Source organism: Barbus barbus, assembly GCF_936440315.1.
Source record: "Barbus barbus genome assembly, chromosome: 6".
Lineage (NCBI taxonomy): Eukaryota > Metazoa > Chordata > Actinopteri > Cypriniformes > Cyprinidae > Barbus > Barbus barbus.
The window spans coordinates 11,315,543-11,892,258 of NC_136734.1; the positions used below are offsets into that span (position 1 = coordinate 11,315,543).

The 576,716-nt window shown below is 39.3% G+C and overlaps 2 protein-coding genes across 3 annotated transcripts; one reads left to right on the forward strand and one right to left on the reverse strand.

Moving 5' to 3' along the window:
* Positions 1-36,722: 36,722 nt before the first annotated feature.
* Positions 36,723-322,675, forward strand: LOC306870862 (serine/threonine-protein kinase PAK 3; the record flags this gene model as incomplete). Its single annotated transcript, XM_079418334.1, has 15 exons — positions 36,723-36,931; positions 92,740-92,930; positions 93,439-93,539; positions 121,601-121,754; positions 136,880-136,914; positions 199,654-199,803; positions 199,909-200,083; positions 219,093-219,156; positions 228,420-228,468; positions 228,568-228,680; positions 236,438-236,555; positions 277,526-277,625; positions 277,767-277,963; positions 303,815-303,952; positions 322,586-322,675. The coding sequence occupies exons 2-15, from the start codon at positions 92,762-92,764 to the stop codon at positions 322,673-322,675; spliced, it is 1,653 nt and encodes a 550-aa protein (XP_079274460.1). The 5' UTR covers positions 36,723-36,931; positions 92,740-92,761.
* Positions 322,676-400,924: 78,249 nt separating this feature from the next.
* On the reverse strand, positions 400,925-468,060 carry LOC306870865 (zinc finger protein-like 1). Of its 2 annotated transcripts, none has more exons than XM_079418337.1 (8): positions 467,890-468,060; positions 467,461-467,569; positions 466,933-467,044; positions 448,437-448,630; positions 447,448-447,523; positions 426,671-426,826; positions 409,017-409,140; positions 400,925-403,450 (listed from the first exon to the last, which is right to left on the reverse strand). In XM_079418337.1, exons 2-8 carry the CDS (start codon positions 467,560-467,562, stop codon positions 403,264-403,266), a joined length of 951 nt encoding a protein of 316 aa, XP_079274463.1. In that variant the 5' UTR covers positions 467,563-467,569; positions 467,890-468,060; the 3' UTR covers positions 400,925-403,263. The 2 variants fall into 2 exon arrangements, with proteins under 2 accessions (XP_079274463.1, XP_079274464.1); XM_079418338.1 differs by lacking the exon at positions 400,925-403,450 and adding an exon at positions 408,455-408,510.
* Positions 468,061-576,716: the final 108,656 nt, after the last annotated feature.

Sequence of the window (576,716 nt, forward strand, 5' to 3'; positions counted from 1 at the left end):
CACTTACTCACAATTTACACCATTCATATCACAGACATTCAGTGTGTACAGGTTTGCTTTAATAATAACCACTGTTTGGTCAGGCGTGTAAAAGTACTATAGTTTGTACATGAAATAATTTCGTTTGGAAGAGTATTCCAAAGGCTCACTGCTTTATAAGAGAACGCTTGTTGGCCATATGTGGTTCTACGTCTGGGAACACTGCACTCTCCTCTGACTGTCGACCGTGTGGCTCTAGAAATGTTCTCCGAATTTAGTGTGACAAATTTTCTCAAAGGGGGAGCAGCGATGTTATGGATAATTTTAAATAGAGCAGAAATTTGATTATATTTAATGAGGTTTTCAAAACTCAATATGTTGTATTTACTTTGTATTTTACAATGATGGTACTGGCGAGGCTTTTTATCATGAATTTTTATGGCCCTTTTATATAATGATTCAAGTAATTTTAACGATGTTTTACACGCCTGAGACCAACTAGACATGCAATACAGAAGATGTGGGACAATCATAGTATTAAGATATATATTTGAGGCTTCCATAGTTAATGAATTTCTGATATGTTTATAGTTCATCAAATTAAATTTCAATTTATTACCAAGTTTTTTTATGTGACTTTTAAAACTAAGGTTCGAATCAAGTATCAGACCTAAATATTTTGTTTCATTTACATTTTTAATTTTTTGTCCATTAACTTGAATTTCTTGAGTTAGTTGTAATTTACGTTTATTTGAAAAAAACATTGAAACCGTTTTATCTACGTTTAAAGTCAGACAGGACGTCTGCAACCATTCTGCAACTTTTTGCATCTCTTTTGATAATTTGTCAGCAACCTCCAGCTCGTTTTCCCCAGAAGTGAAGATCACCGTGTCATCAGCGTACATAATTACGTCAACGTCCGAACACACTCTAGGGAGGTCATTTATATAGATGCTAAAAAGCAAGGGTCCCAAAATGGACCCTTGTGGTACTCCCATCGAGGTGGCTCTAAACGCAGATTGGATGTTATTAATTTGTACACACTGATGTCGGTCACTCAAATAAGATCTTATCCAGTTTTGGGTGTGCTCTGAGAGACTATATTGTTTTAATTTACTGTAAAGTATCTGGTGACTGACAGTATCAAAAGCTTTACGCAGATCAAGGAAGACTGCTCCCACCACCCTTCCCTGATCCACATATGCCCTGATAGTTTCCAGGAAGTAGCAACAGGCAGAGTCTGTTGAGTATTTCCGTCTGAAACCAAATTGCATTGGATTTAAGAGAGCTTGTGAGTCAAAGTGGGTGGTAAGTTGCTCCGCCACCATCTTCTCGAGCACTTTTGACGCAGCTGGGAGGATGCTTATTGGACGATAATTGTTCATGTCATGTTTGTTTCCAGACTTAAATATAGGGGTGACAATCGCCGGTTTTAGGACTGCTGGAAAAATACCCTCACTAATCGATTGATTGATCATTATTGTCAACGGATCAGAGAAGATGTCCTTATATTGTTTCAAAAAAGAAGTATCGGGTCCATAAATATCTTTTGCTTTGCTGCTGTTTAGTACAGTAATTATTTGTTCAACTTTAATTTTAGTTATTGAGCCAAGATTAAAATCAGATTTGTCACTGATTATAAGAGGGGAATGAACAATTTGAAAATTTTGAGCCAGTTTTTGGACAATGTTTAAAAAATATTCATTAAAATTTGTTGCTATTGCAAAAGAGTCATCAATAACTTTTCCATTTATATTGAGTTGAATATTCTCACATTTTGACTTTTCTTTTCCAATCAATTTATCAATAGTTTTCCATATCATTCTACTATTACCTTGTGCATTTCTAATGATTTCAAGAAAAAAACTGGCTTTGGCCTTTCTAAGCTCAGCTGTAACTTTATTTCTTTGACTTGTAAAGGCAAATCGATCCGTTGTTAGTCCTGATTTTATAAATGTTTTTAGCGCCACATCTCGCTTTTTCATCATATCCCAAATAATTTTGTTGAACCATGGCAGATTTCGTTTTGCATGTCGCTTTCTTTGCTTATTTTTTGTATATTTGCTTATGATGTTATTTACAGCAAACATAAGATCACGACAGCCCTGTTCACAAGATTTTTTCTCCAGGATGTCTGCCCACTTTGTTTGTTTTAAATCTTTTTCAACCAGTTGTAAATCTTTCTTTGGAATGAATGCAATACACATTTTACTATTCATTGGATTTTCGTTCTTACACCTTGTTTTTATCAATTTTCTAGCTACTAGGATTAAATTGTGATCAGACATGCCTGTGATTAGATTATAAATTTAAATTATTCTCGGGTTTATTTGTCAATATTAAATCTATTAAGGTTTGAGAAAATCTTGTTATACGAGTTGGTTTACTTAATAGTTGTGTCATTTGAAAAGGTTGTGTTATTTCTTTAAGTTTGTTTCTACATGATTTCTCAAACCAATTTAAATTAAAGTCACCTAAAAGAATGACTTCTTTTCCATCACATTGTTTAAGTAAGTTACCAAGAGACATAAAGAAATCATTAGTAGCTTTAGGAGGTCGATAAATTGCTAATACACAGAAAGTCATTTGAGGAGATAAAGTAATAGTAGTCCCCACACACTCCAAGTTACAATCACTGATGTCCAGTTGTTTACTTTGGATGTGATCTTTTACATAAATCAGCACGCCGCCGCCTTTACCCTTGTTTCTGTCGCGTCTATACAAAGTGTATCCCGACACTTTCACAATAGAAGAGGGAATAGTAGGAGTTAACCAAGTTTCCGTTAAGCAAGGTGAGATCCTCTGTGATGTGCACCCCCAGGAATTTAGTGCTGCTGACTCTCTCCACAGTCGAGCTGTCGATGGTCAGTGGGGGGTGGTCAACGGAGTTTCTTCTGAAGTCCATCACAACCTCCTTTGTCTTCTCCACATTGAAGGACAGATTGTTAGTGCCACACCATTCAGCCAGCTGTGCCACTTCCTCTCTGTAGTGCGTTTCATCGTTGTTGCTGATGAGACCTACCACTGTTGTGTCATCAGCAAACTTGATGATGTGGTTGGAGCTGAACTTGGCAGTGCAGTCATGGGTCAGCAGTGTGAAGAGCAGCGGGCTGAGCACACAGCCTTTTGGGGCCCCTGTGCTCAGTGTGGTAGAGCTCGAGGTGCTGTGGCCGACACAGACTGATTGAGGTCTTCCGGTTAGAAAGTCCAGGATCCAATTACACAGGGAATTGTTAAGGCCCAGCAGGTTTAGTTTATTTATGAGCTGTTGTGGGATTATTGTGTTGAATGCCGAGCTGAAGTCAATGAACAGCATTCTAACATAGGAGTCTTTATTTTCTAGGTGGGTAAGAGCCAGGTGGAGGGTGGAGGAAATTGCATCGTCCGTAGAGCGGTTTGGACGGTATGCAAACTGGAGCGGGTCGAGTGTGTTGGGGAGGCTGATTTTGATGTTGTGCATGACTAACCTCTCAAAGCACTTCATCATGAATGGAGTCAGTGCTATGGGACGGTAGTCATTTAGACAGGACACAGGTGATTTCTTTGGTACCGGTATGATTGTTGTGGATTTGAAACATGTGGGGACGAGTGCCTGGCTCAGCGAGGTGTTAAAGATATCTGTTAGGACATCTGTCAGCTCTGCAGCACAGTCTCTCAGAACACGGCCAGGTATGTTGTCAGGTCCCACAGCCTTGCGTTGGGTAATCCTAGATAGGGTCTTCCTTACGTTGGCTGGAGACAGACAGAGCGCCCGGTCGTTGGGAGGTGTGGGCAGTTTTTGTGCAGGTGTGTCATTCTGCATTTCAAACCGTGAATAAAAGTGGTTGAGTGCATCGGGGAGGGATGTGTCCTCATCACAGGCCTGTGGTGGGGGCTTGTAGTCAGTGATGGTCTGAATGGCTTGCCACAGGCTCCGTGTGTCTCTGCTGTCTGTGAAGTGATTGTTGATTTTTTGAGCGTATGACCGTTTTGCATTTTTGATGCCACAGGACAGACTGGCTCTTGCTGTTTTGAGGGCTGCTTTATCTCCTGATCTGAATGCTTTGTCTCTGGTCTTTAGCAGCCCACGAACCTCTGCTGTCATCCATGGCTTCTGGTTTGCACGTGTGGTGATGGTCTTGGTCACTGTCACATCATCAGTGCACTTTTTGATGTAAGCAGTCACATTTTCAGTGTACTCATGCAGGTCTGTGTGGTTGTTTTAGGTGGCTGCCTCTTTAAACATGTCCCAGTCTCTGTCCTGGAAGCAGTCCTGCAGGGCTGAGGTGGCATTGTCTGGCCATACTGTGATCTGCTTTTGAACCGGTTTGGCGAGTTTGAGAAGTGGTCTATATGCTGGGATTAGCATAACAGTGATGTGGTCTGAGTACCCGAGGTGGGGGCGGGGTACAGCCTTGTAAGAGTTCTTTACTGTTGTGTAAACAAAGTCCAGTGTGTTGTTTTCCCTTGTTGCAAAGTTCACATGTTGGTAGAACTTTGGCAAAACTGTCTTTAAGTTTGCGTGGTTGAAGTCACCGGCTATGATGAAAAAGCCGTCGGGGTTATTTGTTTGTTGTTCACTGATGGCGCTATACAGTTCACGAAGCGCGTCCTTAGCGTTTGCACACGGGGGGATGTAAACTGCAACAATAACAATGACCGTGAACTCCTGCGGCAGATAGAACGGTCAACACTTCACAAACATAAACTCCACCAGCGATGAACAGTGTTTTGATATTACCGCAGCATTGTTACACCAGTCTTTGTTGATATACACACACAAGCCACCTCAGCGGGTCTTACCAGACATCGATGAATCTCTATCCTCTCGGAAGGTGGTTAGCCCATGCTGCTGAATGGCGGAGTCCGGGATGTTGTCGTTTAGCCATGTTTCGGTGAAAACAAACACACAACAATCCCTTGCCTCATGCTGTGTAGACCGACTGAGTTGAATTAAGTCCAGTTTGTTTTCCAGAGAGCGAACGTTTGAGAGCATGAGTGTTGGAAGAGCTGGTCTTGTGGGGTTAGCTCTTAGCCTAGCTCGTATACCTCCGCACTTACCATACTTCCGTCCTCTCTCACACCGCTTGCGACCCTGCCTTGTGCGGGTAGCATCAGTAGGCAAGGCCGTGGTCTCAAGGTCCGGCTCCAGTACTAAACAAAGGCCTCGTAGCTTCTCAGTGGCCGCCGGCGAGAGTTGTTGTTTGTATGCGTTGCCGATATCCAAAAGACTTTGGCGATCATAGATGAGTTTTGGGGTGATTTCCTTATGAGTTAGCGGTAAACTGACACTATTTGGAGACGAACAGACGATATTAAAAAACATAAAAGCACCGTCTTTGGGACCCGGAGTAGCTGCTGCATCTGATCGCGCCGCCATCTTGGACTTATCCAAGCGTATAAGTCCAAAATACCAAAAGTCCATACACATGTGTTTTCTCTCTTAACTCGTCACGTTTACTTAAGAAAAACCTGGATTATCGCTGGATTATCGCCAGGACGGCCATTTTTGTGTGATTTGTGTGTTTTGGCCACATAAGCTCAACAACAAACTGAAAAATATCTCAATATGATACGCGCTATAGGGGGCTTTGGATGTGACTGTGAATGCTCAGCCTTGAAACAGCCTCTGGAGTGCGAGTACCGAATGGCTTAAAAAGACGTGCAAATTTTACATTTTTGTGACGATGCAACAATAACCCAATTAAGCAAGTGACAATTTTGTCAACTGTCCCGAAATGCAAGCGAAAGTCTTGGTTCGGTGTGCAGCAGCTCGTTGCAGATGAGATGTGCTGATGTGAAGCCGCTTTGAGAGAGTGAAAGAGAGAACGCAGTCCAGCTGAATCACTCACGCTGTTTTCAAATGATTTAATCTGCTAGTTTGTGTGGATTTATTTACCCATATAACCTACTTGCTATCTTGAATAAATGTTTGCAGGAATTTCCCTTATTATAAACTTGAAAGCTGTGGGGATGAGTAAAACTATGTAATATGCCACACAATCACCTACAAAATTCTGGACATGATTAATTATAACTATTACAGAGATTTGTGAAATAAAATTCCATAATTTTTTTGTATTTTTTTTCCCAGGCCTGGAAATGGCTGTTTTCAAAATTTAATAAAAACAACTGATGCACGCTGTTAGTCACGTAAGGTGGCCCACCAATGTGATCAGCTGAATGCTCCGTTACTTCTCCCTCCTCTAATCACATGCCAGATCCATCACCCAGCTTTGTTCCAGGACCTCGAAATTTTCAAATTAAGCACTGGTTTGTAGTCGTCTATTACAATGTCTCTGGGACAAAAGCAGCAGCATGAATGTGAAAATTTGAAACAAAAATGAATCCATCAACAAAAAGGCTGACCGCATATACCCCTCCATGTTTACAAATACAAGTGCAGCCATTTGGAGGTTAATGATGTCACAGAATTTACAAGTATTTTGGAATGGATGTGTGAATGGTGCTTTTCCGGAAAAAAGACGGAATGTCGTTGCCTGTGTGAACAGCGCATTTTTGAATTTACCGGTAAAGTCATTCTGGTAATTTTACGGCAATTTACTGTTATTACTGTGTGAAAGGGGCTAGTGTCTGCACTTGCTTGGCCATTTGTTGTGAAAAAATAAGGAAAGTGTGTCCAGCTCAATCCAATTAGTATTTTTTTAAGAGGGGTATAAAAAAAAAGCTTAGTTTACGGGCCAGCCATTGCGTGAAGGCCTCCTCCAGGAAAGACAGAAGAGTGTAAATACCATCTACTTTACCATGCGACTCCACCGGGCAGGGACACCGGCAAAGGATATAAGTATCACTTTTTATTTCTCCTCTTTTATACTACTTTTTTCACTTCTGTTTCAGTTTTTGTAACCATTTCTTACTAAGTGTAAGCAAGTTGTTTTTTAGCATGTGTGTTTGGCAGTGTTATTTCTTAGGATTACTGATAAACTACTGTCGTCATTTGTATTTGTTATCTATTTTAATTTTAGTTAAATTATGTCTGAATTCATGTCTGTATAGGTCTTTTATTAAGTTTTAGTTTTATTTATTTTAATACTTCAACAAACTACATGTAAATGAAATAATATATATATATTGAATTTATAAATGTGTATGTATATATGTATGTGGTTGTACATAAGTAGTTGTTTTTTTGTGTTTGGCTTAGTGTTGTGATAGAATCATTATTATACTCATACCTTTTGTTCTTTAATATTTTGAATTGTTTGTAGCTTTATTTATTTTATTTTTTTTTTTTCATTTAAATGTTAAGTTTTGAAATTTTGTTGCATACATTTGTCATTTTTATTTAATTTCTTTATTTTTAAAATGTGTATATGTAGTATTTATAAAGTTTTAGCTTTTAGATTTGGATCTGTTTTTAGTTGTTTTAATACTACAATTGATTGCTTCTGTTGTCCTCATTTGTAAGTCGCTTTGGATAAAAGCGTTTGCTAAATGACTAAATGTAAATGTAAATATAAAGTCCAGATCAAACTTGCCAGATCCAAAAAATAAATCAACAACAAAAATGCAAGTTCAAGGTGAATACGTTTAAACACATGTATTGTTTAAATAGCCTAATAAAAGAAAATAAACTAGTCGCTATTTAAAGAAATCAATTTTAGTATTAAATGCAGTTCTTACCTACTAGCATTGTAACGTTTCGTGGTTGTGGGAAAAAGGCTCACAACGAGAGGTGAAAACAAAAGAGGAATCTTTAATCAAAATAGCTTCAACGCACAAACACTTTGTTAACTTAAGATCGGACAACCGTAAAGGCAGAACTGAGGATTTATAAAGTGAGAGGAACAAAAAGGAAACAAGGTAATTAATCGAACACAGGTGATGCATATAACTAATTAACAGAACTAGGTCAGAAACTAAAACAGGAAGAACCAAATAAGGAAGAAACAGAACAAAACCAAAACTGACATATTACAGTATCCCCCCCCCGGAAGGTGCGTCCCGCACCGTAACAGTAACATCGGGGAGGGGGGGCGGGCGTCCTGGAGGCTGGAGCAGGACCAGGATAGGATAGGGAAGCCTCCAGGACGGATCAGGAGCCTTGGGAGGCCATGGCAGGACTGGAGACTCGGGAGGCCATGGCGGATCTGGAGCCTTGGGAGGCCATGGCGGATCTGGAGATTCGGGAGGCCATGGCGGATCAGGAGACACGGGAGGCCATGGCGGATCAGGAGACACGGGAGGCCATGGCGGATCAGGAGGTTCGGGGAGCCATGGCGGATCAGGAGACTCAGGGAGCCATGGCGGATCAGGAGACTTGGGATGCCATGGCGGGACAGGAGGCTTGGGCAGCCATGGCGGATCTGGGAGCTTGGGCCGCCATGATGGATCAGGGAGCTTTGGCAGCCATGGCCATATTTTTTGGGAAGCCTAAAAGGAATCATGAGGCCATGAGGATTGAGCCATAGTGGCCCTGCCAAATGTCCCTAGCAAGGCCACTATGGCTACCAGGATTACAGGTATATAGCCCCCCCCCCAAAATTTCTTTGGGAATGTTCCCCATAAGGGGCCAAACTGGAGGAGCAAGTTCATGGGAACGCTCAGGAGGAGAGGGCTCTTGGGGGCGCTCTGGAGGAGCGGGCACTTGAGGGCGCTCTGGAGGAGCGGGCACTTGAGGGCGCTCTTGCAGCGCGGACTCTTGAGGGTCGGGAACGGCACTCCTGGCCGTGGTTAGAGAACTGAGTTCTCTGGGATCTGGATCGGCTTTCCTGGCCTGGACTTGAGAACTGGATTCTCGGGATTCGGGAACGGCATTCCTGGCCGTGGCTTGAGAACTGGATTCTCGGGATTCGGGATCGGCGCTCCTGGCCATGGCTTGAGAACTGGTTTCTCGGTGATCGGGATCGGCGCTCCTGGCCGCGACTTGAGAACTGGATTCTCGGGGATCGAGAATCCTTCTCGTCGCGGACGGCGCAACGTTCATCGCCCCTTGCGGCGGAATCCTCCTCGCCGCGGGCGGAACATTCATCGCCATGTACGGCGGAATCCTTTTCGTCGCGGACGGCGCAACGTTCATCGCCTCTTGCGGCGGAATCCTCCTCGCCGCGGGCGGAAACTTCATCGCCTTGAACGCCGGTAGGCTGGAGCGAGCTGCGATCAGCATGATGTTTCCGGATCGGGGCTGAACACTCTCCAGACACCGGAGGATCTCTTCCCTCCAGCTGAGACCGGTGGTGTCTGGGAGGTCTACGGAGCGATGGAAATTTGCCCCGATCCAGAACAAGGAGTTCAGCGTTGCGTCATCCAGCCCTGTCATGACAGCGATCTGGCTGACCCCTCTGCATACTCTGGCAGTGGCAGATCCTGGCATGCCAGAGCATTAATCCGATCCGCCCACTCCATTCTTCAGTAATAGGTCCGATCTTCTGTAAATTGGTCCGATCTTCTGTAACGGTTCGTGGTTGTGGGAAAAAGGCTCACGACGAGAGGTGAAAACAAAAGAGGACTCTTTAATCAAAATAGCTTCAACGCACATAAACATTTTGTTAACTTAAGATCGGACAACCGTAAAGGCAGAACTGAGGATTTATAAACTGAGAGGAACAAAAAGGAAACAAGGTAATTAATCGAACACAGGTGATGCATATAACTAATTAACAGAACTAGGTCAGAAACTAAAACAGGAAGAACCAAATAAGGAAGAAACAGAACAAAACCAAAACTGACATATTACAAGCATGTTACTTAGTTCATTATATTTAGCAGATTGAATAGGTCCCATGGAGTAAATTAGGTAACGCTTTAGATTACAGCCCGCAATGTACCGCGTAATTAAATAGAATTTACAGCGTACCTATTTTGTAACTAAAGAGTACTTCCACAGTACCTACTCGTAGGTATAAGGGAACAATATGCAACTTTTGGGGAATAAGTGTGTAATAACCTGTGGAATTATGAAGCATTCATACTGTAAGTATTTTATAACTAAAGGGTACCTATTCTGAAATGCAGTATATTTTACACTACATACTGGGTATTTATTGTATTATTACAACATATATCGTACATGACAAATAGTAAACTGTAGTAGGCCTATACTATTGTAGAATTTAGTCATTATAATAAAGTTAAAAACCACCATAGTCGAGATTACTAAAGTATGGGGAACTTTTGTAATGAGTTTCTGCTACGATTTGGTTTAAAAATTGATATGAAAATTTACCTGATAAAAGAGCATTGCATATGGTCATCTCAGCAGGGAATCATGTCCGTTGAGATGCAGTACAGTGGAAAACTAGATTACCTGTTTCCAGGTGTTCCCAGGATATAACAGATAAATATAACATCATAATACACATGTACATTTACCGAATTTACGTTTTTTTGATAGCTGTAGTGCTGTTGGTGCACTTGAGCTTCCATATGTGGTTTGAGGCAAGTAGAATAAAATGTACTACAAAATTTTTCTTAAGTACTATGCAAACATACACCCTTGTTACGTGTAGATACTGTGTAAATGCAACAGCCGCGGGCTGTAATCTAAAGCGATGTCTTCTTACCCCCTTGTTACGTGTCAGCAATGTTTCAAGGAAAATCTTGAGTTGCCAACTCTGTGATACAGTAAAGCAATAAATAAAATCACAAAGGGCAACAAAACTTACACAGGTAACTGGAAAATAACAAAGTTCAGGAGTTCAATGACAATGAACTCCACTCTGATGGGCTCCACCTCACCTTTACCCTGTACCTTAAGCAAATATTTTAACTATGTTTATGCCATAGTTAAAAAAAAGAAACATTGAAAAAATAGTCTCTATGTACAGAAAACCCAGTCCCACTTTATATTAACTGGCCTTAACTACTATGTACTTGCATCAAAAAAAGTACAATGTACTTATCATGTTTATATTGTATTAAAAATCACTTTTTCTGGTATTGAGGTGGGATACAGGTAAGGTTAAGGACGGGTTTGGTGGTAGGTTTAAGGGTGGGTTAAGGAGTAAGGGGTGGTTCAACAGTGTAATTATAAATATAATTACAGATGTAATTACATGCAGGTATTTTTAAAATATAAGTACAATGTAAAAAAAAATAATAATATGTACACGTGCATAGTACCAAATGATTAATTTAAATGTTAAGGCCACTCAATATAAAGAGGGACCGAAAACCCTCTCAATTTTAAACCATGGTGTTGTTTTAATGTATTTGTTCATAATTTTATGACAAACAGATGAAAAAAATTCCTGACAAGTTACTCACCCGTATGTCATCCAAGATGTTCATGTCTTTCTTTCTTCAGTCAAAAATAAATTAAACTTTTATGGTGGCCAGTGGATTGAAGATTAAAAACGCAGTTTCAATGAAGCTTCAAAGGGCTCTACACAATCCCAGCCGAGGAAGAAGGGTCTTATCTAGCGAAACGATCGGTTATTTTCTAAAAAAGTTACAATTGATATACTTTTTAACCTCAAACGCTCCTCTCGTCTAGCTCTGGGTTAACTTCAAACTTCAACTTCAAAATCGTCCTAAATAGTCCTACATCGCGATTTTACCATTTTTATAAAGGGCGTTTGACCTTCTTTGTATATTCACTTTGCAAAGGTGTGCTCATGTGTGTGTGCTCGTGTGTGTGCTCCCATGTGTGAGAGAGGGAGAAACGGTCACACAATCGCAGCTTGTGTGCAAATACATATGAGTTTCATCACTGTGTCTGTCACGCAACTCTGTTCCCCTCTCGGGCTTGAACTGATGGTAAAACTAAGGACATTATTTACTGTCTTTCTTTACTATAATTTTGACAGCTGAAGCTCGCCATTATGGAAAGGGGCGTTACATTTCCAACGCAGCTTGTGGTGTTCGGCCAATCACAATGCACTGTGCCAGTTGGCCAATCAGAGCAGACTGCACTTGTCGGAAGGAGGGACTTTGTAGGAAACAAAGTGTTTGAGAGAGGTGGGGCATAGAGGACCTACAATAATGTACAGTATTTGAAAAATAATGGTTTTTGAACAATAAAACGTCAACATATTCTATTACACCAAATACACAAAATAATGATCTTTAAAAAAGCATCATATGACCCCTTTAAACTAGTAGCGTCACTACTTGTAGCAACACTAGTGCCCATCACTGTTAATGACAACATTAATTTGACATCCAATACCGACGTCAGCTGACGTTGATATTTTGTTGTTTTTAGGTTGTGTTGCAAAGTAACCAAAATCCAACTTTGAGCCAATTTACAACTATGATATTATCCCAGCCAACATTGATATGTGGGCCCCATATAGGTTATACCCGGGCAGCATGGGTTCCATGTGGGCATGGGCTGAAAATGGGCAATTTATGTGGGTCCCATATGTTTTTCACAATGTGGGACCCATATAGGTTTAGACATGTGGGACCTTCATGGGATCTATGTGGGCTTAGGCTGAAAATGGGGAAACTTATGTGGGTCCCATATAGATTTGAACATATGGGACCATCGTGGGATCTATGTGGGCAAAATTATTTCACACTTAAAAACATCTTTACACCTCTAAACGTTTGGTTAATGGTCACTTTGTAAACAAGAAATATAACTGTTTAATATTTTATGGATCTGATCAAAATAGCTAATTTTTTCAAATGAAAATGTGTGAATTATCAATATTACAATGTACCCTGTGCATTTATCAAAATGCACTTTTCTTTTACTGCGCACATTTTAGCAGGGACAATTACAAACACGAAGTCTAGAATTTTTTTTATTATTTGTTTTTACAAATTCCAAACTCTGGACTTATATCGGTCTCAAACAGGACCTACACTCTCAAATGATCTTCTGACAAAACCTTCCGCTTGACAAAGTAGTCCTGTTACATTCAGTTTTTAGTTTGGATTTTTTTTTTTTTCACATAGTATCATATCATAATATATGTCATTGATCTTGGCTGCAAATAAGCGTACATTTAAATTTATAACTGTAAAGATTTTAAATATTAGAAAAAAAGTCCCGCTCTGGCGCAAGGATACAGTCTCTTCTACGCACAGTGGAGCGACAGCACGTCACGACTAGAGTCACTTTTATCAGTTCACAGAGGACCAATCGGAGCGAAAATAAGCAGGTAAAATGCATATTTTCAAGAAATGATTTTATTATCCACGTTTGCAAGTATTGGAAACATTGTTTTGACAGTATAAATTACCTTTAAAGTAATGTAGCCTTTAAAATAATGATATTGTATTTTTGTTTTTCTGGCCGCGTACTCGCTAAAATGTCTGCATAAGCTTAAAACATGTCTTTTTCGTTGACGGTAAGGTGTAGTTTTGTTTTTTGCCTGATGTTAATGAAGTAGGAATCTCAATTGTTGTTTATTTTATGCTTTACTGATGCATTTTGTGGCCGTCTAGCCGCCATTTTTTCATCTGAGGGAAAACGGAATTTCCCCACAATTTATTATAATAACCGTGTTTGAATGGCAAAATACTGAGTTTTTAAAGTATCTGACATAACTTGCTCCTAAAAGCGGACAAATGCTGCTTTCGAACGCCAGGTAGGGTGGATTTCAAACAGTTTTCTGTGCGCGCGCCTCGCGCATGCGTGAACACCTCAATGAGCCCACAGCTATTTTTCAGCATATTGGCGCTAAATGACTAGCCTAATTAACATCAACACTTCACTTTCTCATTCATGCATGTTTCTTTGAGTAGTACTGTGCTACGCATGTATATGAAAATACAGCAAAATAAACTATATCAAAAGATGACAATCTCTAATAGACGCTTTAAACTGTAATACACACACATACAAATCTTTTTAAGTATTTTAAAAGTAACATATACGTTTTCGTGTATGTACTGCAGTTAGAAGTTTGATAGTGCTCTTAAGCAATTTATAAAGGATTATAAATGAATTTATACATTGATGTCAGCCACATTTATACATGATTTTATACATCGATTGCTACAGGACCTGCCGCTCAGAGAGTCACCGCTACAGGACCTGCCGCTCAGAGAGTCACCGCTACAGCACTTGCCGCTCAGAGAGTCACCGCTACAGCAACTGCCGCTCAGAGAGTCACCGCTACAGCACCTGCCGCTCAGAGAGTCACCGCTGCAGCACCTGCCGCTCAGAGAGTCACCGCTACAGGACCTGCCGCTCAGAGAGTCACCGCTACAGCACCTGCCGCTCAGAGAGTCACCGCTACAGGACCTGCCGCTCAGAGAGTCACCGCTACAGCACCTGCCGCTCAGAGAGTCACCGCTACAGCACCTGCCGCTCAGAGAGTCACCGCTACAGCACCTGCCGCTCAGAGAGTCACCGCTACAGGACCTGCCGCTACAGGACCTGCCGCTCAGAGAGTCACCGCTACAGGACCTGCCGCTCAGAGAGTCACTGCTACAGGACCTGCCGCTACAGGACCTGCCGCTCAGAGAGTCACCGCTACAGGACCTGCCGCTCAGAGAGTCACTGCTACAGGACCTGCCGCTACAGGACCTGCCGCTCAGAGAGTCACCGCTACAGGACCTGCCGCTACAGGACCTGCCGCTCAGAGAGTCACTGCTACAGGACCTGCCGCTACAGGACCTGCCGCTCAGAGAGTCACCGCTGCAGGACCTGCCGCTCAGAGAGTCACCGCTACAGGACCTGCCGCTCAGAGAGTCACTGCTACAGGACCTGCCGCTACAGGACCTGCCGCTCAGAGAGTCACCGCTACAGGACCTGCCGCTCAGAGAGTCACCGCTACAGGACCTGCCGCTCAGAGAGTCACCGCTACAGGACCTGCCGCTACAGGACCTGCCGCTCAGAGAGTCACCGCTACAGGACCTTCCGCTCAGAGAGTCACCGCTACAGGACCTGCCGCTACAGGACCTGCCGCTCAGAGAGTCACCGCTACAGGACCTGCCGCTACAGGACCTGCCGCTCAGAGAGTCACCGCTACAGGACCTGCCGCTCAGAGAGTCACCGCTGCAGGACCTGCCGCTACAGGACCTGCCGCTCAGAGAGTCACCGCTGCAGGACCTGCCGCTCAGAGAGTCACCGCTACAGGACGCGATTTCAGCAACTCTCAACACAGTAAACAAAATAAGCGTTTCCTAGCAACGGCTAAACACTGAGACAATTAAATACACTTACGAGCTGATTTGAACTTCCGCTGATAGACTGCATCTCTTAAAGACTATTTCATTACACTGCCTTCTGCTAGCGCTTGAACCCACTTTCCTATTAATCACAAAAAATGGCCAAGCAAGTGCAGACACTGATAAGATACACGATACAGTATGAGACCAAACGCAATTTGTTTTTTTTTTTATGAAATTAAGACATTTCTGTCTCTCCATTGAAAGTCTATTCATGACTTTTCAGACCACTTGAATTAAAAAATGAAATAATTTCTTATGGGTTTGGAGTAACACTAGTTTTCTTTTCTTGACTGATTTTTTATTAATATTTTTTTAATTGTTGAATAAGTTTGGTTATGTGAAATCAACTGTTGGGATAGTATCACCCTGTTTTAAATGAAACTGGTAACGTTGGTGTTTAACACTTTACAAAAACTTCAAGTTTTATTGAAAATGCCTGAATTATAATAAAGTATTTGATATACTGTATTTTTACATTTTAATTTCTGATTTATTTATTTTTTTAAATTACACCTTTCATGTGTTGAGATTTTGTAGATTAATAACAGTGGAATATTCAAGCAAAAAAAATGACATTTACCTAACTAAAATACAGATTTTGCTTTTATCAATTATTCAGTTATTTTTTTATTTTTCTTATATCACAGGTAAATTAGAATTGATAATTATAAATACTGTTCAGGCTTGATGCATCAAAAAACCTCATAAGAACAGGCACATATACTGGGTGTATGCCATATGGGTTTCAAAACTTATGTATGTTGCCCAGTTGGGCCCCATTCAGGTTCTATATGAGATTTATGTGGGCTAATTCATAAAGGGGCCGAGTGGAACCTGCGGACAAACCCATCTAGGCCCCATATTGGCCCCACCTTGGATTGTTAGCTGGGTCATAAGTGGGACCAATATGGGTCTTATATGTGTTGCCCAGTTGGGCCCAACATTAGTCCCAGTCAGGCCCCATATGAGATTCATATGGGCTACTTCAGATGGGGCCCACATGGAACCCATGTAGGGCCCATATTTACAGCCCATATGGGGCCCACACGGGACCCGTGATAGAATGTTGGCTGGGATGTAAATACTGTAATATTACATTAGTTGGAAAGCCTGTTTGCCATTACTTTCTTTATATGATAACATGTTTTAAATTGCCAGTAAGCTTTATTAATTGTGACTGGCTCTGTAACTGGCACTCAGTTTTCACCAGGTTCAATTGATACAATGTAATTTACGGTAACGCTTTAGATTACAGCCCGCAATGTACCATGTAATTAAACAGAATTTACAACCTACCTATTTTGTAACTATAGAGTACCTCCACAGTACCTACTCGTAGGTATAAGGGAACAATAGGCAACGTTTGGGGAATAAGTGGGTAATAACCTGCAAAATTATTAAGCATTTACCTATTCTGAAATTACGTGTAGGTAGAGTCCGCGATTTTCCATGTCAGCATAACTTAAAGCTGAAGGTACATGTAGAAAAACGGAAACAATTGGGGAATAAGGGGGTAATGACTTGGAAAATTAAAAGTATTTACACTGTTAGTATTTCATAATTAAGGTGTAACTATTTTAAGATTACGTGGTATTTATATCCTACTGTGTTAGGCAACAATATTATGATTTAGAACAAGTTGCCTTATTGTAATAACATAAAATATATGATGCAACATATTTTTACACTATGTACTGGGTAGCCTACTTATTGTATTATTACAACATATATATTACATGGCATTGATACAAATAGTAAACTGTAGTATACTATTGTATAATTTAGTAATTATAGTGGTTCAAAACCTCCATGGTCTTTATAAAAGTTTACCACAGTTTACTAAAGAATATAAGCTATATTATTTACTAGTGTTATTTATGTGTGGTCATGGAGATTACTGAACAAATCAGCTGAAAGTATGGGGCAATTATGCGATGAGCTTCTGATATGATTTTGTTTAGAAATTCCCATATGAAAATTTACCCAATGAAAGAGTGTTGCTTATGGTCATCTCAGCAGCGAGTCAGGTCACCAGCATTGTACTGTCGAGGTGCAATACAGTGGAAAAGTAGATTACCTGTTTCCAGCTCCTCCCAGGATAAATAACAGCATAATACACAACACGTATAATTACTGTATATTGATGTTTTTTGATAGCTGTAGTCCTGTTGGTGCTCTTTGGGCTTCCGCATGTGGGTTGAGGCAAGTAGAATAAAATGTACAACAACCTTTTTATTAACTACTCTGCAAATATACACCCTTGTTATATGTAGTTATTGTGTACACTTACACAGTAACTACACGTAACTTTATGTAATGTAAAGAAGTGTTGCACAAAGCTTATATTTAACCAAATATATAAAATAAGGACTTCTGTGAGGACTCTGTGTCACAGCAATGTTTCAATGAAAATCTGTAAGAGTTGCCAACACTGTGATACAGTAAAGCAATAAATAATAAAATCACAAAGGACTACAAAAGTACACAGGTAACTGGAAAACTTCATAGTACAACAAAATAGAGAATATGCAACAGTAAGTAGGTCAACTCCACTCTGATGGGCTCCAATTCACCTTAAAGGAGTAGTTCACTTCTGGAACAAACATTTACAGATAATGTACTCACCCCCTTGTCATCGAAGATGTTCATGTCTTTCTTTCTTCTGTCGTAAAGAAATTGTTTTTTGAGGAAAACATTTCAGGATTTCTCTCCATAAAATAGACTTCTATGGTGCCCCCGAGTTTGAACTTCGAAAATGCAGTTTAAATGCAGCTTCAAAGGACTCAAAACAATCCTAGCCGTAGAAGAAGGGTTTTATCTAGTGAAAAGATTAATAACACGCTCCTCTTGTCTAGCTCTGCGTGAACTGTGTTTTTTTCCCACGGTTCATGACAGTTAGGGTAGGTCTAAAAACTCCCATCTCATTTTCTCCTCCAACTTCAAAATCGTCCTACATCGCTGCAGAAGTACTGACCCAGTGTAAAACTGTATGCTACAGCACCATGTTGTTTTTTTTACCACCAAGACGCTGTTTTTGAGCGTAATTTATTTCATAACGGACGCGAACAATAACTCACTGAAGAAATGAAATGTAAACAAAGGAATATTCATCCTTATTACAACGTCATTGTTTCGGTGGACTAAAAGTGCTCGCTGGGATGTTGTTCTGTGGACCCTTATCTCTCTAACTAAACTGGGATTTCAGCAGTGGACGCGTTTGTGACTCGTTATTACAATGAATCTGGTACGTACTGCTTTTTTAATCTGCTTGTTTTGATGTCTACTGCTTGCACAAATGTAGCAAATACATTCCTTATAAGCTTTCCATCGGAAAACAGCGATCTGTCGTCGATGCTTGAGGCTTAGACTTTCAGAAGGATATATAGTTTGCCAAGATTAACTTTGTCCCGTTTCATTTATTCTATTAGAAAACAATGACACATGCAAACAAAGAGCGTTCAGTGCGACGTCGCTCTGGTGAACGTTAACAGGTTAATACTGTCACATAAAATTTATGTTAGTGGTGTTGAAATTCTGCAGCAAAGCGACGATACATCAGATCATTATCTAGTCTTGTGTAAACTCCATATAGCTAAAACTGTCAATTCTACTCCTTGTTACAAGTATGGTAGAACCATCACTTCTACCACAAAAGACTGCTTTGTAAGTAATCTTCCTGATTTATCTCAATTCCCCAGCATATCCAACAGCGCAGAGAAACTTGATGATGTAACAGAAACTTTGAACTCTCTCTTTTCTAGCACTTTAGATACAGTTGCTCCTTTACGCTTAAGGAAGATCAAAGAAAACAGTCTGACTCTGTGGTATAATGAGCACACTAAAGAGAGCAGCCTGGAAAATGGAGCACAGCTGGAGGAAAACAAAACTAGAGGTATTTTGTGTAGCTTGGCGGGAAAGTACCCTATCCTACAGAAAAGCATTAAAAACTGCTAGATCTGATTACATTTCGTCTCTTCTAGAAGAAAACAAACATAACCCCTGGTATTTATTCAATACAGTCACTAAATTAACGAAAAATAAAGCATCAACTGGTGTTGGCATTTCCCAAGAGCACAGCAGTAATGACTTTATGAACTACTTTACTTCCAAGATTGATACTGTAGTGAGTGGGGAGGGGCCGAGAGCCGTGGGAACGGAGTTGATGATAATGAGCGACACCTGCACCACTCACCGAGTCCCACGGAGGAGCTCCGGAAGGATAAAAGGAGGAGTGACGACAGTGGAAGACGAGAGAGGACCAGGCCTGGACTTTATTTTGTGTTTTGTGTGCGACAGTCGTCCGTGAGGGCCTGCCGCTTTACTTTTGTGTTTGTTTATTTTATTAAATTGTTTTTAAATGTTTGCCGGTTCCCGCCTCCTTCTTCCCATTCTACGAACTGTGTTACAGATACTACCAGAGATAAAATTTTAACCATGCAGCCGTCAGCTGCAGTATCGCATCAGATGCACTATAGATCCCCTGAGGAACAATTCCACTCCTTCTTTACTATAGGAGAGGAAGAATTGTATAAAATTGTTAAATCATCTAAACCAACATGTATGTTAGACCCTATTCCATCTAAACTACTAAAAGAGCTGCTTCCAGAAGTCATAGATCCTTTTTTAGCTATTATTAATTCATCATTGTCATTAGTATATGTCCCCAAAACCTTCAAGTTGGCTGTTATTAAGCCTCTCATTAAAAAAACACAACATGACCCCAAAGATCTAGTTAATTACAGACCGATCTCAAATCTCCCTTTTCTGTCAAAGATACTAGAAAAGGTAGTATCCTCACAACTGTATTCCTTCTTAGAGAAAACTGGTATCTGTGACAGCTCTCATTAGAGTTACAAATGACCTGCTTCTATCATCTGATCGTGGTTGTATCTCTTTATGGATCTTAGCGCTGCGATCGACCACAACATTCTTTTGAATAGACTAGAACACTTTGTTGGCATTAGTGGAAGTGCCTTAGCATGGTTCAAATCGTACTTATCTGACCGCCATCAATTCGTGGCAGTAAATGAAGAGGTATCATACCAATCACAAGTGCAGTATGTTACCTTTGGGAGACATTATCAGGAGACATGGTGTAAGCTTTCACTGTTATGCTGATGATACTCAGCTCTATATTTCTTCGTGGCCCAGTGAAACACACCAAATTGAGAAACTAACAGAATGCGTAGTCGATATAAAAAATTGGATGACGAGTAATTTCTTATTGCTAAATTCTGAAAAAACAGAGGTGTTAATTATCGGACCTAAAAACCCCACGTAATGTAATGTCAATTCTTCTTCATCAGTTAGGAACCTAGGTGTGCTGTTTGATAGCAATCTTTCATTTGAAAGCCACGTTTCTAGCATCTGCAAAACTGTGTTTTTCCATCTCAAAAACATATCTAAATTGCGACCTATGCTTTCAGCGTCAAATGCAGAAATGCTAATTCATGCATTTATGACCTGAAGGTTAGACTATTGTAATGCTTTATTGGGTGGTTGTTCTGCACACTCGATCAGCAAATTACAGTTGGTCTAAAATGCAGCAGCTAGAGTCCTTACTAGAACCAGGAAGTATGACCATATTAGCCCGGTTCTGTCAATACTGCACTGGCTCCCTATCAAACATCGGATAGATTTTAAAATCTTGTTAATTACTTCTAAAGCCCCGAATGGCTTAGCTCCTCAGTACTTGAGCGAGCTCTTATCACATTATAGTCCTCCACGTCCTCTGCGTTCTCAAAACTCTGGCCATAATACCTAGAATATCAAAATCGACTGCGGGCAGCAGATCCTTTTCCTATTTAGCACCCAAACTCTGGAACAATTTGCCTAACACTGTTCGGGTGGCAGACACACTCTGTCAGTTTAAATCTAGATTAAAGACACATTTCTTTAACCTGTCTTACACATAACACACTGATACGCTTCTATTATTCAAATCCGTTAAAGGATTGTTGGGCTGCATTAATTAGATCAACACTTCCCACAACACACGATGTACTCGTTACATCGTAAGAAGAATGGCCCCAAACAATAAAACTAAAAATATAACAAAATAACTAAAAATATAATAAAATACCTAACTACATAATACTATTATTGTTAGAAATTGCAACAATATAAAAATTGAAATATAATACCTTTATACATTTAAAATTTTTATTAAAACATAATAATATACAAATATGAAAATGAATAAATACATTTTAAAATAATAAATAGTATAATATAAAAAATATTAATATATACATTCATATAACAGAAATATAATAAATTAATTAAACTATAAATTAAAATTATAATAAACAAACAAATATATATTATAAAAATAGACAGAGAAACAATAAATGCATTAAACTATACATTACAATTATAGCAAATGAATAAATCATATAAATGAAAAACTTCAAATAATGAATAAAACACAAATATAACAAATACATTAAATTATAAATTAAAATGCACCATCGGGACAAGACCATGGGAATCAGAAAAGACTTTTACATAATCTGACATGGCTGTGGTTGGAATTGAACTGCGGGTTTCATCTGGCCAGAATTGTTAAGTTGCTGTTGTTAAGGAGCCAAGTCAAGTCATGGCTGTTGTTAAGGAGCCAAGTCAAGTCACGGCTGCTGTTAATGAGCCAAGTCAAGTCACGGCTGCTGTTAAAGAGCCAAGTCAAGTCACGGCTGTTGTTAAGGAGCCAAGTCAAGTCACGGCTGCTGTTAATGAGCCATGTCAAGTCACGGCTGATGTTAAAGAGCCAAGCCAAGCCACAGTTGATCTTCAAGATCAAGATGGCGGCGCGAACACATCGCGAGGCTCAGCGTCTTACCAGATTTAGGAAAATAGTGTTAATTTACCTGGTTATTTCACTCGTGTTCGCGCGATTCAGTTATGCGAACTACAGCTATACTAAACAGTCACTTTTGGACATCAACAAACAGTGTTCCAACATAGTTTTAGATCATCCTTTCGACTTCAGCGAACTCCCGCCGGAGCTACTGAGATCACCGCGGACAGGCGGATCATTCATACCGGCCGGAAGTGCTCGGCATCGGCGTCGAGACCGTAAACAAAGACGGGGAAAGCGTGGAGGGCTGCGTGCTAAGCTAAGGCTAAACCCACATCGACCAGCTCTGCCCAGCATCTTCCTTGCCAATGTACGGTCTCTGATGAACAAGATGGACGAACTAAAGATCTGGACCCTCACACAGAAATGGCTTATGGACTGTAATGTTATGTTCTTCACTGAAACATGGCTCTGCAACGATGTCCCAAACAGCGTGGTGCATATGGATGGACGCTCTCTCTTCAGGGCTGACAGAGTAGCAGCAACCTCTAGTAAAAACAAGGGTGGTGGAGTATGCATTTATGTAAATAAATCATGGTGCAAAGACTCTGTCATTGTTGATACCTACTGCTCTGCTGAGCTGGAGTTCCTGATTATCAAGTGCAGGCCATTCTATCTACCACGTGAGTTTATTGCATTGTTGCTGCTGCAGTTTATGTACCTCCGGACGCTAATGCTAACGTGGCTATGAAAGAACTTTGTGCTGCTATTAGCAAATTACAAACCCTGCACCCGGATGGAGCCTTTATCGGGGACTTCAATCACTGCACTTTTAGATCTGTTCTCCCTAAATTTCATCAAAATGTCTCCTGCGCTACAAGGGGACATAAAACATTGGACCACGTTTATACTAATGTGAGTGATGCCTACAAAGTCACACCCCTCCCCCACCTGGGTCAGTCTGATCACCTCTCTTTGTTCCTGCTCCCCAAGTATACCCCAGTCATCAAACGTGTGAAACCTACGATAAGGACTGTTAAAATCTGGCTGGAAGGTGCTGACTCCACTCTTCAACATCAATTCCAGCACACAGACTGGAGTGAGTTTGCTGCCCAGGCCACCACAAACTCTCAGATTAACATTGACATTTATACCAACTCTGTCCTGGAGCACATCAACAGTTGTGTGAGCAGAGTGACTACACACACAAAAATTAAAATTTTCCCCAATCAGAAGCCCTGGATGAACAGGGAGGTTCGCCTCCTGCTCAAAGCAAGAGATGCAGCCTTCAGGTCTGGAGACCAGGAGGCTTACAGCTCAGCCAGAGCCAACCTGAGGAAGGGTATCTGCCAGGCCAAACTCACACACAAACAGAAGATTGAAGATCACTGGCATACAAGGCATACAATCTATGGCAAGGCATACAATCTATCACAGATTACAAACCACCTAACTCTGTGCCCCCCTCCAGCTCTGCCTCCCTCCCAGACGAGCTCAACCACTTTTATGCTCGTTTTGATCAAAATAATAAGGAGATCTCACTCAAAGCTGAGCATCAACCCAGTGAACTGCCTCTCACACTCTCCACATCAGATGTTTACTCCACTCTGCGTAAGGTGAATGCAAGGAAGGCAGCTGGCCCTGACGGAATACCTGGTCGTGTGCTTAAAGCCTGTGCGGAGCAGCTAGCTGAGGTCTTCACGGACATTTTCAATCTGTCCCTGGCCCAAACAACTGTCCCCACTATCTTCAAAACCTCCACCATCGTACCAGCACCGAAACACTCCACTGCCTCGGTCCCTAACGACTTCCGTCCTGTTGCACTCACCCCCATCATTGCCAAGTGTTTTGAGAAACTGGTTGCATCCCACTTAAAATCCTGTCTCCCTGCTACACTAGACCCATTCCAATTTGCCTATCGCCACAATAGGTCAACAGAGGACGCCATCTCAACAGCACTTCACTCTGCCCTCACCCACCTGGACAGTCAAAACACACATGTGAGAATGCTGTTCATAGATTTCCGTTCTGCATTTAATACTGTAATCCCCTCCAAGCTGATCTCCAAGCTCAGCCAGCTTGGAATCAGCACACCCATCTGCAGTTGGATTATAGATTTTCTGACTAACAGACCTCAGTCCGTTAAGTTAGATAACCTCTCCTCCTCCATCATCACCCTGAACACCGGCGTGCCACAGGGCTGCGTACTGAGCCCTCTCCTGTACTCCCTCTTCACCCATGACTGTGTTCCTGTTTATGGCTCCAACACCATAATCAAATTTGCAGATGACACCACGGTGGTAGGTCTGATCAAGGATGACGATGAATCAGCCTACAGGGATGAGGTGCAGCACCTGGCTGTGTGGTGTGCCACCAACAATCTAGAACTAAACACCCTGAAGACAAAGGAGATCATTGTGGACTTCAGGCGGACTAGGAGTCATGCACACACACCCATCTACATCAACGGAGCTGTAGTGGAGCGTGTGTCGAGTTTCAAGTTCCTTGGCATCCACATCTCTGATGACCTCACCTGGTCCCATAACACCTCCACTCTGGTCAAAAAGGCACAGCAGCGCCTTTACTTCTTAAGGAGCCTTAAGAAAGTTCACCTGAATCCCAGGATCCTTGTGGAATTCTACCACTGTACCATTGAGAGCATACTCACGAACTGCATCTCAGTATGGTACAGCAATTGCTCCGCATCTGACCGCAAAGCACTCCAGCGGGTGGTGAAAACTGCTCAACGGATCACCGGCACCCAGTTAACTTCCATTGAGAACATTTATCATAAGCGCTGTCTGGGCAGGGCAAGAAACATCATCAAGGATGCCTCTCACCCTAACCATGGACTTTTCACCCTCCTTCCATCCGGCAGGCGTTACAGGTGCCTACGCTCTCGCACTAGTAGGCTCAGGAAGAGCTTCTTCCCCGAAGCTGTGACACTTCTGAACGCCACACCACCAATCTAACCTGCACCTGCTTATTACTGCACTGGTCACAGTACTTTACACACATGCATTTGCACTACTCATATTTTGCACAGACTGCACATTGTTAAAGTTATTACAATATAAACTGTCTAAAGTTGTTACTGTACAAAGCACAGTAAACTATTTCTATAAAATATTGCACTACTGTTATTTTGCACAGAATACATTGTTCTATCAATACTTGCACACACTCATCCAGCTGTATTTATTTATTTATTACCACTGTTCTCACGTCTCTGCTGTTCATAATGTGTATATATAATCTACATTGCTCTGTTCATAATGTACATACAATCCCTACATTGCATTCCTATTTATATTCTGTATATACTCTGCCCAATACTGTATATAGCAATGATTCTGTATATATATGATTCTGTAAATCATATCCTCATTTACTCTGCACTTATATATATATAAAACACTATATTCTTGCACTTCTGATTAGATGCTAACTGCATTTCATTAGCTCTGTACTTGTACTCTGCATAATGACAATAAAGTTGAATCTAATCTAATCTAATCTTCGTGAGTCAAGCCAAATCACCGTTGATCATCACAAGCCAAGTCATGTCTCTGCCGGTCATCCAGAGTCACCCCACGTCTCAGCCGGTCATCCAGAGTCACCTCACGTCTCAGCCGGTCATCCAGAGTCACCCCACGTCTCAGCCGGTCATCCAGAGTCACCTCACGTCTCAGCCGATCTGCCAGAGTCACCCCACGTCTCAGCCGGTCATCCAGAGTCACCTCACGTCTCAGCCGATCTGCCAGAGTCTCCCCACGTCTCCGCCGATCTGCCAGAGTCTCCCCACGTCTCCGCCGATCTGCCAGTCTCCCCACATCTCCGCCAATCTGCCAGAGTCTCACCACGTCTCCGTCGATCTGCCAGAGTCTCTTCACGTCACGGCTATGGAGGCCGTTTATGAATCCTCGTCCTGCCCTGTCACGGCTATGGAGGCCGTCAGTGAATCCTCGTCCTGCCCTGTCACGGCTATGGAGACCGTCAGTGAATCCTCGTCCTGCCCTGTCACGGCTATGGAAGCCGTCAGTGAATCCTCGTCCTGCCCTGTCACGGCTATGAACCCTTAAACCCGCCTGTTATGAGACCAGAGACTATGAATGCACCCCATGACTGTCATGTCAACTCTGTCACTGCCCAGAGGTGGGTAGTAACGAGTTACATTTACTTCGTTACATTTACTTGAGTACATTTTTTGGGTAACTAATACTTTTAGAGTATATTTTAAAATGGGTACTTTTACTCTTACTCAAGTATATTTTTAGAGAAAAAACGGTACTTTTACTTTGTTACTGTGGGCGACTCTCCTCTCGTTACTGTATCTTAATGCAATACAAGTTAGAAATGCTTCAGTTTATTCCAAACGCGCCGTCTACTTTTCACTGGGCAATGAATGATGCCCATTCGCGAATGATTCATTCTTTTGAGTCGATTCTGTTTAAAGGCTTTATCAAACCAGTTGGCAAACCAGTGAATCGGTTTGCGAATCAGTTTGAATGATTCGTTCAGTTCCCTGCCGCACGCGCTGAGTCTCTGAAGCGGTTCTCACTCAGATAACAGAGAGTTTAAGAACATCAAGAGCGCTGAAGACGTGGCTGTGGATCTACAGTCAGTTGAAAGCAAATCTGCAAAGGCTTGTTTGCTAGAGCTATATGAAGATCTTTTATTAGATGAACACCGCGTGTGCTGTCTACTGTTCCACAGGTATAGGCCACTATGACATTACCAGTTTGTTGTATACATGTACCTTACATTAAATACAATGTATAATTTATTCATTAAATAAGCTGTCACAGAGTATGAAATGAACACCCGCGGAACCCGCGTTAGCTCTGCGCAGCGGCGCGCGCCTGTTCTAGACACAATTCATATTCATATTTTTACAATATTTACGCTTGCAAAAATATAGGCTACATTTGTTTACAATTTGCAGAACAGAAGATCCGTCAATATGCATTTGTTTCGTTATGTTCAGAGCAGTCATGTGAGACGTTTTCAGAGGTTTCAGTGTCAGAGGTTATAGGATAATACATAATTAATTTACTTTAAAATATAATTTAATTCAGTGATGCAAATCAGAATTTTCATCAGCTGTTACTCCAGTTTTCGGAGTCATATGATCCTTCAGAAATCATTATAATATATCGATGTATTACCAGTGTTGGAAACAGTTTTGCTGCTTAATATTTTTTGGAACCTGTGACATTTTGTTCAGTATTCTTTGATGAATAGAAAGCTCAACAGAGCAGCACTGATAATAAATCAACATGATTTCTGAAGGATTATGTGACTCTGAAGACTGGGGTAAAGGCTGATGAAAATTCTCATTTGCATCACTGAAATAAATTACATTAATATATATATATATATATATATATATATATATATATATATATTGAACGGCAGTGTGTGTGTGTATACACATACACATTACATAAATGTAATCTATAGATCTAAATAAAAATAGACTATATTCAGTACCTATATGATCCAAAGTAACTAGTAACTAACTACTTGAGTAGTTTTTTTATCCAATACTTTTTTACTCTTACTCAAGTAACTATTCAGACTATTACTTTTACTTTTACTTGAGTAAATATTTCTAGAAGTACTTTTACTTGAGTACAGTTTTTGGGTACTCTACCCACCTCTGTCACTGCCATAGAGACTAGTTATGATCTATCATTCTGTCCAGTTTCAGTCAGCGAGCCCACTGATGAGTTTGTGTTCCCTGCCATGGTCCTTGAGACCGTGAATGCTCTGCCTGTGTTGTCTGTCTCTTGTGTCTCAGTTTTCCCTAGGTTCCAATCTCTGCCGTGGTGCTCTCTTGCCCGGTCTGCTCCGCACTGGTGGGCTCCTGCTCTGTCTGCTCCGCCGTGGCGGTCTGCTGCCCAGGTCTGGTGGTCATCTGCTCAGCCCTGGTGGTCTTCTGCTTAGGTCTGGTGGTCTTCCGCTCTGCCGTGGAGGTCTCCCGCCCTGTCTCCTCTGCACTGGTGGGCTCCAGTCCCGTCTGCTCCGCCCTGGTAGGCTCCAGTTCCGTCCGCTCCGCCCTGGTGGGCTCCTGTGCCTTCTGCTCCGCCCTGGTGGGCTCCTTTGCCGTCTGCTCCGTCCTGGTGGGTTCCTGGGCCATCTACTCCGCCCTGGTGGGCTCCTGTGCCATCTGCCCCGCCCTGGTGGGCCTCTGCTCTGTCGGCCCTGTCCTGGCCTCTGGCTCTGCCCTGGTTTCCTGCCCTGCCGGCTCTGCCTCTATCCCGGGCCACTCCATTTCCGCGGGGACCTGGCCCTCCATCTCTCCCCCTGTTCCGCCTCCACTCCGGCTATGTCACAAATCCCGGCCATGAACCTCCATTTGTTCACCACCAGAGGTCACTCGCTCACTACATGGACTTTCACACTACACAGCACATTGGACTCCATTTCCCATCATCCATTGCACTGACGACACACACACTCACAGCTGAGAACTATCACCCAATCACACACGCTTTATAAGCCTTGGACTTCCTCTCTGTCACTGCCGAGTATTGTTTAGCATTTGTCACAGTCTCTGTCGATAGCTACTCTACCAAGCCATTCTAAGTCTTGCCTAGCCTGTTTTCCTGTGTTTTTATTCCTGCCCACGTCTCCTGGATTAACCCCTTTGCCTTGCCATTTGGACTCTGTTTGCCCCTCGTTTGGATCTTTGCTTGTACCTGGATTATCTCTCTGCCTCGCCCTATTGGATATTGTTCACCGATCGTCGACCCACGCTTGCCCTAGGATTACTCTGTGTCTTGCCCATGCCATACCTGTCTGCCATCGTTTGATCCTGCCTGTGAATTGACTGTTTATAAATAAAAGTTTGCATAAGGATCCGCACGTCCGCACTTATGCATTAATAGTAACACAATTATTAACCTCAAATATTAAACTTATGTTTTAACAAATTAATTAAAAGAGCTTACCTTTTGGCGCAAGGCAAAAGAAAATGGCGACGAGACAACTTTTGCTCTGGTCTTTGGGGTTGGCTTGAGGGGCAAGGCAAGGCAAGTTTATTTATATAGCACATTTCATACACAGTGGTAATTCAAAGTGCTTTACATAAAAGAAAGTGAAATAGACATTAAAAATCAATAAAAACATGGAAAAAAAATAATAAAAAGAAGGAATTTTAAAATTATATAGAAATTGATTTAAAATAAATTTAAAGAAAATTATTATACATAAAATTCATTGCAGTCAGTTCGGACATATAGCACAGTGCTCATTCAACAAATGCACAGTTAAACAGATGAGTTTTGAGTCTTGATTTAAATGTGGCTAATGTTTTAGCACATCTGATCTCTTCTGGAAGCTGGTTCCAACTGCGGGCTGCATAATAGCTAAAAGCAGACTCCCCTTGTTTTGTGTGAACCCTTGGTATTTCTAACTGACTCGATCCTAATGATCTGAGTGGTCTGTTCTGTATATATTCAGTGAGCATATCAGCAATATATTTAGGTCCTAGGCCATTGAGTGACTTATAAACAAGTAAAAGTACTTTAAAATCAATCCTAAATGTAACTGGAAGCAAGTGTAAGGACCTGAGGACTGGTGTGATATGCTCAGATTTTCTGGTTCTAGTCAGAATCCTGGCAGCAGCATTCTGGATGAGCTGCAGTTGTCTAATGGTCTTCTTGGGAAGGCCGGTGAGGAGACCATTACAGTAATCCACCCTGCTGGTGATAAAGGCATGAACAAGTTTCTCCAAGTCTTGACTGGAAACAAAACATCTAATTCTTGCCATGTTTTTGAGATGATAGTATGCTTATTTAGTTACTGCTTTGACATGACTACTGGGGCGGAGCTTAACAGAGTAAAGTTAACAATGCAGAATTCAACTCTGATCATTTCCACCAACACTAGAGGGCATGTTTCACTATTTGTTGTTAAATTAACTCCTTAAGAGTAAACGGAGAGTAACACTGCTTAATTAACACTGACGATTTTACTGTGTCTCATACCAATCACAAGTGCAGTATGGAGTACCTCAAGGCTCAGTACTAGGCCCCTTACTTTTCACACTTTACATGCTACCCTTGGGAGATATCATTAGGAAACATGGTGTTAGCTTTCACTGTTATGCTGATGATACTCAGCTCTATATTTCTTCGCGACCCGATGAAACATACCAATTTGCTAAACTAACGGAATGTATAGTGGATATCAAAAACTGGATGACTAGCAATTTCTTACTGCTAAATTCTGAAAAAACATAGGTGTTAATTATTGGACCAAAAACCTTTGCATGTAATAACCTAGATCACTGTCTAATACTTGATGGCTGCTCTGTAAATTCTTTGTCATCAGTTAAGAACCTAGGCGTACTGTTTGAAAGCAATCTTTCCTTCGAAAAACATGTTTCTAGCATTTGTAAAACCGCATTTTTCCATCTTAAAAATATATCTAAATTACGATCTATGCCCTCAGTGTCAAATACAGAAACATTAATTCATGCATTCATGGCCTCGAGGCTAGATTATTGTAATGCTTTATTGGGTGGTTGCTTTGTACATTTAATAAACTCCAGCTGGTTCAAAATGCAGCAGCTAGAGTTCTTACTAAAACCAGGAAATAAGATCCACAATAGCCCGGTTCTGTCAACACTGCACTGGCTCCCTATTAAACATTGTATACATTTTAAGATCTTGCTAATTACCTATAAGGCCCTGAATGGTTTGGCACCTTAGTATTTGAGTGAGCTCTTATCACACTATAGTCCTTCACATCTGCTGTGATCTCAAAACTCTGGCCATTTGATAATACTTAGAAAATCAAAATCAACTGCGGGATTGTTTTCCTATTTAGCACCCAAACTCTGGAATAATCTACCTAACACTGTTTGGGAAGCAGACATACTCTGTCAGTTTAAATCTACATTAAAGACCCATCTCTTTAACCTGCCTTACATATAATGCACATATAATCGCATTTCTATAATTTAAATCCGTTAAAGGATTTTTAGGCTGCATTAATTAGGTCAACCGGAACCAGGAACACTTCCAAAAACACCCAATGTACTTGTTACATTGTTAGAAGAATGGCATCTACGCTAATATTAGTTAGTTAGTATTAATATTAGTTTCTTTCTTATTCCGAGGTCACCGTAGCCATCCAGACTGTATCCAGATCAGATGGTGGATCAGCACCTAGAGATGGCCTCTACAGCCCTGAACACCAGCGGAGACCAGGACAACTAGATGAGCCCCAGAGACTGATCCCCAGTGAAGACCCTGTCTCCTAGACGCCGATCGGGACAAGACCACAGGAACCAGATGAGTCCCTTGCACAATCTGACTCTGCTGCAGCCTAGATTTAAACTGCTGATTTTGTCTGGCCAGAGGAGAATGACACTATTTCGACACACTATTTCCCCATCTAAATACTGTAAAGCTGATGTAAAGCCACCCAGCTTTATATCAAGCTTATGTAAAGCTGCTTTGACACAATTTGCATTGTTGAAAGCGCTATACAAATAATAGTGACTTGACTTGACTTGATTGGTGATACATGTGACAGTGGGATACGACTGACTATATACAGCACAAAATCTCAGCAATTCTGATGAATGGCTATGCTATTTTTAATTTTGTCATTTTATCATCTGAATATCAACATTTGTGAGATTTAGTAAGTCAAAACAGTTTTGAGGTTAATTGATTTTGTGTGTGTGTGTGTGTGTGTGTGTGTGTGTGTGTGTGTGTGTGTTTGTTAATGATGGGTTTGTAAACAAATCCATGTTTTTAGATTTGTGGAGCAAAGAAATGATGATGATGATGATTGTTATTATTATTATTATTATTTGGAAGTAAAAAGAAACAATAGACCTTTGTTTCTATTTATTTCACTGAATAGGGCATTGGTTCATGCATTAATCATAATGCACTGCTGACCCTATATCTAAATATGTTACAATTACAGTTTCCCTTCACAGATCAGCATCACATATGTATATATCAGGGCCAAGTTTCCTGATAACGATTGATCTTAACACTAAAGGGAGTTTTCTACGAGTCATTTTATGAACGTTCGTTATTGTTTCACGTGCGTTTCCCAAAAATGCACTTAACACAATCGCACGTAGCCGTGCTTTAAGTGCTACTCAGGAGTCGCTATCTGTTGGTCAAGTGCTGAAATGTCAATTTATAGAATGGCTCGTATTTGTAGTACACACTCGTTTATTGAAATGTTAACCTAATGCTGCATTCCAGACAGCTCGGATTTAGGCCTTATAATATTAAATATAAGTATAATATTAATATACTATGTATAATAATAATAATAATAATAAATATTATTGTATGTAATATCTGTAGAGCAGTGCTTCACAAACCTGTCCTGGAGGACCCCCTGGCCTGCACATTTTGTATGTCTCCCTAATCAGATACACCCAGTTCTGATTAGGGAGACATACAAAGGCTGCATCCGAAGCCGCATACTCAACGAGAAGGTACTTTTTTTCAAGAAGTATTTACTTAACGAGCGCTAAAAGAGTACGTACTTTACAGCCAAATCTCGTTGAGTATGAATGAGATCCGCCATGTTGACGTTATCATGTGATCTATGACGTTATAACAAGTGCAAAAAAAAAGATATGAGCGACAGGTTTAATTCATCTATCTGTAAATATTTTGATGCTGATGAAATGTGCTCATTTTTGGTCTTGTTGAAGAAACAGCTGCCCTTATGATTGTAGTATAACCAACAAATTTAGGGTTGATTTAAGTTTTTATATTTTTAACTCAACTAATATAACCATACAGTTTAATCCTTAAAGATATTATTTTTTATTATGAAAAACCAAAATCGTTCATCCACATGCAAAACTGGCTTAAATCTCCTTTGTTTTCCTCTTTTTCTTGTTGAATGTCCCTCTGGTTTCATCCCTGAGGCTTATAAATAACAAAAACAAATGCAATTTTAATGCATTATGATTATATTAATTTTATGATTATTCAGATATTTATTCTTTTTGTCCCTGTCTCATACTATGATGTACGCAAACCAATTCTAGTTGTTTTCTTTCTCTTTTCTTTTGTGTCATTATGATTGTTCATTGTTAAAGCTACTACCATCTTTTCCCGAGCTTGTATGTTCTGCAGTAATAATAAATAACACAAATAAAATAAGAGCGACAGGCGCACAAACATCTCAAAGCATCAATAAATCCACAACCCTACCTAGTATGTTTTCCTCCATGTTTGTAATTTCTGTGTCAATCAGCTACTCAAAGATCTTACCTTTGGAGAGGATTGTTGATTTTACTCCAAAAATGTAAGTATTACTACTTAGAAATTAAGATTCCTTCAGAATGCATTGGTTGCCCAACACTTATGAACAATAATAATGATAAATGCTGACCAATAATTAATTATATTTTTTTGTAAAACAAGCTAAATGTAATTTTCTTTTTCATATGCCAGAGCTATGCATGACTGTACACTAGACAAATGCAGCCAAGGTGAATACATCTCAATTTTCAGTCAAGTAATGAATTAATGCATATGTTAATGAAACAATGTTTTATTTACTGACAACAGGAAACATGACAAATGAGTAAAATGTAAATAAAAGTAACCATGACAATAAATAAACTAGTCAACAACACATGAAAAAGCTTTATTCAAACATAATTGTTCTAAAAATCATGTATTTACAGGCAGTGACCCCACATCCCACTGCATCTCAACACAGCTGAGCCAGTTCTGCAGCTTTATTCTGATGAAGACCACCGTGTCCAGCTTCACCTGTCTCTGCTGTCCATCATGTCCCTCACTGCTGCAGTCAGACTGAATCTGATCATGGATGAGAAAGGGACATCGAGGCTATCGTTGCCTGAGTGCACAGAGAGGATGAGGAAGACCATGATGACACCCCTGTACCACACACAATCTTGAAGCAAGAGCAGGAGAACGCATGTGGGAAAATCTAGCTGCCAAATGCATAATTGTAAATTTACAAAACATTAAATGTAAAAAAAAAAAAATAATTAAATGTAAATGCTTTTTTTGTGCCTTGGGCACAAACGCTCAACAAAGCTGCTTGTTTCTTAAAGTTTATTTCTTCAAAGTACTTCTATAATATACATGCTTACATATATTTCATACAATTTCTATTTGGGGCTTTAAAGGGTTAGTTCACCCAAACATATACATTCAGTCGTTATTTACACACATCCACACTGTTCAATCCTTGTGTGTGTGTGTGTGTGTGTGTGTGTGTTTGTCCTGCTGGTTTCTGTTCATACAATATCAGTCAATGGAGCCTAACTTTCAGATTCTTCATGAAATTATTTGACGATGCTTTTGAAGCTTCTGAAACTCGTGCTCCATTGACTGATGTTGTATGAACAGAAACCAGCAGGAAAAAACTTGAATAAAATCACATCTTCAATTTCTTTTGGTCTTTATCTAGATGCTGTCGCTGGCTCTGGGGTCACTGAAGATGAAGAGACCACAGCAGCATCCGGTCCAGATGAGGCAGTAAGGTCAGGTGGAGTGATTGAGCGTCTCATTCATGGCACTGGATCATTTCCAGGATGTTGCTGTGGACTTCTCCATCCTCACTGCACACATTTCAAATCATACAAAGATGCACAAACATAATACACAAGCGGTCATTTTAACAGCACAATGTCATTTGATTTCTGTATTAGAAGTAACAAAATGAGTTCTTACTTTATATTTTTGTTTTCCTTTTTTTCCCACAAATCCCGCTGTCACCTGCTCCAGCACAAAACCTCTGCATCAAATGCACAGAAATCAAGAATCAGAAAAGCGCTGTAACAGCTTCGTTTGAAATTACAATCATTAAAATAAACGAAACCTTAAGATTTAAAATCATTTTTATTCATTTCAGTAACTGAAAGGTTTTCAGCTCATTGAGAGCCTTTGAATATTCTTTTAGAATATGTTCCTGTCTCTTATTAAATAGACATTTAATGGTCTTTAAGATGTAACATTATAAGGTTTATGTAAATGCACTATGGAGTGTTTACTGGAGCTGTTCACTATACAAATATACTGTAACGTTACTGTCTAGCATCTACACCTTCAGCAAATCAACAGTTTACTATACAGTAGCTCAAGAAATGTGATTTTAACACATGTAACCGTGTTTTTGATCGATAATACTCACATTTGTAAACACCCGCATCGCTGATCTCCGTCACGTTGGATGATGACGTATCCTCTCACGCGGGCTTCTGGGATAGAAAAGTGTGCATCGGATGAACACTCAAGAATCTGGGCTGAAGCAGTAGGACATCCGGGAACTTCTCGACTACTCGTCTATGAATACTGAGGTTTCGGACATACTTATTCGTTCACCTACTGCTTTTCCCCTACTATATAGTAGAGAAGTAGGCGGTTTCGGATGCACTTTAAGTAGACGCACGTCCGAATCTTGTGAGAATTAGTATGTCACCCAGGTAATTCCTGCCTACTCGTCTATGAATACTGAGGTTTCGGACATACTTATTCGCTCGCCTACTGCATTTCCCCTACTATATAGTAGAGAAGTAGGCGGTTTCGGATGCAGCCAAAATGTGCAGTCTCTACTAATGAGTTGATGAGTGGAATCAGGTGTGTTAGATAAGGGAGACATACAAAAGATGCAGGACAGGGGGACGTCCAGGACAGGTTTGAGAAGCACTGCTGTAGAGACATTATTTCCGGGTCCAATACATGGCTGGTTTTCGTGCTTTCAGAAAGCCATTGACAGATTTTTATTAGTTTATCCCTATTTTTCCCAGTCTTTGAAGCATATTACCTACTTCTTTTATTCTTTTTTTGTTCAGTCATTTAATTTAGATGGGAGGGGGGGTTATGTTTTTTTTGGTTTTCTGCCCTTTTTAATTACTTAATTTCATTTTATATAAATAAAAAAAAAAATTAGTAATAAAGTGTACAAAAAAGTACAATCAAAAGCTTTAATTATAATCACATAGCACTTGAATAAAATGAAAGGTGTAATCTGCCGATTGTCCTGCAGGTGACCTCATACTTCTGTCTTCTTACGATGCACGTAGGGCTTTACGATTACTCCAGAGCACTCGTAGATCTACGATGATTTTCAAGTGCTACTTAAGTTACGATCCTTTTGGGAAACGGACCGTAATATTAAGATCAGTCGTACGATCATTTTTACAAACTTTTACAATGCTTTTGGGAAACGCAGCCCAGGCCTGTTGACCCCTAGGACCATAAGGTTGTCAGGACAACCAGTGTGATTCTGATTCCAAGCAGCTAAGACACCACCTTAAGACAGCAGCTGCTACAGCCATCAGCCAATCAAAGGTGAGCAAGAGGAAAAAGAATGAATTAAAATAATCATACACAAATTAGGGAAAGTTGCAGTAGGACTTTGTTTTGTATAACTGCCCGCAGATTAATTGTGGGTAGGCTGGGCTAAAGGTATAACTAGTCATGGTATAAATGGATGTTTACACACACAGGTTACAATTTTATTACATTTTATGTTTTTGATATTACATACCATGACATGTACATGGTACTCCATCATGGTGGGGCTAAATAAATAAGTGACAAGCAAATGTCTACCTAAAACTCACAAAAAAAAAAATATATATATATATATATATTTATAAAAAAAAAAAAAAAAAACATGGTATTATCACACTGTTTTTTTTACTCCAAATGAAACTGGGTGGAATAAAAATAATAATACATAAATAATAATAAAAAAAAACCTACCTGGCTTCTACCGGTCTATGAAACAACAGATCCAGTTTTTCTGGCTGCCTCCCTCCCCCTCTCCTTGGCAGCTGCCTTTATTAACATGCAGCCCCTTGGCCAATAAAGCTGCGAGGGCTTTGTGACATCATGGACTAGGGAACAGTAGGCAGGCAGCGAAGCACGCAGGCTGCCGACTAGCCAGTGAGTCCAGGCCTGGGGGGTCTGGAACCGGTCTGAGCACAGAATGGAGAGTCTGTGCATGTACTAGGTTTTAGGAATATATGCTTTGGAGGATGTACAAGGAAAACACAAGGAGGCTTCAACGGATATAGCCAGGGAATGTCAAGACATGTTTCAGGTGAGTTGTTTCTCAAGGGTTCTTTTTCTGTCTGCGATGATTCGAATACGGATGAGAGAGAGAGAGAGAGAGAGAAGGGAGAGGGAGGGTGGAGAGGGGTAGTGTTCTTGCTCGGCTCTCAGCATTCAGGCGTTTTGAGGAGGAGAGGAAAAGATGATGGAGGAAAAAGAGAAACTGTGTTAATGCATTGTGTCGAGGAGATACAGTTGCATTCTGTGTTTTCTTGCAGCTGTCCCATCCCATTCAAACGACAAAGTGCATCTCTGATGTCACAAAATAGCGTTGTGGGTGTGTAATTAGAATAGCAGCAAATATGGAAACAAAAAAAGCACTGCATTTTTATGTGCCTGTGAGATTCAAAGCTGCATTTATTTCTATGTGGATGTGACCATTCTTATCGTCCTTGTTCCATTAATAATACAGCCAGATAGAGACAGAAAAGGATGGATGGTTCAGCAGACAGACTGATGTCATTGGTGGTGGGCTATGGCCTTTTGTTAGGCTCCACGTCTGCATTTGGGTCTTTTATATAGAACGCTTCATAATGATTGATTTTTACCTCTGCCAAGCCTGCGCAGATACACAAGAGGTCACACACACATAAACTCACTTTAGGAATCTGAGCCAATGTTCCTCTTTTAAGTATTTTTATATAGAGAGTTTCAGAAGTAAAGGGCAAGGACCTTACTTCTAATGTGTAATGTGTGAGGGCGTGTGAGTGATGATGTGTGGGGGCTTGCACAAAAAGACCTGGCTATGTAGTAATTAGGGATACGCTAACTGATATGATGGCAGATAACCTATATATTTTTTAAAGATGCAACCTATAACTCTTCCCAGAAACGTTATCTAATACAGACAATGTACGGTTGGATGTGTGTGGGGGGTTTCCCTCTGTCTACACCAGGGGTGTCAAACTTGGAGGGCTGGAGCCCTGCAGAGTTCAGATGTAACCCTGAGACTTTGTTCACACTGCAGGTCTTAATGCTCCGATCATATTTTTAGCTGAAATCCGAATTTTTTTTTTTTTTTTTGCGCTGTTGTTCACATTGTCATTTAAATGCAACTGCCATCAGTCTCATGTGTGAACTGTATATGGCCCTGAAGTGAACCGCATGAGCAGAAGAAGACGTGACGTCAGACGCAGTGCACTGTGTTTGCAGAAATAAAAATGGATGCTGCTCGTGTTAGTGTGTGTTTAGCAATTTTTAAGTTAATGTACAATCGGAGCCTAAATAACGAAGTGATATTATTGTCTATATATTGTCTGTCATTGTGATTTAAATCTTCCCGCCTCCTCCAGCGCAGAATTGTGACGTATGTCGCATTTCAATGACGTAAAAATCACATGAAATGCGACATGGCCGTTCAGACTGAAGTCGCATTGCAAAACATCGGATATGTATCCGATTTAGGACCACATATGAAAGTGAAAAATCTGATTTGTGCTGTTCAGACTGTCATAAGAAAATCAGATATGGGTTACATTTGGGCAAAAAAGTCGGATTTGGGCCACTTTAGTCTGCAATGTGAACTAAGTCTAAGATGCAAACACACACCTGATCCAGCTTATCAAGTCCTTCAGGCTTATTTGAAAACTACATGGTTTGTGTATTGAAGCAGTGTTGGAACCAAACTATGCAGGGCTGCGGCCCTCCAGGAACTGAGTTTGACACCCCTGGTCTACACTGAATTTGTTTCTTGGGTCAATTGCCTTTCCTATTTTATGTGTTTTTATGTTTAACTACAATTTCAGCCTACATTTTTCTGGTCTGTTAATTCTACTTGAGTATAAGTCAAGTCACCTTTATTTATATAGCGCTTTTAACAATACAGATTGTGTCAAAGCACTTAACAGTATCAAATTGGAGGATAGAGTGTCAGTAATGTATAAAAATAAGATTAAACACTCAATTTTCAGTTAAGGCATTTCATTATTGAATTCAGTGATGTCATTGTCTAGCTCAGTTTAGTTTAAATAGTATCTGCGAGATCAAATTGACGATAATCGCTAGAAATTAAGTGTCCTCAGCTGAGCAAGCCAGAGGCGACAGCGGCAAGGAACCAAAACTTCCTCTGTGACAGAAAGAAAAAAAAAAAAAACCTTGGGAGAAACCAGGCTCAGTTGGGGGCTAGTTCTCCTCTGGTAAGAGTATATGAGTAAAAGAAGCCTGGTCAGCATAACACGCTCAATCCCTTTGTCTGGGTTTCACAATTGAGTAAAAAGGGCAAACAATCTTAATTATATATTTAATTGTACATCTTAGTCTCAATTGTTTAATTGAATTTTAAATCGTTTTTCAATTCACATATAGTGAATCCTCATATAGTGAGTGAGCTGTATAGCTTTTGCTTTATCGTGCGTAGTGTTGTTTCTTTGTAATACAGAATTTGTTTTTTTAACCCCTTCTCTTTTTCATGTGATTTAGGAAAACCCTTGTGTGTGTGTGTGTGTGTGTGTGTGTGTGTGTTAACCCTTTACTGGAGCTCTTTAGATATCCAAGTAACACCTAGGGCTGTCGCAGTAACTACTTTTTGTTGTGCGATATAGTGTACCAAAATTAATTGCGATAAATTATATTATTGTCATTTAAAAAATGTTATGCCACTGATTATATAATGGCAGTATGACAATATAATAGCATAATAATGCAAGTACACTCTTTTAAAGAGCAAAGAACATTTTATTCTTAAGAATATTGAGACATTGGAATCATAATGTGAAAAAATGTATGCTAAATCAATAATAAAAAAAAATTATAAATACACCTTTGTTAACAAAAATGTGCAAGGTAACGAGAACTAGAACAAAACAAAGTAATATGTTTAACAAAGTCAGTTTAGACTTTTATAATAGTGTCTCACACAGAGGCACAGATGCCTCAACAGGCCATATCAGCTACCAGATCCATTTTTAATTGTTAGGCAGATTCCGAGAAAAGGAACACCAACATGTTTACCTTGTGGGGCTTAAGGCAGGATCTCTCTGGGGTAAAAATTTTACCAGCTGTGCTAAACATTCTTTCCTGAGCTAGTGCTAACTTGGCTAATAGGCGAAATCTTCTATGGTTATCACGCCACCACATCAAGGGATCAGATGATGCATGAAGTGCTTCTTCCTGGAGGAACTTGGCCTGCACTCTTTTTGGAACCAATGCCTGAGTCCGGTGACTTGTAAGTTGGGTTCTTCTGTTCTGGAGAAGGTCACACAGCCTCTTCTTGGTTGCTGGAGGTTCAGATTCAGATCCTTCATTTTCCCCTGCAGTTTCAACGCAGCTCTCACCATTGTCACTTTCTCCTTTTCCTTCTTCCCTGTTCACTACTATAGTAGTTCTTGCAAGAGCTTTTCGTTGACATCATCCAAGATCTCCGCATCCTTCATGGTACTACGATACCTTGGATCTAAGATGGTTGCCTTTGTCAGAAGGTTTTGGATTTCAGATGGGCTGTATTTCTCTGTCAATACCCTGCACATGTTTGCCTTTATGTTTGCTGTCAGTGCAGTGTCACTAGGGTCTGGTGATAAAAGTATACCTTTAAGAAGTTCCAACACAGGCTTTACTGAGGACACAGTGACATATTTTTCCCCTGAGAGGACATCCATGAAATCAGCCACTGGCTTCATTGCTGCATTATCAGCAACGCAGAAACATCCTGCCAAGTTGGGTTGAGGTGGCCATGTTTTCGATCTTCAACCAGGACACGTCTTATGTTGCTTCAGCTTCAGTTGCTTCAGCACCCTCTCTATCGTTTTTTGCTTGGTGCCCCATCGTGTGGCGACATCCTATGGAAAAGATAACATTGATTTTTTTATTTTTTTAGTTTGTCTATTCTACTATTATTCAACAAATACTACTTTTAAATTTCCTTTACTTAATCACAAATAATTTTACATGGTTATTATAATGTAACCAATTATTTAAAACAGGCCCCAAAGTAAGTCTCAAAAAAAAAAAATTAAGTCACTGAGATTCACTGTGCAGCGTAGAGAACTTCATTAATGACAAGTCATGTCACTTTATCACTTTGTATGGGGAAACATCAAATTCTCCAAAACTGTTCACTAAGCTTACGATTAAATTTCATATTTAAAATCACCAATGAAATTGGACAAAAACTGTCATAAATGTTGTTTCTTTTGTTCAAATAGCATTATAAAAAGCTTATTTCTGTGCGCATGCACAGTCTTGAGCGTGTGTCTCAGAGCGCTGACTGTTTCTGTAGCAACCGGAACTTCTAATGGCAGCTGCAGTGACATGCTGACTTTACCGATTAGCGATTGGCTCTTTAATTCAGAAGTTTGGGTGTAAGAAAATATCGATACACGTTAGTATTGTAACAGAACTGTTTGTTTAGTTTCCTTTTTGTCCTTATTTGGTTCTTCCTGTTTTAGTTTCTGACCAAGTTTTGTTAATTAGTTATATTCATCACCTGTGTTTGATTCAATTACCTTGTTTCCTCGTTTGTTCCAGCCCCTTTATAAGTCCTCAGTTTTGCCTTTGTGTTTGTCTGATCTTAAGTTAACTAATGTCTTACGTGTGTTGATGCCATTGATTAAAGAATATTCCTTTTTGTTTACTCCTTCGTATTGCGCCTCTATTGCTACAACCACCGACGCATAACAGAAGATCAGACCGACACAGATGATGGGCGAGCTCGCGCAATTTTTTGAGCTGGCTCACGCCATCCAGGACCCCATCAGCTATGTGATGGCATTTGCGCCTCTCGCCCTCGTCAGCTCACTCGAAGATGGGACCCTCAAGATGCTGCTCCGGCTCGGGCTCACGCACCACCAGCAGCGAGAGCTCCCAGACACCTCCGACCTCACTTGGAGAGAAGCCATCATCCGGTGTTTGGAGAGTCTCCGACCCCGAGCCGGAGCCTTATCCACGGCGAAGGATGTTCTGCCCGCGGCGATGTGGAAACCGCCGCAACAGGCGATGAACGTTGCGCCGTTTACGGCGATGATGGTCCCATCCAGCCCACCTGATTTCCCGCTGGTCCCGTCCAGCCCCGCACCTCCCGTGCGCCCTCTAATGTCCGCGCTGCAAGAGCGCCCTCTAATGTCCGCGCGGCAAGCGCGCCCTCTAATGTCCGCGCGGCAAGCGCGCCCTCTAATATCCGCGCTGCAAGAGCGCCCCCAAGTGTCCGTGCTGCCAGAGCACCCTCCTGCGTCTCCGCTGGTCCCAGCCAGCCCTCCTTCGTCTCCGCTGGTTCTATCCAGCTTCGCGCCTCCCGTGCACCCTCAAGTGTCCGCGCTGCAAGAGCGCCCTCCTGCATCTCCGCTGGTCCCGTCCAGCTCTCCTTCATCTCCGCTGGTACTATCCAGCTTCGTGCCTCCCGTGCACCCTCAAGTGTCCGCGCTGCAAGAGCGCCCTCAAATGTCTGCGCTGCAAGAGCGCCCTCCTGCGTCTCCGCTGGTCCCATCCAGCCCTCCTTCGTCTCCGCTGGTTCTATCCAGCTTCGCGCCTCCCGTGCGCCCTCAAGTGTCCGCGCTGCAAGAGCGCCCTCAAGAGTCCGCTCCTCCAGAGCGCCCTCAAGCGCCCGCTCCTCCAGAGCGCCCTCAAGTGCCCGCTCCTCCAGAGCGCCCTCAAGTGCCCGCTCCTTCAGAGCGCCCCCAAGAGTCCGCTCCTCCAGAGCGCCCCCAAGAACCCTCTCCTCCAAGGTGGGCCCCAGAGGGGAACTTTCCCAAAGAAATTTGGGGGGGGGGCCATATAGCCGCAGTTTGTGTGGCCAGGCCAAAGGCCAAGGCCACAAAGGACCCAGATCCATCATGGCCTCCCGAGGACCCCGATCCACCATGGCCGTCCGAGGATCCCGATCCGCCAAGGCCGCCCGAGGACCCCGATCCGCCAAGGCCGCCCGAGGACCCCGATCCTCCATGGTCGCCCGAGGACCCCGATCCGCCATGGTCGTCCGAGGATCTCGATCCGCCAAGGCCGCCCGAGGACCCCGACCCGCCAAGGCCGCCCGAGGACCCCGACCCGCCAAGGCCGCCCGAGGATCCAGATCCGCCATGGTCGCCCGAGGACCCTGATCCGCCATGGTCGTCCGAGGACCCAGATCCGCCATGGCCGCCCGAGGATCCAGATCCGCCATGGTCGCCCGAGGACCCAGACCCATCATGGCCTTCCAAGGCCCCAGATCCGCCATGGTCTCCCGAGGACCCAGACCCATCATGGCCTTCCAAGGCCCCAGATCCGCCATGGTCTCCCGAATCTCCAGTCCTGCCATGGCCTCCCAAGGCTCCGGATCCACCATGGATTCCCAAGTCTCCAGTTCCGCCATGGCCTCCCGAATTTCCAGTCCTGACATGGTCTCCAAAGGCTCCTGATCCGTCCTGGAGGCTTCACTATCCTAGCCTGGTTCTGCTCCAGCCTCCAGGACGCCCGCCCCCCGATATCTGTAACAGAACTGTTTGTTTAGTTTCCTTTTTGTCCTTATTTGGTTCTTCCTGTTTTAGTTTCTGACCAAGTTTTGTTAATTAGTTATATTCATCACCTGTGTTTGATTCAATTACCTTGTTTCCTCGTTTGTTCCAGCCCCTTTATAAGTCCTCAGTTTTGCCTTTGTGTTTGTCTGATCTTAAGTTAACTAATGTCTTACGTGTGTTGATGCCATTGATTAAAGAATATTCCTTTTTGTTTACTCCTTCGTATTGCGCCTCTATTGCTACAACCACCGACGCATAACAAGTATCGCGATATTTTGTTTGGCGATACTTTATCGATTCTCCAAAATGGAATATCAATATTTAAAAAAAAAAAAAAGGAAAAAAAAAATCATACAAGATTCATAGCAGTTGTTTCGTTTTGAGTTCATATCCTGACCGCTAGATATCAGTCTTCATCTCTGAACTTAAACAGTGACAGGAAATACTAGCATCGGGGCACTCCACTAATGTTAGCGTTAATATAGTTCGCTGCCAGTAATGGAGGATTAAAGAAGTGTTCCAGTTCTCGTTTCAGTGTACAAAGCTGAAGTGTGGCGCCATTTGGGCTTTTGTGGTAATGTCCGCCCTAGGACCGCGGCGCGAGTGCAAGGTCAGAGTATATTCTGGCAAACTGTTTACCAATCACGTTTCGCAATCGGCAAAGCAAACTGTGGCACACGCCACCTACCAACACGAGATGGAAAACTGGCAAAGTACAATGTTCATTCGTGTTTTTCTAGCACGAGACCATAGAAAGGAATGTAATATAAGAGTTTGAGAATTAAGAGGCGGGGCAACAGTTAAAACATTTCAAAGTTAAAGTTCATGCAAAAAAAAAAAAAATAATAATAATAGACAAGTTTCAGTCAAATATTTATGGTTTATAGCCAAATCCAGTGTTAAAGTAGAGTGCAAACAATCATATTTGGAACATTAGAATATATTAATACGCATGATCACTTCCACGTATTCATTCCAGGGCTAAACTGTGCCATGTATGGAGGACCAAACCTGCAATTAAATATGAATAAATGAATGAATAAATGAATAAATAAATTAATGAATAAATAGATAAATAAATGTGGAAAATAAAGGAAAATAAATAAATGTATAAACGACTTGATAAAATAAATGATTAATTTGTAATAAAATTACATTTCCCCCCCTTCATTTATTTTTATTTTCATTTATTTTCATTCATTTTTATTTCTTTTTAATTTCTTTTTATATTATTTATACATTTATTTATATATTTATGCATTCATTTTTTTAGAATGATTTATTCCCAAGTGTATTTATTTTTAGATTTATTTATTCATTTATTTGTACTTTTCCATGTGTAACATGGAAATGAGGGAGGTGGTTCTTGTGTAGCTTCAGTGCATCATTGGTTGAGAGCTCACGCGTCGCATCGTCAGACCAGCTAAGCGATAGAGATGAGAGTTTTCAAAGAAAGTAGTAATTCGTTGTCCAGTTTGCTACGGGATGTGGCAGATCAGCTGGAGAGTTGCAAGTTATTTTCACAGAACGTTATTCGCATTAGTGCCAGAAATAAAAAAAGGAAGTCTATTTATTCATTAATATATTTATTTATTCATATTTAATTTATGCAGGTTTGGTCCTCCATAGTCGTGAGCTATTAATCTTTAACTGGAGATGTAAATAATAATTTTCAGCTTTAAATAGTTTTCCTCCCATTTAGGGATGGGTACCGAAACTCGGTATTAAATCGGTCTCGGGGCTAAATTATGAAAGACCGGAGTATCGATAAGCTCGGACGTTATCGGTACTTCTGTCGGTATTGGAGAAATTAAGAAAACACACATACATTTATTGTTGCTTCTCTCTCTCTCTATATATATATATATAATGTCGCCAGCTGTTTTTATGTGCAATAATATTCAAACATTTGTCTATGATGCATTTTTGCTATGCGCAATTCAGAAGCCAGATCGCGCTCACGCGGAGGAGCTTCAGCACACGCAACATGAAAGTCCTGTTTAATTATGATAGAGGAGAGAACCAACTATTCAAACATCTGCTCACACTTTAGGCCTGTGGCTGTTATATTAAGCTAAGTATTTTTTTTTCTTTCGATTTTGGCTTCCAAGGATTATAGCCGCATTTCTTCTAGCACAACTCCCTTCCCTTCATAGCGGCGCGGATTCGTTCCTCCGAAACAAAACTTAACATCTGAATCAGCTCAATCAGTGATTGTTATAAAATGCCGTCTTTACTGTTGCTACATTGCAGGACATATTTGATAGTAAAACGTTGAAAGTACAATCTGCTGTTCCCCAGGCTGAAATGTGTGCGCGCGTGTGCCTGCGCGGCAGCATGCTCCAAAACGGACAAGCAAAGTACACTTTGAGCTTCGGGCCGGTCAAAATGGCCGGTTATGAGAGTCTTCACTTTTGTTTTAAGTGGACGAGAACGGTTGGGAGAAAATCCGATGCGTGTCAGTATATTGTCTTAAAGTGTCAGACTGGAGCTTGAGCCATCAATGTTAATCAAAGAACAAAATGCAAAGAGAAAATCACCCACAGCTCTTAATCTGAACAACGTTATAGCTTTAATAAACATAAATCTATCAGTACATACAGTGAAAACTATACATTTGCATTTGATTACTTTTGTAACTATTACTTACCTGAACATTAATATTAGTAGACCTGAAAATGAAAATGAAAGCACTGTTTATTTAATTTCGTTTGTGTGTTTGTTTTATTGTATTTGTCAGTTTGTTTTACTTTGTTTCTTTGTTCATGTTGTTACTGTATCTTATCTTATGTATATAAAACACTACAAATACCTGCACACTGGTGCATTTACAAATTGATGAAGTGCAGGCATTTTTAGTGTTTTATATACATAAGATAAGATACTGTAAGAATATGAACAAAGAAACAAAGTAAAACAAAAAGTACCGATAAGAATACCGTTAAAGTACCGGATCGACAAGCAGTATCGATAAGAGTAGTAATACCGTTAAAACCTTAACGATACCCATCCCTACTCCCATTGTTATGTAACAAACGTGTATTTTCTCCGTTTCTAGTAAGGATCAGATGACACGATCATGTTTCAGAATTATAATGAAGTCAAGAGAGTGGATATAGCAAGAAAAATAGGATTAGATCAGGAAACATACATTCCTACAGTCCCGTGAAGCTCCAAATTCACCCAAAAATAATTTGATTTGTTTGTGCTTCATTTTTGCTGGTTTGTGCTGTAAAAAATTTAGTTTGTGCTGCTTCATTTTTTTTTTTTTTTATAAAAAAATAGTGATCATTCTGAGGTCATGTTTCAAATTTACCCCAAATAGCCTTCTTTGTTTTTGCTGGTTTGTGCACTTTGTTTGTGTTGCTTTGGTTTTTTTAGAAAATAAATAGTGATCATTCTGAGGCCACTCAGCCCCCTATACTCCAAATTTACCCCACATAGTCTCGTTTGTTTGTGCTGGTAATATTTTTGTTTTTGCTACTGACTTTTAAAGATTTTTTTCCTAGTCTATCAATAGGAGAACATCAGATCACCTGGCAGTTTATACAGTTGAGTTAATAGCCATTGTAACAGCTCTGCACTGGGTAGATTAACAAATTCAACTAAAAGTTATTCTGTGCTCAGATTCAAGTTCAGCATTAATATCCTTACAGTAATTTTCATCTCGGAGTAGGCAAGACATAGTTAATGAAATATATGAAACTCTTTTCAGACTTCACAATTTGAATATAGTGGTTACATTTATGGGTGCCAGCTCACAGGAGAGTTAAAGGCAATGAAATAGCAGATTAATTAACAAAGGAAGCAATTAGGCAAGAAAATACAATCAACATTTTATTTAGCAAAACAGAAATAAAGAAAATAATTAAAAGTAAAATCATCAGCAAATGGCAAGATAAATGGAACAAGGGAAACACAGGCAGGCACCTTTATACAATCCAGAAGGAAGTGGGAAGGATGAGGAAGACAGGGCAAAGTACATAAGGAGGAAAACATATCAAGATTAAGACTTGGTCACACAAGTCTAAATAAGACATTACATCTCATTGGAAAACATCCAATAGGTCTGTATGAGCGTTGTCAGGAGGAAGAATCAGTAAAACATGTACTATGTCACTGCCAAAAATATATTACAAAAAGATAAATATTCAGAATGAATACTGGGTCAAACAGGAAATTGTAAATCTTTAATTGTATTCTTGAGTGAAACTGGGTTAATAAATAGAATATAAAGTATAAAGAGAGAAATTATTTATTATGTTACGTTTTTTTATGTAGCCTATTTAAAAACAACCTTGGTAGAACACAAGGTGTCCTTCACCAAGTTTGTTTGTTATAAAATTGCATCTTGCAAATTTGTGTTCATTTATTTTTCAACATTAGATCAACACATCAGGACCAAATCAAGGATTTTCAAGATGTTCATAAAGTCATTCTAATCCAACAAATCCAAACAAAAATAATATTATCATCATTGCACAATATTTATCTATTCACATTTTGTTGCAGAAACCAATTACAGATTTGACAATAATGCAAAAATTACATTACCTACATTACACATTTTTACTCATTTCCCTTTCTTTCATGTAGCCTATGATGCGCGGTTATAGCCTATCCGTGGGCGCTGTGGGTAACCTGTAGGTCGGGTAGCCAAATAATAATAAAAAAATAACGTTACAATTTTATTAATTGTGGGTGGGCGGAGGAGAAATCATTCATTAACTTTTGTTTTATAAATAAAAGTTCATTTAAAGTTCAAGTTCACGTCACCGAATCTGCTGCTGAAAAATTATTAACGTTAAATATTACTTTGGATTCTTTATACTTAATTGGAGTAATATATTAATTTTAATGTTCCAAATATGATTGTTTGCACTAGGGATGCAACAATACAGTTAGCCTACGGTTCAATACATACCTCGGTTCCCTTCCAGGAACTTCGAGCTACGTCCGAAGACGCTATGGGAACGCCATCAGCGTAACCGGTGCTCTGAATATTTTATACAACAGTTTAATGGATGGGCGAGGCGTCACGGGCGGGGTGACGTCACGACCAGGAAGTATATAAGCACGTGTGGCGGAGCCGGCATCAGCTTTCTGTCATTCAGCAAGCGCTCTGTGTATTGTCAGTCTGATTTGTGTCTTGTGAGTCTTATTTGGTGTTGTCTGTCTTAGAAACCCAAGAGATTATGCCTAAAGCCAAGGCAAAGACTAGGGGCGATCCCAGATCGCGTTTCAGGTTGTGTGTTAGTCCCTGCCCTCGTTACATCACGAGTGGGGACACACACAACCTGTGCGTGGTCTGTTTGAGTGCGGAGCATGCGGCGTTGGCTCTCGAGGGAGCCGATTGCCCGCACTGTGAGCGGCTCCCGCTGCGCACACTCCGCACCCGGAAGGCTCTCTTTGAGAAGGGAGCCTTCGCGAGCCTCCCACGCGGTGCTGGCCCCGCTGCTGCCGAGGCAGAGCGGCTGCTACACTCGTGGGGCTCGCAGGCTGATCTGGCTGGCGGGAGTGAGACGGGCATGTCTCTATCTCCTCCCGTGTCCGCCAGATCTGGTGTCCCGTCTCTCGGGGAAGCGGTTACTTCCCCCAGAGATGAGGACTCAGCGCTTCGTCTATCTTCCTCCGAGGAGGTTGATGTGACGAGCGTTGAAGGGGTTGCGCCGCCTCTCTCGCCCCAATACGAGGAGCTTTTAGAGGTGGTAACTCGGGCAGCGGCCAAGCTTGACATCAGTTGGCCCCCCGAGAAAACAGCTGTGCCGCAGTCCAGCCTCCTGGACGAGCGTTTCCTGCGCTCGCGGCCGCCACCTCTACGCAGGAGCCTTCCTTTTTTCCCCGATCTCCACACCGAGGTGTCGAGATCCTGGGCGAAACCGTATACATCCCGCCCTTTCGTTCCCGCGTCAGATTACTACGGTAATGTGCGGGAATTGGACGGGCGTGGATACAGGGCGATGCCCCGGATTGAGCAGACGCTTGCGGGCTATCTGTCTCCTTCCACGGCGTCGTCCTTGAAGGCTCCTACCCTGCCCACTAGGCCTCTGCGCACCACATCATTCCTAGTGGGCAAGGGGTATGCGGCAGCAGGACAGGCTGGTGCGTGTCTGCACACGATGGCTGTGTTGCAGGCGTACCAGGCCGAACTGCTGAAGGAGTTAGACGAGTTCGGGGATATCAGAGCCGACGATATCGCAGAGCTCAGGAGAACCGCCGATTTGTCTCTCCGCGCCACCAAGGAGTCGGCCCGTGCGATCGGCCGCTCCATGGCAGCCATGGTGGCAGCGGAGAGGCATTTGTGGCTGACCCTGTCCGACATCAAGGAGAAGGACAGGGTCTGCCTCCTGGACGCCCCGCTTCAGCCTTCTGGCCTGTTTGGCGACGCTGTGAGCACCGTCGTCGACAGGTTTCAGGAGGCCCGCAGGCAAGCGGAGGCGTTTCGGCGGTTCCTTCCCCGCCGCTCTCTAACTCTGGAGGCTGCTGGGCGGGAGCAGCCTCCTCCGCATACCAGCTCCTCGCACAGGGCTGCGCAGAAAGAGAGCTCCGCTCCGCGCCGGGGACTTCAAAGCCCAAGACAGACCTGAGGGATGTCTTGGCGGCCAAGAGGTCCGCGGCAAGGAAGTCCTGATGGGCGAGCCCCAGGACTTCGGAGGACGACCCCTACTGGGGTGGAGCGGCTCACACCGCGGCTCACGGTGACCGTCTCCCCTCGGTGCCCTCCGGGGATTTGTCTGCCAACCCTGCAGTTCCAGGGCACAGCAGGTCCCAGCGAGCGTTATTCTCAGGTTCTACCGCCTGTGACTTCAGCGGGCCTGAGAGACTCGCCTCAGCCGCCAGATTACGTGTCTCCTGTCGGTGCGCCGCAGCAAGACAGCGGTCTGGCGCTTCTCTAACACCAGAGGTCAGTCTCGAGAGACTGATTCCCTTAGTAGATCGTTTGGCAGCCTGGCAACGGCTGCCGAACGTGTCTCTCTGGGTCCTGCGGACGGTAGAGGCTGGCTATTCCATCCAGTTCGATGGGCCACCCCCACGGTTCAACGGGGTCTGTGTGACTACGGTCCGCCCCGAGCAGGCTCTGGTCCTGGAACAGGAAGTCAACACTTTGCTGAAAAAGGAAGCCATAGAGTTGGTTCCACCTCACGAAGTGTACACCGGCTTCTACAGCCGATACTTCATTGTTCCGAAGAGGGACGGAGGGCTGAGGCCCATACTGGACTTGCGTCTCTTGAACCTCTCAGTCAGATCGCTGAAGTTCAAGATGCTGACGGTCAAGCAGATTGTATCTCAAATCAGGTCCGAGGACTGGTTTGTCACGATAGACCTCAAAGACGCCTATTTCCATGTGTCCATCCTTCCCTCTCACAGGAAGTTCCTGAGGTTCGCTTTCGGGGGCAAAGCGTACCAATATCGGGTTCTTCCCTTCGGCCTAGCACTCTCACCCCGCACTTTCACCAAGTGTGTAGATGCGGTCCTGGTCCCGTTGCGACTGCAAGGCATCCGCATACTAAATTATATCGACGATTGGTTGATCCTTGCTCAATCAGAGCAGTTGGCAGCTCGGCATCGAGATGTCGTTCTTGCCCACATTAAAGATTTGGGGTTAAGACTAAACGCCAAAAAGAGTGTGCTTTCTCCAGCTCAGAGAACCACTTATCTAGGCGTGGTGTGGGATTCGACCACGATGCAGGCTCGTTTGACCCCTGCTCGGATCGAGTCGATCCTCACGGCAGTCAGGAGAGTGCGAGAAGGCCAGCCATTCACTGTCAAGCAGTTTCAGAGGCTGCTTGGGCTCATGGCAGCTGCGTCCAGCGTGATTCCTTCTGGCCTGCTGTACATGAGGCCCTTACAGTGGTGGCTCAAGACCAGGGGGTCTCCCTGAGGGGAAACTCGCTCCGCGCTGTCAAGGTGTCACGGCGCTGCATCCGTGCCTTAGACATGTGGACGAAACCCTGGTTCTTGTCCCAGGGCCCGGTGCTGGGAGCTCCTTGTCGCCGTGTCTCGCTAGCGACGGACGCTTCCCTCACCGGTTGGGGTGCGGTCATGAGTGGCCACCCTGCCCGCGGTCTGTGGAGTGGTCGCCACCTGACGTGGCATATCAACTGGCTAGAGATCCTAGCTGTGTTCCGTGCTCTCAAGCACTTCCTCCCAGACCTGAGAGATCGCCACGTGCTGGTCCGCACCAACAGCACGGCAGTGGTCTCTTACATCAACCACCAAGGAGGTCTGCGATCGCGCCCCTTGTACAAGCTGGCACACCAGATCCTTGTGTGGTCCCAGGGCAAGCTCCTATCATTGAGAGCTGTGCACATTCCTGGGTATCTCAACATCGGAGCAGACGTCCTGTCGAGACAGGGGCCGAGGCCCGGGGAATGGATGCTTCACCCCCAGGTGGTGAAGCAGATCTGGAAGGTTTTTGGCCAAGCACAGGTGGACCTCTTTGCGACTCGAGAGTCGGCGCAATGTACCCTTTGGTTCTCTCTAGCTCCTCCAGCGCCTCTGGGACTGGATGCTATGGTACAGACCTGGCCGAGGCTTCGTCTGTACGCCTTCCCCACGATCGCTCTGCTCCCGGGAGTTTTGGCGAGAGTGCGCCGGGACGCGGTAAGCCTACTGTTAGTAGCGCCGTTCTGGCCGGGCCGAGTATGGTTCTCGGATCTGATTTCCCTCCTCGACGGCACCCCGTGGCCGGTACCGATCAGGAGCGATCTCCTCTCACAGGCCGGGGGCACCCTTGTGCACCCCCGCCCGGAGTGCTGGAGGCTGTGGGTGTGGCCCCTGAGGGGGCACAACTCATAGCTTCTGGTCTGTCAACCGAGGTTGTCGAGACCATCCTCCAATCCAGAGCTCCCTCTACGAGGAAACTGTACGCCTTGAAGTGGAAACTCTTCACTTCATGGTGCGGGGACCGCCAGCTCGACCCAGTCAACTGCCCGATCCGCGCAGTTCTGGAGTTCCTGCAGGCCCGCTTCTCCGCAGGGTTAACCCACTCCACTACTAAGGTCTACGTGGCAGCTATCTCGTCGTACCACGCCCTTATCGGTGGCCAGTCAGTGGGCAGACACCCCCTGGTTACACGTTTCCTCCGCGGTGCGCTGAGGTTGAGGCCGCCTGTACGACCCCGTGTCCCCACGTGGGACCTGGCCGTGGTACTAGAGGCTCTGGGCAGAGCACCCTTCGAGCCTCTCGGGGAGATAACTGATAGACTCCTCACGATCAAGACCGTCTTTCTGCTGGCTATCACCTCTCTGAGGAGGGTGAGTGACCTCCAGGCCCTATCTGTGGCCCCTTCGCATATCGACTTTGCGCCCGGTTCGGCGAAAGTCTTCCTCTACCCCCGTACGGGGTACATACCGAAGGTTCTGACGGTCGTACCACAGCCGATCGTACTACAGGCCTTTTGTCCTCCTCCCTTCAGGGAGCCCGACCAGGAAAGGCACAATTGTGTGTGTCCAGTGCGAGCACTGGACGCATACATCCACAGAGCTGCCCTGTGGAGAAAGACGGACCAATTGCTCGTGTGAAGTCTTCCAGCTTCGAAGCCCACTCTTAGCAGGTGGATAGTGGATGCCATCAATCTGGCGTACGAGACCTCTGACCTTCCCCCGTCGTTGGGAGTCAGAGCACACTCGACCCGAGGTGTGGCGGCCTCCAAGGCCTTCTGGGCAGGTGTCTCCATGCAAGACATCTGCAACGCTGCTGGGTGGTCCACGCCCCTGACATTCGCCAGGTTTTACAACCTCGACATCAGAGCCACTCCAGGCTCCTCCGTCCTTTCAGCCTGACACCAGGCAGGGACTTGTCAGTCTGGCGGCGTTGGTATTGCGTTCCCATAGCGTCTTCGAACGTAGCTCGAAGTTCCTGGAAGGGAACGTACCAGGTTACGAATGTAACCCAGGTTCCCTGAAGGGAACGAGAGCTACGTCCCGAGCCACACTTCCGAGCCAGCGCTTGCTTCATGACTTGAAGCTGATGCCGGCTCTGCCGCACGTGCTTATATACTTCCTGGTCATGACGTCACCCCGCCCGTGACGCCTCGCCCATCCATTAGACTGTTGTATAAAATATTCAGAGCGCCGGTTACGCTGATGGCGTTCCCATAGCGTCTTCGGACATAGCTCTCGTTCCCTTCAGGGAATCTGGGTTACATACGTAACCTGGTACGTTTTTTAACATTGTTTTCGGTTCGGTTCTGATGGCTTGACACAAGTGTTTTTTTTGTTATTCTATGCTTAGGCAATAGGAACAGTAAGAGGTTAAGGAGAAAAAAAATAAAAACAATTTATTGCAATACTCCTTTATTTTACTTAAAAGCCAAGAAAAGTACACAGTTCCTAGTGTATTGTAGCCTATAATAAAAAAAAAATTAACACTGAAATCTTAGAGCTGCTGGTAGCATATGTACAAACTGGGGAACACATAAATTCCTACATTTTGAAAATAAACATACATGTGAAGTTAATAAACATAAATTGACCATTTCAAATAAACATATTTGTACTTCAGTAAACACAAATAAACCATCTTAATTAAACTTAACAGTACTCCAGTACAGTATCCTTCAAAGCAAATCTTTAGCAATGAACACCCCCACTGCCTTTGTTATTTTTATGTGTCTCTCGGAACCAGTTGGGTATGTTTGCTGGAAGGATTCAGCGAGGGATTGTTGTTTTTTGGAGGACTTTATTACCTTCTCTGCTATCCTGCCTTCAGACAGTGATATTGCTGGGTGATGGCGCCGCAGATGTGCAGTCATGTTGGAAGTATTTCCGTTTGAGTAGGCTATACGTGTAAAACAATGCTTGCACACAGTCATTTTTTTTGTTCACCATTTTTTCTTCCTCGGCATTATACTCAACGGCAAAACCGAAATGTCTCCACACCACGGATTTGAAAGACGCCGGCGCTTCCTCGTACTGTTGCCTCAATTCACCGCCACTCGCCATGTTAAAGTGTGGAATGATGGTTAAGCACCCCCTAACTTTAGAGCATAGTGATTGAATATTTACTCGCGGGAAGGAGTTTCCTCATCTCAGCTCGTAGACTTACAGGCACACACAAACAGTAAATTCGGAGAGAAATAAAACGCACATAAATTATTTAAACGTAAAACCGAATCGAAAGGTTGCGGGTTCGAGTCCCCAGCCGGCAGGGATTGTAGGTGGGGGGAGTGAATGTACAGCGCTCTCTCCACCCTCAATACCACGACTGAGGTGCCCTTGAGCAAGGCACCGAACCCCCAATTGCTCCCCGGGCGCCGCAGCATGGCTGCCCACTGCTCCGGGTGTGTGTTCACGGTGTGTGTGTGTGTGTGTGTGTGTGCATTTGTTCACTACTCACTGCTGTGTGCAAGGCCGCACTTACCATTGGGCTTGAGTGGGCTCGAGCCCATGGGCCCCGCCCAATAGGGGGCCCCGCCCGCTTCCGTTAATTTGATTTGTTTATTTTTCAATTAAGGTTCGTTTATTGGTCTGGCATTGGTGATAACGATGCGTTGGCTTTACGCTGATTGGTTATTGGTGATAACGAAGCGTTGGCTTTACACTGTTGTACCTATAGCGGCCGGCCGCATTAATCAGTATAATGGCGGACAAGCGGTATCGGAGCGGCGCGCTTAAAAGAAAACTAAAAAATTAAAGACAGCGACGTGAAAAGGAACCACTCAGTAAACTGAAAACGATTACTGGATTTTTCACACCTGTGACACCACAGCCTGATGTACCTGTGGTAGCTGAGAGATGTGGGTGAGTCTGCAACACCTGAGGCTCACTTGTCATCGTTTTCATCTGGTGTGTTTTTATGGAGCGATTTTTGTGCCAATATTCATCAAACAAATCCAGTGTTTTGCAAATAAACAATCTGCTTTGCAAAGAAAAACTCGACTTTCAAACAAACGCAAAGTGATTTTCAAATACAAAACTCTTTGAGAGAAAATGCAGAGGTATGGACAAATATATGTATTGTGTGTTACAACTGTGAGACTCATTTGCCTTTTTATGAGGAAACTTGGCTTGATTTTCTCACAAATGCATGCAGGCTGATTTTCTCACATGTGCAATTGAGCAACTTTCTTTTCCAAAAACAGCAGATGGCGCTGTTGGTCAATTTACGCTAGTCTCCCAAGACCTGAAACACCTCTTTACCTTTTCAGACCAATATGAGTGGGAACAGGTGAGTTTCTGTCTTACTAGATCTATAATTAACCATTTAGATGTTTTCACAAAGCGACCCTACTACAGTGTCAGTGAAATTCACAACAAGTCTGTAAAGTTGTTAACATGATTGATTAGTTCAAAAATCAGAGGTGACCTGGATAAACATTTAACTAGGCTGTCTTTCCCTATAAAAACTGATCCATTCTCCATACCTCTTATCCTCTGTTGGATCGCGGGATATAGAATATACAGATATATTGATACAATTGTTCAACATTTAAAACAATGCAGGGGTATAACAATATATCGTGTCACAATATATTGTAATACTAAAATGCAAATGTATAGTGGATAGAGACAATATTGTGTACCAAAAATGAAAGCATTTTGAATTTTATTTTTACGTTAGGTCAAGTAAGATTTATTGTCTTTCTTCTACAGTATATATGTTGAAACACAGCCTACAGTGGAGAAAAATGTTGTAGGCTACCTCTGCAGTAAAAGTTTAAACCAGTATAAAACTACACATAGACAACCTACTGAAAGGAGTAGGCTAATCTAATTATACAAATAGGCTACTATAATCAAACTAGTTTAAGTTCAGGTGAGCTTTATTGTGATTCAGCTATGTAAATGTACCAAAATATAATCTAAACATTAATATCCCTTATGAAAATTAGCCATGGTTTTACTAAATAAATACCATGGTATTTGTAGTTAAGCTGCCTATATTGAAATGGTAACCTGCAAAAAAAACATGGTTACCACACTTTTACAATAGTAAAAACAACTTTAATTTTCATAAGGGATATCATAGTATATCATATTTATGTTTATATATAGTATAGTAATATACATGCCTTGTACAACATTTAAAACTAAAAGCGGCCTGTAAGGAGATATTTCGTATTTCAACCAATATACCAGCAGATTTTAGTCTGACAATAGCCTGTTTGGAAAAATGGCCGAGCAACATTTTAACTCATGAATTTAAGAATAAAAGGCTACCGTCAGGAATTATATAAGTGGCTCTTTAAAATGCAAACGTTGGTCATCTGAGTCACTCCTAGAAGAGTCCTCGCTGTCCAGAGTGTCTTTTCACCCGTGTAGCACGCTGTTTATTAAACCACTGTTTATTAAAATGATGAATTTAGTATTATATCAGCGTGATCCTATCACTTGATCCTTCTCCGCAATTGACAGGACAAGAGTGACACCAGAAGATAAATATTTATAATTTTGCTAAGCTAAAAAATACGTAATTATTTTAGACAAATGAGTTGCATCATTTAAAAAAAACTGTTTTAGATATTGCACTAAAAGTGATTTTGTTTTCATCTTTTTATTAATAATTAATGACCTCTTGGGTGATATTACTAAATCTGATACTAAATTAAATTGTCTAAGCTTTCATTTTTGGTACACCATATTGTTGTGTAATGCCTGATCAGGATACACACACATCTAGGTTCAACACATTCCTGATGCAAGGATGGATCAAAGCTCGCATTCCAGCTCAGGAAATTCACGTTTTGTCATTTCGAAAGAAAACAGAACTCCCCTTCCCGGAGCCTAAACTTCACTGGCGCCATATTCATAAATCTCTATCCATTAAGTCGCAGTAAAGGATGACGTGTTTACGGTCGACTCGAAATAGACAATTTCCAGACTTTCCAAACCAAAGACTTTTACGACCCTGCACATCACGCACATTCCAAGGAAACGCGCCGTTTCTGTGGTGCTATCTAACAAAGGGGAACCACACCTTTGAATTAGAAATGAGTCTTAAAAAGGGGAACAAAAGTTATATTCGTTTCTGCTACGGAAACAAATTATACTCAAACAAAAACACTATAGACAGATTATCTATACATGTATTAAGAAGTGTGTGTTTGTGACATTTATAAGCTGTTGCATTATTTTAAATCTATGGTAAATCTGTTTCCAGAATTTATAATCTTCCTGAGTACTAGTTGTTCATTTTCACTTGATTAATATGTGTATTTAGAATTTAAGATCGTTTAATCAATGCCTTAACTACGAAATCGAATATAAAGGATATTTGTATTTTGGTGCCTGTTAAACGGCTAGTGTTTGGTCTCGGATGAAAGCTGATTTAATGAATAATAATATTGTGGTATGAATTAAATCTTATCTGTTTTTCATTAACGCCTATTTACAAGATGAATGGAAGTCTGCTGTTATAAGTTTTTATGTGATAAAATACTTGCGCAGATAATGTATGCAACACGCAGCTACGCAGGGCGGGGCTCTGCCGACAAAGACTCTTTCGATTGGACTACGCGCCAAAAAGGGCGGACCTAAATCAGCTCGCTTAAAACGGATGCACGCCCATGAAGCTCGCGGAGTTGGAGTTTTGAAAACAACAGGAGGACACGCACGCCAGCGAGTCTCTCGTTCTGCTCACGCTGCAAAGCGCTTCTCGCCTCTTAACATCACGGCTGAGTACTGCAAACGACCGAAGAACTTTAACAGTAAACTTCTAAAAAAGGTTCACCACGTCAGAAAGAGACAACCAACCACTGAAGAGTGCGCTAGTCACACGACCGACCGAACAGCCAATCCGAACGCGGCCCGCAAAGAACTGAATTCACCAAAGGAAAGAGTCTCTTTGAACCAAAGGAAAGACTGAGTTCGATCAAAACAACTGAAAGACCAAGTAAGGCAAATCTCTTTATTGACTGAAACCGGGATATCTCTCCGCTGAGGGTAAAGATAAAATACTTCTTTGTCTATGAGTTTCCTCAGGTCAAAAGCTAGCATTCAAACCTAAGTCTCTCTCTCTCTTCAGATATAAACAACTCGCTCCCATTTGTGTGTATGTTAAATTGTCTGTTAATGTTGTGTTAGAATAGTGAATAAAACTTTGACTTTATTAAGAAATCTTTTGTCTGTGTTATGTGATTTAACATGTCGTAACTATTTGCCAAAAAGGTCGCGTTTACCTATACGCTCTTGAGCTAACTAAGCTAACTCAATTTAACTATTTGATTTATTTTGATCGTTGGCCACGAATGAAATAAACAACGTGTTAAAAGATAACTTGCTGTTATTAATGCTTGCTGGACAAGTCGTTAACAAGGCATAAGTTGTACATTATGATTGATAACAATTAATCATATGAAGATCAACTCTTAAGAGTGATTCCCTAAAAGCTAAATAATAAAATAAATATATATATGTAGGATTCATTTTCTACAGTTGCTATCTATTATACATTTGCATCGTTTTGAATGTTGTACAATTGTATCAATATATATATCAATATATATGTGTATATTCTATATCCCACAATCCAACAAAGGATAAGAGGTATGGAGAATGGATCAGTTTTTATAGGGAAAGACAGCCTAGTTAAATGTTTATCCAGGTCACCTCTGATTTTTGAACTAATCAATCATGTTAACAACTTTACAGACTTGTTGTGAATTTCACTGACACTGTAGTAGGGTCGCTTTGTGAAAACATCTAAATGGTTAATTATAGATCTAGTAAGACAGAAACTCACCTGTTCCCCACTCATATTGGTCTGAAAAGGTAAAGAGGTGTTTCAGGTCTTGGGAGACTAGCGTAAATTGACCAACAGCGCCATCTGCTGTTTTTGGAAAAGAAAGTTGCTCAATTGCACATGTGAGAAAATCAGCCTGCATGCATTTGTGAGAAAATCAAGCCAAGTTTCCTCATAAAAAGGCAAATGAGTCTCACAGTTGTAACACACAATACATATATTTGTCCATACCTCTGCATTTTCTCTCAAATACTTTGAAAATCACTTTGCGTTTGTTTGAAAGTCGAGTTTTTCTTTGCAAAGCAGATTGTGTTTATTTGCAAAACACTGGATTTGTTTGAATATTGGCACAAAAATCGCTCCATAAGTAGGGGCCCGAAAATGATTCAAGCCCAGGGGCCCCCACGATGCTAAGTCCTGCCCTGGCTGTGTGTGTGCACTTGGATGGGTTAAACGCAGAGCACCAATTTCGAGTATGGGTCACCATACTTGACAATACGTCACGACTTTACTTAAAGTAGAGTCTATAAATATATATTTTTTATCTTTTTATAAAATACATTTTATACATACATTTAACATACATTTAAGGGCAGTCGTGGCCTAACGGATAGAGAGTTGGACTTGTAACCCAAAGGATCGTGGGTTTGAGTCTCAGGTCTGGCGGGAATTGTAGGTGGGGGGAGTGAATAACCAACACTCTCTTCACTCTCAATACCAAGACTGAGGTGAGACCCTTGAGCAAGGCACCGAACCCCCAACTGCTCCCCGGGCGCCGCAGCATTGGCTGCCCACTGCTCCAGGTGTATGTTCACTACTGTGTGTACACTTGGATGGGTTAAATGCAGAGCACAAATTCCGAGTATGGGTCACCATACTTGGCCACACACCACTTCCCTTTCCCTTCCCCTTTAACTAAAGAAACATGCAAGCAATTGAATATTTCCCCCTTTACTCGTACTGCACAAATAGTGTTTCAGTAATGTTGAATGTTATAGGGTTATTGACTGACTATTGCAAATGCAGATCCCAGTGTGTTCTGCAGTATGTTGGTTAAACTATTTGTATTTTTTTTGCTAAGGTTTGCATATGGTGGTGTGTTCTTAATGACAGCTTTCCTAAAAAATATATATCCTATTCCCAAAATAAGAAATATCCCAATATATCGCCTTGCTTGCTGTATCGCAATATATCATATCGCAACCCCTGTATCGTGATACGTATCGTATCGCCAGATTCTTGCCAATACACAGCCCTATTCAGAAGGCGGGGCTTCCAGCGATTGAGCGGCCATATTAAGCGTTGCATTTTCCCCCATTCAAAACTATACGAGTGACATGTCTTGGGTATTCTATAGATGGTTTCGTCGGGCACGCGCATGGCCTGAAGTTAACTTCCGGTCTGTGTTTGTTTATCAGTCTGGTTAGTGGCGCCGGATACAAACGCAGTTAAAGTGATGAGTAATGAAGTTGGGCTCAAGTTGTTGTACTGTGGGATGTGTTTCCCATACATTTATTTATTTGTGATGACCCACCATAATATCAAAACTGACCAATTTTCCAAAAGGTTTCGTTGAATAAATATGTAGTAAACTTTAAAACCATTGTTCTAATTTTAGATTTTAGGGAATCACTCTTAAGATTCGATATTTATGATTAATTGAGATTAATCAGAATGTCCAACTTATATCTTGTTAATAATACCTTATTAACGACTTGTCCAGCAAGCATTAAAATCAGCTAAAATCAATTATTTCTTAACAATTTTGTTTCTTATTCGCGGCCAACAATAAAACAAACCAAATAGTTATAAAATTCATGAGCGTAGGTAAACGCGATCTTTGGCAATTAATTAAGATTTGCAAATCACATGGCAACAGACAAGAGATTTCTTAATAGAATCAAAGTTTATTTCACTACTCTAACACAATACTAAGCTAAATGAGACCAACAGAAGACGTAACAACACACACATTCGTTGCAATGAATTGTTTTGATCTGAAGAGAGTTTTAGGTTCTAATGCTCGTTTTCAACCTGAGGGAAATCCCACACACATGGAACTCTTCTGTCTTTACTCTTAAAAGATAAATACAACCAGTTCCAGCAGATTTAGGAGATATGGTCTTACTTTCCTGGCTATCAGTTGAGTTCAATTCTTTCCCGGTCCAGAAAAGATTGTGCGCGGATTGGCGGCTTGTAGCACCTCTACGTATTTATATTTAATTTATGTCAGCGTGTTATCCAAGAATGGAAATTGGATTAAGGTTATCAAGTTGTATCTTGATTTCTAATACTCTGATGTTCTTGACTCCATTTCCTATAATGCTGTGCTGGACTCTTGTATTAATTCCCGTTTTTGTTTCTTCCTGTTTAATGTTTTCTTTATGGATGATGATTGCCTATGTATATAAGGGGGTAGGAACCAATGTGTGGGGTGTTGTTTTCCTGGGAACTTTTCCAATTGACGGACCTCTAGTTTACCAGGTGGATATCCTTGTTTGCAGCATGCCTCGCTGGCAGGATTTACTTGTGATGTTTTGGAGTGTTTCGTGACATTGGGCTTTTTGATGCAATGCAGCACAAAGGACTTGGGTACATTTGTCTGGGACTAACGAAGGTTGCGGTAAGAAGTACGCAACTCATCTTTTAGTGCAAAGACTAAGGGATCTACGATAAGTCACGACAAGGTGGACTTTGCTCATGTGTGTGATTTAGTGATATGTTTAATCTGGGTGTTTATATAATATACGTCTCTTTTGCATCGTGAAATGACTGAACTGTTTGTATTTTATTTGATGTGACATCGCTAATATTGAGATTGTTACAGGCTTGGTAGGTCATAGTCACGAGAATACTCTTCAGTGGTTGGTTGGCTTCGTTCTGAATTGATGACGCTCCCAGGAAGTTGGTTTCAGTTTCTGAGGCTTTAGATGTTAAAGTTCTTTGGAAGTTTCAGTCTTGATCTCAGTTCACTGCTCAATCATGATGTTAAATGGCTGAGCTGAGCTGAGCTGAGCTGAAGCAAGCTTAAGCTTATCTTTTCAACAACCAACCCTGAGACACAGTTGGGTATCTGTTTTTAACGGGCCGGTTTGGGATCCACCCACGGGCGACTGACCCAATCGGATTCTTCCTGTGGGGCGGAGCCCCGCCCTGCACAGCTTCTTTCCGTGCATACATTATCTGCTGCCTTATTTCATAAAATAACACACATATCCTAGCAGATTCCTATAAGTGTCCTAATTTGTACATTATGATGGGAAAAGACAATTTTCATCCATACCAGATTATTGCTAATAAAATCAGCTTTCATCTGAAATCAAACACCACGTAATTTTACATAACCAAAGTACATATATCAATTGTATCCATTACGCAATTAATACATCGATTAAATGATTCTAAATAAACACATCCACGCATGTGAAACTGAACAAAATATTAATCAGGAAAATCATATATCGCAAGATTACAACAATACCCATAAATTCCAATAACACAGCAAGCTTATAAATGTCATGAAAACAACCTTAATATATGTTGCAAATATATTGTGTATGTATTGTTTTTCGAGTATATTGCTTCAATAGCAGAAACTAGTATAATTTGTCCCTTTTAAAATACTTGAGTAAATCATTGCGTCTCTTTGTCTGTCAGAGAGCAAAAAAAAGGCGCATTCCTCTTTTGGAGAGAAACGCGAGGTCACGAGTGTCACTTTCGTGGAGATCTGGGAATCTTCTTAGCTGGACATGTGTGGTAAACACATCATTGAATTACTGCGCTAATGGAAAGAAAAATCAGGGAAGGTTTGTTTCAGAGTTTTCCCAGATGACAAGGTCTTTGCCCTGTTCTACTTTATTTATGATAAATCCGGTCGAGCACTGAAGGTTCTTTTCTTTAACGACATCCAGATGTTCTTCTCAAATATATTCTGGGTTTTAGAGGTCTCCTGAGACCAGAAGATTTAGGACCGGAGATCTCTGGGAGGTAAGGTTTGATCCCCGCTCAAGAATGTTGTGTGTGTGCGTGTGTTCTGGTTTTGACCAGATCCTACAAATATGAGCACATAATGCACGTTTAAAAATCAAAACGAGGCACGGGTGTTTTTATATCACTGTATTTCAGAAGGAACACTGTCTTTAGAAAGTGTTCGTCATTTTCATTTCATCTTACATGTTATATACCTGATAAAGCAGCTTGTGTAACGTTACAGCCCAACAGCCATACCGGGGAAACCTCTAGTTCTCCCACTTTAAAGCGCCTCCTGCTGGCAGAGAATGAATTTTCATTTTTAATAAATCCGTCTGATTTATGCAGCAAACATATTTTGCTTATCAAAAAAAATCTAGTCTAGAGGGACTTAGCATCACTATGTTTGTGAATCTTGCCAAGCCATATTTCGCAATAATATAGGCCTACTTTATAGGGAGATTGCGTGCTCTCGGAAAGGCACGTCTTATGTACGTGCTTTGCGAATGTCAGTCAGCAGTGTGATCCTTTCGTTTTCATCAGCATGGGTTTAAAAATCACATTTCACTGTTTTGGACTCATGTCACCAAGCACAGCACAAATTAGCGTAGTCGCAAATAAAGAATAAAGAAATAAAGAAGCCACAGTATGTTGAAAAGAACCGGAGGCCAAAAAATGGTTTGCTAGAAGTTTTGATAGACCTGGTATTGCGTGACTCCTAGTTGAGGGTTCCAAGTTTTATTTTCTGAAGCAAATTAAAAATAACATGGCTTGGCAAACAATATCTTCGGATAATGTGTTCTTCTGGCATTCAAAATAATACATGTGGAAAAAATCCTCTCCCTTCTACCACGTGCTCTCTGTGCCTCCTCCTAGCAACAATAATTGCAGCCATTTCAAGCGCAAAATAGTTTAAGACACGTTTTTTTTTTTACGTTAAATAATGACACAAATGCCAGTAATTTGACCAGCGTAAATGTTAGTAAAACGTGCTGCGCAATTCATTTGAATACTCTCCTCCCATAACTTTTGCGTCTGAAAGGGAAACGACTACAAATGCATATTCAACTAGAATGTACATTTCCTGAAGAAAATGTGAGTGGGTGCTTGCAGTGGCAAAACTCGCCACTGGGGTGTAAGTAGTATTTCTATGTGCTAGAATGGAAGATATCCCTCTTTGGATTTTGGTTGCTAGGGTACTCTGTTTGGTTGCTAGGGAGTGGCTTGGCAGCTGCCAATCATGAAACTCCAAAGGCTGCTTGTCAGTATGAATGATATTAACCAACTCCCATGCCTCTGTGACATTCAGAATGGAAGATATCCCTCTTTGGATATTGGTTGCTAGGGTACTCTGTTTGGTTGCTATGGAGTTGCTTGGCAGCTGCCAATGATGAAATTCCAAAGGCTTCTTGTCACTATGAATGATATAAACCAACTCCCATGCCTCTGTGATATTCAGAATGGAAGATATCGCTCTTTTGATTTTGGTTGCTAAGGTGCTGGACAATGGTTGCTAGGGAGAGGCTAGGAAGTGTTGAGGTGATTCATGATTGGCTGTTTGCTGCCCCCAGTCAAATGAGACCACCCTCATGTTTCTATGACAATTCAGTCTGGAGATATCCCTTTAATCTCTTTCAATGGATGTCTATGGAACTTGTTGCTAAGGTGCTCTAAATGGTTGCTAGCGCGTGGCTTGATTAGCTTCACAATGATCCTGAGAGATTGATTGGTCATCTGAGTAAAATGAGCCTGCCCCCTTGTCTTTATGACACTGTGATCCAGAGCTATGTTCAATACAAAATCCCTATGCAATTTACCATAGGAGGTGAAACGCATGCATTTCATGGGCCGTCCTGCTCCATAGTAAGTCAATGGGATATTTTGGGCAGCTCCTGCCCCCCAGGAGTGCAACTTTTACCCCATTGTGAGGTATGTTCTTACAGAGCCTGCCAGCCTCTTCAAATGTGACAAATCACAAGTTTCTGTGAAATCCTCGCTCTGAGCTATGACTCGTCAAAGTTTGTCACAATGTTAAGTCTATGGGATTTTTTGGCCGCTTTTCCGAACACCGTACCCCCGATCGCTTATAAAAGTCATAGCACAGCATTCCTGAATAATCCACACGATTTGACGCCTCATTCGTGGGTCTGTGACAAGCTGCAGGAGGAGTTACGCGCCAAACTTTGCCTTTGGCAAGCACCCACTAATAAGGGCAGGTGCAAAAATAACTGTCCACAGCTTTTCAGCGCTAATTCATCACTGTGCATCTTTTGTAAAACCTGACAGTACAATTTTAAGGCTGTAAAACCGGCCCTTACTGTGAAATTAGTTTTCTCTCCGGTACATCACCAGTGTAAGCTTTATGGTGAATAATTTTAGATCACTCTTGTAAACGTAGGCCATAGTTACAATAAAAAAATTATCTTGAATTTATCTAGTGGCTATTTTGCCGAAATGCCGATGACAAACAAACACGCATGCGCAACTCTGTTGCTGCCCCCAAAAAACAAACTGCATCCAGTGTTCCCTTAACGCTGGGTTCTTTGGGAAGCTAATGAAGGTTATCTTTCCCTCACAACCAAAAACATACTTCTTTGGAGACATCCTTCTCAAGCAAGTTCTGTGCAGCATTGCAAAAAGACTTCTGTAACTGAATGAAGCATGTTGATGGGCATGCTCTTGCTCAGGGGTGTGTTACCCAAAAGCAATTATGGACGCAAGTTCTGTCCTTGCCAATAGAGTTTAAAAGAACTTTACAAAATGCCATAGTTGCTTTTGGGAAACGCACCCCTGAAGGAGAGCAAGAGCATACCCATTAACGTGCTTCATCAGTGTGCTTAGTTAGCTAATGATGCTTTTGGGAATCGCACCCCTGGTTGATGTGTGTGCACACACTCTTCCTGGAGAAGTGTCAATACAAGAAATTCTGCCCTTTAGGACGTCATGAAGGGCTATACTCAACAACAACAACAACAACAACAAAAAGACTTATACAAACTTATGAAAACTTATATCTGAAACTTATATGAACCCTGAAGGAGTGTATTTGGCAAAGAAATACTTTGTGATATGTCCAAATTTTTTTCCAAAACTTTGGCCATGTTTAGCATGCGAATCCAACTCATTGACAGTGTAATTAACACAGAATTCATGAAAATATTAGACCTCTCCTTTAGAGTTTGCAAAACAGATTGTGTTTATGGACAGATGAGTCAAAGTTGAACCTTTATCTAAGTGATGGGAAAGCAAAAATGTGGAGAAATAAAGGGAACTGCAATGATCCCAAGCATACAGCCTCATCTGTAAAGCATGGTGGAGGTGTTGTCGTGGCATGGGCGTGCATGGCTGCCTCTGGAACAGGCCCTCTCATCTTTACTGATGACTTAATGTATGATGACAGTAGCAGAATGAATTTAGAAGGGTACAAAACCGTCTTGCCTACCAATATTCAAGAAAATTCCACCAGATTCATTGGGAAGTGCTTCATATTGCATCATATTGATCCAAAAAACCCTGCTAGTTCAGTCAAGGAATTTATAAGGGCAAAGAAATGGAAAGTCTTAGATTGCCCAAGTCAATCTCCAGTTTTAAATCCAATTGAACATGAATTTCACCAGCTGGAGAGGAGAGTAAAGGCAGAAACTCACCAAAACAAGCAACAATTGGAATTGGCTGCATTGAAGGCTGGGAAAAGCATTTCAAAGGATGAGACCAAGGTGATGTCTATGGGTCACATACTCACTGCTGTGATTGTGCACAATGAATTAATTTTCCCAAGGGGCCACGTGATAAACTTGGGCGGTTGCAGAGGGCCGGACCAATACACTTAACTCAGTTCTGCCCAATATATTTTTTTATTATTATATCTCTTTATAAAAAAAAAAAAACAGTATATGAAACATTACAATCATACAATGAAAATGGTGAGCACACAATTACATCACTATTTAATGAACATTCACACAAACAGTTTTGATAATGTGCATTTTTTTGCAGTGTTTCAAAAACTACCATCATATGTGATATTCGCAGTCAAAACCTGAAGCATAAATTCTCATAGAATGTATTCTTTACCAATATATTGAACCATCTCTTTATATTTTTCTAAACACCTGAAAGTAGAGTCCAGACATCAGTAAAGTATCAGTCTATAGGGTAAATGTACCTATTAAGCTCGCATACCCATTAAGCACACTTCCATATTTGAGATCAGATTATAAAAAGATAAAAATAATTTATTATCCTGCTTGATGTCTTAACCAAATTGATGTGTTTACTATATACTTCCTATAATTTCAAGTCAATCGTATCATTACACACTGAGATATGAGTCTCCATGTGTTCACACTGTCTGGTGGCCATTTTGAAAGCTGTCTGAAAACTTTCACCAAAAGAGGAGGCCCTTGCATTTTTTAGATGTCATACGCCCTTATTTGGGGTAGGTTTCACTACTTGCTGTAAAATTAAGAGATTGATGTTCAGACTTTTGCATATTATAACCTGGAACATGGATGTGGGAAATAATTACATTAGATCCAAAAGATAGTTTTAGAAACATAGCACAGATGCTACAGAACACAGTTGGCTGACTAGCTGTATTAGATTGTATGCTACACTAACATATTACTTCACAGGCGTTACTGGCTTGTACTTTTACATCCATAATATTATAAATTGACAGTTTATTGCTGGTCTGTTGTTTTACAGTGCTGTAATTTTGAAAGGTTTCATATTATTTTAAGGTGAGCTTAAAGGGTGCACTACTATGAAAATCACACAGCTTCAGTGTGATATCAATAAGAAAAAGTATAATTTCATAGATATTGTTAATAGTAGTTAATTTTAAAATATGTATGAACTTAATACATGACCTACACTATTTAGCGAAAATTCTGTAATTTTAATAAATATTACATGAAATTTATTAAAAATTGTTGCTGCTCCCATTAAGCTCAGTGTGCTTTCTTTAAGCTCTTCCACATTGAATGTCTATGTAAATACTTCATAAACAGACTTCACATATTAACTGATTGTTGTCACTTTAAGTTAATCGATTTGCTATGGATTCTGTCAACTTAAATCCGCAGACTGGCTCTGATCTTTGGCAACTAGCATCAACTTCTCCAGACTGAAAATCTGTGGAAAATCAGAGCAAACATCGTGTAGTTTATTCCAGCCTTAAGAGACCATAGATAAATTGACATCCAATGAGGTTTCATAATGAGGCTAGTTTCTGTGTTCATCGCCATGAATTAAATGTTTTATTGGTTTGTTTTATTTGATTTTTGAATATGTTTTACTTGGCTGAATGTGGACTAGTCTAGATGTGCTTAGATGACACTTCAATATGAATATATAACTGATCGACTTGAATGCCTTTTTACTTGATTTTAGTGTTCTGGTTTTTTTTTTGTGATTGACTTAAAAATATATATATTTTTACAATTATTCTTTAAAGGTTTTCGTTAAAATAAGCAAGAATTTTTAATAAAACATGATGTGAGCTTAATGGGAACAGGGGTGTGCTTAAAGGGTACAACAATGTACCCATTAAGCACAGCTAGACTTTTTTAATTTAATGATGTATATCTTAATTGAAATGCTTTTGTCATTTAAAATAAAATAAAATATTTTTGTGTGAGATTAATATTTAATTTGAACAACTTTTTGTACTGAAACCAATATCTTGTGCACTAAAAATGTCTCAATGTAGATTTTGGTGAGCTTAATAAGTACGTTTACCCTAAACATATTTTATTAAATGAGGAAAATACACATGCGTTACGGACGTGACCAATAAAGACCCGAGTTTTTGGGAGACCATGTATTTTGTAGACTTTGTGTGATTTACAATGCACAGCCCAGGGGCAACAATAATTGGCAAATGGAAAGGGTTGACTAGTCACAAAACGTAAAATATACATTTTTTATTTAAATATTCGTTTTTGTATTTCAGAGGAAAAATCAATGTTACAGATGGACATCTCTCCATTACGTACATGACAGTTCTGAAAGCGGAATTAATCCGACTATGGAAACGCGTAGCTATAAAATGCTTTAAACTTTAACAGAAACGTCTAGTGGGCATTTAATAGGGCTGCCCCTAAAGCTAATAGGCCTAATCCAATGAGCTTCAATATATTCCACACGCATAAAGTTTGCCACCAAGCACAGGCAAAAGTCGCCTAATGATTATGAATGTGTTAGGAAACAGGAGATATTTTAATTATTTATTAATAAACTAGTGCTTATGAGTCCTTGTCGGCTGCAAAGTAGGGTTGTGCCGATAGATGATAGTATCGTGTATCGACGATAGTCAGATATATTGACGATAGCAAATGTCTTTGTCGATAGTCAAGACGATTAGGCTCATTCTCCTATTAATGTATAAAATTATTATTGTTATCATTATTATCATTAGGCGGCCTATTATTATTACTGGGCTATCAAATTGCCCCGCTTCACACTTTCACTTCACACACACGCGCAAATGAGGATTAGGATCATGAAAAATGACCATATCGCCCAACACTACTGCAGAGATGAAATGCACAATAATGACTCTCATCTCCATACTGGACGCGCCTTTTAGAGAGAAATGCAACCAACATGCATATTGCAATAATCAGGGAATATTTGTTTTTGAATTGTTTCGTTTAAAAGTAAACATTTTAAGTGTTCTATAGATATATTTCACATGTCTGTGAGGGAGCCATACGCTGAGTTTTGGGGATTTTGTTTTGTAACGCGCTCCAGATTCAGAGATGGCAGAAAGGGCGTCCTGTTTTTTTTTTTTTTCATTATTTTACAATGTTTTGTTGTTGTTATGAGTTTACAGAAATAAAATCAGTTTTGATTAAGTTGTTTCATCGTCAGGAGAAATGCAACTCATTGTGCAGGCGCCTCCCTGCATGCAGGTGCATTTCCATACTCTGCACAAACAGGTTTATTAAAATAACTCTTCACTAGTCTACATCCAAGACATGCAGTTATAACCTATAAATTGAAGGCTATTTGACGTTTTAAAATGATCTAACAGACCTGCTCCAATTCGTTGATCATTATTGTTGATCAAAATTAAACGGATGTCACTCTTATAAAAAACTTGTTTTAATAACTAATTCATGGATTAAATAATTAAGATACAAAACGGGTTAAGTAAAATATGCTGAATATATAATATCTTACAAATATTTATAAAAATGCTAGCTTAGACTCCAGTTTCATTTTTTGCATCTGCATAGAAAAGTAAATAAGGCTATTGTCAACATGCAATAATACGAAATAAGACCAAACAAGATAAAATATTTAGACAGAAATAAGAAATAATTTTTTTTACGTTAGCTAACCTATTTAAGGGCTAACGGTAAACTCGCGTTTCTTGAAAGCTGTCCTACATGGACGCGAACACATTTGAGATACGGTCACATGAACGGACGTAGGCTATGTAAATTAAATAATAACAATAACAACAATAATAATAGTGCCTAATAATAATAATAATAATAATAGCTGTTGCCTTGAAAATAAAAGCTGTGCGGTTGTATTACGTGCACTTAATTACAACTATTTGTGATTGACGTTTAATTCATAAATTACCTCATGTGGGCTGGTCAAGGATATCCAGAGGGCTGGATGTGGCCAGGGGGCTGAACAATGCCCAGGTCTGATATACATCAACATCAAGAAAAGAAAGAACATATTATTTTGGTCGCTCTTCATTTTAAGGTTCAATTCTAACTAGTAACAAACCATTAACAATGACTTTTGCCTCAAACTCCTAATTTCTTGCTTTTTGTTATTAAAGTAGTTTTTAAATTTAGGCATTGGGTAGGATTAGGGATGTAGCCATGCCAAGTATGTCCTTTTTTATAAGTACTAATAAACAGTCTATATGTTAATAATAGGCATGCTAAGAGGCATGCTCTGTGTATTAGGCATGGTTCAAAAAGACATGATTGATTCAGTCAGAGTGGAAGAACTTGACTGGTCTGCAGAAAGCCAAGTCCTAATCCCAGCTGAACACCTCTTTTGTGACTTTAAATGAAGACCTTGAGCCACAAACTTATGTTGTATATAGGTATAAAAAAGGTTATTATACCACGGCAGCGGTCGCAGCAGCCCTCGTGTGAAGCCCTCTTAGTGTGAAGACCAAAGAGTGTAAAGACCATCGACTCTACCGTGCGACTCCACCGGGCTAGGACACCGGCAAAGGATATAAGTATCGCTTATTTTATTTTATTAATTTTTTTCCGTTATATGTTTACTATTGAAATGTTGTTGTATGCATTTGTCAATTTTTATTTAATTTCTGTATTTTCTTAAATGGGTGTGTATGGAGTATTTACAGAGTGTTAACTTTTAGTTTTAGTTACTTTTTCCTATTTGTAAGTCGCTTTGGATAAAAGCGTCTGGTAAATGACTAAAAGTAAAGGTAAAGTAAATTCGAAAAATAGGCCGAATGTAATTTTTTTGTCAAAATTAGGTTTTCGTTAAATTATTATTCTATAACATCTTGTCTATCATCTCTGAAAATATCTTGGCAAAATTCACTTGTTTAGAGCAGAAAAATAGCAATTTATTGCAGCAAGCAGAAAAGACTGTGTCTTTCTCTTATAAACGTGCTGCAGAGGTGCTTTCTCTTAAAACCACACAAACAGTTAACCTACCCTATCAAAATAAACCACGTAACATGTATAATAAAGGTGTATCAATGCACATTTCCTGCCAGTCCTGTGTAAACTACGGCATGCAAAGTTTATGCGTTAATTTTAATATTGTGATATGGCGGAGCGCAAGAAAACAACGCAGTCTGAAGTAGCTGCTCAATTATCTTGCTCGTCTCAGTCTTGGCATTGTCAGTGCCCTAAAACAATGTTATAATTGACTATTTCACATCCAGAGATGAACGAATGGATGAGGAAGTTACTGAAGAGGAGTCCGATAACAGTTTGTTATATGCACAGGTGCGAGAACCGTTGCGCTGCGCTCGCATTTCTAAACAAACAAGGGGTGATCAAAAGTTCAGAGACATTGCCCATGATAAACAACAGAAAACTGTCCTCTTCAGGGTAACGTTAGTCTGTTTGTGTAATGATACAGCTCTCGTTAAACTGGTAAAGTGAAACCCGTCTCACTTTAAACCACTTTTTCTCAAAATTCCATTCCTGAAAATCATAGCTATCAGCCAACTTCAGATAGCTATAACGTTCGTTCAAGCTATGGACAAAATAAAAACAGTTATGGAAAGGGCTTGAACCCAGCTTTCATATGATATCAAAACCTAAAAAAGGTAAAATTTCCCAGATCTCATCATATATAAACAGTTTATAATATAAAATAATGTCCTTATTTTAAGTTCATTTTAGCATATTTTGTGTGTGAATGGAATGGAGAAAAGTTGTTTTTGTATATCTTCCATTCCCTTTCAGTCGGTCACTCCGAGTCATGTTGGTGACCGACGAATTGGGATCTCGCTTAGAGAGACCAATCCACTTCGAGTGTAACTAAACGAGCCAATGCACATTGGCATACAGTGATTGCATCAAGGTGCTGCTGATCACAGCGTGAGTATAAGTAGCGCATATTCAGCTTTATGCTTCGGAGCCGTTTTTAGTTCTGTTCCTGACCTGACTGCTACGAGTAATTCTAGGATCAAGTCATGCACGCTCTTCTCTCTCGTGCTGGTGGTACCACGCTTCAGTGGCGGTGGTTCCCATGTCAAGTGGGTTGCACACATCAGGCTGCACTACCCCCTGTTTGTGTTTCAGGCGGCCATCTCCCCTGTGAGCTTCACCACACTAAAAGAGTCAATTCTAAAAGAGCATTCACGGGTGCGTTTCTGGATGCGGTCGTTACCTGTTGCCGGGTTGTAAAGCCTTGTAGAGCAGGACACACACACACAAAATAATTTCAAGACAGCACATTCCTTAGCAGGAGTCAAGACTTCCACTCCCAGCATCTGCATTTGACTAGCTGGCCGATTTCCTGCCTTAAATCTCCTTATCTCAGGAGACCTCTAAAAACCAGAATAAATTTGAGGGTGCATCTGGACGTATTCCAGAACAGGACTTTACTGTGGCTTTCTTATCACGTAAACATAATTCAACCAGAAACAGGACAAAGACATCTGGATCTGGACACGATCTCCTGACTGCTTAACATGTAATTCAATGATTGTATCAACCAGGAGAGACGTTTTTATGATGAGACTGGGCGTTGAAGTCTCACAGATACATGCCCAATGGGACACTCATGACCCCCCGACAGCTCCCCCTTTCGTCCTCCCTGTATTCCAAAGGAATGCGGGGTTTTTTTTTTCTTGTGCAAGGAACTACCAAACTTTTATTGACTCTCTGCCAACAGATATTCCTTTATTCCTATTTCTATTAAAACAATGTACTCAATAGACAATACATACTAACATTGTATCTTATGTCTTTCATATACTTAGTGTTATTTAGAAGGTAGCATGTTTATCGATTCATTAACCCATGTAGTGTATAGAATTAAGGTATGTACTTTGTGTATGCTAAATACCTGTTGTTTGATTTTGAATGAAAGCTAGTTGCGTCAGCAATAATTTGGTGTGGTTGAAAGTTGAATTTTCTCATCATAATGTATGATTAAAACACTTATAGGGATCTGCTAGGACATATTCTTCATTTATGCATGGAAAACTGAGCCGTGCTCCGCCCTACAGAAACACTTGTGATTGGATCAAACAGCAAAAGGGGCGGACTGAAATCAGCCCGTTAAAGACAGATGCGCAGCTTTGCTCCGTGGCTTGCTGCTTGCTCGCGCGCTGTTTGAAACTTCGGCTCCTCATCTGATCGCGCTGTTAAGCGCTCTCAGCCATACACCATCTGGCGAGGATCCACACATGCCTTCAAAGTTCTGACCAAAGAAACTTTAACACCTGAGGCCGAAAGAACTCTAAACAGACTTCCAAAGAGCGTCATCACGTCACAGAGAAACTAACCAATTGCAAGAGGGCATCCTCAGTGATATCACGCAATGACGAATTCAGCAGCCAATCCGCACCCGGAGTTCCCTCAACCAGGAAAGGAACGAAACAACTCAGAGCAAGTAATCAAATAATTCTCCATAATTCTGCTGGAAACTGGTTGCATTCATCTTTAAGAGTAAAGATGGTAAAGTTCCTTGCTTGTGACTCCTTCAGGTTGAAGTTACAGCATTATTGAAAACGAACGTTAGAACCTTAAACTCTCTTCAAATCAAAACAATTCATTGCCTGCAGCGTGTATGTGTGTTTGTGTGTACGTATTCTGTTTTGTGTTATTTTAGCTTAGTGTTGTAGAGTAGCAAATAAACTTTGATTTATTAAGAAATCTTGTGTCTGGTGCTATGTGATTTTCAAGTCTTAAACTATTTGCCAAAGATTGCATTACCTATGCTAAAATTACCTATGATAAAAATGGTCTAATCAATTCGGTATTACTGTGGCCACGGGAATAATCTGAATTGTTAAAACATACTGGTTTTAATGCTTGCTGGACAAGTCGTTAATGAGGTATTGTTAATAAGGTATAAGTTGGACGTTTTGATTAATATCCATTAATCATACGAATATGAAATCGATACGACTCGATTTCCAGAAACTAAAATTACTACAGGGTGATTGTCACGATCGCTGCTTCTAGTGTCTGGGCGTTAAACATGCTGAGGCAGCCTTCGTGTACGAGTCATGCTCCCATTGCGGGAAAACGACCGTTGTGGAGTTGCGGACCAGGCTCCGTTTCCTGCAAAGGGGTGGGGTTACCCGTGCCTCTGCCTAGATCTAGGGCTCCCCCTGGCGGCAGCTGGACTGGTCTTCGCAGCCAGTGGAGCTGCTAAGGGAACAAACTGGCCCCTTTGTGGGATACAACTTGTATCCTTCAGTGCCCCCCCCACCCCAACGATCGGATGTCGATCGCTGCATCGGAGGGTGAGCCAGACCTTTCTGGAGATGGTCATCCGGCATTGTTGCTGCCTTCTGGGTGGCCAGCAATACCGGATATGGATCCGGAAATGGTGGCTATGCTTGCCCGAGCCACTGAGAGGGTTGGGCTCAAGTGGAAACCTCCACCACATCCCGAACCCTCGAAGTTTGATGATTGGTTTCTCGGGGTGGCTCGCGCTGGATCTCAGGGCCCCACCCCCGCCGCCTTTCTTCCCGGAGGTGCATGATGAGCTCACTGGGTCATGAACGGCACCTTTCACTGCCCGAAACCGCCCCAGTGGCTTGTCCTCCCTCACCACCCTTGACGGTGGGGCAGCGCGGGGGTATACGGAGATCCTGCCGGTGGAGCGGTTGGTTGTGATGCAATTGTGTCCAAATACTGCTGCCACCTAGTGGGGCAAGCCGTCGCTCCCCTACCCAGCCTGTAGGTACTCGTCGGCCCTGACCGTCAGTGCTTATGCGACCTGTGGGGAAGCTGCCTCCGCCCTACACGCTATGGCGTTGTTGCAGGTTCATCAGGCCAAGGCACTGAAGGAGCTACACGAGGGTGGGCACGACCCAGAAGTTCTCAAAGAGCTTCGTACCGCTACTGACCTTGCGCTACGAGCGACGAAGGTCACTGCGTGGTCTCTGGGCCATGCGATGTCCACTATGGTGGTCCACGAACACCATCTCTGGCTGTGTCTGGCAGACATGAGGGAGACTGACAAGATGCAGTTCTTGAATGCCTCTGTGTCCCAGACCAGCTTCTTCGGCAACGCAGTGGAGAACATCGCTTAGCATTTCTCCGCTTCACAGAAGCAGACTGAAGCCATCAAACACATCCTTCCCTGGTGTGTAGCTGTTGCCCCAGTCTTCTTGTCACCGAGGGTGGCCCCTGTCACCCTCAGATCTCCCAGAGCACCAGCCGGCGGCCTTCGGGTCAACTGGGAAAAGAGCAAACTCTCCCTGTTGCAAAGGATCACTTTTCTCGGTACGGAGTTGGATTCGGTTGAACAGACAGCACGCCTCATGCAGGAACGTGGTCAGTCGGTGTTGAACTGCTTGAATACGTTCAAGGGCAGGATGGCGGTTCCACTGAAACAGTTTCAGAGGCTCCTGAGGCATATGGCAGTGGCAGTCAAGACACTGGGGCTGCTTCATGTGAGGCTGCTTCAACACAGGCTCCATGGCTGAGTCCCGAGATGGGCATGGCAATCACACCGGTCTGCCGTCAAACCTTCAGCCCGTGGTCAGACCTTTCATTTCTCCGGAACAGGACTCGCGGGAAGCAAACAGGTCTACCTGAGCTTCCCCGAATCGACTCCAGATCAGTCGGTCGTCTCAGGATGGAGTCGCCATTCTCCGGGGAACGTGAGCTGTTGTGAGAGAGCGTCTGCTGCATGATTTACAGGTCTCCAGGTATGCCGTGGTTTACATGGATGCCTCCACCACTGGCTGGGGGGCCACGTTCGACGGGCTTGCAATGTCGGGGGTTTGGACGGGCCCCTAACTGCACTGGCACATCAGTTGCCTAGAGTTGCTGGCAGTATGCTTGGCCTTGAACCATCTCAAGAGCCGCTCGCGAGGCAAGCACATTCTGGTCCACACGGACAACACTGTGACCGCTGCGTACATCAAACGACAAGGTGGTCTACCCTCCTGTTGAATCTCGCAACTCGCTCGCCACCTCCTCCTCTGGAGTCTCCTCCATCTGAGGTCGCTTCCTGCCATTCACATCCCAAAAAAAAAACTCCCTTTTTCTCAGAGGACTGAAGACTTTCAATTATGCAGTGTGACTGCACAGCCATTGGTTCGTGCAGTAATAAAAAACGAACCAATGGCTCGTCAGTGGTACTGCACGAGCCTATGGCGGCAAAGCCCGCCAGAGCCCGCCAGAAGGGGCGGGGTCATCTGGCTATATAAGCGGGCGCTTCGCCATAGGAAAACAGATCAATTCTCCTTCAGCGACGACCTCTTCGCTGATCCAGGACTACAGACGCTCGCCGTTGAAACGCATCGCTGCGGATTGGAAGGCTGCCTTTTTTCCCCGCTCTCCGCTGATCCAGCCCGCTTTGCCGAGCCGCTTCAGCGATCAGAGCGGACGTCAGCTCGTCCCCTGCTGCCATCCGGCGAGCCTTCAAGAAGAGCAAATTTCTTCTAAAAGAGCAAATTGCGGCGTTGTTGCAAAAGCCGCGCCGTCAGTGCATCTCGTGCAAGCTTTCGCTGCACGATGCCGACGGCCACTCAGAGTGTGTTTCCTGCTTGGGTAAATCCCACGCAGAGGCCGCTCTGAGCGAGATGGAATGTTCATACTGCATGAACATGAGTCTCGAGACTCTGCGCGCTCTGATCGCTTTCTTTTCAGAGAGCGACTCCGCCCCTCGCGCTCTCCCGTTTTCTTCCTCCCAGGGACCTGGTGGGATAAAACGGCGGGGTAAAGGGCTTAAGCGCTCAGCGGCGAGCGAGCTCACGCCGGCTCAGACCTCGCGTGCCTCGCACCCGCTATGCAGAGTGGATTCTCCCGTCCTCTTTGAGCACGCGGATCAGCGTCCCTCGGTTGGCGCGAGTGACGTGATCTCGTTCGGTGCTTTTGAGGAGGAGCTATTAGATGACAGCATGTCTCTAATAGCGTCAGACGCAGAGGATATCTCGGGCTCTACCATCGACCCCGCCCCCTCCTCGTCTGCCGAGCCCAGCGAAGCTAAGCCAGGGATGGATGCCGAGCTCTTCTGCATCATCGCTAAGGCCGTTGATGAGCTGGGTTTGGAGTGGTCTACGCCGGAGGAGCCCACTCGTAGTCGTCTGGACGAATGGTTCCTGCCGGGGCGCCGCATGGCCCCTCGTCAGCGAGCTTCTCCGTTTTTTCCGGAGGTCCATGACGAACTCACGAAGTCGTGGCGTGCTCCGTATTCGGCCCGACTCCGCTCTAACTCTTCTTCTGCTCTCTCCTCAGTGGATGGCGCCGAAGAGAAGGGCTACGAGAGGTTGCCCCCTCTTGACGAAGCTGTGGCTGTGCACCTTTGCCCGCCCTCCGCCATCGGATGGAAAGCAAAGGCTGCTCACCCCTCCAAGCCGTGCAGGACGACTTCCGCCCTCGCTGGACGAGCATACTCCTCCGCCGGGCAGGCCGCCTCAGCGCTTCACTCCATGGCTGTGCTCCAGGTCTTTCAAGCCAAACTCCTCCGGTCCATGGACGAGTTCGGGCCTGATCCCGCAGTTTTTAAAGAACTGCGCAGTGCCACCGACCTGGCTCTAAGAGCTACAAAGGCTACAGCACAGTCCATTGGGAGGTCAATGGCCAACTTAGTGGTGTTGGAACGCCACTTATGGCGAGAAAAATAAAAAACAAACATTTTCAAAAAGAGAGCAAATTTCCTCTTCCAAATACCAGGTGCGTCGAGTTCCCGCAAGGCGACTCACCACCCGAGCTAATCCAACCCCTTTCCACACGGGCCAAGGCCTGGCGGGCCATCCCCGGTAGGGATGGGTACCGAAACTCGGTATTAAATCGGTCTCGGGGCTAAATAATGAAAGACCGGAGTATCGATAAGCTCTGACGTTATCGGTATTGGTCGGTATTGGAGAAATTAAGAAATATATATATATATATATATATATATATATATATATATATATATATATATATATATATATATATATATATATATATATATATATAGCCAGCTGTTTTTATGTGCAATAATATTCAAACATTTGTCTATGATGCATTTCTTCTATGCGCAATTCAGAAGCCAGATCGAGGAGCTTCAGCACACGCAACATGAAAGTCCTTTTTAATTATGATAGAAGAGAGAACCAACTATTCAAACATCTGCTCACGCTTTAGGCCTGTGGCTGTTATATTAAGCTAAGTATTTATTTATTTTTTTTTCGATTTTTGGCTTCCAAGGATTATAGCCGCATTTCTTCTAGCACAACTCCCTTCCCTTCATAGCGGCTCGGATTCGTTCCTCCGAACCAAAACTTAACATCTGAATCAGCTCAATCAGTGATTGTTATAAAATGCCGTCTTTACTGTTGCTACATTGCAGGACATAGTTGATAGTAAAACGTTTGACGTGAAACGTAAAACGTGATGCTGTTCCCCAGGCTGAAATGTATGTGCGCGCGTGTGCCTGCGCGGCGGCGTGCTCCAAAACAGACAAGCAAACTTTGAGCTTCGGGCGCGTCGAAATAACACACAAAAATATGCCAAAAAATACACACACAATGTGTCAAAATGGCCGGTTATGAGAGTCTTCACTTTTATGTTTTAAGTGGACGAGAACAGTTGGGAGAAAATCCGATGCGTGTCAGTATATTGTCTTAAAGTGTCAGACTGGAGCTTGAGCCATCAATGTTAACCAAAGAACAAAATGCAAAGAGAAAATCACCCACAGCTCTTAATCTGAACAACGTTATAGCTTTAATAAACATAAATCTATCAGTACATACAGTGAAAACTATGCAGTGCTCATTTACATTTGATTACTTTTGTAACTATTACTTACCTGAACATTAATATTAGTAGACCTTCATGGAAAAATGAAAGCACTGTTTATTTCATTTCGTTTGTGTGTTTGTTTTATTGTATTTGTCAGTTTGTTTTACTTTGTTTCTTTGTTCATGTTGTTACTGTATCTTATCTTATGTATATAAAACACTAAAAATACCTGCACACTGGTGCATTTACAAATTGATGAAGTGCAGGCATTTTTATTGTTTTATATACATAAGATAAGATACTGTAAGAATATGAACAAAGAAACAAAGTAAAACAAAAAGTACCGATAAGAATACCGTTAAAGTACCGGCTCGATAAGCAGTATCGGTAAGAGTAGTAATACTGTTAAAACCTTAACGATACCCATCCCTAATCCCCGGAGTGTCACAGTGGGTTCTGGAGATTATAGAAAGAGGTTATACACTTCAATTCGCTCGAAGACCCCTGCGGTACAGCGGCAGGGTCCCCACCTTAGTGCGGAGCAGCAACGCTCACGTTCTGCGAGCCGAGGTGCAGAAAATGCTGGCAAAAGGAGCTATAGAAATAGTTCCCCCAGCTCAGAGCAAGTCAGGCTTCTACAGCCGTTATTTCCTCGTCCCCAAGAAGGATGGCGGCCTCCGGCCCATCCTCGATCTCAGACGTCTGAACCGCGCCCTCATGAGACGGCCATTCAGAATGACTACAGTGAAGCAGATCCTCTCGCAAATTCGCCCAGAGGACTGGTTCTTTTCGCTGGATCTGAAAGACGCTTATTTTCACATCCAGATAGCCCCCCATCACAGACGATTCTTGAGATTCGCCTTCGAGGGTGTGGCTTATCAATACATGGTCCTGCCCTTCGGGCTGGCTCTAGCTCCCCGCGCTTTTACGAAGTGCATAGACACGGCTCTCTCCCCTCTGAGACAGATGGGAATCCGTGTCCTGAATTACCTCGACGACTGGCTCATTCTGGCACAGTCAGAGGCAGAGCTGGTAGCACACAGGTCCCTCCTCCTCGGGCACTTGGAGAACTTGGGACTCAGGATCAATTTAGCCAAGAGCTCCCTGTCCCCCAGCCAACGAACGTCGTTCCTGGGGACAGTTTTCGACTCCGCCTGCATGACGGCGAAAGTTGCGCCAGATCGCGTTCTGGCCATACGGCAGCTCACGGCTTCCTTCAAGGTTGGAGCCTCCTACCCACTCAAATCGTTTCAAAGAATGCTGGGCCTCATGGCCTCCGCATCGCCAGTTCTTCGGTTGGGCCTTCTCAAGATGAGACCCCTTCGGTACTGGCTGAAACCTCTAATTCCGCCTCATGCGTGGCGTCAAGGACGCATTCGTGTCAGAGTGAACCGGGCCTGCGTGGCAGCCCTGGTCCCCTGGAGGAACCTACAATGGTCCGAACAAGGCGTGACAATGGGTTTGGTTTACAGAAGGAAGGTTGTTACAACAGATGCTTCCAACACAGGTTGGGGAGCTCTGTGCAACGACAAACCGACCTTCGGCTCCTGGACGAACGCAGAAGGACAAATGCACATCAACTGCCTCGAAATGGAAGCAGTATGTCGCGCTCTTCAGTTCTTCCTGCCAGTCCTGAAAGGTCACCACGTGCTAGTCCGCTCGGACAGCATGACGGTGGTGTCGTACATAAATCGCCAGGGTGGGCTCACCTCGAAACGCCTTTTCGAGATGGCAGAGCGCCTCTTATGGGCACATCTCAACCTACGTTCACTGAGAGCAGCTCATGTGCCCGGCATTCTGAACCAAGGAGCAGACATGCTCTCTCGGAACAATGTCCCCTCAGAGGAGTGGATGCTCCACCCACAGACGGTTCAAGAAATCTGGCGAATCTTTGGCAGGGCAGAGGTCGACCTCTTCGCCTCCAAAGACAACTCTCACTGCCAGATTTATTTTTCGAAGAGCAAGGACGCGTTGGCCCACGAATGGCCCAACCTCCTTTACGCTTTTCCCCCGATCGCTCTGATTCCTCAGGTAATCAGGCGGATCAGGGAATGCAAGCACAAAGTGCTTCTAGTGGCCCCACTCTGGAAGAACCAGCTTTGGATCCCGGAGTTATCGCAGCTGCTAATAGCGGCTCCGTGGCCTATTCCCCTGAGGCGAGACCTCCTCTCCCAGGCGAACAGAACGATCTGGCACCCCCAGCCCAAGCTGTGGGACCTGCATCTATGGGCACTCGATGGGAATCAGTAGATCTCCCCGAGAACGTCCTGAACACCATTGAACAGGCTAGAGCCCCGTCCACGAGACGCCTCTATGCCTCTAAATGGTCGGTTTTCTCCGCCTGGTGTCAAACCCGCGGTAAAGACCCGACAACATGTGACATATCAGTGATATTGTCATATCTACAGGAGCTGCTGGATAAGGGCCGCGCCCCTTCCACGCTCAAAGTCTACGTGGCAGCTATAGCAGCTTCTCACGCTCCTATAGCCGGACAGTCGGTGGGCCGGAACAACCTGGTTGTCCGTTTTCTGAAGGGATCTCGGAGGCTCAATCCGCCCCGACCCCTCACAGTCCCTGCATGGGACCTGCCCACGGTCCTGAGAGCCCTTAAGGGCCCTCCTTTTGAGCCACTACAATCTGCAAGCTTAAAAACACTGTCGCTTAAAACCGCTCTGCTACTAGCGCTAGCATCGGTAAAGCGAGTAGGTGACTTGCAGGCTCTTTCTGTAAACCCTGCCTGTCTTAAGTTTGGGCCTAACGACTCTAAGGTCATCCTAAAACCAAAACACGGCTATGTCCCTAAGGCGCTCTACACTCCGTTTAGAGCCCAGGTTATTACGCTCTCTGCGCTCCCCTCTTCTGAGGAGGACCAAGAGCTCAACCTTCTCTGCCCAGTTAGGGCATTGAGAATGTACATCGAGCGTTCCACGCCATTTAGGCAAACGGAACAACTCTTTGTCTGCTTTGGCGGCCGCACCAAGGGGTCTCCGGTCACAAAGCACAGAATATCTCGATGGTTAGTTGACGCTATCGCACTAGCATACTCCTCCCTGGGCCTCCAGAGCCCCATTGGAGTGAGAGCTCATTCCACAAGAGCCGTGGCCTCTTCTTGGGCGTGGTCTAGTGGTGTGTCTATGGCAGACATTTGTGCGGCGGCCGGCTGGGCCTCGCCGTCCACATTTGCCAGGTTTTATAGCTTGGATGTCCCGGCCTTACAGGCTAGGGTTCTCTCTGCTTAGATGGCACACACCTGTCTTTAAAGCGGTCCCCTCAGGCATTGCCTGATTCTCCAAGAACGCTCTTGGCCCCATTCCTGGTGCTGAGGCTGTACTTATGACCGTTGAAACGATTTCTAGGCTGGACTGACCTCTGAAGAGTTCGGTCCTCATGTCTCCTGCAGGATGCTTCCTGCTCATAATTGGTCCCTCTGAGCCTTACTCCTCAAGGCCAGTTTTATGGTTGTCGTTTCTCTTCATGGCATGGCGGGATTGTATTTGTTCCCCATAGCGTCTAGCGATGCAGTACGAGTGTAGTATCGACAGGGAACGTACTCTGTTACTAACGTAACCTCGGTTCCCTTAGATACGGGAACGAGTACTGCGTACTATGCCATGCCATGCAGCTGCACGACTCAGGTCGTCGCTTCAGTCGAATTGGCCTGTTTTCCTATGGCGAAGCGCCCGCTTATATAGCCAGATGACCCCGCCCCTTCTGGCGGGCTCTGGCGGGCTTTGCCGCCATAGGCTCGTGCAGTACCACTGACGAGCCATTGGTTCGTTTTTTTATTACTGCACGAACCAATGGCCGTGCAGTCACACTGTGTGATTAAAAAAGTCTTCAGTCCTCGGAGAAAAAGGAGTTTTTCCCCATAGTGTCTAGCGACGCAGTACTCGTTCCCGTATCTAAGGGTACCGAGGTTACGTTAGTAACCGAGTACGATTGATGTGCGCCAAATGAGTCGCTGTAGAAACCAAATATTCCAATGGTGGCGGTGCGCTCAACATGAGAACCAACACAAATGCAATGACATGTGAAATAAACGTTATCATGTATTAAAACTGTCACCGTACCGTATACGGGACACCTAACTTTACTTCAATATATTACCATTATATCCTAATCTAATCATTACAAACTATATATCATTGGAAAGGTCCAAGACTCCTAAATGGATATTTTACCACTGTTTGTTGTTAAAAATTATGTAGGAGCAGTAATAGATTAATTTATGACGAGCGCACCTCAAAACATATACACCATAATAGGAGCTATGACCTTTGACACAAAAATTCTATTCGTTTCCTTTATTCCTATCACATATTTTAGTAATCATCATATATTCTATATCATTTGAAAGCTTAAAATCTCAAAATCCTGTGAAAACCGCTTTGAAATCGGGTATTGCGTCACCATAGAAATGGTACTTAAAAATCTTTTAGCGGGCTCCTCCCCCTTAGTGGGAGGTGTCATACTCCAAATATATTATGGTCTTATAGAATCAAAACTTTTTATAATCTTGACAAAATACATATCATCGGAAAGGTCTGAGTCTCAAGATTCCATATTTGGTGGTTATTTTGTGATAGTAAGAGTGAGAGAGAAATTGATACATTTTTGACAGAAAAGTGCATAAAAATTCAATGGGGTTTGAAATACCCTAAACAAAATGGCATAGTAACCTCATTTTTTTTTTTTTTATATCAACTTCAAATTTGGAACACAACTTATTTACACACATGGCTTTCATTTTATGCCAAATTTGGATTAAAACATATTTTGTAAAATATTTATTTTATGTAATATATAGTAATAATAGCACCGTACATGTTATTTTCAGTAAATTTAAACGTATAACTTTTTTTTACTTTCATATTTTGAAATTATTTCATTTCTGCATTAATCTGCTGATTGTCTTCTTTTAAAGGAGACCAACCTTAGGTCTGTATTCAAAAGCATTCATGAATTATAAAAATGTAACTTTAAATAGTGCACTTTCAAGTCTGTTTTCAAAAAGGGGGTTAAGGTGTTAAAGAAGAGTGGCTTGATTAAGTACTGGAAATAGCGGATAATGGGCACAGAATGGGCTTCAGTTTGTTTTCTATTCTATCAGTTTAAATAGTTTTTGATATTATATTATGTTAAGCCTATATTATATACCTAATAATTAACTGACCTTGTTTTTAAATGGAGTCTCTTGCTCATCAATGCTGTATTTATTTAAAAAATACAGAAAAACAGTGATATTGTGAAATATTATTGCAATTTATAATATCGGTTTCATATTTTAATACCTATACTTTAAAATATTATTCATTCCTGTGAAGCAAAGCTTAATTTTCAGCATCATTACTCAAGTCTTCAGTGTCCCTTGATCTTTCAGAAATCATTCTGATATGCTGAATTATTACTGTGTTGCTGAACTAATATGCTGTTTTACAACAGTGAAACTGTTGTGGTGCTTTTTTATATTTTTTTTTGGAACCTGTTACTTTTGTCTTTGATTCTTTGATTAATACAAAGTTAAAAAGAACCGCATTTATGCAAAATAGAAATCTTTTCTAACAATATAAGTCTTTACTATCAATTTTATCCATTTAACAGATCCTTGCTGAATAAAGTTTATTTAACTTTCTTTAAACTTTAAAAAGAAAGTACAAAAATTATGACCCCCAAACTTTGGAATAGTGTATATTGTAACACAAAATCGCTATTTTGAATTAACACTGTTTTTTTTTTTACAAAATATCACCGGTCCTAAAAAAAAATATTAAGCACTACAACTGTTTCCAACATTGATTAAAAATCATCATCATATAATGATTTCTGAATGATCATGTGACACTGAAGACTGGAGTAATGATACTGAAAATTCAGCTTTGCTTCACAGGAATTAATTATATTATAAAATTTATTACAATAAAAAAAATTTATTTTAAATTGCAATATTTCACAATATTAATTTGTGAAATAATATTCAGTATTTTTTTTTTTATCAAATTGATAAGCTACAGCCTTGATAAACATAAGACACTTATTTAAAAAACTTTGCTGATCCCAAACTTTTGAACAGCAGTAAATTCTACTGTAAAAAAATATTTTCTCAGGTAACCTAAAATGTACATTTGGTCAGAGGCGGACAGAGTACACAGCTTCATTACTTGAGTAAAAGTACAGATACCCCTTGCTAAATTTTACTCAAGTACAAGTAAAAGTACTACAGTCAGATGTCTACTTAAGTAAAAGTACTGAAGTACTTGTTTTTAAAAGTACTTGAGTATCAAGAGTACAAGAGTACATTTTCTAAATATTGCATTACTACTGCCACAGTGCTTACATTTATGTACAGAAACGTCCTAAATGGAGTTATGAAAAATATTAATACCTTGGAGAATGTAAAAGGCATTGAAAGTAAAATCAAGTCATTCATCTTTTTACCATGTTGCTTTATTTAACATTTCTCACTTGCCCACAAGGCAATATAGCACAATGGCAACACTGACAAACCTCTGCTAGAGTTTTAATGGACCCACATTTGAACCTGACTGTGTTAAACACACCGCATACTCAAGAACATCAAAGCAAATGCTCAGCTTACATTAATGTGTAATATCAGGAAAGAGAATTCAGCTAACAATTGTGTGTACATGTGAGTTTCTCTGTTTTTTCATCAATCAAATCAATAAACCTAAACCAGAAAAGAAGGCAATATAGCAATGTTCTGACACACCTCTGAACCTGACCGTGTTATACACGCAGCATAGAGCAAAGAAGAGAAAATAATAATGATTAAAGGGTCAGCGTACAAAGAAGGAAAAATAAAATTCAGCTCATTTGAGTGACAATATTAAGCCCCTTCCTCTCACATTGACATACAGGCAAAGGCAGGAGAAAATACTTTCAGCTGAATAACACCATTCTCACACACACAATCTATGTGTGACAACTCTGTGTGTGTGTGTGTGTGTGTGTGTACTGTACTTCAATTCAATCAAATGTCATGAAGTCCTTGTTCAACTTGAGGAGAGGTTGGTTCTCAAAATTCTGTGAATGAATTGATCCCCTTCTTGGGGTGAAAAGCAAACCTGCTATGCTAAAAAGTCTTTCACACGCTGCTGAAGCCGGCAGGGCTGTGTTGAGCTTTAATGAGAGTGCAAGGGCAGCTGAACGGCGTTCAAAACTGCAAGGATCGAGCCAGTGGGCTGTTACACCTATAAAGCTCCTTCTCCTGGCCGTCCAACAATCAGTAGTGGTGGCAATGTATGGTACCTTTTTCATTTCGTTCTTGAGACGTTCTTTCATTTTAGATGTAGCTGAATCAGTTGTGCGGGACATGACAGCACTACTCGGTTGTAATTCTACAATAAGGTCTTGGAAGGATGGTTTCTCAACCAGGGAGAAGGACTGGAGACCTTGAACGATGAAGCGGAGGATAGCCCGATCAACCGTCTTCTGAGACACCTGCTTGGTCTCCAGCAGCTTCAGTTGCTTCGCCTTGAAGCCTGTTCCACCTTCTGATGGCCTCTTGCAGGCTGTTGAAGTCAGTTGACAGTATTCCTCCAGATGTGTCTCATGCCTTCTCTGTAAAACACAGTATAATATTTAAGTTTACACTATAATAAACTAATAAATATTAGAAAAGATGCCCATCATGTAGTCTACATAGCAATATTATTAATTATGAAGTGCTGGTTGTTCATAATTTTCCAATGGCTCCAGACTAACTTTTTTAAATTGGTTTTACTGGTGCAACTAACTTTATTTTACGTGGACCAGCAAAGTATTTAGGTGCTTCTGACATTCTAACAAGTGCTGCAATATTAGGTCAGGCAAATACAAGACTTTGGGTAGCATACCTCTCATGTATTTAAATACAATTGTAGGCTACAACTATTTTTTATGGTATAACAAGACAGGTATAAGTACACTCAAGAGCCTTCACCCACTTGAATAGGCATTTAAGACTTACAGTTCAACAAACACTATTGTAATCCTGTCTAGGCCAGCTGAACTGTTATTTAAAAAAAAAGCCAAATAGTGGGTGAAATAAGTGAGCTGAAATGCCCTGCTTGCAACTAGCATAGCCTACGACTGAACTAATTAGGCTTTTGCATTTTTTGTACGGTAAAAAATACGTTTCGTACTCGAGCTCAGACTATAAAAGATACATTGTATGCTCTCTCTATTTGTCAGGGGCATGTCGAAACATGAATCTGAAAGGACTTCAGTTGATATCTATGTTACACGATTAGCAAATTGGCGGGTGCATGTGGCTTCGACTACTCAAACGTAACCGAGAATGTAAAAAGCTGCATTATCGCAGCTAGCCAATCATTTAGTGCACTTTTCTGTAGCTAGAATCTAGCTTAGAAATGTAAAGAAGTTTATTTAAATGTACGTACCTTGACATGCTTCCGCAAGTTGGAGGATGAATTTTTGTAGGCGGTGATGAAGTTCTGTTTTGGTAAACACAGCAAACACTTGAAGCGAAAACTATCATTAACTTGTTCAGAAAATTTAAATAGTCTGGCGAGGTGGGGCCACGGGTTGGCACATTCCTGGGATGGACCTGCTGCGTCTTCATCCAATGTTTCGTCCATGGTTTCGTCTCTTATCTAAATCATTATCTGACCATGGAGTTGACTTTGGCGGAAAGCTGAAGGTGATTGCTGATAGGCTGTCCCAATCAGTGGCGCCTGCACAATCCAATCACGTTTGAGAGGGAAACAACAAATTGAGGGTTTCCGAGATTTATCTTTTTTCCTTTTTTTTTATTTTTAGAAGTAACGGGTACTCACGGTTATAGATAGAAATGTAGCGGAGTAAAGAGTACAATATTTGCCTCTCAAATGTACTTGAGTAAAGTCATGAGTACTCCCCAAAAATGATACTCGAGTAAAGTACAGATCCCTCAAAATTGTACTTAAGTACTGTACTCAAGTAAATGTACTCCGTTACTGTCCGGCTCTGCATTTGGTTACATCAAGAGTCAAATCAAATATAAATAGCACATTAAAGTTAAAAGTTAGACTTTTTTTGTGTGCAGTCTGTAATGCGGGAGACTCGAGAGGATCCATGTGCAGAGGTATATTTATTGAGTCAAGCAGACAAGGGTCATACACAGAAGGCTCAGACAGCTAACAACAAAACGATAAGCAAGACTTTGCGGAAGTGCGCTGGCCAACTGGGCCTATAAATACACTAGTGGATGACGTAGGAAGAGCAGGAGAGGGCAGAACTGGACATTAGAATTCAGGAGACAGCTCCCTCATGCGTTTGGAGGGAGTGGCAGGTGTGTGAGCAGATATAAAATGCGCTGTATAGGTCTGCTATAAAGAATGTTTTTGCTCAGGTGCTTGAAATGCCCGCCCAATAGAGAAAAGTTTTGCTCAGCAAGAAAAAAATTAGAGGGAACATTGCCGGGCAGCCGACTAGCTGTCATGAGCTGCATTCCCCAGAGAATGGACACTCCATCCCCAACAGATTTGGAGACGTTTTGGAGTTGCTCAGGCAGACCTGTTTGCATCTCTCACTGCGATTACCTCTGTGAGAGTCTCTCTTTGAGAGTCTATCGTAGAGGCGGGGGCTGGGGCCGTGGCCTCAGAGGCTAATCCGGCATGGCTCCCCAAGCACCCAGCTCCGCCATGGCGCCCCCGAGTGCCCTGATTCACCATGGCTCCTTGAGCTCCCTGATCCGCCATGGCTCCTCGAGTTCCCGGATATGGGGCCACCTTAGAGGCATTCCGTCCCATCCAAGCCGGTCCTGAGGGATCTCCAAGACACCCACCCTCCCACCCCTTTGATGTTATGTGGTGCTGGGACGCGCCTTCCGGAGGGGGGGTGTCATATCATGCCATGGACTATTCTGTGTGTTTTGATCTAATTTTCCCTTGTGTTTTCCCATGCCCATATATGGTCTTCCTGTTCCTCTTTCTTGATTGTGTTCTATTTGATTCCAGGTGTGTCTCGTCTTCCCCTTATTGAGTTGTGTATTTAAGGAGTGTTCTGTTCTGAGTTCTTTGTCCACTGTTAAACATCATTATATGTCATCCCTGAGTTTCCGTGTCTGTATCCCTGCGTTTTTGTTTATTAAAGTCTATGTTCAGCATCCCCAGTGACTCCTCGTCTCCTCGTTGCTCCCAGAGTGAATCGTGACAATTGGCAGATTGGATTTACGCTCTGGATCTGGTTAAAAAATGCTTTATGAACTACGTATGGATTAATATTGTGGTCCCATGTCCGCTGAGATTTGTTTTGTGCTTGGCACCTGCTTGAGTGGATAATCGCCATATCCTGTTTCACTGTTGAGTTGCAAATAGGATGAAAGTTCCTGCATCTCCTCTATAAAACATCTTTTATGGACTACGCATGGACCTATGGCTGTCTAAAAATCTGAAAGCAGGCCTTCTACATATCTGTCTAGAGTTATAAACTCTTCTACTGCTGTACAATTTACAAAGGTTTTTGCAGAACTCTCAGCAGGTGTCACGACAAAGTTTTCTGATGTGGATGGTTTGGTCTAGTTTTAATACATAAAAGTATACTGGCATTTTAAATAAAATTTCCCCCCTCAAGGTCAGGAAGTTAAAATCTAGAAAACAGCCTTGGATTAATTTAGAAAAGTTTGTGTTCTAAGGAAGGAGTGTAGAAGGGCAGAAAGACAATGGAGAAAGGACAAATTACAATTACAAGTCTCTTATCTGTTATTACAAAATTCTTGGTCAAATTTCAAGAGGCAGTTGCCTTGCAAAAGTCTAAATATTTTTCTAATCTGATTTCTCAAAATTCTCACTGTCCAAAGATTTTGTTTTCTACCATAAATTCTGTATTAAATCCTCCCTCTGGGATCGGTGTTGGTCATAGCCCAGAGCTGTGTGAGAAGTTTTGCAGCCTCTTTATAAACAACATTGCTTGTATTAAATCTTAGATTGTTATGAATCCATCTCAGAAGGTTTGGTATTTACCTTCGAGTCCTGTTAAATTTTCACATTTCCATCCTATCTCGCACTCGGAGTTGTCGAACATAGTGTCAGTTTAAGATCAACCACTTGCTCTCTTGACATTATATCAACTTCGCTACTAAAGGAAGTGTTGGATGCAGTTGCACCAAATATTATTTCCGTTATCAACAATTCCTTACAGACAAGTTTAGTTCCATCTTATTTTAAACATGCAGTGGTTCATCTGCTGCTTAAGAAAGCAAATCTGGATCCAGCTGATTTTAACAATTATAGACCTATTTCAAAATTGCCATTCTTATCAAAATTATTGGAGAAAGCGGTTTTAAATCAGTTATCATCTTACTTAATTGAGAATAATATACTGGATCCTTTTCAGTACAGTTTTAGATCTAAGCATAGCACTGAATCGGCCTCATTAAGAGTGGTAAGCAATTTGTTATTATTTATGGATTCTGGAAATTGTGCAGTTTTGGTACTGTTGGATCTAAGTGTGGCATTCGATACAGTAGATTACCGCATTCTTTTAAAAAGGTTAAAAACTGAGATTGGTATCTGTGATTCAGCCTTAGATTGGTTTGAATCCTATTTTACTGTGAGGAGTTTCTCTGTGGAGATGGGTCAATCTCATTCATCTTGGGCCCAATTTTGTTTGCTTTATATATGCTCCCTCTTCGTTTTATTTTTGAGTTTTACAAGGTCCCATATCACATTTATGTGGATGATACCCAGTTGTACATGTCAGTCAAACCTGAGGCAAAGTCCTTCTCTAATTGGTTGCTTGTGTAAATGACATTAAAAGCTGGATGGATGATAATTTTATTTAGTTAAACGAGAACAAGACTGAAGTCATTCTATTTGGCTCTCCCCATTTGGTTAACGGCCTGTCCTCTAGTTTAGGACCCTTGCAAGCAAATATCCGTACTCATGTAAAGAACCGGTGTTTTTGATTCAGAGTTAAAATTCCACGAGCTAGATGATTTTTTTTTTTTTCAGCCTAGGGGTTTACGTAAACTGAAATCTCTTCTATCTTTTAGTGATTTAGAGACAGTTATTCATGCCTTCATTTCTACAAGGCTTGATTATTGCAGTGCTTTATATGGTGCTGTCAACCAGTTTTCCCTTTCACGTTTGCAACTGGTTCAAAATGCTGCAGCCCGCTTCTTAATCGGGAAGAAGAGGGAGCATATCACCCCTATTCTAGCACATTTGCATTAGCTACCAGTTAAATTTAGAATTGAGTACAAGGTTTTAACTTTCGTATGTAAAGCCTTGCATGGTCTGGCTCCAGTCTACATCTCAGACCTTATTTGTCCATACTCGCCTCTGAGATCTCTTAGATCATCCTCTGATAATCTATTAACTGTCCCATTGTCTCGTTTAAAATCCAATGGTGAATAGAGCCTTTTCTGTTTTAGCCCCTAAGCTGTGGAATGTGTTACCTCAAACGGTTAGGTTATCATTTTCTTTATCTGTATTTAAATCATCATTGAAAACGTATCTCTTTTCTCAGGCCTATTCATAGTTGTTGGATATGATGGTCTTAGTGAGTTAATTTTCCCTTCCCTGATTTTTAATTGGATTTATGGGTTAATTTTGTTGATTTTAAATTTTTAAATGTAGCATTTTTTGTCATTGTATTGTGTTACTGTGAAGCACCTTGGTCAGCATTAATGTTGTTTAAAGGTGCTATATAAATAAAAATGACCTTGACCTTTATAATTTCATCTTGATCGATAAAAATATATAAAAGATGCTGGATCGTTTGGAGTAGCTTATGGTAAATGACATAGTAAGAAAAATGACACGAGTCGTGAGATATAAATGAGAAAACCACAGAAAACATTCAACCTTCTGTCTGTTTTTGGTCCATCATATGAATCTGGTTTTGAGTGAAATAATGAACAAATGTTTATTAAGCATTTATAATGTGATTTTAAAAAATGTCTCACTTTTTGGCAGGTATAGTGCTAAAATCACTCTTTTTCATGCAGTTATAACTGCTAATCAATGATTTATAATGCATTTGTAAACTAGTTATTAGTCATCTATGAACACCTTTATAAAAACAATTTACAAAGGGAACCTTAATGTAAAGTATTCCCACTGTAACAGAATAGTAACCAAGTGACAAGTTACTCTTATCTTTTTAGGTTATATTTGACAATATAATAATTAAAAAAATAAGTATTAATTATATAAATCAAGAATAATACGTTGTAAAAAGAAAATATTGTTCTTTGTTAGTTCATGGTACCTAATGTATTGACTAATGTACAGAACCTTATTGTGAAATTTTTACCAAAAATTCATGTCGTTTTTCATAGATCATACATCTGAAAGACAGACCTTACAAAAGCTCTCTTTTTTCTTTTGCAGGCAATAGTGAGTGCAAATAAAGATGTCCGATTGTGTTGATATTGAAGAAAAGCCACCTGCCCCACCTTTAAGAATGAACAGTAGTTCCCGTGACCCTTCCTCAGTGCACATTTCAAAACCGCTTCCAATGGCTCCAGAGGAGAAGAACAAGAAAGCCCGTCTCAGGTCCATTTTTCCAGGGGGAGACAAAAGTATGTGCACTCAGTTGCTCTACGCATAATCTGTACATTTTCACATTTTCTGTGCTCCCTGTAGGGGAAATATGTGGAATGTGTTTAAATATGGTAAAATGTGTTAAACAGATCTAAATGTACTGGCTATCGTATGATCTCAGAAGACTTGGAATATACAGTATAGTATAGCTTTTAATATTTGTTATTTGTGGAATTTAACAACCTTAGTCCCAAAAGTATTATTATTTCACATCAATTAGATATTTTGTGAAATATTTTTGTTTATGAATGGATTAAAGAAAAACATATGGATTTGAAGGGTGAGTGAATTAACAAAAAGAACAAAACAAATAAACAAACATACAAAAAAAACATTTGGCTGAACTGGTCCTTTAACTAGCTTCACCAACAAGATTACCAGCAAATCAGCAGAGATGCCAAGGGCGGTATTGTACCATTCAAATGGTATACATTTTGATAGTCTGAACTAAAAGTGTTAAAGTGTGTTTGTTCCTCTATTCAACAGCCAATAAAAAGAAAGAGAAAGAGCGTCCAGAGATATCCCTGCCCTCTGATTTTGAGCACACCATCCATGTAGGCTTTGACGCAGTAACGGGGGAATTTACTGTGAGTTTAACCAGTCTCAGGTGTTTTATGTTTTTTGTATGTGTGTTTAAGAGTCATTGTTATCTGTAATATATGGTTCATGTGGTTATCATTTTATAACAGTTGCCATGTGTGTGTGTGTTGTTAGATATTGGCATTAGTAATGAAAATCATCAACCATAAGGAAGATGTTTAGAACAGTGCCATAACGGTAACTAGGGCTGGGCAATATGGCCAAAAATATTATCACAGTATTTATTATTAGGGGTTCAAGCATGCAGTGCTGAAACCCTATTGTATCAGTTAGGATTTTTTAGGGGTTCAAGCACTGCAGCGATCAAAAGTACAAAATCGCTCGTAACTCCTAAACCGTCCGTCGCAGGCTCAAGTAGCTTATGTCATTGGAATCCTTCGATCATGAGCCTAGCGAAATATTCAAGTATTTCGCATTTTTTACATAACCTACTTTTGCAAACTAGTCCTAGGTTTTTCGCCCAATCGGAACCAAACCAGTGGAGAAATATTCTCGGGACAGTGAAGATCAATAATTATCAAAAAAAAGTTGAACTTTCAACTCACGGTCGTAAAGGGGTGCGAAAATGTTCAAAAGAGGCGGGGCCAATTTGACTAAAATGGCAATAACTCTCTTCACCAAACTTAGTACACATGTGTATAAGCCCAATATTTGGTCAAATAAAAAATATTGCGCAGCTCTACCACTTGGTGGTGCTATAAGACAGAAAAAACATAAAAATGGCTACAATTAGGCAACCGTTGATCCGATCGGCTTGAAAATTGGTATGCAACGTCTTTGTGGCACCTTCTCTCAGACAAGGCGCTCTCCTGGGCCTCCGCGGTGTGGCAATCCCAAGATGGTTTTTGTGAGTCCTACATGGCCTTTGAAGAAGAGTTCAAGTGAGTGTTTGATCATCCAGTCAGTGGTCGGGAAGCTTCCAAGTGCCTGCTTGCGCATCGAGTTTCGGATCATCGCGGCAGAAAGCGGATGGAACAATGAGGCGTTGATGGTCTTCTTTCAGGGTTTTCAAGATGAGTTAGCCACCCGAGAACCAGCTGTTCAGTCCCAAGTTCATGTGTGCCTGTCTGTTTCTCCAGTTCGTATACCTGCATCCAGGGCATACCCGGTCCCTGAACAGCTTCATGATTCCCCAGAGGACATGCAGTTGGGTCGTTCCAGGCTCTCTCTCAATGAGAGGGAACGGCGCATGAGGGAGCGGTGTTGCCTCTACTGCGGTGCTTCCGGCCACTTTCGCTCTACTTGTTCCGAGCTCTCGGGAAACGGTTATCCCCGCCCAGCTACAGGAGGGCTGTGATGGGGAAAATTAGAGCTCCTCCTACTAACGCCGTTCTAGCTGTTCCAGCCACTCTCACTCAACCACCAATGGTTTTAGGTCAAATAATTAACCATTCTTTTTTCTGAATTTAGCTGTAAGGAATTACTCGTCATCCAGTTTTTTTTATATCAAGCATGCACTCTGTTAGTTTCTCAATTTGGTGTGTTTCACCAGGCCGCAAAGAAATATAGAGCTGAGTATCATCAGCATAACAGTGAAAGCTAACACCATTTCTCCTGATAATATCTCCCAAGGGTAATATGTAAATCATGAAAAGTAACAGCACTAGTACTGAGCCCTCAGGTATTCCATACTGCACTAGTGATTGATATGATACCTTTTCATTCACTTCTACGAATTGATGGCGGTCTGATAAGTACGATTTGAACCATGCTAATGCACTTCCACTAATGCCAACAAAGTTTTCTAGTCTATTCAAAAGAATGTTGTGGTCGATAGTGCAGCGCCAAGATCCAGTAGCACTAATTGAGAGATGCAACCACGATCAGATGATAAGAGCAGGTAATTTGTAACTCTGAGAGCAGTCTCAGTACTATGAAATGGTCTAAATCCTGACTGGAATTCCTCACAGATACCATTTTTCTCTAAGAAGGAATATCATTGTGAGGATACTACCTTTTCTAGTATCTTTTACAGAAAAGGGATATTCGAGATCAATCTGTAATTACCTAGATCTTTTCGGTCAAGTTGTGTGTTTTTTTATGAGAGGCTTAATAACAGCCAATTTGAAGGTTTTGGGGGACATATCCTAATGACAATGATGAATTAATAATAGCCAAAAGAGGATCTATGACTTCTGGAAGCACCTCTTTTAGTAGTTTGGATAGAATAGGTTCTAACATACATGTTGTTGGCTTAGATGATTTAACAAGATTATACAATTCTTCCTCTCCTATAGAAGAGAATGAGTGGAATTGTTCCTCAGGGGATCTATAGAGCACTATCTGATGCGATACTGTAGCTGACAGCTGCATGGTTACAATTTTATCTCTAATAGTATCGATCTTGGAAGTAAAATGGTTCATAAAGTCATTACTGCTTTGCTGTTGGTGAAATGTCAACACCTGTTGATGCTTTTTTTTTTTTTTTGGTAATTTAGCCACTGTATTGAATGAATACCTGTGGTTATGTTTGTTTTCTTCTAAAAGAGACAAGAAGTAATCAGTTTTTAATGCTTTTCTGTAGGATAGGGTACTTTCCCTATCCAAAACACCTCTAGTTTGTTTTTCCTCCAGCTGCGCTCCATTTTCCGGGCTGCTCTCTGTAGGGCGTGAGTGTGCTCATTATACCACGGTGTTGGACTCTTTTCCTTAATCTTCATTAAGTGTAAAGGAGCAACCATATCTAAAGTGCTAGAAAAGAGAGAGTCTATAGTTTCTGTCACATCATCGGGTTGTTCTGCACTGTTGGATATGCTGAGGAATTTCGATAAATCAGGAAGATTACTTGTAAAGCAGTGATCTCCGACTGGCGAAATCAAACATCATTAGTGCCGCCGTGAATATCAATCTCACTGAATTTTAAGTTTAGCATTAGCCAGCACTTTTAAATTTGCCAGGATGTCAGATGCTCTGGCTCCCAGTAAACACTGGACTATGGTGGCTGGTGTCTCTATTTTCACGTTACGTACAATAGAATCGCCAATAACTAGAGCACTTTCATCAGGTTTCTCAGTGGGTCCATCACTGAGTGGGGAGAACCTGTTTGATGTTTTGATCGGAATGGAAGAGCGGTGATTTGACCTGCGACTATGCTGCCTCACAGTCACCCAGTTGCCCTACTACATGGGCTCTGTTACCGGAACCGAACAATGTACAGGACTCCCTGAGCTAGTCACATCCAATGCCGTATCTACAGCCCTCACATTCTTACTATCCTCAGTTAAAGTTTGGTTGCATGTCTCTAGTTCTAAAGTCTTCTCTGACAGCCTAACTATTTTTCTGTATTTACCACATGTGAAACCCCGGGAGTTCCCCAGGAGTTTGCCGCTGTTTTGGTTACAGCTGTTTACATCCCACCTGACGTTAACGCAAACACAGCTCAAAGCTACTTTCTGCACGCTATAAACTGCAATTAGACTATTCATCTTGAAACTGTTCACATCGTAGCAGGGGATTTTAATCATGAAGACTTAAAGAGTTCTTCCCAAATTCTATCAGTACATCAAATGTGCAACAAGGGGGGGAAACATCTTGGACAAGGGGCACTCAAATATCAAGAAAGGTTACAGGTCAATTCCACTGCCTCATTTAGGGAAGTCAGACCACCTTTCTGTGTTTTTAATTCCAGCATATACCCCTTTAAGTAGGAAAGCGCCCACCACTACAAAGATTGTGAAAAAATGGCCAGAAGGAGCCTCTTCTCTGCTCCAAGACTGCTTCAAAAGAACCAATTGGGATGTCTTTGATAATTAGGATTTGGAGGAGTACACATCAAGAGTACTCTGCTATATAAGAACTGTGTCGACAATGTCACTGTTGACAATCTCATCCGGATTTATTCTAACCAGAATCCATGGATGATCAGAGAGATCAGGACCCTTTTAAAAGAATGTAATGCTGCCTTCAGGTCCAGAGATAAAGCCCTCTACAGCGCAGTCAGAACCAACCTTAAGAAAGCCATCAAGGGTGCAAAAGCAGAGTACAAAAGGGTCCTAACGAAACCGAGCGGGATTTACAAGCCTGTTTCAGCCTGACTGATTGGACTGTTTTTGAAGCTGCTGCAAATTATCTGGACGAGCTGACAGAGACTGTAACATCTTATATCAGTTTCTGTGAGGACATGTGCATTCCTACCAGGACTCATCTAATCTACAACAATGACAAACCATGGTTCACTGCCAAACTCAGACAGCTCCGTCAGGCCAAAGAAGATGCTCACAGAAAGGGGGATAAAGTCTTGTACAAACAGGCCAAATACACACTGGAAGAGGAGATCAGAGTGGCAAAGAGGAATTATTCTGACAAGCTCAGGAACAAATTCTCTTCCAATGATCCTGCTTCCGTGTGGACAGGAATGAAGGACATCACCAGCTACAAAACACCATCCCCCAGCACTCTGGAGAATCAACACTTGGCAGACGACTTAAACGAGTTCTTTTGTCGTTTTGAACGATCACCCCACACCCGCCCAGAACACCCCTCCACACAACCATTCACACCTCCAGCAACCCCTCTCTCCCCCACACCTACAATTCAAATCATTGAAGAAGATGTGTGCCAGGTCTTCAGGAAGAACAAAAGAAGGAAAGTACCTGGTCCAGATGGTGTCACCAGCCTGCCTAAAAATCTGTGCTGATCAGCTGGCCCCCATCTTCACACAGATCTTCAATAGATCACTGGAGCTGTGTGACCTAAGCCGTTGTTAGTGGAATAAATTCAACAAACTCATGTCACTCGTGTTAAAGGAAGCATTAACAAAAACCTGTAGGCTGCTTACTCATCACTCTCTCGCGGTTGAAAAAAAAAAGCATTCTTTTTTTTTTATTCTTTTGTTCTCTTGGGGTAAACGGCCTTCACCAGCAACACATGATATCAGAGAAAATGACACGCTGCATTCCAGCTTAAGAATCTTGTCCCATCTGTGAAACATGGTGGTGGTACGATCATGCCTTGGGCTTGTTTTGCTGTATCTTGGACAGGACAACCTGCCATCATTGATGGAACAGTGAATTCTGAATTATACCAGCAAATTTTAAAGAAAACGTCAAGACATCTGTTTAACAACAGAGTCTCAAGAGAACGTGGGTAATGCAGCAAGACAACAACCCCGAGTCATTCTACCAAAGAATGGTTAAGGAAGAACAAAGTTAATGTTTTGGAATGGCTTAGTCAAAGTCCAGACCTTAATCCAATTAAAATGTTGTGGAAGGACCTAAGCAAGCAGTTCATAGGAGGAAACCCACCAACATCACAGAGTTTAAGTGGTCCTGCACTAAGGAATGGGCTAAAACTCCTACATGTTATTGTGCAGGACTGATAAGCATTTACAAGAAACGTTACCTTCAGTTACTGCAGCAAAAGGGGGTCACACCAGATACTGAAAGCAAAGATTCACATACTTTTGCAATGCAGAGATATGTAACACTGGATCCTTTTTCTCAATAAATAAATGACAAAGAAAATATTTTTCTCTCACTTGTTTGATTCAGTTCTCTTTGTCTACTTTCAGGACTTGTATGAAAATCTGATTATGTTTTGGGTCATATTTATGCAGAAATATAGAAAATTCTAAAGAGTTCACAAACTTTCATGCAGCACTGTATGTGAACATACAAATTTTAAAATCAACTCGGAACCTGACTGGGATCCAATGCAAAGACTTTCATTTGTGTAATATGCTCATATTTCCTGGCACCAATCAGGATCCTAGCAGCTGAATTTTGCACACATTGCAATTTCTTAAGTGTGGTTTTAAGAACCCCGACAAGAAGTGCATTGCAGTAGTCAATGCATGAAAAAACACAGGTATTAATAAGCATTTCAGTCACAGAGAGGGATAGCATAGAATTGAGTCTTGCAATATTTCTGAGATGAAAAAATGAGTTCTTAACAGTGTACTGCACATGATAGTCAAAAGACAGACTCGGATCAAATATAACTCATCATTTTTTTTTTTTAGTTTGTGACTCCAAAACAGAGCCATCAATGTTTAAAATTAATGAGCCAGCTTTACAGAGCTGATGGGAGGAGCCAGTGAGCAAGACCTCAGTCTTATAATTTTTATCTCAGAAATGCAATGTGTTAGAAGAGGAACATCCAAATTTTGACTAGGCCTAGAATGAATATAAATCTGAGTGTCGTCTGCATAAAAATAATTAAGCCCAAGTGATCTTAAAGCAGCCCGAGTGGAAATATGTAAATTCTAAAAAGTAAGGAGCCTAAAACTGAACCTTGAGGAACACCTGTACGGACAGAGCCCGTCTCAGACCATGAACCACTCATACAAACAAACTGTTGACGATCAGTGAGGTAAGATCTAAACCAGGTTAAAAGAGTCTCAGAAACACCAAAGACAGTTTCCAGACAATTGTGTAAAATGTTGTGATTAACAGTATCAAAAATGGCAATAAAATCAAGAAGAAGGCTATTAGCACAGAGCTGTCTCAGTACTCTGAAATTTTCGGAAGCCAGACTAAAGGGGTTCATTTTGGACTGTGGATTGTGGACCACAATAATTCAACCCACCTCTACCAGTAAGGTGTGGAAGATCAAACAGTCCATACCCCCTCAGGAGTAATCTGGTTGAAGAGGAGTCCATCATTTTGTTGATGCCATGTTTCGGCTATAAACAACAGGTCCAGTTTTCGATCTCCAATAATGTCCGACAGAAGCAGAGCTTTGTTGTTTACTGAGCATGCATTGAACAACATGACATTTACAGGGATCTGGCACACCACAGAAGGCAACTCCGATCGAAAGAGTGAAGATAGGTCGAGGAGGACCGCACCAGTATAGGACGCTCTTTTAGTCTGTTGCCGACTCGTAGGCACACAGATGTTGTAAGAAGAGGAAAGGCAATAACTACATCCTACACTCCGATGCAAGTACCATCTTTGTCTCAACAGGCCAGCGTTACGACAGAGTTCATAAGAATCTTTTTGTAAATAGTAGTTCTGTTTTAAGTTGAGCAACTGTGTACCTTAAAGCCATGCTCCGTGAGTCCAGGACTACAACAGTCCCAAAGCGGCAAGTATTCACAGTAAGGCCACAGAGTAAACTCCTCCGATTAGGCTCCAGACCTTTATCTGCCTAAGTCCTCCAGAGGACGCAGGCAGATAAAAACAATAATCCAAAGAATATGGAATAGTCCCACAACACTGCAAAAACCGGCAGATTTAAGAACCGCGTTAACGTGAAAACGCAAAACAAACAAATGGTGGAATGAGCGGCAGCCAAGACACGCCAGTGTTTCCTTGTGTAACCGGATGTACTTGTTACATCTTTAGAAGAATGGCATCTATGCTAATATTAGTCTGATTATTTCTTATTCTGAGATCACCATAGTCACCAGATCCAGTCTGTATCCAGATCAGATGGTCACTGCAGTCATCCGGATCCAGTCCGTATCAGCTCAGATGGTGGATCAGGACCTAGAGATGACCTCTACAGCCCTGAATCGCAGCGGAAATCAGGACAACTAGATAAGCCCCAGAGACCGATAGTGAAGACCTTATCACCTAGACGGCCATCGGGACAAGACCACAGGAACCAGATGAGTCCTCTGCACAATCGGACTTTGCTGAAGCATGGAACCAACTGCTGATTCGTCTGGCCAGAGGAGAACTGGCCCCTTGACTGAGCCTGGTTTCTCCCAAGGTTTTTTTCTCAATTTCTGTTACCGATGACGTTTTGGTTCCTTGCCACTTACCTAACCCTAACTTAATTTTCAGCGATATCGTCGAAAGATACTATTTGAACTGAACTGAGCTGTATGATGACATCACTGAATTCAATGATGAACTGCCTTTAACTGAAAATTGAGTGATTACTATTGTCATTTTGCATTATTGACACCCTATTTTCCTATTTAATAGCTGCTCATCAGCAACAATGATGAAACGCACTACAGAGAGGAAGTGGCACAGCTGGCTGAATGGTGTGGCACAAACAATCTGTCCCTCAATGTGGAGAAGACAAAGGAGGTTGTGATGGACTTCAGAAGAAACTCCGTTGACCACCCCCCACTGACCATCGACAGCTCGACTGTGGAGAGAGTCAGCAGCACTAAATTCCTGGGGGTGCACATCACAGAGGATCTCACCTGGACCACCAACACCATGTCACTCTCCAAAAAGGCACAACAGCGCCTACACTTTCTCCGCCGGCTGAAAAGAGCAAGTGTCCCTCCACCCATCCTCACCACATTCTACAGAGGCACCATTGAGAGTGTGCTGACCAGCTGCATCACTGTCTGGTACGGGAACTGCAGGGCTGCTGACCGCAAGACCCTCCAGCGGACAGTGAACACAGCTGCAAAGATCATCGGTGCCCCTCTCCCCTCCATCCTGGACATCTTCCTTACACGATGCTCCAGCAAAACCAACAGCATCGTGAAGGACTCCACCCATCCCTCCCACAGTCTCTTCCAGCTCCTACCATCAGGAAGACGGTACCGGAGCATCAGAGCCCGCTCCGCCAGACTGCTCAACAGCTTTTACCCCCAGGCTGTGAGAGCCCTGAACTCAAACCACCCCGCCCCCCTCTGAAACCCCATGCAAACCCCTACCTCCTGAAACATGGACCACCCCAAACCTTACCACACCAAAGAAAAACTGTATGGAACTTTTTTTTTTTTTTTTTTTTTCTTTTTTTTTTTTTTTGTGCAATTCAAAGTGTGCTACACACAGGTGAATGGGCCTGTACAAACCACCTGTAGTAACACACTCTCCTCTATGTGCACTATGGACACTTTACACTATGGACACTTTACACTATGTGCACTATGGACACTTTACACTATGGACACTTACACTTTACACTATGTGCACTATGGACACTTACACACACTGCTGCGTGTGCACAATCTCACAAAAGACTCAGCAATATATGTATGTTTACTTGCTCATGCACTACAAATTATCCTGCACTGTTCCCCAACCAGCTGCTGACTCAAATGTCTCTCTTTGCACATGTACAGTATTTGTGAAGCATTCGTATAGTCTGTATTTTTTATCTTCTATTTTTTAGTTTGTATAGGGTAATATATATGTGACGCATTCGTATAGTTGTTTTTTTTTATCCTTTATTCTTTTAGTTTGTATAGGGTAAATACTTATATATAAATAATATATATATATATAGATAGATAGATAGATAGATAGATAGATAGATATATATAGATAGTATACTTATAGTTAAATCTGTCAATAGACTTGACAATAGTGGTCAAAGACTGAAATTCAACTGATGGATCATGGAGAAAATTCACCATGGGTCGAGTTTGATGGTTGGGACATGTATTCCTTACTTGCCCTTCACCACCACAGTACTGACACACCCCCTGGGTCAGCCGCCTCTGCCGTTCAGCCAAGGGTAAACGAGTGTTACCTAGTTGCATGGGTTCAATGTCTGGTTCTGGAGCAGAAGCACACTCTGGCTGGTGAAAGTAATAGGAAGAATGCTGGCTCTGCATCTCATCCTTTTATTGCTGTACACAATTAGTCACCTGGATGAATTTTTCTAGTCCAATGTTGTCACTGTAAGTGGCAAGATGTAACTGCAATCCAGGATACAATGCTTGTCAATAGGTTGTGAGAAGCGAACGCTCGTTCCAGCCACTGGCAGCTGCAAGGGTTCGAAACTCCAGAGCATAATTAGTGATTATATTTCCTTGATTAAGATGATACAACTGTTTACTCACCGAAGAATCGCCAGCTAGATGGCCAAAAACCTCTCAGAAATGACTCACAAATCCAAATGAATCCAGACTGATTGAGAGGCTCTGCTTGATCCCAGATAGTTTGAATGCACTGGAGAGCTCGCCCGGTTAGCAAGGAAATTATGAAAGCTGGATGCATCTCGATCACTAGAGAACACTGGAGTAGGAAGCCATTGGAATTCTCCACCGAACCAGAGCAGGGGGTTGGATTGGCCATGAGACTGGAGAGAGCGGGAGGAGAAGGAGAGATGGAGGAGTGTGATGTGGAAGTGGAGAAACTCTGGTGACTTGCTGGTCTGATCTTCTGTAACAGACTCCGATGGATGATGGTAAGTATCACAGTTTATTAAAACAAGGTAGAATTTAACAGAATATCGGGCATGAAGAGTAAACGGTCTCCCTGTTCTAGCAGGCAATGGAGAGAATGATGGAGTGAGTGGAGAGCGCACACATCGGAGAGACCGGTGAGTATCCAGTGAAGTAAAGAATCCACAGGTGGAGAGATACAATGAGGAACACGGAACACACAGATAACATTTACATTTACATTTATTCATTTAGCTGACGCTTTTATCCAAAGCGACTTACAATTGCTATATATGTCAGAGGTCGCACGCCTCTGGAGCAACTAGGGGGTTAAGTGTCTTGCTCAGGGACACATTGGTGTCTCACAGTGGATTCGAACCCGGGTCTCTCACACCAAAGGCATGTGTCTTATCCACTGCGCCATCACCACCCCGATAACACCACCCAGATAACAAGAAGGGAACACAGGAGACAAAAAAAAAACACAATGTGAGACCAGATGACTGAATGTGAGGTGTGTGCTTGTGTGGTACGTGATTGCAGATGTGGTGAGAGAGCCTGGGGTAACACTTTATTTTGATGATCCCTTTTGAGCATTCTGTTGAGAATAAGTAACTTTGCACCTACATGTCAACTAATTCTCATTAGAGTATTAGTAGACTGTCTGCTTAATATCTGCTAACACTTTATTGTGATGGTTTCCCAACAGACATTCTACTGACTAAGTAACATTGCAAGTACATGTCAACATATTCTAACCCTAACCCTACCAATCTACTAATACTCTACTAACACTCTAATGAGAGTTATTAGATATGTACCTGCAATGTTACTTACAGTCAACAGAATGTGTTAAAGCGACCGTCAAAATAAAGTGAAACCAAGCCTGGCACTTCTGTTACAATGCTTATTTGAATATCATAAAATAACATTAGGATGTGAGTATTTAACCTTGTTTAAATTCAACATTTAAAAAATCTAAACTTCAAAAATCGAGTGTTTGATAATGTCTAAATATATATTAAATGGTGTTACTTGGTCTGTCCTTTTATCTTACACCTTTAACCCTATGATTATTCAGGTAGGGTAAGGATAGTCAAATCTAGCCTAAACCATAAAGAGTGCACCCGACCGCAGGTTGAAGTCCTTTAGGAATGACATAGAAGACTCCCTTGTGGTGGTTCTTGTTTGAGGCTCAGTTTTATAGTTAAAGGGAAAGTCTTAATCCCGCAATAATAGTAACAATAAAAATTCTTATTTTATTGGTTACAATATAAAGCAGTTAATGCAAAAATAAAACAAAATATAGCTGCAAGCAGCGATGACGGGCCCAAGCCGTCAGCATACGCCACCCCGGTGGCATCAATAAAACGGTGCCTGGCGAGCAAACGCATTACAGTAACCCTCTGGCAGTTTGGTTTTAAGGGATACGGCAATTAAAGGGTTAATCCAAACCATCAACTCTGTGAAACGCACACACACAGAACAACATATAAAACTTTGTAACACTTTACAATAAGGTTTCAGTTTTTAACATTAACTATATTAATTAACATGAACAATAAGTATCTAGTATTTATGGTACCACTTTCTATGAAGGCCGTATTTATAACACGTAATAAAGGTATTCTTAAGGTATTATAATGAATGCATAATGCATTATAAATAACATAAGTAACTCTGCAATTACATATCAACTAGCAGTCATGAGAGTATTAGTAGTGCGTCTGATGAATATACTGTATGCTAACACTTTATTTTGATGGTTCCTCAACAGACAAACTGAGTATAGGATACTTTGCAAGTATGTGAATATTCTACCTACCCTACCTAAGTCTACTAATACAAATAGTTTTATATAAACATCCATGCACTCAAATGTCGTAAGGTATTTATAGGCAGCTACAAATGATTTGTTCTCGAGCATATATATAATGTTTAATAATTGTATTTTTCATACTTTATTAATGATCAATTTAACATTTCTAACATTTAAAAAATTCTTTATTAACATATATTCCTGTTGTAATTCATGATTAAGTCAGGTAGTTATAAAACATTTAGCATTTGCCAGCCATCTATTTGTGTGAGCTCATCTAAAGTGAGGACTATTTATACCTTATAAAGCATTTACAAAGCAGAATTAAAGGCTCATTTATCTTCCAAACAGAAAAGTTAAACACAACACAGAGGGATACTGTAACGGGGCGAACAAGACGTGAGACATGCGGATCCATGTGCTAACTTTTATTTATAAACATAGTCAAGACACAGCCAAATAGATATGGCATGGGCAAGACACAAGAGAGATCCGGGCAAGCGTGGGTCGACAAACGGCGAACAATATCCAATAGGGCAAGGCAGAGAGATAATCCAGGTACACAAGCAATAATCCAAACGAGATGCAAACAGGGTCCAAACGGTAAGGCAAAGGGTGAATCCAGGAAACACGGGCAGATATCAAAACACTAGGCAAGGCTATAATCACTGAGAGGGCTCTGTAGAGTAGCTATTGCTAGGATATACGAGAACAATACTCGGCATCTAGCAAAAGGAAGTCCATGGTTTATAAAGCCTGAGTGATTAGTGTGAACAGTGAAGTAGTGAAGTGCAAGAGTCCATGCAGTGAGTGGGTGACCTCTGGTAGTGATTAACCGAAAATGCATGGACCAGATTCATGACAGATATAGAACACAGAAATATTTTTTCACGATGCAAAAAATGAAAACTTTACTCTTGATAAAAAAAAGAAAACTAAACCTCTGCAATTTCATTGAAAAAAGTAAATAAATAAAAATTAAAGTGTACAGTTGTACAGTTTCATTTTTTGCATCTTGAAAAAATATTTCTGTTCTGTATCCCTCTGTGTTGTGTTTGTTTATTTTTTCTGTTAGGAAGCTGAGCTGAGCCTTTAAATCTCCTTTGTCATAGATACGCCTAATAAATAAAGAACAAGCCATTTATAGCTGTATTTAAAAACTGCTTACTAATGACTATTAATGTTGCCACGATGCTTTATAAAGGATGAACTAACTATTTACTAATGTTTACCTAATGATTCATAGCATGCAGTTATTATAAAGTGTTACCCTATAATGTATTATAATTGTTGTTATGATTATTCATGAGATTTTATAACATATTATAAGGTTTTTTATAATCCATTATACATTCACTATAATGCCTTAAGAATACCCTTATAATGTATTATAAATACGGGCTTCATAGAAAGTGTTACCGTATTTATTAGTGTTAGTTAATATTCAAAACTGAAACATTATTAAGATTTAAAGTTTTATCTGTTAACATTAGTTAATGCACTGTGAATTAACATAAACATTTTGATTAACTAACATCAACAAACATTAATAAATTCTGTGAAAATATATTTTTCATTGGTAGTTCACGTTAGTTAATGCATTTACTAATGTTAAGAAATGAGACCTTATTATAAAGTGTTATCAAAATCTTTAATGATTTATAAGCATTTTTTAACGATTTATTTTTCCATGAACTAACATTAATAATTTTTACTAATACAAATAAATGAAGTAAAAATGTATTGTTCATCCTTAATGTTATTTGTGAATTAACCAATGTTAAAAAACTATATTATTTAACTGTTGTTAGTTAACATCAACAATAATGATATACCATTTATTAATGTTAATTAATATTACGTCCAAAATGTATTAATACATTATTAAAATGTAAAGTTGTATCTTTTGAACATGACTATTTTTCTAACATTAAAAAGATTAATAAATGCTTAAAAAAAAAATTGTTCTTTGTTAGTTCATGCTATCATTGAAGAATTAACATGCTGTAAAAATATATTTTTCATTGTTAGTTCACGTTAGGTAATGCATTTCCTAATGCTAAGAAATGAGACCTTATTATAAAGTGTTATCAAAATCTTTAAAGATTTATAAGCATTTTTTAAAGATTTAAAAAAACAGACACTCTCTCTCTCTTTCTCTCTCTCACCCAGCCCCTCAACTCACACAGTCACTCACACCCCACCCCACCCCCACCCCTCACTCAGATGCAGGCTGGCAGGGAGCTCTCACTCAGAAGCAGTGTAACAGCTCTCTGATAGTTTTTTAATTTTCTGCTCCGCATAGTGTATTGTAAATTCATGAAATTAATCACATATCCTCAGACTGTATTGTTCTGTGTATGTAATTTTTTATGAAGTGTTTGGAAGCTGCTCTTAAAAGATAAAAAAAAATTGTCTTCTCTTTTTTACTGTAACGTTAATAAATGGCCATTAAAACACCGTTCAAGATATCCTAAATCCGTCTGCAATTTAGCATCTTCAGTATATTGGCATCATGAGAAAAAATGTTTGGTGTGAATTTTTGGTTTCTGCTTGGAGGAGTATGAATTTGTTTACAGCTCGTTTTTAAAAAAAACCCACATTAAAAAAAATATAGCCGACTTCCTGTTGGTCGTAGCTAATGACTGTTAATTAGAAAGTTGTCCGGCTTAATATGACCAATTTATGTACCGAGTTTGGTGTCTGTAGCTAAAACTAACCCCCCCATTTTTGACAAAAGGTGGCGCTATAGAGTGCCTCTTCCACTCCCGTTTATGAGCTTTTTCCAGTGTCTATCTATTATTACTACTGATATGTGTGTTGAGTTTCATGACATTCTAAACATGTTATCTGCCTCAAAATCACCAGAAACGAATTTTCAACTTTGACACGTTGCCATGGCAACATCATTTTAGATATCAATATTCCCTTCACAGTTTTACATCGGCTGTGTTTTGACATTATTCTGATGAAGCTGGAAGCAAATCGAGTAAAAATAAGATGCTGAATTCAAAGCATTTTGAAAACGACACACTTCCTTCAGCCAGTTGGTGGCGCTATAACTTTCAGTCATAATAGTCAAATCTATCCGATCGGCATCCTACAACGAACAAACCACTGAAGTTTGATCAAAATCAGACAATAAATGTAGACGTTATTAGGCATTTCCTGGGACTCATTTTTCGCCATAACTTCATCGCCTCGCCACGGGCAAACCGTTCAACATATCTAAAATATCTTTGCAATTTAGCGTCCCCAATGTCTTGAGATCATGTTCACCGAGTTTGGTGGCAATCGTATGGAAATCCTCAGAGGAGTATATCAAATTCCAGAGCATGCGCTTTTTAAACAGCCCTGAATAGCCGACTTCCTGTTGGGCGGAGCCTATGACATGCTGCGCGGAAGTTTTTCGGCTCAATGAGTTCTATATGTGTACCGAGTTTCATATGAATACGTGCAAGTATGTGTGAGCTATACATCAAGTTTTCTGACAATTTTCCAGGGGGCGCCGTAGAGCCCCTGTGCCACGCCCGGGTCCCAGCCTCTGTGGCGTCCTAATGGCCGCAGGTTCCAATGTGCGTGCCAATTTTCAAGAGTTTTCGAGCACGTTAAGGCTTCCAAAAGTGCCCGGATAGTCGAAATAAAAAATAAAAATAATAATAATAATAATAAAAATATAGCTGCGAGCAGCGATGACGGGCCCAAGCCGTCAGCATACGCCACCCCGGTGGCATCGATAAAACGGTGCCCAGCGAGCACACGCATTACAGTAACCCTCTGGCAGTTTGGTTTTAAGGGATACGGCAATTAAAGGGTTAATCCAAACCATCAACTCTGTGAAACACACACAGAACAACATATAAAACTTTAAATTCTGTGAAAATATATTTTTCATTGGTAGTTCATGTTAGTTAATGCATTTACTAATGCTAAAAAATGAGAAATTATTATAGTTACCAAAGGTTTTAATGATTTATAAGCATTTTTTAATGATTTATTTTTCCATTAACTAACATGAATAATTTTTTCTAACACAAATGAATAAAGTAAAAAATATATTGTTAATATTTAATGTTATTTGTGAATTAACCAATGTTAAAAAACAACATTATTTAACTGTTGATAATTTACATCATTAATAAATATATACCATTTAATGTTGATCAAAATCAATTCCAAAATGTGTTAATATATTATTAAATTTTAAAGTTTTATCTTTTGAACATGACTATTTTTCTAATATTAAAAATATTTTGTTCATTGTTAGTTCGTTGTAAGTTCATACTATCAATGAAGAATTAACATGCTGTAAAATATATATTTTTCATTGTTAGTTCATGTTAATTAATGCATTCCCTACTGTTAACAAATGAGACTTAATTATAAAGTGTTATCAAATCCTTTAATGCTTTATAAGCATTTTTTAAGGATTTTATTGAGAAGTTTAAACAGACCCTCTCTCTCTCTCTCTCTCCCCCTCCACACTCACTGAACTCACACAGTCAGTCACCCACCCAGTCACCTACCGCACACATTAGAAGCACAGTGACAGGAGAACTCTGATAGTTTTTTAATTTTCTCCTCTGCATAGTGTATTGTAAATTCATGAATTTAAATCACATATTCTCAGACTGTATTGTTCTGTGTATGTAATTTTTTTATGAAGTGTTTGGAAGCTGCTCTTAAAAGATAAAAAAAAAAGTTCTCTTTTTTCTGTAACTTTAATAAATTGCCATTAAATCATCGTTCAAGATATCCTAAATCCGTCCGCAATTTAGCATCTTCAGTATTTTGGCATCATGAGAAAAAATGTTTGGTGTGATTTCTGTGTTTCTGCTTGGAGTATGAATTTGTTTACAGCCCGTTTAAAAACAAAACCCACATTAAAATAAATATAGCCGACTTCCTGTTGGTCGTAGCCAATGACTGTAAATTAGAAAGTTGTCCGGATTAATAAGAACAATTTATGTACCGAGTTTGGTGTCTGTAGCTATCATTATATATATATAATCATTAATAATTATATACCATTTAATGTTGATCAATATTAATTCCAAAATGTGTTAATATATTATTAAATTTTAAAGTTTATCTTTTGAACATGACTATTTTTCTAACATTAAAAATATTAATAAATGCTTTAAAAAAATTATTCTTTGTTAGTTCATACTATCATGTAAGAATTAACATGCTGTAAAAATATATTTTTCATTGTTAGTTCACGTTAATTAATGCATTTCCTAATGTTAAGAAATGAGACCTTATTATAAAGTGTTATCAAAATCTTTAATGATTTATAAGCATTTTTTAAAGATTTTTAAAAAACAGACCCTCTCTCTCTCTTTCTCTCTCTCACCCACTGCCTCAATCCACACAGTCACTCAGAGCCCACCCCACCCCACCCCCACCCCTCACTCAGAAGCAGTGACAGGGAGCTCTCTCTCAGATGCAGGCTGACAGGGAGCTCTCACTCAGAGGCAGTCTAACAGCTCTCTGATAGTTTTTAAATTTTCTTCTCACCATAGTGTATTGTAAATTCATGAAATTAATCACATATCCTCAGACTGTATTGTTCTGTGTATGTAATTTTTTATGAAGTGTTTGGAAGCTGCTCTTAAAAGAAAAAAAGAAAAAAAGTTTTCTCTTTTTTACTGTAACTTTAATAAATTGCCATTAAATCATCGTTCAAGATATCCTAAATCCGTCCGCAATTTAGCATCTTCAGTATTTTGGCGTCATGAGAAAAAATGTTTGGTGTGATTTCAGTGTTTCTGATTGGAGGAGTATTAATTTGTTTACAGCCCGTTTTTAAAAAAAAACCCACATTAAAATAAATATAGCCGACGTCCTGTTGGTCTTAGCTAATGACTGTAAATTAGAAAGTTGTCCGGATTAATAAGAACAATTTATGTACCGAGTTTGGTGTCTGTAGTTAAAACTAACCCCCCCATTTTTGACAAAAGGTGGCGCTATAGAGTGCCTCTTCCACGCCCGTTTATGAGCTTTTTCCAGTGTCTAACTATCATTAATACTGATATGTGTGTTGAGTTTCATGACATTCTAAACATGTTATCTGCCTCAAAATCACCAGAAACGAATTTTCAACTTTGACACGTTGTCATGGCAACATACTTTTAGATATCAATCTTCCCTTCACAGTTTTACATCGGCCGTGTTTTGACATTATTCTGGTGAAGTTTGAAGCAAATCGAGTAAAAATAAGATGCTGAATTCAAAGCATTTTGAAAACGACACACTTCCTGCAGCCAGTTGGTGGCGCTATAACTTTCAGTCATTATAGTCACATCTATCCGATCGGCATCATACAACGAACAAACCACTGGAGTTTGATCTACATCATACAATGTATGTGGACGTTATTAGGCATTTCCTGGGTCTCATTTTTCGCCATAACTTCATCGCCTCGCCACGGGCAAACCGTTCGACATATCAAAAATATCTTCGCAATTTAGCGTCCCCAATGTCTTGAGATCGTGTTCACCGAGTTTGGTGGCAATCGTATGGAAATCCTCAGAGAAGTATATCAAATTCCAGAGCATGCGCTTTTTAAACAGCCCTGAATAGCCGACTTCCTGTTGGGCGGAGCCTAAGACATGCAGCGTGAAAGTTGTTCAGCTCAATGAGTTCTATATGTGTACCGAGTTTCATATGAATACGTGCAAGTATGTGTGAGCTATACATCAAGCTTTCTGACAATTTTCCAGGGGGCGCCGTAGAGCCCCTGTGCCACGCCCGGGTCCCAGCCTCAGTGGCGTCCTAATGGCCGCAGGTTCCAATGTGCGTGCCAATTTTCAAGAGTTTTCGGGCACGTTAAGGTGGAAATAAAAAATAAAAAATTTAAAAAATAATAATCCTTAGGGGAACAATAGGGCCCTGCGCCTTACTGGCTTGGGCCCTAAATAATAATCCTTAGGGGAACAATAGGGCCCTGCGCCTTACTGGCTTGGGCCCTAAATATAGCTACAAGCAGCGATTACCGGGGTTCAAGCACTTGAAAGCCTTCATGGCTTCTATGCTGTCAGGGGTCTCAGCCAACGTGAAAGTATGGCTAACACTAGAACACACCCATGATGGAGAAAATGATGACTCACACACAGAGTAATGACAAGGTTGAATTATATTACTTAATACACACTCTATTACCTGATACAGACTAAGAATGCTCACACACAGACAGACGCACATTATGTTGTAGATATAGATATTTGACATAACTTACATATTACAAAATGCTTTCTTGAAGTGTCCTTTTAAAAATATTTTTCAGGTTTAAATTTAATCATAATGTGGCATAATTGTCAAAACTGATATGTCTGTGGAAATGAAGTGGTAAACTTTGACTAAAAATATGATTTTAAATGTAATAATAATGAATTTAAAATATCTGAATGTCAGTGGCGGCTGCTGGTCTTTCAAAGAGGGGAAGCTCATTTTCGGCCTACATCATAAAAATTGTCCATTTATTTATACGTAAATTCTGCCCTACATTCCTTTTCATGAAAATGCTCTGTGACCCTGTCGTACCAACTAGGCGTCCAGTGACTTGACCAGTGTTAGCAGCACTTATGTACTTCATTTTGTTTTCGAGAAAGCAACGTTTATGTGTGGTTAGTGAAAAACTAAATTTTTGAAGTCACTAAAATAAGGCCATAAAACACATACAGAACATTTGTTCACAAGACTTCTGAGAACTGGATCTTGTAGCCTAGAATTTTTGCTTCAAAATAACGTGAAAATCATCTTGTTTATTTGCTCACAGAAAACAATATATTGATTTAAATGTCCTAAGACACTTTTTGAGTAAAAAGGGTCTATGCGAGAAGGCGTCAACCTTCACATTCACACCTGAGAAGACAGGCCTGCACAATGAGCTTCATAATGAGCCATTTAGTCAAGTATGTGACTTAGAGGAAGAGTTACAAGAAGGAATATGAGGACAAAATAATATTTTATTTTTGTAGTTTATTAAGAATATATTTAGCTATCACACAAAATAACTTGAGATTAACTTGTGAGTGCAGTTAAACATTTTATTAGGAACAATCAAAACTGTCTTTCAAAGCTGACTTTTTAGCATCATTACTCCAGTCACATGATGCTTCAGAAATCATTCTATTCTGATTTGCTGCTAAAAAAAATATTCTTATTCTTATTATTATTATTGTTGTTGAAAAGAGCTAAGAAGTTTTTTTTATTTTTTTTTATGAATAGAAAGGTCAGAAGAACAGCATCAAAACTCGTGGAGTATTTTAGTTAGTTTCGCGTCACAGCCCGCAAATAAAAAACCACACAGCCTGCACCGGTGGGTTAAGGAACACCAAGTAATCACACAGCTTTCTCCTGCAAATAGGTTGCAGCAGTTTGTCTTTCGACTACACTTGCAAAAATCTGCTATGGGACTGAGCTCGAATAGCTTCAATGACTTCTTATAGGACAAAATCGCTGTCAATCAAAAGGAGATGCAGTCTTTCGACAGACCCTCCAATCATCACGCAGAAGCCCGGAGTCCAGCCCCACCCACTCCTCCATTCACCCCCAGAGACGCTGAGCGTCCGGGGGCGGGACATAATCGCAGCATTTATCCAATGACCGTCTAGTTTCGAAGCACTGAAAAAAACTGTTCAAAGCAGCTCCATAGAAGTCAATGGACGCTGGGCTTCAACAGGGAAACACACTGTGATGCTACGGGAATATATGAGAAGGAAATCGAGTCAGCTGCTATATGCAGCTGATTCTGAACGAACTCGCCTTCGAGATGAACGTGCTCTAACGCATTTTTAATCAATAAAATGTTAACACAATAGTACATATTTGACCAAGTACATCTAGCCGAGCTTCCCTTGCAGTCTTAAAGAAATCCTCACTGCTGAATGTTAGTGCCAAGTTAAACCTGAGAAAAGAACTATATGGCCCGGTTTCACAAATGGGTCCCTGACCTGGGCTGCACTACACGTCTCACTTTTTTAATGCATCACAAACTAGCTGAGACATATACACATCTACACATTAAAAACATAATTAAATAAATAAATTGATATATTAGTGTGGCATGTAGGTAGTGGCCGGGGATGAGGAGGGGGCTTTGGGCCCTGTTGCCCAGCAGCATCCTTCCCTGGCACCCCCGTTGTCATTGTCACATTCTTTACTTGCATGTCTGTGAAACGGGGGTATAAGTGATAGAACGAGCCAATGATTGATCCTTTGCTGCCATCTAGTGGTTGTATTTGCATTTCCAGGGAATACAGCACAGACGTACTGTTTTTAACTTTCATAACTATTACAATCAGTTTCTGTCCAATCTCCAAAAAATTGTCCATGATTGTTTAGAATCATATAATGCATAAGTTTGCATAGTTTTGTGATGTTTTAAGTTTTCTTTTATGATTCATAAGCTTTTGGGTACACTATATCAGGACTACATTTTTAAATGACCCTGTTATAACTGTCCAAATTCAATTTTTTTAAAGTTTTGATCATTATTGACCTAGAGAGTCCAGAGAATTGTACTGCATTGATTTGATCGATTTTTGTGTTCAAAACTTGGTCGCAGTTCTGTTGTTTAAATAATTTACTTGCTACTAGGAAGGAATAGTTCGTTTCCTACCTATTTCTACTCTGCATTTTCGTTGTTTTTTGTTGTTGATTGCACTTACTGGTAATTAGAATAATTTGCGCCTCAGCTGAGAACGAGGCTGTGTGATTTGTGCAAAGTGTTAGTTTCGTCTTGAGCTATTAGCAGTCCTACCTTATTGGCTGGGCTGATCAGAAGCCGGTAACAGCGACTGTGAAAGTATTTAAACTGCTCGGTCGCTGCTCGGTCGCTGCTCTAAGGTTGGGAAAGCCGATTAGTCACCAGAAGAGACGGACGCATCAGCGGAAGCGCTCAGCCTCCTCGTGTGATGACCAACGAGTGTAAAGACAGACAACTTTCTCCTGCGCGACTTTGACCGAGCAACGACACAGAGCGCACCCTTAAGTATCCTTTTTATTTTCCGTCACGCTTTCCTATCCTCTATCATGTGTTTCCAAACCATTCCGGTTCTCTCTCTACTTCGCTCTAAAAATACACGCAGAAGGTTACGTAACCCTGCTAACCTGCGCACTATCTCTACATCTTCCACTGCACCTCTTTCTTTCTCTGTAGGTCTTTGGAATTGCCAGTCAGCTGTCAACAAAGCCGACTTCATTTCTGCATTTTCCTTACATTCCACACTCAGCATCCTGGGCTTGACTGAGACCTGGATTCGTCCAGAAGACACGGCAACCCCAGCTGTTCTCTCTCACAATTTCTCTTTCTCTCACACCCCTAGGCAAGTTGGCCGGGGTGGGGGCACTGGCTTGCTCATTTCTAACAATTGGAAATACTCTACCCACTCTCCCTAGGCAATCTCAACTCATTTGAATCGCATGCCGTTACTGTGACAGCTCCTATAAGACTCCAGATTGTGGTAATCTATCGTCCACCGGGCCAAATACCACCAACCTTCCTAGATGAGCTGGACGGACTGCTGTCCTCTTTCATGGAGGATGGCACTCCACTCTTGGTCTTTGGCGACTTCAACATTCACCTAGACAGGCCTTATGCTACAGAATTCCAGTCACTCCTAGCTTAATTTGATCTCAAACGCCTCACCACTACTAGCACGCACAAATCAGGTAACCAACTCGACTTAATTTACACACGCAACTGTTCTACAGATAACATTCTGGTACAACCACTACATATCTCTGACCATTTCTTCATTACATTTACTTTACATTTTGCTACCCAGGTGCCACCATCTCCCTTACCGGTTACTTTCAGACGCAACCTACGCTCCCTTTCCCCCACCCTTGTTTCCTCTGCAGTATCCTCCTCTCTTCCCTCGCCTACCCATTTCTCTTCTCTGGATGTAAATGCAGCCACTGACACTTTATGCTCTACCTTAACCTCTTGTCTAGACTACATCTGTCCTCTCTCCTCTAGGCCAGCACGGGCTGCTCCTTCTAACCCCTGGTTATCCGATGTTCTTCGTGAGAATCGGACCAAACTCAGAGCGGCAGAGAGAAAATGGCACAAATCAAACGATCCGTCAGACCTGAGTAGGTATCAGTCTTTGCTTTCATCTTTCTCTACTGAAGTCCACACTGCCAAATCCTCACATTTCCACAACAAGATCACCAGCGCTCCAGACATGCGTAATCTCTTCAGAACATTTAATTCTCTCCTCTGTCCCCCTCCTCCACCTCCCACCACTTTGATAACCGCTGATGACTTTGCCTCTTTTTTCACAGACAAAACTAGAACAATCAGTAACCAGTTCTCAACTCCACAGGACCTCCAATCAACCACATCCACTGCTCGAACTCCCATCTTCTCCTTCTGTCCTCTCACCGAGGCAGAAGTATCCAAACTTCTTCTCTCCAGCCATCCTACAACATGTCCTCTCGACCCGATCCCCTCACACCTTCTCCAAACAATCTCTCCCACACTCTTACCGGCACTCACACACATTATCAACACATCTCTCCTCACAGGCATCTTCCCCACAGCATTCAAGCAGGCTCAGGTAACCCCACTGATCAAAAAACCTACATTAAACGCTTCTCTTTTAGATAACTACAGACCTGTCTCTCTCCTTCCATTCATAAGGAAAACACTCGAACGAGTTGTCTTCAACCAGCTCTCGCGGTTTCTTTAACAGTACAACAAACTGGATGCTAAACAGTCAGGTTTCAGGAGTGGCCATTCAACAGAGACTGCGATACTCTGTCACTGAAGCCCTGCGAACTGCAAAGGCTGATTCCAAATCGTCAGTCCTCATTCTGCTGGATCTTTCTGCTGCTTTTGACACTGTCAATCATCAGATTCTCCTGTCTACCCTCTCATCACTGGGCATCACTGGGATTCCACTTCGCTGGTTTGAATCCTATCTCACCGGTAGATCCTTCAGGGTGGCCTGGGGAGGGGAGGTATCCAAACCACATCAACTGGTCACTGGAGTTCCTCAGGGATCGGTTCTTGGACCCCTCCTCTTCTCCACATACACTACATCGCTGGGTCCCATCATACATGCACATGGCTTCTCCTATCACTGCTATGCCGATGACACGCAGCTCTATCTCTCTTTTCAACCAGATGACCCAACGGTAGCTGCACGGATCTCAGGCTGCCTGGCGGACATCTCGGCGTGGATGAAAGAACATCACCTACAGCTCAACCTGGCAAAGACGGAACTTCTGGTCTTCCCTGCCACTCCGACTCTACGGCATGACTTCACGATTCAGTTAGGCTCATCAATGATTACCCCATCAACTTCGGTCAGAAATCTTGGTGTAATCTTTGATGACCAGCTGACCTTCAAAGAGCACATTGCAAAGAGCACACTGCTCGATCCTGCAGGTTTGCACTACACAACATCAGAAAGATCAGGCCCTTTCTGACAGAGCATGCTGCGCAACTTCTTGTCCAGGCCCTTGTTGTTTCTAGACTGGACTACTGCAATGCTCTTCTGGCTGGTCTGCCATCAAACACAATCAAACCTCTACAAATGATTCAGAATGCAGCGGCACGACTGATCTTCAACGAGCCCAAAAGAGCGCATGTTACACCTCTTCATCTCCTTGCACTGGCTACCAGTGGCAGCTCGCATCCAGTTCAAGACACTGATGCTTGCGTACAGAAATACCACAGGCTCAGCACCCTCCTACTTCCACTCACTATTACGAACCTACATCCCCTCCAGAAGTTTGAGATCTGCTAGTGAACGACGCCTTGTGGTACCATCACAGAGAGGCTCAAAATCACTCTCCAGAACATTCTCGTTCACCATTCCTGGCTGGTGGAATAATCTTCCCACCCCTATCCGGAACGCTGGATCCCTGGCAATCTTCAAGCAACAACTGAAAACTCATCTCTTTCGGCAGTACTTGACTTCATCCTGACTTGACTTAAAAAAAAAACAAAAAAAAAACCTTTCCCTCCATCTTTCTCTCCGCTTACTAGCTTGTACTTATTTCAACAATGACTGAGCACTTCCTCTGTCTGGTTGCCTCTTCAAGATTAATCGCTTTTTGTATTCCCCAATTGTAAGTCGCTTTGGATAAAAGCGTCTGCCAAATGACTAAATGTAAATGTCAAAACCTACGAATGGTTCTCAAAAGTAGATTTTTCAAATAATCTTAAATATTTAAAGAACAATTTGATTGACGGCAGTGGTCCTTGAGGCAAAGTTGTTCAGAATGAGGAAATCTATCATAAGATATGAAGATCTAGTGTTTCTGTAAATATATGAACAGTTTTTTGCAATTTTGAGGTCATTTATTATAGAAATATTGTGTTTTGAGGCCTTTTTAACTGCTATAGCGCCACCTATTTTCCAATCACTAAACAACTTTGCATGCTTGTTAAGAGTCATCTGTCAAATGTTTTCAAGTTTCGTAAAGTTTTGAGTTTTCATTTAGGTTTTATAGGCTTTTGGGTATATTTGGCCACGCCCCTTTACTAAATGACATCGTTGTAGCAAACCAAAGGACAAAAGTCAAAACATTTTTTGATAATTATTGATCTAGAGACTCCAGAGAATTGTTCTACAGTGGTTTGATCGAGATTGAGTGAAAATCCAGTAACCAGGACTAGTTAGCAAAAGTAGGTTTTTAACATATTTGTGGATATTTAATGAACGATTTGATTGACAGCAATGGTTCTTGAGACAAAGTTGTGCATTATGAGGAGATCTATCAAATGATGTGCATATTCTATGGATGTGTGAAACACCACATGATTACAGAGCCATAAAACTCGTTACCAACTAGTGGCCGATTTCTTTCAAAATTCTTACAGACCTTTAGGGCCATGAGTCAAACATGCCCACCGAGTTTTGTTTTGATTGACCCCCGTTAACCTTGTCAAATAGGTGATTAAACTTGTTTGGCTGATGGCAGCCATGTTTTTTGAGACACGCCAATGTCCTCATAGATCCTTATGGTACATTGGACAAATACACTGCATACTAAATTTCAAGTTGATCGGACCGATCGTTATCTAGTTATAGTTTTTATAATATTATAGCGCCACCAAGTGGCAGAGCTGCATTTTTTTATTATTATTTGACCAAAGATTAAGCTCATACACATGTGTACCGAGTTTGGTGAAGATATCTCATTTCTTTCACGAGTTATAGACTTTTTCATAAAATTGGCCCACGCCTTTCGAACGTTTTGGCACGCCATTGCAACAGTGAGTCGAAATTTCAACTTTTTTTGATAATTATTGATATTCACTGTCCAGAGAATTTTTCTGAAGTGGTTTGGTTCCGATCGAGCAAAAAGCCTAGGACTAGTTCGCAAAAGTAGGTTTTGGACATAACTCAATTTTACGGAAAAACCGGACCTCGCAGCGCAAATCTGATCATTTTGCTTTTAATTGTGCTGACCCAAGTGTTCCAAAAATGTACGTTTTTTTGAGTCTATGACAAGCGGTTTAGGAGTTATGAGCACTTTCGCGTTTTTGATCACTGTAGCGCCCCCTATTGGCCGATTGGGCTCAGACTTTGATAGGTTCTCCCCAAATTGAGCTCTATCATTTGGCCAAGTTTGAAGTTTCTAGGCCTTACGGTTTGGTCTGCACGATCAGTCCCACTTTATATTGTGTCCCTAATACCTGTGTACGTGCATAGTAACTAGATGTGTATGTAGTATGTAACCACAGTGTAAGTACACATTGGTACAAAGTATCTACAGCTCTAATGTTTGTGTAACTACACATATGTAACAACCCACTGAATGGTATGTACAAATGTGTAACAGGACATTGGTAAAACACTTACTGTGTAACAGGACTAACAGCACTTTTTGGTAAAAAAAGTGTTACACTTTATATTAAGCAGACAATTCCTATGGATTTACCATGTAATTACTTTGATGTTGCACAGCAGCGGCCAGTAAGTTAGGCTTTACATATGAATTGTGGTTGGTGTCCAGCATGTTACACTTTACAGAAAGTGGACAGTTCCTGAGGTGTTACCATGTAAGTACACTGGTATTACAGTGGTGCACCAACTCCACTAACTTGAGATCCAACTCCTCCTACTTTACATACCCCTAAACTTACCAGTTTCCACCCCCTGGATCAAATTGTTCCAATTACTCTTGTACATACTGTTCCTGTTACAAGAGTACTTAGTGAAGTGAAAAAAGTGTTGTTACCAATGTCCTGTTACACATTTGTACTTATACCATTTTGAGGGTTGTTACATGTGTGTAGTTACAGAAATATTACAGCTGTAGATACTATGTACCGATGTGTACTTACACTGTGGTCACATACTATGTACACATTTATGGCACTTTTCCACTGCGTGGTACGACTCGGCTCGGCACGGCTCAGAACGGCACGACACGGCTCAGTTCGGCTCGTTTTGTGTTTCCACTGCAGTTTAGTACCGCTTTAGAGTGGGCGGGATTATTCACCTGTCATTATAGTTGCGCCGACTCTGCTGCCGTGACTCCTGAAAAACGTTTTAATTCTTCGTCACTCCATCATGCTCTCGCTGGATCCGCTCCTCGGCTATCAACGAGAGGAACATCTGTCCTTCCTCAACAGACAACGAAACAGCCATTTTTTGTTTACATAATACATGTGTGTGTACTGTGTATATTTATTATATATAAATACACACACATGCATGTATATTTAAGAGAAATGTTACATTTATATATTAAACATTTATATATGATATTTATATAAATATAAATGATATCATATATAAATAATATATGAATAATAAATGAAACAAAATATATGCTGTATATGTGTGTCTGTAAATATACATAATAAATATACACAGTACATACACACATATTATGTAAACAAAAACATTTATTTTGGATGCGATTAATTGCGATTAATCGTTTGACAGCACTAATTCAAATGCATTTCACTTGCTTGCAAGAATGCATTTTGTGTGAATGTCCCATAAGCATGTAGATAACTTAATCCCTGTCTCTGGTTGTGTCATGGTTTTTAAATTTCTTTTGCAAACATTTTTGTCACACTTTGTCATTGATATCACAGTCTGGAGTATGCAAATGTTTTAGATATTGTTGACAGTTTCACAAAGCCTGCTTAGAATGTTAAAGACATGTATGATTTACTTAATAGTCCATTTTGTCTGTTTCCAATGTACACATGTACACATATACAGGGTATTCCAGAGCAATGGGCTCGGTTATTGCAAACCTCTAATATTACTAAGCTGGAACAGAAGAAAAACCCTCAGGCTGTAATAGATGTTCTCAAGTTCTACGACTCCAAAGAAACAGTCAACAACCAGAAATACATGAGCTTCACATCAGGAGGTGAGGCACACACCCAAACAAATACACATAAATATGTAGGCAGGGGTGTAGGTACATGGTGGGCACCCTGGATTGAAGCTGCTCTGGCCACCCCTGTCATTTGCCATCTACCCATGAATTGTAATAGATCATTAAGAAAAATGTTTATTTTAGAGAGAATGTACACTACTTTTTATGCTGTGTACTAATATGCACTGAACAAAATTATAAACGCAACACTTTTGTTTTTGCACCCATTTTTCATGAGCTGAACTCAAAGATCTAAGATTTTTTTTCTGTGTACACAAAAGGCCTATTTCTCTCAAATATTGTTCATAAATCTGTCTAAGTCTGTGTTAGTGAGCACTTCTCCTTTGCCAAGATAATCCATCCACCTCACAGGTGTGGCATATCAAGATGCTGATTAAACAGCATTATTATTGCACAGGTGTGCCTTAGGCTGAACACAATAAAAGGCCACTCTAAAATGTGCAGTTTTACTGTATTGGGGGGGTCCGTGGGGGTCCGAAAACCGGTCAGTATCTGGTGTGACCACCATTTTCCTCACGCAGTGCAACACATCTCCTTCGCATAGAGTTGATCAGGTTGTCCACTCCACTTCAATGGCTGTGCAAAGTTGCTGGATATTGGCAGAAACTGGAACACGCTGACGAATACGCCAAACCAGAGCATCCCAAACATGCTCAATGGGTGACATGTCCGGTGAGTATGCTGGCCATTCAAGAACTGGGATGTTTTCAGCTTCCAGGAATTGTGTACAGATCCTTGCAACATGGGGCCGTGCATTATCATGCTGCAACATGAGGTGATGGTCGTGGATGAATGGCACAACAATGGGCCTTATGATCTCATCACGGTATCTCTGTGCATTCAAAATGCCATCAATAAAATGTACCTGTGTTCGTTGTCCATAACATATGCCTGCCCATACCATAACCCCAACACCAAACAGCAAACCGCTCACCCACACGACACCATACATGCTGTCTGCCATTTGCCCTGTACAGTGAAAACCGGGATTCATCCATGAAGAGAACACCTCTCCAAAGTGCCAGACGGCATTGAATGTGAGCATTTGTCCACTCAAGTCGGTTACGATGACGAACTGCAGTCAGTTCAAGACCCCGATGAGGATGACGAGCATGCAGATGAGCTTCCCTGAGATGGTTTCTGACAGTTTGTGCAGAAATTCTTTGGTTATGCAAAACGATTGTTGCAGCAGCTGTCCGGGTGGCTGGTCTCAGACGAACTTGGATGTGAAGATGCTGGATGTGGAGGTCCTGGGCTGGTGTGGTTACACGTGGTCTGCGGTTGTGAGGCCGGTTGGATGTACTGCCAAATTCTCTGCAATGCCTTTGGAGACGGCTTATGGTAGAGAAATGAACATTCAATTCACGGGCAACAGCTCTGGTGGACATTCCTGCAGTCAGCATGTCAACTGCATGCTCCCTCAAAACTTGCGACATCTGTGGCATTGTGCTGTATGATAAAACTGCACATTTTAGAGTGGCCTTTTATTTTGGCCAGCCTAAGGCACACCTGTGCAATAATCATGCTGTCTCATCAGCATCTTGATATGCCACACCTGTGAGATGGATGGATTATCTCGGCAAAGGAGAAGCGCTCACTAACACAGATTTAGACAGATTTGTGAGCAATATTTGAGAGAAATAGGCCTTTTGTGTACATAGAAAAAGTCTTAGATCTTTGAGTTCAGCTCATTAAAAATGGGGGCAAAAACAAAAAGTGTTGCATTTATAATTTTGTTCAGTGTATATGAGAGTCAAAGACCAGACTTCCCATTTTGGTGTCTGTATCAAATTGCATGTAAAAAAGTGATTTATATACAGTCGTGGTCAGAATTATTGGCACCCTTGTTAAATATGATCAAAGAAGGCTCTGAAAATAAACCTGCATTATTAATCCTTTTGATCTTTTATTTTGTTTTAAATCACAAAACTCTAACCTTTCTTTGAAATAAAACGATTGAAAATGGGGGAAAAACTCATTATGAAATAAATGTTTTTCTCAAATACACAATTATTGGTACCCCTAGAAATTCTAATGAGTAAAATATCTCTGAAGTATATTCCCATTCATATTCACAATTTTGAGCACTCCAGGGTGATTATGAAAATGAAATTATCCAGCCATGGCTTCCGGTTTCACAGAAATATAAATAGGAGGGAAAACAAAGCCCAAATTCCCTTAATCATCCATCACAATGAGAAAAACCAAATAATATATTTCTGATGTGCAGCAAAAGATAATTGAGCTTCACAAATTAGTGAAGTGGCTTTAAGAAAAGAGCTAGAGCAGTGAAAATTTCCATTTCCACCATCAGGGCAATAATTAATCATTTCCAATCAACATAAAATGTTACGAAACTGCCTGGAGGAGGACGTGTGTCTATATCGTCCTAATGCATGGTGAGAAGGAGAGGTTGAGTGGCTAAAGACTCTCCAAGGACCACAGCTGGAATTGCAGAAAATAGTTGAGTCTCGGGATCAGAAAACCATCAAAAAAAGTCTAACAACACCTACATCACCACATGTTGTTTGGGAGGGTTTCAAAGAAAATTCTCCTAGCTCATCCAAAAACAAACTGCAGCATATTCAGTTATCACACACGACTGGAACCTCAAATGGGACAGGCTTCTCTGGTCAGATGAAACTAAAAACTGAGCTTTTTAGCAGCAAACACTCAAGATGGGTTTGGTGAACACAGGGATAACAGTACCCCATGTGTACAATAAAATATACTGCTGTATTTTTGATGTTGTGGGCCTATATTTCTGCTGGAGGTCCTGGTCCCGCCTTTGATCATATTAACCAAGGGTGCCAATAATTGTGACCACGACTCTATGTAAAAAGCATATTAAATGCTAGAAAAGTGTCTACTTTAATGTTTCAAAAAACTTAAATGTGAAAATATGGGTGAAATAATGTTCCATTGTCATTCAGCATGACAGATATATTAATGTTAAAATGCAACAACATACTTATTCTGACTTATGCTTATTACTGACCTGTTATATATATATATATATATATATATATATATATATATATATATAGGTGATCATACTAAATTTGACTATACTTTAAATTATGAAACATGCCTTGCTGCCAAATAGGTAAAGCCTAGCGATTTGAAGGATAGTGGCAAAGATTGGTAAAGATTTAAAATTACATTTAATTATTACAATTTATTTGGGGGCTGTACTGTGGACTGTACTGGCTGGCATTTTAGTGGGTGTCTTCTGTAAATCTTGGTAAAAATGTGATGTTAAATTTTTTTTATAAATAAGATAAAATAAAAAGATAAAAAATAAATATAAACACATTCTAATGCACAAAAATGAAAGCTGTATTGAATTTTTCAAATTGCTTTGATGCTTGAAAGTGTCTTGGCTACTATTATAACATCATTGTGTTGAATTACTGACACTTGGGGTCACACTTGAGAGCACCTCTAATACTTCAGAAAAGGCCAATGAGAACTGGTGAACGGAATTTGTATGTACCACTCACTCATACACATGAGTATTAGAAGGAAATGGGCATCCATCCACTCATTCAGGTTCATGCGGAGGAGCGCAAAGCATGTCCCAGACATTCAGCGTGTCTTGTTCCCTCCAACATAGGACAGAGGTTACAGTTGTAACAAAGATGTTCTCTAAATGTCAGTCACTTTGCTGTTGTGAGAGGATTCTTGGGAAATTAACAAGTCTACCTGCGCTTTGCTGAATCAGATCAGCTGGACTATCTGAGGGTGGAGTATCCACTCTCCTTGGAGTGTTGCTCCATTGTGATGGCAATTTCGCTTCCTGATTGAGATTGCCTGGAATGTGAGTGGACCATAGTGACTTCAGTTGAGATGAGAAGAGATGGTTGGCGAGTTGTGATATGCAACATGAGCATAAGCCATCCTGGTTGTTTATACAGTGCCTTGTGAAAATATTCATACCCCTTAAGTTTTTTTTTTTCACGTTTTATGTTGCTGCCTTATGTAAAACTGCTTTAATTTACTTTTTTCCACATCAATCTACACTCCATACACTGTAATGGTAAAGCAAAATGTGTAGAATCCACATAACAAAGTTTTTAACATCTTTGCAAATTTATTAAAAATAAAAAACTTAAATGATTCCATTGCATAAGTATCCATACCCTTATCTGGGACAGTTGGAATTTAGCTTAGGAGCATTCATATTGCTTGTAGGTGTAACTAGACTTTGAGTGAAGGTAACCTGTGGCAAATTCAATTAAATGGGTATGATTTGGAAAGGCACACACGTCTTAATAAACGGTTCAACAGCTGATAATGCACATCAGAGCAAAAACCAAGCCCTGGAGTCAAAAGAACAGCCTGTAGAGTTCAGAAACAGGTTTGCGCCAAGCCACACATCTGGGGAAGAGTTCAGAAAAAAATCAGCTTTTTTGAAGGGTCACAGAAGCATGTAATCTTTGTTACCCTTAATGGAAGAAGTTTGAAACAACCAGGATTCTTCTCAGAGCTGGCCTCCTGGCCAAACTGAGCAATTGATGGAGAAGGGCTTTGGTTAGAGTGGTGACGAAGAACCTGATGGTCACTCTAGTTGAGCTCCATGATCGTATATGCAGATAGGAGCAATCTACAGAAGGACAAACACCACTGCAACACTCCATCGATCAGGGCTTTATGGCAGTGTGGCAAGACTCAATCCTCTCTTCAGTGTAGACACATGAAAACACACTTAGAATTTGCAAAAAAGCACCTAAAGGACCCTCAGACTGTGAGAAATAATATTATCTGGTCTGATGAACCTCAATTCCAAGTATCATGTTTGTAGGAAAGCAGGCGCTGATCATCACATGCAGAGTACCATCCCAAAAGTAAAGTGTGCTGGTAGCAGCCTCATGCTGTGGGGCTGTTTTTCAGCTGCAGGGACTGAGGGACTCGTCAGAGTAGAAGAAAAGCTCAATGCACCAAAATATAGAGAGCCTTAATAGGGATGAAATGTATGAAAATTTCTTATCACGATTATAGTGACCAAAATTATCACGTTATCAGTATTATCACGGTATTGTTAAAATGTGCTGGAGATGTTCAAAAAGTACTGACACATAAATCAATTCACCAAGTTTTATATTTAAAAATCAGCAAACAAAAACAAAAAAATAAAATAAAATGACTTTTTGTTTGCATAATCACTAAAACAATAACATTACCAATGATGTTCGGATTTTAAATGACAACTTGACTGAGAAGAGTTTAAGAGGATCTTCAAATATCTAATGTAAATGTTCAAATAAAGCTTTGAAAAAGTTTCATAAAAAGGTAAACCTCACAGCTTTTAAATTAAGTCAAAATGATAATTGATTAATAAATGATTATATGTATTTTATCTCCTCCATAAATAATTTTAGATACCTTATTTGAATTGTTTAAATGTGTAGAATCCACATAAGCTCGTTTTTCATCAACCGGTCCAAATTTACAGCAGGGCATGCAAATTCGGTCCGTTTTTGGCCAGACAGAAACTGCACACAGGCTGAATGTAAATATAAGTCTCTGCAAATCCACTCACTGACAGCAGGTGGCGCTTTATATGGAAAAACCTGAATTACAGCTGTTTCCCGTAAACTCCGTATTGCGATTAAAACACTACTTTGTTAGGTATTACATGGAGCTAAGATGAAAACAAAATGCCATTGAATCATTTGTGAAGAAAGTCAGAACCTTCAGAGGTACATTCATATATTTAATTAATTCATATATTCATTTGTATAGCACTCTTAGCACTCTTTTAAGCCCTCAAAGCTGTTGTCGTTCAATCCTGACGTGTGTGTGTGTGTGTGTGTGTGTGTGTGTGTGTGTGTGTGAGTGTGTGAAAGGGAGAGAGCGAGAGAGAGAGAGTTTGTTTGCCTCTCTTTCCGAATAAATCATTATTGTCATTCCAGCTCCATGGAACTTTGACCAATGAGAGGATAGTTTACTCGCACGTGACTTGTATTAATTTTGGTCCGTTTAGAAACTTTGCCGTGTGAAAGCGAACCGCACCAACAATAAAAAGCAACATTGTAATAATTTGAATCCCTGTTTCAGAACAAAGCAATCGATCTACAGGTGTGAAAACACCCTAAGAACACTTCCTTTAGGTATAACCTGGAGCAAAGATGAAAACAAAATGCCATCGATTCGTTTCTGAAGACAGTCAGAACCTTCAGAGGTACATTCATATAATTAATTAATTCATATATTCATTTGTATAATTCCCTTGGGACTTATACAAATGAATATATAAAACCTCCCAGCTTTTCCACCCTATTTTTACTTAAAACGAAACTACTCTGCTGCTGTGCACACGAGAGACTGTTACTGAAAACTCTGCTTTATGCTGGACAATATTTATTTATCGTGAGTTGTTCAAATCGCGGTAGTCGCATACGGTTTTAATGATAATTAAAATATGAAATGGTAATACTAACCGTGGGGAATTTTATCATGATTTATCGTCAAACCGGTAATCGCTACATCCCTAAGCCTTAATGAAAATCCAGTCCAGAACATTCAGAACCTCAGACAGGCAGAAGGTTTACCTTCCAACAGGACAATGGACCTAAACACACAGCAAGAGTGGCTTATAGACAACTCTGTGAATGTCCTTGAGTGGTCCAGCCAGAGCCTGAGCTTGAACCCAATGAAATATTTCTGGAGAAACCTGAATGCCCCATCCAACCTGACAGCGCTTGAGAGGTGAAGAGGTGAGGAGAAGAATAGCAGATAATTGCCAAATGCTGATGAGCAAAGCTTGTCGCATCAAACAAAAAATACTTGATGCTGTAAAGGTGCTTCAGCTAAATATTTAGTTAAGGGTATGAATACTAATGCAATGTACTTATTTCAGTTTTTATTTGTAATTAATTTCCAAAGTTGTGACAATTCTGTTTTTGCTTTGTCAATATGGTGTATGGAGTGTAGACTGATGTAGAAAAAAAATAATAATAATAATTTAAAGCAGTTAACATAAGGCAGTAACATAACAAAACGTGAAAAAAATGAAGGGGTATGAATACATTCGCAAGGCACTGTATGTGCAACTGTCACCATGTTGTCCATCCAGACCAAAATGTGCTTGCTCTGGATCAACGGAACCTCTGCAGAGCCAGGATTACTGCTAGGCAATTGATATGCCAACGCACTTGAGATACTGTTCAGGAGCATGACCATGTAACAGGCTTGGATGCAACTTTTATGACAACAACATGACTGGTCACTTTTTTCTAGGGAAACCCCTGCCCATAGAAATGCAAGGTCTGTCCAAGGACTGAATGTAGACAGATCGATGTGATAGCTACTCGATGCGTGCCACAGTGCCATGCTAGTACGAAGTCACTGCTGAAGTGGTCTCATATGCATCAACCTGAGCAGTTACTGATGGGTTGGGGAGGCAAGGTGTTTGGGGTTTGTGAGACCCCCAAACACCTCGCCTGTGAAAACTGTTCTTTTTTTGAACATTTGGGTACTGCTACCCCTTGGGATAGCAGCAAAATAAAAACAAAAGGGAACACAGAGATTTCCCAGGTGGGCATTTGTACAATACAGATTGTGTCAAACAGCTTTAAAGTATTAAACAGAAAAATAGTGTGTCGATAATGCAAAAGGACAACAATCAATTTTCCATATAAAGTCAGTTCTTCATTGATTCAGTGATGTCATCGTCCAGGTCAAATTGTATCTGTGCAATCAAGTTGACAATATTGCTAGAAATTAAGCATCCCCAACTAAGTTAGTCAAAGGTGACAGTGGCAAGGAACCGGAACTCGGTGACAGAAATGGAGAAAAAACCTTGGGAGAAACCAGGCTCAGTCAGAGGGCCAGTTCTTCTCTGGCCACACGAAACCAACATAGCATGGAGATGGCATTCGTGGATCACAAACATGGACATTGCTTGGTTAAGAGGCCGCGCTGTGACTTTCGTCACGCTGAAAGCGAAGTCAGTCATCGAGCACAGTTCCTGCATCAATGCCAGCTTAGAACTGCCCTTGTACAGTTCTTTAAGTGCCTTGGCCTGATGGATTTGCAGCCTTTGTAAAACAGTGAATGTACAGGCTCTGGACAGGAGCCTGGGACTATTCTGTTAGGTGGCAGTGTTTTGCAAGCACAGGTCTCATACTCCACCTGGGAACCTTCCAACAGGACAACTTTCATGTACCCCCTGGCCACCCCACAGTTGAAAGAAGCAAGTGCAGAGGATCCTGTGAAGCAGGACTGGGCAGTGAAAGGTGCCATCCATGACGTTGTGAGGTCCTCATGCACTTCTGGGAAGAAAGGCACTGGGGTGAGGTGTGGCTGTGATTCGAGCTTCAAACCCAGATACCAATCATCCCGCCAGATATCATTCACCCCCACAGCACTGGGAATCATGGCTGCAAACTCTGCATTATACTCAGACTGTGTAATGGGCTCATCTCTGCATTGCTGTTTTCATCCTGACCTGCAGGGGTCATTCTTCTTGAGCCCTTTATGTCATGTTCCCTCCCGAAGTACAGATGGCGCTTGTATTATGAACTCTAGTCTTTCCGCTCCTTCAGATGGAGCGATCACCTCGTACCATGTTCAATATCCTGCTCATTAACTTTGATTCCCCACACCTGTGTTTGACTCTTTATAAGTCTGTTTGTTCCCTGCTATTGTGTTCAGTCTTGAGCCTTTTTCTCCTGTGTATCCAGTTGCCAGTCCTTAAGTTAAGTTTGATTGTTTTTGTATTTTTTGGACCCTTGTGTCTTTTTTTGTTTGATGAAGCTTAGTTTTCTATGTTTATTTTGTACTTTGTTTCTCTAGTAAATATTATTTTTCTTTTTGAAGATTCAAGTCCCTTGGCTATTTTTGCTCTTCTGCTTTTGGGTTTAACTGTCTGGGAGTAGCTCACTGAGTAACTTCACACCCTAAGAGCGCCAGAGCCCCGGGTTCAATCCCAGCTTAAAGCACCCCCGTTACAGCAAGACTGAACCATGGAAGCAAGCCCAGCGGAAGAGCCTTTATCACCCTCCAATGTTGAACAAGTTCTAGCTGTACTCTCTGAGCAAGCCACTACCTTTCAGCGACATGATCAAACTTTGTCTCAGATTGTTCAACTTTTGAGTTTTCAATCCCAGGCCTCTTCACCCCAAGAACCCCAACAGTCTCCTGATCCTCAACCTAGACCCACGGTGACACTCCCTTCTGAGCCCAGATTACCAGTCCCAGAGCGGTTTGATGGAAGCCCTGAGGGATGCAGAGGACTTATTGCCCAGTGTACTCTGGCATTTCAACTTCAACCCAGCAGTTTTCCCACTGAGAGCAGTAAGGTGGCTTATATCATTACCATTCTCATTAGCAAGGCACTCGACTGGGCTTCATCTTTGTGGGACCAGAAGTCTCCACTTACCACAAACAGTCAACAGTTCATCATGGAGATGAAGAGAGTGTTCCAACATCCATCTAGTGGGGGAGATGTGGATCATCGCCTGCTGAATCTCTCTCAAGGTATCCGGAGCACAGCTGAGTTCGCCATAGAGTTCCGTACCCTGGCTACTGAGAGTGGATGAGATCAAAGAGCCCTAAGAGCGACCTTCCATCATGCTTTGTCGCCAGAGCTCAAAGATGAGTTAGCATTTCGAGACCCTGCCCCTGATCTCGAGTCTCTCATTGATGTAGCTATCCGGGTTGACCATCGCCTCAGAGAACTCCAGCTAGAGCGGCAGCGGGAGACCAGCTTATTTGCGGCTGCCAGTCCAGTTAAATTACCTGCTCCTCCTCTTGTGGACACAGAGGAACCCATGCAGTTGGGGGGAACTCGAATATCCCAGGCCGAACGCAATAGAGGATGAGAGAGAGATGCTGCCTTTACTGTGGCAAGCCAGGTCACTTTCGGGTCAACTGTCCTGAGCTTTCGGAAAAAGCCAAGTCTCGTCCTGGAGTAGGGGAGCCTGGGCGAGAATAGGAACCATCCCCTGCTCTACAACCTCAGGCTTGACGATCCAGGCCACAATCACCCTGGGTCAGCAACATCATCAAGTATGGGCCTTTGTAGACTCGGGGGCCGCTGGGAGTTTCATGGACTTTAAGATGGCCCAAAGTCTTGCAATTCAACCTGTGACTCACCAAGAACCTCTTAATATTACTGCAGTTGACGGCAATCGGGTAGGGTCAGTCTGTGCACTCCACCTCTTCAGCTACAGGTGGGGAACCACCAGGAATTGATACAGTTTTTCTTAATTCATACCCCTAAACTTCCTATAATCCTCGGCTTCCCATGGTTGACTGTTCATAACCCGAATATTGACTGGTCCAGAGGAGTCGTCTCAGAGTGGGGAACCTATTGCCAACTCTCTAATACTGCTTTCTGCTGTTCCCCTGAGCTGAACTCTTTCCAAGAATCATTGTCAGACAATCCAAAGAGCAACTCCGTCTTTAGCCTTAAAGCCCCATCCATGGAAGTCATGGCTGTTCCCAGGATGGAAACAGTCACTAGTAAGTCCCCACCTCAACCTCCCGTGTCATCCCGTGTTCCCCCGGAATACATGGACCTCCTCGAAGTCTTCAGTAAAGTCCGAGCTGCCTCATTGCCCCCACACAGATCATATGATTGTGCTATTGAGCTTATGTCAGGAGCTTGCCCACCCCATGGAAGGCGTTATTCCCTCTCTGGCCCTGAGAGATTAGCTATGGACAAGTATCTGAGGGAAGCTCTGGATAGTGGATTCATCCGACCCTCCACATCACCGGCAGGAGCCGGTTTCTTCTTTGTTGAAAAGAAGGATGGTAGTCTCAGACCTTGTATTGATTATCGAGGCTTAAATAACATCACAATCAAGAATCGTTACCCCCTCCCACTTATGACTACAGCTTTTGAGATCCTGCAGGGGGCCACTATCTTTACCAAACTAGACCTTCGGAATGCATACCATCTTGTCAGGATCCGGGAGGGGGACGAATGGAAGACTGCTTTTAATACCATGACAGGCCACTATGAGTACCAGGTAATGCCATTCGGCCTGGTTAATGCTCCTGCTGTCTTTAAGGTCTTTATTAACGAGGTTCTCAGAGAGATGCTTAATATATTTGTGTTTGTTTACTTGTATGATATTCTGATATTCTCCCGCAACCTCCAAGAACACATTCAGCATGTCAGACAGGTCTTGGCCCGGCTGCTGAAGCACAATCTCTTTGTTAAACTGGAGAAGAGTGAATTCCATGTCCCAGCTGTCTCATTTCTCGGCTTCCATGTGTCCAAGGGCAGCCTCCAGATGGATCCTGCAAGATCCGAGCAGTCTTGGACTGGCCCCAACCCACTTCAGTCAAGCAGGTACAGCGCTTTCTGGGGTTCTCTAATTTCTATAGGAGGTTTATAAGAAATTTCAGTTCTGTTGCAGAGCCTCTCTCCTCACTCACAAAGAAGTCTAACAGGCCATTCACGTGGACCAGCGGAGCTGACCATTCCTTCAATACACTAAAACAACGCTTCACATCTGCCCCCATTTTAACTCTTCCAGACCCAGAGCTACCCTTCGTCCTGGAGGTGGATGCCTCAGATTTGGGTGTAGGAGCAGTCTTGTCACAGAGGTGTAAGAGGGATGATAAGTTTCACCCATTTCTCTCGCCGTCTTACCCCTACACAGAGAAATTATGATATTGGGAACCGGGAATTGTTGGCCATTAAGATGGCATTGGAGGAGTGGAGGCACTGGCTTGAGGGGGCCAAACACCCATTCCTCATCTGGACAGACCATCGAAATCTCACCTATATTTGGGATGCCAAGAGGTTAAACTCACGACAAGCCTGTTGGGCCCTCTTTTTTTAACCGGTTTGATTTCATTCTCTCTTATCGCCCAGGTTCCAAAGATCTCAAGCCAGATGCACTCTCGAGGCAGTTTGAGCCACCTGAGAGGGAGTCCTGTCCAGAACCCATCCTCCCTACATCCAGGGTGATAGCCCCCATCCAGTGGGATATTGAGACAGCCGTCACGAGAGCCCAACAGCGACAGCCTGGTCCAGGTAATGGCCCTGTAGGGCGTCTCTTTGTCCCTAACTGTATGCGCTCTGAGGTCTTGGTGGATAGTGGATAGATTTTCTAAGATTTGTCACCTCTTACCCCTACCCAAGCTCCCCACAGCTAACCAAACTGCAGAACTTCTGATGAAACGTGTTCAGAATCCACGGTTTTCCCCAGGATATGGTTTCTGACCGGGGGACACAGTTTTCGTCTCGGTTTTGGAAGGCGTTTGGTCGGCTCATTGGGCCCTCCATTAGCATGTCCTCTGGCTTCCACCCCCAGTCTAATGGCCAAACTGAGAGGGTAAATCAGGACATTGAGAGGACACTGAGATGCCTGGTTACGGACAACCAATCCACTTGGAGCTCTCGATTAATCTGGGCTGAGTTCGCTCATAACACTCTGTACCACTCTTCTTTAGGCATGTCCCCCTTTGAGTGTCTGTATGGATTCCCCCCCCCCCCTCTGTTTCCTGGACAGGAGCCAGAGGTTGACGTTCCAGCTGCCACACAGCTCGTCCGTCGTTGTCGACTTTCCTGAAAGAGGACCCGTGCTGCCCTAGGGAGTGCGGCCCGACTCCAGCGGAGGCAGGCTAACCGAAGGAGGAGGGTAGGACCCTCATTTCGTCCAGGACAAAGAGTGTGGCTCTCTACCCGAGATCTTCCCCTGCGGGTGGAATCCCGTAAGCTGGCTCCAAAATACATTGGTCCCTTCAAGATCCTCAGAAAGATTAACCTGGTTTCCTTTCGTCTTCTCCTGCCCAGGTCTATGAAAATTCATCCTACTTTCCATGTTTCTCGATTAAGACCAGTTGTTTGTTCTACTTTGTCTCCAGCCAGTAAGTCTGCCCCAGCTCCCCGCATGATTGATGGTCAGCCAGCCTATACCGTCCGCAGGCTACTGGATTACCGCCGGGTACGTGGAAGGGTTCAGTACCTGATAGACTGGGAGGGTTATGGCCCAGAGGAGCGGACCTGGGTTCCAGCTCGGGATATCTTGTATAAGGCTCTCATCTCAGAGTTTTACCAATCCCAAGGAGACTATCGGAGGAACGTCAGGAGCCGTTCCTAGGGGAGAGGATCCTGTAATGGGCTCATCTCTGCATTGCTGTTTTCATCCTGACCTGCAGGGGTCATTCTTCTTGAGCCCTTTATGTCATGTTCCCTCCAGAAATACAGATGGCACTTGTATTATGAACTCGAGTCTCTCCGCTCCTTCAGACGGAGCTATCACCTCGTACCATGTTCAATATCCTGCTCATTAACTTTGATTCCCCACACCTGTGTTTGACTCTTTATAAGTCTGTTTGTTCCCTGCTATTGTGTTCAGTCTTGAGCCTTTTTCTCCTGTGTATCCAGTTGCCAGTCCTTAAGTTAAGTTTGATTGTTTTTGTATTTTTTTGGACTCTTGTGTCTTTTTTTGTTTGATGAAGCTTAGTTTTCTATGTTTATTTTGTACTTTGTTTCTCTAGTAAAGATTATTTTTCTTTTTGAAGATTCAAGTCCCTTGGCTATTTTTGCTCTTCTGCTTTTGGGTTTAACTGTCTGGGAGTAGCTCACTGAGTAACTTCACACCCTAAGAGCGCCAGAGACCCGGGTTCAATCCCAGCTTAAAGCACCCCCGTTACACTGTGCCACCATACGTGAAGGTGGGAGGGGAGCCTAACTGAGTCTTCTGCATCAGAAGTCTCAAGTCCACCCTCAGTGTTGCTATTGATAAATCATCCTCATCCAGAGCCCCGAATGAGAGATCAGGTACGTCATGTGACACAACATCAAACTCATTCAGGAACTCCGCCAGGTCCAACGTGCATAATGAAGAACAGAAGGTCAGTGGGGAATTACCTGGCAATAAATACTTTGTAAGCGCTCCCGTTGTTGCCCTCATCTTGCCCTGAGCGATAGCCATTATGGCCTTGTGCTTTGCAGAAAGACCAGCATGGGGTTTGGATGAGGTGACTCCTCTGAATTGAAAAGAGAGCCAAGACTGCAATGTTGCAATGTTTCTCACAGTGAAGACATAAAGTATCCATGAAAGCTTTCTCAGCACGTCTATGTCCCTGACACACAAGGTAGAGATTATGTCCATCCAAGGTTGACAGATACCAACCGCACTCTGAAACACAGAGATGGAAAGGCATCTTTACAAATACATTAACCGTCTGTGTTTACCCTTTTGTTGGAAGCTTCTCTTTTTCTGAAGAGCCCAGGGAAGCACTTAGCACTTATCTGTGCATTTCAGTGAGAGGAATCTCTGAAATGCACCTTTGTACCAGATACAAACTTTTCCACAAGGTGAATTGGATGAGCTTGTATTTGTAGTACTTCCTTGGCTCAGGAGACCAAATCTGAATGAGTGTATGCATGCCCACTCCTTCCATACCCATGTGTATGGGGTACTGGCACATGCAAATTTCACTTGTCAGTTCTCAGTGGCCTTTTCTCAAGTATCAGAGGTGTTTTGGGCTCCCAAGTAAGACACCTAGTGTCACTAATTCGACACAACTTCAAATAGGGAACCTCTTTTAGTCTTTGACCCATATAAGTATTTCAGATCAGACAGATCAATAAAAAAAAATAAAAAAAATTTAACACAAAGAACAAGAATATTAACTGTAAATGATGTGCAATATTTTGCCAGAAATTTGTTATAAGGCTGTTATTAGTTAAATAAATATATGCATAAATAATAAATAATAAATTTGTAATAATAAATTGGGCTAACCAAGACTTGTCATAGCACTTGCATTTTATTGCTCTTTTGTTGGTTTTGATTGCTTCTATTGTCCTCAGTCGCTTTGGATAAAACTGTCTGCTAAATGACTAAATGTAAATAAATAAATACTTTTTTTAAAAGTAACATTCCACACTGTCATATTTTAACTTCTTAAAGATAACAAAACATCTGAGCAAAGAATCGTGCATTAAAAAGTCAATAGTTGTTTTTGTTTTTTTAAAAGAAGTCCTGAAATTTTCCAGCATAAATGACACAGTTTTCTTTAAGAATGACACATCTGACCCTTCTACATTTATATCTAATGAATAAGAATCATGTAAGTTATGTTTACAAAAATTCTGACTAATGGAATGTTTATGCTTCCAGATAAATCCGCTCATGGTTACATTGCAGCCAATACTTTGGTGAGTTGTTTGTTTGTTTGTTTCCCCCCTTTTTTTTGTTTCCTAACTTGATATTTGATTTCAAATTACTGATTCATCTCCATGAAATAAAGAATTCATGATTCAAGCACCCAGTAATGCCATGCTACCCCTCACAAACAAAACTGTTATTTAAACTGACTAACTGAATTACATTAAAACCTATTGCAACCTATAGTATGGTATGTTGTCTATAAACAGAAGAACCATTCTATAGGTTTGAGTCGTTTTGGTCCACGCACATTTTGATAGTTTGTTTTACAAATAATGACATAAGCAGAAATGAGAAAACAGTACATTTATTTGTTTGTTAATTTATAAAAATAAAAAAAAAACAACAATAACAAAAAAAAATAGATTTCGGTTTGCGTTGTTTTAGTTGACAGGTAGAAAACTGATAAACAACTTCAAAATAGATTTTCGAAATGAGGGCGGTCATGCGATGCCCCTTTCTGCCAGTTGGTTAAGCAAAGCTGAACCAGTGACGTCATCAGTTGTTCCTCAGTTCTGTTCATCAAATTAATAATCCTTTACTGCTATAGTAGTATCGATTCTTAAACTGTAAAGGGCAGGTCCTAGATAGGGCTTTCTTCTGTCCAGCCTAACACATTTCTCAGAAATATTTATTTTAGAAATATTAATCTGCACCCAGCCTGTTTTATTCAGCTGTGCAGAGTTAAATTTGTATGGTGAATCTACAATACCCATTAGACAGCGCAGAATATTTGTGAAGTGCAGATCAATGTTCATTCAAGTGTAAATATACAGCAGTCATAACTTTTCTTTTAGACCATATGCTCAGTTTAGGATATCAATATTCATTCATTTAAAACCATTAAAAAAACTATTTATTTAAACGTGTCATGACTGGCCAATCAGCAAGCATTCCAGAGTAATAAGGTCTGGCAACATGTGGAATAAAACTGGTATTGTCTAGGAAATAGCTGACTAGCAGATAACTGATGAAGTGAACATGCATTCCAGCGATCCTACTGGGTGAGCCCAGGAAAAAAAGTAAAGGTGAGGTTAAAAAATAAATAAATAAACTGTCATGTTTTGGCCATTGGCATGCATAGCCTATTAAGTATATTTAGTGTTTTTTTTTTTTTTTTTGCATAGTGAAACTTTGGTTTCAAGCTCATTCTAAAGGACTCTTTATATACCATCTCCAATTTTTGGGGTTCTATGCTGCTGTTTTTTCCTGGAACCTAAAAGTTCTATACCCTGAGGACAGTGGTATCAAGACCTTGCTTCATCATTTTGGTGTTTGGATCATTCACGGGACATTTCTTCAACTAATCTGCATTGCTTCAACTGGTAATACTGACTCTAAGCTAAAAATGAATTGGAATTACTCTACAGAGGACAATGTTTGGTTAATTTTTAAATAAAATAAATAACTTTTTTAACTTCATTACCAAACAGTGTCAGTAATATATTTGTGCTTTTGGGGTTTATGTTTAAGTTATGTACTTTTACCTTTAAGTAAAAGTTTGGCCAGTGAGTCCCTCCCTCAAATTTATTTGTGTGTTGCCTCACTAGGTGGTTCTTAGTGGGATGGTTACAATGCTGTATTATATATTTACACTGGGTCTCCAACTAGGGACAGTTTGTAATCTACAATAAATTAACACATCCTTCTTGACTCTCCAACTGACTGTCATGGTATTTGTTAAGAAGTTTTATTAAGATATTATGTGACAATAAATCTGTAGCTAACATGTAGCCTATATTGCCAACATTAAGAATGTGCATGTGCCGATGAGGAGTTTTTCCCACCCATTAAATAACTTGTGACAACACCAGTGTTAACCAATACACTCACACATTTAACAAGAAAATATATTTGTCAATGACGTTCAGCATCTGTAGCACTTTTTTTGATCTGTAATGTTTAACCTTTACATCTTCCCCCATTCTTTGTACAAAATTTATTGATATTATTTGTTATTAACAAAATTAAATTTGTTCATTGTAAAACAAATGAAATGCCTATAGATTTTCCCCTTTAAAATTAATGCTCAGTTTGTGGTTTATTATTGCTTCAATCAAAACACAACAACAATAAAACAAATACAAACTTACAGAGCCCTTTAAGGGACATGGTGATGGGATAAATTTGGGGTGAGTGTAAAAAATTCAGGGTAGGAGGAAAAAAATATTTTTCAAATGTTATGCGTTCTCTTGCAAAGATATGTGTTCTCTTGCAAAACCAGTTGAATTTGGCCAAACTCTTCCTGTTTACTTTACAGCTTGCAGTGGTTCATACAGCTCCATATGGTCACAACGGAGCGGTTCATAGAGTTATTTTGAACTTGAACGCAAATAAAGAAATACGTCACTGCTTAGTTCAAGGCACAGTTTTGGGACATTCTAAAACGCTTAAGGTGGCTTAATGTTTTAAAACAGTGACATTGGAGGACCAAATTTGATTATAATAAAAGCTGATAAAATTATTAGGCTAATATTAATAACCTTATTAATACTATTACTAAACAGAATAGCCCAGAATATGAAAGCAACGCCCTGCACGTAAGCTTTTTCTCCCCCATAAAACACTTAAGGTAGGCTAATGAATGAAATCAGTGATTTTAAAAATACCAAATCCATTGCATTCATATTCTGGGCTATTCTGCTTAGTAATAGTATTAATAAGGTTATTAATGTTAGCCTAATAATTTTTATCAGGGTTTATAATTATCGAATTTAGTCCTCCAATGTCACTGTTTTAAAACATTAAGCCACATTAAGCGTTTTAGAATGTCCCAAAACCGTGCCTTGAACTAAGCACTGATTGTATTACTTTGAGTTCAAGTTCAAAATAAAACTCTGTGAACCGCTCCATTGTGAAAATACGTGCTGTAACCACTGCAAGCTGTAAAGTAAACAGGAAGAGTTTGTCCGAACTCAACTGGTTTTGCAAGAGAATGCAAAGATGCGAGAGAACGCAAATGTCTTTGCAAGAGAGCGCAAAAGTTTTGCGAGGGAACGCAAACGTTTTGTGAGAGAATGCAAAACATTTGAAAAATATTGTTTCCACTCACCCCAAATTTTATGTCCCTTAAACGGCTCCGTACAAACTCACTTATATTAAACAAAGAAATATTTTTTTATTAAAAGGGATAGTTCTCCCAAAAATGAAAATTCTGTAATTAATTGCTCACCCTTATGTCGTTCCAAACCTGTAAGACCTTCGTTCATCTTTGGAACACAAATTAAGATATTTTTGCTGAAATGCGAGAGCTTTTTGACCCTGCATAGACAGAAACGCCACTGAATTGCTTTATGGCCCAAAAAGGTAGTAAGGTCATGGTTAAAATAGTCTATGTGGTTAAACAGTAATGTTATTAAGCTATGACAATACACTGTAAAAAAATAAAAAAAATAATAAAAAACAATTATTGAAAATTTACTGTAAAAAACATTTTAGGTTTTACGGATTTAACTTAAATTTTCATTAGCTGATATAATGTTAATATACCAACCTATTGAAGTACTGAAATCTGTTTTGTACCTTTGTAATACACTGATAACCACCAAAAGCAGGTGGTGATGAGAGTCACATGCTGAACCAAAGATCATCACAAACAAATACTAAACACCATCATGGTAACACATGACACAAGTAATGCAAATAAACATTAATTTAGCAACAGTAGATGTAACATACAACCTTAATGAACATAACTGATAATAAAAAATAAATAAAAAGAAACATAGTTATTTAAAAAAACATCAAATGTGAAATGTAACGCAGGGAATTCTGGGAATGTCAGTTTATGCTTTTTCCACTGTAAATTATACATTCTTTTTTACTTCAAAAAACTGTATATTACTGTAAAATTACATGTAATGTCCAATAAGTTTTCACTGTATATAGTAGGGGAACTTACCTTTAACCAATTAATAGGTTTTTACTGTAGCATTTTTACAATCTTTTATCTTTAAAATCATGATAATTTTTACAGTGTACTTTTTGTGCAAAAACCAAGCAAAAATGAATTTATTCAACAATTTCTTCTCTTCCGGGTCAGTCTCCACCACAATTCACAATAGTACCACGACGCAAGAGTACATGTGCATTCCTCTGCTTGTAAACAACGTGCAGCGCATGCATGTTCTATGTCAGAATGTACGCATGATTTGTGGTACTCTCGGGAATGGAAAATCTAAAAAATAAATACTAATAATAAAGGTGCCGTTATCTTGTTTTTGCTTAGGTCATAACAAAACAAATTATCAAAATGCACACAGACCCATTCCTTTAGTAACAGATTAAAATTTGTGTTGCCTCAAATATTCTGTAAAAAAATAATTAATGGTTAATTTGGTTTATCCCCATCACCTGCATGTTTCCAACATTAATGTTATTGACGGTCATTTCCAGATTATTGTCAAGTCAAGTCACCTTTATTTATATAACGCTTTTAACAATACAGATTGTGTCAAAGCACTTAACTATATCAGATTGGAGGATAGAGTGTCAATAATGTATAATAATAAGATTAAACACTCCATTTTCAGTTAAAGGCATTTCATTATTGAATTCAGTGATGTCATTGTCTAGCTCAGTTTAGAATAGTATCTGTGAAATCAAATTGACGATAATCGCTAGAAATCAAGTGTACCCAACTGAGCAAGCCAAAGGCGACAGTGGCAAGGAACTAAACCTCCCTCTGTGACAGAATGGAGAAAAAAAAACATTGGGAGAAACCAGGCTCAGTCGGGGGGCCAGTTCTCCTCTGGCCAGGATATTATTGTTTACTTATTGTTTAATTATTAAATTAAAATTTTAAATGTATAAATGTATTATTTGTATTTTTATATTGTTGCAATTTCTAACAATAATAGTATTATGTAGTTAAGTATTTTATTATATTTTTAGTTCTTTTGTTTTATTTTTAGTTTTATTGTATTTTTAGTCGAGGTCTTCACTGGGGATATGTCCCCGGGGCTAATCCAGGTGTTTGGCCTCCGCCGACGATCAAGGCCACAAACATCATTTCCCAGCGCCGATCCACCATCTGATCCGGACACGGACTGAGAAACAGAATAAGAAAGAAACAGACAAATATTAGCGTAGATGCCATTCTTCTTAAGATGTAACGAGTACATCGTGTGTTATGAGGAGTGTTCCCGATTGCGGTTGATCTAATTAATGCAGCCTAACAATCCTTTAATGGATTTGAATAATAGAAGTGTAGTAGTGCGTTATGTGTAAACCAGGTTAAAGAATGTGTCTTTAATCTAGATTTAAACTGACAAGAGTGTGTCTGCCTCCCGAACAGTGTTAGGTAGATTGTTCCAGAGTTTGGGTGCTAAATAGGAAAAGGATCTGCAAAAGGATAGCAGTCGATTTTGATATTCTAGGTATTATCAAACGGCCAGAGTTTTGAGAACGCAGCAGACGTGGAGGACTATAATGTGATAAGAGCTCGCTCAAGTACTGAGGAGCTAAGCCATTCAGGGCTTTATAAGTAATTAACAAGATTTTTAAATCTATACGATGTTTGATAGGAAGCCAGTGCAGTGTTGACAGAACTGGGCTAATATGGTCATACTTCCTGATTCTAGTAAGGACTCTAGCTGCTGCATTTCAGACCAACTGTAGTTTTGTTGATCAAGCGTGCAGAACAGCCACCCAGTAAAGCATTACAATAGTCTAACCTTGAGGTCATAAATGCATGAATTAGCATTTCTGCATTTGACGTTGAGAGCATAGGTTGCAATTTTTATGTTTTTGAGATGGAAAAATGCAGTTTTACAGATGCTAGAAATGTGGCTTTCAAATGAAAGATTGCTATCAAACAGCACACCTAGGTTCCTAACTGATGAAGAAGAATTGACAGAGCAGCCATCAAGTGTTAGATAGTGTTTTAGGTTTTAGGTCCGATAATTAACACCTCTGTTTTTTCAGAATTTAGCAGTAAGAAGTTACTCGTCATACAGTTTTTTTATATCGACTATGCATTCCATTAGTTTCTCAATTTGGTGTGTTTCACCAGGCCGTGAAGAAATATAGAGCTGAGTATCATCAGCATAACAGTGAAAGCGAACACCATGTCTCCTGATAAAATCTCCCAAGGGTAACATGTAAAGCGTGAAAAGTAATGGCCCTAGTACTGAGCATTGAGGTACTCCATACTGCACTTGTGATCGCTGTGATACCTCTTCATTCACTGCTACGAACTGATGGCGGTCAGATAAATACGATTTGAATCATGCTAAGGCACTTGCACTAATGCCAACAAAGTGTTCTAGTCTATTTAAAAGAAAGTTGTGGTCGATAGTGTCGAACGCAGTGCTAAGATCCAGTAGAACTAATAAAGAGATACAACCACAATCAGATGATAGAAGCAGGTCATTTGTAACTCTACTGAGAGCAGTATCAGTACTATGATACGTTCTAAATCCTGACTGGAATTCCTCACAGATACCATTTTTCTCCAAGTTCAAGTTTATTTGTATAGCGCTTTTTACGATACAAATCGTAAAAGCAAAGCAGCTCAAAGCATCTCTACAGGAAATTAAGTTTCCACAATATATTTATATATTGCAGAACCTTAATATATTTAACTTATGGCAAAATTTGGTAATTCTGTATGTTGTCTGAACATTGGCATCCTCTGAGGTCCTCTGAGGTGTTGGCATTATCTTTTCTCAGGTGTTCGGTCATCTCAGATCATTTAAGGGTTGGATCCAGACTGAAACTTCTGTAATTCCTAGTTACCACAGGATGTTAATCCCGTGACAGAAACAGAGAAACAAATAGAGACATAATTAGCGTAGCTGCTGTTCCATCTAAGCAAAAATGATTTGTTCAACCCAAGCTAAAGAATTATAATAATGTACATTTGATCAGATATAACTGCAGTACAAGATTATAAAATGCATTATGTGAATGCTTGGCTAAAGAGATTATTCTTTAATCTAGATTTAAACAGAGAGAGTGTGTCTGAACCCCGAACGTTATCAGGAAGGTTATTCCAGAGTTTGGGAGCCAAATGTGAAAAAGCTCTACCTCCTTTAGTGGACTTTGCTATCTTAGGTACTACCAAAAGTCCAGAGTTTTGCGACCTTAGGGAGCAGGTTGGATTGTAGCATGGTAGAAGACGAGTTAGGTATGCAGGAGCTAAACCATTTAGGGCCTTATAGGCAAGTAGTAATATTTTGTAAATGATACGGAACTAGTAATAGATAATAGGTAGCCAGTGCAGAGACTGTAAAATTGGGGTAATATGATCATATCTTGACCTGGTAGCCGCTGCATTTTGGGCTATCTGTAGCTTGTTTATTGAAGATGCAGGACAACCACTTAGCAGTGCATTACAATAGTCCAGTCTAGAGGTCATGAATGCATGAACTAGCTTTTCTGCATCAGAAACAGGTAGCATGTTTCGAAGCTTGGCAATGTTTCTAAGATGGAAGAATGCTGTTTTTGTAACATGGGAAATATGATTTTCAAAGGACAAGTTGCTGTCTAATATAACACCCAGATTTTTTACTTTAGCGGACATAACAGTACATCCGTCTAGTTGCAAATTGTAATCCAAGAGATTCTGTGTACTGTTTTTTGGTCCAATAAGTAACATCGCCGTCTTATCTGAATTTAATAGGAGGATATTATTGGTCATCCAATCTTTTACATTTTTTACACAATCTATTATCTTAGATAGTTGAGAAGTTTCATCAGGTCTTGTTGAGATATATAGTTGAGTATCATCAGCATAACAATGAAAACTAATCCCGTATTTTCTAATAATATTACCAAGGGGCAACATGTATATTGAAAATAGCAGAGGACCTAGGACAGATCCTTGTGGTACTCCATACTTTACTGGTGATAATTGTGATGACTACCCATTTAAATGAACAAAGTGGTAGCGATCGGACAGGTAGGATCTAAACCATCTTAAAGCCTGCCCTTGAATACCAGTATAGTTTTGTAATCGATCAATGTGTGGCATGGTCTTTAGTGTCGAACGCAGCACTAAGATCAAGTAATACTAGCAATGAGATATGCAGCCTTGGTCTGAAACAAGAAGCAAGTCATTTGTAATTTTAACAAGTGCAGTTTCTGTGCTATGGTGAGGCCTGAAACCTGACTGAAATTCTTCATAGAGATAATTTTTTTGCAAGTAGGAACACAATTGAGCAGACACAACTATTTTTTTTAATTTTAGACATAAACGGAAGATTTGAAATGGGTCTCTAATTTGCCAGTTCATTAGAATCTAGTTGTGGTTTCTTAATAAGAGGCTTAATAACCGCCAGCTTGAATGGTTTTGGGACGTGACCTAAAGATAACGATGAGTTAATAATATTGAGAAGTGGTTCTTCTGCTACAGGTAACAACTCTCTCAGTAGTTTAGTGGGTACAGGATCTAATAAACACGTTGTTGGTTTAGATGCACTGATAAGTTTAATTAACTCTTCCTGTCCTATAGTTGTAAAGCACTGCAGTTTTTCTTTGGGTGCGATGAATGAAGCTGAAATACTAGACGCAGTAGAATCTACATTTGATATTGTATTTCTGATGTTATCTATTTTATCAGTAAAGAAATTCATAAAGTCATTACTATTAAACTGTGAGGGAATATTTAGATCGGGTGGCGTGTGTTTATTTGTTAATCTAGCCACTGTGCTAAATAAGAACCTTGGATTGTTTTGGTTATTATCTATGAGTTTGCGGATATGCTCTGCCCTGGCAGCTTTTAGAGCACGTCTATAGCTGGACATACAGTTTTTCCATGCAATTCTAAAAACTTCTAAGTTAGTTTTTCTCCATTTGCACTCAAGATTACGAGTTTCTTTCTTGAGAGAATGGGAATAACTGTTGTACCATGGCGCAGTACGTCTTTCACTAACCTTTTTCAATTTGAGGGGGGCAACAGCTTCTAATGTATTAGAGAAGATAGTGCCCATGTTGCTAGTCATTTCATGTGTATTTATGGGTACACAGAGCAGTTGAGATAAATCAGGCAGGTTATTTGTGAATCTGTCTTTGTTGGCTGGAACAATAGTTCTGCCCGGACGATAACGCGGAGCCATATAATTAATATCAGTAATACGCAGCATGCACGATACAAGGAAATGATCAGTAACATCATCATTTTGAGGTACGATATCTATATCCGTAAGATCAATTCCATGCAATATAATTAAATCTAGCGTATGATTAAACCGATGAGTGGGCCCGGTGACGTTTTGCTTGACTCCAAAAGAGTTTATTAGGTCAGTACACGCAAGTCCTAACGCATCATTTGTATTATCAACGTGAATGTTAAAATCTCCGACAATTAGCAGTTTATCAACATTAACCAATAGATCTGAGAGGAAATCTGCTAATTCTTTTAGGAAATCTGTATATGGTCCTGGCGGTCTATACACAGTAGCCAGAGCAAGAGATAGGAGAGATTTCTTTTGCATATCTAACAGTGTAACATTAAGCAGAAGTATTTCAAATGAGTTAAACCTCCTGTATCCTGTTTTCTGAGTAACATTGAGAATATCACTATATATTGTTGCCACACTGCCGCCACGACCAGTCTGACGGGGCTCATGTTTATAACAGTAGCTTGGTGGAGTAGACTCATTTATACCAATATATTAATTTGGTTTAACCTGTTAACGTTCACCTGAAGCGTTTTTTTCCCCACTAGTTTAATGTTTATGAATGAATTTAACGTGAAAGAATATCATTAATCTTGGCAAACTATATATCATTCTGAAGGTCTAAGCCTCAAGCATCGACGACACATCGCTGTTTTTCGATGGAAAGCTTATAAGGAATGTATTTGCTACATTTGTGTAAGCAGTACACATCAAAACAGGCAGAATAAAAAAGCCGTACGTACCTTTATCATTGTAATAACGAGTCACAAACGTGTCCACTGCTGAAATCCCAGTTTAGTTAGAGAGTTAAGGGTCCACAGAACAACATCCCATCGAGCACTTTTAGTCCAGCGAAACAATAACGTTGTAATAAGGATGAATATTCCTTTGTTTACATTTCATTTCTTCCGGAGTTATTGTTCGCGTCCGTAAATTACGCTCAAAAACAGCGTCTTGGTGGTAAAAAACAACACGGTGCTGTAGCATACAGTTTTACAAACAGAATGAGATCGTCCACGGAAAAAAGTGTCTCAGAAAAGCAGAATATAGTTTATTTGAATTTGGTGCTCTCTCCAGGCAGCGATGACGCATGCTGTGACGTAACTTAGCGATCTGCTTTTCCATAATTTTTTTTTTCTTCAACATTTTTTATATGTGTGTGTATTGTGTGATGAATGTGGCCGTATCTGCATGATTATCATGCAGATGATAATCAGAAATAAAAAAACATTCAGTGTGGGAAAATTTTTCAATGCACATCAGTGTCTATAACTTTTTATCTTTTTGAGCATTATCAACTCTGGATGATAGATAGTAAAGCCAAGAGTATCTTCTTTCCAAAGATACCTAATTTGTTTGTGTAGCTCACTTTGTCAGGAAATGTTACCATTTTAATTTAGGTATGTTATTTTTACCTGTGAGGCCCCAAATGGGGGGTGATGGCTAACAGGTTAACAAGTTTATACAATTCTTCCTCTCCTATAGTAGATAATGACTGGAATTGTTCCTCAGGGGATCTATAGTGCATCTGATGCAATACTGTAGCTGACAGCTGCATGGTTACAATTTTATCTCTGCTAGTATCGATCTTGGAAGTAAAGTAGTTCATAAAATTATTACTGCTGTGCTCTTAGGAAATGCCAACACCTGTTGATACTTTATTTTTCATTAATTTGGTGACTGTATTGAATATATGTATGTTTGTTTTCTTCTAGAAGAGACGAAAAGTAATCAGATCTAGCAGTTTTTAATGCTTTTCTGTAGGATAGGTTACTTTCCCGCCAAGCTACACGAAACACTTCTAGTTTTGTTTTCCTCCATCTGCGCTCCATTTTCCGGGCTGCTCTCTTTAGGGTGCGAGTGTGCTCATTATACCATGAAGTCAGACTGTTTTCTTTGATCTTCCGAAGCGTAAAGGAGCAACTGTATCTAAAGTGCTAGAAAAGAGAGAGTCCATAGTTTCTGTTACATCATCACGTTTTTCTGTGCTGTTGGATATGCTGAGGAATTTACATAAATCAGGAAGATTACTTACAAAGCAGTCTTTTGTGGTAGAAGTGATGGTTCTACCATACTTGTAACAAGGAGTAGAATTTACAGTTTTAGCTACATTGAGTTTACAAAAGACTAGATAATGATCTGAGATATCATAATTTTGGTGCAGAATTTCAACACCCCTAACATCAATTCCATGTGAAAGTATTAAATCTATGATTATGAGTATGATTTCGACAATGAGTAGGTCCTGGAACGTGTTGTCGAACCCCAGTAGAGTTGAGAATGTCTATGAATGCTGATCCTAATGCATCTTTTTTATTATCGACATGGATATTAAAATCACCAACAATTAAGACTTTATCTGCAGGCAGTACTAACTCAGATAGAAAATCAGCAAATTCTTTAATAAAGTCTGTATGGTACCCTGGTGGCCTGTATACAGTAGCCAGTACAAACATCATAGGGGATTTATCACTAACACGTGTTTCTCTAGATCATGTTATACACAGCACCATAACTTCAAACGAGTTATACTTAAAGCCTGTTAAAGTCAGGTCTGCCCCAAAAACTCGTCCAATTGTCTATAAAGTCTATGTTATTCTGCGGGCACCACTTCCAATTCCAAACAACACCACATCCAGCCATTGAGTGACAGCAGTCTCCTATGAATCTCGTCAGCCCGGTAAGCAGGGAGCGGGCCAGAGCATATTACAGTGTCTGACATCGTACTTGCAAGTTCACACACCTCTTTAACATTATTTTTAGTGATCTCCGACTGGCGAAGTCGATCATCATTAGCGCCAACATGGATAGGTGCTCTGGCTCCTGGTAAACATTGGACTATGGTGGCTGGTGTCTCTATTTTCACATTCCGTACAATAGAATCGCCAATTACTAGAGCACTTTCATCAGGTTTCTCAGTGGGTGCGTCACTGAGTGGGGAGAACCTGTTTGATGTTTTGATCGGAACGGAAGAGCGGTGTTTTGACCCACGACTAGGCCGCCTGACTGCCCTGCTGCATGGGCTCTAATGCCGGAACCAAACAATGTACAGGACTCCCTGAGCTAGTCGCATCCAAGGCCGTATCTATAGCCCTCACATTCTTACTATCCTCAACTAAAGTTTGGATGCATGTCTCTAATTCTAAAATCTAGAAAATAAAATGTCAGCCTAACTATTTCCCTGCATTTATCACATGTGAATCCCTCGTCGCCGACAGAGATAGATAAACTGTACATGTGGCAAGCAGTGCAAACAACAATAGCAGGAGAAGAAGCCATTACTCACCGTGATTGATGAATGATACCAACTTAACTTACCACTTACCACTGTTGTTTGATGAGCTCGAACGGAGCGAGAGAGAAATGAAAACGGAGCGAGAAAAAAGAAAACAATAATAGGCACGAATAGAAACGCGATTGTGACAAAACTGTTGTGTTGACTTAGATTCAGAGGTGATTTTTAACCACAGAAACCATAGAAATCAGCAAACATTTTCAAAATGCTTATTCCTCTTCAGGAAATACATAAACAACTTTTTTATTTTAAAGGGGTCATATGATGCTATTTTTAAATAGATTCAGAATGGCACGGCACTGCTCAGTTCGGCTCAGTTTGCGTTTCCACTACTACCAAAAGTCCAGAGTTTTGTGACTTTAGGGAGTGTGATGGAAGTAGTAATAGTAAATCAGTAGTAAATCAGTTTTGTAACTGATACAGAACTTAATAGGTAGCCAGTGTAGAGCCTGTAAAATTGGGGTAATATGATTGTATTTTCTTGACCCAGTAAGGACTCTAGCATCTGAATTTTGGACTACCTGTTTATTGAAGATGCAGAACAGCCATCTAGCAATGCATTACAATAGTCCAGTCTTGAGGTCATGAAAGCATGATCTAGCTTTTCTGCATCAGAAACAGTTAACATGGCAATGTTTCTAAGATGGAAGAATGCTGTTTTTGTAACATGTGAAATATTATTTTAAGTTGCTGTCTAATATAATACCCACTTTTTTGACTGTAGAGGAAATAACAGTATATCTGTCTAGATGCAAATTGTAATCTAAGAGATTTGGTGTACTGTTTTTTGACCAATAAGTAATATCTCTGTCTTATCTGAAGTTAATAAGAGAAAATCATCCAATCTTTTAAATTTTTAACTCATTCTGTTATTTTAGATAATTTAGACATTTAATCTGGTCTTGTTGAAATATATAGTTGAGTATCAGCATAAGAATGGAAACTAGTCCCCTTTTTTTCTAATTGTATTACCAAGGGGCAACATGTATATTAAAAATAGCAGAGGACCTAAGACAGATCCTTGTGGCATATTTTTTCTGGAATTAACCCTCTGGGGTAGACGGTGCGTTTTGGTGCATTTTTTTGAAAGCCCCTAAAAGGAACTTAAATTACTCTGTGAGTTTTAATTGTACAGATAAGAGTAATACATCAATCGAATCGGTAAAGCATCTACTTTTATTTGTATACACTCATAATAACAACACAAAATTATTTGTAATTTTATCAAATAAAGAAATCAAACAGGGTGTGCTCTCTGTCTTCTCCGTCTCCACAAACTGCATTTAGAAACGTGTCACTAAAATGAACTGTAACTCCGCAAATACTCAACACAGGGACATGAGTTATATCTATAAAAAGCTTGTGTCTCCTTTTAAATGAAGTAAGTCATATCGAAAACAAATATTCTGTGATGAAGTAATCCGTATGAAACCAACACGATGTTCAGTCTTTCCCGTCTAACTCATTAGCTCTAATGCGATCCCGCCCCCTCGCGGCACACGCCATTCACATGTAAATAACCACGTGAGCCATGCGCACATGGAGACGCCCGATATGAAGAGTCAGGAGGCCTGTCATTTAAACACATTGTGTGTCACTAAAGCAAATCATGCTGTCTGTTGGCTTTAAATGAAACTTTAGTTTTATTTTTTAATTTCTTTAAAATAGCCTGATGCTAATGCACCCATGTGCTTTTTTTCACATGCGTAGAAAACTATTTGGATGTGTTTGTGACAAACACAATTTTTTACTTCAGAAAAGTTTTTGAAATGTATGACTGAACTTTTCTCATTTGACAGACCTACGTTTCAAATGAGTTATTATTTACCCGTGGTGTTTAACAGCCAGAGGGAATGCATGTTGTTTTCTAATGTTCGTGAAACCTTTATTGGTGTATATTTCTCACCTAGAACACAAAACATGCACACTTTGACTATTTGACTCTTTTGTAGGGGTCATATCATTTGAAATGTTTTACTAAAAGATTAAAGCGCCAGCATCTGTGTTTTCAACATGAGATGTACAAGGATGTTTCAACTATTATCATAATTTCTTTTTGGCCCTAATAAACTGGTAATGAATTTTCTATGGCAAGTGATACAATGTACAGTTCTCATACTATGTGTGTAAATAGCTGTGCTAAAACATTTATGAGTATTTTTGCATGCCAACAGATTTTGTTATGGATGTGTCGCATCTAAGAATCACAATCTTTGGTAAATTACATTTTTCTTACACCATGTTACACCAGTTTTAGTCATATGATCAAGATTTCATATGGCCGTTCACAATTTGTTTGTTGGACTGTGTATGTTTTTAGGCAAAGACAATTTCTTTTAGGCAAGAAATTAAGTAACAATCTTTTCTCTTTGAGATATTTATTTTAGTGCAACTTTGTGTCTGTCCACGATGTGCGAACACATGAAGCATCAACATGAAAATTAAGTCTTGCCGTTTTACCCTTAAAACTATTGCGCTGAAAGCTGCACATTCATTTAAGTTTGAGCATGTTAAAATTTCCACACTCTTGTAAAGAGTATTGATAAATTTCATCCATAACCTTTCGTACATTCAAGAGACAAAATCACTAAGAAAGAGAGTATAGCAAGACAAGAAAATGTTTATAATTCATATAGAATTCAGAAAATCTGTTTCAAAAACAATTGTGAAAGTTTATTAAACGTGGATTTGTAAACTATATTTTTTATTACTCCACTGGATTTAGTCGTCTTGTTCAGATAGCAGATTACACAATTCACATTTCTTTTGTTTGACCGTATTTGTTTTAAGACTCCTCTGCAAGTTCATGCTAATCCTTGCGCGGGAAAGAGAGCATGACGAGCACATATTTATTCATTTAAGAAAATTATTGAACACTTGACTGAACTTTTTATTATTTTGACAAACCTCCATTTCAAATTATTTCCCTTGAGGTGATTGTCCACAGAATCTTTTTCAACACAACGACATTAAACATTAAAGAATGTCATCAGTCACTATCGCCATCTTCTTTGACTCAAATAAAGCAACATCTCTGGTGTACATAAGCATCTACAATGTGTGCATGTGCTAAACATCTTGTTTCTCCACTTGTCATATTTATTTGATGTAATGCAAACATATTTTGAGAATGATGTCCCACGATTTTGTAAAGGTTATAGAAAGAATTCAAAATAATTTTTACATAGGAACTATCCTTGCACAAAACGAATTGACTAAAAATCATTGAATTACGAAATGCAAAAGTGTATACATCGTTTAAGAAAAATTGCTATAATGCATACAGGATACAGAAATCATCCTCTTAATCTATTGTGACTAGGGATGGGTATCGTTAAGGTTTTAACGGTATTACTACTCTTATCGATACTGCTTATCGATCCGGTACTTTAACGGTATTCTTATCGGTACTTTTTGTTTTACTTTGTTTCTTTGTTCATATTCTTACAGTATCTTATCTTATGTATATAAAACACTAAAAATGCCTGCACTTCATCAATTTGTAAATGCACCAGTGTGCAGGTATTTGTAGTGTTTTATATACATAAGCTAAGATACAGTAACAACATGAACAAAGAAACAAAGTAAAACAAACTGACAAATACAATAAAACAAACACACAAACGAAATGAAATAAACAGTGCTTTCATTTTTCCATGAAGGTCTACTAATATTAATGTTCAGGTAAGTAATAGTTACAAAAGTAATCAAATGTAAATGAGCACTGCATAGTTTTCACTGTATGTACTGATAGATTTATGTTTATTAAAGCTATAACGTTGTTCAGATTAAGAGCTGTGGGTGATTTTTCTCTTTGCATTTTGTTCTTTGATTAACATTGATGGCTCAAGCTCCAGTCTGACTTTAAGACAATATACTGACACGCATTGGATTTTCTCCCAACTGTTCTCGTCCACTTAAAACAAAAGTGAAGACTCTCATAACCGGCCATTTTGACCGGCTCAAAGTGTACTTTGCTTGTCCGTTTTGGAGCACGCCGCTGCGCAGGCACACGCGCGCACACATTTCAGCCTGGGGAACAGCAGATTGTACTTTCAACGTTTTACTATCAAATATGTCCTGCAATGTAGCAACAGTAAAGACGGCATTTTATAACAATCACTGATTGAGTTTATTCAGATGTTAAGTTTTGTTTCGGAGGAACGAATCCGCGCCGCTATGAAGGGAAGGGAGTTGGGCTAGAAGAAATGCGGCTATAATCCTTGGAAGCCAAAATCGAAAGAAAAAAAATACTTAGCTTAATATAACAGCCACAGGTCTAAAGTGTAAGCAGATGTTTGAATAGTTGGTTCTCTCCTCTATCATAATTAAACAGGACTTTCATGTTGTGTGTGCTGAAGCTCCTCCGCGTGAGCGCGATCTGGCTTCTGAATTGCGCATAGCAAAAATGCATCATAGACAAATGGCTAACAGCTGAAATGTGGATTGATGCTAAATGTAATTTTCAGTCCTTCAGGTTTGGTGAAATATAGGTTATAAAATTCAACAACAGACATGACAACTTTGTAAACACTTAACAACTAATATTTAAGCTAAATACATGTTTAGATATTTAGAAGGGAAAAAAAAGATATACTACAATATTTCTAGGGGGTTGAATACAGTAACTTCATGCCGCATTGTTTTAATAAAAGTGGATCAGTTCTGAAGACAATCATGACAACACACAGATGCTGTTGTGCGTGCTTCCCCAAGATCAAACCTTTCGGTCAGATGACATGAAAACATGTGTCTGTGTGCTGGTGCAGACCGTCTGAAATGGTCAAAAACATGCACCTTTCAATGAATTAACATGACATCTGTGATTTATTTATTAAAGTCATGTTTAGAGACGCGAAAAAAGAAAATAGTGTTTCCACACCATCTTCAAGTTGTAATGTGCAACTTTGTGTTCTAAATTAAATAGATGTGCATGTAACAGAGAAACAGTACTTTGTAGAAACTTTGTAGACAGACCAGAAACAGCTCTACAGTACATCACAATTTCAGTTTAAATAATCTCTTGTAGAAGGACTTTCCTTTTATTATCTTATAATGATTTCCTGCAAACACTTGCGACGTGATTGACCAGATTCTGAGAATAGCCTTCATCTAAAAAAAAAAACAATGAAAAAGTATAGAGTGGTATCAGCTAGTGCGGTAGGCCATCAAAATCAACATTAAAACTTTAAGAGAGGATTTCAGTATTAGGTATTTGTCATACTGATATATATTTCTGTTGTGCAAACATATTTCCTGTATAAACGACTGTCTATAACCTTTTCAAAGGGAATGAAGTATAATGTTATGGTTCTTAATTGTGGTCACATTACCTACACTTTAATCTCAAGTGGAAATGTTGAAGGAAACGAGTACGCAGTGTTGGGGAGTAGTTAACTACAAGTAGCGACGCTACTAACTTAACTACATTTTTCAGTAGCTTGGCAGTAGCTCAGTTGCTTTTTAAACAGTGTAGCTTTTCCAGTAGCTAACTACTTTTTGCAGCAAGTAGCGGTGTAGCGCGAGCAAAAGCTACATTGCGTTTTGTCGAGCCTGCGCGAATCAGCGCGATGCACGGCTATTCTTCTTGTTAGATTACAAACTCATTTTTTACCATTACCGCCACCTGTTGTTTAATCACGCATCTTGCGGCTAACGGTTCACTGACGTACAGAAGTGGGTTGACACACCCATATTATCCATGATGGAGCAAGACGTGGCGGCAGATTTGGAGGATGGAGAAACAACTAACGTTAATTACCCATGGCCTTATTTGTCCAAGTTCATGTCTCTCAAAGAAACGACAAGTAAAGGTTACACTTTTTGTAACAGTCTGAGATATTTGAGTGTTGTGTGTAATAAAACCATAATTAAACAGAATTGTATTGCATTGTTTTAAACACTAAATATTTTACTTAAAACATTCCTCAGACACTTATTCAGTTTATAATATGTTGTTCAAAAAAAAAAAGTAGTTTCAATGTAGCTAGCTACTTTTTGATAGTAACTTGTAGTGTAGCTAACTACTTTTCCAAAAGGGTAGCTTGACTGTAGTTTAACTACTTTAACTTACGAGTAGCTTGTAGCTTGTCAAACTACAGTTTCAGAGTAGCTTCCCCAACACTGCGAGTACGTCAAATAAAATGTGCACATCGTCATCAGCGATCTGAACAAGAGCTCTAGATGTAGTGGCGTAAGAAAAAAGTAATTTAAAACAACATTTACAAAAATATACCCAGGAGATCGTGAGTGGGTTTCCTGTATTCATATGATAATTTTCATAGTGACTTGAACTCTTGAGTTACATAGTGAGCACAAAAAAATTCCTTGATATTTTGTGTCTGTAGTCTTTTCAAGATTGTGTACAACCTCAAACTTTACTGAATGTGTAGCTTTGAGCACATTGGTTACATATGTTTCAGCTGTAAGTGTAAAACAGCACGCCTTAATTTTCGTGTCGATACTTAATGGGGGTCTCACATCAAACAGATGGATAATTGACCTAAAAAAAAGAAATAACAACTTTGTCAAACACTCTCAATAAATTGTTCTTAATTTTCATTTATTCTTATTAGGATGACAGCTCACAAAGAGGTGTCTTCACTTAAAACATACACAGTCCGACAAACAAAATGTGAGCCGCGTCATCCATAATCCTGATGGTCTGACTTAGTAAAATGTCAGTCACAATAGATCAAGAGGATGATTTCTGTATCCTGTATGCATTATAGCAATTTTTCTTAAACGATGTATACACTTTTGCATTTCGTAATTCAATGATTTTTAGTCAATTCGTTTTGTGCAAAGATAGTTCCTATGTAAAAATTATGTTTGAATTCTTTCTATAACCTTTACAAAAGCGTGGGACATCATAGTTCTCAAAATACGTTTGCATTACATCAAATAAATATGACAAGTGGAGAAACAAGATGTTTAGCACATGCACACATTGTAGATGCTTATGTACACCAGAGATGTTGCTTTATTTGAGTCAAAGAAGATGGCGATAGTGACTGATGACATTCTTTAATGTTTAATGTCGTTGTGTTGAAAAAGATTCTGTGGACAATCACCTCAAGGGAAATCATTTGAAATGGAGGTTTGTCAAAATAATAAAAAGTTCAGTCAAGTGTTCAATAATTTTCTTAAATGAATAAGTATGTGCTCGTCATGCTCTTTCCCGCGCAAGGATTAGCATGAACTTGCAGAGGAGTCTTAAAACAAATACGGCCAAACAAAAGAAATGTGAATTGTGTAATCTGCTATCTGAACAAGACGACTAAATCCAGTGGAGTAATAAAAAATATAGTTTACAAATCCACGTTTAATAAACTTTCACAATTGTTTTTGAAACAGATTTTCTGAATTCTATATGAATTATAAACATTTTCTTGTCTTGCTATACTCTCTTTCTTAGTGATTTTGTCTCTTGAATGTACGAAAGGTTATGGATGAAATTTATCAATACTCTTTACAAGAGTGTGGAAATTAACATGCTCAAACTTAAATGAATGTGCAGCTTTCAGCGCAATAGTTTTAAGGGTAAAACGGCAAGACTTAATTTTCATGTTGATGCTTCATGTGTTCGCACATCGTGGACAGACACAAAGTTGCACTAAAATAAATATCTCAAAGAGAAAAGATTGTTACTTAATTTCTTGCCTAAAAGAAATTGTCTTTGCCTAAAAACATACACAGTCCAACAAACAAATTGTGAACGGCCATATGAAATCTTGATCATATGACTAAAACTGGGGTAATATGGTGTAAGAAAAATGTAATTTACCAAAGATTGTGACTCTTAGATGCGACACATCCATAACAAAATCTGTTGGCATGCAAAAATACTCATAAATGTTTTAGCACAGCTATTTACACACATAGTATGAGAACTGTACATTGTATCACTTGCCATAGAAAATTCATTACCAGTTTATTAGGGCCAAAAAGAAATGATGATAATAGTTGAAACATCCTTGTACATCTCATGTTGAAATGTTGAAATCATCAAAATGACACAAAGTATAGGTTACAACTACTAACACAAGTATTTCAAGACATCGGGAACCAGATGAGTCCTCTGCACAATCTGACTTTGTTGCAACCTAAAATGAAACTGCTGGTTTTGTCTGGCCAGAAGAGAACGGCACACTATTTTGACACTATTTCCCTGTTTAATACTGTAAAGCTGCTTTGACACAATCAGCATTGTAAAAAGCGCTATATAAATCACGGTGACTTGACTTGTATCATTTAAGTCAGTAAAACAAAATCCATCATAGAAGTTATTTGAAAAATGGCTTACTAATCAAATGGAGCATAACATCTTAGAGATGTTGTCAAACATGAGTTCCGCTCTGACTCTGCTGGGATGCAGGCAATCAGCACGAAAAAGCTTAGGACATTCCCAGAAAAGATTCCAATTATTAACAAAGAGCAGTTTCTGTTCTTTACACCTATACACAAAGGTAGATTGTTTTTGTTGTAGAATACGATAAGGGATATGTTCACACATTATAGAAATGGAAATTATGGTGCATAAAATTGATTTTAAGATTGAAAATTGATGATAAATAATTGACTTGAAGGAGCTCCAAAATTAAAACATGTGGGAGCAACAAACGTACTCGGTTACTAACGCAACCTTGTTTCCCTAAGATATGGAAACCAATACTGCATCTGCTAAGACGCTATGGGAAAACTCCTTGCTTCTACATAGCACGGCCAGCAACGCAGTACTCATTCCCGTATCTCAGGGAACTGAGGTTCCCTATCTGTCGGTCACTACGAGTTATGTCGTGACGACATTAGGGGATTCACTTGGGAGCCCCGACTGCCTCTGATAAGAGAAAACGCCAATGAAATTTGGCTAGTGGATTTTGCATACCTGAGCCACTCCCCGTGCATACGGGTATAAAAGGGCGACAGGTGCATCCACTCATCAGATTTTTCCTTCGGAGCCGAGTGGATGAGAAGTCTTACAGATCAGATCTCCACAAAGCCGTCTGCCTCGAGTTTGTTCCTGGGTGACGTTACGGTGCAGACAGCGGTGTGCCTGCAGCAGCGATTCCCCTGGGCACTTCACCTGAAAGAGCAAATTTCTAAAACACTGGGCGGTTCACGTCTTTTTAAAGATGCCGTTCCGTCCGTGTTCTCTTGGTTGCGGTCGCTTCCTGTCCTCGGACGACGGTCACGAGCATTGTCTTCAGTGTCTGGGCATCCAGCACGCTGAAGATGCGTTTGTGGATGAGTCATGCGCCTGTTGTGGGCGTATGAACATGGCAACGCTGCGATCTCGCCTTTCCTTTCTGAAAGGATTGGCACCCTCTGCCACAACCCGTCCGGTTCCCGAGTGATTTCGCTGGTTCGCCCCACGGGGCCGCCAGCATTTCATTCGGTGCGGCGCCCGAGGATCAGATGTCGATCGCGGCATCGGGGGATGGGCTTTCGTCCTCTGAGGATGAATGAACGGCGGGGCTGCCCCCCTCGGGTGTTGTCGCCACTGCCGATCCGGACCCAGAGCTGACAGCCATGCTTGCCCGGGCAGCAGTGAGTATCGGGCTGGAGGTCAACAGACCGCCCAGTCCTGAGCCTTCGCGGCTGGATGATTGGTTCAGCGGCGCAAAACGCGACCAGCGGCCGCACTTTTGCCCGGTGCCTTTCTTCCCGGAGGTGCATGAGGAGCTGACGAAGTTGTGGACGGCCCCTTTCTCGGCCAGAAGCCGCTCGTCTCCCTCCTCCGTCCTCACTACCCTCGATGGCGGGGCGGCCAGGGGGTACGTGGATATTCCCCAGGTGGAGAGAGCGGTTGCGGTGCACCTGTGCCCGCAAAACGCCGCTACCTGGAGGAATCGTCCACATCTCCCGTCCAAAGCCTGTAAGCTGACGGCCGCACTTGCCGCCAAGGCTTACAGCGCTGCGGGCCAGGCCGCCTCTGCCCTGCATGCCATGGCCATCCTGCAAGTTCACCAGGCCAAGGCACTGAAACAAATGCACGAGGGTAGTCCCGACCCGGGGATGATGCAGGAGCTGCGCACGGCGACTGACTTCGCTCTCCGGGCGACGAAAGTCACGGCGCGGTCACTCGGGAAGGCGATGTCCACGTTAGTGGTCCAAGAGCGCCATCTCTGGCTCAATCTGGCCGAGATGAAGGACTTCGCCAAAGTACGCTTTCTCGACGCCTCCATCTCCCAGACGGGGCTATTTGGCGACACTGTCGAGGGTTTTGCCCAGCAATTCTCGGCAGTACAAAAGCAGACGGAGGCAATTCAGCACATCCTCCCTAAACGGCGGGATGCTCCAGCTGCCACCGCTGGCCCAAGGGCCAGGCCCCAGTCTGCTGGTCGCCGTGGGCGCCCTCCTGCGTCCTCCAGTGCTGCTCCGCCCCGTGCTGAGTCATCGCCTAGGCCGGTGCGTCGAGCCTCTCGCAGGAGTGCGGCGCCCCCTGCGTCTCAGCCGGCCGCCAAGTCCTCCAGGAAGACGACAAAGCGGCCCTGACGCGCACAACCCAGAGATGGAGGAATTTGCTCTTTCCCAGGAGATGACGAGGCTAGCGTCGCTCCTTCCCCCGGAGGAGGGCCGGGTGGAGCATCTTGTGTTTTCTTTTGTTTCTGTTCCGCCACTGGCTCAAGGGCCAGTGGTACCCACATTGTCAAAGAAAGAGCAATTTCCCTTTCCTCCGGGTTCCCAGGTCTGCGGGCTGACAGTGTGCGACGCACTGCCTCCTCACTCTCACCCGAGACCCATATTGCCAGTGGCCAAGAGAGTGCGGTCTGGGGACGCGATGCCTCCCCGCGCACCTCTAGCCAGTCCCCCCAGGGACTTAGGGAGTTTTGTGGGGATGAGTCAGAACGCACTGCCTTCTGTTCCATCCAACCTTACTCCCCCTCGCTGCACCACTGCGGGCACGTCGATTGTGCCTTTGGTGCCACTTGCACGGTATCTGGGGGCGTGGCTTGCGCTACCCAGCCCGTCTCGCTGGCTCATTCGCACAGTTCGACTCGGCTATGCGATTCAGTTCACCAGGCGGCCGCCCAGGTTCAGTGGCATCCTCGAGACTTCGGTGGCAGTCCGAGATGCACCTGTCCTGCGCGAGGAGATTGCTGTCCTTCTAGCAAAGGGTGCAATCGAGCCGGTCCCTCCAGCCGAGATGAGGCAGGGGTTTTACAGCTCCTACTTCATCGTGCCCAAGAAAGGCGGTGGCCTCCGGCCAATCCTGGACCTGCGAGTCTTGAATCGGGCCCTACACAAGCTCCCGTTCAAGATGTTGACGCAGAAGCGCATCGTCAAATGCGTTCTGTCCGCGGATTGGTTTGCAGCGATCGACCTGAAGGACGCTTACTTTCATGTCTCGTTTCTCCCTCGACACAGGCCGTTCCTACGGTTTGCGTTCGAGGGGCGGGCATGGCAGTACAGGGTCCTCCCCTTCGGGCTCTCCCTGTCTCCCCGTGCCTTCACGAAGGTGGCGGAGGGCGCCCTTGCCCCGTTACGGGAAGTGGGCGTCAGGATCCTCAACTATCTCGACGATTGGCTCATCTTGGCCCGGTCGCGAGAACAGTTGTGTGGTCACAGGGACCTGGTGCTCCGGCACCTCAACCAGTTGGGGCTTCGGGTCAACTGGGAAAAGAGCAAGCTCTCCCCTGTACAGAGAATCTCTTTTCTCGGTGTGGAGTTAGACTCCGTGAGTATGACGGCACGTCTCTCGGACGAGCGTGCCCAATCAGTGCTGAATAGTGAGTTCCTTCAGAGGCAGGACAGTGGTTCCGCTGAAACAGTTTCAGCAGCTCCTGGGGCATATGGCATCCGTAGCCGCAGTCACGCCGCTCAGGTTGCTTCATATGAGACCACTTCAGCACTGGTTACACTCCCGAGATGGGCATGGCGCCGCGGGACATGTCGTGTGACCATCACGCAATCGTGTCGCCGCTCTTTCAGCCCCTGGTCGGACCTTGCCTTCCTTAGGACAAGTGTCCCGGCATGTTGTTGTCACAACAGATGCCTCCAGCATGGGCTGGGGCGCTACATGCAACGGGCAGGCAGCCTCGGGGCTCTGGATGGGGCCTCGACTGCTTTGGCACATCAACTGCCTAGAGCTGTTGGCAGTGCATCTGGCCTTAAAGCACTTCCGGCCACTGCTCCTAGGCCAGCATGTGTTGGTCCGCACGGACAACACTGCGGCTGTTTCGTACCTCAACCGGCAGGGAGGTCTACGATCACGCCGCATGTCACAGCTCGCCCGACATCTCCTCCTCTGGAGTCAGTCACAGCTCAAATCGCTGCGCGCCGTCCACATTCCGGGGGAGCTCAATCGTGCAGCCGACGCGCTCTCACGACAGCTCACGTTCCCCGGAGAATGGCGACTCCATCCCGAGACGATCCGGCTGATTTGGAGTCGATTCAGGGAAGCTCAGGTAGACTTGTTTGCTTCCCGCGAGTCCTCCCACAGCTGTATTTCTCCCTGGCCGAGGCCCCCCTCGGCACGGACGCACTGGCACACAGCTGGCCTCGGGCTCTGCGCAAGTATGCATTTCCCCCAGTGAGCCTGCTCGCACAGACACTGTGCAAGGTCAGGGAGGACGAGGAGCAGGTCCTGCTGGTTGCGCCTTATTGGCCCACCCGGACCTGGTTTCCCGAACTCATTCTCCTCGTGACAGCCCCTCCCTGGCGTATCCCTCTGAGGAAGGAACTCCTCTCTCAGGGGCTCGGCACCATATGGCACCCGTGTCCAGAGCTGTGGAACCTCCATGTGTGGCTCCTGGACGGGACAGGGCAGACCTAAGTGGTCTACCACAGGCGTGGTAGACACCATCACTCAGGCTAGAGCTTTTTCAACAAGGCAAGCCTATGCACTGAAGTGGAGTCTGTTCGCGAACTGGTGTTCTTCTCGCCGGGAAGACCCCCGAAGATGCACGATTGGAGTGTTTAGTGCTTTCTTTCCTGCAGGAAAGGTGGGAGCGTAGGCTGTCACCCTCCACCTTGGAAGTGTATGTGGCTGCTATCGCAGCCCACCACGATGCAGTGGACGGCCGGTCCCTAGGAAAGCATGATCTCATCGTGAGGTTCCTGAGGGGTGCCAGGAGGTTGAATCCCCCTAGGTCACCCCTGATGCCCTCCTGGGACCTCTCTATCGTCCTGGCTGGACTTCAGAGGGGTCCCTTTGAGCCGCTGGACTCAGTCGAGCCGAAAATCCTGTCGAAGACAGCGCTCCTGACCGCGCTCACTTCCATCAAGAGGGTCGGGGACCTCCAAGCATTTTCGGTAAGCGAAGAGTGCCTTGTGTTCGGGCCGGCCTACTCTCACGCTGTCCTGAGACCCCGGCCTGGATACGTGCCTAAGGTTCCCACCACGCCCTTCCGCGATCAGGTGGTGAACCTGCAAGCACTGCCCTCGGAGGAGGCAGACCCAGCCTTGGCGTTGCTGTGTCCCGTAAGAGCGCTGCGCATATACGTGGACCGCACCCGGAGCTTCAGAAGCTCTGAGCAGCTCTTTGTCTACCACGGAGGTCAGCAGAAAGGGAAGGCTGTCTCCAAGCAGAGGTTGGCCCACTGGATAGTGGATGCCATCGCCTTAGCGTACCAATCCCAAGGCGAGCCGTGTCCCCTCGGGGTGAGGGCTCACTCCACACGGAGTGTTGCCTCCTCCTATGCGTTGGCGCACGGTGCCTCTTTGGTGGACATCTGTAGAGCTGCGGGCTGGGCGACACCGAACACCTTCGCGAGATTTTACAGTCTCCGCGTTGAGCCATTCTCTTCCCGTGTGTTGAGTAACAGGTAAGTGGCGGGAAGAGTTGGCCGGTGTCACGCTTGCTGCGCCATTCCCCCTTACCCGGGGATATGAGCGCCTATTCTCTCCTCCAGTTAGTTCCCCGGACAGCAAACCCTGGCGGAGTTCCTCCAGCACCCCCGGCAGTCAGAATGGGCGGAGCAGTCTGATGCCAGGCCCAGTACCGGTGTTAGCTTGCCCGGGTCTCCGGTCAGCCCCTGTACTCGGCTAGGTGCCCGTGTGGCCTGATTCCCTTCGGGTGATCCCACACGTGTATTCATCCACGGTACGGTTTCCCTCACGGTAAACCCGTGTCTTCCCTTTGACAGAGCTCTGTCAGACCCTGCTGGCAGCCCTCCTCCCTTCTCCTAGCTAGGATCTGCCCCAGGGTCCAGGCGTATGTAGCACTGCCCCAGGCTTGGGCCAGTCCATACCAGTGTCTCCACATGTTACCTCCCTTCGGGCAGGGTGTGGCCTCCGTAGCGCCCTTCTCCGGAAGGCTCGCTTCCCTGTCGTTACTGCCGGGCTGTAACAAAAAACAGGAAAGACTTGAAGCAGTCTTTCATAGAAGGTCGAAATCCCTTCCGATTTCTTGGGAAAGGAACAGCGGCTTGGCTATCTCCAGCAGCAATGTACTCAGTGGTCCCTGCGGGCGCCAAGGTTAGCGAATTTGTGATGGGGCGACGGGAAGGTTGTGACATTCGCATCGCATTTGTCTGTCACGCGCTAGCTTGTCAACATCTGCATGCCATAAGGTCGTGACGGGGTTCAGGTTGTGGCGCTTTCCATAGACCCCTAATGTCGTCACGACATAACTCGTAGTGACCGACAGATAGGGAACGTCTCGGTTACGTACGTAACCCTCGTTCCCTGATGGAGGGAACGGAGACGTTATGTCCCCATGCCACAATCTTGAACCATCGCTGGTTGCCAGGGACACGTTCTCGGCTCCTCAGCGGAAAACCTGATGAGTGGATGCACCTGTCGCCCTTTTATACCCATATGCACGGGGAGTGGCTCAGGTATGCAAAATCCACTAGCCAAATTTCATTGGCGTTTTCTCTTATCAGAGGCAGTCAGGGCTCCCAAGTGAATCCCCTAATGTCGTCACAACATAACGTCTCCGTTCCCTCCATCAGGGAACGAGGGTTACGTACGTAACCGAGACGTTACCTTAGTAACTGAATACATTCCCTATCGATACTTCACTCGTACTGTGTCTGCTAAGATGCTATGGGGAACCAGTACAATCCCGCTGTGCTATGCTAGAGGAATGACTAATACTCAAACTTGCCTTAAGCACCAAGAGGGGCCCAGAGGGACCAAGTATTTTGCAGGGAACACGGCAGGCGGCAACAAGGCCAAACTCACAGAGGTCAGCCACAGCATTGAGTGATCGTTCTAGAATAAATCTTTGACTTTGGGGAAGTCGTGGCCTAATGGTTAGAGAGTCGGACTCGTAATCCAAAGGTTGTGAGTTCGAGTCTCATGTCCAGCAGGAATTGTAGGTGGGGGGAGTGAATGTCTAGTGCTCTCTCCACCCTCAATACCATGACTGAGGTGCCCTTGAGCAAGGCACCGAAAACCAACTGCTCCCCGGGCGCCACAGCATAAATGGCTGCCCGGGTGTGTGTTCACGGTGTGTGTGTGGGACTTCCAGATTATAAAACCTGCTGCAAGTGGATGGCGAGGCCCAGACGACTGCTGCACAAATCTCTGCAATGGACACACATGAAGCCCATGAAGAGGCAGCGCCTCTAGTCGAGTGGGCTCTTATTGCCATGGGACATTTTTAGGCCCATAGAAACATATGCTAACTCAACAACATCAATAATCCATTTGGAAAGTCTCTGCTTCGTGACCGGAAACCCCTTGGTGTGGCTGCCGAAGCATACAAAGAGCTGTTCTGACTGCCTGAACAGGGCGGAACGCTCAATATAAATTCTCAGCTCCCTGATGGGGCAGAGTAAATTCAACTCCTGGTTCCCTGAAGGGGGAAGCGCCGATAGAGTAATTACCTGTGCTCTGAACGGAGTAGAGAGCACTTCAGGTATATAACCGTGTATCGGCTTCAGGACAACCTTAGAGTCGCTGGGCCTGAATTTTAGGCCGGTGGGGCTCACAGAGAGTGCCTGCAGATCTTCCATTCACTTTACCGAAGCTAACACCAGTAGCACAGTGGTTTCTAGTGACAGGGGTTGAAGGTCAGTTGACTGTAGTGGTTCAAAGGGAGGGCTCTTCCAATCCCTCAGCACTGTGGGCAAGTCCCATGTAGGGACGTGATGGGGCGAGGCGAGTTCAGCCTCCTAGACCCCTTCAAAAACAAACAACTAGTTTGTGTGTCTGCCCACTGATTGGCCAGCTATAGGAGCATGAGAGGCTGCTATGACTACTACATAGATCTTGAGCATGGAGGGGTAATGGCCCTTATACAGCAGCTCTTGCAGGAAGAACAATATCAGTGATATGTCACAGGAAATTGGGTCCGTGCCGCGGGTTGCATACCAGGCGGTGAAGACTAAACAGAAGTGGGGACCTCGCCACTGAATCCTTGGGGTCTTCGAGCGAATTGAAGTGAATAGACTCATTTTATTATCCCCAAGACCCAGTCTGACACTCCAGGGATGGCCTGCCAGGCCTCGGCCCATGTGGCAAGGGGTTGGATTGGTTCGAGTGGTGGGCCGCTTTGTGGGGACCCGACACTTGTAAGTGGAAGAGTACATTTGCTCTCTTTTTGAGAATGTTTGTGTTTTATTTTTCCCACTATAACAGCGGTTTATTATGTTAGGCGCGGTTCGAACTGGCCCAGTATACGCAACATTATTCATATAAAACACACCGTCCTCGGCAACTGAACGGGGTGCTTGGAGGCACAACAGAGGCTGTTTTGGGGGAGGTCCGGCTGCAGTGTTTCCCTTGCCATTATTTTAGGAGGGCGGCCCGCCCTCCCAACGGCACCCCCCGCCCCCCTTGAAGATCAAGTTCATTTTATTTAATTTTATTTTCTCTATAGCGCCAGATCACAACAAAAGTCATTTAAAGTTATCTTTCCAATAGAACAGGTCTATACCTTGTTCTTTTATTAAACAAAATAAATAGCCTTACGTTATTTGTCTTATTTACACGATGGCATGTTATTTCTGTCTCTAACGTTACATTACATTCGCACGCTCTGTATGCGCACAGCAGAGTTCCACCCAGTTGCGCACACACACACAGACACACACACACACAAACGTACGCGCACACAGAAGTGAGCCCACTCCCACTAGTATTTGTAAATATTAAGCCGCAAAAAGACTATTTAAATATGACTTCTGCCTGTCTCTGTGTTAATGTATGGCGCAGATGTGCAGTTTTGTTTGCTACTCATACAGAAGCACGCTTGATGCTTGCGATGATATTAACGTCTGCCGCCTAACTAAATGAGGAAGTAAATACAGAACAACATATCCAGAACTGCTCTGAGAGTCACTTCATGAGCATTTGACCGTTTCATTTGAGTAAAACGATCCTCATATCATATACACACATAAATGTAAAGGTATTCACGGCAACCCATCAAAATAAAAGTTTGAGTTTCAATTGTAGACATTGTGGCAGAATTATATTCCTATTGTTCTGTAGAATGTGCGTAATAACCTACTAAAGTGATTAAAACCTTATTTTTAAGTAATAATCATAAACATGTTTTCAATGTTTTAATTGTAATATTAAATCCCCTTTATTTTCCCCAAAAAAATAAGATTTGTTTAATTTTCATAAAAAAATAAATCAAATGAATGTTTTTATGCTGGAAAAAAGGAACTGGAAGCAGCTGCAGAACTGGAGCGCTTTTGCAGGAAGTGTCGCATTGCTTGGGACGACTTCTGCATAGCGGAGAAGCGTTCAGCGAAACCCTCAACCGCAGGTCCCAACAGGCCAGTGGGGGAGACCGGGGAGTCCAGGAAGTGTACCTTGTCCACATCCTTCATCTCCATAAGGGTGAGCCATAAGTGGCACTCGAGCACCACTAGATTGGCCATGAATCTGCCAATCGCCTGAGCCATTGTCTTTGTGGTGAGTAAAGCCAGGTAGGTCACACTGTGCAGTTCCTTCAGAGCTGCGTGGTCTGGGCCGGACTCGTCCATACAGCGGAGGAGTTTTGCCTGGAAAACTTAGAGGACTGCCATGGAATGAAGCGCCGAGGCCGTCTGTCCAGCCGGCTAATAGGCTCGACCAGCGAGGGCTGAAGCCATACACGGCTTAGAAGGGGGGGGGCGGCCTTTGCCTTCCAGCCGATGGGTGTGGGTGGGCAGACTCATGTGCGGCCACTGACTCATCCAGGGGAGGCAGTCTGTCATACCCCTTTTCTTCGGCACCGTCGACAGATGTGAGGGCGGGCTAAGAAGAGGCACATAGGCGGGCTGAGTAGAGGGCGTGCCTTCATGGACCTCGGGAAAGAATTGTGAAGATCGTTGTTCTGGGGCCTGACGGCGCCCCGGCAAGAACCACTCATTTAGGTGGCTGCGGGTGGGCTCCTCCGGTGGAGACCACTCTAAACCCAGCTCCTCCCAGGCTCCTGGGAGGAAGAAAGCGAGAGGGCGTGAGGGGTGGAGACGCTTTCCATGAAGAAAGCTAGGAAAATAAATGTTTATACAAATAAATATTTTTTTTTAAATCACGTGTAGTGGAAAACCTCATGAAATTACACAATTGAATTCAGTTAAATTCATGGAAAATCGGGTGAGCCGCTCACATACAAAAAAAAAATTACAAGACACCTAAATTTAATATAATAATTGATTGATAATAATTGTTTAAATTAATATTATAATTCATACTTTTGACTCTTTCCTTTTTTTCAAAATTGTTTAAAGACAACGTTATGTTTGAAATGTTAAGTTTAGGTCTTAAAAAGGTCTTTAAAGGTCTTAAATTTGATTTAAAAAATCCTGCAGATACCAGGTTATACTATGTTTTTTTTTTTTTTTTTTTTTTTTTTTTTTTTTTTAATAAGCCCTTTTTAACGATCCTCTTAGGTTGTTTTAGAATGTTCTGTAGGCCACTAATAAAAAGTAAGACCACTGTACATTTGTTTGTTGCAAATTTACAGACAATGCAAGTAAGATGCGATTAACATTGGCTTATTGGGGTAATATTGCTGTCAACTGACAACAACGTTTCCCTTCTGAATTAGCATAACTGCACAAGGTTTATAGTTAATAACATCTTTAAAAACAAATTACATTAAGGTAACACTTTAGAATAGGGAACACTTATTCACTATTAACTATGACTTTTCCCTCAATAAATTCCTAATTTGCTGCTTATTAATAGTTAATTAATAGTAAGGTAGTTGTAAAGTTTAGGTATTGGGTAGGATTAGGGATGTAGAATAATGTCATGTAGAATAAGGCATCAATGTGTGTTTAATTTGTACTAATAAAAGGCTAATATGCATGCTAATAAGCAACTAGTTAAGAAACCCTGAAATAAAGTGTTACCTACAATAATTATACTTTGATTTCCTTCAATAAAAAGGAAATTGAGTAAGACGATGTAAAAGGTGTGTAGACGTGGATTAGTAATCTGGCCCCTTGGTATAAATGAGAAAATATTCTGGCCCTCGTCACTATCAAAGTTGCCCATCCCTGGTTTAGCCTATAGATTCTCATATAGCTCTATATAAAAGGCCTATAAATTCTCTAATTGTTTTATTAAAAATAAGTTGTGGGTGTGCATATATATTTAGACCTTTTCAAAGACAACCTTTTGTAAAGGTTTAGTTTTTTTTTTTTTTTTTTTGGTTTGGTTTGGTTTGAAATGTTGATTTATCCCTCTGGTGCTCTTTGGTCACTTTTGACCGAAAATGTTCTGTTTTGAATTTTTAAAAATCACAGCTTCATCGGAATGGTACAAAACTTGGTAATTTTTATGGCATTTGGAATGTGAACACACAAAAATTGAGGGCTTGATTCAAGCAGGCTGTGGTCATTAAAAAAAAAAAAAAAAAAATCACACTTGTGGTCTTCTGTCCAAAAATTGACCGACCATAGGAAATGAATGGGAAATTGACAAAAACACAAAAAATGTTGCGCGTGCGTGTACACACTTATATATATATATATATATATATATATATATATATATATATATATATATATATACACACACACACACACCTATGAACTCGTGTGAATGTAACACAGCAAATACGTAAATTAAAAGCAATAATTCAACTACAATGCAGTAAAAAAGTGGACCGCAATGACAGAGTGAAACTAAAACATCAAGAGTGCAAAACATACACACACACTCAAACACACACTCACAGACACAAACACACACACAATTATACACACTCAAATGAATTGGTATGGCTATAACCCTCTAGCCATAACAAGTCAGAAAACTGAAATAAGAGGTTGAAATCACATCAGAACCAGCAGGATTCAGCTCTGATAAAACATTCCTGTTCATTTTTGTTACATTTTTATAGAATTTTAATGTTTTGTCTAACAAAATGCTTTCTGTGTTCAGGTTTGACTGTAGTAATAATAATTCAGAAACTGATGCTATAAAACGTTATAAACCATAATCCCTATCTTATGTTAACTGTTGTACATGTATACACAAGAGTGTGTTCTTCCAGTGGATGGTATCTTGCACAAAAGCCTGTTTTGGATGAATGATCTGAGCGTTATAAATATGACTTTATAATTCATATCCCCCATACAATCAAGCTGTCAAAGCAAATGGATGTCCATGTTTAGACTGCAATAATGAAAATGCTCACTCCTAATCTTAGTCGTATTTACCCTTTTGCCCATTCTTTCATAAGAATCTCACCACCAGGCCACCTTTCTTTTCTGTCTACATCCTTCCTGTCACACTTTCCCTCCTATACTCTGTTCCTCACAGTCCATTTGTAGTGTTTGAATACTTTGTGGGTTTTTTGTGTCAAGTAAAATATCCCGTTCTGAACCTTTTCATCATTCAGAATCACCTCCTGTCTTCCGGGCCACCTGTCAGCCTTAGAACCTGCAGCGCATTATTTGACAAGGTAAAACTTCACCTTCATAATGTACCAAACTAAATAAGCAGCATAATTTGACAAAGCAAATGCCTCTACTGTGCAGTTATGAGTCTTGTGCTTAGAACTTCACAAAAGACACATTGTTTGGCATATAATACCTCTACACCCAACAACCCATATTTGTTAATTCATATGTTCTGCATTTCTGAATCTCACAAGACTTTGAATCTCACAAGACTTTATTTATAGGCAAGAGGGTTACTATCTACTGGGACTGCTACTTGCTTTAAGGGATATTCTTGATTTAAAGAAACTATTGGATTCTATTCATTTTATTGAATAATAATAATAGGTTGGCCCTTGTTAGGATTTATTTATTTATTTTGGAGGGTGGAGGGGGGGGGGGGTGTTAACCTCTCACCACCTCATTTGTTTCTCCAGTTAGCTATGTATGCACAATTCCATCCAGATAATTTGTAATTTAGGGTGTGCTCAATGAATGAATCGTTTTATCCCCAGGTACTTCAAGAGCTGATTGTTGATATTAGCAAAGGTTTTGTTCACTGATAAAATGCTGAATGTTTCTGATGTCGGAGATGAAGGGCAGTTGTGGCCTAATTGTTAGAGAGTCAGACTTGTAACCTGCTGAACGACCAGTGCTCTCTTCCACCTTCAATAGCACAACTGAAGTGCCTTTGAGCAAGACACTGAACCCAAACTGCTCCAGTTGGTGCTGGAGCAAATGGCTGCCCAGTGCTCTGGGTGTGTGTTCACAGTTTGTGTGCGAGTTGTGTTCACTACTCACTCCTGTATGTGTGCACTTGGATGGGTTAATTGCAGAGCACACATTCTGAGTATGGGTTACCATACTTGGCAACATGACACGACAATGGAAGAACACTCGTAACTTCATTACGCGTGTTCGTTCCTAGGTCCGCGAACTAGAAATCGAACTCTGGACACCTGAAGCACAACGGCGCTACATGTCAGTGTGCTGCCCACAAAGCTATCGGCACCAATGTAATTTAACATTTTAAGTCCAACAACACTGTTTTGAACCTGATTCACAGCTTAGTAATGGTTTGTATAATTATTAATTATGTACTGTTATTATCATTAAGACTATATAGGTTGTTTGCAAACACATGATTCTGATGAAGCGCAAAATGCAGCTGGCGGGCAGGAAGTAATTTTTCCTCCATAGAAATCAGTAGCAGAAACTCATGATGCCTGAGTTTTGCGTTGTTTATGAATGCTCAAATTGGTCAAATGGAGAAAACAAGGAGATTTTATCGTGTACGATAAATCGAGCGTTAGCGTTAATTCTGGCAGGTCACGTGAGTCAAGCTTGCATCAGCTGATTCTCAGTCGATCACTTCTACCTATAAGAATACGACACCTATTGCGGCATTCCTATATAAGCTCTATTCAGTTTGAATCGGCAGCTTTTCCCGCTTGCTCAGGAGCAAATTAGACAGCAAATTCCATCTCTATGGGAAAGCTTCAATCAGGAATTTTCATGGGTTCATTTCTCACAGAGTTCTCACCAGATTCAAGTTTGTGAACTTGAACGCGAATTCGCCGTGATTGATATAAGCTGATAGACTCGGAAGTGACCTGAGCAAGCACTGCTTCTCACAACGATATATCATTGATATAGACTCTTGCCTGCAATGCCCGCAATTCGCTGAAGTTGTGCTAATGTGACTGCATCAACAACACTTTTACAAGAGATCTGCTTTCCCTGCTGGAAGAAGCAAAGATATCACGGAGGGTTAAAGCATACGTAACCCTTTATTCATCTCACTCTGAATATCTTCACGAAGCTAAGCGAAGTTCTTTTTCATTCTCATTGCCTTATGCTATGTTGGCAATTATGCTATCAAATATTGCTCGTTGTTTAAGGCAGTTGTTCAGTAACATGTTTGTTTGCTAGGCATGCTGTTGCTTTAGGCTCATTGGTGTATCTTGACACACTGGTAACATTACCCAGTTAAACTTACCACAGCCAGGCTTATTTTTAATCTGTTTAAGGCTATCTGATATGACACAGGCTTGCTGCTTAAGGCTCATCTAGTATTGGGAATTATGTTTCATTAAACTTATCCTACCATTATTTTCAAAACGCTGTATTTTAAGTTAGTGATATGCTGTTGCTTTAATTAGTGTACCTGTAACATGCTTGATACTAATGGGCAGTATGTAGATTTTGCTACCAAAGGTTATTAATGCTAACGGTTATCTGGATAAGGGCTACATGGTGTTGCCTAAACTTTGGCTATTGACCATATGCTGTACTGCAATAAAGGGGCATGCTGCTCTTCTCAGCTGCTTATTAAAGAAGAGCACCCCTTCGCTGCTTCTCTTCTTCTTAAAGGGCTTGCTGCCCAGTCTATGCTATTTCAGAAGGTATTTGCTTTAAAGCTGTTAGGGTATAGGGATTTCGCTTGCTTTTAGGGCTTATCTAGTGCTCAGTATCATGTTTGTTGCTAGACCTGCTTGTTGCTTTAAACTATTGGTGTTACTGCAAGTGCTGGTACTTCGTTAAATTTGCAACAGCAAGAAGCTAATGTTTTGCTGTTGTTTAGACCATCTGATTGTTCTCGAAATATGCTTGTTGCTTATGGCTCATCTAGTATTGGGACTGCTATTTCCTTAAGTTTCTTGACTACTGCAACATGCTGTGATTTAAGCAAGCAACATGCTTGCTGCAAGCTATCGAGTGTATTGGTAAGGTTTTTTGTCTTCGCTCATGTGGGTTGTCAAGATTGAGGACACGTAACACAACGAGCACATGTCAGTGGGAGACGACACACTTGTAAACTGATGAGTTGATTTGAGTTGTTATATGCTGTTTTATAGAGTTTTTAAATGGATGCTGAATCTTTTAGGCCATGTAGAACCGGCGATCTCTTGAACCATTCATGTTTGCTCATATGGCTGCAGTACGCTGTGTTTGCTGCAGATTAGGCTGCCAATTCTAGTGCGTTTTCTGCATCTTTTTCAGGTATTGCATTAAAGGGGCTTGCTGCTCTTCTTAGCTGCTTATAAAGAAGAGCACCCCTTTGCTGCTACTCTCCTCCGGTAAGGGGCTGCTGCTCTTATTAACTGCTTATAAAGAAGAGCACCCCTTCACTGCCTTCTTCCTGCTGCCCCAGTCTCTGCTATTTTAAGAAGGCTATGCTTCTTTCAGAATGCCATCAGTTGTGGTTTGGGCGGTTCTGGCCTATCGTGTGTTGGGGGGTTCTGGCCTTTCGTTTGTGTTGGGGGGTTATTATTATTATTATTATTGCTGCTCTCCCTGCTCATTCATGACAGGCTGCATGGATGGACAGGGAGTTTTGCCCAGAACAGAACCACACCGCCAAACCAAACTTTATGCTGAGTATCTATCATTTTGACGATAGTGGTCCTGACAGAAATCAAGAAATTGACTGAAAAACGCAGGAAAAACGGGCTTGTAAAGCTGCGTCTGCGGTCGGGAGGAGCCGAACGGATAATGCTGGTGTGTGCAAATTGTTAATATAAGTTATAATAATATATTAATAAAGACATATATAAATAGATACAAGGTGACCCAGTCCGAATTCACTCAGTGCTAAACGCCACACGTAGACACGATGTAAATAAGATTATTTGCAGTTCAGAGAGCTTCACTGATAAGGAACCGAAACGGCATTAGTGATTACATGGAAGCGCTATTTGCTCGTTTTCTAGGCTATAATCAAATCAGAATTTAAATAAAAGCTGTTTTACATCCTGCTAACAGGACCCACGGCCAAAAATCGCTCCTCTTTATAACATAAGGATCACGTAACATTGTGTTTTTCTGTTTATACTTTTCTATTGTTATAGCACCTAAACCAGTACAGCACGGACTTCTACGGAGAGCTCATCTGTTCTCTTTTTTCAGTCACTCCTGACACTTTGCAATTTCTTGACTTTTCCCCCCTTATGAACAACACATTTATGTACACTATAAAATCTCCTTGTGTTTTCTCCATTTGAGCATTCATAAACAACGCAAAACACAGGCATCTTGAGTTTCTGCTACCGATTCCTATGGAGAAAAAATTACTTCCTGCCCTCCAGCTGCATTTTGCGCCACAGCAATGACGTCATGTGCAAACAACCTATTAAGAATTTCGACTTTGTTGAGCACACCCTAAACTTAGTCCAATCTCAGCTAAATTTGGTTTGTGTCCTTTTGTCATTAAGGGGAATTGACTGGTAGGGTGAGAGCAGAAGATTCTAAAAAAGTCTAAAATAAGGGCCACCATAATAAATTAATAAATAAATATATACACATGCACCTTAAGATGAGTTCATTTAAAAAAAAAGTGTGTAAAGAAGTTATTGGGTCTTCTTTCTTTCTTTTTCTTATTTCTACTAAAGTGTTTGATGTAAATTTGCTTGCTAGGAATCAAATTTGCTTCTTATCTTATTAAATACTCCCTGAAGTTGACCATGAAAACATATGCAGCCACAGCACTAAATGTATGGAAGTGTGTGTGTATATGCGTTTTATTTATTTTTTTATTATTAGCCAAATGCCAGTTTCCCATGGCCATTGATAAATAAAAAAATGCATGTGATGATTAATCATGTCAGTGTGACATTTACACAAATAAGGCTGCTAATTTCAACCTTGTTTTATTTCAGGTTCACCTTGTACAGCATATGGGTTTGTTTAATGCTTACATTTTAGGAAGTAGTATGCTTTGATTTCGAATATCTTGATGTTTTAATTACCATGCATATTGAAAAAAAACAAGCTGTCTGATCGTACCAGGTTACGTATGTAACCATGGTTCCCTGAGAGGGAACGAGACACTGTGTCCTCTAGAGGTCGATATGGGGACCTCCATCTACGTGACCCGTGTCTGAAGCATATACAGGTCCTTCTCAAAAAATTTGCATATTGTGATAAAGTTCATTATTTTCTGTAATGTACTGATAAACATTAGACTTTCATATATTTTAGATTCATTACAACACAACTGAAGTAGTTCAAGCCTTTTATTGTTTTAATATTGATGATTTTGGCATACAGCTCATGAAAACCCAAAATTCCTATCTCAAAAAATTAGCATATCATGAAAAGGTTCTCTAAACGAGCTATTAACCTAATCATCTGAATCAACTAATTAACTCTAAACACCTGCAAAAGATTCCTGAGGCTTTTAAAAACTCCCAGCCTGGTTCATTACTCAAAACCGCAATCATGGGTAAGACTGCCGACCTGACTGCTGTCCAGAAGGCCATCATTGACACCCTCAAGCAAGAGGGTAAGACACAGAAAGAAATTTCTGAACGAATAGGCTGTTCCCAGAGTGCTGTATCAAGGCACCTCAGTGGGAAGTCTGTGGGAAGGAAAAAGTGTGGCAGAAAACGCAGCACAACGAGAAGAGGTGACCGGACCCTGAGGAAGATTGTGGAGAAGGACCGATTCCAGACCTTGGGGGACCTGCGGAAGCAGTGGACTGAGTCTGGAGTAGAAACCGTGTACAGGCGTGTGCAGGAAATGGGCTACAGGTGCCGCATTCCCCAGGTCAAGCCACTTTTGAACCAGAAACAGCGGCAGAAGCGCCTGACCTGGGCTACAGAGAAGCAGCACTGGACTGTTGCTCAGTGGTCCAAAGTACTTTTTTCGGATGAAAGCAAATTTTGCATGTCATTCGGAAATCAAGGTGCCAGAGTCTGGAGGAAGACTGGGGAGAGGGAAATGCCAAAATGCCTGAAGTCCAGTGTCAAGTACCCACAGTCAGTGATGCTGGTGTTGGTCCACTGTGTTTTATCAAGGGCAGGGTCAATGCAGCTAGCTATCAGGAGATTTTGGAGCACTTCATGCTTCCATCTGCTGAAAAGCTTTATGGAGATGAAGATTTCATTTTTCAGCACGACCTGGCACCTGCTCACAGTGCCAAAACCACTGGTAAATGGTTTACTGACCATGGTATTACTGTGCTCAATTGGCCTGCCAACTCTCCTGACCTGAACCCCATAGAGAATCTGTGGGATATTGTGAAGAGAAAGTTGAAAGACGAAGACCCAACACTCTGGATGAGCTTAAGGCCGCTATCGAAGCATCCTGGGCCTCCATAACACCTCAGCAGTGCCACAGGCTGATTGCCTCCATGCCACGCCGCATTGAAGCAGTCATTTCTGCAAAAGGATTCCCGACCAAGTATTGAGTGCATAACTGAACATAATTATTTGAAGGTTGACTTTTTTTGTATTAAAAACACTTTTCTTTTATTGGTCGGATGAAATATGCTAATTTTTTGAGATAGGAATTTTGGGTTTTCATGAGCTGTATGCCAAAATCATCAATATTAAAACAATAAAAGGCTTGAACTACTTCAGTTGTGTTGTAATGAATCTAAAATATATGAAAGTCTAATGTTTATCAGTACATTACAGAAAATAATGAACTTTATCACAATATGCTAAGTTTTTGAGAAGGACCTGTATACAAAAACACCAAATATTGGCCAGCGACAGCCTATGACGTCACTCCCGGTGCGACCACAGTATAAAAGGGCGCCGAGAGAAAGCGTCATCCACTTCTTCGTCTGAAGATGCATCCGAATCATGAGGTCTAGAGGACGCAGTGTCTCGTTCCCTCTCAGGGAACCATGGTTACATACGTAACCTGGTACGTTCCCTATCAAGGGAACTTTGAACTACGTCCTCTAGAGGTCGCTATGGGCAACGATATACCCACGCCGCCATGCTTAGGGAAGTGCATGCTATTCCAAAAGTGAGCACTAAGCATCAACTCTTATCAAAAGATAAAGGAGTTGTCCCTGGGATGAATTGAGAGCTGTCAGTGATATTATCCCCTTCGGCCAAAGGCCTGAGTTTCATACTCCGGAACTTACCTGATAGAGGCCGGACCTCCTGGACCTAGGGTAAACTCAAGGCTTGGAATCAGAAAGAAGGATTCATTTAAGGGGATACGACCAAGCGCTTAGGATAGTAACTAAGCCTGGCCTGTCACCCAGGGGCTACTGCTTGCTCAAGAGCTCGCTGAAGGAACTGTATCAACAGATCCTTAGTAGTAGCCCCCGTTCAAATAGTATCACTGGGGATACATAGGTAGAATGGGGCCCAAGGAGACCGGGGCCTAACCGACTCAAAGAATGGGACGAAGCCTCAGCGCGTAACCCATACCATACAGGATTTTTAGAAAAGACCACAAAACACTCTGTGTGCGATCTTACCACAGTGTGGCTTTCAGAAAGTGCACAAAGACTAGCATGCGCACTTACCATAACATGGATTATAAACATCGTTCTTTTCAAATGCTCTGGAGGGAGCAGCATGCTCATAGATAACCCTCTATAGTGAGGGGAGCAGTGCCGGCTCGACCAAAAAAGAGAGCTCGTGAGGGAGCAGCATGCTCAAAAGTAACCCTCTATAGCGAGGGGAGCAATGCCAGCTCTACCAAGACAGAGCTCTGGAGAGCGGAGAACTTAACTCTCAACATGAGAGGGCACTCATACGCCCAGAAGGGAGCGGCATGCTCAAGGTGACCCTCTATAGCGAGGGGAGCAATACCAGCTCGACCAACCAGGAGAGCTCGTGAGGGAGCAGCATGCTCATAGGTGACCCTCTAAAATGAGGGGAGCAATGCCAGCTCTACCAAGACAAAGCTCTTGAGAGCAGAGAACTTAACCCTCAGCATGAGAGGGGCTCAGACGCTCAGAAGGGAGCGGCATGCTCATATGTAACCCTCTATAAAGAGGAGAGCAATGCTAGCTCTACCAAAAACAGAGCTCTAGAGAGCGGAGAACTTAACTCTCAGTTCATGAGAGGATACTAGCACATACGAGAATAGAGTGGGGCCCAAGGTGAAAACCGGGGCCTAACCGACTCAAAGAATGGGACGAAGCCTCAGCGCGTAACCCATACCATACAGGATTTTTAGAAAAAGACAGCAAAACACTTGGTGTGCGATCTTACCACAGCGTGGCTTTCAGAAAGTGCCCAGAGACTAGCGTGCGCACTTACCATAATCATGGATTTGAAATTTCTATTCTCCAAATGCTCTAGCTTTAAATAACGTTACTCTCTACTCCTGAGGGAGCAGCATGCTCATAGACGACCCTCTAAAATGAGGGGAGCAATGCTAGCTCTACCAAGACAGAGAGGATACTCAGCACATATATAAGTAGAGTGGGGCCCAAGGAGAAAACGGGCCTAACCAACTCAAAGAATGGGACGAAGCCTCAGCGCGTAACCCATACCATACAGGATTTTAGAAAAAACCGCAAAACACTTGGTGTGCGATCTTACCACAGCGTGGTTTTTAGAAAAGTGCACAGAGACTAGCGTGCGCACTTACCAAATATGGATTTTAGAAACCGTATTGTCAGATGCTCTCTGGAGGGAGCAGCATGTTCATAGATGACCCTCTAAATGAGGGGAACAATGCTAACTCTACCAAGAAAGAGCTCTGGAGAGCGGAGAACTCAACTCTCAACATGAGAGGGAACTCAGACACTCAGAAGGGAGCGACACACTCATAAGTGACCCTCTAAATAAGGGGAGCGATGCCAGCTCACCCAACAAAGAGAGCTCAGAAAGGGAGCAACATGCTCATAAATAACCCTCTAAAGTGAGGAGAGCAATGCTAGCTCGACCAACTATGAGAGCAACCTGACAAGGAGGCCTAGAGAAAGGCCTGACGTGCTGAGGTTTCTGAATAACGGAGCTCTGAGAGCGGAGACTCGACTCTCAGCATGAGAGGAAACTCGGACGCTCAGCAGGGAGCGGCATGCTCATAGGCAACCCTATAAGTGAGGGGAGCAGTGCCAGCTCGACCAACAGGGTAGAGCTCGGAGGGGTACAGCAGCAACAAGGATCAGGTTGTTAAGTAACAAAGCTCTGGGAGCGGAAACTTTACTTACAGCAAAAGAGTTTCAAACACTCAGGAGGGAGCGGCATGCTCATAAATAACCCTCCACATTCTAGGCGAGGGGAGCAAAGCTAGCTCGACCTACAAACAGAGGGATACCTAACAACCCGAACAAGCTGCTGGAAATAGTATCAGGGTAATAGGTAGCTGAACAGAAGGCAACAAGGGGTCAGGGAAACTGCTACTTAAAACCCTAATAAGGGTGAGCAGTTCTAACCTAAACCTCTATGCACCTATCATGGCCTCGTTTGAAGAACAAAAGGGCCAGACTAGAAAATGCTGCTCCTCAGAGCCAAAGCATTGTAATAAAGTAGCTCAGCACTACACCTGATACCAGCCTGTAGTACTGGTTTAAGAAAGGTTAGTTCGTACTCACCCATCCATGGATCCCGCGCAGAAGAACGGTCCAGTGTAGGGGCTGAATAAGAGCGCAGGAGGTGCTCACCTAACCTCGGTCAGGTGGTAGAAAAAAACTGAGGTTGCAGGGGAATTAGAGAGGGGTAGATGAGGGCTTTAGATGTACAGGCCCCCTGAGGGAAGGAGAGATGTTCAACTCTACCCTGGCCTGGACGAGAGCATCGCAACGCCTCGTCCAGACCACCTCCCTCAGGTCTTGCTACCTCTCTTTGACCCGCACCACCCTGAAGCCCTACCCGCAGACGGGGAAGGGCGCAAGTCGCGACACTAGCCTTCTGTGCCCATTTCTGATCCTCAGATCGGGATGGGCCAGGACCCCTGCGCTGTTTGAGCTTAGACCTGGACCTTCTCGTTTAAATGAAGGTTTAAAAAGCCGCTGAACGCGCCTTCGCCTCCCTAAACCTTTCAACCACCGACTCGACGGAGGTACCAAAAAGTACGGAAGGCGAAACTGGAGCACTGAGAAGAAAGCCCCTCTCTCTCTCTCTTCTCAATATCTGCCAGGTTCACCCACTTTTTCTAAATCAGTGGTGCGGCACAGCTCAGCAACCTCGTCAAGTAAAAAATAATTTTATTTTTTACAAACCCTGACTTTTATCCAGGTCTTTCAACAGATCAGCCTGATATGCCTGAAACACTGCCATAGTGTGTAATGAGGCGACAGCCTGACCTGCTGCTGCGTATGTATCACATTCCAGCGTTTTTCTTTTTCTCAGATGACGTCAGCGAAATCGCATCATTGTCATCCAACAGCTCGCCCTCGCTCGCGGCAGACGAGCGCGAGAAGGAAAATCCCTTCTATAACTCGTTGGCGAGAACCACCTGCAAACCCCATGAGCTCATTTTCCTCCGTGCTTCAGCAGTGGAGGGTCCTGAACCGCGGGAAGCAGACGGCTGCCCCTCTTTCCTCGAAAAGAGAGACAGACGAGAGCGGAGCTTTTAGAAAAACGCTCGCAGTACATGCAGCGCGCAAACCAAAGACGCAAAGATCATGTGAGTCATCAAGCATCAGATAACGTGGACACATCTCTCAAACGCCTTGCAAGTGCTCGCCATTACAAAAGTAAAGCATACTTACCTCGTAAGATGCACGCTTCAAACAAAACAGTCATTGAAGACGAAGAAGAGGATGACGCTTTCTCCCGGCGCCCTTTTATACTGTGGTCGCACCGGGAGTGACGTCATAGGCTGTCGCTGGCCAATATTTGGTGTTTTTGTATATATGCTTCAGACACGGGTCACGTAGATGGAGTTCCCCATAGCGACATCTAGAGGACGCAGTTCGAAGTTCCCTTGATAGGGAACTGAAGGTTCAGAATGTAGTACGTTTCTGAAGCCAAAGCTTCTTTTAAAACCTTTCATAATTCAGTCATAACATTGAGCTGGTTAGGACATTAGTCACAAACCTCACTTTTGTTATTAATATATGTGTTTGTACTGAATGGTTTAGATTTTATGTTTAATAGTAAATTATACTAAATTCTGAAATTACTTTTGGGAATCTCCTGATTGTCCCCTTGATGAAAACAGATAAATAAAGGTGTTTAGGGTTAAGGTAAGGCAGGTGTAATTATCTTAAACAACTGAAGTCAATGGGACGTCCCTCTGATAATATAAGAACAAACTGGATGTTTTCTTTTGATTTCATTCACAAGACATTGCATGAGAGCTGATGCTATGGATAAACCCTTTCCTCGAAAATACTACTAAGGCCTCATTGAGTAACAGCATTCAAGTGAACAAAATAGGAGTAACGGTAAACATCCTCTTACAAACTTTTTCTTCAAGACAACCTTCTGCAAGAAGCTTATCATCGATCAAGTTACACACTGTCATTTACATGCTGCAGCGGACAACACTCTTCTCATCCCTACTGTGTTCCATTGAGTCTTTAATTAAGACCTGGATGACCTTTCATGATTTCCTCTCCTGCACAGAGCCAATTAAATCATATGATGGCCATGAGACATGTGTCCTCTGTCAGGGCTAAGCAGACTTTGTGCTTGGGGGGCATCATTCAAGGTGCCTAATAGGCCTTACCGCGCTCTTCCCCTGCTGCCTCCTTCGAGCCGAGGAGGAAGATGCACAAGACCATAATGTGGACCTGTCAGGGTCAGACCAGTCTCACGTAGCCAGACCTCAGACTGACGGCTGAAGGTCTGGAATGTATGGTAGCTTTCGTTGGCCAAGGCCCGCCCATGAGGCCATTTGACCGACATGTCAAGCAGCCAATCACAGTTCGTTTCGTTCAGCGTCATGTTTCGGGGCGTGGAAATGTCGTCACAATAACAAACCGGTGTGTGAAACTCTCGGATGTATTTTAAGGTTTCTATGGCGCGAACTTTAAATATTTCACATACTTTTGAAAGTCCAGCGTTTAGTTGACCTGATAAGCGTTTTCCGTCACATTTGTAAACACGACTGCTTTCTTCTTTCATGAGGGGGTTTGGCGCCACGTCATCTTTATTTCCCGGCGGACCGAAAATAAACGCGACACTTGCGTCTCTCAGAAATCCGGTTTAATTTAACCAGTCAGATGACGACTTCAAAATTCCTGAAGTGTTTCCAGAAAAGTGTGCCATATGCATCAGACGTTTATCCAGCAGTCCGTGGGCGTGATGTCTGAGGCTGAGACTAGGGTCAGACTAGACTTGAAAAGAAACACTTGAAAGGCTTGCCCCGGCATCTCGCTCTCCCCGCTGCAGGCTCCTGTAGCGTAAATGTAATATGTAATTTAAAGGGAAATAGTTTAATTAAGCTCAAAGGGAATAATTTATGATTTTATAGGGAATTTGAACAGAATCACCGTTTTACGGCTGATCACTGAGGCGGCAGCGATTCACTGAAGGAGCCGTATAACACCAACTCTGTACTGGATATTACAATCCAAAAAAATAGTGAAAACACCATCAAATAGCATAGTAACAAAATCGGCAGATTAAGACATTAACTTGTAAGCACAAAACACAAGATACTTCTCTTTTCAATATAAATAAGGCTTTATTTGATAAATCTGAGACATGTAAACTAATCTAATACATGAACACAAGCACGGAGGTGGTCTGGTTGAAGTTTGAAGCGGGTGTAGTCGGAGCTGAACTTTGCAGCAAACTTACATTAGAACATGAAACTCCACGGAAAGAAAAGAAACTAAGATAAAAGGATGTAAAGAGACTAGGTGGTTTTCTTCTCATCATGGTGTTAAGTAGCAGCTGTATGAAGGTAGATCAGTAGCAAAACTCGAGAGCTTGTTGATCTGAATGTGAGAACTTGTCATATTAACATTCGTATTTGTAAGTTGAAATTTACACTCACAGCTCTGATCTGAAAAGCGGAATCTTTCGATTTGCACACACAGACAATAATCAAAACACCCGTGTTTTGAAGTTGAAGTTGCAGATTAATAGTTACACATGTGTATAATGACATTCACATAAACAAAATGACACACACAAATGTGTACTTTTGCGCTTTACTTCAGTTTCGCTGTAAAACCTCAAGTCAGCACTTGCAACCTCTCAGATCTGGCAGTACAACTTCAAATCTTAGCGCTTTGACTTTTGCTACTCCTTCTGCGGTATTCCTGTAGCAAAACTCACTTGTGCACTTGTAAATGCAGATGTGAGAGCTCAGAGCCGGGGGCGGGGCTGGGCTGCGAATGAAGACATTTTATTGGTCGATGCCTGACCAATGAACAACGCCAGCCATCGCGACTTGCCCTGCAGAAAGAAACATGTTTTTTATGTATCAGTTATTTGTAAAACACTGGAAACTATTTTCATTGAATATCCTTAGCTTTTATATGATTTTAAGCCACAGCATTCATCTTGTCATACAGGTATTATCTGGTAGACAAATAATGCAACATCTTTCATATGTATATTCTACTGCACATTGCAGAATAATATCACTGTACCAGAGTTGCGACATAACTCTGTTATTTTTATTATTTTAGTTTTTTTTTTAATAATTTAAACTTCTTTATTGGGTTAAATTCCTTATTTGCTTGTCAGTAATGAACCTTTTTTAATGCAACATAAAAAAATCTAACTTATAAAAATCGAGTGTTTGATAATGTCTAAATGTACATTAAAAAGCAAAGCCTAAAAAAATAAGCAGTTATGAACGGCAATACTGTTTTGAGCAACTAGAGTCGAACTAAATAGCCTACATGTATTTATTAAACAGCCATAAGGGCATCTAGTGGTTAAACAATGCCTCTAATTTGCCTCTTTGCACTGGAAAACATTTTCTCTATTTTAATTCTAAATACTACACTAATTGTAATATAAATATAAGCATATTAGAAAATTTTATAGGCCTTTTTTAAACGGTCATTCATGGATCATAATTATTGCGCCTATTATTTAGTAAAATCTCCTCAAATTAACTAAACAGAACTGAGCTAAAATGTAGTACAGTTATTTTATTGGTTAAAAGTTACACTTAAGGTGTTTGGTCACATTTGACTGCCAAGGAGCATGAGAACAATGCTGTCTCATTCCCCAGAAAAAATTATATTGTAAAGTGTAGTCAGCGTAGTTATCAATGCACAATCAATTGTTTCTCAATGGCTCTGGTAAAGCGATATTACTCTGCAATGTGCAGTAGAATATACATATGAAAGATGTTGCATTATTTGTCTACCAGATAATACCTGTATGACAAGATGAATGCTGTGTCTTAAAATCCTGTAAAAGCTAAGGATATTCAAATAACCGATACATATGCATAAAAAACATGTTTCTGCAGGCCAAGTCGCGATGGCTGGCGTTGTTCATTGGTCAGGCATCGACCAATAAAATGTCTTCATTCGCAGCCCAGCCCCGCCCCCGGCTCTGAGCTCCCACGTCTGCATTTACAAGTGAGTTTTGCTACAGGAATACCGCAGAAGGAGTAGCAAAATTCAAAGCACCAAGATTTGAAGTTGTACTGCCAGATCTGAGAGGTTGTAAGTGCTGACTTGAGGTTTTACAGCGAAACTGAAGTAAAGCGCAAAAGCACACGTTTGTGTATGTCATTTTGATTATGTGAATGTCATTCTACACATGTGTAACTATTAATCTGCAACTTCGACTTCAAAACACGGGTGTTTTGATTATTGTCTGTGTGTGCAAATCGAAAGATTGAGCTTTTCAGATCAGAGCTGTGAGTGTAAATTTCAACTTACAAATACGAATGTTAATATGACAAGTTCTCACATTCAGATCAACAAGCTCTCGAGTTTTGCTACTGATCTACCTTCATACAGCTGGCATGTAGGCCAGAGCACGTTCAAAGAGCGCTAAAAACACCGTCAAAACGTGGTGGAAAAAGTTGAAGCAAAAAGAGAAGAGAGAGCGAAGAGAGCGTTTTGATGGTGTTCTGGGCTTTTAAACTCGGCTTTCAGACCCGTCCCAAAGGATGTCTTGACTAATTAGAAGTGATCTTAGCTAGAGGTGTTGCTCTGTTTCTCCACCCAATCAATAAATCAACTTGTTATCTGGTCAGTCAAATATCCGAACTTTACAGGCTCTTGCAAAGTATAATTTTGGACATGATTTCTATAACAAGACTATGATACATTTGACAAATAACTGATTGGAAGAAACATTTAAAGCATGATTTTTCAAACTCATACATACCGAACATGAATATGACCCTTTAAAGTCATTCCATAGTTATTAAAAGACATACAAAAGATGTGAAGATGATAGACAAAAGATTAAAACATGATAGTTAATTGTGTGGGTTACATACATGATATGGTGTTATGCACAAAAATGATAAGTCTTTTAAGATGATTTTAGGTGCATATGGAAACGAGAGTCTCTTTGTAGTTCTATGGAGAATAAGAGGCATGTTCTGTGAACAAAGGAATTTCAGTCGAAGTCTTTGTCTTGTATGATGGGAGATCCGCCCTAGAAAGTCTGTAGCTTGTGATTTCTATCACAGATTTACATGTGACAGCCATCTCCTTGACCATCAATCTTGATTACTTGCCCCAAATTTGACAGGCTCCTTCCTGAATTGAAATTATTAATACGTGTTATTTTGTCTCAATGTTGCAAGCTGTTTTGTGAAAGAGGCTTGCTGCTTAGGCTTTCTTCAGACGGGCTGGGCTAGGAATTTGATATACGACGTCCTGATGGGCCTCTCTGGAATTTTGGCTCCTCATGTTTCGATGTTCTGATCGAATCTTAACTTTGTCTGATTCGTTCTCTGATATTCTACACTCCTTTATGACTACTGATCTTCGCCCCTCCCCTGATGGACAGGATGTGATGTCCTTCAGGGCTAAGAAGGACACCGAGGATGGTGATGATGCCCAAGAAGCAAAGAATGACTACTTGTCCAACAGCCCACTGGATTATAGATGCAAGGGACATCCATCATGTTGATGACATTGAGCTTTTACACATCCTGACCAAGGGAGTTGATGAGTTTGGTTAGGAGTGGGCACCTCCTGCTGAGCCCGCCAGGAGCTGTCTAGATGAGTGGTTCCTCCAGTCAGACCATGGCCAGAAGGGTGCTCGGCAGAGGCCTGCTCCCTTTTTTCTGAGTTGCACCACCTCACAGATCCTCCTCGTAGACACTCTTGACAGAGTGTCCCCAACTAAGCAAACCAAAAGGCAACAGTAGCTAGGAACCCAAACTCCATCTGTGACAGAAATGGAGCAAAAAAAAAAAAAACCTTGGGAGAAACCAGGCTCAGTCGGGGGGCCAGTACTTCTCTGTCCACTATGCAGTGCAATAATGAAAAAAAAAATCCCAGCGGTGAGTTGGCTCTTACAGCATGCAGTCCACCTCAACCTCTGTCACAATTTATGTACCAAAGCGTGGCAGGCACAGTCAGAAGTATCATAGTGGGTTATAAAATCTCTCTCAGAAGAGTGTTTGCAGAAACTAATCAGCTCTCTTGCAGTCTTAGTGCAGTCTCTTCCGCTTAAATATTTTCAGAGGATGCTCTGACTGATGGCTGCCGCATCAGTAGTGTGTAAATTAGGACTCCTGCATATGCCATGTCAAGCCAAGTCACCTTTTTATAGCATACCTGTGTGTGTGTTTGTGTGTATGTATGTATATGTGTGTATGTATATGTGTGTGTATATACACATAGTGTATATATAGTCCCATAGTGGAGAGGTTGGAGTCTGATTGATTGAGTGTGTGAACAGGTGTCTTTTATACAGGTAACGAGTTCAAACAGGTGCAGTTAATACATGTAATGAGTGGAGGATAGGAGGGCTTTTTAAAGACAAACTAACAGGTCTGTGAGAGCCAGAATTCTTGCTGGTTGGTAGGTGATCAAACACTTATTTCATGCAATAAAATGGAAATTAATTATTTAAAAATAATACAATGTGATTTTCTGGATTTTTTTAAATATTCCGTCTCTCACAGTTGAGGTGTACCTACGATGAAAATTACAGATCTCTCCATTCTTTGTAAGTCAAGTCAAGTCACCTTTATTTATATAGCGCTTTTTACAATGTAAATTGTCAAAGCAACTGCGCAATATCAAAAAAGGAAAATAGTGTGTCAATAATGTAAATTAAAAGATTAAAAAAAAAAAAATTCAGTTAACGGCATTTCATTATTGAATTCAGTGATGTCATCATCCAGCTCAGTTCAGTTTAAAATAGTGTCTTTGCAATCAGGTCGATGATATCACTGGAAATGAAGTGTCCCCACCTAAGCAAGCCAGAGGCGACAGCGGCAAGGAACCAAAACTCCATCGGTGACAGAATGGAGAAAAAACCTTGGGAGAAACCAGGCTCAGTCGGGGGGCCAGTTCTCCTTTGGCCAAACGAACCAGCAGTTAAATTCCAAACTGCAGCAAAGTCAGATTGTAAGGGCTCAACTGGTTCCAGTGGCCTTTCCCGATGGCTGTCTAAGTGGCGGGGTCCTCACTGGGGATCTGTCTCTTGCGCTCATCCAGGTGTCCGGCCTCCGCCGACAATCAGGGTCACATACATCATCTCCCGGTGCCGATCCACCATCTGATCCGGACTCGGACTGAGAAACAGAATAGAAACATACAAATATTAGCATAGATGCCATTCTTCTTATGATGTAACGAGTACATCATGTGTTATGGGGAGTGTTCCCGGTTCCGGTTGATCCAATTAATGCAGCCTAACAATCCTTTAACGGATTTGAATAATAGAAGTGTATTAGTGTGTTATGTGTAAACCAGGTTAAAGAATTGTGTCTTTAATCTAGATTTAAACTGTCAGAGTGTGTCTGCCTCCCGAACAGTAATAAGTAGATTGTTCCAGAGTTTAGGTGCTAAATAGGAAAAGGATCTGCCACCCGCAGTCGATTTTGATATTCTAGGTATTATCAAATGGCCAGAGTTTTGAGAACGCAGCAGACGTGGAGGACTATAATGTGATAAGAGCTCGCTCAAGTACTGAGGAGCTAAGCCATTCAGGGCTTTATAAGTAATTAAAAGAATGTTGTGGTCGATAGTGTCGAATGCAGCGCTAAGATCCAGTAGAACTAATAAAGAGATACAACCACGATCAGATGATAGAAGCAGGTCATTTGTAACTCTAATGAGAGCAGTCTCAGTACTATGATACGGTTTAAATCCTGACTGGAATTCCTCACAAATACTATTTTTCTCTAAGAAGGAATATAATTGCGAGGATACTACCTTTTCTAGTATCTTTGACAGAAAAGGGAGATTTGAGATCGGTCTGTATTTAACTAAATCTTTGGGGTCAAGTTGTGTTTTTTTAATGAGGCTTAATAACAGCCAATTTGAAGGTTTTGGGGACATATCCTAATGACAGTGATAAATTAATAATAGCCAAAAGAGGATCTATGACTTCTGGAAGCAGCTCTTTTAGTAGTTTAGATGGAATAGGGTCTAACATACATGTTGTTGGTTTAAATTATTTAACAAATTTATACAATTCCTCGTCTCCTATAGTAGAGTATGAGTGAAATTGTTCCTCAGGGGATCTATAGTGCACTATCTGATGCGATATTGTAGCTGACGGCTGCATGGTTACAATTTTATCTCTGATAGAATCGATCTTGGAAGTAAAGTAGTTCATAAAGTCATTACTGCTGTGCTTTTGGGAAATGCCAACACCTGTTGATGCTTTATTTTTCTTTAATTTAGTGACTGTATTGAATAAATACCGGGGGTTATGTTTGTTTTCTAGAAGAGACGAAAAGTAATCAGATCTAGCAGTTTTTAATGCTTTTCTGTAGGATAGGGTATTTTTCTGCCAGGCTATACGAAATACCTCTAGTTTTGTTTTCCTTCATCTGCGCTCCATTTTCCGGGCTGCTGTCTTTAAGGTGCGAGTGTGCTCATTATACCACGGAGTCTGACTTTTTTCTTTGATCTTCCTTAAGCGTAAAGGAGCAACTGTATCTAAAGTGCTAGAAAAGAGAGAGTCCATAGTTTCTGTTACATCAAGTTTTTCTGCGCTGTTGGATATGCTGAGGAATTGAGATAGATCAGGAAGATTACTTACAAAGCAGTCTTTTGTGGTAGAGGTGATGGTTCTACCATACTTGTAACAAGGTGTAGAATTTACAGTTTTAGCTATGTGGAGTTTACACAAGACTAGATAATGATCTGAGATATAATCGCTTTGCTGCAGAATTTCAACACCACTAACATCAATTCCATGTTACAGTATTAAATCTAGAGTATGATTTCGACAATGAGCAGGTCCGGAAACGTGTTTTCTAACCCCAATAGAGTTCAGAATGTCTATGAATGCTGATCCTAATGCATCTTTTTCATTATCGACATGGATATTAAAATCGCCAACAATTAAGATTTTATCTGCAGCCAGTACTAACTCAGATTGAAAATCAGCAAATTCTTTAATAAAGTCTGTGTGGTGCCCTGGTGGCCTGTATACAGTAGCCAGTACAAACATCACAGGGGATTTATTACTAACACGTGTTTCTCTAGATAATGTTATACGCAGCACCATAACTTCAAACGAGTTATACTTAAAGCCTGCCCTCTGAGAAATACTGAGAATATTTCTATAAATTGTAGCAACACCTCCCCCTTGACCTTTCGGACGTGGCTCATTTTTATAGCAGTAATCTTGGGGGGTGGAGTCATTTAACCTGTTAACCTTTGCCAGAGCACTGAACGCTCTTTGTTTGCATGTGTCATTGTTTTCTAATCGAATAAATGAAACGAGACAAAGTTAATCTTGACAAACTATATATCATTCTGAAGGTCTAAGCCTCAAGCATCGACGACAGATCGCTGTTTTTCGATGGAAAGCTTATAAGGAATGTATTTGCTACATTTGTGTAAGCAGTACACATCAAAACATGCAGAATAAAAAAGCAGTACGTACCATTATCATTGTAATAACGAGTCACAAACACGTCCACTGCTGAAATCCCAGTTTAGTTAGAGAGGTAAGGGTCCACAGAACAACATCCCAGCGAGCACTTTTAGTCCAGCAAAACAATAACGTTGTAATAAGGATGACTATTCCTTTGTTTACATTTAATCTCTTCGGGAGAGTTATTGTTCATGTCTGTTATGGAATAAATTACGCTCAAAAACAGCGTCTTGGTGGTAAAAAAAACAACACGGTGTTGTAGCATACAGTTTTACAAACAGAATGAGACCGTCCACGAAAAAAAAAGTCTCAAAAGCGGAATATAGTTTATTTGAATTTGGCACTCTCTCCTGAGTGACGCACACTGTGACGCAGCTGTCATCTGAGCGGGGGGCGTAACTTAGCAATCTGCTTTATCCATAAAAAAAACTTTCTTTTTTTTTTTCTTCAACATTTTTTATATGTGTGTGTGTGTGTATTGTGTGGGGAATGTGGCCGTATCTGCATGATTATCATATGTATGGACGCACATCAGCATGTTTATTACCGACTCTATGATGGCTATCATTGGGATTCAATGATCAGCTATTATTGATTGTATGGCCCATCTGTATGATTATCATCTGTATGGACGCACATCAGCGTGTGATTACTGACTATATGACCATGTCTGCCAATATCAGTTTATGTCTGCCAATCAGAATATATACATACATACTATATACAAAGCATTTTTTTCTATTTTTTTTTTTTTTTTTATTATTACTCAAATAATTATTTTTGTATTTTTTAGTGCTCAAATAAATCACTTATATGATGTCTAAAATTCTGTCTATTATTTTATAATTGAAAAACTATGCAATTCTATGGAATATGTATAATGACTAAAATAGTTTGTATAATTCTGCAATACATTTGGTGGTTATTTTTCCTCAAACAGGGGGGCTGGGGGGACCCGGAGTGGTCTTCTGCTGATGTAGCCCATCTGCTTCAGGGTTCGACGTTTTTTGTGTTCAGAGATGGTATTCTGCATACCTTGGTTGAAACAAGTGGTTATTTGAGTTACTGTTGCCTTTCTATCATCTCTAACCAGTCTGCCCATTCTCCTCTGACCTCTGACATCAACAAGGCATTTTCATCCACACAACTGCCGCTCACTGGATATTTTCTCTTTTTTCGGACCATTCTCTGTAAACCCTAGAGATGGTTGTGCATAAAAATCCCAGTAGATCAGCAGTTTTTGAAATACTCAGATTAGCCCATCTGGCAACAACAACCATTCCACGCTCAAAGTCACTTAAATCCCCTTTCTTCCTATTTCTGATGCTCGGGTTTTAACTTCAGCAAGTCGTCTTCACCACATCTATATGTATAAATTCATTGCTGCCTTGTGATTGGCTGATTAGCCATTTGTGTTACCAAGCAATTGAACAGGTGTACCTAATAAAGTGGCCGGTGAGTGTCTGTGTGTGTGTATGTATGTATATATATATATATATATATATATATATACATATATATACACATATATATATATATATATATATATATATATATATATATATATACATATATATATATATATATATATATATATATATATATATATATATATATACATATACAGACACTCACCGGCCACTTTATTTGGCAAAGTGATATATATATCAGTGGGGAACCATCAGGGCCCTCTAAACTATTGAAAAAAACAATATTTATAATTTTTAAATAAATTCTTTAAAATGAGAAACTTTAAAATATTATTTTAATAAAAAGTCATTATTTTGTCATTTTATTCTAAATGATAATTTGACAATCATCTAAATAAAATAAATATGATTTCTGTGTAAATAAACTCTTCAAATCTGCCTATTCAGTGAATGGGCTAATGAACGCTGCCCATTTTGTCAATATTTGAATGTTTCCGCCTAGTGTTTGTGGCTCTGTGATTGGTGGTCCCACTATGAAATTACAGAGGGCCAATCAATAGTAAATCTATGGGAGCGTAATTTCAAGTGACAGAAAAACTGACCAATCATATCTTCGCTCTTAATGGGCAGGCCTTTTTAGCACTAACTTTATGACAAGTTCCGCCCGCTGTGAGATCTCTATCGGAAAAAAGTATATATGCTGATAAACCTAAGGTGTGTTCACGCCATATTGGAATTCCTGTAATTACGAGATACCAACTTGTAAAAAGTGTTCACGTCCTTGTAGAACTCGTAATTACAACTTGTGAACTGGGAGTTTTCTGAGAGCTACGACTTGTACCTTGTGACCGCTGTACCATCTGACCACCGCAGGCTCTGTTTAGGCGTTAATAGTGTTGCCATAGAATAGCATAATTCTGAATCTGAGGACGTATGATATGGTGTGAAGGCAGCATAACTAATTAAAGTTAGCTATTATTCATGGAAGCCGCAAATGACTGGGCCGCTGTGCCAATAATATTAATTATAAACCATGCGTGTTTGCACTAAAGTGTTGTTTTGCTGTGAGCACTGTCATGATGTGTTGGCTTACATTAAACATTACATTTGTTGGTTTTGTGCACAGACCGATTGTGTGATGATGCATTTGTAATGAAGATTTTAATTTGTTTTCTAGTTGAAATTCTGTAATGCGGTCTCACACCGGACGAGAAGCTGCCCCGCACTGTGTCTTGAGCATTTCGCGGCGCGGCGCGTTCAGTTCAAGATGGCATTCCAAAACCTTTCATCTATCCTTAAAACAGTTTAAAGTTCGCTTAAAGACTGAGCAAATGGTGTCAAACAGTTTGAAATTTGATGACTGAAATAACAAAGAAGTGCGAAGCATGGGCATTATTAGTGCTACAGAAAGACAAACGTTTCATTGAAAAATGCACAATACACAATCTCCCAGCCAAGGATTAAGTCATTATAAACATTAAAAATAATTTGGGACAAATATAATGTAATTTAATGGAAAACTATGTGAGTGGCGCTCTGTGGCGCGACTGGATTTTGAACAGCACCCAGAGTCGCAGCTGGGATCCGCAGACAGTTGCCGGTGGTGCTTCCGGTATTCGGACGTGGTGCAACGCAGCACTGCGCTTCTCGTCTGCTTATCAAAGATGACTTTTAGAAGATTATACCGTATGACCGTAAACTAGGCTGGTAATTAGTTTTTTTCCCCGGAGTGGGCCTACTGATATACAGATAGATAGATGGATAGATAGATAGATAGATAGATAGCACTCTATACAATACAAATTGTGTCAAAGCAGCTTCACAGGGTTAAACATGAAAAAGTTGTGCTGATAAAGCAAGTGGACAATAGAAAGCAGTCAGTTTTTCAGTTAAAGTCAGTCCATTGTTGATTCAGTGATGTCATTGTCCAGCTCAGTTCAGTTCTCTTCCAATAGTATCTGTGCAATCAGGTCAACAATATTTCCAGAAATTGTGTCCCCAACTAAGCAAGCCAAAGGCGACCGAGGCAAGGAACCGAAACTCCATTGATGACAGAAATGCAGAAAATAATCTTGGGAGAGGCCAGGCTCAATCGGGGGCCAGTTCTGTTCTGTTCTGTCCAGGTGAAACCAGCATTGTGTGGTTTAATTCCAGGCTGCAACGCAAGTCAGAAAAGACTTGTCTGGTTCTTGTGGTCTTGTGCCGGCGAGGTCTTCACTGGGGATCTATCACTAGGACTCGTCTAGTTGACATGGTGTCCGCTGACATTCAGGGCTGTAGAGGTTGTTTCTAGGTGCTGATCCACCATCTGGACTGGATACGGACTGGATCCCGATGACTGTATCTGATGTATTGACTGGATGATGATCTGGGTATTGACTGGATCAGGGTGCCTACAGTGACCTCAAAGTAAAGCCTAAAGTATACTTTACTTTTTACGCATATACAAGGGACAGCGTACAGTGTGCGTGATGCGAATTTCGTCATCAGAATAGTACACGCATACTGTACGCGTACAGCCGGATACTTTGTACACGCAGGTCGCACATGCGCATTTAATTATTTCGCAGTAATTAGTTTTTCTGCAAGGTGGCAACCCTGAAGTGGGCGCATCGATTCACAAGTTAGCTGAAGAAAAACCGCATAAACAAACTGGAATGCAGGTTAGCTACAGCGACAATGGAGGCCTACATAGACGAGAGATTGTGTGAAGAGGTTAGAAAATATCCTCATTTGTACAACTCTAGCATGAAAGAATACAAAGTTATTTATATGGGTTTTAACTCGTGGCGAGAGATTGCACAAACACTGGGCAAAGACGAGAAATACTGTCGACAAAGGTGGAAATATCTTCTCAACAGATATGTAAGAGCTACAAAAACATTAAAGGGACGACGAGACCTGGCTCCATTAGGCCAGGAGAGGTATTGCAATTTGGAGCGAAGCGCATGCATATGAGTCAAATGAAGTGTACTTTGCAAGGCTGTGCAAAAGACTGTGCGTATACGCTAGCGTATACATAAAAAAAAAAGTGTACTTTGGCCTTAAGAATAAAACAGACAAAAATTTGTGTAGATGGCATTCTTCTTACAATGTAACAAGTACATTGGGTGTTATGGGAAGTGTTCCAGGTTCCGGTTGAACTAATTAATGCAGCATGACAATCCTTTAATGAATATGAATTATATGTGAACACTTCAGCTCTGGCTAAAGAGTTGCATGCCACTGAGCATGTGGCGTACACTTTAACATATGGCTGCTTGGATGCTTAGGCCCACTGGCACAATATGAAGCTGTATCGCTGTATATCCAAGTGGTCAAGTGAAAGAATGTTACAACAAATGCGTCAGGCAGGGCCTGGATTGTGCTATGGACAAGCTATCAAGGGGTGAGGTGAACCACAGGGATTGAGGAATATACACTTTAACTGTCAATATGATTTGGAGTGTATTTGACAGGGCAGAAGTCGGCTATACAGCTGAGAAGAGACATCCTCTCAAGCACAGGGAGTGATATGGCATATCCCCAGAGTTATGGAATCTTTGTGTCTAGCTTCTCAACAGAGCTCGCCAGCACAAGATGTGCTTTCTCAGTATGTTAAACACTATCTCCAAGGCCAGGGCTCCTTCCACTAAGGCATCTTTACACACAATAGAGAGTTTTCACAAATTAGTCCAAATCACAGGGCAAAGACACATCTAACTGTCCAATAGCAATCATTCTTTCCTTCCTGTAAGAGTGTCTTTTTAACTATAGATCCTCCACACTGAAAGTGTATGTGGCTGCTATAAAAGTATTCCACACTCACAAATGCGAGAATATGTAAGAAACATTTATGCAAACCTATAAAGGAGGGAGGGTTAGGTTAGGCCTACCGCAGTTCAAATATTACTATTGGGCAGCTAACCTAAGTATTTTTGCATGGTGGAAAAAGCAACCCCATAATGCAGATAGAGATCCATCCTGGCTTAGAATGGAACAAGCATTCTGCAATAAGATGCGTCTTGCTGCTCTCCTTAATAGTCCCAGAACTTCTTTTTGCCATTAATTAGAATAATCCAGTGAGATTTTTGTTTGCACAAGGAGTCTGACAACAGCCAGTGCTTCACACAGAGATCTGATCACATCATCATCCAGCCTGTCTGGAATGGCATGAAGAAACGGAACAAACGGAGACAGACTAAATCCAGAAGAACTGTGGCAACTTTGAAAAAGCAAATTCATTCTCTGCCAGCAGGTTTCACTTTTGTAACTGCAAAATATAGCAGTTTCCCCGGTAACAGCAGTACACAAAGCCACAGCGCTTTGAAACTGCAGCGCTCACATTTATTCAGTGAAATCACAACCTTTTGAAGTAGACATATTAATCAACATAGCAATAATTGTCTTTTCGTCCCCAAATTTAAGACCTCTTAAAATTAAGACTTTTCGTACCATTTAAGAGTTTTCATGGCCTTAAATTTAAGCAATTAAACCCGTGGAAACACTAAGAACAGGAACCCCCTAAGAACCCACAGTTCTGCGCAAACACTACTGTCATACATTTTGCAAAAAGGTTTTGTTAACTATGCATTTTACCTTTGAAATTTGATGCAAGTGCAACTCTGGTGTCCCCATTGTTTGAGAGCAGTGGAGTGATGGCGATTTAAATACACATTTCCAAACATATGGGTATGCCCTTGAACTTGGTAAAAAAGATAATCTGTTGACGATCTTGACTGGAAAATACTTTTTTCATGGCCAATTTTTCATGTTTTATTTGCTAATGTTAGTAAATGTTTTCGTTAGAGTGCACATCTTACTGTGCTGTTATTAATAGGTGAACGGTTGAAAATAGTGACCTCTCCTGTTTGGAGACAGTATTAACATCATAAACTGAATGTAATCTTTACTTGACTTACTTTTCAAATGTTTTAAAATTGATAATCCGAGTCTAATATAATCCAGCGGGCCATACTAAAAAACACTGCGGGCCGCCAGTTGCCCATCCCTGATATACATGAAAGGCAAGCCATATTATTTGGTATGATAAATGCCAAAATGGTGATTTTAAGAATGTGGAAAACTGATTTTGTGCCTAATTTCAAAAAGTGGGGTATAGACCTTGTAATTTTGCTTGTATTGGAGAGGTTGAGATGCATCAATAATGACGAATCTGAGGTATCTGACAAAACCTGGGAACATCTCAAGGTAGTTGATGCAATGCATTCATAGCCAATGTCACTTATTAATGCCAAAGTTATTAATAATGAAGTGTAATCCGTATTAATTGATAATGTAATTAATATTGTACCAAAAGTACTATTTTACAGCCAACAATAGTCAAGATAATGCACTATTTTTGTATTGTGCACAGTTAGTATTACAGTTGTCATTTTCATGAGTCATTTTGTTTTATTGGAGCCCGACAGATTCGCTCTACGACGTATGGTTTTTCCGCAAAATTGAGTTATGTCCAAAAATTACTTTTACGAAGTAGTCCTAGGTTTTTCGCCCGATTGGAACCAAACTAGTGCAGAAATATTCTGTGGAGGCCGAATATCAAAATTAATTTAAAAATGTTTAAATTTTCGATTTTCGTGTGTAACAGTACGCAAAAATGTTCTATGTTAACTTTAGCCAATTGCTAAATTTAGCTGCAACTCTTGAACGGAATGAGATATCTTCACCAAGCTTAGTACACGTGTATTCGCTCAATCTTTGGTCAAATAAAAAAAAGAAATGTGCAGCTCTACCACTTGGTGGTGCTATAAGATGGGAAAAAACATAAAAATGGCTATAACTACGCAACCATTGGTCCGATCGACTTGAAAATTGTTATGCAGTGTCTTTGTCCAAAGTGGCATAAGTGTCTATGAGGACATTCGCGCATCTCAAAAACATGGCCAAACAATTTTAAGCACCTATTAGACAAGGTTAACGGAGGTCGCTCGGAATGAAAATCGGTGGGCATGTTCGACCTCGAGTTTTATTCCTCTGTAGTCACGTGGTGTTTCACACATCCACACAATATGCATATCGTTTGATAGAGCTCCTCAAAATGCACAACTTTGCCTCTAGAACCATTGCTGTCAATCAAAGCATTCATTAAATATTCACAATTATGTTGAAAACCTACTTTTGCTATCTAGTCCTAGGTTTTTCGCTCAATCTCAATCAAACCACTGCAGAACAATTCTCTGGACTCTCTAGATGAATAATTATCAAAAAATTGTTGAATTTTGTTTTTTTGGTTAGCTATAACAGGGTCATTTATTAAGAGTGTGGCCAAATACACCCAAAAGCCTATAAAACCTAAATTAAAAATTTTACAAAACTTGGGGAAAACATGTGACAGATGACTCAAAACAAGCATGCAAAGTTTCATCGAGATTGGATCATAGGCACTATAACAGTTAAAAAGACCTCAAAAACACAATATTTCTACAGTAAATGATCTCAAATCGCAAAAAATAAAAATAAAAAACATATTCACTCAAACACTAGATCTTCATATCATATGATAGACCTCCTCATTCTGAACAACTTTGCCTCTGGGACCAATGCTGTCAATCAAACTGTTCATTACATATTTGAGATTATTCTAAAAAATACTTTTGTGAACTAGTTGTAGGTTTTAAACTCAAAATCAATAAAACCACTGCAGTACAGTTGTCTGGACTCTCTAGGTCAATAATTATCAAAGAAATTGAACATTTGCATTTGGACAGTTATAACAGGGCCATTTATTAATGCGTTCTTGATCTAGTGTACGCAAAAGTCTATAACACTTAAAAGAAAACTCAAAACATCACAAAACTAAACTCACGCATTATGATTCTAAACAATCATGCTAAATTTTATGGAGATCGGACAGAAACTTACACTGTAATAGTTATGAAGATTAAAAACACTACATGTCTATGCTGTATTCCCTGAAAGTGCAAATACAACCACTAGATGGCAGCAAAGGATCACTCATTGGCTCATTCTATCACTTAAATAGTTATTTTCTCAGGTTTTATTAGGTACTGACATTCAGATTTTAAAATCATCATTACATTTAAAATCACATTTAGTCAAAGTTTACCATTTCATTTATACAGACATATCAGTTTTGACAACTATGCCACATTATAATTAAATTTAAACCTGAAAAATATTATAAACAGGACACTTCCAGTAAGCATTTTATTACCTGTAAGTTATTTTAAACATCTGTATCTACAACATAATCTGTGTCTCTGTGTGTGAGCATGCTTAGTATCTATTAAGTAATAGAGTGTGTGTTAAATAGTAAAATAGTTCAACCTTTTCATTACACACTGTGTGTGTGGCATCATGTTCTCCATCATGGAACTGTTCTGGTGTCAGCCATACATTTCACGTTGGCTGAGACCCCTGACAGCATAGAAGCCATGAAGGCCTTTAAGTTTAAGTTAATTATCAATTTTTTTCCTCATTCTTCTTGTTCTTCTGTTTGTTCTGTGAAAAAAGCAAAAACATTCAAATAAAATGTCAAAAAATAATAATAAAATAATAATATTCCACACTCACTTTGATAATCACCCAGACAGCTGAGCCCTTCCACCCAACCAACTTGGGACTTGGCACTTGTGTTAGATGCTCTCGTGGGGACCCCCATTCGAGCCATTCCATATCATGGTGGACTCATGAAAGGCCTGCCAGTGTCTGAGCAAAGAGTGTTTCACTGGATTGTCGGTACATGATATGTGTTTGTGTAATTTGACATACTTGAGCCACAACCCATCGCTGTAACACACGGAATTATTTTACACTTCAAGATTCTAGGAGAATGACGTTCAGTCCCGCCTTATTTGGTGGGGAAGCCCACCGATATTTTGTACTCTTCAACGCCATTGGCCAGTCTTCACTAGCATGATTCAATAAGTCTTTAGTAGTATTTTTGAGAAAAATGTTTCCACATAATATCAGCTCTGGTGCAATGTCTCGTTCCCTCATCTAAGGTAACTAACTTTTTCACTGATCCTGCTAGTATGCATTTCATTATGCTTATGCCTATAATGTCAGTGATCTCAGTCCATTTGACTTTGTAAAGGGTCTGTGTTGGCAATGCATACCAGCATAAGGAATAGCATACTAGCATACTTTCTTTTGCTGCAACGTAGTATGTATACTGGGCATAATGTATACATGGGTGTACATCTGAGTGCATGGAAAGCACAGATGGCCTGCTACATTCAGCAAAATGTGCAGTTTCTCCTTGATGAATGAACCAGAAGTAATCACAGCCATACTGTTTGAAACTGTTACTGCGGAGTATAATCATTGCTGTTTCACTTAAGAAATAGTCTTGTTTAAAATTGCTATATATAAAGGCTACAAATGAACAGTACAAAGATGCATTTATGATATGTATGATTGTGGACCAAGCGCTCAACACTCTGTGCATGTGTGTGTGTGTCTGTTTGGGAGCACAGCAAGGGGCTAAGACAACTTCTGACTCTCCTATTGCACCACCGGTGTCTGAAGAAGAAGATGAGGAAGAGGAGGACGAAGAGGAAGAAGATGAAGACGATGATGATGAGGTTCCACCCATCATTGCCCCACGCCCTGAGCACACCAAATCTGTTAGTACCGCATTTAAAATGTTTTTTAGATTTTAGATACATTATACGTTAGGAACAACAACAATCATACTGCTAAAGATACATACTCACTGTATCTTTCTGTAGATTTTCACTCGCTCTGTTGTTGAGTCAGCTGCACCTCCCGCTTCTGTCAAAGAGGTCACGACCCTTCCAGAGTCTCAAGTACAGCCAGAGAATACATCCAGTATGCTGTACCGTCACACTGACCGACAGAGGAAGAAGTCCAAGATGACAGATGAGGAAATACTGGAAAAACTCAGTATGTAGGCAAGAGTGTTGGTTTTAGCTTTATGTATGATGATAGAATATTATTATTTAACTCTTATGAGATACTATAGCAATATTTGGTTCAAGGGCTGCAGTAACCCTAGCCTTCAAAAGGTTATACATCTGCTCATAAATGCAAAAAAATAAATAAAGTAATTATAATATTTCAATTAATTTATCAAATTGATTCTTCATTGTTAGTTCATTGCTGTGGTATTCATGACTGACAGAATTATATTGCAGTATTTTAAGTCACAATACATATAAATTGTCAAATTTGCGTTTTAAGTTTTCCATTTTTAAAAGATTCCTCTCAAACAGCAGATACGAAATGTTGAAATTACCCCTAAGTGAAAAATCCTAAAGGAATGTGGTAAAATAGCTGGAATATGCTGCAAGCCGCTTTAGATAAAAGTGTTTGCCAAATGTGTAAATGTAATCTAAATGTCCCAAAAGGCCTATTATGATTCCCAGTAAAGTAGAATGTTCCTGTATGGCATCAAAAAGAATTTCAAGGATTTGTATAATCCAATAAAAGCAAAAAAAATATCCTGTAGGAATGTCTGTAACTGATTTTTAGATTATTCTTATTTGATCGTATTAGTATCCTTTGGGGTTGGTTCCAAAATCTGATGAAATTCCAATAAGAATCTGAAACACATTCCTTTATGATTTTTGACTAAGAATGCAGTTCTGGTCTGCGATTCAGATTATCAACATCACTAAGCACTAAAACAGACATAGTTCTTATAACAGACAGAGATCACTGTTCTTCATGTACCTTTCCAAAAAACATTTCAAAAAGCTCTGTGTGTATGTATTTGCTTCTGTGTCTGTGTGCTTGTATATGCTCCCAACCTGTCCTCCAACCAATACGCCCGTATAGGTCGTTTGTCCAAATCCCTGAAATACGACCCATCAGAGTGTATACTTCACCAAGTACCATACATAATATTATGAAAAGGAATCCAGAGAAATCACAGTACATGTAGGGCAAGGCAGGAAAACTGCATTCAAGAAATTAAACTTGAGTATCTGTTACTCTAGGAGAAAGATATACATCAATTCTATGCAGCATTGCTGCCGATGCTGAGAGCTCATCTCAGATAGTCAAAAAGACAGTAAAAATGTGTGCTGTACCCAGATGAGTCCACATTTCAACTTAATTCCGGGAAAAATGGATTTTGAGTTCTGAGTCCTAAAGACCAAAGTTACCATCCAGACTTTCTTTAGCAACTGACGCAAAAGCAAACGTCTGTCATGGAATGGGGGTGCAGCAGAGCAAACGGCATGGGTGACTGACATATGTGCGAAGGTACTATTGACATGGAAGCATATACTGGGATTGTTCAGAGACATATACTGCCATCAAGATGATGTCTTTCATGGGAAGTCCATGGTTATTATATAAAGACAACGCCAGGTCTCATTCTTCATGTGCTACAACAGCGCGTTTTTGTAGACAAAGTGAATGTGCTAGACTGGCCAGCAGATCTGTCTCCTATTGGAAAAAGTATGGCTCATCATGAAAAGGAGAATTAGACAACAACAATCACAGACTGCTGCGCATCTGAAGTCTTGTATCAAGCCAGATTGGACAAAAATTTTACTTGCGGAACTTTAATAATTAGTATCCTCAAATCCTAAACAATTAAACATTGTAATTAAAAGGACTGTTGATGTGACACAGTGTTAAATATGCCTCTGTCCCAACTTTTTTGGAGTGTGTGTGCCACATTTGGCGTATATATATTTTGTATACATTTTGTATATATATACACACACACACACACACACACACACACACACACATACACATACAGTGCATCCGGAAAGTATTCACAGCACTTTTTCTATGTTTTGTTATGTTGCAGCCTTATTCCAAAATGGATTAAATTCATTACTTTTCTCAACATCCTACAAACAAAACCCCATAATGACAACGTGAAAGAAGTTTGTTTGAAATCTTTGCAAATTTATAAAAAAAATCACATGTCCATAAGTATTCACAGCCTTTGCCATGACACGCAAAATTGAGCTCAGGTGCATCCTGTGATGCAGATCAGTGAAAAGATGCAGATTTTTCCCTGATCATGCTTCTGATTTTTCTACAACTTGATTGGAGTACACCTGTGGTAAATTCAGTTGATTGGACATAATTTGGAAAGGCACACACCTGTCTATATATTGTCCCATTGCTAACAGTACATATCAGATCACAAACCAAGCCATGAAGTCCAAGGAATTGTCTGTAGACCTCCGAGACAGGATTGTATCGAGACACAGATCTGGGGAAGGGTACATTTATTTATTTATTTTATTTTTTTTGCAGCATCGAAGGTTCACAGAAGCATGTATTCTCTATTACCCCTAATGGAAAAAAAACAACCAGGACACTTCCAAGAGCTGGCCACCTGGACAAACTGAGCAATTGATGAAGGGCCTTGTCTAGACTGGTGACCGAGAACATGATGGTCACTCTACTTGAGCTCCATGACCATATATGCAGATGGGAGAAACCTACAGAAGGATACACTGCAACACTCCACAGATTTGGGCTCTATGGCGGTGTGGCCAAGCTCAATCCTCGCCTCAGTGAAGACACATGAAAACACACTTGGAATTTGCAAAAAAAAAAAAAATAAATAGCACCTAAAGGACCCTCAGACTCTGAGAAACCAGATTCTCTGGTCTGATGAACCTCAATTATAAGCATCATGTTTGAAGGTAACCAGCTCTGCTCATCCCCTGCGGAGTACCATCCCAAAAGTAAAGTGTGCTGGTAGTATCCTCATGCTGTGGGTCTGTTTTCCACCATCAGGGACTGAGGTGCTCAATGGACCCAAATATTAAGCCTTATTGAAAACCTAGTCCAGAGCATTCAGAACCTCAGACTGGGTAGAAGGTTCACCTTCCAACAGGACAGTGACCCTAAGCACACAGCAAGAGTGGCATATAGACAATATAGTGAATGTCCTTGAGTGGCCCAGCCACAGCCTGGTCTTGAACCCAATCAGATATTTTTGGAGAAACCTGAAAATGTATGTCTGCCCCCATCCAACCTGACTTGAGAGATGAGCTTGAGAGGTGAAGAGGCGAGGAAAAGAATGGCAGAGAATTGCCAAATGATGGCGATGAAAGCTTGTCGCATCATACCCCAAAAAATTTGAGGCTGTAATTGAAAAGTACTTCAACAAAGGTGCTTCAACAAAGTATTGAGAAAAGGCTGTGAATACTTATCTACATGTGATTTTTATTTATTTAATTATTTTTTAATTTGCAAAGATTTAAAACAGACTTCTTTCACGTTGTCATTATGGGGTGTTGTTTGTAGAATGAGGAAAATAATGAATTTAATCCATTTTGGAATAGGGCTATAACATAAGAAAAAAGGAAGTGCTGTAAATACTTTCCGGATGCACTATTTACACTAGTGGTCGACCGATATTGATTTTTTATAACCGATACCGATACCAATTATTTGCATGACTATGTGCCCGATAACCGATATGCAGAACCGATATTTATTTACTGTTATAAAGTAAATAAATGACTGCGTGAAGTAAGTCCATACTTCACTTTGGTTTTTCCTCCTTTCAGTCATTTTAACAAAAAATGTTTTGAGAATTAGCAGTCTTTCATGCAGGGCTCTAGACTCATTCTTCCCACTGATCTCACTTTTGCGCACGAGCACATAATTTGGTTGCAATTTGTTTTTTGTTTTTGCTACAACATTTGATTAATCAATGCATGCTGATGAACTTTTATCATAGTTTATAGTTATATGGTAACGAAAGTTTTCAACATTCAACTCGTTATTTTTCATCTGTATTATTTGTGATTTAAATTTTGTGAACAGGAATTCCTTTTTTCGTGCGCTTTTTACTTTCAAATTTGCGATCTTGGTGTCACATTTTACAAGAAAAGATCATTGTCTGTTTTGCTTATATCTATACACCTTTAACTTTTTAAGACTAAAACAAAAGATGGATTCATTGTTATTCTTAATTAAAAAGCGCAACAACAATAAAACAGTACGTTGACAATGACAAACTCTTACATAACATTTATCAACAAAAACGAATAAGACGAGGCATGGCATAGGACACACCACATGCTGTACTATATACCTAGTATATTACAGAATGTTTAGCAAACTCTGAGGAAGCAAATAAATATTAATATATATTTTTTTTTAATTAAGGAAAGCCTCCATAGCATAACCTGAGGTAAACGGCAAAGATAACAAGCTTCTCAAAACGAAAACAAAAAGAAAAGTAAAACTAAACTGGCTGTAGCTGACAGGAGTTTTTTCTACAAGAATACCACCACGTTCACCTTCTCTGGTTTAAGAAGCGGTCTTTTACTTTAGTTTGAAAACAAATCCATCCGTTGCGCTCCATCCGCGACGCGCACCTTCACGCTCGTGCTGACGCGGCGAGTATAAACCAGGCTCTACCCACTAAGCGCTCGGCTGAAAGCACCTCTCTTCACGTGATCAGTGAAATCTGACTCCTGCTATAATGTGCTGCGGCTGGCAGCGCGCGCTGTATGAAGCAGACGCTTTGGAGCAGCGCAGACCTGGCACTCGTACAAATGCGACCACGTAAAATTTTAACTCGCAAACAATTACCATTTTGGTCGCAGTCTAGAGCCCTGTCATGTTCAATTTAATCTTCGTATTACAACAATAAAAAACATTTTATTTATAAAAAGCTTTAGCAGCAACACTAATATTAGCAGTAAGCAAAATTAACATAGAAAGTCTAATGTTTTCAAATGGAGAAAATAAAGGAAAGGAGTCATATCAACTTCATTTTTAACTACAGTTTTAGTAGGTTTATAAGCTGTTTAATAGGATAAAGAGTGAAGAATAATTCACTGGATAATGTTCATTCACGGAATAATATTCTCTGGAATATTGGAATATAACAAGCATTGTATTTTATTGCATTTCTCAACTGGCATGCTCTAAATTATGCTGCTGACAGCGCGGTTTATCTATGCCTTTACACAGAACTATAGGCTACTCAAACTGCGATCGATCGCGGAGATAATAAATAATTAATTTCCATAGAGTTGTATTAATTTAGATGTTTATAAACGAAATAATGGTTATATAGTAAGTGTTAATACGATTTAGGGTGCTTCAAAAAAGTGAATCTTGTTAAAAGTTACATGCGGTGGCCGTGCTGAGCATTTCTTGAGCATCAACCCGCTGAGTGAACTGCAATATGAAAGCGGCTTCACGAGACTAATGATGAGCATATAGACAACAGAGAGAGAATTACATTCAATGCTTTTCTTTCCAACATGCAATCATTCATGGCTGTATTATTTAATTCATGCAAAGTTACGTCTTTATTGGGAGAGGACTTGACGGATTATCTATGTGACTCCGACTTCACGAGACTAATAGACCACAGAGAGAATTAAATTCAGCGCTTTTATTTCCACCATGTGCTAATTCATGGCTGTGTTATTTCAGGCAAAGTTATAGCCTATCTTTATAGGGACAGGGCTTGACAGAGTATCTTATTTATCATATTTCTTAGAGCCAAGTTGCATTTAAACTATATATCAGGCATTTATGTAATACATCTAATTTGTGCATTAATGCCTGTAATATTAAATAGTTTACTAACTACAGCAAATCAAGTACCTGCACGCCGTTGCTGTCTCGTCTCCCCTCAGATGCGCTGCAATTGCGATCCTGCGCGCAATTCTGAAAACGTCCACAAGATGGCGGTGTTTATCGGGGAATCCGATATTACAAAACCGATATTCGATTATGGAAAAATGCTTAAATATCGGGAAAAATATCGGTAAATCGATAAATCGGTCGATCTCTAATTTACACTGACCAAAATTATAAACGCAACACTTTTGTTTTTGCCTCCATTTTTCATGAGCTGAATTCAAAGATCACAAAAGGCCTATTTCTACTCTGCCTACTTCGCACAGCCATTGAAGAGGAGTGGACCAACATTCCACAGGCCACAATCAACAACCTGATCAACTCTATGCGAAGGAGATGTGTTGCACATTGTGAGGCAAATGGTGGTCACACCAGATACTGATTTGTTTTTGGACCCCCCAAAACAGTAAAACTGCTTTTTTTTTTTTATTGTGGCCAGCCTAAAGCACACCTGTGCAATAATCATGCTGTCTAATCAGCATCTTGATATGCCACACCTGTGAGGTGGATGGATTATCTCAGCAAAGGAGAAGTGCTCACTAACACAGATTTAGACAGATTTGTGAACAATATTTGAGAGAAATTTTGTGTACCTTTTGTGGGACTTTTGTGTACATTGTTAAATTTGTATACTGAAATGAGGGGTTAAAACCTGCTATGTATATCCATGTTTCCCAAAAACAGTTAATAATAGGCAGAACTATAATTACCTTTCGGGTGAATAGATGTCAGGTGAAGTTTCAAGTCAGGTGAAGTCTTAGTCACATTTTAGTCATTTGAGTCTTTCATAGTTTTAGTCTAGTTTTAGTCGACAAAAAGTCATTGCATTTTTGTCACTTTTAGTCATTTACTTTTAGTCAAGCTGCAGTTACCAACATTTATTTTGGTAGCTATTTTAAATGTAGTATTCAAACAAAAATAGTCATCAGTTCTTCTCTCTTTAGACCAAATCAATTAAGCTTATGAGACTGGAATAAATTTAAATTTTTTGGTAGAGATACAAATTAAACAAATTTTTCAGATACAGTAGGTTTACTTAACACGTATACATTTATTTAAAATCTTCTGTTGGTTAACATTTATGACACATTAGGGAATGCTGTCCCTTTAAGACGGAAGGTGTGCATGTAATACTGACACACATTCAGTTTCACCTACTTGTTTTCGCTCACTTAATCCATATAACCGATTTTATTTACGTGAGATACTCTGACACTACACGATAGATATTTGGACTGCTGTGTGAGTATTTGGATGCTGAGAACTGATCGCGTGCTGTATGAAAACTGAAGAAGTTGAGCGTGCGTGAGAGAGCACTTCTCTGTCAGCGCGATTCTGCCTATCGCACCTTCACTAACTTTAAGTTAATCGACAACGAAAACGGGACGTCTGGTCACCCAGTCCCTAACCCTTCGGGTGCTGAGGCCATTAGTCATTCAGAATGCTAGTTTGCGTTTTGGTAGCCTATCCGTCAACTGCGGCTGCCATACTGAGACTAGATAAGAAAACGCCCCTGACAGAGACACATTTTGAAAGTCAAGACAGTTAACTTAGCCTATAGGATGAATGAATGAATGAATTATGCATTTATATAGCGCTTTATTGTGTATTGCTGTACAGCCAAAGCGCTTTACAATCATGTGGGGGTTCGATGTATTTTGAATGTCCGGTAGTCCTCAAATAACATTTTAGTCCCGTCTCGTCTTGTTAACAAAGACGCTGCATAAATTTTGTCTTATTAATTCGTATCAGTTTCGTATTAGTTTTAGCTCTTCAACGTCTCGTCTTAGTCACAGAAAAAAGGTTTGTTGACAAATATTTTTCGTCCTCGTCTTCGTCAACGAAATTAACACTGATTCAAACACTTGGGAGAGTTTCACAAGGAGTGGACTGAAGCTGGAGTGCATCAAGAGTCACCATGCTCAGACGTCTTCAGCAAAAGGGCTACCAAGCCACTTCTGAACCAGAGACAATGTCAGAAGCGTCTTACCTGGGCTGTGGAGAAAAGGAACTGGACTGTTGCTCAGTGGTCCAAAGTCCTCTTTTCAGATGAAAGTAAATTTTGCATTTCATTTGGAAATCAAGGTCCCAGAGTCTGGAGGAAGAGTGGAGAGGCACAGAATCCATGTTGCTTGAAGTCCAGTGTGAAGTTTCCACAGTCAGTGATGAGTTGGGCTGACATGTCATCTGCTGGTGTTGGTCCACTGTGTTTTCTGAAGTTCACAGTCAACGCAGCCATCTACCAGCAAATTTTAGAGCACTTCATGCTTTCTTCTGCTGACAAGCTTTATGGAGATGCTGATTTCATTTTCCAGCAGGACTTGGCACCTGCCCACACTGCCAAAGGTATCAAAAGCTGGTTCAATGGCCATGGTGTTACTGTGCTTGATTGGCCAGCAAACTCGTATTGTCAAGAGGAAGATGAGAGCAACCTGGGCTTCCATTACACCTGAGCAGTGCCACAGGCTGATTACCTCCATTCCACGCCGCATTGATGCAGTAATTCATGCAAAAGGAGGCCCAACCAAGTATTGAGTGCATAGAAATGAACATACTTTTCAGAAGCCTGAAATCTCTGTTTAAAATATACTTTTTTTTATTGATCTTATGTAATATTTAAATTTTCTGAGACACTGAATTTTGGGTTTTCATTATCTGTAAACCATAATCATGAAAATTTCAGGAAATAAAGGTTTAAAATATTTCACTCTGTGTAATGAATCTATATAATATATGGGTTTCACTTTTTGAAATAAGTGACAAAAAATATTGACCTTTTTCATGATATTACATTTTTTTTTTTTTGATGTACTTGTATGTATTTATGTATACACGTGTGTGTGTGTGTGTGTGTGTATATATATATATATATATATATATATATATATATATATATATATATATATATATATATATATACTTGAGGCTGTAAAGGTGCTTCAGCTAAGTACTGAGTTAAAGGGGTCATTGGATGCAAAATTCACTTCTCAAGTTGTTTGAACATAAATTGGTGTTGGAAGTGTGTGTACACATCCATCCTATAATGATAAAAATCCACCCAGTGTTTTTTTTTTTTAAATCCATATTTTAAAATTCCCTTTCTCAAATCAGGCTGTTGTAAGATTGCTGTCAGAATTATGTAGTTCTGTACAGGCCATTCCGACGATAGTTGATTAACAAGGCCGTCTTACATTTGACCTGCCCTGAGTGAGCTGAGAGCTGCCCGCCTTTGAGTTGCCTCCGGTGCAGGGAAGACAAGAATGTCTCCAATTGATTGATTTACTTTCGCAAGGCACCGCATATATATGTGTGATCAGGAAAAAAGCAACATGGATTAAAAACGGCTTGATGAAAACAGAGCTGATTTTGACAGGGTAAATAATTTTTACACTACCATTGAGAAATTTGAACCAAAGTATGTTATAGACTTTTCAATAAGACCCTAAAGAATCATATCAACTTGTGAAAAATGGGCATCCGATGACCCCTTTCAATGCAATGTACTTATTTCATGTTTTTTTTTTCATTAAAAAAAATTAATTAATTAATTATGACAATGCTGTGCCTTACTTTCGAAAGGCACCGCATATATATATGTGTGAACAGAGGAAGTGTGCGGATCCATCTGCAAAGCTTTATTCCTAAACATGGTCGGACAATGGCAAACAGGTATTTAGAGAGCAAGACCGATGGCGATCAATCGAACATAATCCAAGACCGATCGATGGTGAACATGATCCAAAGGATGAAGCAAGCGAGTAATCCACAGACAAATAATCCAGATGAGGTACGAACAGAGTCCAAGTGACAAGATGAGAGAGAAATCCAAGACAGGCAGGTGATCAGGAAACAGACAATCAGGCAAAACTAGATGTGACTAAACTGGACAAGAGCAAGGAACTAGGAACTAGACAAAACTCAGACAGGAAACTTGCTCCATAAAGTGCTATCACTAGAAGAGCGATAAACGCGGACAATAATCTGTGATTTTGAGAAGGATCTGAGTGTGGGTGTTACATAGTGTGTGTCATTGGTTGCAGGTGAGAGAGTTTAATCAGTGAAGTGGAGCGTGGGAAATGTAGTCCGTGGTGACATGTGAAAGTCTGTGTAGTTTGAGAGTCAATATAACGGAAAAGCGACCTCTGGTGGCAGTTGGACGGAAGTCCACGGACCGGATTTGTGACAGAGACCCACCATGGCAGAGCAGATGGAGCAGAGGGCCACCAGAGCAGGACAGAAGACCACCACGGCAGAGCAGAAGACCACCACGGCAGAACCAACAACCACGACCAGGTAGAAGATGCCAGAGGAGCTGAAACACAGGGAACAGACAGAGCATTCACAGCCCCAAGGACCGAGGCAGGCAACATAAAGGGCTCATAAGTAGATTCATTGGTAATGATTGACAGACCTGAAAGTTCAGTTTTGGTCTTCTTGAGGATAACTGGGCGGACAGACAGTTCAAAATCTGATACGTTAGAGAGAATCGGAAGGGCAGACAGTTCGTAATTAGACTCATGGACTGAAACTGGCAAAGACAGATAGATCAGATTCAACTGCAGTATTGAGACAGACAGTTCTAAGCAGGAGGTATTGACTAAAACTGAACTGGCAGACATATAACCAAAATCCATAACTGAAACTGGACAGGCAGACAATTCACACTCAGACCCATTAATTGCAACTAGACAAAGAGGTTCAAACTCAGACTCATTGACTGTAATTGGACAGACAGAAAGATCATCAGACATATTACTCAAAATAGGGCAGATAGATCAAAGTCAATAGCATTGATAGGAACTAGACGGGCTGACACTTCACACTCAGAGTCATTAATTGAAACTTGACAAACAGGTAGTTCACTTGTGGTCTCTCTGGCAATGACAGGGTTAACGGAACAAACAAAGTTCATTTACGGCTTTCGTAGCCACAACAGGCTGGGTCGAGACAAGACACAATTTCATTGATGACCTCTGTGGTCGGTTCAGGACAGGACGAGAGTTCAGGGGCAGCCTTTCTGGCTGTGACAGGGCAGTCTAGAAGTTTATTGATAGTCTCCTTGACTGTGAGAGGACAAACTAAGGGTTCAGAAAAGACCTTATCGGTCATAGCAAGGCAAACAGAGAGCACAGAAAAGGCCTCCTTGGCAGGTTCAGAGCAGGACAAAAGTTCACAAGCGGCCTCCACAGCCATGACAGGAGAAACAGGGAGCTCACAGACTGCCTCCATAGCCATGACAGTATCAACAGATTGTTCACAGACGGCCTTCGTAGCTGTGACAGGACAAGCAGAGAGTTGATAAATGTCCACATGAAAAGCTGCTGGATCCTTGTGGGGCCGAGTATTCTGTCACGGAGTGAATAGAGGAAGCATGTTGATCCATCTGCAAAGCTTTATTCTTAAACATGGTCAAAACAGGCAAGGGTCAGACAATGCCAAACATGTACTTAGAGGGCAAGACAGAAGAGTACTCCGATAAACAGGCATAGGTTGATCGATGGCGAACATAATCTAAAGGATAAGGCAAAAGAGTAATCCACAGACAGATAATAATCCAAGCGAGGTACGAACAGAGTCCAAATGACAAGACAAGAGAGAAATCCAAGACAGGCAGCTGATCAGGAAACAGACAATCAGGCAAAACTAGATGTGACTAAACTGGACTAGAGCAAGGAACTAGACAAAACTCAGACAGGAAACTGGCACCGTAAAGTGCTATCACTAGAAGAGCAATAAACGCAGACAATACTCTGTGATTTGAGAAGGATCTGAGTGGGTGTTATATAGTGTGTGTCATTGGACAAGTAGAGAGTTGATAAATGGATACCACTGACACATCTGGAGGTTCTGCAGCAGCTGCTGCCTCCTCTGGAGGTTCTACAGCAGTAAAATCAGGAAACAGGGAGAGTTCATTAACATTCTCCTTAACAGGACAGGTAATGGTTCTTTCGCTCGCGACATGACAAGCTGAGGGTGCATTGCTGGACGTCACCACCATGCAAGAAGCTGAAGCAAGCGCCGCTGCCTCGGTAGGTTCTGCAGCATATGCCGCCACCTCCGGAGAAGCTGCAGTGGGCGCCATCGCCTTGGGGAACACAGCAGCAAGCGCCACTACCTCAGGAGGTTCTGCAGTGTCAGCCACTACCTCGGAAGAAATCATAGTGGGCGCTGCCGTTTCTAGAGTTTCAGTGGTGGTGTATGCAGCCCAAATACACCATAAGGCAACCCTCATTGTGGGAAGCGCTACAGACAGGGGAATCAGTTCAGGAACAGGAAGGTTTGAGAGCGCTGGTTTAGGGATACCAGCTGCACGTGCTGACACCAACGGTGGATCATCCTTGCTGGATGCCAGTCTGGGAAACTGAAGAACTGACCTCGAAGATCTGGGTGCAATAGACAGGAAATGACAGGACTCTGTACGAACAGATGTGACGTGACGAAGCTCTGGACGATCAGCTGTAACGTGACGAGACTTTGGATGATCGGCTGTGACGTAACGAGAGACTGGACGAATGGATGTGATGTGACGAGACTCTGGATGATCAGCTGTGACGTGATAATAATAATAATAATTCATTACATTTATATAGCACTTTTCTGCTTTTTCTAAGCACTCAAAGCGCTCTACATTGTGAGGGGTGGTGTCTCCTCGTCCACCACCAGTGTGCAGCATCCACCTGGATGATGCGACGGCAGCCATAGTGCGCCAGAACGCCCACCACACACCAGCTTACTGGTGGAGAGGAGACAGAGTGATGAAGCCAATCAGTGTAAGGGGATGATTAGGAGGCCCTGATGGTCAGAGACCAATGGGGAAATTTGGCCAGGATGCTCTAGTCTTTTCGAAAGACATCCTGGGATTTTTAATGACCACAGAGAGTCAGGACCTCGGTTTAACGTCTCATCCGAAAGACGGTGCTTTTTGACAGTATAGTGTCCCCGTCACTTTACTGGGGCGTTAGGACCCACACAGACTGCAGGGTGAGCACCCCCTGCTGGCCTCACTAACACCTCGCTCTGGGTGTGATGAGGCTCTGGGAGATCAGCGGAATCGTGACGAGACTCTGGACAATCAGCTGTGAAGTGACAACATTCTGGACGATCAGATGTGTCTTGACGAGACCTTGGACGGCCAGCTGAGATGTGACATGACTCAGGAAAATCAGCTGTGCCTTGGCTTGACTCAGGAAGATCAGCTGAAACTTGACTTGACTGAGGAAGACCAGCTGTGACTTGACTCAGGAAAATCAGCTGTGATTTGACTGGACTTTGGCAGATCAGACGAGACATACACAGGCTCTGATGCGGCAGCCGCGATGTTAATGGGCTCTGATGTGGCAGCCGTGGCGTGACTGGAGTCCGAAATATAAAAACCGCAACATGTTTAGGATCAGGAACGACAGAAGTATCACTACAGTACTTTGTTGTTGCCGCCATTTCGTAAGCACGCTCCGTGGCTGCCATTCGAACGCGGTGTCGCGTTCCTCTGTGACGCCCACAGTGAACGCTGAAACAACAGTCAACAAAGCATAGTCCATAAACTGAGTGACGAACGCGGACCCTCGTGAATGAGCTTAGATTTCAATGGTTGATTAACGCCGTCGCAAAAAAAGTCTATCAGTCTGGTAAATGAAAGTAATAAGCAATGGCTAGATACTCTTTAACCTGTTAGCCTGCACCAGAGCGACCTCGCACTGAACGCTCTTTGTTTGCATGTGTCATTGTTTTCTAATAGAATAAATGAAACGGGACAAAGTTAATCTTGTCAAACTCTATATCATTCTGAGGGTCTAAGCCTCAAGCATCGACGACAGATCGCTGTTTTTCGATGGAAAGCTTATAAGGAATGAGTGGCACAAATTTGCTACATTTGTGTAAGCAGTACACATCCAAACACGCAGAGTAAAAAAGCCGTACGTACCTTTATCATTGTAATAACGAGCCACAAACGCGTCCACTGCTGAAATCCCAGTTTAGTTAGAGAGGTAAGGGTCCACAGAAAAACATCCCAGCGAGCACTTTTAGTCCAGCGAAACAATAACGTTGTAATAAGGATGAATATTCCTTTGTTTACGTTTCATTTCTTCAGAGAGTTATTGTTCGCGTCCGTTATGGAATAAATTACGCTCAAAAACAGCGTCTTGGTGGTAAAAAAACAAAACGATTTTGTAGAATACGGTCTTACAAACATAATGAGACCGTCTACGGAAAAAAAAGTCTCAGAAAAGCGGAATATAGATTATTTGAATTTGGCGCTCCCTCCTGCCGGCAGTGACGCTTCTGTGACGCACGCTGTCATCTGAGCGGGGCATAACTTAGCGATCTGCTTTATCCATAAAAAACTGTTTTTTTTTTCTTCTACATTTTTTATATGTGTGTGTGTGTATTGTGTGGGGAATGTGGCCGTGTCTGCATGATTATAATCTGTATGGACGCACATCAGCGTGTTTATTAGCGACTCTATGACGGCTATCATTGTGATTCATTGATCAGCTATTATTGATTATATGGCCCATCTGTTTGATTATAATCTGAATGGAAGCACATCAGCGTGTGTTTACTGACTCTATGACCATGTCTGGCAATATCACTTCACGTCTGGCAGTGATATTTATCATTGTAATAACGAATAACGAAGAATACTTCAGTATACATACTATATACAAAGCATTTTTTTCTATTTTTTTTCCTTTTTTATTACTCAAATAATTATTTTTGTATTTTTTAGTGCTCAAATAAATCTGTCTATTATTTTATAATTGAAAAACTATGCAGGAACATGTATAATGACTAAAATAGCTTGTATAATTCTGCAATCCATTTGGTGGTTATTTTTCCTCAAACAGGGGGGTGGGGGGACTATAAATAGTTTCAGAAAAAATATTGCAGGAATCTCATTTTTCATGGTATCTTCTTCAAATTTGAAATATGAACTGATGAGACACATGGCTTTCGATCCATTACTTTTCTGGATTGCTCCAGGACTTATTTCATGTATTTGTATATGAAATAAAAAAACATTCAGTGTGGAAAAATATTTTTCAAGGCACGTCAGTGTCTATAACTTTTTATCTTTTTGAGCATTATCAACTCTGGATGATAGATAGTAAAGCCCAGAGTCTCTTCTTTCCAAAGATACCTAATTTGTTTGTGTAAGCACACTTTGTCACAAACTGTTACCATTTTAATTCAGGTAGGTTATTTTCACCTGCGAGGCCCTAAATGGGGTTGAAGGTTAAAGTGTTAATATAGTCCTCGAGTGATCGCGTGCCCTGCTCGAGGGTTAATAACAGTTTTACGGTGTCAATACCTAGCCAATGTCCACATGAAAAGCTGCTGGATCCTTGTGGGGTCGAGTATTCGGTTACGGAGTGAATAGAGGAAGCATATTGATCCATCTGCAAAGCTTTATTCTTAAACATGGTCAAAACAGGCAAGGGTCGGACAATGCCAAACATGTATTTAGAGGGCAAGACAGAAGAGTACTCCAATAAACAGGCGTAGGTCGATCGATGGCGAACATAATCCAAAGGATAAGGCAAGTGAGTAATCCACAGACAGATACTAATCCAGGCGAGGTACGAACAGAGTCCAAATGACAAGACGAGAGAGAAATCCAAGACAGGCAGCTGATCAGGAAACAGACAATCAGGCAAAACTAGATGTGACTAAACTGGACTAGAGCAAGGAACTAGGAACTAGACAAAACTCAGACAGGAAACTGGCACCGTAAAGTGCTATCACTAGAAGAGCGATAAACGCAGACAATACTCTGTGATTTGAGAAAGATCTGAGTGGGTGTTATATAGTGTGTCATTAGTTGCAGGTGAGAGAGTGTAATCAGTGAAGTGGAGCATGGGAAATGTAGTCTGTGGTGACTTGAAAATCTATGTACAGTGCCCTCCAAATTTATTGGAACAGTAAATACAAAATTGCTCTGTTGGCTGTGGAGTCAAGACATATACAAATATGAATAAAAGATGAATATGAGACAAAACTACAGAATGTCACATTTTATTATTGGGTGATTCAACACAGATGTTTTACCAGCTAAGAAGTTCAGCACTTTGAGTTTCATCCCCCTATCTGATGTGAGCATAAGTATTGGAAAAGTTGCCTCACAGGTCTTTCATAAAAGGACAAATCATAAAAGCTGTGAAAATGAAACCTAAAAGACGTGTCTGTAAAATCACCAACAGCTTCCAGAAAGCTGGGGTGATGCTCTGACAATTTACTATCCTCAGGAGACTTTGACACAGAATTACAGATGCTACACAGCAAGATGCAAACCTCTGACCAGAACCAAAAATAGAAAGGCAAGATTAGAGTTTGCAAAAAAGCACAAAAGTGAGCCAGAAGAGTTTTGGAACTGTTTATGGACCGATGAGACAAAGATGAACCTTTATCTAACTGATGGGAAAGCAAAAATGTGGAGGAAAAAAAGGGAACTGCAATGATCCCAAGCATACAGCCACATCTGTAAAGCATGGTTAAAATTATCGGATGCTAACATTGTCTTCTATGATGTGCAACACAAACACTTCTGCTAAAATCTCAGAAAAAGTAGTATGGGGTTTCATGACCTTTTAATGAAATTATACTCTAAATAATAAGCTAAACTGCCATTAGGTGGTGGTAAATGTCTTAATGATTAAGTCATTGAGTCATTAATTAATTCATTTGGGTCGTTCAAATTGCTGATTCATTCAGGAGTGAAGTAAATGGTTCTTTATGAATGCTCCATTGAATCATTAGGCTTGTTCGACTTGAAGCGGATCATCATCATCAGACCAATCGGTGTATAACATCAAAGTATCACAAGAGCAATAGAGAGCAGACGGTTCCTTATGCTTTTGAATCGCTCTTGCTGTCCTTTGATGTCATTCACTGATCAGTCTGTGCAGAGCCACTTCAAATACAACACGCCTATGGCCAGTGGTTCAACGCACAAAATGGTTCACCCAAATCATTCAAAACGTACATTAAGAAATTAAATGTCTCTGTGTGTTGCTCAGAGACAAACAGTTCTGCTTTGTCTTGATATTTTCATTGGCAAAATTGAGCAAAACAGACAACATTGTGTCTAAAATAACACAATGTTAACTTCTTACTTACCGAACTGCTGTATAAGATTAGTATCACATTTACACTTGTGATATCGCACTTAGCCTACAGGTGCTGGTCATAAAATTATAATATCATGAAAAAGTTGATTTATTTCAGTAATACCATTCAAAAAGTGAAACTTGTATATTAGATTCATTCATTACACACAGACTGATATATTTCAAATGTTTATTTCCTTTAATTTTGATGATTATAACTGACAACTAATGAAAGTCCCAAATTCAGTATTTCAGAAAATTAGAATATTGTGAAAATTTTCAATATTGAAGACACCTGCTGCCGCACTCTAATCAGCTAATTAACTCAAAACACCTGCAAAAGCCTTTAAATGGTCTCTCAGTCTAGTTCTGTAGGCTACACAATCATGGGGAAGACTGCTGACTTGACAGTTGTCCAAAAGACGACCATTGACACCTTGCACAAGGAGGGCAAGACACAAAAGGTCATTGCTAAAGAGGCTGGCTGTTCACAGAGCTCTGTGTCCAAGCACATTAATAGAGAGGCGAAGGGAAGGACAAGATGTGGTAGAAAAAAAGTGTACAAGCAATAGGGATAACCGCACTCTGGAGAGGATTGTGAAACAAAACCCATTCAAAAATGTGGGGGAGATTCACAAAGAGTGGACTGCAGCTGGAGTCAGTGCTTCAAGAACCACCACGCACAGACGTATGCCAGACATGGGTTTCAGCTGTCGCATTCCTTGTGTCAAGCCACTCTTGAACAAGAGACAGCGTCAGAAGCGTATTGACTGGACTGCTGCTGAGTGGTCCAAAGTTATGTTCTCTGATGAAAGTAAATTTTGCATTTCCTTTGGAAATCAAGGTCCCAGAGTCTGGAGGAAGAAAGGAGAGGCACATAATCCACGTTGCTTGAGGTCCAGTGTAAGGTTTCCACAGTCATTGATGGTTTGGGGTGCCATGTCATTTGCTGGTGTTGGTCCATTGTGTTTTCTGAGGTCCAACGTCAACGCAGCCATCTACCAGGAAGTTTTAGAGCACTTCATGCTTCCTGCTGCTGACCAACTTTATGGAGATGCAGATTTCATTTTCCAACAGGACTTGGCACCTGCACACACTGCCAAAGCTACCAGTACCTGGTTTAAGGACCATGGTATCCCTGTTCTTGATTGACCAGCAAACTCGCCTGACCTTAACCCCATAGAAAACCTATGGGGTATTGTGAAGAGGAAGATGCAATCCACCAGACCCAACAATTCAGAAGAGCTGAAGGCCACTATCAGAGCAACATGGGCTCTCATAACACCTGAGCAGTGCCACAGACTGATCGACTCCATGCCACGCCGCATTGCTGCAGTAATCCAGGCCAAAGGAGCCCCAACTAAATATTGAGTGCTGTACATGCTCATACTTTTCATGTTCATACTTTTCAGTTGGCCAACATTTCTAAAAATCATTTTTTTTGCATTGGTCTTAATTGATATTCTAATTTTCTGAGATACTGAATTTGGGACTTTTATTAGTTGTCAGTTATAATCATCAAAATTAAAGGAAATAAACATTTGAAATATATCAGTCTGTGTGTAATGAATTAATCTAATATACAAGTTTCACTTTTTGAATGGTATTACTGAAATCAACTTTTTCATGATATTCTAATTTTATGACCAGCACCTGTATAGCTTATGTGATATTGCTTAACTATATGATGTAAATATGAGACAAAAACTCAAACAGGGGAATTTTTGTCCCATAACTTGAATTTTAGGGACATTCTAACTACGTTCTCTAGGCTCCATCAGGCAGTGAGTTGTTGCCCTGCCTCATATTTGTCATCAGTCAACTGTTTGAAATGTCAAATGGCAAGTGCATTATAATAATTTGAATGTGTTATTTTTCACTGTAATTAATTAATCTGTTAAATTACCAGGCCTATATATATCTTATGTGTATAGATATATTAGGGGTGTAATGGTACGTGTATCGTGTACCGAACGGTTCACGGGCAAATTCCAAATGGAAGTGATCATCCCTATCCCCTTGGAGTGGGGACTTTGGAGTGAGCAGGGCAAATGCGTGCCATTATGTAGTCATTTGGAATTTGCCCGTGAACCGTTCGGTACACGATACGCATACAGTTACACCCCTAATATATATATATATATATATATATATATATATATATATATAGTCTTACAGGGCTCTTTTCTTTCTTCCAGGAAGCATTGTTAGCGTTGGTGATCCCAAGAAGAAATACACACGTTTTGAGAAAATAGGACAAGGGTATGTTTATCTACAGTCATCGTTTATGCACCACCCAAACTCACACACTATACCAATCATTTCACATTTTAAATACATAAAGATATGAGAAAATAAAGACCGGTGGAACAGAGAAGAAGAAAAAGAGAAAGGGAGACGATAAGGATAGGGATGGGGGTGGGTGTCAGGGTAAAGAAGTGTCAAAATAAAATGTATGGGACGCTAAAGGTGATGCTTTCAAGAATGTTTACACTGCTCTAATAGTAAATAGTAAATAACAACCAGTGAGGGGTCAAGCTCCAAAATGGATTTTAAAAATGTCATAAAATTATCATAACAGAGCCCATATGACACCTACACTGTAGTAAAGGTGTTAATGAACTTTAATATGCCTGTCATTTTTATTATTTTCTCAGTAATTGCATTGTAAAATCATTAAAGCATATTAAATAAATTGGTTTATATTTCTTTATTACCCTTGTGCTCCTGCATAAATGATTTCAGACCTGTGTATATTCTTGTCAGTTACTGGCGATCCCTGTATCCTGAGCAGAGAATACTGTTCCAGGTTCAGTCCAATAGTGTTTTCATTTAAATTTAACTTGAATGCACCTGGTCTACCCCATTTTCTATTATTCATGCACCCTGATAATAATCTGTGGCGTAGATTTTTTTTTCAGCCTTTTTTCATAACCCAGTATACTGCTATTGTAACGGAACGGGTCGGACACAGAAGGTAAGTGAAATCACAAGGTGTTTATTTACAAGGTGAACAGCAAACAGCAATCGTGCAGATTCTTCGGACTTGGTGAGTATCAATTCGTGAGGTTAAAGTAAGAGGAATGTCAGTCACAATCAGTCTCTCTGTCTTGACAGATCCTGGAGATTGGCAGCGTCAGAGCGGCAGAGACATACGAGGATTCAACCAAACCACTGGGGACAGACGAGGAGGATGACTGGAAGAGGACAAGGCAGAAGGGAAGTAAGGACAGGTAAGTATTCACAGGTAGTTATACTCCGCTTATATGGAAGCAGAGACGGTCCATGTAGCAATCCTGAACAGACAGTGTAGTCCTGTAACGTCACTTCAAGATCGGACGATCTAGTGAGCTGAGGGAAGTGCTTTTATGTGGCTGGTGATAATGAGGTGCAGGTGCCAGTGATGATTGGAAATAAACAGGTGATAGTGATGAGTGATGGGGAAGACGGGCCATTCTGTGACATTACCTCCCCCTCCCGGACGGCGCGTCCCGCGACGTAACAACAATAATACCGGGGAGGGGGGGGTGGGCGCCCTGGAGGCTGGAGCAGCACCTGGACAGGACAGGGAAGCCTCCAGGGCGGATCAGGAGCCTTAGGAGGCCAGGGCAGGACTGGAGGCTCGGGAGACCATGGCGGATCCGGAGACTCGGGAGGCTGTGGTGGATCAGGAGCCTCGGGGGACCATGGCGGATCCGGAGGCTCGGGGAGCCATGGCGGATCAGGAGGCTCGGGGAGCCATGGCGGATCAGGAGGCTCGGGGAGCCATGGCGGATCAGGAGGCTCGGGATGCCATGGCGGGACAGGAGGCTTGGGCAGCCATGGCCATATTTTTTGGGAAGCCCAAAGGGATTCATGTGGCCATGCGAAATGAGCCATAGTGGCCCTGACAAATGTCCCTAGCAAGGCCACTATGGCTACTAGGATTACAAGTATATAGCCCCCCCCCAAAATTTCTTTGGGAATGTTCCCCATAAGGGGTCTCACCGGAGGAGCGGGCTCTGTGGGGCGCTCTGGAGGAGCGGGCACTTGAGGGCGCTCTGGAGGAGCGGGCACTTGAGGGCGCACGGGAGGCGCAGAGCTGGATAGAACCAGAAAAGACGCAGGAGGACGCTCTTGCAGCGCGGACACCTGAGGGCACTCTTGCAGCACGGACATTAGAGGGCGCTCTTGCAGCGCGGACATTAGAGGGCGCTCTTGCAGCGCGGACATTAGAGGGCGCACGGGAGGCGCGGGGCTGGACGGGACCAGCGGGAACTCAGGTGGGCTGGACGGGACCAGCGGGAACTCAGGTGGGCTGGACGGGACCAGCGGGAACTCAGGTGAGCACTTGCGAGGTGCAGGAATTGGTGGGCGCAGACGAGGAGCAGGCAATGGAAGGCACTGGCGAGGAGCTGGCACTGGAGGGCGCTTGCGAGGAGCAGGCACTGGAAGGCACTGATGAGAAGAAGACATTGGAGAAAGAACAGGAGCCGAGAACTCCGGGGGAAGAGCCTCATCCATTAGCCCGTCATTCTGCGTTGGCGGAGCCTGATTGTTCGTGTGCTGTGGAATCATCCCCATCTCCAACGGCGCAACGTTCATCGCCAGTTGCGGCGGATTCCTCATCGCCGCTGACGGAACATACTTCGCCGTGGGTGGAGGAAGCAGGAGAATCGGCAATGACCCTCCGTTGCGGGGAACCAAAACCAGCCGCCGCCTCATTTTCGGTAAGGGTCCGATCTTCTGTAACGGAACGGGTTGGACACAGAAGGTAAGTGAAATCACAAGGTGTTTATTTACAAGGTGAACAGCAAACAGCAATCGTGCAGATTCTTCGGACTTGGTGAGTATCAATTCGTGAGGTTAAAGTAAGAGGAATGTCAGTCACAATCAGTCTCTCTGTCTTGACAGATCCTGGAGATTGGCAGCGTCAGAGCGGCAGAGACATACGAGGATTCAACCAAACCACTGGGGACAGACGAGGAGGATGACTGGAAGAGGACAAGGCAGAAGGGAAGTAAGGACAGGTAAGTATTCACAGGTAGTTATACTCAGCTTATATGGAAGCAGAGACGGTCCATGTAGCAATCCTGAACAGACAGTGTAGTCCTGTAACGTCACTTCAAGATCGGACGATCTAGTGATCTGAGGGAAGTGCTTTTATGTGGCTGGTGATAATGAGGTGCAGGTGCCGGTGATGATTGGAAATAAACAGGTGATAGTGATGAGTGATGGGGAAGACGGGCCATTCTGTGACAGCTATGATTATGGGTCAGTTTTTACATCGCAGTAACTGTTAAAAAATAAGACCACTTTGTCATGTTTATTTCCTTAATATTTATATGGGTAGTTGACATATAACATATCTAATAACATGTTAATTCTAATGTCCATTAACATTATGATTATCACGATTTTAGATTTAAAATTGACAAATGTATAAGAAAAATGTTAGGGTTAGGGTTAGTGTAACCGAAAATGTATGTTTTATGTTCTGCGCCTGCATGCTCACCTATTGTTTGTGGGAGCTCAGTCATCGGCACCCATTTTCAGAATCAGAATCAGAAAGAGCTTTATTGCTTGCGCATACAAGGAATTTGTTTTAGTGTCACAAGCTTCCAGTGCACAGAGACAACAACAACACACAGACAATAAAAATAAGATGAGAATAAAAATACACATATGTAAATATAAATATGTAAATACAAAAATAGAAAAATAAAATAAATTGTATGTACAGTTGTGCTATAGATGATAGAATAGAATGAGATTTAGTGATGTACTAGGATGTAGGTGGTAACAAATAAATGTAAGGTTATTGCACATACTTTTATTGCACAATGGGGGAACATTTAACTGTTCATAAGGCCTGGGGGAAGAAACTGTTCTTGTGCCTGCCTGTCCTGGTATTTGGGGCTCTGTAGCGCCGGCCAGATGACAAAAGTTAAAAAAGGGGATGGCTTTGATGTGAGGGATCCAGAGTGATTTTCTGAGCCATTTTCCTCATTCTAGATGTATATAGTTCTTGAAGGGTGGGCAGGGGAGCACCAATAATGCTCTCGGTGATCCAAACCATTGTCTGTAATCTTCTGGTGTCTGAATTTGTAGCTGAGCCAAACCAGACAGTTATTGATGTGCACAGAACAGACTTGATGGCAGTCACAGTGTTGTCCATGATGGTGAGTGGGGGGAGTGCAGGGAGTTTCTCCTGAAGTCCACGATCATCTACACTGTTTTGAGCGTGTTGAGCTCCAGGTTCTTAAGACTGCACCAGACAACCAGCTGGTCAACCTCTTGTCTGTATGCAGACTCGTTCTGAATGAGGCTGATAAGTGTGGTGTCATCTGCGAACTTCAGGAGCTTGACAGAGGAGTCTTTAGATGTGCAGTCGTTGGTGTACAGGGAGAAGAGCAGTGGGGAGAGGACCCAACCCTGAGGGGCACCAGTGTTGGTGGTGCGGCTGTTTGACATGAATTTCCCCAGTCTCACTAGCTGTTGCCTATCTGTCAGAAAGCTGGTGATCCATTGACAGATTGAGCTAGGGACAAAGAGCTGGGTTAGTTTGGTCTGGAGGAGTGTAGGAATGATGGTGTTGAAGGCTGAACTGAAGTCCACAAACAGGATCATCACATAAGTCCCTGATTTATCCAGATGCTGCAAGATGAAGTGCAGTCCCTGTCACGAGTCCGGGCTGCAGTTCTTCCTTTCTCCACTAGAGGTTACCATCTCCCGTCCTCCCGGACTCCATTCCCCTAACTCCACACACCTGCCGCATATCATTCACCTGACACTCATTATTACACCCGCAGCTGTTCCCCATTGCCGCAGACTATATATTCTCCTCTTTCTCACCACTCTGCCTGGGTGAATTAATTGTCATTTATTGTACTAGTCATTGTCACTGTGGAAACTCTGGGGATACATGCACTGTATTGCCTTTAATGTATCCCATTCCTAATCAGTTTTGTTTTGCCTTGTTGGCCTTTTTGGTTCGTTATTAAAGAGAGCCTTACCTGCATTTGGACCCAGACCTCGTCTTTCCACGGTGATCTCGAAGTGTTCCGTGACAGTCCCATGTTGACTGCATCATCCACGGACCTGTTTGCTCGGTAAGCAAACTGCAGGGGGTCCAGTAAGGGTCCAGTGATGTCCTTCAGATAAGCCAGAACCAGTTTTCAAACGACTTCATGACGACAGACGTTAAAGCCACAGGTCTGTAATCGTTAAATCCTGTTATCTTTGGTTTCTTTGGGATGGTGATGATGCGTTTGAAGCAGGCAGGGACTTCTAACAGCTCCAGTGATATGTTGAAGATCTGTGAAAAGATGGGGCCAGCTGGTCAGCACAGGTTTTCAGACAGGCTGGTGTGATACCGTCTGGGCCTGGTGCCTTTTCTTCTCTTGTTCTTTCTGAAGACCTGACGCACATCATCTTCACTGATCTGAAGTCCGGGGGGGGGTTGTTGGAGGTGTTAACGGTTGTGTAAAGAGATGGTCAGAATGGATGTGGGGGGTTTCGGATCTACAATAAAACTCATTTAGGTTTTCAGCAAGTTGTTGCAGTGCTGGGGGATGGTGTCTTGTAGTTGGTGATGGCTTTCAGACTTTTACACGCTGAAGCTGGGTCGTTGGAAGTGAACTGATCTTCCAACTTTTTGGTGTAGCTCCTCTTAGTATCTCTAATATCCTTATTCAGTGTGTTCCTTGCCTGATTGTACAAGACTCTGTCCCCATTTCTGTAGGCATCCTCGTTGGCCTGATGAAGATGTCAGAGTTTTGCTGTAAACCATGGCTTATTATTGTTGAATGTTAAATAAGTCCTGGTAGGGACGCATATATCCTCACAGAAGCTGATATATGAAGTTACAGTCTCCGTGAATTCATCCAGATCATTGGCAGCAGCTTACAAAACACTCCAATCAGTGCAGTCAAAACAGGCTTGTAATGCCCGCTCTGTTTCATTAGTCCATCTCTTTTTCAGTCTTTACTACAGGTTTAGCGGATTTAAGTTTTTGCCTGTAGTTCGGTATAAAATGAACCAGGCAGTGGTCAGAGAGTCCTAAAGTTGCCAGTGGGACAGAGGATATTCATCCTTTGTCGTGTAATAGTGATCCAATATGTTACTGTCTCTGGTGGGACATGCAACATGCTGTCTGTATTTTGGAAGTTCACAGGAGAGATTTGCTTTATTAAAGTCTCCGAGAATGATAATAACAGAGATCGGATGTTGTTGTTCTGTGTCAGTGATTTGATCAGCGAGTTTCTGTAAGCCAGGCTCACGTGTGCTTGCAGTGGAATGTAAACACTCACGAGAATGAATGAGCAGAACTCCCGTGTCGAATAGAAAGGCTTATAGTTAATGAAGACCGCTTCTAGATCGGGGCAGCACATCTTCTTTAACACTTTTAATGTCTGTACACCACTTTTCATTTATGTAAAAGCATGTCCCGCCACCTCACGATTTCAACGCGTCACGATCTGCTCTAAATAGCTGGAGGCCCGGCAAATGCTGTCCGGTATGGTGTCATTCACCAAGGTTTCTGTGAAATACAGAGCAGCAGAGTTTGAAAAATCCTTGTTTATCTGGGAGAGCAGACGAAGTTCGTCAGTTTAGTTGGGTAGAGAGTGGATATTCACCAGATGGATGCTAGGCAGTACAGTTCAAAATGCGCACTGTCTAAGCTTAACGAGCGCAGCGGCTCGCCGTCTGTGCGTCATAAAGTGTTTGAACAGCTCTGCTGCTCCGCCAACTACAATGTTCTGCAAAACATCAGACAGTACAGTTGTAACAGTCTTCAGCCTGCTACGAGTTGAGTGCAGCTGCAGTTTTAATCCTCACTGGTAGGGGGCAGCCTTAACTTCGGTTGAGCATGGAAAATGTAGTAGCTGAATAGAAGAAGAGGGTATGGATAGCTTTTGGTTTGTGTGCCAGTGTGCCTAGTAGCAGCGTTTGCGCTGATCTACTGCATTTGGGGAAATGCCCTTGTTGAGAAACATTTGTTTCATTCTCAACTGTGAGTATGGTTATTTTGTTGCCTTCATTTATTTATGAAAGAGTTATTTTGATCAGTCATTTTGTATAAAACAAAACTATTGGGTATTGTTTCCTGTGTTTAATTGGCAATAAGATAGGATAATAATTTAAGTGCTTTTCTGTTTGTAGAAGGGTTTTTGTCTACGTTATGTTTGAGAAATATGACAGCGTTGAAGATTGAATTGGAATCTTCGTTGGTGGCATTGACAAGGACTAAAGTCGACCTGATTGTTTCTCTTCCATGGAGAGAGAAACATTAAGGACTGCTTTGATGCTCTACAATATGGATTATAATTGTGATTCAAGGACAACGTTAACTTCAGTCTACATCACAACTGGATTTCTTCAGTGTCTAACATATACACAGATAAGACTTTGACTTTTACACATATAGTGTTTTCACACACAAGGACTTGTTTCATAGTTTGATCAAGATGGGTCAATATTTGATTTCAGATGAAACAGCTAACAAAAACAGTAAAACAACTGAAGAGCCAAACTGAGGCAGCTGTGTGCGGCACCATCTTGTTCGTTTTTATTTTTATTTATTTTTTTATTTATTGATTGCTTTTTCTTGTTTATTTTCAATTGTCCTGTGGTGTAACACATGCATTTGTTAAAACAAATAAATAAATATTACTAAAGAGGTGACCTGAGAGTATTAAAAGAAGGCAGCAGCTATTTGCACTAGTGATAGATGCATTATACAATAAGTTTAAATAGCAATTAGATTCTATTTGCACTAAGTGCAAATAGCATATTTTCTTAGTGAGAGATGCTATTTGCACTAAGTGCAAATAGCGATAGATGCTATTTAGACTAAGTGCAAATGATGATAGATGCTCTTTACACTAAACGTCTCTGCACACTGAGTCCGAAATTTGTTTTTTCGCATTCGCAATCTTAAAAATTCGTCACGCACAGAGACCTTGCACATGGAGTCCGATGCGTTTTAATTAATCCGTTGCGAAAAAATTCGCAAAACTATACAAAATGTCTTCAAGCAGTGAGGATGATTTTGTTGTCCTCTCTCTTTTTAAAAAAAGAAAAAGGAAATATTGGGTCCATCCAATCCTTAGATTGCGCAGAGAGGAAGGAGAGTTCCACCTCCTTATCAAAGAGCTGCGGGATTATCCCGAGAGATTCAAAGTTTATTTCAGGATGTCAGTGCCTCAGTTTGATACTTTGCTAGCGATACTGAATCCACATATTAAAAAGAAGACCACCAATTTCCGTGAACCAATTTATCCTGAACAGAGACTGTCTGAGGTATGGATACACCAACAGACACACACACACACACCGAACTGCAGCATCGGAAAGGTGCGCGCCAGGCATAAAAAAATAGGCTACAGCAGTTCTTTATATTCTGTATCTTTGTATTCCGCAATTTGTTTGTCATAAAGTGCTCTGTGCTGCAAGACGAAGTGTATTAATTTGTCTGACACTATTTTGGATTTTGGCTTTCGCTTGTATGCTGGCTCTGAATTGTAAAAAAACCTTCTCAAAGCATCTCAAAATGCTTTATACGGATGCGAAAAACGCAAAAAATCGAACCCGATCCGAATTTGTTTTGGACGGACAAAATTTTCGGAGGCAGTGTGCAAACGTGATTGACAAAACGTGAGGTCGTATTTATTTTTCAACGTGCGAAAAGTTCGGACGAAAAATTCGGACTCCGTGTGCAATGGCCTTAAGTGTAAATAGCAATTAGATGCTATTTGCACAAAGTGCAAATAGCATATTTGGTTTCACTTTATTTTGATGGTCCCTTTAACACATTCTGTTGACTATAAGTAACGTTGCACCTACATATACACTAACTCTCATTACAGTGTTATTACAGTATAAGTAGACTGGTAGGGTTAGGGATATAATAAGTTAACATGTATTTGCTGTTAAGGGTCTGGTGTGTATCAAACATAGAGCACGACGGAGACCATCAAAAAGTGTTACTGCATATTTTCTTAGCGATAGATACTACTTACACTAAGTGCAAATAGCAATGGATTCTGTTTACATTAAGTGAAAATAGCAGTATTTTGTAACGATATGATATTTACACTAAGTGCAAATAGCTATAGATTCAATTTACACTGTTAAAATAGCAACATTTTCTGCTATTTATACTACTTCTGCACTTCAGTATTATAAAACAGTATTCAATAATAACGTATTGAGTGTAAATTATAGTTTTAATTCAAATTATTAAATGGATGCCACCTTACTGGGACAATAAAGCCCTCCCTACACCTACCCTAACCCTACCCGATACTTTATTTTCAACAACATTATTTCCTTCATTTTTATTGAAAATAACAACAAGGCGGGCTATTTGCACTTAGTGTGAATAGACACTCCGTTTAAAAAAAAATGCTAATTGCTAAATTAAATGCTAAAAAAAGAATTTAATCCAGTGCTGCCCCTATTGGTCACTGATTCATGTATGAATCACTACAATTTATTTGTACAATTTACAAGTTTTCACCTGCTTCTTTACTGTGTTTTAGGGCATCTGGGACAGTATACACAGCTATCGACATTGCCACAGGACAAGAGGTAAACCAGATTATGTTTCAATTTTAAGAACGCCAAATCCATATTAGCAATATTGGCCTCCTTTCCTTTGCTGACCTCTGTTCCTTTTACTTTGTTCAGGTGGCAATCAAAAAGATGAATCTGCAGCAGCAGCCAAAGAAAGAGCTCATTATTAATGAGATCCTTGTAATGAGGGAAAACAAAAACCCCAATATAGTCAACTACCTGGACAGGTACAACCGTCAATCTTAATATATATTAACTGATAAATTTACATTTCCAAACATTAATTTTGCCATTAATTGTAATAATCAAGTGAGATTTTTGTTTGCACAAGGAATCTGACAACAGCCAGTGCACCACACAGAGATCTGGGGCCGTATTTATAAAGCCACTCAGAGTAAAATTTTAGTGTGTCAAAATTCTAAGAATGACGTAATTTTACTCTTATTCCTAGATTTAAGAATAAGAGTGATTCATAAAGGTTCCTAAGTGTTAAGACTAACTAAGAAATTATTTAGGAGAGCTGAAGAGCTCTCCTAGTTAGGAGTAAGAAGATGACAGCAAAAAGGAGACAAACACTTTCCAGCAAAGATATGACAAAGCTGACCCGCGGGACCCGACCAGATTTCTTGCGAAGCGGGATTAAATTCCAGAATAAAACACAGCAGCGGTCGGTAACTCTGGTGTAATTTGAACAGGAGTGGGCGGTCTAACAATATCCCTTTCCCGACAGCATTTCTGCGCTTTATTCAAGCACCCGTACAGCCTGCACTGGACTGTTATGCACTCGCTGCATGCATGAACCAGTGCTGTTTTATTTGCGGGGTCTGTGCGCAGCATGTGCATAACAATGCTCAGAGCAGGGTGGTGATACGGCCCTCAGACAGAACAGGCAGGTTGTCGATCAGTGACAGACCAGAATAAAGATGGAGCAAAGTGTGTCCTTGAAGAACGTTCAACTCAGTGTTGTTTATATTTTGCTTAGCCTGTAATTTTAAATGAAAGATGTCGAATTTATTTATTTCTCTTCTGCAACGCTTTTCCTAGGCTACTGTGTTTACAGCAAGATGTTTAAAAGGGTCATATGATGCGATTTAAAGTTTTCCTTTCTCTTTGGAGTGTTACAAGCTGATTGTGCATAGATAAGATCCCTGAAGTTGCAAAGACTATAAAGTCTCAAAACCAAAGAGATATTCTTTATCAAAGTTAAGATTCTGCCACACCCCCCTAAAATGGCTCGTTCAAACACGCCCTTGACGTCAAGATGTGGAAATATTTGCATAATGCAGCCCAAATGTTCACGCAAAGAAAGAAGGCGAGGTTTCAGTAACGGCAGTAGTGTTGAAGCAGCCATGCCAGGGAGACGCTGTGTGTTTCTAGGTGAACGCAATAGCACTTTATTTGGCCTTCCAAAAGTAGATGCATTTAGGAATCATTAAGATTACTTACAACAGAACAGCAACGCATTTTATGGACGACTGTTTCGTGAACCTAGGCGAGGAGGCAATTCTGACTTTGCTATGACAATCTGGCACTTCTGAATCAGCGACTGTATGTTTTGTTATTCCTTTAAGTATTTATTATTGACTGTTTAAATGCGGAATTTTGTGCGTAGTGTGTGTGTGTGCATGTGTGAGAGAGAGTCACAGCGCAGGGTCGTTTGTGTGTGTGTGTGCTCGCGTGTGTGTGAGAGGGAGAAACGGTCACGCAATCGCAGCTTGTGTGCAAACACATATGAGCTTCATCACTGTCTGCCATGCGACTCTGTTCCCCTCTCGGGCTTGAACTGATGGTAAAACTAAGGACATTATTTACTGTCTTTCTTTACTATAATTTTGAAAGCTGAAGCTGGCGATGGAAAGGGGCGTTACATTTCCGATGCGGCTTGCAGTGTTCGGCCAATCACAATGTACTGTGCCACTTGGCCAATCAGAGCAGACTGCACTTGTCGGAAGGAGAGACTGTAGAAATCGAAGCGTTTGAGAGAGGCGGGGCATAGAGGACTTACAATAATCTACAGTATTTGAGATTTTTTTTTTTTAAACAATAAAACGTCAACATATTCTGTTACACCAAATACACAAAATAATGATCTTTAAAAGCAACATATGACCCCTTTAAATGAATTTAGTATTTTGACAAGACGAATAAAATTATAATAGGCCATTTTTGTACAACCTACTTTTTTTTCCCCCTCTGCAACACTTGTTCATGTTGTAAAGGTTAAATGAATTGTACCCTGACAAGACGAATAAAAATAAGGAATATAATTTTTGTACATATTTATTTTCTCTGTGACACTTTTTTTTCCTACTGTGTTGGCAGCAAAATGTTAAACAAATTTTGTTTACGACACAAAATTCGTTTAACATTTTGCTGTCAATAAAAGATTCTTGACAAGACGAATAAAATAAGAAATACAATTTTGTGCAGACTACACTTTTATTTGTTAGCCTATATCTCTTTCTTTCAGTAGAGGGAATTTAAATGTGTGATTCTGGAAACGAGATCAAAATTTAGCGGGAACAGTCGGGTCGGGAAGAAAATTATTCTAAGCGGACAGCGGGTGAACAAAGAGTGAAAATATTGCGGGAGCAGATGGGTGCGGGATATAACCTCGCGGGAGCGGGACTTAAAAAACAGTCCTGCACAGACCTCTAGCAGGGTCTTACATGTTGTGCCACTTACCCCACCAAACACAACAGTGGCCAAAAGTGATATGTGGATTTTGTATGCATGTACTGTATGTATGCATTTATTTATTTAATGACCCCACATTTCACTCAAACTATTAAAATACAAAGGACAAAAAAACACTGACCATTGTTGCCAACTGCTTTTAAGTGACAGTAGCTAAAACTAGTCACTTAATGTTGCTAGATGACCTCATAAAAGTGAGTTCACTGATCTATATTTATATTTATATAGATCAGTGAACTTGCCTTTGACGTCATGGGAGAGTCTCGGAATGTAGATAAGGTGTTGTCAGACTCCTTGTGGAGACAAAAAAATTTCACTTTCACTTTTAAATTTGTGATCTTGTTGCCACATTTTACAAGAAAACATAATTGTCTGTTGCGCATATCATGTCTACACCGGATGCGACAGAATAACCATTGCAAATCATATGTACTTTGTGTCAGTACACAAGGCCGTTACCATGTCTTGAACATTGAGGGAGGGGACCTATATAAATATAATATTTAAACTGAACTGTACCATAAAGTTGTCCTATGGTGTGACAGCAAAAATTAAGAAAAAAATAAACTCTTAATAATACATAAATGGCATATGAGAGATTTATTGTCATTGTTAGACACTTACTTTCATATAATGCTATTTATTTAATAGGAAATTATAATTAACATAATTTTTCCCCCATGACTTGTTGGACAATTTCCAGACAAACTTCAACAACAAGACGAACTTTGATGTCATATGTTCAAAACTGCTGAAAATTATGAGAGAAAAACAAATCTGTGGTTCTTTTAAGGGTCACACCATAGGACATTACGTCACACCATAAGACATCACGTCACACCAAAGAACAGAAATGGTAATTAAATTATTTCTATTTAATTTTGAACATGTCAAAAGAGAAAGAAAGGTTAATTTGATACAAACAATATCAGCATGGTTTTTAAATAAAACAGACAAAAAAAAGTTCACCAACAAAATTCAGTCTCTTGGTCAATCATTATGTTACTGAAACTCTTCTAGCCCCCCCCCGCTGCACAGCTAGAAAAATATTGATATTCAAACTATATTCATTTTTTTTTAACAATATGGCTACTCTTTTTAAGGCATAATTTTGATTCTATTTACTTTCTGCATTGTTCTCTTAGGATCTCCTCCCTTCTGCATGAAGAATTTTCGTTAATTTTCTCTATATATTTCCGTGTCCTCTCTCTTCCAACAATTTCTCTCCCTCAATTCTTCCTGTCTCAAAAACAAAATATCACATTTTATACTTATTTTCATGACACTTTATAACAGTACAAGTTTTCTGTAAAAACATCAGAAATTAATTTAATGTAATTATTGCACTTAAGAACACTGAAAATGATAAAAAAATAATAAAGTAGTTGAGTAAATTAATTATTAAAAATGCTTTTTAAAGAAACCTTGTCCTGTGGTGTGACATCTTTGTCCTGTAGTGTGACTTTTTCTGTCACACCATAGGACGTTTCAGCCTTTTTCTGTCATTAATCACCTTGCTATTCAAAGCTAACCTGTCATTAGCAGTAAGCAAGATACATTTGCATAATTTTCCATGATTTTGTAGTTTAACATGCAGTTTTTAATTAAAAAATATAATTTAGGGGTGTCACACCAAAGGAAAACAAAACATAACACTTTTGTAGTGGTTCCAAAAAAGGTTAAATTTCTTAACAATTCTGAGACTAAATTGACCATGTGCACATGTCATGGGCTTCACAGTGGGCTTCAGTAACACGACCATGAATGGGGTCCTTCAACTAATTAAAGTTTTCTCTGGAATTGGCCGATTTAAAATCAGGATATGGTGTCACACCAGAAGACATGGTTTTCCGAGACAAAATGTATCAAGATCCTACGCTTTCAAAAATATATGGATGAAAAAAAATTATTACCATTTACTAAAATAGACACTTGTACAAATATGCCACAGGTATTTATTCAAATTTTTATGCTATTCTTTTTTATTTACAGTCATGGCCAAAAATATCGGCACCCTTGGTAAATATGATCAAAGAAGGCTGAGATCATTTATCTGCATTGTTAATCCTTTTGATCTTTTATTTTAAAAAATCACAAAAATCTAACCTTTCGTTGGATAATAAGAATTTAAAATGGGGGTAAATATCATTATAATTCAACAACGTTGTTTGCACCGTGCTCCTCCGTTACTTGATCTTTTTATTTTGGTGTGTCAATCTATTAAATTACTTTGTATAAGAAATTATGAGCCGCACTCACAAGAACGTCTTCTTTTTTCATTTTAGATAACATACATCACCGATGGGGAAAAGACACAAACGTTTCGGCTACAAAGCCTTCCTCAGTGTGGAATATTTATTATAATGTCATAATTGTCTACCTGTGCCCCTCAGCAGAAATATACAGAAATTGAATAAAGTTATCAAACACTAAATTCTAAATTAAATACAGATGAATCCTTAAAACTATAAAAGTTATTGATTTCCTCTCTTTTCTTTTGTTCTTGATGAACAGACATCACAGCAGCTGGTTATTAGGTTGTTTTGGCTGCTGTTTCTTTAAGAGCTGCCGCTACCGAACATAATGTGGATCTGACACGCATCGTATTGTGTTAGATGAGGGAGAAAGTGCTAGGATTCTCCAGGACAGTTTTGAAAACCATTTCAGAGACAAGTTCTTAATGTAACTCATGTATAACATATTACATGCATGCACCGTTTTATGGCAGCTTTAAACGCCTTTTTTTAACTTCATGACTTAACTGATCACGACATTGAATGCTCGTAGTTTCTTTCGCGATTTGATATGAAACAATACAGGCTATGCGCACGGGCACCTTTGTGTGTACTGAAGAGCACGCGCTGTAATCACAGTTTCCATGCTCGTTTGCCTCGCGCCTGAAGTGAAGTTAAAGTGCGCGTCTGAAACATCTCCTGTTGTGCTTGTAAAGACATTCTGCAACTGAATCAATGCACTTGTCAAAAAAGAGACAGAATTAGCAGTTATGAGTGGGGTGGCCAACCCTAGGCCCCACCCCTGCGTTAACGGCGTTAAATAATTTTAACGCGTTAAACTGAAAAAAAAAGAATCACCTGCGTTAACACGTTGCGTTGAATTTTGATATTTAATATATATCTATCAGTGGCAAGCGGTGACTTTTTTTTAAGCGGGTATGTTGAGTACTAAGGTTAAGATCCCCCACCCCCATCGGCTTTTAGGGCACACTCCAAGAGGAAAACACCGTGGCAGTTGTTGATTTAAAGGGGTGGTTGATTGAGATTTCACTTTTTTAACTTTAGTCAGTGTGTAATGTTGCTGTTTGAGCATAAACAATATCTGCAAAATTACAAGGTTGAAAGTTCAATGTAAACGAAAATATTGTCTTTTAAAATTATGGCAAACCCTGAAATTTACATAAAACACACCCCCGGGAACGTGCAACAAAGGGGGCGAGGCCATGTTCTCTGCTTTAGAGAAGAAGAAGAGTTGTTTCAATGCCGTCAAAACAAGGGGTGCATGAAAAAAATCTATTCATGCAGGAGTCACGATTCTGTCTTCTAGGGCTGCCACTAACGACTATTTTTATTTCGATTAATCTAATGTCTAATTTCCCACGGAAAAAAAAATCAACAATTTTACTTAAAAATATTTTATTAAACCAAATGAAATCTAAATTTCTTTGAAATCCTTTTTTAAAGCAAAAGTGAAGCGCAACATAGAGTGCAAGAAGCAAGTGTCCATCTCATAGTCACTGAAATCACTGAAATCACAGTTCAGTATTATAGTGTGAGAATGACAACATATCCACGTGTTCTAGTCTAATACAATTATAATCAAAAAACACTTTCTAAAGAAGTATTTACCAAAAATATTGTTTACCAGAATTTATTTAGGTGAAAAATGTAAATGTGCGGTATTTCTGAAAAAATACCTTTTTTTTTTTTTTTTTTTTTTTTTTTTTTTTTTTTTATATAAAATCAATTAACTGGATATGCTTTTTATTATTAATTTAATGGAACAATTAAAATGGAATTCAGAAAATAATGGAAAACAGAATTTGCTAAAGGTAAAACTTAATTAGACAGGCTTTTTGATGAATACAATGTAACAAAACTGAATGTGGAAATAAAACGGATTTCATAGGGCACTATAATTTTATATATATATTTATTTTATTTTTTTTGTGGTAATAAAAATGGATTTAAGTGAACAATAACTTTTAAAATGACTTAAAGTAGCTACATATATACTAGCAGTGATGCAATAATAATTAGTTAAAATATAGTATCAAAAGCAAGAAATCATATGGTTTTATTCAACAAAACTGTTAAAATACATAATGTATTATAAACAATACAGCTAATGTAGATTACGCGTTACAACAAAGGCCTGCAGGAGGCAAATTTCCTTAATCTTAGCACTCAGCATACCGGTTAAAAAAGTCACCGTTTGCCACTGACATATACGCACCATGGCCTGTCTGACACCATGTCCTAACTACCCACGACCCGACAAGATTCCAGTGACTAGCAATTAGGGTGTCCACACCAGATGCAACATGACAGAATCAATCAAATATCACAGCCAATTAAAAGCGTGCATGGTCAGGCTCTCTCTGGAAGCACACTGCACTTGCAACAAAATGGATACATTTTTAATCTAATTCAAAAATATCAAACCTTTTTAACACTGTTAAATGTACATACTGATTGACTGACCATCTCAAATATTTTAAAATTGAAGAGCACTGTTAGACTGCTTAGGCAGATCAGCCTAAAAATGTCCTTATTTGAACCTTTTTGTCATTTTAACCATTTTGTCCCATCAATGTCTATGATTGTTATGACCCTGCCAGTATGTCATAAATAGAACAAGGCATCGGTTTACTGTCAGGGCGCCGCGCCACAACAAGTCACTGACAGTAAACTACGCATCCAGTGTAGACAGGATCACAATGGGTTCTACTGTCTTTTGTCGAGTCGTGTTTGGTGTAGATGCAGTGTTTTACTTTCTAAGACTAAAATGAATGCTTGAACGATAGATTCATTATTCTGACAGAGTTTTCATGTTTTTTCCTCCTCATTTTTAATGTGCACACCTATGCTCTTGTATACACGGGAAGTGTTCGCACTGAAAGTTTATCAAAGCATTAAACTTTTTGGCCCATATTGAATCTACTGAAAACTATGTAAATACCATAGGTACCATATTTTATTACCGTGTTACTTTGCATTCAGTGGTCAGGTTGATGCCTGTAATATAAATTGTTTCTGTCTTTCTGTCTCAGTTATCTAGTAGGAGAGGAGTTGTGGGTGGTGATGGAATATTTGGCAGGTGGTTCACTTACTGATGTGGTAACAGAGACATGCATGGATGAGGGACAGATTGCTGCAGTGTGCAGAGAGGTAACATATGCACACAAATTACACAACATATAGTATATGCAGGGTGTAATATACTCCATATATATATACATATATATATATATATATATATATATATATGTGTGTGTATATATATATACTGTATGTGTGTATATATATATCTGTATGTGTGTATATATATCTGTATGTGTGTGTGTGTGTGTGTGTATATATATATGAGTGTAACAATACTCTCATGTCACGATTTGGTTCAATACTCTAACCATACTTGAAACAAAGCTAAAATAAACTTGAATAAGCGTGGATTGGTCCTTCTCCTCCATGTACAGGGCAATGGTGATGCCAGAATAGAAATATTCTTTAATTCAACGCATCTAAAAATACAAAATTATGCTATACCCATATGTTCTATCACAGACTACATATTAAAAATTGTATTTCAGTTCTTCAGTAAAAAACTAATACTAGGTTAAATAATACAAGTAAAAAGTCCTCAAAACAAATAAGACATGAAGATAAACAGTGCTTTAAGTTTTTCAGGAAGATCTACTAAGTAGTATTCAGGTAAGTAATGACCCAAAAATTTTAATTAATCAAATGTAAAATAACATTGCATAGTATTCACTGTATAAATTAAATACAGATGAATTCTTATTAAAGCCATGGTTAATTTCAAGAGGGAAATTAAATTCTGTTGTGAGGGCTCAACTCTTTTTTTTTTTTTCTTTTTTTCAAGCTCTACATAAAAGGAGCATCGAGTGTGGAGCACAAATACTATTGAATGATCTTAATACTTAACATGTACTTAGTTACGGTCCGCCTCTGCCTAAGATGCATTTACTTGAGTATTGTACTTAAGTACACTTTGAGTATCTGTACTTTACTTGAGTATTATTTTTTCTAAAAACTTATTACTTTAACTTCACTACATTTGAAAGACAAATATTGTACTTTTCACTCCACTATATTTCTATAACGGTTGTTAGCAGCTTTGAAAGTCAGTGGGTGATTTTTATTTATTTATTTTATTTTTTTCCCTCGTCTTCTCTAAAATGTGACTTTTTTTTTTTTTTTTTTTTTTTTTTTCAGACAGTTTATCAGTAATCACTCTTGTAGGGCTACGTGAAGTGATTTCCCAGCATTTTTTTAACACTGACCAGTTGGAAATGTGATATGTACTTACAACAATTCAATAATAAGAAGTTAATATTGTATTATGTATTGTATTGTATTGATATTAGACACAACATTGTCTGATTTTGCTAAATTCTGTAAGTGAAAATATTACCTATAAAGCCACAGAAGAACTGTTGTGTGTCTCCTAATAAAACACAATATGTGTTGGACTTGATGCAGCACTGCACAGACTGTTCTGTGTGAGACATCAAAGTACTGCGAGAGCGATTAGACAGCATTTTATTTATTTTTTAAATGTCAAAAGTCTTGCTGTTTTGCTTTTTTGTTAAAGCAGTGTTGCTGTTGTAAAGTTATACAGCTACAGCTGGGTTGCTGGGTTTGAAAGCAGGTTTGATCCTTATCACCCTGTATTTACAGCAATTTCAATTTCACATATATATATGTATGTGTGTGTATATATGTGTGTGTGTATATATGTATATATATATATATATATATATATACTCTGTTTACATGTGGATGAATGGCTACACATAGATTATACTCTGTTTACATGTGGATGAATGGCTACACATAGATGTGTGCGTTCAAAATAACCCAGCATGTGTTCTGTCCAATGTTTACCCAGTGCTGGGTTGCCAAATAACCCAAGTTGGGTTGTTTTTAGCCCAGCATTTTTAGGGTGTATGTGGTATGGATTGTTTTACATTATTATTGTGTTGATGGTGAATTGAAAAGTTTTAATTGTGACAAATGTGTAGACTCATGTTGGATGCGTTTTCTTTCGAATTCATGACCTTGGTGTCAAGTTTTAACAAGAAAAGATAGGCTAATTATCTCTTGCAATTACATCTTTACCCCAGAGAGAGTAAAAGCGACTGTGTCAAAAATTTGATTGATTGAGGGTCATAAAAATTCCACTGCCACACCCCTCCCTCCCCACTCATAACTGAACACCAGTTTGGACACCTATATCATGTCAAGTCAAGTCACCTTTATTTATATAGCGCTTTTAACAATACAGATTGTCAAAGCACTTAACAGTCTCAAATTGGAGAATAGAGAGTCAGTAATGTAGAAAAATAAGACTAAACACTCAATTTTCAGTTAAGGCATTTCATTATTGAATTCAGAGATGTCATTGTCTAGCTCCGTTTAGTTTAAATAGTATCTGCGAAATCAAATTGACGTTAATCACTAGAAATTAAGTGTCCCCAACTGAGCAAGCCATTGGCGACAGCGGCAAGGAACCAAAACTCCCTCTGTGACAGAATGGAGAGAAAAAAACTTGGGAGAAACCAGGCTCAGTTGGGGGGGCCAGTTCTCCTCTGGCTAGGAGATTGTTTATTTATTGTTTACTTATTGTTTTAATTACAATTTTAAATGTATAAATGTATTATATTTCTATTTTATATTGATGCAATTTCTAACAATAATAGTATTATGTAGTTAGGCATTTTATTATATTTTTTAGCAGAAGTGATGGTTCTACCTGGGGATATGTCCCCGGGGCTCATCCAGGTGTCCTGGCCTCTGCCGACGATCAGGGAGACATCATCTCCCGGCGCCAATCCACCATCTGATCCGGACACGGACTGAGAAACAGAATAAGAAAGAAACGGACAAATATTAGTGTAGATGCCATTCTTCTTACGATGTAACGAGTACATTGTGTGTTATGGGGAGTGTTCCCGGTTCCGGTTGATCTAATTAATGCAGCCTAACAATCCTTTAACGGATTTGAATAATAGAAGTGTAGTAGTGTGTTATGTGTTAGCCAGGTTAACCCTCTAAGCGCCAAAGTCGCAAAATTGCGACAAGACGTCATACTTCATGAAATGGGCTGTAGTTCCTAATCTGGTGTAATGGCTCATTTGTATTCCCTTCCACTAGATGGCAGACATGTAGTACTTCAATTCTAGACCAAAATTGTTCGAGGAAATAGCAGAGTAAGTGAGCTATCGTGTCATTGATGCGGAAGCAATTCAGTTCATAGCTTCTGAGTAAATTGTGAGAGAAAATCGCCAAACGGCTAATAAAAAGTTGTACTGTGAGGATGTGTTGCAAATGTCATTCGCCGATTCTGACTCTGAAGGGGAATATTTGCCTTTTGGGAATAACGATCGGCCGTCTAATGATCGCGCTTCTCCCGGTACATCTTTTCCGCGCAATGGTGCCGCTCCGCAAGGTGCGATCGTTCACAAAGCACAAACAAGTGATCATTTCAACATTTTGCCCAACGGGGATGGGGGTGGCAGGGGTGGACGTGGTCTTAGTGTCCATAGGAGAGCTGTTGCTCTCTGATAATCGGCCAGATTGCGTCGTTTGTTCTGATCGCGCGCGCTCCAAGGGCCGCCAGCAGACGGTGCAGCCAGTGGGGGGTATGTCTGTGCGCGATGTGCCATGCAATGAGAGCTACCATACTCTCAAGAACTATAAACTGTCACATAGATACCTGATTGGGCAGATAGCTGGTCAACTGATAAAAAAATAGGCACATGTATTTTACTATGGCACAGTAATATAGTAATTACTACTTTCTCCTGTTTTACTGTTGATTTCCTCTTTTCCTGATCATTTGGAATGAGGATAAAAAGTAAAAAAAAAAAATCAAACATCAATTCAGTATCTATTATTTCCTGAATATTACTGATGAACTGATCAAAAAGTAGGCTACTGTTCACATGCGTTTTACTATACTATATAGCATAGTAATATAGTAATAATTTGGTACTTTCTCCTGTTTAATTGTTGGTTTCCTCTTTTCTGATTATTTGGAATGAGGAGAAAAAGACAAAAAAAAAAAAAAATCAAACATCAATTCAATATCTACTATTTCCTAAATATTATGAAATTCAAGAGGGCCGCCCCTGATGACGTCATAATATGCAAATTAGATGAGTATATTTACACCCCACATAAACTTTAAGTCATGCCCAACATTTTTCTAATTTACAGTAGATCTCTATCTTTAAGCCATTTCAAGCCACAAGCTTTTGAAATCTTGATGTCAAAATCCAGCATTTTTTCCAAAAAAACCTGGCGCCTAAAGGGTTAAAGAAATGTCTCTTTAATCTAGATTTAAACTGACAGAGTGTGTCTGCCTCCCGAACAGTGTTAGGTAGATTGTTCCAGAGTTTGGGTGCTAAATAGGAAAAGGATCTGCCACCCGCAGAATCGATTTTGATATTCTAGGTATTATCAAACGGCCAGAGTTTTGAGAACGCGGCGGCCGTGGAGGACTATAATGTGATAAGAGCTCGCTCAAGTACTGAGGAGCTAAGCCATTCAGGGCTTTATAAGTAGTTAACAAGATTTTAAAATCTATATGATGTTTGATAGGGAGCCAGTGCAGTGTTGACAGAACCGGGCTAATATGGTCATATTTCCTGGTTCTAGTAAGAACTCTAGCTGCTGCATTTTGGACCAGCTGTAGTTTGTTGATCAAGCGTGCAGAACAAGCACCCAATAAAGTATTACAATAGTCTAACCTTGAGGTCATAAATGCCTGAATTAGCATTTCTGCATTTGACGTTTTCTGTTAGCATTTCTGTTAACTACTTATATGATTGCAATTTTTTTTTCTTTTTTCATTTTACACTATTGACACACTATTTCCTTTTTTTTTTGGATATTGTGCAGTTGCTTTGACAATTTACATTGTTAAAAGCGCTATATAAATAAAGGTGACTTGACTTGACGTTGAGAGCATAGGTCACAGTTTAGGTGTTTTTGAGATGGAAAAATGCAGTTTTACAGATGCTAGAAGCATGGCTTTCAAATGAAAGATTGCTATCAAACAGCACATCTAGGTTCCTAACTGATGAAGAAGAATTGACAGACCGTCAAGTGTTAGATAGTGTTCTAGGTTATTACATGTGGGGTTTTTAGGTCCGATAATTAACACCTCTGTTTTTTTCAGAATTTAGCAGTAAGAAGTTACTCGTCATCCAGTTTTTTTATATCGACTATGTATTCTCAATTGTTTCTCAGTTTGGTGTGTTTCACAGGGCCGCAAAGAAATATAGAGCTGAGTATCATCAGCATAACAGTGCAAAAGCTAACACCGTTTCTCCTGATAATATCTCCCAAGGGTAACATTTATAGCGAGAAAAGTAACAGCCCTAGTACTGAGCCTTGAGGTACTCCATACTGCACTTGTGATCGATATGATACCTCTTTATTCACTGCTACGAATTGATGTCGGTCAGATAAGTACGATTTGAACCATGCTAAGCCACTTCCACTAATGCCAAGAAAGTGTTCTAGTCTATTCAAAAGAATGTTGTGGTCAATAGTGTCAAACGCAGCGCTAAGATCCAGTAGCACTAATAAAGAGATACAACCACGATCAGATGATAGAAGCAGGTCATTTGTAACTCTAATGAGAACAGTCTCAGTACTATGATACGGTCTAAATCCTGACCGGAATTCCTCACAGATACCATTTTTCTCTAGGAAGGAATATCATTGTGAGAATACTACCTTTTCTAGTATCTTTGACAGAAAAGGGAGATTTGAGATCAGTCTGTAATTAACTAGATCTTTGGGGTCAAGTTGTGGTTTTTAAATGAGAGGCTTAATTACAGCCAATTTGAAGGTTTTGGGGACATATCCTAATGACAATGATTAATTAATAATAGCCAAAAATAGGATCTATGACTTCTAGAAGCAGCTCTTTTAGTAGTTTAGATGGAATAGGGTCTAACATACATGATGTTGGTTTAGATGATTTAAGAAGTTTCTACAATTCTTCCCCTCCTATAGTAGAGAATGAATGGAATTGTTCCTCAGGGGATCTATAGTGCACTATCTGATGCGATACTGTAGCTGGCAGCTGCATGATTACAATTTTATCTCTGATAGTATCGATCTTGGAAGTAAAGTAGTTCATAAAGTCATTACTGCTGTGCTCTTGGGGAATGCCAACACCTGTTGATGCTTTATTTTTCGTTAATTTAGTGACCGTATTGAATTAATACCAGGGGTTATGTTTGTTTTCTTCTAGAAGAGACGAAAAGTAATCAGATCTAGCAGTTTTTAATGCTTTTCTGTAGGATAGGGTACTTTACCGCCAAGCTATACGAAATACCTCTAGTTTTGTTTTCCTCCAGCTGCGCTCCATTTTCCGGGCTGCTCTCTTTAGGGTGCGAGTGTGCTCATTATACCACGGAGTCAGACTGTTTTCTTTGATCTTCCTTAAGTGTAAAGTAGCAACTGTATCTAAAGTGCTAGAAAAGAGAGAGTCCATAGTTTCTAGAAAAGAGAGAGTTCATAGTTTCTGTTACATCAAGTTTTTCTGCGCTGTTGGATATGCTGAAGAATTGAGATAAATCAGGAAGTTTAATTGCAAAGCAGTCTTTTGTGGCAGAAGTGATGGTTCTACCATACTTGTAACATTTATTTTTAGTTTTATTGTATTTAAGTCGAGGTCTTCGCTGGGGATATGTCCCCGGGGCTCATCCAGGTGTCATGGCCTCTGCCGACGATCAGGGAGACATCATCTCCCGGCGCCAATCCACCATCTGATCCGGAGTTTACATTTAGAATTTACAGTTTTAGCTTCACATCAATTCTATGTGACCGTATTAAATCTAGAGTATGATTTCGACAATGAGTAGGTCCTGAAACGTGTCGTCTAACCCCAATAGAGTTCAGAATGTCTATAAATGCTGATCCTAATGCATCTTTTTCATTATCGACATGGATATTAAAATCGCCAACAATTAAGACTTTATCTGCAGCCAGCACTAACTCAGATAGAATATCAGCAAATTCTTTAATAAAGTCTGTATGGTGCCCTGGTGGCCTGTATACAGTAGCCAGTACAAACATCACAGGGGATTTATCACTAACACGTGTTTTTCTAGATAATGTTATATGCAGCACCATAACTTCAAACGAGTTATACTTAAAGCCTGCCCTATGAGAAATACTGAGAATATTGCTATAAATTGTTGCAACACCTCCCCCTTTACCTTTTGGACGTGGCTCATTTTTATAGCAGTAATCCTGAGGGGTAGACTCATTTAAAGTAATGTATTCATCTGGTTTTAGCCATGTTTCTGTCAAACAGAGCAAATCTAGATTATGATCATTGATCAAATCATTTACAAAGTGCTTATGTAGAAAGGGACCTGATATTCAGTAAGCCAAGTTTTATCAATTGTTCAGTGATCAAAGGATCTCAATTGCATCTATTTTATGGCATGCACCTGTGAGTGTGAACTTTGACCCCACCACTGAACTTTTGCCTAAACTTTTGACAAAGGCTGTGTAGACTTTTGAACCTGTTTTCCAAACAGTTGGATTTGCGTAGGGTATCTGCTGAAGTTAAGTTAGGTAAAGTTTAGGAAGAAAATATTTTTCCTAAAAAAAAAAAAAAAAACAGTATGTTTATCATGTAGATCTGGTGAATGTGGCTTCAAACTGATGTTCAGGATGAAATTAGATAGATAGAGAAAAACTTTTATTCAACAAGGTTGCATTAAATTGATTTAAGTGACAGTAAGAGATGTATACTTATTACAAATTATTTATATTTAAAATAAATGCTCTTCTTGAACTTTTTCAGGATTATTTGATGAATACAAAGTTAAAGTATAGACAGTTTCCAAAAAAAGAGAATTTTCAGCACTGATAATAATAAGAACCATTATTAATATAATTGAGCACACATTATAACTGATAATAATTAAACAGCAAATCAGCATTAGAATGATTTCTAAAGGATCATGTGACACTGAAAATTCAGCTTTGATCACAGAAATAAATTACATTTTAAAATATCTTTAAAAAAAATTTTAATTTAATATTTCATAAGTGTTTTTACTGTCTTTTCAGATAAATTCAGCCTTCTTTCAAAAAATAAATAAAAAGTCTTATTTCAAACTTTCGACTGCCAGTGTATATATAAAATAATGCATGTGAACTAATTTTTTTTTATTATAATATATCCTAATCACGGCAATTGAAACGAATTTAGATTTAGAAGATTTACAATGTTCTTGTGTAAATTTGAGAATAATATTTTAGATATTTTAGAGTTTTCTGAAACATTTTCTTAGACAAGTGAAATTACGGAAGAAAGCCTGGATAGATATGCAAACATTCACTTTTATCTCAAGTCTGCTGAAAACTGCTACGTTAATGTTTCTATGTAGGCCACATTGTGACAAATCATGTAAATGGCATTAAAATCAGAGTGATTCGAAAAGGCCAGTAGTTTACATCCCTGAAAATTAATGAATGCCGTTTAACTTTTTTTTATCGTAAACTTGGTAAATAGTGCTGAATTGTCTCATCATATTCAGCTGCTTATCTTACCTCAGCTCGCATTCAAATGCTCCGCTTCTGTGAACTGTAGGCTAAATCCTGCCTTCTTCAATTTAATTGGCATTTCAAACATTTTGACATTGATGAGCGCTTTTGAACCAGAACACGCTAAATTAATTAGAATGTTCGACTCAAGTGGGATATACGGGCCATTGGTTTGGGCCGATGGATATAGGCTGCGTACATTTTCTATCATTCTTTATATTTACGCAAGGAAAACTCCCGGTGCTCCAGATGGCCAGTCCACCACTGAACACAAACACTAAACACAAACATATACACGCAAACACTCAATCACACACAAACACTCAAACATGCAGACAAACACAAACACTCAACACAAATATGTACACAAACAACACTACAGTTAAATATTTAGACTTTTATGATGTCTCATACAAACATTTTACAAATAAAAACCTTTAGAATCACACTGGGTATCCCTACAAGATGACGAAAGCGGTATGATTAAAAAATAATATAGCTTTCATTTTAACAAATAAGTTTTGTAGATTTTTAGATCTTTCAAACCTAAAACCATGATGAGGATTAGAAGCAGGCAAATTATCCTCTGGTTAACACAAGACACTTACAGAGATTTTTATTTCTGAATTATTTGTCATAAGGTTGTTTGCAACAAAATAACGTATACAAGGTGCTACAAATGTCTCACAGAATCTTTACAACAGATTAGACTTTCTTTCTCACTTTTAAAAATGGTATTGTTAGCCATGCTATTTAAATGCATCTTTTTTTTTTACACTAATGTTTTATTTTGTTAAAATAAAAACAACTGGGTCTTTATATTTTTATTTTACTAAGATTTCATCAAATAATTAATATAAGAAACAGTCCATCTTATCACCCCAACCTGATGTGTCTGATGGTTTGTGATGACATTAATATCTTAATGATACAGATGTGTTAAGATGTTAACTATGTGTAAAGTTCAATATTGCTGTTAAATAAATAGTTCAAAAGTATTTTTTTTAGCTTTCATGTAGGATTCACAACCACACTCAGTTGCTTTTTGTGTAACAGAGTCCTGGGACAGATGGAAATAGAATGTATGAAAGACTTTTCTTTTAAGATATTATAATTACAGACTAAAAACTTTAGATTGATTAAAACAACTGAGGTTATGCATTTCTCTTGAATATGTATACAGTAACCAGTGAGTACATGAAACATTATTGTATAACATAACCTTGTAAATTCAGCATGATTATATCATATTAATCAATAAAAAAGTGGTAATTTATATACCATATCTGGCTTTCTCATCAAAACGTGATTTTTGTTTCTAAGTTAGAATGCTTATAGTTTGTAGTGAAATCACATCTTTATAAGATTTTGTGACTTTTCCTACATAATCTATCTATACACACACAAAAAACTGGGCTTGATTCGGTTGTTCTGAAGGTATGTAAAATATTTTTTACAAATCTGGTCTTCGGGGTCAATATGACCCCACATTGAAATGAATGGGAAATGTGAAAAAAACTCAATATTTTTTCTTCATTTGTCAAAAAAATCTATAAATCCAGCATAAATCAGAAAATTTTCACACGGAAATGAAGGCCTACTACTAGAGCATAAATGTGATGTAGAAAAGACATGCTCACTCACTCACTCACTCACTCACTCACACACACACACACACACACACACACAAATAAACACACATGTATGTGTGTACTGCCACAGAGAGCATTTTTATAGAACTGGCAAAGGAAATCAGTCACAAATGCAGAGCAAAGATATAAAAGGGTAAGACCTAATGCATGCGCACACACAAGCACACACACACAACACATACATATGCACACATGCATTCTCTCACTCTCTCTCTCTCACACACACACTCACTCACTCACTCACACACACACACACACACACACACACACACACACACACGCACAAGTACAAACACAGACATATGCACAACACATACATATGCACACATGCATTCTCTCACTCTCTCTCTCTCTCACACACACACAGGCATATGCACTCTCTCTCTCTCGCGCTCTCTCTCTCACAGACACACACACACACACACACACACACACACACACACGTACGTACAAACACAGGCATATGCACTCTCTCTCTCTCTCTCACACACACACAGACACACACACACACACAGGTGTGACTGTCACAGAGAGAATTTGTATCCAATTTGGCTAATGAAATCAGCACACATGCAGAACGCGTGTGAGTGAGACCTAATGCATGCATATGCACACTCACATGCAGAGAGAGCAAGAGAGAGATGAAACAGAGATAAAAGGCAACTGACCTTTTCCACTGTAAAATGTTTTTGTTTAGATGTAAGAGCTAGATCTGTGTTTTGAAAACAAAGTAAATGTTCCCACACAAAGGCTATAAAAGAGGGTCTAAAACAGACATTTCAAAATGCATCAAAAACTACAAAAATTCTGCTATTTTAAAAAATAATTATTTTAAATGTCCTTTCTTATGTTTATATATATATATAAATTCACAAAATGTATTTCAAAAGTTGTGACACAAGCAGTTGGCCACATGCAGTAAAATGAATGGCTCTCTATTGCCTCTGCTGGTCAAAACTATTTATTTCTTAAACTGTAAATAATTTAGGTTTATCTCTAACCAGTGGATGGCGTACTTCTACACATAACACCTAGATCAATATCCAGAAACAATTTAAATTAAATTTAGATCATTTAAGTGATTTTTTCCATTAAAAATCAATATTTCATATGCAAGCTTATGGTGTAGTTGAGGAATTGTGTGGTAAATAGGTACAAAAGTACTTCATATCTCCCAAAACACAGCATTAATGAATGGATGAGAAGTAAACAAACAAAAAAACATATATTATTTGTATAATTAAAAATGTGTATTTTTTTGTACAATTTCTCTATCAATTGTTGGGTTCATATAGACCCCAAAGACCAGATTAGTAAACAGGAAATGAATTAAACTAAAGTTAAAAATGAAACTGTTATTATTACAATAACAGATGGTGAAAGAGTTCATTAACCTCTGTAATGTTAAAAATGCAAACAGTATCACTTAACACTAGTTTGGCAAACAAGGGTATGCTCGTAAAACAAGCCAGACCCGATTTGAAGCATCGTAAAAAGTACAACCATTGCAGAAAATTTATTATAGCGCCGCAGTAAGATAAAACTCTGGATGCGTGATTGACTGAATCATCAAATGTTTAACGTATTATTACAAGGCCCCCCCGCTTACAAAGTTTATGAAATATAAGCACGGGCTAACAGTCTGTAAAAATACTGGTCACACTCAACATGCAGAGGCAGATAACTCAACAAACATACCCCTTCGGGTCACGAAGCACCCTGTCTAACACAATGCATGTTCTCCAGAATGCAGTGATGACGGGTACATAATTTCATGATGAAGACCGACTGGATATTCAGACACTAGCAGCAGGACGTGATTGACTTTTTTCTTAAGATAAAGACAATTATTTGGTTTCAATGCTGACACCTAACGCTTCACAAGATAACATAACAACGGTCGCTCCATTACAACATACACATCAAGTTTGTTGTAGCATACGCATATCATATTATTCTTGAATATAATTGTTTGGTCTAAATATGTTTTAACAATTCTTTTTGTTTTTGTATTTACAAAGATGTTAAACTGAACACGTGTAACTAATACCTCATTCAAACGCTGTAGACTTTCAGGTCAGGGAACTACCATACCCAGCATACACCTCACACTTCAAACATGGATGAACGGGGATGCATATCGCAAAATACTCATGCACAGCAGTGCTCTAAATCGTCCGACTTCTGATTATACACACGCTCACATACCCTATATCAGGGATGGGCAACTTTGATAACTTTTGATTTGGAATTTATTGAGGGAAAATCATAGTTAATAGTGAATAAATGTTCTAAAAGTGTTACCTTAATGTATTTTGTTTTTAAAGATGTTATTAACTATAAACCTTGTGCAGTTATGCTAATTCAGAAGGGAAACTTTGTTGTCAGTTGACAGCAATATTACCCCAACAAGCCAATGTTAAGTGCATCTTACTTGCATTGTCTGAAAATTTACAACAAACAAATGTACAGAGGTCTTACTTTTTACTAGCGGCCTACAGAACATTCTCAAAACCGCCTAAGAGGATAGTTAAAAAGGGCTTATTAAAAAAATAGTAATTACTCCAAATAGTACCATAGTATAAACTGGTATCTGCAGGATTTTTAAAATCAAATTTAAGACCTTAAAAGACCTTTTTAAGACCTAAACTTAACATTTTAGTCTTTAAACTATTTTGAAAAAAGGAAAGAGTCAAAAGTATGAATTATTATATTAATCTTATATACTGTATCTATATATCTTAGTGTCTTAATTGTATTTTTTTTTATAATGCATTAGCTTCTTGTCGATCCGCCAGTTGCCCATCCCTGCCCTATATAAAAAGACACACATTTCCACACTTTGTTTTGTGAAGTATACGCTCCTGTGTTGTGATGTTACAAACCCCCTTTTTTGCGATCTGTGTTACAGATGCAAAGTCCGATTCTTTTCTCCAAAACGATTCATTTGGACCGTTCAGCTCAATGAACTGGTTCAAAGAACCGATTCATCGGATCCTTAAGTCATCTCTCAGTGATGCCAGTATTCATCTCTTTTCTAACAACTCAGGGGTCATTTTATATCAGTGAAACATTTAAATAAAGTTAACTGTGGGACTGTGTATTGGTGATTATTGTATTTTGCTCATTTCAGTTAAAGATGTTTTTGGTCGCAGTTTCATGCAACGATCCTTTGTTGTTTGTTCACCTCAAATATTAGTTTTTAGTCACTTACTTCATGTCGGACATGAAGTTTATATGTGTTTTTAAATAATTATAATAGGGTTACAGGTTTCAGGTAGTTGGGTACATGTAAGCGGTGAAAACTCTGTGACCATAAATGTGACAGAGAGCGTTACTCAAACAGTCCACCGCGTCATCTTTTAATTAAATATTCCATTGAATGTCACTAAAAAATATTATGTAACCGTGTTTATTAAAACGTTGAAATTAATATAAGCATACAAATATTCATAACGGCAATAAGTGTGATATACCCTAACAACACAGCAGACTGATCCCTGCTAAGTAGGCTACGTCTAAAATTGCTAGATATCTTGACTTTATCCACGCTACCTCTTAAGGGGTGAACGAGACATGAGACGTGCAGATTCATTTGCAAGCTTTATTCCAAGATGTGGTCAAAAACACAGACAGGGTCAGAACATCAGCAAACAGGTATAACACAGGCAAGACAAAGAGTAATCCTAGGGCAAGCGTGGGTCTTTGAGTGGTGAACAATATCCAGAGGGCTTGAGAAGAGGGGTAGTCCAATAACATGAGCAATAGTCCAAACGAGGTACAAAAAGAGTCCGAACGGCAAGACAAAGAGTTAATCCAAGATACACAGGCGAGAATACAAGACTAGACTTGAAACTATGACTGGAAAACTAGACTGGCTCCATAAAGTAGCTATTGCTAGGAGAGTGATAAGCGCTAAACAATACTCGGCGATCTGACATGAGGAAGTCCATGGCTTAAGTAAGGCGTGTGATGGAATCAGCTGTGTAATTAGTGCAATCAGCTGTGTGTGTGTCATCAGTGCAATGGATGATGGGAACTGTTGTCCAGGGTGAAGTGCAGCAGTTAGTGTAGTGCAAGTCCATGTGGTGAACGAGTGACCTCTGGTGGTGAGTGAACATAAGTTGATGACACTTCCATGCTAGGCCTCGTTACACCGTTGTGAGATATAAATCGCAAAGTTTTTCATAGCGTTACACTTTGAAACCAGAACAATTTTATGTTTCCATGACTTTGTTTGCTCTTTCTGTTTGAATTTGCAGTTTCACCATCCTTATCTCATTTTCCCATCTATGGTTTTATATGCTTTGTTTCCTAGTTTTTGCTGTCATGTTAGCGGGCCTCTTTGTTCATATACGTCAACATTTCTGCAAATTTGGAAGATTTAAGAAAATATTGCTTTAAACCCCGTTTTCATTCGAGACATTTACGTTATATTATTATATCATCCTAATTTATATCAGATATAAGATACAAGATTGTTTCTTATTAAATATTAATTATTAAATTGATGACAAACAAACAAAAATTATCTTAGGCGTGACCAATGTTTATGACTTCCTAGTGACAACCCCACCCTGTACACCACGCAACAGGTGGAGGGTGGGTCCGAACGCTAAAACAAACAACAACTGGGCTGATAAACTCGTTATGAGCGGCGTTATGAGCAATACCAGATTCGAAAGTGCGGACGGCGGAGCTTGTCGATCAAACATTATCTACATGGATCGACAGAATCAGCTTCAAGAACCCAATTTGCCAGAGCCTGACGCACTCTGCAATTTTTCTTCTAATATCGCTTCAGCAGACCTGTACCATAAACCAGAAATTGAAACTGAAAGTAAAATTGCACTGGACTGTCGTGGATTAAAACTGTCAATCAAGAATCTAGGAAACTGCAAAAATGCTCCATATCGGTTAGGGGACAAAATTTATCACTTGGAAAGAATTGAATTCTGAAAAAAGTCAGACAAATTGGGTTCTTGAAGCTGATTCTGTCGATCCATGTAGATAACGTTTGATCGACAAGGTCTTACAGTAGCTCCGCCGTCCGCACTTTCAAACCTGATATTGCTCGCAATGCCGCAACTGAGTTTATCAGGACAGTCGTTGTTGGTTTTTCCAAGCAGTCGTTTAGATGGCAATGTTTCCTGTCATAGCCGTGCAAAGATTTGATTTCAAAACAGTATCATAGCTATTAAACTATCTTGTTATGGTTATAAATGTGTATTTAATCTCAAAGTAAGTCTGATGCTGTGGTGGCTGTGCTTTAAAATTAAATTATTATAATCCTAAATCAAGTGATGTTGGATTTTGAAAGTGTGACACTAATAGTTGTTGAGCCCTACTGTAATTTTAACCCTGTCTGGTTTACATGTTTCAAAAAGATTAACAGTTGAAAACATTACATATTTAGAAACGTAATAAAAAGTAATCAAATGTAATCAGTTACATGATTGAAATTGCCCCTGTAGAAAGTGAAATTGAAATAGTTACACTACTTATTTTTAAATAGGGTAACTTGTAATCTATAACCTATTACATTTCCAAAGTAAGTTTCCCAACGCTGTGCGTAAAATAATTCCATTAGGGTCTCGGCTACAGCTAAATGATAAAATAGGAAAAATGTTTTAGATGTGATTTCACTACAAATTGTAAGCATTCTAACTTAGAAACAATCTAACTTTCAAACAAAAAATCACGTTTTGATGAGAGAGCCAGATATGGTATATAAATTAACAATTTGTTTATTGATTAATATGATAGAATCATGCTGAATTTACAAGGTTATGTATTTATACAATAATGTTTCATGTACTCACTGGTTACTGTATACGTATTCAAGAGAAATGCATAACCTCAGTTGTTTTAATCAATCTAAAGTTTTTAGTCTGTCATTATAATATCTTAAAAGAAAAGTCTTCCATACATTCTATTTTCATCTGTCCCAGGACTCTGTTACACAAAAAGCAACTGAGTGTGGTGTGAATCCTACATGAAAGCTAAAAAATAACTTTTAAACTATTTTTAACAGCAATATTGAACTTTACACATATTTTACACATAGTTAACATCTTAACGCATCTGTATCAGTAACATATTAATTTCATCACAAATATCAGACACATCAGCTTTGAGGTGATAAGATGGATTTATCGAATATTTGATTTTCTTATATCAATTATTTAATAATCTTAGTAAAATAAAACTATAAAGACCCAGTTGTTTTTTTTTTTATAAAATAAAACATTATAGTGTGAAAAAAATGTTGCATTTAAACAGCATGGTTTATAATACAATTTTTAAAAGTGAGAAAGACAGTCTAATTTGTTGTAAAGATTCTGTGACATTTGTAGCACCTTGTATAAGAAAAATCTCTGTAAGTGTCTTGCGTTAATCAGAGGATCATTTGCCTGCTTCTAAACCTCATCATGGTTTTAGGTTTGAAAGATCTAAAAATCTACAAAACTTATTTGTTAAAATGAAAGTTATATCATTGTTTAATCATACTGCTTTCGTCATTTTGATCTTGGATAGATCCATGATGGCGGCGCGATCAGATGCAGCGGCTACTCCGGGTCCCAAAGACGGTGCTTTTATGTCTTTTAATGTCATCTGTTCGTCTCCGAATAGTGTCAGTTTAACTCATAACTCATCTATGATCGCCAAAGTCTTTTGGATATCGGTAACGCATACAAACAACAACTCTCGCCGGCGGCTACTGAGAAGCTACGAGGCCTTTGTTTACTGCTGGAGCCGGACCTCGAGACCGTGGCCTCGCCTACTGACGCAGCGTCGCAAGCGGTGTGATAGAGGACGGAAGCGTGGTAAGCGCAGAGGTATACGATCTAGGCTAAGAGCTAACCCCACAAGACCGGCTCTTCCAACACTCATGCTCTCAAACGTTCGCTCTCTGGAAAACAAACTGGACTTAATTCAACTCGGTCGTCTACACAGCATGATGCAAGGGATTGTTGTGTGTTTGTTTTCACCGAAACATGGCTAAACGACAACATCCCGGACTCCGCCATTCAGCTGCATGCGCTAACCAGCTTCCGAGCGGATAGAGATTCATCACTATCTGGTAAGACGTGGAGGTGGCTTGTGTGTGTATATCAACAAAGACTGGTGTAACAATGCTGCGGTAATATCAAAACACTGTTCATCGCTGGTGGAGTTTATGTTTGTGAAGTGTCGACCGTTCTATCTGCCGTGGGAGTTCACGGTCATTGTTATTGTCGTGGTTTACATTCCCCCGTGTGCAAACGCTAAAGACACGCTTCGTGAACTGTATAGCGCCATCAGTGAACAACAAACAAATTTCATCATAGCCGGTGACTTCAACCATGCAAACCTAAAGACGGTTTTGCCAAAGTTCTACCAACGTGTGAACTTTGCAACAAGGGGAAGCAACACACTGGACTTTGTTTATACAACAGAGAAAAAAGCATACAAAGCTGTACCCCGCCCCCACCTCGGGTACTCGGACCACATCACTGTTATGCTAATCCCAGCATATAGACCACTTCTCAAACTCGCCAAACCGGTTCAAAAGCAGATCACAGTATGGCCAGACAATGCCACCTCAGCACTGCTTCCAGGATACAGCCTGGAACATGTTTAAGACATAAAGCCACAATGACCATCAAGGATCATAAGCAGATGCTACACCCCTTTCACTTTCCAAGACTAAAATAAATGCCTGAAAGATGGATTCATTATTATTTTTAACGATAAAAACAAAACTGTACAATGACAAGCTAGCTTATATAAACAAAAAACAACTAAAGCCCTATTTGGACGGGACTAGTATTCCAGGGGGTCATTAGAGAAATTTGTGTTTCACAGACAAGTTTGCGATTTGAATCCCATTCAAACCTGCCATGTATGTGTTTTTCTAAATTAATCATAGTTTTGTTATACTAAACATAGCTTCACCATGGTATTTGTAATAAATTTACAAATGTGGTTGTACTAATGGTAATCAATCCGCATGAATATACGCAATGCACGCTTACAGAGCATGTGATAATTGCAATTTGTTTGTTTGTTTTATTTGTTTTATTTATTTATATAGCACAATTAAAACAACACAAGGTTGACCAATGTGCTGTACAGTAACAACTAATAAAAAGAGGACCATATCACAGAAAGACAAATAGGACTAAATAAAAAAAAATAAAAAATAAACAGGTAAAACAAACATCATAAAATAACGAACCCCAATATTGAAAGCTCAGTGTGATCAGCCAAAGCTAGTTCTAATAAATACAGTTTAAAATTTCTCTTAAAAGACCCCAATGTAGGTAGGAGTCTAAGATGTAACTGCAAACTATTCCAAAGTTTGGAGCCACCACTGAGAATGCCCGATCACCACAAAGTTTTAACCTTGACCTGGAGCCAACCAAGATCATCTGATTAGATGGCCAGATTGTGTAGGACTTTGTATACTAAAACAATTCATTTAAAATTGACCCTGTGGTGGACCGGCAGCCAATGTAAAGTGGCTAAAATAGGTGTTATATGCTGATGTTTATGGACACGCATCATTAATCTAGCAGCAGCATTCTGCACTAGCTGTAAGTGAGATATAAATGATTTGCTTACACCTGCATATAGAGTTACAATAATCCAGTCTAACAAAAAATAAAAGCAAGAATAAGCCTTTCAAAATTGCTGGGTGACAGAAACGGTTTTACCTTGGCTAGTAATCTTAAGTGAAAAAAGCAGGACTTAACCACTGACTTGATCTGTTTATCAAATTTCAGAGAGACAACAAACTGAACCCCCAGATTCTTAACCACTGATTTCTGGAAAGGAGCCAAGTTTCCCAAATCAGAAAAGACTTGGGACTCGAGTTTCCGAACCAGATTACCTCAGTCTTAGTTTCATTTAAACTTAAAAAGTTGGCTGACATCCATAATTTGACTTCATGCAGGCAGTTTAGTAGCGAACTAATTGACTCCATGACTTTCAAAAATAGAACCCAAGGGCAACATCTGCAATATGAACAAAATAGATAATTGCAATGCCCAGATGTACAAAACAGACCCTCTCACCTCTGTAATAAACACAGAGATGTTAGTCCCATCTGAGTCGATTTGTGAGTCACCTTTATTTATATTGCGTTTTTAACAATACAGATTGTGTCAAAGCACTTAACAGTATCAAATTGCAGGATAGAGTAGTATAGAGTAATGTATAATAAGATTAAACACTCAATTTTCAGTTAAAGACATTTCATTATTGAATTCGGTGATGTCATTGTCTAGCTCAGTTTAATTTAAATAGTATCTGTGAAATCAAATTGACGATAATCGCTAGAAATCAAGTGTCCCCAACTGAGCAAGCCAGAGGCGACAGTGGCAAGGAACCAAAACTCCCTCTGTGACAGAATGGAGGAAAAAAACGTGGGAAAAACCAGGCTCAGTCAGGGGCCAGTTCTCCGCTGGCCAGGATATTATTCTGATCGGTTGCTTCAGTCTATTGTGCTGCTGAGAGGTTTGCGATTGTAGCTCCGCTTTTTTATTGAATCTTCACCTTACTTTCACTCTCTGTTGTTTGAAGTGATAATATATAACTAAATTCCCACCATATTTCTGGTATTATCTTTCAAACTAATCTAACTAATTTGATCGTTCGCTTTTAAAACCGTTAGCCGGATAGCTTGTTACTCGCGGTTCCATTCGCACCTATTATTGTTTTCTTTTTTTTTCGCTCTGCTTTAATTTCTCTCTCACTCCGTTTTTCACAAGTTCATCAAACAACAGTGGTGAGTGGTAAGTTAAGTTGGTATCATTCATCAATCACGGTGAGTAATGGCTTCTTCTCCTGCTATTGTTGTTTGCACTGCTTGCCACATGTACAGTTTATATATCTCTGTCGGCGACAAGGGATTCACATGTGATAAATTCAGGGAAATAGTTAGGCTGACAGAGAAGATTTTAGAACTAGAGACATGTATCCAAACTTTAGTTGAGGATAGTAAGAATGTGAGGGCTGTAGATACGGCCTTGGATGCGACTAGCTCAGGGAGTCCTGTACATTGTTCGGTTCCGGCAATAGAGCCCATGCAGCAGGGCAACTGGGTGACTGTAAGGTGGCCTAGTCGCGGGTCAAAACACCGCTCTTCCGTTCCGATCAAAACATCAAACAGGTTCTCCCCACTCAGTGACACACCCACTGAGAAACCTGATGAAAGTGCTCTAGTAATTGGCGATTCTATTGTACGGAATGTGAAAATAGAGACACCAGCCACCATAGTCCATTGTTTACCGGGAGCCAGAGCGCCTGACATCTTGGCAAATTTATAAGTGCTGGCTAATGCTAAACATAAATTCAGTAAGATTGTTGTCCACGTCGGCGCTAATGATGTTCGACTTAGCCAGTCGGAGATCACTAAAAATAATATTAAAGAGGTGTGAGAACTTGCAAGTATGATGTCAGACACTGTAATATGCTCTGGCCCGCTCCCTGCTTACCGGGGTGACAAGACGAGATTCATAGCAGACTGCTGTCACTCAATGGCTGGATGTCTAAGTGGCGCCCGCAGAATAACATAGACTTTATAGACAATTGGATGAGTTTTTGGGGCAGACCTGACCTGTTGAAAAGAGATGGTCTTCATCCCTCCTGGGGTGGTGCCGCTCTTCTCGCTAGAAATATGGCACATAGTCTTAGAGTTCGTACTTGACTAACTGAACGTCACAGAAGTCAGTTAATTCTCAGCACATAGAGACTCCTTCACCTAGATATCACACTGTAGAGACTGTGTCTGTTCCCCGATCTAGAAAATACAGAAAACGTCCAAACCAAATTAAGAGTAACAATTTAATTGATGTTCAAAAATAAAAAATATTTACAATACAGAGAAACAATTGATAAAACTTGGCTTACTGAATATCAGGTCCCTTTCTACAAAAGCACTTTTTGTAAACGATTTGATCAATGATCATAACCTAGATTTGCACTGTTTGACAGAAACATGGCTAAAACCAGATGAATATATTACTTTAAATGAGTCTACCCCCCAAGATTACTGCTATAAAAATGAGCCACGTCCAAAAGGTAAAGGGGGAGGTGTTGCTACAATTTATAGCAATATTCTCAGTATTCCTCAGAGGGGCAGGCTTTAAGTATAACTCATTTGAAGTTATTGTGCTGCGTATAACATTATCTAGAAAAACACGTGTTATTGATAAATCCCCTATGATGTTTGTACTGGCTACTGTATACAGGCCACCAGGGCACCATACAGACTTTATTAAAGAATTTGCTGATATTCTATCTGAGTTAGTGCTGGCTGCAGATAAAGTCTTAATTGTTGGCGATTTTAATATCCATGTTGATAATGAAAAAGATGCATTAGGATCAGCATTCATAGACATTCTCAACTCTATTGGGGTTAGACAACACATGTCAGGACCTACTCATTGTCGAAATCATACTCTAGATTTAATACTGTCACATGGAATTGATGTTAGTGGTGTTGAAATACGATGATACCTCAAAGCATTATCTAGTCTTGTGTAAACTCCATATAGCTAAAACTGTAAATTCTACTCCTTCTTACAAGTATGGTAGAACCATCACTTCTACCACAAAAGATTGCTTTGTGAGTTATCTTCCTGATTTATCTCAATTCCTCAGCATATCCAACAGCACAGAAAAACTTGATGATGTAACAGAAACTATGGACTCTTTTTTTCTAGCACTTTAGAGACAGTTGCTCCTTTACGCTTAAGGAAGATCAAAGAAAACAGACTGACTCTGTGGTATAATGAGCACACTCGCACCCTAAAGAGAGCAGCCCAGAAAATGGAACGCAGATGGAGGAAAACAAAACTAGATGTGTTTCGTATAGCATTAGCATGGTTCAAATCGTACTTATCTGAACGCCATCAGTTCGTAGTAGTGAATGAAGAGGTATCATATCGATCACAAGTGCAGTATTGGAGTACCTCAAGGCTCAGTACTAGGGCCGTTACTTTTCACGCTTTACATGTTACCCTTGGGAGATATTATCAGGAGACACGGTGTTAGCTTTCACTGTTATGCTGATGATACTCAGCTCTATATTTCTTCACGGCCTGGTGAAACACACCAAATTGAGAAACTAATAGAATGTATTGTCGATATAAAAAAACTGGATGACGAGGAACTTCTTACTGCTAAATTCTGAAAAAACAGAGGTGTTAATTATTGGACCTAAAAACCCCACATGTAACAACCTAGAACACTATCTGACACTTGACGGCTGCTCTGTCAATTCTTCTTCATCAGTTAGGAACCTAGGTGTGCTGTTTGATAGCAATCTTTCATTTGAAAGCTACGTTTCTAGCATCTGTAAAACTGCGTTTTTCCATCTCAAAAACATATCTAAATTGCGACCTGTGCTCTCAATGTCAAATGCAGAAATGCTAATTCATGCATTTATGACCGCAAGGTTAGACTATTGTAATGCTTTACTGGGTGGTTGTTCTGTATACTTCATCAACAAACTATAGTTGGTCCAAAATGCAGCAGCTAGAGTCCTTACTAGAACCAGGAAGTATGACCATATTACCTGTTCTGTTAACACTGCACTGGCTCCCTATCAGACATTGTATAGATTTTAAAATCTTGTTAATTACTTATAAAGCCCAGAATGGCTTAGCTCCTCAGTACTTGAGCGAGCTCTTATCAGATTATAGTCCTCCACGTCCACTGCGTTCTGAAAACTCTGGCCGTTTGATAATACCTTAAATATCAAAATCGACTGCGGTGCGGCAGATCCTTTTCCTATTTAGCACCCAAACTCTGGAACAATCTATCTAACACTATTCAGGAAGCAGACACACTCTGTCAGTTTAAATCTAGATTAAAGAGACATTTCTTTAACCTGGCTTACACATAACACACTACTACACTTCTATTATTCAAATCCGTTAAAGGATTTTTAGGCTGCATTAATAAGATCAACCGTAACGGGGAACACTCTTCATAACAGACAATGTACTCGTTACATTGTAAGAAGAATGGCATCTATGCTAATGTTTGTCTGTTTCCTTCTTATTCTGTTTCTCAGTCCGTGTCTGGATCAGATGGTGGATCGGTGCCGGGAGATGATGTCTGTGGCCCTGATCGTCAGTGGAGGCCGGACACCTGGATTAGCCCCGGGGACATATCCCCAGTGAAGACCTCGACTAAAAATATAATAAAAATAAAAATAAAACAAAATAACTAAAAATATAATAAAATACCTAACTACATAATACTATTATTGTTAGAAATTGCAACAATATAAAAATAAAAATATAATACATTCATAGATTTTCATTTTTTATGAAATATTAAATAATATTTTATTAAATCAATAATTATACAATAAATAAACAATGATATCCTGGCCAGAGGAGAACTGGCCCCCCGACTGAGCCTGGTTTCTCCCAAGGTTTTTTTCTCCATTCTGTCACAGAGGGAGCTTTGCTTCCTTGCCACTGTCGCCTCTGGCTTGCTCAGTTGGAGGACACTTAATTTCTAGTGATTATCGTCAATTTGATTTCACAGATACTATTTAAACTAAACTGAGCTAGACAATGACATCTCTGAATTCAATAATGAAATGCCTTTAACTGAAAATTGAGTGTTTAATCTTATTATTATACATTATTGACACTCTATCCTCCAATTTGATACTTTTAAGTGCTTTGACACAATCTGTATTGTTAAAAGCGCTATATAAATAAAGGTGACTTGACTTGACTTATTGTTTAATTATTGATTTAGTTAAAATTTTTAATGTATAAATGTATTATTTCTATTTTAATATTGTTGCAATTTCTAACAATAATAGTATTCAGGGCTCGCAAAATTTCAAAATCACTGGTAGCCCTTCGGGCAGGTACTCTTCAGATTTTGGTAGCCCGAAAATTAATTTAACTAGCCCAAATTAAATTAAGACCATAAATCTCAATCAAAAACATTTTCAATACACAAATATCAACGAATATAAAATAAAAATAAATATTATTAAAAAAAATATTAAAAACTCTACAGTTTAGTTGTATCAAATTTAAGGACCCGTGGCAAAACTGAGTAAAACCTTTCTCTATTGGGCGGACATTTCTGGCACCTGAGCAAAAACATTCTTTATACCAGACCTGTACAGCACACACACAAAAAAGTGTGTAACTTTTAACTTTAATGTGCTATTTATATTTGATTTGACCCTTGATGTAACTAAATGATGTACATTTTAGGTTACCTGAGAAAACATTTTTACTGTACAATAAACTGCAGTTCAAATGTTTGGATCAATAAAGTTTTTTTAAAGAAGTTTTTGCTCATCAAGGCTGTATCTTTTTGATAAATACTGAATATTATTTCACAAAATAATATTGTGAAATATTATTGCAATTTAAAATAAACTTTCTATTTTAATATACTTTAAAATGTAATTAATTCCTGTGAAGCAAAGCAGTATTTTCAGAGTCACATGATCCTTTAGAAATCATTCTAATATGCTGATTTTTAATCAATGATTGAAACAGTTGTACTGCTTTTTATTTTTTTTTATACTGTATTTTTTGGGACCTGTGATATTTTTAATAAATAAAAAGTTAAAAATAACAGTGTTTAGTCAAAATAGAGATTTTGTGTTACAATATAAACTATTCAAAAGTTTGGGGTCAGAAATATTTTTCTTTCTTTTTTAAAGATACTTTAAAAAAGTTAAATGAACTTTATTCAGCAAGGATGTGTTAAATGGATAAAATTGATATTCTATTGTTAGAAAATATTTATATTTTGAATAAATGCTGTTCTTTTAACCTTTTTATTAATCAGAGAATCAAAGAAAAAAGTAACAGGTTCCAAAAAAAAAAATTATTAAGCAGCACAACAGTTTTAACACTGCTAATAAATCAGGATATTAGAATGATTTCTGAAGGATCATGGGACACTGCTGGTGTAATGATGCTGAAAATTCAGCTTTGATCACAGGAATAAATGCTATTTTATAGTATAGGTATTAAAATAGGAACGCAATATTAGAAATTGCAATAATATTTCACTATATAAGAGTTTTTTCTGTATTTTTTAAATGAATACAGCCTTGATGAGCAAGAGGCTCAAAGTCAAAGACTCAAAAATAAGGTCAATTAATTATCAGGTTTATAATATAGCCCTAACATAATATATTATCAAAACAATCTATTTAAACTGATAGAATAGAATAGAATAGAATACAAACTGAAGCAAAACTTAAGCTGAGATCTGTAAATTAAATATAAAAACGTGAACACATGAATTCTTCTATAGCTGTCTAAACATCGTTATGAAGTACAGTTTGTACAATACTCTTGTGTGTGACTGTACATGTTTCAGAGTTTTGTTACCCATCCTCCGCTATTTCCAGCACTTAATCAAGCCACTCTTCTTTAATACATGAGGATGTTTTATTTCACATGTCATTGCGTTTGAGTTGTCTCTCGTGTTGAGCGCACCGCAACCATTGAAGTATTGAGTTTCTACAGCGACTCATTTGGTGCACTTCGTTCTCTTTCTATGAAACCTCCGGTTCTAACTCTGTCGTGACATCAGCTCTAAAGCGGTTTGCCCGAGCATTGCTATTCTTTCCCTTTCACTGCATCATACAATCAAATGGCTTCCCAACTCATTTTTGTGTGTGCGAGGCACATTATTTCTTCTCCGCGGCCGCAGTGGAAGAGCAGCGCGGTCGCGTGCGCTCAGCTTAGAGGGAACACTGCGTGGGAGCCCTGTATTTAAGGTAGCCCGTCGGGCAGGGCAGTGATACATTTTGGTAGCCCGACTGGAAAACACAATAGCCCCGGGACGTCGGGCTAGCGATTTTGCGAGCCCTGGTATTATGTAGTTAGGTATTTTATTATATTTTTAGTTATTTTGTTTTATTTTTATTTTTATTGTATTTTTAGTATAGGTCTTCACTGGGGATATGTCGCCGGGGCTAATCCAGGTGTCCGGCCTCTGCCGACGATCAAGGCCGCAGACATCATCTCCCGGCGCCGATCCACCGTCTGATCCGGACACAGACTGAGAAACAGAATAAGAAAAAACAGACAAATATGAAGAAAATTAGTCCCATCTAAATAGGGCTAAAGACAAGGCATGGCATACACAAAATGCCATACTATATATCAAATTAATTAATTACAAACATTTAGCAAACAGTGTGGAATCAAATAAAATAAATAAACAAAAACCTCTGTATCGCAAAGTCAGGTAAACAGCAAAGACGTCTCGGGTTACGTATGTAACCCTGGTTCCCTGAAGGGAACGAGACGCTGTGTCGAACGCTACAGGGAACGCCTTCAGCGTTGAAAGGGCGAGACGTCATAGGCGGGTGACGTCACTGACCGGAAAGCATAAAAGCACGTGAGGTGGAGACGGCAATTGCTTCCAGGAATGAAGCAACCGCTCGCAGGGATACAGGAAGTATGGCTTCGAGACGCAGCGTCTCGTTCCCTTCAGGGAACCGGGGTTACATACGTAACTGAGACGTTCCCTTCCAGGAACTCGAGCTGCGTCGAAGCGCTAGGGGAACGAGATGCCCACGCCTCCAGACTTCCAAAATACCTGCCCTGTGTGTATCACTGGGAGCACAGCGAGGGCGAGAAAAGAAGAGCCGGGAGTGGCCGTAAGATCAAGGTGATAGAACCGAACAAAGGTGAGGGGCGTGGACCAACCCGCAGCATTGCAGATATCCTGCATCGAAACCCCTGCCAGAAAGGCTTGGAGGCCGCCATACTCCTAGTTAAATGGGCCTTAAGCCCCAGAGGCGAAGGGATGCCTGAAGATTCATAGGCCAAGGAAATAGTATCCACAATCCACCTGCTAAGGGTCTGCCTAGAAGCAGGCAGACCCCGCTTAGGAGGACCAAAGCAAACTAGCAATTGGTCCGTCCTTCTCCACAGCAGCTCTGTGGACGTATGCGTCCAGTGCTCGTACTGGACACACACAGTTATGCTTCCGCTGGTCAGGCTCCCGAAAGGGAGGAGGACTGAGGGCCTGCAGCACGACAGGCCGTGGTATAGAAGAGGGGATCTAGGAAATAACCCGCTCGAGGGTAGAAAAACGCTTTGGCCAGACCAGGGGCAAAGACGAGATAAGAAGGGGCCATGAAGGGCCTACAAATCCCCACTCTCTTAAGAGACCACAGCCAGGTCCCCGTAGGGACACGTCGTACAGGAGGCCTCAGCCTCAGCGCACCGTGGAGGAAACATTTAACCAGGGGGTGTCGACCCACTGTAAGGCCACCGAGAAGGGCGTGGTAGGCCGATAAAGCCGCCACGTAAACCTTCAGGGTGGAGTGAGTTACCCCTGTGGAGAAACGGGCCTGCAGGACCTCCAGCACTGTACCAAACAGGCAGTTAACTGGGTCAAGGTGGCGGTCTCCGCACCAAGAAGTGAAATATTTTCACTTCAGGGCATAGAGTTTCCTCGTAGAGGGAGCTCTGGATTGGAAGATGGTCTCAGCAACCTCGGTTGAGAGACCGGAAGCTATGAGCTGCGCCCCCTCAGAGGCCAGAACTTCCACACGTAATGCGCGCGTCGCCTCGGCAACGTGTGCTGCAACAGCGAGCACTCACTCAGAGGGGGAAGAACCACACACGCGGGCTTCCATGAGCGAGAGCGCTAGATCTGGGGAATGCAGGAGGAGATAGGGCGAACCCGTCTCCAACCTGTTTACCAGATCCCTGTTGCCATCCAGAACTCCCGGGAGCAGAGCGATCGGGGAAAAACCGTACAGACGAAGCCTCGGCCAGGTCTGTACCAAGTGTCCAGTCCAAAGGAGCTGGAGGAACTAGAGGGGCATAGCGCTGACTCTCGAGTCGCACAGCCAAAAACCTCCATATCTGCTTCACCACCTCGGGGTGAAGCCTCCATTCCCCGGGCCTCGGCCCCTGCCTCGACAGGATGCCTGCTCCCACATTGAGATACCCAGGGATATCGATGGCTCTGAGCGAGCGAAGTTTGCCCTGGGACCACACAAGGATCTGGTGCGCCAGCTTGTACAAGGGGCGCGAACGCAGACCTCCCTGGTGGTTGATGTAAGAGACCACCGCTGTGCTGTCGGTGTGCACCAACACATGGTGATCTCTTAGGTCCGGGAGAAAGTGCTTGAGTGCACGAAACACGGCCAACATTTCCAAACAATTGATATGCCACGTTAGATGGCGACCGCTCCACAGACCGCGGGCAGGGTGGCCACTCATGACCGCTCCCCAACCGGTGAGGGATGCGTCCGTCGCTAGCATTACGCGGCGACAGGAGGCTCCCAGCACCGGGCCCTGAGACAAGAACCAAGCTTGGCTCCACATGTCTAAGGCACGTAGGCATCGCCGCGTGACCTTGATCATGCGAAGCGGGTTTCCCCTCGGGGAGAACCCCTTGGTCTTGAGCCACCACTGTAGGGGTCTCATGTACAGGAGGCCAAAAGTAATCACGTTGGACGCAGCTGCCATGAGCCCCAGCAGTTTCTGAAACTGCCTGACAGTGAGTGACTGGCCCTCTTTCACTCTCTTGACTGAGGTGAGGATCGACTCGCTCCGAGCAGGAGACATACGTGCCTGCATCGTGGTCGAATCCCACACCACGCCTAGATAAGTGGTTCTCTATACTGGAGAAATCACACTTTCTTGGCGTTCAGTCTCAACCCCTTCATGTGTGCGAGAATGACATCTCGATGCTGAGTCGTCACCTGCTCTGATCGAGCTAGAATCAACCAATCGTTGATGTAAAATGCAGGGTACGAGTGCAGGGCCAACGGGAAGAACCCAATATCGGTAAGCTTTGCCCCTAAAAGCAAACCTGAGGGACTTCCCGTGAGAGGGAAAGATGTAGACGTGAAATATGCGTCCTTAGATCCATCGTGACAAACCAGTCCTCGGACTTGGTCTGAGACACGACTGATGAGTGTAAGCACCCTGAACTTCAGTCACATGACTGAGCGGTTCAACTGACGCAGATCTACCATCCTTCCTTGGAACAATGAAGTACCGGCTGTAGAACCCGGACTCTCTTCCGTGAGGAGGGACCACCTCGATGGCCTCCTTCCCCAAGAGAGTGTCTACTTCCTGTTCCATGATCAGAGCCTGCTGGGGGCCCACGCACGTGGGAATCACCCCGTTGAAAGGCGGTGGCGGAGCGCCGAACTGAATACAAAAGGCCTTTCTCTACAGTACGCAGGACCCAATGAGATCCATTTGGCAGTAGTTTCCACGCTGCCTAAATGGTCTACTAAGGGAACCAGTCTCTCGAGACTGGCCTCTGATGTACCCAGAGCTGCTGGCTCGGTGCCCTGAAGCGGAGGACCGGCAGGAGACGGCCGAACCAGAAGCTCTAGAGACCCCCGCAGGGGTGGCGAGCTTCTCAGCTCCGCTACACTTCGGGGCAGAAGAACTGAGAACATTGCTCGCTGGAGCCAGCTGCGCCCTGGAACTCTGGCAGGGTTGGCAGACTGATCACCCACGCCCGTAGGCTTCTTGGCCGAGAACCCCCTTAGACTTAAGAACGGTCCGCAGATCCGGCTTAGCCTTAGAGGTCCCCGACCCAGAGCATTAGCCGCCACGGCCCCACCTCGGTGGGGTGCGAGTAGCCACGCTCTGTTTTGCGCCTCTCTAAAGAGGGGCTGGCACGCGGCGAGGGCTGCTCCCGCCCAGCAGCCCCCTGAGCTAGAGACAGGTGAGGGAGAAATTGCTGAAACGCCACCGCTTGTCTACGAGCCTCCTGGTACCTGTTGACGACGTAATTGACGGCGTTGCCGAACAGGCCAGAAGGCGCAAGCGGGGCGTCCATGAGGAAAACCCTATCTTCTCCTTCATGTCAGATAGGGTCGACCACAGACAGCGTTTCTAGGGAGCTCAGAGATCAACTTGTATTTCAATCAAGTTGAGCCCCAATCCCTTATCCAGCTCTCTAAGCAGGTACGTCAGCTTGGTGCGCCTGCAATACTCTCTTTCACCAGCCTGACCTGCAGCCGCGATCCTTCAGAGACAACGCCACGCAATTGGACAGATAGCTCGCGAGCGTCTGTTCCACCGGGGGCATCGCTCTGATATGAATGAGAATACATAACGCACGCGTCGCCTCGGCAACGCGCGCTGCGATCCCCGCACTCACACTCGCCGCCGTGCCTCAGCAGCGGCGGGAATGTGAGATGTACAGCGGAGAGAAACACAATCAGCCCCCTTTCTCCTTTTTTTTTTTTTTTGAGCTGACTGCACGCCGTTCTCATTCATAATATGCTTGTGCAAGCACTGTTTCATTGACGCGTCCACCTCGGAGGAGGAGGACAGGTCTAGGGAAGGGAAGAGGATAGGGGCTCGCCTGCCTTCCTACAGCACTAGTGAAACTCACTCCTCTCTTTTTTTTTTTTTTTTTTTTTTTTTTTTTTTAAGAGAGCCTTCAGAGAGCAGGTGTAAGAAATGAAAAAGCTCACAAACGGGCTGTCAGCTCCCTCGAGAGCTGAATCTGCGCGCTCTGCTCTCAAGCAGACCACACACAGACTGCGTGTATCCCAAGCAGTGATATAATGTGTGCAGGGAGGAACACACAGCCCGGAATGCGATCTGCTATCGCCCCGGTGCTTGCACATATTGCTGGAGCCTATTCAAGTGATTGTGCAGGACAAACAACACTAAAGACTCACAACATGCAAAGACAATACACACACACAGAGAAGCGGTTGCTGAATGACGAAAAGCAATTGCCGTCTCCACCTCACGTGCTTTTATGCTTTCCGGTCAGTGACGTCACCCACCTATGACGTCTCGCCCTTTCATTGGACATTTTTACACTCTGGTTCAGAGCGCGGTCACGCTGAAAGCGTTCCCCATAGCGTTTGACGCAGCTCGAGTTCCTGGAAGGGAACAACAGTTTTTATTTAAGCCTGGTTCCCTGAGAGGAGGGAATAAGACATTGCGTCATAAAGCAGCTGACGCTAAAGTCCAAAATATACTTGAGTTTTTCACGTACACGTACAGTCAAACACAGTCTTTCAAGGTATACAGTACATTTGATTGTGTGCACGAAAGCAGATGCGCATGTGCACATGCTCTAGAAAGCTTCAATCTTTGTCCAGCGTCTGATGTATTTTTCTCCAGAAGTTAGTTCTCCAGACCAATAAAAATTTCTTTGTACTCTTTTAAAATAAAGCTGCTGTTATCTCATAACCCTCTTACATAAAATGGGCATCTGTACTTGTTGCAGTGTCTGCTATTTTGTTGTTGTTGTTCCGTCTCTTTAGTTTGATTTTCTACTGTGAAACAGCGGCCTTGGCCAGTGCTGCCACCTCGTGGAACAACTGAACAGTGCAAAACCAAGTCAATGCACATCTGCAAACTGTGCGTACATAGTACGGTTACAAAAATCAGATGGTGAACGTACTGTTGAGGTGATGAAATTTGTATCATGTGCACTGCACGCTGACCCTTACGTACGCGTAAAACCGAAGTATACTTTGGGCTTAAGGGGGAAACTCCTTTCCTCCTAGAATACTGAAGCCCTATTGAATGGCGGTGTGCGCATCACACCTGCCAATGATGTTCAAGTGCATGAAAAAGGGTTGGTATTCCCACTATATAAATCCCTATAGAAATCATTGCATCAGAATCTTTTGACTAAGAGAGCCATATGTGACCATGCACCCAGAAGCTGAGTGTAATGTAACACGGCAACTCATACAATGGCTTGATCCCTGCTCTCAGGGAACCAGGGTTACGTTGAGTAACCAGAGACCTCCCTTTTCGAGATAGTTTTCTCAACATTGTATCATAGCTAACACTAAGGGGACAATATAACTTCACGCTGTGTTACTAGTGAAGTCCGCACAGTTGAGGTGGAGCATCGGCTAATAAATGTTAAAACAGCTCTTGACAAGCTTAGTAATGTGGTAATAAATATATGTCAATATAACATGGCAAAAACCATACATGCCAGACAGTGAACATAAGTCTGCATGGCATTTTACAGTCCCTGCAAACCAAAACTGTAGATGCGGATTGTTTTTGTCGGTTTTTGTTTTTGTCGGTACTACATCCTCTACACACTTCCTGATGAAACACGTTACAGTATCTGAGTACGCCTCTATGTCATCATCAGACGCTGCCCGGAACATGTCCCAGTCCACGTGATCAAAACAGTCCTGTAGTATAGCGTCTGATTGGTCCGACCAGCATTGAATTGTCCTGAGGGCGGGTGCTTCTCGTTTCAGTTTCTGCCTATAAGCAGGCAGGAGCAGAACGGAAGTGTGATCCGATTTGCCGAAAGGTGGGCGGGGGAGCGATTTGTAGGCGTCCCGGAAAGGAGAGTAGCAGTGGTCAAGTACACGATCACCACGCGTGTTGATGATGTGTTGGAAGTATTTTGGAGCTATTGTTCTGAAGTTGGCTTTGTTGAAGTCCCCCGTAACTCGAATGCGTTAACGCGTTAACGTTGACAGCCCATATATATATATATAAACACAGTGGTGTGATTTTTTTATTTTATTGCATGTTTGTCACACTTTAATGTTTCAGATCATCAAACAAATTTAAATAATAATCAAAGATAACACAAGTAAGCACAGGGAAAGGGAATGGGAAAACAAAATCCAAACCCTCACGGCCCTGTGTGAAAAAGTGCCCCCCCCCCCCGTTAAAACATAACTGTGGTTTATCACACCTGAGTTCAGTTTCTCTAGCCACACCCAGGCCTGATTACTGCCACACCTGTTCGCAATCAAGAGATCACTTAAAAACCACTTTACTGCGTACTTCGGACGTGGAGGACTATAATGTGATAAGAGCTCGCTCAAGTACTGAGGAGCTAAGCCATTCAGGGCTTTATAAGTAATTAACAAGATTTTAAAATCTATACGATGTTTGATAGGGAGCCAATGCAGTGTTGACAGAACCGGGCTAATATGGTCGTACTTCCTGGTTCTAGTAAGGACTCTAGCTGCTGCATTTTGGACCAACTGTAATTTGTTGATCAAGCGTGCAGAACAACCACCCAATAAAGCATTACAATAGTCTAACCTTGAGGTCATAAACGCATGAATTAGTATTTCCGCATTTGACGTTGAGAGCATAGGTCGCAATTTAGATATGTTTTTGAGATGGAAAAACGCAGTTTTACAGATGCTAGAAACATGGCTTTCAAATGAAAGATTGCTATCAAACAGCACACCTAGGTTCCTAACTGATGAAGAAGAATTGACAGAGCAGCCGTCAAGTGTTAGATAGTTTTCTAGGTTATTACATGTGGGGTTTTTAGGTCTGGTAATTAACACCTCTGTTTTTTCAGAATTTATCAGTAAGAAGTTACTCGTCATCCAGTTTTTTTATATCAACTATGCATTTCATTAGTTTCTCAATTTGGTGTGTTTCACTGGGCCGCGAAGAAATATAGAGCTTAGTATCATCAGCATAACAGTGAAAACTAACACCATGTCTCCTGATAATATCTCCCAAGGGTAACATGTAAAGCGTGAAAAGTAACGGCCCTAGTACTGAGCCTTGAGGTACTCCGTACTGCACTTGTGATCGATATGATACCTCTTCATTCACTGCTTTATATCATATCTTTGTGTTAAACTCATTATTTTAGTTTAGTGTGTTAACTGTTATCTAAAAGTTCGCTAATATTGGTCAGTAATATCACACACATGAATTTCATCTTTTATTTCCTTCAAATTATTTCTACAATTCAGTTTCCTTGTTTATTTTTTATTTTCAGTTTGGTGTTGGCACAAACATTTCAATTTGACAGATACATTCTGCTCCTGGTGTTGTTTTGGTGACTCCTTTTCAATTCATAACTTCGATTTCTTTGTCCCCTTAGAAAGACTTGACATCCTGAAACACAGAGAACAATATGTAATTGCAATCAGTTGCTAACAACTTAACTGGTGAAAATAGCTATTAGTTCATAAAAATATGAAACAAATCACGCATCTGTGCTTCCACAAAGTATAGTTACTGAAATATGATCCCGAGTTAGTAATATAGTCTAGTAATGATATGATTTGGGAAGTATCACAAATCATAAATAGTGCACTAAAGCCAGGGACACACTTAAAGGCTAGCTGAAACTTTGTAAGACTGAACTGAACACACTTGTGATTTTACAGTTGCATGCAAAAGTTTGGGAAACCCTTGCAGAATCTGTGAAAATGTGAATAATTTTAACAAAATAAGAGAGATGAAGCAAAATGCATGTTATTTTTTATATAGCACTGTCCTGCGTAAGATATTTTCAATAAAAGATGTTTACATGTAGTCCACAAGACAAAAACAAATGCTGAAATTATTAAAATAACCCCATTCAAAAGTTTGGGAACCCTTGGTTCTTAATACTGTGTGTGGTTACCTGGATGATCTACAACTGTTTTTTTGTTTTCTGATGGTTATTCATGAGTCCCTTGTTTGTTCTGAACAGTTAAACTGAGCACTGTTCTTCAGAAAAATCCTCCAGGTCCTGCAGAAAGTTTTCCAACATCTTTTGCATATTTGAACCCTTTCCAGCAGTGATTGTATGATTTTGAAATCCACCTTTTCACACTGAGGATGATTGAGGGACTCAAACACAACAATTAAAAAAAGGTTCAAACATTCACTGATGCTCCAGAAGGAAACACGATGCATTAAGAGCCGGGGGTGAAAACTTTTGAACAGAATGAAGATGTCCAAATTTTTTTTATTTTGTAGAAATATATATTTTTTTCCATTTAGTACTGCCCTTCGGAAGCAACAGAAGCTACTTGCATGTTACCTGGAAGACAAATTAAGTACAATTTACCTTGATCTTCAAATTCAAAATGTTTTGTAGTGCTTGGGTCCCAAACCGAACATACACACTGCATTCAACTTCAACATTCTTGAGCAAAAATCAAAGCTCTCCTGCCATAAATCCTCTGGTCCCAGGAGACCCCTAAAACCCAGAATATATTTTAAAAGACATCTGGATGCTTTTAAGAGAAGAGCAACTTTAAATGCTTGGCTGGTTATATCATAAAGTCAAATGGGACAAAGACTTCGGCGTCTGAACCAAAGTGGCGCCACATACTCCCTAACCACTCTCTCCATTAAGTTTGCAGTAATTCAAGAAAAGTAATCGCTGAAGAAGACTTTTACGATCAACGTCCAACTAAGAAAATCTCCAGATCTCCACGAAAGTGACCTTCCTATGACCTTGTGTTATTAGCACATTCCAGTGTTATTAGCACGTTTTTGCTCCCTAATAGACACTAGAGCAAAATGCTTTGCTCAAGGATTTTAAAGAGGACGATTATTATTATTGTTTCTGCTATTAAAGCAATATATTCCAGACAATATCTACAATATATTCACAATATATATTAAGGTTGTTCTCAGGTCATTTAAAAAGACTTGTTGTGTTAGTGAACTTATGATATTGTTGTAATCTTTTGAGGCATAATATTCCTGATCACTAGTTGTTCATTTTCACATGATTTATGTGGTTATTGAGAATTAAGGATTGTTTCATCTATGGCTTTAACCGCGTAATGAATACAAAGGATATATGTATTTTTGTGCATATCAAAAACGTAGGTGTTTGGTTTCAGATAAAAGCTGATTTCATGAGTAATAATGTGGTGTGAATGAAAATGATCTTTTCTCTGCAAGGTATGATCATAATATGAATATAAATCTGCTGTCAATAAGTTCTTAATGTGATAAAATAACTGAACGGACAATGTATGCATAGAAAAACAAAAGGCTGTGCGGGGCGGAGCTCCGCCCTACAGAAACTCTTGCGATTGGATCAAACGCCCCACAGGAAGAATCCAATTGGGTCAGGCGCCCGTGGGCAGATGCCAAATCGGCCCTTTAAAAACAGATGCAACAACTGAAAAAGAGGTTGTTGTTGGAAATTGAAAAGAGAAGCTTAAGCTCAACTCGCTCGTCTCTCGTTTGCTCATGCGCTGCAAAGCGCTTCTTGCCACTAACATCACAGCCGAGCATTGCAACAGCGATCAAGACTCAGTTAAACTTCGAGAGAACTTTAACATCTGAAGCTAAGGAACTGAAACGACTTCCTGAGAGCGTTACCAAGTCAGAACGAAGCCAACGAACCACTGAAGAGTACCCTCGTGACGAGGACCTCCCAAGCCGCGCATGGTCCGTCTCGAACTAAAAAAAAAGCTGAATTCAACTGAAGGCAAAAGTAAGGCAAAATCTCATAAATCTGCAGAAACTGGTTGTATTTATCTTTTAAGAGTAAAGATACAAGAGTTCCCTCCGTGTGTGATTTCCCTCAGGTTGAAAACGAGCATTAGAACCTAAGACTCTCTTCAGATCAAAACAATCCATTGCAACGAATGTGTGTTGTTTACATCTTTTGTTTTGTGTTGCTTAGCTTAGTATTGTGTTAGAGTAGTGAAATAAACTTTGATTCTATTAAGAAATCTCATGTCTGTTGCTATGTGATTTGTCAAATCTTAATTACTTGCCAAAAGATCGCGTTACCTACGCTCAGGAGCTTGATAACTAAAGTTAACTATTTGGTTTGTTTTATCGTTGGCCGCGAATGAGATAAACACAATGGTTAAAAGATAAACGTGCTGATTTTAATACTTGCTGGACAAGTCGTTAATAAGGTATCGTTAACAAGGTATAAGTTGGACATTCTGATTAATCTCAATTAATCATATAAATATCGAATCTTAAGAGTGATTCCCTAAAAGCTAAAATTAGAATAATGATTCTGATTAATTACTACAGTTTTCACCCCCGGCTCTTAATGCATCGTGTTTCCTTCTGGAGCATCAGTGAATGTTTGAACCTTTTTTAATTGTTGTGTTTGAGTCCCTCAATCATCCTCAGTGTAAAAAGGTGTATCTCAAAATCATACAGTCACTGCTGTAAAGGGTTCAAATATGCAAAAGATGTTGGAAAACTGAAGATTCTGCAGGACCTGGAGGATTTTTCTGAAGAACAGTGCTCAGTTTAACTGTTCAGAACAAACAAGGGACTCATGAACAACCATCACAAAACAAAAAAAACAGTTGTAGATCATCCAGGTAACCACACAGTATTAAGAACCAAGGGTTCCCAAACTTTTGAATGGGGTTATTTTAATAATTTCAGCAATTTTTTTGTCTTGTGGACTACATGTAAACATCTTTTATTGAAAATATCTTACTCAGGACAGTACTACATAAAAAATAACATGCATTTTGCATGATCTCTCTTATTTTGTTAAAATTATTCAAATTTTCACAGATTCTGCAAGGGTTTCCCAAACTTTCGCATGCAACTGTAAATGCTGACTGTAAACACCAACTGAACGTTACTGACTCTGACGCGTTTGGGTGTGATCCATTGTAAGTATCAAATTACATTCATAATCAGTCTTACAGTCGTAGTGTGTTCCTGGCTGAGCTGGCAAGATGGCTGGTTCACATGCATGTACCTGGCTAACACGTGTAACTGGCTAATTTGATAACATGGGGCCAGGCCACAGTGCATGTTGGCATTATAATATCATATCAGCGTATGTGAATAGCAAATAAAGAAACCACTCACCATTGCTCAAGAACAAAACAGCAATTCCACGGTCGAAAGACTCTGACACAAATGTAAATCACTATAGTAATGTTCGATTCCTGAACAAATTGTTCTTTAAGCCTGTTCATTCATAGGAAGTAACCGAACTGAATCTAATTTTAGTTCCGGGCTGATGACGCAAGGCGCACAGCCGAAATTTGCTGACCCGTTCGTTGATTCGTTGATAAATAACATTTTATTAAAACCTTCAAATTGTTGTCATCACCGATAGCCGCGTGGGCAGCGCACCAACAATCCCGGCTCGAGGACCTTTCCCGATCCCACGCCCCTTTCTCTTTCCACTTCTCTTGTCAGATTTAAACTGTCTTATCATAATAAAGCCAAAAATAAAACTGCCAAAAATAAATCTGGTCCCACTTTATATTAGGTGGCCTTAACTACTATGTACTTACATTTAAATTAATCATTTGGTACAATGCACATACATGTTTTTACATTGTACTTATATTTTTAAAATACCTATATGTAATTACATCTGTAATTGATTTCTGTAATTACATTTATAATTACACTGTTGACCCATCCCTTACACCTTAACCCACCCTTAAACCTACCCATGCCACCAAACCCATCCCTAACCTTACCCGTATCCCACCTCAATAGCAGCAATAGTGTTTTGCAATACAGTATGAACACAATAAGTACATTGTACTTATTTTTTGATGTAAGTACATAGTAGTTAAGGCCACCTAATATAAAGTGTGACCATAAATCTTAAAAAATACCAATACAAAATCATTTATGTAGAGAAATGTAAATAAATTGTACTATAGTACTAGAGTTGATTGTGCATGCAGATTAGGCTATATTTTAAGTTGTTACACGATATCAATGAGCTAATAAGCAGTTTATCTCTATATTCTTTAGACATGTAGAACATCAGCGTTTCTGCATCAATGTATGTAATGTGTGCTGTAGGTGCGAAACTTTTAGGAATCTTATCCAAGATGTAGAAGATCTTATCCCCAGTGAACGATATTTAAACTGCCTCCTTACAACCTGCTCAAAATTGAATTCATAATGAGCTCACATATTACACTGTGAGGATTGCAGTATGAATTCATACTGAGCTCACATACTACTCACACTGTGAGGATCACAGTATGAGGATTGTGTGATGTCACTGTGATCATCGCATGATCTCACGTGTTGACTGGGGATTCATTCATCTGCCTTAGGCCCCCCTTGGTGTACTTGGTGAATTGCTCAACCTGGATATTCATAATTCTGCTGGATTGGATGAATTAGACCCATTATTTTTAAAGAAAGCATCTTATATTATCACAGCGCCTATCACTTGAATTTTTAAATTCTCTCTTGCATTTTTAATCTCTCTCTGCATTCATTTATCTGGCAAAGGCTTTTGACTCTGTGGACCATGAAATATTGATGGATAGGCTAAGAGGTATAGGACTCTCTGTGAGCTGTTTAGCCTGTTCAAGAGTTACTGTTCTGGTCGTTTACAATCAGAGAGGGTGGAGGGGCTTTTGTCAGATCCCCTGCCTCTATTTAAAGGAGTCCCACAAGGAAGCATATTGGGGCCTATACTTTTTAATATTTATGTTAATGACATTGCCCTTGCTGCAGGTGATTCTCATGTACGAGAATCATATGCTGATGACACTTATTTATACATTAAGTTCTTCCTTGACTACTGCATTATCTTTATTGCAGGCCAGTTTTACTCGCATTGAATGTGCTTTCTCTAGTCTTCATTTAGTTTTAAATACAAATAAAACAAAATGTATGGTTTTTAACAGAAATCGACCACGTTGAGCATCCGCCTAAAATTTTCTCATTGGATGGCTCTGAGAATGCTACAAATATCTTGGTATCTGGCTCGATTGCAAACTGTCATTTGAAACGCACATAAATGTACTGCTCACAAAGATTAAAACTCGTATTGGTTTTCTTTGTCATAACAAATCTTCTTTTACACATTCTTCAAAACAGCTTCTGGTTAAAATGACAGTGCTCCCAATTTTGGATTATGGTGATGTAGTTTACAGGTCTGCTTCGAAAGCTCTCCTTCATGAACTGTATGTTATTTACTACGCTGCAATCCGCTTTGTGACTGGAGCTTCATTTAACACTCACCATTGCCACTTGTATTCTTTATTGAAATGGCCTTCTCTTGATTCTCATAGACAAAGACCTTATCTTCAGTAGACCTTAAAGCTTAGTTCATTCATTCCGCACTCTTCCTTTAAAAAATTAATTCTGTCAATAGTACAAGATCTTATACTTGTTTTTAGCTGTTTGCTTGTTCTTGTATATCACAGTTTATAATTGTTATTTGTAACTGTGTAATGTCTTTATTGTTTTGTACCTGCTTTTTATGCTGCCTCTTGGCCAGGTCGTTATTGTAAATGAGAACTGGTTCTCAACTGACTTACCTGGTTAAACAAAGGTTATAATAAAATAATCCACTTTGATGAGGCATTGATTAATGTCAAATAGTGGCTCAAGTAGGTGTCATGAAGAAGAAAGATTGTAATACAGCGATGTCAGTGGCGATTTATATAGCGGGAATGCCCTCTCTTTTTTCATGATCTTGAATGTCATTGGCTGGCACGATGCACACTGTGCCATTCAGTAGGGCTTCATTATTCTAGGAGAAAGGGAGTTTTCCTCTTAGCATCAGCTATGACGCAATGTCGAGAGAACCAATCTCGAAAGGGAACCATTATGTTCAGCTCCTCTGGTTTAAAAAGCAGTTTACTTTACTTTTACATTTCACTTGAAAACCTAATCCTCCATTCAGCATTTTTGCTGCATACACCTTCATGCTTGAATACATTTGGAGCGCTCTCACTAAAAGCACCTCTCTCACTCTCTCTTAACATGATCAGTGAAATCTGACTCCCGCTGCATTGTGCTGAGGCTTGCAGCATGTGCTGTTTGGAGCAGAGCAGATGCTTTCAGTTTACAATTGTAACGTCTGTACAATACAATTGAACTATTTTTTTTTCTATATCTTTGTCAAAATGACAGTGGGGTCAGTATTGCAGTTGGCAAGTAATGTATTTGGTATATGGCCGAACACCGGGTAACACCAGGTAATACCGGTAACATTCACTACCACAACAAGCAAATCTCTTATTCCAGAGCATGCAGAACAAAACTCCAGCGTTCTGAGCATTCGATGCATATCGTCATAATTTGTGTACCATAATTTATGATGGCACGGTTGCACCCTTATTATTGTTACACTCTTAATATATAGACACAGACTGAATTACTATGAAGATGTGATCTGACTTGACTCTTTTTGGATGTGACTTCACAGTGTCTACAGGCTCTGGATTTCCTCCATTCTAATCAGGTGATTCATAGAGATATCAAGAGTGATAACATTCTGCTGGGCATGGACGGTTCAGTGAAACTGAGTAAGTTAAACACAATCCAAACCTATTAAACTGCCTTTTTATTTTTTTATTACTGGTGTTGCAAACACAACTCACATTTCTTTAGAGATGTTCTGGTATACATCAAAGTCCAAGATCTTAACCTTCTCTCTCTTTCTAAAGCGGATTTTGGGTTCTGTGCTCAGATCACACCTGAGCAGAACAAGCGTAGCACCATGGTGGGCACACCCTACTGGATGGCCCCAGAGGTTGTAACCCGGAAAGCCTATGGTCCCAAAGTAGACATCTGGTCCCTGGGTATCATGGCTATTGAAATGGTGGAGGGAGAGCCACCATACCTGAATGAGAACCCACTCAGGGTAAGACCTTTATAAAGCAAGATCATACTCATTTTTTTTTTCTTCAAAACAATCCTAAATGCAGTAATTCAAACAAACTGAAGCTTATTAGCCTTTCTATTAGGGCTGCAATGATTCCTCGATTCTATTTGAGTATTCGATTTTAAATAATCCTCGATTTCATTTTGCCCACAACAAGTAATCGGCTAAATACCAGAAATGGTATCTCACAGACGAGAATCCATGAAACGCATTATTAGACCATTTTCCAAGGCTGCATGATATATTAAACCCATTTAAAACTGATAATAAAGCATAATGGTATTGTGAATTAACAAACGCTACGATTCAATTAAATGTATGCAATGCATGTTTAATATATGTGCTTTATTTAAAAAAATAATAATATTGAACATGCATAAAGGGAAAACAAAAACACATTTACAGCTCAAAACAGATTATAATAACAAAACTAGAGATAGTTTTGATATAAACAATATACAAAGATCTTGAAAAGTAACCAAAAAACAAAACATTAAGACAGGGGTAATACATAAATTACAATAAATTAAATTTGAAAAAAAAAAAAATAAGCTAAATCCCACCCTCCCAACACCTAGTCAATAGCACGTTATAAGAAAACATAAATATTATACTTTGTGCATAGTGTATAAGATTTTAAGGCTTTGACATTGCTGGAAGAGGATATAGTATCCAAATAACATTTCAGGTCTTTACCTGAAAAAAAAATAAAAAATAGAGGTTGGACACAATCCCAAAAAAATATGAGATACAGACTCATCTTCCACTCTGCAAAAGGTGCAGAGAGGATGCATCTTAGGAAACATTTTTTTTTTTAAAGATAAAGTTAAAATCGCTGTAGTAACTTAAAATATATCTCTTTAACCTTATTAGTTATATATATATATATATATCTGTCACCCCTCGTGACTTTGCCATAGTGATTGATGTCATCCCCAGTGGAGTAATTGCTCTTTTAAAAAACTTAGCTGACTCTTTACCTTCTTGTATTTCTTAGACACATCCCTGTTAAACAGCAATAGTGAAGAATATATTAATATTATTTAAGGACCACACTTTCTTCCAAGGAATACCTTCAAATGAATTACTCCAATAAGATATTACAGAAGGGATAGTAATTATGTCTTTCTGAAAGAGCTGCCTAATCGTTCCATTCCTGAGAGAGGGACTGGACAAAAAGCAAATCTTCACTATTGCTGTTTCACAGGGATGTGTCTAAGAAATACAAGAAGGTAAAGAGTCAGCTAAGTTCTTTAAAAGAGCAATTACTTCACTGGGGATGACATCAATCACTATGGCAAAGTCACAAGGGGTGACAGATATTCCATATTTTGTTGAGAAACCAAAATAATATTATTATTAAACCAATCTGAAAAGAAAACAGTTTTATTTTTGTATCGAATATATTGGTTATTCCAAATAAAGTACCTGTGGGGCCTAAAATTGTGTTTGTAAATTAAGTACCAGGCCAAAAGCACCTGCTTTTGGACATTTGATGGACAATTTAGAAAAATTATAATTACATACCAATAGAAAGGGGAGACCACCAACTTTAGAAAAAAATATATAATTGGGATTAGTGGTCCATACGGATTCAGAATCATTCAAAAATTGCCTCAACCAATTTATCTTAAATGTATTATTTAAAGAATCGAAATACAGAAAATGAAGACCTCTCTGTTCGAAGCAGTTTAAGACAACAGATTTTTTGACGTAATGTCAAAAAGCATTCTTTCAACCTCTACACAAATTGATTTGTCGACATGCAAAGAGAGAGCAGGGTAGGTCAATTTGGAAACACCCTCTGCTTTGGCGAGGAGAGCTCTTCCTCGTAAAAACAGGTCTCTTTGGAGCCAGGAATTCAACTTTTTCTATTTTTCTTTTTCTATCTTTTTTAGTGATTACTGGATCGAAGTTTAATTTACATCTAGCAATATCATCTTTATGTAACAATTTATAAGCTCAAAAGGGAATTGTATATAAATGATTACAATTAATTATGATTAATTACAATTATTTATATCGGCTGACAGTAATAACTGTCGCAGAATTAAATTTGCCATCAGCTGATCTGTCCGTCCAGCGAACATTCAGTGTAAGTTCGTATCAACGCTAAGAAAGGGTATTTCCTTGGCCACAGAAAATACTTTCCTATTAATGCATTAGAGCATGTAGCAAGGGTCGAAATCGTAAAAGGACATTTAATATGCAAGGCAGAATCAGAAACTCATGTATTTTGTGCACACAACTTTTGAAGTGACATACTGCCACCCTAATTTGTGCTCTGCATTTAACCCATCCAACGTGCACACACACAGCAGTGAACACACACACACTGTGAACACACACCCGGAGCAGTGGGCAGCCATTTATGCTGCGGCGCCCGGGGAGCAGTTGGGGGTTCGGTGCCTTGCTCAAGGGCACCTCAGTCGTGGTATTGAGGGTGGAGAGAGCACTGGACATTCACTTCCCCCACCTACAATCCCTGCCGGCCTGAGACTCGAACCCGCAACCTTTGGATTACGAGTCCGACTCTCTAACCATTAGGCCACGACTTCCCCTTACTTTTATTGTACTTTTATTAACTAAACTAATGCAGACTAGTCTAACAAACAAACAAACTAACAAACAAACATACAATCACTCATACATGGGAAAGGGCTAATGAGAGTTGATGGATGAAACCATCAGGAAAACCAGAGAATGCAGTTATGGAGAAAGTCATTTAACCACCTGAGTAAAACCATCAGCACCATTATAATGGGGTCTATAACTTATACTAAACCTCTGTTTCGTTTAATTAAATGTTATACTTGCACTGCCTTTGGTTGGGTTGAGTGTCCGGAATGCAGTCTCAGATGAAAGTCTTAATGGTTTCAAAGTTTTGGACTCCCGATCACGTTCTTCCGGGATGAAGAGTGATGAATTCCAAAGACATTCTGAGGTAGAAATGTTCTTCCAAGAAGTGAGTGGAAAAAGAGCTAAGAAAGAGATCTGCTGAGGTCCAAGGAGCTTGGTTGAATGGAAAGACAAGGCCGCAAGGCCTGGCACAGAAACTTAGAGGGTCCAGAAAAAGTTCTAGCTCACATCCTCTTAGGATCTAACAAAACCGCAGACTGCTTGGGCGTCTCTGAAGTGAGAGCTTATCTGCTATACAGGTCACACCTCTAGGGTGTCAAATACCCAATGGAGTCCTGGATTTTTGGAGGGAAAGTTTTACGATTCTTTGTCTCTGGACATGGTAATTTGCATAGGTAATTCAGATGGGTTAATGCACAAACTTCTAAAAATTCTTAAGACACTAATATGTTGCATCAACATGTAATATTCACTCTCAATTAGATCATCCGAAGACGAATTGATAGACTAAACATGATACAGCTAGAGTGATATTAACTAGTGATCCATCATAAGCATGCATAAAATTGTGTCTGATTGGTCAAAATGTTACATTACAAATGATTACACCTAAATAGTTTACTTTGGACTTAACAGGAATATTGTATAAGAATGGGCAAAGCAAGACTTTATAGGAAGAAATTCACATTTATCTAAATTCAGAGATAGACCAGAAGCTTTAGAGAACACATTAATAAGATCAAGCGTGATAGGGATCTGTAAGTCATTTTTTAGCCGCCTCAGACCCTGCATCCTCATATGAGGACATTATATTTTAGTCAACTTCTGAGAGTATACATGCCACAGTTTTAAGACTGGATGTCCTGTACAGAGCACATTCAGGGCTTTTCAGAGATATTAAATGTTTTGATATTTCACCATGACCACTCACTCTCCTTGGTCTTCAAAAATGTCTGATATTAATTTAGTGACACTCTTATGGACTCTTATGGAAATATGATAATATTTTGTAATTATCATTTATATCTGACTAATTTTGTAAAACTGTGTGATATAAATCAATTTCTCAGGAAAATATTAGGGGGTTTCAAATCAAAATATGACTTCCTGTTATGAAAGAGGACGTTGATTTCATACATGTCCTCATATGACGATATCAGGACTAAAAGCATGTTTATTATGCATTTTGGGAGACACAACAAATGAATAGGGAAGGAAATTATATTTCAATATTCCTATGAAATATTATATATCATCATGAAAATCTTGTCAATTATTACTCCCATTATTACACTTCTTTTTTCATTACATGTTGCCCCAAAAAATACATTAATATGCAAATTAGAGTTAGATTATAGATGCATTGTATATAATGAGAAAACCCGTTTATGGATACTTTACACACATTTTGCATAAAGAAAAATATATCAAATCACGTTATAACAGTTGAGAATCATCTTCATAGACGCTTTTAGCGGCAACAACATAAACGTTACTGCGTGTAGCGCCCTCTTCAGGTATTAAGTGAATCTACCCGTTCAAACAGTTGACGCTGTAACCCAGATTCTTTTAATTGTGTCTCTCGACGTGATTTTACTTAAAATCAAACTGTGACCCTGCTTTTATACTACTTTTTACAAAGTGTAATTCTGATCTTTGTAAATTTCTTCCCACAAATATTAGCTACCCCTCAATACTATTTAAGTGACTCCACTATGTAGCAGAAATACATAAATTTATTCCAAAGAAAAGTAAACAAAGGGAATCAAAGACGAGTCTGGTCTCTCAATTTATAAATAAACTTTTACCTTCAAATACAGTGCTTAATTGACTCTCTTTTTTTCCTTTCCACACCAACCCACTTCAAGGGTTAAACTTTTACACAAATATCAAATTAGAGGTTTTTTACTGAATCCAAATTAAACTTCAGTTCTTTCCCTTCAGAAATACAAATTTACCTCCAGTAAGTGTGAACCAATATAACAGTGTCCCTTGGAAGACTTAAAATAGAAATACAATATGTAACAGACTTTAGATTTAGTTAGAAATACAAATGTAGCCCTTTACTTATATACTTTCAATGAATCACTGAGTATTAAACACAATATTGTTCAGAAATGGAAATATAGCTTAATGTGGGCCCACCACACTTACTCACACACACAATCCAAACCCCTGTTGCAGGCCTGAAACGTCGCTTGAGTGTGTTGAGGCAGAGTAAAACGTAAAATGGCCGCTTCACTCTCTAAGAGCACAAATAAAACAAACAAGTGTACCTGAATGAACTTGGAAAAAGTTCAAGGATTCCGTCACCCGTCAGATCAGTCCACGTGAGGCTGTGATAAGTCGGCAAACTCCGTGACACTCCTGCGATGTCAGAGGAACCCCTAACCACTCGGCGACTAGGAGCGCTATCTGGATTTCCTCAAGGGACCTCTCAGTCGATGCAGTAACAGTCTTTGGCGATCGCTCTGATCACCTATAACTCTCTTACAGGCGCTGATTTAAATATTAAACCTGATTTAAGTTTCTCACCGGCGATCCACCTTAGTCTCGTTTACTACAATAGCGATCAAGCGTTAAAACAGCATTTCTCCAAAATCGCGTCGCGTTGACTTCTTTGTGGCGTCGTGTTGACTTCACAACAGAAATACGATTCTGAGTAACACTTCAAACAATAGAGTTCAGACTACGTTATTCACAGATAAAGTGGCACATTCTCTGTTCTCATGCCGACAACATCACCTACGCACCTTTTTTCTCCAACTCGTTTCTCACTCTCCCCTGACTGACAACCTCGCTGGCCAATCACAGTTGCCCTACTTGACATTAGGCGGGATTAAGTCGCTTTTTAACCAATAACATTAAATCAAACACAACTTGTTGACACAAACATGTCTGAACAAATACATTATTTCCCATAATACTTTGTCACAAGAAAAAATACAAATAAATAAATGCAAATAAATAATAATATTAAAGTATTATTCTACAGAAATAGAAATTAACCCAGGGTTACATCCTCCCCCATCTGAGATTCTCATGCCCCCATGAGTACACAGATTTTAAATATGAATAATGAGTCTATTCTCAGAATCTACGCATATTCTAGTACACCTGGCACATTTAGGTATATAGGAATACCTTTCTGGAGGGTAAAATTTCAACCTTTGAAGAATTTGGCAGATGGATAACTATTCCTCTGTGTACCACTGTTACAGGTCTTTCACTGGGTTGGCCCAGTTCATCGTAGCTTAACCTCTTAACATTCGCCCCCATTTGGGGCCTCGCAGGTGAAAATAACCTACCTAAATTAAAATGGTAACAGTTCGTGACAAAGTGTGCTTACACAAACAAATTAGATATCTTTGGAAAGAAGACACCCTGGGCTTTCATCTGTGCTCATAGCCTGTGTCAGAGCTGGCAGGAGGGAGCGCCAAATTCAAATAAACTATATTCCGCTTTTCTGAGACTTTTTTTTCCGTGGACGGTCTCATTCTGTTTGTAAAACTGTATGCTACAACACCGTGTTGTTTTTTTTACCACCAAGACGCTGTTTTTGAGTGTAATTTATTCCATAACGGACGCGAACAATAACTCTCTGAAGAAATGAAATGTAAACAAAGGAATATTCATCCTTATTACAACGTTATTGTTTTGCTGGACTAAAAGTGCTCGCTGGGATGTTGTTCTGTGGACCCTTACCTCTCTAACTAAACTGGGATTTCAGCAGTGGATGCGTTTGTGACTAGTTATTACAATGATAAAGGTACGTACGGCTTTTTTATTCTGCCTGTTTTGATGTGTACTGCTTACACAAATGTAGCAAATACATTCCTTATAAGCCCGAATTCCACCTGTCCTCCAGCTTGTGCTTTCCTGTGAAACTCAGATTTCGAATTAGCACACGGTCTCCAGGTTCTATGTTCTGGTATTTCACCTTTTGATCATAGAGACGTTTGTTCCTCTGATGATTTTTTAGTGCGGTCTCAGAAGCTAGTCGATAGGCTTTCTGAAGATCTGTCTTCAGGTTTTCAACATACCTCTGGTATGTCTGTCCTCCTCCTCCATCTGAAGAAGTACCAAAGCACAAATAAATTGGCAAGCGGGCTTCTCTTCCAAATAAGAGAAAATAGGGTGAGTACCCTGTGGCCTCATTTTTAGTACAATTGTATGCATGTACTAATTTGCCGATGTGCTGGCTCCATTTGTGTTTTCCTGCAGCATCCAAAGTACCCAACATGGAGAGGAGCATTCTATTAAATCGTTCAGGTTGTGGGTCTGTGGGTCTCCCTGAGTGTGGTAAGGTGTTGTGCTTGATTTTTTTTATCCCTAGCATGCCCAAGAGTTCTTTTATTAGCTTACTTTCAAAATCTCTGCCTTGGTCCCAATGTACCCGGGCTGGCAGTCCGTAATACAAAAATAACTTCTCCCAGAGAATCTTCGTAACAGTCACTGCTTTTTGATCCTTGGCAGGGTAAGCTTGGTCATAGTGTGTAAAGTGGTCAGTGACAACCAGGACATTAGCAACACCTTTAGAATCTGGCTCAACTGACAGGAAATAATACATATTAATTCCATCGGCCCACTACTAGTGATGTTACTCAGTGGGGCACGTTTCTGAGGTAATGTCTTTCTGGCTATGCATCTTCCACAGCTTTTGACATACTTTTCAACCTCAGAAGTCATTTGAGGCCAGTAAAACCTGTCCTTCACAAGTTCTGTGGTCCGCTCGATACCTAGATGTCCTGCATCATCATGTAAGGAATACATTACTTGCTGATGGAATTGTTCAGATAAGACAAGCTGTTTTTTCCCCTTATCATAGGAATTTTTAGATATTCTGTACAGTAGCTCATTCTGGATCACCAGTTTAGAAACTTGCCTCAGCAAAAGAGCCATTTGCGGACTAGAACTTGTACAAAGTACCTTTCCCTGCTCCAAAGCTAACTTTACAGGTCCAATAAGTGGATCTTTGTCTTGTGCCAACTTGAGGTCAGTATGCATCAGCTCTTTGAGATTCCCTAGCTCAAGCTGTGTGATATATGCATAAATGGGTGGAACAACAGCAGAATTGGCTCCTAACTGATTGACCAGTCTGGTAGAGGACTCCTCATTGTTGTCACTTGCTACCCTCTGACAGATTGCTTTCACTCCTGACTGTGGTATCTCTGTCCATATATCAGATGACTCAACATCCAAGGGGTAAGGCGACAACACATCGGTTGCGTTAAGCTTAGCTGTAGTAAGGACACATGTGACAGGATTATTGTCAGTTTTTACTATAAATTTCACCCCATAAAGATAGTCATGAAACTTATCAATTACCGCCCACTTCAGTGCCAAGAACTCCAGTTGATGAGTGGGATATCTTTGCTCTGTGGCACTCAGTTTCCTACTGGAATAAGCAACTGGCCGGAGACCCTCTGGATACTCTTGATTCAATACTGCTCCTAAGTCATTCCAGCTTGCGTCCACATGTAGGATATAGGTCTTGGTGGGGTCAGCGAATGCCAGGACGGGAGCATGAGTGAGGCAGTGGATGATGGTTTTAAAGGCTTCAGTGCAATCTTTGCTCCATCGCTCACAAACGGCTCTGACTCTTTGAAGTATTTCTCTTCAAAGGGGCCCTTTTCACCCCCTTTGGTTGGAGGATACCCTTTGGTAAGTTCTGTCAGGGGTCGCACAATTGCAGAGTAGTTTTTGACAAACCGTTGGTAGAATCCACAGAATCCAAGGAATGATCTTAAAGCTTTGACATCTGTAGGCATCGTCCACGTAGCAACTGCTGCTATTTTCTCTGGGTCAGGAGCAACAACCTTATAGGAGACAATATGGCCCACATATTTGACTTGTGTCATACAGAGCTGGCACTTGTCAAGGGAGACTTTCAACCCATACTCCTCCAAGCGGTCTAAGACTTTCAAAAGCCTTCGCTCGTGTTCTTCAAGAGTGGAGCCAATCACAATAATATCATCGAGGTACACTATCACTTCTAGCAGATGCATGTCTCCCACTGCACGCTCCATAAGTCTTTGGAATGTCGCAGGCGCTCCACTAACCCCCTGCGGCATCCTCTCAAACTCATAGAATCCCAAAGGACATATGAAAGCTGTCTTCTCCTTATCCTCGTCGGCCATGGCTATCTGGTAATAGCCACTCCGAAGGTCCAGGACTGAAAACCATTTACTTCCTGCAACACAGTCCAACGCATCATCTATATGGGGGGTAGTGTACTGATCTGGAAGCGTTCTTCTGTTCAGTGTATGATAATCGATACACATGCGGATTTCCCCATTCTTTTAATGAACGATCACAATTGGGGAGGCGTACAGACTTCGAGACTCTTTGATAATCCTGGCGGCTAACAGATCTTTGAGGTGTCTGCAGACATCGTCAATATCAGCTGGAGCAATACGCCGAGATCTTTCTCTAAAGGGTTTAGAGTCACTCAGACGAATATAATGCTTGACCCTCTGGGCCCTGAGGGTGTTTTGGGGGCCTGGAGAACTTTCGACATGCCCTGACATTTGTGCTTTTTTCAGTTGCTTATAAAAATATAAATGGCTAAAGTCTAATAACACTGTAAACAGCACAAAATGGGCTACAATGTTATGTTAGCAGCATTTATGTACATGATTATTTTTTTGAGAAAACAACGTTTATGCGTGGTTAGTGAAAAACTAAAATTTTGAAGACTTTTGAGAACCAGATCTTGTAGGCTAGAATATTTACTTCACAATTATGTGAAAATTATTCAGCTTACTCATTCACAGAAAACAATATATTGATTTAAATTTTTAAAGACATGTTTTGTGATTGAAAGCCAATATGCGAGGGAGTGGTAATAGGCTTGAATATTAAGTGATTTTCACCTGAGAGACAAAGGGCCCTCCCCTAAAGCTGCTAATGGGCCATCAGTGTGACTGAGACTGAGGCAGGTAAGAGAGTGTGAGGAGCAGTGGCGGTTTTAGGCATGGGCGAACGGGGCAGCCGCCTGGGGCGGCATTTTTTCATGACACGTGGGGGGCGGCACACGAACTTGGAGGAAAAAAAAAAATCATCTGTGCCGCTAAGCGGTTTTCTATTATCTATGATACCTGCGCCGCCCCTGCTGCTGAAGGAGCCGCACAGAAGCTGAGCGAGCGGAGAGGGGAGGGGATGAGGGGCGTCAGGCGGGGGGGGGGGGGGGTGCGCAGAGTACAGTTCACCTCTCCCAAATGAGGCGGACAAGGAGGGGGGCAAAACTATGTCAGTGACACCTGACTTTCTTACAAATAACGCACATTTCATTCAAAATATTTTAAACAGACCAATAATTTGCACATTTTTTTTTATTTATTTAATTGTGTGAAATGGCTAATAAAAATAGGTTATAAAAAACGATTATGATGTGGAGGTGAATTGGTTTAGTCTTGACTTCTGGTCGTGAGTGACAGCGTTGGGGGATGGGAAATCTGTTGATTGCCGATTACTTAGTAAACACAGCGATGGAGAGAAAAAGGCCAAAGCTGTCAGGTGCCCAATTTAGGAAAAAAAGAAAAGAAGATGAGGAGAAACGGGCAAAAGATAAAGGTATGCAACAATATTCTCCCTGTATGATTAAGGTATTCATGTCATTGTGTTAATTAGTGGTATAACGTTAACTCTTAGGTTTGTTAGCCTTCTTGCTTATGATGCATGCTATGCTTACCTTGCTAAAAAAAAAAAAAAAAAACAGTAAAAGCCTAATATACAAACCATCACAGAAATTCTAATGGTTTCTATTAAATACCATTGTGAACCATTAACTTTTTTCCAGTGAAACTATTACAAAATTCCTTATTGTAGTGTGTTTTGGGCACTTTTCCAATAGGATTTACCATCCCACACACCAATAGAATCCATCATATACCAGCAGACACTGTTATACTTACCATTAAAACCAATACAATTCCCATTATAACCATTAAATCCATTACATTTTCTGTTATTTTTGGGCAGGGTTCTATTATTTTTTCAGCAGTGTATACAACACGAGATCTAATTAAATTTAACCACAAAATTATGCTTTGCAACAAAACTGTTGCAAGTACAGATATTATTGATTTCCATTGTTTGTGTTGGCTACTGTAAATAGCCAGTGTAATTTACATATGTGTAGATAGTGTAAAAGACAAACATTTTCCATTTGCTATAACTCTGTTACGTGACAAAGCATATAATTTGAGGCAGTAAATTAACCAAGGAGCTAATTGTTCCGCCCTTAGATTAGATTATATTGTATACATGTTAGGGCATGTTTATTTAAATTTGCAATTTTTAAGAGTAATATTGTAGCCAACAGTCTTTTGATGTCAATTTCAACTGCGTCCTGTTTTAGGGGCACTTCTAAAATATTTTGGAGCATCCTCTGCCACTTGTCAGGATGAGCCACCTATCTCCCCCACTACACAGGACTCTGCTCTTCAGGATGAGCTACCATCTGTGTCCTCAGCAAGTCATATGTCTCCACAAACATCTAATATTGAGGATGAAGACATCTTTGCCTCTACTTCTACCCAGCATAAGCCTGCAGGTGGGTTTTTGCATCTCTCTCTCTCTCTCTCTCTCTCTCTCTCTCTCTGTGTGTGTGTGTGTGTGTGTGAAGGGGGTATGCCTAGGCTACAAGACAACTACAATTTAATGTAATTTTAACATTTTTGATCATTTCTGAATATGCCTATGTGTTATGTTCCACTGCTATGTTTTTTGAGTAATGTGCCACTATGTTGTCTTATAGAAATGCCTGGAGCTGAACCCCCACTCAGCCCCACTGCTGAGGATGAGCCTCTGTCAACTGACCCTGCTAACTGGCCCTCACCTCTGACTGACAGGATTCGGACTGAGCTGGTTCGCAGAGGACCAAGTAGGTTGCCAACTGACTTTGTTTTCCAGAGGAATGAGAGTGATGGACGAAGTTGCCATCACCAATATTTTAAAAAGACATTAGTTAGTGGTGAAAAGATGGCAAGAAGTTGGCTGATATATTCCATGAAGAACAACAGCCTCTTTTGCTTCTGCTGCAAATTGTTTTCCAAGAGGAACATTCATTTAACAATTTCAGGAATGGCAAATTGGAAACATGCGAGCACTCACCTCACATCACATGAAAACAGTCCAGAACATCTCAATTGCATGAGAGCATGGAAGGAACTGGCAGTGAGGTTAAGAAGTGGACAAACTATTGATAAGCAGGAGGAGGCACTACTTGAGGCTGAGAGGGTGAGATAGAGAGCAGTGCTGACACGTCTCACTGCAATTGTACAGTCACTGGCGGTTCGAAATTTGGCTCTAAGGGGACACACAGAAACACTGTTCACACCATCAAATGGGAATTTTCTCAAAGAGGTCGAACTTATGGCCAAGTTTGATCCCATTATGAAAGATCACCTTAACCGTGTCGAAAGAGGAACAGCAAGTCACAACAGCTACCTAGGGCATCATGTGCAGAATGAGCTGATTGATTTGTTAAGCAGCAAAATCATATCTGATATAGTGGATGACATCAAGCAGGCAAAGTTTTTTTCAATAATTCTGGACTGCACTCCAGATATAAGCCACATAGAACAGTTGTCAGTGGTCATTAGAGTGGTGTCACTGATGGAGAAGCCCCATATCAGGGAACATTTCATGGGATTTTTGAAGGCAGAGGAGTCCACAGGGCAGCACTTGGCATCCATGATCCTGACAAGACTTGAGGAGTTGGGAATTCCTTTTGACGACTGCAGAGGACAATCATATGACAACGGGGCAAACATGAAGGGCAAAAATAAGGGAGTTCAAGCCAGGCTCTTAGAAAAGAATCCCAGAGCTCTGTTTGTGCCATGTGGGGCGCATACATTAAATTTAGTTGTGTGTGATGCTGCTAAGGGATCTGTGGATGCTATGAGCTATTTTGGTGTACTGCAAAAGCTTTACACATTATTTTCAGCCTCCTCCCAAAGATGGTCCATTCTGAAGAACCATGTGAGCATCACCTTAAAGATGTGGGCAGAAACAAGGTGGGAGAGCAAGGTCAAGAGCGTTGAGCCCATGAGGTACCACGGAGCTGCTGTGAGAGAGGCTTTAATTGAGGTGAGAGACAACACCAAAGACCCTGCTATAAAGGCTGAGGCCCAGTCTTTGTCTGAGGAGGTGGGGTCGTACCGCTTCAGCATCTGCACGGTTGTTTGGTATGACATGCTATCTGCAATACAGCATGTCAGCAAACTCATGCAGTCTCCAAATATGCATGTCGACCTAGCTGTGAATCTTTTGAAGAAGACTGAGCAAGGTCTCCAGAGCTACAGGGCAAGTGGCTTTGTGACTGCACAGATGGCGGCCAAAGACATTTGTGAAGAAATGAATGTGGAAGCTGTTTTGAAACAAAAATGGCTGAGGTCCACAAAGCGCCACTTCTCATATGAAGCACATGATGAGCCTTTCAGTGATGCCCTTAGGAAGTTGGAGATTGGATTCTTCAATGTTGTTCTTGATGCAGCCCTGTCAGCCATCGCGGAGAGATTTACCACATTGGAAAATGTGGAAAACAAATTTGGGGTTTTGACAAATTTCCCTAGTCTTGCAGATGAGGAGCTGGCAGAGCAGTGCAATGCACTGGGTACCACACTGCACTTCGAAGGGCATTCTGATTTGGACAGTAGAGAGCTTTTGCAGGAAATCAAGAACTTCCCTCACCTGCCATCAAAAACCATGAGCCTCCTTGAGCTTATCACTTTCATGCACGATAAGGATCTATCTGAGATCTACCCCAACTTTTGGACTGCTCTCAGGATTGCACTTACCCTGCCAGTGACTGTGGTTCAAGCAGAGAGGAGCTTTTCCAAACTGAAGTTAATCAAGACATACCTGAGGTCAACCATGTCTCAGGAACGGCTCACTGGCCTTGCTGTCATAAGCATTAATCATTCAGTAGGGGAGCATATCTCATATGATGCCATTATTGATGACTTTGCATCTAGAAAGGCCAGAAATGTCAGATTTTAGTTTCAGTTTGTGTTTTCTGTTCTGCAGTGAAATAATTTAATTTTCTTTAGTGTGATTTATTCTATATTTTATATGTATATTATTCTTAATAATTTAAAATATTTTTTCTTAAATAATATTGGTTTGTACAGAGTATATTTAAGTTATGAGCAGTTTATTTATTTATTTTTTTTGCAAAAATTGGTCTGTTACGGAATGACATAGTATTACTACAATAAAACGTGTGGTGTGTACAAAATGTGAAGTTTTGTCATGTTATTTTTTTTGGGGGAGGGAGTCTCGCCCGGGGAGCAATTTAATGTAGAACCGCCACTGGTGAGGAGACTGAAAAAATGGGTTTTTTCAATTATTTGTTATTTTATTTACAACACAGTATAATCAAAACATACATAATGAAGGTCAAAGACACATTATTGTGCACACTGATCTAACCACAGAGATGTGAACAGACTTTGACTCGTTCCTGCAACAGATTCTGTTCAACAAGTGAAACAAATAAATCAGACCTGATATTTACATGTTATTTAAGTGTTTCTGCTACTTTCCATGGATTCAAGAAGAAACTGTTGATGTTGGTGCAGCGCTCTCAGAGGAAAAGAGAAAGTTTGAAGAGACTGAAAGTCAGCAGGATTCATCATCTGTGGTGCAGGTGTCTGATTCAATAAATTACAAACAACCAAAAAAAGAGAAAAAACCATTTGTGAGCATGTTTATATCAGGAGCATCTATATATATTGTAACGGGCAGAAGGACCACACAGCCGGGCAGGTGAGGTAAATTCCCCAGAGGGTGAATTTATTGAACAATGTGAAAGTGCAAACAATGTGGAAGCTCGTGGTGTGATGTCCTCGCCCTATTAGGTGCTCTAATCCTTTTTTCCCCCTTCTGCGTGCCGTACTCGGTGTCCTGGTGCAGGTGGCGATATAAAAATAGACCCCTTACAGATTCGAATGGTGTATTGCTCTTATCTGAACGATCAAAAATGGCAGAGTAATTCAAGCTCATTTCTTCCTTATCAGGAAAATCTGCCCCAAAACGCGTATTCGCGTTTGTCGGGCTCAGAGGGTTAACGTCCTTCGCCAATCCCACATCCCATTCCTCTACAGAAAAAACTTTACCTCTCTCAGACAGTTTCTGGCGGAGTCGATCTTCCCACTGTTTTGGAATTGCCGACTTACTGAAATCAAACAGCTTTGGATCAATCCTCTTGGGTTTCGATGAGACATGAGATGCTGCAGTCACTGTATCGGTATGAAACATATGAGCCATGACTGTTCCAAATGGGATGGTTATATCTTTGCACGTCTCATTCTTAATCAGCACCTTGACTTTGTTCTCCTCCACAGCTGAAATGGGCAGTACAACTGGTAGAATAAACAGTCCAGCAGGCAGTATCTCATCTGAAGGGGATTCTACCATGAACATTTCCTTCTCCAATGGTTGTTGTGACTCGACTGTACAAACAGCATACATCTCTCCTCTTGATGGTATGACGCAGGCATCCGGTCCGGCCCACTTCAGTTCCCCAGTGGGTATGTCAACAGCTTTTTCCTCCACAAGTTTTGTAGGTGAAATTAGTTCTGCATTGTGAAGTTGAATTCTTAAAGCATGTGCAACATCTGTCTCCAGACCACCGGTGTTAAGTCCAATCAAACGTTGGAAAAAACTTGCATTTGTCCCAACAATCACAGGTACTTGTTCAGGGCCCTCAGGTTCAGGACAAACCAGTGCAAGGATGGAAACAGTCTCTTCCACACCCATGACAGACGCCGGAAAGGAAACATCTACCAAGACATAACCCTTGTAGGGGTAACTGGCTGTACTAAGGCCCCAAATAGACAGGCCGGAAAGAGGCAAAATGGGCACTGAAGACAGATATTTAGAGTACCATGACTCAAAGATGATAGTGACCTGAGACCCACTATCTAGTAAGGCTTCACAGGACTGTCCATTGATCTTCATAGTGATTGTCAGAGTCGGACCCACCAACCCTGCAGGAAGGCTACTCTTCTCAACCACAACTGTCTGGCTTTTCTGGGAGAAACTGGTTGCATCCCCAGCGAGTTTACCACTCTGATCCATTCTTTCACTGCTGGCCTTTCGTAACGATCGTACAAGCTTCTGTATCACCAGGCTGTAATTTTCAGTAGCTTTGCACCTTGGAGCGATGTGGCCATCTTCCCCACATTTGTAGCAGAAGTAATCTTCTTTAGTGCCTTCAAATCTGGGTTTCACGGACGCAACAGCCTGCTCAGGTGGTTGTGGCTCTTTTGATAACTGTAATGACTGTCTGACACTCAGCGAAACCAGCTGCTCTTCTAGTCTTTGTACCTGCCTCCTTAGAGAGTGTACTTCCGAGTCTGCTGGTGTGTCACCTCCTCTCCTACTTGGTACAGGCTTTGGCTCCAACATCAACTCTGCCACAGGTACTTTAGAAGGACCCTCTGTTACTTTTGTCCGCAGCTCTTGAATCTCAGCCTTCAATTCTCTCACTGCAGCCAAACCAGAAAGTTTCTGGCGTGGTCGAGGGACAGGTTTTACAGTGGGACTCAGACTGTGTCTGGCAACTTCACTTTCTTCAGCCTCCCTGATCTCATTTAGGAGCGCTAAAAACGTAGGTGGATTCTCTCGTCTCTCTCTGTCGCAATTGAAGTAACAACAAGTCTGATTCGACAGCTCCTCGAGTTAGCTGCTCAATTCTTGTTCTATCAATATTGTGCCCAGGCAACCCACCTTTTTGCGCTACTCTTGTTAGAGATTTCTCCATTCTCTTCAAGAAATCAGAAAGTGCTTCACCAGGATCCTGCCTCAACATCCTGAAACCAAAATATAAATCTTCTCCTGTTTCAGGAGTTCCAAAAGCACCCTCCAATGCCTCAAGATACTGAAGAGAAGTTGCATCTGAGTTAGCAAATCTGATAGACTTCACAACATCTAGGGCGGAACCCTTTAGGCTTTCAATGATACGCCGACGCTTCTCCTTCTCTGAACATTCACATTCCGTGACCATCATTCTGGCTTGATCCATCCAGGTCTCCAAGGCTTCTTCCCCTGTTGGAGAAGGAACTGTAGCTGAGAAGATTCTCAAGCGTCGGTATGCACTTCCATCACTGACAGGTTTCGAGGTCTTTTCCAACAGCTCACCCACTGCACGGATTATTGCTTCTGGAGACCCTGCATTGGAGCTAGTTAATAATTTCTCAGCAAACCCATCAGGCGGTGACTCAGCACTTTTTGCTGTAACCATCTTCCAAGGCTTCCCACCCCCTTCAGGTATTAGTTCTCCAGGTAGGCGAGAAGGATCAACAACTTCTTTGCACTCGCATAGCACAAGTAGAAATCCTGGTGTTGGCCCTTCTTTATAATCCCTGACTCTCACTCTTCCCAAAGCTTTGACTACTTGGACAGTTTTCTCAATGTGTGCCACCTCCAAATCAACTGGCACTCCCAAAAGTACCACTGCATGTTTCTGATCAACTATTGCTTTCTGACACCAGTCATCCAGTTTAGTTTGTGAGAAAGGATCATCAACATCCATTTTCTTCTGACTCACCTGAACCTCAGCTTTCCTCCAAGCAGAATATTTTCTTTGCACTAACTTTAAAGCAGTATTTCAGCAGTAATCAATCCCGGATGAGCCCCCACTTTATGTAGCGCCCTCTTCAGGTATAAGGTGAATCTACCCGTTTAAACAGTTGACGCTGTAACCCAGATTCTTTTAATTGTGTCTCTCAACGTGATTTTACTTATAATCAAACTGTGACCCTGCTTTTATACTACTTTTTACAAAGTGTAATTCTGATCTTTGTAAATTACTTCCCACAAATATTAGCTACCCCTCAATACTATTTAAGTGACTCCACTATGTAGAAGAAATATGTTAAGGCTTTTGTGGCCCTAACTTAACTTCCGGTAGACATCCAAATAGAATCAATAACAATAGTTAAGTCCCTCTAGAGTAGATAATTTTTTTCATAAGCAAGATATGTTTGCTGCGTAAATCAGACGGATTTATTAAAAATGCACATTCATTCTCTGCCAGCAGGAGGCGCTTTAAAGCGGGAGAACTAGAGGTTTCCCCGGTAACGGCTGTTGGGCTGCTGTACACAAATATGCTGTTATAAAACATTAAAAAGAAGTTGAGCAGCTATTAAGAACAAGTAAGGTGATACTAGGGCAGCCCTGGCGAACCCCTCTAGACACAACAAACCTTGGAGAAACTCCAAATTTAAGATTAATTGAGCATTTGCTATTTTTATATAAAGTCTGTACCATTTTGCAAAAGAAATCACCAAAACCAAATTTATACAGGGATTGGAAAATAAAATCATGTTCAAGGGAGTTGAAGGCTTTATAAAAATTTACAAACAAAATAAAAATTTACTCTCTAATCAGTTCATCGTAGTCTAATAAATCTAAAACAAGGTGTATGTTATTAGCAATATGCCTCTTTGGGATGAAGCCTGACGTGCTTCAAAGTCCGCATGAAATCAAAATTGACTTTATTTACTTTATTAGAGCACATTGCTAGTCTTGATTTGAACAATTAATCTGTGCAAGTTAATCCGCTGAAAAAATTGTTTGTCTTGGTACACTGTAAAAACGAAATCCGTAAAAAAACGAATAATGTACAAGCAGAAAATTACCAGGACATTTTCTGTTGAAATTACGGACGTTTCCTTCAAATCAAAAACAGAAAATTCTGTAAACTTACAGTACACCCTCAGTGCCAATTACCTACTTTTCCGTTAATGTTTATACAGCAATTTCTGTAAAACTTTAGCATACCGTTCCTTCCATAGCATCTCCTCCTGTTTTATCACTTAAAATTTGTATTGATCTGTATTGGTTTTATACATAATCACTAGTTATGATAAAATATATTAAAGGATCATTATCCATTACCAGACCAATGCAGTCTTCTAAAGCAATAAATATGGTCCAATAAATGAAGCACTTGTACAAACCAAACATGTTTTATTTTACCTCAGGTAAACAACGAGTATATTCAATAGCTTTTGTAGCACCAAAATTGGAACAAAACAGGGCTTCAGCTTTTTTTTCATACCAAAACATCAAAATGGTAACAATTCATTAAACAAATGTTAAATACAAGCGCCAAACCTGGAATACAAAAATAAGGCTTTTTTCCACTAAAACATCAAAATGGTACATCATTGAAAAATGTGCTGAAAATTCTTGATAAAGGCTTTTTTGTTTTGTTTTAAACAGCATGTACATGTACAATATTAGTGTTGTACTATCAAAAAGTTGAGCTTCATAAGTAAAATAGAAAAGAAACTAATCAAGTCAAGCCATTTTTAAATAAAAAAAAAAAAATACAAGCACAGGGCTGCAGCTTTTTTAGTCACACGCGTACATTTAAAAAAAAATAAACACGTTTAACAATGTGCAGGAAGTGTTACTTGTAACACTTGTTTTGCATTTGATAGCAAGACAAAACTAAAACCATGTAGATGTACAATAGTGTTGCATTGTCAAAATGTTAAACTGCAATACTGTAAAATAAGATTCAAAATTCTTCAAATAAATAAATGCATACATACAAGCACCAAACCAAACCTGGAATACAAAAATATGGCTTCAGCCTTTTTTTGCATGTATGTGTACAATATTGCTATTTAAAAAAAAAAAAAAGCCTTTAACACAACCATTTTCTGCACATCGTTCAATAAATTGCTACCATTTTGATGATTTATTGGAAAAAGGGTGAAGCCATATTTGTGTATTGCAGGTTTGGTGCATGTATGTATACATTTATTTATTTATATATTTATTTATTTGAAGTGTTTTGAATCTTATTTTACAATTTTCAAATATATGGAATGCAAAAACTGGGCTGCAGCTTTTTAAAATCACATACACACATGGATAGAAAATGAATTCATTTAGCAACGTGCACAAAGTGCTTTTGTGTGCGTGTTTTTTTCTGTCTTTCTTTGAACAGCAAAAGACAATAAAGAGCATTTATGTGTACAATATTAGTGCTGCACTGTCAAAAATAAACTTCATAAGTGAAATAGTTGAGAACCAAAGTCAAAACCATTTTTAAATAAATGTAATACAAATACCTAGAACATAAAAACAGGTCTGTAGCTTTTTTTTCTCAGTAAAATTCATATAACAATGTACAGAACACTATTAAAATGTGCTTATATTATTTGCTTTTAAAGAGCAAATGACAGAATTAAAACAATGTAACAGTATGTTACACAGAGGTAACAAAGTTGAACTTAACGTGAATTTTACAGATTCACAACCATTCTGAAATCCTTGGGGGGGGGGCAGCACCAACCCATCATTAAAAACGACAGCTAGACTTCTTATAGAAAGACTGTTATCACCTGTAAACTCTTTGTGTTTTTGTTCATGCACTACTCATTTTTCTTTAAGAGTAGTGCATGATTTGGGACACAGGGCTCCATGTGTCTGTTTGTGCTCATTACCTCTCTCCATGTGCCAGTTTGAGCTGTTCAGTTCAAGTACATTTTTTTGGAAAAAAGCTCATACTTTCCATGGATTTTCAAAGTTGTTCAGTTCATACAGGAATTTCAGCAGTCTTGGAGGAATGTGATTATGTTTTGTTCCTTTCATCTCAGCCTTTGGCCCTCGTCCAGGATTTATTCCCAGGAAAACCCTGAAAGAAATCAACACTCATTTAGCTTCACAAGTAATGAAATGAATGAAACTGAAATAGAGTAACATGCAGACAAGGTTTAGATTTTTTAAAGGGAAAGTTACTTTTTTTTTTTTTTTTATAAATATTTGCTCACTTGGACAAGTAGACTAATTAACTTAAATGGGATAAAAAAAAAAGGAAGCATCAATATGCGCAAATGATTTTGATATTACATTCAGTGTAAACAGCAAACATTATTTAGTGCAGTTCTAAGTTTATAGTGCAAATGTGAGAGACTTTTTATTAGCGATAGAATAACGACACTGACATTAAACCTGACATATGACTGCAGATACTGAATCAGAACAGCACTCTTTACTTAAACTGCCTCTAACAGAAGTGTCAACAGCTATCTTGGATGTCTTTCAAAATAAAAGACTTGATTGTAATGTTGAGTACTGATTAAATTATCAATTGCCATGCTTAATAATGCTTAAGATTTAACCCTGGGAAAAGCAAGATTCAGTATTTTTCAATTTAAAAACAGCAACAAAACAGTATTCACTACACTCAACATTTCATAATGTGTGGCTTACCTTTGGATAAATTCCAGGGAAAGTGCCATCTCTTTGGGGTATTTAATGTTTAAAACATAAAACAAAGAGGAAGATGTAGTTCAGTGCCACAATGGGGGAGATGATGTGATCATTGACGATTTCCTGATCCACAGCAATCTTGAATCGTCCATCACCTTAAACAAATAGCATCCAGGTATTTAAAAAAAAAAAACATTGAAAGACCACTACAAACATAGTTTAAGTCCTCTGTATGCAGCTTACACACTCAAAGTCCAGATGTTTAAACAAATTGAATGAAGGATATATTTTTCTGCCAATATCGAACATAAATGATTAATTAAAAACAATAATATACAACAGAATACAAACCCATGATAAGAAAGCAGGGGGTGCTTGGGATGCTTCGTCTCTTCCTTAAAGGCTGGTGGTGATGTACCAGGAAACTTCACTCCTTTGTATTCCCCAGTTTTTGTCACTGCATCATAAACACAACTCATGTATGGGCCCATTTCTGCTTTTAGGGCAGTCATGTTCCAGAAGCATTTTTCAGTGCTCTCGATAGCTTGACAGATAGTGGTTGTGTCTTTCTGGAACTCTTTGCTTAACTCTGTGAGCTGGTCCAGTGTGTCACACATGAAGTGTAGGAACAAGACATTGTTGATGTTATGCAAGTAATTTGATACTTGCTTTGCCCGTCCCACAACTGTTGATGATGGTTTTGGTTTCCTTTCCACACTCAGCAGGTCTTGAAAATGGGCCACAAAGATGTGGTACCTGTCACATAAAATCTACAAAAACAAACAACAACAACAAAAGAAATTAAGGTCCATGTGCCTGAACTCATTTCCATTAAAATTTGATAGACGTTGCTGAGAAGGGTTCATCGCTCACCTTTGTTGCACGATGCACATATGGCAGCCATTGAGCTCCATGCAGGTTAGATGGCTTAAGTACCTTCTCCTCCAGAGCCTCAGCGATAAGGCGGAGCTCTCTGAGGGCTTTGGGGGAGTAGTGGTTCTGATCATAGATCTGCCTCAAGGTGGTCTGAAGTTTTTCCATGTTGCAGTCTTCTTTAATTGCTTTCAAAACACCAAGCTCCAAGCGATGAGCAACACAGTGTATTGCTATAAGGTGAGGGATGTCCTTCAAAAGTTGGGCTGACACACCATTCCTGCATCCTACATTGACAGCTGCTCCATCACTGCCAAATCCAACCAGCTTGTGCCTCCAGTCAAAAATATCTGCTTCTTCAAAAGCTTTGTAAGAAAACAGGAAAAAGAGACTATTTTTCTAAATAAGTGGAAAAAAAGATCCAGCCTGGTTATAGAGGCAGTTACTGTAAGTTAAAATGGCACCCATACAACATTACCCATGTAAATGGCATGCAGAATTCCAGCAGTGGTTCCCTGTTTTACTTGAATGGAGAGAAAAGACATTTACTGGCCCTTCTTCACCCAGAAAGCAGACATAGATGAGCTCATTTTCAATTGTGCCTGCATCAGTTGCCCCATCAATCATAGAAAATAGAAAATACTTGGTCTTCTTTAAAGTCTCCATTAGTTTTTCCCTCTCCATGTCATATATGATGCCTATGAAGCTGTTAAAAGAACAAATAAATTCTATTTTTTTTCCTTTGACTGAAAAAAAAAAAAAATAGCAGTTTACAGTTGTGGGTGATGTAGGCAATACATACCGAGCACACGCTTTGTCAGAATCATAGCAGTCTGGAAGTTTTCCACCTGTTTTTTGGATGAGCCCATGAAGAGAGGGGAACAAAGGTAGCTCCTCCTTTGCAATGAAGTAGGCTGTGTACATCACATTCTTCATTTTTTCAAACAAAGCCTGCTCCATTTTTTGCACTCCTTGAACAACAGCTGGCACTGGTGCATTAGGTTCTTTTACCCTCTGTGCAGTACTACAGTGCTGGTGGTGTTTGCTTTTGTCATGGGCCAGAAGTGTATCATGCCTGAAGGCATCTGTCCCCTTGACTAATGAAGATGAGCTGTAATAGAGTAATACTTTTCACTTTCCTATCCTCCTCTCAAACTCTCCACCTCATTTGGCAGGGGAGTGTAAAAACAACATACACAAATACAAAAGTGACTACCCATGAGTCCTTCTGATTACACACACACAATGATGTATCTTTAAAGATTTTACAGTATACAGTTAATAAAAGCCCATTCTCTGCAGTACTGAGTCCTCGCCTCATCCCTTCTCCCCACAACCCTGACAAGAACTGTATGCTTTATACAATAGGATGAACAGGTTTGATTTAGACTCTTATTCACATTTGCATAGATCAGTGAGCATAAACAGAAGCTCAACCGTACTTGCATGACTTGGGTTTGGAACGACATGAGGGTGAGTAAATGATGATAGAATTAAAATTTTGGGTGAACTATTCCTTCAAGGATTCAAATAGGTGCTTACCTTCTGCAGGTTGCAACTACCTGGTGGTAAAAATCATGTGTACAGTAAACAAACCATTTAAACTTCAGTTAACTATCATAATGACCAAATCTTGTATGTATTTTTATCCACTATGTATTTTTATTTTATAAACTAAATGAAATGCCCTTTTTAGATTATTTTATTATAATACCAATTAAACATTTAAAAATATTCATTAATCTCAATTTTTTTGCATATTTATTTATATGAAGTGAAATATTTTTAGACAGGGCTATAAAGAACATGAATACAAAGCATAATGTTACATTCAGTTGTTACAGAAAAAAAAATGTTTTCTTTCCTAAACAACCATAAGTAGTAGTGTGGTCGGATGACCAGCACCAGCACACAATCACAGACACTCCAACTCAAATAGACATGCTTTTTTTTAGCATTTATAGGAAGACATAAACTGTTGAAAATAAATGAATGAAATGCCTTTATTTAGCAATATTCGTATGCCGTTACATTTAATGATTATTATTATTAGTGTATTTTTTATTACAGTGTACAGAAAATTACAACCCGAATTCCGGAAATGTTGGGATGTTTTTTAAATTTGAATAAAATTAAAACTAAAAGACTTTCAAATCACATGAGCCAGTATTTAATTAACAATAGAAGATTAATTAAACAGAACAAATGTTTATACGGAGAAATTTAAAAAATGTATTCACTAAATAAGCTCATTTCAAATTCGATGCCTGCTACAGGTCTCAAAAAATTTGTCCGGGGGCAACAAAGGCTGAAAAAGCAATAACTTTGAAAAGATTCAGCTGGGAGAACATCTAGCAACTAATTAAGTTAATTGACATCAGGTCTGTAACATGATTAGCTATAAAAGGGATGTCTTAGAGAGGCAGAGTCTCTCAGAAGTAAAGATGGGCAGAGGCTCTCCAATCTGTGAAAGAGTGCGTAAAAAGATTGTGGAATACTTTAAAAACAACGTTCCTCAAATTCAAATTGCAAAGGCTTTGCAAATCTCATCATCTACAGTGCATAACATCATCAAAAGTTTCAGAGAAACTGGAGAAATCAAGGGATAAGGCCGAAGACCTTTGTTGGATGCCCGTGGTCTTCGGGCCCTCAGTCAACACTGCATCACTCATCAGCATGATTCTATCATTGACATTACTAAATAGGCCCAGGAATATTTCCAGAAACCACTGTCGGTAAACACAATCCGCCGTGCCATCTGTAGATGCCAACTAAAGCTCTATCATGCAAAAAAGAAGCCATATGTGAACATGGTCCAGAAGCGCCGTCGTGCCCTGTGGGCCAAGGTTCATTTAAAGTGGACTGTTTCAAAGTGGAAAAGTGTTCCATGGTCAGACGAGTCCAAATTTGACATTCTTGTTGGAAATCATGGATGCTGTGTCCTCCAGCCTAACGAAGAGGGAGACCTTCCAGCGTGTTTTCAACGTTCAGTTCAAAAGCCAGCATCTCTGATGGTATGGGGGTGCATAAGTGCATACGGAATGGGCAGCTTGCATGTTTTGAAAGACACTATGAATGCTGAAAGGTATATAAAGGTTTTAGAGCAACATATGCTCCCCTCCAGATGACTTGTATAGTGACAGCAGGACAGTGCAAAACCACATAGTGCAGCTATTACAACAGCATGTCTTCGTAGTAGAAGAGTCCGGGTGCTGAATTGGCCTGCCTGCAGTCTTTCACCTGTAGAGAACATTTGGCACATCATTAAACGAAAAGTACGTCAAAGATGACCACAAACTCTTCAGCAGCTGGAAACCTATATCAGGCAAGAATGGGACCAAATTCCAAAACCAAAACTCCAGAAACTCATAACCTCGGTACCCAGACGTCTTCAAACTGTTTTGAAATGAAGAGGAGATGCTACACCATGGTAAACATGGCCCCGTCCCAACTATTTTGAGACCTGTAGCAGGCATCAATTTTGAAATGAGCTAATTTTGTGCATAAAATTTTAAAAATTTCTCAGTCTAAACATTTATGTTATCTATGTTCTATTGTGAATAAAATATTGGCTCATGTGATTTGAAATTCTTTTCATTTTATTCAAATTTAAAAAATGTCCCAACATTTCCGAAATTTGGGTTGTAATGTATGGTAGTTTACTAATAAATCTATACATTATGTTTGATGTTTTTTTTTTTGTTTTTTTTTTTATAAATTAGTATCCAAAATTACAGTTTAAATGTAAAAGTAGACATAAAACTAATAAAATTATTACCTTAATTTTTTTTTTTTGTTTTTTAGAAAATTTGTCATTTATTGTTCTATTACGTTAATTGTTTTCCCTTTCAATAGGCCCTATATTTAATTGCAACAAATGGCACTCCAGAGCTACAAAATCCTGAGCGGCTATCCTCAGTGTTTCGAGACTTCCTGAACTGCTGTCTGGAGATGGATGTGGACCGGAGGGGGTCGGCTAAAGAATTGTTGCAGGTAACAAACTAAGTTTCAGACATCTGTATTACTGTAAATTCCAGTAATTATAAATTGAACTCATATTTCATGACATATGTGACCTGGCAGAATGAGTCACAATGAGCAAATTAGTTATTTTTATTTTTCAATATTTCATTAAAAGACCTTCAAAATGATGTATGATTTGTTAGAATCGGACGGAAAATGACTGAGCTACACCTGTTTTAATTCGATGGAGTCAGCAAAATAAATTCAGGGTGTATTCACACCTGTCTTGTTTGGTTCGATTGAATCGAACTCAAGTTCATTTCTCCCCTTGGCGTGGATCTTTTGGGCAGGTGTGAATACAGCGATAGCACTCTGGTGTGGACCAAACAACCGTACCGAGACCCAGCTGAAGAGGTTCCAAACGAACTCCGGTACGGTTGAATGGATGAACCAATGAATGGATGTCCTTAGCACACGTGTGGTTTTGTTTACAATATCTGTTTCCCTGCAAAATGGCAGGTTGAAAGCGAACCACACCAAACAAAAAAAACCAACAACATTGTATTTGGTCTGGACCAAAGCAAGTGAACTAGCAGACTTTCCTGTTGTGAATACAACCTTTACCTGATTTGAAGGTTTCAAAGCAAAATCACCTAGCAACATTACATCTTTTCCCCCACTTCTTTTCTTAATCATTACTAGATTAATAATCACAATATACCAATTTTTTTATTTGATCTTTGTTATTATACAAAAAAAACGATGCAAAAAAGAACAAATATAAGATATATACAAATGTATAGTGTATTACTTTTTTTCATTTTACATCTAAACATAAGCATTCAAGCAAGAAAAAAAAATAAAATGTAAAAATCTCTGTTCGTTACAAATAAATTATTAAAACTGCAAAAGCAGTTCAATCAAGAGCAGAGAGTGATTCCATCTTTTCTTTTATCGTTTGATTAACATTAATGTGACGACCTTTATAAAGACATGGTGTAATGCATGGATCTAATATAATGTTACACATCGAATGTTTTTCCCCAACAGTTCCCCAAACATTCATTTAAGATATAACAGATTATGTTTGCATAAGAGAATTAGATGAGAATTTGCATTAAGAATTAGAATCCGACAGGAACAGCTGGAGGTTCTATGCTACATTTATGCATTGTACAGTACTTCACATTGCTCAATATTATCGCATTAATAGATTATAGAAATACTTGTTCCTATAACCCTATTATGTACAGTAGAACTTCAGCTCACAAGCTGAAAACATCAAAAATATATGCCAAAGTGCTAATATAAGATATTTTGAATTTGAGCAGGTTTGACTATTTAGCATTGTTTGTTTTGTGTTGCTTTCCACTGATTCCAACAAATGCAAAGTTTGTTGGACAATTTGTTGTCCAACACACAATTTGTTATGTGCGAACATATATTAACTTATATTAAAAGTGATGTGGCGTGGCCAAGTATGGTTACCCATACTTGGAATTTGTGCTCTGCATTTAACTCATCCTAAGTGCACACACACACGCACACAGCAGTGGGCAGGCATTTATGCTGCGGCACCCGGAGAGCAGTTGGGGGTTCGGTGCCTTGCTCAAGGGCATCTCAGTCGTGGCATTGAAGGTGGAAGAGAGCGCTGTACATTCACTCCCCCCACCTACAATTCCTGCCGGACATGAGACTCGAACTGGCAACCTTTGGGTTACGAGTCCGACTCTCTAACCATTAGGCCACGACTCCCCCATATTATTTACATATTATGTATAAAATCGTATTAGTTAACCTTAGTTAATGCACTAACATTAACAATGAGCAATAGCTACATTTGTTACAGACATTATTATTCTTTGTTAAAAATATACAGCTGTTAGTTAATGTTAGCACAAGTCATTAAATAAAGCTACAACTTTTGATTTTTAATAATGTGGTATTAATCGTAAGTGTATTGATTTCTTGTCTCATTGTTTAGCACAGTTGTCGTTGCTAGGAAACGCTTGTTTTGTTTGCTGTGCTGAGACTTGCTGAAGTTGCGTTGGGTCTCATACTCTATCGCATACCTTTTCAGTGTCATGCGCTTGCTTAGCCCTTTGTTGTGATAAACAGTAAAGTGTGTTCAGCTGAATTCAATTTCCATTTTGTCAAACGGGTATGAAAATGGTTTGTATACCGTGGCAGCCCTCGTGTGAAGACCGAAGAGTGTAAAAATCATCGACTCTACAGTGCGACTCCACCGGGCAGGGACACCAGCAAGGGATTTAAGTATCGCTTTTGATTCATTCTCTTTTCTAATCCTGGCTTCACTTCTGTTTCAGTTTTTAATGACCTTACTATGTGTTTCCATATCCCTACTATTACTACCACTCGCAAACCACGCATCACAAAGCGCAATCCTAACAACCTGCGCACTTTGCCTATGTCTTGCTTTTCTATTGGTCTCTGGAATTGTCAGTCTGCAGTTAAAAAAGCATATTTCATTACATTTATTTCTAGTCATTCAAGACTAAACCTCATGGCCTTGACAGAGACGTGGATCAAACCAGAGGACACTGCTACTCCTGCAGCACTCTCCAATAATTTCTAATTTTCCCACACACCCCGTCTGACTGGAAGAGGTGGTGGTACTGGTCTGCTTATCTCTAATGATTGGAAATTTATTCCTTTACCTTCTCTGGGTATTAACAGCTCCTTTGAATCACGTTCAGTCACTATTACTCACCCTTTTAAAATCCATTTTGTAGTTGTTTATCGACCCCCAGGATCACAAGGTGACTTCTGTGAATTAGATGTGCTGCTCTCAACCTTTTCTGAGGATGGTACTCCCCTAGTTATGCTTGGAGACTTCAACTCATGACACCTCAGGCTGCAGACTTCCACACTCTGCTTGCCTCTTTTTATCTCAAGACAGTGTTATCTACGGCTACGGCTACTCACAAATCAGGCAACCAACTGGACCATATTTACACGCGACATTGCTCCACTGATCATGTACTGGTTACTCCACTGCACACCTTGGATCACTTCCACCTCACTCTGAACCTCAACATGATTCCTGACACAACACATACACGTCAACTTTCGACGTAAACTATGCTCACTCTCACCCTCCCTGCTATCTGCTATGGTTTCATCTTTGCTTTCTCCCCTTAAACAGTTAGCATCTTTTGATGCTAACATTGCTACTGATACTTTCTGCTCCACTCTTATATCATGTTTAGACACCGTCTTCTGCGCCTTGGCTGTCTGATGTTCTCCGCGATCATCATTCTAAGCTCAGGGCTGCTGAAAGGGAGTGGCGCAAATAAAAAAAATCCTACTGACCTTAATGTATATCAGTCACTCCTCTCTTCCTTCTCTGCTAATGTCTCCACTGCTAAAAGGACATACTATCATAACAAAATTAACAATTCGTCTAACTCTTGCATGCTCTTTAAAACATTTTCCTCGCTTCTTTGTCCTCCTCCCCCTCCTTCATCAACTCTAACAGCTGATGACTTTGCCACGTTCTTCATTAATAAAATTAATACCATTAGTGCATTTTCCTCACCACAATCTGTTAAGCACATCTTACCAGCAAACATACACTCGTTCACATCCTTCTCTTCACTCTCTGAGGCAGAAGTCTCCAAACTCATCCTTTCTAATCATCCTACTACTTGTCCGCTTGATCCTATTCCATCTCATCTCCTTCAAGCCATTTCTCCTGCAGTTGTACCTGCACTCACTCACATCAACACATCCCTTCACACTGGTGTTTTTCCCTCAGCATTTAGACAGGCTCTACTTAAAGGGGACCTATTATGCCCCTTTTTACAAGATGTAAAATAAGTCTCTGATGTCCCCAGAGCGTATATGTGAAGTTTTAGCTCAAAATACCTGACAGATGCATTTTTATAGCTTGTTAAAATTGCCACTTTTAGGGTATGAGCCAAAATGCGCTGAATTTGAGTATGTTGCTTTAAATACAAATTAACTGTTGCTCCTGGAGAAGAGGGCAAAGCTTCAAGAGCTCAAGCTCTGGCATTAGTAGTGCTAGCCTTTGCAAATAAACATTCCACTATTAGTACAATCCTGTTATCTTTACAGAAAATGTACTCGGTTTCAAAGTCAGTCATCTGATTATACTGTGCATAATAAATTCACGTTTATGAATTACACAAACGGGGAGCACGGCGGGATAAAAATAACAACATAGCTGGTCTCAATGCTATCACAAACTTTATAAGTACCACTTATGATTATGACCTCGACAACTTCAAGCAATCGACTCACAATGTTTTCAATTGCAACTTTTAACTATCGCATTCCTATTCACAATCATTCTGGTAACACTTGAAGGCAGCATCAGTGAAAACAGGCAGAGGCAATTATAGCTTTAGCAATTAACCTTACAGAGTGCCAAGAAGCTCTTTCAGAAAGGCAATTTGGAAAACAAACGCATGATACTTGCTTTGTCTGGAGCTGACATTTGCGCACGAAGCGTTGATATTGATTCCTAAACATTTAGGGGACATTACCGATTTGTTCCGGGATATATACCTCCAGTCGCATTAAAATTCAAGGCACGTTCCCTCCTGGTGGAATGACCTGCCCAACTCAATCCGAGCAGCTGAATCCTTAGCCACCTTCAGGAACAGGCTAAAAACACATCTCTTCCATCTTTATTTGACCCTCTAACTCTAGCTTTCTCTATTCTAACTGTTCTTAAAAAAAAAAAAAAAAACCTAACACTAGCTTTTCTAATGTTTATGTATTCTATATATTTGTTTTCTTTTTATTTATTATGCAGTTAACAAAAGCAAAAAAGGCCTCTAACACTAGCTTCCTCTATTCTTTTTCTATTCTATCGGTTTTCTTTTTATTTATTATATCATTAAAAAAAAAACTTGCTACATGTACTACGTTAAGCTAACCGAGACTTGTTATAGCCAAGGGCGTAGTTTTGGTTTGAACATTGGGGAACTTGAAGTGGACCCTGCGGGTCATGCTCCCTCTTAAGGTTTATGTATTTGTTTGTTTGCTTAAATGTTTATTTTTGTAAAATGGTATTTTGTGCTATCCACCACACCTGCAAAGTTGGTTGATTGCGTAACTGCAATAAAGTAATAGGCTAGTTAACAATTACTTGTTTACATAGGATATATAATGTATTTTATATTATTTAGACACATATTATTTAGACAGAATGTTCTAATTCAACACACCATAGGAAGTCAATCTAACTTAACATTTTCTTATATTGATAGTTTATTTCTTACTTCTTAACAGTTCATCAGGCTCTTAATGATTTAATCTAGGCCATCTTTGGAATATCCGAAGGCCAGGTTTTTCCATCACCCATGTAGCGTCTGCGTAAGCTCATTGATGGTTGATTACACTTGATTTTACTGACCTGGCCTCACCATTTACATTTATATGGGTGCTAAATTGCCAATGGTTTTTCCCAACTATCAGAAAGATGCTAAGCAGGTCACCGCTCAGGTCTCCCTATCAAACTTCAAACACATTCTGAAGAGGAGTGAATGACCCCCTGTGCCAGGCACCAACGGCCTGACTAGACCAGTGGTCTCCACAATTTCAAATACACATCACACACACATAAAGACATTTGCTTTATTTAGGCCATAATTAAGCAGTTATAAATGTATCTGGTATATGCATGTGTTGTATGTATATTCCCCTATTATATTAACCTAGTTACAAACCTTTACTTGTATTAGTTAGACTCTAAACGCCTATATTCAAGTGTATGAGTGTATCTCAGCTTTTTTTTTTTTTTTTTTTCTCCTTTATTTTTATTTCAAGGACAAATGCTATTATTTGTACAGAGACTGCATTTTTACATTCTTAAACCCTCCCCAACCAACCCAGAACATACTGCCTAATATTAATAATGATATTGATTAGAATACAACAGAAATGGATGTGCAATAGTTGAATAAAACTGGAAAAATAAATGAAGTTACAGAAAGTTAAAGTAAAATAAAATGAATAAATACATACATACATACATACATGAATAGATAAATTAAACTGGATACCATAATCAGGAATACTACAATGTCAAGGAAGTACCTTTATAGCAGTGAAATATGATAACAAGGGTTGCCAGACATAAGAGAATTTATGGGAACCTCTAATTGAATATTTAATCTTTTCTAGATGTAGGTATAACATCAGATCCCAAAGCCATTGCGATGCTTTAGGTGAATTTGTAGATTTCCAATGTAATAAAATTTGTCTGCGAGCCAATAAGGATGCAAAGGCAATGATATTTAGTTGTCTTTGAGTCAAATTTGACTCATTACCTGGAACACCGAATATTGCAACTTCTGCACATGGCTTCAGCTGTGCTCCACACACTTTGGAAAGTGTATCAAATATGGTTGACCAGTAAGCAGTAAGTGTGGGGCATGCCCAAAACAAGTCAAGTCTGCTTCACCCATATGACACCTAATACAGGTCTTGTCAAAAGTAGAATTAAAGGAGGCAATCCGTGTTCTGCTTAAGTGCATACGGTGCAATACTTTAAACTGTATTAAACTCAATCTGGCACAAGTAGTACTACCGTTTACTCTATAGAGGGCATTCCTCCAAAAATCCTCTAAAAATTGCATACTGAGCTCGCTCTCCCACCTGCTTCTAATCTTGTCTGTTCTTGCACTTTTTAAAGACATTAGAATTGTATATATTCTTGAAACAAGACCTTGCAGATGGGAGGGTACTTCTAACAGAGAATCCACAGGAGACTTAGAAGGGATGTTTGGAAATGATGAGCTTTGGGCATTAACGAAATGACGTATCTGAAAATAACGAAAAAGGTCAACCGAATTAAGAGTGAATTTGGAACGCAAATCATTAAAACTTGCAAAAATACCATCGAAATAAAGATCACTGAAATGAGAAATGCCCTTATCTTGCCACTGTTTAAATGCAGAGTCTAGTTTTGCTGGGAGGAATGCATGATTATTGCATATTGGACTCTGAGACAAGAATGCTTGTCTTAACTTCAAATGCTGACGTAGTTGAGTCCATATTTTAAGAGTGAAATGAACAACTGGATTTGCTGTATATTTAACTATTTTAATAGGTAAGCTAGATGTTACAAGAGCTTGTAAAGATGTTGCTGTGCAGGATTTAGATTCTGTTTCAAACCATTCAGTGCCCTCTGATGAGCGCATCCAGTAAATTATCTTTTGGACATTAGCCGCCCAATAATAGTATAGAAAGTTAGGGAGAGCTAAACCTCCATCATTTCTGTTTTTCTGAAGAAACTCTTTACTAATTCTTGGGATTTTCCCATCCCAGATAAAATTGGAGATAAGTTTATCCAATGTATTGAAAAAGGCTTTAGAAAGAAAGATAGGGAGGCACTGAAATAAATATAAGAATCTTGGAAGAACTGTCATTTTAACACAGTTCACTCTGCCAACCAAAGACAAATGGAGAGGCCTCCGTTTTTGAAAATCAGATTTGAGTTTAGTCAATAGAAAGGTGAAGTTATTTTCATATAGTCCTTTAAAGTTCTGAGTGATATTAATGCCCAAATATTTAAACTTAGATCTTGCCATGCAGAAGGGAAACATGGAGTCAGGCATATGTCTGGCAAGTGAGTTAACAGGCATGCATTCACTTTTGGAAATGTTCAGCTTATAGCCAGAAAAAGTCCCAAAATTGTGCAAAACTTCAATAATGTCATTGATACATGATAAAGGATCTGAGATGTAAAGGAGCAGGTCATCAGCATATAATGAGAGCTTATGTTCAACACCCCACCTAACTATGCCATGGAAAGAGGATATAGATTTTAATGCTAGAGATAATGGCTCAATTGCAATTGTAAACAAAAGAGGACTTAAAGGGCACCCTTGCCGAGTGCCCCTTAACAAAGGAAAATTTTTTGACCTCCATTTATTAGTAACCACTGAAGCAACCGGACAAGTATAAAGCAGACGAACCCACTTTATAAATTCGGGACCGAAACCAAACCTACCCATAGCAAAAAAAAGATAGTCCCACTCCACCCGATCAAATGCCTTTTCGGCATCTAGTGACGCTACAATTTCAGGGGTATCTTGGGATGAGGGAGTGTAAAGAACATTTAAGAGGCGACGGATGTTAGAGAATATGTGCCGACCTTTTATAAAACCCGTCTGGTTAACTGAGATGATATTAACTAAAGGAGACTCTAATCGAATTGCCAATAATTTAGCTAAAATTTTGATATCCGCATTTAACAGAGAAATTGGTCGATATGAGTTGCACTTTGTTGGATCTTTCTGGGGCTTCAGTAAAAGGGTAATCAGTGCTTCAGTAAGGGACTTTGGCAAAGTTCCTTGAGATAAAGAATATTCAAACATACTAAGAAGAAGTGGGGATAATTTAACTGAGAACTTCTTATAGAATTCAATCGGAAAGCCATCGGGCCCAGGGGTTTTGCCACTCTGCAGGGCTGATATGGCCTCAGATATTTCTTGCAACTGAAGGGGATGATCTAAGTCTTTTTTATGCTCCAAAGAAATAGTGGGGACATTTATTTTATCAAAGAACTCTACCAGTTTAGATTGATCCTTAGATGTTTCTGAAGTGTAAAGGTTAGAATAAAAGCTCATAAAAATATTATTAATTGTAAGGGGGTCAATCGTTAAGTCCCCTGCATCATTTTCAATTTCGGAAATATGTTGTGCTGATGACCTGGATTTAAGCTGATGGGCTAAGTATCGGCTAGCCTTATCACCATGTTCATAAAAAAAACCTTGACACCGAAGAATAAGCTGTTCTGCATGATTTGATGAAATTAAATTATATTGGGTCTGAAGAACAATCCTCTCCTTATAGAGCTCTGGTGTAGGAGAGATAGAGTATTGACTATCAATTTTGGATATTGCATCGATCAAATGCTGCCTTTTCCTTTCCCTCTCTATATTAATAAAAGCAGTATATGATATAATGTCTCCCCTAAGCACCACTTTTAGAGTCTCCCAAAGAAGAGAAGGGGAGATATGCTCTGTTGAATTCAATTCTAAGAAGTTGTCAATTGAGGAAGACACGTGTTTGCAAAATGATTCATCAGACAACAGCGATGAATTTAATTGCCATGTATAGCTTGTAAAATTAGATGGAAAGGAGAGATCTAGTAATAAGGGAGCATGATCAGACTCTACAATAGCAGAATATTCTACTCCCTTTACAGAGGGAAGGAGACTTTTGTCTATAAAAAAATTGTCAATTCTAGAATAACAATGGTGTACATGGGAAAAATAAGAAAAGGCTTTACTGTGAGGGTTGAAAATTCTCCAGGGGTCTGTGCAACCTGTCTGGCTTAAAAATGCTGAAATATCGCATGCCATTTTGGAAGGGACTTGTGGTTTTGGGTTTGAGCGATCCAAATTTGGGTTCATTACACAGTTAAGGTCGCCGCCTAAAATCAGATAATATGAATTAAAGCTAGGTAAAGATGCAATCAGTTTATTTATAAAATTCCTATCATCCCAATTGGGTCCATAAATGTTCACCAGCAAGACCTGGGTTTGAAACAGCCTACCTGACACCATAATATAACGACCCTGAGGATCAGCAATAACATTAGAAGCAGAGAACTGAATTTTTTTATGTATTAATATTGCCGTTCCTCTTGCCTTTGCATTAAATTTAGAATGGTAAATGTGCCCAACACATGGTTTCTTCAACCTAAGATGGTCTGAATTGAGTAAATGTGTCTCCTGAAGGAAAATTATATCGGAATTAAGACGTTTAAGATGAGAAAAAATTCTGGACCTCTTTATAGGACCATTAAGACCTTTAACATTCCATGACGTAAACCTAATGAATGGCTTTCCTGTCATTCCTCTGTTTGATACAACAGACATAGTACAGTATAGAAGGATGAATACTGCACCTGTGGTATATGTAAATCTGGTATCCAGCTGAGTTTCTCAATATCTCTGGCAATGAATGAAAAACAGCCCAAAAACAAATTGAGTATCCAGAAGAAAAAATAAATAAATTAATTGTAGTCACTAAGGCAGTAAACCAAGCCATGAACATTACAACACCCTTTCCTATGTTTACCTCCCCAACTGAGGTAAGCTGCAGGACTCCACTATTCCCATTGCACTCCTAGCTGCCCATTAACTACTTAACTGTTGAGCTCCCGACATCCTATCTCTTATACATCACAACAATTTGTAAATACTGCATTCAGACAGGCAATCAGAAAAACAGAATTATATATATATATATTAAAAAAATTAGAATAGAATAATAACAATAAGAATAAGAATAATAAAATAATAAAAATAAAATCTGGAGGGTCAATTATGGTCCATCTTTCAGTGTTTTATTGCAGTACCTTTCCAACGACGTAAACCGTCATGATGACTAATCCCTCCGCTGGTATTTTAACGGTACCCTCACAAACAAGGATGTGAACCGTCGCAGTAGAAAAGAAGAAAAAATAATAATTCTTATAGTAGATGCACCTTTAAATTCGTTGTTCAGAAACAGTTTGAGTTTACCGGGAATTACTCCCCGGCAGCAGCAGTCACGTTGATCCGACATTCAAAGAAGGCTTCGGCTTCGGGTGCTGACTCGAAGGTGAGGGTCTCCCCTTCGTGAGTGAATCGCAAACGGGCAGGATAGAGGAATCTGAAACGAATCCCTTTTTAATAGAGCATCGTTTTGATGTTTTTGAAGGTGGCTCGCTTCTTGGAGAGTGCCACGCTTAGGTCAGGATAGAATCTGAGAGTCTTCCCTCGATACTGCAGTTCGTGTTGCCTGGCCCAGCGCAAAGCTCGTTCCTTCTCCTGGTATCGATGAAAACAAACGATAATGGGTCTTGGAGGTTGACCATCCCTGGGTTTAGGTGCCAATGCACGATGCGCTCTTTCCAGCTCTGGTGGTTTCTCAAACACCTGAACCCCCATGACGTCTTTCAGCAAATCCGAAGTGAACTTGACCATGTCCGTTCCAATTTCGCTGTCTTCGGCAACATTTATAATCCGAAGGTTCGCCCTACGTGAACGATTTTCAAAGTCATCCAGACGGTCTAACAGTGCTTCGTTGTTAGCTTTTAACGCAGCAATGTCTGCCTCAGCTTTACTGAGAGCTTCGAAGTTTTCCCCAGCAGTTGTTTCAACGGTTGCCAGACGTTTACCAAACGCATCCACAGTCTCTTGAAACGATTCTATGGAAAGTTGTATTGGTGCAAGGGAAGACTTGATTAACGCGCTCATGTCCTCTTTAAGATGTTCGCGCTGTTTTTCCAGCTCCGTAGTCAGCATACTTAAAGAGAATTCCTCGTTATCCGCTGAAGCAGCCGTCGCCATTTTCGCTAGCTTGCTACTTATCGAAGTTCTCTTTGGATCTGGATCAGTTTTCGTTTTATAGTGAGGCATTTTTGACGCCAAACCTGTATTACCGTCCACTACTGCTTGTCTGATCTGTTATGAGTAACAATTACTGTTGTTTGAATTGAAGTTGTCGGGAGACTCACACATACACGTCCGCCATCTACATTGCTCAAACCGGAAGTCGTATCTCAGCTTTAATATCTTCCATAGGTTACTTTTTTGGTATCAAAATTATCTTCTTTTTATTCCTCGTACAATGATGTATGTGATCATGAAATGCATCATACAATTTTTAATATGCTTTGAAATAAAACTGCACCAACTCTCCAGACTGGCAATAAAAATGCAAATGGGCCATAAACGGAGACAAAGAAAGTTTCTCCCGCCAAAAATTCATGCCTCTGTTTGGCCACTCCACCCAAAAAGTGGGTGCGGCTACAAACTATCAAAAGTTCAGAACTCTGACTAATCGGTGCTCAAAAACTCTTCTTCTTGAGACGGACACGCTCCAAACTCTCTTTTTGAGTTTAACCTTCTGGCAGTTTTAGCTTCAAGTTACTTTGTGGACTTGCTGTGGACCTTCCTATTTTCAGAAGAACCAGATGAAAATCTTCAGCTCACTCCTAAAGAAATCACCAAGAACCTCGTCTACCACATCAAGACTCTCATTGCTCATTTACAACTGTTTAGATGCAACGTGAACTCACTCTTTTGATTGGATGGTTTAAAGCCACCTCCAGTACTGTATTTTTTTTAACAGCCTCTATTTGTCTAATATTTAGTCACTGTTAATTGTTAAAGTAAACTGCAGTTCATAATATTAAAATTGTTCTATAAAGACGAAGAAATCTCTTTACAGTACATATTTAATAATATCAAATCACCTATGGGAACGAAGAAAACTTCCTTCATTGCAATAAAGACTGATTTGAGCGATGCTCCTCTTTTATCATCTTTTAACGTAGCCTAAAATGTGGAAACTGAAAACTATTTGCACTTTATTAAAACTGTTTTTAGTTTTATTGTGTTGGTTAGCTATGTTTTGTTCCTTTGTCCAGTGGCAGTTTTACAGTCTCTGACAGGCATGTGCAGAGGGGAGTGTGGTGGGTGCTTGAGCACCTGCCCCTTTTCCCCTTGATGCCCAAAGTGCCCTTATGTCAAGGTAATTTTTTTATTTTTATTTTTTTTTTGTAATTAAACGCCCTTTTGTGAAGGTCTGCCCAATCTAACTATTAGTAAAATTTATTAATAATAGTTTAGCCATAAATTAAATGATCCACATGATGACCTTTCACCTGACGATCTCATCTGGGACGATCCCTCACGTTCAGACACCTTTAGGATGCCTTCAATAATGTCTGCAGCTCTCAGCGGAGCGGTGTGCTTGTAAACTTATATTATTGAATTATTATTATTTTATGAGAACGGCGTGAAGAGATCATGCACAGCTGTTGTTTATATTGCTGTGTGTAGCCTGTAGAAGCACGGTTAGCTGCAGCAAGGGACTACAATATTTTTGTTCAGTGTTTTCCTAATGACAATTTTATGATTGGTTTATAAAGGCTACTACGAACACACTTTTCCCATTTTTATCACAGAATAATTCAGGAAATATATTTTATAGTTTCTATACTAAATGATATGTCAATCAGTACTGCACTTTTCATATAGTATATTACCTGAAGATAACTTAAAAACACACATAAACCATATATTTTCGCAATCGTGTGTTTTTTGTCTTCATGTCTCATCAGTAAAAACGTTTCTGCTTTTTATTCAGCTCAGCTACAGCGATAGCCGTGTGAGTTTATCCATATTAGGGATTTCCTGCACGTGAAAAGTGTCTGCGGGAGTGCGCCCTCTGACTTCAAGTATGAATGAAACATACACTGCAGGAGAGCATTCAGCTATCCTGACTTTCATATCTCCTCATTTTGGATACGAATAAAACATCAGGTCATGTCTCTTTTATTTTAAATCTAGATTTAAATCTAGAAACCTCTATGTGAAAAAACCTGCTTGAGCTCGAATAAAGTGCGGGGGACGAATTTACATTTTATTAAAATGAATATTAAATATAAAAAAATGCAGCTAACGTAGTTCTACACACAGCAATAAAAACAAAGGTGCTTGTTCTCTTTCGTTCTTGCTGTTTAATTGGGAAAAGTTTAAAGCGCGTCGAGGTGTCTTGTCTTTTTTGTTATCTGACTAAAAACTATTCACACTTTGAACTATTATTATTACAGTATTTATTTAAAAAACGTAGAGTGCCTTAAAAATAATTATCACAACACTGGTAAAACAGGCTTATACTGATTTTCTCATCCTCCGACTTATACCTATCAATCCTGTTTTTATAATCATTATCATTCAAAAAATGAATAAATTCAGAACAGGATTAGAATAGAATTCTATTTTAAATAAGACAGGAATATTTTTTTCTACAACACCAGTCGTGTTTACAACAGCAAAACCACCATACCCTGTAAACTCAATAACAACAACAATAATAATAATATCATTCCAGAGTAATTAAGAGGTGAAAAAAATATTTAACAATTAAACTTAAAATGGTCTTTTCTGTTCTGTGTTTCTTTTTCAAACCTGCGTCATGGCATTTGCTGCTGTATCAATACAGAAGCATCCATTTTGATACACATATCAGCAAGGAGCACAGCATTATTAAAAGCCATGTTCCATGTGCCCCTTTTATACTTTGAGCACCTGCCCCTCCAAAGGTCTCTGCACGCCCCTGGTCTCTAAGGCTGTAAAAGCATCAACAAGCTGAAAAAATTAAAACCCTTTTTTTTTATTATTATTATTATTATTAAAAAAAAAAATGTAGGTAATGTAATCTTGTTCAAAGAGATTTCATAAAATTGGTATCGAAAAAAGTATTTTTCAGGAACTGGAATTGAAGTCAAGGTTTTTCTCAAATTTGCATAATGCAGAATATGAATGAAAATTAGAGGCAGGATTTATTGCGTGATCAGCCTAATAAGACAATCATAGCGCGATGGAGGCATTGCTTACACTCACATGACTTTTCCCCATTCATTCTCAATTACTCCCCACCAAACCCATAGCACACTTTAATGTTGTACTGAGTGGTTCAGCCTTCCTTTTGCCTCCTTTGAGAAAATTTTTCTTATACAGATTGTAAAGCCTTTCTTTGACAAGCAATGCTACAAAAACTACATGCTATGTGTGTTGGAGCAGGGATGGAACTAAACTCTGCAGAGTTTGACACCCCTGCTCTAACCCCTCTACCAAAGCGATATAATCTGAACCATGAGTGTTCTGAAAACCTGTAGCAGAGATCAAACACATAGAACCTGTGGGTAATAGTGCAGGTGAACGGGCTATCACTTTTGCAAAACACTGATACACTTGGACACATTGTCCAGGTGACATTACATTAAAAGATCCAGACAAAATTTAATTGCAATTTTTTATCATGTTCATGCCCACCAAACCTGGAACAATTTTTCTCTTTGATTCTGTTAGAGGGTCTGTTGGATCTTTTACCACAGTGTGGCAAAACCTTATCCAGAATTTTAACATCAAGTTCCAAATAGCCCAAGTACTGTATAGAAAGACCGTTCGCTGCTTTTAGAGACAGCCACCAATATTCTTTTAGAACATCCTCCCCTTTACACTCAAAATGTTCCCTAAAAACTCTCAGTAATGATGGTGACCATAGAGCCTGTATCTATCATAGATGGAACACATACTACCCCCATGTACACATCCATAACTGGAGTAGGTCCTGTAAGTGCATGGAATACTTTTTCCCATGAAATGGTGAAATCAACTGAACCCAACTGTTTCCCTCCTGTAGTTTGGTTCTTAACTACAGAGAGAGTTTGTCTCCTTGTTGCACATTAGTTTGAACAGCTGCCTCCCCCAGCCAACTCAGATGATGCTACTTGACAGCCATTATCACTAACAATATAATAATATGAATATGTCCTACTCCCTGACATTTAAAACAAATAGGTCTTCCTGTTGAATCATACCTGGGTTCCTGTCTTGGCCTACGCCCTCGTCTCCCTTCAGAAATTGAAGTCATGCTATTGTGCAAGCCCCTCTAATTTCTCCTCCTGCTTCCTCATTGCATCTCTAAGTTCAAGAAGAAAAGAATCAGGGTAAACAGGATTATCTGTAGTAGTTATACCAGAGCATTTGAAGTCGTGGCCTAATGGTTAGTGAGTCAGCCTTGTAATCCAAAGGTTGCGGGTCTCCGGCCGGCAGGAATTGTAGGTGGGGGGAGTGAATGTCCAGCACTCTCTCCACCCTCAATACCACGACTGAGGTGCCCTTGAGCAAGGCACCGAACCCCCAACTGCATAAATGGCTGCCCACTGCTCCGGGTGTATGTTCACGGTGTGTGTGTGTTCACTGCTGTGTGTGTGCACGTTGGATGGGTTAAATGCAGAGCACGAATTCCGAGTATGGGTCACCATACTTGGCTGAATGTCACTTCACTTCACTTCACTTCACTTCAGCATTTAGCTGCTGCACCTTCTGGTGCTAAACTGTAGCTCTATCAGGCACATTACCTTCTTCCCAAAACAGCATAGCTTCTCTCCGCAAGGCTGAGAATTTAATATTTGGGTCTTGTCTAATTAATCATTTTAATTCTCTATGAAGTGAAGGGTCTCTTACATTCTCTGAAAACTGATTTCTTATTGTCTGCTCCCCACACTCCTCCATTACAATGATTTATATCCCCTGCCAAAGTCAAGTCACCTTTATTTATATAGCGCTTTGAACAATACAGATTGTGTCAAAGCACTTAACAGTATCAAATTGGAGGATAGAGTGTCAATAATGTATAATAATAAGATTAAACACTCAATTTTCAGTTAAAGGCATTTCATTATTGAATTCTGAGATGTCATTGTCTAGCTCAGTTTAGTTTGAATAGTATCCGTGAAATCAAATTGACGATAATCGCTAGAAATTAAGTGTCCCCAACTGAGCATGCCAGAGTGGCAAGGAGCCAAAACTCCCTCTGTGACAGAGTGGAGAAAAAAACCTTGGGAGAAACCAGGCTCAGTCGGGGGCCAGTTCACCTCTGGCCAGGATATTATTGTTTTTTTATTGTTTACTTATTGTTTTAATTAAAATTTTGGTCCCACTTTATATTAGGTGGCCTTAACTACTATGTACTTACATTTAAATTAATCATTTGATACAATGCACTTATTATGTACATACATGTTTTTACATTGTATATATATTTTTTAAAATACCTATATGTAGTTACATCAGTAATTAATTTCTGTAATTACATTTATAATTACACTGTTGACCTATCCCTTACACTTTAACTCACCCTTAAACCTACCCATACCACCAAACCTGTCCATAATCTTACCCGTATCCCACCTGAATAGCAGCAGAAGTGTTTTACAATAAAATATGACCACAATAAGTACATTGTACTTATGTTTTGATGTAAGTACATAGTAGTTAAGGCCACCTAATATAAAGTGTGACCAAAATTTTAAATGTATAAATGTATTATTTCTATTTTTATATTGTTGAAATTTCTAACAATAACAGTATTATATAGTTAGGTATTTTATTATATTTTTAGTTATTTTGTTTTATTTTTAGTTTTATTGTATTTTTAGTCAAGGTCTTCACTGGGGATATGTCCCCGGGGCTCATCCAGGTGTCCGGCCTCCACCGACGATCATCTCCCGGCGCCGATCCACCATCTGATCAGGACACGGACTGAGAAACAGAATAAGAAAGAAACAGACAAATATTAGCGTAGATGGTATTCTTCTTACGATGTAACGAGTACATTGTGTGTTATGAGGAGTGTTCCTGGTTCCGGTTAACCTAATTAATGCAGCCTAACAATCCTTTAACGGATTTGAACTATAGAAATGCAATAGTGTATTATGTGTAAACCAGGTTAAAGAGATGGGTCTTTTAATCTAGATTTAAACTGATAGAGTGTGTCTGCTTCCCGAACAGTGTTTGTTAGACTGTTCCAGAGTTTGGGCGCTAAATAGGAAAATGATCTCCCGCCCGTAGTTGATTTTGATATTCTAGGTATTATCAAATGGCCAGAGTTTTGAGATCTTAGCGGTCGTGAAGGACTATTATGCGATAAGAGCTCACTCAAATACTGAGGTACCAAACTATTCAGGGCCTTATAGATAATTAGCAAAATCTTAAAATGAATACGATGTTTAATAGGGAGCCAGTGCAGTGTTGACAGAACCGGGCTAATATGGTTATACTTCCTGGTTCTAGTAAGAACTCTAGCTGCTGCATTTTGAACAAGCTGGAGTTTGTTTATTAAATGTGCATGAATTAATGTTTCTGCATTTGACATTGAGAGCATAGGTCATAATTTAGATATATTTTTAAGATGAAAAAATGCTGATCTAGGTTAATACATGCAAAAGTTTTGGTCCAATAATTAACACCTCTGGTTTTTTTTTCAGAATTTAGCAGTAAGAAATTGCTAGTCATCCAGTTTTTGATATCAACTATACATTTAGTTAGTTACTATACATGTTAGTTTTGCAAATTGGCAAGTTTCATCAGGTCGCGAAGAAATAGAGCTGGGTATCATCAGCAGAACAGTGAAAGCTAACAGCAAGTTTCCTAATGATATCTCCCAAGGGTAACATGTAAAGCGTGAAAAGTAAGGGGCCAAGTACTGAGCCTTCTGGTACTCCATACTGCACTTGTGATTGATATGATACCTCTTCATTAAAAGAGCATAATAGGACCCCTTTAAGATATAATTAACATAATCATATGTACTTTATATTCAGGTAATATAGGTCCTATAATTATATCACCTAGAACAAAATGCAAATGCATAATATAACTTATAATATAACACATGCATATTATACCAAATTATAATAAGGACAGTCTACCCAGACTCTAAATAATTTATAAGGGCAGTCTGGAAATGTGAAGAAGGTTGTAATGGTTGCAATACTCTCTTTGAATGATGATACACTGGGCAACTTTTTGAGCAATGGGAAATGTTGCTGTCAACGGGCAACCAGGTGAGACACTGGGCCCACGACGATCTTAAATATCCAGAAAGAAATTTGTTTGTTACCCATTCTCAATGGAAAAGTGCCCAAGCAACATTGCTCAAAAAAAGTTGCCTGGCAAAATTGCTCAAAACGTTGCCCTGTGTATCATCAGCCTTTGAATTGTAAGATTGCAGGACCTAAAAGTTTAAAAGAATACATAAATCAAAATGGACATAAAAATGAAAGGTTTCTAAATGTATTCTTTTTTCTTTTTACAGCACTCGTTCCTGAAACTTGCTAAGCCCCTTTCCAGCTTGACTCCGCTGATTGTAGCTGCCAAGGAAGCAATCAAGAATAGCAGCCGCTAAGATGTTCCCTCCATCCACACACACAAGCATACACACACACACAGAGAGAGTGCAAGTACAGTGTGTCTATGTGTGATAGCACAATTACACAATATCTTAATCTGGACACAAACACTAACAAAAGCACACACTTGCACATGCACTTGCCCTTATAAAGGTGACTGACAGATATTCAAGGCCTTTGGGATGGGATTTGCCCTGGTCCCTGCCCTCAAACACATTTTGATATATGGAACTGCTGCACTAGTCCATCAGTATGTGTCCACCTCTACACATCTGGAAAGGAGAAAGGAAAAACTGAAAAACAACTCCTGTGTTCCTTCTGGAATCAAAGATGATGTGTATTACAGTAGACCTCAAACATTATCCAGTTTATTCTCTTATTTAATATATTCTTAACTGTCTTGGATTACTAGCTACCTTCTTTGGGTTTTACAGGGTTTTTCCTGTGCCTGAAAATGTGTACCTCCAAATCTCGGGATCTCCTCAAGACATCTGCATGACCGCAGCTATTCACAGCAATCATTTTCTTTCTACACTGTGTGTGCGCAAAGTCAGAGAGCAGACAGAGAGAGGGAGAGAGAACATGTTAGAACTAAAATGAATCTCAGAAAAAAGTAAATGTGCCCAGGTCACATTTCATCCCAAATTTCACATCACATTCCTAGTTTTAGGACTATTGGGATTTTTGTAGATATTATTCTATTGTACATTATTTTTTATTCATTTGTTTTATTATTATTGTATCATTCTGTGTAAAATCAAACAAATTTCAGAAATTTCCCCAGCTCAGATTTTTTATTTTGCTAATATTTTTTCTGAAGAAAGATAAAGATGTATAGTAATGATAGCCAAAATATTAAATGTCATGGTTTAATATTTACTGAGTAATCCACTATTTTGTAGAGGGGGGTCAAAATGGCAATTTTCACCTGAGATTCAGAGCCAAATTACAGGAAAATGACTTCAGAAAGATGGCAGCATCACAATGTTATTTTTACACAGAGATCGGTAGATATTAGTCAAATCTGTTGACTTTAGCTATCTTTGCTGCATTATGTGCCAATGGTGACCATTCAAAAAGTTTGCATGCCTGTAACTCAAAAAGTATTAAAGATATCTTAATGCCCTTTTAGATATTGGGTCTTAAACTTTCCTTTTGGCATCTTTATTTTTAAAGGGGTCATATGATGCGATTTCAAGTTTTCCTTTTTCTTTGGAGTGTTACAAGCTGTTTGTGCATAGATAAGATCCCTGAAGTTGCAAAGACTAAAGTCTCAAAACCAAAGAGATATTTTTTATCAAAGTTAAGACTCTGCCACGCCCCCCTCGTTTAGTATATCTCGTTTAGTTCTGTAAAACAACTGCATTGAACATACCTGTTTGAGTGTCATAAATATTATTTTTCCAAAATTTGTGTGCTTGTAACTCAAGATGTATTAAAGTTATCTTAATATGATTTTAGATTCTTGTTCCTAAGAAAGAGGTTTTCGGATTTTCGTTTTTAAGGCTCTGTATGGTTTAATCCTACATCTTGGTGCAGCTCCATGTCCAAATTGTTGTATCCTACCCATTTTCACACCAAATATGGTTTTGTGTTTATCTAGTCATCACAGCTGACAATGCCAATAATATCAGTAACCCAGGCTTTAAGAATGTACAGTGTGACACATAAGATTATGAATGATCAGGATTAATTGTTAACTCTAGGTAAAGTATGAACAGTGTGAAATGTAAAGTAAGATTACACAGGATTCTATTTACCTGGGGTTTAGAATTACCCAGTGTTAATTATTTCGAGTGTGAGAGACCTTTAGGTATTATCTGTGATTATGCCAAATATGCCCTTAAGCATTATGACTATGCTCAGATAATGTAACAATAAAATAGAAAGATTAATTATAATAATTAATCCAGGTTAGGTAAATATTGGTTTGATTTGAGTGTGACAACCACTTTTCCCTATGATGTGTTGGATTTGATTCAAACATGTTATAGTACTGTGTGTTTGAACTCTTGGTAGCTTCAGAAGCTGTTAAAATGAACAAAATCCCTTCTTCCAAATATCCTTGAAATGGATTTAAAAATAGAATCTTATGAATAGACTACTGAGAGAAAGATAATGTCCCTCAATTTGACAATTTCAGTGCATTTTTAGCACTCATATTGCTTTGATAGAGGGAAACAAGATGCATTCCTAGTTCCAACATTACTTATTCGTCAGACATTCCGCTTTAAATACAATAAGTTTTAGCTGTATATAAAGTGACCAACATTTGCTTTTCAGGCACTAAAATAGGTAATATTCAACAATCTGAAAATGGAGCCTCATTGAGGTCCCCATTTCTCTGTGACTGAACGATGTATGACCTTGAAAATGAAGATTCCAGAAGAAAAGTTTAAGAACTAGAATCTAAAATCATATTGCGATATCTTTAATACTTCTTGAGTTATAGGCATGCAAACTTTGGAAAAATAATATTTATGGCACTCAGACAGGTATGTTCAAATCAGTTGTTTTGACAGAGGTAAACGAGATACATCTCTAATTTCAACATTATTTGTTCTTTAGACATTCCTCTTTAAAATAAAAAAATTACCCACATTTGGGTTTTGACCACTGAAAATATGTACATTTTAAAAAGATGCCAAAAGGAATATTTGTTAAGACCCAATATCTAAAAGGTATTAAGATATCTGTAATACTTTTTGAATTACAGGCATGCAAACTTTGGAGAAAAAACTTAAAAAATGCTGTTTCCCCATTTTTGAATTGGCACATAATGCTGAAGTCATTTTTGCCCGCTTGTAATTTGGCTCTGAATCTCAGGTGAAAATTGCCATTTGACCCCCATCTACAAAACAGTAAATATTCATCCATGACATTTAATATTTTGACTTTCATCACTATGTCTTTCTTCAGAAAAAAATATTAGCAAAATCAAAAATTTGAGACGGGGACCTCTGGTTGAGTTGACATGGAATGACCCTATTATTATTTAGTTTTTTGTTTGTTTGATCAAGCTTTTTTCTCAACCATTATTTTTGTTAGACTGTCATACTAATATTGTTATGTAATATTGTTTTATTACTGTATGCTGTATTACAGTATACAGTCGTGGTCAGATTATTGCCATCCTTGGTAAATATAATCAAAGAAGGCTCTGAAAATAAACCTGCATTATTAATCCTTTTGATCTGCAAGAAAGCACCTCTCTCTCTAAGTCACTCTCTCAGAATGGATATGCAGACTGTGTTTTCATGTGCAATATATCTGCCATAGGGCCCGGCATTTAGGCATGAATACTACAACACATAGGTCTAATCTATGCATTTTAAGAGCAAATGTAAAATGCTGAAAACCAAGCCACGAGGAGCCAAATGTATAGTGGGCTAATGTGCTACTTCCTGGGCATTATGGAGGTGGAAAACCCCACTGGTGTTTTGACATCTGCTCATCACACATTATCAGAGAACATTGCAATATAATCTTTCAGAGAGCAGTGTTTGGCTAAAATATGTGCATGATGAAGGGCCATTCACATAAGACGTATTGCTGTTTTTCATTGTTCACCTATGTGCACAATTACATTCATTAATTTAACAGATTATTTTATGTAAAGCTACTTACAAATTATGAATATAACAAGTGATTGACAAAGAGTGCTCGTAATAGAAAGTTTTAGACATTGTTTAGAATAGTACAAGCTTGGATTGGAAGGGTTTTTGGAAAACATGCATCAAACATTCGTGTCAGACTTTGGCCTTGCTATTTTGTCTTAGGACATGAATGCCATGTTTTTAAGTCTCAAAGCTCTATACAATTGCACAGACAATATTACCTACGCAAGCTCTATTTCTGCATTAGAATGGAGGTCTTTACAGTTTGATGTAAATCTTGCTGAGCGTTTTACATTTTCTAAACCCTTACATGTAGCTAGCTAATTGGAATAACATCTGGTTTAATAACACAGATATTTAAAAGTAACTGGAGAACCCCCTGGAGAACTGAGGTTTCTGAAAGTCAAAGTAACACAATGCATGGTATATATTTATGATTAAACATAAATGGTATATATGCAGTTGGAGCGTGCATTCACATTGTGTTGGCCAAACATTGACATCAGCGTTTGCATACTTGCTCAGAATGTTTTTGTCTAACACACTGTGTTACAAACAGTTCTGTTTCGTTCCCCTGCACTCTGTCTGGCTGCTTTCGAACAGTAACTTGCATCTTGTGTGAATGGTCCCTAAGAGAACAGTCTGTAAATCCCTCTGCCACTTGTTGAAGCTCTTTAGTTTCACTGCTTTCCAGTTTGGAACAAACATCAATAGGGTGCTATTTCTGATGCCTTTTTCAAAAACGGTCACAAATTAAAAGTGTTTGATTTTTGCTGAGGTTACCTTAATTCTCACTTGGTTTAACAATATATATTTATACAGTACAGAAGTAGAAGTCCTACGTGTATGCCCTTTAGATGATATAGGTGTTTACTAGATTGTCAACTTGATATCTTTCTTTACAAATGAGTGTTTGTGTTAGAGTTGTGCATAGATATTATAACCTCAGCCTGCTTTTAGTCTGTCTCTCTAATCACTGTGAAAAATTCAGGATAGTACACCCAGACTACTCCACCATAGGCAGATGGGTACTAGAGTAGATGTAGTTAGCGACAACCATAGACATCTAAAGGCATGGATAGCAATATCTAAATAGTGCTACTGCTTTCATGCATACTGTAATAGATTTCACAACCCCACTTGAGTATCAAAGCAGGTAAATGGGAGTGCTGTTTTATTGTAGCAGCCAGTTTTATGCATGACATAACTGAATTACTTTCCTTGACCTTTGATAAGTTAGCCTTTCAAAAATTTGAGGATGATATTCAATGTACAATATGTTGTTGTTGTTTTTTAATGAAAACCACTTATGACAGTAATATTCTGGCTGCTCTTTGATATGTGTTTGTAAATAGTATGCACCCTAGTTGCAAAAAATACATGAAATGCCTGTAACAGAGACTACAGTTGACTACACACTCTCACACGCAATGCAAATTTATTTATAGCCCGTGGACCCTTCATATTTAATCAGGGCTTGGACCCGAAGTGGACTAACAGCACATGAAAACGTAAAAAGATAAAAAGCGCCACAATCGTGGAAAGCGCAATGACTCACACCAGGATTCCTCTGGTCTCTTGTAAACCCCCCATTTCTTCTGAATGTGTGAACCCTGGTACGTGCTGTAACAAAATTCCTCTATTGGTGTCTAATATGGGAAAGAAACAAAACTGTACATGCTTACAAACACAAATGTTTTCTTTTTAATTTATTACAATTATGACTTTTGAGAACTGCTGGACTCATTTCAGCTAACCGAGGTGAAAAAAGTACACTTACATAATGTACTGAAAGTACTTTAAAATTATTCTTTAGTACTTCTTAAGATAAACTTAGACCATCTTAGATATCAACTTAGATATCAAGTGTACTCAACTGTGCTATTTTGGGACACCATGGATATAAACTAAAATACGCTTTCAACATACTATCTCTGTATTAAAAAAATAATTATTTAGTCACCACTTGTCCACTTTTGTGTACTAGTGTATGAAAGATGGTTCAAGTGTACAAGTGGTAACTAAATGCATTTTTAAATACGGAGATAGTGTGTTGAAAGTGCATTTTAGTTCATATTCATGATGTCCCAAAATAGCACAGTTGAGTACATTTAGATGATCTTAAGTTTATCTTAAGAAGTACTAAAGAATAATTTTTTGTATATTAAGTACAAAATTAGTGTGCAAAAATATAGCACATTAAGTATATTATGGAAGTGCACTTTTTTTTCCACCAGGGAAGCCCTCCCCCCGCTCTTCTAATAAAGGCAGGATGTGAGGCATGAGGGTGAGAGAGGGAGGGAGGGAGGGTGTGGTGGAGACTATTGTTTTGGCTATGCTATTTTAAATTGTTGTTGAAGCAATAGACTGTTTGAATTCTAAATTGTGCATGGCTGTGTCTTGAGTGTAAAACAAAAAAAGCAACAGTTTTAGAACTGGACTAAAATATAAAAATATATATAATAAAAGAGGGAAAATCCTGCACAGAATGCTGGTTTTTAAACACTGCTTAGCCCAGGAGAATGCAAGGACATGTTAGGACACAATGGGTCTTATTTATCAATCTAACGTAGAAACGAGCGCAGAAACGAGCGCAGATCCGAGCACACAAATCAACTTACGACAGAGCTCACGTGTGATTTATGAAACATTCGTATGCCGCCAATCCCATCGTACGAAAGATCGCACATTGATAAATGTGGCGGCTGAAAACAATCGTCATTTGTATATTACACCCCTAAAAACACCCCCGGTTTAGAAGCCTCGCCCCTAGAGTTTACGACACGGAGAAACCTAACCCAGCCAAAAAGAGGAAGCAATCTCATGAAAGAGAAATTGATTTTACTCCAAAAATACCTTTTAACCTTATAATTGCAAACAATGGCATTAATTTATATGTATATTAAATATATTTAATATAGGCCTACATATAAATTAAATACAACAAAACATTTATAAACATTATAAACACTAGCCTAGATTGTTTAGTTCTCCTTAATCCACAACAAACCCTTTAAATTTGACGGTATTACAGAACAAGAATAAAAAAAAAATGAGTAGCTATAAAATTTTATATTAAATTATGAAGTAAAACACAACTTAGGCTATAGTGGCATTCATTATAAACAGAATACAAGGCCAAGCTAAAAATTAATTTATTTAAGCGAAACTAAACGGCATTGGGCTCACAAGCCTCTCTCATTCGACATCCAAATGTTTCCATTTTTGCCATGTAACATTTGGTTGCTAAACTATTATCTATGATGTAAACAAGGCTTTGTACTTCACTTGACTTCCAATATCCACGTAAAATATCACCCTTCACGTGCACAATGAATGTTTGTTTCGGCCGGGTGTGTCTCACTCGTCCTTAAAAGTGAAGCTCTTTGATCACCCCCTGGTGGCTGGCTGCAGTACAGGTCATAAACCCCGCCCTCTCCATGTAAACGAATGGGACTTCAGTCAAATACAAAAAGTAAATTACACTTCCAATACAATTTTCCGAAATATGGTTTTAGTCATTTAAGGTAGTTGTTATCACGCTGATATATGTTCAATTGTTCGTTTTTGTGATGTTTGATTTTAGCTAGTAATTTGATGCTATAAAAATGGGGCGTGTCGTTATGGTTGATTGCGTCTGCGGGAGTTTAATTCCGCGGCTCCGCCTCACAACTCTACTGCGCAGACTCGGGCTCCAAATGAATCTCTACTGCGCAGACTCGGGCTCCAAATGACGTCATTTATTCTAAATTAAATTATATGAATTAAAAAATGAATTAATTATAATTATATCAATGTATCTCTCAAGGGAACCGACTAAATTGAGAAAAGTTCCTCCATCTACTGCCTAATATGCAGTGTTTGTAAGAGCAGTGCCACTTTGTTAACAGTGCTTACCGGTGTAAGAAGTGGTCTGAACGCACACATATTACAACAGACATCCTGACGCCGTATGGAATGGACATCTTTATCTCCTGGGACCAGAAAAACATATTTTGGGTTTTTGAGAGCCCTTGTCATTTGGAGAAACTCCACAGAAACCCTCCCTAACTGCTAACTCCATTAAGTCGCAGTAATTCAACAAAAAAATATAGTGCAAGAAGACTTTTACAGCTAACTCTGACAACGAACAAATCCCAGAGTTTCCCAAGAAGTGACATTATGACCTCGCATTTCGCCCAAGAAAGGAATGCGTTTTTCCTGTTGTAGGGGTTTATTACATTTTATAATATTAATACATAATTTAAAGAAATAGTTTAATTTAGCTCAAAGGGAATCATTTATGATTTTATAGGGATTTGAACAGAATCAGTGTTACGGCGATTCACTGAACGAGCCGTATGACAAACTCTGCACTGGATATTAAAATCCAAAATATAGTGAAAACACTATTAAATAGCACAGTAATGAAATCGACAGATTAAGGCATTAACTTGTGAGCAGAAAACACAAGATACTTCTCTTTTAAAATATAAATCAGATTTTATTTATATAAACCTAAGACATAAACTAATCTAACACATGAACACAAGCATTCACACATTCACACGTTGCAGAAAGAGAGAGAGTGAGGAAAGGATGAGTTTAAGAGAATGGAAATGTGAAATCCCAAGTTCACAGCAATATGTTCAATTGCATAGACCTGAACAACCATCAATCACTTATTTAACCCTCGCTTTGAGTTTCTCAATGAGGCTAAAATTTACATTAAAGTCACCAATTCAGAACTTGGAGGCGTTGCTTGCTTGCCTGTGTTACGGGGTTTCCTTTGTGTCGTCGTTTCAGACAGGGGGTTCCCCGAAGTGTCTGATTGGCTGGAGGTTCAGTAGTCTTTGAAGTCACGTCTTTGGGCGTTGGCTTGCTGGACGTTTGAAGAAGTGCAGTCGAAGCTGGACTTTGTATCAAACTTACATTAACACACGAAACTCCACGGAAAGAAAAGAAACTGAAGTAAAATAATAAAAATAAAATGATGTAACGAGACTAAGTTGTTTTCCTTCTCATTATGGCACATGAGGCCAGAGCATGCTCAAAGGGCAGCACGCACGCGGTGAGAGGGACCAGGGTAGAGAGCAGGGGCGTAAAAAGTAAGAGAGAGAATTTTACGATGTCCTGAGGTTTTAAAGTCAGCTTCTGGACCGTCCCATCTGGATGTGCATATGAAGAAGAAAGTTTTTGTATAGTTCTAAGGAGAACGAATGCATGTTCTTTAGAGAAGGAATGTTGGTTTGGACGGTCTTTTATGTGTGGAGACACGCCCGAAAGAGTCTGTAGCTAATGATTTTCTATCACAGGTTTACGTGTGAACATCAGTCTTGATTACTTGCAACAAATTTGACAGTCTCCTTCTTGAATTGGAATTATCAAGTGTTCGTTTGTCTCAGTGTTGCAAGTTGTTTGGTGAAAGAGGCTCGCTGGTTAGGAGGCAGGAATCCGATTTATGGCGTTGTCCTGTTACAGCTTTGAGGCCTCTCTGCATTCCAGCTCCTCAGGTTTCAGTGTTCTGATGCATCTTAAAATTGTCTGATTCAGTCTCTGATATCCTACACTGTTGCGTTCTCTAAACCAACAGAAACAGACAAAGAGAGAGCCACAGCTTGGCTTAAGGATATTGTATGTTAAAAGGGAACGAAGTATAGAAATTATACTTGAAAACAAAAACACTATACACCATACATTTATAGATATATATTAAAGGACGTTTTTGTTTGTGACATTTATAAGCTGTTGCGTTATTTTTGAACTTATGTAATCTTTTTCCACAATGTATAATATTCCTGATCACTAGTTGTGAGTTTTTACATGCCCGATGTGATTATGCAGAACTCAGGTAACGAGTAATATCCTTTGTATTCATATATATTGTATTCATATGTTTTGGCTATGCAAAGTTACGTGGTGTTTGGTGTCAAACGAACGCTAATTTCATGAATAATAATATTGTGGTATGATTGAAATCTTATCCGTTTTTCATTAATGCATATTTACAAAACGAATAGAAGTTTGCTGTTATAAGTTTTTATGTGATAAAATACTTGCGCAGATAATGTTTGCAACACGAAAACTGTGCAGGGGCGGGGGTCCGCCCACAGCAACACTCGCGATTGGATCAAACGCCCTGTAGGAGAGAGTCCGATTGGATCAGGCCCCGAAGGCGAATCCCAAATCGACTCGCTTAAAACCAGATGCACAACCGAAAAAGTGTTGGAGTTGAAAACTAAAAGGAGGCTCACGCACGCCTCGCTCGTCTCTCGTTCTGCTCATGCTGCAAAGCGCTTCTGGCCTCTAACATCACGGCGGAGGCATTGCACAGCGATCAAAGTTAAACTTCTAAGAGCTGACAAAGACTTCCTGAGAGCTTCATCGAGTCAGAACGAGGTCCTCCAACCACTGAAGAGTAACCGCGTCACACGACCTACCGAGCAGCCAATCCACACGCGGTCCGTCTCGACCAAAACAAAGGACGGAAGTCACCTGAGGAAAAGACTCTTTGAACCGAAAGAAACACGAACAGTAAGGCAAAATGAACTTCTCTTGAATCTACTGGAAACTGGTGATATATCTATCTGTTGTTTAAGAGTAAAGATAAGGGTTCTTGCGTGTGAATTTTCCCTCAGGTTGAAACGAGCATTAAAACCGAAGTCTCTCTCTTCAGATATAAAACAGCTCGCTCCCATCTGTGTGTATGTTAAATCGTCTGTTTTGTGTTGTCTAGTCAGTAGTGTCTTAGAGTTTGTGAATAAAACTTTGATTTTATTAAGAAATCTCTTGTCTGTGCTATGGATTTTGTATATCGTAATTATTTGCCAAAAGATCGCGTTTACCTACGCTCATGAGTCTGAGAACTAAGTTAACTATTTGGTTATTTTAATCGTTGGCCACGAATTAAATAAACAAAGTGTTAAGAGATAACTTGCTGAGATTAATGCTTGCTGGACAAGTCGTTGATAAGGAATAAGTTGGACGTTCTGATTAATATCCATTAATCATATGACGTCACTCGTAAGGGTGGTTCCCTAAAGCTAAAATAAATAAAATAAATATTTGTAGGATTATTATTAACATATCTTACACCGGGGAAACAGCTGTATTTCTGCTGTTCCATGACCTCCATTTGCTCTCAGACAGTAGATTTACATTTTCATTCAGCCTGTCTGCTGTTTTTGTTCACTCAAAATCAGGCCACATTTTTTTATGTACAGTTGTAAATTTTAACCACACTGTAAAACCTGATAAGTTAAGAATACTCAAAACATTTGAGAAAAGGTATTGCCTCAAAACATTTGAGTAAACAAACTCAATTTTTTTTAAATTAGTAGAGCTTAAAATTTTTATGACAAGTGGGGTGGGGCTAAGAGCAATGGAAGCCAAGCCAAGCCTTGTTTCCATGATCCCACCCACTCATCACAATGATAATTATATACAACTTTCTTCCATTAACAACACATTCATTCAGATTTACAATTCGGATAATGACCCTGCAAACAAGCATGCACTGGCCACTTAGGCCTAGCCTAAGGGCACCCAGCCCCTCACTTAGCCCCCAGGAAGCCCTCACTATGCCCACACAGGGCCCGCACTATTAATCTACAACAATACATCTGTTTCACTTTAAATACTTTCAAGCTACTATAACTTAAAAAACTGTTATTATGCATCTGAAATGGATGCAGTCACCACATAACTAATGTCAGTATTGTCAAAAATGTACAGTAGTCAAAGGGATTTCAAATAAATGGATTTATTAAATACAAAATAGAAAACATTAAATTCAGGCTAATACAGCCAATTTAACACTCTGAAAGGGACTAAAAATTATGTATAGGGTAAACGTACCTTTTAAGCTCACGTACCCATTAAGCACACTTCCATTTTTGAGATCAGATTATAAAAAGAAAAAATAATTTATTATCCTACTTGATGTCTTAACCAGTTGATGTGTTACTATATACGTCCTATAATTTCAAGTCAATCGGATCATTGCACACTGAGATATGAGTCTCCATGTGTTGACACTGACTGGCAGCCATTTTGAAAGCTGTAAAAACTTAAATGTAAAAACCCCCTTAAATGTGCATTTTTTAGATGTTTAAGCCTTTATTTTGGGTAATTTTCACTACTTATTGTAAAATTAAGAGATTAATGTCCAGATGTTTGCATATTATAACCTGGAACTTGGATGTGGGAAATAATTGCATTAGATCCAAAAGATAGTTTTAGCATCATAGCGCAGTTTCTACAGAACACATTCATATTTGTATAAGATTGTGTGCTACGCTAACATATTACTTCACAGGCATTACTGGCTTGTACTTTTACATCCATAATATTATAAATTGACAGTTTATTGCTGTTCTGTGGTTTTGCAGTGCTGTAATTTTGAAAGATTTCATATTATTTTAAGGTGAGCTTAAAGGGTGCACTACTATGAAAATCGCACAGCTTCAGTGTGACATCAATAAGAAAAAGTATAATTTTATAGATAGTTAATAATAGTTGTTCATATTAAAATATGTATGAACTTAATACATGACCTACACTATTTATTTAGCAAAAATCCTGTCATTTTAATAAATATTACATGAAATTTATTAAAAATTGTTGCTGCTCCAATTAAGCTGTGCTCTTCCACATTGAACTCTATGCAAATACTTAATAAACAGACTTCACATATTAACTGATGGTTGTCACTTTAAGTTGATCGATTTTCTGTGGATTCTGTCAACTCAAATCTGCAGACTGGCTCTGATCTTTGACCCATTCTCGGAATTTGTGCTCTGCATTTAACCCATCCAACGTGCACATACACACAGCAGTGAACACACACCCAGAGCAGCCATTTATGCTGCGGCGCCCAGGGAGCAGTGGGCACCTCAGTCGTGGTATTGAGGGTGGAGAGAGCACTGTACATTCATTCCCCTCACCTACAATCCCTGCCGGCCCGAGACTCGAACCTGTAACCTTTGGATTACGAGTCCGACTCTCTAACCATTAGGCCTAAATTTAGGAATTAAATGTTTTATTGGCTTGTTTTATTTGAATTTTGAATGTGTTACTTAGTTGAATGCGGACTAGTCTAGATTCTGCAGTGTGCTTAAATGACACCACTATAAATATATAACTGATCAAACTGAATGCCTTGTTTCTTGATTTTAGTGTTCTGGGGTTTATTTTGTGATTGACTTTGTACCTTGTGATTAATTTTTTACAATTATTCTTTAAAAATGTTCCTTAAAATAAGCAAGAATTTTTTATTAAACATGATGTGGGCTTAATGGGAACAGGGGTGTGCTTAAAGGGTACAAAAATGTACCCATTAAGCACAGCCGGACTTTTTGAATTTAATGATGTATATCTTATTTGAAATGCTTTTGTCATTTAAAATAAAATTTAATATTTTTGTGTGAGAGATTAATATTTTATTTTAACATATCTTTTTGTACTGAAACCAATATCTTGTGCACTAAAAATGTCTCAATGTAGATTTTTGTGAGCTTAATAGGTACGTTTACCCTACAAAATAATACAAACTAATATAAAAATAAAAAAATACCAAATTACTTTGACCTCTGCTGAAAACATGTTTTGATGTGCTAAAGTATTCATTGGCAAAGCTCACTCTTCCCCTGAGGTCTCTCAACTAGTCAGCAGACGGTAGTAGCGTTCCTTTCATCCACCCGCTCTGTCTCTTGAATTTCACAACCAGACCTTCATCTCACTCTCAGCTTCAGAATCAGGAGGACTTGGCTGAAAGGAGCATTTTCAATCAGCCTTTCAAAAGCAAATAGGCCTATATCGGGGATCCTCTATAACTGTCTTGTGTTTTTTACTTTTACATGAGGCTAGTTATACAAAAAGGGGTTCATTGCTTAAAAATGTTAAAACCGTTTAGGAGGAAAGATACAAATAGCACTGATTTTTTTATATGCACATATACCCAAGAATGTAAATACACAAAAGTACACACAAAAAAAATTAAACAAACAAAGCAATGCAAGATTCATGTGAAAGTTGATGTCCAAACACTGTCCATAGCTGAAGTTGACTGATAGCACATGAATAATCCAACCTCTTGTAATGAAAATACATCACAGCTCTCAAAGACCAGACTCTTCCTAACCAGGAAGTCAAAAATAGTCCAGACTATGGTCCCATTTCGAAAAGATCTTTAAATTCATATTCAAACTGGACCATGATGTGGTGACCCCAGCAATAAAGAGTCCTTCTAAAATGCATACGAATACACTGTCTTAAACTCTTAGCAACAATCTAAACATAGGCCATGTAACATACCTGCAAAAATATCAATAATGTACACTTTTAAATAGAAAAAAAACAACCTTACTTTAGACTGGGCTTGAAATTACACATTTCCCAACCAGGACACAGCACAGTGGCTGCGTCCGAAATGGCATACTCAATGAGTAGGTACTTACTTAATGAGCGCAAAAAGAGTACGTACACTACAGCCAAATCTCGTTGAGTATGAATGTGATCCAGACTTCATCTGCCATGTTGACGTTATCATGTGACCTATGACGTTAACAAGCACAACAAATTAAAAGATATGAGCGACAGGTTTAATTAATCTACCCGTACACAGGGCTCGAATTGAGGGGAAATGTGGGGCGATGGCATCCCCCTGGTCAAAAAAAATTACAGAAAGGATCCCCTCTGTATAATCACCATGCCTCCTTACCATCCCCTTTGGATTATCAATTTTGTGTATTGCGTAAAACTTATCATGCAAATGGAATGTTAAAATTATCAGTGGCGGCTCGTCAGGGGAGGCAAGGGAGGCACAGCCTCCCCAAACTTTTGAGGTGAAAATGGGAGGAGGAGGACGATTTATTGTTAATAAAATTCACAATTAATTTCAGTTCATGTCTCAAAATGTGTATTTTTTTTGTTTGGAGTTTCACAGCTGTAATACAGGGCTCGACAGTCTAATATAAATCAAACATTGCACATGTTTTTGTGTGTGTGTGTGTGTGTGTGTGTGTGTGTGTGGATCAATTCATGATTAAAATGCAGTGGGTTCCTCTAATTTCAAATGGCTATGAAAATCAAGGTGCAATAAAGAGTGAAGAATATGCAAATGTTAGTTAATATGTGAATTTTTCCATTTCTGTACCTGAACATCTACAAACATAAAAACATAAAGCATCTGCTGATGTAATTACAACTGCTAAGTGATAGAGAAGGGAAGGGGTTGGCCGGGGGAGAGCTGAGCTCTCGTGCCTCTGTTGGTAAAAATAAATTAGCCAATCAGCATCGAGTGTACACTTTCAGCGCTGAGGAGTGTTGAGAAAAGAAACATTGCAAGGGCTAGCCTCCCTTCTGGTATATCAACCAATCATTATAGAGACTTACATTACGTGATATTAGTTTATACATTATCAGCTCAGCGGGAGATGTTCAAAGTAATTTTTTTTTTTTTTTTTTTTTTTTTTTTTATATAGCACATTTAAACACAACTAAAAGTTGACCAAAGTGCTTTACATAACAAAATACAACAAAACAGCAGAGCAAAATTATAAACTAATAATTAAAAATAATAATCCCAATAGATAAATACACAAAACACTTCATTTAACTTGCCACAAATCGGTCAAGAAGATGAGATTTAAGCATAACTTTAAAAATAGATAGAGAAGAAGTTGTTCGGATGGCAACCGGAAGATTGTTCCAGAGTGTAGGACCAACAATTTCAAAGGCTCAATCGCCACGGTGTTTTAATCTGGACCTAGGGATTGATAAAGTTCCCAAAAATTTGGATCTGAGTGGCCTCACGGAATTGTGTGTTTGCAACAAATCAGTGAGGTAAATTGGTGCAAGATTGTGAAGTGATTTAAAAACCAATGTTAAGATTTTATATTCCATTCTAAGTTTAACTGGTAACCACTGTAATGTGTTCAGAATGGGAGTAATGTGCTGGAATTTACGCGTGCCAGTTAATAACCTGGCTTTTGAACCAGTTGCAATCGGTCCATGGAGGACTGATTTATCCCATAATACAACGAATTGCAATAGACTAGTCTAGATGTCACAAATGCATGAATTACTTTGAGTTACTTTTTTGGAATATTTGATCACCAACAGATTTACCAGGCTGTCATTCAAACAGTGTATAAAGAAATTAAAAAATAAAGGGAGAACACTGGATGTAGGCTACAGCAGTCAGCGTAATTAAATGGCACAAAACAGACTTTTAAGAAGGAAGCGATGGTTGTTGTTTCAAGTGATAGGCCAGGTAAGTGAAATTATATTATCTTGCTGTCTGAGCCCTTTTCTTTACGTTTTCTGACTAAAAGCAACCAAAAAGCTATTTTAAAGTGGTTAAGCAAATACTAATATCAATAGGCAGGGATCCCGAGACCAATTAGTGTGCCTCATCTATTTTAAAACCCACGAGCCGCCACTGAAAATTATCTACTTATGATCATTTACAAACTAAATAACGGCGATTGGCCAATCAGAACGTGGTACTGTAACAAGCTGCGCACAAGCAGAAGCAATTTTCAGCATTATTTTTATTTTTTATTTTTTTGGGCAAAATGGTTCAAGCGCAACTTTTGAAGTTGAAACAACAGAAGTTATGATTTTTCCTTGATTAGAATTTAAAGACATTCTCCTGACATAATGTGTGTGTGACTGTGAGGGACTGAGAGACTATAGGAGAGCTGACATTATCCAACTTTGAGAAGAAATAAAAAAACGTGTCTTGAGAGTCCAAAAGCATTCACTGCGTGATGAAGCCCATTAGAATACAGTTAGAATGCCCTTATAATTCCAGCAATGAAACAAAAAATACCCATGTATGAGTTTTTACATTTTCATATTCATTGCACAGGCAATGTACTTTTCTGTATATCAGCATGTGCGCGAGGCTGCTAGAACAAATGTGCTATTAGTTTTATACAACAGTGCATAGCAACACGCTGTTTCATTCTGTGAATGAATCAGTTTTTGAGTGAATCGATTTAGCCAGTGATTCAACGGTCCATTCAGATGGTCTCTGTAGAAAATGAATCCTACATATATTTATTATTATTATTTAGCTTTTAGGGAATCACTCTTAAGAGTTGATCTTCATATGATTAATTGTTATCAATCATAATGTACAACTTATGCCTTGTTAACGACTTGTCCAGCAAGCATTAATAACAGCAAGTTATCTTTTAACACGTTGTTTATTTCATTCGTGGCCAACGATTAAAATAAATCAAATAGTTAAATTGAGTTAGCTTAGTTACTGAGCGTATAGGTAAAACGCGATCTTTTTGGCAAATAGTTACGACATGTCACATAACACAGACAAAAGATTTCTTAATAAAGTCAAAGTTTTATTCACTACTCTAACACAACATTAACACAAACAGACAATTTAACATACACACAAATACGTTGCAATGGGAGCGAGTTGTTTATATCTGAAGAGAGAGAGACTTAGGTTTTAATGCTAGCTTTTCGACCTGAGGACACTCATAGACAGAACCATGCTATATTTAAACAGCAACAGAGAGGAGTCCCGGTTTCAGTCAGTAAAGAGATTTTGCCTTACTTTGTCGTTTGCGTTGTTTCGATCGAACTCAGTCTTTCCTTCGGTTCAAATTCAGGCTTTTTTCAAAGGTGAAGTCCGTCCCTTTTGTTCAGGTTGAGACGGATCGCGTGCGGACTGGCTGCTTGGGAGGTCGTGTGACTAGCGCACTCTTCAGTGGTTGGTTGTCTCTTTCTGACGTGGTGAACCTTTCTTAGAAGTTTACTGTTAAAGTTCTTCGGTCGTTTGCAGTACTCAGCCGTGGTGTTAAGAGGCGAGAAGCAAAGCGTGAGCAGAACGAGAGACTCGCTGGCGTGCGTGTCCTCCTGTTGTTTTCAAACTCCAACCCCGACTTCCTGAGGTTGAGTATCCGTTTTTAACGGGACGATTTGGGGTCCGCCTTTTTGGGCGCGTGGTCCAATCGAAAGAGTCTCTGTGGGCATTTGGGCCAATCGCAAGTGTAGCTGTGAGCGGAGCCCCGCCCTGCGTAGCTGCGTGTTTTGCATACATTATCTGGTCAGTTATTCATCACATAAAACAAATTATTGCAAGCAAGTTTCTATCCGTTATTGTAACCACGGGTTGATAAAACGGATCATTTTCATTCAACCATAATATTCTTCATAAGGTTAGCTTTCTAAAGAAACCAAACACTTATATTTTGATATGCACCAAAAATACACGTGACCACAGAGGATATTACTGGGTTACATACATTGATAAACAGATCCTCAAATTCTAAACGACACAAATAATAAGTGAGCTAAACATCTAGTAATCAGGTAACTTATACATTCTGGATTTACTATGGACCAAAAATAATGCAACAGCTTATAAATGTCACAAACAAAACATCCTTTAATATATATGTTTATAAAGGTATGGTATATATATTGTTTCTTTTCTCGAGTATATTTTGCTTCACATAGCAGAAACCAGTATAACTTTTGTTCCCCTTTTAAACATTCGTTTCTAGTTCAAAGGTGTGGCTCCCTTTGTTAGATAGCACCATGGACCAGTTGAATTCCTTTGTCTGTTTTAGGGAGCGCAACAGAGAAACGGCGCGCATTTTCAGGAATGCGCGTGATAGCCGGGTCATAGGTCTTTGGTTCGAAAAGTCTGGGAATTGTCTTTAGTTCGAGTCGCTCGTAAAAACGTCATCCTTTACTGCGACTTAATGGATAGAGATTTAGGAATATGGCGCCAGTAAAGTTTAGGCTCCGGGAAGGGGAGTTCTGTTTTCTTTCGAAATGACAAAACGTGAATTTCCTGAGCTGGAATGCGAGCTTTGATCCATCCTTGCATCAGGAATGTGTTGAACCTAGATGTGTGGTATCCTGATCAGGCACTACAGTCTCACTTGTTTCGTTTCTATTGAATCAGCCATTTTGAAGATTCAGTAAGTCATTTATTAAAACAGGGACTTGCTGCCACCTACTGGCGGTATTATTGTCATATTTGTTTATCCATGACAGACCTAAACCAGCCAAGGTGCCAGCACAAAAACACATTTAGCAAAACATTGTTTAATTATCAATACTGACCAAAATTCCTCTATTTCAGGCCCCAGAAGGAAAAAATAATAGTTAAAATAATAATAGTGTTTTTTTTTTTAAACGGGCTGTAAACAAATTCATACTCCTCCAAACAGAAACACGTAAATTACACCAAACATTTTTTCTCATGATGCCAAGATACTGAAGATGCTAAATTGCGGACGGATTTAGGATATCTTGAACGGTGTTTTAATGGCAATTTATTAAAGTTACAGTAAAAAAGAGAACACAATTTTTTTTTTATCTTTTAAGAGCAGCTTCCAAACACTTCATAAAAAATTACATACACAGAACAAGACAGTCTGAGGATATGTGATTAATTTCATGAATTTACAATACACTATAGCGAGAAGAAAATTTTAAAACTTATCAGAGATCTCCTGTCACTGTGCTTCTAATGTGTGCGGTGGGTGACTGGGTGGGTGACTGACTGTGTGAGTTCAGTGAGTGTGGATTGAGGGGCTGGGTGAGAGAGAGAAAGAGAGAGAGAAGGTCTGTTTTTTTTAATCCTTTAAAAAATGCTTATAAAGCATTAAAGGTTTTGATAACACTTTATAATTAAGTCTCATTTGTTAACAGTAGGGAATGCATTAATTAACATGAACTAACAATGAAAAATATATTTTTTACAGCATGTTAATTCTTCATTGATAGTATGAACTTACAGTGAACTAACAATGAACAAAATATTTTTAATATTAGAAAAATAGTCATGTTCAAAAGATAAAACTTTACATTTTAATAATATATTAACACATTTTGGAATTGATTTTGATCAACATTAAATGGTATATATTTATTAATGATGTAAATTAACAACAGTTAAATAATGTTGTTTTTTAACATTGGTTAATTCACAAATAACATTAAATATTAACAATATATTTTTTACTTTATTCATTTGTGTTAGAAAAAATTATTAATGTTAGTTAATGGAAAAATAAATAATTAAAAAATGCTTATAAATCATTAAAACCTTTGGTAACTATAATAATTTCTCATTTGTTAGCATTAGTAAATGCGTTAACTAACATCAACTACCAATGAAAAATATATTTTCACAGAATTTAAAGTTTTATATGTTGTTCTGTGTGTGTGTGTTTAACAGAGTTGATGGTTTGGATTAACCCTTTAATTGCCGTATCCCTTAAAAGCAAACTGGCAGAGGGTTACTGTAATGTGTGTGCTCGCTGGGCACCGTTTTATCGATGCCACCTGGGGGGCGTATGCACTGACGGCTTGAGCCCGTCATCGCTGCTTGCAGCTATATATATATTTTTTTTTTTTCGACTATCCGGGTACTTTTGGGGGCCTTAACGTGCTGAAAAACTCTTGAAAATTGGCACGCACGTTGGAACCTGCGGCCAATAGGACGCCGCTGAGGCTGGGACCCGGGAATGGCACAGGGGCTCTACGGCGCCCCCTGGAAAATTGTCAGAAAGCTTGATGTATAGCTCACACATACTTGCACGTATTCATATGAAACTCGGTACACATATAGAACTCATTGAGCCGAACAGCTTCCGCGCAGCATGTCATAGGCTCCGCCCAACAGGAAGTCAGCTATTCAGGGCTGTTTAAAAAGCACATGCTCTGGAATTTGATATACTCCTCTGAGGATTTCCATACGATTGCCACCAAACTCGGTGAACATGATCTCAAGACATTGGGGACGCTAAATTGCGAAGATATTTTTGATATGTCGAACGGTTTGCCCGTGGCGAGGCGATGAAGTTATGGCGAAAAATGAGACCCAGGAAATGCCTAATAACGTCCACACACATTGTATGATGTAGATCAAACTTCAGTGATTTGTTCGTTGTATGATGCCAATCGGATAGATATGACTATTATGACTGAAAGTTATAGCGCCACCAACTGGCTGCAGGAAGTGTGTCATTTTCAAAATGCTTTGAATTCAGCATCTTATTTTTACTCGATTTGCTTCAAACTTCACCAGAATAATGTCAAAACACGGCTGATGTAAAACTGTGAAGGGAATATTGATATCTAAAATCATGTTGCCATGGCAACTTGTCAAAGTTGAAAATTCGTTTCTAGTGATTTTGAGGCAGATAACATATTTAGAATGTCATGAAACTCAACACACTTATCAGTATTAATGATAGTTAGACACTGGAAAAAGCTCATAAACGGGCGTGGAAGAGGCACTCTATAGCGCCACCTTTTGTCAAAAATGGGGGGGTTAGTTTTAGCTACAGACACCAAACTTGGTACATAAATTGTTCACATTAATCTGGACAACTTTCTAATTTACAGTCATTAGCTACGACCAACAGGAAGTCGGCTATATTTATTTTAATGTGTGTGTTTTTTTTTTTAAACGGGCTGTAAACAAATTCATACTCCTCCAAGCAGAAACCACAAATTCACACCAAACATTTTTTCACATGATGCCAAGATACTGAAGATGCAAAATTGCGGACAGATTTAGGATATCTTGAATGGTGTTTTAATGGCAATTTATTAAAGTTACAGTAAAAAAGAGAACACAATTTATTTTTTTATCTTTTAAGAGCATCTTCCAAACACTTCATTAAAAAAATGCATACACAGAACAAGACAGTCTGAGGATATGTGATTAATTTCATGAATTTACAATACACTATGCGGAGGAGAAAATTTAAAAACTATCAGACAGTTGATACACTGCTTCTGAGTGAGAGCTCCTGTCACTCTGCTTCTGAGTGTGGGGTGGGGTGTGAGTGACTGTAGCCCCTTTCACACTGCACGTTGGTCCTGGAACATTGCCGGAAAATTGCCTTCTGTGTGAACGCAACCACCCAACCCGGGACCAATCCCGGGTTGGGGACCTAGTAACATTGCCGTGTTCAGTCCCGGAATGAGCGCTGTGTGAACAAAAGCTGGATAAATGCCATAAAGGCTGATGACGCGCGTTATTCACCAGGTGTTTTGACGGCAGATCAACATTCACACAACGAAAAATGTGTAAACTGGAATGAAGCAGCGATCGAAGCCCCTCACTAATCGCGCTGAAGCTGAAATCGTTCGCCAATTTAGTTTTTTTTTTTCTTGTTTTTCGTTCGCCAGTTTAGTGAAATGGTGCGCAGCGCATTATATACGTCACATGATGACGTCACGTGTCATTCCGGAACATTTACGGGTTGTGTGTGAACGCGCGCACAGATTCCGGAAAATCACTGGCAGTGTGAATGCAGCAAATCTAACGACCTGGGAACAATTGCCGGAACACATTACCCGTGTATTTTCCGGAATCTCTGTGTGAAAGGGGCGTGTGTGAGTTGAGTGTGGATTGAGGGGCTGGGTGAGAGAGAGAAAGAGAGAGAGAAGGTCTGTTTTTTAAAATCTTTAAAAATGCTTATAAATCATTAAATATTTTGATAACACTTTATAATAAGGTCTCATTTCTTAACATTAGGAAATGCATTACCTAACGTGAACTAACAATGAAAAATATATTTTTACAGCATGTTAATTCTTCCATGATAGTATGAACTAACAAAGAACATTTTTTTTAAAGCATTTATTAATCTTTTTAATGTTAGAAAAATAGTCATGTTCAAAAGATACAACTTTAAATTGTAATAATGTATTAATGCATTTTGGACTTAATATTAATTACTATTAATAAATGGTATATAGTTATTGTTGATGTTAACTAACAACGGTTAAATAATATAGTTTTTTAAGATTGGTTAATTCACAAATAACATTAAGTATCAACAATATATTTTTACTTTATTTATTTGTGTTAGTAAAAATTATTAATGTTAGTTAATTGAAAAATAAATCATTAAAAAAAAGGTTATAAATCATTAAAAGCTTTGGTAACTATAATAATGTCTCATTTGTTAACATTAGTAAATGCATTGACTAACATGAACTACCAATGAAAAATATATTTTTACAGCATTTATTAATGTTAATCAAAATGTTTGTTAATTCACAGTGCATTAAGTAATGTTAACAGATAAAATTTTTAATCTTAATAATGTTTCAGTTTTTAATATTAACTAACACTAATAAATACTGTAACACTTTCTATGAAGCCCATATTTATAATACATTATAAGGGTATTCTTAAGGCATTATAATGAATGCATAATGCATTATGAAAACCTTATAATGTGTTATAAAAGCTCATTAATAATCATAACAACAATTATAATACATTATAGGGTAACACTTTATAATAACTGCATGCTATGAATCATTAGGTAAACATTAGTAAATAGTTATTTCATCCTTTATAAAGCATTGTGGCAACATTAATAGTCATTAGTAATCAGTTTTTAAATACAGGTATAAATGGCTTGTTCTTTATTTATTAGGCATATCTATTACAAAGAAGATTTAAAGGATCAGTTATCTTCCTAACAGAAAAAAATAAACAATCAACACAGAAGGATACAGAACAGAAATATTTTTTCAAGATGCAAAAAATGAAACTGTACAACTGTACACTTTAATTTTTTTTATTTACTTGTTTCAATTAAATTGCAGAGGTTTATTTTTTTTTTTATCAAGTGTCAAGTTGTTTCATTTTTTGCATCGTGAAAAAATATTTCTGTGTTCTGTATCTGTCATGAATCTGTTATGAAATCAAGAGAAGGATTCAACAGCAGATAATCACAGTTTATTATCAAGCAAACAGAGTCACAAGTGGCAACTGAGCTCGTGCACAGCGTTGATTGGAGACGGACGCAGGGACGCAATGAGCAGCCAGATCTGACTGTAGAATCCTCCAAATTCAGAGCAGAGACAGGACTGTAGAATCCTCTGAAGTCAGAGCGGAGACAGGACTATAGAATCCTCCGAGGTCAGGGCAGAGACAGGAAACACTCCAGGAAACAAACGAGAGGCAGCACAGGAACACATAGAAACTCTGAGGATCTGACAGTGAGAGATGCGTTAGCTGATCATAAATAGTCCCCAGTGATGAGTAACAGCTGGAGCCGCTCAGCCCATAATCACGAGCTGGCCACACCCACTCAACCACACACACACACACCAAAGCAGACAAGCAGGCTGAGACAGTGATTCTATGAACCGTGACACTCTTAGGCCCTAGCCCGGCCTTTGTCTGAGAACTTGACAGAATTACCAGCCGACAGTAAAACAGACAGTAAACAGAGATTTTTGATTACCTTAATCCGGCTAAAGTAATAATCAAAGTAAACACAAATCCAATTAAGACGTGGAGTATTCCTATCTTAGTCGCATTATTGAAGTGCAGTACAGACAAACACCTTAATCACACTATTACCGTCGCGTTCGCCGCATTTTGCGACAGGATACACACGGCAGTGATCAACTGTTTGACAGCAAATAAAAGAGCTTCATCTGTATGAGCGTACAAATAATTAACTGCACTTGAAGCTTTCATAAAATGAAAAATGAAACACAAAAAATTGTATATGTCATCATCACGAAGACGAACTATATGTTTATGCATGAAATTCTGGAGAGGACGTCGGATTGTGGCGCGTGGTGACGTAATGACGCATGCAATTAATCAATCTTTTTTTTTTTTTCATTAACAATATCAGAATGAAACAAACAAACACCAGAACAAGAACACCAGAGCATAAAGACACATGAACATATGAGGGATATCAATTGATCTGTTGTGCTGCTGAGAGGTTTGCGTTTGTAGCTCCGCTTTTTTATTGAATCTTTACCTTACTTTCACTCTCTGTTATTTAAAGTGATAATATATAACTTAATTCCCACCATATTTCTGGTATTATCTATCAAACTAATCTAACTAATTTGATTGTTTGCTTTTTAAACCTGCGAGTGCAGCGCATCAGCTGGTTAGCTTGTTACTCGCGGTTCCATTCGCGCCTATTATTGTTTTCTTTTTTCTTGCTCCGTTTTCATTTCTCTCTCGCTCCGTTTTTCACGAGTTCATCAAACAACAGTGGTAAGTGGTAAGTTAAGTTGGTATCATTCATCAGTCACGGTGAGTAATGGCTTCTTCTCCTGCTATTGTTGTTTGCACTTCATGTCACATGTATAGTTTATCTCTCTCTGTCGGCGATGAGGGATTCACATGTGATAAATGCACGGAAATAGTCAGGCTGACAGAGAAGGTTTCAGAATTAGAGACATGCATCCAAACTTTAGTTGAGGATAGTAAGAATGTAAGGGCTGTAGATACTGCTTTGGATGCGACTAGCTCATGGAGTCCTGTACATTGTTCGGTTCCGGTTGAACCCGTGCAGCAGGGCAGCTGGGTGACTGTAAGGTGGCCTAGTCGCGGGTCAAAACACCGCTCTTCAGTTCCGATCAGAACATCAAACAGGTTCTCCCCACTCAGTGACGCACCCACTGAGAAACCTGATGAAAGTGCTCTAGTAATTGATGATTCTATTGTACAGAATGTGAAAATAGAGACACCAGCCACCATAGTCCAATGTTTACCGGGAGCCAGAGCGCCTGACATCTTGGCAAATTTAAAAGTGCTGGCTAATGCTAAACGTAAATTCAGTAAGATTGTTATCCACGTCGCCACTAATGATGTTCGACTTTGCCAGTCGGAGATCACTAAAAATAATGTTAAAGAGGTGTGTGAACTTGCAAGTACGATGTCAGACACTGTAATATGCTCTGGCCCCTTCCCTGCTTACTGGGGTGATGAGATTCATAGCAGAGTCGTCACTCAATGGCTGGATGTCTAAGTGGTGCCCGCAGAATAACATAGACTTTATAGACAATTGGACGAGTTTTGGGGCAGACCTGACCTGTTGAAAAGAGATGGTGTTAATCCCTCCTGGGGTGGTGCCGCTCTTCTCTCTAGAAATATGGCACATAGTCTTAGAGTTCGTACTTGACTAACTGGGGCCCAGGTCAGGAAGCAGACAGACTGGCTAAACCGACCGTCTGCTAGCCACCTTACATCACAGAAGTCAGTTAATTCTCAGCACATAGAGACTCCTTCACCTAGATATCACACTATAGAGACTGTGTTTGTTCCCTGAACTAGAAAATACAGAAAACGTCCAAACCAAATTAAGAGTAAAATTTTAATTGATGTTCAACAAATGAAACATGTTTACAATACAGAGAAACAATTGATAAAGCTTGGCTTACTGAATATCAGGTCCCTTTCTACAAAATCACTTTTTGTAAATGATTTGATCAATGATAATAATCTAGATTTGCTCTGTTTGACAGAAACATGGCTAAAACCAGATGAATGCATTAATTTAAATGAGTCCACCCCCCAAGATTACTGCTATAAAAATGAGCCACGTCCGAAAGGTAAAGGGGGAGGTGTTGCTACAATTTATAGAAATATTCTCAGTATTTCTCGGAGGGCAGGCTTTAATAAGTATAACTCCTGGTTTTAGGCAGACACAGTCTGTCAATTTAAATCTAGATTAAAGACACATTTCTTTAACCTGGCTTACACATAACACACTAATACACTTCTATTATTCAAATCCGTTAAAGGATTGTTAGGCTGCATTAATTAGATCAACCAGAACCGGGAACACTCCCCATAACACATGATGTACTCGATATATCATAAGAAGAATGGCATCTACGCTAATATTTGTCTGTTTCTATTCTGTTTCTCAGTCTGTTTCCGGATCAGATGGTGGATTGGCGCTGGGAGATGATGTATGTGGTCCTGATCGTCGGCGGAGGCCGGACACCTGGATGAGCACCAGGGACATATCCCCAGTCACCGTAGCCACCCGATCCGGTCCGTATCCAGCCCAGATGGACACTGCAGTCACCAGATCCAGTCCGTATCTAGATCAGATGGTGGATCAGCACCCAGAGACAACCTCTACAGCCCTGAACGTCAGCGGAGACCAGGACACCGAGATGAGCGCCAGAGACAGATCCTCAGTGAGGACCCCGCCACTTAGACAGCCATCGGGAAAGACCACTGGAACCAGTTGAGCCCTTACAATCTGACTTTGCTGCAGTTGGAATTGAACTGCTGGTTCGTTTGGCCAGAGGAGAACTGGCCCCCCGACTGAGCCTGGTTTCTCCCAAGGTTTTTATCTCCATTCTGTCACCAATGGAGTTTTGGTTCCTTGCCGCTGTCGCCTCTGGCTTGCTTAGTTGGGGACACTTAATTTCCAGCGATATCGTCGACCTGATTGCAAAGACACTATATAAGCTGAACAGAGCTGGATGATGACATCACTGAATTCAATAATGAAATGCCTTTAACTGAAAATCTTTTTTTAATCTTTTCATTTGACATTATTGACACACTTCTTTCCTTTTTTGATATTGTGCAGTTGCTTTGACACTTTACATTGTTAAAAGCGCCGTAACACTTTACGGTAAGGGTACACAAATTACCATGAATTCATGCATAAATTCATGCATGAATTATACGTTACTTCATGCATTAATATCTCATGAATTATCAGGAACTAACAAGAATTCAAAGCACCAGTAATCAGCTGAGACCGCCACACCCCCCGCGCGATTCACATGGTAAATAGTTTCTGCTTCGCACACGCCCCCGCCCCCCGGCCAATGCCATAACAAGCGTGGCGTTTTTACATCAGATTCACTGAACGTTCATCGCGTTTTGAGGATGGCACGCTACTCCGGTAAAGAGGCCCTTCAGATGATTTTGGGCAGCGAGGAAGAATTCACCTTTTCCTCTGAGGAAGATTGCAACTCTGACGACGAGCGGTTGTATTTTAAAGAGAGAATTGATCCCGCCGAGGATTCTGAGGAGTAAGTTATTTACTGTTATATAATTCTTTGTCATATGAAACTTATACTTATTTTCAGACTATACTTTGAATCGTTTTGACTAGCTTTTGCAGCTGGATATTGCCTTACAATGTCGCTTGCAATTGTTCGTGTATAGATGCTCAAGTGTTAACTTAACGTTAAATAATTAATATTAATAATTGCATCTATATAGCACTTTTCTGGGTTTGTAATATGTGATACTCTAAATGAATTTGTAATATATTCCGTTCAGTTTGGGCTAGCTTATAACACTGTCATGCTACAATACTATCGTGCCTAATGTATATAGAGGTTTTGGAATATCTGCTCTGAATATCTTTGTGTTGTTTGTAATGTATTGTGCTCAGTGTGGGGCAGTTTCAACATAACATGTTTACAAATATCTGTTCTTAGGTGTAAATGTTTGCTACGTGCTAGTATATGTCCGGTGGCTGGCGTTCACAAATTTCTCGGGTGTAAATGTTTGAAAAGCTGTAAATATGCGTGGTCTACATGTCACGGTTCACTAATTCATTGCTTCCTTCTCGTCCCGTGTTATTGTCATGTGCGTGTGTGTAGATGTGTGTGTGGGCGTGGCCGACCCATCACAGCTGATCACGCTCAGCTGTGCCTCGTTTGCAGTGCCAGTTGCAGCTCATTCACGCACCTTTAAATATTCACCAGTTTCTCTGTCCTTTGCCAGATCGTTGTTTGATGTCTTCCTGTGTGGTCACCAGTTTCCCGTTCCTGTCAGCATTCTGTGTTCCGGATTACTCTGCACCCACGGATTTCTCTGATCACTTCCATTCATCTGTTTTGTCCTTCGAGGTTCCTGCGTCACTCACCATCATCCTGTGTTTCATCTGTGTCAAACTGTCTGGCTTGAAATAAAGCTCTCGTTATCACTCGCTACTGCTTCCTCACTCATTGTATCATGACAGAACGATCTGGCGCCTCAATGGAAGCAGCGAGTGCTTCAGCCAACTCTATGGAGGAGTTCATCACTTTAAGCATCAACAGGATGGATTCACAGGAGGCGAGTCTGAATAACACGGGCCGTGCTATTCAGGCTCTAGTGGCGCAGGTGTCCGAGCTCACCCAGCAATTTCAACATCTGCGAGGCCCCACTGTGCCACCCACGCCGCCGGCTCCCCCCACCCCACCTGAGACCCTTTTCCAGTCGGAGCCGCGTCTACCTGTTCCCGAGCTCTACTCAGGAGAACCCAGGTTCTGTAGCGCTTTCCTGACTCTGTGTTCCATGCACTTTGCTCTGCAACCGCGAACATTCGGGGCCGAACAGAGCAAGGTCGCGTTCGTGCTGATGCTACTGTCTGGAAGAGTGGCACTATGGGGAACAGCGGTGTGGGAGAACCAGGATCCATGCTGCGCCTCGTTCCAGGCACTATCTGAGGAAATGAAGTGGGTATTCGATCGTGCCGTCGCCGGGAGGGAGGCGGCCAGGATACTCGCCGATCTCTATCAGGGTGAGAGATCAGTTTCGGACTATTCCATCGAATTCCGGATCCTGGCGGCAGAGTGTCGCTGGAACGAGGAGGCACAGTGGGACATGTTCCTGCATGGGCTGGCTGACCACATCCAAAAGGAGATCTACGTCCTGGACCTCCCCACTACACTCAATGGGCTCGTTGAGCTGGCACTTAGGGTTGACGCACGACTCAATAGAGTGGAACAACGCGCCCTTGCCAGCCGAGCCCCTGGAGGAGCGGCGAGTCAGCGGTTCAGTGACGGGGACGTGGTCAGCCCCACCTACGATCACGAACCCATGCAGGTAGGGCGGGCTCGGCTTTCCCGGGAAGGAAAGGCGGAGATCCCAGAGCCTCTGCCTATACTGTGGAGGGGCGGGACATTACCTCAACAACTGCCCAGTAAAAGGCTAAGCCCGATAGTAACTGTGAGGCTACTATCGGGTGGAATCGCCGCCGAGAAGACCTCATCACCATCATCGACCCTCCTTCCGGTAAAACTGAGATGGACTACATATTCACGGGACTGTCAGGCTTCTGGACTCTGGGGCGGAAGGTAATTTCTTGGACTATACTTTTGCACTTCAACTTCAGATCCCCATCAAACCCCCTCACACACAAGATTTCCGTCCACGCCCTCAACGGTCATGTATTACCCACCATTTCGTTTACCTCTGGACCCGTCACCCTCATCACGTCAGGCAATCACACTGAAACCATCTCCTTCTTGATCATGGACTCTCCCCTTGCACCTGTTGTTCTCGGTCACACCTGGCTCATCCGTCACAATCCGAAAATAGACTGGCACCAGAGATCCATTGTAGCTTGGAGCAAGAGTTGTTATGAGTCCTGTCTTGTGTCTGCCTGTCCGTCGATTTCTGTTTCTGTTTTTCAGGAGGAGGCGGTGGCTATTTGTCTAACGTGCCCACAGAGTACCAGGACCTGAGGGAAGTGTTCAGTAAGTCTCGAGCAGCTTCTCTTCCTCCGCATCGTCCTTACGACTGTGCCATAGATTTACTGCCAGGTACGTCTCCGCCTAAGGGCAAGTTATATTCGCTTTCTGTTCCAGAGAGGGAGGCTATGGAGAAATATATTTCTGATTCTCTAGCATCCAAGTTCATCCGCCCTTCCTCTTCTCCAGCGGGGGCGGGGTTCTTTTTTGTGGGGAAGAGGGACGGATCTCTGCATCCTTTTATTGATTACCGGGGGTTGAATAACATCACGGTAAAGAATACTTATCCTTTGCCGTTGATGTCTTCAGCCTTCGAGAGTTTGCAGGGAGCGTCTATTTTCACAAAACTGGATTTGCGTAATGCCTATCATTTGGTTCGCATAAGGAAGGGGGATGAGTGGAAGACTGCTTTTAACACCCCCAGGGGGCACTTTGAATATTTGGTCATGCCCTTCGGGCTATCTAACTCCCCGGAGGTCTTCCAGGCACTCGTCAATGACGTGCTGCGAGATATGGTAGATCAGTTCATATATGTCTACCTGGATGACATATTGATTTTTTCTTCTTCTCTCCAGGAACATGTGCAGCACGTCCAGCGAGTGCTTCAGAGGTTGCTAGAGAATGGGCTTTTTGTCAAGGCGGAGAAATGCGCTTTTCATGCACAGTCTGTTCCTTTTTTAGGGTACATCATTTCGTCTGAGGGAGTGCGCATGGATCCTGAAAAGGTTAAGGCTGTGGTGGAGTGGCCAAGTCCAGATTCCCGTAAGGCCCTACAGAGGTTTCTGGGGTTCGCCAACTTCTAGCGGCGTTTTATTCGCAACTTCAGCCAACTAGCCGCGCCTCTGACTGCCTTGACCTCTCCCAGAACTACGTTCAGGTGGTCTAACACAGCTGAGGCTGTGTTTACCAAACTGAAGGGCCGCTTTGTTTCAGCCCCCATCCTCATAGCCCCTGATTCCTCACATCAGTTTGTGGTGGAGGTCAACGTGTCAGAGGTGGGGGTAGGCGCAGTGTTATCTCAGCGTTCTTCCGCAGACGACAAGATACATCCCTGCGCGTTTTTATCCCATCGTTTATCACCGGCCGAATGTAATTACGACATTGGTAACAGGGAGTTGTTGGCAGTCAAGCTAGCGTTGGAGGAGTGGCGTCATTGGTTGGAAGGGTCGGGGGTACCTTTTATTGTCTGGACCGATCACAAGAACCTAGAATATATTAGAACTGCCAAAAGATTGAACCCCAGGCAGGCTCGGTGGGCACTTTTTTTCGGTCGTTTTGATTTTTCTCTCTCGTACCGCCCGGGTTCCAAGAACCTCAAACCGACTCTTTATCGCGCATTTTTGACCGTTCCGAACGCCCGTCTACTCCCGAGTGCATTTTACCTGAGACTCTGTTTGTCTCCACTCTCACATGGGAGGTCGAGTCGAAGGTCAAGGTGGCCTTAGAAGGGGTAACGCCTCCGCCCGGTTGCCCACCGAATCGGTTATTTGTGCCTGAGGGTTTACGGTCAGACGTGATTCAGTGGGGGCATTGTTCCAACGTGGCTTGTCATCCAGGAGTCAATCGTACTAATTTTTTGGTTAAGCAACGATTCTGGTGGCCACGTATGGCTCGCGACGTTCACAGTTTTGTTTTGGCCTGCTCGGTTTGTGCCACTGGTAAGACTTCCAATCGACCCCCAGATGGGTTACTACCGCTGCCCGTCCCTTCGAGACCCTGGTCCCATATCGCGCTAGATTTTATTACCGCCCTCCCGTCCTCTCAGGGCAACACGGTCGTTTTGACTGTGGTGGACCGGTTCTTGAAGGCGGCCCATTTCATCCCCTTGCCCAAATTACCCTCAGCCAAGGAGACCGCGTTGACAGTCGTAAACCACGTCTTTCGCTTACATGGCCTCCAGATGGATGTGGTTTCCGACAGAGGACCCCAGTTTGTGTCCAAATTGTGGCGAGAGTTTTGTAAATTACTGGGAGCGACTGTTAGTCTGTACTCAGGGTTTCATCCCCAGAGCAATGGCCAAACCAAGAGAGCCAACCAAGATTTGGAAAGGGCGTTGCGATGTTTGGTCTCCAAGAATCCTTCCTCTTGGAGTCAGCAACTGTCTATGGTGGAGTACGCCCACAATGCGTTACCAGTGTCGTCAACGGGCCTATCTCCGTTTGAATGTAGTTTAGGTTACCAGCCACCAATTTTTCCCAGTCTGGAATCCGAAGTCGCGGTCCCCTCCGCTCACGCCTTTGTCCAGAGGTGTCACCGCACTTGGACTAGAGCCCGTGAGACTCTACTCCGAGTGGGGGCGCGCACCAAGGCTAAAGCCGATCGCCACCGGTCTAAGCCTCCCGTTTACGTCGTGGGTCAAAAAGTGTGGCTTTCAACCAAGAACATTCCTCTCCGCTCCGTTTCTAATAAACTTGCTCCCGAATTTATTGGCCCGTTCACTGTCACCAAGATCATTAGTCCGGTGGCAGTCCGCCTCAACCTTCCTCCAGTGTACAGGAGGATTCATCCCTTCTTTCACGTATCCAAAATTAAACCCGTGTTTCATTCTACTATTAATCCGCCAGCCCCGGTTCCCCCCCAGCCGTGACTCGTAGACGAGGAGCCCACATTTTCGGTAAATCGTATTCTGGACTCAAGACGGAGGGGACACGGATTTCAGTACTTGGTGGACTGGGAGGGTTACGGTCCGGAGGAGAGAAGTTGGGTACCTGCTAGAGACATACTGAATCACTCTCTTATCGATGATTACAATCGACAGGTAGGTGAACCTGGGAACGCCAGGAGGCGTTCTTAGGAGGGGGGTACTGTCACGGTTCACTAATTCATTGCTTCCTTCTCGTCCCGTGTTATTGTCATGTGCGTGTGTGTAGATGTGTGTGTGGGCGTGACCGAGCCATCACAGCTGATCACGCTCAGCTCTGCCTCATTTGCAGTGCCAGCTGCAGCTCATTCACGCACCTTTAAATATTCACCAGTTTCTCTGTCCTTTGCCAGATCGTTGTTTGATGTCTTCCTGTGTGGTCACCAGTTTCCCGTTCCTGTCAGCGTTCTGTGTTCCGGATTACTCTGCACCCACGGATTTCTCTCATCCCTTCCATTCATCTGTGTTGTCCATCGAGGTTCCTTCGTCACTCACCATCATCCTGTGTTTCATCTGTGTCAAACTGTCTGGCTTGAAATAAAGCTCTCGTTATCACTCGCTACTGCTTCCTCACTCATTGTATCATGACACTACAGCCCATCAACAGATATTTGTCCGTGTAATGGGCCATCAGCAGATATAGACATATATTGTATCCATCAGTTGGCCATCGGTTTGCTTTGGATTTTGCTAACGTTTTTTTTTTTTTTTTAAGGCATGTTGCTGCATCATGCTCACCTGCATCAGCACCTCGCAAAGGGAAATGCAGGTGTCGTTCAGGTTTCAGTGCGATCGAGAATCATACTGAGTAAGTGCACAGACATAATATTTTACAGATGTAATTGAGTTTACATCGTAAACATGTACTTGTGTGACACTACAAAAACGGTTGTCTTTGTTATGCATGGCCATTGGTGACTGATAATGATAATATATTACTACTTACTCCTTTCAAAAGTAATATTGTTACTTTACTTATTACTTTCTGGCAAAAAGTAATATTGTTACAGTAACTATTTACTGCCCAACACTGGTAATATAGTTTTTCTAATTGTGTTATCTACATGCTCACATTTTTTTTTTTTTTTACAGATTTGCCAAGGAAAATATTCAAGCACCTGTTTCGAAGAGAGCCAAGGCAAGCAAGCAAGTAATCTACAGGCAGTCCACTCTGTCATGGAAAACAGAGACTGATGTTGATACGATTCCACAGACTCTGCGATTCCGGTCTGCACGGGAAACTGGACCTCAACTGACGTCTGCTGACTCGCATTCTCCCATGAGTCTATTTAAACATTTTTTACAGAAAGTGCTGTGTCAACTCTGTGCCACAACACCAACGCTCAGGCTGCCAAGGCAACTGCAAAGGGATGCAAATATAAATGGACAGATGTAAGTATCAGTGAGATGTACCGCTATATTGGACTCATTTTTTGCATGGGCATGGTGAAGCTGTGTTGCATCAGGGACTACTGGCGACAGAGCAGTGTATTAGCTGTGCCTTTTCCAGCTACTGTTATGTCAAGGGATAGATACCGGACAATTTCATGGAATGTGCATATGAGTCACCCAGATGCAGACAAGGAGAATGACAGAAAGAGGGGCACAGCTGAACATGACCGTCTATTCAGGGTTAAACCTCTTATGGACACTATTCGTCATGCTTGCAAATCTATCTATCATCCTAGAATAAATTTATCTGTGGATGAGAGAATGGTGGCATGCAAAGCACACACAGGAATGACACAGTACATGAAAGCCAAACCAACCAAGTGGGGTTTCAAGTTGTTTGTTCTTGCAGACTCTTTGAATGGATACACTGTGGACTTTTCTGTGTACACAGGAAAAAACTACTTTCCCACAGGCCATGGACTGTCATATGATGCTGTGACATCTCTTTTGAACCATACATTTCTGGGTTCTGGGTACAATGTGTACATGGACAATTTTTATACAAGCCCCAAGCTCCTGAAAGACTTGTTTGCAATGAAGTTTGGTGCATGTGGGACTTACAGAGACAGCAGGAAGGATTGCCCTCAGAATGCAGATAATGCACTATCTAAAAAATCTGCCAGGGGATCCATCAAATGGATTCGGGATGGGCCTCTTGTATTTGTGAAGTGGATGGACACATGAGAGGTATCTGTCTGTTCTACCATCCATTCTGCTTATACAGGAGACACTGTGCAGAGAAGGGTGAAATCACAAGACACATGGAAGACAAAAACACTTCCAAGTCCAGCACCTGTGACAGCCTACAATCAGCACATGGGTGGCGTTGACCTGTCTGATCAGCTGTTGCAGTATTACACAACACAGCACAAAACCATGAAGTGTTACAGAAAGATTTTTCTACACTTCTTGGACATTGCTGCCACCAATGCTTTCATTGTGCACAAAGAGCTATATGGTAACATGTCCCATAAAGATTTTATGGAACAACTTGTCATAGAGCTCTGTGGTGTGTCACAGAAAGCACCAGCGAAACAGACCAGTAGTGACCATGTATCAGTTCCAGGAGCTGAGCTGACCTCAGATGCCAGGAATGTTGCCACTGTCGGTTGTCGGAGCTGTGTGCATTGCAAAGCAGTGCATGGTAAAAAGCAATTAACACCATGGAAATGTCAGGCATGCAATGTTCACTTATGTCTTCAGTTGAACAGGAACTGTTTTCAAGAGTGGCACAAAGATGTGTGACTGTGTTTAGTTGTGTGTAGTCTGTTGACCACCTCCCACTGACCATCAGGCTGCAAAGATCATCAGTGTCCCTCTCTCCTCCTTGATGCCCTGAATGTCTCTTTTGCACTGTCTTTTGTAACGCTACATAAAACTTAGAACATATACTTGGATTTACACATGAAACAACATGTATTTATGTACAATACCATGTGCGTGAGTAGGTTACACATAGGTGGGTGAGTGAGCCTAACAAACCATCTACCTTTTGTAATGCTCTCATCTTTCCTTATACACTCACCTAAAGGATTATTAGGAACACCATACTAATACTGTGTTTGACCCCCTTTCGCCTTCAGAACTGCCTTAATTCTATGTGGCATTCATTCAACAAGGTGCTGAAAGCATTCTTTAGAAATGTTGGCCCATATTGATAGGATAGCATCTTGCAGTTGATGGAGATTTGTGGGATGCACATCCAGGGCACGAAGCTCCCGTTCCACCACATCCCAAAGATGCTCTATTGGGTTGAGATCTGGTGACTGTGGGGGCCATTTTAGTACAGTGAACTCATTGTCATGTTCAAGAAACCAATTTGAAATGATTCGAGCTTTGTGACATGGTGCATTATCCTGCTGGAAGTAGCCATCAGAGGATGGGTACATGGTGGTCATAAAGGGATGGACATGGTCAGAAACAATGCTCAGGTAGGCCGTGGCATTTAAACGATGCCCAATTGGCACTAAGGGGCCTAAAGTGTGCCAAGAAAACATCCCCCACACCATTACACCACCACCACCAGCCTGCACAGTGGTAACAAGGCATGATGGATCCATGTTCTCATTCTGTTTACGCCAAATTCTGACTCTACCATCTGAATGTCTCAACAGAAATCGAGACTCATCAGACCAGGCAACATTTTTCCAGTCTTCAACCATCCAATTTTGGTGAGCTTGTGCAAATTGTAGCCTCTTTTTCCTATTTGTAGTGGAGATGAGTGGTACCCGGTAGGGGTCTTCTGCTGTTGTAGCCCATCCGCCTCAAGGTTGTGCGTGTTGTGGCTTCACAAATGCTTTGCTGCATACCTCGGTTGTAACGAGTGGTTATTTCAGTCAAAGTTGCTCTTCTATCAGCTTGAATCAGTTGGCCCATTCTCCTCTGACCTCTAGCATCAACAAGGCATTTCCGCCCACAGGACTGCCGCATACTGGATGTTTTTCCCTTTTCACACCATTCTTTGTAAACCCTAGAAATGGTTGTGCATGAAAATCCCAGTAACTGAGCAGATTGTGAAATACTCAGACCGGCCCGTCTGGCACCAACAACCATGCCACGCTCAAAATTGCTTAAATCACCTTTCTTTCCCATTCTGACATTCAGTTTGGAGTTCAGGAGATTGTCTTGACCAGGACCACACCCCTAAATGCATTGAAGCAACTGCCAAGTGATTGGTTGATTAGATAATTGCATTAATGAGAAATCGAACAGGTGTTCCTAATAATCCTTTAGGTGAGTGTATATGTCCTTATGTATACTGGACACAATTATTTTTTCTTGCATTGTCCTGGTTTGCACTGTTTTGCCTTGAATGTCTCTTTAGCACTGTCTTCTGTACCCCTTCTTAAAACTTTTATGCAAACTAATTTTGTAAAGTATGTCAGTTGACTTATACTGTGCGAGACATTTAGTTTCTAAACATAGAGCAATTACAATAAAATATATTAAAATCTTGGAGCCCTCTGAAATTGTTTCTTCAGGTTGCCTCACAGCATTTCACCTTGCCTCAAAGTGACAGTCACACTGATGGGCCATTAGCAGCCTTTAGGGGAGGGCCCTTTGTCTCTCAGGTGAAAAATCACTTAATATTCAGGATCATTACCACTCCCTCGCATATTGGCTTTCAATCACAAAACATGTCTTAAAAAATTTTAATCAATATATTGTTTTCTGTGAATGATTAAGCAGAATGATTTTCACATAATTGTGAAGTAAATATTCTAGCCTACAAGGCTGATTACTCAAAAGTCTTATTCAGGACTATTTAGTGTGTGTTTTATGGCCTTACTTACAAACTTACAAACCACGCATATTTTTTTCTAAGAAATGCAGACATGTACATCCATATTGGTCACATAATATTGCAGCACAGTTTGTCCTGAATACAAAAAAAATTACATGTTGGTCAATAGTATGTTATAATAAGCTGAAATAAGCACAAATATCAGGTCATGTCAAAACATCTCAAGGGTCCCAAAATGACCTCAGACCCCAGAGGGTTAAAAGAAAACTTGAAAGTCATAAACCTTACATTAAAAGTCAAAACTATGTCTTTGGCATATGTTGTACTGTTATACCTCTACTGAACAAACGGGAACAAATCAGTACTTGCACCTTTGATTAGCCATATGAACTGCAGCTACTTAAACTTTAACTATTTGTTTTTGAAGGACTGGACTCTTGCAGAGCACTGAGGGTCAAGGTCAATAAACACTTTCTGAATTGTTTCAAAGGTGTATTTTAGTTTTTTAGGATAGCTAATGTTGAGGGCATAAATCAAGCCAAATAGGAGAGCAACAGCTGTAGGGAGGTCTTGCATATTATCCAGCACAACTTGCTCCTCTAGAACTACAGACAGGCACCTTATATTTGGGTTTGAATGGATGGTGGCAACGTCATCTTCAACGACAGTTAAGACCCCCATCTTCATCCCTTTTGTGCAAGGGTCTTCTGGGTCTGTTTCCTGCAGTAAAAAGCAGCATAAAGACAGAATCAAAACCCATTTTTTAATTGATTGAATTCTGCTGGACCACAAAGAGCTTTTTATATTGTTTGAGATAGGTCACCCAAAAATCACACATGCTGTAATTTTCCATTGTGTTTGCTTGGATATAACACTTTAATTTGTGCTGTCAAACACATCACACAGAAGGATGCGACTAGGATTATTCAATAAATACATTTTTGCCAACACTTTGTCTCCTCCATTCTACTCTTTCCCTTGCCGTTTGGCTTATAGAACAGTTTGCAGATTAGTTTCGGACACCAGACAAAAGCATATGCTGATAACAGACTGATAACACACACTTACCAGGCAAAACTTCAGGAAGTTTCCAGACTTTTCCCTCATAAACAAAGGTAGACTTTTGAGAGCTGTAGCTTTCCTTTGAGCAAGCACATCAGAAGCCTGAAAGACACAGAAAAAGTTATATGCATGTTATATTCAACCAAAAGCTTAGGGTTTACATTTAACTGTTATGCTCATTCACAGGTTACAAATTTTACAATATTTTTACATGACTTGACACCAAGTAATTACTTAAATTGCTAAATAATTACTTGATCAAGTTGGTCTAGGATGGTCTTCATTTCATCTCCATAGGCTACACCACGTGATCGGTACAACATGATCATCTTTGATGCAAAGAAGACAAAAAAGCACTCTTCAGGTTGGATTGTGTAATTCTGTAAAACTCGGCACAGACCTCAAAACACACACACACACACACATACTTAGGACCATGTGATATTTCAGTTTTTCTTTTTTAATAAATCTGCAAAAATGTCAACAATTCTGTGTTTTTCTGTCAATATGGGGTGCTGTGTGTACATTAATGAGGAAAAATAAAGAACTTAAATGATTTTAGCAAATGGCTGCAATATAACAAAGAGTGAAAAATTTAAGGGGGTCTGAATACTTTCCGTACCCACTGTATATATATATATATATATATATATATAATATATATATATATATATATATATATATATATATATATATATATATATATATATATATATATATATAATTCTCAATTTAGCATGTGTAATTCGCATTAGGCGTTATGACTGTGTTAAGTATGGTTATGGCCTTCAAATGAAGATCGCTAAATAGCTGTCTGAGCTCATTGGAAAATATCATTACATTCCTTAGAATAGTCTTTCCAAAACACAACGTTACATTTTACGTTAAGCATTTGTGTAATTTATTTAAGTTATTTTCGATAAGAACACTTACCTGAAGCAGAGAACATCCAGCCTCTTCTAAAATGCAGTTGATGAGGGGAAACCCCGCGGGAAGGGAATTACAGGAAGTGAATGCTCCAATGAAGAAATCAAAATCTTACGTTTGACCAACTTAATTGTTTATTTTCATTAGACAAATAGTAGTAAACATGCAGTTAAATCTTTTTTATAAGTAAACTCAACACTGTGCTCAAAACGTTGTCCACCTAACTTATAATTTTAAACTGAGTTAACAATTTGCAAGTTGGATTTTTTACAGTGTGCCTGGGAAGAGCGGAGAAGGAATTCAGTATATATACCATGAAGTTTTAGTGCCTTTATCTGAAAACACTTAACAAAACCATAAAGCTGTTAAAGGATTTACAAAAATAAATTTAAAAAGATGAAAAAAGGTTTCACAAACAGCTTGGTCTTTTATACAAGGTAAGATACTAATGTGGACTCCTCATGAAATATTTAATGCTGACCTAAAATAAAAAAAAGTAATAAATGGCACAAACACATGGCATACAGAACATATACACACTTGCTTAGTTCTTGTAAATATCCAGTAAGGATCCATCATCTTTTTTCTTTAAGATAGTTGAAGTTGTGTACTGTATTTGGATGCCAACAGAATTTACAAGCTATGTGCTGTGATTGGCCAATGTTGGGGTCTGTCTATATTGGTATAAATGAGTCTACTCCACCAAGCTACTGTTATAAACATGAGCCCCGTCAGACTGGTCGTGGCGGCAGTGTGGCAACAATATATAGTGATATTCTCAATGTTACTCAGAAAACAGGATACAGGAGGTTTAACTCATTTGAAATACTTCTGCTTAATGTTACACTGTTAGATATGCAAAAGAAATCTCTCCTATCTCTTGCTCTGGCTACTGTGTATAGACCGCCAGGACCATATACAGATTTCCTAAAGGAATTTGCAGATTTCCTCTCAGATCTATTGGTTAATGTTGATAAACTGCTAATTGTCGGAGATTTTAAGATTCACGTTGACAATACAAGTGATGCGTTAGGACTTGCGTTTACTGACCTAATAAACTCTTTTGGAGTCAAGCAAAACGTCACCGGGCCGACTCATCGGTTTAATCATACGCTAGATTTAATTATATTGCATGGAATTGATCTTACGGATATAGATATCGTACCTGAAAGTGATGATGTTACTGATCATTTCCTTGTATCGTGCATGCTGCGTATTATTGATATTAATTATATGGCTCTGCGTTATCGTCCGGGCAGAACTATTGTTCCAGCCACCAAAGATAGATTCACAAATAACCTACTCGATTTATCTCAACTGCTCTGTGTACCCATAAATACACATGAACTAGACGAAATGACTAGCAACACGGGCACTATCTTCTCTAATACATTAGAAGCTGTTTCCCCCCTCAAATTGAAAACGGTTAGAGAAAAACGTACTGTGCCATGGTACAACAGCTATACCCATTCTCTCAAGAAAGAAACTCGTAATCTTGAGTGCAAATGGAGTAAAACTAACTTGGAAGTTTTTAGAATTGCGTGGAAAAACAGTATGTCCAGCTTTAGACAGGCTCCAAAAGCTGCCAGGGTAGAGCATATCCGCAAACTCATAGATAACCAAAACAATCCAAGGTTCTTATTTAGCACAGTGGCTAGATTAACAAATAAACAGACGCCGCCCGATCTAAATATTCCCTCACAGTTTAATAGTAATGACTTTATGAATTTCTTTACTGATAAAATAGATAACATCAGAAATACAATATCAAATGTAGATTCTACTGCGTCTAGTATTTCAGCTTCATTCATCGCACCCAAAGAAAAACTGCAGTGCTTTACAACTATAGGACAGGAAGAGTTAATTAAATTTATCAGTGCATCTAAACCAACAACGTGTTTATTAGATCCTGTACCCACTAAACTACTGAAAGAGTTGTTACCTGTAGCAGAAGAACCGCTTCTCAATATTATTAACTCATCGTTATCTTTAGGTCACGTCCCAAAACCATTCAAGCTGGCGGTTATTAAGCCTCTTATTAGGAAACCACAACTAGATTCTAATGAACTGGCAAATTACAGACCCATTTCAAATCTTCCGTTTATGTCTAAAATTTTAGAAAAAGATATCTGCTCAATTGTGCTCCTTCTTGCTAAAAAAATGATCTCTATGAAGAATTTCAGTCAGGTTTCAGGCCTCACCATAGTACAGAAACTGCACTTGTTAAAATTACAAATGACTTACTTCTTGCTTCAGACCAAGGCTGCATCTCATTGCTAGTATTACATGATCTTAGTGCTGCGTTCGACACTATAGACCATGATATACTCATAGATCGATTACAAAACCATTCTGGTATTCAAGGGCAGGCTTTAAGATGGTTTAGATCCTACCTGTCCGATCGCTACCACTTTGTTCACCAAGATGGCGCCGCTGTGTTCGGACGCCGTTCGGGTCGCTCCGCTGAGATTTTGCTTTAACTTTCTTTTTTACTTACTTTTACTTTCTCTTTTTACACATTTCATGTCGGCACTGATCACCTACAACATAGAAACACTTTTGGACATTGGAAACCGCTACACCAACCTGCTTCAGGACACTTTATCCACAAATCCTGCGTGGCCTCTGGAGATTCTTCGGAACGCGGAGACGAACAATACCCCCCCGAGGTGACGGATCAAGAAACACCGCGGGAAGCGCGCTGGAATTCGAGTCAGACTCAGGAAAAGGGCTCACAGTCCTCCTCTTCCAAGCATTCTCCTCGCTAATGTCCAATCCTTGGAGAATAAGATGGACGATCTTAGAGCCAGGATTAGTTTCCAACGGGACATAAGGGACTGTAACATCCTTTGTTTGTCAGAAACGTGGCTTTCGTCCTCGGTCCCGGACACTGCTGTAATGCCGAGTGATAACTTCTCTGTCTTTCGGACGGACAGAACAGCAGAGGCCGGTAAATCCAGGGGTGGAGGAGTGTGTTTCATGATCAACAAGAAATGGTGTGATCCCAGGAATATCTCCATTCTGTCGCGTTCCTGCTCGCCTCATCTGGAACATCTTTCCATTATTTGCCGCCCATTTTATCTGCCCCGGGAGTTCTCATCGATCATTGTTACTGCTGTGTACATTCCACCACAGGCGGACACCGGCTTGGCTTTGTCTTGCTCAGCGGCTACATTAACAAACATCCTGACGCTGCCTTTATCATCGCGGGGGACTTTAACAAAGCCAACCTCAGGCAGGTCATGCTGAACTTTCACCAACATGTATCCTGTCCAACTAGAGGACCAAACACACTGGATCATTGCTACACTCAGTTCAAGGATGCCTACAAAGCCCGCTCACTACCGGCTTTTGGCAAATCGGACCATGCCGCCATTTTTCTAACACCGGGATACAAACAAAGGCTCGTTCAGGAACCTCCGGTGCAGAGAGTAGTGACGCGCTGGTCCTCCCACTCTATGCTGCAGGCGGCGCTTGATGACGTCGACTGGGACATGTTCCGGGCGAGTTCTTCTGACATCAGCGAGTTCACGGATGTAGCATTAAGTTTTGTAAACACGCTAACCGAGCAAGCTACAGAAACGATAAGGACATTCTCCAATCAGAAACCGTGGGTGGACAGAACAATCCGTGCCGCGGTTAACACACGCACTGCCGCTTACAATGAGGCTCTTCTGTCTGGGAATACGAGCGAGTACAAAGCATCGTGCTATGCTCTCCGACGCGCAGTAAGAGCCGCTAAACACAGATACAGAGAGAGAATTGAGTCTCATTTCCAGCTCAATGACTCTCGACGGATGTGGCAGGGACTGAGGACCATCTGTGACTTCGGAAACAAATCCTCCGCGGAGGTGAGAGCAGATCCGTTGCTGGCCGACGAGTTAAACATCTGCTACGGCCACTTCAATGGCAACGGCGGCGGCGCGTTTCTGCCAACCAGCGCGTCAGGAAGCAACAGGCAGAGCAGCGACGATCCTGTAATCACCGTGTCGGAGGATGAGGTTCGGAGGGCGCTAAAGAGAGTGAACGTCAGGAAAGCAGCCGGACCTGATGGGATAACCGGCCGTGTTCTGAGGTCCTGCGCCGATCAGCTCGCTGGTTTGTTCACTTCCATCTTTAATGAGTCCCTTGCTACCTCCGTGGTTCCCACTTCATTCAAAAAAATCCACTATTATCCCTGTGCCAAAGAACAATAAACCCTCTTGCCTGAATGACTATCGCCCAGTTGCCCTCACATCTATAGTCATGAAGGTTTTTGAGAGACTTGTAAAGAGCCACATCTGCTCCTCCATCCCTGATACTTTGGACCCTCTTCAGTTTGCCTATCGCCCAAACAGATCCACGGACGATGCCATTTCTCACGTTCTCCACTCTTCCCTCACACACACGGACAGCAACAATGGGAATTATGTAAGGCTGCTATTCATTGACTATAGCTCAGCTTTCAACACTATAGTCCCCATCAAGCTGGCATCTAAACTCACAGACCTCAGCCTAAACTCCTCACTCTGTGACTGGATTCAAGACTTCCTCACCGGCAGACCTCAAGTGGTGAAAGTTGGCCAGTTCACCTCAAACTCCATCACTCTGAACATAGGAGCCCCACAGGGCTGTGTCCTGAGTCCCCTGCTCTACTCTCTCTACACGCATGACTGCGTATCCTCTCACAGCTCCACATCTATTGTCAAATTCGCTGATGATACTGTGGTTCTGGGCCTCATCTCCAACAACGATGAGATGACTTGGATGAGGTAGAGAGACTCACATCATGGTGCCAGGACAACTGTCTCTCTCTGAATGTGAGCAAAACTAAAGAGCTGATCATGGACTTTAGGAAGAGACAGCAGCAGCCCTACACTCCTCTTATGATCAGTGGGACCCCTGTGGAGAGGGTGAGTAGCTTCAAGTACCTCGGTGTAAACATCTCCGAGAACCTGACTTGGACTACACACATCCAAACACAGGTTAAGAAAGCCAGGCAAAGACTGTACCATCTGCGTCAGCTGAGGAAATTCAGGGTCTCACCAGCAATCCTGAAAACTTTCTATTCAGGGACCATAGAAAGTGTATTGACTCAGTGCATCTCAGTGTGGTATGGAAACAGCTCCAATCAGGACTGCAAAGCACTACAGAGAGTTGTGCGCTTAGCTGAGCGCATCTCAGGGTCTGCTCTCCCCTCTCTGCAGGACATCTACCTCAAACGCTGCAAAAATAGAGCTGTTAAAATCTTCAAGGACTCAAATCACCCTGCTAACCGACTATTCAATTTGCTTCCATCTGATAATCGCTTCCGTAGCCTGATGGCAAAAACTGAGAGACTTAGGAGGAGCTTCTTCCCCCAGGCCATCAGGCTCCTAAACTCTAACTCTGTGTCATAACATCACTTGACTCCATGTAAATATCATATATCAATAAGCTATTCATAATTTTTCTCTACCTCATATTGCTGCTATTCAAATACCCTGTACAACTTTTTGCACATTATTTTTGCACATTCCTCTTATTACTATTTAAGTCAACAACATACTGACCTGCACATTTATATTTATATTTTTTATCTTATCTTTTATTTTATTTTATTCTTTTATTTTATGTTTTGTACTTTTCTCCTTCTTAATATTTGTATTCTATATAATTGCACTGTCCTTGGAGCGGACCTGACCTACATTTCACTGCTGGTTATACCTTGTATAATTGTGTATGTGACAAATAAAAACTTTTGAATCTTGAATATTGAATCTTGTTCATTTAAATGGAGAGTCATCACAATTATCACCAGTAAAGTATGGAGTACCACAAGGATCTGTCCTAGGTCCTCTGCTATTTTCAATATACATGTTGCCTCTTGGTAATATTATTAGAAAATACGGGACTAGTTTTCATTGTTATGCTGATGATACTCAACTATATATCTCAACAAGACCAGATGAAACTTCTAAACTATGTAAGCTAATAGATTGTGTAAAAAATGTAAAAGATTGGATGACCAAAAATTTCCTCCTATTAAATTCAGATAAGACAAGAGATATTACTTATTGGACCAAAAAAATAGTACACAGAATCTCTTGGATTACAATTTGCAACTAGACGAATGCACTGCCACGTCCTCTAAAGTCAAAAATCTGGGTGTTATATTAGACAGCAACTTGTCCTTTGAAAATCATATTTCCCATATTACAAAAACAGCATTCTTGCATCTTAGAAACATTGCCAAGCTTCGAAACATGCTACCTGTTTCTGATGCAGAAAAGCTAGTTCATGCATTCATGACCTCTAGACTGGACTATTGTAATGCACTGCTAGGTGGTTGTCCTGCATCTTCAATAAACAAGCTACAGATAGTCCAAAATGCAGCGGCTAGAGTTCTTACCAGATCAAGAAAATATGATCATATTACCCCAATTTTACAGTCTCTGCACTGGCTATCTATTCAGTTCCGTATCATTTACAAAATATTACTACTTGCCTATAAGGCCCTAAATGGTTTAGCTCCTGCGTACCTAACTTGTCTTCTACCATGCTACAATCCAACCCGCTCCCTTCCTGATAACGTTCGGGGTTCAGACACACTCTATCTGTTTAAATCTAGATTAAAGACACATCTCTTTAGCCAAGCATTCACATAATGCATCTTATAATCTTGTATTGCAGTTATATCTGTTCAAATGTACAATATTATTATTCTTTAGCTTGGGTTGAACAAATAATTTTTGCTTTGATGGAACAGCAGCTGAATTATGTCTCTATTTGTTTCTCTGTTTCTATGATTAACATCCCGTGGTAACTAGGAATTACAGGAGCTTCAGTCTGGATCCAACCCTTAAATGATCTGAGATGACCGAACACCTGAGAAAAGATGATGCCAACCCCTCAGAGGACCTCAGAGGATGCCAATGCTCAGACAACATACAGAATTACCAAATTTTGCCATAAGTTAAATATATTAAGGTTCTGCAATATATAAATATATTGTGGAAACTTAAATTCCTGTAGAGCTGCTTTGCAACGATTTGTTTCGTAAAAAGCGCTATACAAATAAACTTGAATTGAAACTTGAATTGAATTTATGAATGAAATTATTAATTTGATATTTGCCTGTTGTGGGAAAGGGATAATTTAAAAAATCCACACATTTACCATATTTTTTACCATAGTAACTGTCGCTCCACCATGTTATGTGTAGTCAATCCCTTACGAAAATTAACCATGGTTTTATTGTAGCAAAAGTGTAATAATGTTTTTTTATTATTTTGTATTTTTTTATTGTATTTATACAATTTGTATAATCGCATTTTTACTACAAATACCATGGTTGAACTATGGCCAGTGTAGCAAAACCATGGTTAATTTGTGGTTACCATGGTTAAACTATAGCAACCATGTTTTTGTTACAGAAGAGGACATAGACTGACAGAAGGTTCAGGTTTGTTTATTGATCGCCAATAGACAACTGGAGATATGGCAGGTGCGTAGGGAACTGAGCAGATCTTGATCGGAACGAAGGGGTATTAACTTGCATCTTGTCTTTTGCAGGAGCAGCGGCAAACACGGAGAGAGACAGCGGGCACACACACCGCCAACTAGGAGCTGATTCTCGGGAACACAGGAGCTGACTTGGAACTGGATCCTAGGAGTACAGAATGCAGGTAAGTCGATAAGCAGGTAAGTAATACTATCACAGTTGATACTAAGGCTTGTGGAAACTTTAGCAGTCCTCCTTCGATGAACGAGACCGGACATCGAGTGTTTGGCGGTGTGTGTCTTTATGGGGAGCGGTGACGAGGAGCGTGATGAGGAGCAGGTGAGTGTAATCACAACACAGGTGATAGTGATCGCTATGATTGTGACTTCCCCCTCCCGGAAGGTGCGTCCCGCACCGTAATAACTACATCGGGGACGGAACGTCCTGAAGGCCGATGCAGGGCAGGGACACAGGGGAAGCCTCCAGGCTGGATCCAGGGACTCGGGAAGTCGTGGCGGATCAGGAGGTTCGGGGAGCCGCGGCGTATCAGGAGACTCGGGGAGCCGTGGCAGATCAGGAGGCTCGGGGAGCCGCGGCGGATCGAAGACCATGGCGGAACTGGAGACTCGGGAGACCATGGCGGAACTGGAGACTCGGGAGGCCATGGCGGAACTGGAGACTCGGGAGGCCATGGCGGGACTGGAGACTCGGGAGGCCATGGCGGGACTGGAGACTCGGGAGGCCATGGCGGGACTGGAGACTCGGATGGCCATGGCGGATCAGGGAGCTTGGATGGCCATGGCGGATCAGAGAGCTTGGATGGCTATGGCGGATCAGAGAGCTTGGATGGCCATGGCGGATCAGGGAGCTTGGATGGCCATGGCGGAGCGGGCTCTGTGGGGCGCTCTGGAGGAGCGGGCTCTTTGGGGCGCTTTGGAGGAGCGGGCTCTGTGGGGCGCTTTGGAGGAGCGGGCTCTGTGGGGCGCTCGGACAGCGCGGACTCCTGGGGATCAGGAACGGCACTCCTGCTCGTGGCTTGAGAACTGGACTCTCGGGATTCGGGACCGGCACTCCTGGCCGTGGTTTGAGAACTGAATTCTCGGGGTTCGGGATCGGCACTCCCGGCCGTGGTCTGAGAACTGGATTCTCGGGGTTCGGGATTGGCACTCCTGGCCGTGGCTTGAGAACTGGATTCTCGGGGTTCGGGATCGGCACTCCTGGCCGTGGTCTGGGAACTGGATTCTCGGGATTCGGGATCGGCCCTCCTGGCCGTGGTCTGAGAACTGGATTCTCGGGGATCGGGATCGGCATTCCTGGCCGAGGCTTGCGAACTGGATTCTCGGTGTTCGGGATCGGCACTCCTGGCCGTAGTCTGGGAACTGGATTCTCGGGATTCGGGCTCGGCACTCCTGGCCGTGGTCTGAGAACTGGATTCTCGGGATTCGGGATCGGCACTCCTGGCCGTGGTCTGGGAACTGGATTCTCGGGATTCGGGATCGGCCCTCCTGGCCGTGGTCTGAGAACTGGATTCTCGGGGATCGGGATCGGCATTCCTGGCCGAGGCTTGCGAACTGGATTCTCAGTGTTCGGGATCGGCACTCCTGGCCGTAGTCTGGGAACTGGATTCTCGGGATTCGGGCTCGGCACTCCTGGCCGTGGTCTGAGAACTGGATTCTCGGGATTCGGGATCGGCACTCCTGGCCGTGGCTTGAGAACTGAATTCTCGGGGTTCGGGATCGGCACTCCTGGCCGTGGTCTGAGAACTGGATTCTCGGGGTTCGGGATCGGCACTCCTGGCCGTGGCTTGAGAACTGGATTCTCGGGATTCGGGATCGGCACTCCTAGCCGTGGCTTGAGAACTGGATTGTCGGGGTTCGGGATCGGCACTCCTGGCCGTGGTTTGAGAACTGGATTCTCGGGGTTCGGCATCGGCACTCCTGGCCGAGGCTTGCGAACAGGATTCTCGGGGTTCGGGATCGGCACTCCTGGCCATGACTTGGAACTGTATACTAGGAGTACAGAATGCAGGTAAGTCGATAAGCAGGTAAGTAATACTATCACAGTTGATACTAAGGCTTGTGGAAACTTTAGCAGTCCTCCTTCGATGAACGATACCGGACATCGAGTGTTTGGCGGTGTGTGTCTTTATGAGGAGTGTTGACGAGGAGCGTGATGAGGAGCAGGTGAGTGTAATCAGAACACAGGTGAGAGTGATCGCTGTGATTGTGTGGTGGCAGAGCCTGGCATATCTTAATTTGTAGCCATGCCCACATGAAAAAAATACTATAGTAATTTGTAGTAAATGCTATAGTGTTTTTGAACAATACTATATTAAAGTACATGAAATAATTTGTTGTGGTAATTCCATAGTTTCTGTGGTAATATAACAATTATAGTAATAAAAACAAATTACTTTATCCAATCCTGTAATTTCTACAACTATAGGGTATATTATACTACAATATTCTACCAAGATATTCAACAATTCCTACCAAGACTCATCTAACTTATCTAACTTCTAACAACGACAAACCATGGTTCACTGCAAAACTCAGACAGCTCCGTCAAGGCCAAAGAAGATGCCTACATGAAGGGGGACAAAGTCTTATATAAACAGGCCAAATACACACTGGAAAAGGAGATCAGAGTGGCAAAGAGGAATTATTCCGATAAGCTAAGGATCCAATTCTCTTCCAGTGACATGGCTTCAGTGTGGAAAGGTCTGAAAGAATCACCAATTACAAGACACCATCCCCCAGCACTGTGGAGAATCAACAACTGGCAGACGATCTGAATGAGTTCTACTGCAGGTTTGAAAAAACACCATTCACACCTCTTGCAACCCCCCTCTCCCCCACACCTGTACTGCAGATAAGAGAAGATGATGTGCGCCAGGTCTTCAAAAAGAACAAGAGAAGGAAGGCACCAGGCCCAGATGGTGCGGCACCAGCCTGTCTGAAATCCTGTGCTGACCAGCTGGCTCCCAACTTCACACAGATCTTCAACAGATCACTGGAGCTGTGTGAAATTCCCTCATGCTTCAAACGCAACACCATCATCCCCGTCCCAAAGAAACCTAAGATAACAGGACTTAACGACTACAGACCTGTGGCTCTAACATCTGTGGTCGTGAAGTCATTTGAAAAAATGACTTCATGACTTTCATGAAGTCATTTGAAAAACATTTGGCTTATCTGAAATATATCACTGGACCCTTACTGGACCCAACAGGTCTGTGAATGATGCAGTCAACATGGGACTGCATTACATACTGCAGCATCTGGACAGACCAGGGACTTATGTGAGGATCCTGTTTGTGGACTTCAGCTCAGACTTTAACACTATCATCCCTAACCTGTGTTCTCTCCCCACTGCTCTTCTCTCTGTACACCAAAGACACATCTAAAGACCCATCTGTCAAGCTCCTGAAGTTGCAGATGACACCACACTGATCGGCCTCATCCAGGACGGTGACTAGCCTGCTTACAGACAGGAGGTTAAGGAGCTGGCTGTCTGGTGCAGTCTTAACAACCTGGAGCTCAACACGCTCAAAACAGTGGAGATCATTGTGTACTTCAGGAGAAACCCCCCTGCACTCCCCCCACTCACCATCATGAACAGCACTGTGACTGCAGTGGAGTCATTCAGATTCCTGGGCGGCACCATCTCCCAGGACCTGAAGTTTGACATTCACATTGACTCTATTGTCAAAAAGACCCAGCAGAGGTTGTACTTCCTTCGCCAGCTGAGGAAGTTCCACCTGCCACAGGAGCTGCTGAAACAGTTCTACTTCGCCATCAATGAATCCGTCCTCTGCACTTCAATAACTGTCTGGTTCAGCTGAGCTACCAAATCTGACCTCAGAAGACTACGGAGGGTAGTCCGGACTGCTGAGCGAATCATTGGTACAACCCTCCCCACTCTCCAAGAACTGTACTTATCCAGAGTGAGCAAAAGGGCTGGCAAAATCACTCTGGATCCCTCACATCCAGCACACTCCCTCTTTGAACTGTTGCCGTCTGGTCGACGCTACAGAGCACTGAGCACCAGAATGACCAGACACAGAAACTTCTTCCCTCAGGCAATCCATCTCATGAACATTTAACTCTTAACAATAAACATGAAACACACAACACTATCATAGTTTTTATTTTTATTTTTTATTTAACACATACTTATTACATTTCAAATTTGCACCTAACATACCTGTACATACTGAATTGTCTATTTTGTATATTGTGTTGGTGCTATTTTGCATATTGTCCATTTTGTATATTTGTACATTACTATTATTATTTTTATTTTATTTTATTTTTATTTTTTTATTATTATTATTATCTGTGTCCTGTCCTGTCGCTGTCATCCTGTCGCACAGTGGAGCTACTGTCACTAAAACAAATTCCTCGTATGTGCAAACATACCTGGCAATAAAGCTAATTCTGAGTAGGATTAGGGATGTAGAATAAGGTCATGTAGAATAAGGCAGATGGAATATGTGCTTAATGTGGCGGGAGGAGCCAATGACAGACACAGTGGGCGTGGCGTCAAGCCTCGGAGAGGTTTTTATTAAACAATAAGGGATAAACTAAAGTGTCCAAAGGGGAAAAAAGTGTCCAAATAAACGGGGAATCTGGTGTCCTCGTTGTGCCACGGGGCTTGTGCAGGAGGGTAGTGTTCGTCAGGGAAGGGTCCAGGGAAGGGGCGGAGTCCGGTGGCCGCACGCGCTCCCCTCTCGGGGCCGGGAGCGAGTGGCGGCGGCGTCTCTTGCATCCTTCCATCTCCTGGATTCCCGGCGCTTCTGGGGGATTCGGCGGCCTGGCATCCTGGCCCGTCAGCCGCCTAACGGGTGCAGCAGTCCTGCTCGACGCACCCTTCCTGGACCCACGAGGACACCAGCGTGCATGCACGGGGAAGAGACCGGTCTCCCGAGGAGAGGCGCGCTCGGTGTTTAACGGCGGCGGTGACGAGGCTCCATTCACATCAGGTGCGCCTCATCACACGCCGCCAGCCGTGAGTATCCAGCGCCCCTCCTCTCTCACACACCCACTCCCGTCGGGAGCCTGGTGAAGGGCGGCGAATACGGGACGGGGTGGTGATGATGGACAGGGGGGAGGCAGCCGACTCGTCACATTAATTACGACTAATAAATGGCTAATATTCTAGTAATATGCATGCTAATAAGCAGCTAGTTAAGAGACCTTAAAATAAAGTGTTACCAAACTAAAGTATACTAAATTATTTATTACAGTTTAGCAGTTCACTATAGTTAATACTACAGTATGATGTAGCATTCATTAACAAAGTGTTGTAAATACTATAATATATAAAATATACACTTTACTATAGTGGTTCAAAAACACTATAGTATTTACTATAAATTACTATAGTATTTATTTCATGTGGGTAATTCTTGTAAGGGATGCACAGTAACCACAACATATAACATGCTTCACCTTAAATGTAGTTTTACTGTGGTATTTGTACGTATGGTAACCACAGCACTTGCCATTTTACCATAGTAGCTGTTTACTGTTGTAGTGCCTAGTAGACCAGGACACATACACAAAATAATTTCAAGACAGCACATTCCTTAGCAGGAGTTAAGACTTCCACTCCCAGCATCTGCATTTGACTGGCTGGCCGATTTCCTGCCCTAAATCTCCTTATCTCAGGAGACCTCTAAAACCCAGGATAAATTTGAGGGAACATCTGAAATGGATTTAGAACAGAACCTTCAAGGTTGTTCCTGACCGGTTTACCATAAATAAAAGTCGCATAATCAACAGTACAAAGCATGTGGCATCTGGAAAGGCTCCAGCACAGACCCTCCCTGATATCTCCTGATCGTTTAACGCAGTAATTCAATGATGTATCAACAAAGATGATGGTTTTACAATAGACGTCCGAGCTAAGAAAATCACCAGATCTCCATCCGGAGTGACATTCCCATGAGCCCCCATTTCTCTCCAGCAGAGAAACGACCCTTTTCTTCTTATTGGCAGAACAAAGAAGATCGGACATTTATAAGTGTTCCCAAAAGGACACATAATAATCGCTGCTGCTATTAAAGCAATATACTCAAAAGCAATATATACAATATATTTCAGGTTGTATTTTATGAAATTAAATTAAGCTTGCTGTGTTATTGGAATCTATGTTATTGTTGTAATCTCTTGATGTCTAATTTTTCCCGATCACTATTGTTTAGTTTCACATGCTTGGTGTGATTATTTAGAATTTAGGATCGTTTAATCTATGCCTTAACCGCGTAATAGATAAAACTGATATGTGTACTTTGGGTATGCAAAATACTTGGTGTTTGATTTTGAATGAAAGCTAGTTGCGTCAGCAATAATTTGGTGTGGATGAAAGTTGACTTTTCTCATCGTAATGTATGATTAAAACACTTATAGGAATCTGCTAGGATATGTTCTTCATTTTATGAAATAACTCAGAAAAGGATTTACACACGGAAAACTGAGCTGTGCGGGGCGGGGCTCCGCCCTTCAGAAACACTTGTGATTGGATCAAACAGAAAAAGGGGCAGACTGAAATCAGCCCAATAAAGACAGACACCCAACTTCGATGTGCTTGCTGCTTGCTCGTGCGCTGACCTGTTTGAAACTTCGGCTCCTCATCTGATAACGCTGTTAAGCGCTCTCAGCCATATACCATCTGGCGAGGATCCACACATGCCTTCAAAGTTCTGACCAAAGAAACTTTAACACCTGAGGCCAAAAGAACTCTAAACAGACTTCCTAAGAGCGTCATCACCACACAGAGAAACCAACCAATTGCAAGAGGGCATCCCCAGTGACATCACGCAACGATGATTTCAGCAGCCAATCCGCATCCGGGTTTCCCTCAACCAGGAAAGGAACGAAACAACTCAGAGCAAGTAATCAAATAATTCTCCATAATTCTGCTGGAAACTGGTTGCATTCATCTTTAAGAGTAAAGATAGTAAAGTTCCTTGCTTGTGACTCCCTCAGGTTGAAGTTAGAGCAGATAGCACACGTACGTCTGCAAGATGTCTGTTAAAGATTTCTTGATCTGGAAAGCATCTGCTGTCTACAAACATCTGACAGACGTCTTTCAGATGTCAGTTTTACATACATTTCATAAACATCTTAAAGACATCTAATAGACGTCTATTTGACATCTAAAATGAAACGTCCTATAGACGTATTGCTACGGTGGCCGAGAGAGCTCAACGCGCTGCAACTTCAGAAAACACATGCAAATAGAAAAAAACACCAGTAAATCAAGAAAACATCATCATTTTGACAGCACATGTGCTGCAAATCCTCAGAACATGCAAATTAAGAAACGCTGCAAATGCTCACAACACATGCAAATTAAGAAACGCTGCAAATGCAGATGTTTCTTAATTTGCATGTGTTGTGAGGATTTGCAGTGTTTCTCAATTTGCATGTGTTGTGAGCATTTGCAGCGTTTCTTAATTTGCATGTGTTGTGAGGATTTGCAGCGTTTATCAATTTGCATGTGTTGTGAGGATTTGCAGCGTTTCTCAATTTGCATGTGTTGTGAGCATTTGCAGCGTTTCTCAATTTTCATGTGTTGTGAGCATTTGCAGCATTTCTCAATTTGCATGTGTTGTGAGGATTTGCAGCGTTTCTCAATTTGCATGTGTTGTGAGCATTTGCAGTGCATGTGTTGTCAAAATGATGAAGATGTTTTCTTGATTTGCTGGTGTTTTGTCTATTTGCATGTGTTTTCTGAAGTTGCAGCGCGTTGAGCTCTCTCGGCCACCGTATATTGCAGATGAGCAAACACTCTAAAAAATACATCTTGCAGATGTAAATGCAGATGTCAAATAGACGTCTCCGAGATGTACTTGTGCTATCAGGGTTGGAAACGAGCATTAGAACCTTAAACTCTCTTCAAATCAAAACAATTCATTGCCTGCAGCGTGTATGTGTGTTTGTGTGTGTACGTATTCTGTTTTGTGTTATTTTAACTTAGTAGTGTTGTAGAGTAGCAAATAAACTTTGATTTATTAAGAAATCTTGTGTCTGGTGCTATGTGTATCAAGTCTTAAACTATTTGCCAAAGATCGCGTTATCTATGCTCAAGAATTTTGATAAAGTACTATTTGGTTTGTTTTATCGTTGGTCACGAATAAGATAAACAAAACTGTTAAAGATATACTGAATTTAACGATTTGCTGGATGAGTAGTTAAAACCTTAGAAATTTACTCTAGAAATGTATACGTTTTGATTGATATCATATCAATATTGAAGAATAGATTCCCTAAAAGTTAAATTAAAATAAGGGCTAATCCTTACATAAAATGGTGGAGAAAAGAAGCTGGCATTAGTTTGATTTGAAAATTATAGCACATTCATAAGTCAATTTGGGTGTTTTTTTTTTTTTTCTATTTTTAACCGGAAAGAAATAGTTACACAGAAAAAAAAAATACACAGAAAGGCAAAGTTGTTTTTTGGTACTGTACACTTACTTGTGGCAATGCGTTTTGAATGAAAGACAGTGCAACGTGAGTTGTTGTTTAAGAAGAAAGTAAACTGCAGTAAAAATAAAAGTGTCTTTTAAGACAAAAGTCGCTCTAAAAGCGCAAAAGAGACGAATGAGTGAATTTCCTAATTTCTCTCTTCTATAAGGCCTTTTCATAATTCATTGCGTGTTCCAATGTTTAACTGAACTATGTGTTTTCCCTGGCCAGAATATTAATTTAGCTACTTAATGATTTTCTGCCATTTTGATTCACTAAATAGTGAACTCAACACGCGGAGCTCGGAAGGAGTGGCCAAAACGCGTCTGTGGGGAGAATATTTATCTTGATCAAAGGAAAAGTGGGTGAAGAAAATCCACTGTGTTTTGGTCTGCCAGAATAATCTGACAAAGTGATTGAGCCCGCCGCGACCAAAGTGTTAGATTGATAATTAATCTGTGGGTTAATTTAATTCGGTCTAAATGAGTTTAGATTGTTAGTGCTATAAGAAAGAGAAGAATCTAAATAGTGCTTTTGTGGTTGTTCAAATGTGGGACGCACTCTGAAACTGTGTGTGTCACCATAGTTACAGTCTACAGTTACTGCTCCGGGTGTGTGTTCACGGTGTGTGTGTGTGTGTGTGTGTGTGTGGATTTGTTCACTACTCACTGCTGTGTGTGTGCACTTGGATGGGTTAAAGGCAGAGCACCAATTTCGAGTATGGGTCACCATACTTGACAATACGTCACGACTTTACTTTACTTTACTTTACTTTACTTAACTGGAAGTCTTCAGAGACTCTCTCGGAAATTTTCTAGTGCGCAGGCTCAGTTCTGCGCCATTTTGAGCTTTGGTAAACCTTTGTTAGGTTGTTAGCATAGCATGAACTAAGCTAACTGAAGCTAATAAGTAGCATTGAAGTCTAGCCAAAGCTGGTAGCATTGAGGGTTAGCGATTAGCACCTAGCATTTTGTAGCCTGTGGGTTTGAATGCAGTCCCATACGGAAATGTAATATATGTGCATATACGAAATACCCTTATAAGCAATACATTTTATATATGCCCTATTCATATATGAATCATATTAGAAAATGGGACAATATTCATATATATTCATATATATCTACCCCATACAAAAATATATGTTTATGTATGTATAATACATTTATTGCCATATATGGAATGTATATAATTATTAATATATGTGAGATATATGTCTTTTGTAATTATGCGTTATATACAAATTGGACATATATGCATACAAATTATTTACATATATGTGACGTGTCACATATATGACAATCTTTTAATTATGAAATATATGGTTTCATATATTTGATCTTTTAATATGTGATCTTTGATCTTTAAAATTATCTTTTAATACAGGTTGTATGCATCTACAAAATTTGCAGTGCATTGCACATTTCATGCCTTAAGCCTAAAATGTTAAATGGTGCAATAAGCTACAAAAAGCAACATCTATTTCAAGTCTTTATTTAATTAGAACAATCTTTAACAAATTAAACAATCTTATTGAGCTGCACAATCAAAAAGAAAAAAAAAAAAAAGAAACATTTACATATATAACTGATCAAAACACTGAACAGGCATAAAAAACAGAACATCAACCAATTGTAGTGGTTCAGCTAAAGGTCTACAGATTTGTATTCCCACAGCTTGGGTAGTTTTTGGTTTATTGCCATCCCGAAGAGGCCCCCGGTGAAGAAATTTCTGGATCACTGCATTTGGAAGAAATTAGTAAAAGTTAGGTTTTTATAATATAATTACAATAAATTGATTTACTAGGCCCAGAATTACATTTACACTTAAATGTATAATATTAAAAATCTAATTGTCTAAACCCTATATGTATTTCAGGAAGTGCTCAACATGCTCAACACTTTGGTAGTGTTGGGTCGTACAGTAAACTAAACTTGATTTTAGTCAATATGGTGTTAAAATATATACATTTAATCTGTTTAAGTCTTGCAATCCAACACTGTACCAGTTTAATTTAGCTTTTAAATTAGAACTGTGCCTTAAAGTGTTAATATATGACAACATCGCTACTGATATAGGGACATTTATGTCATATATTAGATTTCCGTATGGGGTGTGTTGTGCAGTGTGTTTTGGACGGTTAACCCTTTCTACCGCTGAACTTTAACTCACACTAAGATTGTTCACATCATTTCCTTCTCTCTTTTGCATTTATTCATGCTATACCTTTCCTCCCATTTGAAAGGACCTTAACAAATGCAATTTTAAATAAACCATTTTTATAGGAATAAGGCATTTATTTAAGATTGGTCTCTTCCCCTTGTAGTTAATGCTGGACCTTAGTCTCATTGCTTTGATAGGAAGATACTTAATTTAATTATAATTGCGCTCATGATTTTAAGGATGTCAGCGGGTGAATCACTATGAAATATTTGAAACTGATAATTTAATTTCATAACTAATCCCAGATGTGAAATTAAACTAATTTCATTAAAATAATTTCATTTCCTGATTCCATATAGACTGATTGAGATAATTATATGTGCTCTGATAATTTAACAATAACATTAAGATCTTAATTATTAACTATCAATGTGTTTGATTGTCGGGCCCAGGAATTTTTTTCAATTTCCTTTATAAATGAGATGGTAAAGATTAATTTGTTCTGATGGTTCTAATGACACAAGGAGGAATTAGTAATCTGTTAGGTTTAGGGATATGGAATTTGTCATTTAATTTCATAATTAATTACGAATTTGAAAATTCTAATTCAATTTAATAATTAATTACAGTTCCTGTTTCTATACTGGTTCCAGTTGTAATTGCACTTATAATTTTAATGACAAACATCATTAAGATCTTAAACTGCTAATAATACTCCTGCGACTAGGAAAACCATTATAATATTATAATATTATAATAAAATTATATCCCTCTGAAAATTTAATCTGAATCGATCCTATCAATTTTAATGATGACATCATTAAAAATTTTATTAGGAATCACGATTTATAGTTTGAAATTCTAAATTCAATTCGCAATCAAGTAGGTTCCATCTGCCTTATTTTAAATCCTTTAGTTACTTAACACGGAAGTTAATTTAAGTTTACATTTGCTTGGGTCTAATAGTAAACTAGGCTCCCCCTAGTGCTTGGTTGGTGAAGTGACATTGCTCCCAGTGTGGGTTACAGCAAGTGGAGCCACCCATTCCGACGTAAACCTGGTGCAGGCTGGGGGGGGGAACCGAATATCTCTGTTCTAGTGTTGCACGGTGACGGCCCGCAGCAGGCCTAGCAGGTATCGGGTATCGGAGGATGAGTCAACGGCTGACTGGGCGAAGGTGCAGATATACCACCTCGGCTAGCTATTGACATGAGGTACCGCGCCGACAGGATAGCTCCCGAGATCTAGCCCCGCCCCTTTTCAGGCCAGCAGTCGGTGACGTGCCTCACCCGTGTCTCAGCCCGATTGTGCCAAAAGCCACAGCTGTCTGAGAGGCTTACGGCAATACAGTGGTGACTGAGTGTTCGGCAGGACCCTTACAGGAGCTCACCTGGTGCGCTCGGGCGGTGGGCCTTGCTGCTGTACTCCACTTGACCAATTTAATTCCTCACCCTGCCTAGGGGTACAAGAACTTAATCTTCTAATTAGCCAAACTCCAAAAGAAAATTGGGTTTTTCTCAATACTTGGGCCAGTGTGTTTTACCCTACTAAAATTAGCAAAGCCAAACCCCTTGGTGCATCGACTCAACAGCGCCACCGCGCTGTCACCCTTATTAGACGGTGGGCCGAGGGGAGATTTTGTGTTTTCAAACGATCTGTGGTGAGGGATAACTCCGCTACGCTTTTCAACAAAGCAAATAAAAATTGTTGCCACTCACACACCTTGTCTATTACTATAATATCGGTAACTTTTTCCAGGTTATTTTCCCGGCAAATAGAGCAAGCAGCTACGTGCGGGGTCCGACCTGCATGATGTATTTGTTGCCTTCATCCAATAGCGTGCGTGGAACGTGTCGGTGTTGGTGACGCGACACACTGGCGCGCTTCGCGCCCAGGATTTAAGACTATTCTATTTAAGATAAGAACTATTTTACCGAATTTTGCTACATATTCAGTTTGATACATATTCAGGTAACGTTATCCATTTGTACTGTTTTTATTTTATGTAACCATCTTTTGTCATACGATGTCCTGTCATTTCTTTGTAATCTTTAATAAATACACCCTTCTGATTTAACACATTTGACATAATGGCATTGCTTGGAAACACAACGTCTTAAAAAAACGAGACAGACAACTCTTTTTCCCGCCCATGTTTACTTGGAAGAAATGGCAAAACATGAAGTGCTGTATGCATATATTTGAGGGAAGTGGTGGACCCACCATTCCCTTCACAGACATAAGTTGGGAGAAATGTATTAAATCAGTGTTTCTGTGGAAAGACCTTGAGGACAGAGAAGGTATCATTGCAGAAGAGGCAGTACAGGCATACAAGTTACAAAGCCAGGAACCTACAAACCAGTTAGTCAAACCAGCTACCACTGGCTACCACAGGGAGTGCTACAGCCATTTCACAAATATCACGAAGATAAAACGAGCACAAAGGAGAAGAGAGAAGGCAGTATTAGTTGAAGAAACTGCAAAGGAAGGTTGGTATTATATTGTATAGACAGGCGGTGCAGTATTAGACATACAGTACAGGTCAAAAGTTTGGAAACATTACTATTTTTAATAAAATTTTATAATTGATCAAAAATACAGAACAAATTTAATATTGTTATATATTGTTACAATTTAAAATAATTGATTTTCAATTTATTATACTTTAAATTATCATTTATTTCTGTGATGCAAAGCTGAATTTTTAGGATCATTATCACATGATCATTTAGAAATCATTCTAATAGGATGATTCATTATCAAAGTTGGAAACAGTTCTGCTGCTTAATATTTTTTCATAACGTGATACTTTTTTAAGGATACTTTGATGAATAAAAAGTAAAAAAAAAAAAAAAAAAGAAGCTATGTTTTTAAAATAGAAATATTTTGTAACTACAATATACACTACTGGTCAGTAATTTTTTTTCTTTCTTTTTTTAAATAAAATCAATACTTTTATTCAGCAAGGATGTGTTAAATTGATAAAAAGTGATAGTAAAGAAGATTTATATTATAAGAAAATATTTTATTTTGAACAAATGCAGTTCTTTTTAACCTTTTATTCATCAAATATATTAGGCAGCAGAACTGTTTCCAACACTCACAATAAATCAGAATATTGCAATGATTTCTAAAGGATCATGTGATAGACTGGATGTCACATGTGAGACTGAAGACTGGAGTAATGATGCTGAAAATTCAGCTTTGCATCACAGAAATAAATGATATTTTAAATATTTTATTTTTATATTATAAAAATAGAAAACCATTATTTTAAGTTGTAATAATATTTCACAATATTACTGTTTTTCTTCTGTATTTTTGATCAAATAAATGCAGGCTTGAAGAGCAGAAGAGACTTCTTTCAAAAACATTAAAAATAGTAATGTTTCCAAACTTTTGACCTGTACTGTACAGTGCAGTATGGACAGTAGTATACAGTTAAGAAAGTAGTATAGTTTACAGTAATATAAATTAAATATATTATATATAAGAGCAGAATAGATATACAGTATGAACAACATATACAGATATGTGCAGTGTAGTTGCAGTAACAATATAAGATTAGTACAAAAAACTAGATGAAATTTGTTGGCAAACTTTTAAGTTGGCTTGAAAATGCCTAGCCCGAAAGTTAAGGCAATACAGTTCGATAGATAGGTCGAAAAAAAAAAAAATAGGTGGAAAGAAAGAAAAAAAGAATAGATAAAAAATAAAGGTTAGAAAGAAATATAGAAAGAAAGGTTAGAAAGAAATATAGATAGAAAAAAGATAGATATGAAGGACGGAAGGAAGTTTAATTGAGTCTAGGACTTCAGGGAGTTTAGATTTGAGTTTGTGTTGGGCACTACTGGGCCACCGTAGCCTTGGCTCAATTTGAACATTCTGCAATGAAAGTCAATGGGATTTTCCAGAGTTTTAGTCATCATTTTTAGGAAAACTAAGTCCAACCAGTTAGAAAAGATATAGAAACTTCAAGCCAACTTAATATAGATAAATACAATTAATTAACAGTAATATAATAAAAACACCCTGCAAAAATTTACCCTTCCAATTATGGCATCATTAACAAGGGCGGACACCTGAACGCTGTGAAACTGGTTTATTACCCATGTTAAAGGAATAGGTGGAACCAATATATGGAGCATAAGATTTCCCCTGCTGAAAGTTACAAACCATTTTTCTTTAATCAGTGATGTGAGGAAGGGTGCAGAACCTAAATCTATTGTTTTGCACTTTTAGTGGTAGAGGCAGAGGATGGTGAGGCAACTCCAGTTAAAACACTGGCTCTGAGATCTTACGCCCGTGATCTCTACACGTCCAAGCGGGCCCCACACCTGCTTCCAGTACAATGCATTATTTGCAAACATGAGAAGTACAAGGTTCAGACACACAGCAGGAAAAGGGTAAAAGAAAAGCTAACACAGTGTGAAACACTCCATGCCGGGAAATTGCTACTCGCCGCTGAAGGGAGAAGGGATGAGTCTCTCCTTCTCCATATCCAAGACAGGGACTTGGTGGCTAGTGAAGCACGGTATCCCTTCACCTGCTATCGAGATTATACCCGGTACCTGACCGCACACAAAATTGAGAGAACAGAAACAAACATATATGAAAATGGATACAAGCACTTCTGCAAAACAGTCATTGAGGAGAGGCTGTTAAAACAACGTGAAGTGCTTCGACTGTCAAAGCTGAATTTGCTTTTCAAAAAAACTGTGGAAGAAACATAGGGAGTGAACATTGCAGCTTATAAGGCACACTCACTAAAGGCAAGACTTCACAAGTCTCATCCCTTCTTGAAATTCCTGAAGGCATCCACAACCTACCTTGTATATGTGGACAATCTGTCAGCTGACGAGATTGTGCATGAAGATTCCGTCTCCTATGCTTCCTCCTCATCTGAAGAAAGTGAAGGAGAAATGACAAGTCAAGAAGATATTGAAAATGCCACCATCAACACGGATGATTCTCGGGTGTTATATCATGCAGCAATGACACTTAAAGAAATCATCCAAAAGACATCAAAAAGACCCCCAAAGATTCCATGGCCTCCCACAGCAGGTAATTATCCACCAACATACAGTGGAGCTGTAGTCTATGTGAGCTGGACGAAGTATTACCGTTAGAATGGAATATTTACACCAAATCAAATATGTAATCGCATGATGCTACTGCCAGAGCTGTTAAATATGTTATTCTACAACGGCTCTGGGCTAGTACTAGTTCGCCAGCTGAAACGTTACCCAACTTAAAACGACACTAACGAGTCGCTTACACACGTTTGAACAACACAGTGTACAAAACAAACATTTTATATAGATATCATATTCTAATTAAATGAATACTTACAATCACACAAAGAATGTCCTTGACGATGATCAATGCGCTGCTGCTGCTCGTGTCTGATAGCTAAATCATCCGTGACGTGTAACAGCTGTTCTAAATAAACTACATCTGATTGGTTAATAATAATCCCATGTCAGTATCTTGCTGATATAGTAGGCAACCGCGTTTGCCTGCATATTTACGGGTCGTGCATTATGATTTCTGGGAAAATGTGCAATAAATGGGAGTGGAAACACTTTTCATATCGTTGAGAATAAAACAACCGTCCCAACTTTACAAATCCAGGTTCTCCCTCCATGGGGATCATCCATTTCGAAAAGTAAAGCAGATACGGACCCTCGGCTCAACGTCTATATTACTAATCCTGACATTGGGAGTAAATCCTCACTCTACTTCTTCTCTTTTCTCCCTGCCACTATCTTCTAATTTGACTACTGCTGCTGTTTGCTGGGATTTTGCCTGAGGGAAAGCATAAGCAGAGAACTTTAGCAATTGAACAGGTATTTGTGAAACTTGAGAACGGCGTTTCAAAATTGTTGTCCATTTACCTTCCTCTTTTGTGAAATCCTACCCCGTCAGGCTAAAGCAGGTGTTTACTCGTTACATCATAAGAAGAATGGCATCTACGCTAATATTTGTCTGTTTCTATTCTGTTTCTCAGTCCGTGTCCAGATCAGATGGTGGATCGGTGCTGGGAGATGTTGTATGTGGCCCTGATCGTCGGCGGAGGCCGGACACTTGGATGAGCCCCGGGGACATATACCAGTGAAGACCTCAACTTAAAATACAATAAAACTTAAAATAAAACAAATAACTAAAAATATAATAAAATACCGAACTACATAATACTATTTTTGTTAGAAATTGCAACAATAGAAAAATTGAAATATAATACATTTATACATTTAAAATTTTAATTAAAACAATAAATAAACAATAATATCCTGGCCAGAGGAGAACTGGCCCCCCGACTGAGCCTGGTTTCCCAAGGTTTTTTTTTCCTTGCCGCTGTTGCCGCTGGCTTGCTCAGTTGGGGACACTTAATTTCTAGCGATTATCATCAATTTGATTTCACAGATACTAAAATTTACACTAAACTGAGCTAGACAATAATGAAATGCCTTTAACTGAAAATTTAATGTTTAATCTTATTATTATACATTACTGACACTCTTTATTAACCTTTACATACATTACTGACACTCAGGCTGTATGAAGTCGTGGCCTAATGGTTAGAGAGTCGGACTTGTAATCCGAAGGTTGCGGGTTCGAGTCTCCGGCCGGCAGGAATTGTAGGTGGGGGGAGTGAATGTCCAGCGCTCTCTTCACCCTCAATACCCTCACCCTCAAGACTGAGGTGTCCTTGAGCAAGGCACCGAACCCCCAACTGCTCCCCGGGCTGCCCACTGCTCCGGGTGTGTGTTCACGGTGTGTGTGTGTTCACTGCTGTGTGTGTGCACGTTGGATGGGTTAAATGCAGAGCACGAATTCCGAGTATGGGTCGCCATACTTGGCTGAATGTCACTTCACTCACTCAATCACTTCACTCTATTCTCCAATTTGATAGTGTTAAGTGTTTGACACAATCTGTATTGTTAAAAGCGCTATATAAATAAAGGTGACTTGACTTGTATTTTGACTGTATTTTTACTGTATTTGTAAAGCACGGTAACCATAATGCTTTTTGTGAAGTGATTGTAATTCTATATTTTTTTCTGTCTTGCAGTTACATCAGATCATATACTCCACAACAACCTGTAATCCAAGAGCTCTTTTAAGAAGCTATCTCTTGTAGTCCTCTTTCTCTCTCTCTCTCTCAGCTTTTCCTTTCCTTTCGTATTTTTCCAAACTGTAATACATGATTCATTTGCACATAGTTTTGCTCTTTCTCTCTTTCTGTGGTTCATCATGGCCTATTTTTAAAACTCAGAATCAAATTCTGACCAATTCTGTCAGAAACCTGCTAGAATTAACAGGCAACATGATCATTGGCAGAACAAAGAAGATCGGACCTTTATAAGCTCCCAGAAGCTGCCAAGGAGGCTGAACAAGTCCTTCAAAGGTTCAACCCTTCACAGGTAATGTTACTATATAATATATTATATACTATAATGTTACTATATACTATACTAATAAACACATTTAGTTATAACCAATTTGCTTTAATGAATGCATCCTTATTTTGTGTTAATAATAACTTTCCTTACCGTCCTTCCTCTCAAATATTTTGGTCACAGATCATTTTAACACACTGTCTCAATATGTGTATATTTCTCTTTGTTTCAGCTGAAAAGGAAGACCAAAGGAAGGCCTGTCATGGGATTTGAATTTGACAATCTTGTGCGTTTACGGAGAAGACCAAAAGCTGCAGAGGCAAACACTTCCAGTGGTATGTCTGTGTTGGTCTGAGCACCCTGACTGAACTTCATTGCAGTTAAAATTTGCACAGCATGTGATATTTATTAAACTTTGCTTTATCCCATGGCCCCATCAGAAAGAACCCCTAGAAAAGTCTCATGTTGAAGTAGTAATAATTCATACAATTTACCAAGTCAGCAAATTCATATGATATTGCACAAGCGTAATCATACAAAATTCGACGACTTTTAAATTCTACAACTGCTGACATTGGCCATTGCCTCAACTCTCATGCAGATTGTGCTCATAGTAAGTAGCCAGAGTGTTTATATCACAAAGTTTATTTTAAGTCTTTATTGTTGTCTTTATTAATCTTTACAAATTGGCGCAGCGTCGTCCCGTTCCAACAGTACGTGATATCTGTCCACACCTCACAGTCTTCCTTTCCATGTTGATCTGTCTAAGAAGCAAGAGTCTGGAAATGCTAGTTTAACTTGTCACCTGACAAATCAGAGCTGGCCAATTTGGCCAAATCAGATCACTTAAAGCTGTTCACACCAAGAGCAATAACTATAATGAGAAGTATTTTAGCATCTACACCAACAGACAAGTTTAACTGAAGCATGCGTTGCAGTTATGTTGTCTGCCATTTAAATGCTCAAGCTCTTTAAAATCTGGTGAATCAGGTGTCACTTGACCAACCGTAACTTATTTGACGTGACCTACACAGGCTTTCCGTGGACAAGGCATTAATAGGTCATATTTTATTAATAAGGTGATTTTATTGCGTAATACCTACAGTACAGTGCTCAGGAAACACCGTCCAATAGTTTCATGTACATTGGAGCTATTAACCTGTTAACCTTCACCCCCATTTGGGGCCTCGCAGGTGAAAATAACCTACCTAAATTAAAATGGTAACAGTTTGTGACAAAGTGTGCTTACACAAACAAATTAGGTATCTTTGGAAAGAAGAGACTCTGGGCTTTACTATCTATCATCCAGAGTTGATAATGCTCAAAAAGATAAAAAGTTATAGGCACTGATGTGCCTTGAAAAATATTTTTCCACACTGAATGTTTTTTTATTTCATATACAAATACATGAAATAAGTCCTGGAGCAATCCAGAAAAGTAATGGATCAAAAGCCATGTGTCTCATGAGTTCATATTTCAAATTTGAAGAAGATACCATGAAAAATGAGATTCCTGCAATATTTTTTCTGAAACTATTTAAAGTCCCCCCACCCCCCTGTTTGAGGAAAAATAACCACCAAATGGATTGCAGAATTATACAAGCTATTTTAGTCATTATACATGTTCCTGCATAGTTTTTCAATTATAAAATAATAGACAGATTTATTTGAGCACTAAAAAATACAAAAATAATTATTTGAGTAATAAAAAAGGAAAAACAAATTGAAAAAAAATGCTTTGTATATAGTATGTATACTGAAGTATTCTTCGTTATTCGTTATTACAATGATAAATATCACTGCCAGACGTGAAGTGATATTGCCAGACATGGTCATAGAGTCAGTAAACACACGCTGATGTGCTTCCATTCAGATGATAATCATACAGATGGGCCATATAATCAATAATAGCTGATCAATGAATCACAATGATAGCCGTCATAGAGTCGCTAATAAACACGCTGATGTGCGTCCATACATATTATAATCATGCAGACACGGCCACATTCCCCACACAATACACACACACACATATAAAAAATGTAGAAGAAAAAAAAACATTTTTTTATGGATAAAGCAGATCGCTAAGTTACGCCCCGCTCAGATGACAGTTGCGTCACTGCCGGCAGGAGGGAGCGCCAAATTCAAATAATCTATATTCCGCTTTTCTGAGACTTTTTTTTTTGACCGTGGACGGTCTCATTATGTTTGTAAAACCGTATGCTGCAACACCGTGTTGTTTTTTTACCACCAAGACGCTGTTTTTGAGCGTAATTTATTCTATAACGGACGCGAACAATAACTCTCTGAAGAAATGAAATGTAAACAAAGGAATATTCATCCTTATTACAACGTTATTGTTTCGCTGGACTAAACGTGCTCGCTGGGATGTTGTTCTGTGGACCCTTACCTCTCTAACTAAACTGGGATTTCAGCAGTGGACGCGTTTGTGGCTCGTTATTACAATGATAAAGGTACGTACGGCTTTTTTACTCTGCGTGTTTGGATGTGTACTGCTTACACAAATGTAGCAAATTTGTGCCACTCATTCCTTATAAGCTTTCCATCGAAAAACAGCGATCTGTCGTCGATGCTTGAGGCTTAGACCCTCAGAATGATATATAGTTTGTCAATATTAACTTTGTCCCGTTTCATTTATTCTATTAGAAAACAATGACACATGCAAACAAAGAGCGTTCAGTGCGACGTCGCTCTGGTGAACGGTAACAGGTTAAAAGGGCTTAATTTGCATAAACATGCACTGTCCATGGAAAGCCTATGCAGGCCCCGTCAAATAAGTTACAGGTATCACTTTCTGATGTTGGAATTTCGAGTTGGATTTTGGTGAATTTCACCACTATTGGTGCATGACCACCTGTAACTTATTTGACGGGGCCTCCACAGGCTTTCCGTGGACAATGCATTAATAGGTCATATTTCATTAATAAGATGATTTTATTGCATAATACCTACAGTACAGTGCTCAGGAAACACCGTCCAACAGTTTCATGTACATTGGAGCTATTAAAATGCCTTAATTTCCATAAAAATGCTCTGTCCACGGAAAGCCTTTTCCCTGTGCTGGAGCATGAGGAAAAGGCGAATCAGCCGAGCAGGTCGAGGTCGCTGGGTCCAGCTGCGAGGTTTGTCAATGGTGAGCAGGCTTCTGGGATCAGCGGAGGCAAAGTCGTCGTCGCTGAAGGAGAAGAAATATGAGGATCCTATGGCGAAATGGCCGCTTATATAGCCAGATGGCCCGTCCATTCTACCGGGATCCGCTCCGCTGCCGACCCATTGGTTCGTTTTTACACACTGCACAAAGCAATAGTCGTGCAGTTTCACTGCGTGATTGAATAAGACTTCAGTTCAGGAGCAAAAAAAGGGTTTTTCCCATATGCGTCTTTATCAAGACGCAGTACGAAAGGGAACACTAGTGCTGTGTTTAGTACAACTAAGCAAATGAAGAGAAAGCAAGGCCAAAGATGCTGAAAACCTTCTTTCTCAGTGAAAAAAAGTTGGTTTATGGAATTTTAAGAGTAAAGCTTAAGTGCATGATAGATGTTTCTTTCTGATGAAATGAAATGTTATTTGCAATGCAGAAGACAGATTTTCATGTTAGAGCTTTTTTTCAGAGCAAGTCATGTTAGAGCTTCAATGCACAGAATCTCTAGTTTAGAGGTTCTAAGACCACTAATGCTGTGTTTAGTGCAACTAAGCAAATGAAGAGAAAGGAAGGCCACAGACGCTGAAAAGCTTCTTTCTCTGTGAGAGAAAGCAGGTTTATGCAATTTTTAGAGCAAAGCTTAAGTACATGAAAGATGTTTCTTTCTCATGAAATGAAATGTTATTTGCAATGCAGAAGACAGATTTTCATGTTAGAGCTTTTTTGCAGAGCAAGTCATGTTAGAGCTTCAATGCACAGAATCACTCACTAGTTTAGAGCTTCTAAGAACACTAATGCTGTGTTTAGTGCAACTAAGCAAATGAAGAGAAAGCAAGCCCATATATGCTGAAAAGCTTCTTTCTCAGTGAGAGAAAGCTGGTTTATACAATTTTTAGAGTAAAGCTTAAGTACATGAAAGATGTTTCTTTCTGATGAAATGTTATTTGCAATACAGAAGACAGATTTTCATGTTAGAGCTTTTTTGCAGAGCAAGTCATGTTAGAGCTTCAATGCACAGAATCTCTAGTATAGAGGTTCTAAGAACACTAATGCTGTGTTTAGTGCAACCAAGCAAATGAAGAGAAAGGAAGGCCACAGATGCTGAAAAGCTTCTTTCTCTGTGAGAGACAGTTGGTTCATGCAATTTTAAGAGTAAAGCTCAAGTGCATGAAAGATGTTTCTTTCTGATTAAATTAAATGTTATTTGCAATGCAGAAGACAGATTTTGATATTAGAGCTTTTTTGCAGAATAAGTCATGTTAGAGCTTCAATGCACAGAATCAGTAGTTTAGAGCTTCTAAGAACAATAATGCTGTGTTTAGTGCAACTAAGCAAATGAAGAGAAAGCAAGGCCACAGATGCTGAAAAGCTTCTTTCTCAGTGAGATAAAGCTGGCTTATGCAATTTTTAGAGCAAAGCTTAAGTCATTTTTCCAGTTAAAGTCAGTTCATTGGTGATTCAGTGTTGACATCATCCAGTTCAGCTCTCTTCCAATAATGTCTGTGCAATCAGCCAAGCGTCCCCAAATAAGCAAGCCAAAGGTGACAGCGGCAAAGACCCGAAACTGCATCGGTGACAGAAACGGAGTAGAAAACTTCGGGAGCAACCAGGCACAGACTGGGGACAGTTCTCCTTTGGCCAGACGAAACCAGCATGGTGTGGTTTAATTCTAGGCTGCAACACTGGTCAGACTGAGCAGAGGACTTGGTTCCCGTGGTCTTGTCCCGATGGCCAACGAGGTCTTTGGAGGGGATCTGTCTCTGGAGCTCATCTAGCTGACATGGTCTCAGTTGACATTCAGGGCTGTCGAGGTCATCTCTATGTGCTGATCCACCATCTGATCTGAATACAGACTAGATCTGGGTGACTGCAGTGACCATCTGATCTGGATATGGACTGGGTGGCTACATTCACCTCGGAATAAGAATGAAACAGACTAATATTAGCACAGATGCCACTGAGAACAGTAAAGCACATTATAATTGTAGTAAAAACTCTAAACACACATATTACCTGAAATGAAACCAATAAACTCCTTGAAAGTACACGCACAGTATGTAGTTGCAATGGAGCGGTCTGGTGTTTGGTGTCTTGGAAGAACTGACTGGGTTTCATCTGAAATCTTGCAACGATAACAAAGCACCAATTAAACCTTTGGCCACACCCTGATGGAGAAAGAAAAGTACATTTTAAGTTCAAAAAATGAAATGATGCCTTTTAAATCATTTACAATGTATCAATATCAGTTAATTAAATTTGTGTTGAAACAGAAGTTGCAAACCTTTTTTTTTTTGGCACAAATCCATTCCACAATCCATTGCACAACAGGGAGCATTGATGCTGACTGGATTTGTAATAGAACATGTACATTTCATATTATAGGGCTAAGTTACCTCAAATAGCATAAAAATAATATCAAAATATAATGGTCCTGCCTGTTGTTGATAAATACCAGTGGTGACGTGGTAAAAATTGATTGATCAGTGGTCCCAGTGTTTACTTTAATAGTATCACAGTATTCCCCAGTGCAGGAACTCGTGTGCACGATCTAGTGATTCACTACCTAGGGAACTGACTGAGACGCTTTGAACGGCCTTGTGAAATGATTCGGTCGTTAATTTTCGCTCGGAATGACGAACTTCTCTTCCAAAGCGCCATTCACGAAAACAGAAACGCCATGTAACGTTAATCCGCCCCATTTGAAAAGAGTGACATTTCACCGTGGCTTGTTGTTAGTCACATTTAATGTCGTCTTTTTACTTCACGGGACAATTGCAGAAGTTTACACACACAAAAATCCATTCAACACGCCCATGTTAACTTCAAATGACCGCATTCCCAGCTAACAAAAATGAGTTGTCAGAAGGTTTTGCTAACATTCCCATTAAGTTATGAAAATGTTATTTCGGAATGTTTTGTACACATTGAAAATGTCCAGTTTTTTTAATGTATTAAGAACGTTTTTTGTGGGGTTTCTGTGAGCATTACAGGAACGTTCCATCCCACCATTTTGAAAACGTTATGAAAATATTATTTCGGAATGTTTTGTACACATTGAAAACGTCCATTTTTTATTTTTTTACGTATTAAGAACGTTTTTGTGGGGTTTCTGCAAACGTTACAGGACCATTCCATCCTACCATTTTGAAAACGTTATGAAAATGTTATTACGAAATGTTTTGTACATGTTCCAGCTGTCCAGTTTTTTTAATGTTTGAGGAACATTCTAATCTACCATTGTCATAACATTAAGAGACCATTATATTTCAATGTTTTCCATGTTTGAAACACCTATATTTTATGTTATGAGAATTTTTTTACCGATTATACAAACATAGAACAAACATTCCCTTTGATCTTTTATACCAGGGGTGTCCAAACTACGGCCTTTCTGAATCCTCGGGCGGTGCACCGAATGAAATGCTGGCAGCCCCGTGGGGCGAACCAGCGAGATCACTCGGGAACCGGACGGAACAAGCGCTGCGAGAGGAGTAAGAGGTCCGCGGGGACGTGCCCGGCGGAGAAGCCCTTACTGTCACCCTCAGATCTCCCAGAGCGCCAGCCAGCGTTCCTCTGGTCGAGCCAGAGAGACCGGGGCGGGTGGCGGCAGAGGGTGCCAATCCTTTCAAAAAGGAAAGGCGAGATCGCAGCGTTGCCATGTTCATACGCCCACAACAGGCGCATGACTCATCCACAAACGCATCTTCAGCATGCTGGATGCCCAGACACTGAAGACAACGCTCTTGTCCGTCATCCGAGGGCAGGAAGCGACCGCAACCAAGAGAACACGGACGGAACGGCATCTTTAAAAAGACGTGAACCATCCAGTGTTTTAGACATTTGCTCTTTCAGGTGAAGTGCCCAGGGGAATCGCTGCTGCAGGGACACCGCTGTCTGCACCGTCTGCACCCAGGAACAAATTTGAGGCAGAAGGCTTTGTGGAGATCAGGCTTAGACTTCTCATCCACTCAGCTCCGAAGCAAAAAATCTGATGAGTGGATGCACCTGTCGCCCTTTTATACCCATATGCACGGGGAGTGGCTCAGGTATGCAAATTCCACTAGCCAAATTTCATTGGTGTTTTCTCTTATCAGAGGCAGTCGGGGCTCCCAAGTGAATCCCCTAATGTCGTCACGACACCCCTGGTATAAAAGATCAAAGGGAATGTTTGTTCTATGTTTGTATAATCGGTAAAAAAATTCTCATAACATAAAATATAGGTGTTTCAAACATGGAAAACATTTAAATATAATGTTCTCATAATGTTATGACAATGGTAGATTAGAATGTTCCTCAAACATTAAAAAAACTGGACAGCTGGAACATGTCCCCTAATGTCGTCACGACATAACTCGTAGTGACCAACAGATAGGGAACGTTATGTACACTACAAAACTGGCACAAGTGTAAATAAGTTACATGTTTTAAAAATGTGAAAGTGTTCATTTGTTTTGAAAAATGCCTTGTATTAGAACTGTTTTAAAAATGCTTAAAAGACTTTCCAGTATCAGAACAAATGCCAGCGTTATCCCGTTATCCTCCTGCTCACGGGTGCTGTCATTTTGTGGGGAAAACATGGAAATAATTTGTCGTTTTATCTTGCAAAGATATGATTTCTTCTTCTGTTTTCCACACACATTTTTATGAAAATGGATATAGTACTGTTTTTCTGGATTATAAATCACGTTTTTTCATCTGAAACGTGCTGCGATTTCCAAGGTGATTTATATAAAACAATCAAGGTCAAGTGCAAAGTAGTGGTGGGCGATACCACTTATTTTATTTTCGATCCAATACCGATATTTTTAAGCCCAGTATCGTCAATATCGATACCGATACCTTGACTAAACTGGTCTTTTAAATTATTAAAAAAATATCATCAGTAATTATACTCACTTAATATTATATGGTTTTTTTTTTACATTTCATAGGCTTTTTTCGTTTTTGTTTTTTGTTTACACTCAGAAATAAAATAAATTGTATTTCAACCCTTTACTGGGGCAGTAACCTCAAAGGTGCACCTACCCTAAAAGGGAGCATACTAGTACCATAGAAGTATGCATGCTTTAAGGGTAAATAACAAATGTGCACCTTTGAGGGTACCTCATGAAAAATAAACATTGTGTTCCATAAGTACTAAAATAATTATTATTTTTATGATAAATTTGTGGTTACTGCCGTTTTTCAACAAATACTGTGGTAAACTGTGGTTACTGTAATAAAACCATGATTAATTTTTGTAAAAGGCTCCCAGCCTGCTGTACTTCTAAAGGTGAAACTTTAGCATATTTTTTTATTAACAGCAATTACAGAACCTAACACAATCCATTTGAACTTTTAACAACCAGTTTAAATAAATTTACTTGCACAAACTAGCCTATTTAAAATAAATATTACATAAACCAAGTTTGGGGTTAGTAAGATTTTGTAATATTTTTTTAAATAAACATCATGCTCACCAAGGTTGCACTTATTTGAACAAAAATACAGTAAAAAGAGCAATATTGTGAAATATAACCATAACCATTAAAATGACTATTTTCTATTTTAATATATTTTAAAATGTAATTTAAAATGCCTTTGTGATCAAAGCTGAATTTTCAACATCATTACTCCAGTGTTCAGTGTCACATGATCCTTCAGAAATAATTATCATTTGCTGCTCAAGAAACATTTCTGATTATTGCTGCTTCATATTTGTGTGGAAACCGTGATGCATTTTTCAGAATTAATTTTATACATAGTAACAATGATATGTAATGTAATGATGTGGCAATGTTTTATAAAGATCTACTTATGCTTCTGATGCTTTTGGGAAACGTAGCTCTATTTGAACAAACACTGTAACTGAGCCATGAGTCACGCTGTCTGTGATTGATTGGTTTTGTCTTTCAGCATTTGCGTTCTGATCAAGCAGGAGAAATCACTCTAACACAATTAGACTAACACTTAAAAGCTTATTTATGCACAGAATGTCTTAATAAAATTAGTGGTTTAAAAAAATGTACTTTAGAATCAATATTTTTATGTGAGGATCGATCCTTTCGATTCAACATCAGTATCGAAAGTATCGATACTTTAGGATCGATCCGCCCATTATTAGTGCAAAGCGCACACATCAGGATTGGTGATGAATGAGAAAAGGCAAGTGAGTTTGTTTTGAGTTTGTATTGTGCATTTTCCAGCAACCACGCCCCTCGTTTCAGTTTCGCTTTAAATATTTAGGCTGGGCGATTATAATATATGTTTATAGTGAATGCCACTATAATTTGTGATTATTTTTTTACTTATATTTTCGTTCTTGTTTCTATTCTGAACACTGCTAAATTTACAGGATTTTTTGTGGAGTGTAGGGAATAAAGACTTCTAATGTTTCTAATGTTTGTAAACGTTTCGTTTATTTTACATTATTTCTGAATGAAATTATAAAATGTGTCTTATACATCGACTTGTACACCGATGCAATTTATCTGTGTCATAAAGTGCTCATAAAAATAGGTAGAGATGGTACAAGAAAAGAACTGCTATGTATGTACAAGTATACATAGTACAGTAGTAAGTGAGTGTCAATTTAGAATAAAACAAAATAAAAATCAAAGCTTCATTTGTCATGAACATATGTGGCCCCTCACTTAATGTGGAAATCTTGATGTGGCCCTCGAGTCAAAAAGTTTGCTTAGTACTTTTTTTTATACCTTTTATGACAACGTTATTTTTAATGTTATATAAACTTTCAAAACATCCAGGTTTTTTAATGTTTGAGGAACATTTTTTCTCTGTTATGTGAATGTTACAAGAACATCCCAATCTAACATTTTCATAACTGTCAGGATGAGGCAAGGACTCAGTAGTGCAGAAGATGGTATTTTATTAATAAAAACAAAAACAAAACAAACAACGAAAACTACCCTGTGGGGGAAAAACTCAGCTGGCAATTTGACAGGCTGGACAGGAAGAGGCAGGGCAGGATTTGGGCTGCGTTTCCCGATAGCGCGCTACAAAGACTCTAAAGGTACACCTTAACTGGTGGTATACCTATCCTAGGTGTGTTCCCTCAACTATACCTTAGGATGTTGCTTAAGGTAAACCTTCTTACGTGCGATGTTAGCAGGTGCTGTCCATGGCGGTGGTGCTGAATAGGTTGATATCGATGGCTCGATAATCGATTGTTCACTATATACAGGAGCTCCTAGCGTTATAGAGTGGGTAAATTATTGAGAAAGCGATGTTCATTATAAAGAAGCACTTTAGAAATAGTAGAAATTGCATTTATTGGGGCTTACTGCATTTATAAAATAATCCAAATTGCAAACTAAATGCAACCTTGGATATCATATATACTATGTATGTATAATTTTGCAAGTGTGCGAACCCGCAACCTCCCAGCCAAAAGTAGGCTATTCTGCCTTAACTAGCTACATTAACTGGCTGTTTGGCTTCGCTTGCTTTTGAAAGGGTCATTTGTTCATGTGTATTATGAAGGCCTGGTCAAGCGCTGATGGGGTGGCGATGGGGACAAGTGTCTCGTCCACAAGGCCAATTACTCGCGGGACACCCTAATGGCATGGAAGCCTTGATGTGCCTCCATCACTTCGTGCCTGGCTAAAGGCATACATACATAAACGGTGGCATGACGGAGCAGGATGTTTGTGACTGAATGAACACACCGCCACACCGAGGTCTTACTCAGCCCATATCCATTCCCAACCACCTCCAGAAAACTCCCAACAGCATAAAAACGGAGAGCCACCAGCAGCTGAATTTCAGGGCTTAGGGGATAGCGCCATCGAGTTTGACTTGACAAAGTTGGACCAACAAGATGTAAAAGCTGCTGAATTTGCTCCAGTGGCAGGCGAAATTTTTGTAGCATTTTATCTTCTGACATGGAAGCCAGGGGACTAAAGTTTTCTTTTATGAAATACATAAAACACATACGCAGCCGTCTTTGATTTAGGACAACTATTCGCTGTCTCGCTGCCATATAGTTTGACCAAACTCACAAAAATCATGTTTTTAAAATCCCTCACGGGCCGCCACAGGAGTGCAGATGGCCCGCGGGCCGTAGTTTGGACACCCCTGTTATAAACCATTATTTCAAATTTTGAAATCAGAAATTAAACATACCTAAACTGAAATTCTATGTATAATCTGATAAACAAGAAAGTAACATTTCCATGTTCAGTTTTTTTATTTTTTTTACATTTCATTGTAATTTTGTATTCACCCCCTAATGTAAAATGATGTAAAATGTGAAATCCCTCACGGGCCACCACAGGAGTGATAGTGGGCCGCAGATGGCCCGCGGGCCGTAGTTTGGACACCCCTGTTATAAACCATTATTTCAAATTTTGAAATCAGAAATTAAACATACCTAAACTGAAATTCTATGTTCCATGTTCAGTAAAATGTGAATGATTTAAAAAAAACAAAAAAAACAAAAACAAGGAAACTAAATGTGTCTCTTTCATGTCTTGTAAAAAAATTAATAAATCCTGCATTTACTTTTCATATGGTATTTTCATACAAGGTCATTTATTCATTTGGGGGGGGGAAAAGTAACCTGCAATATGCACTTAAAAATAAAAAATAAATATTCTTAATCATCTAAGTGTACTCAAATGTGCTATTTTGGGACACCATGAATATTAACTAAAATGTGTTTTTAACATACTCAAGCGATCGACTCACATTGCTTTCATACGCAACTTTTAACTACCACATTCTGATAGCACTTGAAGACAGCATCAGCTAAAACAAGATTTAGCAATAGAGTGGTGGAACTATGATGTCACTTTGTAGGCGAAAACCCGGAAGCGAATTAGCATTTTAGCACTTTCGGTTCCATCATCCCCAGAGTCAATGGGTTTTTTGAATGGGATTTTGGTTAAATCCCTTAAATAAGGTCCGTGGTTTACACAGGCTCAAGATACTTTCACGTTTTATTCTACGACATAAAACACACCAGTTACACCCCACTCGTGATTTTTTAAAGCTGTTACATTTCTTTAAAAAGACGGTTGCTAACAAGTTGCTAAATGGGACTACAGGCGCTGTCGGAGACATTCAACGTCATCACGCCAAACAGGAACTCATTCTAACCCGCTTTTACAGTCTCGTGCTCTTTTGGATTAAAATTCATCCAGAGTAAATAATTATCATGGAAAATGTTTCTAAAAATAAGTTTAAAAGTGGTCGGAAACATGGTGGTGGTGACGTGGAAGGAGAGCGACCATGGTGCTGTAGTTCGTTTATAGCCTAATGTTAGCTTTTTATTTCTGGCGCTTGTATTTAGGCTTCAAAATTCATAAAATTTGTATTACTTTGTAAAGATTATCTCGATGGTCAAAACGTGTAAGTTTCATGAACTATGATTGAACACAGAGCTTATTTTTTGCGATTATCCAAAAGCCTATGGGAAAATCCTATTGGGTTTTTGTCGAGGGAACCAGTTTCATGCTAACAGCCGATCCGCCTACAGAGTGACGTCATAGTTCCCCCACTCTATAAGCCTTACAGTGAGCCAAGAAGCTCTTTCAGAAAGGCAATTTGGAAAACAAACATGTGATATACTTACTTTGTCTGGAGCTGACGTTCGTGCACAAAGCATTGGTATTAAATCCTAAACATATGGGGGACGTTACCAATTTTTTCCAGGATATTTCCTTATTTAACCATAGTGTCCTTGGCTCAGATGGGGATAGATTATGGCGACTCCTATGTTCATTAGTGCATCCCAAACACAACACTTGTAAAGTCTCTTTGGTGCTGACATTGCATTTAATTCCAGTAATGGTGGACAGCATCTTCTCACTCAGGGCTGTGTTTATGTTAATAGGGCAGAGTGTTTCACAAATGGGCGGGAATTTTTCCCCTCAGTGATGTGCACAGAGGGAGAATCTGAAACGGCTCTTTTGGAGAGATTTATTGGTTTTATAAAAAATGAGTTGGTGGATTTTTAACATTATAGGCTGGTTGTTTTCACACAACTGTGTTCAAACACCTTAAAAAGTAATTTTTGCATAATAGGTACCCTTTAATGTCAAGCCCTGCTTAAGGGTATTTAAAAAAACAAAAAAACAAAACACACGCTCTTACACATACTCATCCCCATAAAATCTGAAATGTTCTGGATTTTACACCAAAGACGTGTCTCTCGTATAGTTTTAAATGGGGAAAAAATGCAATGCTCAATATGACTGCTCTATCGAACGAAGCCCCACCTTCTGAGCAAAAGAGCCAATCCCTAACTGAAGTGCATCAGTGCAGCTACTGTAGAAGACCCAGTTGCTATAGAAACAGTCAGCATGCATGTCCAGTCAGGCTGGTCTAGCCTGAAAAATAAGATTTTTTTTAATGCTATTTCAGCAAAATAAACAACATTTATGAGACAGTTGTCAGATTTTATTGGTGATTACAAATATGAAATTTAATCATGAGCTTGGCGAACAGTTTTGGAGAATTTGATGTTTCCCCATTCAAAGAGATAGGAGCTGCACTTGCATGCCCGAGAGGCATTTCAAAGATGGCAGCCGAGCGACATGACTTGCCTTAAAGGGACTTTGGTTACACTTAGGTGCGTTGTTTAAAAAAAAAAACAAAAAAAAAAAAAAAGTTTTTCTATTATAAACTGACCAAATACCAATATTAATGCATAGGGTAATCACTCAAAAGTTAGAAAAAATGAAATTGGTCAAGCAAGCTCCACTGGACCACTTGATACGGACTGACCCTATATTACTATATCAGTGTGTACATTGACAAAATTGGCAAACCATTGACAACAGAGGAGCAAATGGCCCAAAACATGTACGTAAACTACAATCAGAGATTGTGAATATTATGGTATGTACTCCAGAAAGCAATCTCTGTAAGGTAAACCCCGATGATCGCTTTCTTAAAATGCAATAGGAGCTGAAGGATAAGGACAACCACTACATTTTTAAGTACTGCTACGGTTTGAAATTAGGATATTTATGAAATTAGGATAGAAATTAGGATATTTAAGAATAGCATATCAACGTTCATCTCCAGATACATTTGACCTTCCGGTTGCAGGGGTGAGTTCTGCAAGCATGTACAGTACATTTTAAATTATTCTGTATTAAAGGCTGCTTGTGTGAATTTGTCAAGAACATGTTTGGGTCATATTTCACACCAAAATAAATTTCTCTAAAGAAAATAGAATTATATTTTGCAGAAGAAAAAATATTTTTGAATTCTAAGTAGTGAAAAAAAACCTCGCCAATGCAATCCTAAAACTATATATTATTTAAATCATAAAATACCTTTATAAAATACAATTGCAGGTATAAATTATGGTACTTGTTGTACTGCATTTAATTTATGCTGATTAATAAAAATAATTGAAAAAAGTTCAGTAAATCCAGACAAGAAAATTTTCATTACTGGTTTTTTTTTTAACAGTAATGAAATTATAAGGAGAGACTATAATTGACCCTTCGCAAAGAGCTTGATTGACAGATGATCTGACCAATCATAACGCCGGATCTGCCATTTTGTCCAACAAATAAACCAGACAGGAGAGTAGATTAACTTCCGTGAACTTAAATTTAAGAAAAATGGTGTGTACTGACGTATTTCTGTGGTTGAAGTAGAATACGTTCTGATGTTTGTTTTTTTGCTCTTGAGGTAAATATGAAAAGACGACTGGTTCACGTGCCGTTTGAACTGAGATGCTACAGTGATCCGTCACGACACATTAAAGAGCCACAAAACTGTTTATTGTTTGAATTTCTTAAATGACAAAATTTGAAAGCTGAGATCTTGTTTCATACCAGAAGTAACCTGCTCTGTCTTGTCTGTCAGCGCATTGTCAGTTTCCTCTTTGCTCCGTGATGTATTTTTTACTGCGTGAGAATATGATGTGTAGTGTGAGATCAGCATGGATTGTCGGTATATAGCAACAGTAATTAAGGAGGGCGGGTTTTTGCAAAGGGTCAACTGGTACAATAATAATGTCACAATATAAAAACTGTAATAGCTTTAAAATAGGCTTAATTTTTGTAATACAAATATTTTTTGGATGCAATATGACCCAGACATTTCATTCACAGAGTACAGTTTGCCCCTGCCTTTTTAAAGGTTGTATCTACTAAAGTATTTTGACCAAAATAGTTCTACTAAAGCATGCCAACCAAAACAGATTTTCAGAAGTTTTAGTAAATCAGTTTTACATTTTTACAGACAACAGCAAAGAAAAGTATACATCTGAAAAATCCTTCTCACAAGCAGGGATTGCTAATTGATCAGCAATTAATAAATACAATCAAAAGTTTGACATCTCAGAGAAAATAACCCCACCAATTCCACGTGTGGTCCCTATGAGTTTTGTGAAAGAAAAAAAAAAAAAAGGATTTCAAAACAGTGGCATAAAATCTTTTATCCCAATTTTGCATACTCCAATTTTAAGGGTATGCGAGGGAGATTTACAGAGCTGAACAGTTGCACACTTATAGAGCCTATATAATCTCACTCAAGCAAAATCTGAGATTTGTTGTGCAGCAACTTCTTGAATATCGCTATATTTATCTTCTTTACAGTTGACCACCAAGTCACACTTTCCTCCTACAGTCCAAACAATTGCATTTTCACATTAGTCCCAGATTCCTGAGGAACATGCTTTCTTCATCTTTTTCAAATAATATTTTATAAGCAAAGTCAAAATGCAGGCTGAATCCATATAGACTTTTAGCAGGAGGTGGATCCATCACATGTTTCCGACCCTGATGTTGGGATTCAGCATGGGATCCAGGTTCGGATCTGTCTCAGCTGATGCCCTACCCAGTTTGGCCATGATTATGATGAGGGTAAAGAAACCAATCACCCCAACCAACAGCAACATGAAGATTCGCTGTTTCAGAGTGAGAGCCTTTTTCTTAGTGCCAGTACGATTCCTAAAAAAAAAAGGAATAAATACATTCAAACATATGGGAACACTTTAGAATGCCGTTTCTTACTTACTGCATAACTAATAAGGAATTATTGAACTAACAGGTAACTACTTAGTAGTTAACAGTAGTGAGTTAAGTGTTAATGAATAAGGAAGATGTGTTAACTAATAAGTATGTAATACAATTTTATGATTGTGTTAAGTAACAGTTAGCTAATCAATAATCAATGTATTATGTCATACCTCCTGAAGAACTACTATTAATTATCTATCTTAAGGTTCAAGAAAAATAACTATGACGTAACTAATACTTAACAGTTACACACAAATATGGCCCACAAATCAAGTACTTGAGTAAAAGTAAAGACACCCCAATAAAATATTACTCCAGTAAAATTATAAGTAGGCCTATTCATTTTCAAAATTACTTGAGTAAAAGCAACAAGTACAAAGTACTACTACAGTAGCAGCTTTGTTACAGTCCACTACTACTATTATTAGCCTATAATGGAAATGAAATGTGCGTTTTGTTTGCTGCACACCCAAAAGGACAAAAGGAGTTTTTGGCTGTATGGTAAATAATTGCTTTGTGCGCATGTTCTGTAGGAAATCTGCTTCGGAAAGGAACCCCAACTCCACTTCCTTGCCATAACTATCCAAGTAATACAGATAATCTCTGTAAAATGGTGGTTTATTTATTTATTTACCGAAACACTGGGATGTAGCTGTTGGGTCATATTTGTTTTTTAGTCTTGGGTAGATTTTGTGCTGCGTTAACGCCTCACCCCACCCCCCATTCTCTCCCTCCCCTCCCCATTCTCACTGAGTGCGGGCGGTATTTCATCCTCTTCAGGAGAGGGAAGTTGCAGCAGTGCTAAATTCGTGCATTTCTTTGGCGAAATACAGGAGCGGTCCACCCAAGTGCCATCCTTCCACGGTACATGTGGGCCAGATAATCATTCCACGTGTGCCAGATGTGGGCCGCATCTGGGCCGACACTATATTGCTATCTGGGTTGTATCGTGTATTTTACAAAGTGTATGATTACTTTTATAGGTTTTTTTTAGTGTAAATTTGCTTTGTGTCAAAATGATTTAGTAATTATTATTTACTAATAGGTTCACTTTAGAATACGGTTTCAGGTTCTAAGTAATTCTTGCGGAATTATCTAATAATTCTTTATTAATTACTAATGGGTTCCCAATATTTTCACTTTAGAACAGGCCTACTGTTTTAGGTTCAAAATAAGTCAGAATTATTTGATAGTTCTTTATTAATTACTAATGGGTTACCTGTATTTTCACTTTCCCTCAGTCCTTGCCTTACATACAGAAATTAATGGTAATATGGTATATGCTGAGGAGGCACACATACAGTACTGTATATAAAATATACACTGGAGTGGTGGTGGGGTTCCTATCGGAAGCTAATTTCTTACAAAACGCAAAACAATTCACTACACAGACAAAACCTCTATAAAATGTATTGCATTTATTAATATTGCATTCTCATACTACTACTACTACTACTATAAGTCAAGTCAAGTTGAGCTTTATTGTCATTCTTCTACATGTGGGGACATACAGTAGAACGAAATGTCGTGCCTCGCAGGACCACGGTGCTACATAAATACAGACATACAACAATGAAGTAAAAAACACTATAAACCTATACACAACTAACCTACTGACAGATTTAACTAGTATACTATATATAAGTATTTACCCTATACAAACTAAAAGAATGAAGGATAAAAAATACAAACTATACGAATGCTTCACAAATACTGTACATGTGCAAAGAGAGACATTTTGAGTCAAGCAGCTGGTTGGGGAACAGTGCAGGATGATTTGTAGTGCATGAGCATGTAAACATACATATATTGCTGAGTCTTTTGTGGGATTGTGTACACGCAGCAGTGTGTGTAAAGTGTCTAGTGCACATAGAGGAGAGTGTGTTTCTACAGGTGGTTTGTACAGGCCCATGTTTCAGGAGGTAGGGGTTTGCATGGGGGTGGGGTGATTTGAGTTCAGGGCTCTCACAGCCTGGGGGAAAAAGCTGTTGAGCAGTCTGGCGGAGCGGGCTCTAATGCTCCGGTACCGTCTTCTTGATGGTAGGAGCTGGAAGAGATTGTGGGAGGGATGGGTGGAGTCCTTCACGATGCTAGAATGTGGTGAGGATGGGTGGAGGGAGACTTGCTCTTTTCAGTCGGCGGAGAAAGTGTAGGCGCTGTTGTGCCTTTTTGGAGAGTGACATGGTGTTGGTGGTCCAGGTGAGATCCTCTGTGATGTGCACCCCCAGGAATTTAGTGCTGCTGACTCTCTCCACAGTCGAGCTGTCGATGGTCAGTGGGGGGTGGTCAACGGAGTTTCTTCTGAAGTCCATCACAACCTCCTTTGTCTTCTCCACATTGAGGGACAGATTGTTAGTGCCACACCATTCCGCCAGCTGTGCCACCTCCTCTCGTAGTGCGTTTTATCATTGTTGCTGATGAGACCTACCACTGTTGTGTCACCGGCAAACTTGATGATGTGGTTGGAGCTGAGCTTGGCAGTGCAGTCGTGGGTCAGCAGTGTGAAGAGCAGCGGGCTGAGCACACAGCCTTGTGCTCAGTGTGGTAGAGCTCAAGGTGTTGTGGCCGACACGGACTGACTGAGGTCTTCCGGTTAGAAAATCCAGGATCCAATTACAAAGGGAATTGTTAAGGCCCATTACTACTAATAATAATAACATTCATATGAAAGGGTCATAACTAAATGTAATTGTGTTTGACTGTTCATTAGTAGTTACTTCATAGTTATTTTTCTTGAACCTTAACTAGTAGATAATAGTAGTCCTTCAGGAAGTACAGAATACGTTAGTTATTGATTAGCTAACTGTTACTTAGCACAATCATAAAATTGTATTACATACTGATTAGTTAACATATTCGGGGTCACCCCTAGTATTTACACATCACCCAGTAGGGGTGTCGAAATTAATCGTTGCATTGCGATGCGGACGTGGATGATTCTGCATAGTAATAAACAGTAATAGACCATAATCGATTATAGCCTACTGACGTCATTTGTATACGTGCTTGTCACGCGATTATTAAAAATGCACTCTCTATTTTTACATCTGAGCTTGGCTTTTTCCTGTATTTGGCACGTGTACACATTACAGACATTCGCGGCGGGCTTCATTGCACAGAATATGTACTGTGAGATACGTGCGCATTGCTTGACTATGCTTCCACTCACTGTTATTTTAGTCTTTCACTTTAGGTATGCTTTCATTAATGCCATTTGGAATGCAGTACGTATTAGATGCACGAAACTCACGTACTGATAAGACTTTCACGTGTGCTTTGCATTTGTTTGTCCTGAAGCTCGTGACTGCAGTTAAATGCACTTGCATCTCCGAATACTTTTATGATTCAAAATTAATGTGTAAGTTATGTTTTCAGAAGAGGATATGTCGAAACAGATCTGTGCATTAGTGTGAATGTAGCCTATTAAAGCTGCCATTGTCTATGATCTCATCAGTAATAATCAAATGGCAATAATGCTGAGGAAAAAAGAAAAACTCATAACTATGTTTGTCTGTAAACGTTCGCATACTTAAAAAGCACTTTCAGTATCTAAGAGTGCTTTATCACTTGTAATTGTCTTTTCCCCTCTTTATTACTTTATATTTGCTTGCATGTTTTGAAGCTATATTTACTTGAACTCTTAATAATAATTAGATATTAATTCATTTATTAATTAACGTAATTATTTTAAAAAGTAGACTGCTTATATAATCTAATAAAAATGCACAAAATAAATTGGATAAAATCATGATGCATCATGATATAGAATTGAATCGTTGACATGATAATCGTAATCAAATCGAATCGTGAAACCAATGCCGATTCACACCCCTACATATTAGTTGTGTAAAATCAATGCTGGCAAAACTGCCAATGAAAATATATAACAGCATAGTATGTTATATGTACATGACAATATATTACATGACAAGTACAACCCCAATTCCAGAAAAGTTGGGATGTTTCGTGAAATGCCATAAAGTCAAGAATATGTTATCTGTTCATTCTCTTTAACCATTATTTGACTAAAGTACAAAGAAAAAAATGTCAGTGTTTTCACTGGCCAACTTTTAGTTTTATTTTGTAAATATAAACAAATTTTGATGGCTACAACACCGTTTTGAAATCATTCACAGTAAGCAGGTGAAATAGAAATAGGTTAGGATATCATGTTTGGGTATAAGAGGAGCATTTCAGCCTTTGCAAGGGAAGCTGGATCATGGCTCATCACTTTGTGCCAAATTTTTATGACAAAAATGTCAATCAAATCAAAATCAAAATCAAAATGAACATTTCTCAACAGAAAATCACAAAAAAGGTATGTCTTTCACCAACTACCTCACATAATATTGTGAAAAGATTCAGGGAATCCAGATAAATGTCAGTCTGTGTAGGGCAAGGCAGGACACCTCAGGTGAATGTGGATGACCTTTGAGCCCTCAGATGGCATTGCATAAGAAACTGTCATGCTGTTAAATATAGCCACATGGGCTCCAGAAGTACTTCAGAAAAACCACTGTCACTTAACACATCCAACAGCTGCATCAATAAATGCAACCTGAATGCAACTCTAGCAGAAAGCTACACATCAATTCTATGCAGTGATGCCATGGGGTTCTCTGGGCCAGAGCTCATCTCAGATAGTCAAAAAGACGATGGAAATGTGTGCTGTACTCAAGTCCACATTTAAACTTGTTCTGGGAAAATGGATTTTGAGTTCTCAGTACCAAAGACCAAAGGGACCATCCAGGCTTTCATCACCAACAGATGCAAACGCAAACAACTGTCATGGTATGGGGGTGCAGCAGAGCAAACGGAATTGGTGACTGGAATATGTGCAAAGGTACCATTGAAATGGAATTGTACAGATACTATACTGCCATCAAGATGATATCTTTCATGGGAAGTCCATCAAGATAATGCCAGCTCTCATTCTGCATGTGCTACAACAGCGTGTGTGCTAGACTGGGGTGCCTGCAGTCCAGATCTGTCTCCAATTGAAAATGTATGACCAGTCATGAAAAGGAGAATAAAACAATGACAATCACAGACTTCTAAGAATCTTCAAAGCATTCTAAATTTTTTGTTCAGCCAGATTGGACAACAATTTTGCTTGCAAAACTTGAAGTACTAGTATCCTCAATTCCCAAACAATTAAACATTGTAATTAAAAGGAAAGTTGATGTGGTACAGTGTTAAACATGCCTCTGTCCCAACTTTTTTGGAGTGTGTTGCAGCCATGAAAATCAAAATTTGTTTATAGTTACAAAATAAAATTAAAAGTTGGCCAGTGAAAATATTGGACATTTTTTCTTTGTCAATTAAATATAATATAAATTATCAATTTAGTAGAGAATGAACAGATAACATTCTTGATTTTATGGCATTTCACATAACGTTCCAACTTTTCTGGAATTGGGGTTGTAGGATTAGGCTTTTTTTCTTCTTTTTTTTTGCTGCAATAAGTGAATTTAAGCCACAGACTGAGGACACTCACTTTAGAACTTGTGCAAACCAGCTAAGGGCAGGCCGTCTGCGGTACTTATCATCATCAAAGTCAATCTGCATCACTGCACTGTGTCCTGAATCCCGCGTGTCATATACCTTTCTTGGGGATACAGCTGAGAAGACACATTAGAAGAAATTAAAGGTTATATATTAGAGATTATATTTATACTAATCATACACCTAAAGCACACTGTTACAGACATCAAATGCAATTTTAAAAATGTTGTTCATGACCCAGTATGAGATTCTGCTGCTGAAGTTTAATAATTTTTAAACACATACACAAAATTATTGATTATAATTGAGAAAAAAGTTTTGATCCGCCATACTGAATGACCAGATCACTGGTCACCATTCAGTCAATTAAACATTGATTTCTTTTGCCATACTATCAAATTGCTACATCAAAGTACTTACTAATTGTTTTACATGCAGTATGTATTATTTACTGCACAGAATGCAGTAAACAGTAAACTAGTGTTCCAGTCTGAACACAATATTGGCATAAGCCTTCACAACAAATTTAAACCACTAATTATTCATTTTTAATTTCCATACACACATACATACATACATACATATATTGCATATACAGTGCCCTCCATAAGAACAATTGGAACAATAAAGACAAAATTGCTCTGTTGGCTGTGGAGTCAAGACATTTGCAAATATGATTAAAAGATGAATATGAGATAAAACTACAGAATGTCACATTTTATTATTAGCCGTTTCAACACATATGTTTTACCAAATAAAAAGAACAGCACTTTTAGAGTTCATCCCACTCATTGATGTGAGCATAAGTATTGGGACAGTTGAACATAAGGCAGATACAGTGGTGTGAAAAAGTGTTGGCCCCCTTCCTGATTTTTTATTTTTTTGCATGTTTGTCACACTTTAATGTTTCAGATCATAAAACAAATTTAAATATTAATCAAAGATAAGTAAACAACATGCAGTTTTTAAATGAAGGGGTTTTTTTATGAAGGGAAAACAAAATCCAAACCCACATGGCCCTGTGTGAAAAAGTGTTTTCTTTGATTAATATTTAAATTTGTCTGATGATCTGAAACATTAAAGTGTGACAAACATGCAAAAAATAAAAAAATCAGGAAGGGGGCCAACACTTTTTCACACCACTGTATAAAAGATTAAAAGCTATTATTTAGTTGTAGATCCCGTGCGCACAATCACAGCAGTGAATCTGTGACCCATAGACATCACCAGACTCTTGGTCTCATCCTTTGAAATGCTTTTCCCAGCCTTTAATGCAGCCAATTCCAATTGTTGCTTGTTTTGGGGAGTTTCTGCCTTTACTCTCCTCTCCAGCTGGTGAAATTCATGTTCAATCAGATTTAAATCTGGAGATTGACTTGGGCAATCTAAGACTTTCCATTTCTTTGCCCTTATAAATTCCTTGGCTGAACTGGCAGGGTGTTTTTGGTCATTGTCCTGATGCAATATGAAGCACTTCACAATGAATCTGGTGGCATTTTCTTGAATATTGGTAGGCAAGATGGTTTTGTACCCTTCCAAATTCATTCTGCTACCGTCATCATACCTTAAGTCATCAGTAAAGTTGAGAGGGCCTGTTCCTGAGGTAGCCATGCATGCCCATGCCACGACAACACCTCCACCATGCTTTACAGATGAGGCTGTATGCTTGGGATCATTGCAGTTCCCTTTTTTTCTCCACAATTTTGCTTTCCCATGGTTCTCAACCGGGGGGGCGCGGACACTCTCGCGGGGGGCGCGAGTAGGCTACAGGATGGGAGGAAAAAAAAATTTGGAAATTTTTTTTTAATCACTAAACTACTGTCATAAAAAGTTATCTGAATAAAAATTAAATGTGTTTGGACTGATTAAAAAAAGCGTTTTGAACAAATTTGATTGGTTTGTCGATAGTGAGCGCAAATGCATGTGATAAGCGGTTTTATTAAGCGAGTCATTGAGTCGTTCATTCAAACGATTCGTTCAAACGGCCGATTCATCAAGAATGAGACAGATGTTTGTGCATGGGTCATTGAATCTTTGACTCAACCGATTCGTTCAAAACACTGAATCATTCAAAACACGATTGAGTGTTGCTGTGAGATGCGCAATGCTGTGATCTTTGCTTGGATTCATCGGATCTATTTTCGCTGCTAAAATAGACCAAAACAATTTCATCAAAAATGTAAGTGACTTAATAATATTATTAACTTGTTTGTTGAACTGTCATATGAAATCAGTGTCACATTTTCAACCGTGAGGCGATGGTAAATTAAGTGATGGTCAATTGTCAGCTCTCTTGTTCGTCAGGTCGTGTGATGTATGTTGCTGAACTGTATTCAAATTAGGGGTGTGCGATATGACGATTTTTGATCGTGGACGATAAAAATATCTCCACGATCTGCTTTTGAAGAAATATCGTAGTAGGCTATCGTGCTGCACATTATGTCAAATACAGTTCTGGCTCCTCCATCTCTATATACTGCACAACACGACATACAGCAGTAGAGTTACTCTGACAGGACACTGCACTTATTCGCGATCGCAAAAGTACATTATTTGCATACAAGCCTTGCTGGTTAAATGTTTAATTCGCGCGCTGGTCTGACGTGCGCTTTATCTGAGCGCATACACCTGAAGCACGCGCACTAAAAAGTCTGTCTAACAGCACCTGATTACTCAACTAACTTGTCTTTTGTGCTAATACTGTCAAAACACACAAGGTATACATACAGACTCAGTTGGTTATCTCTAAAAGGAAAGTAAATAGTTAAGAGAGAAACGGATGCGTGCCTGTATATTAGATGCGTGCAGCTCTTAAAGAGACAGGACACTAAACGTGCTGTCGACTGTCATTAAAGGGATAGTTCACCCTAAAATTTAATTTCTGTCATTATTTACTCACTCACATGTTGTCCCAAACTTCTATTAATTTCTTGTGCTGAACCCAAAAGAAGATATTTTGACGAATGAGGGTAACCAAACAGTTGCTGGTACACATTGACTTTGATAGCAGGAAAGAAAGATCCTATGGAAGTCACTGAGGACCAGCAACTGTTTGGTTTTCCACCTTCTTCAAAATAGCATTTATGTTCAGCAGAAGAAAGAAACTCATTCAGGTTTAAAACAACTTTTGAGTAAATGATGGTATAAAAATAAAACATTATGACAGAATTGACAGACAGATGACAGAATATTTATTTTTGGGGGAACTATTCATTTAACGTCAAAACAACAAAACGCAAAGAGAAAAATCACTCACTATTCTTGACTGAAAAACTTTAATACAGTTGCTTTAGGAATCAGTCTATCTAGTGTTTTATTTTTATATTTGTTCATTCAATTTCATTGAATGCTCTGCTAAATACACCTTTTGTACCTGAAAATAAAGCACTGTTTGTTTTATTTGTATATTATGTGTATTTGTAATGTGTATCTTTGTTCTTATTTTTTAATAAGAAAGATAAAATAATGACAAAGATTTTTTATCTTCGCCCCCTTTGGCCTAAATATCTGCCATGCATCTTTGTCTTTCTAGTTTGGCTGTAATGCTCAGACAACTTGTAAAACCAAAATAGTAAAACCAACATGACAAAGAATCGTGATAAAATCGTGAATCGTGATATTTTAAAAAAAAAATCGTGATATGATATTTTTCCCATATCGCCCACCCCTAATTCAAATGTTATAAATATAAAAACACCACATTTTGAAATTTAACTGCAGTATGTCAATTCAGTTTATTTGTGTGTGCTGCGCTCATAGACTTTAGAAAACGGCGCTCATTTGTTTGATTTCTCCTCGAGAAGCTGCGCAAGCCTCAAAAGTTTAAGGTCCTTGCACCCTGGCTGAGTCCGAAACGGTCGTATTTGTTTTTTCATATTCGTCATTTGGTGGCTCTCAATTGTCAAAAACACCCCTCAAAATATTTGCTACGGATGCGAAAAATGCAGAAAATCGAACCATCCGAATTAATTTTTATGACGGACGGAAGTTGCAGAGGCTGCAAACGTATCAAACGTGAGGTCGTATTTAGTTTTATATATATTTGGCGAAGCATCTGGATGACACTATGTGGGGGGGGGGGGGGGGGGGGCACTGGGGCCCCAACTGCAATGAACCAGCTTTGGGGGGGCCCAGCTTGCAAAAGTTTGAGAACCCCTGACTTAGATAAAGGTTTGTCTTTGTCTCATCGGTCCATAAACACAGTTCTAAAACTCTTCTGGCTCACCTTTGTGCTTTTTTGCAAACTCTAATCTTGCCTTTCTATTTTTGGTGCTGGTCAGAGGTTTGGATCTTGCTGTGTAGCATCTGCAATTCTGTGTCAAATTCTGAGGACAGTAGATTGTCAGAGCATCACCCCAGCTTTCTGGAAGTTGCTGGTGATTTTCCAGACACATCTTTTAGGATTCATTTTCACAGCTTTTATGATTTGTCTGTCATCAATTACTGTTGTTTTCTCAGCCGATCAGGTCATTGTTGGTTGCTGGTGGTTTCCAAACTCTTGATTTCTCCATGCCCTTTGTTTTTGCTAGAGCTCTAACTGACTTCCTCTTTTCTTTTAGCATCCAAATTGCTTGCTTTTCTCTCAAAGTCAGCTCCCTCGTCTTCATCCTGGTTTGTGTGTGTCATCATCGAATGCAAGATTCAGAATACAGAAGTAATGGATATAACTGATACGACACATTCCCTGCTTTTGATATCTGAAGAATTAATGCAACAGGACACAGCTGATCACTAAGAAAGACCTGTGAGGCAACTGTTCCAATACTTATGCTCACATCAGATAGGGGGATGAAACTCTAAAAGTGCTGAACTTCTTAGCTGGTAAAACATCTATGTGTTGAATCACCCAATAATAGAATGTGACATTCTGTAGTTTTGTCTCATATTCATCTTTTAAACTTGACTCCACAGCCAACAGAGCAATTTTGTCTTTACTGTTCCAATATTTTTGGAGGGCACTGTATAATCATAATGGGTATATATATAGGCACCCTTGATAAATATGAGCAAAGGCGGCTGTGAAAATAAATCTGCATTGTTTATCCTTTTGACCTTTCACTCAAAAAATTCACAAAATCAATCAGAGAAGTGGAGAGAAAATCTCATGATGAAATAAATGTTTTTCTCCATTGAATGTTGGCCACAATTATTGGCACCCCTAGAAATTCTTATGAGTAAAATATCTCTGAAGTATATTCCCATTCATATTTACATTTTTTTAATCACACCAGGGTGACTAGGAGCATGAAATTGTCCAGCCATGACTTCCTGTTCCACAGGATTATACATATGAGGAATATAAAGGCCAAATTCCCTTAATCAATCACAAGGAGTAAAACCTAAGAATATAGTTCTGATGTGCAGAACAAGATTGTTGAGCATCACAAAATAAAAAGTGGCTGTAAGAAAAGAGTTAAAGCATTGAAAATCCCCATTTCCACCATCAGGGTAACAATTAAGATGTTCTAATCAACTAAAGATGTTAAAAAATCTGCCTGGAAGAGGATGTGTCTATATCGTCCTAATGCACGGTGAGGAGGAGAGTTGAGTGGCCAAAGACTCTCCAAGGAGATATATATATAGATTCCTATACATATACACATACACACACACACATATACTAGGGGTGGGAATCTTTAGTCACCTCACGATCCAATCTGATTAGCTCTGGTCAAACGCTACAGGAGGCGCAGACGGGGAAAGAGAGCCGGCGCGCTCGTGAAACTTCGTCAGCGCGGATTTAGAACGGCGTTACCTAGCATCCATTTGTCGAATCTCCGCTCTCTACCCAACAAAACGGACGAACTCCTTCTGCTCTCCCGGACAAACAAGGACTTTTCTAACTCTGCTGCTCTGTGTTTCACGGAAACCTGGTTGAATGGCGACATACCGGACAGCGCGATTCATCTGCCTAATTACCAGCTGATCAGAGCAGATCGGGACACAGAATCAACGGGGAAATGGCGCGGCGGCGGGACATGCTTTTACATCAATGAGAGGTGGTGTACAGATGTAACTGTGTTAAAGAAGATGTGCTGCTCAGATCTAGAAACGCTCTTCATTAACTGCAAGCCGTTCTATTCGCCGCGGGAGTTCTGCTCGTTCATTCTCGTGAGTGTCTACATTCCACCGCAAGCGCACGTGAGCACAGCTTTACAGAAACTCGCTGATCTGATCACAGAGAGTGAGCAACAACACCCGGACTCTGTTTTAATCATTCTCGGGGACTTTAATAAAGCAAATCTCTCCCGTGAACTGCCAAAATACAGACAGCACATCACATGTCCCACCAGAGACAGTAATATACTGGATCACTGTTACACAACAATAAAGGATGCATATCACTCTGTTCCACGAGCAGCTTTAGGACTCTCTGATCACTGTTTGGTTCATCTTATTCCATCCTACAGGCAGAAACTTAAAGTCTGCAAAGCCTGTATTAAGATCTGTTAAAAGATGGACTAACGAAACAGAGCGGGATTTACAAGCCTGTTTCGACCTGACTGATTGGACTGTTTTTGAAGCTGCTGCAAATGATTTGGACGAGCTCACAGAGACTGTAACATCTTATATCAGTTTCTGTGAGGACATGTGCATTCCTACCAGGACTCATCTATTCTACAACAATGACAAACAATGGTTCACTGCCAAACTCAGACAGCTCCGTCAGGCCAAAGAAGATGATCACAGAAAGGGGGATAAAGTCTTGTACAAACAGGTCAAATACACACTGGTAAAGGAGATCAGAGTGGCAAAGAGGAATTATTCTGACAAGCTCAGGAACAAATTCTCTTCCAGTGATCCTGCTTCAGTGTGGTTAGGATTGAAGGACATCACCAGCTACAAAACACCACCCCCCAGCACTCTGGAGAATCAACACCTGGCAGACGACTTAAACGAGTTCTTTTGTCGTTTTGAACGATAACCCCACACCTGCCCAGAACACCCCTCCACACAACCATTCACACCTCCAGCAACCCCTCTCTCCCCCACATCTACAATTCAAATCAGCGAAGATGATGTGTGCCAGGTCTTCAGGAAGAACAAAAGAAGGAAAGCACCTGGTCCAGATGGTGTGTCACCAGCCTGCCTAAAAATCTGTGCTGATCAGCTAGCCCCCATCTTCACACAGATCTTCAATAGATCACTGGAGCTGTGTGAAGTCCCCTCATGCTTCAAACGCTCCACCATCATCCCCGTCCCAAAGAAACACAAAATTACTGGACTTAATGACTACAGACCTGTGGCCCTAACGTCTGTAGCCATGAAATCATTCGAAAGACTGGTTTTGGCTCATCTGAAGGACATCACTGGACCCTTACTGGACCCCCTGCAGTTTGCCTACAGAGCAAACAGGTCTGTGGATGATGCAGTCAACATGGGACTGCACTTTATCCTGCAGCATCTGGACAGACCAGGGACTTATGTGAGGATCCTGTTTGTGGACTTCAGCTCTGCTTTTAACACCATTATCCCGGAAACCCTTCAAAATAAACTAACCCAGCTCTCCGTCCCCACCTCGGTCTGCCAATGGATCAACAGCTTCCTGACAGACAGACAGCAGTTAATAAAGCTTGGCAAATTCACATCCAGCACTCGAACCATCAGCACTGGAGCTCCTCAGGGCTGCGTTCTCTCCCCACTGCTCTTCTCCCTCTACACCAACGACTGCACATCTAAAGACCCCTCTGTCAAGCTCCTGAAGTTCGCAGACGACACCACACTGATCGGCCTCATCCAGGACGGTGACGAGTCTGCTTACAGACAGGAGGTTAAGGAGCTGGCTGTCTGGTGCAGTCTTAACAACCTGGAGCTTAACACGCTCAAAACTGTGGAGATGATCGTGGACTTCAGGAGAAACCCCCCTGCTCTCCCCCCACTCACCATCATGAACAGCACTGTGACTGCAGTGGAGTCATTCAGATTCCTGGGCACCACCATCTCTCAGGACCTGAAGTGGGATATTCACATTGACTCCATTGTCAGGAAGGCCCAGCAGAGGTTGTACTTTCTTCGCCAGCTGAGGAAGTTCAACCTGCCACAGGACTTACTGAAACAGTTCTACTCTGCCATCATTGAATCCATCCTCTGCACCTCAATAACTGTCTGGTTCAGCTCAGCTACCAAATCTGACCTCAGAAGACTACGGAGGGTAGTCCGGACTGCTGAGCGAATCATTGGTACAACCCTCCCCACTCTCCAAAAACTGTACTTATCCAGAGTGAGCAAAAGGGCTGGTAAAATCACTCTGGACCCCTTACATCCAGCACACAACCTCTTTGTACTGTTACCGTCTGGTCGACGCTACAGAGCTCTGAGCACCAGAACGACCAGACACAGGAACAGTTTCTTCCCTCAGTCAATACATCTCATGAACACTCAATAAATAAACGTGGAACACACAACTAATTCATTATCCATTCACCACACTCACTTATTTTATTTTTCTCATTTCTAATTTGCACATATTTGACCTGTACATACATAGTCGCCTATATTATATATTGTGTATTTTTTTTATTTTTTTTTTTGCTGCTTTGTACATTGGTTATTGGCTATTTCTTGTTATTTTGTTTTATTACCTGTGTCCTGTCCTGTTACTGTCTTTCTGTTGCACTGTGGAGCTTCTGTCACTACAACAAATTCCTTGTATGTGTAAACATACTTGGCCAATAAAGCTCATTCTGATTCTGATTCTGATTCTGATCCTTTCCAATGAAGCCCGTGAATGTCGTTGTAATTCGCTTCAACCTTTCCGGACTTTATGAAAGATTATTTTACGGAAGGTTTGAGTGGTGTGTGTGTGTGTGAGGAATTGGAAGCAAGCAGAATACGGGTGTTTCTAAAGCAAACTCTGCGTCATCGCACATCTGGTTAAAAACTACGCTCAGAATCGATCCAGAATCGTTGGACAGAGAATCGCGATGCATCGATCGATTGATCTTTTTTCTCCCACCCCTAATATATACATATACAGTGGGGCAAATTATTATTATTTGATACACTGCCGATTTTTCAAGTTTTCCCACTTACAAAGAATCGAGAGATCTGTAATTTTCATCGTAGGTACACCTCAACTGTGAGAGACAGAATATAAAAAAAATCCATAAAATCACATTGTATGATTTTTTAATAATTAATTTCCATTTTATTGCATGAAATAAGTATTTGATCACCTACCCAACCAGCAAGAATTCTGGCTCTCACAGACCTGTTAGTTTGTCTTTAAGAAGCCCTCCTATCCTCCACTCATTACCTGTATTAATTGCACCTATTTGAACTTGTTACCTGTATAAAAGACACCTGTTCATACACTCAATCAATCAGACTCCAACCTCTCCACTATGGGCAAGACCAAAGAGCTGTCTAAGGACACTAGGGACAAAATTGTAGACCTGCACAAGGCTGGATTGGGCTACAGGACAATAGGCAAACAGCTTGGTGAGAAGGCAACAACTGTTGGCGCAATAATCAGAATCAGAATGAGCTTTATTGGCCAAGTATGTTTACACATACAAGGAATTTGTTATAGTGACAGATTATTAATAATTAGAAAATGGAAGAAATTAAAGATGACTGTCAATCTCCCTCGGACTGGGGCTACATGCAAGATCTCGCCTCGTGGAGTATCAATGATCCTGAGAAAGGTGAGGGATCAGCCTAGAACTACATGGGAGGATGAGGTTGGAGAACACCTGACAAGAGATCAGAGACCATTTCCTTCATACAGAATCACTCCAGACCCTTTAGATTTTTTTTTTCTTGTAACTTATTTCAAAAAGTGATACTTTCATATATTTTAGATGCATTACATGTAAAGTAAAACATTTAAAAAGGTTTTTGTTTTAATTTTGATGATTAGAGCTTAAAGCTCATGAATATACGGTCAAAAATCAGTATCTCAAAATATTAGAATATTTATATTTGAGTTTCAATTAATGACCATCCCTACAGTATAAATTCTGGGTATCTCTTGTTCTTTGAAACCACAATAATGGGGAAGACTGCTGACTTGGCAATGATCCAGAAGACGAACATTGAAGCCCTCCACAAAGAGGGTAAGTCATAGAGGGGTCATTACTGAAAGGTGTTGCTGTATACAGAGTGCTGTATCAAAGCATGTTAAATGCAAAGTTGACTGGAAGGAAGAATTTGGGTAGGAAAAGGTGCACAAGCAACAGGGATGACCGCAAGCTTGAGAATAATGTCAAGCAAAGCGGATTCAAACACTTGGGAGAGCTTCACAAGGAGTGGACTGAAGCTGGAGTCAGTGCATCAAGAGTCACCACGCTCAGACGTCTTCAGGAAAAGGGCTACCAAGCCACTGAACCAGAGACGTCAGAAACGTCTTACCTGGGCTGTGGAGAAAAAGAACTAGACTGTTGCTCAGTGGTCCAAAGTCCTCTTTTCAGATAAAAGTAAATTTTGCATTTCATTTGGAAATCAAGGTCCCAGAGTCTGGAGGAAGAATGGAGAGGCACAGAATCCATATTGCTTGAAGTCCAGTGTGAAGTTTCCACAGTTAGTGATGATTTGGGCTGCCATGTCATCTGCTGGTGTTGGTCCACTGTGTTTTCTGAAGTCCACAGTCAATGCAGCCATCTACCAGGAAATTTTTAGAGCACTTCATGCTTCCTTCTGCTGACAAGCTTTATGGAGATGCTGATTTCATTTTCCATCAGGACTTGGCACCTGCCCACACTGCCAAAAGTACCAAAAGCTGGTTCAATTACCATGGTGTTACTGTGCTTGATTGGCCAGCAAACTCGCCTGACCTGTATTGTCAAGAGGAAGACCCAACAATGCAGAGGGGACCTGAAGGCCGCTATCAAAGCAACCTGTTTGCAGGCTTCCATTACACCTGAGCAGTGCCACAGGCTGACTGCCTCCATGCCACGCCGCATTGATGCAGTAATTCATGCAAAAGGAGGCCCAACCAAGTATTGAGTGCATAGAAATTAACACACTTTTCAGAAGCCTGACATTTGTTTAAAATATCCTTTTTTATTGATCTTATGTAATATTCTAATTTTCTCTGTGTGTGTGTGTGTGTGTGTGTGTGTGTGTGTGAGTGTGTGTGTGTGTGTGTGTGTGTGAGAGATCAAAGGAGGCTGTGAAAATTAATCTGCATTGTTAATCCTTTTGATCTTTCATTTAAAAAAATTTAAAATCACAAAAATCTAACCTTTCATTGGATAATAAGAATTTAAAATGGGGGGGGAAATATCATTATGAAATAAATGTTTTTCTCCAATACACATTGGCCACAATTAACGGCACCTTTTTATACAATACTTTTTGAAACCTCCATTTGCCAGTTTAACAGCTCTAAATTTTCTCCTATTATGCCTGATGAGGTTAGAGAACACCTGACAAGAGATCAGAGACCATTTCCTTCATACAGAATCACTCCAGACCCTTTAGATTCCCAGCTCCATGTTGGTGCCTCTTCTCTTCAGTTCACCTCACTCATTTTCTACAGGGTTCAGGTCAGAGGACTGGAATGGTCATAGCAGAAGCTTGGTTTTGTGCTCAGTGACCCATTTTTGTGTTGTTTTTGAGGTTTGTGTTTGGATTATTGCACGGTTGGAAGATCCAAACATGGCCCATTATAAGATTTCTAACAGTCACTTTTTGATTTTTTTATCTGTTGGTATTTGACAGAATCCATGATGCCATGTGCCTAAACCGGATGTCCAGGACCTCCAGCAGAAAGAGAGACCCACAACATCAAAAATACAGCAGTATATTTCATTGTACAGATGGGATACTTTTTATCTCTATGTTCACCAAACCCATCTTGAGTGTTTGCTGCTAAAAAAGCTCATTTTTTAGTTTCATCTGACCATAGAAGCCAGTCCCATTTGAAGTTCCAGTCGTGTCTGATAACTGAATATGCTGGAGTTTATTTTTGGATGAGTTAGGAGAATTTTTCTTGAAACCCTCCCAAACAACATGTGGTGATGTAGGTGCTGTTTGACAATTTTTGTTTTTAAAGGTTTTCTGACCCCGAGACTCAACTATTTTCTGCAATTCTCCAGCTGTGGTCCTTGGAGAGTCTTTAGCCACTCAAACTCTCCTTCTCACCGTGCATTAGGACAATATAGACACACGTCCTCTTCCAGGCAGTTTCGTAACATTTTATGTTGATTGGAAATTCTTAATTATTGCCCTGATGGTGGAAATGGGAATTTTCACTGCTCTAGCTCCAGCAATTTGTGAAGCTCAATTATCTTTTGCTGCACATCAGAAATATATTCTTTGGTTTTTCTCATTGTGATGGATGATTAAGGGAATTTGGGCTTTGTTTTCCCTCTTATTTATATTTCTGTGAAACAGGCAGCCATGGCTGGATAATTTCATTTTCATTTTTGTGAATTTTTAATATAAAAAAATAAAAAGGATGCAGATTAATTTTCACAGCCTTCTTTGATCATATTTAACAAGGGTGCCGATAATTTTGGCCATGAGTGTATATATAGACTGTTGACGTCACATGGCATTTTCACTGTCCACAAGATAAAAATGAATATAATATTGTCGTTATTTAAAATGCAGTAAATGGTTAAACATTTTTTGTCCTACATGGACCTTTTGTTATAAAAGCTGCAGTGTTATTCAATTTTTTTTTTTTTTTTCAGCCAATTCTCAAAATTGTCCTATGGTGTTACTGTCTCAAGCATGGTTCAATAAATTACAACTTTTATAAATGAAAAAGAAAAGTATAAAAATGTTAATAAATACCCCCGGCATAATTGTACAAATGTTTATTTTAGTAAATGGCAATAATTTTTTTCATCCATATATTTCTGAAAGCGTAGGAACTTAAAACATTTTGTCTCTGAAAACCATGTCCTCTGGTGTGACACCATATCCTGATTTTAAATCGGCCAATTCCAGAGAAAACTTTAATTAGTTGAAAGACTCATTCATAATCATGTTACTGAAGCCCCCTGTCAAGCCCATGACATGATCAGACGGTAAATTTTTGTCTCAGAGCTGTTCAAACATTTAACTTTTTTGTAACCACTACAAAAGTGTTACATTTTGTTGTCCTTTGGTGTGACACCCCTAAATTATATTTTTTAATTAAAAACTGCATGTTAAACTACAAAATCATGGAAAATTATGCAAATGTGTCTTGCTAACAGCTAACGACAGGTTAGCTTGGAATAGCAAGGTCATTAATTGACAGATAAAGGCTGAAACGTCCTATGGTGTGACAGAAAATGTCCTCCGGTGTGACGCCTGTACTGTCGCACCAGAGGACAAGGTCTCTTTAAAAAGCATTTTCAATAATTAAATACAATTTTTTTTAACTCCTTTTTATTATTTTTTGATCATTTTCAGTGTTCTTAAATGCAATAATTACATTCAACTATTTTCTGATGTTTTTACAGGAAACTTGCACTGTTATAAAGTGTCATGAAAATAAGCATAAAATGTGATGCTTTGTTTTTGAGACAGAAAGAATTGAGGGAGAGAAATTAGTGGAAGTGAAGAAAGAGGATATGGAAATATATAGAGAAAATTAACAGGGATCCATGCAGAAGGGAGGAGATCCTAAGAGAACAATGCAGAAAGTAAATACAATAAAAATGATTCCTTAAAAAGAGTAGCCATACATTAAAAATTAATTCACATCTTAAGTCAAGTCAATATTATTTGTATAGCGCTTTTAACAATGCAAATTGTGTCAAAGCAGCTTTACATCGGCTTGACATAAAGCTGGGTGGCTTTATATCAGCTTTACAGTATTTACTCGAAATAGTTTCATTCTCCTCTGGCCAGACAAAATCAGCAGTTTAAATCTAGGCTAAAGCTAGGCTTAATGAATATAGTTTGAATACAAATCATATTTAGGGGTGCCGCACATGCAGCGGGGGGCTAGAAGAGTTTCAGTAACAATGATTGATTAAGAGAGTGAATTTTGTTGATAAATTATTTTTTGTTTTGTTTAAAATACATGTTGATATTGTTTGTATCAAAATTAAACTTTCTCCTTTGACATGTTCAATATTAAATAGAAATAATTTAATAACTACCATTTCAGTCCTTTAGTGTGACGTAATGTCCTATGGTGTGACACATAAAAGAACCACAGATTTGTTTTTATCTCAAAATATCTAAAAAAGAAAAGAAAAAAAAAAACAGCTGAGTATTGCAATAGGGGAGATACAAATATCACTCAACTTAAAATTGTATAATTTTCAGTAGTTTTGAACGAATGACAGCAAAGTTTGTCTCGTTAAAGTTTGTCTTGAAATTGTCCAACAAGTCATGGGGGAAAATGTTCATTATAATTTCATATTAAATAAATAGCACTATATGAAAATAATTGCCTAACAATGAAGTTAAATCTCTCTCTTGCTATATCTCTCTTGTATTATTAGGATGTATTATTAATTTTTGCTATGTCACACCAAGAGCAGATTAGTAACTGATTACATGTAATCAGATTCCAAAAATTAAGTACTTGTAATTAGAGTAAGTTATAAAATGTTATAAAATACTCGTAACCAGACTAGTTACTTTATAGATTACATATTATTTACACAATAGCAATAAATTATTAATAATTCATTGATTCTCCCTAATTTCTCTTTTTCATCTTTTAAATTTATCTTTCTAAAATAGCTTACCAATTATATACTGTACATATTATATATGTATAGTCCAGTTTTGTGGACATTGACACAAAGATCAGTCATTAGTTAGGTGGCAACAGCATTTGACAACTGGATTTACAAAAATAATTTCAGGTTTAAGAAGTTTCGCAACATTGCATCAACTACTGACTAACACATTCATTTTTATTTGAGTTATTAATCTGCAGGTTTTTTAACCATGCATTATAAATTATAACTAATTAAAACGCACATATTCACGTTATTTGTTAGTTACATGTAATGCTTGCATTTCAAAACGTTTTGGCATCTAAACCTTATTCACCAAATATATTTACTTTAAGTAAATATATTTTAAAATAAATATTTCAATAAGTATCACATTTGCATGTTCACAGATTCTTTGATGTTGATTAATGATCACATGGCATGCAGATAAATAAAAATATTTAATCTTTTTTAGTAAGTGTTTTATTTAAAAGACTATAGAAATACAAAGACGGTTCACTCCTATAATTATGAATGGGAGAAACTGCAACTTGCAATATGGAGGAATAGTCCCACCTTTTAAAAGTGAAAGAGACCAATTTCCCATAGAAACCTGACTACACCAGCCAATGCACATACGCAGTCATAAGCACATTATGACTCCACATGCGCATTAGCTGGTCTAGCTAAGATTTTTAAACACTTTTTGAGCATAAGAAACAACATTCATGGGGCAATTAATTTCAGATTGTTGTTGCTGATTTGACATAATGTAACTTAATTGTGAGTTCAGCGAGCAGTTTTTGAGATTTCAGGATTCCCCCATTCATTAAGATTGGTCTTGTATGAGCTGCCCAGAGGCGTTGCAAATCTGGCCACCGAGTGAAGAGACTTTCCTCGAAGGGGACTTTGTTTTAAAATGATTTATTTTCTTTTGAATTTTTTATGATTTAATTAATTGTCAGCATTTCATTAAAGTCACAACCCCCCTGCAGTTCCTTTACGAACCCTAGTTTGGGAAACCTTAATTTAATATAATGGTTAATGCACTTCATGTTGTAAATTACAATGAATGGAACAATTTTTCTTACTCTTTGCATTTTTCCCATCATTATGGTACAAGATAATCCTTAAAGGTGTCATAGAATGAAAAACTGTCTTTACCCTGGCATATTTAAATAATAACAGTTCTGTACATGGAAATGACATACAGAGAGCCTCAAACACCATATTTTCCTCCTTCATATGTAAATCTCGTGATTAAAAAAGACCACTGAAAAACAGGCAAATCAGAACATAACACCGACTGTGACGCAACAGTCGGGATCACTACGCCCCCAACATTTGCATAAACCCGCCCTTGTTCTAAGCCGGCCGAACCATCAGAAGCTCTGCAGGTATTGTAAATAAACAAGCGCGGACAACAGCGAAAATAACAAAATAAATTTTATGTTCCAGGCCGTGCAGGGGGTGTGAAGTGCAGGGATGGGTTGGTGTCTGTATTCAGAAAGGCACAGAAAGCAAATAACGCGAACCACTAAAGGGACATGGTTAGCTCCTTGCTAGCGGTAGCCTGTTACAGTACATAAGATTTCACTCTCAGTAAGGAGAGATGAGGATGATGGCGAATGACTTACAGATCCTGAGCACCACTGACAAGCATCTGATCTTGCGAAATGTGTGGTAAGTACTGTTGCTCCATAATGTAAACATAGTTTGTGTGATCGCGTCTCTTGAAAGTGAAACTATAACGCGATCGATGGATCGTTCAAAAGCAGTTTCAATGCCTCGCATATTAATAACGGCTCCCTGATGCCCGCGTTTTATAATACAGTATAATTACCCGACGATATAACTGCGAGAGAAAGTATTTAAATATATATTTTCCACCCTGTGCTTCCTTCTTGCTGATGAGCCGTACTGTGAAACAGCCAATCAGAGCAGAGCTCAACATTGAGCAGCACTGTGAAACAGCCAATCAGAGCAGAGCTCATTATTATTCATGACCCTGCCAAATAAGCCAATAACAGACCATTTCATTCTAGGGAGAAATCCTAGGGTTGGAAATGGACATGTAAAATCGTTTCTGGAGATTTTTTGCCCTTACCTAAGCCACATACCTTCTGTGTAGATATCAGAGAACAATTTAAAATACTGTATCAATGCATTCTATGGCACCTTTAAATTAAAATGAAATCAATGTGATAAATGAGTTAAATCAAAATTAATCTAAAAGTAATATGATTATATTGTGTAATGTAACGGAATACGTTACTGACTAAAATTTTGGTCATGTAATCTGGAACGCATTACAATTTGTAAGTAATCTACCCAGCTCTCACGCCATAGGACAAATTTATGGTACAGTTCAGTAAAAATGTAAAAAAATTAAAGCAGTGAAAGAATTGAAGGTAGTGACCCTTTATATTTTCTCAAAGATCAAACTTCACAGTACATAAATATATGCATTTATTTGTCAAAAAAGGTTTTTATTTTATTATAATTTTTTTTACAAAAAAAAAAATCTTTACTGCCTATTTGTCAACTACCCATATGTGAAGAGTTCAGATGCAAAAGCCTCTAAGTACATTTGACGTTTTTCTTTAAAATTAGCATTTCTTTCTGGTAGTACTGAATGGGTTGAGGCTGGGATTTAGTGCATTTGAAGTGAAAGTACTAGATTAACATATACTATGTGTGGAAAGCATTCACTCAGCATCGTTATCTCATATATCATCTTTGACCAAGATGGCTTTTATAGGCTTTTGCACTGGAACTCTTCATATACAGTATATCTCCATATCCTGGAGAGCCGCAGCCCTGCAGAGTTCAGCTCCAGCCCTAATTAAAACTCACCAGCCTGTAGCTTTCAAGTAACCCTTCAGACCTTGATTAGCTTGTTCAGTTGTGTTTGATTAGGGTTAAAGCAAAACTCTGCAGGGCTGCGGCTCTCCAGGACCGACGTTCGCCACCCCTGATGTATGTATATAACATAAAACATTGACAAAACAATGTCAGTCCTGGTGAATACCTGTGTTAATGGTGATTGTATCGTTGGTAGAGGTGGTGCTCATATTGATGACGGAGTGATTTTGGCCCCTCACTTCTCCATTTTTGTGCATGTGCTCCACATCCCGATGAGGTGGTAGACTTGTGGGTGTGGGGTTTGTTATATCCACTGTAGGAGCTGGAGCAGAGATGAGTATATCAATATATCATCTGTATTACTTTTCTGAACTACCCTGTTATACCCTGTTATTGTATACCCTACAATCTTTAATTACTGTGTTTTTAGTTACTAAAATTTTTCACTCGTCAATGCCTTAATGTAAATAACACACAGTCATTATGTATATTATTATTGGATGGTACTGCTGCAATGTTATAGTATAATCATGTGTTTAATCAGGGCTTTGAACCTGTTCATGGAAGGAAAACAAAAAACGTAAACGAAACAAAATTTTGACAAGAACATAACCAGAAACAGAAACAAAATCAAATTTAATAGTTCCAAACAGAAAAGCTTTTCTGAAATGGCCATTAACCTGTTAATAACGTTATTTTATCGTTCCATTTAGTATTTTAATGTTGCAGTCAACCAGTCACAAATTCAAATAGTATGACCTCTGCAAATGTGACATTGATGCATCCAACTACTGAAATGCCACAAGGTCACATCACGCACCTGCATCGCTTGTGTGAATGGAGCAAACAGAATCAAACCATATACACAAAGGAATACGTAGGCCTAAACACTAAATTAATTTCACTTGAATCATCAACAGATTAACAAAACAAAAGAAAGAATTGTGCTGAGTTTCTGTTGTGACATGCTCCAAAGTTCACGAAACTGAGAGGGCAGAAATTAAGCATCATGCTTGTTTTCTTTATTTTGCAGAAGTTTTACAATTTCAATGAAGTTTTACAATTTCAATGTTTCAATGATCTGTATGACCATAAATTATGAAGTAACAGTTTCCTCTCTTAGAAGGGAAAACAATGCTGTGTTCACGCCAGTGCCTCGCACACACATAATTTTTTTTTTGCTAACCTGACATCGCAGCCTGTTCATTGCCACAACAAATAATCTAGCGATTATCGTCAATTTGATTTCACAGATACCATTTAAACTAAACTGAGCTAGACAATGACATCACTGCATTCAATAATGAAATGCCTTTAACTGAAAATTGAGTGTTTAATCTTATTATTATACATTACTGACACTCTATCCTCCAATTTGATACTGTTAAGTGCTTTGACACAATCTGTATTGTTAAAAGCGCTATATAAATAAAGGTGACTTGACTTGGCAAAATACAGTTAAAGAAACATAAAAAGTTGCACTGCTCAACTTAAATAGTCCATGGTAAAATCTCTTGTAATTTCTACAATTGGGTGGGAATTAAACACCCCTTTCTGCTGATTGGTCAGTCGAAAATCAAACCATTATCATTTCTTCCGCAGTTTCACGAGGCAGAATAATAGTCCACCACTGCTGCAGTTAAATGGATTCTTAACTTTATTGCAACAAGATTTCATCTTTTTTCATCAAACAAACAGACTAATAATAGCTCGACACAACTTGTACCAGGGCAGAGCCTAGACAGGGCTTTCTTCTATGTAGATATAAATTCTATTCTTTGCATCAGCTGGGCATGGCAGGGTATGATATGAAGTCTGTCATAGCCTACCCTGCTCACCCAGTAAGTCTGTTTGTTTAATTAATTCATTCATTCATTCATTTAAAAATAAATATTTTAAACACTAAGACAAAAAGGAAAGAATAATAAATTGGCTTGGGTATATATAGGCTTATAATGTTCATGCAAGAACTGTCATTCTGACTGACAACCGGAGAACAACAGATATTAAATGGCCTACTGTTAGAATTTAATAATGTAGTCTTGTGTTTTATTAAAATTGCTTATAATTGATATCTCAAAAGGATATGCGCTTGTGCGCGGTGTGACTGCAATGCAAGATTTTCATAAAATATAATAACTTTCCATTTTGGTTTGTTTCTCACCAAACCCTACAGTATACGTTCAGAATGCTTGGAATATTGGCCTATGCCACGAGATGCATAGGATTATTTTATGATAGATATGCATCCACTTCACACAAAAAAAGAATAGAAAAAATTAAAGTCACCATTCTCTGTCATTAAACTGACAAGTGTGAGCAGGACATTTTGTGTTGTAATAAGCCTTTAGAACAACATTAAGGTGAGTAGTTATACTCTAGTTCACAGTTCCAATAAATTGCGATAGGTTAAATAAACTCAATAAGCAGACAGACACGACTACAGTTAAGTGCAGACCACTATTGAAGTGCATAGGAAATAAGCAGCAGTCATATTTAAAGCAGTTTAAATTAATAGAGTACTGATATTCACTTGAGTTTTTTTCTACATCGAGGGGAAATAACTTAATATGCTGTCATTGTCGAATGGTAAAAATTATTTTTTTTATTTGTGTAACATTGCATTCAAAATAACTACTAAATGTCATGCCTTTAGCACGTCTCGGTCAGTCGGTCTCCTTGAGCATCTTTCCCATGCCACAAATATGAACCACAGCGAATACTTGTCTTTTAAAAGGCTTCATTTAGATTATTTGATGTTAAATGCATCATATAAGTCACTTTGGAATAAATCACAGCATGTATCATGATAAAAAAAAAGATGAAAAAAATACAAATAGCCAATAATACAGTAGAAAATACAGTAGGCTATGGAAAATTGTTTCACGGACCCCCTGTCATTTTAAGAGCCGCTGGTCTCGACAGAAAAAAGCTGTGTCTAGGCTCTGCCGAGTTGTGTCGAGCTGTTGATTGGCCTGTTTTTTTAATGAAAAATATGAAATGTAGTTGCAATAAAGTTAAGAATCCATACAACTGCAGCAGTGGAGGACTATTATTCTGCCTCACGAAACTGCGGAAGAACTGATGGCACGTTTTGATCTTCGGGTGACCAATCAGCAGAAAGGGGTGTTGAATTCCCGCCCAATTGTAGAAATTGAATATTCAAGCTGTTTATAAATTTTTCTACCCTTGAACGAAAAACAAAAATTTAAGCCGTTTTCTCATTTTTATACTTTCAATATTAAATTGCCATTACTAAATCAATATTAAACCATGCCTTCTTTCTTTGCGTGAACATTTGGGCGGCATTACGCAAACATTTCCACATCATGACGTAGACGTGGGGGTGTGTTTGAAAGAGGCGTTTTAGGGGGACGTGGCAGAGTCTTAACTTTGATAAAGAATATCTCTTTGGTTTTGAGACTTTAGTCTTTGCAACTTCAGGGATCTTATCTATGCACAATCAGCTTGTAACACTCCAAAGAGAAAGGAAAACATGAAATCACATCATATGACCCCTTTAATTCATTCAAATTTATTCTTAAAATAGCCTCATGAAATGTTTTCTTTTTCCTCAGAAATTCTGTGTTGTGTATCTAGTTATCAAATCAAGTCAAGTCACTTATTTATATAGCGCTTTTAACAATACAGATTGTGTCAAAGCACTTAACAGTATCAAATTGGAGGATAGAGTGTCAGTAATATATAATGATAAGATTAAACAATCAATTTTCAGTTAAAGGCATTTCATTATTGAATTCAGAGATGTCATTGTCTTGCTCAGTTTAGTTTAAATAGTATCTGTGAAATCAAATTGACGATAATCGCTAGAAATTAAGTGTCCCCAAATGAAATGAAGTCTAAAACATCAATTTAATTTATCTTTAAATGATTGAAAATAAAACTTTATTTTGGCAAATAAAGGGGATTTACTATTAAAATCAAAATAAGGAAGAAATGTTTGATCATTACTTTAAAAATATATATTTTTTATTAAAAATTTGGCGGAGGCGGCCGCCTCATAATTCTCTATGCAGGAAAAACCTTGTATTCATTATAGTGATATATCGCATTACCGATTGCCGGCACGTCTAAATTATAATAGTAATATATTACTGTCTTATGGATAACAACAATAATAATAAATATAGCTGCAAGCAGCGATTACCGGGGTTCAAGCATTTAAGGTGGTCTTGGCCAACCTGGATGTATGACTGACAGTTAAACACATCCAAAATGGAGAATAGCCTTACAGACACGCAACTTACACACACACACATTTTGTTGCAGAGATATATATTTGAAGTAAATGATAAGGTGACAATACTTATTGCAAGTCTTCTCTTTTTAAGAATTTATTTGTCATTTTCAGGTTTTAGTGTAATCATAATCTGGCATAATTGTAAAAAAAAATGATAGCTACAGAGTTTCTGCAGGATTTTTAAGATCAAATTTAAGACTTTTTAAGACCAGCACAAATAAAAATAATAGCATATAAGCGGGGTAGGGCAATGTCTATAGTACCATATTAAACTGTAAAACGACTGCCAAAAGCATTCAGATACAAGTTTTCACAAAAACTAAAAGTTTTATAAAATGATAAACATTTCAGCCTTTAAACCATTTTTAAGAAAATGGATAAGTCAAAAAAATTATATCTTGATATTTTCTGGGATTTTATCGATAACAATAATTAGACGATATTTTGCTGAGTGTGTTATTGTGCTGGTATCTAAAAGATTACCATGGACAGCTGACTCCTGAATTTTTTTTATATTCTTCATATTCTGTGTGGTCAGTTCACGTCAGTGATAGAAATGAATTTTTCCAATAAGTTTAATGGGCATTTTTACCTTTAAGACATTTTTTCTAAAAGTGTGCATCATCTTTTGAGTCAAATTCTTGCATTTGGGCTGTTACCAAGTAAATTAAATCAGTATCAAAAAAATGCATCTTTGCAATGCATCTGAAGTGGCAGTTAGATGTATTTACACACTCTTTATTGCAGCTCAGAGGGACATAGAATTCTAACCTGCAGTTACAAATGCATAAATAATGTTTTGATATTTGAAACATTGAAAACTGGTGTTTGAAATTATTTTAAAAAATGAAGATACTTTAAATGTGAAATTAAAACCGCCAGCAGGTGGCAGCGAGTCACTGTTAATAAGTGAGTCATTGCGATTGAACGGAATCGTTTAAAAGGTTGATGCATTCAGGAATGAATCACCGTCATGTTGCTCAGAGACGCGAAACAGCGCTGGGGCTGTTTGGAATTATTTTTGTTGTAGAAATAGAGCAAAAGCAGGAAATATGGTGTCCAAAACGTAAGTCTATTAATTTTAACTTCTTGTTTATTGAACTGTTGCATAAAATCAAAATAACATTTGTAATCATGCTGACTTTTGAAGAAAAAACTCTTGGCACTCTTCGTGTGATATTAACTATATGAAATAATATGCCTTATACATTTTCTGCCCCCATATCTTAAATTATGTGATCATTCTAAATGTATTTTAATAGACTGAATCGTGCAGTGAAACTCGTACGCGCACTAGTTTGACCTATGTTAACTGATTCACTCTCTGCCAGCAGGTGTCGCATTTGGCTGAAATATAACGGTTTTCCCTACACAAAGCAGCGCAGCACCGGACTTTTTTAATGAAATCAACCTTTTGACGTTTAATCATCATATTCAGCCATATCACAATTCTGGACTTTCTGTCTCCAAATTTAAGACTTCTTGAAATCATAATTGAGATTTTCTTGTACAATTTAAGACTTTTTAAGGCCTTAAATTTGATTTAGTTTTTTTACCGGAAACCCTGTGATATGTCTGTATGAACAAAATGGTAAACTTTGACTAAATGTGATTTCAAATGTTATAACAGTGATTTTATAATATCTAAGCATGAATCCATCAAACCTATGAGCAGTACTGTTTAAGTTAGTTCATTGGTTCTCAAACCTCTCCATGAAGTACCCCCAGCACCACACATTCTGCATGTCTCCCCATATCTAATACAACCACTTCAGGTCTTGCACTCTCCACTAATGAGCTGATGAGTTGAATCAGGTGTGATAGACGAGGCAGACATACAAAATGTGCAGGGCTGGGGGTACTCCAGGACAGGTTTGAGAGCCACTGATACCCCTTTTCCACCAAAGCAGTTCCAGGTGCTAGTTCAGAGCCAGTGCTATTGCCGGTTCTTAGTTAGTTCGACTGGCGAGCCCTTTAAGAACCGGTTGCTTTTCCACAAGTTAGAGAGCCAATACAGAGCCAGGTCTTACGTCACTGAATACGTTTCATGTTTCGGATCGTATAAATTACAATTTCTCATACAACACTTAACCTTTATAATTATTATAGTGTTATTTTTTGGCCAATCTCCATGAAACTTTGCATGCTTGTTAAGAGTCATCTGACATGTTTTCAACAAGTTTAGTAAAGTTTTGAGTTTTCGTTTAGATTTTATAGGCTTCTGGGTATATTTGGCCACACCCCTTTTTAATGACCCTGTTACAGCTAACCAAAGGACAAAATTCAATATTTTTTTGATAATTATTGATCTAGAGAGTTCAGAGAATATTACTACAGTGGTTTGATCGAGATTGAGCAAAAAAAACTGAGATTAGTTTGCAAAAGTAGGTTTTAAACATAATTGAGAATATTTCATAAACGACTTGATTGACAGCTTTAGTCCCAGAGGCAAAGTTACTCAGAATGAGGAGATCTATCATATGATATGAAGATCTAGTGTTTGTGTGAATATATGAACATGTTCTACATATTGAGGTAATTTTCTGTAGAAATATCGTTTTTTATAAGGCCTTTTTCACTGTTATAGCGCCACCTATGGTTCAATCTCCATGAACCTTTGCATGCTTGTTAAGAGTAATTATACATGTTTTCACCCCAAGTTTTGTAAAGTTTTAAGTTTTTATTTAGGTTTTATAGGCTTTGGGGTATATTTGACCACGCCCCTTTTCTAAATGACCCCCGTAAAGGTAACCAAAGAACAAAATTCAAAATTTTTTTGATAATTATTGATCTAGAGAGAATATTACTGCAGTGGTTTGATCGAGATTGAGCGAAAAACCTAGGACTAGTTCACAAAGTAGGTGTCATCACATATTTGCGAATATTTAATTAACGATTTGATTGACAGTAATGGTTCTTGAGGTAAAGTTGCTCATTATGTGGAGACCTATCAAATGATATGCATATTGTGTGGATGGGTGAAACACCACGTGATTACAGAGCCAAAAAAATCTCGTTAGCGCCAACTAACTTTGATTTCTTTCAAAATTCTTACAGACCTTTAGGGCCATGGGTAAAACATGCCCACCGAGTTCCATTCCAATCAGCCACCATTAACCTTGTCTAATAGGTGCTCAAAATTCATTGGCTGATGGCGGCCATGTATTTTGAGATACGCCAATATGGCACATTGGACAAAGACACTGCATACCAATTTTCAGGTCAATTGGACTAACGTTTAACTAGTTATAGCCATTTTAATGTTTTTTTCCATTTTATAGCGCCACCAAGTGGCAGAGCTGAACATTTTATCTGACCAGAGATTGAGCTCTTACACATGTGAACCGAGTTTGGTGAAGATATCTCATTTTGTTCACGAATTATAACCTTTTTCGAAAAATTGGCCCTCAGCTTTCGAACGTTTTGGCGCCCCATTGTGACAGAGAGTTGAAATTTCAACTTTTTTTTTATATTTATTGATATTCACTGTCCAGAGAATTTTTCTGCACTGGTTTGGTTCAGATTGAGCGAAAAACCTAGGACTAGTTCGCAAAAGTAGGTTTTGGACAATTTTGCTGAAAAACCGTAACTCGCAGCGCGAATCTGATTTTTTAGGCTTTTGTCCACCTTGACTCAAGGATTCCAAGGATTGTTTGTCTACGACAAGCGGTTTAGGAGCTATGAGCGATTTCGCATTTTTTGTTCGCTGTAGCGCCCCCCCATAGGCCTATTGGGGCGAGTCTTTGCGCCTGAGTAGCGAGCCAGACTACTACCTTCTGACAAAGTTTCAGCTCTATAGGCCTTACGGTTTGTTCTGCACGATCAGTTTTAGGGAAGAATAAAAATAATAAAAATCCTAACAGTTACAATAGCCTTTCAGCACTTCGTGCTTGAACCCCTAAAAAATCCTAACAATTACAATAAGGTTTCAGCACTGCGTGCTTGAACCCCTAAAAATCCTAACAGTTACAATAGGGTTTCAGCACTTCGTGCTTGAACCCCTAATAATAATAATGAGATGTAGAGACACTAATCACAACTAAAGGGAAGACTGAATCCAGGAACAAATTAATGCAAAGCCTTCTTTTTACTGTTCAGTTTGGTCACTGAAAAGGGGTTGAAGCTCTTAAATTTACTCTCAAAGTGATTGAAGCATTTAACTTAAAAATGAACATAATCTTCCCAACTATGACAATGCTATGATTGTTTGACAATCATGAAAACGTTTTGTCATTTGGAAACAACTGTCTTACAAGTTTGGGTTTTTAATGAAGCTAGGCAAAGCTAAAAGAAACTGTCTCTCACATACAGTGGGGAAAAAAAATGATTTGATCCCTTGCTGATTTTTTATGTTTGCCCACTGACAAACAAATGATCAGTCTATAATTTTAATGGTAGGTTTATTTGAATGGTGAGAATAACATAAAAATCCGGAAAAACTGATCCTCTATCAATCAGCAAGATTTCTGGCTCCCAGGTGTCTTTTATACAGGTAAGGGGCTGAGATTAGGAGCACTCTCTTAAAGGGAGTGCTCCTAATCTCAGTTTGTTACCTGTATAAAAAGGCAGCCTGTCCACAGAAGCAAATCAATCAACCAGATTCCAAGCTCTCCACCTTGGCCAAGACCAAAGAGCTGTCCAAGGATGTCAGGAACAAGATTGTAGACCTACACAAGGCTGGAATGGGCTAAAAGACCATCGCCATGCAGCTTGGTGAGAAGGTGACAACAGTTGGTGCGATTATTCGCAAATGGAAGAAACCCAAAATAACGGTCAATCTCCCTCGGACTAGGGCTCCATGCAAGATCTCACCTCGTGGAGTTTCAATGATCATGAGAACGGTGAGGAATCAGCCCAGAACTACACGGGAGGATCTTGTCAATGATCTCAAGGCAGCTGTGACCATAGTCACCAAGAAAACAATTGGTAACACTATGCCGTGAAGGACTGAAACCCTGCAGCGCCAGCAAGGTCCACCTGCTCAAGAAAGCACATGTACAGGCCCATCTGAAGCTTGCCAATGATTCAGAGGAGAACTGGGTGAAAGTGTTATGGTCAGATGAGACCAAAATCGAGCTCTTTGGCATCAACTCAACTCGCCGTGTTTGCACGAGGAAGAATGCTGCCTATGACCCAAAGAACACCATCCCCACAGTCAAACATGGAGGTGGAAACATTATGCTTTTTTTTCTACTAAGGGGACAGGACAACTGCATCAAAGGGACGATGGACGGGGCCATGTACCGTCAGGGACAGGGCATTGAGAATGGGTCGTGGATGGGTATTCCAGCATGACAAAGACCCAAAACACATGGCCAAGGCAACAAAGGAGTGGCTCAAGAAGCAGCACATTAAGGTCCTGGAGTGGCCTAGCAAGTCTCCAGACCTTAATCCTATAGAAAATCTGTGGACGGAGCTGAAGGTTTGAGTTGCCAAACGTCAGCCTCGAAACCTTAATGACTTGGAGAGGATCTGCAAAGAGGAATGGGACAAAATCCCTCCTGAGATGTGTACAAATCTGGTGGCCAACTACAAGAAAAGCCTGACCTCTGTGATTGCCAACAAGGGTCTTGCCACCAAGTAATAAGTTATGTTTTGCGAAGGGGTCAAATACTTATTTGACTCATTAAAAAGCAAATCAATTTATAACTTTTTTGAAATGCGTTTTTCTGGAATTTTTTTTGTTGTTATTCGATCTCTTACCTACCATTAAAATGATAGACTGATCATTTCTTTGTCAGTGGGCAAACGTACAAAATCAGCAGGGGATCAAATAATTCTTTCCCCCACTGTACACATACACACAGAGAGAGAGAGAAAGAAAGAGGGAAAATATTAACTTTTGCTGCTTTTTAGAACAGTCTAGCATTAGAAAAGCTACTATTTATATTATATATATATTATATTATATTATTTATATTATATTATATATATATTATTCGGGCAAGAGCCCTAGAGGGCACAGGCAGAGGGCTTTTAAATATTCAATTAGGATGTGCGCACATTTTACAAATTCATTCCTTCGGTTAACTAAATCATTTGCATGATTTACTAATTTGTTAGTCACGATTTACTTTTTTTCCAAGCATGTCATATGCAAGGCTCTGTAGAATCATATGATCCAAACCAAGCTTTGTCAATATGATAGCAAAACGAAGTATGCTAAATTGCAAACGGATTTGGATATCTTGAATGGTGTTGCCATTAGGGGTGTGCCGAATATTCGGCCACCGAAAATTTTCGGCCAAAAATTGCCCAAAAGTGCATGTTCGGTTTTCGGCCGAAAGACTCATCACCGAAACAATACGGCCGAAAACAATGAAAAGTACACTCGGTCTCTGCACACTGAGTCCGAAATTTTCGCATGCGTTTTTTCGCATTCGCAATCTTAAAAATTTGTCACGCACAGAGACCTTGCACACTGAGTCCGATGCGTTTTAATTAATCCGTTGCGAAAACATTCGCAAAAATATACAAAATGTCTTCAAGCAGTGAGGATGATTTTGTTGTCCTCTCTCTTTTTAAAAAAAGAAAAAGAAAAAGGAAATATTGGGTCCTCTTATCAAAGAGCAGCGGGATTATCCCGAGAGATTCAAAGTTTATTTCAGGATGTCAGTGCCTCAGTTTGATACTTTGCTAGCGATACTGAATCCACATATTAAAAAGAAGACCACCAATTTCCGTGAACCAATTTATCTAGAACAGAGACTGTCTGAGGTGTGCATATACCAACAGACAGACACACACACACACACACACACCGAACTGCGGCATCGGAAAGGTGCGCGCCAGGCATAAATAAAATAGGCTACAGCAGTTCTTTATATTCTGTATCTTTGTATTCCGCAATTTGTTTGTCATAAAGTGCTCTGTGCTGCAAGACGAAGTGTATTAATTTGTCTGACACTATTTTGGCTTTCGCTTGTACGGTGGCTCTGAATTGTCAAAACACCTTCTCAAAGCATCTCAAAATGCTTTATACGGATGCGAAAAACGCAAAAAATTTAACCCGATCCGAATTTTTTTTTGACGGACGAAAATTTCGGAGGCAGTGTGCAAACGTGATTGACAAAACGTGAGGTCGTATTTATTTTTCAACGTGCGAAAATTTCGGACGAAAAATTCTGACTCAGTGTGCAATGGCCTTTAGAGTCTGTCAGCACACGTTTCACTGAGATCTATTCGGATCCTCTACACTTCATCGCGACTGTACTTGATCCGCGTTATAAAGACCATTACTTGGATGCAGAAATAAAGCAGCGCGCACGAGAAATGATCCAGGCCGCGATGGATGCGGAGAACCCGCGTGGAGACGGAGACGGAGACGGAGCAGCGCACGGAGCAGCGCACAGCGCAGGAGAAGGAGATCAGAGCACAGAAAAAAAGACTCGTCTCTCTGCACCAGATGAGGGGCATGCACCCTCGTTGTCAGTGAAATCCTGCAAGAAAGTGCCTCAAATAATAGGTAGACTATTCTGTTCTTAGGCTACTATATATGTGACTATAAGATTGCAGCCATATTTCTGCTAGATATTTTTTTTATTTGATAAAAATGTTTATTTATGCACTGGCCCTATTTAAATACACTCTCTCAAATCTTTCTCAAATGTCAGGCAGATGACAAGCTCAACAGCTAGATGGTTATCTGTCTGAAGTCCCCATCCCCAGAAGTGATAACCCTCTTGCCTACTGGAGAAATAATCATCTGACCTGGCAAAGATTTCACACAAGTTGTCTGCTCCGTGCACAAGCACTGACAGTGAGAGACTGTTCAGTGCAGCAGTTCATGTTCTCGATGAGAAGAGGAACAGACTTCACTGTGATAAAGCAGAGAAGCTACTCTTCATCAAGAAAAACCTGCCACTTGACCTCAAGAAGCAGAATGGGCTTGTCTAGTGTTTAAATATTTATTATCCACTTTGCAATTCTTGGTGCATTTGTTGTTGTTAAAGTTCTACAGTTAACATATGGGCAATAGCAGTCTTTGTTTTGATACACTATTATGTTGAAGGCCTACAGAGAAAATATTGTTGTATCTTTAAGCAGTTGCACTTGTTCTGAATGCACTTTCTTGTAGTAGTCCTACAGAGAAAAATTTAAAATGCACTTGACCTAAATGCACTTTGTTTTTATGAGAGAACATTTAATTTTACAACCTTTCAGCAGGCCAGTTTCAGCAGGCCAGTTTCTAGTGAGTATGAAGACTTTGATTAGCTCAGGTGTATTAAATAAGGGCTAAAGCTAAAATCTGCAGGATAGCAAAACGGAGTATGCTAAATTGCAAACGGATTTGGATATCTTGGAATGGTATTGCCATTCGGCACACCCCTCCAGAAACATGTTTTGACACCCCTGTTTTAAATGGATTGTTTGATTTAGATCAAAATTTATATTTGGTCATGTGTGATTTTCTTTCAGTTAATGAAGCATGTTTTAGTTAAAAATAGGTAGATTACTGCTTTTTATTTGAAAGGAAATCCGATGTAATAGCATAGCATTACCACTAGATGGTTGTATAACCTTATATTTAAACAAAGTTGTGCTGATCTATTGTTGCTAAGAACAGAGATTTCAAACACAATTCCTTTTTTTTTTTATTAGGTATTGCATCTGAATATATATATATATATTTGTGCGTTATCAAAATCGACTTTTTCACAATTACATTTTATAAAAAAAAAAAAAATGTTGTTAAGCCTTATGGCTCAACTAACTGATAAACTATCTGAGCCTCACTCCAGGGGCCCTTTTCAATAGGGAGATTCAACCAACTCAGAGTTGACCTGAAATTCTGAGTTTTTGGTTTCAGAACAGCTGAACTGAGATAGTTCAAACCACTCTGAGTAGGTTGACTCTGAGTTTAGCGTGTATGAGAAGTCATACGGTGGCCGTGAAGTGCAAAACAAATCACGATTCTGAAAACAAAATAATAAATTACAAACGCAAATGCAAATCTAAAAAACAAAATAACAATTCAGAAAACACAACAACAATTCCGAAAACATTATAACAATAAGAAAACACAATGACAAATCCGAAAACAAATTAACAAGTCAGAAAACACAATGACAAATCCGAAAACAAATTAACAAGTCAGAAAACATGAACAAATCAGACAAAACGGAAGAGGTAGGTATAGTTTGAGACAGCGCCATTGGTTTGGGAATAGATTACTCATCGCTGATTGGACAAGATATCTGTCAATCAAGGTGTACAGGAAGAACGAGAAGAAGAACAGCAGAGTCAATCATTTACAGCGTCAGCTACAGTGGTGCAGATGGTAGAGCATGTGTCATTGTGTTTTTGGACGCGATCGACCTGGGTTCGAGTCCGCCTTTTGCCAAACTTTTTTTTTTCTTCCTTTTCAAATCCCGTATCGCATCGGAAAGGCATTTATTTTCAATAAAAATTAAGGAAATAATCCAAAAGTTGAAAAAGTATCGGGTAGGTGTAGGGATTGCTTTATTGTCCCAATAAGGTGGCATCCATTTGAATTAAAATGATAATTTACACTCAATACGTTATTATTGCATACTGGTTTTTTTATTACAATACTGAGGTTAGCTGCTATCGCTATTTGACAGAACTATGTCAAATTTACCTTCACTCCCATAAACACTGTATTAGAAACACCCTCGCATTAGCGTTAATAAGTTTTTTTTGTATTCTGATTCAAAGGTAATATAATAGAGTGCAGTGTTGTAAATGTACATGCATGTATATTTATATGCAGCAGTTATTTGCACTGTGTAAATAGCGATTGAGGCTATTTAAATAAGTGCAAATACGTATTTACACTATGTTAAAATAGCAGGATTTTGTGGTATGTATACTACTTGTTGCAAATAGTAGCAATTATCTGCACCTCAGTATTGTAGTAAAAAAAAACAGTATGCAATAATAACGTATTGAGTGTAAATTATAATTTTAATTCAAATTGTTTCCACCTTATTGGTACAATAAAGCTCTCCCTACACCTACCCTAACCCTACCTGATACTTTATTTTCAATTTTTGGATTATTTCCTTAATTTTTATTGAAAATAAATGCCTTTCCGATGCGATACGAGATTTGAAAAGGAAGAAAAACAAAAAGTTTGGCAAAAGGCGGACTCGAACCCGGGTCAATCGCGTCCAAAAACACAATGACACACGCTCTACCATCTGCGCCACTGGAGCTGATGCTGTACGTGATTGACTCTGCTGTTCTTCTTCTCGTTCTTCCTGTACACCTTGATTGACAGATATCTTGTCCAATCAGCGATGAGTAATCTATTCCCAAACCAATGGCGCTGTCTCAAATTATACCTACCTCTTCCGTTTTGTCTGATTTGTTAATTTGTTTTCTGACTTGTTCATTTGTTTTCAGATTTGTCATTGTGTTTTCTGACTTGTTCATTTGTTTTCGGATTTGTTTTCGGATTTGTCATTGTGTTTTCTTATTGTTATAATGTTTTCGTGATTGTTGTTGTGTTTTCTGAATTGTTATTTTGTTTTTTAGATTTGCATTTGCGTTTGTAATTTGTTATTTTGTTTTCAGAATCGTGATTTGTTTTGCACTTCTCGGCCACCGTAAAGTCATGATCAATGGAGCTCCGAAATTATGATTCACCATGGCAACAGCACCAGACTAAAAGACTACCGCAAGAACCTGCACCAGCACTACTGACAGATGACGTGAAGATGGTCAAGTACTGGAAGAATTTTTAAAATCCTGAAGGAAATTCTAATTATTGGGTTACTTCCAGAGGTCGCAGCAAGGTTTTATCAAGTGAACATCATTTATCAGATTAACCTCATTTAAACCTATTTCTACACCACTGACCTACAGTCCAGTGAAACTCCTCTTTGACGGATTTGTGCCAGGAAAAAATTCTCACAAAGAGTGTGAGAGTTTCTCTCATTTCAGGGTTAACATACTCCGGTTTTTCACCTAGCCTCCTTTGTGAAACGAGCCCCAGATCTTTCTCTGCCTCTGTGTGTGTATTTTGCATTTATGGCGTTATAGAGTTTAACTCATTCATTAATGACGGTCATGTTGGTCATACTCGTCAGATCAGACAATAAAAACACTCATCCATGATGAATGTTCGTGTTCGATAATCATAGCACTGACTGGGAGGAGTGTTTTCCACAACAGTATTATAGTAAAAAATGTAATTAAAAATCCTAGGACATATAATTATATTACACAACATTTACAGTTGTAGTCATAAGTTTTCATACACTTTACAGAATCTGCAAAATGTTAATAACTACTACATGTATATGCACACATCTGTTACATAAAATAGCTTATTAAGGTCAGTAGTTCTAAATAATATGCATGCAATTTTCAGAATCTGCAAGACTTATGTAAACTTATAACCAAAACTATAGATACTTCTCTCATTTTCTGACAGCAAAACTGCATCAAAGATTTCTATGTTCCCTATCAGTCGGTCACTCCGAGTCACGTCGGTGACCGACGAATTGGGATCTCGCTTAGAGAGACCAATCCCCTACGAGAGTATCTAAACAAGCCAATGCACATTGGCATGCGATTATTGCATCCAGCTGCCGCTAATCACAGCGTGAGTATAAGTAGGCAGCGGGTGCAGCGCATATTCAGCTTTTCGCTTCGGAGCCGAGCGTTCTTCGTTCTACTCCTGACCAACTCTTCAACAGGTGTCTGCAAGTCAGTGTGTTGGTGTGACGGCGCGTCAGCAGCGGTGGTCTCCTTCTGTCGAGTGGGTTGCACACATCGGATTGCACTACCCTCTGATTGTGTTGCAAGCGGCCATCTCCCCTGTGCGCTTCAGCACACCAAAAGAGTGCTTTTCTCTAAAAGAGCATTCACGGGTGGAACGTCTTTTTAAAGACGCGTCTTTTTCAAGATGCCTTTCCACCCGTGCGTTTCTGGATACGGTCGTTACCTGGCGCCGGGTGATGGTCACGATCGTTGCCTCTCGTGTCTGGGCTTTGATCACGCTGAGGCAGCTTTCGTGGACGAGTCATGCTCTCACTGCGGGAGGATGACTGTCGCGGAGTTGCGGACCAGGCTCCGTTTCCTGCAAAGTGCCCGTGCCCCTGCCTAGATCTAGGGCTCCTCCTGGCGGCAGCCGGGGGACCACTACCTCTGACAGTGGCCGGACTGGTCTGACGATGACAGTGAGGAATTCCCCTCAGGGGGGGGTTCTTCCTGCCACCGGCACGTCGCAGCCTGTGGAGCTGCCAAGGGAGCATGCTGGACCCTCTCATGGAGTACCAGATGTATCCTTTGGTGCTCCCCTCGGTGACCAGATGTCAATCGCTGCATCGGAGGGTGAGTCTGACCTCTCTGGAGATGATGATTCGGCACCGTTGCCACCCTCTGGGCGGTCAGCGGTTCCGGATTCGGATCCAGAGATGGTGGCTATGCCTGCCTGGGCCGCCGAAAGGGTCGGGCTCAAGTGGAATCCTCCACCGCGTCCCGAACCCTCTAGGTTGGACGATTGGTTTCTCGGGGTGGCTCGCGCTGGTTCTCAGGGACCCACCCCGGTGCCTTTCTTCCCGGAGGTGCATGATGAGCTCACTAGATCGTGGAAGGCACCTTTCACTGCCCGAAACCGGTCCGGTGGTTCGTCCTCCCTCACAACCCTTGATGGTGGTAGCGCGGGGGTATACGGGCATCCCGCCGGTGGAGCGGTCGGTTGCGATGCAATTGTGTCCGACTACTGCTACCTGCTACTACTACATCTCTGGCTGTGTCTGGCGGACACGAGGACCGGCAAAGAGACGCCCGAGCACGGTCCCTGCGTTTCTCCTTGCTGCCCCGCCGCGGGTACGTCAGTGGTTCCGCTGGTGCCACTTGTACGGTTTCTGGGGGCCTGGTTAGGGCTTCCCAGTCTGTCTCGTTGGCTCCGCCAGACCATCAGACTCGGCTATGCGTTTCAGTTCGCCCGGCGTCCTCCCAAGTTCAGGGGCGTCCACTTCACTTCAGTGAAAGCGTTAGATGCTCCTGTCTTGCGCGCAGAGATCGCAGTCCTACTGGCGAAGGATGCGATAGAGCCGGTCCCTCCAGCCGATATGAGGTCGGGGTTTTACAGCCCCTACTTCATTGTACCCAAGAAAGGCGGTGGGTTGAGACCGATCTTGGATCTGCGTCTCTTTAACCGGGCTCTTCACAAGCTTCCGTTCAAGATGCTCACGCAGAAACGCATCTTCGGTTGCGTCCGTCCCCGAGATTGGTTTGCAGCGATCGACCTGAAGGACGCGTACTTCCATGTGTCGATCCTTCCACGCCACAGGCCATTCCTGCGGTTTGCGTTCGAAGGACGGGCATATCAGTACAAGGTCCTGCCCTTCGGGCTGTCCCTGTCGCCCCGTGTCTTCACGAAAGTTGCGGAGGCAGCCCTAGTTCCCATGAGAGAACAGGGCGTTCGTATTCTCAACTACCTCGACGACTGGCTCATACTGGCTCAGTCTCAGGACCAGTTGTGCAAACACAGGTATTTGGTGCTCTCACACCTCAGCCAGTTGGGCCTTCGGGTCAACTGGGAAAAGAGCAAACTCTCCCCGACGCAGAGGATCTCTTTTCTCGGTATGGAGTTGGATTCGGTCAGTCAGACAGCACACGCCTCACGCAGGAACGTGCTCAGTCGGTGTTGAACTGCTTGAATGCGTTCAAGAGCAGGACAGCGGCCCCACTGAAACAATTTCAGAGGCTCCTGGGGCATATGGCCGCTGCAGCAGCAGTCACGCTGCTGGGGCTGCTTCATATGAGGCCGCTTCAACACTGGCTCCATGGCCGAGTCCCGAGGTGGGCGTGGCACTCACCGGGTCCAAGTCACACCGGCCTGCCGCCGAACCCTCACCCCGTGGTCAGACCTTTCGTTTCTGCGGGCAGGAGTGCCCCTGGAACAGGTCTCCAGGCATGCTGTGATTTTCACAGATGCCTCCACCACCGGCTGGGGTGCCATGTTCGACGGGCTTGCGGTGTCGGAGGTTTGGACGGGCCCCCAACTGCACTGGCACATCAATTGCCTAGAGTTGCTAGCGGTACGTCTGGCCTTGATCCGTCTCAGAAGGCGTTTACGAGGCAAACACGTACTGGTCCGCACAGACAAAACTGCGACCGTTGCGTACATCAACCGACAAGGTGGTCTGCGCTCCCGTCGCATGTCGCAACTCGCCCGCCACCTCCTCCTCTGGAGTCAGAAGCATCTGAGGTCGCTTCGTGCCATTCATGTTCCGGGCTTGCTCAACCGGGCAGCCGACGAGCTGTCACGAGCTGCGCTCCCCGGAGAGTGGAGACTCCATCCCCAGACGGTCCAGCTGATTTGGAGACGTTTCGGACCCGCTCAGGTAGACCTGTTTGCGTCTCTAGAAACCTCTCATTGCCAGAGGTTTTACTCCCTGACCGAGGGAACACTCGGCACGGATGCACTGGCACACAGCTGGCCGCGGGGCCTTCGCAAGTATGCTTTTCCCCCAGTGAGCCTTCTCGCACAAACAATATGCAAGATCAGGGAGGACGAGGAGTAGGTCCTGCTCCTGCTCGTGGCGCCGTACTGGCCCACTCGGACTTGGTTCTCAGAACTAATGCTCCTCGTGACAGCCCCTCCTTGGCAGATTACTCTGAGGAAGGATCTACTGACTCAGAGACGGGGCACCTTATGGCACCCGCGTCCAGACCTCTGGAAGCTACATGTCTGGTTCCTGGACGGGACGCGGAGGTTCTAGGTGACCTACCCCAAGGGGTAGTTGACACCATCACTTCGGCTAGAGCGCCGTCCACGAGACAGGCCTACGCCTTGAAATGGAACCTGTTCGTCGAGTGGTGTTCTTCTCACCGAGAAAACCCCCGAAAGTGCCTGATCAGAGTCGTGCTTTCCTTTTTGCAGCAGGGGTTGGAGCGAAGGCTGTCTCCCTCCACCGTTAAAGTCTATGTGGCTGTGATTGCTGCCAACCATGACCCCGTGGAAGGGAAGTCGGTGGGTAAGCATGACTTGGTCATCAGGTTCCTTAGGGGGGCAAGAAGGTTAAATCCTCCACGGCCCCCCTCTATACCCTCTTGGGACCTGTCTCTAGTGCTCAAAGCACTACAGCAGGCCCCATTTGAGCCTTTGCAGTCAGTTGAGCTGCGGTTTCTTTCAATGAAGACTCTGCTCCTACTTGCATTGGCCTCCATCAAGAGGGTAGGGGACCTGCACGCATTTTCGGTCGACGATTCGTGCCTAGAGTTCGGGCCGGCTGACTCCCAGGTAATCCTGAGGCCCCGGCCTAGCTACGTGCCCAAGGTTCCCACTACTCCCTTCAGGGACCAGGTGGTGAGCCTGCAAGCGCTGCCCTCGGAGGAGTCAGACCCAGCCCTTGCTTTGCTTTGTCCCGTCTGAGCGCTAAGATGCTACGTTGACAGGACACAAAGCTTCAGGACCTCAGACCAGCTCTTTGTCTGTCACGGAGGCCGGCAGAAGGGGAAGGCCGTCTCCAAGCAGAGGATGGCCCACTAGATAGTGGACGCCATCACCCTGGCTTATCAGGTACAGGGTGTGCCCTGCCCGTTCAGGTTGAGAGCTCACTCTACTAGAGCTGTTGCATCCTCCTGGGCGTTGGCTCGTGGCGCCTCGCTGGCAGATATTTGTAGAGCTGCGGGCTGGGCGACCCCTAACACGTTCTCTAGGTTCTATAGCCTTCGTGTGGAACCGGTTTCCTCCTGTGTTCTCACCTCAAACGGGTAGAAGCACTGAGAGGTTCCGTTTTCGGGTCGGCTTGCTAAAACTGCTCCAGAGAGTCCGTACTATAGACCCTGTCGAGTTCCTCCGTCCCCTCGGCAGTCAGATGTGGCGGAGCATCTGACGCCAGGTCCTCACTCGCTGAATCCATGAGAACCGGTAGAGGGCTGGGTTCCATATGAAAGGCCTAGTTGGATCCCATATGTGTATAGTCCACGGTATAGCCTGAGAGCCTGTGTTTCCCCGGCAGGTCTTCTGCCAATCTCCATGAGGTACAATTTCCTCTAATTTTCCACATGCGCCTAAGGTTGATCATATGCGGAATTGCTCCGAACTTCCTGCGGGAAGGGCGAGCTTCCGTAGCGTCCGGTTCCAACTGGAACGGGTATGTTTTCCCAGTGTTATCCAGTCTTACTGAGTGGGTAGTGCCATGGCAACAGTAGTTGGTCTTCTGTGGTAGCCCTGACCTGCGCCAAAAAATAGGGGCTCAGGAGGCTACCACAGGACACTGGAAGGGGCAGTACCCGTGGCCCTTTGGTAGGGATCCCAATTCGTCGGTCACCAACGTGACTCGGAGTTACCGACTGATAGGGAACGTCTCGGTTACGTATGTAACCCTTGTTCCCTGAAGAAGGGAACGGAGACGTCACGTCCCGTCGCCACGGCTGCTGTACCACCGCTGAGCGGCCGGGTCACCGGCTCGGCTCCTCAGCGAAAACCTGAATATGCGCTGCACCCGCTGCCTACTTATACTCACGCTGTGATTAGCGGCAGCTGGATGCAATAATTGCATGCCAATGTGCATTGGCTTGTTTAGATACTCTCGTAGGGGATTGGTCTCTCTAAGCGAGATCCCAATTCGTCGGTCACCGACGTGACGTCTCGGTTCCCTTCTTCAGGGAACGAGGGTTACATACGTAACCGAGACGTTTTTCAAGGCACGTGGTAACCCTGCTAAAAGTGTAAATTACAATTGTGACAAACTCACTCTCAAGAGACGACCATTCAGAGTAACACGTAATGTCATGTGTTGTACTTTCCTCGCTCTTTGGTGGATCTTCAGTCTAGACAGAAAGAAGAAAAAATTATTCAGTGCAAATTAATGGCTAAATCAGCATTAATTCATTTTCAAAGACAAATGTCTTATGCATATTCATGCAGGTATATATGCTTAAAAGTTTGCTGTCAATACGTATGTTTATATAATCAGATTTGATTTGTATTGTATTTTCATCTCACATTCAGTGTCAATAGGCCTCTTCCGTCTAATTATTTGGACAGGTCACTCAACCCTACTGAACTGATTTTAAGTACACTTTAAACTAATTCAATTCAAAGTTCTACAAATATTTGGATATAAGGCAGTCCTCACTGTCCTACTCCAAAAGTGCGGTTTTGGTATCTAGACAAAGCATCCACTCTCCAAGGAAGCTACAATATACAGAATATACATTTTTTTTTTTTTGTTCATGTCATAAATTTTGATTATTAAGTCGGCTTGAGAAAGCCAACTTACTGATCTACTATTTAAGCTTCTTCTGAAACTAAATTTTAAAATGCATCTCCTAGAGCTTTCAAGCTGCAACCGCCAAATTCGGGTCAGACCTTCAGAATGATTCTCCTGACTCGAGTTGTTATATCTGATCTTTTCTAACTTATGATTATATTTAAACGATCAAAACTTGTGTGTAGTATCAACTTTTGTATAGCTATCAATATCTGATCGGTCTATCTAAACTTTCAAACATCAAGCTTTTTCAACTGGTTCAAACTTTCAGGCTAGGCTTTCTCAAGTCAACTTCAAAGTTTAATCACAAATTTTACTCACCTAGTTTAATAATGTACTACTATTTAACTCAGATATGGAAACAACATTTACAGATATATATCATCAGTATTGATAAAAGAGGAATATGTGTGTGTGTGTAAAGTTCTGACATAAGTGTACCAAAACCATATAATCATTTTATCCCTCACCAGCGGAAGACCTAGTCCTGCTCTGGCCCAGTTGACAGAGGACAGTTGTTCTCTCAGCATGTCTGCAACAGGACTGGCCAGGTTTGGGGGTGGGAACACAGGACCCTGGCATGTTGGGCACTGGTACCCAGCAGGTGCCGTGTAGAGGGGCTGACGGGAGGCGAGCTCATTCAGACATGACCAGTGGAATAAATCTGACATGGTAAATAAATTAAATGCAATGATAAATAAATAAATAAATACAAACATAAATAAAATCTGCTAGGGGTATAAAGGTACACACATTACATTTGTAGCAAATATATTTGGTATGGATCTTTCGGTTCAGTTTGTATGTGCACCAAGCGAATACAGTATTGTTTGAACCACTGTATGTGAAGAAATTCTGTGTATTTGTATTTAGAAACTATTTAAATGAAAGTAATTTTACATGTGATATAGGGCAATACAGTTTACATTTAGTCGTTTAGCAGACACTTATTCAAAGCGACTTACAAATGAGGACAATGGAAGCAATCAAAATCAGCAAAAGGGCAATGATATGCAAGTGCTATGACAAGTCTCAGTTAGCCTAATGCAGTAAACGCAGCAAGGATTTTTTTTTTATTATATAATAAATAAAAAGAGAACAGATAGAATAGAAAAAGAAGAGCAAACTAGTGTTATTTTATATATATATATATATATATATATATATATATATATATATATATATATATATATATATATATATATATATATGGCAGATTTTTTGGCTCAAGGTCTGCATATAAAGTCACACCACAGGTGTTCAGCTGGCAGGGTTCCCACTCTTTCATGAACACCAGATTCAAGGACTTTCAAGGTCTTTTTAAAGCACCATTTATTTTATATCAAGCACCTGTCAAATTCACACCCAAGAATCTACTTGTGTAGCGTCATAAATTTATAAAAAATTTTGCATCTAACTGGCTTTTGCTGTAATTCTTGTAAAAGATTAAAATTTTTAAATGAATAAAAAGTGGTTAAACGGGGCTTTACGCTTACTTTTCTTTTTAGGAGTAAAAAGAATTTAAAAACAATTTAGAAGCACAGTCAAAAATTTAGGAGCACCTTCTAATCAAAAATTCTGATCAAATACCCATTACGAGATGATATTTGACTTGTTAAAGTGATTTACAGGGAATTTTGTTTTTACCTTTGTATTGGTAAATCATCTTTTGTCAAATTCAATTATTTGTACTACAGAGGTGGCACAGAAGAACACAAAAGTGGATTGTAGGTGTATTTTCAGACGTTTAATGAGGCTCAGAGGACGCATGAGTGCAATTAAATTCATAAATTCATGTTGAGGTTAATGTGTTAAATATAACATTATGAATAGAAATATTAAATTATTTAAATAACAGAGAGGATTCTTTAAAATGAAAGGAAAACTGCCAGTAGGTGGCAGCAAGTCACTGATTTTATCACTGAATCATTCATTCAATTGATTAGTGCAACCGGCTGAATCATTCAGGAACGAAGCAAGTGACTGTCTTTATGAATGGATACTTGAATCCGATTCGTTTAAAAATGCCAATTCATTTCTCGTATGCATGGATCTGGGGTGAAGGCTGTGGGTTTGTGGCATTCAACTTCTGATGTTGTCTTCTTTTCTAAAATCTTATTGGAAATTGTTTTGTTGTTATTTGTTTATCTATTCATGTTGATTAATATGTTTATTGTTGTTTTTTATGTTGTTTTATTTATTTTTTGGGGGTCTGCCGGGGGGTGGGTGTTGGATTTGTACGGCTGATTTTTGTTTTGTGCTGCTGTTCCACAAAATGAAACTCAGTGGACAGTTGTTAACAAAAAAAATGCCAATTCATACAGAAACGAAACAACACTGTGTTTGAATGGAGATGCGCAGCGGCTCGGCTGTGACTTTGACGAAATAGAGCAAAATCAGGCAATGGTGTTCAGACAATGCAAGTCACTTAATACTAACTTATTGCATTAAATCAATATCACATTTGCAAACTCCCTTAATCATTAAAAGCTGTCACTCTCCTTTGTTCATCACGATCTCACAAAGTTCCATTATAATCAACGCAGCTCTCTACACTGCACAATGCATCTCTTATTTACACCCTGTACACTTTGTTATAGTGGGAGGATTCCGGCGTTTTGAGCAGTGAGTGGATTCTGATTAACATTGTGTTCAAGGAATCAACAGATATATCTGTGATACATTACTCACCGCTGCAAAAACACGTTGTAAGTACATTAGAAACCTTTGAAGCTCCCCTCAGCGCAAACACAAATATGCTGATTGGGTCAGTCGCACTGGTGCTCCTAAATATTTTTTCATAGTCGCACACGCAATAGTTTCAGTCGCAAATGCACTGCTTCTCCATAGGGTTCATGCAGGGCTGCGCAATGCGCGCATCAGCTCGCATAAGATTTCTCACACGCTACCCCATGTCCACCCCAATAATTAGCGCTGTTTCGTTTTGTTCTTGACAGCACATATAGGAAAATTTTTGAAATGGCACCATTCTACTAAACAAATTTATTTCAAGCACTTTCAAGGACCTATATTTGTTTTCAAGTACCTTCCAGGCCTTGAATCCATGTGTCTGATATTCAGGTACTTTCAAGTACTTTCAAGAAGCGTGGGAACCCTGAGCTGGGATCAGGACTTGACTTTCTGCAGACCAGTCAAGTTCTTCCACACTGACTGAATCAATCATGTCTTTTTGAACCATCCCTTATACACAGATGCACTGTCATGTTACAATAGAAAGGTCCTGTCCAAACTGTTGCTATAAAATTAGAAGCACACAATTCCCTAGAATATCATTATATGCTTAAACATTAAGATTTGTACTAAAGTACTAAAAATACTAAAGTAGTCAAACATGTTCATTAGAAGAATACTTTTGGTAATATAGTGTGTGTGTGTGTGTGTGTGTGTGTGTGTGTGTATATATATATATATATATATATAAATACACAGTGGGTACGGAAAGTATTCAGACCCCCTTACATTTTTCACTCTTTGTTATATTGCAGCATTTGCTAAAATCATTTAAGTTCTTTTTTTTTTTCCTCATTAATGTACACACAGCACCCCATATTGACAGAAAAACACAGAATTGTTTACATTTTTGCAGATTTATTAAAAAAGAAAAACTGAAATATCACATGGTCCTAAGTATTCAGACCCTTTGCTGTGACACTCATATATTTAACTCAGGTGCTGTCCATTTCTTCTGATCATCCTTGAGATGGTTCTAGACCCAGCTCACAGTGCATGTCAGAGCAAATGAGAATCATGAGGTCAAAGGAACTGCCTGAAGAGCTCAGAGACAGAATTGTGTCAAGGCACAGATCTGGCCAAGGTTACAAAAAAAATTCTGCTGCACTTAAGGTTCCTAAGAGCACAGTGGCCTCCATAATCCTTAAATGGATGACGTTTGGGACGACCAGAACCCTTCCTAGAGCTGGCCATCCGGCCAAACTGAGCTATCGGGGGAGAAGAGCCTTGGTGAGAGATGTAAAGAAGAACCCAAAGATCACTATGGCTGAGCTCCAGAGATGCAGTCGGGAGATGGGAGAAAGTTGTAGAAAGTCAACCATCACTGCAGGCCTCCACCAGTCGGGGCTTTATGGCAGAGTGGCCCGACGGTAGCCTCTCGTCAGTGCAAGACACAAAAAAACACCTGAAGGACTACAAGATGGTGAGAAATAAGATTCTCTGGTCTGATGAGACCAAGATAGAACTTTCTGGCCTTAATTCTAAGCGGTATGTGTGGAGAAAACCAGGCACTGCTCATCACCTGTCCAATACAGTCACAACAGTGAAGCATGGTGGTGGCAGCATCATGCTGTGGGGGTGTTTTTCAGCTGCAGGGACAGGACGACTGGTTGCAATCGAAGGAAAGATGAATGCGGCCAAATACAGGGATATTCTGGACGAAAACCTTCTCCAGAGTGCTCAGGACCTCAGACTGGGCCGAAGGTTTACCTTCCAACAAGACAATGACCCTAAGCACACAGCTAAAATAACGAAGGAGTGGCTTCACAACAACTCCGTGACTGTTCTTGAATGGCCCAGCCAGAGCCCTGACTTAAACCCAATTGAGCATCTCTGGAGAGAACAAAAAATGGCTGCCCACCAACGTTTACCATCCAACCTGACAGAACTGGAGAGGATCTGCAAGGAGGAATGGCAGAGGATCCCCAAATCCAGGTGTGAAAAATTTGTTGCATCTTTCCCAAAAAGACTCATGGCTGTATTAGATCAAAAGGGTGCTTCTACTAAATACTGAGCAAAGGGTCTGAATACTTAGGACCATGTGATATTTCAGTTTTTCTTTTTTAATAAATCTGCAAAAATGTAAACAATTCTGTGTTTTTTCTGTCAATATGGGGTGCTGTGTGTACATTAATGAGAAAAAAAATGAACTGATTGATGAATTTAGCAAATGGCTGCAATATAACAAAGAGTGAAAAATTTAAGGGGGTCTGAATACTTTCCGTACCCACTATTTATTTATGGGTCTGTAAAAATTGGACTGTGTCCTATAGTGTGACATAAAAATGTAGAAAGAAAATTGACATACAAATAACATGAGAAAAACGTATCTTCATTCTTAGTTTCAAATATTATTTCTTTGATAGCCTAGTGTTTTGCAGGCTGCGTGTTGCCGTGTTCACTGACGGAAGTGCTAAAATAATCATGTACGTTTGTTAATAGATGTTTGAACCACGCCCACATTTATATATTTTTTCTTTCAAAATTACATATAAAATTGTATAAGGGCTGTATGTTAAATTTTTGCACATAGCACTGGTGCTACAGAGGTTGAATGTTTTGTAGCACAGGCCAAACAGTTATGACGAATATCACGATTATATCACGATTCTTTGTCAGTTTTACTATTTTGCAAGTTGCCTGAGCAGTACAGCCAAACTAATTTCCATATTGTAAAAAAGGAAAAAAAGAAAAAGCCTTTTAAGGTAACAAAATATAAAATAAATGGCAGATATTTAGGCCAAAGTGGGAGAAGATAAAAATCTGTGTCATTAATTTTATGTTTGTTATTAGAAAATAATAATAAAAAAAGATATACATTACAAATACACATAATATACAAATAAAACAAACAGTGCTTTATTTTTCAGGTACAGTATCAGTAATATTAAATATTAAATTAAAACACTATTGTGGTGAGTGGGGCGGGGCCGAGAGCCGTGGGAACGGAGCGAGGCCGGTGGAGTTAATGATAATGAGCGACACCTGCGACACTCACCGGTCTCGAGTCCCACGGAGGAGCTCCGGAAGGATAAAAGGAGGAGTGACGACAGTGGAAGACGAGAGAGGACCAGGCCTGGATTTTATTTTATGTTTTGTGTGCGGCAGTCGTCCGTGAGGGGCTGCCGCTGTACTTTTACGTTTGTTTATTTTTGTTATTAAATCGTTTAAATGTTTGCCGGTTCCCGCCTCCTCCTTCCCGACCTACGAACTTTGTTACAACTATATACAGTATATACGTCAATTATACAGTGCCCTCCAAACGTATTGGAACAGTAAAGACAAAATTGCTCTGTTGGCTGTGGAGTAAAGACATTTACAAATATGATTACAAAATGAATATGAGAAAACTACCGAATGTCACATTTTATTATTGGGTGATTCAACTCATAAATGTTTTACCAGCTAAGTACCAGCACTTTTAGAGTTTCATCCCCCTATCTGATGTGAGCATAAGTATTGGAACAGATGCCTCACAGGTAGGGCTGGGTATCGAGTTCGATACTTTTTAGGCACCGACCGAATTGCCTCGATACCACCGAGTATCGAAAAACGTCTTGTCGTTCGGTACCAAATTTCGATACCTAAGGGGTTAATCTCATTAACGTCAGTGAGCCAATAAGCCAGCAGCACTAGGTGTGTTTGACTAGAAGTGACTCAGTGCTGATTGATCAGTGTTTGACATCCGCGAGAGCAATTCGAAAGCGTACGGAGCAGTCTGCTCTCTATATCGCGCAGTTTCGCTTACTAAACAGACTGAAGCTCGCGTGACATTTCAGCGTCTGCCGTCTCACTAAATGAGGACATTAACAACAGCTCTCGAACTGCTCTGAGAGTCACTTCATGAGCATTTTACCATTTGATTTGAGTAAAACTTGCGTCATATCATATACACACAGAACTGTAAAGGTATTCCCGGAAACCCGTCAAAATAAAAGTTCAGATTAACTTGGAAGACACTGCGGCAGAAATAAATTAATATTGTTCAGCAGAGTGTACATACTGCTACTACTAGGCTACTATTAAAATTATTAAAACTCTTATTTGAAAATTTAAAAATTTTGTTTGCCAAAATAAATAAAGTTTTATTTTCAATAATTTAAAAGAAAAATGAAATTAATGTTTTATGCCTTCATTTGAAAACCAGATACAGAACACAGAATTTCTGAGGAAAAAGAAAACATTTCATAAGGCTGTTTTAAGAATAAATTTGAATAAACTAAGTAGTTTTTATGCATTCAAATAATTAGACATGCTACAAAATAGAATTTAATAACAATAAAACATATTGTGAAACAAATAAAGATTTTAAATTTCTTGAAGTCTTTAACAACCTAGAATAAATGAATAGAAATGATGATTCTGTCTGAGCTATCCGTTTTAAAACGAGCACGCACTAGTGTAAACTGAAAACTATTTGAGCTTTATTAAAATTATTTGTACTGATTTATTGTGTTGGCTATATTTTGTTCCTTTGTGCAGTGGCTCAGGAGATGAGTCTTTGAGTCTGTATAAATGTCAACAAGCTGAAAAAAATAAAACCAAAGTTTTTTGAGATAATGTAATCTTGTTAAAACTGTTTTCATAAAATTGGTATCGAAAAAAGTATCGTTCAGGAACCGGTATCGAACTCAAGGTATCGGTATCGAACATTTTTGAACGATACCCAGCCCTACTCACAGGTCTTTCTAAGTGATCAGCTGTGTCTTGTTGCATTAATTCTTCAGCTATTACAAGCAGGGACTGTGTCATATCAGGTATATCCATTACTTCTGTATTCTGAATCTTGCATTCGTTGATGACACACACAAACCAGGATGAAGATGAGGGAGCTGACTTTGAGAGAAAAGCAAGCAATTTGGAGGCTAAAAGAAAAGAGGAAGTCAATTAGAGCTATAGCAAAAACAAAGGGCATGGAGAAATCAAGAGTTTGGAAACCACCAGCAACCAACAACTACCTGATCAGCTGAGAAAATAACAGTAGTCGATGACAGAGAAATCAAAAAAGCTATCATAATGAACCCTAAAATATGTGTCTGTAAAATCACCAAAAACATCCAGAAAGCTGGGGTGATGATCTGACAATCTACTGTCCTCAGGAAACTTTGACACAGAATTACAGGTGCTACACAGCAAGATGCTAACCTCTGACCAGCACCAAAAATAGAAAGGCAAGATTAGAGTTTGCAAAAAAGCACAAAGGTGAGCCAGAAGAGTTTTGGAACTGTGTTTATGGACCGATGAGACAAAGACGAACCTTTATCTAAGTGATGGGAAAGCAAAAATGTGGAGGAAAAAAAGGGAACTGCAAATGATCCCAAGCATACAGCCTCATCTGTAAAGCATGGTGGAGGTGGTGTAATGGTATGGGCATGCATGGCTGTCTCTGGAACAGGCCCTCTCAACTTTACTGATGACTTACTGTATGATGACAGTAGCAGAATGAATTTGGAAGGGTACAAAAGTAAATTGACTACCAATATTCAAGAAAATGCCACCAGATTCATTGGGAAGTGCTTCATATTGCATCAGGACAATGATCCAAAACACCCTGCCAGCTCAGTCAAGGAATTTATAAGGGCAAAGAAATGGAAAGTCTTAGATTGCCCAAGTCAATCTCCAGATTTAAATCTGACTAAACATGAATTTCACCAGCTGAAGAGGAGAGAAAAGGTAGAAACTCCCCAAAACAAGCAACAATTGGAATTGGCTGCATTAAAGGCTGGGAAAAGTATTTCAAAGGCTGAGACCAAGAGTCTGGTGATGTCTATGGGTCACAGACTCACTGCTGTGATTGTGCGCAAGGGATCTGCAAATAAATAACAGCTTTTAATCTTTTATTAAAGATCCTTATGTTCAACTGTTCCAATACTTATGCTCACATCGATGAGTGAGATGAACTCTAAAAGTGCTGTTCTTTTTATTTGGTAAAACATGTATGTGTTGAAACGGCTAATAATAAAATGTGACATTCTGTAGTTTTGTCTCATATTCATCTTTTAATCATATTTTCAAATGTCTTGACTCCACAGCCAGAGCTATTTTGTCTTTACTGTTCCAATACTTATGGAGGGCACTGTACCTTTTTAAGCAACTATATTAAAGTTAATGAGCTAATAGTGATTTTTCTGTTTTGTTTTTTATTAATATTAAAGGAATATTTTATATGTTTTTCTCAAATACACATTAGACAATTATTGGCACCCCTAGAAATTCTTATGAGTAAAATATCTCTGAAGTATATTCCCATTCATATTCACAATTTTGAGCACTCCAGGGTGATTATGAACATGAAATTATGCAGCCATGGCTTCCTGTTTCACAGAAATATAAATAGGTGGGAAAAAAGCTCAAATTCCCTTAATCATCCATTACAATGAGAAAAACCAAAGAATATATTTCTGATGTGCGGCAAAAGATAATTGAGCTTCACAAATTAGTGAAATAGCTTTAAGAAAAGAGCTAGAGCCGTAAAAATGCCCATTTCCACAATCAGGGCAATAATTAAGAATTTCCAATCAACAGAAAATGTTACAAAACTGCCTTGAAGAGGACGTGTGTCTATATTGTCCTAATGCACGGTGAGAAGGAGAGTTTGAGTGGCTAAAGACTCTGCAAGGACCACAGCTAGAGAATTGCAGAAAATAGTTGAGTCTCTGGGTCAGAAAGCCTTAAAAAAAAAAAATATATATATATATATATATATATATATATATATATATATATACACACACACACACACACACAGTGGGTACGGAAAGTATTGAGACCCCCTTAAATTTTTCACTCTTTATTGCAGCCATTTGCTAAAATCATTTAAGTTCATTTTTTTTCCTCAATGTACACACAGCACCCCATATTGACAGAAAAACACAGAATTGTTGACATTTGTGCAGATTTATTAAAAAAGAAAAACTGAAATATCACATGGTCCTAAGTATTCAGACCCTTTGCTGTGACACTCATATATTTAACTCAGGTGCTGTCCATTTCTTCGGATCATCCTTGAGATGGTTCTACACCTTCATTTGAGTCCAGCTGTGTTTGATTATACTGACTGGACTTGATTAGGAAAGCCACACACCTGTCTATATAAGACCTTACAGCTCACAGTGCATGTCAGAGCAAATGAGAGTCATGAGGTCAAAGGAACTGCCTGAAGAGCTCAGAGACAGAATTGTGGTAAGGCACAGATCTGGCCAAGGTTACAAAAAAAATTCTGCTGTACTTAAGGTTCCTAAGAGCACAGTGGCCTCCATAATCCTAAAATGGATGACGTTTGGGACGACCAGAACCCTTCTTAGAGCTGGCCGTCGGGGGAAAAGAGCCTTGGTGAGACAGGTAAATAAGAACCCAAAGATCACTGTGGCTGACCTGCAGAGATGCAGTCGGGAGATGGGAGAAAGTTATAGAAAGTCAACCATCACTGCAGCCCTCCACCAGTCGGGGCTTTATGGCAGAGTGGCCCGACGGAAGCCTCCCCTCAGTGCAAGACACAAAAAACCACCTGAAGGACCACAAGATGGTGATAAATAAGATTCTCTGGTCTGATGAGACCAAGATAGAACTTTTTGGCCTTAATTCTAAGCAGTATGTGTGGAGAAAACCAGGCACTGCTCATCACCCGTCCAATACAGTCCCAACAGTGAAGCATGGTGGTGGCAGCATCATGCTGTGGGGGTGTTTTTCAGCTGCAGGGACAGGACGACTGGTTGCAATCAAGGGAAAGATGAAGGCGGCCAAGTACAGGGATATCCTGGACGAAAACCTTCTCCAGAGTGCTCAGGACCTCAGACTGGGCCGAAGGTTTACCTTCCAACAAGACAATGACCATAAGCACACAGCTAAAATAACGAAGGAGTGGCTTCACAACAACTCCGTGACTGTTCTTGAATGGCCCAGCCAGAGCCCTGACTTAAACCCAATTGAGCATCTCTGGAGAGACCTAAAAATGGCTGTCCACCAACGTTTACCATCCAACCTGACAGAACTGGAGAGGATCTGCAAGGAGGAATGGCAGAGGATCCCCAAATCCAGGTGTGAAAAACTTGTTGCATCTTTCCCAAAAAGACTCATGGCTGTATTAGATCAAAAGGGTACTTCTACTAAATACTGAGCAAAGGGTCTGAATACTTAGGACCATGTGATATTTCAGTTTTTCTTTTTTAATAAATCTGCAAAAATGTAAACAATTCTGTGTTTTTCTGTCAATATGGGGTGCTGTGTGTACATTAATGAGGAAAAAAATGAACTTAAATGATTTTAGCAAATGGCTGCAATATAACAAAGAGTGAAAAATTTAAGGGGGTCTGAATACTTTCCGTACCCACTGTATACGTATATATATATATATATATATATATATATAGATATAGTCAAACAGCACCTGCATCACCACATGTTGTTTGGGAAGGTTTCAAGAAATATTTCTCCTAGCTCATCTAGAAACAAACTCCAGCATATTCAGTTATCAGACACAACTGGAACTTCAAATGGGACTGCTTCTATGCTTATATGAAACTAAAAAATGAGCTTTTTAGCAGCAAACACTAAAGATGGGTTTGGTGAACACAATAAAAAGTACCCCATGTGTACAATGAAATATACTGCTGTATTTTTGAAGTTGTGGGCCTATATTTCTGCTGGAGGTCCTGGACATCTTGTTTAGACACATGGCATCATGGATTCTATCAAATACCAACAGATAAAAAAATCAATAAGTGACTGACTCTGTTAGAAATCTTTATAATGGGCCATGTTTGGATCTTCCAACCGTACAATAACCCAAACACAAACCTCAAAAACAACACAAAAATGGGTCACTGAGCACAAAACCAAGCTTCTGCTATGGCCATTCCAGTCCTCTGACCTGAACCCTATAGAAAATGAGTGGATTGAACTGAAGAGAAGAAGCACCAACATGGATCTGGAAATCTAAAGGGTCTGGAGTGATTCTGGGTGAAGGAATGGTCTTTGATCTCTTGTCAGGTGTTCTCTAACCTCATCAGGCATTATAGGAGAAAATTTAGAGCTGTTAAACTGGCAAATGGAGGTTTCAAAAAGTACTGAACAAAAGGGTGCCGTTAATTGTGGCCTGTGTGTATTAGAGAAAAACATTTATTTCATAATGATATTTACCCCCATTTTAAATTCTTATTATCCAATGAAAGGTTAGATTTTTGTGAATTTTTTCAGATAAAAGATCAAAAGGATTAACAATGCAGATTAATTTTCACAGCCTTATTTGATCATATTCACCAAGGGTGCCGATCTTTTTGGCCATGACTGTGTGTGTGTGTGTGTGTGTGTGTGTGTGTATGTATATATATATATATATATATATATATATATATATATATATATATATATTAATCGATTAAGCCGGTTCATTGTCAAGATTCAAATTGGTTGAGATGCTAAACAAATCGCAATTCAGTTAAGGGTAGGAGTTTATATGAATGTATGTCTGTGGGGAACTTACTGTCTTTAGAAAAGTTTAGATGTTATTTTTTTCTTTTCATCTTGCCTCTGTATAATGTATATTAAAGTTCATAAGTGCATCGCTGCTTTGTTTACAGCAGAAACCAAGGAAACTCTTAAAGCGCCACCTGCTGGCAGAGAGTGAATCTGCGTCTCATTCAGCTTGTCTTCCGTTTCATTTCATGCAGATATTTTTTATGTATACAGTAGTTTCACAAAACTGAAGTCAGACCATTCTGTTTTTGCTTCAAATTTCGAAATTATACAAATTTGCTCATGACTGTGGTAAATTAAACATCTGAAAGGATACTGGATTTTTTTTTTTTTTTTATGAATATATGGTTGACCTGAAGAATGAAAGCTATATCATACACTTGGAAAATTATGAGCTATATCACCGCTTATCGACACTAGGGGTGTGACAACACACTTAGCTCACGAGATGAGACAAAATACAGATACTTGGTTTACTAGAACAAGACTATGTTAATAGTATTTTTTTTTTTTTTTTCAATGACAAAATGTGTCTTTTAATTACAAAAAAATAAACCGACGCAGTTGTATTTTTTAATATTTTAACTAATCTAGGGCTGTAACTAATTATTTTGGTAATCAAGTAATCTACTGATTATTTTGACAGGCTTTAGTATAACTATTTATATATAAACTAACGATGAGGCAATAATAATTGGCTGATTTGGCTCAAATAAAATATCAAAAGTAACTGCATGGTAGGGGTGTGCGATATGACGATTTTTGATCGTGGACGATAAAAATGTCTCCACGATCTGCTTTTTAAGAAATATCGTAGTATCGTGCTACAGCACACATTATGTCAAATACAGTTCTGGCACCTCTGTCTCTATATACTGTACAACACGACATACAGCAGTAGAGTTACTCTGACAGGACACTGCACTTATTCGCGATCGCAAAAGTACATTATTTGCACACAAGCCTTGCTGGTTAAATGTTTCATTCGCGCGCTGGTCTGACGTGCGCTTTTTCTGAGCGCATACACCGGAAGCACGCGCACTAAAAACCCTGTCTAACAGCGCCTGATTACTCAACTAACTTATTTTTTGCGCTAATACTGTCAAAACACACAAGGTTTACATACAGACTCAGTTGGTTATCTCTAAAATAGGGGTGGGCGATATGGAAAAAATATCATATCACGATTTTAGAAATATCACGATTCTTTGTCATGTTGGTTTTACTATTTTGGTTTTACAAGTTGTCTGAGCATTACAGCCAAACTAGAAAGACAAAGCCTTTCAAGGTAACAAAAAACCAGACATGGCAGATATTTAGGCCAAAGTGGGCGAAGATAAAAATCTGTGTCATCATTTTATCTTTCTTATTAAAAAATAAGAACAAAGATACACATTACAAATACACATAATATACAAATAAAACAAACAGTGCTTTATTTTCAGTTACAATAGGAGTATTTAGCAGGAGCATTCAATGAAATTGAATGAACAAATATAAAAATAAAAGACTAGATAGACTGATTCCTAAAACAACTGTATTAAAGTTTTTCAGTCAAGAATAGGGAGGGACTTTTCTCTTTGCGCTTTGTTGTTTTGTTAACGTTAAATGAATAGTTCCCCCCAAAACTAAATAGTCATCTGTTTGTCTGTCATAATGTTTTATTTTTATACCATCATTTACTACATGACAAAGAACCGTGATAAAATCGTGAATCGTGATATTTATAAAAAAAATCGTGATATGATATTTTTCCCATATCGCCCACCCCTACTGCATGGCTTTACTGAACAACACTGTTAAAATACATAATGTAATATGCCTATACATAATATGAACCAGAAGTGGCTCCTGACCATAAACTTAGGTGGGGCAGATTATTTTGAAAACTTTATATTCTAATCTCTGAATTTTGGCAGAGATGTCCTTGCGTTATCCTGTGGGTGGTGCGCTAATGTTGATTGACAGGCTCGAAGTAATGTCACGCATAAAATACTGTATAAAAATGGCCTTAATATAGTATTTATCACCTCCAAATGTTGAATTAGAATGTTACAAGTTGTGGAGCAATTCGGGAGAGGAAAGAAAGGGGAATACGTTAAATCCTTTAGTTTAAATGTGCTCACATGAATAGTCTTTATATGGTTCTGTTGTGTTTTTGTTTATTCTTATATTTTTGTTATACATATGTATAAACAAAAATATAAGAATAAACAAAAACACAACAGAACCATATAAAGACTATTCATGTGAGCACATTTAAACTAAAGGATTTAACGTATAGCCTACTTTGTTAATTTGATCCACTACTCACATAGAAAAAATACAGACAAGCCAACTAGTGTCTGACCTGATGCAGACACATAGCGGATTGATATCGTCTTGGTGGAGCGAGGTTTACGTAAGGTAACGTGAAAATAAGCAGGGCAGTCTCAAATCTGCCCCAATGGCTCTCAATTAGAGCACACTGCAGTTCCCCTTTTCACCACAGATTTACGTTGCAAAATTGTGGGGCGCTGTTGAGCTCGGGAGGTCTCAGGCTCCGTCTGCCCCACTTAGTATCATGTATACATGCCTTCTAAAGCCATGCGCAGGATTACTTAAAATTAAAATTAAATACTGCTTACTTTACGACTTAAAATAGTATAGAAAATCCAACAAATATTTGTTGCAGAATGCTGAACACATTTACAATTTATTATTGATTCAGTTTATATAGAGGTCTATGTTTTGGATGAATATTTTGGTGGGGCTCTGCACCACCTGCCCATATAGACAAGCCGCACCTGGTGATAATGTAACTTACAATCTTTAAAGCTATCGCAACAGCAGCCTCACGCAAAACAAAAAAAAAAAAACAGCAGCCTCATGCGGTAATCACCATTTAAACTGGAACACCATAATTTACAGCAGATACAAACGCATTCCGTCCAAAATATGTACAGTTGCTTGCAGCATCTAAAAGTTAGGCTCCAGGAGTGAGATTGGTTGGATGAGGGAAAGACCATTAAGGTAAGCCAATCAGAGGCAGAGTAGGGCGGGTCCATTCCTTTGCCAAAAGGGGGAAAAAAATTCTACAGGTGATGTGACACAGATGACTTGCAGATACGACAACGACAAATTTCGCCGAAAGGTGACAAGTTTGCACCCCTGATGATTGGGAAAGATCACGTAACATTTAAACAGCCTTCTGTCTCTACCGCCTTCATTTACGTTCTCGTTTTCATCACTTTCGCTGTAATTCTCGGGCACTGACTCGTTCGCTAAACTGAACATCCAATCAGAGTTCTCCCTTTTGCTGACGGTCCTGATGTTAAATCGGGAAACTGCCGCCGACGTGAGCCCGACAAGAGCCGACGATTGGAACACACCAAACAAACTAGCCCGACCGTCAGCTTGGTGTGTCCCGGCCTTAAGATCTCAGCTGCTCAGGATTGAGTAGGGCAGGTCATTCCACCAGGAGGTTTATAGCAATATACTCAATATACATCTTAGAAAACAGGAAAGGGTGAGCTGCTGTGGGGAAAATGGCTGCTGCGAGTGCCTTATATAAAGTTTTCCAAAGCATACACCTTAATTCCATACAGAATACAGTTTTAGCCACCTTTTTCCTAACGAGCCTACTGCACTTTAAATTGTGGGAGGCACTTCCGGATTGAGGAAGTTCCACTCAAAAAGACTGCAACAAATTATTTAATAAAATCCAAAATAGGCCTCTAACACTAGCTTGCTCTATTCTATCTTTTTCTATTTATTTATTAATAAAATAAAAACTGTTACATGTACAACGCTAAGCTAACTGAGACTTGTTAAAGCACTTGCTTATCATTGCTCTTTTACTTCCATTGTCCTCATTTGTAAGTTGCTTTGAATAAAAGCGTCTGCTAAATGACTAAAATGTAGGGGTGGGAATCTCAGGGTACCTCACGGTACCCTATAATATCGATACATGACTCACAATAACGATAATATCACGATACAGCGATTCTGAGATAATCGATATATTGCTAGACAATCATATGATACATCACGATGTGTTTAACTATGAAAACAAAATGCCTGTGAAAAGGTTAAGTGCAAGCTTTCTTTCTTTTAGAAAGTTTTCTTTTTTTTCTTTTCTTTCTGTTAGAAAACAGCAAAAAAAAGTTTTGTAAATCAATTTTAACATTAAGTAAATTAATCATTTTATTCTTGGACTTATTAAAAGCTTACACGTTTCTGTGTGTGTAAGCCAACACATTGAACTGCTTATCAACTTAAAAATAGCTGTTCGCATTGCGTCTTTTGCGCGCTCAGGTTCGTTATTTCAAATGTAGACACACCACATGCACTTTTGAGCCGCATTACGGCTCTGACAAGGTTTTGTTTCGCTGTCCATGCCATAGGTGCAGATTTGTGTTTCTACCGGTCAGTGTCCACTGCCCTCACCACTGCATAATGCGCACTTGTTATATCTGAGAAAGAAGGGAAAACTGGATGCGCTGGCAGCGATCTCTCTCACTCATATAATAAGGGAAATCGACCTGCGATTCGAGCGGAGCGGCTACTCACGGACTGAATATGCGCTCTGCAATAATAACATGATGTCATGTTTCTTTTGTATTCTACAAAAGTAAATGAAAAAAACACAACATACTGTTCATTTGCTGTCTGCTCTCCCAATTTAATTTACTATATAAACCATGAATAATTCCCTGGCATGCACTAAGAATCCTTAATTTTTCTCCCTAAATCCTCATGTCTCTTTCCTGATTTGTTTTCACACGGATGCTGTAAAATGTAGGGTAGACGTACCTATTAAGCTCACCAAAATCTACATTGAGACATTTTTAGTGTACAAGATATTGGTTTTAGTACAAAAAGTTATATTAAAATAAAATATTCATCTCTCACACAAAAATATTTAAATTGTATTTTAAATTACAAAAGCATTTCAATTAAGATATACATCATTAAATCCAAAAAGTCTGGCTGTGCTTAATGGGTACATTTTTGTACCCTTTAAGCACACCCCTGTTCCCATTAAGCTCTCATCATATTTTATAAAAAATTCTTGCTTATTTTAAGGAAACTTTTTAAGGAATAATTGCAAAAATATATTTTTTGAAGGTACAAAGTCAATCACAAAAAAACAGAACACTAAAATCAAGCAACAAGGCATTCAATTTGATCAGTTATATGTTCGTATTGAAGTGTCATCTAAGCACATTGCAGCATCTAGACTAGTCCACAGTCAGCTAAGTAACACATATTCAAAAATCAAATAAAACAAACTAATAAAACATTTAATTCATGGGGATGAACACAGAAACTAGCCTCATTGTGAAACCTCTTTTTAAATGGATGTCAACTTATCAATAGTCTCTTATGACCAGTGTTGGGTAAGTTACTTTCAAAAAGTAATTAATTACAGTTACTAATTGCTTCATCAATATTGTATTTAAATTACTTTACTAATTACTCTGTCTGAAAAGTAACTTAATTATTCAAATCACTAATTAGGCTACATTTTTAAATCCATATAAACCTTAATAGAAATTAAACTCTTTATTCTTTCAATTTGAGTCAAACATAGAATAGTTTAGCCTTTTAGCTTTAAACAACTGTAATACTTAAACTTTTTTTTATAAAAAAAATGTAACCTTCTTTGGTTAACAAATAGAAATAGTCTGCAAAAGATCTGAATAACAAAAAAGCTTAAAAGCTAAACAATACATTTCAGTTTGGCAAGATGTTCAGGAAAAGCCCAACTAGTAAAATCCGTACAGGTTTATGCAAAAATAATACGTTAACCAATAAGAATAAATGATATTCAGAAATGATCTTCTCTGCTGAATAAAGCCATGTCGGATCAGTTCAAGCTTTTAGATTCTATTAATTTTAGTCTTATATGTATCAGAGTATTTAAGGTTTCTCTGTGAATCAGGAAAATTTGATTTGGTTTTTTGGTTAAAAGAATTTCTTAATATGAAATTCGAATGGCATGACAATTAGAGATTAGACTGTACAGAAATCGAAATCTACATGCTAATACACAATATACTCATAGTCACGCAATGCTGATGTTGTTATCATTAACAATTATGAGAATAAAGAATAAAGTATAACAGAATAAAGTATATCAATCATTTGCACGGTTTGATGTGATATGAGCTAACCGATCTTTAGATTTAATCACCATTGGTAGCGCAATTTATTGTAATGCTTTTTTCCTCAGTTTGTCATAACAAGCGTGGCAGACTTGTTACTTACTTGTTCAGATGACAATATATGGTGAAAATTCTTATTTAGGTCATATATTCCGAGACGTAGGCTAGAATCTGTGATTACTAAGTACAGTATCCACACCGTTGCAGTGACTGACAGCTACACATACTCCTCAAAACATTATATTCATCCAAGCTGGAGCCGTGCCAGAGTACAACCCACGTAATAAAGATAATTCCGCAAGTAACTGCAATTCCAGGTTTTCAAACAAAGATGACGACAAAGAGGCAAAACTTTAACTAAAAATTGCAGCTTTAAGTTAATAATTAATTTAACTACTGTTTAAATTTCATGACATCATGAGCAGTCCAGTTCTCTATTATAGATCAGTGACAGAACCATTAATTTTGTGTACCGCTACACCCCTAAATGTCACACTAATGCAGGCCTTCATGCACTATGTAAAATGCTTACTTGCTTTTTCTTTTTTTAAACTCTCAGACTGAGTTCAAACATAATATCTGTTGTTCTCACCGTAACAAACTAGCCGAACAGTATCCTGGGAATGTAAGGGTTGACTGCACAGGCTGCAGTTTGGGTTGTAATCGCTGTCTTGTAGCCATTGTAGGTATGACTGTACAATACACTGTACAAATAAAAGTAATAAAACAAGTGTTTATAAATCTTCAAAATATATTTGCTCCTTAAAGTGATAGTCCATCCAGAAGTGAAAATCCTTTCATCATTTACCCGCCTTCATGTCATAACAAATCTTGCGTGCATTTGTGATGCATTTTTGTACACACAAAAGATGATAGTTTAAGGAATGCCAAAAAAATTATTTTCCCATTGATTTCCACTGTATTTTGTCCATACAATGGAAGTGATTGGGCAACAAAACTGTTTGGTACTAATATTGTTCAAAATAAATTATTTTTACATTCCATCGAAGAAATAAAGGAATAGAAAGACACGAGGCTGAGTAAACAATGACAGAATTTTCATTTCTAGGTGAACTATCCCTTTCAGTCATGAATTTTAACTATATATTAGAGCACTAACCTTATTGTGATTGGATACAAGACAGTGCTCACAAACGTTGACACGATGTTCAAAACAGAACAAGTTCGTTACCTTCCTCTTAGGACACTTGCACAAACCCATGGTCTGCCTGTCAAGCAAAACATCCATACATCATCATCCAGAATACATATATAAACACTAAATGTACTCTACTCCTAAAACATACATTTTAAATATAAAATGAAGATATATTGAAGTGCATCTCTTCTTTGCACTTCAATATATCTTAAAAAATAACCTGTCAACCCCGGTAGTTAACCCAAATACAAAACTGTGCCATTATTTAGTTGGACAGAGGGTAAATGCAGGTAAGCTGACAGTGACTGTACACGAATGGTTAGCTGCTCGACTGCAACATACTTCCCGCAAATAAACAACATATTATTAGTGAAACAATACTATATTTACCTTAAAAGAACAAAAATACCAGTCAAAAACAAAACGATGCAAATATCAACATGAAACTGGCCACTCTCCAATACTTTCCTCAATATTTTTTATAACATCTAGTTTGCTTTTTTTTTTTTTTTGCCACGTCTCTTCCGCTACAGTCGCAGTGCAATTACGTCACCAAGCACAACACATAAGGGGCGTATCTCAAGCGAAAGGCAGCATCCTACAAAGGCTGCATTTCTGAATGCTTTTGAGATGTACAACATTGCCTTGTGTATTACAACATTGCCTACAACGTTTGCCTTGTGCTATTGTGTAATGGAACTGATTTTTTAAAAAACAAAGGCTGCATTTCTGGGCTGCCACATCATCAAACGTCGCTGAAGGCCGTCTCAATCGGAAGGATCCTTCATATGGAAGGCCGTCGGCGCCAAAAGCCTTTAAATGGATTATAATATATTATATACATATTGTACACATATTAATATTATACTTTATGTAATATTAATACAAGTATTAATTATAACATCTATTTATGTTATTGTATGTTTGTTTTAAGTTATATAGGCCTATGATTTTCGAAAGGAACTTATATTCATATAACTGAATATACATATACTTAGACATAAAAATGAATGAAAGATTTATAATATTTCTATAACGATATTTATACATATGTACATATGCACTATGTACACAAAGGTGATTTATAGCAAATGCTCAGTTTAAATTAACAGACAGTGCAATGTCAACCCCTAGAATGAATAAAGAAACATATAAACCATTTGTGATAGATTGGTGTTATTTACCGTTAAACTTGTCTTTAGGGAGCCATAAATTAAAGTGACAAGAATAAGTTTGAAACCTTTGAAAAAAAGAAAAACCGTTTCAGCATTGCTAAAATGTTTTGTGATCTTAATTTGAATAACAATTACAGACAAACTGACTAAATTGTTCACACACAGACAATTGTACTTTTTACATTTATGATTAATAGTCTAAGTTTGAAAATCAAACGGATTTCAAATATTTTTTGTGTTGGTTTTTATTTGTGTGCTTTGGTTAATTGTCTTGTTGCATCACTGCAACTGCTGTCTTTACGTTCTCCTGTAAAATGTCTGAATGCGGAAATAAAGTGGATAATTTGTTCATTACCGGTGAAAAAAATCTGTTCCCCTTTTCTGTCCAGAAATCATATAACAACTATATACTGTATATAAACTATTATCTGTCACGTGTTGGTTTCTGTTTGGTTCCTGTTTGCCCTTATTTGGTTTTTCCTGTTATAGTTTAGTTAATCATCTTTATTCTAGTCTAGTAAAGACCATCCACAACAACAATAACACCCCCACCTCGGTCCGAAAGATTTTTTCATGACCATGAAAAGATTTTTTGAAGACATATCAAGACCATCTTCCCGTTGTTGTGGATGGTCTTTAAAACAGGTCGATTCATTTATACTGTTATCAGCACGTTGAAGTATATTCCTCTCTTGTCTCTTGAGATTATGCGCTGTTAATGCAGCGTTAGAAAACTCCATCAGTTTTTTTTTACTTTCACTTTCTGTATGACTGAAGTTAAGACATTCACCGGCATAATTATTGCAAAGTTTGCACATTGCAAACTTTTTGTTGCAAAGTTTGCACGTTGCTGTTGTGATATCCATTGGCTCGCCTTCATGGTTTAAAACAGAAATATTTCCAGTATTGCGACGTAACTACAACCCCCCATGCATATGTATCTTAAAGGCAGGGATACATGAAAGAGGAATCAAATCGGTATGCCGCGCTGTCTGAAACACGTCTCTATGCTTGTGCGTGCTGTACTGGCAGTGGCACACACCCGAAGCGCGCACAAGCATAGAGAGGTGTTTCAGACAGTGCGGCATACCGATTTGATCAACTGCAATATGTTTAAGCCCTAATAGCCTATATGACACATCAGAGCAATCTTTTTTTTTACTAATTTAACATGAAATTGTCAAATTGCTACTCGATATCAATCGCTTACAACGAAAATACAGAATAATTAGAAAAATCATTTAGGCACAATAAATAACAAAGCGTCATATCTATTCACATTTTCCCCCCCGAACGTTCTCGCAACCCGGTAGGAATTCTTCCACGGCCCGGTAGTAGGTCGCGACCCGGTGGTTGGGGACCTCTGCTCTAGAGGAAATCAACTGGAACACTGAGAAAGGTAAGGGCATTCATAAATTCCCTTCGTGTGACTTCAGTACGATAATGACTCTGAAGAGAAGACTTAAGGCGTTAAATACAAGATTTAATGCATTAATACAAAATTGATTAAGAAATGAAGACGAAGACAACACTTTTTCAACACAGCACAACACAGTCGTAACCACAGTAGTTGTTTTTTTTACTCTTACCATTACGACTGCGTAACCACAGTTTAACAACCAATTCCATGGTAAAAAACATGGTTAGTGTTGCAAAAATATGGTTAATTTTCCATGGTGTAACCATTTAGTTTTTTTGGTTTAATAGTAAAACCATGGTTAGTAATTATAGTAATAAAATGAATTGCTGTAGTACAGTCCTTCGTCGTTTGTCATTCTTCATAAAATGTCAAATACCTCCACAGCAGTCACTTTATATGCCGAATAATAAGAATAATGAGTGCCTTTTTACAGTAAGTGCAAATAGCCCGCCTTGTTGGCAGAGCCTATTTACGGTAACCCCGCCCACCAGCGTGTGATTTGGATAGTCAACAATACAAAAGATGGCAGATCGACGCGGGTTCGAATCTGCCTTTAGCTGAACATTTTTTCCTCCCTTTTCAAATCTCATATCACATCAGAAAGGTATTTACTTTCAATAAAAATGAAGGAAATGATCGAAAAGTTGAAAATAAAGTATTGGGTAGGGTTAGGGTAGGTGTAGGGAGGGCTTTATTGTCCCAATAAGGTGGCATTCATTTAATAATTTGAATTGATATTATAATTATAATTTAATACGTTATTATTGCATACTGCTTTTAATGTACTATACTGACTGTTTTTATTATCAGACTGAGAATGTTCCAAAGCAACATCTCCAATGAAGAATCATCCACATGACGTCTAGGAGACAAGCTGCAAGGAAGAATCATTAGGATTTATTTTATTGGAAATAGTGGGGAGCATCTCATCACAACTCAGCGTAAGTGCTTTCTGCTGTGTCTAACAAGACGTTATTAAATGTGGTTATTATACGTGAACATTATTGTTGTCATTTGTGATATTTATGTTTGATATTCTATTTTTATATTTTACTTTCAACAGGTACAACAGTTAAAAAAGTAGTTGTGCCACTTTCAATGGATGAGAGGGCATTTCATCAGAAAATTAGGGAAGCTTTTCAAATAATAGGAGAGGGTGAAATTGAAATCTGCAGAGTTGACAGGAGGCGAAGGGTAAAGCCTATTCATTTGAGCTCAGTTTGCCCTGCAGCTATAAAAGCATGCCCAGAGTTTGGCAGGTCAGCGGTATATGTTAGGCTTAAAGTAAGGGCAGTAAATTATTCTACCAAATACATCCCTAATGAATTGTTGTGCTAGAAATAAATATTTTTATTATTATTTCCAAGTCATTTCTTGACGATCTATAAACTTTGTGCTCATCCTGCATTGCTTATACTGTGATGCTTACTATTACTATTTTTAATATTAATATTCAATTAAAGTTAAACTTTTGTTTGAAAGACTATACTGCCTTTATTCTTGACAGAACACATCCAGATTGGCTGCCATACAGCATGAGAGCAGTAATGAGGTGAACTGTCAGAGCAGTACTACAGTAAGTTTCTCACATTATGATTCTTCAGATATACAGGATAAGTTTATTACAGAATTTCTAATATGAAATGTTTTAGACAAATCACTACTACCTCTTTTCAAACTATGACTGTTTTATAAAATCATTATTATAAAGTGTTAAATGTTTCTAATTTCTCAGACCTTTTTGTCAGTCAGCAACAACACCATGCAAAGTTCTGTATTCTGACTTACTGTAGTGTCATTTTGTCGATAGGATCCAATTTGTGGAACTGGTGAACCCTTAAGTATTCAAGGAACAAGTAACAGAGTAAGTCACCTTTATTTATATATCGCTTTTAACAATACAGATTGTGTCAAAGCACTTAACAGTATCAAATTGGAGGATAGAGTGTCAGTAATGTATAATAAGAATAAACTAAATTTTCAGTTAAAGACATTTCATTATTGAATTCAGGGATGTCATTGTCTAGCTGTCATAGTGCACACAGCAGGGAGGATCAAGGACACGCAGACGAGGACGTAAACTCAAACAAAAGACTTTACTGAAGACAGGGCAGGACAAGGCAAACTCAGACAAAAAACACCAGGGGTAACGAGTAGACCAGACGAAAAAGAACACTGCACAGACAGGACTTAAATACCAGGGATAATTAACTCAAACACACACACCTGGAACAGAATAAACTACTAATCACATAACAAGGACAGGAAACAAACCAAATATGGGCATGGAAACAGAGGGAGCACGTGGAAACACAAGACACACACAACAGAGGTCTGACACTAGCTCAGTTTAGTTTAAATATTATCTGTGAAATCAAATTGACGATAATCGCTAAAAAATCAAGTGTCCCCAAGTAAGTAACCAGCTTTCTCATCATCTATGAATTAATTATAAAAAACATGTATATTTGGTATTTTTGTAGTTTGCTGTAATGTTTAATTAAAGCATACAACATTCTCCAAATAAGATTTTGTCTTGGGCTTTATGGTTAACTTTTATTCAATGGCATTGACTACATTTACATGGACATCAGTAATCTAATTATTTACCTTATTCTGAATAAGACAATATTATGATTGACGTGTTTACATGAGTTGCTTTTAGAATAATCCTTTCATGTTCCCGTTTTACATGTCAAGTCAAGTCAAGTCACCTTTATTTATATAGCGCTTTTGGTAACACTTTACGGTAAGGGTACACAAAGTACCATGAATTCATGCATAAATTCATGCATGAATTATGCGTTACTTCATGCATTAATATCTCATGAATTATCAGGAACTAACAAGAATTCAAAGTATTTCTATCATGACTTCATGGATGAACAACACATTAATTAAGACATTAACTAAGATGGGTACATCACCATGATTTATGATTTATTACGCATGATCATGATGTTTTCTTTGTTCACAAAAAAAAAAAGGCCTTTACTATCCACTGTGGATAAATCTATACTTTTGGTACATGAATCATCATGAATTCATGCTGAAGGAGTGGATGCCGATCTACCATACCCTTCACAATAATATTATTTCATTATTTCTTGTGTTTATTAATCAAGTTATTTATCAGTATTTAACCTCCTAGATTATTTGATGATTTACTTGGTTCCATACTGAAGTCTATTCTGTTCATAGGGTCACAGTGCCATGATTAGGTCAGGGTGACCTCCCACCTACATGAGCAACAGTGATTGGGACAACTGTGACATTTATGTGTTCTGCTGTTTTAAGATATTGTTTAATTGCTTACTGAGCAATTTAACTGGTATTTGCATAATAGATATTAAATAATGCTGCGTTATTCTGTATTTTTACACTCTAAAAAGAGACAAGCATAGTATGTGTGTAATGAACCATGCTGAATGCTGATAAGACTCTTGCCAGAGCTAGGCCACATTGAACAGAAGTTCCCTATCTGTCGGTCACTACGAGTTATGTCGTGACGACATTAGGGGATTTACTTGAGAGCCCCGACTGCCTCTGATAAGAGAAAACGCCAATGAAATTTGGCTAGTGGATTTTGCATACCTGAGCCACTCCCCGTGCATACGGGTATAAAAGGGCGACAGGTGCATCCACTCATCAGATTTTTGCTTCGGAGCCGAGTGGATGAGAAATCTTCAAAACAGATCAGATCTCCACAAAGCCGTCTGCCTCGAAGTTTGTTCCTGGGTGGCGTTACGGTGCAGACAGCGGTGTCCCTGCAGCAGCGATTCCCCTGGGCACTTCACCTGAAAGAGCAAATTTCTAAAACACTGGGCGGTTCGCGTCTTTTTAAAGATGCCGTTCTGTCCGTGTTCTCTTGGTTGCGGTCGCTTCCTGTCCTCGGATGACGGTCACGAGCGCTGTCTTCAGTGTCTGGGCATCCAGCACGCTGAAGATGCATTTGTGGATGAGTCATGCGCCTGTTGTGGGCGTATGAACATGGCAACGCTGCGATCTCGCCTTTCCTTTCTGAAAGGATTGGCACCCTCTGCCGCCACCCGTCCCGGTCTCTCTGGCTCGAGCAGAGGACCGCCGGCTGGCGCTCTGGGAGATCTGAGGGTGACAGTAAGAGCTTCTCCGCCGGGCACGTCCCCGCGGACCTCTTACTCCTCCCGCAGCGCTTGTTCCGTCCGGTTCCCGAGTGATTTCGCTGGTTCGCCTCACGGGGCCGCCAGCATTTCATTCGGTGCGCCGCCCGAGGATCAGATGTCGATCGCGGCATCGGGGGATGGGCTTTCGTCCTCTGAGGATGAACGATCGGCGGGGCTGCCCCCCTCGGGTGTTGTCGCCACTGCCGATCCGGACCCAGAGCTGACGGCCATGCTTGCCCGGGCAGCCGTGAGTATCGGGCTGGAGGTCAACAGACCGCCCAGTCCCGAGCCTTCGCGGCTGGATGATTGGTTCATCGGCGCAAAACGCGACCAGCGGCCGCACTTTGCCCCGGTGCCTTTCTTCCCGGAGGTGCATGAGGAGCTGACGATGTCGTGGACGGCCCCTTTCTCGGCCAGAAGCCGCTCGTCTCCCTCCTCCGTCCTCACTACCCTCGATGGCGGGGCAGCCAGGGGGTACGTGGATATTCCCCAGGTGGAGAGAGCGGTTGCGGTGCACCTGTGCCCGCAAAACGCCGCCACCTGGAGGAATCGTCCGCGTCTCCCGTCCAAAGCCTGTAAGCTGACGGCCGCACTTGCCGCCAAGGCTTACAGCGCTGCGGGCCAGGCCGCCTCTGCCCTGCATGCCATGGCCATCCTGCAAGTTCACCAGGCCAAGGCACTGAAACAAATGCACGAGGGTAGTCCCGACCCGGGGTTGATGCAGGAGCTGCGCACGGCGACTGACTTCGCTCTCCGGGCGACGAAAGTCACGGCGCGGTCCCTCGGGAAGGCGATGTCCACGTTAGTGGTCCAAGAGCGCCATCTCTGGATTAATCTGGCCGAGATGAAGGACGTTGACAAAGTACGCTTTCTCGACGCCTCCATCTCCCAGACGGGGCTATTTGGCGACACTGTCGAGGGTTTTGCCCAGCAATTCTCGGCAGTACAAAAGCAGACGGAGGCAATTCAGCACATCCTCCCTAAACGGCGGGATGCTCCAGCTGCCACCGCTGGCCCAAGGGCCAGGCCCCAGTCTGCTGGTCGCCGCGGGCGCCCTCCTGCGTCCTCCAGAGCTGCTCCGCCCCGTGCTGAGTCGTCATCTAGGCCGGTGCGTCGAGCCTCTCGCAGGAGTGCGGCGCCCCCTGCGCCTCAGCCGGCCGCCAAGTCCTCCAGGAAGACGACAAAGCGGCCCTGACGCGCACAACCCGGAGATGGAGGAATTTGCTCTTTCCCAGGAGACAACGAGGCTAGCGTCGCTCCTTCCCCCGGAGGAGGGCCGGGTGGAGAACCCTGTGTTTTCTTTTGTTTCTGTTCCGCCACTGGCTCAAGGGCCAGTGGTACCCACATTGTCAAAGAAAGAGCAATTTCCCTTTCCTCCGGGTTCCCAGGTCTGCGGGCTGACAGTGTGCGACGCAATGCCTCCTCACTCTCACCCGAGACCCATATTGCCAGTGGCCAAGAGAGTGCGGTCTGGGGACGCGATGCCTCCCCGCGCACCTCTAGCCAGTCCCCCCGGGGACTTAGGGAGTTTTGTGGGGATGAGTCAGAACGCACTGCCTTCTGTTCCATCCAACCTTACTCCCCCTCGCTGAACCACTGCGGGCACGTCGATTGGGCCTTTGGTGCCGCTTGCACGGTATCTGGGGGCGTGGCTTGCGCTACCCAGCCCGTCTCGCTGGCTCATTCGCACAGTTCGACTCGGCTATGCGATTCAGTTCGCCAGGCGGCCGCCCAGGTTCAGCGGCATCCTCGAGACTTCGGTGGCAGTCCGAGATGCACCTGTCCTGCGCGAGGAGATTGCTGTCCTTCTGGCAAAGGGTGCAATTGAGCCAGTCCCTCCAGCCGAGATGAGGCAGGGGTTTTACAGCCCCTACTTCATCGTGCCCAAGAAAGGCGGTGGCCTCCGGCCAATCCTGGACCTGCGAGTCTTGAATCGGGCCCTACAAAAGCTCCCGTTCAAGATGTTGACGCAGATGCGTTCAGTCCGTGGATTGGTTTGCAGCGATCGACCTGAAGGACGCTTACTTTCATGTCTCGATTCGCCCTCGACACAGGCCGTTCCTATGGTTTGCGTTCGAGGGGCGGGCATGGCAGTACAGGGTCCTCCCCTTCGGGCTCTCCCTGTCTCCCCGTGCCTTCACGAAGGTGGCGGAGGGCGCCCTTGCCCCGTTACGGGAAGTGGGCGTCAGGATCCTCAACTATCTCGACGATTGGCTCATCCTGGCCCGATCGCGAGAACAGTTGGGTGGTCACAGGGACCTGGTGCTCCGGCACCTCAGCCAGTTGGGGCTTCGGGTCAACTGGGAAAAGAGCAAGCTCTCCCCTGTGCAGAGAATCTCTTTTCTCGGTGTGGAGTTAGACTCCGTGAGTATGACGGCACGTCTCTCGGACGAGCGTGCCCAATCAGTGCTGAACTGCCTGAGTTCCTTCAGAGGCAGGACAGTGGTTCCGCTGAAACAGTTTCAGCAGCTCCTGGGGCATATGGCATCCGTAGCCGCAGTCACGCCGCTCAGGTTGCTTCATATGAGACCACTTCAGCACTGGTTACACTCACGGGTCCCGAGATGGGCATGGCGCCGCGGGACACGTCGTGTCACCATCACGCAATCGTGTCGCCGCTCTTTCAGCCCCTGGTCGGACCTTGCCTTCCTACGGGCCGGGGTGCCCTTAGGACAAGTGTCCCGGCATGTTGTTGTCACAACAGATGCCTCCAGCATGGGCTGGGGCGCTACATGCAACGGGCAGGCAGCCTCGGGGCTCTGGATAGGGCCTCGACTGCTTTGGCACATCAACTGCCTAGAGCTGTTGGCAGTGCATCTGGCCTTAAAGCAGTTCCGGCCACTGCTCCTAGGCCAGCACGTGTTGGTCCGCACGGACAACACTGCGGCTGTCTCGTACATCAACCGGCAGGGAGGTCTACGATCACGCCGCATGTCACAGCTCGCCCGCCATCTCCTCCTCTGGAGTCAGTCACAGCTCAAATCGCTGCGCGCCGTCCACATTCCGGGGGAGCTCAATCGTGCAGCCGACGCGCTCTCACGACAGCTCACGTTCCCCGGAGAATGGCGACTCCATCCCGAGACGATCCGGCTGATTTGGAGTCGATTTGGGGAAGCTCAGGTAGACCTGTTTGCTTCCCGCGAGTCCTCCCACTGCCAGCTGTATTTCTCCCTGGCCGAGGCCCCCCTCGGCACGGACGCACTGGCACACAGCTGGCCTCGGGCTCTGCGCAAGTATGCGTTTCCCCCAGTGAGCCTGATCGCACAGACACTGTGCAAGGTCAGGGAGGACGAGGAGCAGGTCTTGTTGGTTGCGCCATATTGGCCCACCCGGACCTGGTTTCCGGAACTCACCCTCCTCGCGACAGCCCCTCCCTGGCGCATCCCTCTGAGGAAGGACCTTCTTTCTCAGGGGCTTGGCACCATATGGCACCCGCGTCCAGATCTGTGGAACCCACATGTGTGGCTCCTGGATGGGACGCGGCAGACTTGAGTGGCCTGCCATAGGCTGAAGTGGAGTCTGTTCGCGGACTGGTGTTCTTCTCGTCGGGAGGACCCCCGAAGATGCACAATTGGAGTGGTGCTTTCTTTCCTGCAAGAGAGGTTGGAGTGCAGGCTGTCGCCCTCCACCTTGAAAGTGTACGTGGCTCCTATTGCGGCCCATCACGATGCAGTGGACGGCCGGTCCCTGGGGAAGCACGATCTCATCGTGAGGTTCCTGAGGGGTGCCAGAAGGTTAAATCCTCCTAGGCCACCCCTGATGCCCTCCTGGGATCTCTCTATTGTCCTGGCTAGACTTCAGAGGGGTCCCTTTGAGCCGCTGGACTCAGTCGAGCTGAAATTCCTGTCGGCTAAGACAGCGCTCCTGACCGCGCTCACTTCCATCAAGAGGGTCGGGGACCTCCAAGCATTTTCGGTAAGCGAAGAGTGCCTTGTGTTTGGGCCGGCCTACTCTCACATTGTCCTGAGACCCCGGCCTGGATACGTGCCTAAGGTTCCCACCACGCCCTTCCGCGATCAGGTGGTGAACCTGCAAGCACTGCCCTCGGAGGAGGCAGACCCAGCCTTGGCGTTGCTGTGTCCCGTAAGAGCGCTGCGCATATACGTGGACCGCACCCGGAGCTTCAGAAGCTCTGAGCAGCTCTTTGTCTGCCACGGAGGTCAGCAGAAAGGGAAGGCTGTCTCCAAGCAGAGGTTGGCCCACTGGATAGTGGATGCCATCGCCTTGACGTACCAATCCCAAGGCGAGCCGTGCCCCCTCGGGGTGAGGGCTCACTCCACACGGAGTGTTGCCTCCTCCTATGCGCTGGCGCACGGCGCCTCTTTGGCAGACATCTGTAGAGCTGCGGGCTGGGCGACACCGAACACCTTCGCGAGATTTTACAGTCTCCGCGTTGAGCCAGTCTCTTCCCGTGTGTTGGGTAACAGGTAAGTGGCGGGAAGAGTTGGCCGGTGTCACGCTTGCTGCGCCATTCCCCCTTACCCGGGGATACGAGCGCCTATTCTCGCCTCCAGTTAGTTCCCCGGATTCATCCACGGTACGGTTTCCCTCACGGTAAACCCGTGTCTTCCCTTTGACAGAGCTCTGTCAGACCCTACTGGCAGCCTTCCTCCCTTCTCCTAGGTAGGATCTGCCCCAGGGTCCAGGCGTATGTAGCACTGCCCCAGGTTTGGGCCAGTCCATACCAGTGTCTCCACACGTTACCTCCCTTCGGGCAGGGTGTGGCCTCCGTAGCGCCCTTCTCCGGAAGGCTCGCTTCCCCGTCGTTACTGCCGGGCTGTAACAACAAACAGGAAAGACTTGAAGCAGTCTTTCATAGAAGGTCGAAATCCCTTCCGATTTCTGGGGAAAGGAACAGCGGCTTGGCTATCTCCAGCAGCAATGTACTCAGTGGTCCCTGCGGGCGCCAAGGTTAGCGAATTTGCGCTGGGGCGACGGGAAGGTTGCGACCTTCGCATCGCATTTGTCTGTCACGCGCTAGCTTGTCAACATCTGCATGCCACAAGGTCGTGACGGGGTTCAGGTTGTGGCGCTTTCCATAGACCCCTAATGTCGTCACGACATAACTCGTAGTGACCGACAGATAGGGAACGTCTCGGTTACGTACGTAACCCTCGTTCCCTGATGGAGGGAACGGAGACGTTATGTCCCCATGCCACAATCTTGAACCATCGCTGGTTGCCAGGGACACGTTCTCGGCTCCTCAGCGGAAAACCTGATGAGTGGATGCACCTGTCGCCCTTTTATACCCGTATGCACGGGGAGTGGCTCAGGTATGCAAAATCCACTAGCCAAATTTCATTGGCGTTTTCTCTTATCAGAGGCAGTCGGGGCTCTCAAGTAAATCCCCTAATGTCGTCACGACATAACGTCTCCGTTCCCTCCATCAGGGAACGAGGGTTACGTACGTAACCGAGACGTTCTATATTTTACTACAGTAAGATAATAACAGTTCTATATTTTACTACTAAATTTCACAATAATGTTCTGTATGCCATGTGTTTGTGCCATTTATTTGTTTATTTTATTTTAGGTCAGCATTAAATATTTCATGAGGAGTCCACATTAGTATCTTGTTACATTAAAAGGTGGCTCCTTACCTTTTATAAAAGACCAAGCTGTTTCTGAAACCTTTTTTCATCTGTTTTTTTATTTTTGTAAATCCTTTAACAGCTTTATGGTTTTGTTGTGTGTTTTCAGATAAAGGCACTAAAAGTGCATGGTATACTGAATTCCTTCTCAGCTCTTCCCAGGCACACTGTAAAAAATCCAACTTGCAAATTGTTAACTCAGTTTAAAATGATAAGTTAGGTGGACAACTTTTTCAGCACAGTGTTGAGTTTACTTATAAAAAAGATTTAACTACATGTTTACTACTATTTGTCTAATGAAAATAAACAATTAAGTTGGGCAAACGTAAGATTTTGATTTCTTCATTGGAGCGTTCACTTCCTGTCATTGCGCATGCGCAGTCTGTTTTCTGCGGGGTTTCCCCTCATCAACTGCATTTTAGAAGAGGCTGGATGTTCTCAGCTTCAGGTAAGTGTTCTTATCAAAAATAACTTAAATAAATTACACAAATGCTTAACGTAAAATGTGTTTTGGAAAGACTATTCTAAGGAATGTAATGATATTTTCCAACGAGCTCAGACAGCTAAGGTTAAGTTATTTAGCGATCTTCATTTGAAGGCCATAACCATACTGAACACAGTCGTGTGCCTAATGCCATGCGTGTGCCTAATGCGAATTACACATGCTAAATTGAGAATTATATATATATATATAAATAGAAATAGAAATCTTTGCTTGATATGTGTTAGAGGAAGAAACAGAATCCTCTGCAAGCTGGTCAGTTCCATTTCACCGCGTTTTGATTTCTGCAAATCAGTTTTCTGCAGTTTTCTGCAAATCAGAAAGGAAGGAAGATGGCGGCGCGATCGATTGCTGCGGCTGCTCCGGGTCCCAAAGACGGTGCTTTTATGTCGTTTAATGTCGTCTGTTCGTCTCCAAATAGTGTCAGTTTACCGCTAACTCTTAAGGAAATCACCCCAGAATTCATCTATGATCGCCAAAGTCTTTTGGATATCAGCAACGCTTACGTACACCAACTCTCGCCGGCGGCTACTGAGAAGCTACGAGGCCTTTGTTTACTGCTGGAGCCGGACCTCGAGACCGCGGCCTCGCCTACTGACGCTACCCGCACAAGGCAGCGTCGCAAGCGGTGTGAGAGAGGACGGAAGCGCGGTAAGCGCGGAGGTATACGAGCTAGGCTAAGAGCTAACCCCTCAAGACCGGCTCTTCCAACACTCATGCTCTCAAACGTCCGCTCTCTGGAAAACAAACTGGACTTAATTCAACTCGGTCGATCTACACAGCATGAGGCAAGGGACTGTTGCGTGTTTGTTTTCACCGAAACATGGCTAAACGACAACATCCCGGACTCCGCCATTCAACTGCACGGGCTATCCCACTTCCGAGCGGACAGAGATTCATCACTGTCTGGTAAGACACGCGGAGGTGGCTTGTGTGTTTATATCAACAAAGACTGGTGTAACAATGCTGCGATACTATCAAAACACTGTTCATCGCTGGTGGAGTTTATGGTTGTGAAGTGTCGACCGTTCTATCTGCCGCGGGAGTTCACGGCCATTGTTATCGTTGCGGTTTACATCCCCCCGTGTGCAAACGCTAAGGACGCGCTTCGTGAACTGTATAGCGCCATCAGTGAACAACAAACAAAAAACCCCGACGCCTTTTTCATCATAGCCGGTGACTTCAACCACGCAAACTTAAAGACAGTTTTGCCAAAGTTCTACCAACATGTGAACTTTGCAACAAGGGAAAACAACACACTGGACTTTGTTTACACAGCAGTTAAGAACGCTTACAAGGCTGAACCCCGCCCCCACCTCGGGTACTCCGACCACATCACTGTTATGCTAATCCCAGCATATAGACCACTTCTCAAACTCACCAAACCGGTTGAAAAGCAGATCACAGTATGGCCAGACAATGCCACCTCAGCACTGCAGGACTGCTTCCAGGACACGGACTGGAATATGTTTAAAGAGGCAGCCACCTACAACAACCACACAGACCTGAATGAGTACACTGAAACTGTGACTGCTTACATCAAAAAGTGCACTGATGATGTGACAGTCACCAAGACCATCACCACACGTGCAAACCAGAAGCCATGGATGACAGCAGAGGTTCGTGGGCTGCTAAAGACCAGAGATGAAGCATTCAGATCAGGAGATAAAGCAGCCCTCAAAACAGCAAGAGCCAATCTGTCCTGTGGCATCAAAAAAGCAAAACGGTCATATGCCCAAAAAATCAACAACCACTTCACAGACAGCAGAGACACACGGAGCCTGTGGCAAGCCATTCAGACCATCACAGACTACAAGCCCCCGCCACAGGCCTGTGGTGAGGACACATCCCTCCCCGATGCACTCAACCACTTTTATTCACGGTTTGAAATGCAGAATGACACACCTGCACAAAAACTGCCCACACCTCCCAACGACCGGGCGCTCTGTCTGTCTCCAGCCGACGTAAGGAAGACCCTATCTAGGATTAACCCACGCAAGGCTGCGGGTCCTGACAACATACCTGGCCGTGTTCTGAGAGACTGTGCTGCACAGCTGACAGATGTCCTAACAGATATCTTCAACACCTCGCTGAGTCAGGCAGTCGTCCCCACGTGTTTCAAATCCACAACAATCATACCGGTACCAAAGAAATCACCTGTGTCCTGTCTCAATGACTACCGTCCCATAGCACTGACTCCAATCATGATGAAGTGCTTTGAGAGGCTAGTCATGCATAACATCAAAACCAGCCTCCCCAACACACTCGACCCGCTCCAGTTTGCATACCGTCCAAACCGCTCTACGGACGATGCAATTTCCTCCACCCTCCACCTGGCTCTTACCCACCTAGAAAATAAAGACTCCTATGTTAGAATGCTGTTCATTGACTTCAGCTCGGCATTCAACACAATAATCCCACAACAGCTCATAAATAAGCTAAACCTGCTGGGCCTTAACAATTCCCTCTGTAACTGGATCCTGGACTTTCTAACTGGAAGACCTCAGTCAGTCCGTGTCGGCAACAACACCTCGAGCACTACAACACTGAGCACAGGTGCTCCACAAGGCTGTGTGCTCAGTCCGCTGCTCTTCACACTGCTGACCCACGACTGCACTGCCAAGTTCAGCTCCAACCACATCATCAAGTTTGCTGATGACACAACAGTGGTAGGTCTCATCAGCAACAACGATGAAACGCACTACAGAGAGGAAGTGGCACAGCTGGCCGAATGGTGTGGCACAAACAATCTGTCCCTCAATGTGGAGAAGACAAAGGAGGTTGTGATGGACTTCAGGAGAAACTCCATTGACCACCCCCCACTGGCCATCGACAGCTCGACTGTGGAGAGAGTCAGCAGCACTAAATTCCTGGGGGTGCACATCACAGAGGATCTCACCTGGACCACCAACACCATGTCACTCTCCAAAAAGGCACAACAGCGCCTACACTTTCTCCGCCGGCTGAAAAGAGCAAGTCTCCCTCCACCCATCCTCACCACATTCTACAGAGGCACCATTGAGAGTGTGCTGACCAGCTGCATCACTGTCTGGTACGGGAACTGCAGTGCTGCTGACCGCAAGACCCTCCAGCGGACAGTGAACACAGCTGCAAAGATCATCGGTGCCCCTCTCCCCTCCATCTTGGACATCTTCCTTACACGATGCTCCAGCAAAACCAACAGCATCGTGAAGGACTCCACCCATCCCTCCCACAGTCTCTTCCAGCTCCTACCATCAGGAAGACGGTACCGGAGCATCAGAGCCCGCTCCGCCAGACTGCTCAACAGCTTTTTCCCTCAGGCTGTGAGAGCCCTGAACTCAAACCACCCCGCCCCCCTCTGAAACCCCATGCAAACCCCTACCTCCTGAACATGGACCACCCCCCACCCCAAACCTTACCACACCAAAGAAAAACTGTATGGAACTTTAATTATTTTTTTAAATTTATTTTATTCTTATTTTTCTTACACTATGGACACTCTCCTCTATGTGCACTATGGACACTTTACACTATGGACACTTTACACTATGGACACTCACACTCTACACTATGTGCACTATGGACACTTACACTTTACACTATGTGCACTATGGACACTTACACTTACACACACTGCTGCGTGTGCACAATCTCACAAAAAACCCAGCAATATATGTATGTTTACATGCTCATGCACTACAAATCATCCTGCACTGTTCCCCAACCAGCTGCTAACTCAAATGTCTCTCTTTGCACATGTACAGTATTTGTGAAGCATTCGTATAGTTTGTATTTTTTATCTTCTATTTTTTAGTTTGTATAGGGTAATATTTATGTGAAGCATTCGTATAGTTGTATTTTTTATCCTTTTTAGTTTGTATAGGGTAAATACTTATATATAGTATACTTATAGTTAAATCTGTTAGTAGTGTATAGGTTTATAGTTTTTTTTTTTTTTTTTTTTTTTTTTTTTTTTTTACTTCATTGTTGTAATGTCTGTATTTATGTAGCACCGTGGTCCTGCGAGGCACGACATTTCGTTCCACTGCATGTCCCCACATGTAGCGGAATGACAATAAAGCTCAACTTGAACTTGAACTTGAACTTTTGGCTAACGTTAATGCAAAAAACATGATTATTGTTCATCCAGCCACGCCACAACACAGAGCACTACTTGGAAAAAAAGTAATCTTCCTGAGTGAATAACGTTACACAAGCAACAAGGAAAGTCGTCACTATTGTAGGTTAAATAGAGGGGGAAAACAGCATTTTACATTTAAGTTATTCTTAACCTTGTTAACTGTGTGGTTGTTTCTGATCTTAGACGTACAACATAACGTGCTTTACATAACATCCAGTCTAAAACACCAAAAAATATATAATGTTGAATTATCAGCAAATGTCTAGTATTTCCGGAGCTTAGGTTTTTTTTTTTTTTTTATATATAAAGCATAGCTCTTCTTAGCACCATTTAGTTAAATGTAATTTGCCATTATTATTTTGCATTGAATGTGATTCATCTAATATTCTCCTTTTTTTTGTATGTAATATTTATGTTGTGTTTTAAACAATGAATGTCAATTTAGTTGGAATGTAACACTGCACGTCAAACTGTTTTTATTTTTATTTTCATAGGTTTGGAATGCAGTGTAAGCTTTGCAAATTTTCCCACAGTAGCAGAGAGATCCTCTTGAAACACTACAGGCTTCGGCACTATCAAGGGTGATCCTGGCAGCATCCTTGTTTGTATACTGACTGCGTCTGCACTTTTAAAACTGTAGGTGTGTTAAAAACACATTTGACAAGATCGCACAAACACACTGCTGAAGTTACTGACCACTTTAATTTTTCATGTGAGTTATGTGATTTCAAAGATGTTTGTTAGCCATCCCAGTTTTTAAACCATATCAGAAATCATTTGAGGAGGCATGACACAGTCGATTGTCCTTTTAAAGATTGTGAGCTGACAACCAATTTCCTTTCAACTTTTAGTAGCCACGTATCTCGGAAGCATAAATCTCAAGGTTTTGAAGATTTTAGCTCTTCTGTTACATTGCAAACTGATCATTTGAAAAGCAATGAAGAGACAGGGTCGGAAGAGTCGGGAGATCCTATGCAGAATCCGCAGTCAAATGTTACTGATGTCACTAAGACCTTTGTTCATCTTTGAAACACAATACTTTTTGTTGGTACTCTCCAAAATGGCACTAAGGGTGACGTGGAGGAGAAGAAATCTTGAATAAAGGTATTTTAGATTTTTTGCACACAAAGTATTCTCGTAGCTTCATAAAATTACAGTTGAGCCACTGATGTCACATGGACTATTTTGTCAATGTTCTTGGTACCTTTCTGGACCTTGAACGTGGTATGACGCTTGCTGTTTATGCAGGGTTGGAGAGCTCTCGGATTTAATAAAAAAAAAATCTTAATTTGTCTTCCAAAGACGAACAAAGGTGTTACGGGTTTGGAACGACATGAGGGTGAGTAATTAATGACAGAATTTTCATTTTTGGTGAACTATCCCTTCCATGACATGTCTTTGGAACCTTTAAGCCTTTAAGCAAGTCAGTATACACTGCTGTTGTGTTGAAAAGACAGACAGTGATATTCATTCTAAAAAAATCTTATTTTGTTTCATCTGCATTAGAAAGTAACACAGATTTGGAATGACGTGACTTGGCAAGGCTTAGAAAATTATGAAAGTTTTCATTTTTGAACTACCCCCTTTAAGTCATTTTACATGTTACCACATATTAAGCTTTCCCATATACTTAATGTACTTGATTTATTTTTAATCAGAATTTTGTTTTACAGAATATGCGGCTCCTTGTTGTGTTGGCCTCTGATAATATTAGGAGGCTGGATATTTTGGAAAATCTCACTTCGGTTGAACACTTGAAAACAATTCTTCAAGAAAGGCTTGAAATCAAGGATGATTTTCTGATTCAGTTTGAATCAGAAAATCTCAAAGGTCTACCTTTCAGCTCTCAAAGTTCTACCTTTGTTTATGAGGGAAAAGTCTGGAAACTGTAAGGTAAGTACCCAAATGTAAGGTGCCTGTCTGTAGTTCTAGAGGAGCAAGTTGTGCTGATAATGTGCAAGACCTCCCTACAGCTGTTGCTCTCCTATTTGGCTTGATTTATGCCCTCAACATTAGCTATCCTAAAAAACTAAAATACACCTTTGAAACAATTCAGAAAGTGTTTATTGGCCTTGACCCCCAGTGCTCTGCAAGAGTCCAGTCCTTCAAAAACAAATAGTTAAAGTAGCAGTTCATATGGCTAATCAAAGGTGCAAGTACTGATTTGTTCCTGTTTGTTCAGTAGCTGTATAACTACAACATATGCCAAAGACAGTTTTGAGTTTTAATGTAAGGTTTTATGACTTTCAAGTTTTCTTTTAACAGTTGTGGAGCAGTTGTGGGTTCGGTGCCTTGCTCAAGGGCACCTCAGTCGTGGTATTGAGGGTGGAGAGAGCGCTGGACATTCATTCCCCCCACCTACAATTCCTGCCGGCCCGAGACTCGAACCCGCAACCTTTCGATTACGAGTCCAACTCTCTAACCATTAGGCCACAATTTCCCACAAGGTGTTGAATGAAGACCAGGAGTCAGAGATGTGAACAAAAAGCATCCGATGATGAACTTCTCCACTTACTTAGGAAAAGATGCCGACACACACATACACAGACAACACATATCTTCTGTTCAAGGTGGCCTAGCTCTGGCAAGAGTCTTATCAGCATTCAGCATGGTTCATTACACACACACTATGCTTGTCTCTTTTTAGAGTGTAAAAATACAGAATAACGCAGCATTATTTAATATATATTATGCAAATACCAGTTAAATTGCTCAGTAAGCAATTAAACAATATCATAAAACAGCAGAACACATAAATGTCACAGTTGTCCCAATCACTGTTGCTCATGTAGATGGGAGGTAATCATGGCACTGTGACCCTATGAACAGAATAGACTTCAGTATGGAACCAAGTCAATCATCAAATAATCTAGGAGGTTAAATACTGATCAATAACTTGATTAATAAACACAAGAAATAATGAAATAATATTATTGTGATGGGTATGGTAGATTGGCATCCACTCCTTCAGCATGAATTCATGATGATTCATGTACCAAAAGTATAGATTTATCCACAGTGGATAGTAAAGGCCTTTTTTTTTTTGTGAACAAAGAAAACATCATGATCATGCGTAATAAATCATAAATCATGGTGATGTACCCATCTTAGTTAATGTCTTAATGTGTTGTTCATCCATGAAGTCATGATATAATTCTTGTTAGTTCCTGATAATTCATGAGATATTAATGCATGAAGTAACGCATAATTCATGCATGAATTCATGGTAATTTGTGTACCCTTACCGTAAAGTGTTACCCACATAACTTGTAAATTCTGTAGGCATCCAAATACAGTACTCAACATTAACTAAGCATTAGCTTTCATGACTTCATCATGTGTGTGGCCCCCCAACTAAAGTGGTGACCAGACCCCAACATTGCCCAATCACAGCACATAACTTGTAAATTCTGTAGGCATCCAAATACAGTACTCATCATTAAATAAGCATTAGCTTCTAATGACTTCTTGTGTGTGGCCCCTAAAGTGGTGACTTGGTCCTTTTAAATATGGATAAACGGTGTGTTATTAATGAGGGCATAATTGTGAAATGACATGAATATGAACATGAAAGTTTAAGCTTTTGCACACAATGCACTGTGGACACAAAAACACTTTGATCTCAACTTTCTGCTTTATTCTTGAACAGCAACCCAGTTCTTAACACAGTTAAATCAACAGAAATGCACTGTAAAAAATAAAAAGTTGAGTTAACGTAAAAAATTAAGGTAATTTGCTTCAAAGCCATTTTGAGTTTACTCAACTTCCGTAGTTAAAGTTATGCCAAATCATTGTAGAAAGTTGATTGAAACTGCTAGTTTAAGTTAGGTATACCTTCTTCAGTAAGCACATCTAACTAGTCATCATAAGTTTGTTTAAAGTTAAAAAGGGGGTTGAGTGAACTTTAAGAAATGAGTAGGGAGAACTACAGACCTGAAGCTCGGTAAACTCAAAAAAGCTTTGCAGCAAATTACCTTAATTTTTTAAGTTGGTTCAACTTAATTTTCTTCTTTTAGTTTACAGCTGTAAATCTTGCATTCAAACTTCTTCCACAGATTCCTGTATGGCCTTCATTTTAAAAATCAAACACAGATTGCAAACCATACTGTAAACACAATAAAAAAAAGACTGTCATTTTTACAGAAAAATATTTATTTGTCAATTCTGCCAAGCAACACATTTTCTGTCAGCATGCAATGCAAAAATTGGACACAGATATAATTCTACGCCACTCATCAAAATAATAATAAAAAAATTTAATAAAATGAAAGGCAAAAAGAGAGGCAAAAATCTTAATTCTTTAAATCTTGTAATGCCTTTAAAGTGCTGCAGCAACAAAATTGTTCTCAAAGTGCCAGAATAACAATCTTAAAATGCTGCAACAATAAACAAAACTTCAGAGTTTCAACATGCACTAGGGCAATCAAGTATTACAACTGTTAAAAGAAAACTTGAAAGTCATAAAACCTTACATTAAAACTCAAAACTGTCTTTGGCATAAGTTGTACTGTTATACAGCTACTGAACAAACAGGAACAAATCACTAGTACTTGCACCTTTGATTAGCCATATGAACTGCAGCTACTTAAACTTTAACTATTTGTTTTTGAAGGACTGGACTCTTGCAGAGCACTGGGGGTCAAGGCCAATAAACACTTTCTGAATTGTTTCAAAGGTGTATTTTAGTTTTTTAGGATATCTAATGTTGAGGGCATAAATCAAACCAAATAGGAGAGCAACAGCTGTAGGGAGGTCTTGCACATTATCCAGCACAACTTGCTCCTCTAAAACTAAAGACAGGCACCTTACATTTGGGTTTGAATGACAGTTAAGACCCCCATCTTTATCCCTTCTGTGCAAGTGTCTTCTGGGTCTGTGTCCTGCAGTAAAAAGCAGCATAAAGACAGAATCAAAACCCATTTTTTAATTGATTGAATTCTGCTGGACCACAAAGAGCTTTTTATATTTTTTCAGATAGGTCACCCAAATCACACATGCCGTAATTTTCCATTGTGTTTGCTTGGATATAACACTTTAATTTGTGCTGTCAGACACATCACACAGAAGGATACGACTAGGATTATTCAATAAATAAATTTTTGCCAACACTTTGTCTCCTCCATTCTACTCTTTCCCCTGCCGTTTGGCTTATAGAACAGTTTGCAGATTAGTTTCGGACACCAGACAAAAGCATATGCTGATAACAGACTGATAACACACACTTACCAGGCAAGACTTCAGGACGTTTCCAGACTTTTCCCTCATAAACAAAGGTAGACCTTTGAGAGCTGTAGCTTTCCTTTGAGCAAGCACATCAGAAGCCTGAAAGACACAGAAAAAGTTATATGCATGTTATATTCAACCAAAAGCTTAGGGCTTACCTTTAACGGGCCACTGTTATGCTCATTCACAGGTTACAAATTTTACAATATTTTTACATGACTTGACACCAAGTAATTACGTTGCTACATAATTACTTGATCAAGTTGGTCTAGGAGGCTCTTCATTTCATCTCCATAGGCTACACCACGTGATTGGTACAACATGATCATCTTTGATGCAAAGAAGACAAAAAAGCACTCTTCGGGTTGGATTGTGTAATTCTGTAAAACTCGGCACAGACTTCAAAACACACACACATACACAGTGAACAGTAAGAATTAAGACTACATAAATTAATTAATCTTTAAATAAATAAATAATCTCAAATACATAAACTCACCTGATCTTCCAAAAACAATGCTGGCCATTGTTTTAAGACATCAGCCACAAGAGGTTCTTCATCAACTATCTGCTTCCTTCTCAGAGAGAATGTCAGTTCCATTTTGGAGTCAACAATTGCCATGTTGAAATGTTTCTTCTTCCTTTCCTCCTGTAGTGCATCTTTTTCCTTCTGTAAGGAACGATCTGTCTGCCCTACTGGGTTGTCTGGGAGAAAGTTTATCTCGCGTCTCTTTGCTTTCTTTAAACATCTAGAGTCATTGTTCCCTCTTTTTTGGTTCACAGCGACTTCAGAGCAACCTGCCGTTCACAGTTTCTGACGGTAGTTCCCAACCTTATATTTGATGCTCATAGTCCAGCTGTGATAACCTGTTCCTGAGCCTGGGTCCTTCAGACATAGATACTTTAACATCAGTGCAGCAGACACAGACCCCAACTCTTGATTGTTTGGTTAAGCTTTGAATGAAAAAATAGCTTGAGCTATGCTATACAGGATGTCCATTTTCATTTCTCTTGGTACTGTAAACAGTGTTCCATCTTCTTTAAAATTCCCTTTCTCAAACCGCAACTGAACATCATAAGAGAACTTGGGAATTGGGTAAGGAGATGGCCACTGAGAATTTTCACGCTGTCTCACAGACACAAAGGGGAACCTCTGGTTTGAGCTGTCAGATGGGGAGGACATACTGGCAGTGTCTAAAGAAGAAATGGAGGTCTCTGGTTTTGATTCTCCAGGTACTTTCTGGAGTATCTTCAGCACTGCTCTTTCTGGTGGAAGCTCTGTTATATTGATCAAGTTAGAGTTAATTTCCAAACCCAGGATCCTCAAACTGAATCAGAAAATCATCCTTGATTTCAAGCCTTTCTTGAAGAATTGTTTTCAAGTGTTCAACCGAAGTGAGATTTTCCAAAATATCCAGCCTCCTAATATTATCAGGGGCCAACACAACACAACATATTCTGTAAAACAAAATTCTGATTAAAAATAAATCAAGTACATTAAGTATATGGGAAAGCTTAATATGTGGTAACATGTAAAATCTCTTAAAGGGGGTAGTTCAAAAATGAAAACTTTCATAATTTTCTAAGCCTTACCAAGTCACGTCATTCCAAATCTGTGTTACTTTCATTAGAAAGCAGATGAAACAAAATAAGATTTTTTTAGAATGAATATCACTGTCTGTCTTTTCAACACAACAGCAGTGTATACAATGCTATACTGTCTTGCTTAAAGACTTAAAGGTTCCAAAGACATGTCATGGAAGGGATAGTTCACCAAAAATTAAAATTCTGTCATTAATTACTCACCCTCATGTCGTTCCAAACCCGTAAGACCTTTGTTCGTCTTTGGAACACAAATTAAGATTTTTTTTTTATTAAATCCGAGAGCTCTCCGACCCAGCAAGACAGCAAGCGTCCTACCACGTTCAAGGTCCAGAAAGGTACCAAGAACATTGACAAAATAGTCCATGTGACATCAGTGGCTCAATTGTAATTTTATGAAGCTACGAGAATACTTTGTGTGCAAAAAATCTAAAATACCTTTATTCAAGATTTCTTCTCCTCCACGTCACTCTTAGTGCCATTTTGGAGAGTACCAACAAAAAGTATTGTGTTTCAAAGACAAACAAAGGTCTTAGTGATATCAGTAACATTTGACTGCGGATTCTGCATAGGATCTCCCGACTCTTCCGACCCTGTCTCTTCATTGCTTTCCAAATGATCAGTTGGCAATGTAACAGAAAAGCTAAAATCTTCAAAACCTTGAGATTTATGCTTCCGAGATACGTGGCTATTAAAAGTTGAAAGGACATTGGTTGTCAGCTCACAATCTTTAAAAGGACAATTGACTGTGTCATGCCTCCTCAAATGACTTCTGATATGGTTTAAAAACTGGGATGGCTAACAAACATATTTGAAATCACATAACTAACTCACATGTAAAATTAAAGTGGTCAGTAACATCAGCAGTGTGTTTGTGCGATCTTGTCAAATGTGTTTTTAACGCACCTACAGTTTTAAAAGTGCAGACGCAGTCAGTATACAAACAAGGATGCTGCCAGGATCGCGCTTGATAGTGCCGAAGCCTGTAGTGTTTCAAGAGGACCTCTCTGCTACGTTGTGGGAAAATTTGCAAAGCTTACACTGCATTCCAAACCTATGAAAATAAAAATAAAAACAGTTTGACATGTGCAGTGTTACATTCCAACTAAATTGACATTAATTGTTTAAAACACAACATAAATATTACATACAAAAAAAGGAGAATATTAGATGAATCACATTCAATGCAAAATAATAATGGCAAATTACATTTAACTAAATGGTGCTAAGAAGAGCTATGCTTTATATATAAAAAAAAAAAAAAAAAAAAAAACCTAACCTCTGGAAATACTAGACATTTGCTGATAATTCAACATTATATATTTTTTGGTGTTTTAGACTGGATGTTATGTAAAGCACGTTATGTTGTACGTCTAAGATCAGAAACAACCACACAGTTCACAATTAAGAATAACTTAAATGTAAAATGCTGTTTTCCCCCTCTATTTAACACTACTAACCTACAATAGTGACGACTTTCCTTGTTGTTTGTGTAACGTTATTCACTCAGGAAGATTACTTTTTTTCCAAGTAGTGCTCTGTTTTGTGGCGTGGATGGATGAACAATAATCATGTTTTTTGCATTAACGTTAGCCAAAACTAATTTGCAGAAATCAAAACGCGGTGAAATGGAACTGACCAGCTGGCAGAGGATTCTGTTTCTTCCTCTAACGCAAATCAAACAAAGATTTATATATATATATATATATATATATATATAAATAATTCTCAATTTAGCATGTGTAATTCACATTAGGCGTATGACTGTGTTAAGTATGGTTGTGGCCTTCAAATGAAGATCGCTAAATAGCTGTCTGAGCTCATTGGAAAATATCATTACATTCCTTAGAATAGTCTTTCCAAAACACAACGTTACATTTTACGTTTGATGAGGAGAAACCCCGCGGAAACAGACTGCGCATGCGCGATGACAGGAAGTGAACGCTCCAATGAAGAAATCAAAATCTTACGTTTGTCCAACTTAATTGTTTATTTTCATTAGACAAATAGTAGTAAACATGCAGTTAATTCTTTTTTATAAGTAAACTCAACACTGTGCTCAAAAAGTTGTCCACCTAACTTATAATTTTAAACTGAGTTAACAAGTGCAACTAAGCAAATAAAGAGAAAGCAAGGCCACAGATGCTGAAAAGCTTCGTTCTCAGTGAGAGAAAGTTGGTTTATACAATTTTAAGAGTAAAGCTGAAGTACATAAAAAATGTTTCTTTCTCATGAAATGAAATGTTATTTGCAATGCAGAAGACAGATTTTCATGTGTTAGAGTTTTTTTGCAGACCAAGTCATGTTAGAGCTTCAATGCACATAATCAGTAGTTTAGAGCGTCTAAGAACACTAATGCTGTGTTTAGTGCAAATAAAGAGAAAGCAAGGCCACAGATGCTGAAAAGCTTAGTTCTCAGTGAGAGAAAGTTGGTTTATGCAATTTTAAGAGTAAAGCTGAAGAACATGAAAAATTTTAATTTCTCATGAAATTAAATGTTATTTGCAATGCAGAAGACAGATTTTTATGTGTTAGAGTGTTTTTGCAGACCAAGTCATGTTAGACCTTCATTGCACATAATCACTGGTTTAGATCTTCTAAGAACACTAATGCTGTCTTAAGGGCAAACTAAGCAAATAAACAGAAAGCAAGGCCACAGATGCTGAAAAATTTATTTCTCAGTGAGAGAAAGTTGTTTATGCAATTTTAAGAGTAAAGCTGAAGTACATAAAAAATGTTTCTTTCTCATGAAATTAAATGTTATTTGCAATGCAGGAGACAGATTTTCATGTGTTAGAGCTTTTTTGCAGACCAAGTCATGTTAGAGCTTCAATGAACATAATCAGTAGTTTAGACCGTCTAAGAACACTAATGCTGTGTTTAGTGCAAGTAAGCAAATAAAGAGAAAGCAAGGCCACAGATGCTGGAAAGCTTCGTTCTCAGTGAGAGAAAGTTGGTTTATGCAATTGTAAGAGTAAAGCTGACGTACATGAAAAATGTTAATTTCTCATGAAATGAAATGTTATTTGCAATGCAGGAGACAGATTTTCATGAGTTAGAGGTTTTTTGCAGACCACGTCATGTTAGAGATTCAATGCACATAATCACTGGTTTAGAGCGTCTAAGAACACTAATGCTGTGTTTAGTGCAAATAAAGAGAAAGCAAGGCCACAGATGCTGAAAAGCTTCGTTCTCAGTGAGAGAAAGTTGGTTTATGCAATTTTAAGAGTAAAGCTGAAGAACATGAAAAATGTTAATTTCTCATGAAATGAAATGTTATTTGCAATGCAGAAGACAGATTTTCATGTGTTAGAGTTTTTTGGCAGACAAAGGCATGTTTGAGTTTCAAAGAACATAATCACTGGTTTAGAGCTTCTAAGAACACTAGTGCTGTGTTTAGTGCAACTAAGCAAATAAAGAGAAAGCAAGGCCACAGATGCTGGAAAGCTTCGTTCTCAGTGAGAGAAAGTTGGTTTATGCAATTGTAAGAGTAAAGCTGACGTACATGAAAAATGTTAATTTCTCATGAAATGAAATGTTATTTGCAATGCAGGAGACAGATTTTCATGACTTAGAGTTTTTTTGCAGACCAAGTCATGTTACAGCTTCAATGCACATAATCACTGGTTTAGAGCGTCTAAGAACACTAATGCTGTGTTTAGTGCAAATAAAGAGAAAGCAAGGCCACAGATGCTGAAAAGCTTCGTTCTCAGTGAGAGAAAGTTGGTTTATGCAATTTTAAGAGTAAAGCTGAAGAACATGAAAAATTTAAATTTCTCATGAAAAGAAATGTTATTTGCAATGCAGAAGACAGATTTTCATGTGTTAGAGTTTTTTGGCAGACAAAGGCATGTTAGAGTTTCAAAGAACATAATCACTGGTTTAGAGCTTCTAAGAACACTAGTGCTGTGTTTAGTGCAACTAAGCAAATAAAGAGAAAGCATGGCCACAGATGCTGAAAAGCTTCTTTCCCAGTGACAGAAAGTTGGTTTATGCAATTTTAAGAGTAAAGCTGACGTACATGAAAAATGTTAATTTCTCATGAAATGAAATGTTATTTGCAATGCAGAAGACAGATTTTCATGTGTTAGAGTGTTTTTGCAGACCAAGTCATGTTAGACCTTCATTGCACATAATCACTGGTTTAGATCTTCTAAGAACACTAATGCTGTCTTAAGGGCAACTAAGCAAATAAACAGAAAGCAAGGCCACAGATGCTGAAAAGCTTCTTTCTCAGTGAGAGAAAGTTGGTTTATGCAATTGTAAGAGTAAAGCTGAAGAAGATGAAAAATGTTAATTTCTCATGAAATGAAATGTTATTTGCAATGCAGAAGACAGATTTTCATGTGTTAGAGTTTTTTTGCAGACCAAGTCATGTTAGAGCTTCAATGCACATAATCAGTAGTTTAGAGCGTCTAAGAACACTAATGCTGTGTTTAGTGCAAATAAAGAGAAAGCAAGGCCACAGATGCTGAAAAGCTTAGTTCTCAGTGAGAGAAAGTTGGTTTATGCAATTTTAAGAGTAAAGCTGAAGAACATGAAAAATTTTAATTTCTCATGAAATTAAATGTTATTTGCAATGCAGAAGACAGATTTTTATGTGTTAGAGTGTTTTTGCAGACCAAGTCATGTTAGACCTTCATTGCACATAATCACTGGTTTAGATCTTCTAAGAACACTAATGCTGTCTTAAGGGCAACTAAGCAAATAAACAGAAAGCAAGGCCACAGATGCTGAAAAATTTATTTCTCAGTGAGAGAAAGTTGGTTTATGCAATTTTAAGAGTAAAGCTGAAGTACATAAAAAATGTTTCTTTCTCATGAAATTAAATGTTATTTGCAATGCAGGAGACAGATTTTCATGTGTTAGAGCTTTTTTGCAGACCAAGTCATGTTAGAGCTTCAATGAACATAATCAGTAGTTTAGACCGTCTAAGAACACTAATGCTGTGTTTAGTGCAAGTAAGCAAATAAAGAGAAAGCAAGGCCACAGATGCTGGAAAGCTTCGTTCTCAGTGAGAGAAAGTTGGTTTATGCAATTGTAAGAGTAAAGCTGACGTACATGAAAAATGTTAATTTCTCATGAAATGAAAAGTTATTTGCAATGCAGGAGACAGATTTTCATGAGTTAGAGTTTTTTTGCAGACCACGTCATGTTAGAGCTTCAATGCACATAATCACTGGTTTAGAGCGTCTAAGAACACTAATGCTGTGTTTAGTGCAAATAAAGAGAAAGCAAGGCCACAGATGCTGAAAAGCTTCGTTCTCAGTGAGAGAAAGTTGGTTTATGCAATTTTAAGAGTAAAGCTGAAGAACATGAAAAATGTTAATTTCTCATGAAATGAAATGTTATTTGCAATGCAGAAGACAGATTTTCATGTGTTAGAGTTTTTTGGCAGACAAAGGCATGTTTGAGTTTCAAAGAACATAATCACTGGTTTAGAGCTTCTAAGTACACTAGTGCTGTGTTTAGTGCAACTAAGCAAATAAAGAGAAAGCAAGGCCACAGATGCTGGAAAGCTTCGTTCTCAGTGAGAGAAAGTTGGTTTATGCAATTGTAAGAGTAAAGCTGACGTACATGAAAAATGTTAATTTCTCATGAAATGAAATGTTATTTGCAATGCAGGAGACAGATTTTCATGTGTTAGAGTGTTTTTGCAGACCAAGTCATGTTAGACCTTCATTGCACATAATCACTGGTTTAGATCTTCTAAGAACACTAATGCTGTCTTAAGGGCAACTAAGCAAATAAACAGAAAGCAAGGCCACAGATGCTGAAAAGCTTCTTTCTCAGTGAGAGAAAGTTGGTTTATGCAATTGTAAGAGTAAAGCTGAAGAACATGAAAAATGTAAATTTCTCATGAAATGAAATGTTATTTGCAATGCAGAAGACAGATTTCCATGTGTTAGAGTTTTTTGGCAGACAAAGGCATGTTTGAGTTTCAAAGAACATAATCACTGGTTTAGAGCTTCTAAGAACACTAGTGCTGTGTTTAGTGCAACTAAGCAAATAAAGAGAAAGTAATGCCACAGATGCTGAAAAATTTATTTCTCAGTGAGAGAAAGTTGGTTTATGCAATTTTAAGAGTAAAGCTGAAGAACATGAAAAATGTTTCTTTCTCATGAAATGAAATGTTATTTGCAATGCAGAAGATAGATTTTCATGTGTTAGAGTTTTTTTGCAGAGCAAGCCATGTTAGAGCTTCAATGCACATAATCAGTAGTTTAGAGCATCTAAGAACACTAATGCTATGTTTAGTGCAAATAAAGAGAAAGCAAGGCCACAGATGCTGAAAAGCTTCGTTCTCAGTGAGAGAAAGTTGGTTTATGCAATTTGAAGAGTAAAGCGGAAGAACATGAAAAATGTTAATTTCTCATGAAATGAAATGTTATTTGCAATGCAGGAGACAGATTTTCATGAGTTAGAGTTTTTTTGCAGACCAAGTCATGTTAGAGCTTCAATGCACATAATCACTGGTTTAGAGCGTCTAAGAACACTAATGCTGTGTTTAGTGCAAATAAAGAGAAAACAAGGCCACAGATGCTGAAAAGCTTCTTTCCCAGTGACAGAAAGTTGGTTTATGCAATTTTAAGAGTAAAGCTGACGTACATGAAAAATGTTAATTTCTCATGAAATTAAATGTTATTTGCAATGCAGGAGACAGATTTTCATGTGTTAGAGTTTTTTTGCAGACCAAGTCATGTTAGAGCTTCAATGCACATAATCACTGGTTTAGAGCTTCTAAGAACACTAGTTCTGTGTTTAGTGCAACTAAGCAAATAAAAAGAAAGCAAGGCCACAGACTCTGAAAGCTTCTTTCTCAGTAAGAGAAAGTTGGTTTATGCAAGTTTAAGAGTAAAGCTGAAGTACATGAAAAATGTTTCTTTCTCATGAAATGAAATGTTATTTGCAATGCAGAAAATAGATTTTCATGTGTTAGAGTTTTTTTGCAGACCAAGTCATGTTAGAGCTTCAATGCACATAATCAGTAGTTTAGAGCGTCTAAGAACACTAATGCTGTGTTTAGTGCAAATAAACAGAAAGCAAGGCCACAGATGATGAAAAGCTTCGTTCTCAGTGAGAGAAAGTTGGTTTATGCAATTTTAAGAGTAAAGCTGAAAAACATGAAAAATTTTAATTTCTCATGAAATGAAATGTTTTTTGCAATGCAGAAGACAGATTTTCATGTGTTACAGTTTTTTGGCAGACAAAGGCATGTTAGAGTTTCAAATAACATAATCAGTAGTTTAGAGCGTCTAAGAACACTAATGCTGTGTTTAGTGCAAATAAAGAGAAAGCAAGGCCACAGATGCTGAAAAGTTTCGTTCTCAGTGAGAGAAAGTTGGTTTATGCAATTTTAAGAGTAAAGCTGAAGAATATGAAAAATGTTAATTTCTCATGAAATTAAATGTTATTTGCAATGCAGAAGACAGATTTTCATGTGTTAGAGTTTTTTGGCAGACAAAGGCATGTTAGAGTTTCAAAGAACATAATCAGTAGTTTACAGCGTCTAAGAACACTAATGCTGTGTTTAGTGCAACTAAGCAAATAAAGAGAAAGCAATGCCACAGATGCTGAAAAATTTATTTCTCAGTGAGAGAAAGTTGGTTTATGCAATTTTAAGAGTAAAGCTGAAGAACATGAAAAATGTTTCTTTCTCATGAAATGAAATGTTATTTGCAATGCAGAAGATAGATTTTCATGTGTTAGAGTTTTTTTGCAGAGCAAGTCATGTTAGAGCTTCAATGCACATAATCAGTAGTTTAGAGCGTCTAAGAACACTAATGCTATGTTTAGTGCAAATAAAGAGAAAGCAAGGCCACAGATGCTGAAAAGCTTCGTTCTCAGTGAGAGAAAGTTGGTTTATGCAATTTGAAGAGTAAAGCGGAAGAACATGAAAAATGTTAATTTCTCATGAAATGAAATGTTATTTGCAATGCAGGAGACAGATTTTCATGAGTTAGAGTTTTTTTGCAGACCAAGTCATGTTAGAGCTTCAATGCACATAATCACTGGTTTAGAGCGTCTAAGAACACTAATGCTGTGTTTAGTGCAAATAAAGAGAAAACAAGGCCACAGACTCTGAAAGCTTCTTTCTCAGTAAGAGAAAGTTGGTTTATGCAAGTTTAAGAGTAAAGCTGAAGTACATGAAAAATGTTTCTTTCTCATGAAATGAAATGTTATTTGCAATGCCGAAAATAGATTTTCATGTGTTAGAGTTTTTTTGCAGACCAAGTCATGTTAGAGCTTCAATGCACATAATCAGTAGTTTAGAGCGTCTAAGAACACTAATGCTGTGTTTAGTGCAAATAAAGAGAAAGCAAGGCCACAGATGCTGAAAAGCTTCGTTCTCAGTGAGAGAAAGTTGGTTTATGCAATTTTAAGAGTAAAGCTGAAGAACATGAAAAATGTTTCTTTCTCATGAAATGAAATGTTATTTGCAATGCAGAAGATAGATTTTCATGTGTTTGAGTTTTTTTGCAGAGCAAGCCATGTTAGAGCTTCAATGCACATAATCAGTAGTTTAGAGCGTCTAAGAACACTAATGCTGTGTTTAGTGCAAATAAAGAGAAAACAAGGCCACAGATGCTGAAAAGCTTCTTTTCCCAGTGACAGAAAGTTGGTTTATGCAATTTTAAGAGTAAAGCTGACGTACATGAAAAATGTTTCTTTCTCATGAAATGAAATGTTATTTGCAATGCAGAAAATAGATTTTCATGTGTTAGAGTTTTTTTGCAGACCAAGTCATGTTAGAGCTTCAATGCACATAATCAGTAGTTTAGAGCGTCTAAGAACACTAATGCTGTGTTTAGTGCAAATAAACAGAAAGCAAGGCCACAGATGCTGAAAAGCTTCGTTCTCAGTGAGAGAAAGTTGGTTTATGCAATTTTAAGAGTAAAGCTGAAAAACATGAAAAATTTTAATTTCTCATGAAATGAAATGTTTTTTGCAATGCAGAAGACAGATTTTCATGTGTTACAGTTTTTTGGCAGACAAAGTCATGTTAGAGTTTCAAATAACATAATCAGTAGTTTAGAGCGTCTAAGAACACTAGTGCTTTGTTTAGTGAAACTAAGCAAATAAAAAGAAAGCAAGGCCACAGACTCTGAAAGCTTCTTTCTCAGTAAGAGAAAGTTGGTTTATGCAATTTTAAGAGTAAAGCTGAAGTACATGAAAAATGTTTCTTTGTCATGAAATGAAATGTTATTTGCAATGCAGAAGATAGATTTTCATGTGTTAGAGTTTTTTTGCAGACCAAGTCATGTTAGAGCTTCAATGCACATAATCAGTAGTTTAGAGCGTCTAAGAACACTAATGCTGTGTTTAGTGCAAATAAAGAGAAAGCAATGCCACAGATGCTGAAAAATTTATTTCTCAGTGAGAGAAAGTTGGTTTATGCAATTTTAAGAGTAAAGCTGAAGAACATGAAAATTGTTTCTTTCTCATGAAATGAAATGTTTTTTGCAATGCAGGAGACAGATTTTCATGTGTTAGAGTTTTTTTGCAGACCAAGTCATGTTAGAGCTTCAATGCACATAATCAGTAGTTTAGAGCGTCTAAGAACACTAATGCTGTGTTTAGTGCAAATAAACAGAAAGCAAGGCCACAGATGCTGAAAAGCTTCGTTCTCAGTGAGAGAAAGTTGGTTTATGCAATTTTAAGAGTAAAGCTGAAAAACATGAAAAATTTTAATTTCTCATGAAATGAAATGTTTTTTGCAATGCAGAAGACAGATTTTCATGTGTTACAGTTTTTTGGCAGACAAAGGCATGTTAGAGTTTCAAATAACATAATCAGTAGTTTAGAGCGTCTAAGAACACTAATGCTGTGTTTAGTGCAAATAAAGAGAAAGCAAGGCCACAGATGCTGAAAAGTTTCGTTCTCAGTGAGAGAAAGTTGGTTTATGCAATTTTAAGAGTAAAGCTGAAGAATATGAAAAATGTTAATTTCTCATGAAATTAAATGTTATTTGCAATGCAGAAGACAGATTTTCATGTGTTAGAGTTTTTTGGCAGACAAAGGCATGTTAGAGTTTCAAAGAACATAATCAGTAGTTTACAGCGTCTAAGAACACTAATGCTGTGTTTAGTGCAACTAAGCAAATAAAGAGAAAGCAATGCCACAGATGCTGAAAAATTTATTTCTCAGTGAGAGAAAGTTGGTTTATGCAATTTTAAGAGTAAAGCTGAAGAACATGAAAAATGTTTCTTTCTCATGAAATGAAATGTTATTTGCAATGCAGAAGATAGATTTTCATGTGTTAGAGTTTTTTTGCAGACCAAGTCATGTTAGAGCTTCAATGCACATAATCACTGGTTTAGAGCGTCTAAGAACACTAATGCTGTGTTTAGTGCAAATAAAGAGAAAGCAAGGCCACAGACTCTGAAAGCTTCTTTCTCAGTAAGAGAAAGTTGGTTTATGCAAGTTTAAGAGTAAAGCTGAAGTACATGAAAAATGTTTCTTTCTCATGAAATGAAATGTTATTTGCAATGCCGAAAATAGATTTTCATGTGTTAGAGTTTTTTTGCAGACCAAGTCATGTTAGAGCTTCAATGCACATAATCAGTAGTTTAGAGCGTCTAAGAACACTAATGCTGTGTTTAGTGCAAATAAACAGAAAGCAAGGCCACAGATGCTGAAAAGCTTCGTTCTCAGTGAGAGAAAGTTGGTTTATGCAATTTTAAGAGTAAAGCTGAAAAACATGAAAAATTTTAATTTCTCATGAAATGAAATGTTTTTTGCAATGCAGAAGACAGATTTTCATGTGTTACAGTTTTTTGGCAGACAAAGGCATGTTAGAGTTTCAAATAACATAATCAGTAGTTTAGAGCGTCTAAGAACACTAATGCTGTGTTTAGTGCAAATAAAGAGAAAGCAAGGCCACAGATGCTGAAAAGTTTCGTTCTCAGTGAGAGAAAGTTGGTTTGTGCAATTTTAAGAGTAAAGCTGAAGAATATGAAAAATGTTAATTTCTCATGAAATTAAATGTTATTTGCAATGCAGAAGACAGATTTTCATGTGTTAGAGTTTTTTGGCAGACAAAGGCATGTTAGAGTTTCAAAGAACATAATCAGTAGTTTACAGCGTCTAAGAACACTAATGCTGTGTTTAGTGCAACTAAGCAAATAAAGAGAAAGCAATGCCACAGATGCTGAAAAATTTATTTCTCAGTGAGAGAAAGTTGGTTTATGCAATTTTAAGAGTAAAGCTGAAGAACATGAAAAATGTTTCTTTCTCATGAAATGAAATGTTATTTGCAATGCAGAAGATAGATTTTCATGTGTTAGAGTTTTTTTGCAGAGCAAGTCATGTTAGAGCTTCAATGCACATAATCAGTAGTTTAGAGCGTCTAAGAACACTAATGCTATGTTTAGTGCAAATAAAGAGAAAGCAAGGCCACAGATGCTGAAAAGCTTCGTTCTCAGTGAGAGAAAGTTGGTTTATGCAATTTGAAGAGTAAAGCGGAAGAACATGAAAAATGTTAATTTCTCATGAAATGAAATGTTATTTGCAATGCAGGAGACAGATTTTCATGAGTTAGAGTTTTTTTGCAGACCAAGTCATGTTAGAGCTTCAATGCACGTAATCACTGGTTTAGAGCGTCTAAGAACACTAATGCTGTGTTTAGTGCAAATAAAGAGAAAACAAGGCCACAGACTCTGAAAGCTTCTTTCTCAGTAAGAGAAAGTTGGTTTATGCAAGTTTAAGAGTAAAGCTGAAGTACATGAAAAATGTTTCTTTCTCATGAAATGAAATGTTATTTGCAATGCGAAAATAGATTTTCATGTGTTAGAGTTTTTTTGCAGACCAAGTCATGTTAGAGCTTCAATGCACATAATCAGTAGTTTAGAGCGTCTAAGAACACTAATGCTGTGTTTAGTTCAAATAAAGAGAAAGCAAGGCCACAGATGCTGAAAAGCTTCGTTCTCAGTGAGAGAAAGTTGGTTTATGCAATTTTAAGAGTAAAGCTGAAGAACATGAAAAATGTTTCTTTCTCATGAAATGAAATGTTATTTGCAATGCAGAAGACAGATTTTCATGTGTTAGAGTTTTTTTGCAGACCAAGTCATGTTAGAGCTTCAATGCACATAATCAGTAGTTTAGAGCGTCTAAGAACACTAATGCTGTGTTTAGTGCAAATAAAGAGAAAACAAGGCCACAGATGCTGAAAAGCTTCTTTTCCCAGTGACAGAAAGTTGGTTTATGCAATTTTAAGAGTAAAGCTGACGTACATGAAAAATGTTTCTTTCTCATGAAATGAAATGTTATTTGCAATGCAGAAAATAGATTTTCATGTGTTAGAGTTTTTTTGCAGACCAAGTCATGTTAGAGCTTCAATGCACATAATCAGTAGTTTAGAGCGTCTAAGAACACTAATGCTGTGTTTAGTGCAAATAAACAGAAAGCAAGGCCACAGATGCTGAAAAGCTTCGTTCTCAGTGAGAGAAAGTTGGTTTATGCAATTTTAAGAGTAAAGCTGAAAAACATGAAAAATTTTAATTTCTCATGAAATGAAATGTTTTTTGCAATGCAGAAGACAGATTTTCATGTGTTACAGTTTTTTGGCAGACAAAGTCATGTTAGAGTTTCAAATAACATAATCAGTAGTTTAGAGCGTCTAAGAACACTAGTGCTTTGTTTAGTGAAACTAAGCAAATAAAAAGAAAGCAAGGCCACAGACTCTGAAAGCTTCTTTCTCAGTAAGAGAAAGTTGGTTTATGCAATTTTAAGAGTAAAGCTGAAGTACATGAAAAATGTTTCTTTGTCATGAAATGAAATGTTATTTGCAATGCAGAAGATAGATTTTCATGTGTTAGAGTTTTTTTGCAGACCAAGTCATGTTAGAGCTTCAATGCACATAATCAGTAGTTTAGAGCGTCTAAGAACACTAATGCTGTGTTTAGTGCAAATAAAGAGAAAGCAATGCCACAGATGCTGAAAAATTTATTTCTCAGTGAGAGAAAGTTGGTTTATGCAATTTTAAGAGTAAAGCTGAAGAACATGAAAATTGTTTCTTTCTCATGAAATGAAATGTTTTTTGCAATGCAGGAGACAGATTTTCATGAGTTAGAGTTTTTTTGCAGACCAAGTCATGTTAGAGCTTCAATGCACATAATCACTGGTTTAGAGCTTCTAAGAACACCAGTGCTGTGTTTAGTGCAACTAAGCAAATAAAAAGAAAGCAAGGCCACAGACTCTGAAAGCTTCTTTCTCAGTAAGAGAAAGTTGGTTTATGCAAGTTTAAGAGTAAAGCTGAAGTAAATGAAAAATGTTTCTTTCTCATGAAATGAAATGTTATTTGCAATGCAGAAAATAGATTTTCATGTGTTAGAGTTTTTTTGCAGACCAAGTCATGTTAGAGCTTCAATGCACATAATCAGTAGTTTAGAGCGTCTAAGAACACTAATGCTGTGTTTAGTGCAAATAAAGAGAAAGCAAGGCCACAGATGCTGAAAAGCTTCGTTCTCAGTGAGAGAAAGTTGGTTTATGCAATTTTAAGAGTAAAGCTGAAGAACATGAAAAATGTTTCTTTCTCATGAAATGAAATGTTATTTGCAATGCAGAAGACAGATTTTCATGTGTTAGAGTTTTTTTGCAGACCAAGTCATGTTAGAGCTTCAATGCACATAATCAGTAGTTTAGAGCGTCTAAGAACACTAATGCTGTGTTTAGTGCAAATAAAGAGAAAACAAGGCCACAGATGCTGAAAAGCTTCTTTCCCAGTGACAGAAAGTTGGTTTATGCAATTTTAAGAGTAAAGCTGACGTACATGAAAAATGTTTCTTTCTCATGAAATGAAATGTTATTTGCAATGCAGAAAATAGATTTTCATGTTTTAGAGTTTTTTTGCAGACCAAGTCATGTTAGAGTTTCAAATAACATAATCAGTAGTTTAGAGCGTCTAAAGAACACTAACGCTGTGTTTAGGGCAAATAAAGAGAAATCAAGGCCACAGATGCTGAAAAGCTTCGTTCTCAGTGAGAGAAAGTTGGTTTATGCAATTTTAAGAGTAAAGCTGAAGTACATGAAAAATGTTTCTTTCTCATGAAATGAAATGTTATTTGCAATGCAGAAGACAGATTTTCATGTGTTAGAGTTTTTTTGCAGACCAAGTCATGTTAGAGCTTCAATGCACATAATCACTGGTTTAGAGCTTCTAAGAACACTAGTGCTGTGTTTAGTGCAACTAAGCAAATAAAAAGAAAGCAAGGCCACAGACTCTGAAAGCTTCTTTCTCAGTAAGAGAAAGTTGGTTTATGCAATTTTAAGAGTAAAGCTGAAGTACATGAAAAATGTTTCTTTCTCATGAAATGAAATGTTATTTGCAATGCAGAAGACAGATTTTCATGTGTTAGAGTTTTTTTGCAGACCAATTCATGTTAGAGCTTCAATGCACATAATCAGTAGTTTAGAGCGTCTAAGATCACTAATGCTGTGTTTAGTGCAAATAAAGAGAAAGCAAGGACACAGATGCTGAAAAGCTTCGTTCTCAGTGAGAGAAAGTTGGTTTATGCAATTTTAAGAGTAAAGCTGAAGAATATGAAAAATGTTAATTTCTCATGAAATTAAATGTTATTTGCAATGCAGAAGACAGATTTTCATGTGTTAGAGTTTTTTTGCAGACCAATTCATGTTAGAGCTTCAATGCACATAATCAGTAGTTTAGAGCGTCTAAGATCACTAATGCTGTGTTTAGTGCAAATAAAGAGAAAGCAAGGCCACAGATGCTGAAAAGTTTCGTTCTCAGTGAGAGAAAGTTGGTTTATGCAATTTTAAGAGTAAAGCTGAAGAATATGAAAAATGTTAATTTCTCATGAAATTAAATGTTATTTGCAATGCAGAAGACAGATTTTCATGTGTTAGAGTTTTTTGGCAGACAAAGGCATGTTAGAGTTTCAAAGAACATAATCAGTAGTTTACAGCGTCTAAGAACACTAATGCTGTGTTTAGTGCAACTAAGCAAATAAAGAGAAAGCAATGCCACAGATGCTGAAAAATGTATTTCTCAGTGAGAGAAAGTTGGTTTATGCAAGTTTAAGAGTAAAGCTGAAGAACATGAAAAATGTTTCTTTCTCGTGAAATGAAATGTTATTTGCAATGCAGAAGACAGATTTTCATGTGTTAGAGTTTTTTTGCAGACCAAGTCATGTTAGAGCTTCAATGCACATAATCAGTAGTTTAGAGCGTCTAAGGACACTAATGCTGTGTTTAGTGCAAATAAAGAGAAAACAAGGCCACAGATGCTGAAAAGCTTCTTTCCCAGTGACAGAAAGTTGGTTTATGCAATTTTAAGAGTAAAGCTGACGTACATGAAAAATGTTAATTTCTCATGAAATTAAATGTTATTTGCAATGCAGGAGACAGATTTTCATGTGTTAGAGTTTTTTTGCAGACCAAGTCATGTTAGAGCTTCAATGCACATAATCACTGGTTTAGAGCTTCTAAGAACACTAGTGCTGTGTTTAGTGCAACTAAGCAAATAAAAAGAAAGCAAGGCCACAGACTCTGAAAGCTTCTTTCTCAGTAAGAGAAAGTTGGTTTATGCAAGTTTAAGAGTAAAGCTGAAGTACATGAAAAATGTTTCTTTCTCATGAAATGAAATGTTATTTGCAATGCAGAAGACAGATTTTCATGTGTTAGAGTTTTTTGGCAGACAAAGGCATGTTTGAGTTTCAAAGAACATAATCACTGGTTTAGAGCTTCTAAGAACACTAGTGCTGTGTTTAGTGCAACTAAGCAAATAAAGAGAAAGCAAGGCCACAGATGCTGGAAAGCTTCGTTCTCAGTGAGAGAAAGTTGGTTTATGCAATTGTAAGAGTAAAGCTGACGTACATGAAAAATGTTAATTTCTCATGAAATGAAATGTTATTTGCAATGCAGGAGACAGATTTTCATGACTTAGAGTTTTTTTGCAGACCAAGTCATGTTAGAGCTTCAATGCACATAATCACTGGTTTAGAGCGTCTAAGAACACTAATGCTGTGTTTAGTGCAAATAAAGAGAAAGCAAGGCCACAGATGCTGAAAAGCTTCGTTCTCAGTGAGAGAAAGTTGGTTTATGCAATTTTAAGAGTAAAGCTGACGTACATGAAAAATGTTAATTTCTCATGAAATGAAATGTTATTTGCAATGCAGAAGACAGATTTTCATGTGTTAGAGTGTTTTTGCAGACCAAGTCATGTTAGACCTTCATTGCACATAATCACTGGTTTAGATCTTCTAAGAACACTAATGCTGTCTTAAGGGCAACTAAGCAAATAAACAGAAAGCAAGGCCACAGATGCTGAAAAGCTTCTTTCTCAGTGAGAGAAAGTTGGTTTATGCAATTTTAAGAGTAAAGCTGAAAAACATGAAAAATTTTAATTTCTCATGAAATGAAATGTTTTTTGCAATGCAGAAGACAGATTTTCATGTGTTACAGTTTTTTGGCAGACAAAGGCATGTTAGAGTTTCAAATAACATAATCAGTAGTTTAGAGCGTCTAAGAACACTAACGCTGTGTTTAGGGCAAATAAAGAGAAATCAAGGCCACAGATGCTGAAAAGCTTCGTTCTCAGTGAGAGAAAGTTGGTTTATGCAATTTTAAGAGTAAAGCTGAAGTACATGAAAAATGTTTCTTTCTCATGAAATGAAATGTTATTTGCAATGCAGAAGACATATTTTCATGTGTTAGAGTTTTTTTGCAGACCAAGTCATGTTAGAGCTTCAATGCACATAATCACTGGTTTAGAGCTTCTAAGAACACTAGTGCTTTGTTTAGTGAAACTAAGCAAATAAAAAGAAAGCAAGGCCACAGACTCTGAAAGCTTCTTTCTCAGTAAGAGAAAGTTGGTTTATGCAATTTTAAGAGTAAAGCTGAAGTACATGAAAAATGTTTCTTTGTCATGAAATGAAATGTTATTTGCAATGCAGAAGATAGATTTTCATGTGTTAGAGTTTTTTTGCAGACCAAGTCATGTTAGAGCTTCAATGCACATAATCAGTAGTTTAGAGCGTCTAAGAACACTAATGCTGTGTTTAGTGCAAATAAACAGAAAGCAAGGCCACAGATGCTGAAAAGCTTCGTTCTCAGTGAGAGAAAGTTGGTTTATGCAATTATAAGAGTAAAGCTGAAAAACATGAAAAATTTTAATTTCTCATGAAATGAAATGTTTTTTGCAATGCAGAAGACAGATTTTCTTGTGTTACAGTTTTTTGGCAGACAAAGGCATGTTAGAGTTTCAAATAACATAATCAGTAGTTTAGAGCGTCTAAGAACACTAATGCTGTGTTTAGTGCAAATAAAGAGAAAGCAAGGCCACAGATGCTGAAAAGCTTCGTTCTCAGTGAGAGAAAGTTGGTTTATGCAATTTTAAGAGTAAAGCTGAAGAACATGAAAAATGTTTCTTTCTCATGAAATGAAATGTTATTTGCAATGCAGAAGACAGATTTTCATGTGTTAGAGTTTTTTTGCAGACCAAGTCATGTTAGAGCTTCAATGCACATAATCAGTAGTTTAGAGCGTCTAAGAACACTAATGCTGTGTTTAGTGCAAATAAAGAGAAAACAAGGCCACAGATGCTGAAAAGCTTCTTTCCCAGTGACAGAAAGTTGGTTTATGCAATTTTAAGAGTAAAGCTGACGTACATGAAAAATGTTTCTTTCTCATGAAATGAAATGTTATTTGCAATGCAGAAAATAGATTTTCATGTGTTAGAGTTTTTTTGCAGACCAAGTCATGTTAGAGTTTCAAATAACATAATCAGTAGTTTAGAGCGTCTAAAGAACACTAACGCTGTGTTTAGGGCAAATAAAGAGAAATCAAGGCCACAGATGCTGAAAAGCTTCGTTCTCAGTGAGAGAAAGTTGGTTTATGCAATTTTAAGAGTAAAGCTGAAGTACATGAAAAATGTTTCTTTCTCATGAAATGAAATGTTATTTGCAATGCAGAAGACAGATTTTCATGTGTTAGAGTTTTTTTGCAGACCAAGTCATGTTAGAGCTTCAATGCACATAATCACTGGTTTAGAGCTTCTAAGAACACTAGTGCTGTGTTTAGTGCAACTAAGCAAATAAAAAGAAAGCAAGGCCACAGACTCTGAAAGCTTCTTTCTCAGTAAGAGAAAGTTGGTTTATGCAATTTTAAGAGTAAAGCTGAAGTACATGAAAAATGTTTCTTTCTCATGAAATGAAATGTTATTTGCAATGCAGAAGACAGATTTTCATGTGTTAGAGTTTTTTTGCAGACCAATTCATGTTAGAGCTTCAATGCACATAATCAGTAGTTTAGAGCGTCTAAGATCACTAATGCTGTGTTTAGTGCAAATAAAGAGAAAGCAAGGACACAGATGCTGAAAAGCTTCGTTCTCAGTGAGAGAAAGTTGGTTTATGCAATTTTAAGAGTAAAGCTGAAGAATATGAAAAATGTTAATTTCTCATGAAATTAAATGTTATTTGCAATGCAGAAGACAGATTTTCATGTGTTAGAGTTTTTTTGCAGACCAATTCATGTTAGAGCTTCAATGCACATAATCAGTAGTTTAGAGCGTCTAAGATTACTAATGCTGTGTTTAGTGCAAATAAAGAGAAAGCAAGGCCACAGATGCTGAAAAGTTTCGTTCTCAGTGAGAGAAAGTTGGTTTATGCAATTTTAAGAGTAAAGCTGAAGAATATGAAAAATGTTAATTTCTCATGAAATTAAATGTTATTTGCAATGCAGAAGACAGATTTTCATGTGTTAGAGTTTTTTGGCAGACAAAGGCATGTTAGAGTTTCAAAGAACATAATCAGTAGTTTACAGCGTCTAAGAACACTAATGCTGTGTTTAGTGCAACTAAGCAAATAAAGAGAAAGCAATGCCACAGATGCTGAAAAATTTATTTCTCAGTGAGAGAAAGTTGGTTTATGCAAGTTTAAGAGTAAAGCTGAAGAACATGAAAAATGTTTCTTTCTCGTGAAATGAAATGTTATTTGCAATGCAGAAGACAGATTTTCATGTGTTAGAGTTTTTTTGCAGACCAAGTCATGTTAGAGCTTCAATGCACATAATCAGTAGTTTAGAGCGTCTAAGGACACTAATGCTGTGTTTAGTGCAAATAAAGAGAAAACAAGGCCACAGATGCTGAAAAGCTTCTTTCCCAGTGACAGAAAGTTGGTTTATGCAATTTTAAGAGTAAAGCTGACGTACATGAAAAATGTTAATTTCTCATGAAATTAAATGTTATTTGCAATGCAGGAGACAGATTTTCATGTGTTAGAGTTTTTTTGCAGACCAAGTCATGTTAGAGCTTCAATGCACATAATCACTGGTTTAGAGCTTTTAAGAACACTAGTGCTGTGTTTAGTGCAACTAAGCAAATAAAAAGAAAGCAAGGCCACAGACTCTGAAAGCTTCTTTCTCAGTAAGAGAAAGTTGGTTTATGCAAGTTTAAGAGTAAAGCTGAAGTACATGAAAAATGTTTCTTTCTCATGAAATGAAATGTTATTTGCAATGCAGAAGACAGATTTTCATGTGTTAGAGTTTTTTGGCAGACAAAGGCATGTTTGAGTTTCAAAGAACATAATCACTGGTTTAGAGCTTCTAAGAACACTAGTGCTGTGTTTAGTGCAACTAAGCAAATAAAGAGAAAGCAAGGCCACAGATGCTGGAAAGCTTCTTTCTCAGTGAGAGAAAGTTGGTTTATGCAATTGTAAGAGTAAAGCTGAAGAAGATGAAAAATGTTAATTTCTCATGAAATGAAATGTTATTTGCAATGCAGAAGACAGATTTTCATGTGTTAGAGTTTTTTTGCAGACCAAGTCATGTTAGAGCTTCAATGCACATAATCAGTAGTTTAGAGCGTCTAAGAACACTAATGCTGTGTTTAGTGCAAATAAAGAGAAAGCAAGGCCACAGATGCTGAAAAGCTTAGTTCTCAGTGAGAGAAAGTTGGTTTATGCAATTTTAAGAGTAAAGCTGAAGAACATGAAAAATTTTAATTTCTCATGAAATTAAATGTTATTTGCAATGCAGAAGACAGATTTTTATGTGTTAGAGTGTTTTTGCAGACCAAGTCATGTTAGACCTTCATTGCACATAATCACTGGTTTAGATCTTCTAAGAACACTAATGCTGTCTTAAGGGCAACTAAGCAAATAAACAGAAAGCAAGGCCACAGATGCTGAAAAATTTATTTCTCAGTGAGAGAAAGTTGGTTTATGCAATTTTAAGAGTAAAGCTGAAGTACATAAAAAATGTTTCTTTCTCATGAAATTAAATGTTATTTGCAATGCAGGAGACAGATTTTCATGTGTTAGAGCTTTTTTGCAGACCAAGTCATGTTAGAGCTTCAATGAACATAATCAGTAGTTTAGACCGTCTAAGAACACTAATGCTGTGTTTAGTGCAAGTAAGCAAATAAAGAGAAAGCAAGGCCACAGATGCTGGAAAGCTTCGTTCTCAGTGAGAGAAAGTTGGTTTATGCAATTGTAAGAGTAAAGCTGACGTACATGAAAAATGTTAATTTCTCATGAAATGAAAAGTTATTTGCAATGCAGGAGATAGATTTTCATGAGTTAGAGTTTTTTTGCAGACCACGTCATGTTAGAGCTTCAATGCACATAATCACTGGTTTAGAGCGTCTAAGAACACTAATGCTGTGTTTAGTGCAAATAAAGAGAAAGCAAGGCCACAGATGCTGAAAAGCTTCGTTCTCAGTGAGAGAAAGTTGGTTTATGCAATTTTAAGAGTAAAGCTGAAGAACATGAAAAATGTTAATTTCTCATGAAATGAAATGTTATTTGCAATGCAGAAGACAGATTTTCATGTGTTAGAGTTTTTTGGCAGACAAAGGCATGTTTGAGTTTCAAAGAACATAATCACTGGTTTAGAGCTTCTAAGTACACTAGTGCTGTGTTTAGTGCAACTAAGCAAATAAAGAGAAAGCAATGCCACAGATGCTGAAAAATTTATTTCTCAGTGAGAGAAAGTTGGTTTATGCAATTTTAAGAGTAAAGCTGAAGAACATGAAAAATGTTAATTTCTCATGAAATGAAATGTTATTTGCAATGCAGGAGACAGATTTTCATGAGTTAGAGTTTTTTTGCAGACCAAGTCATGTTAGAGCTTCAATGCACATAATCACTGGTTTAGAGCGTCTAAGAACACTAATGCTGTGTTTAGTGCAAATAAAGAGAAAGCAATGCCACAGATGCTGAAAAATTTATTTCTCAGTGAGAGAAAGTTGGTTTATGCAATTTTAAGAGTAAAGCTGAAGAACATGAAAATTGTTTCTTTCTCATGAAATGAAATGTTTTTTGCAATGCAGGAGACAGATTTTCATGAGTTAGAGTTTTTTTGCAGACCAAGTCATGTTAGAGCTTCAATGCACATAATCACTGGTTTAGAGCGTCTAAGAACACTAATGCTGTGTTTAGTGCAAATAAACAGAAAGCAAGGCCACAGATGCTGAAAAGCTTCGTTCTCAGTGAGAGAAAGTTGGTTTATGCAATTATAAGAGTAAAGCTGAAAAACATGAAAAATTTTAATTTCTCATGAAATGAAATGTTTTTTGCAATGCAGAAGACAGATTTTCATGTGTTACAGTTTTTTGGCAGACAAAGGCATGTTAGAGTTTCAAATAACATAATCAGTAGTTTAGAGCGTCTAAGAACACTAATCCTGTGTTTAGTGCAAATAAAGAGAAAGCAAGGCCACAGATGCTGAAAAGCTTCTTTCTCAGTAAGAGAAAGTTGGTTTATGCAAGTTTAAGAGTAGAGCTGAAGTACATGAAAAATGTTTCTTTCTCGTGAAATGAAATGTTATTTGCAATGCAGAAGACAGATTTTCATGTGTTAGAGTTTTTTTGCAGACCAAGTCATGTTAGAGCTTCAATGCACATAATCAGTAGTTTAGAGCGTCTAAGAACACTAATGCTGTGTTTAGTGCAAATAAAGAGAAAACAAGGCCACAGATCCTGAAAAGCTTCTTTCCCAGTGACAGAAAGTTGGTTTATGCAATTTTAAGAGTAAAGCTGACGTACATGAAAAATGTTTCTTTCTCATGAAATGAAATGTTATTTGCAATGCAGAAGACAGATTTTCATGTGTTAGAGTTTTTTTGCAGACCAAGTCATGTTAGAGCTTCAATGCACATAATCAGTAGTTTAGAGCGTCTAAGAACACTAATGCTGTGTTTAGTGCAAATAAAGAGAAAACAAGGCCACAGATGCTGAAAAGCTTCTTTCCCAGTGACAGAAAGTTGGTTTATGCAATTTTAAGAGTAAAGCTGACGTACATGAAAAATGTTTCTTTCTCATGAAATGAAATGTTATTTGCAATGCAGAAAATAGATTTTCATGTGTTAGAGTTTTTTTGCAGACCAAGTCATGTTAGAGCTTCAATGCACATAATCAGTAGTTTGGAGCGTCCAAGATCACTAATGCTGTGTTTAGTGCAAATAAGCAAATAAAGAGAAAGCAATGCCACAGATGCTGAAAAATTTATTTCTCAGTGAGAGAAAGTTGGTTTATGCAATTTTAAGAGTAAAGCTGAAGAACATGAAAAATGTTAATTTCTCATGAAATGAAATGTTATTTGCAATGCAGGAGACAGATTTTCATGAGTTAGAGTTTTTTGGCAGACAAAGGCATGTTAGAGTTTCAAAGAACATAATCAGTAGTTTAGAGCGTCTAAGAACACTAATGCTGTGTTTAGTGAAACTAAGCAAATAAAAAGAAAGCAATGCCACAGATGCTGAAAAATTTATTTCTCAGTGAGAGAAAGTTGGTTTATGCAATTTTAAGAGTAAAGCTGAAGAACATGAAAATTCTTTCTTTCTCATGAAATGAAATGTTTTTTGCAATGCAGGAGACAGATTTTCATGAGTTAGAGTTTTTTTGCAGACCAAGTCATGTTAGAGCTTCAATGCACATAATCACTGGTTTAGAGCGTCTAAGAACACTAATGCTGTGTTTAGTGCAAATAAAGAGAAAGCAAGGCCACAGATGCTGAAAAATTTATTTCTCAGTGAGAGAAAGTTGGTTTATGCAAGTTTAAGAGTAAAGCTGAAGAACATGAAAAATGTTTCTTTCTCGTGAAATGAAATGTTATTTGCAATGCAGAAGACAGATTTTCATGTGTTAGAGTTTTTTTGCAGACCAAGTCATGTTAGAGCTTCAATGCACATAATCAGTAGTTTAGAGCGTCTAAGGACACTAATGCTGTGTTTAGTGCAAATAAAGAGAAAGCAAGGCCACAGATGCTGAAAAGCTTCGTTCTCAGTGAGAGAAAGTTGGTTTATGCAATTTTAAGAGTAAAGCTGAAGAACATGAAAAATGTTTCTTTCTCATGAAATGAAATGTTATTTGCAATGCAGAAGACAGATTTTCATGTGTTAGAGTTTTTTTGCAGACCAAGTCATGTTAGAGCTTCAATGCACATAATCAGTAGTTTAGAGCGTCTAAGAACACTAATGCTGTGTTTAGTGCAAATAAAGAGAAAACAAGGCCACAGATGCTGAAAAGCTTCTTTTCCCAGTGACAGAAAGTTGGTTTATGCAATTTTAAGAGTAAAGCTGACGTACATGAAAAATGTTTCTTTCTCATGAAATGAAATGTTATTTGCAATGCAGAAAATAGATTTTCATGTGTTAGAGTTTTTTTGCAGACCAAGTCATGTTAGAGCTTCAATGCACATAATCAGTAGTTTAGAGCGTCTAAGAACACTAATGCTGTGTTTAGTGCAACTAAGCAAATAAAGAGAAAGCAATGCCACAGATGCTGAAAAATTTATTTCTCAGTGAGAGAAAGTTGGTTTATGCAATTTTAAGAGTAAAGCTGAAGAACATGAAAAATGTTTCTTTCTCATGAAATGAAATGTTATTTGCAATGCAGAAGACAGATTTTCATGTGTTAGAGTTTTTTTGCAGACCAATTCATGTTAGAGCTTCAATGCACATAATCAGTAGTTTAGAGCGTCTAAGATCACTAATGCTGTGTTTAGTGCAAATAAAGAGAAAGCAAGGCCACAGATGCTGAAAAGTTTCGTTCTCAGTGAGAGAAAGTTGGTTTATGCAATTTTAAGAGTAAAGCTGAAGAATATGAAAAATGTTAATTTCTCATGAAATTAAATGTTATTTGCAATGCAGAAGACAGATTTTCATGTGTTAGAGTTTTTTTGCAGACCAATTCATGTTAGAGCTTCAATGCACATAATCAGTAGTTTAGAGCGTCTAAGATCACTAATGCTGTGTTTAGTGCAAATAAAGAGAAAGCAAGGCCACAGATGCTGAAAAATTTATTTCTCAGTGAGAGAAAGTTGGTTTATGCAATTTTAAGAGTAAAGCTGAAGAATATGAAAAATGTTAATTTCTCATGAAATTAAATGTTATTTGCAATGCAGAAGACAGATTTTCATGTGTTAGAGTTTTTTGCAGACAAAGGCATGTTAGAGTTTCAAAGAACATAATCAGTAGTTTACAGCGTCTAAGAACACTAATGCTGTGTTTAGTGCAACTAAGCAAATAAAGAGAAAGCAATGCCACAGATGCTGAAAAATTTATTTCTCAGTGAGAGAAAGTTGGTTTATGCAATTTTAAGAGTAAAGCTGAAGAACATGAAAAATGTTAATTTCTCATGAAATGAAATGTTATTTGCAATGCAGGAGACAGATTTTCATGAGTTAGAGTTTTTTGGCAGACAAAGGCATGTTAGAGTTTCAAAGAACATAATCAGTAGTTTAGAGCGTCTAAGAACACTAATGCTGTGTTTAGTGCAACTAAGCAAATAAAAAGAAAACAATGCCACAGATGCTGAAAAATTTATTTCTCAGTGAGAGAAAGTTGGTTTATGCAATTTTAAGAGTAAAGCTGAAGAACATGAAAAATGTTAATTTCTCATGAAATGAAATGTTATTTGCAATGCAGGAGACAGATTTTCATGAGTTAGAGTTTTTTTGCAGACCAAGTCATGTTAGAGCTTCAATGCACATAATCACTGGTTTAGAGCGTCTAAGAACACTAATGCTGTGTTTAGTGCAAATAAAGAGAAAGCAATGCCACAGATGCTGAAAAATTTATTTCTCAGTGAGAGAAAGTTGGTTTATGCAATTTTAAGAGTAAAGCTGAAGAACATGAAAATTGTTTCTTTCTCATGAAATGAAATGTTTTTTGCAATGCAGGAGACAGATTTTCATGAGTTAGAGTTTTTTTGCAGACCAAGTCATGTTAGAGCTTCAATGCACATAATCACTGGTTTAGAGCGTCTAAGAACACTAATGCTGTGTTTAGTGCAAATAAACAGAAAGCAAGGCCACAGATGCTGAAAAGCTTCGTTCTCAGTGAGAGAAAGTTGGTTTATGCAATTATAAGAGTAAAGCTGAAAAACATGAAAAATTTTAATTTCTCATGAAATGAAATGTTTTTTGCAATGCAGAAGACAGATTTTCATGTGTTACAGTTTTTTGGCAGACAAAGGCATGTTAGAGTTTCAAAAAACATAATCAGTAGTTTAGAGCGTCTAAGAACACTAATCCTGTGTTTAATACAAATAAAGAGAAAGCAAGGCCACAGATGCTGAAAAGCTTCGTTCTCAGTGAGAGAAAGTTGGTTTATGCAATTTTAAGAGTAAAGCTGAAGTACATGAAAAATGTTTCTTTCTCATGAAATGAAATGTTATATGCAATGCAGAAGATAGATTTTCATGTGTTAGAGTTTTTTTGCAGACCAAGTCATGTTAGAGCTTCAATGCACATAATCAGTAGTTTAGAGTGTCTAAGAACACTAATGCTGTGTTTAGTGCAAATAAACAGAAAGCAAGGCCACAGATGCTGAAAAGCTTCGTTCTCAGTGAGAGAAAGTTGGTTTATGCAATTATAAGAGTAAAGCTGAAAAACATGAAAAATTTTAATTTCTCATGAAATGAAAGGTTTTTTGCAATGCAGAAGACAGATTTTCTTGTGTTACAGTTTTTTGGCAGACAAAGGCATGTTAGAGTTTCAAATAACATAATCAGTAGTTTAGAGCGTCTAAGAACACTAATGCTGTGTTTAGTGCAAATAAAGAGAAAGCAAGGCCACAGATGCTGAAAAGTTTCGTTCTCAGTGAGAGAAAGTTGGTTTATGCAATTTTAAGAGTAAAGCTGAAGAACATGAAAAATGTTTCTTTCTTATGAAATTAAATGTTATTTGCAATGCAGGAGACAGATTTTCATGTGTTAGAGTTTTTTTGCAGACCAAGTCATGTTAGAGCTTCAATGCACATAATCACTGGTTTAGAGCTTCTAAGAACACTAGTTCTGTGTTTAGTGCAACTAAGCAAATAAAAAGAAAGCAAGGCCACAGACTCTGAAAGCTTCTTTCTCAGTAAGAGAAAGTTGGTTTATGCAATTTTAAGAGTAAAGCTGAAGTACATGAAAAATGTTTCTTTCTCATGAAATGAAATGTTATTTGCAATGCAGAAAATAGATTTTCATGTGTTAGAGTTTTTTTGCAGACCAAGTCATGTTAGAGCTTCAATGCACATAATCAGTAGTTTAGAGCGTCTAAGAACACTAATGCTGTGTTTAGTGCAAATAAAGAGAAAGCAAGGCCACAGATGCTGAAAAGTTTCGTTCTCAGTGAGAGAAAGTTGGTTTATGCAATTTTAAGAGTAAAGCTGAAGAATATGAAAAATGTTAATTTCTCATGAAATTAAATGTTATTTGCAATGCAGAAGACAGATTTTCATGTGTTAGAGTTTTTTGCAGACAAAGGCATGTTAGAGTTTCAAAGAACATAATCAGTAGTTTACAGCGTCTAAGAACACTAATGCTGTGTTTAGTGCAACTAAGCAAATAAAGAGAAAGCAATGCCACAGATGCTGAAAAATTTATTTCTCAGTGAGAGAAAGTTGGTTTATGCAATTTTAAGAGTAAAGCTGAAGAATATGAAAAATGTTAATTTCTCATGAAATTAAATGTTATTTGCAATGCAGAAGACAGATTTTCATGTGTTAGAGTTTTTTGCAGACAAAGGCATGTTAGAGTTTCAAAGAACATAATCAGTAGTTTACAGCGTCTAAGAACACTAATGCTGTGTTTAGTGCAACTAAGCAAATAAAGAGAAAGCAATGCCACAGATGCTGAAAAATTTATTTCTCAGTGAGAGAAAGTTGGTTTATGCAATTTTAAGAGTAAAGCTGAAGAACATGAAAAATGTTAATTTCTCATGAAATGAAATGTTATTTGCAATGCAGGAGACAGATTTTCATGAGTTAGAGTTTTTTGGCAGACAAAGGCATGTTAGAGTTTCAAAGAACATAATCAGTAGTTTAGAGCATCTAAGAACACTAATGCTGTGTTTAGTGCAACTAAGCAAATAAAAAGAAAGCAATGCCACAGATGCTGAAAAATTTATTTCTCAGTGAGAGAAAGTTGGTTTATGCAATTTTAAGAGTAAAGCTGAAGAACATGAAAAATGTTAATTTCTCATGAAATGAAATGTTATTTGCAATGCAGGAGACAGATTTTCATGAGTTAGAGTTTTTTTGCAGACCAAGTCATGTTAGAGCTTCAATGCACATAATCACTGGTTTAGAGCGTCTAAGAACACTAATGCTGTGTTTAGTGCAAATAAAGAGAAAGCAATGCCACAGATGCTGAAAAATTTATTTCTCAGTGAGAGAAAGTTGGTTTATGCAATTTTAAGAGTAAAGCTGAAGAACATGAAAATTGTTTCTTTCTCATGAAATGAAATGTTTTTTGCAATGCAGGAGACAGATTTTCATGAGTTATAGTTTTTTTGCAGACCAAGTCATGTTAGAGCTTCAATGCACATAATCACTGGTTTAGAGCGTCTAAGAACACTAATGCTGTGTTTAGTGCAAATAAACAGAAAGCAAGGCCACAGATGCTGAAAAGCTTCGTTCTAAGTGAGAGAAAGTTGGTTTATGCAATTATAAGAGTAAAGCTGAAAACATGAAAAAATTTAATTTCTCATGAAATGAAATGTTTTTTGTAATGCAGAAGACAGATTTTCATGTGTTACAGTTTTTTGGCAGACAAAGGCATGTTAGAGTTTCAAATAACATAATCAGTAGTTTAGAGCGTCTAAGAACACTAATCCTGTGTTTAGTGCAAATAAAGAGAAAGCAAGGCCACAGATCCTGAAAAGCTTCGTTCTCAGTGAGAGAAAGTTGGTTTATGCAATTTTAAGAGTAAAGCTGAAGTACATGAAAAATGTTTCTTTCTCATGAAATGAAATGTTATTTGCAATGCAGAAGATAGATTTTCATGTGTTAGAGTTTTTTTGCAGACCAAGTCATGTTAGAGCTTCAATGCACATAATCAGTAGTTTAGAGCCTCTAAGAACACTAATGCTGTGTTTAGTGCAAATAAACAGAAAGCAAGGCCACAGATGCTGAAAAGCTTCGTTCTCAGTGAGAGAAAGTTGGTTTATGCAATTTTAAGAGTAAAGCTGAAGTACATGAAAAATGTTTCTTTCTCATGAAATGAAATGTTATTTGCAATGCAGGAGACAGATTTTCATGTGTTAGAGTTTTTTTGCAGACCAATTCATGTTAGAGCTTCAATGCACATAATCAGTAGTTTAGAGCGTCTAAGATCACTAATGCTGTGTTTAGTGCAAATAAAGAGAAAGCAAGGCCACAGATGCTGAAAAATTTATTTCTCAGTGAGAGAAAGTTGGTTTATGCAATTTTAAGAGTAAAGCTGAAGAATATGAAAAATGTTAATTTCTCATGAAATTAAATGTTATTTGCAATGCAGAAGACAGATTTTCATGTGTTAGAGTTTTTTGCAGACAAAGGCATGTTAGAGTTTCAAAGAACATAATCAGTAGTTTACAGCGTCTAAGAACACTAATGCTGTGTTTAGTGCAACTAAGCAAATAAAGAGAAAGCAATGCCACAGATGCTGAAAAATTTATTTCTCAGTGAGAGAAAGTTGGTTTATGCAATTTTAAGAGTAAAGCTGAAAAACATGAAAAATGTTAATTTCTCATGAAATGAAATGTTATTTGCAATGCAGGAGACAGATTTTCATGAGTTAGAGTTTTTTGGCAGACAAAGGCATGTTAGAGTTTCAAAGAACATAATCAGTAGTTTAGAGCGTCTAAGAACACTAATGCTGTGTTTAGTGCAACTAAGCAAATAAAAAGAAAGCAATGCCACAGATGCTGAAAAATTTATTTCTCAGTGAGAGAAAGTTGGTTTATGCAATTTTAAGAGTAAAGCTGAAGAACATGAAAAATGTTAATTTCTCATGAAATGAAATGTTATTTGCAATGCAGGAGACAGATTTTCATGAGTTAGAGTTTTTTTGCAGACCAAGTCATGTTAGAGCTTCAATGCACATAATCACTGGTTTAGAGCGTCTAAGAACACTAATGCTGTGTTTAGTGCAAATAAAGAGAAAGCAATGCCACAGATGCTGAAAAATTTATTTCTCAGTGAGAGAAAGTTGGTTTATGCAATTTTAAGAGTAAAGCTGAAGAACATGAAAATTGTTTCTTTCTCATGAAATGAAATGTTTTTTGCAATGCAGAAGACAGATTTTCATGTGTTAGAGTTTTTTTGCAGACCAAGTCATGTTAGAGCTTCAATGCACATAATCAGTAGTTTAGAGCGTCTAAGAACACTAATGCTGTGTTTAGTGCAAATAAAGAGAAAACAAGGCCACAGATGCTGAAAAGCTTCTTTCCCAGTGACAGAAAGTTGGTTTATGCAATTTTAAGAGTAAAGCTGACGTACATGAAAAATGTTTCTTTCTCATGAAATGAAATGTTATTTGCAATGCAGAAGATAGATTTTCATGTGTTAGAGTTTTTTTGCAGAGCAAGCCATGTTAGAGCTTCAATGCACATAATCAGTAGTTTAGAGCGTCTAAGAACACTAATGCTATGTTTAGTGCAAATAAAGAGAAAGCAAGGCCACAGATGCTGAAAAGCTTCGTTCTCAGTGAGAGAAATTTGGTTTATGCAATTTGAAGAGTAAAGCGGAAGAACATGAAAAATGTTAATTTCTCATGAAATGAAATGTTATTTGCAATGCAGGAGACAGATTTTCATGAGTTAGAGTTTTTTTGCAGACCAAGTCATGTTAGAGCTTCAATGCACATAATCACTGCTTTAGAGCGTCTAAGAACACTAATGCTGTGTTTAGTGCAAATAAAGAGAAAACAAGGCCACAGATGCTGAAAAGCTTCTTTCCCAGTGACAGAAAGTTGGTTTATGCAATTTTAAGAGTAAAGCTGACGTACATGAAAAATGTTAATTTCTTATGAAATTAAATGTTATTTGCAATGCAGGAGACAGATTTTCATGTGTTAGAGTTTTTTTGCAGACCAAGTCATGTTAGAGCTTCAATGCACATAATCAGTAGTTTAGAGCGTCTAAGAACACTAATGCTGTGTTTAGTGCAAATAAACAGAAAGCAAGGCCACAGATGCTGAAAAGCTTCGTTCTCAGTGAGAGAAAGTTGGTTTATGCAATTTTAAGAGTAAAGCTGAAGAATATGAAAAATGTTAATTTCTCATGAAATGAAATGTTTTTTGCAATGCAGAAGACAGATTTTCATGTGTTACAGTTTTTTGGCAGACAAAGGCATGTTAGAGTTTCAAATAACATAATCAGTAGTTTAGAGCGTCTAAGAACACTAATCCTGTGTTTAGTGCAAATAAAGAGAAAGCAAGGCCACAGATGCTGAAAAGCTTCTTTCTCAGTAAGAGAAAGTTGGTTTATGCAAGTTTAAGAGTAGAGCTGAAGTACATGAAAAATGTTTCTTTCTCGTGAAATGAAATGTTATTTGCAATGCAGAAGACAGATTTTCATGTGTTAGAGTTTTTTTGCAGACCAAGTCATGTTAGAGCTTCAATGCACATAATCAGTAGTTTAGAGCGTCTAAGAACACTAATGCTGTGTTTAGTGCAAATAAAGAGAAAACAAGGCCACAGATCCTGAAAAGCTTCTTTCCCAGTGACAGAAAGTTGGTTTATGCAATTTTAAGAGTAAAGCTGACGTACATGAAAAATGTTTCTTTCTCATGAAATGAAATGTTATTTGCAATGCAGAAGACAGATTTTCATGTGTTAGAGTTTTTTTGCAGACCAAGTCATGTTAGAGCTTCAATGCACATAATCAGTAGTTTGGAGCGTCCAAGATCACTAATGCTGTGTTTAGTGCAAATAAGCAAATAAAGAGAAAGCAATGCCACAGATGCTGAAAAATTTATTTCTCAGTGAGAGAAAGTTGCTTTATGCAATTTTAAGAGTAAAGCTGAAGAACATGAAAAATGTTAATTTCTCATGAAATGAAATGTTATTTGCAATGCAGGAGACAGATTTTCATGAGTTAGAGTTTTTTGGCAGACAAAGGCATGTTAGAGTTTCAAAGAACATAATCAGTAGTTTAGAGCGTCTAAGAACACTAATGCTGTGTTTAGTGAAACTAAGCAAATAAAAAGAAAGCAATGCCACAGATGCTGAAAAATTTATTTCTCAGTGAGAGAAAGTTGGTTTATGCAATTTTAAGAGTAAAGCTGAAGAACATGAAAAATGTTAATTTCTCATGAAATGAAATGTTATTTGCAATGCAGGAGACAGATTTTCATGAGTTAGAGTTTTTTTGCAGACCAAGTCATGTTAGAGCTTCAATGCACATAATCACTGGTTTAGAGCGTCTAAGAACACTAATGCTGTGTTTAGTGCAAATAAAGAGAAAGCAATGCCACAGATGCTGAAAAATTTATTTCTCAGTGAGAGAAAGTTGGTTTATGCAATTTTAAGAGTAAAGCTGAAGAACATGAAAATTGTTTCTTTCTCATGAAATGAAATGTTTTTTGCAATGCAGGAGACAGATTTTCATGAGTTAGAGTTTTTTTGCAGACCAAGTCATGTTAGAGCTTCAATGCACATAATCACTGGTTTAGAGCGTCTAAGAACACTAATGCTGTGTTTAGTGCAAATAAAGAGAAAGCAAGGCCACAGATGCTGAAAAATTTATTTCTCAGTGAGAGAAAGTTGGTTTATGCAAGTTTAAGAGTAAAGCTGAAGAACATGAAAAATGTTTCTTTCTCGTGAAATGAAATGTTATTTGCAATGCAGAAGACAGATTTTCATGTGTTAGAGTTTTTTTGCAGACCAAGTCATGTTAGAGCTTCAATGCACATAATCAGTAGTTTAGAGCGTCTAAGGACACTAATGCTGTGTTTAGTGCAAATAAAGAGAAAACAAGGCCACAGATGCTGAAAAGCTTCTTTCCCAGTGACAGAAAGTTGGTTTATGCAATTTTAAGAGTAAAGCTGAAGTACATGAAAAATGTTTCTTTCTCATGAAATGAAATGTTATTTGCAATGCAGAAAATAAATTTTCATGTGTTAGAGCTTTTTTGCAGACCAAGTCATGTTAGAGCTTCAATGCACATAATCTGTAGTTTAGAGCGTCTAAGAACACTAATGCTGTGTTTAGTGCAAATAAAGAGAAAGCAAGGCCACAGATGCTGAAAAGCTTCGTTCTCAGTGAGAGAAAGTTGGTTTATGCAATTTTAAGAGTAAAGCTGAAGAACATGAAAAATGTTTCTTTCTCATGAAATGAAATGTTATTTGCAATGCAGAAGACAGATTTTCATGTGTTAGAGTTTTTTTGCAGACCAAGTCATGTTAGAGCTTCAATGCACATAATCAGTAGTTTAGAGCGTCTAAGAACACTAATGCTGTGTTTAGTGCAAATAAAGAGAAAACAAGGCCACAGATGCTGAAAAGCTTCTTTTCCCAGTGACAGAAAGTTGGTTTATGCAATTTTAAGAGTAAAGCTGACGTACATGAAAAATGTTTCTTTCTCATGAAATGAAATGTTATTTGCAATGCAGAAAATAGATTTTCATGTGTTAGAGTTTTTTTGCAGACCAAGTCATGTTAGAGCTTCAATGCACATAATCAGTAGTTTAGAGCGTCTAAGAACACTAATGCTGTGTTTAGTGCAACTAAGCAAATAAAGAGAAAGCAATGCCACAGATGCTGAAAAATTTATTTCTCAGTGAGAGAAAGTTGGTTTATGCAATTTTAAGAGTAAAGCTGAAGAACATGAAAAATGTTTCTTTCTTATGAAATTAAATGTTATTTGCAATGCAGGAGACAGATTTTCATGTGTTAGAGTTTTTTTGCAGACCAAGTCATGTTAGAGCTTCAATGCACATAATCACTGGTTTAGAGCTTCTAAGAACACTAGTTCTGTGTTTAGTGCAACTAAGCAAATAAAAAGAAAGCAAGGCCACAGACTCTGAAAGCTTCTTTCTCAGTAAGAGAAAGTTGGTTTATGCAATTTTAAGAGTAAAGCTGAAGTACATGAAAAATGTTTCTTTCTCATGAAATGAAATGTTATTTGCAATGCAGAAAATAGATTTTCATGTGTTAGAGTTTTTTTGCAGACCAAGTCATGTTAGAGCTTCAATGCACATAATCAGTAGTTTAGAGCGTCTAAGAACACTAATGCTGTGTTTAGTGCAAATAAAGAGAAAGCAAGGCCACAGATGCTGAAAAGTTTCGTTCTCAGTGAGAGAAAGTTGGTTTATGCAATTTTAAGAGTAAAGCTGAAGAATATGAAAAATGTTAATTTCTCATGAAATTAAATGTTATTTGCAATGCAGAAGACACATTTTCATGTGTTAGAGTTTTTTGCAGACAAAGGCATGTTAGAGTTTCAAAGAACATAATCAGTAGTTTACAGCGTCTAAGAACACTAATGCTGTGTTTAGTGCAACTAAGCAAATAAAGAGAAAGCAATGCCACAGATGCTGAAAAATTTATTTCTCAGTGAGAGAAAGTTGGTTTATGCAATTTTAAGAGTAAAGCTGAAGAACATGAAAAATGTTAATTTCTCATGAAATGAAATGTTATTTGCAATGCAGGAGACAGATTTTCATGAGTTAGAGTTTTTTTGCAGACCAAGTCATGTTAGAGCTTCAATGCACATAATCACTGGTTTAGAGCGTCTAAGAACACTAATGCTGTGTTTAGTGCAAATAAAGAGAAAGCAATGCCACAGATGCTGAAAAATTTATTTCTCAGTGAGAGAAAGTTGGTTTATGCAATTTTAAGAGTAAAGCTGAAGAACATGAAAATTGTTTCTTTCTCATGAAATGAAATGTTTTTTGCAATGCAGGAGACAGATTTTCATGAGTTAGAGTTTTTTTGCAGACCAAGTCATGTTAGAGCTTCAATGCACATAATCACTGGTTTAGAGCGTCTAAGAACACTAATGCTGTGTTTAGTGCAAATAAAGAGAAAGCAAGGCCACAGATGCTGAAAAATTTATTTCTCAGTGAGAGAAAGTTGGTTTATGCAAGTTTAAGAGTAAAGCTGAAGAACATGAAAAATGTTTCTTTCTCGTGAAATGAAATGTTATTTGCAATGCAGAAGACAGATTTTCATGTGTTAGAGTTTTTTTGCAGACCAAGTCATGTTAGAGCTTCAATGCACATAATCAGTAGTTTAGAGCGTCTAAGGACACTAATGCTGTGTTTAGTGCAAATAAAGAGAAAACAAGGCCACAGATGCTGAAAAGCTTCTTTCCCAGTGACAGAAAGTTGGTTTATGCAATTTTAAGAGTAAAGCTGAAGTACATGAAAAATGTTTCTTTCTCATGAAATGAAATGTTATTTGCAATGCAGAAAATAAATTTTCATGTGTTAGAGCTTTTTTGCAGACCAAGTCATGTTAGAGCTTCAATGCACATAATCTGTAGTTTAGAGCGTCTAAGAACACTAATGCTGTGTTTAGTGCAAATAAAGAGAAAGCAAGGCCACAGATGCTGAAAAGCTTCGTTCTCAGTGAGAGAAAGTTGGTTTATGCAATTTTAAGAGTAAAGCTGAAGAACATGAAAAATGTTTCTTTCTCATGAAATGAAATGTTATTTGCAATGCAGAAGACAGATTTTCATGTGTTAGAGTTTTTTTGCAGACCAAGTCATGTTAGAGCTTCAATGCACATAATCAGTAGTTTAGAGCGTCTAAGAACACTAATGCTGTGTTTAGTGCAAATAAAGAGAAAACAAGGCCACAGATGCTGAAAAGCTTCTTTTCCCAGTGACAGAAAGTTGGTTTATGCAATTTTAAGAGTAAAGCTGAAGAATATGAAAAATGTTAATTTCTCATGAAATTAAATGTTATTTGCAATGCAGAAGACACATTTTCATGTGTTAGAGTTTTTTGCAGACAAAGGCATGTTAGAGTTTCAAAGAACATAATCAGTAGTTTACAGCGTCTAAGAACACTAATGCTGTGTTTAGTGCAACTAAGCAAATAAAGAGAAAGCAATGCCACAGATGCTGAAAAATTTATTTCTCAGTGAGAGAAAGTTGGTTTATGCAATTTTAAGAGTAAAGCTGAAGAACATGAAAAATGTTAATTTCTCATGAAATGAAATGTTATTTGCAATGCAGGAGACAGATTTTCATGAGTTAGAGTTTTTTTGCAGACCAAGTCATGTTAGAGCTTCAATGCACATAATCACTGGTTTAGAGCGTCTAAGAACACTAATGCTGTGTTTAGTGCAAATAAAGAGAAAGCAATGCCACAGATGCTGAAAAATTTATTTCTCAGTGAGAGAAAGTTGGTTTATGCAATTTTAAGAGTAAAGCTGAAGAACATGAAAATTGTTTCTTTCTCATGAAATGAAATGTTTTTTGCAATGCAGGAGACAGATTTTCATGAGTTAGAGTTTTTTTGCAGACCAAGTCATGTTAGAGCTTCAATGCACATAATCACTGGTTTAGAGCGTCTAAGAACACTAATGCTGTGTTTAGTGCAAATAAAGAGAAAGCAAGGCCACAGATGCTGAAAAGCTTCGTTCTCAGTGAGAGAAAGTTGGTTTATGCAATTATAAGAGTAAAGCTGAAAAACATGAAAAATTTTAATTTCTCATGAAATGAAATGTTTTTTGCAATGCAGAAGACAGATTTTCATGTGTTACAGTTTTTTGGCAGACAAAGGCATGTTAGAGTTTCAAATAACATAATCAGTAGTTTAGAGCGTCTAAGAACACTAATCCTGTGTTTAGTGCAAATAAAGAGAAAGCAAGGCCACAGATGCTGAAAAGCTTCTTTCTCAGTAAGAGAAAGTTGGTTTATGCAAGTTTAAGAGTAGAGCTGAAGTACATGAAAAATGTTTCTTTCTCGTGAAATGAAATGTTATTTGCAATGCAGAAGACAGATTTTCATGTGTTAGAGTTTTTTTGCAGACCAAGTCATGTTAGAGCTTCAATGCACATAATCAGTAGTTTAGAGCGTCTAAGAACACTAATGCTGTGTTTAGTGCAAATAAAGAGAAAACAAGGCCACAGATGCTGAAAAGCTTCTTTCCCAGTGACAGAAAGTTGGTTTATGCAATTTTAAGAGTAAAGCTGACGTACATGAAAAATGTTTCTTTCTCATGAAATGAAATGTTATTTGCAATGCAGAAAATAGATTTTCATGTGTTAGAGTTTTTTTGCAGACCAAGTCATGTTAGAGCTTCAATGCACATAATCAGTAGTTTGGAGCGTCCAAGATCACTAATGCTGTGTTTAGTGCAAATAAGCAAATAAAGAGAAAGCAATGCCACAGATGCTGAAAAATTTATTTCTCAGTGAGAGAAAGTTGGTTTATGCAATTTTAAGAGTAAAGCTGAAGAACATGAAAAATGTTAATTTCTCATGAAATGAAATGTTATTTGCAATGCAGGAGACAGATTTTCATGAGTTAGAGTTTTTTGGCAGACAAAGGCATGTTAGAGTTTCAAAGAACATAATCAGTAGTTTAGAGCGTCTAAGAACACTAATGCTGTGTTTAGTGAAACTAAGCAAATAAAAAGAAAGCAATGCCACAGATGCTGAAAAATTTATTTCTCAGTGAGAGAAAGTTGGTTTATGCAATTTTAAGAGTAAAGCTGAAGAACATGAAAATTCTTTCTTTCTCATGAAATGAAATGTTTTTTGCAATGCAGGAGACAGATTTTCATGAGTTAGAGTTTTTTTGCAGACCAAGTCATGTTAGAGCTTCAATGCACATAATCACTGGTTTAGAGCGTCTAAGAACACTAATGCTGTGTTTAGTGCAAATAAAGAGAAAGCAAGGCCACAGATGCTGAAAAATTTATTTCTCAGTGAGAGAAAGTTGGTTTATGCAAGTTTAAGAGTAAAGCTGAAGAACATGAAAAATGTTTCTTTCTCGTGAAATGAAATGTTATTTGCAATGCAGAAGACAGATTTTCATGTGTTAGAGTTTTTTTGCAGACCAAGTCATGTTAGAGCTTCAATGCACATAATCAGTAGTTTAGAGCGTCTAAGAACACTAATGCTGTGTTTAGTGCAAATAAAGAGAAAACAAGGCCACAGATGCTGAAAAGCTTCTTTTCCCAGTGACAGAAAGTTGGTTTATGCAATTTTAAGAGTAAAGCTGACGTACATGAAAAATGTTTCTTTCTCATGAAATGAAATGTTATTTGCAATGCAGAAAATAGATTTTCATGTGTTAGAGTTTTTTTGCAGACCAAGTCATGTTAGAGCTTCAATGCACATAATCAGTAGTTTAGAGCGTCTAAGAACACTAATGCTGTGTTTAGTGCAACTAAGCAAATAAAGAGAAAGCAATGCCACAGATGCTGAAAAATTTATTTCTCAGTGAGAGAAAGTTGGTTTATGCAATTTTAAGAGTAAAGCTGAAGAACATGAAAAATGTTTCTTTCTCATGAAATGAAATGTTATTTGCAATGCAGAAGACAGATTTTCATGTGTTAGAGTTTTTTTGCAGACCAATTCATGTTAGAGCTTCAATGCACATAATCAGTAGTTTAGAGCGTCTAAGATCACTAATGCTGTGTTTAGTGCAAATAAAGAGAAAGCAAGGCCACAGATGCTGAAAAGTTTCGTTCTCAGTGAGAGAAAGTTGGTTTATGCAATTTTAAGAGTAAAGCTGAAGAATATGAAAAATGTTAATTTCTCATGAAATTAAATGTTATTTGCAATGCAGAAGACAGATTTTCATGTGTTAGAGTTTTTTTGCAGACCAATTCATGTTAGAGCTTCAATGCACATAATCAGTAGTTTAGAGCGTCTAAGATCACTAATGCTGTGTTTAGTGCAAATAAAGAGAAAGCAAGGCCACAGATGCTGAAAAATTTATTTCTCAGTGAGAGAAAGTTGGTTTATGCAATTTTAAGAGTAAAGCTGAAGAATATGAAAAATGTTAATTTCTCATTAAATTAAATGTTATTTGCAATGCAGAAGACAGATTTTCATGTGTTAGAGTTTTTTGCAGACAAAGGCATGTTAGAGTTTCAAAGAACATAATCAGTAGTTTACAGCGTCTAAGAACACTAATGCTGTGTTTAGTGCAACTAAGCAAATAAAGAGAAAGCAATGCCACAGATGCTGAAAAATTTATTTCTCAGTGAGAGAAAGTTGGTTTATGCAATTTTAAGAGTAAAGCTGAAGAACATGAAAAATGTTAATTTCTCATGAAATGAAATGTTATTTGCAATGCAGGAGACAGATTTTCATGAGTTAGAGTTTTTTGGCAGACAAAGGCATGTTAGAGTTTCAAAGAACATAATCAGTAGTTTAGAGCGTCTAAGAACACTAATGCTGTGTTTAGTGCAACTAAGCAAATAAAAAGAAAACAATGCCACAGATGCTGAAAAATTTATTTCTCAGTGAGAGAAAGTTGGTTTATGCAATTTTAAGAGTAAAGCTGAAGAACATGAAAAATGTTAATTTCTCATGAAATGAAATGTTATTTGCAATGCAGGAGACAGATTTTCATGAGTTAGAGTTTTTTTGCAGACCAAGTCATGTTAGAGCTTCAATGCACATAATCACTGGTTTAGAGCGTCTAAGAACACTAATGCTGTGTTTAGTGCAAATAAAGAGAAAGCAATGCCACAGATGCTGAAAAATTTATTTCTCAGTGAGAGAAAGTTGGTTTATGCAATTTTAAGAGTAAAGCTGAAGAACATGAAAATTGTTTCTTTCTCATGAAATGAAATGTTTTTTGCAATGCAGGAGACAGATTTTCATGAGTTAGAGTTTTTTTGCAGACCAAGTCATGTTAGAGCTTCAATGCACATAATCACTGGTTTAGAGCGTCTAAGAACACTAATGCTGTGTTTAGTGCAAATAAACAGAAAGCAAGGCCACAGATGCTGAAAAGCTTCGTTCTCAGTGAGAGAAAGTTGGTTTATGCAATTATAAGAGTAAAGCTGAAAAACATGAAAAATTTTAATTTCTCATGAAATGAAATGTTTTTTGCAATGCAGAAGACAGATTTTCATGTGTTACAGTTTTTTGGCAGACAAAGGCATGTTAGAGTTTCAAAAAACATAATCAGTAGTTTAGAGCGTCTAAGAACACTAATCCTGTGTTTAATACAAATAAAGAGAAAGCAAGGCCACAGATGCTGAAAAGCTTCGTTCTCAGTGAGAGAAAGTTGGTTTATGCAATTTTAAGAGTAAAGCTGAAGTACATGAAAAATGTTTCTTTCTCATGAAATGAAATGTTATATGCAATGCAGAAGATAGATTTTCATGTGTTAGAGTTTTTTTGCAGACCAAGTCATGTTAGAGCTTCAATGCACATAATCAGTAGTTTAGAGTGTCTAAGAACACTAATGCTGTGTTTAGTGCAAATAAACAGAAAGCAAGGCCACAGATGCTGAAAAGCTTCGTTCTCAGTGAGAGAAAGTTGGTTTATGCAATTATAAGAGTAAAGCTGAAAAACATGAAAAATTTTAATTTCTCATGAAATGAAAGGTTTTTTGCAATGCAGAAGACAGATTTTCTTGTGTTACAGTTTTTTGGCAGACAAAGGCATGTTAGAGTTTCAAATAACATAATCAGTAGTTTAGAGCGTCTAAGAACACTAATGCTGTGTTTAGTGCAAATAAAGAGAAAGCAAGGCCACAGATGCTGAAAAGTTTCGTTCTCAGTGAGAGAAAGTTGGTTTATGCAATTTTAAGAGTAAAGCTGAAGAACATGAAAAATGTTTCTTTCTTATGAAATTAAATGTTATTTGCAATGCAGGAGACAGATTTTCATGTGTTAGAGTTTTTTTGCAGACCAAGTCATGTTAGAGCTTCAATGCACATAATCACTGGTTTAGAGCTTCTAAGAACACTAGTTCTGTGTTTAGTGCAACTAAGCAAATAAAAAGAAAGCAAGGCCACAGACTCTGAAAGCTTCTTTCTCAGTAAGAGAAAGTTGGTTTATGCAATTTTAAGAGTAAAGCTGAAGTACATGAAAAATGTTTCTTTCTCATGAAATGAAATGTTATTTGCAATGCAGAAAATAGATTTTCATGTGTTAGAGTTTTTTTGCAGACCAAGTCATGTTAGAGCTTCAATGCACATAATCAGTAGTTTAGAGCGTCTAAGAACACTAATGCTGTGTTTAGTGCAAATAAAGAGAAAGCAAGGCCACAGATGCTGAAAAGTTTCGTTCTCAGTGAGAGAAAGTTGGTTTATGCAATTTTAAGAGTAAAGCTGAAGAATATGAAAAATGTTAATTTCTCATGAAATTAAATGTTATTTGCAATGCAGAAGACAGATTTTCATGTGTTAGAGTTTTTTGCAGACAAAGGCATGTTAGAGTTTCAAAGAACATAATCAGTAGTTTACAGCGTCTAAGAACACTAATGCTGTGTTTAGTGCAACTAAGCAAATAAAGAGAAAGCAATGCCACAGATGCTGAAAAATTTATTTCTCAGTGAGAGAAAGTTGGTTTATGCAATTTTAAGAGTAAAGCTGAAGAATATGAAAAATGTTAATTTCTCATGAAATTAAATGTTATTTGCAATGCAGAAGACAGATTTTCATGTGTTAGAGTTTTTTGCAGACAAAGGCATGTTAGAGTTTCAAAGAACATAATCAGTAGTTTACAGCGTCTAAGAACACTAATGCTGTGTTTAGTGCAACTAAGCAAATAAAGAGAAAGCAATGCCACAGATGCTGAAAAATTTATTTCTCAGTGAGAGAAAGTTGGTTTATGCAATTTTAAGAGTAAAGCTGAAGAACATGAAAAATGTTAATTTCTCATGAAATGAAATGTTATTTGCAATGCAGGAGACAGATTTTCATGAGTTAGAGTTTTTTGGCAGACAAAGGCATGTTAGAGTTTCAAAGAACATAATCAGTAGTTTAGAGCATCTAAGAACACTAATGCTGTGTTTAGTGCAACTAAGCAAATAAAAAGAAAGCAATGCCACAGATGCTGAAAAATTTATTTCTCAGTGAGAGAAAGTTGGTTTATGCAATTTTAAGAGTAAAGCTGAAGAACATGAAAAATGTTAATTTCTCATGAAATGAAATGTTATTTGCAATGCAGGAGACAGATTTTCATGAGTTAGAGTTTTTTTGCAGACCAAGTCATGTTAGAGCTTCAATGCACATAATCACTGGTTTAGAGCGTCTAAGAACACTAATGCTGTGTTTAGTGCAAATAAAGAGAAAGCAATGCCACAGATGCTGAAAAATTTATTTCTCAGTGAGAGAAAGTTGGTTTATGCAATTTTAAGAGTAAAGCTGAAGAACATGAAAATTGTTTCTTTCTCATGAAATGAAATGTTTTTTGCAATGCAGGAGACAGATTTTCATGAGTTATAGTTTTTTTGCAGACCAAGTCATGTTAGAGCTTCAATGCACATAATCACTGGTTTAGAGCGTCTAAGAACACTAATGCTGTGTTTAGTGCAAATAAACAGAAAGCAAGGCCACAGATGCTGAAAAGCTTCGTTCTAAGTGAGAGAAAGTTGGTTTATGCAATTATAAGAGTAAAGCTGAAAACATGAAAAATTTTAATTTCTCATGAAATGAAATGTTTTTTGCAATGCAGAAGACAGATTTTCATGTGTTACAGTTTTTTGGCAGACAAAGGCATGTTAGAGTTTCAAATAACATAATCAGTAGTTTAGAGCGTCTAAGAACACTAATCCTGTGTTTAGTGCAAATAAAGAGAAAGCAAGGCCACAGATGCTGAAAAGCTTCGTTCTCAGTGAGAGAAAGTTGGTTTATGCAATTTTAAGAGTAAAGCTGAAGTACATGAAAAATGTTTCTTTCTCATGAAATGAAATGTTATTTGCAATGCAGAAGATAGATTTTCATGTGTTAGAGTTTTTTTGCAGACCAAGTCATGTTAGAGCTTCAATGCACATAATCAGTAGTTTAGAGCCTCTAAGAACACTAATGCTGTGTTTAGTGCAAATAAACAGAAAGCAAGGCCACAGATGCTGAAAAGCTTCGTTCTCAGTGAGAGAAAGTTGGTTTATGCAATTTTAAGAGTAAAGCTGAAGTACATGAAAAATGTTTCTTTCTCATGAAATGAAATGTTATTTGCAATGCAGGAGACAGATTTTCATGTGTTAGAGTTTTTTTGCAGACCAATTCATGTTAGAGCTTCAATGCACATAATCAGTAGTTTAGAGCGTCTAAGATCACTAATGCTGTGTTTAGTGCAAATAAAGAGAAAGCAAGGCCACAGATGCTGAAAAATTTATTTCTCAGTGAGAGAAAGTTGGTTTATGCAATTTTAAGAGTAAAGCTGAAGAATATGAAAAATGTTAATTTCTCATGAAATTAAATGTTATTTGCAATGCAGAAGACAGATTTTCATGTGTTAGAGTTTTTTGCAGACAAAGGCATGTTAGAGTTTCAAAGAACATAATCAGTAGTTTACAGCGTCTAAGAACACTAATGCTGTGTTTAGTGCAACTAAGCAAATAAAGAGAAAGCAATGCCACAGATGCTGAAAAATTTATTTCTCAGTGAGAGAAAGTTGGTTTATGCAATTTTAAGAGTAAAGCTGAAGAACATGAAAAATGTTAATTTCTCATGAAATGAAATGTTATTTGCAATGCAGGAGACAGATTTTCATGAGTTAGAGTTTTTTGGCAGACAAAGGCATGTTAGAGTTTCAAAGAACATAATCAGTAGTTTAGAGCGTCTAAGAACACTAATGCTGTGTTTAGTGCAACTAAGCAAATAAAAAGAAAGCAATGCCACAGATGCTGAAAAATTTATTTCTCAGTGAGAGAAAGTTGGTTTATGCAATTTTAAGAGTAAAGCTGAAGAACATGAAAAATGTTAATTTCTCATGAAATGAAATGTTATTTGCAATGCAGGAGACAGATTTTCATGAGTTAGAGTTTTTTTGCAGACCAAGTCATGTTAGAGCTTCAATGCACATAATCACTGGTTTAGAGCGTCTAAGAACACTAATGCTGTGTTTAGTGCAAATAAAGAGAAAGCAATGCCACAGATGCTGAAAAATTTATTTCTCAGTGAGAGAAAGTTGGTTTATGCAATTTTAAGAGTAAAGCTGAAGAACATGAAAATTGTTTCTTTCTCATGAAATGAAATGTTTTTTGCAATGCAGAAGACAGATTTTCATGTGTTAGAGTTTTTTTGCAGACCAAGTCATGTTAGAGCTTCAATGCACATAATCAGTAGTTTAGAGCGTCTAAGAACACTAATGCTGTGTTTAGTGCAAATAAAGAGAAAACAAGGCCACAGATGCTGAAAAGCTTCTTTCCCAGTGACAGAAAGTTGGTTTATGCAATTTTAAGAGTAAAGCTGACGTACATGAAAAATGTTTCTTTCTCATGAAATGAAATGTTATTTGCAATGCAGAAGATAGATTTTCATGTGTTAGAGTTTTTTTGCAGAGCAAGCCATGTTAGAGCTTCAATGCACATAATCAGTAGTTTAGAGCGTCTAAGAACACTAATGCTATGTTTAGTGCAAATAAAGAGAAAGCAAGGCCACAGATGCTGAAAAGCTTCGTTCTCAGTGAGAGAAAGTTGGTTTATGCAATTTGAAGAGTAAAGCGGAAGAACATGAAAAATGTTAATTTCTCATGAAATGAAATGTTATTTGCAATGCAGGAGACAGATTTTCATGAGTTAGAGTTTTTTTGCAGACCAAGTCATGTTAGAGCTTCAATGCACATAATCACTGCTTTAGAGCGTCTAAGAACACTAATGCTGTGTTTAGTGCAAATAAAGAGAAAACAAGGCCACAGATGCTGAAAAGCTTCTTTCCCAGTGACAGAAAGTTGGTTTATGCAATTTTAAGAGTAAAGCTGACGTACATGAAAAATGTTAATTTCTTATGAAATTAAATGTTATTTGCAATGCAGGAGACAGATTTTCATGTGTTAGAGTTTTTTTGCAGACCAAGTCATGTTAGAGCTTCAATGCACATAATCAGTAGTTTAGAGCGTCTAAGAACACTAATGCTGTGTTTAGTGCAAATAAACAGAAAGCAAGGCCACAGATGCTGAAAAGCTTCGTTCTCAGTGAGAGAAAGTTGGTTTATGCAATTTTAAGAGTAAAGCTGAAGAATATGAAAAATGTTAATTTCTCATGAAATTAAATGTTATTTGCAATGCAGAAGACAGATTTTCATGTGTTAGAGTTTTTTGCAGACAAAGGCATGTTAGAGTTTCAAAGAACATAATCAGTAGTTTACAGCGTCTAAGAACACTAATGCTGTGTTTAGTGCAACTAAGCAAATAAAGAGAAAGCAATGCCACAGATGCTGAAAAATTTATTTCTCAGTGAGAGAAAGTTGGTTTATGCAATTTTAAGAGTAAAGCTGAAGAACATGAAAAATGTTAATTTCTCATGAAATGAAATGTTATTTGCAATGCAGGAGACAGATTTTCATGAGTTAGAGTTTTTTTGCAGACCAAGTCATGTTAGAGCTTCAATGCACATAATCACTGGTTTAGAGCGTCTAAGAACACTAATGCTGTGTTTAGTGCAAATAAAGAGAAAGCAATGCCACAGATGCTGAAAAATTTATTTCTCAGTGAGAGAAAGTTGGTTTATGCAATTTTAAGAGTAAAGCTGAAGAACATGAAAATTGTTTCTTTCTCATGAAATGAAATGTTTTTTGCAATGCAGGAGACAGATTTTCATGAGTTAGAGTTTTTTTGCAGACCAAGTCATGTTAGAGCTTCAATGCACATAATCACTGGTTTAGAGCGTCTAAGAACACTAATGCTGTGTTTAGTGCAAATAAACAGAAAGCAAGGCCACAGATGCTGAAAAGCTTCGTTCTCAGTGAGAGAAAGTTGGTTTATGCAATTATAAGAGTAAAGCTGAAAAACATGAAAAATTTTAATTTCTCATGAAATGAAATGTTTTTTGCAATGCAGAAGACAGATTTTCATGTGTTACAGTTTTTTGGCAGACAAAGGCATGTTAGAGTTTCAAATAACATAATCAGTAGTTTAGAGCGTCTAAGAACACTAATCCTGTGTTTAGTGCAAATAAAGAGAAAGCAAGGCCACAGATGCTGAAAAGCTTCTTTCTCAGTAAGAGAAAGTTGGTTTATGCAAGTTTAAGAGTAGAGCTGAAGTACATGAAAAATGTTTCTTTCTCGTGAAATGAAATGTTATTTGCAATGCAGAAGACAGATTTTCATGTGTTAGAGTTTTTTTGCAGACCAAGTCATGTTAGAGCTTCAATGCACATAATCAGTAGTTTAGAGCGTCTAAGAACACTAATGCTGTGTTTAGTGCAAATAAAGAGAAAACAAGGCCACAGATCCTGAAAAGCTTCTTTCCCAGTGACAGAAAGTTGGTTTATGCAATTTTAAGAGTAAAGCTGACGTACATGAAAAATGTTTCTTTCTCATGAAATGAAATGTTATTTGCAATGCAGAAGACAGATTTTCATGTGTTAGAGTTTTTTTGCAGACCAAGTCATGTTAGAGCTTCAATGCACATAATCAGTAGTTTAGAGCGTCTAAGAACACTAATGCTGTGTTTAGTGCAAATAAAGAGAAAACAAGGCCACAGATGCTGAAAAGCTTCTTTCCCAGTGACAGAAAGTTGGTTTATGCAATTTTAAGAGTAAAGCTGACGTACATGAAAAATGTTTCTTTCTCATGAAATGAAATGTTATTTGCAATGCAGAAAATAGATTTTCATATGTTAGAGTTTTTTTGCAGACCAAGTCATGTTAGAGCTTCAATGCACATAATCAGTAGTTTGGAGCGTCCAAGATCACTAATGCTGTGTTTAGTGCAAATAAGCAAATAAAGAGAAAGCAATGCCACAGATGCTGAAAAATTTATTTCTCAGTGAGAGAAAGTTGGTTTATGCAATTTTAAGAGTAAAGCTGAAGAACATGAAAAATGTTAATTTCTCATGAAATGAAATGTTATTTGCAATGCAGGAGACAGATTTTCATGAGTTAGAGTTTTTTGGCAGACAAAGGCATGTTAGAGTTTCAAAGAACATAATCAGTAGTTTAGAGCGTCTAAGAACACTAATGCTGTGTTTAGTGAAACTAAGCAAATAAAAAGAAAGCAATGCCACAGATGCTGAAAAATTTATTTCTCAGTGAGAGAAAGTTGGTTTATGCAATTTTAAGAGTAAAGCTGAAGAACATGAAAATTCTTTCTTTCTCATGAAATGAAATGTTTTTTGCAATGCAGGAGACAGATTTTCATGAGTTAGAGTTTTTTTGCAGACCAAGTCATGTTAGAGCTTCAATGCACATAATCACTGGTTTAGAGCGTCTAAGAACACTAATGCTGTGTTTAGTGCAAATAAAGAGAAAGCAAGGCCACAGATGCTGAAAAATTTATTTCTCAGTGAGAGAAAGTTGGTTTATGCAAGTTTAAGAGTAAAGCTGAAGAACATGAAAAATGTTTCTTTCTCGTGAAATGAAATGTTATTTGCAATGCAGAAGACAGATTTTCATGTGTTAGAGTTTTTTTGCAGACCAAGTCATGTTAGAGCTTCAATGCACATAATCAGTAGTTTAGAGCGTCTAAGGACACTAATGCTGTGTTTAGTGCAAATAAAGAGAAAACAATGCCACAGATGCTGAAAAGCTTCTTTCCCAGTGACAGAAAGTTGGTTTATGCAATTTTAAGAGTAAAGCTGAAGTACATGAAAAATGTTTCTTTCTCATGAAATGAAATGTTATTTGCAATGCAGAAAATAAATTTTCATGTGTTAGAGTTTTTTGCAGACAAAGGCATGTTAGAGTTTCAAAGAACATAATCAGTAGTTTACAGCGTCTAAGAACACTAATGCTGTGTTTAGTGCAACTAAGCAAATAAAGAGAAAGCAATGCCACAGATGCTGAAAAATTTATTTCTCAGTGAGAGAAAGTTGGTTTATGCAATTTTAAGAGTAAAGCTGAAGAACATGAAAAATGTTAATTTCTCATGAAATGAAATGTTATTTGCAATGCAGGAGACAGATTTTCATGAGTTAGAGTTTTTTGGCAGACAAAGGCATGTTAGAGTTTCAAAGAACATAATCAGTAGTTTAGAGCGTCTAAGAACACTAATGCTGTGTTTAGTGCAACTAAGCAAATAAAAAGAAAACAATGCCACAGATGCTGAAAAATTTATTTCTCAGTGAGAGAAAGTTGGTTTATGCAATTTTAAGAGTAAAGCTGAAGAACATGAAAAATGTTAATTTCTCATGAAATGAAATGTTATTTGCAATGCAGGAGACAGATTTTCATGAGTTAGAGTTTTTTTGCAGACCAAGTCATGTTAGAGCTTCAATGCACATAATCACTGGTTTAGAGCGTCTAAGAACACTAATGCTGTGTTTAGTGCAAATAAAGAGAAAGCAATGCCACAGATGCTGAAAAATTTATTTCTCAGTGAGAGAAAGTTGGTTTATGCAATTTTAAGAGTAAAGCTGAAGAACATGAAAATTGTTTCTTTCTCATGAAATGAAATGTTTTTTGCAATGCAGGAGACAGATTTTCATGAGTTAGAGTTTTTTTGCAGACCAAGTCATGTTAGAGCTTCAATGCACATAATCACTGGTTTAGAGCGTCTAAGAACACTAATGCTGTGTTTAGTGCAAATAAACAGAAAGCAAGGCCACAGATGCTGAAAAGCTTCGTTCTCAGTGAGAGAAAGTTGGTTTATGCAATTATAAGAGTAAAGCTGAAAAACATGAAAAATTTTAATTTCTCATGAAATGAAATGTTTTTTGCAATGCAGAAGACAGATTTTCATGTGTTACAGTTTTTTGGCAGACAAAGGCATGTTAGAGTTTCAAATAACATAATCAGTAGTTTAGAGCGTCTAAGAACACTAATCCTGTGTTTAGTGCAAATAAAGAGAAAGCAAGGCCACAGATGCTGAAAAGCTTCTTTCTCAGTAAGAGAAAGTTGGTTTATGCAAGTTTAAGAGTAGAGCTGAAGTACATGAAAAATGTTTCTTTCTCGTGAAATGAAATGTTATTTGCAATGCAGAAGACAGATTTTCATGTGTTAGAGTTTTTTTGCAGACCAAGTCATGTTAGAGCTTCAATGCACATAATCAGTAGTTTAGAGCGTCTAAGAACACTAATGCTGTGTTTAGTGCAAATAAAGAGAAAACAAGGCCACAGATCCTGAAAAGCTTCTTTCCCAGTGACAGAAAGTTGGTTTATCCAATTTTACGAGTAAAGCTGACGTACATGAAAAATGTTTCTTTCTCATGAAATGAAATGTTATTTGCAATGCAGAAGACAGATTTTCATGTGTTAGAGTTTTTTTGCAGACCAAGTCATGTTAGAGCTTCAATGCACATAATCAGTAGTTTAGAGCGTCTAAGAACACTAATGCTGTGTTTAGTGCAAATAAAGAGAAAACAAGGCCACAGATGCTGAAAAGCTTCTTTCCCAGTGACAGAAAGTTGGTTTATGCAATTTTAAGAGTAAAGCTGACGTACATGAAAAATGTTTCTTTCTCATGAAATGAAATGTTATTTGCAATGCAGAAAATAGATTTTCATATGTTAGAGTTTTTTTGCAGACCAAGTCATGTTAGAGCTTCAATGCACATAATCAGTAGTTTGGAGCGTCCAAGATCACTAATGCTGTGTTTAGTGCAAATAAGCAAATAAAGAGAAAGCAATGCCACAGATGCTGAAAAATTTATTTCTCAGTGAGAGAAAGTTGGTTTATGCAATTTTAAGAGTAAAGCTGAAGAACATGAAAAATGTTAATTTCTCATGAAATGAAATGTTATTTGCAATGCAGGAGACAGATTTTCATGAGTTAGAGTTTTTTGGCAGACAAAGGCATGTTAGAGTTTCAAAGAACATAATCAGTAGTTTAGAGCGTCTAAGAACACTAATGCTGTGTTTAGTGAAACTAAGCAAATAAAAAGAAAGCAATGCCACAGATGCTGAAAAATTTATTTCTCAGTGAGAGAAAGTTGGTTTATGCAATTTTAAGAGTAAAGCTGAAGAACATGAAAATTCTTTCTTTCTCATGAAATGAAATGTTTTTTGCAATGCAGGAGACAGATTTTCATGAGTTAGAGTTTTTTTGCAGACCAAGTCATGTTAGAGCTTCAATGCACATAATCACTGGTTTAGAGCGTCTAAGAACACTAATGCTGTGTTTAGTGCAAATAAAGAGAAAGCAAGGCCACAGATGCTGAAAAATTTATTTCTCAGTGAGAGAAAGTTGGTTTATGCAAGTTTAAGAGTAAAGCTGAAGAACATGAAAAATGTTTCTTTCTCGTGAAATGAAATGTTATTTGCAATGCAGAAGACAGATTTTCATGTGTTAGAGTTTTTTTGCAGACCAAGTCATGTTAGAGCTTCAATGCACATAATCAGTAGTTTAGAGCGTCTAAGGACACTAATGCTGTGTTTAGTGCAAATAAAGAGAAAACAAGGCCACAGATGCTGAAAAGCTTCTTTCCCAGTGACAGAAAGTTGGTTTATGCAATTTTAAGAGTAAAGCTGAAGTACATGAAAAATGTTTCTTTCTCATGAAATGAAATGTTATTTGCAATGCAGAAAATAAATTTTCATGTGTTAGAGTTTTTTGCAGACAAAGGCATGTTAGAGTTTCGAAGAACATAATCAGTTGTTTACAGCGTCTAAGAACACTAATGCTGTGTTTAGTGCAACTAAGCAAATAAAGAGAAAGCAATGCCACAGATGCTGAAAAATTTATTTCTCAGTGAGAGAAAGTTGGTTTATGCAATTTTAAGAGTAAAGCTGAAGAACATGAAAAATGTTAATTTCTCATGAAATGAAATGTTATTTGCAATGCAGGAGACAGATTTTCATGAGTTAGAGTTTTTTGGCAGACAAAGGCATGTTAGAGTTTCAAAGAACATAATCAGTAGTTTAGAGCGTCTAAGAACACTAATGCTGTGTTTAGTGCAACTAAGCAAATAAAAAGAAAACAATGCCACAGATGCTGAAAAATTTATTTCTCAGTGAGAGAAAGTTGGTTTATGCAATTTTAAGAGTAAAGCTGAAGAACATGAAAAATGTTAATTTCTCATGAAATGAAATGTTATTTGCAATGCAGGAGACAGATTTTCATGAGTTAGAGTTTTTTTGCAGACCAAGTCATGTTAGAGCTTCAATGCACATAATCACTGGTTTAGAGCGTCTAAGAACACTAATGCTGTGTTTAGTGCAAATAAAGAGAAAGCAATGCCACAGATGCTGAAAAATTTATTTCTCAGTGAGAGAAAGTTGGTTTATGCAATTTTAAGAGTAAAGCTGAAGAACATGAAAATTGTTTCTTTCTCATGAAATGAAATGTTTTTTGCAATGCAGGAGACAGATTTTCATGAGTTAGAGTTTTTTTGCAGACCAAGTCATGTTAGAGCTTCAATGCACATAATCACTGGTTTAGAGCGTCTAAGAACACTAATGCTGTGTTTAGTGCAACTAAGCAAATAAAGAGAAAGCAATGCCACAGATGCTGAAAAATTTATTTCTCAGTGAGAGAAAGTTGGTTTATGCAATTTTAAGAGTAAAGCTGAAGAACATGAAAAATGTTAATTTCTCATGAAATGAAATGTTATTTGCAATGCAGGAGACAGATTTTCATGAGTTAGAGTTTTTTGGCAGACAAAGGCATGTTAGAGTTTCAAAGAACATAATCAGTAGTTTAGAGCATCTAAGAACACTAATGCTGTGTTTAGTGCAACTAAGCAAATAAAAAGAAAGCAATGCCACAGATGCTGAAAAATTTATTTCTCAGTGAGAGAAAGTTGGTTTATGCAATTTTAAGAGTAAAGCTGAAGAACATGAAAAATGTTAATTTCTCATGAAATGAAATGTTATTTGCAATGCAGGAGACAGATTTTCATGAGTTAGAGTTTTTTTGCAGACCAAGTCATGTTAGAGCTTCAATGCACATAATCACTGGTTTAGAGCGTCTAAGAACACTAATGCTGTGTTTAGTGCAAATAAAGAGAAAGCAATGCCACAGATGCTGAAAAATTTATTTCTCAGTGAGAGAAAGTTGGTTTATGCAATTTTAAGAGTAAAGCTGAAGAACATGAAAATTGTTTCTTTCTCATGAAATGAAATGTTTTTTGCAATGCAGGAGACAGATTTTCATGAGTTATAGTTTTTTTGCAGACCAAGTCATGTTAGAGCTTCAATGCACATAATCACTGGTTTAGAGCGTCTAAGAACACTAATGCTGTGTTTAGTGCAAATAAACAGAAAGCAAGGCCACAGATGCTGAAAAGCTTCGTTCTAAGTGAGAGAAAGTTGGTTTATGCAATTATAAGAGTAAAGCTGAAAACATGAAAAATTTTAATTTCTCATGAAATGAAATGTTTTTTGCAATGCAGAAGACAGATTTTCATGTGTTACAGTTTTTTGGCAGACAAAGGCATGTTAGAGTTTCAAATAACATAATCAGTAGTTTAGAGCGTCTAAGAACACTAATCCTGTGTTTAGTGCAAATAAACAGAAAGCAAGGCCACAGATGCTGAAAAGCTTCGTTCTCAGTGAGAGAAAGTTGGTTTATGCAATTTTAAGAGTAAAGCTGAAGTACATGAAAAATGTTTCTTTCTCATGAAATGAAATGTTATTTGCAATGCAGGAGACAGATTTTCATGTGTTAGAGTTTTTTTGCAGACCAATTCATGTTAGAGCTTCAATGCACATAATCAGTAGTTTAGAGCGTCTAAGATCACTAATGCTGTGTTTAGTGCAAATAAAGAGAAAGCAAGGCCACAGATGCTGAAAAATTTATTTCTCAGTGAGAGAAAGTTGGTTTATGCAATTTTAAGAGTAAAGCTGAAGAATATGAAAAATGTTAATTTCTCATGAAATTAAATGTTATTTGCAATGCAGAAGACAGATTTTCATGTGTTAGAGTTTTTTGCAGACAAAGGCATGTTAGAGTTTCAAAGAACATAATCAGTAGTTTACAGCGTCTAAGAACACTAATGCTGTGTTTAGTGCAACTAAGCAAATAAAGAGAAAGCAATGCCACAGATGCTGAAAAATTTATTTCTCAGTGAGAGAAAGTTGGTTTATGCAATTTTAAGAGTAAAGCTGAAGAACATGAAAAATGTTAATTTCTCATGAAATGAAATGTTATTTGCAATGCAGGAGACAGATTTTCATGAGTTAGAGTTTTTTGGCAGACAAAGGCATGTTAGAGTTTCAAAGAACATAATCAGTAGTTTAGAGCGTCTAAGAACACTAATGCTGTGTTTAGTGCAACTAAGCAAATAAAAAGAAAGCAATGCCACAGATGCTGAAAAATTTATTTCTCAGTGAGAGAAAGTTGGTTTATGCAATTTTAAGAGTAAAGCTGAAGAACATGAAAAATGTTAATTTCTCATGAAATGAAATGTTATTTGCAATGCAGGAGACAGATTTTCATGAGTTAGAGTTTTTTTGCAGACCAAGTCATGTTAGAGCTTCAATGCACATAATCACTGGTTTAGAGCGTCTAAGAACACTAATGCTGTGTTTAGTGCAAATAAAGAGAAAGCAATGCCACAGATGCTGAAAAATTTATTTCTCAGTGAGAGAAAGTTGGTTTATGCAATTTTAAGAGTAAAGCTGAAGAACATGAAAATTGTTTCTTTCTCATGAAATGAAATGTTTTTTGCAATGCAGAAGACAGATTTTCATGTGTTAGAGTTTTTTTGCAGACCAAGTCATGTTAGAGCTTCAATGCACATAATCAGTAGTTTAGAGCGTCTAAGAACACTAATGCTGTGTTTAGTGCAAATAAAGAGAAAACAAGGCCACAGATGCTGAAAAGCTTCTTTCCCAGTGACAGAAAGTTGGTTTATGCAATTTTAAGAGTAAAGCTGACGTACATGAAAAATGTTTCTTTCTCATGAAATGAAATGTTATTTGCAATGCAGAAGATAGATTTTCATGTGTTAGAGTTTTTTTGCAGAGCAAGCCATGTTAGAGCTTCAATGCACATAATCAGTAGTTTAGAGCGTCTAAGAACACTAATGCTATGTTTAGTGCAAATAAAGAGAAAGCAAGGCCACAGATGCTGAAAAGCTTCGTTCTCAGTGAGAGAAAGTTGGTTTATGCAATTTGAAGAGTAAAGCGGAAGAACATGAAAAATGTTAATTTCTCATGAAATGAAATGTTATTTGCAATGCAGGAGACAGATTTTCATGAGTTAGAGTTTTTTTGCAGACCAAGTCATGTTAGAGCTTCAATGCACATAATCACTGCTTTAGAGCGTCTAAGAACACTAATGCTGTGTTTAGTGCAAATAAAGAGAAAACAAGGCCACAGATGCTGAAAAGCTTCTTTCCCAGTGACAGAAAGTTGGTTTATGCAATTTTAAGAGTAAAGCTGACGTACATGAAAAATGTTAATTTCTTATGAAATTAAATGTTATTTGCAATGCAGGAGACAGATTTTCATGTGTTAGAGTTTTTTTGCAGACCAAGTCATGTTAGAGCTTCAATGCACATAATCAGTAGTTTAGAGCGTCTAAGAACACTAATGCTGTGTTTAGTGCAAATAAACAGAAAGCAAGGCCACAGATGCTGAAAAGCTTCGTTCTCAGTGAGAGAAAGTTGGTTTATGCAATTTTAAGAGTAAAGCTGAAGAATATGAAAAATGTTAATTTCTCATGAAATTAAATGTTATTTGCAATGCAGAAGACAGATTTTCATGTGTTAGAGTTTTTTGCAGACAAAGGCATGTTAGAGTTTCAAAGAACATAATCAGTAGTTTACAGCGTCTAAGAACACTAATGCTGTGTTTAGTGCAACTAAGCAAATAAAGAGAAAGCAATGCCACAGATGCTGAAAAATTTATTTCTCAGTGAGAGAAAGTTGGTTTATGCAATTTTAAGAGTAAAGCTGAAGAACATGAAAAATGTTAATTTCTCATGAAATGAAATGTTATTTGCAATGCAGGAGACAGATTTTCATGAGTTAGAGTTTTTTTGCAGACCAAGTCATGTTAGAGCTTCAATGCACATAATCACTGGTTTAGAGCGTCTAAGAACACTAATGCTGTGTTTAGTGCAAATAAAGAGAAAGCAATGCCACAGATGCTGAAAAATTTATTTCTCAGTGAGAGAAAGTTGGTTTATGCAATTTTAAGAGTAAAGCTGAAGAACATGAAAATTGTTTCTTTCTCATGAAATGAAATGTTTTTTGCAATGCAGGAGACAGATTTTCATGAGTTAGAGTTTTTTTGCAGACCAAGTCATGTTAGAGCTTCAATGCACATAATCACTGGTTTAGAGCGTCTAAGAACACTAATGCTGTGTTTAGTGCAAATAAACAGAAAGCAAGGCCACAGATGCTGAAAAGCTTCGTTCTCAGTGAGAGAAAGTTGGTTTATGCAATTATAAGAGTAAAGCTGAAAAACATGAAAAATTTTAATTTCTCATGAAATGAAATGTTTTTTGCAATGCAGAAGACAGATTTTCATGTGTTACAGTTTTTTGACAGACAAAGGCATGTTAGAGTTTCAAATAACATAATCAGTAGTTTAGAGCGTCTAAGAACACTAATCCTGTGTTTAGTGCAAATAAAGAGAAAGCAAGGCCACAGATGCTGAAAAGCTTCTTTCTCAGTAAGAGAAAGTTGGTTTATGCAAGTTTAAGAGTAGAGCTGAAGTACATGAAAAATGTTTCTTTCTCGTGAAATGAAATGTTATTTGCAATGCAGAAGACAGATTTTCATGTGTTAGAGTTTTTTTGCAGACCAAGTCATGTTAGAGCTTCAATGCACATAATCAGTAGTTTAGAGCGTCTAAGAACACTAATGCTGTGTTTAGTGCAAATAAAGAGAAAACAAGGCCACAGATCCTGAAAAGCTTCTTTCCCAGTGACAGAAAGTTGGTTTATGCAATTTTAAGAGTAAAGCTGACGTACATGAAAAATGTTTCTTTCTCATGAAATGAAATGTTATTTGCAATGCAGAAGACAGATTTTCATGTGTTAGAGTTTTTTTGCAGACCAAGTCATGTTAGAGCTTCAATGCACATAATCAGTAGTTTAGAGCGTCTAAGAACACTAATGCTGTGTTTAGTGCAAATAAAGAGAAAACAAGGCCACAGATGCTGAAAAGCTTCTTTCCCAGTGACAGAAAGTTGGTTTATGCAATTTTAAGAGTAAAGCTGACGTACATGAAAAATGTTTCTTTCTCATGAAATGAAATGTTATTTGCAATGCAGAAAATAGATTTTCATGTGTTAGAGTTTTTTTGCAGACCAAGTCATGTTAGAGCTTCAATGCACATAATCAGTAGTTTGGAGCGTCCAAGATCACTAATGCTGTGTTTAGTGCAAATAAGCAAATAAAGAGAAAGCAATGCCACAGATGCTGAAAAATTTATTTCTCAGTGAGAGAAAGTTGGTTTATGCAATTTTAAGAGTAAAGCTGAAGAACATGAAAAATGTTAATTTCTCATGAAATGAAATGTTATTTGCAATGCAGGAGACAGATTTTCATGAGTTAGAGTTTTTTGGCAGACAAAGGCATGTTAGAGTTTCAAAGAACATAATCAGTAGTTTAGAGCGTCTAAGAACACTAATGCTGTGTTTAGTGAAACTAAGCAAATAAAAAGAAAGCAATGCCACAGATGCTGAAAAATTTATTTCTCAGTGAGAGAAAGTTGGTTTATGCAATTTTAAGAGTAAAGCTGAAGAACATGAAAATTCTTTCTTTCTCATGAAATGAAATGTTTTTTGCAATGCAGGAGACAGATTTTCATGAGTTAGAGTTTTTTTGCAGACCAAGTCATGTTAGAGCTTCAATGCACATAATCACTGGTTTAGAGCGTCTAAGAACACTAATGCTGTGTTTAGTGCAAATAAAGAGAAAGCAAGGCCACAGATGCTGAAAAATTTATTTCTCAGTGAGAGAAAGTTGGTTTATGCAAGTTTAAGAGTAAAGCTGAAGAACATGAAAAATGTTTCTTTCTCGTGAAATGAAATGTTATTTGCAATGCAGAAGACAGATTTTCATGTGTTAGAGTTTTTTTGCAGACCAAGTCATGTTAGAGCTTCAATGCACATAATCAGTAGTTTAGAGCGTCTAAGGACACTAATGCTGTGTTTAGTGCAAATAAAGAGAAAACAAGGCCACAGATGCTGAAAAGCTTCTTTCCCAGTGACAGAAAGTTGGTTTATGCAATTTTAAGAGTAAAGCTGAAGTACATGAAAAATGTTTCTTTCTCATGAAATGAAATGTTATTTGCAATGCAGAAAATAAATTTTCATGTGTTAGAGCTTTTTTGCAGACCAAGTCATGTTAGAGCTTGAATGCACATAATCAGTAGTTTAGAGCGTCTAAGAACACTAATGCTGTGTTTAGTGCAAATAAAGAGAAAGCAAGGCCACAGATGCTGAAAAGCTTCGTTCTCAGTGAGAGAAAGTTGGTTTATGCAATTTTAAGAGTAAAGCTGAAGAACATGAAAAATGTTTCTTTCTCATGAAATGAAATGTTATTTGCAATGCAGAAGACAGATTTTCATGTGTTAGAGTTTTTTGCAGACAAAGGCATGTTAGAGTTTCAAAGAACATAATCAGTAGTTTACAGCGTCTAAGAACACTAATGCTGTGTTTAGTGCAACTAAGCAAATAAAGAGAAAGCAATGCCACAGATGCTGAAAAATTTATTTCTCAGTGAGAGAAAGTTGGTTTATGCAATTTTAAGAGTAAAGCTGAAGAACATGAAAAATGTTAATTTCTCATGAAATGAAATGTTATTTGCAATGCAGGAGACAGATTTTCATGAGTTAGAGTTTTTTGGCAGACAAAGGCATGTTAGAGTTTCAAAGAACATAATCAGTAGTTTAGAGCGTCTAAGAACACTAATGCTGTGTTTAGTGCAACTAAGCAAATAAAAAGAAAACAATGCCACAGATGCTGAAAAATTTATTTCTCAGTGAGAGAAAGTTGGTTTATGCAATTTTAAGAGTAAAGCTGAAGAACATGAAAAATGTTAATTTCTCATGAAATGAAATGTTATTTGCAATGCAGGAGACAGATTTTCATGAGTTAGAGTTTTTTGGCAGACAAAGGCATGTTAGAGTTTCAAAGAACATAATCAGTAGTTTAGAGCGTCTAAGAACACTAATGCTGTGTTTAGTGCAACTAAGCAAATAAAAAGAAAACAATGCCACAGATGCTGAAAAATTTATTTCTCAGTGAGAGAAAGTTGGTTTATGCAATTTTAAGAGTAAAGCTGAAGAACATGAAAAATGTTAATTTCTCATGAAATGAAATGTTATTTGCAATGCAGGAGACAGATTTTCATGAGTTAGAGTTTTTTTGCAGACCAAGTCATGTTAGAGCTTCAATGCACATAATCACTGGTTTAGAGCGTCTAAGAACACTAATGCTGTGTTTAGTGCAAATAAAGAGAAAGCAATGCCACAGATGCTGAAAAATTTATTTCTCAGTGAGAGAAAGTTGGTTTATGCAATTTTAAGAGTAAAGCTGAAGAACATGAAAATTGTTTCTTTCTCATGAAATGAAATGTTTTTTGCAATGCAGGAGACAGATTTTCATGAGTTAGAGTTTTTTGGCAGACAAAGGCATGTTAGAGTTTCAAAGAACATAATCAGTAGTTTAGAGCGTCTAAGAACACTAATGCTGTGTTTAGTGCAACTAAGCAAATAAAAAGAAAACAATGCCACAGATGCTGAAAAATTTATTTCTCAGTGAGAGAAAGTTGGTTTATGCAATTTTAAGAGTAAAGCTGAAGAACATGAAAAATGTTAATTTCTCATGAAATGAAATGTTTTTTGCAATGCAGAAGACAGATTTTCATGTGTTACAGTTTTTTGGCAGACAAAGGCATGTTAGAGCTTCAATGCACATAATCAGTAGTTTAGAGTGTCTAAGAACACTAATGCTGTGTTTAGTGCAAATAAACAGAAAGCAAGGCCACAGATGCTGAAAAGCTTCGTTCTCAGTGAGAGAAAGTTGGTTTATGCAATTATAAGAGTAAAGCTGAAAAACATGAAAAATTTTAATTTCTCATGAAATGAAAGGTTTTTTGCAATGCAGAAGACAGATTTTCTTGTGTTACAGTTTTTTGGCAGACAAAGGCATGTTAGAGTTTCAAATAACATAATCAGTAGTTTAGAGCGTCTAAGAACACTAATGCTGTGTTTAGTGCAAATAAAGAGAAAGCAAGGCCACAGATGCTGAAAAGTTTCGTTCTCAGTGAGAGAAAGTTGGTTTATGCAATTTTAAGAGTAAAGCTGAAGAACATGAAAAATGTTTCTTTCTTATGAAATTAAATGTTATTTGCAATGCAGGAGACAGATTTTCATGTGTTAGAGTTTTTTTGCAGACCAAGTCATGTTAGAGCTTCAATGCACATAATCACTGGTTTAGAGCTTCTAAGAACACTAGTTCTGTGTTTAGTGCAACTAAGCAAATAAAAAGAAAGCAAGGCCACAGACTCTGAAAGCTTCTTTCTCAGTAAGAGAAAGTTGGTTTATGCAATTTTAAGAGTAAAGCTGAAGTACATGAAAAATGTTTCTTTCTCATGAAATGAAATGTTATTTGCAATGCAGAAAATAGATTTTCATGTGTTAGAGTTTTTTTGCAGACCAAGTCATGTTAGAGCTTCAATGCACACAATCAGTAGTTTAGAGCGTCTAAGAACACTAATGCTGTGTTTAGTGCAAATAAAGAGAAAGCAAGGCCACAGATGCTGAAAAGTTTCGTTCTCAGTGAGAGAAAGTTGGTTTATGCAATTTTAAGAGTAAAGCTGAAGAATATGAAAAATGTTAATTTCTCATGAAATTAAATGTTATTTGCAATGCAGAAGACAGATTTTCATGTGTTAGAGTTTTTTGCAGACAAAGGCATGTTAGAGTTTCAAAGAACATAATCAGTAGTTTACAGCGTCTAAGAACACTAATGCTGTGTTTAGTGCAACTAAGCAAATAAAGAGAAAGCAATGCCACAGATGCTGAAAAATTTATTTCTCAGTGAGAGAAAGTTGGTTTATGCAATTTTAAGAGTAAAGCTGAAGAATATGAAAAATGTTAATTTCTCATGAAATTAAATGTTATTTGCAATGCAGAAGACAGATTTTCATGTGTTAGAGTTTTTTGCAGACAAAGGCATGTTAGAGTTTCAAAGAACATAATCAGTAGTTTACAGCGTCTAAGAACACTAATGCTGTGTTTAGTGCAACTAAGCAAATAAAGAGAAAGCAATGCCACAGATGCTGAAAAATTTATTTCTCAGTGAGAGAAAGTTGGTTTATGCAATTTTAAGAGTAAAGCTGAAGAACATGAAAAATGTTAATTTCTCATGAAATGAAATGTTATTTGCAATGCAGGAGACAGATTTTCATGAGTTAGAGTTTTTTGGCAGACAAAGGCATGTTAGAGTTTCAAAGAACATAATCAGTAGTTTAGAGCATCTAAGAACACTAATGCTGTGTTTAGTGCAACTAAGCAAATAAAAAGAAAGCAATGCCACAGATGCTGAAAAATTTATTTCTCAGTGAGAGAAAGTTGGTTTATGCAATTTTAAGAGTAAAGCTGAAGAACATGAAAAATGTTAATTTCTCATGAAATGAAATGTTATTTGCAATGCAGGAGACAGATTTTCATGAGTTAGAGTTTTTTTGCAGACCAAGTCATGTTAGAGCTTCAATGCACATAATCACTGGTTTAGAGCGTCTAAGAACACTAATGCTGTGTTTAGTGCAAATAAAGAGAAAGCAATGCCACAGATGCTGAAAAATTTATTTCTCAGTGAGAGAAAGTTGGTTTATGCAATTTTAAGAGTAAAGCTGAAGAACATGAAAATTGTTTCTTTCTCATGAAATGAAATGTTTTTTGCAATGCAGGAGACAGATTTTCATGAGTTATAGTTTTTTTGCAGACCAAGTCATGTTAGAGCTTCAATGCACATAATCACTGGTTTAGAGCGTCTAAGAACACTAATGCTGTGTTTAGTGCAAATAAACAGAAAGCAAGGCCACAGATGCTGAAAAGCTTCGTTCTAAGTGAGAGAAAGTTGGTTTATGCAATTATAAGAGTAAAGCTGAAAACATGAAAAATTTTAATTTCTCATGAAATGAAATGTTTTTTGCAATGCAGAAGACAGATTTTCATGTGTTACAGTTTTTTGGCAGACAAAGGCATGTTAGAGTTTCAAATAACATAATCAGTAGTTTAGAGCGTCTAAGAACACTAATCCTGTGTTTAGTGCAAAAAAAGAGAAAGCAAGGCCACAGATGCTGAAAAGCTTCGTTCTCAGTGAGAGAAAGTTGGTTTATGCAATTTTAAGAGTAAAGCTGAAGTACATGAAAAATGTTTCTTTCTCATGAAATGAAATGTTATTTGCAATGCAGAAGATAGATTTTCATGTGTTAGAGTTTTTTTGCAGACCAAGTCATGTTAGAGCTTCAATGCACATAATCAGTAGTTTAGAGCCTCTAAGAACACTAATGCTGTGTTTAGTGCAAATAAACAGAAAGCAAGGCCACAGATGCTGAAAAATTTATTTCTCAGTGAGAGAAAGTTGGTTTATGCAATTTTAAGAGTAAAGCTGAAGAATATGAAAAATGTTAATTTCTCATGAAATTAAATGTTATTTGCAATGCAGAAGACAGATTTTCATGTGTTAGAGTTTTTTGCAGACAAAGGCATGTTAGAGTTTCAAAGAACATAATCAGTAGTTTACAGCGTCTAAGAACACTAATGCTGTGTTTAGTGCAACTAAGCAAATAAAGAGAAAGCAATGCCACAGATGCTGAAAAATTTATTTCTCAGTGAGAGAAAGTTGGTTTATGCAATTTTAAGAGTAAAGCTGAAGAACATGAAAAATGTTAATTTCTCATGAAATGAAATGTTATTTGCAATGCAGGAGACAGATTTTCATGAGTTAGAGTTTTTTGGCAGACAAAGGCATGTTAGAGTTTCAAAGAACATAATCAGTAGTTTAGAGCGTCTAAGAACACTAATGCTGTGTTTAGTGCAACTAAGCAAATAAAAAGAAAGCAATGCCACAGATGCTGAAAAATTTATTTCTCAGTGAGAGAAAGTTGGTTTATGCAATTTTAAGAGTAAAGCTGAAGAACATGAAAAATGTTAATTTCTCATTGAAATGAAATGTTATTTGCAATGCAGGAGACAGATTTTCATGAGTTAGAGTTTTTTTGCAGACCAAGTCATGTTAGAGCTTCAATGCACATAATCACTGGTTTAGAGCGTCTAAGAACACTAATGCTGTGTTTAGTGCAAATAAAGAGAAAACAAGGCCACAGATGCTGAAAAGCTTCTTTCCCAGTGACAGAAAGTTGGTTTATGCAATTTTAAGAGTAAAGCTGACGTACATGAAAAATGTTTCTTTCTCATGAAATGAAATGTTATTTGCAATGCAGAAGATAGATTTTCATGTGTTAGAGTTTTTTTGCAGAGCAAGCCATGTTAGAGCTTCAATGCACATAATCAGTAGTTTAGAGCGTCTAAGAACACTAATGCTATGTTTAGTGCAAATAAAGAGAAAGCAAGGCCACAGATGCTGAAAAGCTTCGTTCTCAGTGAGAGAAAGTTGGTTTATGCAATTTGAAGAGTAAAGCGGAAGAACATGAAAAATGTTAATTTCTCATGAAATGAAATGTTATTTGCAATGCAGGAGACAGATTTTCATGAGTTAGAGTTTTTTTGCAGACCAAGTCATGTTAGAGCTTCAATGCACATAATCACTGCTTTAGAGCGTCTAAGAACACTAATGCTGTGTTTAGTGCAAATAAAGAGAAAACAAGGCCACAGATGCTGAAAAGCTTCTTTCCCAGTGACAGAAAGTTGGTTTATGCAATTTTAAGAGTAAAGCTGACGTACATGAAAAATGTTAATTTCTTATGAAATTAAATGTTATTTGCAATGCAGGAGACAGATTTTCATGTGTTAGAGTTTTTTTGCAGACCAAGTCATGTTAGAGCTTCAATGCACATAATCAGTAGTTTAGAGCGTCTAAGAACACTAATGCTGTGTTTAGTGCAAATAAACAGAAAGCAAGGCCACAGATGCTGAAAAGCTTCGTTCTCAGTGAGAGAAAGTTGGTTTATGCAATTTTAAGAGTAAAGCTGAAAAACATGAAAAATTTTAATTTCTCATGAAATGAAATGTTTTTTGCAATGCAGAAGACAGATTTTCATGTGTCACAGTTTTTTGGCAGACAAAGGCATGTTAGAGTTTCAAATAACATAATCAGTAGTTTAGAGCGTCTAAGAACACTAATGCTGTGTTTAGTGCAAATAAAGAGAAAGCAAGGCCACAGATGCTGAAAAGTTTCGTTCTCAGTGAGAGAAAGTTGGTTTATGCAATTTTAAGAGTAAAGCTGAAGAATATGAAAAATGTTAATTTCTCATGAAATTAAATGTTATTTGCAATGCAGAAGACAGATTTTCATGTGTTAGAGTTTTTTGGCAGACAAAGGCATGTTAGAGTTTCAAAGAACATAATCAGTAGTTTACAGCGTCTAAGAACACTAATGCTGTGTTTAGTGCAACTAAGCAAATAAAGAGAAAGCAATGCCACAGATGCTGAAAAATTTATTTCTCAGTGAGAGAAAGTTGGTTTATGCAATTTTAAGAGTAAAGCTGAAGAACATGAAAAATGTTAATTTCTCATGAAATGAAATGTTATTTGCAATGCAGGAGACAGATTTTCATGAGTTAGAGTTTTTTGGCAGACAAAGGCATGTTAGAGTTTCAAAGAACATAATCAGTAGTTTAGAGCGTCTAAGAACACTAATGCTGTGTTTAGTGCAACTAAGCAAATAAAAAGAAAGCAATGCCACAGATGCTGAAAAATTTATTTCTCAGTGAGAGAAAGTTGGTTTATGCAATTTTAAGAGTAAAGCTGAAGAACATGAAAAATGTTAATTTCTCATGAAATGAAATGTTATTTGCAATGCAGGAGACAGATTTTCATGAGTTAGAGTTTTTTTGCAGACCAAGTCATGTTAGAGCTTCAATGCACATAATCACTGGTTTAGAGCGTCTAAGAACACTAATGCTGTGTTTAGTGCAAATAAAGAGAAAGCAATGCCACAGATGCTGAAAAATTTATTTCTCAGTGAGAGAAAGTTGGTTTATGCAATTTTAAGAGTAAAGCTGAAGAACATGAAAATTGTTTCTTTCTCATGAAATGAAATGTTTTTTGCAATGCAGGAGACAGATTTTCATGAGTTAGAGTTTTTTTGCAGACCAAGTCATGTTAGAGCTTCAATGCACATAATCACTGGTTTAGAGCGTCTAAGAACACTAATGCTGTGTTTAGTGCAAATAAACAGAAAGCAAGGCCACAGATGCTGAAAAGCTTCGTTCTCAGTGAGAGAAAGTTGGTTTATGCAATTATAAGAGTAAAGCTGAAAAACATGAAAAATTTTAATTTCTCATGAAATGAAATGTTTTTTGCAATGCAGAAGACAGATTTTCATGTGTTACAGTTTTTTGGCAGACAAAGGCATGTTAGAGTTTCAAATAACATAATCAGTAGTTTAGAGCGTCTAAGAACACTAATGCTGTGTTTAGTGCAAATAAAGAGAAAGCAAGGCCACAGATGCTGAAAAGTTTCGTTCTCAGTGAGAGAAAGTTGGTTTATGCAATTTTAAGAGTAAAGCTGAAGAACATGAAAAATGTTTCTTTCTTATGAAATTAAATGTTATTTGCAATGCAGGAGACAGATTTTCATGTGTTAGAGTTTTTTTGCAGACCAAGTCATGTTAGAGCTTCAATGCACATAATCACTGGTTTAGAGCTTCTAAGAACACTAGTTCTGTGTTTAGTGCAACTAAGCAAATAAAAAGAAAGCAAGGCCACAGACTCTGAAAGCTTCTTTCTCAGTAAGAGAAAGTTGGTTTATGCAATTTTAAGAGTAAAGCTGAAGTACATGAAAAATGTTTCTTTCTCATGAAATGAAATGTTATTTGCAATGCAGAAAATAGATTTTCATGTGTTAGAGTTTTTTTGCAGACCAAGTCATGTTAGAGCTTCAATGCACATAATCAGTAGTTTAGAGCGTCTAAGAACACTAATGCTGTGTTTAGTGCAAATAAAGAGAAAGCAAGGCCACAGATGCTGAAAAGTTTCGTTCTCAGTGAGAGAAAGTTGGTTTATGCAATTTTAAGAGTAAAGCTGAAGAATATGAAAAATGTTAATTTCTCATGAAATTAAATGTTATTTGCAATGCAGAAGACAGATTTTCATGTGTTAGAGTTTTTTGCAGACAAAGGCATGTTAGAGTTTCAAAGAACATAATCAGTAGTTTACAGCGTCTAAGAACACTAATGCTGTGTTTAGTGCAACTAAGCAAATAAAGAGAAAGCAATGCCACAGATGCTGAAAAATTTATTTCTCAGTGAGAGAAAGTTGGTTTATGCAATTTTAAGAGTAAAGCTGAAGAACATGAAAAATGTTAATTTCTCATGAAATGAAATGTTATTTGCAATGCAGGAGACAGATTTTCATGAGTTAGAGTTTTTTGGCAGACAAAGGCATGTTAGAGTTTCAAAGAACATAATCAGTAGTTTAGAGCGTCTAAGAACACTAATGCTGTGTTTAGTGCAACTAAGCAAATAAAAAGAAAGCAATGCCACAGATGCTGAAAAATTTATTTCTCAGTGAGAGAAAGTTGGTTTATGCAATTTTAAGAGTAAAGCTGAAGAACATGAAAAATGTTAATTTCTCATGAAATGAAATGTTATTTGCAATGCAGGAGACAGATTTTCATGAGTTAGAGTTTTTTTGCAGACCAAGTCATGTTAGAGCTTCAATGCACATAATCACTGGTTTAGAGCGTCTAAGAACACTAATGCTGTGTTTAGTGCAAATAAAGAGAAAGCAATGCCACAGATGCTGAAAAATTTATTTCTCAGTGAGAGAAAGTTGGTTTATGCAATTTTAAGAGTAAAGCTGAAGAACATGAAAATTGTTTCTTTCTCATGAAATGAAATGTTTTTTGCAATGCAGAAGACAGATTTTCATGTGTTAGAGTTTTTTTGCAGACCAAGTCATGTTAGAGCTTCAATGCACATAATCAGTAGTTTAGAGCGTCTAAGAACACTAATGCTGTGTTTAGTGCAAATAAAGAGAAAACAAGGCCACAGATGCTGAAAAGCTTCTTTCCCAGTGACAGAAAGTTGGTTTATGCAATTTTAAGAGTAAAGCTGACGTACATGAAAAATGTTTCTTTCTCATGAAATGAAATGTTATTTGCAATGCAGAAGATAGATTTTCATGTGTTAGAGTTTTTTTGCAGAGCAAGCCATGTTAGAGCTTCAATGCACATAATCAGTAGTTTAGAGCGTCTAAGAACACTAATGCTATGTTTAGTGCAAATAAAGAGAAAGCAAGGCCACAGATGCTGAAAAGCTTCGTTCTCAGTGAGAGAAAGTTGGTTTATGCAATTTGAAGAGTAAAGCGGAAGAACATGAAAAATGTTAATTTCTCATGAAATGAAATGTTATTTGCAATGCAGGAGACAGATTTTCATGAGTTAGAGTTTTTTTGCAGACCAAGTCATGTTAGAGCTTCAATGCACATAATCACTGCTTTAGAGCGTCTAAGAACACTAATGCTGTGTTTAGTGCAAATAAAGAGAAAACAAGGCCACAGATGCTGAAAAGCTTCTTTCCCAGTGACAGAAAGTTGGTTTATGCAATTTTAAGAGTAAAGCTGACGTACATGAAAAATGTTAATTTCTTATGAAATTAAATGTTATTTGCAATGCAGGAGACAGATTTTCATGTGTTAGAGTTTTTTTGCAGACCAAGTCATGTTAGAGCTTCAATGCACATAATCAGTAGTTTAGAGCGTCTAAGAACACTAATGCTGTGTTTAGTGCAAATAAACAGAAAGCAAGGCCACAGATGCTGAAAAGCTTCGTTCTCAGTGAGAGAAAGTTGGTTTATGCAATTTTAAGAGTAAAGCTGAAGAATATGAAAAATGTTAATTTCTCATGAAATTAAATGTTATTTGCAATGCAGAAGACAGATTTTCATGTGTTAGAGTTTTTTGCAGACAAAGGCATGTTAGAGTTTCAAAGAACATATTCAGTAGTTTACAGCGTCTAAGAACACTAATGCTGTGTTTAGTGCAACTAAGCAAATAAAGAGAAAGCAATGCCACAGATGCTGAAAAATTTATTTCTCAGTGAGAGAAAGTTGGTTTATGCAATTTTAAGAGTAAAGCTGAAGAACATGAAAAATGTTAATTTCTCATGAAATGAAATGTTATTTGCAATGCAGGAGACAGATTTTCATGAGTTAGAGTTTTTTTGCAGACCAAGTCATGTTAGAGCTTCAATGCACATAATCACTGGTTTAGAGCGTCTAAGAACACTAATGCTGTGTTTAGTGCAAATAAAGAGAAAGCAATGCCACAGATGCTGAAAAATTTATTTCTCAGTGAGAGAAAGTTGGTTTATGCAATTTTAAGAGTAAAGCTGAAGAACATGAAAATTGTTTCTTTCTCATGAAATGAAATGTTTTTTGCAATGCAGGAGACAGATTTTCATGAGTTAGAGTTTTTTTGCAGACCAAGTCATGTTAGAGCTTCAATGCACATAATCACTGGTTTAGAGCGTCTAAGAACACTAATGCTGTGTTTAGTGCAAATAAACAGAAAGCAAGGCCACAGATGCTGAAAAGCTTCGTTCTCAGTGAGAGAAAGTTGGTTTATGCAATTATAAGAGTAAAGCTGAAAAACATGAAAAATTTTAATTTCTCATGAAATGAAATGTTTTTTGCAATGCAGAAGACAGATTTTCATGTGTTACAGTTTTTTGACAGACAAAGGCATGTTAGAGTTTCAAATAACATAATCAGTAGTTTAGAGCGTCTAAGAACACTAATCCTGTGTTTAGTGCAAATAAAGAGAAAGCAAGGCCACAGATGCTGAAAAGCTTCTTTCTCAGTAAGAGAAAGTTGGTTTATGCAAGTTTAAGAGTAGAGCTGAAGTACATGAAAAATGTTTCTTTCTCGTGAAATGAAATGTTATTTGCAATGCAGAAGACAGATTTTCATGTGTTAGAGTTTTTTTGCAGACCAAGTCATGTTAGAGCTTCAATGCACATAATCAGTAGTTTAGAGCGTCTAAGAACACTAATGCTGTGTTTAGTGCAAATAAAGAGAAAACAAGGCCACAGATCCTGAAAAGCTTCTTTCCCAGTGACAGAAAGTTGGTTTATGCAATTTTAAGAGTAAAGCTGACGTACATGAAAAATGTTTCTTTCTCATGAAATGAAATGTTATTTGCAATGCAGAAGACAGATTTTCATGTGTTAGAGTTTTTTTGCAGACCAAGTCATGTTAGAGCTTCAATGCACATAATCAGTAGTTTAGAGCGTCTAAGAACACTAATGCTGTGTTTAGTGCAAATAAAGAGAAAACAAGGCCACAGATGCTGAAAAGCTTCTTTCCCAGTGACAGAAAGTTGGTTTATGCAATTTTAAGAGTAAAGCTGACGTACATGAAAAATGTTTCTTTCTCATGAAATGAAATGTTATTTGCAATGCAGAAAATAGATTTTCATGTGTTAGAGTTTTTTTGCAGACCAAGTCATGTTAGAGCTTCAATGCACATAATCAGTAGTTTGGAGCGTCCAAGATCACTAATGCTGTGTTTAGTGCAAATAAGCAAATAAAGAGAAAGCAATGCCACAGATGCTGAAAAATTTATTTCTCAGTGAGAGAAAGTTGGTTTATGCAATTTTAAGAGTAAAGCTGAAGAACATGAAAAATGTTAATTTCTCATGAAATGAAATGTTATTTGCAATGCAGGAGACAGATTTTCATGAGTTAGAGTTTTTTGGCAGACAAAGGCATGTTAGAGTTTCAAAGAACATAATCAGTAGTTTAGAGCGTCTAAGAACACTAATGCTGTGTTTAGTGAAACTAAGCAAATAAAAAGAAAGCAATGCCACAGATGCTGAAAAATTTATTTCTCAGTGAGAGAAAGTTGGTTTATGCAATTTTAAGAGTAAAGCTGAAGAACATGAAAATTCTTTCTTTCTCATGAAATGAAATGTTTTTTGCAATGCAGGAGACAGATTTTCATGAGTTAGAGTTTTTTTGCAGACCAAGTCATGTTAGAGCTTCAATGCACATAATCACTGGTTTAGAGCGTCTAAGAACACTAATGCTGTGTTTAGTGCAAATAAAGAGAAAGCAAGGCCACAGATGCTGAAAAATTTATTTCTCAGTGAGAGAAAGTTGGTTTATGCAAGTTTAAGAGTAAAGCTGAAGAACATGAAAATTGTTTCTTTCTCATGAAATGAAATGTTTTTTGCAATGCAGGAGACAGATTTTCATGAGTTAGAGTTTTTTTGCAGACCAAGTCATGTTAGAGCTTCAATGCACATAATCACTGGTTTAGAGCGTCTAAGAACACTAATGCTGTGTTTAGTGCAAATAAACAGAAAGCAAGGCCACAGATGCTGAAAAGCTTCGTTCTCAGTGAGAGAAAGTTGGTTTATGCAATTATAAGAGTAAAGCTGAAAAACATGAAAAATTTTAATTTCTCATGAAATGAAATGTTTTTTGCAATGCAGAAGACAGATTTTCATGTGTTACAGTTTTTTTGCAGACCAAGTCATGTTAGAGCTTCAATGCACATAATCAGTAGTTTAGAGCGTCTAAGAACACTAATGCTGTGTTTAGTGCAAATAAAGAGAAAACAAGGCCACAGATCCTGAAAAGCTTCTTTCCCAGTGACAGAAAGTTGGTTTATGCAATTTTAAGAGTAAAGCTGACGTACATGAAAAATGTTTCTTTCTCATGAAATGAAATGTTATTTGCAATGCAGAAGACAGATTTTCATGTGTTAGAGTTTTTTTGCAGACCAAGTCATGTTAGAGCTTCAATGCACATAATCAGTAGTTTAGAGCGTCTAAGAACACTAATGCTGTGTTTAGTGCAAATAAAGAGAAAACAAGGCCACAGATGCTGAAAAGCTTCTTTCCCAGTGACAGAAAGTTGGTTTATGCAATTTTAAGAGTAAAGCTGACGTACATGAAAAATGTTTCTTTCTCATGAAATGAAATGTTATTTGCAATGCAGAAAATAGATTTTCATGTGTTAGAGTTTTTTTGCAGACCAAGTCATGTTAGAGCTTCAATGCACATAATCAGTAGTTTGGAGCGTCCAAGATCACTAATGCTGTGTTTAGTGCAAATAAGCAAATAAAGAGAAAGCAATGCCACAGATGCTGAAAAATTTATTTCTCAGTGAGAGAAAGTTGGTTTATGCAATTTTAAGAGTAAAGCTGAAGAACATGAAAAATGTTAATTTCTCATGAAATGAAATGTTATTTGCAATGCAGGAGACAGATTTTCATGAGTTAGAGTTTTTTGGCAGACAAAGGCATGTTAGAGTTTCAAAGAACATAATCAGTAGTTTAGAGCGTCTAAGAACACTAATGCTGTGTTTAGTGAAACTAAGCAAATAAAAAGAAAGCAATGCCACAGATGCTGAAAAATTTATTTCTCAGTGAGAGAAAGTTGGTTTATGCAATTTTAAGAGTAAAGCTGAAGAACATGAAAAATGTTAATTTCTCATGAAATGAAATGTTATTTGCAATGCAGGAGACAGATTTTCATGAGTTAGAGTTTTTTTGCAGACCAAGTCATGTTAGAGCTTCAATGCACATAATCACTGGTTTAGAGCGTCTAAGAACACTAATGCTGTGTTTAGTGCAAATAAAGAGAAAGCAATGCCACAGATGCTGAAAAATTTATTTCTCAGTGAGAGAAAGTTGGTTTATGCAATTTTAAGAGTAAAGCTGAAGAACATGAAAATTGTTTCTTTCTCATGAAATGAAATGTTTTTTGCAATGCAGGAGACAGATTTTCATGAGTTAGAGTTTTTTTGCAGACCAAGTCATGTTAGAGCTTCAATGCACATAATCACTGGTTTAGAGCGTCTAAGAACACTAATGCTGTGTTTAGTGCAAATAAAGAGAAAGCAAGGCCACAGATGCTGAAAAATTTATTTCTCAGTGAGAGAAAGTTGGTTTATGCAAGTTTAAGAGTAAAGCTGAAGAACATGAAAAATGTTTCTTTCTCGTGAAATGAAATGTTATTTGCAATGCAGAAGACAGATTTTCATGTGTTAGAGTTTTTTTGCAGACCAAGTCATGTTAGAGCTTCAATGCACATAATCAGTAGTTTAGAGCGTCTAAGGACACTAATGCTGTGTTTAGTGCAAATAAAGAGAAAACAAGGCCACAGATGCTGAAAAGCTTCTTTCCCAGTGACAGAAAGTTGGTTTATGCAATTTTAAGAGTAAAGCTGAAGTACATGAAAAATGTTTCTTTCTCATGAAATGAAATGTTATTTGCAATGCAGAAAATAAATTTTCATGTGTTAGAGCTTTTTTGCAGACCAAGTCATGTTAGAGCTTCAATGCACATAATCAGTAGTTTAGAGCGTCTAAGAACACTAATGCTGTGTTTAGTGCAAATAAAGAGAAAGCAAGGCCACAGATGCTGAAAAGCTTCGTTCTCAGTGAGAGAAAGTTGGTTTATGCAATTTTAAGAGTAAAGCTGAAGAACATGAAAAATGTTTCTTTCTCATGAAATGAAATGTTATTTGCAATGCAGAAGACAGATTTTCATGTGTTAGAGTTTTTTTGCAGACCAAGTCATGTTAGAGCTTCAATGCACATAATCAGTAGTTTAGAGCGTCTAAGAACACTAATGCTGTGTTTAGTGCAAATAAAGAGAAAACAAGGCCACAGATGCTGAAAAGCTTCTTTTCCCAGTGACAGAAAGTTGGTTTATGCAATTTTAAGAGTAAAGCTGACGTACATGAAAAATGTTTCTTTCTCATGAAATGAAATGTTATTTGCAATGCAGAAAATAGATTTTCATGTGTTAGAGTTTTTTTGCAGACCAAGTCATGTTAGAGCTTCAATGCACATAATCAGTAGTTTAGAGCGTCTAAGAACACTAATGCTGTGTTTAGTGCAACTAAGCAAATAAAGAGAAAGCAATGCCACAGATGCTGAAAAATTTATTTCTCAGTGAGAGAAAGTTGGTTTATGCAATTTTAAGAGTAAAGCTGAAGAACATGAAAAATGTTTCTTTCTCATGAAATGAAATGTTATTTGCAATGCAGAAGACAGATTTTCATGTGTTAGAGTTTTTTTGCAGACCAATTCATGTTAGAGCTTCAATGCACATAATCAGTAGTTTAGAGCGTCTAAGATCACTAATGCTGTGTTTAGTGCAAATAAAGAGAAAGCAAGGCCACAGATGCTGAAAAGTTTCGTTCTCAGTGAGAGAAAGTTGGTTTATGCAATTTTAAGAGTAAAGCTGAAGAATATGAAAAATGTTAATTTCTCATGAAATTAAATGTTATTTGCAATGCAGAAGACAGATTTTCATGTGTTAGAGTTTTTTTGCAGACCAATTCATGTTAGAGCTTCAATGCACATAATCAGTAGTTTAGAGCGTCTAAGATCACTAATGCTGTGTTTAGTGCAAATAAAGAGAAAGCAAGGCCACAGATGCTGAAAAATTTATTTCTCAGTGAGAGAAAGTTGGTTTATGCAATTTTAAGAGTAAAGCTGAAGAATATGAAAAATGTTAATTTCTCATGAAATTAAATGTTATTTGCAATGCAGAAGACAGATTTTCATGTGTTAGAGTTTTTTGCAGACAAAGGCATGTTAGAGTTTCAAAGAACATAATCAGTAGTTTACAGCGTCTAAGAACACTAATGCTGTGTTTAGTGCAACTAAGCAAATAAAGAGAAAGCAATGCCACAGATGCTGAAAAATTTATTTCTCAGTGAGAGAAAGTTGGTTTATGCAATTTTAAGAGTAAAGCTGAAGAACATGAAAAATGTTAATTTCTCATGAAATGAAATGTTATTTGCAATGCAGGAGACAGATTTTCATGAGTTAGAGTTTTTTGGCAGACAAAGGCATGTTAGAGTTTCAAAGAACATAATCAGTAGTTTAGAGCGTCTAAGAACACTAATGCTGTGTTTAGTGCAACTAAGCAAATAAAAAGAAAGCAATGCCACAGATGCTGAAAAATTTATTTCTCAGTGAGAGAAAGTTGGTTTATGCAATTTTAAGAGTAAAGCTGAAGAACATGAAAAATGTTAATTTCTCATGAAATGAAATGTTATTTGCAATGCAGGAGACAGATTTTCATGAGTTAGAGTTTTTTTGCAGACCAAGTCATGTTAGAGCTTCAATGCACATAATCACTGGTTTAGAGCGTCTAAGAACACTAATGCTGTGTTTAGTGCAAATAAAGAGAAAGCAATGCCACAGATGCTGAAAAATTTATTTCTCAGTGAGAGAAAGTTGGTTTATGCAATTTTAAGAGTAAAGCTGAAGAACATGAAAATTGTTTCTTTCTCATGAAATGAAATGTTTTTTGCAATGCAGGAGACAGATTTTCATGAGTTAGAGTTTTTTTGCAGACCAAGTCATGTTAGAGCTTCAATGCACATAATCACTGGTTTAGAGCGTCTAAGAACACTAATGCTGTGTTTAGTGCAAATAAACAGAAAGCAAGGCCACAGATGCTGAAAAGCTTCGTTCTCAGTGAGAGAAAGTTGGTTTATGCAATTATAAGAGTAAAGCTGAAAAACATGAAAAATTTTAATTTCTCATGAAATGAAATGTTTTTTGCAATGCAGAAGACAGATTTTCATGTGTTACAGTTTTTTGGCAGACAAAGGCATGTTAGAGTTTCAAATAACATAATCAGTAGTTTAGAGCGTCTAAGAACACTAATCCTGTGTTTAGTGCAAATAAAGAGAAAGCAAGGCCACAGATGCTGAAAAGCTTCGTTCTCAGTGAGAGAAAGTTGGTTTATGCAATTTTAAGAGTAAAGCTGAAGAATATGAAAAATGTTAATTTCTCATGAAATTAAATGTTATTTGCAATGCAGAAGACAGATTTTCATGTGTTAGAGTTTTTTGCAGACAAAGGCATGTTAGAGTTTCAAAGAACATAATCAGTAGTTTACAGCGTCTAAGAACACTAATGCTGTGTTTAGTGCAACTAAGCAAATAAAGAGAAAGCAATGCCACAGATGCTGAAAAATTTATTTCTCAGTGAGAGAAAGTTGATTTATGCAATTTTAAGAGTAAAGCTGAAGAACATGAAAAATGTTAATTTCTCATGAAATGAAATGTTATTTGCAATGCAGGAGACAGATTTTCATGAGTTAGAATTTTTTGGCAGACAAAGGCATGTTAGAGTTTCAAAGAACATAATCAGTAGTTTAGAGCGTCTAAGAACACTAATGCTGTGTTTAGTGCAACTAAGCAAATAAAAAGAAAGCAATGCCACAGATGCTGAAAAATTTATTTCTCAGTGAGAGAAAGTTGGTTTATGCAATTTTAAGAGTAAAGCTGAAGAACATGAAAAATGTTAATTTCTCATGAAATGAAATGTTATTTGCAATGCAGGAGACAGATTTTCATGAGTTAGAGTTTTTTTGCAGACCAAGTCATGTTAGAGCTTCAATGCACATAATCACTGGTTTAGAGCGTCTAAGAACACTAATGCTGTGTTTAGTGCAAATAAAGAGAAAGCAATGCCACAGATGCTGAAAAATTTATTTCTCAGTGAGAGAAAGTTGGTTTATGCAATTTTAAGAGTAAAGCTGAAGAACATGAAAATTGTTTCTTTCTCATGAAATGAAATGTTTTTTGCAATGCAGGAGACAGATTTTCATGAGTTAGAGTTTTTTTGCAGACCAAGTCATGTTAGAGCTTCAATGCACATAATCACTGGTTTAGAGCGTCTAAGAACACTAATGCTGTGTTTAGTGCAAATAAAGAGAAAGCAAGGCCACAGATGCTGAAAAATTTATTTCTCAGTGAGAGAAAGTTGGTTTATGCAAGTTTAAGAGTAAAGCTGAAGAACATGAAAAATGTTTCTTTCTCGTGAAATGAAATGTTATTTGCAATGCAGAAGACAGATTTTCATGTGTTAGAGTTTTTTTGCAGACCAAGTCATGTTAGAGCTTCAATGCACATAATCAGTAGTTTAGAGCGTCTAAGGACACTAATGCTGTGTTTAGTGCAAATAAAGAGAAAACAAGGCCACAGATGCTGAAAAGCTTCTTTCCCAGTGACAGAAAGTTGGTTTATGCAATTTTAAGAGTAAAGCTGAAGTACATGAAAAATGTTTCTTTCTCATGAAATGAAATGTTATTTGCAATGCAGAAAATAAATTTTCATGTGTTAGAGCTTTTTTGCAGACCAAGTCATGTTAGAGCTTCAATGCACATAATCAGTAGTTTAGAGCGTCTAAGAACACTAATGCTGTGTTTAGTGCAAATAAAGAGAAAGCAAGGCCACAGATGCTGAAAAGCTTCGTTCTCAGTGAGAGAAAGTTGGTTTATGCAATTTTAAGAGTAAAGCTGAAGAACATGAAAAATGTTTCTTTCTCATGAAATGAAATGTTATTTGCAATGCAGAAGACAGATTTTCATGTGTTAGAGTTTTTTTGCAGACCAAGTCATGTTAGAGCTTCAATGCACATAATCAGTAGTTTAGAGCGTCTAAGAACACTAATGCTGTGTTTAGTGCAAATAAAGAGAAAACAAGGCCACAGATGCTGAAAAGCTTCTTTTCCCAGTGACAGAAAGTTGGTTTATGCAATTTTAAGAGTAAAGCTGACGTACATGAAAAATGTTTCTTTCTCATGAAATGAAATGTTATTTGCAATGCAGAAAATAGATTTTCATGTGTTAGAGTTTTTTTGCAGACCAAGTCATGTTAGAGCTTCAATGCACATAATCAGTAGTTTAGAGCGTCTAAGAACACTAATGCTGTGTTTAGTGCAACTAAGCAAATAAAGAGAAAGCAATGCCACAGATGCTGAAAAATTTATTTCTCAGTGAGAGAAAGTTGGTTTATGCAATTTTAAGAGTAAAGCTGAAGAACATGAAAAATGTTTCTTTCTCATGAAATGAAATGTTATTTGCAATGCAGAAGACAGATTTTCATGTGTTAGAGTTTTTTTGCAGACCAATTCATGTTAGAGCTTCAATGCACATAATCAGTAGTTTAGAGCGTCTAAGATCACTAATGCTGTGTTTAGTGCAAATAAAGAGAAAGCAAGGCCACAGATGCTGAAAAGTTTCGTTCTCAGTGAGAGAAAGTTGGTTTATGCAATTTTAAGAGTAAAGCTGAAGAATATGAAAAATGTTAATTTCTCATGAAATTAAATGTTATTTGCAATGCAGAAGACAGATTTTCATGTGTTAGAGTTTTTTTGCAGACCAATTCATGTTAGAGCTTCAATGCACATAATCAGTAGTTTAGAGCGTCTAAGATCACTAATGCTGTGTTTAGTGCAAATAAAGAGAAAGCAAGGCCACAGATGCTGAAAAATTTATTTCTCAGTGAGAGAAAGTTGGTTTATGCAATTTTAAGAGTAAAGCTGAAGAATATGAAAAATGTTAATTTCTCATGAAATTAAATGTTATTTGCAATGCAGAAGACAGATTTTCATGTGTTAGAGTTTTTTGCAGACAAAGGCATGTTAGAGTTTCAAAGAACATAATCAGTAGTTTACAGCGTCTAAGAACACTAATGCTGTGTTTAGTGCAACTAAGCAAATAAAGAGAAAGCAATGCCACAGATGCTGAAAAATTTATTTCTCAGTGAGAGAAAGTTGGTTTATGCAATTTTAAGAGTAAAGCTGAAGAACATGAAAAATGTTAATTTCTCATGAAATGAAATGTTATTTGCAATGCAGGAGACAGATTTTCATGAGTTAGAGTTTTTTGGCAGACAAAGGCATGTTAGAGTTTCAAAGAACATAATCAGTAGTTTAGAGCGTCTAAGAACACTAATGCTGTGTTTAGTGCAACTAAGCAAATAAAAAGAAAGCAATGCCACAGATGCTGAAAAATTTATTTCTCAGTGAGAGAAAGTTGGTTTATGCAATTTTAAGAGTAAAGCTGAAGAACATGAAAAATGTTAATTTCTCATGAAATGAAATGTTATTTGCAATGCAGGAGACAGATTTTCATGAGTTAGAGTTTTTTTGCAGACCAAGTCATGTTAGAGCTTCAATGCACATAATCACTGGTTTAGAGCGTCTAAGAACACTAATGCTGTGTTTAGTGCAAATAAAGAGAAAGCAATGCCACAGATGCTGAAAAATTTATTTCTCAGTGAGAGAAAGTTGGTTTATGCAATTTTAAGAGTAAAGCTGAAGAACATGAAAATTGTTTCTTTCTCATGAAATGAAATGTTTTTTGCAATGCAGGAGACAGATTTTCATGAGTTAGAGTTTTTTTGCAGACCAAGTCATGTTAGAGCTTCAATGCACATAATCACTGGTTTAGAGCGTCTAAGAACACTAATGCTGTGTTTAGTGCAAATAAACAGAAAGCAAGGCCACAGATGCTGAAAAGCTTCGTTCTCAGTGAGAGAAAGTTGGTTTATGCAATTATAAGAGTAAAGCTGAAAAACATGAAAAATTTTAATTTCTCATGAAATGAAATGTTTTTTGCAATGCAGAAGACAGATTTTCATGTGTTACAGTTTTTTGGCAGACAAAGGCATGTTAGAGTTTCAAATAACATAATCAGTAGTTTAGAGCGTCTAAGAACACTAATCCTGTGTTTAGTGCAAATAAAGAGAAAGCAAGGCCACAGATGCTGAAAAGCTTCGTTCTCAGTGAGAGAAAGTTGGTTTATGCAATTTTAAGAGTAAAGCTGAAGAATATGAAAAATGTTAATTTCTCATGAAATTAAATGTTATTTGCAATGCAGAAGACAGATTTTCATGTGTTAGAGTTTTTTGCAGACAAAGGCATGTTAGAGTTTCAAAGAACATAATCAGTAGTTTACAGCGTCTAAGAACACTAATGCTGTGTTTAGTGCAACTAAGCAAATAAAGAGAAAGCAATGCCACAGATGCTGAAAAATTTATTTCTCAGTGAGAGAAAGTTGATTTATGCAATTTTAAGAGTAAAGCTGAAGAACATGAAAAATGTTAATTTCTCATGAAATGAAATGTTATTTGCAATGCAGGAGACAGATTTTCATGAGTTAGAATTTTTTGGCAGACAAAGGCATGTTAGAGTTTCAAAGAACATAATCAGTAGTTTAGAGCGTCTAAGAACACTAATGCTGTGTTTAGTGCAACTAAGCAAATAAAAAGAAAGCAATGCCACAGATGCTGAAAAATTTATTTCTCAGTGAGAGAAAGTTGGTTTATGCAATTTTAAGAGTAAAGCTGAAGAACATGAAAAATGTTAATTTCTCATGAAATGAAATGTTATTTGCAATGCAGGAGACAGATTTTCATGAGTTAGAGTTTTTTTGCAGACCAAGTCATGTTAGAGCTTCAATGCACATAATCACTGGTTTAGAGCGTCTAAGAACACTAATGCTGTGTTTAGTGCAAATAAAGAGAAAGCAATGCCACAGATGCTGAAAAATTTATTTCTCAGTGAGAGAAAGTTGGTTTATGCAATTTTAAGAGTAAAGCTGAAGAACATGAAAATTGTTTCTTTCTCATGAAATGAAATGTTTTTTGCAATGCAGGAGACAGATTTTCATGAGTTAGAGTTTTTTTGCAGACCAAGTCATGTTAGAGCTTCAATGCACATAATCACTGGTTTAGAGCGTCTAAGAACACTAATGCTGTGTTTAGTGCAAATAAACAGAAAGCAAGGCCACAGATGCTGAAAAGCTTCGTTCTCAGTGAGAGAAAGTTGGTTTATGCAATTATAAGAGTAAAGCTGAAAAACATGAAAAATTTTAATTTCTCATGAAATGAAATGTTTTTTGCAATGCAGAAGACAGATTTTCATGTGTTACAGTTTTTTGGCAGACAAAGGCATGTTAGAGTTTCAAATAACATAATCAGTAGTTTAGAGCGTCTAAGAACACTAATGCTGTGTTTAGTGCAAATAAAGAGAAAGCAAGGCCACAGATGCTGAAAAGTTTCGTTCTCAGTGAGAGAAAGTTGGTTTATGCAATTTTAAGAGTAAAGCTGAAGAACATGAAAAATGTTTCTTTCTTATGAAATTAAATGTTATTTGCAATGCAGGAGACAGATTTTCATGTGTTAGAGTTTTTTTGCAGACCAAGTCATGTTAGAGCTTCAATGCACATAATCACTGGTTTAGAGCTTCTAAGAACACTAGTTCTGTGTTTAGTGCAACTAAGCAAATAAAAAGAAAGCAAGGCCACAGACTCGAAAGCTTCTTTCTCAGTAAGAGAAAGTTGGTTTATGCAATTTTAAGAGTAAAGCTGAAGTACATGAAAAATGTTTCTTTCTCATGAAATGAAATGTTATTTGCAATGCAGAAAATAGATTTTCATGTGTTAGAGTTTTTTTGCAGACCAAGTCATGTTAGAGCTTCAATGCACATAATCAGTAGTTTAGAGCGTCTAAGAACACTAATGCTGTGTTTAGTGCAAATAAAGAGAAAGCAAGGCCACAGATGCTGAAAAGTTTCGTTCTCAGTGAGAGAAAGTTGGTTTATGCAATTTTAAGAGTAAAGCTGAAGAATATGAAAAATGTTAATTTCTCATGAAATTAAATGTTATTTGCAATGCAGAAGACAGATTTTCATGTGTTAGAGTTTTTTGCAGACAAAGGCATGTTAGAGTTTCAAAGAACATAATCAGTAGTTTACAGCGTCTAAGAACACTAATGCTGTGTTTAGTGCAACTAAGCAAATAAAGAGAAAGCAATGCCACAGATGCTGAAAAATTTATTTCTCAGTGAGAGAAAGTTGGTTTATGCAATTTTAAGAGTAAAGCTGAAGAATATGAAAAATGTTAATTTCTCATGAAATTAAATGTTATTTGCAATGCAGAAGACAGATTTTCATGTGTTAGAGTTTTTTGCAGACAAAGGCATGTTAGAGTTTCAAAGAACATAATCAGTAGTTTACAGCGTCTAAGAACACTAATGCTGTGTTTAGTGCAACTAAGCAAATAAAGAGAAAGCAATGCCACAGATGCTGAAAAATTTATTTCTCAGTGAGAGAAAGTTGGTTTATGCAATTTTAAGAGTAAAGCTGAAGAACATGAAAAATGTTAATTTCTCATGAAATGAAATGTTATTTGCAATGCAGGAGACAGATTTTCATGAGTTAGAGTTTTTTTGCAGACCAAGTCATGTTAGAGCTTCAATGCACATAATCACTGGTTTAGAGCGTCTAAGAACACTAATGCTGTGTTTAGTGCAAATAAAGAGAAAGCAATGCCACAGATGCTGAAAAATTTATTTCTCAGTGAGAGAAAGTTGGTTTATGCAATTTTAAGAGTAAAGCTGAAGAACATGAAAATTGTTTCTTTCTCATGAAATGAAATGTTTTTTGCAATGCAGGAGACAGATTTTCATGAGTTATAGTTTTTTTGCAGACCAAGTCATGTTAGAGCTTCAATGCACATAATCACTGGTTTAGAGCGTCTAAGAACACTAATGCTGTGTTTAGTGCAAATAAACAGAAAGCAAGGCCACAGATGCTGAAAAGCTTCGTTCTCAGTGAGAGAAAGTTGGTTTATGCAATTATAAGAGTAAAGCTGAAAACATGAAAAATTTTAATTTCTCATGAAATGAAATGTTTTTTGCAATGCAGAAGACAGATTTTCATGTGTTACAGTTTTTTGGCAGACAAAGGCATGTTAGAGTTTCAAATAACATAATCAGTAGTTTAGAGCGTCTAAGAACACTAATCCTGTGTTTAGTGCAAATAAAGAGAAAGCAAGGCCACAGATGCTGAAAAGCTTCGTTCTCAGTGAGAGAAAGTTGGTTTATGCAATTTTAAGAGTAAAGCTGAAGAATATGAAAAATGTTAATTTCTCATGAAATTAAATGTTATTTGCAATGCAGAAGACAGATTTTCATGTGTTAGAGTTTTTTGCAGACAAAGGCATGTTAGAGTTTCAAAGAACATAATCAGTAGTTTACAGCGTCTAAGAACACTAATGCTGTGTTTAGTGCAACTAAGCAAATAAAGAGAAAGCAATGCCACAGATGCTGAAAAATTTATTTCTCAGTGAGAGAAAGTTGGTTTATGCAATTTTAAGAGTAAAGCTGAAGAACATGAAAAATGTTAATTTCTCATGAAATGAAATGTTATTTGCAATGCAGGAGACAGATTTTCATGAGTTAGAGTTTTTTGGCAGACAAAGGCATGTTAGAGTTTCAAAGAACATAATCAGTAGTTTAGAGCGTCTAAGAACACTAATGCTGTGTTTAGTGCAACTAAGCAAATAAAAAGAAAGCAATGCCACAGATGCTGAAAAATTTATTTCTCAGTGAGAGAAAGTTGGTTTATGCAATTTTAAGAGTAAAGCTGAAGAACATGAAAAATGTTAATTTCTCATGAAATGAAATGTTATTTGCAATGCAGGAGACAGATTTTCATGAGTTAGAGTTTTTTTGCAGACCAAGTCATGTTAGAGCTTCAATGCACATAATCACTGGTTTAGAGCGTCTAAGAACACTAATGCTGTGTTTAGTGCAAATAAAGAGAAAGCAATGCCACAGATGCTGAAAAATTTATTTCTCAGTGAGAGAAAGTTGGTTTATGCAATTTTAAGAGTAAAGCTGAAGAACATGAAAATTGTTTCTTTCTCATGAAATGAAATGTTTTTTGCAATGCAGGAGACAGATTTTCATGAGTTAGAGTTTTTTTGCAGACCAAGTCATGTTAGAGCTTCAATGCACATAATCACTGGTTTAGAGCGTCTAAGAACACTAATGCTGTGTTTAGTGCAAATAAACAGAAAGCAAGGCCACAGATGCTGAAAAGCTTCGTTCTCAGTGAGAGAAAGTTGGTTTATGCAATTATAAGAGTAAAGCTGAAAAACATGAAAAATTTTAATTTCTCATGAAATGAAATGTTTTTTGCAATGCAGAAGACAGATTTTCATGTGTTACAGTTTTTTGGCAGACAAAGGCATGTTAGAGTTTCAAATAACATAATCAGTAGTTTAGAGCGTCTAAGAACACTAATCCTGTGTTTAATGCAAATAAAGAGAAAGCAAGGCCACAGATGCTGAAAAGCTTCGTTCTCAGTGAGAGAAAGTTGGTTTATGCAATTTTAAGAGTAAAGCTGAAGTACATGAAAAATGTTTCTTTCTCATGAAATGAAATGTTATGTGCAATGCAGAAGATAGATTTTCATGTGTTAGAGTTTTTTTGCAGACCAAGTCATGTTAGAGCTTCAATGCACATAATCAGTAGTTTAGAGTGTCTAAGAACACTAATGCTGTGTTTAGTGCAAATAAACAGAAAGCAAGGCCACAGATGCTGAAAAGCTTCGTTCTCAGTGAGAGAAAGTTGGTTTATGCAATTATAAGAGTAAAGCTGAAAAACATGAAAAATTTTAATTTCTCATGAAATGAAAGGTTTTTTGCAATGCAGAAGACAGATTTTCTTGTGTTACAGTTTTTTGGCAGACAAAGGCATGTTAGAGTTTCAAATAACATAATCAGTAGTTTAGAGCGTCTAAGAACACTAATGCTGTGTTTAGTGCAAATAAAGAGAAAGCATGGCCACAGATGCTGAAAAGTTTCGTTCTCAGTGAGAGAAAGTTGGTTTATGCAATTTTAAGAGTAAAGCTGAAGAACATGAAAAATGTTTCTTTCTTATGAAATTAAATGTTATTTGCAATGCAGGAGACAGATTTTCATGTGTTAGAGTTTTTTTGCAGACCAAGTCATGTTAGAGCTTCAATGCACATAATCACTGGTTTAGAGCTTCTAAGAACACTAGTTCTGTGTTTAGTGCAACTAAGCAAATAAAAAGAAAGCAAGGCCACAGACTCTGAAAGCTTCTTTCTCAGTAAGAGAAAGTTGGTTTATGCAATTTTAAGAGTAAAGCTGAAGTACATGAAAAATGTTTCTTTCTCATGAAATGAAATGTTATTTGCAATGCAGAAAATAGATTTTCATGTGTTAGAGTTTTTTTGCAGACCAAGTCATGTTAGAGCTTCAATGCACATAATCAGTAGTTTAGAGCGTCTAAGAACACTAATGCTGTGTTTAGTGCAAATAAAGAGAAAGCAAGGCCACAGATGCTGAAAAGTTTCGTTCTCAGTGAGAGAAAGTTGGTTTATGCAATTTTAAGAGTAAAGCTGAAGAATATGAAAAATGTTAATTTCTCATGAAATTAAATGTTATTTGCAATGCAGAAGACAGATTTTCATGTGTTAGAGTTTTTTGCAGACAAAGGCATGTTAGAGTTTCAAAGAACATAATCAGTAGTTTACAGCGTCTAAGAACACTAATGCTGTGTTTAGTGCAACTAAGCAAATAAAGAGAAAGCAATGCCACAGATGCTGAAAAATTTATTTCTCAGTGAGAGAAAGTTGGTTTATGCAATTTTAAGAGTAAAGCTGAAGAATATGAAAAATGTTAATTTCTCATGAAATGAAATGTTATTTGCAATGCAGGAGACAGATTTTCATGAGTTAGAGTTTTTTGCAGACAAAGGCATGTTAGAGTTTCAAAGAACATAATCAGTAGTTTAGAGCATCTAAGAACACTAATGCTGTGTTTAGTGCAACTAAGCAAATAAAAAGAAAGCAATGCCACAGATGCTGAAAAATTTATTTCTCAGTGAGAGAAAGTTGGTTTATGCAATTTTAAGAGTAAAGCTGAAGAACATGAAAAATGTTAATTTCTCATGAAATGTAATGTTATTTGCAATGCAGGAGACAGATTTTCATGAGTTAGAGTTTTTTTGCAGACCAAGTCATGTTAGAGCTTCAATGCACATAATCACTGGTTTAGAGCGTCTAAGAACACTAATGCTGTGTTTAGTGCAAATAAAGAGAAAGCAATGCCACAGATGCTGAAAAATTTATTTCTCAGTGAGAGAAAGTTGGTTTATGCAATTTTAAGAGTAAAGCTGAAGAACATGAAAATTGTTTCTTTCTCATGAAATGAAATGTTTTTTGCAATGCAGGAGACAGATTTTCATGAGTTAGAGTTTTTTTGCAGACCAAGTCATGTTAGAGCTTCAATGCACACAATCACTGGTTTAGAGCGTCTAAGAACACTAATGCTGTGTTTAGTGCAAATAAACAGAAAGCAAGGCCACAGATGCTGAAAAGCTTCGTTCTCAGTGAGAGAAAGTTGGTTTATGCAATTATAAGAGTAAAGCTGAAAACATGAAAAATTTTAATTTCTCATGAAATGAAATGTTTTTTGCAATGCAGAAGACAGATTTTCATGTGTTACAGTTTTTTGGCAGACAAAGGCATGTTAGAGTTTCAAATAACATAATCAGTAGTTTAGAGCGTCTAAGAACACTAATCCTGTGTTTAGTGCAAATAAAGAGAAAGCAAGGCCACAGATGCTGAAAAGCTTCGTTCTCAGTGAGAGAAAGTTGGTTTATGCAATTTTAAGAGTAAAGCTGAAGTACATGAAAAATGTTTCTTTCTCATGAAATGAAATGTTATTTGCAATGCAGAAGATAGATTTTCATGTGTTAGAGTTTTTTTGCAGACCAAGTCATGTTAGAGCTTCAATGCACATAATCAGTAGTTTAGAGCCTCTAAGAACACTAATGCTGTGTTTAGTGCAAATAAACAGAAAGCAAGGCCACAGATGCTGAAAAGCTTCGTTCTCAGTGAGAGAAAGTTGGTTTATGCAATTTTAAGAGTAAAGCTGAAGTACATGAAAAATGTTTCTTTCTCATGAAATGAAATGTTATTTGCAATGCAGGAGACAGATTTTCATGTGTTAGAGTTTTTTTGCAGACCAATTCATGTTAGAGCTTCAATGCACATAATCAGTAGTTTAGAGCGTCTAAGATCACTAATGCTGTGTTTAGTGCAAATAAAGAGAAAGCAAGGCCACAGATGCTGAAAAGGTTCGTTCTCAGTGAGAGAAAGTTGGTTTATGCAATTTAAAGAGTAAAGCTGAAGAATATGAAAAATGTTAATTTCTCATGAAATTAAATGTTATTTGCAATGCAGAAGACAGATTTTCATGTGTTAGAGTTTTTTGCAGACAAAGGCATGTTAGAGTTTCAAAGAACATAATCAGTAGTTTACAGCGTCTAAGAACACTAATGCTGTGTTTAGTGCAACTAAGCAAATAAAGAGAAAGCAATGCCACAGATGCTGAAAAATTTATTTCTCAGTGAGAGAAAGTTGGTTTATGCAATTTTAAGAGTAAAGCTGAAGAATATGAAAAATGTTAATTTCTCATGAAATTAAATGTTATTTGCAATGCAGAAGACAGATTTTCATGTGTTAGAGTTTTTTGCAGACAAAGGCATGTTAGAGTTTCAAAGAACATAATCAGTAGTTTACAGCGTCTAAGAACACTAATGCTGTGTTTAGTGCAACTAAGCAAATAAAGAGAAAGCAATGCCACAGATGCTGAAAAATTTATTTCTCAGTGAGAGAAAGTTGGTTTATGCAATTTTAAGAGTAAAGCTGAAGAACATGAAAAATGTTAATTTCTCATGAAATGAAATGTTATTTGCAATGCAGGAGACAGATTTTCATGAGTTAGAGTTTTTTGGCAGACAAAGGCATGTTAGAGTTTCAAAGAACATAATCAGTAGTTTAGAGCATCTAAGAACACTAATGCTGTGTTTAGTGCAACTAAGCAAATAAAAAGAAAGCAATGCCACAGATGCTGAAAAATTTATTTCTCAGTGAGAGAAAGTTGGTTTATGCAATTTTAAGAGTAAAGCTGAAGAACATGAAAAATGTTAATTTCTCATGAAATGAAATGTTATTTGCAATGCAGGAGACAGATTTTCATGAGTTAGAGTTTTTTTGCAGACCAAGTCATGTTAGAGCTTCAATGCACATAATCACTGGTTTAGAGCGTCTAAGAACACTAATGCTGTGTTTAGTGCAAATAAAGAGAAAGCAATGCCACAGATGCTGAAAAATTTATTTCTCAGTGAGAGAAAGTTGGTTTATGCAATTTTAAGAGTAAAGCTGAAGAACATGAAAATTGTTTCTTTCTCATGAAATGAAATGTTTTTTGCAATGCAGGAGACAGATTTTCATGAGTTATAGTTTTTTTGCAGACCAAGTCATGTTAGAGCTTCAATGCACATAATCACTGGTTTAGAGAGTCTAAGAACACTAATGCTGTGTTTAGTGCAAATAAACAGAAAGCAAGGCCACAGATGCTGAAAAGCTTCGTTCTCAGTGAGAGAAAGTTGGTTTATGCAATTATAAGAGTAAAGCTGAAAACATGAAAAATTTTAATTTCTCATGAAATGAAATGTTTTTTGCAATGCAGAAGACAGATTTTC

Coding starts and splice junctions, on each gene's coding strand:
- LOC306870865 (XM_079418337.1), bottom strand. CDS start 467,562: ATGGGTTTGTGCAAGTGTCCTAAGAGGAAGGTAACGAACTTGTTCTGT. Junction 448,631..466,932: donor TGTTCGGCTAGTTTGTTACG/GTGAGAACAACA, acceptor TTACCATGTCAG/ATTTATTCCACTGGTCATGT. Junction 403,451..409,016: donor TGGTTTGCACAAGTTCTAAA/GTGAGTGTCCTC, acceptor TTTTTTTTTTAG/GAATCGTACTGGCACTAAGA.